The 576,716-nt window shown below is 44.9% G+C and overlaps 8 protein-coding genes, 7 long non-coding RNA genes and 5 pseudogenes across 29 annotated transcripts in view; 8 read left to right on the top strand and 12 right to left on the bottom strand.

Annotated features, from left to right (window-relative positions):
• LOC311105404 overlaps positions 1-7,628 on the bottom strand; it is a 72,909-nt gene extending 65,281 nt beyond the window's left edge. The window contains exon 1 of the long non-coding RNA XR_014610255.1: positions 7,195-7,628. This is a non-coding gene — a long non-coding RNA (uncharacterized lncRNA). The remainder of the gene's footprint in view (positions 1-7,194) is intronic.
• A 15,976-nt stretch (positions 7,629-23,604) lies between these two features.
• On the bottom strand, positions 23,605-62,376 carry LOC311105603 (ubiquitin-associated and SH3 domain-containing protein B-like). Of its 2 annotated transcripts, none has more exons than XM_084147797.1 (14): positions 62,187-62,376; positions 37,582-37,635; positions 36,752-36,938; positions 35,961-36,159; positions 33,820-33,989; positions 31,565-31,773; positions 31,125-31,278; positions 28,907-29,030; positions 28,600-28,722; positions 28,389-28,481; positions 25,745-25,889; positions 25,057-25,163; positions 24,602-24,711; positions 23,605-24,383 (listed from the first exon to the last, which is right to left on the bottom strand). In XM_084147797.1, the coding sequence occupies exons 1-14, from the start codon at positions 62,312-62,314 to the stop codon at positions 24,246-24,248; spliced, it is 1,941 nt and encodes a 646-aa protein (XP_084003923.1). In that variant the 5' UTR covers positions 62,315-62,376; the 3' UTR covers positions 23,605-24,245. The 2 variants fall into 2 exon arrangements, with proteins under 2 accessions (XP_084003923.1, XP_084003924.1); XM_084147798.1 differs by having other exon boundaries at positions 31,131-31,278.
• Positions 62,377-62,727: 351 nt separating this feature from the next.
• Positions 62,728-75,452, bottom strand: LOC311105652 (uncharacterized protein). The gene is made up of 23 exons (XM_084147864.1): positions 75,263-75,452; positions 73,597-73,703; positions 73,418-73,462; positions 72,935-73,088; positions 72,746-72,817; positions 72,524-72,612; positions 72,221-72,377; positions 71,867-71,944; positions 71,498-71,589; positions 71,259-71,364; positions 71,040-71,119; positions 70,876-70,944; positions 70,678-70,738; positions 70,392-70,408; positions 70,118-70,175; positions 69,933-70,025; positions 69,658-69,718; positions 66,478-66,591; positions 66,025-66,082; positions 63,935-64,003; positions 63,606-63,669; positions 63,423-63,494; positions 62,728-63,086 (listed from the first exon to the last, which is right to left on the bottom strand). Exons 1-23 carry the CDS (start codon positions 75,317-75,319, stop codon positions 62,988-62,990), a joined length of 1,872 nt encoding a protein of 623 aa, XP_084003990.1. The 5' UTR covers positions 75,320-75,452; the 3' UTR covers positions 62,728-62,987.
• A 302-nt stretch (positions 75,453-75,754) lies between these two features.
• LOC311105634 (upstream stimulatory factor 1-like) lies at positions 75,755-81,665 on the bottom strand. Of its 4 annotated transcripts, none has more exons than XM_084147835.1 (11): positions 81,596-81,665; positions 80,881-80,948; positions 80,661-80,710; positions 80,396-80,547; positions 80,105-80,218; positions 79,694-79,847; positions 79,410-79,497; positions 79,097-79,155; positions 78,830-78,942; positions 78,502-78,630; positions 75,755-77,927 (listed from the first exon to the last, which is right to left on the bottom strand). In XM_084147835.1, the coding sequence occupies exons 2-11, from the start codon at positions 80,886-80,888 to the stop codon at positions 77,838-77,840; spliced, it is 957 nt and encodes a 318-aa protein (XP_084003961.1). In that variant the 5' UTR covers positions 80,889-80,948; positions 81,596-81,665; the 3' UTR covers positions 75,755-77,837. The 4 variants fall into 4 exon arrangements, with proteins under 4 accessions (XP_084003961.1, XP_084003962.1, XP_084003963.1 ...); XM_084147836.1 differs by having other exon boundaries at positions 78,848-78,942; XM_084147837.1 differs by having other exon boundaries at positions 80,429-80,547.
• An 18,987-nt stretch (positions 81,666-100,652) lies between these two features.
• Positions 100,653-147,022, bottom strand: LOC311105767 (alpha-2-macroglobulin-like; annotated as a pseudogene). The gene is made up of 21 exons: positions 147,009-147,022; positions 146,325-146,571; positions 145,843-146,000; positions 145,266-145,318; positions 144,300-144,320; positions 143,501-143,665; positions 143,310-143,385; positions 140,531-140,676; positions 134,452-134,577; positions 133,924-134,145; positions 129,499-129,641; positions 129,229-129,370; positions 129,007-129,095; positions 128,695-128,866; positions 104,741-104,943; positions 104,246-104,461; positions 103,930-104,052; positions 103,540-103,634; positions 103,353-103,417; positions 100,819-100,927; positions 100,653-100,706 (listed from the first exon to the last, which is right to left on the bottom strand). The product of its transcript is annotated as an alpha-2-macroglobulin-like (transcript).
• On the bottom strand, positions 141,270-142,760 carry LOC311105480. The gene is made up of 3 exons (XR_014610267.1): positions 142,468-142,760; positions 141,626-141,735; positions 141,270-141,473 (listed from the first exon to the last, which is right to left on the bottom strand). It is a non-coding gene; the product is annotated as an uncharacterized lncRNA (long non-coding RNA).
• Positions 147,023-148,514: 1,492 nt separating the features above from the next.
• LOC311105478 (alpha-2-macroglobulin-like) lies at positions 148,515-192,860 on the top strand (annotated as a pseudogene). Its single transcript, XR_014615847.1, has 36 exons — positions 148,515-148,723; positions 149,387-149,567; positions 149,891-150,047; positions 150,715-150,767; positions 151,712-151,732; positions 152,065-152,230; positions 152,350-152,434; positions 158,440-158,590; positions 158,720-158,840; positions 159,041-159,150; positions 159,303-159,473; positions 159,724-159,957; positions 160,171-160,237; positions 162,155-162,300; positions 167,979-168,128; positions 168,838-168,990; positions 169,201-169,288; positions 169,490-169,682; positions 180,311-180,536; positions 180,707-180,833; positions 180,962-181,083; positions 181,177-181,228; positions 182,391-182,474; positions 182,597-182,774; positions 183,575-183,650; positions 183,872-184,028; positions 184,185-184,259; positions 189,191-189,353; positions 189,669-189,859; positions 190,145-190,360; positions 190,842-190,966; positions 191,413-191,503; positions 192,066-192,134; positions 192,298-192,406; positions 192,520-192,594; positions 192,746-192,860. The product of XR_014615847.1 is annotated as an alpha-2-macroglobulin-like (transcript).
• LOC311105766 (murinoglobulin-2-like) lies at positions 192,719-218,402 on the bottom strand (the record flags this gene model as incomplete). The annotated part of the gene is made up of 7 exons (XM_084147972.1): positions 192,719-192,739; positions 194,888-195,157; positions 205,251-205,341; positions 206,314-206,438; positions 206,628-206,838; positions 208,328-208,562; positions 218,393-218,402. 7 exons carry the CDS (start codon positions 218,400-218,402, stop codon positions 192,719-192,721), a joined length of 963 nt encoding a protein of 320 aa, XP_084004098.1.
• A 1,385-nt stretch (positions 218,403-219,787) lies between these two features.
• LOC311105477 (alpha-2-macroglobulin-like) lies at positions 219,788-252,141 on the bottom strand. Of its 3 annotated transcripts, XM_084147645.1 has the most exons (36): positions 251,945-252,141; positions 251,094-251,274; positions 250,606-250,762; positions 249,903-249,955; positions 248,948-248,968; positions 248,450-248,615; positions 248,246-248,330; positions 247,340-247,490; positions 247,090-247,210; positions 246,780-246,889; positions 246,457-246,627; positions 245,973-246,206; positions 245,693-245,759; positions 244,378-244,523; positions 234,209-234,358; positions 233,347-233,499; positions 233,043-233,130; positions 232,655-232,841; positions 227,706-227,931; positions 227,405-227,531; positions 227,155-227,276; positions 227,010-227,061; positions 225,567-225,650; positions 225,249-225,425; positions 224,397-224,472; positions 224,019-224,175; positions 223,797-223,871; positions 223,229-223,391; positions 222,740-222,930; positions 222,239-222,454; positions 221,633-221,757; positions 221,154-221,244; positions 220,522-220,590; positions 220,250-220,358; positions 220,062-220,136; positions 219,788-219,902 (listed from the first exon to the last, which is right to left on the bottom strand). In XM_084147645.1, exons 1-35 carry the CDS (start codon positions 252,028-252,030, stop codon positions 220,096-220,098), a joined length of 4,428 nt encoding a protein of 1,475 aa, XP_084003771.1. In that variant the 5' UTR covers positions 252,031-252,141; the 3' UTR covers positions 219,788-219,902; positions 220,062-220,095. The 3 variants fall into 3 exon arrangements, with proteins under 3 accessions (XP_084003771.1, XP_084003770.1, XP_084003772.1); XM_084147644.1 differs by having other exon boundaries at positions 219,788-220,136; XM_084147646.1 differs by having other exon boundaries at positions 219,788-220,136; positions 232,655-232,838.
• Positions 252,142-264,113: 11,972 nt separating this feature from the next.
• On the top strand, positions 264,114-307,981 carry LOC311105479 (alpha-2-macroglobulin-like; annotated as a pseudogene). Its single transcript has 27 exons — positions 264,114-264,140; positions 264,293-264,458; positions 264,713-264,946; positions 265,161-265,227; positions 267,768-267,913; positions 276,275-276,424; positions 277,134-277,286; positions 277,501-277,571; positions 277,803-277,982; positions 293,301-293,549; positions 293,720-293,846; positions 293,973-294,094; positions 294,188-294,239; positions 295,399-295,482; positions 295,624-295,800; positions 296,341-296,416; positions 296,638-296,794; positions 296,942-297,016; positions 304,316-304,478; positions 304,789-304,979; positions 305,265-305,480; positions 305,962-306,086; positions 306,533-306,623; positions 307,187-307,255; positions 307,419-307,527; positions 307,641-307,715; positions 307,867-307,981. The product of its transcript is annotated as an alpha-2-macroglobulin-like (transcript).
• LOC311105699 (ovostatin-like) lies at positions 307,840-324,267 on the bottom strand (the record flags this gene model as incomplete). Its single annotated transcript, XM_084147918.1, has 4 exons — positions 307,840-307,860; positions 310,009-310,278; positions 322,735-322,825; positions 324,143-324,267. The coding sequence occupies 4 exons, from the start codon at positions 324,265-324,267 to the stop codon at positions 307,840-307,842; spliced, it is 507 nt and encodes a 168-aa protein (XP_084004044.1).
• A 1,613-nt stretch (positions 324,268-325,880) lies between these two features.
• Positions 325,881-331,942, bottom strand: LOC311105633. The gene is made up of 3 exons (XR_014610284.1): positions 331,741-331,942; positions 326,201-326,391; positions 325,881-325,915 (listed from the first exon to the last, which is right to left on the bottom strand). It is a non-coding gene; the product is annotated as an uncharacterized lncRNA (long non-coding RNA).
• A 964-nt stretch (positions 331,943-332,906) lies between these two features.
• On the bottom strand, positions 332,907-373,748 carry LOC311105471 (alpha-2-macroglobulin-like). The gene is made up of 34 exons (XM_084147643.1): positions 373,562-373,748; positions 372,859-372,911; positions 371,904-371,924; positions 371,406-371,571; positions 371,202-371,286; positions 370,296-370,446; positions 370,046-370,166; positions 369,736-369,845; positions 369,413-369,583; positions 368,929-369,162; positions 368,647-368,713; positions 367,337-367,482; positions 358,499-358,648; positions 357,548-357,700; positions 357,244-357,331; positions 356,850-357,042; positions 340,875-341,100; positions 340,574-340,700; positions 340,326-340,447; positions 340,181-340,232; positions 338,742-338,825; positions 338,443-338,619; positions 337,565-337,640; positions 337,187-337,343; positions 336,965-337,039; positions 336,397-336,559; positions 335,908-336,098; positions 335,407-335,622; positions 334,801-334,925; positions 334,273-334,363; positions 333,641-333,709; positions 333,369-333,477; positions 333,181-333,255; positions 332,907-333,021 (listed from the first exon to the last, which is right to left on the bottom strand). The coding sequence occupies exons 1-33, from the start codon at positions 373,629-373,631 to the stop codon at positions 333,215-333,217; spliced, it is 4,080 nt and encodes a 1,359-aa protein (XP_084003769.1). The 5' UTR covers positions 373,632-373,748; the 3' UTR covers positions 332,907-333,021; positions 333,181-333,214.
• Positions 373,749-380,922: 7,174 nt separating this feature from the next.
• LOC311105475 lies at positions 380,923-384,522 on the top strand. Of its 2 annotated transcripts, none has more exons than XR_014610264.1 (6): positions 380,923-380,979; positions 381,935-381,955; positions 382,288-382,440; positions 383,814-383,964; positions 384,094-384,214; positions 384,415-384,522. It is a non-coding gene; the product is annotated as an uncharacterized lncRNA (long non-coding RNA). The 2 variants fall into 2 exon arrangements; XR_014610265.1 differs by lacking the exon at positions 380,923-380,979 and adding an exon at positions 381,617-381,708.
• Positions 384,523-384,677: 155 nt separating this feature from the next.
• On the top strand, positions 384,678-426,051 carry LOC311105472 (alpha-2-macroglobulin-like; annotated as a pseudogene). Its single transcript has 26 exons — positions 384,678-384,847; positions 385,102-385,335; positions 385,551-385,617; positions 388,158-388,303; positions 398,151-398,300; positions 399,010-399,162; positions 399,377-399,447; positions 399,679-399,858; positions 408,974-409,222; positions 409,393-409,519; positions 409,644-409,765; positions 409,859-409,910; positions 411,072-411,155; positions 411,297-411,473; positions 412,014-412,089; positions 412,311-412,467; positions 412,615-412,689; positions 422,391-422,553; positions 422,864-423,054; positions 423,340-423,555; positions 424,037-424,161; positions 424,599-424,689; positions 425,253-425,321; positions 425,485-425,593; positions 425,707-425,781; positions 425,941-426,051. The product of its transcript is annotated as an alpha-2-macroglobulin-like (transcript).
• Positions 426,052-437,315: 11,264 nt separating this feature from the next.
• On the top strand, positions 437,316-438,880 carry LOC311105474. The gene is made up of 3 exons (XR_014610263.1): positions 437,316-437,437; positions 438,416-438,506; positions 438,818-438,880. It is a non-coding gene; the product is annotated as an uncharacterized lncRNA (long non-coding RNA).
• Positions 438,881-456,534: 17,654 nt separating this feature from the next.
• LOC311105469 (alpha-2-macroglobulin-like) lies at positions 456,535-496,947 on the bottom strand. Of its 3 annotated transcripts, XM_084147640.1 has the most exons (36): positions 496,749-496,947; positions 495,940-496,120; positions 495,453-495,609; positions 494,749-494,801; positions 493,794-493,814; positions 493,296-493,461; positions 493,092-493,176; positions 492,230-492,380; positions 491,980-492,100; positions 491,670-491,779; positions 491,347-491,517; positions 490,866-491,099; positions 490,586-490,652; positions 489,285-489,430; positions 477,947-478,096; positions 477,085-477,237; positions 476,781-476,868; positions 476,399-476,579; positions 464,438-464,663; positions 464,137-464,263; positions 463,887-464,008; positions 463,742-463,793; positions 462,301-462,384; positions 462,004-462,180; positions 461,153-461,228; positions 460,775-460,931; positions 460,553-460,627; positions 459,978-460,140; positions 459,487-459,677; positions 458,986-459,201; positions 458,380-458,504; positions 457,901-457,991; positions 457,269-457,337; positions 456,997-457,105; positions 456,809-456,883; positions 456,535-456,649 (listed from the first exon to the last, which is right to left on the bottom strand). In XM_084147640.1, exons 1-35 carry the CDS (start codon positions 496,832-496,834, stop codon positions 456,843-456,845), a joined length of 4,422 nt encoding a protein of 1,473 aa, XP_084003766.1. In that variant the 5' UTR covers positions 496,835-496,947; the 3' UTR covers positions 456,535-456,649; positions 456,809-456,842. The 3 variants fall into 3 exon arrangements, with proteins under 3 accessions (XP_084003766.1, XP_084003765.1, XP_084003767.1); XM_084147639.1 differs by having other exon boundaries at positions 456,535-456,883; XM_084147641.1 differs by having other exon boundaries at positions 456,535-456,883; positions 476,399-476,576.
• A 5,055-nt stretch (positions 496,948-502,002) lies between these two features.
• LOC311105476 lies at positions 502,003-503,709 on the top strand. Its single transcript, XR_014610266.1, has 3 exons — positions 502,003-502,156; positions 502,680-502,732; positions 503,688-503,709. It is a non-coding gene; the product is annotated as an uncharacterized lncRNA (long non-coding RNA).
• A 10,334-nt stretch (positions 503,710-514,043) lies between these two features.
• On the top strand, positions 514,044-518,461 carry LOC311105473. Its single transcript, XR_014610262.1, has 8 exons — positions 514,044-514,100; positions 515,056-515,076; positions 515,409-515,561; positions 516,927-517,077; positions 517,207-517,327; positions 517,528-517,637; positions 517,790-517,955; positions 518,210-518,461. It is a non-coding gene; the product is annotated as an uncharacterized lncRNA (long non-coding RNA).
• Positions 518,462-518,497: 36 nt separating this feature from the next.
• On the top strand, positions 518,498-558,689 carry LOC311105765 (alpha-2-macroglobulin-like; annotated as a pseudogene). The gene is made up of 22 exons (XR_014615846.1): positions 518,498-518,515; positions 518,656-518,722; positions 521,014-521,159; positions 531,650-531,830; positions 531,932-531,942; positions 532,508-532,651; positions 532,864-532,948; positions 533,150-533,304; positions 542,447-542,672; positions 542,843-542,969; positions 543,098-543,219; positions 543,312-543,363; positions 544,523-544,606; positions 544,708-544,905; positions 545,709-545,784; positions 546,006-546,162; positions 546,319-546,393; positions 555,869-556,031; positions 556,402-556,592; positions 556,878-557,093; positions 557,575-558,423; positions 558,575-558,689. The product of XR_014615846.1 is annotated as an alpha-2-macroglobulin-like (transcript).
• The last annotated feature ends 18,027 nt before the right edge of the window (positions 558,690-576,716 follow it).

Raw genomic sequence — 576,716 nt, 5'->3', positions numbered from 1 at the left:
GAGTGAAGGAAAAGCAGCCAACAAGTGCTCAGCATATGTGGGAACTCCTTCAAGACTGTTGGAAAAGCATTCCAGGTGAAGCTGGTTGAGAGAATGCCAAGAGTGTGCAAAGCTGTCATCAAGGCAAAGGGTGGCTATTTGAAGAATCTCAAATATATTTAGATTTGTTTTACACTTTTCTGGTTACTACATGATTCCATATGTGTTATTACATAGTTGTGATGTCTTCACTATTATTCTACAATGTAGAAAATAGTAAAAATAAAGAAAAACCCTTGAATCAGTAGGTGTGTCCAAACTTTTGACTGGTACTGCAGGTCCTGGATGGCAGGAAGCTTGGCCCCAGTGATGTACTGGGCCAGACACACTACCCTCTGTAGCGCCTTACGGTCAGATGCCGAGCAGTTGCCATACCAGGTGGTGATGCAACCGGTCAAGATGTTCTCGATGGTGCAGCTGTAGAACTTTTTGAAGATCTGGGGACGCATGTCTCCTGAGGGTGAAAAGGCATTGTCGTGCCCTTTTCAATACTTTCTTGGTGTGTTTGGACCATGTTGGTGATGTGGACACCAAGGAACTTGAAACTCTCAACCCGCTTCACTACAGCCTCCGTCAATGTGAATGGGGGCATGTTCGGCCCTCCTTTTCCTGCAGTCCACAATCATCTCCTTTGTCTTGCTCACGTTGAGGAAGAGGTTGTTGTCCTGGCACCACACTGCCAGGTCTCTGACCTCCTCCCTATAGGCTGTCTCATTGTTGTCGGTGAACGGGCCTACCACCGTTGTATTGCCAGCAAACTTATTGGTGTTGAAGTTGTGCTTGGCCACACAGTCGTGGGTGAACAGGGAGTACAGAAGAGGACTAAGCACGCACCCCTGAGGGGCCCCCGTGTTGAGGATCAGCGTGGCAGATGTGTTGTTGCCTACCCTTACCACCTGGGGGCGGCCCGTCAGGAAGTCCAGGATCCAGTTGCAGAGGGAGGTGTTTAGAGGGAGGTGTTTAGTCCCTGGGTCCTTATACTCATTGTCAAGCAGGGTCCTTAGACTCATTGTCAAGCAGAAAAGTGCATTTTGAACACTTGGACTGATTATATCAGTGCAGAATTACTGGTATGATGATGTTATATGACAAGCTACAGTAGTACAGTGAAAGGGAAAGAGCAGATAATAACAGAATAGAGATGGTGGCTTGATACAGGGTTCAGAGGAAGTGCATTGCAACAGGATCTCTCCAGTGTCAGTCAATCAAAAAGGCTCAGCTCTCTGAAAATGAGAAGCCACACAGTTAAGTGACCTAGGTGCCTCCGAAGATTGTTTCGCCTTTCACAAAGCCCAGATAACACCTAGACAGCGCGAACCGCAACCAAGAACAATTGACACAATCTATACCAAACGACTGCTGAAAAACTACCTGTTGTTGTATTGTGTGCGTCAAATATGTCCACCTTCAGTAGGCTACTCACCTTTATGGAAAAAACACATTTGAGTCAACTAACTAAGATGGACCAATATTGACCTCCAATAAAGCACCATGTTCTGTGTTTATGTTCCCTCTGTGCAGGCATGCCGTTAGCTTTATGTCAACAGACGACTGAATCCTTTTACCCCGTATTCATAACACAGCCCTGATGTCACTGAGATAACCTTGCTTAACCACTGACGCTAGACCAAACACAAGGCTTGAGTTGACACATAGAATGTACTTTGCCCAAAGCTGGCTAACCTGAAACATCTTAAAACACTCAAAACAATTTCTTCATGCCATTTTGAGTCAGTTTGAACTTTTGAACCCTGAAATATCACTGCAATATCCCTTTTTTCCATGTCATTTTGAGTCACTTTTGACTGTTGGATTCATATACAGTAGTCTTCAGTCAGTTTCTTATGATGCCCCATTCAGTTCTGCCAAGGCTAGTAAACTATTACTCTGACAATAGACAGATGGCCAGGGAGAATCATTTGATCACTTCTACAGTATATGACACATTTCTTCATTTGGCATCTCTCTACAAGGCACATTTAACTGGACACGGAACTGACACAGTCCGTTCTCTAGCCTCGCTCCCGTTCACCCCTCTCCCTCTCATTAAATGGTCCTCCAGACAGTAACAGCTACTGTGTCAGATGGAGACATGCCGTGCAGCTCATACTGAAATAAAAATAATCAATCCACTCTACCATCTTCCCACCTATGAGTCTCTTTCTACCTTTCAATGTCATTACCACACAACAATTATCTGACAAAAAGGAGAAAACATGTTTTAAAACATTGAACAAACCCCCTTGAGGTTGCAATTTGAATATCAGCCTCTTGTACAGAGACTCAGGACTCCCTAGATGGGATACTTCAGTGTCTGCCCATCTAAGCTCTGGCTTCATTGTTAGGATCACCATGGTGATGAGAGGCTGCCCTGCTCCCATCATGCATCTGTCTACCCATCATGCCCTAGCCTTTGTCCTCTCCCCAGGAGAGATGTGGCAACACCCAGAGAAGTGGCATTAGATTGATGCATCTATTTCCAACCATCATACAAGCCCTAGTACCAATGAATGGAGGCCAATAGTCATTGGAGCATTTCAATGTCCCTCACCCCGGGACTAAGAAGTAACAAACAACTAAATGTGACAGGGAGCTGAAGGGAGTTGACAAGTTCACAGCTCTTTCAGAGAACATGGCTTCATACTGCTTGATGGATCCTGGGCCTACAGAGGGCAAAGACTGGGTTGGCATTCACTGTGCACTTCAGAGCAGGGTGGCATCCCTAATGGCACCCTTTTCCCTACATAGTGCACTACTTTTGACCAGAGCCCAATGGGCCAAGGTCTGGGCTCATGCCTCCCCAGGCCTCTGGCCTCCATTCTCCTTCCTCCTCTCTCTCTCTGGGTGATGTTTAATAAGAAATCTTTATTGGAGTTTGCTGGGAAGAGTTGGGCCCCATGAGGTTTCTACTCATCCCAAGTTTAATTGTGAGCTGCTTGCTTGGACCAAGGCCTAAGTGAGGCTACCCAAGTATATTATTATGTCTAAAACGATGCCAATGACGACTTTTACGACTGTAATTAAGCTTAATAGATAGACAATAATGTGTGATTTGGTCATGTCCACTGTCATATCCGAAAACATTCAATTTAAATCAATTACATTACTCATAGATTAACTATTTCTTTATGTATGAAATGATTAAAACTTGATCAAATCTTCTTGGGGATTCATCAGGCGATAACCAGCCTGCTATCTGTCAAACCTACTGACCAGGCAGGTAGCCTAGCGGTTAAGAGCGTTGGGACAGTAACCTAAAGGTCGCTGGTTTGAATCCCTGAGCCGGCAAGGAGGTGGAAAAATCTGCCGTTCTGCCCTTGAGCAAGGCAGTTAACCCCCAACAAAACATCTGGGTGCTGTGGATGTTGATTAAGGCAGCCCCCCCGCACCACACTGATTCAGAGGGTTTGGGTTAAATGTGCAAGACATGATTCAGTTGTTCAACTGACTAGGTATCCGCTGGTGTTTCATAGTCATGGGAGTATGTTGAAATAACACAAATACTCCGTGTAAAGAGGACAATAGGGCGGAATGCCTGTAATGCTGTGTTTCAGTCAGAGCATAACCTGACAGTGAGGTAGGTGGGAGGGATAAATACGTCTGGTATGCCACAGTTACCAAACAGCATGTTCATTGTACTGAAACCATTGCTCATCTCTACCTTAGCCAATGGGAGGTAATGATAGACACAGTTGTCAGTACTTGAGGGGCTTTTTTCATTAATTTTCTCTGTCACGACCAAAGGAAGGAGTAGACTGACTTAGAGAATGGAAGGGCGATCATCAACAGGTTTCTCTGAAAATGTTAGTGAACAGGCATCATAGCTGACTGACTATGATACTAGGACATACCTACATCTACAGTTGTAGTCGGAGGTTTACATACACCTTAGCCAAATACATTTAAACTCAGTTTTTCACAATTCCTGACATTTAATCCTAGTAGAAATTCCCTGTCTTAGGTCAGTTAGGATCACCACTTTATTTTAAGAATGTGAAATGTCAGAATAATAGTAGAGAGAATGATTTATTTCAGCTTTTATTTCTTTCATCACATTCCCAGTGGGTCAGAAGTTTACATACACTCAATTAGTATTTGCTAGCATTGCCTTTAAATTGTTTAACTTGGGTCAAATGTTTCGGGTAGCCTTTCACAAGCTTCCCACAATAAGGTTGGGTAAATTTTAGCCCATTCCTCCTGACAGAGCTGGTGTAACTGAGTCAGGTTTGTAGGCCTCCTTGGTCGCACATGCTTCTCAGTTTTCTATAGGATTGAGGTCAGGGCTTTGTGATGGCCACTCCAATACCTTGACTTTGTTGTCCTTAAGCCATTTTGCCACAACTTTGGAAGTATGCTTGGGGTCATTGTCCATTTGGAAGACCCAATTGGGACCAAGCTTTAACTTCCTGACTGATGTCTTGAGATGTTGCTTCAATATATCCACATACTTTTCCTTCCTCATGATGCCATCTATTTTGTGAAGTGCACCAGTCCCTCCTGCAGCAAAGCACCCCCACAGCATGATGCTGCCACCCCAGTGCTTCACGGTTGGGATGGTGTTCTTCGGCTTGCAAGCTATCCCCTTTTTCCTTCAAACATAACGATGGTCATTATGGCCAAACAGTTCTATTTTTGTTTCATCAGACCAGAGGACATTTCTCCAAAAAGTACGATCTTTGTCCCCATGTACAGTTGCAAACCATAGTCTGGCTTTTTTATGCTAGGTTATGGAGCAGTGGCTTCTTCCTTGCTGAGCGGCCTTTCAGGTTATGTCGATATAGGACTCGTTTTACTGTGGATATAGATACTTTTGTACCTGTTTCCTCCAGCATCTTCACAAGGTCCTTTGCTGTTGTTCTGGGATTGATTTGTACTTTTCGCACCAAAGTATGTTCATCTCTAGGAGACAGAACGTGTCTCCTTCCTGAGCAGTATAACGGCTGCGTGGTCCCATGGTGTTTATACTTACGTACTATTGTTTGTACAGATGAACGTGGTACCTTCAGGCGTTTGGAAATTGTTCCCAAGGATGAACCAGACTTATGGAGGTCTAAAAAAAAATTCTGAGGTCTTGGCTGATTTCTTTAGATTTTCCCATGATATCAAGCGAAGAGGCACTGAGTTTGAAGGTAGGCCTTGAAATATATTCACAGGTACACCTCCAATTGACTCAAATGATGTCAATTAGCCTATCAGAAGCTTCTAAAGCCATGACATCATTTTCTGGAATTTTCCAAGCTGTTTAAAGGCACAGTCAACTTCTGACCCACTGGAATTGTGATACAGTGAATTATAAGTGAAATAATCTGTCTGTAAACAATTGTTGGAAAAATGACTTGTGTCATGCACAAAGTAGATGTCCTAACCGACTTGCCAAAACTATAGTTTGTTAACAAGAAATTTGTGGAGTGGTTGAAAAATGAGTTTTAATGACTCCAACCTAAGTGTATGTAAACTTCCGACTTAACTGTATATAGTAAGAGAGGACATATCTGTTAGATAATAATGCATCCTCTGTATGTTGCTGAATTTCTGTCACAGCTACAACCATAACCACCATGAGCTTGGATTGAATTTAACAGATACCACATACCTCATTTAGGAAAAAATACTATCAACGTTACATGTTGTCTGGAAATTCATAAACCCACAAAAACATTATGATTTTGTGGTGTGTACTTCTATGCCTTATTTAGTTAGTAAATAACAACGAGGGTAATGTACACAATGTTCAGTTCTACCAGCACTAACACTCTCTCCCCCGGTGACATATTCTGCCCCAGTTCTAGAGGCATAAATGATCAATCTGGCAACACAACGTCTGTGGGGAGGTCACCACTGACACCAACCAGTAGTAAGGCATGAAACATGCTGGGATATACCTGGGTAGTGTTCATTAGGGCACACACCGGAAAATGATTTAAAACACAAAAAACTAAAATGTGCATTTCTTATGGAGGTAGTCCCACTCCTGTTTCAGTCCCTTTTCTTTAATTTGATACAGAATGAACACGACCCAGGAATTATACCTTCAGTATTCGCACAGCCAGGTAAGCTGCCTAATACTACGAATAGTAAAACAACAAGTTCATTATTGTATTCTCTCTCTCAGGTGATCATACCAAGATGCTGTTTATTGCTGCAATACAATGACACGTTATTCAAACAAGTGTGATGATTGCAGGGCGAATTATTCCACTACTATGCTGAAGTTATTGTAAATTGGGAGAATAGAATAGAATAAAATAGAATGGAATGGAATAGGGATATAACATTATGTGACATTGAGTGTGTTAGAATAAGTAATCTGAGTTGAAATGACATCTGAATGTGTGGTAGTAAATCAACAAAAACTAACTGTAATCTACACTTTTGGTTCCAGGTAGAACCCTTTTTGGTTCCATGTACAACCCTCTTTGTAAAGGGTTCTACATGGAACTCAAAAGGCTTCTACCTGGAACCAAAAGGGTTTTGCCTGGAACCACAAAGGGTTCTTCAAAGGGTTCTACTATTGGGATAACCGAATAACCCTTTTAGGTTCTAGATGGACCTTTTTTCTAAGAGTGTAGTCAAGAAAAACAGTTTTCACTCATTCAATGACCACTGTCAAATGATATTGACCAGAGCCATATACTATATCTCTACATATTACTCTGCTAGTGCTATTGACCACAACAAAAAACAACCTCCCTGACCTCCATAGATCCAACCTGCATGCATGCACGTAGTCATTTCTCAAAGTGATTTTTCCTTTATCATAACCACATGGTTTCAGTCAAGACATCAAGACAAATCCCTCAACGGCTAAGGTTGTGGACTCCTATTCCAAGACATGCAAACGTCTGAAGTATCCAAAAAATTGTCATATAATATGCTGTGGTAGAATGCAGGCAGCTAAACCAGTTACAGACTACAGTAAGCGCCACTCAGCAACACTGAAGGGCATAAAGAGAGTCCACGTGTCTGTCCGCCCACCCTGTACCATTGCACAATTCTCAACCAATAAATCATTTTCAGGACAGTGCACCCACAAGCACCCTATAACACCACACCACATTGCAAACATGACATAAAAGACTTTGACTGTGCAATAACCTGGAAAAATGCATGAAAAGGAAACTCCTGTCCCTTGCTTGAGAACCCCATAGTACTGACCTTAACAGAAGACCACAGGTTTCTCATCTCTCCTTCCTGCTCATATTTCACACCAGCTCCCTCTTGCATTTATTTTGAAGTTAGTCCCTCCAGATCCACTGTTTCTGAGGCAAAGTCAGTGGAGGAAAAAACCAACAGTCCATTTTTCTTCTCTTAATTTTCTTGCTTCTTTCAGTTGTTTTGTCGAAGCTGTCTTCCTCCCTCAGCTGTCTCTCCACACCAAAAAAAGGGGCAAAGAAAAATTGTGCAGCGAGAGAGCCTGACAGAGACAGAGAGTGTGTGGCACTAAAGTCTGCTCGGACACAGTCACCTCACCTCCCTCCTGTTCAAATTTAGAGGCTGGAGCTGGTAGAGCAGAGCTGAGCCCCACTGAGCATGCCCAGAACTGAGAAGCACACTTTTAAATGAACATTACTTCCTTTCCAGTCCCTGGCTTCCCCTCCCCTCTCTCCAATGCCTGGCTTCCCCTTCTCTCTCTCTCTCTCTCTCTCTCTCTCTCTCTCGCTCTCTTTCTATTTCTCTCTCTCTCTTTCTGTCTCTCTCTCTCTCTATCTCTCTCCCTCCCTCCCTCCTCATGCCTGCCTCTCAGTTGAACAGGAATCAGGAATGCTACTCTCATACCAAAGTCAAGCGATTTGCCCTAACCACCAAGGAACATGCCCACCTCTCTGGATCAACAAGTATAGCCCCCCTCTGACAGACAAACATACATACAGACAGACAGACAGACAGACAGACAGACAGACAGACAGACAGACAGACAGTGGGAACCGTATTTTAGTAATATTGGAGCTTGACGTGCTCTACTTATTGGAACTCATAGCCTCACACTCATTTTCAAGCCAGATCACTTGCAACAGTCTTTTCCTCTTCCTGTGAAGTCTAGACAGGAATGATAGTTGATTTGAGGGTTTCTAAGACTAGAACCAAAATGCTAAGTCCAGTGTTCCATAGGTCAAGTCAGAAATAAGGTCAGAATGATGTCAAATGTGACCTTTCTCATTTACACAACATATCTCCTCACGCAGCACCTTGTTAGTCATCACAAAAACACAATTGCTTGCAAATGCTTTATAAAAACATAAAATGTTTAAACAATCATATATCAATTTCTCTCGCTCTCTCTTTCTCTCTCTCTGTTCCCTTATATCTGGTCTTGACTGATAACAACATAATCTCTTCCTATGTGTGAGCCCCTTATTTGCCATCAGACTGGTGATCCAGCAGGACTTCAGCTTACTGTTCACTGTGTTCCACACCACTACCTCACACAGATGGGTTACTTACTCCCACCACTTATCACTGTTCCCCCGAACACACATACAGACACACACAAACACACACACACACACACCACACATACACACAAACACACTGGAATCAGTGCAGTGTACTTACCCACACTGGGCTGATAGCAGATGCTGGGGAAATGGAGAGTCATTCTGTAGAGAGTGATTACATTGCACAGTGAGAGAAGCAGCGAGCTACAAACCTGAATAGGAGAGCTAACACTGACCAGTACACATGGCACATAATGCACTGACAACAACCTAAGAATGTTATAAACATTGAGCCACCTTAACATCATTACACTCACTATGTCTTCCAGAACAAAATTACTTAACTGCCTAATACAGCCTAAAGGTATAATTATTGGTTATTCCTTTAAGTTGTTTATATTCTGAGACTATGTTATGCAGTTAGGTGCCTGTGTAATCTCAAGACTCCTCCATGCTGACCCAAGTCTGTTAATATGGTGTGAGGGACAAGATGGGGGAGAGGGTCGGGGGAAGGGGGTATCAGTCAAGCCTGAGCTCCAGACGGCTGTGGACTGGTCCTAGAGATCAAAAGTCAATCAAAGGTTGTGGGAAAGCACAGGTCAATATGGTGATGTCAGGGTGGTGCTCCAACTTACCAGGGAGCAGACAGACAGACAGACAGGCTAGGGGGGAGAAGGGTCCTAGCTACTAATTAATTACCCCCCCCCCCCCCCCCCCCCCCCCCCCCTTTCATTTTTGAAGGTGTGCGTTCGAGCTGCTCGTCCCCTGCGGTGGTCTCAGAGCCGCGTCACTATGTCACAGTGGGACGCCGGACTATCGCGTCTCAGCGTCTGTGGACTATGATTTACGCTTTAGGGATTGATTAGGATAGCTGTTTGGGGTATTTTGGGGCATTGTGAGGTAGTTTGTGGTCATTAACAGTACCTGGGGAGAGAAGGAGGCGAATCATCAACAAAGTGACTAAAGCTAAGACCCTGAGCCAAGAGGGCTTCAAAGATAGGGCTTGCAATGCCTATCTGAGTTTCAGGAGAGCCCCAGTAGGAAAGTGGCCAGTCCCTCTTAGCTCCATGCTGCCTCATTAGCTTTCTTTTACGGGGACCTGGGGGCTGGAGGCCGAACATGACCTCTGACATTGTGTGCCGACAAGCTGTGCACCGAGAACAAAGCACTGTCATTAAGAGCAGCTCAGAAGGGGCTGAGCCTTACAATGTGCAGCAGTGTCAGTCTGTAATGAAATGAAATGGCCAAACACATTAGTTCACCCAAACGCACTGCTTGTCAACTTTAGTCTGGCACTGAAAAGGGAAGGCAGGCGGCAACAACATGCTGTTAATGGACCACACTTAACGTCCACCTGTTCCTGTGCAAATACATGTGTAAAGTCCATTGTTTGTTTGTTTTTCACCATCAAGTGCCTAAAACCCCATAATCATGGTAGTCCACGGTAGTATATTTCCCCTCTCTTTAAATCAATAAATCAAGAACCAAGAAAGAAAACCATGTCTATGCGGTGCGCAGAGAATCTAAAGCCAAGAGCCATTTAAATTGGAGCTCAGAGCAATCTGATCTTAAGAGTTTGTGATGTCGAGAGCGGTAGTTGACTTGAAAACATTGAGGAGAAAAACATGTTTGGCCTGCCAATGACCACTTCTACCATAAAGAGATAGGGGGTCAGGAAAGGTTCACTAAGGTCTGCTGTGTTTTCTTTGTGGAAAGTCCCCAAGGCAATAGTAAAATGAGGGAGATGGAGAGGAAATACATTGCATTCTCCTGATAATTGCTACTGTATGAGGACCTAACCTCTGAGTCCACTTTATGTATTGACAGAGCAATTAATTGATATACAGCTAGTGATATCTGTGTTTTCAATGAACTGCATATATTGATAAAGCACAACAATTCCCATAACTCACAGGTCTCATGTCAACTTCCCCAACTTACTTTACATAACATTGCTGCAATATTTACTTCTGGATAAATGTTGTGCCTTAAGAAAATATTATTTGTACCATTACCTTGATATAGGGCATTATTTGTGAAAAACCAAGCTCAATAAAAAAATATGAAGTTGTTAGTTTATGAATACATTCTCATTAACATTTGTAAAAACATCAAATCACTCAACTTAAAACCTGTAGTTATAATGCATTATGATGCAGTTATATTGCATTGCAAGACTTGTCAAGAGCATGTACAGTGGCTTGCGAAAGTATTCACCCCCATTGGCATTTTTCCTATTTTGATGCCTGGATTTATGGGGGGTGTGTATCATTGGATTTACACAACATGCCTACCACTTTCAAAGAAACAAGAAATAAGACCAAAAAAACAGAAAACTAGAGCGTGCATAACTATTTACCCCCCCCCCCCCCCCCCAAAGTCAATACCTTGTAGAGACACCTTTTGCAGCAATTACAGCTGCAAGTCTCTTGGGGTATGTCTCTATAAGCTTGGCACATCTGGGATGTTTGCCCATTCTTCAAAGCAAAACTGCTCCAGCTCTTTCAAGTTGGATGGGTTCCGCTGGTGTACAGCAATCTTTAAGTCATACCACAGATTCTCAATTGGATTGAGGTCTGGGCTTTGACTAGGCCATTCCAAGACATTTAAATGTTTCCCCTTAAACCACTTGAGTGTTGCTTTAGCAGTATGCTTAGGGTCATTGTCCTGCTGGAAGGTAAACCTCCGTCCCAGTCTCAAATCTCTGGAAGACTGAAACAGGTTTCCCATCGAATTTCCCTGTATTTAGCGCCATCCATCATTCCTTCAATTGTGACCAGTTTCCCAGTCCCTGCCGATGAAAAACATCCCCACAGCATGATGCTGCCACCACCATGCTTCACTGTGGGGATGGTGTTCTCGGGGTGATGAGAGGTGTTGGGTTTGCGCCAGACATAGCGTTTTCCTTGATGGCCAAAAAAGCAAATTTTTGTCTTATCTGACCAGAGTACCTTCTTCCATATGTTTGGGGAGTCTCCCACATGCCTTTTGGCGAACACCAAACGTGTTTGCTTATTTTTTTCTTTAAGCAATGGCTTTTTTCTGGCCACTCTTCCGTAAAGCCCAGCTCTGTGGAGTGTACGGCTTAAAGTGGTCCTATGGACAGATACTCCAATCTCCGCTGTGGAGCTTTGCAGCTCCTTCAGGGTTATCTTTGGTGTCTTTGTTTCCTCTCTGATTAATGCCCTCCTTGCCTGGTCCCTGAATTTTGGTGGGCGGACCTCTCATGGCAGATTTGTTGTGGTGACATATTCTTTCCATTTTTTAATAATGGATTTAATGATGCTCCGTGAGATATTGAAAGTTTCTGATATTTTTTTATAACCCAACGCTGATCTGTACTTCTCCACAACTTTGTCCCTGACTTGTTTGGAGAGCTCCTTGGTCTTCATGGTGCCGTTGCTTGGTGGTGCCCCTTGCTTAGTGGTGTTGCAGACTCTGGGGCCTTTCAGAACAGGTGTATATATACTGAGATCATGTGACACTGAGATTGCACACAGGTGGAATTTATTTAACTAATTATGTGACTTCTGAAGGTAATTGGTTGCACCAGATATTATTTAGGGGCTTCATAGCAAAGGGGGTGAATACATATGCACGCACCACTTTTCCGTGATTTATTTTTTAGAATTTTTTGAAACAAGTTCTTTTTTTAATTTCACTTCACCAATTTGGACTATTTTGTGTATGTCCATTACATGAAATCCAAATAAAAATCAATTTAAATTACAGGTTGTAATGCAACAAAATAGGAAAAACGCCAAGGGGGATGAATACTTTTGCAAGGCACTGAACAAAAATATAAACGCAACATGCAACAATTTATAATATTTTGCTGAGTGAATTCATTAGGCCCTAATCTATGGATTTCACATGACTGGGCAGGGGTGCAGCCATGGGTGGGCCTGGGAGGGCACTTTACATGTTGCATTTATATTTTTGTTCAGTGTATAAGCCCATGATGTAAGGGATAATCAACAAGAGGCTATGTGTTCTATGGAAAATAATTAACAACGTTTAACTATCCTTCCACAGAGTTGCATTATTTTCCAGAAAACGCATAGAGCCACGAGTTGATTATCCCTTCTATACCATGGCTATAATTTAACACTTTTGCCGCTAGGAATGTTTACTAGATAGACAGTAGTTGCCTTGTTAACCAAACAAACAGACTTGCTAGTTTAGCAAACCAAACCATCAGTCCTAGCGTGCTATTATGAAAATCGAATTCAACAATGACAATAATGTTTTCGACTATTGCTTTCAAAAGCAGCTCAAACATAGAACATGTAAGAATGAACTATAACCATTGAATTCTAACAAACAAATATACTGTGCGTTATAGGGAAATAATGCACGCTCTAGAATGTCCTTCAAGCCAATCAGAAACGAGTATTCAACAATGCCATGGTATAAATGTAATTATAAACTGGGTAGTTCGAGCCCTGAATGCTGCTTGACTGAAAGCCGTGGTATATCAGACAGTATACCATTGGTATGACAAAACATTTATTTTTACTGTTCTAATTACATTGGTAACCAGTTTATAATAGCAATAAGGCACCTCGGGGGTTTGTGGTATATGGCCAATATACCACGGTTAAGGGCTGTATCCAGGCACCACGTTAATTATCTCATAGTGATCCAAGCCATTTTGAGTCAGTTGAATTGTCATACAGACATATATTAGGCCTACTACATATAGTATTATGCCTTGTTATAAGATATTATAACAAGTTATATAACATCACTAGTTGTAAGTCGCTCTGGATAAGAGCGTCTGCTAAATGACTAAAATGTAAATGTAAAATGAATGCATACCTGCATGCTAAAATACAATTTTACAAAAAGAAAACAAGGCAACCATAAACATGTTGTCCCCTGAAATGTGGGCCAATCAGTGTAATTTTGTAAATGCTGGATCTCTATGGGAAGACACATCATTCACCCAAAATCGAGCCAGTGGTGTCAGAGATATTGCGTGTGACTTACATACGAACAGACAGAGACAGATCCATAGTCCCCCCTCCGATTTCATCTTGACGGACAATAACAATGTTTTACCCCTCCACCATTAAAATAGAAATAAGAAAGAAATAAGCGAAATCAAAAGGACAGAGCTCTACACACGACCTCTCCAATCAGTCTTGCGAGAGAGAGAGCTTGGTGAAAGCTTGGTAAGTACGTTCTGTCTCGTATGACTACTGGGTGTATCACTAACCATGATCAAAAAAGGCAACAGTAAACATGTAGTCCCACACAAATGATGCAGCGCCCCCCTTGGGCCAATCAGTGTAATTTTGTAAATGATTGATCTGTATGGCAAGATGCATCATTCACCCCAGATTAGTCAAAATCGGGCCAGTGCTGTCTGAGATATCACGTGTGACTGATGTACAAACGGACAGACTGAGACATTTACATAAGTATTCAGACCCTTTACTCAGTACTTTGTTGAAGCACCTTTGGCACCGATTACAGCCTCGAGTCTTCTTGGGTATGACGCTACACAAGCTTGGCACACCTGTATTTGGGGAGTTTCTCCCATTCTCCTCTGCAGATCCTCTCAAGCTCTGTCAGGTTGGATGGGGAGCGTCGCTGCACAGCTATTTTCAGGTCTCTCCAGAGATGTTCGATCGGGTTCAAGTCTGGGCTCTGGCTGGGCCACTCAAGGACATTCAGAGACTTGTCCCGAAGCCACTCCTACGTTGTCTTGGCTGTGTGCTTAAGGTCGTTGTCCTGTTGGAAGGTGAACCTTCGCCCCAGTCTGAGGTCCCGAGCGCTCTGGAGCAGGTTTTCATCAAGGATCTCTCCGTACTTTGCGCTGTTCATCTTTCCCTCGATCCTGACTAGTCTCCCAGTCCCTGCCGCTGAAAAACATCCCCTCAGCATGATGCTGCCACCACCATGCTTCACCGTAGGGATGGTGTCAGGTTTCCTCCAGACGTGACGCTTGGCATTCAGGCCAAAGAGTTCAATCTTGGTTTCATCAGACCAGAGAATCTTGTTTCTCATGGTCTGAGAGTACTTTAGGTGCCTTTTGGAAAACTCCAAGCAGGCTGTCATGTGCCTTTTACTGAGGAGTGGCTTCCATCTGGCCACTCTACCATAAAGGCCTGATTGGTGGAGTGCTGCAGAGATGGTTGTCCTTCTGGAAGGTTCTCCCATCTCCACAGAGGACCTCTGGAGCTCTGTCAGAGTGACCATCGGGTTCTTAGTCACCTCCCTGATCAAGGCCCTTCTCCCCTGATTGCTCAGTTTGGCAGGTCGGCCAGCTCTACGAAGAGTCTTGGTGGTTCCAAACTTCTTCCATTTAAGAATGATGGAGGCCAATGTATTTTTGGGGACCTTCAATGCTGCAGAAATGTTTTGGTACCCTTCCCCAGATCAAGGATGATCAATGGAAACATGATGCACCTGAGCTCAATTTCGAGTCTCATAGCAAAGGGTCTGAATACTTATGTAAATAAGGTATTTATTTTTTATTTGATTATATATTTTTTTGCAAAACAAATCTATAAACCTGTTTTCGCTTTGTCATTATGGGGTATTGTGTGTAGATTAATTAGGAAAAAAATGTATTTAATCAATTTTAGAATAAGGCTGTAACGTAACAAAACGTGGAAAAAGTCAAGGGGTCTGAATACCTTCTGAATGCACCCTTACAAAAGCAAATTGCAGTACATCGAAGTATTTATTTTATCTTTATTTAACTAGGCAAGTCCGTTAAGAACAAATTCTTATTTACAATGACGGCCTACACCGGCCAAACCCAGACGACACTGGGCCAATTCTGCGCCGCCCTATGGGACTCCCAATCACGGCCGGTTGTGATACACCCTGGAATTGAACCAGGGGGTCTGTAGTGACGCCTAAAGCACTGAACTGCAGTGCCTTAGACCGCTGCGCCACTCGGGAGTTCAACTGCACTACACTGCAGTTATTCTGCAATTACTGCATCCAAAATACCAGAGTCGACTGCAATTACTGCACTTTTACCGCAGTTTGAAAACTGCAATCTTTTTTTGTAAGGGTAACAACAACATCCACAGTTGTGCAAATGCAATGACATAAATTACCATGAAATAACAGTTCAAAGATAGTCAAAACATAGACCTTCATCAGAGCCAATTGAACAGCGTTTTCAACAGTAGGTCCTAATGTCCAAGACAGCCTACAACATAGTTCGGACCAGAGCAATCAACAACAGTGACTGGGTTGTCGAGGGGTTGGAGCGTCATGCCTACCTCACAAGATGGCGCTCCAGTGACCCCCTCTGGATTTAAATTGCACATAATTTCACATGCATTTCGCTTTCAGATTTTCTATCACTCATTTGACGAACGTCCATGCCTGATCATTTATCCAAGTAATCGACAGTGAAAGCCACCAAGTTCATTCTAGGAAAAACTAGAACTATAAATTATAACCTCACACCCCTCACTGCATTAGAATACCAGCATCTACAAGCAGTCTCTCCACTGATGCAGTCGGCACCCAAACATTTACAACAACTCCATTCAATAAGAGGGGGCCTTATGTCAAATGTATCCATGATGTACTGTATGTAAAGTGTACACCTTATTATTGTCAAACGACCCATTTCATCTTGAAAACCATATATTTTGCAAATATAAACTTTCCTGGAAACAATCAGAACGTTGAGCCACAAAAACCCGAACTCATGCTGAAATGACCTCTTGATTATGTATGCCATAGCCACCTGAATTCAAACAATATAGGCAGACAAAAAACACAGACCCAGATTTCGACCTACATTTTTGCGTTAATTGCCTGATTACTGAAACTTTAATTGATTAATAATTTGGCTATTATTATTATCATTATCATTATTATCATTATCACATTACCATTATTATTATTATTACAGCCTTTAATAATCAAATAGGCCTATAAATCAAGACTGGTATAACAGTACCTACCTGGCTCATATAGCCTATCACTTAGCCTACGCGTCAAGTGCAGGGCATAGTTTGGTCCTCTTTTGGTCCCTAATGGTCAGGAGATATTCTTTGGTCACTTGTTACGGTAGACTAGCGTACAACTGAGTTTGCCAGCATCACTGATGCAGGCTAGCCTTTATATGCTGCTTTAAAACGAAGTCCACTTTTATAGCCTATCCTAAGCCTCGAGGCAATGCAATTGAGCAAATAGATTTCCAAGACAGACAAAAGCAGACCTCAATTGATCTAGCGCTGAAAACAAATACATTGTCATTGACGACACCCATTCTTAATGCTTTTCTTAGTGGGAGAATAGCGATTCACATCCAAATAGCTCACATCAATTGCGCGGCCCACTGAGAGCAGCTCCTGTCACGTGCCGCCTGGAGAAGGGAATAATTCCAGGGGTTCTAGAGCCAATATTTTTGACTCACTGCAATCAATATTTAGCCAATTTGGAGTCATTTCTTTTACCATTTCACTGTGATATTGGTACATGTTTAGCGATCTTCTAGGTCTAGGATATAAACCTTGAAGCAACAGTAGCCTAGGCTTTGGAACCATATTCAATTGTAATAACAATGCAATACTGATTTATTTCATTCTAAATTGTTAGGCTATTTAGCAGTGCTTACCATTATTGCACCATCCAGCAGGTAATATTGGTTGCGCGATGCTTTATTGTTGTGAAGCAACCTTCTTTATTGGGAAAGGGCACAATGATTATTCAAACGTCTAGAAGTCTATTGACTCACCCAAACAACGAGTCGACCGTTCGGAAGTTATAGCGGGGGAGATGTTTGAGGTGGGAGGTACAGCTGTCTCGAGAGGATCAGTCACCGATAATTAGCGATCAATCACGAATTAGTTTAAAAGCTTGAGAAGAACACCGAGAGCACTATTAGATTGCAAAGATTCACTGCTCTCCGATAATGACTTGTTTTTTTAGAGGAATGAAACCGCCTGTGCTTTTATCAGCCTCATCGGTGGCCTATCACTCCATAAATCAAGTGGAAATTTAAGGCAGCAAACAGTGAACGAGACTGTGGGTAGGCCTATGGAAAAAGGTTGCTTGCATATGGAGTAAGGGCTTAATAAAAACGTTCTAATCAACTGCAACTACTTCATTATTTAATGAGGATCTATTATTTATTTTCTGATAATCAATACCTGCCTGAAAGATATCTGTACAAAAACCCTAAGAACTTCAGCTGCGGATGCTTCATTTAATTGATCGTGTTGTATGCACAGGAATTAGAAAAGGTCTGTAGCCACCAAAAACCTATTTACTACATTATCCAAATAATGTGGTATCTTCAACACATATTGTGAGGAAAGGCAAGATAAACACAGTGCAAGGACAACTACCAGGTCATGGCAGATTAGATATAAAAACGACTATGACCTTTGGCGCCTGTCATTATAAAGTGTGTGACATGATGGATAATCTACACAAAGCTACCTACTACATTTGCATTCACACATAAAACATGATAGTACCATTATGTATACATAGTCCAGGTGATATGTGAAAAAAATATATACATTATTTCATAAAAGCATGAAACTTGGTACAGGCCTGATTTCCCAAATGAATACCGTTGCCATGATTCGAGCTCAGTCGCAACTTTTCAAAACCATTATTTGGGGTGTAGACCAATGTGATAAACAACTTCCAACATTTTCTTTTTTTATATTGGTCAATAAATGGGCATAGTGTATTCTTGTGGAAGTTCCCTAAAAATAACACACATCCTCTATCTTGTCCAATACAAATTAGGTTTCAGGCAATAAGAGAAGATAAACGGTGATGCATTTATTTGGGTCCCTCAGACATCCGGGAGGAATTGGTGTGGTTTAGAGCTTGGCATAAAACAAAAGGCTAAACAAATTAAGCAACATCAGACTCATGAGAGACTGGAATATAGCAATCACCGAGGATAAACACGATCAATAGAAGAGCTTCGGGAATAATACCAACACAGTCCAATCCAGTGGGGATAGGAGTTTCTTCAAAGTTGACATCTGCCCATGTAAACATTGGCATTACTAGAAACATGCAAAAACGTAGTTCTTCAGAGGCAGCGCAGGCCTACTCTTTCAGGCTGAGTTTGTGGAGATTGGAGTGTGCAGTAGCCCTGGTGGTTCCATGTAATTGGTTGTACACTGATGCCAAAGCCAGCAGCTACCCACAGAAAACAACTTGTCAAGGAGTTCACTACAGAGGCGTTGAGTGGAGTTTTCCTTATTCAACATAGTGCAGTTTTCTAACTTTACTTCAACCCCTAACCCTAAACTGAACCAATCACATGTATTTCCTAAAATTAACTAATCACATTTATTTCTGCCCTCAAGACAGAGCTGCCCTCAGAACAAGATAGAATAAGGAAAACTCCAATCTGCAACAGAGGCTGGACACTGACAATGATGTGAGACAGACATACCACACTCACACAGGTTTAGGGGTTGACTGTCCCTTATCTGCATGCTAGACAGCATTGTCAACTCAGGTCTCCCTCTGGCTCCAGGTAGGCGGAAGCTGGGGGAAGGTGGTGGTGGTGTTTGTGTTGGTGGTGACTTCTCCCTCTAGCAGCAGGCCCAGAGTGGACTGAAAGCTCCATTTTAAGGAGCTATGGTAGCTTGTTAGTCAACAGGCACAGTTGTGGCAGACCTTGACCAACTCCTGTCTCCAAGGTGACCAGCCAAGGGGCAGGAGTCTACAATAAATCAAGTACGGGAAACAAAAAGGGAAGCACAGCAAATCTTGCTAAACTAAAAAGACACAATTTCTAATAAAAAGTCACTGCAAACCCAAAATAATTGATAGATACACACAAAGGTGCTGGTCTTCAATATGGGGGGAAACAAAGGAGGGGAACATGCGACCCAGACACCCCTGATCTCTATACTACTGTAGATGGGGAATACATTCAACTCTGAAAGACTTTGAGAGATTATGTAAAAGATAAAACATCACTCTTGTTTTGACAGGAAGATGATTCAGACTGAATGGCAGGACACAAAACACGAAATGTCTTTATATCAAGTTGTTCAACAAAATTCTTAATTGAACTGTATATTTATGTTGAATCTCTACCTAAGTATATCTAACTGATATCTACCTTGATATCAATTTCCTCAATAAAACATTTAGTTGTTGATCTAGTTCTATATAGAGGTTTTCAACAAAGTTGTATATTCAGCAAATCATTTTCTTCATGCATCTGTCTGTCTGGGAGATTTAACAGAAACGTGTTTGTTTTCAGACGGTTGCAGAGTTTTTCTGCACTGCAGTTGTAGATGATGCTTTGCTAAATGGAGATTTTAGCCCTAGGTAATAAAAAGTCCTGTTTACATCCAAGTGGGTCAATGCATCACTCTCATTTCCCAGTCTACTTTAGATATTTTAGAAGAGGGCAATCATAGCAAAAAATCTAACTAATACATTTAATTTGGCCTCCAAATCACAGTTATGTTGGGGATGGGGGAGGACTGGCACATTAAAGGAGAGTTCAGGTTAAATCAGGACAAGAGTGGCAGAGATCGAATATCCCCAGCTCGGATAAACCCGTTGGCCAAGCTTTTTAAGCTGCCGCCGGTGCTGAGGCAGTGTCTGAAACCAGAGCCCCAAAGCCCCAGGTGTATTTATAAACTGGAGTAAATAGGGGTGAGCAGGCCACCAAATATAATTGGAAGTCTGTGCAACAATAACCCAACATCAGAGTAAATAAATGTTGCATTAGGGTCTCTTTTTGGGGTATAATTATACAGAGATAAGGACTCAACAAGTGAGAAAGATGCTATTGATGGAAGGATGCTGTTTGTTTCCCAAAAAATTAAACAAGATGATTGATACACAATTTACTCTCATTTAAGTTTTATGCACATAATCAGAGGTTGGTTGTCAAATTTGTAGTCATACTATCGAGTACCACAGTATGAGGAAATGGTTCAGATCGTTTTTCCACCATTCATTTTTCCCATAGGGCATTTTAGAAACACTTAAAATAAGGGCTGTATTTCGTGTAGGCTTAACCTGCCGTGACATTTTGATAACCGTGTAAATCTCCTAGGACAAGGCCTGTTTTTACCCCCCCAAAATGAAACACTAATTAGCTGCTAATGTGGCTATAATAAAGAACTACAAATGCCATGATGATCTGGATGACACTGCCGAATCGAGGCAAATGTAAGAATCTATGGATTAACGATCTAATGTTAGCTAAATTTAGTAATGAATAAATTGACTACATTTCTTTAAATTGACAAGTCTGTGCAAGTTTTAAATTGACACAATACCTGAAGGCAAAGGTGTTAGATAGAGATGACTTGCAGGAGCTTGCAGGGATTTGTAGTCTTCCATGATGTCTACTTTGATGCTAATTAGCATTTTCAAATCTGAGATTAAATAGAGCCGAATATATTGATAAAAGTCACCTTGTCCGAGAGAGATTTACATGGTTATCAAAACGTCACGCAAGGGTAAGCCTACACGAAACACAGCCCTTATTTTAAGTGTTTCTAAAAAAAAATGAATGGTGGAAAAACGATTGGAACCATTTCCCTATTTGACCGCTAGGTTTTATGGGTATTATGACACCTCCACTGTGGGGCTCTATAGCCTACCTGTCTGCATGATTACGTGTGTGGCAAGGTACGTTATCAGTGGTGCTGACAACATGCATGCATCATCATCAGGTGTGATAGGGTCACTTTTGCCTGGTAAATCAGACTGACAGCAGAGCTCCGTCTGGTTTAACCGGGCTTGGGTCGCTTAACCTGACTTAAAGGGATACTTCAGGATTTTAGCAATGAGGCTCTTTATCAACTTCCCCAGAGTCAAATGAATTTGTGGATACCATTGTTATGTCTCTGCGTGCAGTTTGAAGGAAGTTGCTAACTAGCGCTAGCGCAATTGCTAACGTTAGCGCAATGTCTGGAAGTCTATGGGTATCTAGTAGATAGCCATAGACTTCCAGTCATTACGTTTTCCCTAGTTAGCATTGGCTCACGAAACTCCCTCTAACTTCCCTCATACTGGACACAGAGACATAAAAATGGCCAAAATCCTGAAGTATCCCTTTAAAGGTCCAATGCAGCTGTTTTTATCCTAATATCATATAATATCTGGGTAACAATTACATAAGTACCTTACTGTGATTGTTTTCAATTAAAATGGTCAAAAAGAAACATAAATAATGTCTACTTACTGCCACATTTTCTAAGGATTTCTTTGTTTTTAAATAATTTCAGGCCAGGGGTATCATGTACCTATTATTTTATAGGGGGCACGAAATACGTAATTGCATTTTTCAAACACCTGAAACATATTTTCCCTGCAATCTAGAGCCATAATCATTATTCCTAATTCTATATAAAAATATGTCTATTTTTATGCATAGGTTATCTAAGCATACCTCTTTACCTGTTCAATTATATGGGGGTGGGGGTACTCTTTGCCTGGTCCAGTCAGTGTGCCCCCTCTGCAAAATACAGCTGATAGATATTTTGTATAAATAATTATGATAAAACATGGACTTAAAAATTAAATGTAGTAATTAATTTAACATCTGAAACAAAAAAGACAAATCTGAGGGGGCACGTGCTCTTGTGCCCCCTATGGCCATGACGCCTCTGCTTCAGGCTCATTTTCTCCCTAAGATAGATACTGTATGTAGTCAACTCCAAAGGTCTTACACCTACACCTAGTGGCTAAACCATATACTACGTATTGAACAAGGTGTTGAAGGAGTTCTCCATCTAACAAAAAAAAAGAAAACAATACAAAACGAAATGACCTGATTTTTTTATTTGATATGTAACTTATACATATCTGAAACAGTGATACTGTCAGTATCATATAGGGGGATTTTTTGGGGACAATTGTTTAAACAAAATAAAGAACCCACCTCAGAGATGCTCATATCTGAATATACAGGGAAGTGGCAAGTCACTATGAATACTGTATCATCTCCACCTTCAATCAGTTTGTTTTCATTTCAATCTTTTGCACATCTTAGCCCACTAGTCCTCCTAAAGAATAGCATTTTGATGAAAAACTTAAATTACTTAAATTAACGTTTATATACATTTGGAAATATAATATTTGAGAAAATAAATTAACACAATTTGACACAGACGGCTTCCTCCTCGGTTGTCAGGTTTCCAGGGTTTCCTCAACAGTGCATGTGGCTAACCTCTGATGTAGGCCTGCTTTGCTCCTCACTGACACCTTCATCACACATTTGTAATTGTACTTGCAAGTATTGCACTTGCAAGTATTGCACTTGTAAGTATTGTACTTGCATGTATCAATGGAAGAACAGCACCAGAGCATTGTTTTAGAGCCTCCTCAATAATAATGATTTGCAGAAAGATTAGATCAGATAGATTTAGATGAGGCTAAACAAAAGCATTCAAGTTGACTCATTAAACAGATAACATCTCTCTGATTTCACCACTGAGACATCAAGAGAAATCAGGTTCAATCTTAAGAGGCAATCACAACAATTTTCATGACCAAATGAAATGCACATACTGTATAAAGTCACAATGAAATCTGCACCTGAGAAAAACATGTATTTTCCTACCATGGGACAGGTCTTTTTTTATATGATATTTGAAAGAAAAGCTCTTCAATTGTTAAGTATCTGAATAAAATATAAATGGTCACAACTGGAAGACTGAAATATATTTTCTAGTGCAGTGGTCGACAACTATTCTGCCATAAGACCTTACATTATGTAAAATAAACACATACGTTCCTAACTACTGGTTATTAGACCATCCTCACCAAGACTCACCTGTGATTGTCAATAGTGCATTTTGTGCCATCGAGACTGTTTCAAACAAACCGGGTGACAAGCCACCCAGTGGAAAACATTTGGCACATGCTGTCTTAATGATGGCATTTTCTGGTTGTAAACTGGTTTTCTGGTTGTGAAGAAGTCATAAAACCAGATTTCCAACTAGTCTTGGTTACAACCACATAAAGATGTATTTTTTATGACGAGATCAAGATGTCATAGTAAATACATCATATGTTGGTTGTTATCTTGTCACATAACCTATTACAACCAGGCAAATACGTATTTTTCTGGTTACTTACGTTAACAAAACGTTTTTATACAACCAGCATACAACATGACCATAAAGTCATAAAATACATCATACTGACCACATTGCAATCAGTTTTAAGTGGATGAATAAGTCGTTGTACTTACAGTATTCAAGAGAGCATGGATTAAGTTGAGTATGTTTTTTCCCCCCAATGAGTTCAACTTTATACACACAGAAACACAGATTCCACACTGGGAAACATCTGAGAGATGACTTGCGGCTACAGTCAAGGGCTTTTGAGGATAACGTTTGCCCTCGTCAACAGTTAATCTGCAAGCGGGACAAGGAATGCAGTTGCTTTTCCAAACACAAACTATTCTGTTAGATTTTTTAGGTCAATGTTCTCAGCCTTGTGACTCCCTTCTGGCACGCAGTTGACTCGCAGTGGTGTAATATGTAATGGTCCATGTGCTTGCTGAAGCCAGCTGAGTGCTAGCCTCCACAATCAACCAGGCCCTGAGACTTAGCCCTGCCCTCTCCAACTTCACTCTCTTCTCTCTCTGCTCTCACTAACAACAATACTGTCAAATTAGAAATGTCAACAATACTGTCAAATTACAATGTGTACAGTACAGTACATCCAGGTCCAACCACCCATTGACTCTGGCAGAGTCTCTCAGTGCTGTTTGACCAGAAACTAAAGCCTCGGGATGGGAATGAGCAAGTCTGCTCTCCAGGGAAGCGGATGTCATTCCTGGAGGAGGGTCTCCCTCCAGTTGAAGCTGTGGTTGGGTCCGTGTGTGAGGGGCAGGATGGGCGGGTCCACCAGCTGCCAGACCCCTGTGTCGCCCTGCTCCTCGCAGGAACAGAAACCCAGGTAGGGGATCTACAGGGGGGAAAGAGGCTCTCATCAGCCGCAACAAAGGCAGTATGAAAGTTAAGGAGTGGGGTGGAAAGGCAGCGGGGGAGAAAGAGAGAGAGACAGACAGACAGACAGAAACACACATAGAGTTAAAGTAAGAGTGAAAGTAAGAGTGAGGGGGAAGACACAATGAGATCAAAAGAAAATATCAAACTGAGCGAGTAAAATAAACTCCAGCTGACCTTCCTGACTACTTGGATGAAGTCCTTGGAAGTCTGGGGGCTGCGGCCCTGGAGCTGTCGTGTGCAGGCCTCCAGGGAGGAAGCGTGGGCCACAATCAGTATGTTGTTTCCTACAGAGTGGGAGATGAGGAGATGAGGGAAGGGTAGAACAACATGGACCAGATTAATCCCATTGTCCATCCCACACAAGATGTTTCTGTATCACATCTGGGTTCAAAAAGTATTGGTTTTCTTTCAAATACCCTGAGCTTTGATTGAGCCTGTCTAGAGTGGAGTGGGAAATGAGCAGCGTGTGTACTTTTGGGACAACTCCGTTGATTCCATTGCGCCAGGCAAGCTCAATCAAGCACAGTTAAAGGATTTGAAAGATAAGTACTAACTGAACCCAGGACTGTTTTTTTAATACACATCCCATCCAAAGCCACAGCAGTGATTGAACCCTGCATCATAATTACCCATGTTTTGGCAGTCAGACAGAATGTCTTTGGTCACTTGGTAGCTCCGGCTCATGTACGTGTCATAGGACTCCGACACGCTAAGTTTGCTTATCGGGATGAGAGGTCTGTGGGAATAAACAGTGAGAACATGTGAGACAGAGGCATGGCTGAAAAGGCTCCGGCCCAATCCAGCAACAACCCTTAGCCCCTACCTTTACCACTTCATGTACTGTACGTCGGTCAGAAGGAATTATAGGCTTAATGGAATGTTGACCATATTATTTGTTTTTGTGCCTAGGCCCAAGGCTAAAGGGATGGGGCTAACTCTGTGTTTACACTTGGAAGCGGCATCAAGCGGTGAAACATCGGAAGCCATTCACTTTCAATGGAACGAAAGTGAGAGAAGCGGAGTGGGCGGGGGACCGTTGAGAGATACGAGCATGGGTGTGGGAGCTGAAAAGGGCAGGACTAAAGTTGGGTGAAAAAATGTTTATTCAACTCCTCGACGCGAGTGACCAATCGAATCTCACCATAGCTTCCTGGATTGGCTGACAATGGCTGTTGATACGTAGCACTACCTAGCTTGCTTGCTAGCTTGTTAGCACCCACATGAGGGTGTGGCTAGGCAAGTGCCGCTTGTATAGTGTAAATGGCCAGTAAGAGTTCAGTATGGAGGTGAACCAGGAAACAGTCTTGCCTGTATCACCTGTATGTTGTGTCAACAGTGAAGTGGGATGCTGCCAAGTCTGTGGGAGGGATCCAGGCAGGAAGGGAGCTCCCAGAGACCCACTTGGTCCACTCGAAAAGGCCTGGCTCCACTCTGATCTTCAGCTTGCCATCCTGCTGCAGACCTGCAAGGTGAGACAGAGAGGCACCTCAACAAAAGAGGAAGACTGCAGCCTCTGCTATGCACACCAGCCCTGTCCAAAAACAACCCCTAGTCCCCTAGTCCCCTAATCCCATAGGCACTTATGTAGATCTGAAAGGATTGGATTGAAACGATCGGATTGAGATAAGCAATATGGAGACAGCAGTGGCGTGTATTCATGGATACCCCCAAAAATATATATACAGTACCAGGCAAAGGTTTGGACACCTACTCATTCAAGGGTTTTTCTTAATTTTTTTACTATTTTCTACATTGTAGAATAATAGTGAAGACATCAAAACTATGAAATAACACATATGGAACCCAAAAAAGTGTTAAAGAAATCAAAATATATTTTATATTTGAGATTCTTCAAATAGCCACCCTTTGCCTTGATGACAGCTTTGCACACTCTTGGCATTCTGTTAACCAGCTTCATGAGGTAGTCACCTGGAATGCATTTCAATGAACATGTGTGCTTTCATAAAAGTTAATTTGTGGAATTTCTTTCCTTCTTAATGCATTTGAGCCAATCAGTTGTGTTGTGACAAGGTAGGGGGGGGTATACAGAAGATAGCCCTATTTGGTAAAAGACCAAGTCCATATTATGGCAAGAACAGCTCAAATAAGCAAAGAGAAACGACAGTCCATCATTACTTTAAGAAATGAAGGTCAGTCAATACGGAACATTTCAAGAACTTTGAAAGTTTCTTCAAGTGCAGTCGCAAAAACCATCAAGCGCTATGATGAAACTGGCTCTCATGAGGAACACCACAGGAATGGAAGACCCAGAGTTACCTCTGCTGCAGAGGATAAGTTCATTAGAGTTACCAGCCTCAGAAATTGCAGCCCAAATAAATGCTTCACAGAGTTCAAGTCACAGACACATCTCAACATCAACTGTTCAGAGGGGACAGTGTGAATCAGGCCTTCATGGTCGAATTGCTGCAAAGAAACCACTACTAAAGGACACCAATAATAAGAAGAGACCTGCTTGGGCCAAGAAACACGAGCAATGGACATTAGACTGGTGGAAATGTGTCCTTTGGTCTGGAGTCCAAATTTGAGATTTTTGGTTCCAGCCGCCGTGTCTTTGTGAGACGCGGTGTGGGTGAACGTATGATCTCCGCATGCATAGTTCCCACCGTAAAGCATGGAGGACGAGGTGTTATGGTGTGGGGGTGCTTTGCTGGTGACACTGTCTGTGATTTATTTAGAATTCAAGGCACACTTAACCAGCATGGCTACCATAGCACTCTGCAGCGATACGCCATCCCATCTGGTTTGGGCTTAGTGGGACTATTATTTGTTTTTCAACAGAACAATGACCCAACACACCTCCAGGCTGTGTAAGGGCTATTTGACCAAGAAGGAGAGTGATGGAGTGCTGCATCAGATGACCTGGCCTCCACAATCCCCCAACCTCAACCCAATTGAGATTGTTTGGGATGAGTCGGACCGCAGAGTGAAGGAAAAAAATCTGCCAACAAGTGCTCAACATATGTGGGAACTCCTTCAAGACTGTTGTAAAAGCATTCCAAGTGAAGCTGGTTGAGAGAATGCCAAGAGTGCGCAAAGCTGTCATCAAGGCAAAGGGTGGCTATTTGAAGAATATAAAATATATTTTGATTTGTTTAACACTTTTTTTGGTTACTACATAATTCCATGTGTTATTTCATAGTTTTGATGTAACAATAAAGAAAAACCCTTGAATGAGTAGGTGTGTCCAAACTTTTGACTGGTACTGTATATAAACATTTACTAAGAAATAAAGAAAAATCTTTAATCTCTCTGTGTTTCATAATTTTCCTTCAATTCGCAAGAGGCTGAATGTATCTCACCAGAGAAAGCACAGAGCGAGTGAAACAGCGCCCTTCTGTCTCTGTATGTGTAGGCCATCTATCTGATGCTGTCAGGTCAAAAAGAGTATGATATTGTTGCCGCCCGTAGCATTGAATGCAACGGAAGCCAGCAAGCATTTGGCCTCCCTGGACAGTACCAGAACACATTATATGCTCTCAACTATGGTTATTGACAACATTTCAACCACTAAAGGGGAAATCCACAGTTGAAACAATAACAAAGCGTCCTCTCTGCCACTGTTTCGGGATGGGGCTGGAGAAATGTAACCATTTTCAAATTCATAGACAGAGCTATGGATGCAAGAACTGACCATCCATGATATCAAATGATAGTTTTAACCATGTTTGTAGGCTATACAGTGTATGTTTACATTTACTTTGTTTACAAACATTGGAGTAAAAAAACTATATTTTGGTTCTGATGGGGTTACGACAGTTGCTAAGCTCATTAAGCATTTATAAATTAGATTGTTCACATATAATTCATTTATAAGCCCCAAAATGGATGTTGCAACTGCATGTTGCCCTTTAAAGTCTTCATCAGGTGTTAGAGAGGATTATGGATATGGTTCTTTATCCTAAGTAGGATTTGTGGTGGCAAGTAGCTACATGCTGGTTACCTTTGAGGATGTTCTGAGCAGTCTGGACACAGCGCAGAGAAGGCGAACAGTACACAAAGTCGATCACTGTGTTGCTCTCCATCAACGCCTCACCTAAAACACAGACAGACAGACAGACAGGGGAATAGATTGTTATCACGCTGTAATGAAACATGAGATATGGAATTGGTCAGATAACATAGCCTCCTACTAGGTGTTGACAACCACATACCCACTATTCGTGCTTGTGAGGAACCAAACACAGTGATGGGGGTGTCCATGTCGTAATCTCGGTGTCCTCCACTCCACATGGGCAGGCTGACTGGCATGTTCAGGTTAGTGCGCACATATCTACCTGAAGAATAGCACACCACACCCCAGCACACTGCTGTTATGGTTTCAAAACCTACAAACAATACTGCTCTTTTATCTATCCAATCAAAACATCAGATTCATCCAACTCAAAACTTATGACTTCTTTGAAAGCACACTTGCTTTTAGGATTGCACCTCCAGTACCATTGGTCTGACTCTGCTCACCTTTGGAATCAGAGCACAGAGAAAGCCAGTGTTTCCCAAACACCACATCCATTCGTTCACCGTGCCGACAGACAAACAGGGTCCGCTTGGGCAGCCGAGAGTGATTGCTGCTGACCCGAAGCACCTAAGGAACAATGCAGTGAATTGGGGCATCAAATCCATAACATTTCCCAACATTTTCGAGAATTGATCAGTACACCAGAAAAACAGCTTTGCTATTGAAGCAAGGTTATTATAGTTTTTTGTTTTTATTTCTATTAGTTTTAATGATCTGTTCGTTTTTATTTCGTTATACTGTAGTTGTATACAAATATTTATATTTTGTTTTTATATTATTTAGTTTCAGTTTTAGTGTTAGGGACATAAAGCATGCATGGGAGGCTAAGAGCCATTGGTGTTGTATAGTGTTTTGGGGATGTCATTTCTTGCAACTGGGGGGCAGTAATACATAAGGTGATGGGTCAGGTTAGGTTAGGTTTAAATTATAAAGTCAATCTCAATGTGACTTGTATTTAAAAGGAATAGCGCAAAAACTGGTGCAAAAAATGTGGTGGAGGGAAACTCTCATCTACAGTGGGGAGAACAAGTATTTGATACACTGCTGATTTTGCAGGTTTTCCTACTTACAAAGCATGTAGAGGTCTGTAATTTTTTATCATAGGTACACTTCAACTGTGAGAGACGGAATCTAAAACAAAAATCCAGAAAATCACATTGTATGATTTTTAAGTAATTAATTTGCATTTTATTGCATGACATAAGTATTTGATCACCTACCAACCAGTAAGAATTCCGGCTCTCACAGACCTGTTAGTTTTTCTTTAAGAAGCCCTCCTGTTCTCCACTCATTACCTGTATTAACTGCACCTGTTTGAACTCGTTACCTGTATAAAAGACACCTGTCCACACACTCAATCAAACAGACTCCAACCTCTCCACAATGGCCAAGACCAGAGAGCTGTGTAAGGACATCAGGGATAAAATTGTAGACCTGCACAAGGCTGGGATGGGCTACAGGACAATAGGCAAGCAGCTTGGTGCGAAGGCAATAACTGTTGGCGCAATTATTAGAAAATGGAAGAAGTTCAAGATGACGGTCAATCACCCTCGGTCTGGGGCTCCATGCAAGATCTCACCTCGTGGGGCATCAATGATCATGAGGAAGGTGAGGGATCAGCCCAGAACTATACGGCAGGACCTGGTCAATGACCTGAAGAGAGCTGGGACCACAGTCTCAAAGAAAACCATTAGTAACACACTACGCCGTCATGGACTAAAATCCTGCAGCGCACGCAAGGTCCCCCTGCTCAAGTCAGCGCATGTCCAGGCCCGTCTGAAGTTTGCCAATGACCATCTGGATGATCCAGAGGAGGAATGGGAGAAGGTCATGTGGTCTGATGAGACAAAAATATAGCTTTTTGGTCTAAACTCCACTCGCCGTGTTTGGAGGAAGAAGAAAGATGAATACAACCCTAAGAACACCATCTCAACCGTGAAGCATGGAGGTGGAAACATCATCCTTTGGGGATGCTTTTCTGCAAAGGGGACAGGACGACTGCACCGTATTGAGGGGAGGATGGATGGGGCCATGTATCGCGAGATCTTGGCCATTAACCTCCTTCCCTCAGTAAGAGCATTGAAGATGGGTCATGGCTGGGTCTTCCAGCATGACAACGACCCGAAACACACAGCCAGGTCAACTAAGGAGTGGCTCCGTAAGAAGCATCTCAAGGTCCTGGAGTGGCCTAGCCAGTCTCCAGACCTGAACCCAATAGAAAATATTTTACAAACTAATACTGAACATAATTCATGATGGTTTTTAGTTTATTTTAGTTCGTTTTGGTGTCAAAGATAATAGTTTCAGTATTGTTTTAGTTTTTCAAACCTGTTTATTAATAATTTTATTTAAGTTTACTAAATTATTTTTTCATGATTCGTTTTCGTTTACTATAATAACATTGAATTGAAGTCATTCTTCAAGAAGAAGAATAACTATTTTTCATAATCAGGATTAAACGCTAGGCACTAGTTATCCTGATCAGGATTAAACGCTAGGCACTAGTTATCCTGATCAGGATTAAACGCTAGGCACTAGTTATCCTGATCAGGATTAAACGCTAGGCACTAGTTATCCTGATCAGGAAAAGCTCCTGGCCCTAAAAATCACAAATGTATGGTTCAGTTAAAGAGACTTCCTTCTGTCCTTTGGAAAAAGTACCAGTACCTGCATGGGATGACAGATGAGGCTCAAGGTGGGTGTGTCCCCAGGACTTGTGTTGTCGAGACGACGGCTATCCAGCAGCCCATCAAATAGGCCCCTTTCCCTTCTCCCTTTGTCTGAGGGGGCAGAGCAACTGAAGAAGGAGTGTGATCTGCACAGGGTAGAGGACAAGAGTTAACACACATACTCACTCCTACTCATTCATCACTACTGACTACTGAGCAGAACTCTCCACGCTCTTCTACAGTGTTCTAGCCCTGGGTGCGGGTCAATTCCATTTCAATTAAGTCAATTCAAGATGCAAACAGTTCCTTCTGGATTGACTGAATTGAAATGGAATTGACCCCAGCCCCCATGTTCAGGACCCAGGGCTGTAAGTAAGAAGCTGGTGAAAGTAATACATTCTCAAACTGGCACAGCACATTCTGAGAGCTCACCTGTGGAAGACCCAGGTGTCACACTCGTCTGCCCGGCTGACGTAGTTCTCAGGCAATAGGCCGGACAGCCCCGTGGCCAGGGAGGACCCGTAAACCCAGCCCTCGCTCGTGTTGTTCTGCTCCAAGGGAGACATGAAGACAAAGTCGCCCGGGACCAGCTCCAGCTCGTCCTCATTCTGAGGGGCGTATGGATACATAACGCGCAGCGTCTGCAACAGAGGGAGGGAAGAACACAGCTTGAGTAAACCCACGCCTTATCTAGCACCAGAATACAGTACAATGAAAGGCTATACAGTGAGGGAAAAAAGTATTTGATCCCCTGCTGATTTTGTACATTTGCCCACTGACAAAGACATGATCAGTCTATAATAATATGCCATTTAGCAGACGCTTTTATCCAAAGCAACTTACAGTCATGTGTGCATACATTGTTACGTATGGGTGGTCCCGGGGATCGAACCCACTACCCTGGCGTTACAAGCGCCATGCTCTACCAATTGAGCTACAGAGGACCACCCATAATTTGAATGGTAGGTTTATTTGAACAGTGAGAGACAGAATAACAACAACAAAATCCAGAAAAACGCATATCAAAAATGTTATATACATTGATTTGCATTTTAATGAGGGAAATAAGTATTTGACCCCTCTGCAAAACATTACTTAGTACTTGGTGGCAAAACCCTTGTTGGCAATCACAGAGGTCAGACGTTTCTTGTATTTGGCCACCAGATTTGCACACATCTCAGGAGGGATTTTGTCCCACTCCTCTTTGCAGATCTTCTCCAAGTCATTAAGGTTTCGAGGCTGACGTTTGGCAACTCAAACCTTCAGCTCCCTCCACAGATTTTCTATGGGATTAAGGTCTGGACACTGGCTAGGCCACTCCAGGACCTTAATGTGCTCCTTCTTGAGCCACTCCTTTGTTGCCTTGGCCGTGTGTTTTGGGTCATTGTCATGCTGGAATACCCATCCACTACCCATTTTCAATGCCTGGCTGAGGGAAGGAGGTTCTCACCCAAGATTTGACGGTACATGGCCCCGTCCATCGTCCCTTTGATGTGGTGAAGTTGTCCTGTCCCCTTAGTAGAAAAACACCCCCAAAGCATAAGGTTTCCACCTCCATGTTTGACGGTGGGGATGGTGTTCTTGGGGTCATAGGCAGCATTCCTCCTCCACCAAACACGGCGAGTTGAGTTGATGCCAAATACACTTTCACCCAGTTCTCCTCTGAATCATTCAGATGTTCATTGGCAAACTTCAGACGGCCCTGTATATCTGCTTTCTTGAGCAGGGGGACCTTGCGGGCGCTGCAGGATTTCAGTCCTTCACGGCATAGTGAGTTACCAATTGTTTTCTTGGTGACTATGGTCCCAGCTGCCTTGAGATCATTGACAATATCCTCCCGTGTAGTTCTGGGCTGATTCCTCACCGTTCTCATGATCATTGCAGCTCCACGAGGTGAGATCTTGCATGGAGCCCCAGGCCGAGAGAGATTGACAGTTATTTTGTGTTTCTTCCATTTGCGAATAATCGCACCAACTGTTGTCACCTTCTCACCAAGCTGCTTGGCGATGGTCTTGTAGCCCATTCCAGCCTTGTGTAGGTCTACAATCTTGTCCCTGAAATCCTTGGATAGCTCTTTGGTCTTGGCCATGGTGGAGAGTTTGGAATCTGATTGATTGATTGCTTCTGTGGACAGGTGTCTTTTATACAGGTAACAAACTGAGATTAGGAGCGCTCCTAATCTCAGCTCGTTACCTGTATAAAAGACACCTGGGAGCCAGAAATCTTTCTGATTGAGAGGGGGTCAAATACTTATTTCCCTCATTAAAATGCAAATCAATTTATAACATTTTTGACATGCGTTTTTCTGGATTTTTTTGTTGTTATTCTGTCTCTCACTGTTCAAATAAACCTACCATTAAAATTATAGACTGATCATTTTTTTGTCAGTGGGCAAACGTACAAAATCAGCAGGGGATCAAATACTTTTTTCCCTTATTGTAGGTCTAAATGGGCAAGCTCGTAAAGGGTCACTCTGTGATATTTACAGCCGTTTCTAAATTAATTATACTGTATATTCCCACTGATTGTTGAAGAATATCACTTATTATAAATGTCTCATGAGCTTGTCTTGTAGAAGGTACAAGGTCCATGTCATGGTGTTGATTAGTAGAAAGTACAATAGTAGTATTGGATGTGAAATGAAGGTGTACAGGGTTTGCGTCAGATAACAAAGTGGTTATTATTACCTCATGATTGGCAAACCGAATGTCTCGGGAGAAAAGGACAGCCAGCCAATCACAGCCTAGCTTCACCTCGATTCCCTTGGCCAGTTTTTCCAGGGAGGTCAGGTGATTGGTGGGGAAGTGGTAGGCTAACGTCACATGGAGCTGCTTCTTATGGGGCTCTAAATGGACATCTGAGACAGAGAGAGGAGGAACGATTGAATAAAGGTAAAGAATATGAAGAAAGTCATTTCTGTGGGGCAAACTACTACGGAGGGAATCTAGCACAGCAAATCATAGAACTACAAATATCTACAGTGGAGCAAAATGGCCCAATATTTTCCAAACAATCTTTTTTGACGTGTTATAATCCACCATGCACAATTTGAAATGAAGCTCCAAACTGCCGGTGCCTTACGGTGAGGATAATCTCTTTAGGATATAGTATTACAGTCAGGGCCTGCGCCAGAACTAATCAGTTGGATGGGCATTTGATTTCTATAGGCGGGCCGTTTATTTTCAAGGGCACCTCCTGTGTGCTTGCGCAGGCACAAATGTTGTTAATGGGTGTTATGATAAAGACCATACACTCTTAGAAAAAAGGTGCTATCTACCCTTTCCACAGAGGGTTCTACATGGAACCCAAAAGGGTTCTACCCTTTGGAACCCTTTTTTCTAAGAGTGTAGGCAGCTCATGAGTTTCAAGTTTGAGGAAGCTTACAATTTATCCTACCATTTCTACCTATCTGCGTGTCATGGAACTATAGGCCAATGCAGCAGTAGGCCTATACCTTCCATCATCAACTTAGTAAAATACATAGGCCTAAAGCCGACACAAATATAAACAGTAGAAAATATCCTGATGAAAATTCAGGTTCTTTCAATCACATTCATATCTCTACTCCACCTGTCTGCCTCCCTTTCTATATGTCTTGACTTGAGCTATCACTAGTGAAGTGCAACATTGTATCAACTCAGCAGATTGGCGTGCTCAGTCGCGCGCTCCCCCTCAACGATATCAGGACAGAGAAACCACACACAGGCTCATTGCTCACATGGAGCACTCCGAACAAAAGACAATGAAAAAATGGACAAAACTCCTAAATGATGGTTATGAAATAAACCAAAACTTGTTTCTCACAAGTGTAGCAGGTTGTGAACTATGCAAATAACGTTTCCACCCCGGGAATGAAAACGGTAAATTACTGTAATACATGCATTAACAGAAATGTATGTAACCAAATGACGGGGATTAACGCTACATTTACTAGGCCTACTGGTTATATATGTAATGTTGAATTGATCAAAAATAAACAATCAAAGGGCAAACAATTCACACAATGAAACAATGACTGTGAAATAATTGGCGGGAGGCAGCTGAGAACATTCTGGAGAGCTGAGTGCATGCATTCTGGAGACGCCCATATCTTCGCCACACAATTTACTTTAGGGGAAGCCAGCATCCGAACAGTGCACCGTGCACCCGCCAATTTTCCTTCTAATTTGCAAGTGGCTGAAACCAGAGATATATAATGACGAGATGCCAATGTTTCCGCCCTAACAATGCGAGTCGTTGTCCCAAAGGCGGGAAAACAGGCGACAAGTTTAGGTCTACATATTATACCCATAGAAACGCCATGGGTTTATTCAGGACAGATTTTCGCCGCTTCCTCTGCTGAAACTAGCGAGCGAAACAGCGCCCCTCTGTCTTACTATATGTAGCCCATGTATATAATGCTGTCTGGCCAGAAAGATTATGACATGCCGTACTCCTTTTGTCCAGACAGCATCAGATACATGGTCTACATATACGGAGACAGAGGGGCGCTGTTTCACTCACTCTGATGCTTCATCTAAGATTGATGCATCTTTCTGTCTTTGCGCATCTCAGTCAAATAAATGATCAATATTTCAATATTTTTGGGGGACGGGCTAAGAGGTACGGTAGGGTGGGCCAGGCCCCCTAGGGCCCACCAATAACGCCGGCACTGATTACAGTAATCCCTTACCAGCCTAAAATATGTCATTTTCTGACCAAATCGTGTGGAGAGATAGAAAGGCAATTTAAAAAATACAATGTGTGCATGCTTGTGTGTGTGCGTGCGACTGGTGTGCTTGCCTGCGTGGGTGTGTGTCCATGTGTCACAGGCAGAGAGAGTCCCTACCTGCTTTCCTGGCAGCCTCGGAAGCAAAGTCAGCAGCAAACTGCTTGAGGACCTCTGCGATCTGCTCCTCAACGAAGAGGCCTATGAAGTTAAAAGAGGTGTAGAGCTCCAGGGGTAGGGGGCTAGGGAAACGACCCCTCCATTGGCCCACTGTGGCCTGCAGGGCCTCCAACAGGGCGTCCACCTTGTTGTCTGCACACTGGGGGACAGGGTAGAGTCTGAGTACCACACAAACACTGAGACTTACACAGATTAGTCCTAGTAAGGGACTTAGAAGTCTGCTGAATGGTGAATCGCCATTAAAAGCACATTTTAGTCCAGGACTAGGCTTAATCTGTGTCTGGGAAACTGGCCCTTACTAGACAGATGTTACAGTCTCTTGACCTCAATGGGACTTCCTGGATAAATACACACTAAGAAAAAAGGGTTCCAAAAGGGTTCTTCGGCAGTCCCCATAGGAGAACCCTTTTTGGTTACAGGTAGAACTATTTTGGGTTCCATGTAGAACCCTCTGTGTAAAGGGTTCTACATGGAACTCAAAAGGGTTCTACCTGGAACCAAAAAGGGTTTTTCAAAGGGTTCTCCTATCGGGACAACCAAAGAACACCTTTAGGTTCTAGATAGCACCTTTTTTTCTAAGAGTGTAGGTTCAATTAAAATGTTAAAACAATGTGTCATACGTCAATGTTAAGTAACATAATTATAATACTTAATGGTGAGCTGAATTAGAGGGAGGAGCATTCATGTGTTGATGTATGAGCTTGAGGCGTGTAATTTCCCCCTGGGCTCACCATGAAGAACTGGCAGAGCGTGATGTGGGGGAAGATGTTGTGGGCCTTGTTCTTGCCACAGGTGACACGGGACTGCTGCCAGAAGTGATGGAGCTGATTCTGCAGGGGTCCGCTGGGGCGCAGGTACAGGACATACTCTCTGGGCAATGGGTCATCCAGGAAGGGGTCATCCACATGGGAGAACAGCCTGAGGAAGAGCAGGAGAAGAAGAAGAGGAGGAGGCGGCTTATCAATGACTGAGGTAGAAGATGAGTAACAATTAAGTACCTTACAATTAAAATGGTCAAAAATAAACAAAAAATAGCTTCTTAGCAAAGAGCCATTTCTCAAGGGGAGGGGAAACTGAAAAACTAGCTGTTATTGGCAAAGAGGTTTAAAACTCTCTTTCTATTGGTCTATTAACTAATTTACCACCTGGTGATGTCACCAGGAAGGCCAAAACTCCATCCAAAACGCCAAAAGTCCATCACATAGCTCTTACACTAAAAGGGCATAATTTTCATAATTTCACAGTATTATTCCAACCTCATATTGTGGAAATATACATAAAACACTGGAAAATCTAGTTATTGAGTGGACTAGGTCTTTAAAGAATTGTATTCATTCACACCTGGCTAAATAGTAAGAGTACACACATAGGCAGTACAGCAGAGGGCAGCATAACTCTTACCATAACATTATCACAGTTCATTTTATATTTACATTTACATCATTTAGCAGACGCTCTTATCCAGAGTGACTTACAGTTAGTGAGTGCATACATTTTCATACATGGGTTATCTCAGGGAGTGTGTGTTTGTATACTTGTGCATGTGTATGTTAGAACTCACCAGTCACATGCTGCCTGTACACTCCTGTCTCCTGTTGATACTAGTGCCTTCAATCTGCAAAGACAGAAAACAGTGGTTGTTACAATGCTTACTTTTGAAGGTTTTATTTCCAATGCTCGTATACAGTTTCCTTATTTGCATGCACTTATGGTATATTGTGACATTGTTACTAAGATATTATTTAAGAAATGTTTTATGGTATAGCCTACTTATAGTGCATTGAATCTCACTTCTCTTTAAAGCCAATCTGAGAGGCACAAAGTCAGAGTTCACCATCTCTGTTCCCTATTTGTCTAAGATAAGTGACAGAGGCAACGTCCCAAATGGCACTCTGTTGCCTATTGGGCCCCCGTCAAAAGTAGTGCACAATATGGGGAAAAGGGTGCCATTTGGGAGGCACAGAGTCACACAGTGGTAGTAAGTACTACTGAGGTAGAGTTCATACACTGTATCTTTAGTCATGTGGAGTATGGTTTAGCAGGAGTAGCACAGCCTTCATTATAAACAGTGGAGCCTGATACAGTGGACAGTTATGCTAAGCTAATCATACAGTTTTAATAAGACACTCCAGAGGAAAGTGTGGAGGAGATTCCTCGATACAGAGTGTGAATAAAACACAAAGGTGTGAAGTGAACAACCCACCACACGTAATTTCCACTCAGGCATTTCAAATGTCAAAATCAATTCAATCAATTCATCCATGAAAATAGACACACATGCTCAGTCACTCTCCAAAATGGCAGACTGCACAGTATGTGACCAAATGACTACCTCTACTACTGCGTTGTGAGACAGCTTCCTAAATCCAGCAACACCTGGAGGCCTGGTTAGCAAGCAGTGGAGGGAGCATGCTGATTACATTATTCTCATTAGGCCCTCAGAATCTAATTAGAGACTGCTCAAGGGAAGGGAAAAAATGTGGAAACTGCTAATGCAATTTTCCATTCTGGAGACAATAGTCTCCATGGCATCCGCAGCAGTGGAGAACAAGAGAGGACCTAGTACCGAGACCTGGGTGACACCAGTAGTGAGACCATGTGGTGCAGAGACCCTCTCCAATGTAAATGTAAAAGTACATTGCTGACTAACTGGAGGTATGCAGAGCGTCTCAGGGCACTGCTCTAGGTCTGGTTTGGACGGGGCATGGCTAGCATCTTGGCTCACTTAAAACCAAATATAATATTGCTCCAGTTCAGCTCACCTCTGTACCCGCACACAGGTCGACGCAATAGTGTCAAAAGGGTATGGGAGAGCAAATACAGTGCATTCGGAAAGTATTCAGACCCCTTCCCCTTTTCCACATTTTGTTACGTTACAGCCTTATTCTAAAATTTATTAAATAAAAATGTTTCCTCATCAATCTACACAAAATACCCCATAATGACAATGCGAAAACAGGTTTTTAGATATATATATTTTTTACAGAAATACCTTATTTACATAAGTATTCAAATTGAGCTCAGGTGCATCCTGTTTCCATTGATCATCCTTGAGATGTTTCTACAACTTGATTGGAGTCCACCTGTGGTAAATTCAATTGATTGGACATGATTTGGAAAGGCACACACCTGTCTATATAAGGTCCCACAGTTGACAGTACATGTCAGAGCAAAAACCAAGCCATTAGGTCGAAGGAATTGTTAGTATAGCTCAAAGACAGGATTGAGTCGAGGCACAGATCTGGGGAAGGGTACCAAAACATTTCTGCAGCATTGAAGTTCCCCAAGAACACAGTGGCCTCCATTATTCTTAAATGGAAGAAATTTGGAACCACCAAGACTCTTCCTAGAGCTGGCCACCCAGCCAAACTGAGCAATCGGGGGAGAAGAGCCTTGGTCAGGGAGGTGACCAAGAACCCGATGGTCACTCTAACAGAGCTCCAGAGTTCCTCTGTGGAGATGGGAGAACCTTCCAGAAGGACAACCATCTCTGCGGCACTCCAACAATTAGGCCTTTATGGTAGAGTGGCCAGACAGAAGCCACTCCTCAGTAAAAGGCACATGACAGCCTGCTTGGAGTTTTCCAAAAGGCACCTAAAAGACTCTCAGACCATGAGAAACAAGATTCTCTGGTCTGATGAAACCAAGATGGAACTCTTTGGCCTGAATGCCAAGCATCAGGTCTGGAAGAAACCTGGCACCATCCCTACAGTGAAGCATGGTGGTGGCAGCAACATGCTGTGGGGATGTTTTTCAGCTGCAGGGACTGGGAGGCTAGTCAGGATCGAGGGAAAGATGAAAAGCAAAGTACAGAGAGATCCTTGATGAAAACCTGCTCTAGAGCGCTCAGGACCTCAGACTGGGGCGAAGGTTCACCTTCCAACAGAACCATGACCTTAAGCACACAGCCAAGACAACGCAGGAGTGGCTTCGGGTCAAGTCTCTGAATGTCCTTGAGAGGCCCAGCCAGAGCCCGGACTTGAACCCGATCAAACATCTCTGGAGAGACCTGAAAGTAGCTGTGCAGCGACGCTCCCCATCCAACCTGACAGAGCTTGAGAGGATCTGCAGAGAAGAATGGGAGAAACTACCCAAATACAGGTGTGCTGATATTCTAGCGTCAAACCCAAGAAGACTTGAGGCTGTAATTGCTGCCAAAGGTGCTTCAACAAAGTACTGAGTAAAGGGTCTGAATACTTATGTAAATGTCATATTTCATTTATTTATTTTTAATACATTTGCAAACATTTCTAAAAACCTGTTTTTGCTTTGTCATTATGGGGTATTGTGTGTAGATTGATGAGGGAAAAAAACAATTTAATCAATTTTAGAATAAGGCTGTAACGTAACCAAATGTGGAAAAAGTCAAGCGGTCTGAATACTTTCCGAATGCACTGTAGGAACAACAAACACTCTACCATCACACAGTAAAAGCTCAATGTGTGCATGTGTCTCTTCAATATTTCATCATACTCCACGCAACAGAGGTAGAGTGTCTGAGAGATGTGTTGCCTTGAATTCTTCCCCTGCATCACTTTCCCGAGCAGAAGCCCCTAGGGAACCCCCAAGTGCCAGGTCATCTGGAAGAACGACATCACAGCTGAAAATGGAGATTGTTCAGATGTAATCTACAAACAGCAACTTGAGTCAATAACCACCACTCTGTGCTTCCGCTGAGGATCCCACACAGTCCCTGATTGCTCGTTCCTCCTTCTCTTCAACCTCAATATCTGCCATTGTTTTATTCATCTTGCCTATCAACAGAATTCCCACTCAAGTGGGATAGTTTACTACTTGTACTTCTTTAAACTCTATGGGATCGGTGTCCCGTATATGGGATGGTTGAGCTAACGTGCGCTAATGTGATTATCATGACTGTTGTAAGTAACAGCAAACCTTCCAGGACATAGACATTATATGGGCAGAAAGCTTAAATTATCTAATCATCTAACTACACTGTCCAATTTACAGTAGCTATTACAGTGAAAAAATTCAGAGCTATTGTTTGAGGAGAGTGCACAACAACAAAAAACGTATCACGGCAACTGGTTTGTTACATTCACCTCTGAAGGTAAATAATGTACTTACATTCAGTAATCTTGCTCTGATTTGTCATCCTAAGGGTCCCAGAGATAACATCCAGCATAGTTTTGTTTGATAAAATCAATTTTAAATTCAAATGTAGGAACTGGGTTCTACAGTTTGAACCCCTGCTGTCTCTGGCTCCACACCCACCCCGCCCAGCCATCTAGATGTGTGAAAGTTAGTGTATAAGCTAATGAGCCATCATGTATGACATTCCTGGGAGTGTGTAAATGTACATTTTGTATTACCATATCATTTTTATATGTTCTCTGTAGTCATGTACTTGAAAATGTATCAATTGACCAATTCAGCACATTTGGGCAGACTTGATACAAAATAGTCCAGTATTGCAATGCTTCACTGGATCAATCTGAAACTTTGCGCACACACTGCTGCCTAAATTGCGCCTAAACTGCAATATTATATTGTGGCCTTTCTCTTGCATTTCAAAAAAATTATAGAAAACACATGTTTTTTTGTTTGTATTATCTTTTACCAGATCTAATGTGTTATATTCTCCTACATGAATTTCACATTTCCACAAACTTCAAAGTGTTTCCTTTCAAATGGTATCAAGAATATGCATATCCTTGCTTCAGGTCCTGAGCTACAGGCAGTTAGATTTGGGTATGTCATTTTTGTCGAACATTGAAAAAAAAGGTCAGATCCTTAAGAGGTTAAAGTAACTGTCCAGTGGAAATCTCTGTTATTCTGTTAACTCATACCCAAATAATTTTGTTGACTTATCCTATAATCGTATTTGTGGCCAAAGCATAAATAAATAAATACATTTTTATTTTTAAATATCTCAAACATGAATCTCAAACAGACCGTTTCAAATGTCATCCTTCTGAGGCGGATGAGCTGGCTAATCAGCAGTCTAATCGCATTAATATTTTTAAGGCCCATATACGCCCACACCATTCCAACACAGAAAAGCTGCTTTTTAACATGCTTAATTAAGACATTTTCACTCATATTATATAATTAATTATAGGTCATATTTCATAGAAATCTGGAAACACTGGACAGTTATTTTAAAGGAGGCTATAATTGCCAGATCAACTGGGTGTCCTGCCACAAAATTGGCTTTAGCCCAAGCTAAAACTGAGTTAGACTGAGCTAAAACCTGGGCATTAGTTTAGGTAGATAATGCTAGTCTTCAGGTCTAAGGAGCGGTTACTCCTTAAACCTGAAGTGAGTGTGTTTCCACACCACCTCTGCTACGTCTGTGTATATGACAAGCCCTGTCCCAGAGTGGAAGCTAAATGTGGCCTACAGTATGTACCAAGTGTGAATCACAGAGGTATAGCGATCTGATCACTGTAACTGAAATATGTTAGGTGCATAACACAATTATACATACAAAAGCCACAGTATGAGTTAATTTACATTCAGCTCAAAATAGTTCCGACCTCAATGGAAAAACAGCCAGCTGCTTTTGACTTGTGGCTTGCGCTCTGTTCTAGAGATCCCCTGTGAACCTCACAGGCCTCAGTCCAACCTCCTGAAACAGGTAGCGAGAGCATTCTCCCTGTCAGGCTGTCTATGGGCTGCGCTGAAGTGAAACCCCAAAGGGTATCACAGTGCTTCCCCATCCACACTTCATATGCTTCTGACAGGAAAAGCCTCAGAAGTACATCAGCTGAGGACAATGTGGTCGGTCTTTCTCAGAGCTGAACGAGGTATAAAATAAAGAGAGAAACAGTGTGACTGCTAGATCACTGCCACATGTGAACACATCATAGCCAAAGTTGACAGAGACACTGAGAGCCAGCAACAGCAGGGCTGTAGGATGAGAACTACCTCAAGTATTCACATGGTGTAAGACACTGACTCTTAAGTGACCCTAACTGCTCTTTTTTCTGGTCCCTGAATTCATTTGAATTCAATTCAACTTTATTTGTCCCTAGGGCTATTACAATTAATGAAGTTCCCAGAATAGACCTTTGATTGAGCAGTAAAGTCGTTTTTACCAGGGCTGGGATCGATTTAGAAACGGAATTCAAAGGAATTTCATTATGACTGAGCTCCTGTATTTGAATTGTATTTTAAGAGTTATTAGACTAATAGTGTTGTGTGTCTGTAGCATGGAAGAGCTCAGCTTCATCCTGAGGTATTCATTTACACTATTACCCCACACACCCATGTCTTGCGCTCAGTTTCCCAACCTATCACATCTGTCCAGCAACAACATGACATCAACCATCCCACACGTCCATGTGCACTTGTAATCGACTACATTTTGCTCTGTGAGTTTGGGTGCAAGGGAGCTGAAAGGCTTGGATCCAGTTGGATCCAGTTTCTTCCAGAGCTGATTAAGTACAGATCCTGTACAACATTCTGTTTTGCGAGCTAATCAAATTTGAGTCCAATCTCTCTAGGAACATTTCAAAACACACGATGTTGTCTGCAACTGATCAAAGTATGGGGGAAATCAACGTAGAAGACCGTCCGTGAGAGCCTTCTCACCAAACTCCAAGTTACCACTCTCTAGGAGTCTACAGATCATATATACTAACTATCACTTGTGTAAAAACAATGTCTCGTGACAGCCTTAACATTTAGTCGCTGATTTGGTTGTGGGTGCAATAATAACTGTTAAAATAGCACTTAAATACATCCTCTACTACAGTGTATGGAGCGACATTGGCAGTCCGCTTGTCTCAGTCCATGGTTTATGATCTGTTCTAGTGTATTTCTATACACATGGAAACCCACACACAGTACTAGGGCTGGGAATTATAGTGATTCTCACGTATCTATATGTATTATGATTCATTACTGTGATTTCATTGCGATTTGATGTTCCAAACATATTGTTCACCATATGTCTGCTGCAGAAGGACAAGAGAGGGCTATGAGAAAACACGTTTTGATCAGTCATGGAAATAAAAGTGCTGAAAACAGAGTTTGGTGCAGGTAGAGCCAACTAGCACAAAAATAATAATGTCAAAGGGAATGCAATACGATATATCATCAAAAATAATATCCCGATATGTAAATGTAGCGATTTTTTAACGCCCACTACGTTATGAAAGTGAGAGTTTCCAACCAGAGAGTGAGCTTCTCAAGACAGGAAGAGGAACAGACGAGCCTCTAAGCAGGACGCCCCCACAATCAGCTCACTCATGTATGTATTGTATAGTACACCGAGTGTATGTGTGTGTCTGTGTGTGTGTGCATGTGCGTGCGTGTGAGTGTTTTTGAGGTGCACAAAAAAACGAATACCTCCTTATGTAGCACTGTAGATAGCATTACGTTACTCCTTCTGACAAACACAATGAATGACTGCCCACATAATGGGGCAGAAAAACAAGTACACATGGAGACAATGACTAATATTGTCCAAAGGTTATGGAGAATAATTAACTGTGAAGCCGAGGAAACCATGGGTTAGTTAGTCACCCTTTAAGCTGAACTTCAGTCACTTAATTTCCACATGTGTTGAAAGACTGAATCATAAGGAGGTGTTGTGAAGACCACGAGATGAACAAGGAGACAATCAAATGTCAAGGTGATCAGGCCAGGCTGAGATAGCAATAGCAATATAGGGCAATAAGGCCGGGTTTCAACCCAAGGCGCGTTAAAGTCGGGCAGCACACTAGACAGCGACAATACGCCTTTTAAAGGTAACTAATGTTTGAGCCGACATTTCCAGTGTTTACCATGAATGCGATCTCCGCGAACGTCGGGGAAATTACCTTTAAAAGGTGTATTGTCAGCTGTCTAGTGTGCTGCTCTATAACGCGCCTTGAATTGAATTGTGGCCTAAATCAATGAAAGGAGGAGGGGAAGGATGTATTTCTTAAATATTCGAACAGGGCCCTTGTTTCATTCCAAAGTGACAATGTGCACTAAAGCCTTCCAATGTAATATTTACAGCTCAGAACAGTACTGTGTATGATTATTCCCCCTGGCTTCCTCTCCTCCCAGTCTACTCTTGGCCAACCAGGGCAGCAAACAGACAGTGTGATGTCACATGACACATGACTCACCAGAAAGGAAAAAAGCCACAAATGCAGACACTTCGTGGAACGGCCAAGCCTTAAGTGCCTGAGATATTTCTGATCTCTCTCTCTCTGGCACTTATCTGTTTTCAAAAGGGTGACACGCTGATCATTACTGCACTATAAAATCGAAAACTGTATCGCTGGAAATGGGTAAACTAATGAGAATGGAGGTTAAGGTAATATTTCTTATTGCCTGTCAGTATCAGACAGACGAGTGAACTCTGAGAAAAATGTGTGAAAAAGTGCTTTACTTTATAACACTGGCTATCTCTGTGGGGATGATCGGAGTAATGGGAAGGCTCCACACTTCAGCTCTGCCAGCCCATTCAAAGTTGACTGTATGCTAGAAAAGTTCATTTTTTATTTTTATATTCAATGGCCCCTCCTCACTGTCTGACAACAGTTGTGCCCCATCACCTCCACCCACCCAGTCACACACACACACACACCACCCATCACCCATTCACAAGAAATGTCTCCCCAGGACATCCCATACCATTTCAACACCAGATGACCACCACCCACACAGACACACTCTTACCCCTCCCACCTCAGCTCTGTGGGGGAAATTCCATGTCTCTGGCCCCTGCATCCGGACAGTTCCTGTTTACAAACCTGCCAGAGACCTTGAGGCCCTGTCACACTGAGGCTAAGCCACTGACCACCAGAGCATGACCAGAGCACAAAACCTTGGGCTGCACCCTCTCTCTCTCTCTCTCTCTCTCTCTGTCTCTCTCTGTCTCTCTCTGTCTCTCTCTGTCTCTCTCTGTCTCTCTCTGTCTCTCTCTGTCTCTCTCTGTCTCTCTGTCTCAATTCAATTCAATTGAATTTAAGGGCTTTATTGGCATGGGAAATATATGTTAACATTGCCAAAGCAAGTGAGTCCCCTGTAGCTCAGTTGGTAGAGCATGGCGCTTGCAACGCTAGGGTTGTGGGTTCGTTTTCCACGGGGGGCCAGTATGAAAATGTATGCGCTCACTAACTGTAAGTCGCTCTGGATAAGAGCGTCTGCTAAATGACTAAAATGTAAAGTAGATAGTAAACAAAAGTGAAATAAACAATAAATATTAACAGTAAACATTCCACTCAGAAGTTTCAAAAGAATAAAGACATTTTAAATGTCATATTATGCCTATATACAGTGTTGTAACAATGTGCAAATAGTTAAAGTACAAATGGGAAAATAAATAAACATAAATATGGGTTGTATTTACAATGGTGTTTGTTCTCCACTGGTTGCCCTTTTTCCTCTCTCTCTCTCTCTCTCTCTCTCTCTCTCTCTCTCTCTCTCTCTCTCTCTCTCTCTCTCTCTCTCTCTCTCTCTCTCTCTCTCTCTCTCTCTCTCTCTCTCTCTCTCTCTCTCTCTGAAATTGTAAAGCATGCAAAGGTGACTGACAACACCATAACCATTTTTTTTTAAAGAGTAATATCGGTAATGAAAATGGCAATATCTGTCCTTGTTCATGATCTGGGTCCTGTGGTTATCTGGGACAGTTGTAACTGCTTTGTTCTATTCACGGAAGGTTGTATTTGTTCTGGGAGACTTTGTTTCCCCCTGCATTGTGCTGTGATGGGGGGAGAATTCCGTCCTCCTCACGTTAATAGAACCAATCATCTTTTTCCTGTACATTGTTACAGACTCTATGTGTATGCCTGTCTCTACTCTCAGACAGCCAAACAGAAACACAAGGAAGTAGTATAATAACTTAAGAGAGGTCGTTGTTGATCTACTCACAGGAGCTGTGAAGATTTGTTTTGAATTGAAAGTGCTGAATTTAATTATTTGAATTGAATTGAACCAATTTGAACGGCACTGGAACATTGGAATACCACTTCTTATTGCACTGTGGCTTACACACTTACACACAGGCAGGCAGGCACACACATTATCATTAATAACATAACGTGTCAATGTAGAATATTGTAAGCCCTCACTCACATGCACTCTCGCTGGATTCAGAGCCCACTGAGTGAGGCTCTTACTGACGACTAATTCTCTGCTGTGTTTTCCTCTCATTATGCATTTCATTGATGTCTAGAGGAAGACTCGAGGGGTAAATGAAGGACTTACTGTTCAGACAAAATTCCCCCACTGTGCTCTACCACACTGACTGCAATTATCTACCATGCTACAATTATGCTCTAATTATTTGTGAGGGAGGCCTTTACTTATCCACAGTTTTTTTCACAAAGCTGTCATCCATAAACTGCAAACGATTCACAAAAGTGTCTCTCTTGCCTCATTATATGTACTAACGCAGTCAGTGCCAATTTGTGTGTCCACAAAACCAGCGAACACAAAACAAACCACTGGGGGACACGGTGGTGAAACAATTTGACCCAGACAAAAATTGTGCTTAACTATGTAATATTCCAAATACATATTGAGAAGTGGCTACTGTTGAACTTCTTCAGAAGACTATTGGAACACAACAATCCTGCCTTTCTGTGTCAAAACAATGTGTCAAAACAATATTGTACTGAAATATTCAGAACCATAAAATGTTTGCATTTTTGTACCTTGACCTGTTTTTACTTTTTATATTATTGCCAGTCAAGTGTAAAAGAAAACACATTTATTATGCAGGTATGATAAGCAATATTAACTATATACTGTATGCCTGGGAACAGAATCAAACAGTCAGTGAACTTTTTTCTTAAAGAACTAGAGCGCTAAACACATCTTTCCTTCCCCCACAGACAATATAGTCCACCTGAGCCCTTAGGCCTATAGTAAAATACCACTCTAATACACATTGAATTAAATAAAATGCCGTTGCATGTCTCTATTGTCCATCATGGTGTAAAATAGATACTCTTACATATTTTCATAGTAAGGGAACTGCTGTATAAAAATAGGAATGCATGTGTTATACATTCAAATGCTAGCCTCTTTGATAAAAATCTGATGAAGAGTCTGCTGGTTAAGGAAGGAACCATCCAGTTCAGAAAGACAGTGTGCACAGCCACAGCCTGTAAAAGATGCCCCACAACTGTAAGTAACCTGGGGTTGCCAAACCAAGCCTCAAACACACTTGCCTTTTCATTATGGCTCTAGAAACCACCTCTGGTTCAGTGCCTATTCTAAGGTCACAGAAAACAAGGGAATCTCTGTCACTCATCCTAATGACATTATTTAGGCTATAAAACGCATTGCTGTTTCTCCAGTGAGTTGTTTCTGACTCTGGGTTGGTACACACTTTTGTTTCTCACATTGCTAGTGGGGCAGTAGGTGAAAGCTGGATAAAGTATGCTACACATAGAATATGTATAACAATGTTTACAGTATACATACAGTAGCTATGTACTGTGTACATAACAATGATAAAGTAGGCCGCCTCACAAATGGGCATCGGAATATCATTGTATGAGGGCAAATGCATTTTGATGTAATAATTTCATAATTCACGCACGCCCATCATCATATAACATTTGGCTTGTAATTAAAAGTGCATCAATTGTGATTTAATCTCAGATCATTTGGACCCAATCTCCAGAGAACTGGCAGGGAGTTGGAGCTCCCGAAGTCCTCACATAGTGACTCCAGTGAGCGGATGGATGTCGCAGTACGCTGGAAGCATGTGGCTGGAAGGACACTAGCTCTTGGATTGGCTGTCGCAGTTCTGGCAAAGGTAGCAGAGACACATATGGCGCAGCTACAACTAAACACACAAACCCAGACACACACACAGACAAATACATAAAGGGGGAAAAAGGATGGCTAGCAAAAAAGCAGTTACCAACGGACCACATTGCATCCACACAAGATGGTGTATTTGCAATCAGGATTAGCTCAGCTACTGCTGGTGCCTGTGTGAGGGGAAGGTACAAAAGGCTGGACTGTGTAAATGCGCTTGGTCTCCCATGTGTCTGTCGCATAGCTCCAAGTGGTCCATCGCTGGTGGCATCACTGAACAGACGCAACACTGTCAGTCCCACTCTGAACGAGCCCCGTATGCCTTAATGCAAACAACAGCTGCCTCGCAGGCCAGGGGGACTGAGAGAGGGGCAGAGACGGTACTAGTAGCAGAGGGGACAGAAGGAGCACAGCTGTCAGTCCCAAAATATGCCAAGGCGTGCACCTGCGGGTATGTCAGCAACTGTGGCCAGGCCCCGTCAGAGTAGCCAGCCTGGCGAGACAATAGGCAGCATTGAGGAGAGCAGACTGGCACACTTCTGCCTTTGTGCTGGACCCTACTGCGTGATATTAGAGACAACAATGACGACATGATATGGTATCTGAGTGTCTGGACAGACCAAAGATACACTATGGAGGTTTAGTTGCTTGCTAATTGTTTACGTTAAATTTAGGGTTGAATCTTGGCTGAGGTTCATGATATAATATAAATCAATTTCTTATCTAATGAAACCACACAAATCCTTAGTTTTAATCAAATAATATATTTTTGCTCATAGGTGTGGGGATGTCTGCCACTTTCTGGCAAATGAGGTCATTTCAGGACAATATTTATATCCAAAGGTTCTGTATAGCCTCTTTAACTGATCCTGTTTGCGTGATATTGGAGAAGAATGATTACATTATCTGATGCCCTGAGTTTCCGGACAGAGTTTTAAGGGCATTAGGGACATGATTATATTCAGTTATCTTCAGTGATGTACCTCTCTTAGGAAGGAAACACATGACATTTACATACCCTATTCAGTTATCTTCAGTGACGTACCTCTCTTAGGAAGAAAACACATGACATTTACATACCCTAGCATGATCCTCCTGATACAGAGTGACAGTGATGCAGCGTTATTGCAACGTTTGTGAAAAGTTGGCCTATAAACTGCTCTTAGAATTGGAATATGTATGATAATACGCCTAAAGGCTCCAGTGGTAAACAAGTGAACCCCACTGACATGTTAAACAAAGCAATCCAATGAACTCTCATTTACATAACTATTTCAAAGACAGAGAAAATGACCTGAACAAAAACAAAAATACATTTCCATCATTTTGGATAATAAAAGTGTTATTCTACATCCAATGTTGCTACCTAAGAAGGTGGAGGCAGCTAGAGCAATTTCCTTAAAAATAGACAGGTTCCACTATGTCAGCCCCTGTGTTGTCCACACATGCTCCAACACTTCAGACTTTCCAGCCACAGTTAACAGATATGGCTCACTGCTGCCTCAGCCTCACAATGTCCCACTCATCATCACAGCGGAAGGCAAGGCAGGAACAGCACATAGGGACCAGCATATTTCCACAATTTTCCACAAACTTCCCCAGAAAATACTCAGAACATTACAGAGGTGTGGAGATAAAAAAATATATAAACTAAACTGCTCAGAAACAGGGGGAAATGCGCTAAGACAGCATTCGCAGCATACTGTGTTACTTGAACTGCGACTATGCTGCAATGTTCAGAGATCTCAAAAACACTGTTTGCCTGCACTAAACCAAATCGTATGAGCCAGAAATATCCCTGGAAGCTGCAGTACATTGCAATTTTGGATTATGCGGTGAGCGTAGCTAATTGCTGAAAGCCGCATTTACTACTACACAGGAAATGTGTGGTGAACATCCCTGGAAAAGAGTCATTCAGAATAATGAGATATTATGAACCTACTCTTTTCCAGCTTTTCCTTAGAGTAAATATCCTATAGCCTATACAGTATCTTTATAACAATAAATGTAAATATACAGTGTATAGTACACCGTTATACAGAATATAGATATAGAGTACATTTATTGTTATAAAGATACTGTATAGGCTATGTCTTATTAAATATATTTAAACCAAGTAGAAGACTTGGAAGAGAATCTGAAAGCCTGCATCAGATTGAGCCATGGAACTTGAATTCAGCTCAGTATAAATGAAGTCCCCAGAGATTACTGGGAACTCAGAGCCTGATAATGAGATAGCAGCTCAATGACAGAGGAATTCAGATGGGAAGAATACTGTGCAACGCCAGACTAGCTGTTGCCATTGGTGTCGGCTAATGGGGATCCTAATAAATCAAATCCTAAATCAAAACTGTACCAGGGCTCAACTCTGTCCTGTGTTTTAGTCAGTTGTAGCAGATACTGAGAAAGAAACGACAAACCTCAGGGCAGCATTTGACAAAAGCATCTCTGAGGCTGTATTGTTTTGCACCCTTGATGTAAATGCAAACCAAAGGAGTAATTTGTTTGTAGACTGTGAGAATGTCATCAGTCAGTGGCAGAAAATAGGGTATCTGGTCATTGTTGGAGTCCAAGCAAGTGCCATAACCATGTTCTTTGCTAAATGCCTTAACCATTTGAATTGATTGTCTTGTCTTGAGCCAAGTTTGGTTGATAGTAAATGATGCACTAAACATACAACAAGTATGTTTAGTGCATCATTTACTATCAACCAAATCAAAAGGAACTGACGCCAAACAGATAGTGAAGTGTAATGAGAGAGGGGTTTCCCCCCTAAGGGCAGAGTTGTACATTAGACACAACAACTACACCAGTATACTGAGTGCATGCACAACCAACTGAGTAGCCTCAAGTGCAGGGTCAAATTATTGGCTCTTGGGGGTGCCCTAAAAAAATTGACATTCATTAGGGGTTCAAGCAGCGAAGCTGGGTGAATCCCTATTGTATTTGTAGGCGTATATTATTCCAGTTTTCCGTGGATTTGGTAAAAGATAATAAATAATAATAATAATATGCCATTTAGCAGACGCTTTTATCCAAAGCGACTTACAGTCATGCGTGCATACATTTTTGTGTATGGGTGGTCCCGGGGATTGAACCCACTACCTTGGCGTTACAAGCGCCGTGCTCTACCAGCTGAGCTACAGAGGACCACATGCGAATTCCCGTGAGATGGTAAGGCCTAGGAGGGTGCAACTTGGCATGATTGTAAAGGCCCATGGGTCACACGCTCTCATGCAATGCCATGCCAATTGGCCAGATGGTGGCGCTATCACAAGCAATTGAAAGCGCAAACTTTGAAAGGTTGGTACATAGGTCCCTCTCCTCACAAGGAACAAATTTGCCTCAAGGACCCATAAGGTCCGCCATGATGGATTTTCCACCATTTTAATTTTTTTGTTAAAACGCTTCTGGCACCGATTGGCGCGAAACTTGATATTTTGCATGTATGGACCAAGGTCTCTCAACCCAATATTTTCCAGGCTAGCATCTCAAACAACATGGCCGCTACTGACCAATAAACATTCATGTTGGCGTGGTCTGGCACATAAATGCAAATAAATCACACACAGATATTTGTATTGTAACAAAGCTTGACACACTTGATGTTCCAAACACTGTCATGACTCAACATATGCAAGCACATTCAGGTCAACCCCACGGAGGCGCTATAACAGGCACATGTTTATATCTCTTGATTAGTTTGGCTCAGAGTGATTACATTTGGCACAAATGCTCGGGGATATGAGTCCAGCCAACCTATACAGTATGGTTCATTTTGGCCACATGGTGGCGCTGTTGGACACAAAAACACATTCATGCAAGGTCATTGGCTCATAGCGGCCATATTGTTTGAGCTAGAATCCTGGAAAATATTGTGTTTAAAGACATGGGTACATAGATGCTATATACCGAATTTGGTGACAATCGGTCTAGTAGTTGTGGAGAAGAAAATGTTTAAAGTAGTCAACATCCTTAAAATTGGTCCAAAATACATCAGAAGCATATTGCATGATCTCTTCAATGTTGAGTTCTGATATTTGGCAAGTGTGGTAAGGAGTACAGAAGTAGCTCATCCTAGGGAAATGTGTCCAATTTGACCTGATGGTTGAGCTATGGGGCCAAAGTGTGAATGGCTGCTTGCAGCTATATTTATCTTTGTTTTGGGAGTGCACAGCACACCCCCGGTTACAACTGGAATCAAAACCCTGCTGAAGGGTTGTATGTTTGGCAAAATGACTATGTGCAGAAAGCAAGTCTGAAAAACAGCACCTCGTGACTGTGGGTTTCAACATCCCAGATGTTATTCAGTACATTGTTGCCTTTTGCTTTTTCACTCCTCAATGATATCTCTCACACACTGTAGCTACTGTGGTTCATCCCACCAGAGAGGATCTAGTCAATGTCTGTTGATGCTGACCCAGCTTTTTCCCCATCTGCATTGTCATTCTCCTAAGCATCTAAGTGAATATCAGACTGCTTTACTATTTCAGTCCATTCACAGCATCCAGTGAATCCAACATGCTTTCAGGCAGCCCCCTCCCCCCCTCCCCTCCCCATCCCCTCCCTGAATCAAAACACTAGTCAGTGACATTGGTGGTAGATATGACGAATCTCCTAGGGCATGTCCCTTTAAGTCGGTCAGGAAATTTAGTGGGTCAATACTTGAGAGAGGGAGATAGAGCGAGAGGGAGACGAAGAGGCTATTAATAACTTGCTCTGTCAGGGCCAAGCAGTCACAGGCTGTCTAATGTAAAAGAGCTTGTGGCTTCTCTTCACAGCTTCTAGGCATTCTCTCTCCTTCTTTCTTTCTCTCTCTGCTGACAAAGGAGCCTTGAGGCATTCCTACTGCCGTGTGTGAGTGTGTGTGCACGTTCATGCGTACTGTCTGTGTCCATTCAGCATGCAAGTCATAACAGACTCCCTATGACCTCAATGTCTAGGAGGTAATACAGACTTGAGACTGGGACTTAAAAGTATGATATGTAAAAAAATACTATTGTGAATAACTATGATCATAACCACTGGGAAGCACGTTTAATATTTTACTGAACAATGATGTGGATGGTGATCCTGATCACATAGAAATTATGCAATTGATATAGGTTTAAAAAGTTAACAATGTATTTACTCTCTATAATGGTGACATTAGGACAACTGCTTCCTTACATGGTGGGTCTGTTTGTGAGTCTCACCTAGTAAGGACCCAGCTGACATAACAGTTGTACACTGTGCTGCAGTAATTTGGTCACATCAAGAACAGTCAATCCATTCAGTTCAAAACATAAGATTGAGTGTGATCCATATGACTCACACACATGCACATTCTCTCTCTCTCTCGCTCCCTCTCTCTCATACACACTTTTCATAAAGGTCATGAAATTTCAGTTTCTTCCAGACTTAAATGTTTTCTGTAGGCTATCATATCTGTGAAGTGTATCTCATCTCATCAATGCCATCAGCATTTATAAGAATTACAGCTTATCTACAGTCTCCACCAACTACCATCAATGCCTATTATGCACAAAACTCCAACCCAGACCAAGAGCAACATTCATGATTACAGTAGCCTATGATGTGACCTCTTGAGACAGCCTGGTTTCATAGACTAGACGTAACATAGTAAACGAAAATCTGGGACACTCAAATTAGTATGATATGTTATGCTTGGTATGGTTAATCTGGAGGCAAAATAAATGCACACCTGTTAATGCGAGGTGCTAGCTAGCGGAGTAGAACACTTGAAAAAGAAAAGGAGAGCTGCACACTCTAGGAGCTCATATGCAATAATTAAATAACCTAAATCAAATCAAATCAAATTGTATTCGTCACATGCGCCGAATACAACAGGTGTAGACCTTACAGTGAAATGCTTACTTACAAGCCCTTAACCGACGATGCAGTTTTAAGAAAAATAAGTGTTAAGTAAAAAATTGATAAGTAAAAAATAAAAATAACAAATAATTAAAGAGCAGCAGTAAAATAACAGTAGAGAGGCTATATACAGGGGGTACCAGTACAGAGTCAATGTGCGGGGGCACAGGTTAGTCGAGGTAATTGAGGTAATATGTACATATAAGTAGAGTTAAAGTGACTATGCATAGATAATAAACAGAGAGTAGCAGCAGCGTAAAATGCAATGCAAATAGTCCGGGTAGCCATTTGATTAGCTGTTCAGGAGTCTTATCAAATAACCAACGTTTCGACAGACAAGCTGTCTTCATCAGGGTATAATGATGTTTGGCATGATTACATAAGACAGAAGGTTACTTACAACCTGGACACAGTGATAGACGTAATATAGTAAATGAAAATCCAGGACACTCAAATTAGTATGATATGTTACGTTTGGTGTTGTTGTATTAATTTGTGGATCTTTTTAATATGTTACGAATTACAATTCGTATGATATGTTACAAATTCCAATTTGAACACTAAATTACGAATTTGCAGTACGTATGATACGTTACAAATTCCAATTTGTTGTGGGCAACGTTAGCCAGGTGGCTAACGTTAGCTAAGCTAGGGGTTAGGCGTTAAGGTTAAGAGTTAAGTTAAAGGGTTAAAGTTAGGGGAATTGTTAATTAACATGCTAAATAGTTGCAAAGTAGCTAAAAAGTAGTAAGTAGTTGCAAAGTTGCTAATTAGCTAAAATGCTACAGTTGTCCGTGATGAGATTCGAACACGCAAATTTGGGTTGCTTGTTTTAATGGTGTTGGTTGTTTGTCTTGATTTTCTAGTGTTGACATCATGTATAGCATGTACAGCCACTAAGTTCTAATTTAGGTGCTTATTAGTGCCCAAATGTAAAATTTTCAACACGTATATGGGTACGAGTATAAAGGGCTACCATATCATACTAATTTGAGTGGCCCAGATTGTTACGTCTAGTCTATGAGACCAGGCTGTTACTTAAGGCAAAAACAAAAGGTAGGTGGATTGCGTATAATGTGAATGCAGCTTGAATCTCATCACGGACAACTTTAGCATTTTAGCAACTTTGCAACTACTTACTACTTTTTAGCTACTTTGCAACTACTTAACATGATAGCAAACCCTTCCCCTAACCCTAACCTTAAGCCTTTAACCTAACTCCTAACATTAACCCTAACCATAAAACCAGCCTAGCTAACGCTAGCCACTTAGCTAATATTAGCATTATCACCTAGCTAACGTTAGCCAAAACAATTTGAAATTCATAACATATTACAGCGCCTTCAGAAAGTATTCATGCCTCTTGACTTATTCCACATTTTGTTGTGTTACAGCCTGAATTCAAAATTGATTCAATCAATTTTTTCTCACCCATTTACACACAATACCCCATAATTACAAAGTGAAAACATGTTATTAGAAATATTTGGAAATGTATTGAAAATGAAATTCTCAAAAATTCTTCAAGCTCTGTCAAGTTGTTGTTAATCATTGCTTGACAGCCATTTTCAAGTCTTGCCATAGATTGTCAAGCCGGTTTAAGTCAAATCTGTAACTAGGCCACTCAGGAACATTTAATGTCATCTTGCTAAGCAACCAGTATATATATATTTGGCCTTATATTTTAGGTTATTGTCCTGCTGAAAGGTACATTTTTCTCCAAGTGTCTGTTGGAAAGCAGACTGAACCAGGTTTTCCTCTAGGATTTTACCTGTGCTTAGCTCTATTCCGTTTCTTTTTATAAAAGAAAACCCTCCCTAGTCCTTGTCGATGACAAGCATACACATAACATGATGCAGCCACCACCATGCTTGAAAATATGAAGAGTGGTACTCAGTGTTGTGTTGGATTTGTCCCAAACATAACACTTTGTATTCATGACATAAAGTTTATTTCGTTGCCACATTTTTGTCAGTTTTACTTTAGTGCCTTATTGCAAACAGGATGCATGTTTTGGAATATTTTTATTCTGTACAGGTTTCCTTCTTTCACTCTGTCATTTAGGTTAGTATTGTGGAGTAACTACAATGTTGTTGATCCATCCTCAGTTTTCTCCTATCACAGCCATTAAACTCTGTAACTGTTTTAAAGTCCCTTCCTCTCCGGCAACTGAGTTAGGAAGGACGCCTGTATCTTTGTAGTGACTGGGTATATTGATACACCATCCAAAGTGTAATTAATAACTTCACCATGCTCCAAAAGGATATTTAATGTCTGTTATTTTATTTTTATCCATCTACCAATAAGTGCTCTTTTTTTTTTTCTTTCTTTCTTTCTTTTTTTTTAGTGGGTAGATCAGCTTTAATATTGCATATAGAATGTAATTTCCATCAATGTAATTGTCTCCATCACTTCCAAACCCCCATGAAGATGATACCAGGTGTGGTAGAGACAGGTCTGTTTGTGGGGATGACAGAGAGGGTGTACTTTGGGATGGAGGATGGTAGTGTTCGTATCAGAGACCCCCCAGTCAACTGACCAGAGCCCTGCTCCAGCACTACCTGGAACCAACCACCATCAACCATCTCATCTCAACCACAAGTGCCCTAATATTCTATCTCTGCCTGATCTGACGGACTCCGACTGTGACTGGTGTAAAAATAGTCACCTGTAGTTTTGCCTCACACAGACACAACGTCACCTCAACATCTGTCTCTCATCATGGCATGTACAGACTCTAAGTCCCAAATGGCACTCCCTTTGACCAAGGCAGATAGACCCATGGGGCTCTGGTCAAAGGGAGTGTAGTATGTAGGGATTAGGGTGCCATTTGGGACTGTCTTAAAGAATGTCACTGTCATAAACATCCAACCTGTATTGACTCACTGTGGCTGTAGCTAGACCTGCATTGACTCACTGTGGCTGTAGTAACTAACAGGGTGTAGTAACATCAGTCAGTGGTGTGTTTTCTGTTCTCTTTAGATAAACGGAGAGCTCTGGTGGAGATGAACAAACCAGTCTGGCAACAGTGGTACAGTCCAAAGACTAAACCTCCTGAAATGGTACCCTATCCCCTTTATAGCGCAATAGTTTTGACCCTATGGGGCACACTGACACCAATGGGCCCTTGTCAAACGTAGTGCACTAAAATAGGGATTATGGTGCCATTTTGACCACTAGCCTGAACATCTGCTCTGTTTCTACTGAGAACTGTCTAACTGGTGTTGTCTGTGTCCCAGATCTGTCTCTAGTTGCCTGGTCCCAGATCTCTCTCTAGTAGCCTGGTCCCAGATCTGTCTCTAGTTGCCTGGTCCCAGGTCTGTCTCTAGTTGCCTGGTCCCAGATCTGTCTCTAGTTGCCTGGTCCCAGATCTGTCTGGATGGCCCAAACAGACTTTCTCTCAGGCTGTGTCTCTGTTTGTCTAGTTGTTGCACATCGTTTCCGTTCATTGCTCAAGCCAGCCTTGTGGCATTCTCTTACCTAATACCAAAGTTGCAGGGTCTGGATTCACAAAACATTTCTTAAGGTTTTCAAAATCCAGACTCAATGCATGGCTCACCTAGTCTCAACCTGCTTCCAAACAGCAGTACAGGGGAAGGGGGGGGGGGGGGGTAATGCACCAAATGTAACTATTGAACGGCCATGCATGTCCCCATCTGTAGCCTATTGGCTGTCTTGACTGAGTCTGCTTCTGGCACCAATAACATCCCTTCTCCTTCCATAGCAGCTCCTTTATTGGTCACTAAGCAGGATGTTACAGTTTAGCACCAGCTCTATGTCTAACTATCTATACCTTTCAGTGCCAATACGACTGTGATGACAATTTGTAAGTCGCTCTGGATAAGAGCGTCTGCTAAATGACGAAAATGTAAATGTAAATATGTTTTTTTTCTCGCAAATAAATAAATAACTTGTTTCAAAAAATTCAAATAAATAAATAACGGAAAAGTGGTGCGTGCTTATGTATTCACCCCCTTTGCTATGAAGCCCCTAAATAAGATCTGGTGCAACCAATTACCTTCAGAAGTCACATAATTAGTTAAATAAAGTCCACCTGTGTGCAATCTAAGTGTCACATGATCTGTCACATGATCTCAGTATATACAGTGGGGAGAACAAGTATTTGATACACTGCCGATTTTGCAGGTTTTCCTACTTACAAAGCATGTAGAGGTCTGTAATTTTTATCATAGGTACACTTCAACTGTGAGAGACGGAATCTAAAACAAAAATCCAGAAAATTGCCTATTGTCCTGTAACCCATCCCAGCCTTGTGCAGGTCTACAATTTTATCCCTGATGTCCTTACACAGCTCTCTGGTCTTGGCCATTGTGGAGAGGTTGGAGTCTGTTTGATTGAGTGTGTGGACAGGTGTCTTTTATGCAGGTAACGAGTTCAAATAGGTGCAGTTAATACAGGTAATGAGTGGAGAACAGGAGGGCTTCTTAAAGAAAAACTAACAGGTCTGTGAGAGCTGGAATTCTTACTGGTTGGTAGGTGATCAAATACTTATGTCATGCAATAAAATGCAAATTAGTTACTTAAAAATCATACAATGTGATTTTCTGGATTTTTGTTTTAGATTCCGTCTCTCACAGTTGAAGTGTACCTATGATCAAAATTACAGACCTCTACATGCTTTGTAAGTAGGAAAACCTGCAAAATCGGCAGTGTATCGAATACTTGTTCTCCCCACTGTAAATAACATTCTATTGGTAGCAAGAATTTTGTATAATAATTTAAATTGAACAATTCTACGTTTTGAATCCGATGTCGTTTTGCGTATCAGTTCATAAACACTATGCCATGGAATCGGTACGTCAAAAATCTCTTTCCAACTATTTTGCTATCTATATATTTATTTTTATTTTATTTTATTTTTTGTCATTTAGCAGACGCTCTTATCCAGAGCGACTTACATGAGCAATTAGGGTTAAGTGCCTTGCTCAAGGGAACATCGACAGATTTTTCACCTAGTCGGCTCAGGGATTAGAACCAGCAACCTTTCGGTTACTGGCACAACGCTCTTAACCACTAAGCTACCTGCCGCCCCATATGGGACGGCTGTCAATCCTTTGGTCCTTAAATGAAACTGGTATACTTTTTTATTTATCACAATTTTCTTTAACCAATTATGGTCTTTAATGCAGGGCCGACAGACAAGTTCCTTACTTTTTCCCCCTTCCACTTTCCTCTTCCATTTTTGCGGAAAATGCTGCAATTATTTGGTTGTAATTTTGGGTAGAGCAGACATTTCCATATGTTTTTGTTAGCTGCATGTGGGACATAACTCCACCAGTCCTACCTATGATAAGAAGATTATACCTTTTTCAAAAAAAAAATCAAAACATAATAATTTTTTTTATCAATTAGTATATTTGAGTTTAACCACAATATTTGTAGCATTATTTGTTCTGTCGTTTCTGGAGGATTAAATTGAAATTGCAACCAACTTTCTATGGCTTGTTTTAGAAATAGTGATATTTGGGAGATGATTTCCTTTTCAAATAACTGAAAGTGAGAGGTTGTAATCTGGGAAAAAGGCCATTCTTGAAGATGGGGTGAGGCAATTTTACTAATTTGCTAGAGAACCAGTTCGGATTTAAGTATAACTTTTGTATGACTGAAGCTTTTAGTGATTGGTCTAATGCTTTAATATTTAATAATTTCTGTCCTCCGAATTCATATTCATTATATAAATAGGCATGTTTAATTTTGAATATTTTTTTCTCATATAATTTAACTGTTCGCTAGGCGTAGGCAAGACCATAAGCAAATAGGTAAACTGGGATAATACTAAAGAGTTAATCAGGGTGATTTTTCCACAAATAGACAGGTATTTACCTTTCCATGGTAGCAAGATCTTATCTATTTTTGCTAACTTTCTATTAAAATTTATTGGAGTGAGATCATTTATTTCAATTGGGATATGTATTCAGAGTATATCCACATCACCATCAGACCATTTTATTGGTAAACTACATGGTAATGTAAAAATTATATTTTAGTGATCAAATACGTAATATAGTAATAACTTCACCATGCTCAAAAGGGATATTTAATGTCAGTTTTTTTTATTTTTTTTTTACCAAAGTACCAATAGGTGCCCGTCTTTGTGAGGCACTGGAATACCTCCCTGGTCTTTGTGGTTAAATCTGTGTTTGAAATTCACTGCTCGACTGAAGGACCTTACAGATAATTGTATGTGTGGGGTACAGACACGAGGTAGTCATTCAAAAATCAGTCCATGTTTACTCCTGAAATTATTTAGGCTTGCCATAACAAAGGGGTTGAACACTTATTGACTCAAGACATTTCAGCTTTTCATTAATTTGTACAAATGTCTAAAAGCATAATTCCACTGACATTATGGGGTAATGTGTGTAGGCCGGTGACACAAAATCTCAATTTAATAAATTTTTAATTAAGGCTGTAACACAACAGAATGTGGAAAAAGTCAAGGGGTGTGAATAGTTTCTGAAGGCACTGTACTTATTCGTAACATATTGTACGAATTGCAGTTCGTAAAATACATTACATGACCAAACATATGTGGACACCTGCTTGTTGAACATCTCATTCCAAAATCATGTGCATTAATATGGAGTTGGTCCCCCCTTTGCTGCTATAACAGACTCCAGTCCAATGGCGACGAGCTTTACACCATTCCAGCCGACGCTTGGCATTGCGCATGGTGATCTTAGGCTTGTGTGCTGCTGCTCGGCCATAGAAACCAATTTCATGAAGCTCCCGACAAACAGTTATTGTGCTGAAGTTGCTTCCAGAAGCAGTTTGGAACTCGGTAGTGAGTGTTGCAACCGAGGACCGACGATTTTTACGCGCTACCCGCTTCAGGACTCAGCGGTCCTGTTCTGTGAGTTTGTGTGGCCTACCACTTCTCGGCTGTTGCTCCTAGACATTTCCACTTCACAATAACAGTACATACAATTGACCGGGGCAGCTCTAGCGGGGCAGAAATTTGACAAACTGACTTGTTGGAAAGGTGGCATCCTATAACAGTGTAAGGCCATTCTACTGCCAATGCTTGTCTATAGAGATTGCATGGCGGTGTGCTCGATTTTATACACCTGTAAGCAACGGGTGTGGCTGAAATAGCCGAATCCACTAATTTGAAGGGGTGTCCACATAGTTTTCTATATATAGTTTATCATACGAATTGTAATTCGAAATTCATCCACAGATTAATACCACACCAAACGTAACATAACATATCATACTAATTTGAGTGACCAGGATTTTCGTTTACTATGTTATGTCTACCCCCTACCCCTGAGTCCATGTTGCGTGAGAGTTTCTGGTCATGAGGAAAAGTAGGCAACTGCCAGCCAATTGCGCATGGTGAGAAAGAATATGGGGATCAATAAGTTGCCTTATAGGTGAAATACGACAGTGCGTCAGAAAACATTGTATTTTAAACCAAATACAAATTGTCATTTTAACAAATACCAAAACTATACCCAAAGGGCTAGTGTCCACATCTGCGAGTGACTCAGATAAAGTGTCAGTAGAATGTGTTATACACAGTAGCCTACTTACGCCCTGGTTTTGGGGAACCCCATCGATAAGAGGACGTCCAAATTCGATCCATATTTCACAGTGCCCGGTAATTTCGGCAGAAGTCTTCGCGGGATGATTTTGCTGTAGAGATCCTCTTTTGCAGCCATGATTCAGGATTCCATTGGTTTTCAGACTGGATCCAGTCTACGGTACTGTAGCGAGCGGTGGAGAAAGATAACTATTGGACTACAACCGATTATTATTGTGAGCAGTGTGTTCGCGGGCGCTCCCTCCTCCCCGCCCCCAGAAACTCAAATCATGTCTGCTGCTGCGTTGTGTGTATGAAAAGCAGAGATACATGCAGGAGTGTCAGTAGCCTAATAATAATAGTCATAGTAGCATAATAACAGGCTATTCAGTATAGCTTTGATGATTACAATGTGTCCTCAAAACGTTAGGTTACGTTTGATTCCAAAAATAAAACGGAATTTTAGATAAAGTGAGCAATATATAATACAGAGTAACATTAGACCCAGCCTAATATGGTAGATGAAATAAATGAGTGGAATTAGGCTACTAATACACTGCATTTGCCTAAAAAATTAATAAACCTTATTTATTCAATGTTCATAAAAAGACAATGTGTTACATTTATTAAATTACTCACAAACCATTACAAGGCAGATTAATTTTACAACTGTCTCATCATAATCCATTCATACAGGAAATCAAGGGCTACAAATTTGCCCACATAAATAGAAAAATATAATGCTGTGTTATCCTAGCTACAGATTTGACACTTGATTGATTATTAAGATGCCCATTATAAATAATTTAAAATCAGTGTTGGCTGTTGGTTCCAATGGTACCAGATGGGTTATATGGCACAATCACACAGAACACACAGCCAGCCTCTTGGAACGCTTTCCTCAACTCCACCTAGTGTCAAAGAAAAGTCAGGCACAACATTACTACTGTATGGGTAACACTGTATCTGGATAGTCCTCTACGTAAGGCCTACAGATGGACCCGTTTATAGATGCTCAAGTAACTATCAAACTTTAGCCCTAACCCTAGGAAGCTGTGGTGTATCAAGTAAAGTCGAGTTATATTACAGAGTTGCAGTTGATAGTAGTTTGAGCGTCAATTAACCATTTATACGGGACTATCAAAATAAAGTGACCAAAGTATGAAACACAATTAATCTATTTTCCATTGATACCACAGCGCATACAGTATACATTGTTGTTTAAGATGTGAAAGTAGAAGTCTTACCAGTCTTCCTTGGTCCAGACACAAGCCCACTACAGCACCACCACTGCCGGGTAGTTTCGCAGCTGAGCCAAACTGCATTGGCAAGCAATGCAAGCAAACACACTGAATGATAAACAAAAACTACAAAGAAGCAGAATCGGAAAAAGATACGATAATCTTGGAAATTGTAACTCTATACTTTACCTGTCTTGCCAGTTGCACCATCGTGAGATTGCCTGGTCCCAAACAGTCTTCGGTGTACACAGACCTATAGGACAGAGATCGTTCCAGTATTAGTTGTTTCCTGTTGTGAACAATGAGGTGCCCTTAAATCTTACTACGTAAAATCATGCTGTTCGTTTATGAAAATTCACTCTTTAGGGCCAAGAGTTTTTCCTGATCAGGTCATGTGGGTCAGGAAAATCTTCTGGCCCTATGACAGTTGACGATCATGTTTTATCTTTCCATGGGAGCAAAGAGATTAACTTCCTAAAACCAATGACAGGCTCAAAGGGTGTCACACTTTTCTTTACCGTCGCAGCTGAAAGTTCTCATCCATCAACTGGGCCAGCCTGCTCCAGTCCATTCCCTGTAGCGCAACCCTGTGGAGGACAAGAGAACCCAACTGTTTCATTACCAGGTAATGCTCACTTAAAGATGCACTACTAATTCTTGCCAGTAGTTTTGAGTGGTGCTTACGAGCCAAAAGTGCTCCCAGGTTTTTTGTGTACTACGTCATCAAATTGTGTCCTACATCATCCATTTCGTATGATATGTTACGTCCTGCAAATATATACAGTACCAGTCAAAAGTTTGGACACACCTACTCATTCAAGGGTTTTTCTTTATTTTTACTATTTTCTACATTGTAGAATAATAGTGAAGACATCAAAACTATGAAATAACACATATGGAATCATGTAGTAACCAAAAAAGTGTTAAACAAATCAAAATATATTTTATATTTGAGATTCTTCAAATAGCCACCCTTTGCCTTGATGACAGTTTTGCACACTCTTGGCATTCTCTCAACCAGTTTCACCTGGAATGTTTTTCCAACAGTCTTGAACGAGTTCCCATATATGCTGAGCACTTGTTGGTTGCTTTTCCTTCACTCTGCGGTCCAACTCATCCCAAACCATCTCAATTGGGTTGAGGTTGGGTGATTGTGGAGGCCAGGTCATCTGATGCAGCACTCCATCACTCTCCTTCTTGGTCAAATAGCCCTTACACAGCCTGGAGGTGTGTTGGGTCATTGTCCTGTTGAAAAACAAATGATAGTCCCACTAGACGCAAACCAGATGGGATGGCGTATCGCTGCAGAATGCTGTGGAAGCCATGCTGGTTAAGTGTACCTTGAATTCTAAATAAATCACTGACAGTGTCACCAGCAAAGCACCCCCACACCTCCTCCTCCATGCTTCACGGTGGGAACCACACATGGGGAGATCATCCATTCACCTACTCTGCATCTCACAAAGATACGGCGGTTGGAACCAAAATCTCAAATTTGGACTCATCAGACCAAAGGACATATTTCCACCGGTCTAATGTCCATTGCTCGTATTTCTTGGCCCAAGCAAGTCTCTTCTTCTTATTGGTGTCCTTTAGTAGTGGTTTCTTTGCAGCAATTCGACCATGAAGGCCTGATTCACGCAGTTTCCTCTGAACAGTTGATGTTGAGATGTGTCTGTTACTTGAACTCTGTGAAGCATTTATTTGGGCTGCAATCTGAGGTGCAGTTAACTCTAATGAACGGATCCTCTGCAGCAGAGGTAACTCTGGGTCTTCCTTTCCTGTGGCGGTCCTCATGAGAGCCAGTTTCATCATAGCGCTTCATGGTTTTTGCGACTGCATTTGAAGAAACGTTCAAAGTTATTGACATTTTCCGGATTGACTGACCTTCATGTCTTAAAGTAATGATGGACTGTCGTTTCTCTTTACTTATTTGAACTGTTCTTGCCATAATATGGAATTGGTAATTTACCAAATAGGGTTATCTCCTGTATACCACCCCTACCTTGTCACAACACAACTGATTCGTTCAAACGCATTAAGGAATGAAATTCCATAAATTAACTTTTAACAAGGCACAACTGTTAATTGAAATGCATTCCAGGTGACTACCTCATGAAGCTGGTTGAGAGAATACCAAGAGTGTGCAAAGCTGTCTTCAAGGCAAAGTGTGGCTACTTTGAAGAATCTCAAAAATAAAATATATTTTGATTTGTTTAACACTTTTTTGGTTACTACATGATTCCATGTGTTATTTCATAGTGTTGACGTCTTCACTATTATGCTACAATGTAGAACATAGTAAAAATAAAGAAAAACCCTGGAATGAGTAGGTGTCCAAACTTTTGAATGGTACTGTATACATCTTTTTTTACATGTTACGAATTTGTTGCGCTTAAGATCCTAGATTGCATCTTTAAGCCATATCAAAGAGACAGGCAATAACTTTGTGGCGGAGTATGTAGACAGAGGTTCGAGGGGCAGACAAGCACCAGAGGGCTGCTGGTTCAAATCCCATAACTACCATCCAGTGATGTTGTGCCTTTGCTATTGCACCAGGGGCACTACTGCCACTGAACCTGTGCGCCTGCAAACATCTCACACAAACCTGGCTTTATCTGTGAGCTCCGCAAAAGACTTCATGGCCTCAACCACTTCAGCTTCTCCTGAAAACAGAGGTGGACAGATGGACTAAATACGGATAGATAACAAAAGTATTCCTGTTCATTATCATCTGATTCCTCTAGCCTACAGTTTAAAATCGATGAAGTGATAATTCCGTCAATACAAGAAGTTAACGTGGTCCTCTGTAGCTCAATTGGTAGAGCATGGCGCTTGTAACGCCAGGGTAGTGGGTTCGATGCCCGGGACCACCCATACGTAAAAATGTATGCACACATGACTGTAAGTCGCTTTGGATAAAAGCGTCTGCTAAATGGCATATTATTATTATATTATTATTATTAACTGAAATTCCAAATGGAATTGACCCCAACCTTGGTGAACATTGCTGCCTGCCAACCGAGCTTACCGTGTGTGTGTGTGTGTGTATGTGTCTTACCATTGAGCCAGCGCTGTCTGACGTTGCTGTGAATCCGACCAGAGTCACTGGGATCACTCAGATAAGCTAACCAGAACGGTGGCAGGCTGCTCATGTCCATAGAAATGTAATCCCCTGTGTACAGTCAACACACAAACATGAACATGTAAAAGGTTAATTGTAAACTCAGTTACATAATGTATACATAAATGTTCAGCTCGAGATATATGTAAGAGGATGCACAAAGATATGCACAGGTGCCTTTAAAAACACGCTTGCACAAACTCACATACCCCTAAAGAAATGAATTACTTTTCAAAAATCATTATCATTAATCAATCATTAGGCCGCATGTGTCAAACTCATTCCATGGAGGGCCGAGTGTCTGCTGGTTTTCACTCCACCCTTGTACTTGACTGATGAATTAAGGTCACCTGGTTGTCTAGGTCTTAATTAAAAGGAAAAAACAAAAACCTCAGTGGAATGAGTGACACCCCTGCAGGGGTTCAGTTATCAAGCATAGATTGGTAACTTTTTTCTAATTTGGCACACCGAAACTAGAGGCCATGAGTAACTTGATCAAAAATAATAGCACCGATTGGCCTATAGGTGGCACTATTATAAGCAGTCTCAATTACACCCTAATGTCCGTCACCCGGTTTGACCTAGAGACTTGAATCTTTGTATGTAGGTGTCTTTCCTCATGTTGAACAAATGTGCCTCAAGGACCCATAAGGTCCAGCGGAATAGATTTGCCTCCATCTTGGAAATTTCAGAAAATATTTAAAGAACTTCCTCTCATGAACCAAATTCGGTATTTAGGTCTAGCTCTTAACTTAGTTTGAGAACAGATAAGGGATCAGTTAAGAGATGGCTGAGTTATTGATAAATCAGGAAATGAGATTTTACGTGTCCATTTAAATCCTTCGTAAATCCACTCAACAATGGCCTATCAACTTGAAACATTTTAGGGTCATCAAAGCCATTACTATGATGAACCATACTAAATTTGGCATTGATATCTTAAAAAATAAGGAAACTATTAACACTTTTTTGACTTTGTAACGCTAATGCTTAAAATCATAATACAAAATATTCTCATCGACTAAAAGTAAGATTCACTCCAAATCACAAGTCCATAAAGAGTTTGAGAAATGACGTTGATGTATTCAAAGATGGCAACACTATAACAGTTGATGCATATTAGCACATACGCTAATATGCTACAATATGTAAAAAATACTTTTAAAAAATCTTCTCATGAACCATAGATCAAATGTGGAATGTAGGCCCTTGTTACGTCTTAACTAGTTTGAGAAAAGCTAAGGGATTGGTCAAAAGATGGCTGAGCTATTGACAAATCAAACATCTGACTTTATGCATCCACCTAAAACCACTGTAAATCAACTCCACAGTGGCCTATCAACTTGAAAATTGTCGTCGCTATCATGGACGTCCCTAAGATTAACCACACTGAATTTGGTATTGTTATCTCATTATATGAGTCTTTAATGGTTTTGAGAATTTTTTTTGTTGAATTCAAATATGGCCGCACTGTACCTATAGATGCGCGTTAGCACATATGTTAATGCTATAAAATACTTTGAAAATCTTCTTCTCATGAACCATAAGTCAGATTGACTCAAGATTTGATATATAGACTCAATGAATTATGAGTTGCTGCATTCAAAGTTGGCCACGCCACACCACTCGACGGCAACATATCACACCAGGGCTATAAGAACTGAACCGATGGACATGGGGCCAAGACATTTGGTATGTAAATCTTATGTATATGTCCTTAGAAGCTGTGTGAATATAAAGTCACTGCAACCTTGGATGGCTGCACCAGACCAGTTGGTGGCACTATAGATGTCATTGGCACCAGGATACTAGAGCAATAACCATTGATCAAGTGGACTTTGTCTCATGCAAATGAATGTTAGATTTTAATTATGCAGACGAACAATGTTAAATATCGTGATTAGTATATCTGTATAATCACATATTGTTGCCCTATTATGTGGTCTGATTGTAGTGAAAAGTGGATATTTTATTTTTGGAAAATAAGAAACTGGAAGTCCTGCTGCTTGCGCAGTGAGCATATACACTGAGTGTACAAAACATTAAGAACACCTAATATTGAGTTGCACGTCCCACTTTTGCCCTTAGAACAGCCTCAATTCGTCGGGAATGGACTCTACAAGGTGTCGAAAGCGTTCCACAGGGATGCTGGCCCATGTTGACGCCAATGCTTCCCACAGTTGTGTCAAGTTGGCTGGATGTCCTTTGGGTGGTGGACCATTCTTGATACACATGGGAAACTGTTGAGCGTGAAGAACCCAGCAGCGTTGCCGTTCTTGACAGAAACCGGTGCGCCTGGCACCTACTACCATACCCCGTTCAAAGGCACTTAAGTATTTTGTCTTGCCCATTCACCCTCTGAATGGCACATATACACAATCCATGTCTCAATTGTCTCAAGGCTTAAAAATCCTTCTTTAACTAGTCTCCTCCCCTTCATCTACACTGATTGAAGTGGATTTAACAAGTGACATCAATAACGGATCATAGCTTTTACCTGGATTCACCTGGTCAGTCTATACCATGGAAAGAGCATGTGTTCTTACTGTTTTGCACACTCAGTGTATATACTTATAAATATTCATATTTATATATATACGGTAAACTCAATACATTAAGTATGATTACCTGCTGCATTCCAAGATAACCAACCTACAGCACTAGACTTAACTTCACTTGCTTCATCCTTGTAGTATTGAGAGAAACATGGTAATGCTTTCACTGATAGGCCCCCCGTGTAGCTCAGTTGGTAGAGCATGGCGCTTGCAACACCAGGGTTGTGGGTTCGATTCCCATGGGGGGCCAGTATGAAAATGTATGCACTCACTAACTGTAAGTCGCTCTGGATAAGAGCGTCTGATAAATGACAAAAAAAAAGAAAATGTAAAAAAACTGATTGCACATAAAGGAAGATAGATCCTACATGATATAATGCTTGCTTTGTTATGATACTGATCTTGTCGTTTCTGACATCCTGTGAACCCTGTTCATTGCTGCTCACAGCTGTATTCACCATTATTATTAGCGTTAATATACTGGCAGTCCTTATTATGTATAGGAGTTCATAAAATATGTTTATGTGCTATAACAGCTACTGAGACTTCACATTTCAAATACCATAGCCCTGTTCATCCATCAGTTGTTTGCTAAAGTCCATGTAGACCAAGCCCTCATAGACCTGCAATGAAAAGAAAACACAATTTTTGTCAGAAAAAAACTTTAGCTGTGCAGCACAGGCTCAACTACTATGGAGATATTTTCCTTTCACATTGTCCTTTCCAGGACAATTACAACAACTACAGTAACCAGGTCAGCACAGTACAGTACAGCTCCGCTTGGTTTGGCTCAGCTCAGTAGTGGGAAAAGGGGAGTGTTATCTTTTTATTGCTGACCTGAACAACTCTGTCCTGAAGACCAGCAGTGATGAAGAGTTCATCCGTCTCGACGTTGAGGATGAAGTTGGCCCTGATGGGTTTGGGAAGATCCTAGGGCAAACAACAGAACAAAACAACTAAACACAGGTTTTTTTTGGCACATGATTAGAGTGAACTGCAGAGTAACATGTTATTCTTCTTACATTTTCTGTGATGTTGTAGAATTTCATCAGACACTTCAGGGTGGCAGACACTATTGCACTGTTAGAGAAGACATTATTTAATTATACACATTAAGACGTTATAACATGGTATAAATAGACAGAAACGTAATTATGAACACAAAGGGTGTTTGAGCTAGAAAAGATGACAAGACCAAAAAAGGCAAAAGTATATGACTCAGAAGAAATATTGATTAGTATGTGGTTAATCTATAAAATATAGAAGAAACATAATAGTTCACCAGGCAGCGCTTACCTACTTCCTGCCAGGCCCTTCAACAAAGCAGGGAGGGGAGAAATAATAACTAAATCAATCACTAACATTATCACTAGCCTTTTGGCCTAACATAATTGAAAACAGTATTCATAAAGATCTCTCGGGGACTTTCACAGGATACACTGTCATGAACTAGGCTCATGAGACATTTATAAGTGATATTCTTCAAGAGTTAATGGGTATCATTAATTCAAATGAACAAAAACACCTAATAAATATCACAGAGTGGGCCTTTAAATAGAGAGACTGTAGTGTAGACACTTACCACCTGGCGAGGAATGTTGGTATCATACTTGAGAGTGAAGTTCTGCTTTGTCAAAGCGATACTGCCAAAGAAAGTATGCAGGGACTCAAATGAGCATTAACCATGTCAGAATCTGAATTTTCAGCTGTAGCCCCCCACATCAGAGTTATCGAATAATCTGCACTTGCTGTTACTGGCTCCAATGACATTGTTTCTCACCCTTGTTTTGAACAGAACTGGTAAAACTTTTTACAGGTAGCCTGGAGTAACCGTAGACCTCCCAAGTACCTGTAGATCAAAACAATATCGATTTCAATAAGGTTTGGGAATTCATCATATAAATATACTGCATGTATGTGTTGCATTAGGGCTTTTACACTGACCCCTCCTTACGGCTGATACAGTACAGATCCTGCAAGCTTCCAAATTCAGTCGGGTCATTGAGCGGATGAGGCATAAGAACCTGAAGAAAACAGAGCAAACATATCATTCATACCATCTATATGGTTGAATACATAAATGTTTTATCAGAGATGACACTACGCATTTTGTATTGTCCTGCCGTGTACTGTATATTAACTGGAGTCAAGTCTGACTGTTACCAGAGTCTGGCTCTCCATCAGTGTGACCTCAGCCCAGAAGTTGGAGATGGTCATGGCAATCGTTTTCCCATTGAAGCCATCAGAAGGATTCCCCATCAGTCCAACTCTATGAGGAAGTGAAAGATGATGTTAGATCACATTCGCTGAAAGGACATATTCACTGAAGATGGAGTCCAAAAGCTGAGAGAACAACCCATCAATACTATTTATCATAAAGTCTTTGTAGCGGTGCAGTCTACCTTGCGTATGAGCGGCACGTTATGGGTTTGGCAGGGAATTGCTGTTGCTGGGCAGAATAGTGGGCAAGCCACTTGGTGTAGTCTGACAGCCCCTGTGATATCCAGAAGATAAATGCATATCGCCAATATACATCATCATCAAATCACTCTTTCCAATAGAGCTAACCATCTAGTCATACCACCTTCCTTCCACTATATTGTGATGCTTAAATGACTGTCAATCTATTTGCATGCTCTCCAGTGGAGAGTTACATATCTCATTTCATAACAACTTGAACTGAAACTTACACTATAGTCACACTATTTGTCATTTAGCATATTATGTTAACTCAACAGTAGTCTGTATGGGTGGGGGAAAAAGCAACCCACCACTTGTCCAATGAGCTGGAACCCTGTGGGCAGTTTCATGCCAAACACAGGTAACTTCTCCTCATTGATGATCCACTCCTGGGTGAAAAGACAAACAGAGAGTCTCGTGATGTGAGTGTTAGTTGCTAACCGATTTGATAGACAGTACTAACGATACAGTAATAACCAGAGTTGGGGTCAATCCAGCTTTCAATTCAGAAAGTGAATTGAAATTCAAATCATGACTTCAAAATGCTCATATAAAACAACAGGCAATTTTCAATTAATGAATTGAATTTCAATTCACTTCCGGAAGTCACTGAATTGAAAACTGAACTGAACCCAAATATTCCCATGTTCACAGTCTTTACTGACCCAGAACCTGCCGAAGGTCCTGTCTTGGGCTTGCGGCTGCAGGGTGAGGAAATCTGAGAGGTAAGGCAGTGTGGCTTTGCGAAGGCAGTAGAACACCACACTGGCCAGACGCAATGCTGTCACACCCTCCTGTGGCTTCTCAAGGAAGCGAGTTATCCTAAAATACACAGAGATACCCAAGCTTTTAGGCTTTTCTGTTGGTGGCAAATTACCCATACAGTGATCAAATGGGAGTACTGCTATCAACAATATACTGGTATCAAGATAAGTTCTGCCACAGATAATTTTTTCCCTGTTACCTACCTGTGGGTCTCAGGGCATACCTCCACTATACCCCTGGAGCTGCTCTTCTCTCCCTCCTCCAGCTCATAGTATATGGCCAGCTCTCCAGGCTGTCAAAGACAGAGATACTAACATGTAAACAAGGCCAAAAACCTACTCCACTATGAGTGTGGTTACAGTTTCTCAGAGGTGAGGTATATGTTGTTATTCACCAGAAGGAGCACATACAGTATGTTATCTTACCTTGGACTTGAAGAAGCGGAGAACCTGAGCAATATCAAAGTTCTGGTCTGCACAGAGCATATCCCCTGCAATCTGTCCACAAACACAGTTTGGAAAATAATTACCACACAATGGAACATTTCAATCCACACAATTAGGAAATTATAAAATGATAATGAAGTGACGTCTAGGATCAGTGCCGTGCCGTACCACCATGACATCGTCTTGCAGCTTGCGGCTGCGGATGGCGAGCTCCAGGTCAGCCACTGCTCCAAGCCGGCCCTCGAGGGTGGTGCTGCCGTCGTTCACTACATTCTCCACAGGGAAGTCATTGGCCGTTGCCCAGCGCTCATAGTGCTTATACCTGGAATGGGAGACATAGGTGAACAGCTAAGCAGTAAGTGGTCCTCCGTAGCTCAATTGGTAGAGCATGGCGCTTGTAACGGCAGGGTAGTGGGTTCGATCCCCGGGACCACCCATACGTAAAAATGTATGCGCACATGACTGTAAGTCGCTTTGGATAAAAGCGTCTGCTAAATGGCATATTATATAATCAATCCTTCCCAGGTCATAGGACAACAACTCCCAATACAATTGGCTGAAATGTGAATACATGGGACGCAGGATCAGTTCAGTCTGCTATGATGAAATACAGTAAGTGTCAATACTGTTACTACATGTTACTGTACTTACTTGTCTGCATTTGTGACCAGATAGACCTCACTGAACAACTGCCGCCTGGAGAGAAATACATATTCCAAGGTTAAAGGGATTCAATTATGTAATTATGCCAACTGGGACTGAGTATAAGACATGTAGTACAGGAAAACTGTAAGGGCAGTCGACAGTCATTAATTTCACTGATAACTCACGTGTTCACCGTCTCCCACCAGAAGTCCAGGATTTTCTTTCCTCCTATCCCAGGCAACAATGCCTTTGGCACCCCAGTCAGCTGTCCATACAAACCTGTGACATCATTCTAGAGAATTGACAAAAAAGGAGTGAAGGGATGTGGGTTTGGCAGTTGTTGCACACCTTAGAACCTTAGAACTAATATTCCCCAAAAAGGTGTTGATACTTGGACATATTTCAGCAGGCCTATAGCATAGTGACCAGTTATCTCTCTCTCCCTCGCTCTCAAACACACACACACACCTCAGCCTGCCTTACAGTCATAAAGGTGAATAGGAAAAAAGAGACCTAATTCGGAAAGTATTCAGTCCCGTTCCCTTTTTCCACATTTTGTTACATTACAGCCTTATTTCAAAATGGATTAAATACATGTTTTCCCTCATCAATCTACACACAATACCCCATAATGACAAGGCGAAAACAGGCTTTTAGACATTTTTGCATAAGTATTCAGACCCTTTGCTATGAGACTCGAAATTGAGCTCAGGTGCATCCTGTTTCCATTGATCATCCTTGATTGGAGTCCACCTGTGGTAAATTAAATTGATTGGACATGATTTGGAAAGGCACACACCTGTCTATAAAATAAAAGTCATGAGGTCGATGGAATTGGCCGTAGAGCTCCGAGACAGGATTGTGTCGAGGCACCGATCTGTGGAAGGGTACCAAAAAATGTCTGCAGCATTGAAGGTCCCCAAAAACAAAGTGGCCTCCATTATTATTACATTTTACATTTTAGTCATTTAGCAGACGCTCTTATCCAGAGCGACTTCTTAAATGGGAGAAGTTTGAAACCACCAAGACTCTTCCTAAAGTTGGTCGCCTGGCCAAACTGAGCAATCGAGGAGAAGGGCCTTGGTCAGGGAGGTGACCAAGAACCCAATGGTCACAGATGGGAGAACCTTCCAGAAGAACAACCATCTCTGCAGCACTCCACCAATCAGGCCTTTATGGTAGAGTGGCCAGACAGAAGCCACTCCTCAGTAAAAGGCATGACAGCCCGCTTGGAGTTTGCCAAAAGGCACCTAAAGGACTCTCAGACCATGAGAAACAAGATTCTCTGGTCTGATGAAACCAAGATTGAACTCTTTGGCCTGAATGCCAAGTGTCACGTTTGGAGGAAACCTGGTACATTAAGCATGGTGGTGGCAGCATCATGCTGTGGGGATGTTTTTCAGCGGCAGGGACTGGGAGACTAGTCAGGATCGAGTGAAAGATGAACGGAGCAAAGTACAGAGAGATCCTTGATGAAAACCTGCTCCAGAATGCTCAGGACCTCAACAATTCAATCCATTTTATAATAAGGCTGTAACGTAACAAAATGTGGAAAAAGTCAAGGGATCTGAATACATTCCGAATGCACTCTATGTAACACTCCGAGACTGACTGAACGTTGTGTCATTGAACATACATTTTTCTTCCTGAGAAAAAGTTATCTTCACGAATAAACTAAATCTTTGCATTATTTTAGTAGTTAGCCTACCTTGTGCGACGGTAAGTCTGATTTGGTATTATTGAAGTGCAGTGTATGTTTTTGTGTGCATTGACCTGCTTGTGTTGTGAAATGAACCAACCATGTACGCGAACTCTGCACCCAAACCTCGTCTGCTCACATAAACAACTTACCTTTATCTGAGTTTCTAGAACAGTGCCATGGCCAGCTACCAATAAAATGCAGATCATTTTCTTGGCCGTAGTCTTATTCGCTTGCGAACGACATCAAATACCTTGGGTTATGCGATTCGGTACAATAAACAGTAAAATTGTGTACCAGACGATTTCACGTTGAAATGTGATTAGAGGACCGCTACACTGTAGCCTAATTCTTAAAGGGCCAGTGTCTCCGAATGATGACCCCCTGCCGGCGAGTTCCCATAAATTGCATGCATTCAGGAAACAGAAAAAAATTGAAAATATAGTTCATAAAACCATGACTTGTTTATATATATATTTTTTATTATTATTAAAAATGCTAATGACAATCATACATTATATACTAGGTTGGCTAATGATGAAATGAAAACTCAGAATGATGCAACTGATGTTCATAGTAAACTGAACAGAAAGCTCTCAATCCCATGAAGTTTTCACACTCAATTATGAAGTTCCATCAATTTATCAATACAAAGATCCTTTATTACAATATATATAATTGTAATACATTTTCCACTGACAACTTTAGAGAAACAACGTGCTGAGCCACTTGACACTCTAGATGTGTCAAATGTACAGTCGTGGTCAAAAGTTTTGAGAATGACACAAGTATTGGTCTTCACAAAGTTTGCTGCTTCAGTGTTTTTAGATATTTTTGGCAGATGTTACTATGGTATACTGAAGTATAATTACAAGCATTCCATAAGTGTCAAAGGCTTTTTATTGACAATTACATTAAGTTTATGCAAAGAGTCAATATTTGCAGTGTTGACCCTTCTTTTTCCAAGACCTCTGCAATCCGCCCTGGCATGCTGTCAATTAACTTCTGGGCCACATCCTGACTGATGGCAGCCCATTCTTGCATAATCAATGCTTGGAGTTTGTCAGAATTTGTGGGTTTTTGTTTGTCCACCCACCTCTTGAGGATTGACCACAAGTTTTCAATGGGATTAAGGTCTGGGGAGTTTCCTGGCCATGGACCCAAAATGTCGATGTTTTGTTCCCCGAGCCACTTAGTTATCACTTTGCCTTATGGCAAGGTGCTCCATCATGCTGGAAAATGCATTGTTCGTCACCAAACTGTTTGTGGATGGTTGGGAGAAGTTGCTCTCGGAGGATGTGTTGGTACCAAGGTAGTGGGTTCGATCCCCGGGACCACCCATACACAAAAAAATAAAAATGTATGCACGCATGACTAAGTCGCTTTGGATAAAAGCGTCTGCTAAATGGCATATTATTATTATTATTCTTTATTCATAACTGTGTTCTTAGGCAAAATTGTGAGTGAGCCCACTCCCTTGGCTGAGAAGAAACCCCACACATGAAGGGTCTCAGGATGCTTTACTGTTGGCATGACACAGGACTGATGGTAGCGCTCACCTTGTCTTCTTCAGATGCCCCAAACAATCAGAAAGGGGATTCATCAGAGAAAATGACTTCACCCCAGCCCTCAGCAGTCCAATCCCTGTACCTTTTGTGGCTTCCTCGCTGCCCTTCGTGACACCAGGCCATCCTCCAAAAGTCTTCACCTCACTGTGCGTGCAGATGCACTCACACCTGCCTGCTGCCATTCCTGAGCAAGCTCTGCACTGGTGGTGCCCCGATCCCGCAGCTGAATCAACTTTAGGAGACGGTCCTGGCGCTTGCTGGACTTTCTTGGACGCCCTGAAGCCTTCTTCACAACAATTTAACCTCTCTCCTTGAAGTTCTTGATGAACCGATAAATGGTTGATTTAGGTGCAATCTTACTAGCAGCAACATCCTTGCCTGTGAAGCCCTTTTTGTGCAAAGCAATGATGACGGCACGTGTTTCCTTGCAGGTAACCATGGTTAACAGAGGAAGAACAATGATTTCAAGCACCACCCTCCTTTTAAAGCTTCCAGTCTGTTATTCTAACTCAATCAGCATGACAGAGTGATCTCCAGCCTTGTCCTTGTCAACATTCTCACCTGTGTTAACGAGAGAATCACTGACATGATGTCAACTGGTCCTTTTGTGGCAGGGCTGAAATGCAGTGGAAATGTTTTTGGGGGATTAAGTTCATTTTCATGGCAAAGAGGGACTTTGCAATTAATTGCAATTCATCCGATCACTCTTCATGACATTCTGGAGTATATGCAAATTGCCATCATAAAAACTGAGGCAACAGACTTTGTGAAAATTAATATTTGTGTCCTTCTCAAAACTTTTGACCACGACTGTAAATGTATTTTGAAACTTATACTAAGAGTTACTAAATATACTTGACAATGAAGCGCAAATGTGTCAAAGGTAAAAAAGCTAAACAATTGTATGTACATGACAGCTGAAGAGCTGTGGGAAAAATCTTTACTTATAAGAGCTAACATGGTGTTCCTTATGTAAAATGTGACCATTTAATGACCTATCTGCAAACTCCTTCAGACTGATTTTGTAGTGAAGTGGAGAAATTTCTTCTGGTTTGAGGTCCAAAGTTCTGTCACATGTTAATTCTACCATTCCTCCACTGAGATATTCCTATTCTATGATCCAACATCTGTCCTCTCCCCTGACTACCCATGCTGCTCCTCACTGAGGGTCTGCGCTTGCTGCTCCAACAATGCCATTCTGTCGCAGCTGGTTCCTCAGAATCTGGTTCTTGGATTTCCAGTCTTCTACCTGTGAAAAATTGGAGGGGAAAAGCAGCTTTAAAAAAAGCCTATTATTACAGCTGATGCATGGATTTTCGTGAAAAGTTGTCCTAAGGTTTGGTATTTTGTTCGCAAGTTACATTTTCAGCATGTTTGAGGGGTACAGTTTGAGCACGGCGAGGTACAGAACCCCTAACCTTGATCACTTTATTAGTAGTTAATAAGTAGTTGTTTGAATGCAAGGTGATTCATAGATCAGTGATGCTGTGCAGTCCGACTACAATGTAGTCAAATCTCAAACACATTTTCTGTGGTTCTGTGTGATTGCATATAATTAGTATTGTAGTAAGTAGGTGAACAGGATTGATGATAGCACAAAAATCTCTCACTCACTCACTAATCCTACAGCCTGATCAGCAAAATCAAAATCTGAACCTATTATAAAGCGTGAACGAATCATAGTAGGCTGTTTACACAGGCAGCCCAATTCTGATCTTTTCCCACTTATTGGTCTTTTGACCAATCAGATCAGCTCTTTCTACAATAATTGGGCAAAATATCAGAATTGGGCTGCCTATGTAAATGCAGCCGTAGTGTTTTACCTCCTGCCTCAGTAGTTGGTTGTCCATTCTGAGCCTCTCCAGGGTGCTTAGGTCATCCCCTAGCCGGAGGTTGTTCTGCCGGAGCTCCTGGATATAGTCACAGGCTTTGGAGAGGATCCCACCTTTACTCTGGACCAAAACACAAAGACCATGTCACCCTCTCCCATGTAGGGCCAGGAGGTTTTTCCTGAGAATGTGTTCTGACAAGGAAAAACTCTGGGTCCTCGTTTTTATAGCTAAGTTATTTCTAGTCAGGTAACATGGTCAGGAAAAAATCCTGGCCATACTCATGAGACTTGATAGTGACCCCTTTTATGGTGATACTGACCTCATTGCTGATACTGACCTGCCCTGACTTGGTAGGGTCAATATTGCAGTCTGGGATGGTCTTTGAGAGCGTGACGATCCAGTTGTTGATCTTGTCCCTGCGTCTACGTTCAACTTGGAGACAAATTACACAATGACAAATTTGAGTAAGTTGGCAGGGCAACATATGATTCTGTGCTCATTATGACATGCAAACCCAACTAGCATTTAAGAGACATTTCATATTAAGTATTGTACGAGTAATTTATGATGGGTATCTAGGTCTCACCCTCGTTGTGCTGGGCTCGCCTTTTGTCATCTCTAGAAGTGCGTGGGATCTCTGATTTTCTGCCAGACACAATCAGTATAGACATTAATAAAACAGATATATTACAATGATAACGGTTGTCATACACAGGATACGGATGCACACATCCATATGTGATGCTAAAACAGTAACAAGGCTAAGTAATTATAACCCAACACACAAAGAAACTCATGAATGGACACAGGACAGTGTGACTAACTAGTATGGTAACTGTGATGATTCTCCTGGCTTCTCCAGTCCAGTACCTACTGCACTGATCAAAATGGCAGCTTACGTGTTGTAAGGTTGTGTGCGAGGTGCAATGGACCTCTGGTTGGCTCCCGTCAGCACTTCCTGGGGGGACATCATCACATACAACTGCCCTGAAACAAAGAACAAAGAATTCCCCTGCTTCCTTCAATCCAAATTGTCAATATAAATGTATCAATATCAAATGGCAATCACAATGGAAAGCCAACTGGAAATAAATGCACAACCTGATTGAGCATAAAAATAAGAGCTATTCATTCTATCTAGCAATTCTATTTATATGTGATTGAGTCTTCTTAATCTCCTCACCAGTGGGAGTGCTCTGACTTAGATGTGTATCAGATGCCTGCACCACGCTGGTTACCATGGTGCCTGGTGAAGCATCAGCGATGGTGGCAGGGTAGTAGGTGTAATGAGTCTCAGTGCTGTCCCCCTCCAACCCCTCGGACTGAGAGAACAAAGCCTACAGCAAGAGGACACCTTTGTCAGTGTTGAATAACAATGAAAACTGTACACAGTGAGTAGTAGAAGTAGAGGAATAGAATAGAGAATCTTTATTATCCCAGATTAAAAACAATGCTATGTTTGATTTCCAGAATCTGACTGATTGAATACTACTAGCCTGGTGGGCAAAACTGGTTGAAATGACTTATTTGTATATCATTTCAACCAGTGTTTCCCGCTGAGAGGGTCCCAAGTCCTGCTCATATAAATTCTCACCTGGGTCACAGGCTGTGTGGCTGCAGGAAATCCAGTTAGCACACTGACCGCTGTGGCTCCATCACTTTGAGCCTCCAACTGTCCATCAGACACCTGGATGACTCTGTATGTCACCTTCAGCAAAATAAAACACACAGGTTTGTTGAGCGAAACATCAATTCGGTCATTAGTAATGACAGAAGACTGAGCCTCAGAAAACTATGGATGGGCAATGGCTGGGCTCAGAGCTCTAGCTCAGGGACTTCGGCTAGATCTAGTGAGCCCTGTAGAGTATGCTCTCCCTAACTGTACCTGACCAGTGGGAGGGTAGTACAGCTCCCCTACCTGCCCCCCTGCTCCCTCAGTCTTGAATAGATACTTTATGGGATGCTCTGAGGAGAAGGTGGCGGCAGACTGAATGGTGGCGATGGCAGCTGATGGGTCATCTGCTGTAGCCACTGCACCTGGTAGAGAAAAATCAGAACACATAGTCTCTATAATATCAGCAAGAAAATACCACGGGTGTCTTGTCTTCTGATGTTTTGAGGGGCATTATTTCCTTTCTACATGACATTACCTTCTTCAATGACATGTGCACTTTCATCCGGGTCAGGGCTTTTCTGTTGACTACATAACGAAATAAGAATAACAATGTTAATATACAGTAACACACCACTCTTTCAACTTGTGCTAGAATATGACCATCCAGCCCAACACTCAAATTCATTACAACAAATCATGTGGAAATAGATTTGGTTCAAATGGATTATGGTTAAATCAATGTTTTGTTAGCTCACCCCTTCATTTTCACAGACAATGTCAACTGGAAAGAGAATCTCCTTCATTCACCCGGGAGCTAAACAGGCTACAGGAAAAGGTACATCTGGTTATCTTTTGGGGAAAACAAACTAGGCTACAGAACCCCAATCACTAACCTGAAACATTGGTACAGGCTCGGCGTGTATCGATCTAGAATAATCTAGGAACCAGCTATACAGTATGTTTGATTGGAGCGATAACAGTACTATTTAGGCCCCTTCAGTAGTTACAGTCGATGTTGCCCCCCTACAATGTAGCCGCGAGCGTGGAACATTCAGCAAATAACTACCCTGTAACTTTGCAGATCATTATATTGCTGAAGACGTCATGCAAACAGCTGCAGCGAAATATCAAAATTCAAAATGCCAAATCCAGCGTGCTAAAGTTGTAGCTAACCAACACACATAACGATATTTACTTGTATAAATTACGAATATGTAGCTAGCATTAGCATTAAGCTGCATTATTCCAGCGGTTCCTTCAAGCTGCGACGGGTCAGTAAAACAAAGCACCTTTGCTATAGCTAGCTGCTACTAGCTAATGTTGTGAGTTAACGTAAACTAGCTATTTAGCCAGTAATAAAGCCAGGCAAATGTCAAAATGTGGCATTTGTACAACGCTGCTTGAAACATTTAATTGCATAGAGAATACAGTATTTGTACAATAGCTACATACAAGATCGGAAACACTTACCGTGCAATTGGCCCCTCCCCAGTTGTTTGTCAACATTACTGGCTGTCTGCGCCAATGACTATGGTCTGCGCATGTACCACATTTTATGTGCGCTTAATTTACATCGTCTGGCGCGCTCAGTGTGCAGATTTGACCCGTTTACCATTCCATTGCTTCTCGAAACTGCGCCGGGTAAGATAAATCAAATGGATCTAATGTGGTGGCCATCTTTACCGGGCTTCATCAACTGTGCAGATCTAGGATCAGCATTCTAACCACACCCCTAGTATAAATCAGAAGGAGACAAAATATAAAACCGATCCTGAATCTGGGACCGTGGGCAAGTAGCCTACAAAAAAAAATATTTTGGTCCGAAGGGGTTCACTGTTTCACAACTTTGGTCATAGACAGTTATGTGAAAGTTAATCTAAATTCGCGAATGAATGATGACTGCATGCACCGTAACTCTGTCTTGTTTTGTTGTAGTCTCTATTTTCCCGCTCAATACCCATCAAATTGCTACAGTGATGAAAAAGTGACTGGCGAGTTTACAGTAATCTAGCTACTCAACAAAAAAATATTCAAAATATGGATTGTTTTATTTAGAAGTGGTAGCTATAACTCATATAAGGAGACAATAAAACCGAGCTGAATCTGGGACCATGGGGAGGTAGGCCAAAGGGGTTCACTGTTTCACTACTTTGTATCACAGGCAGCAATTATGTGAAATGTAATCTAAATTCCAATTTATGCATACATAGTAACTCTTGTTTTGTTGTAGTCTCTATTTTCTTGCTCAATATAATCAAAGGTTAGCTACAGTGATGAATAAGTGACTGGCAAAACGCTGGACAGCGCCCGTGGTTCGAACCCCTTTGCAGAGGTTTAGGACTGTCTGAATGAGAAAGTGTTCGAAGTAACCACTGAGCTACACCAGCGCAGTATTTCATATGGGAAATTCGTTTGTTATACATAAGCCGCGATGTTGTTAACATCATGTTGCAATGAATTGTATGTTATTCCACCATGTTTAAAAATGTTTAGCAAGAATGTGACTCTGAAAACAAAATATGAGTCTTTGAACTATTGAACATTATCTATTTTATAAAATGTATGTTACTCCATTCATTACTTCATAATGCTTGTTGTGGATTGTTGTCTCATGTGTGTGGCTATTATATTAGAACAGACTGGAGTCACTGAGGTTGTCAGTTTGAGAGTGAGGGATTCACTAGGCCTATATGGCTAGATTTACAATAATTCCAAATATTGATTGTTCTATTTCAAATTAGGCCACAGGAAGGCTAAATATATTTAATTTTTTAATTTCATGTTATGAATTGTACATAGTAGCCTAATTCAGACAGAGTTTAGCTTCAGCTTGTAAGGGTATGTTGTGCATTCAGGAAATGATCTTACATAGTGACATGAATACCACAGGCCATAGCAGGGTGGGAGCTTGATGCAACATCAACCCCATTGTAGAGCAAGCTTTGATGTGTTCTGTACAAAGTAGCCTAATTCAGACAGAGTTGAGCTTCAGCTTGTAAGGGTAGGTTGTGCATTCAGGAAAGGATCTTCCATAGTGACATGAATACCACAGGCCATAGCAGGGTGGGAGCTTGATGCAACATCAACCCCATTGTAGAGCAAGCTTTGATGTGTTCTGTACAAAGTAGCCTAATTCAGACAGAGTTGAGCTTCAGCTTGTGAGGGTAGGTTGTGCATTCAGGAAAGGATCTTCCATAGTGACATGAATACCACAGGCCATAGCAGGGTGGGAGCTTGATGCAACATCAACCCCATGGTAGAGCAAGTTTTGATGTGTTCTGGGGAGAGGAAGGTTATTGTGTTCATTAACATGTACAAAGTCATCCACTTGAGGAATATTGTCAGAATGAGTTCTCTGTTCAGCAGTGGGCCTAATCTGTGTTCCTGTTATATGGTGGACATTGGAGTTTTTTCCACTCAGCTATCATCATTTGTTTATATCCACCTAATTTCATCAAACTTTTAGGGCTGCATTGCAACTTTCCCCAGTCATATGTGCCTTTTGACAATACATAGGAATGCATGCAGGTCATGCTAGATTTCAGAAATATATTTGAAATAGAGACCTTATGAACTTGACAACTTTGTCCATAAGACACGGAATAGCGTTTTTTTTTTTATCTACCGGTCAAAAGTTTTAGAACACCTACTCATTCAAGGGTTTTTCTTTATTTTTACATTGTAGAATAATAGTGAAGACATCAAAACTATGAAATAACACATGGATTCATGTAGTAACCAAAAAAGTGTTAAATCAAAATATAATATATTTTTGAGATTCTTCAAATAGCCACCCTTTGCCTTGATGTCAGCTTTACACGCTCTTGGCATTCTCTCAACCAGTTTCACCTGGAATGTTTTTCCAACAGTCTTGAAGGAGTTCCCACATATGCTTAGCACTTGTTGGCTGCTTTTCCTTCACTCTGCGGTCCGACTCATCCCAAACCATCTCAATTTGGTTGAGGTCGGGGGATTGTGGAGGCCAGGTCATCTGATGCAGCACTCCATCACTCTCCTTGTTGGTAAAATAGCCCTTACACAGCCTGGAGGTGTGTTGGGTCATTGTCCTGTTGAAAAACAAATGATAATCCCACTAAGCCCAAACCAGATGGGATGGCGTATCGCTGCAGAATTCTGTGGTAGCCATGCTGGTTAATTGTACCTTGAATTCTAAATAAATCACAGACAGTGTCACCAGCAAAGCACCCCCACACCATAACACCTCCTCCTCCATGCTTTACGGTGGGAAAGACACGGCGGTTGGAAACAAAAATCTCAAATTTGGACTCCAGACCAAAGGACACATTTCCACCATTCTAATGTCCATTGCTCGTGTTTCTTGGCCCAAGCAAGACTCTTCTTCTTATTGGTGTCCTTTAGTAGTGGTTTCTTTGCTGCAATTTGACCATGAAGACATGATTCACACAGTCTCCTCTGAACAGTTGATGTTGAAATGTGTCTGTTACTTGAACTCTGTGAAGCATTTATTTGGGCTGCAATTTCTGAGGCTAGTAACTCTAATGAACTTATCCTCTACAGCAGAGGTAACTCTAGGACTTCCATTCCTGTGGCGGTCCTCATGAGAGCCAGTTTCATCATAGCACTTGATGGTTTTTGCGACTGCACTTTCAAAGTTCTTGAAATGTTCCGTATTGACTGACCTTCATGTCTTAAAGTAATGATGGACTGTCGTTTCTCTTTGCTTATTTGAGCTGTTCTTGCCATAAAATGGACTTGGTCTTTTACCAAATAGGGCTATCTTCTGTATACCCCCACCTTGTCACAACACAACTGATTGGCTCAAACGCATTAAGAAGGAAAGAAATTCCACAAATTAACTTTTAACAAGGCACACCTGTTAATTGAAATGCATTCCAGGTGACTACCTCATGAAGCTGGTTGAGAGAATGCCAAGAGTGTGCAAAGCTGTCATCAAGGCAAAGGGTGGCTATTTGAAGAATCTCAAATAGAAAATATATTTTGATTTTTTTAAACACTTTTTTAGTTCCATATATGTTATTTCATAGTTTTGATGTCTTCACTATTTTATACAATGTAGAAAATAGTAAAAATAAAGAAAAACCCTTGAATGAGTAGGTGTTCTAAAACCTTTGACCGGTAGTGTATATTTTTGTCTTATTATACAATGCCAGAATGTAGCTGTCATTGCTTCAAAGGGGATATACAGGTAACTGCCAAAATAAAGGAAACACCAACATAAAGTGTCTTAAGGGCGTTCGGCCACCACGAGCCAGAACAGCTTCAATGCACCTTGGCATAGATTCTATAAGTGTCTGGAACTCTATTGGAGGGATGCGACACCATTCTTCCATGAGATATTCCATCATTTGGTGTTTTGTTGGTGGTGGTGGAAAATACAGTCTCAAGTGGTACTCCAGAATCTCCCAAAGGTGTTCAATTGGGTTGAGATCTGGTGACTGAGATGGCCATGGCATATGGTTTACATCGTTTTCATGCTCATCAAACCATTCATTGACCACGCGTACCCTGTGGATGGAGGCATTGTTATCCTATGGGGCATAGCCATGGTAGCCAAAATAATGTCCTGAGCAGCATTTTTTACATGACCCTAAGCATGATGGGATGATCTTTGCTTAATTAACTCAGGAACCACACCTGTTTGGAAGCACCTGCTTTCAATATACTTTGTATCCCTCATTTACTCAAGTGTTTCTATTATTTTTGCAGTTACCTGTAGGTCTATAAGTAGTTTCAACTGTATTTATCTATTATTTTGATTGATACTCACGTTTGTTGTGGGGGTTCCTGTAGTTTATAGTGATGTTCTTCCTCTCTTCCATACCTTTCCGTATCAAAGTACAGTTATAACTCTTTGTCTCATTGAAATTAGTTAGGGCATGGCCAATGAGAATAAGCCGACACCAACCTTTTGCTGTAATGTCAAAGGTTGAGTCATTTCTCGTCTGAAAGTTGTTGTAAGAGCTCCCCAACAGGACCCCGTCCTCTGTGGTGAGGAAGTTACAATTAAAGGACGGTGACCCAGTACATTGTGGGTACCTGCATTTCAACATGAGGCTGTTGTCTTCAGTGATACAGGCAGTAAGTTTTCCAAAATTGCCTTTCTTTTCTGCTGAACAGGTGACTGAAAGTACAAGACATACAAAGACTTACAATATTGCTTCATTTGGTTTTTACAACAACTCCATGTATTGATACAGTAAAAGGTTAAAGGGACATTTCACTCATAAATGAAAGTTTGTCAGATGGTTTTAGACCTCAAAAGTAGATTAATGTTGAGATACATACAGTTGAATTCGGAAGTGTACATACACTTAGGTTGGAGTCATTAAAACTCGTTTTTCAACCACTCCACAAATTTCTTGTTAACAAACAATAGTTTGGACAAGTCGGTTAGGACATCTACTTTGTGCATGACACAAGTAACTTTTTCAACAATTGTTTACAGACAGATTATTTCACTTATAATTCACTGTATCACAATTCCAGTGGGTCAGAAGTTTACATACACTAAGTTGACTGTGCCTTTAAACAGCTTGGAAAATTCCAGAAAATTATGTCATGGCTTTAGAAGCTTCTGATAAGCTAATTGACATCATTTGAGTCAATTGGAGGTGTACCTGTGGATGGATTTCAAGGCCTACCTTCAAACTCAGTGCCTCTTTGCTTGACATCATGGGAAAATCAAAAGAAATCAGCCAAGACCTCAGAAAAAAACATTGTAGACCTCCACAAGTCTGGTTCATCCTTGGGAGCAATTTCCAAATGCCTGAAGGTACCACATTCATCTGTACAAACAATAGTATGCAAGTATAAAAACCATGGGACCACGCAGCCGTCTTACCGCTCAGGAAGGAGACGCGTTCTGTCTCCTAGAGATGAACGTACTTTGGTGCAAATCAATCCCAGAACAACAGCAAAGGACCTTGTGAAGATGCTGGAGGAAACAGGTACAAAAGTATCTATATCCAAAGTAGAACAAGGCCAATATCGACATAACCTGAAAGGCCACTCAGCAAGGAAGAAGCCACTGCTCCAAAACCGGCATAAAAAAGCCAGACTACGGTTTGCAACTGCACATGTGGACAAAGATCGTACTTTTTAGAGAAATGTCCTCTGGTCTGATGAAACAAAAATAGAACTGTTTGGACAATATGACCATAGTTATGTTTGGAGGAAGGGGGTGCTTGCAAGCCGAAGAACACCATCCCAACCGTGAAGCACAGGAGTGGCAGCATCATGCTGTGGGGGTGCTTTGCTGCAGGAGAGACTGGTGCACTTCACAAAATAGATGGCATCATGAGGAAGGAAAATTATGTGGATATATTGAAGCAATCAGTCAGGAAGTTAAAGCTTGGTCGCAAATGGGTCTTCCAAATGGAAAATGACCCCAAGCATCCTTCCAAAGTTGTGGCAAAATGGCTTAAGGACAACAAAGTCAAGGTATTGGAGTGGCCATCACAAAGTCCTGACCTCAATCCTATAGAAAATGTGTGGGCAGAACTGAAAAAGTGTGTGCAAGCAAGGAGGCCTACAAACCTGACTCAGTTACACCAGCTCTGTCAGGAGGAATGGGCCAAAATTCACCCAACTTATTGTGGGAAGCTTGTGGAAGGCTACCCAAAACGTTTGACCCAAGTTAAACAATATAAAGGTAATGCTACCAAATACTAATTGGGTGTATGTAAACTTCTGACCCACTGGGAATGTGTTGAAAGAAATTAGAGCTGAAATAAATCATTCTCTCTACTATTATTCTGACATTTCCCATTCTTAAAATAAAGTGGTGATCCTAACTGACCTAAGACAGGGAATATTTACTAGGATTAAATGTCAGGAATTGTGAAAAACTGAGTTTAAATGTATTTGGCTAAGGTGTATGTAAACTTCCGACTTCAACTGTATCTTTATATGAAATAATGTCTTTATATGAATTTAACAAGTGGAGAAAAAAGAAAAACATGACACAAAGTCCAACATGCATCTAGCGAGGTAATTCAATCAGCAGACAGATTTGATTACAGGGATTCTCCTGATTTATGAGCTTGTTGTGCGTGCAGCACTGGTCTAGAGCTTCCTAGCTTACCCACCCAGAACCAGGAAGAGAAGTTTTGTGGAAAAGACGAACATGTTCCCGATGCCCCAGTGTCGCTCTGTGGAATATAAAACACACTGGTTTTGAATTCCAACTTGACCCTTACCTCTAGGAACTCCCTGTAGATCTCAACTCTGAAACCATTGGATAGGTCTAAGCATGGGGCAACATTTCCACCCATCACAAGTTTGAAGGCAAGTTGAAGCTATCCCCATAATCCTGACTATAATGCTGAATATCTATCTATTAACATTTACATTGTAGTCATTTAGCAGACGCTCTTATCCAGAGCGACTTACAGTGCATTCATCTTAAGATAGCTAGGTGGGACAACCACATATCACAGGCATAGAAAGTACACTTTTCCTCAATAAAGTAGCTATCAGTAGAATCAGAGCTAGAAGGGGGAGGGGGTCAAGCTGAGGAGGATTATTTAAGATACTGTTTGAAGAGGTAGGGTTTCAGATGTTTTCGAAAGATGGGCAGGGACTCTGCTGTCCTAGCTTCAGGGGGAAGCTGGTTCCACCATCGGGGTGCCAGGACAGAGAAGAGTTTGGCTGGTTCCACCATTGGGGTGCCAGGACAGAGAAGAGCTTGGACTGGGCTGAGCGGGAGCTGCCCTCCCGTAGGGGTGGGAGGGCCAAGAGACATGAGGTGGCAGAATGGAGTGCTCGGGTTGGTGTGTAGGGTTTGAGCATAGCCTGAAGGTAGGGAGGGGCAGTTCCTCTTGCTGTTTTGTAGGTAAGCACCATGGTCTTGTAGTGGATGCGAGCTTTGACTGGAAGCCAGTGGAGTGTGCAGAGGAGCGGGGTGACATGAGAGAACTTGGGAAGGTTGTAAAGCAGGCAGGCTGCAGTGTTATGGATAAGTTGCAGGGGTTTGATGGCACAAGCGGGAAACCCAGCCAACAGCGAGTTGCAGTAGTCCAGACGGGTAGTCCACAGGTGAATGAGTACCCCCCATGAGCCTACAGGGTGGTTGGGTCAACACTGCATTACTGTATCCAACATTGACTGCAGCTGTCCTAGTCTTACAGTTTTTCTCAATCGCATAGAAATCATTTTTGGATCTCTATCCTCTCCAACATTGTGACCTTCCATTATTTTGGTGTAGATTGAGCCATATACATTTCTCCATTGTATTCACCTCAGTGGAGGCTGCTGAAGGGAGGACGGTGCATATTAATGGTACGAACGGAGCGAATGGAACGGCATCAAACCATGTGTTTGACATATTTGATACCATTCAACTTATACTGCTCCAGCCATTACCACAAGATCGTCCTCCCCAATTAAGGTGCCACCAACCTACTGTGATTCACCTTTCCTATTTCTATTATGGATTGTGTTTTTGTGCCCAAATGGAAAGTCTACAAAACTATGAACATACCAGGTTTGGAATTGTATTGTGATGATACCGATGAATGAATCCTTCACACAATGTGCTTATTTTTTTAATATATTTTCTTTATCAGGAATAATATTTGATTTGATGTGTTTGAAATTGTTTGGTGAAATATGCATAAAAGGAGAGTAACTGCCCATAATTCTGCACTTTTGGATAGTTTTAGTTCCAATTTTGATCATCATGATTTAGTGACTGCCAGGAAAAGGTATTGATCTACTGGGATCTTTAAAGACAGACTAACTTTCTGTTTTGTCTGCTTCGAGATAAGTATGGTTGCCTTAATCTTTTTGCAGGCAGTCGTGTTCTTTTGATGAATGTATTAGCAATGTTGACGGTATAATATCGTTTTGATTAATGTATTTGTGTTTTGAGAAGGCAACTTCATTTTGAAAACACATTTATTGTTTTGCAAGAGTTAACAGAGTTCCTTGTCTTGTGGACTCTTTTGAAAATCGACAACATTGTTCCAAAAAAATACTTTGGGTTAGAATACAGTTGATTTCCTTCTACCCGTAAAAACAGTAACCACTGAATTGGGTGTGATATTTGTTTCCATTGATCTTCAAATCGTCCAAGAATTCCTGCCATTGTTTATCTAATTGGGATTAAATAGACAGGAAGTCAAGAGGCACTAGAAACTGTAAATTATGTTGTTAAAAAATGACCGGAGCTGGGAAGCTTGTTAGCAGTAAATATCTCCATGTCTTTGCCCATTTGAGGATTTAAAAATGGATATAGATATCCATGAGTTGTATTTACTTGTACAGTATCTCTGAAAAGCATGTTTTCCATAGTATTATGAAGCCAAAGAGTACAAGTTTGAACATTTTGTATTGTCTAGAATTTGGCTGGAGTATTTCCCAGATTGTTCCACCATTCAACAGGTTTATTTCCATGCAATATTTCAAGTGGGAAATGTATTATCTTACCGTTGTCGCTGTTGACTGTATTTCAGGGCTGTCTTCAATGTTCACGTGGTTCTAGCTTCAGCAATGCAATACATACAGTATATGGCAATATAAGAGCCCAGAAATGTGAGAATCACTGTTGTAGGCTGGGCAGGGCACAAATGAAGAGAGCAGAAGGAAAAATAAGAGGAGTTGGGAGGGGGGAGGGGGTTTAAAGAGCTACTGTCCAATCAAGTGGGCTTGTGTTGCATCTTCTCTGAGCAAAAAACAGGATGTATTGTATTGACATCTAAAGTGGAGTGTGATTGAATACTCTTTCTTGATATCAGATCAGCATGTACACTTGTTAACCCATAACAAGGATGTTTTTAATTTCCCATTGTTAAGTCATGAGGAGTCTTGCTACTCTTCAAAAGTACTGTTTTTCACAGCATACTCATATGTTCATAATTCTCAGTATATGTTTTGATATATTTGTTAATATATTTAGTGAGCTGTGTTGTCAACAACAGGGCTCTATAGTATCTGTTTGTGTTATCTCGATTGTTCTGTTACTCTTTCTCTAAATGGATTTGTGAGATGTTTTTGACTACATCTTTCCATGCCTTGTCCACACCATTAGCTCAATAAATTATTAGGAGATATTCATAATGGGTATTATAGCCAGGACTCATTATGGGTATGATCAGGACAGGACGCATCCCCTTGTAAGATGTTTGTTGATGGGATTTAGAGTGAGTGGATTTCCTGGATCCCATTCCCTGATGAGATATAAGAGAACCACACCTTGATTATTACTACAGGGGGCCATGATGATTACAGATGGAGGAAGAAAAAAGCTGAGAACCTGCAAAATTGAGAAAGAACATTGGCCCACACACCTTTGTATATTTGGCAACACCGATTACGCTCTCTGGAACTTAACAAATACAATCATTTGTTCCAGAAGGTATAGTTATTTTGCCCTTTGATGTGGTCTAGAACAGTGGTTCTCAACCTTTTTTGTTTACTGTACCCCCAATCACATATTGCTCTGCCCATGAGTCTTCCCAATTACCCCCTGTTGGATAGGCCATTTACATCCATGGGTACTAGTTCCCCAGGAAGAGACTTACTGTCTTACATAAAGCCTTTCAATATTCCCCTTGTCTCCTGAGCCTACACCTTGGAACTAATTTCTTGCCATAGTGTGACATCAAAACCTACACGCAAAATGATCTGGAAAAAATGCTCAAGAATAGAGTTCTAATGAAAAACTTTAATTCCAGTTAAATAGTTTACTTTAGAGCTTGAAAGATGTCTCAGGGGTTGCAGGTGTGATCTCTGTGAATGTAACTGTCTTCTTACATCTGCAGAGGGGGAAATACAATGATAGATAGATACATGTAAGGAATGAATGCTTTAACAAACTGACCAGCATTTAGGTAAAAGGAATGAAGGAATATTGACTCAGTTATATAAAATAATGTATAGTACACGTATAGTATACTTAAGCAATAAGGCCCGGGGGGGTGTGGTATATGGCCAATATACCACGGCTAAGGGCTGTTCTTCTAGGACACTGGAGAATAAACCCTCCTTTTCACAGCTATCCATGTCCCTTAATGTTGATGATGTGGTTGTTACTGACAAAGAGCACATGGCTGAGCTCTTTAATCACCACTTCATTAAGTCAGGATTCCTATTTGACTCAGCCATGCCTCCTTGCCCGTCCAAAATGTCCTCATCTCCCACCCCTTCTAATGCGACTAGCCCCGATGCTCCTCCCTCTTTTCCCCCTGCCCCACTACAAAGTTTCTCCCTGCAGGCGGTCACAGAGTCCGAGGTGCTACAGAGTCTGAGGTGCTAAAGGAGATCCTTAAACTTGACACCAAAAAACCATCTGGGTCAGATGGTTTAGACCCTTTCTTCTTTAAGGTTGCAGCCCCTATCATCGCCAAGCCTGTCTCTGACCTTTCTAACCTGTCTCTCCTCTCTCGGGAGGTTCCCATTGCTTGGAAGGCAGCCACGGTGCGTCCTTTATTTAAAGGGGGAGATCAAGCTGATCCTAACTGTTATAGGCCAATTTCTATTTTGCCCTGTTTATCAAAAGTGTTGGAAAAACTTGTCAATATTCAGCTGACTGGCTTTCTTGATGTCTATAGTATTCTCTCTGGTATGCAATCTGGTTTCCGCTCAGGTTATGGATGTGTCACTGCAACCTTAAAGGTCCTAAATGATGTCACCATTGCCCTTGATTATAAGCAATGTTGTGCTGCTATTTTTATTGACTTGGCCAAAGCTTTTGATACGGTAGACCATTTCATCCTTGTTGGCCGGCTAAGGAGTATTGGTGTCTCTGAGGGGTCTTTGGCCTGGTTTGCTAACTACCTCTCTCAATGAGTGCAGTGTATAAAGTCAGAACATCTGCTATCTCAGCCACTGCCTGTCACCAAGGGAGTACCCCAAGGCTCGATCCTAGGGCCCACGCTCTTCTCAATTTACATCAACAATATAGCTCAGGCAGTAGGAAGCGCTCTCATCCATTTATATGCAGATGATACAGTCTTATACTCAGCTGGCCCCTCCCTGGATTTTGTGCTAAACGCTCTACAACAAAGCTTTCTTAGTGTCCAACAAGCTTTCTCTGCCCTTAACCTTGTTCTGAACACCTCCAAAACAAAGGTCATGTGGTTTGGTAAGAAGAATGCCCCTCTCCCCACTGGTGTGATTACTACCTCTGAGGGTTTAGAACTTGAGGTAGTCACCTCATACAAGAACTTGGGAGTATGGCTAGACGGTACACTGTCCTTCTCTCAGCACATATCAAAGCTGCAGGCTAAGGTTAAATCTAGACATGGTTTCCTCTATTGTAATCGCTCCTCCTTCACCCCAGCTGCCAAACTAACCCTGATTCAGATGACCATCCTACCCATGCTAGATTACGGAGACGTAATTTATAGATCGGCAGGTAAGGGTGCTCTCGAGCGGCTAGATGTTCTTTACTATTCGGCCATCAGATTTGCCACCAATGCTCCTTATAGGACACATCACTGCACTCTATACTCCTCTGTAAACAGCTTGCCTACGGAGCTGTGAGGGGAACGGCACCTCCTTACCTTCAGACTCTGATCAGACCCTACACCCAAACGAGGGCACTACGTTCATCCACCTCTGGCCTGCTAGCCCCCCTACCTCTACGGAAGCACAGTTCCCGCTCAGCCCAGTCAAAGCTATTCGCTGCTCTGGCATCCCAATGGTGGAACAAGCTCCCCCACGACGCCAGGACAGCGGAGTCACTGACCACCTTCCGGAGACACTTGAAACCCTACCTCTTTAAGGAATACCTGGAATAGTATAACAGTAATCCTTCTACACCCCCCCTCCCCCAGTGGTGGTTGTCCCACTGGCTATCCTAAGTTGAATGCACCAATTTTTAAGTCGCTATGGATAAGAGCATCTGCTAAATGACTTACATGTAAATGTAAATGTCATCTCTGTATACCCGTCGCAAGACCCACTGGTTGATGCGTATTTACAAAACCCTCTTAGGCCTCACTCCCCCCTAACTGAGATACCTCCTCCACATACAACACCCGTTCTGCCAGTCACATTCTGTTAAAGGTCCCCAAAGCACACACATCCCTGGGTCGCTCCTCTTTCCAGTTTGCTGCAGCTAGAGACTGGAACGAGCTGCAAAAAAACACTCAAACTGGACAGTGTTGTCTCTACCTTCTTGCCCTTTGTGCTGTTCTCTGTGCCCAATAATGTTTGTACCATGTATTGTGCTGTTACCATGTTGTGCTGCTGCCATGTTGTGTTGCTACCATGTTGTTTTCATGTTGGGTTGCTACCTTGCTGTGTTGTCGTGTGTTGCTGCCACGCTATGTTGTTGTCTTAGGTCTCTCTTTATGTAGTGTTGTGCTGTCTCTCTTGTTGTGATATGTATTTGGTCCTATATTTATATATATATACAGTTGAAGTCGGAAGTTTACATACACTTAGGTTGGAGTCATTAAAATTCGTTTTTCAACCACTCCACAAATGTCTTGTTAACAAACTATAGTTTGGGCAAGTCGGTTAGGACATCTACTTTGTGCATGACACAAGTAATTTTTCCAACAATTGTTTACAGACAGATTATTTCACTTATAATTCACTGTATCACAATTCCAGTGGGTCAGAAGTTTACATACACTACGTTGACTATGCCTTTAAACAGCTTGGAAAATTCCAGAAAATTATGTCATGACTTTAGAAGCTACTGATAGGCTAATTGACATCATTTGAGTCAATTGGAGGTGTACCTGTGGATGTATTTCAAGGCCTACCTTCAAACTCAGTGCCTCTTTGCTTGACATCATGGGAAAATCAAAAGAAATCAGCCAAGACCTCAGAAAAAACATTGTAGACCTCCACAAGTCTGGTTCATCCTTGGGAGCAATTTCCAAACGCCTGAAGGTACCACGTTCATCTGTACAAACAATAGTACGCAAGTATAAACACCATGGGACCACGCAGCCGTCATACCGCTCAGGAAGGAGACGCGTTCTGTCTCCTAGAGATGAACGTACTTTGGTGCGAAAAGTGCAAATCAATCAGCAAAGGACCTTGTTGCAAAAAATAAGATCACTTCCTCCCAGCTGCCCACTGCACTGAGGCTAGGAAACACTATCACCACCGATAAATCTACAATAATCGAGAATTTCAACAAGCATTTTGCTACGGCTGGCCATGCTTTCCACCTGGCTACCACTACCCCGGCCACCAGCTCTGCACCCTCCGCTGCAACTTGCCCATGCCCCCCCCGCTTCTCCTTCACACAAATCCAGACAGCTGATGTTCTAAAAGAGCTGCAAAATCTGGACCCCTACAAATCATCTGGGCTAGACAATCTGGACCCTTTCTTTCTAAAACTAGCCGCCGAAATTGTCGCAACCCCTATTACTAGCCTGTTCAACCTCTCTTTCGTAACGTCTGAGATCCCCAGAGATTGGAAAGCTGCCGCGGTCATCCCCCTCTTCAAAGGGGGTGACACTCTAGATCCAAACTGTTACAGACCCATATCCATCCTGCCCTGCCTTTCAAAAGTTTTTGAAAGCCAAGTCAACAAACAGATCACCGACCATTTCGAATCCCACCGTACCTTCTCCGCTATGCAATCCGGTTTCCGAGCTGGTCATGGGTGCACTTCAGCCACGCTCAAGGTCCTAAACGATATTATAACCGCGATCGATAATAGACAGTACTGTGCAGCCGTTTTCATTGACCTGGCCAAGGCTTTCGACTCTGTCAACCACCGCATTCTTATTGGCAGACTAAATAGCCTTGGTTTCTCAAATGACTGCCTCGCCTGGTTCACCAACTACTTCTCAGATAGAGTTCAATGTGTCAAATCGGAGGGCCTGTTGTCTGGACCTATGGCAGTCTCTATGGGGGTGCCACAGGGTTCAATTCTTGGGCCGACTCTTTTCTCTGTGTATATCAATGACGTCGCTCTTGCTGCTGGTGACTCTCAGATCCACCTCTACGCAGACGACACCATTTTGTATACATCTGGCCCTTCATTGGACACTGTGTTAACAAACCTCCAAACGAGCTTCAATTCCATACAACACTCCTTCAGTAGCCTCCAACTGCTCTTAAACACTAGTAAAACTAAATGCATGCTCTTCAACCGAACCCTGCTTGCACCCGCCCACCCGACTAGAATCACTACTCTCGACGGGTCTGACCTAGAGTATGTGGACAACTACAAATATCTAGGTGTCTGGTTAGACTGTAAACTCTCCTTCCAGACTCACATTAAGAATCTCCAATCCAAAGTTAAATCTAGAATCGGTTTCCTATTTCGCAACAAAGCCTCCTTCACTCATGCTGCCAAACATGCCCTCGTAAAACTGACTATCCTACCGATCCTTGACTTCGGCGATGTCATTTACAAAATAGCCTCCAACACTCTACTCAGCAAATTGGATGTAGTCTATCACAGTGCCATCCGTTTTGTCTCCAAAGCCCCATATAATACCCACCACTGTGACCTGTACGCTCTTGTTGGCTGGTCCTCACTACATATTCGTCGCCAAACCCACTGGCTCCAGGCCATCTATAAATCACTGCTAGGCAAATCCCTGCCTTATCTTAGCTCATTGGTCACCATAGCAACACCCACCCGTAGTCTGCGCTCCAGTGGGTATATCTCACTGGTCATCCCCAAAGCCAACACCTCCTTTGGCCGCCATTCCTTCCAGTTCTCTGCTGCCAATGACTGGAACAAATTGCAAAAATCTCTGAAGCTGGAGACACTTATCTCCCTCACTAACTTTAAGCATCAGTTGTCAGAGCACCTTACCGATCACTGCACCTGTACACAGCCCATCTGAAATTAGCCCGCCCAACTACCTCATCCCTATATTGTTATTTATTTTGCTCATTTTTACCCCAGTATCTCTATTTGCACATCATCTCTTGCACATCTATCATTCCAGTGTTAATACTAATTGTAATTATTTTGCACTATAGCCTATTTTATTGCCTTACCTCCATAACTTGCTAAATTTGCACACACTGTATATTATATGTATTTCTGTTGTATTTTTGACTTTGTTTTGTTTTACCCCATATGTAACTCTGTGCTTTGCTTTATCTTGGCCAGGTCGCAGTTGTAAATGAGAACTTGTTCTCAACTGGTTTACCTGGTTAAATAAAGGTGAAATAAAAAATAAAAAAATTGTGAAGATGCTGGAGGAAACAGGTACAAAAGTATCTATATCCACAGTAAAACAAGACCTACAGTGGGGAAAAAAAGTATATAGTCAGCCACCAATTGTACAAGTTCTCCCACTTAAAAAGATGAGAGAGGCCTGTAATTTTCATCATAGGTACACGTCAACTATGACAGACAAATTGAGAAAAGAAAATCCAGAAAATCACATTGTAGGATTTTTATGAATTTATTTGCAAATTATGGTGGAAAATAAGTATTTGGTCACCTACAAACAAGCAAGATTTCTGGCTCTCACAGACCTGTAACTTGTTCTTTAAGAGGCTCCTCTGTCCTCCACTCGTTACCTGTATTAATGGCACCTGTTTGAACTTGTTTTCAGTATAAAAGACACCTGTCCACAACCTCAAACAGTCACACTCCAAACTCCACTATGGCCAAGACCAAAGAGCTGTCAAAGGACACCAGAAACAAAATTGTAGACCTGCACCAGGCTGGGAAGACTGAATCTGCAATAGGTAAGCAGCTTGGTTTGAAGAAATCAACTGTGGGAGCAATTATTAGGAAATGGAAGACATACAAGACCACTGATAATCTTCCTCGATCTGGGGCTCCACGCAAGATCTCACCCCGTGGGGTCAAAATGATCACAAGAATGGTGAGCAAAAATCCCAGAACCACACGGGGGGACCTAGTGAATGACCTGCAGAGAGCTGGGACCAAAGTAACAAAGCCTACCATCAGTAACACACTACGCCGCCAGGGACTCAAATCCTGCAGTGCCAGATGTGTCCCCCTGCTTAAGCCAGTACATGTCCAGGCCCGTCTGAAGTTTGCTAGAGTGCATTTGGATGATCCAGAAGAGGATTGGGAGAATGTCATATGGTCAGATGAAACCAAAATATAACTTTTTGGTAAAAACTCAACTCGTCGTGTTTGGAGGACAAAGAATGCTGAGTTGCATCCAAAGAACACCATACCTACTGTGAAGCATGGGGGTGGAAACATCATGCTTTGGGGCTGTTTTTCTGCAAAGGGACCAGGACGACTGATCCGTGTAAAGGAAAGAATGAATGGGGCCATGTATCATGAGATTTTGAGTGAAAACCTCCTTCCATCAGCAAGGGCATTGAAGATGAAACGTGGCTGGGTCTTTCAGCATGACAATGATCCCAAACACACCGCCCGGGCAACGAAGGAGTGGCTTCGTAAGAAGCATTTCAAGGTCCTGGAGTGGCCTAGCCAGTCTCCAGATCTCAACCCCATAGAAAATCTTTGGAGGGAGTTGAAAGCCTGTGTTGCCCAGCGACAGCCCCAAAACATCACTGCTCTAGAGGAGATCTGCATGGAGGAATGGGCCAAAATACCAGCAACAGTGTGTGAAAACCTTGTGAAGACTTACAGAAAACGTTTGACCTGTGTCATTGCCAACAAAGGGTATATATCAAAGTATTGAGAAACTTTTGTTATTGACCAAATACTTATTTTCCACCATAATTTGCAAATAAATTCATTAAAAATCCTACAATGTGATTTTCTGGATTTTTTTTCCTCATTTTGTCTGTCATAGTTGACGTGTACCTATGATGAAAATTACAGGCCTCTCTCATCTTTTTAAGTGGGAAAACTTGCACAATTGGTGGCTGACTAAATACTTTTTTCCCCACTGTATATCGACATAATCTGAAAGGCCACTCAGCAAGGAAGAAGCTACTGCTCCAAAACCGCCATAAAAAAGCCAGACTACGGTTTGCAACTGCACATGGGGACAAAGATTGTACTTTTTGGAGAAATGTCCTCTGGTCTGGTGAAACTAAAATAGAACTGTTCGGCCAAAATGACCATAGTTATGTTTGGAGGAAAAAGGGGGTGCTTGCAAGCCGAAGAACATCATCCCAACCGTGAAGCACAGAGGTGGCAGCATCATGCTGTGGGGGTGCTTTGCTGCAGGAGGGACTGGTGCACTTCACAAAATAGATGGCATCATGAGGAAGGAAAACTATGTGGATATATTGAAGCAACATCTCAAGACATCAGTCAGGAAGTTAAAGCTTGGACGCAAATGGGTCTTCCAAATGGACAATGACCCCAAACATACTTCCAAAGTTGTGGCAAAATGGCTTAAGGACAACAAAGTCAAGGTATTGGAGTGGCCATCACAAAGCCCTGACCTCAATCCTGTAGAAAATGTGTGGGCAGAACTGAAAAGGCGTGTGCGAGCAAGGAGGCCTACAAACCTGACTCAGTTACACCAGCTCTGTCAGGAGGAATGGGCCAAAATTCACCCAACTTATTGTGGGAAGCTTGTGGAAGGCTACCCGAAACATTTGACCCAAGTTAAACAATTTAAAGCAATGCTACCAAATACTAATTGGGTGTATGTAAACTTCTGACCCACTGGGAATGTGATGAAAGAAATTAAAGCTGAAATAAATAATTCTCTCTACTATTATTCTGACATTTCACATTCTTAAAATAAAGTGGTGATCCTAACTGACCGAAGACAGGGAATTTTTACTAGGATTAAATGTCAGGAATTGTGAAAAACTGAGTTTAAATGTATTTGGCTAAGGTGTATGTAAACTTCTGACTTCAACTGTATCTTTATATGAAATAATGTCTTTATATGAATTTAACAAGTGGAGAAAAAAGAAAAACATGACACAAAGTCCAACATGCATCTAGCGAGGTAATTCAATCAGCAGACAGATTTGATTACAGGGATTCTGTATTTGGCTAAGGTCTATGTACATTTCCGACTTCAACTGTATATACAGTGGGGAAAAAAAGTATTTAGTCAGCCACCAATTGTGCAAGTTCTCCCACTTAAAAATATGTTATTGACCAAATACTTATTTTCCACCATAATTTGCAAATAAATTCATTAAAAATCCTACAATGTGATTTTCTGGATTTTTTTTCCTCATTTTGTCTGTCATAGTTGACGTGTACCTATGATGAAAATTACAGGCCTCTCTCATCTTTTTAAGTGGGAGAACATGCACAATTGGTGGCTGACTAAATACTTTCCCCCCCCACTATATATATTTTTTTTATCCCAGCCCCCGTCCCCGCAGGAGGCCTTTTGCCTTTTGGTAGGCCGTCATTGTAAATAAGAATTTGTTCTTAACTGACTTGCCTAGTTAAAATAAAATAAAAAATAAATAAGACATAGCCCTATATTGGCCATATATCACAAACCCCTGAGGTGCCTTATTGCTATTATAAACAGATTACCAACGTAATTAGAGCAGTACAAATAAATGTTTTGTCATACCCATGGTATACGGTCTGATATATCACAGCTTTCAGCCAATCAGCATTCAGGGCTCGAACCACCCAGTTTATAAATGTATATAGTATATGGGTCAGCTATAAAAAATGACCAACAATTCCATATTTAAAATAGCTCACCAGCTAGTAACCCCTACTTGCAAGGGAAGACATATGTTGTCCCTGACTGGTCACCTGAATAAAACCATAAGACAGGCAAGTCTCAGTAAATGAACACAAGTTAACTAAATGTTACTAAAAAGAAGAGGGAAAAATACATCTTGGGGAAGGTTAGATATAAACTTACCTGGCTGGTAGTAGTCGTAGATCTTGACCACCGCAGGCTTTAGATTCTGTACTGGGAGCTCCTGTATGATGTCCTGGGTGTGGTTGAAAGGTTGGAATAGTGATGGTAACTATTATAGGAATTTTTCCATTACATATATTATAAAATAATTTAACAATAAGCAGAATCATTATGGGTTTAAAAGAGGATTAGTGACTACACCTGTCTATGATGTATTAAACATATTTTGAAACATATGATGTATGAAACATATTATGAAACATATTTTGTAATCCAGATGCATGACTGGACAACCACATTGTGACTGCAGTAATCAGTGTACTATATAATTATCATCAGGTGTGTACAGTGAGGGAAAAAAGTATTTGATCCCCTGCTGATTTTGTACGTTTGCCCACTGACAAAGACATGACCAGTCTATAATTTTAATGGTTGGTTTATTTGAACAGTGAGAGACAGAATAACAACAAAAAAATCCAGAAAAATGCATGTCAAAAATGTTATAAATTGATTTGCATTTTAATGAGGGAAATAAGTATTTGACCCCTCTGCAAAACATGACTTAGTACTTAGTAGCAAAACCCTTGTTGGCAATCACAGAGGTCAGACGTTTCTTGTAGTTGGCCACCAGGTTTGCACACATCTCAGGAGGAATTTTGTCCCACTCCTCTTTGCATATCTTCTCCATGTCATTAAGGTTTCGAGGCTGACGTTTGGCAACTCGAACCTTCAGCTTCCTCCACATATTTTCTATGGGATTAAGGTCTGGAGACTGGCTAGGCCACTCCAGGACCTTAATGTGCTTCTTCTTGAGCCACTCCTTTGTTGCCTTGGCCGTGTGTGTTTTGGGTCATTGTCATGCTGGAATACCCATCCACGACCCATTTTCAATGCCCTGGCTGAGGGAAGGAGGTTCTCACCCAAGATTTGACGATACATGGCCCCGTCCATCGTCCCTTTGATGCGGTGAAGTTGTCCTGTCCCCTTAGCAGAAAAACACCCCCAAAGCATAATGTTTCCACCTCCATGTTTGACGGTGGGGATGGAGTTCTTGGGGTCATAGGCAGCATTCCTCCTCCTCCAAACACGGCGAGTTGAGTTGATGGCAAAGAGCTCGATTTTGGTCTCATCTGACCACAACACTTTCACCCAGTTCTCCTCTGAATCATTCAGATGTTAATTGGCAAACTTCAGACGGGCCTGTATATGTGCTTTCTTGAGCAGGGGGACCTTGCGGGCGGTGCAGGATTTCCGTCCTTCACGGCGTAGTGTGTTACCAATTGTTTTCTTGGTGACTATGGTCCCAGCTGCCTTGAGATCATTGACAAGATCCTCCTGTGTACTTCTGGGCTGATTCCTCACCGTTCTCATGATCATTGCAACACTACGAGGTGAGATCTTGCATGGAGCCCCAGGCTGAGGGAGATTGACAGTTCTTTTGTGTTTCTTCCATTTGCAAATAATCGCACCAACTGTTGTCACCTTCTCACCAAGCTGCTTGGCGATGGTCTTGTAGCCCATTCCAGCCTTGTGTAGGTCTACATTCTTGTCCCTGACATCCTTGGAGAGCTCTTTGGTCTTGGCCATGGTCGAGAGTTTGGAATCTGATTGATTGATTGCTTCTGTGGACAGGTGTCTTTTAAACAGGTAACAAACTGAGATTAGGAGCACTCCCTTTAAGAGTGTGCTCCTAATCTCAGCTCGTTACCTGTATAAAAGACACCTGGGAGCCAGAAATCTTTCTGATTGAGAGGGGGTCAAATACTTATTTCCCTCATTAAAATGCAAATCAATTTATAAGATTTTTGACATGCGTTTTTCTGGATTTTTTTGTTGTTATTCTGTCTCTCACTGTTCAAATAAACCTACCATTAAAATTATAGACTGATCATGTCTTTGTCAGTGGGCAAACGTACAAAATCAGCAGGGGATCAAATACTTTTTTCCCTCACTGTATGTATATTATTTTTAAAGGAACTGTCTTTATCACGCCACCAATAGAGTCAGGCAAGAGGACGGGAAACCAAGCAGACATGGGCATAGACAGGTAAGAGGCTAGACAAAGAAACCATAGTGGCTCAAGGTCAAGGGAGAGTGGCTGTTTGGATAAAGAGGGGGTTCCGATATGATATGAAAAGATGAAGCTGTATAAAAAGAGCACTTCAAGTCTGGGACTGGCAGTTGCTCCGCGGACCAGCTCGGCTTGTTACTTTGTAATAAAGTATATTCTGAACTCACAAGATCCAGTGTCTGAGAGATATCTTTGAGAAGGCATATTATTATTATTATTATTATTATTATAAGTATTTCCACGACACTGTTGGGAGAAAAAACAAACATTTTGATTACACTTATTTAAACCCTCCAAGCAGAAGTGTAATTTCAGTTTTGCTGACTCAAGCACATTCTACACAAATAATTTCAGAGTAGAGATATGTCACCTCAAGTACATCAAAATATATATATTATTTTAAATTAATTCCATTGCGAGTACTATGTACACTGTTTCAATCTGATGGATGGTTTGGTCTCACCCATGTCAAGTACATTAACACATGGTCATCTTTAGGAAAACACGATCCACTAGAAGTGCCATTCACTGATTATTCATATTGCATGGACAAAAACATTCTGTTTCAGAAAGGTTCACAGATGAAAGAGGCAAGAACTACATGGAAAAAGGTCACAGGTAACACTATAAACGTATGTTATCACAAAAACTCACCCTCCACAAAGAGTCTGGGTCTGGGGGAAACCCAGACAGAATTTTCAAATCCACTATAATCATATTGGTGGTCAGCTCCTTTCCATGATATCTGTGAAAGCAAAGAGATGCCTGATATCAAAGTTTGATTTTGACAAGTGCTTGTAATAATCAAATGAATGGATACTTTGATTATTTTAGCCATAGAAAGACGATATATGTTTTATTACTGATCCAAGCCAAACTACAAATTAGAAGTTAAATAACCTATACATAGGTATAATGAAACCAAGTGATTTGAGTCAAATCCATTCTGTAACACATGCTCCAAAATAAGACTTTGGAGTGTCAATGATAAACTAATTCAAAGAATGCTTCTGTGAATGCAAATGTGCATTCATTCTTACTGAGACTGGAGTTTCAGTGTGACTCTGGGTCTCAGAGTTGCTGTTGCAGTCGACCTCTGGCTTCACCTTGATGCTGAGCGTTGTGCTGTCAGTAGGAGTAGGGATGTTGTAGTGGAGCGCCACCTGGGAAAGAGGGAAGAAGAAGGCAGGGAAACAATGTTGTCTAAAAATATACATTTTATATGCTTTATTTTTGTTTGTTTTACATTTCATAAACTAGAAGCCAGACAAAGCTTCTAAAATGTTTCTTCACAGTAATATATAAAACTGTATTTTACACCATGGGATTGTGAGGAGTGTTTTCACTGAGCAGCACTGAGGCACAAGTGCAAGCACTGCCCTTCACTTCCACACTGTACTTCCATTCTGTGTCCTGCATCGCCCTCTCCTGGTAGAGCAGCTTGTTGTTTTGGTTCACATCAAAGAGGTGCTGTCCCCCACTGGGAGACTGTACTGTCACTGTGCTGGTGCCCTCTCTACTGAACACCCTGGTGGAATAGAGAGCTAGGGCCTGGAGGGCCACCACTGTGTCCTAAACACCCACACCAACAGAATACAGTAAAATTAAAGAAAATACCCCATTTACAAAAAGGGTCGATTTTTACATTGATCAGTTACTAGAGTGACTATTTCCCATTTCCATCCATTATGATTTCTAGGCTCCATTTCAGTGGAAGTTAGACTCATCAGGCTTGACATGACAAGAAGCACACACATGCCTGTGATCTGGTAAAAGTCAAGGTAATAATGCCTCATTACTAGTGCACAGCACAGGGTGCCATTTCGGACCAGAGGTGTTTTGGAAGTATACCTGTGTGGAGGAGAAGCCTCCGTAGGCGTTCTGCTGCCTCACCAGCCACCTGACGATGCGGGAGGCATAGCCCAGGTCAGTGGTAGACAGAGGGGAGGCACTGAGGGAAGCCAGCAGAACGTAGGAGCTGATCTCCACTGCCAGGGAGGCTGAGGTCTCTGAGGAGGTCTGAGTCCAGTGCAGGAGACCCCCTGAGGGACGAGGAGCGCACGTGCACGCGCACACACACACACACACACACACACACACACACACACACACACACACACACACACAGAGAGAGAGAAATCAGAACCATGGATATTTGATTTGTCACTGTATTAGACTAAGCATAGGTGATTTGATGATGTTGAAATGTTGAAGTCGAAATGGTACTGGAATAGTGGACGCAGCTCCTGTTTTCTTTGCGACTTGCGGTAACTCTCCATGGTTCTAAATCAATAATTGTTTAGTAGTCCGAAAATGTCGGAAACATTAACTTGCTTGTAGGTCATGTAACTGTTTGTTACATGCAATATGCTTTGTGGACTTCACCGTACAGAGGATGCTCTCTGGTTTTGTGATGAAACAAAGATGTGGTTGAATTTATTTTGCCACTGACTTCTTATTGTCTCGGCCTTAGGCCTATATATCACGGTGGCAAGGCTTTTTCCACATTTTGTTACGTTACAGCCTTATTCTAAAATGGATTAAATTAATTATTTTCCTCATCAATCTACACACAATACCCCATAATGACAAAGCGAAAACAGGTTTTTAGATTTTTTTTCAAATGTATTCAAAATATAAAACAGATACCTTATTTCCATAAGCATTCAGACCCTTTGCTAAAAGACTTGAAATTTAGCTCAGGTGCATCCTGTTTCCATTGATCATCCTTGAGATGTTTCTACAACTTGATAGGAATCCACCTGTGGTCAATTCAATTGATTGGACATGATTTGGAAAGGCACACACCTGTCTATATAAGGTCCCACAGTTGACAGTGCATGTCAGAGCAAAAACCAAGCCATGAGGTCGAAGGAATTGTCCGTAGAGCTCCGAGACAGGATTGTGTCGAGGCACAGATATGGGGAACAGTACCAAAAAATGTCTGCAGCATTGAAGGTCCCCAAGAACACAGTTCCCTCCATCATTCTTAAATGGAAGAAGTTTGTAACAACCAAGACTCTTCTCGGGGCTGGCCGCCCGGCCAAACTGAGCAATCGGGGGAGAAGGGCCTTGGTCAGGGAGGTAACCAGGAACCCGATGGCCACTCTGACAGAGCTCCAGAGTTCCTCTGTGGAGATGGGAGAACCTTCCAGAATGACAACCATCTCTGCAGCACTCCACCAATCAGGCCTTTATGGCCAGACAGAAGCCACTCCTCAGTAAAAGGCACATGACAGCCCGCTTGGAGTTTGCCAAAAAGGCACCTAAAGGACTCACAGACCATGAGAAACAAGATTCTCTGGTCTGATGAAACCAAGATTGAACTATGTGGCCTGAATGTCAAGCATCACGTCTGGAGGAAATCTGGCACCATCCCCACGGTGAAGCATGGTGGTGGCAGCATCATGCTGTGGGGATGTTTTTCAGTGGCAGGGACTGGGAGACTAGTCAGGATCGAGGGAAAGATGAACAGAGCAAAGTTCAAAGAGATCCTTGATGAAAACCTGCTCCAGAGTGCTCAGGACCTCAGACTGGGGTGAAGGTTCACCTTCCAACAGGACAACGACTCTAAGCACACAGCCAAGACAACGCAGGAGTGGCTTCAGGACAAGTCTCTGAATGTCCTTGAGTGGCCCAGCCAGAGCCCGGATTTGAACCCTATCGAACATCTCTGGAGAGACCTGAAAATAGCTGTGCAGCAATGCTCCCCTTCCAATCTGACAGAGCTTGAGAGGATCTCCAGAGAAGAATGGGACAAACTCCCCAAATACAGGTGCCAAGCTTGTAGCGTCATACCCAAGAAGATTTGAGGCTGTAATCGCTGCCATAGGTGCTTCAACAAAGTACTGAGTAAGGATCTGAATACTTATGTAACAATGTGGAAAAAGTCAAGGGGTCTGAATACTTTCCGACTGCACTGTAGGTTGAAATATGGATATTTTTTCTGGCTTTCCTGACTTGTGATCAGACTCACTCAGGTGCAACAAACTTAAACTTGCGCCGTTTTCAATGCTGAATTGAATGTCATTGAGAAAACAGAAAGGTGTCAGTCTTTTTTTCTTCTTCGCAAATATCCTTTCTGAATTTAAAAGTAATCCAAGAAGTAATCATACATTTCTTTCAAAAGCATCTGTAATCTGATTACAATATTTTTGCTGGTAATGTACACTATACAAAAGTACGTGGACACCCCTTCAAATTAGTGGTAGGGGTGTATAAAATCGAGCACACAGCCATGCAATCTCCATAGACAAACATTGACAGTAGAATAGGTTTACTGAAGAGCTCAGTGACTTTCAACGTGGCACCGTCATAGGATGCCACCGTTCCAACAAGTCAGTTCTTCTGAAGTGCGTAGTGCGTAAAAATAGTCTGTCCTCGGTTGCAAAACTCACTACCGAGTTCCAGACTGCATCTGGAAGCAACGTCAGCACAAGAGCTGTTCGTCGGGAGCTTCATGAAATGGGTTTCCATGGCCAAGCAGCCGCACACAAGCCTACGATCACCATGTGCAATGCCAAGCGTCGGCCGGAGTGGCGTAAAGCTCGCCGTCATTGGACTCTGGAGCAGTGGAAATGCGTTCTCTGGAGTAATGAATCACACTTCACCATCTGGCAGTCCGTCAGACAAATCTGGGTTTGGCGGATGGCAGGAGAACACTACCTGCCCAAATGCATAGTGCAAACTGTAAAGTTTGGTAGAGTAGGAATAATGGTCTGGGGCTGTTTTCCATGGTTAGGGCTAGGCCCCTTAGTTCCAGTGAAGTGAAATCTTAATGCTACAGCATACAATGACATTCTAGACGATTCTGTGCTTCCAACTTTGTGGCAACAGATTGGGGAAGGCCCTTTCCTGTTTCAGCATGACAATGCCCCTGTGCACAAAGCGAGGTCCATACAGAAATGGTTTGTCGAGATCGGTGTGGAAGAACTTGACTGGCCTGCACAGAACCCTGACCTCAAACCCATTGAACACCTTTGGGATGAATTGGAATGAGGCCTAATCGCCCAACATCAGTGCCCGACCTCACTAATGCTCTTGTGGCTTAATGGAAGCAAGTTCCCGCAGCATTGTTCCAACATCTAGTGGAAAGCCTTCCCAGAAGAGTGGAGGCTGTTATAGCAGCAAAGGGGGGACCACATCCATATTAATGCCAATGATTTTGGAATGAGAGGTTCAACGAGCAGGTGTCCACATACTGTTGGTCATGTAGTGTACAGTCGTGGTCAAAAGTTTTGAGAATGACACAAGTATTGGTCTTCACAAAGTTCGCTGCTTCAGTGTTATGAGATATTTTTGTCAGATGTTACTATGGTATACTGAAGTATAATTACAAGCATTCCATATGTGTCAAAGGCTTTTATTGACAATTACATTAAGTTTATGCAAAGAGTCAATATTTGCAGTGTTGACCCTTCTTTTTCAAGACCTCTGCAATCCGCCTTGGCATGCTGTCAATTAACTTCTGGGCCACATCCTGACTGATGGCAGCCCATTCTCGCATAATCAATGCTTGGAGTTTGTCAGAATTTGTGGGGTTTTGTTTGTCCACCCGCCTCTTGAGGATCGACCACAAATTCTCAACGGGATTAAGGTCTGGGGAGTTTCCTGGCCATGGACCCAAAATGTCGATGTTTTGTTCCCCGAGCCACTTAGTTATCACTTTTGCCTTATGACAAGGTGCTCCATCATGCTGGAAAAGGCATTGTTTGTCACCAAACTGTTCTTGGATGGTTGGGAGAAGTTGCTCTCGGAGGATGTGTTGGTACCATTTTTTATTCATGGCTCTGTTCTTAGGCAAAATTGTGAATGAGCCCACTCCCTTGCCCGAGAAGCAACCCCACACATTAATGGTCTCAGGATGCTTTACTGTTGGCAAGACACAGGACTGATGGTAGAGCTCACCTTGTCTTCTCCGGACAAGGTGTTTTCTGGATGCCCCAAACAATCGGAAAGGGGATTCATCAGAGAAAATGACTTTACCCCAGTCCTCAGCAGTCCAATCCCTGTACCTTTTTCAGAATATCAGTCTGTCCCTGATGTTTTTCCTGAAGAGAAGTGGCTTCTTTGCTGCCCTTCTTGACACCAGGCCATCCTCCACAAGTCTTTGCCTCACTGTGCGTGCAGATGCACTCACACCCGCCTGCTGCCATTCCTGAGCAAGCTCTGCACTGGTGGTGCCCCAATCCCGCAGCTGAATCAACTTTAGGAGACGGTCCTGGCGCTTGCTGGACTTTCTTGTGCGCCCTTACGCCTTCTTCACAGCAATTGAACCTCTGTCCTTGAAGTTCTTGATAATCTGATAAATGATTGATTTAGGTGCAATCTTACTAGCAGCAATATCCTTGCCTGTGAAGCCCTTTTTATGCAAAGCAATGATGACGGCATGTGTTTCCTTGCAGGTGTTACGTGTGACATGTTTTTCTTTCTCCCAATCTTCCTTTGTAGTGTGTGTGTGGTTCAGAGTGGTTGTTCTGTTGGTGTGTTCTGGTTATTTCAGGTGTGCCGAGTTGCGGCTGACGATGGTGGGCGTGGCTTCGGTCCGGAGTCCTGGCAGCTGTGGTTGAGTGACTGATTGACTAGAGCATATAAACTGTTTGTCGTGTGAGAGAGAGGGGGCACTTTTTGTTTGGTTGTTTGGCTGAGGATTTGGTTATTGGTTGTTTTGATTTATCTTTGTTTGTGTTCCACCCTACCTGGGTCCTGGAGAAGGGAAAGGTAGTTCTGTCCATGGGTGTACATTCACACGTAGATAATCCACTGTTTTATACACTAGGGTAACCGGGGGGGGGGGGGGGGGGGGGGGTGTCACCCCTGTATTTGTGGTAACAGGTAGGAGAGCTGGTTAAGGCTTAGAGTATGTTAGGAAGGATTAGGTGTGTAGAAGAGGAGGGACCTTTTGTTTATTTTCATTACTTGGACCCCGTTCCCAAACATTCCCTTCTCTTACCATCCCTGGTTTGTTTGATTGGTCTTTGTTTTATTACTGTTTCTTTATGGGTGTTGTATATGTGTTGTGGTAGAAATATTTGACTAATAGATAATCAACTCAAAAATATCTCTCAAGACACCGGAGCTTGTGAATTCAAGAATTAGACTTTATTGCATAACAAAAGCCGAGTTTGCTCCATGGAACAACTGTCTCTCTCTGGCTTAGAGATCTCTTATATACACACAAATGAAAAAAACATGCATACATTCCTAACTTATTTTAGTTCTGCCCCACCCTTCTTTTTCAACGTCCAGCTGTCACACAATGTCCACTCCAAAATGTCATGAATGCTTTTTTTTCTATATGAAGCCTCTCATTCTATCATTCTATTGGCTGCGTGGCTTAGGCCCCTTCTTAAAAAACTAATGTAATGCACACTGTTTGAGAGCCTCTGTGAAAGAACACATGCATTCATTTAAAAAACAGCATATACTACATGTCTATATTCCTTATTTAAGCATGTATCTGAATTATAAAATATCAAACATGTTTATTATATTTTACCTTTGGCATCTCCCTACATGTGCCATAATGATACATAAAATAATCCTATATAATCCCCCCTATGGGACATTCCAATAATGTCCCAAATAATACAAAGATTAATTTTAAAATGAATGTAAGCATGTGCATTTACTTATTCTTAGCCTTGCCATATGTGGTTTCACTTCACACGCATATATTTAAACCAATATATCTTCCTCATTACTTGACCCATCCTGATTAGGACCCATAGCCCAGTCAGGTATTGGATACAAGTCTGCAAGGTTTTCCTCTAAATTAACCTCCCCATTTTTCCTGTTGGGCTTTGTAACCATGGCAGGCCCATCCACCCCCAGGAACAACATTCAGGATTCCCAAATGGACAGTCCATTGGTCCTCCTTTAACAATACAAGATTTCCCATATTTATTAACATACTGTCCTGGAGCTCCCTGAACTGGGTGTATTTCTTTGGCTGAACTAGTAACAATTGTCTGTACAGTCATTTGTTTTACTGTGGTTTGAATCAAAAGTGATTTTAACAGAGGTAGTATACAACAAAACACTACTCCCATTACTACAAGTGATATTCCTATCATTATTGCCATTTTTGTAAACATTGCACCCCATTTTCCCAAAGTTAATTCCATCCAGTCCCAAACATGAGCATCATACCCAGCATTATCCTTAACCTCTTTTCGTAGTCCCTTGAGTTTAGTCATTGCTTCAGTGAAAGAACCATCCGGTGCAGTATTATTGGGGATAAAAGTACAACATTCATCTCCAAACATAACACAAACTCCACCTTTTTCCGCTAATAGCCAGTTTAGAGCCTGCCTATTCTGCCATGCCATTCTACTGGTAGCCTGTACTTGCTCTCCTAAAGCTGATAATGCAGAGTCTGTGTAATTAATAAACCTTTGTTGATTATAATAAATATAATTGATCCATTCTAAGTTTTTGTTGGTTGTAATCCAGACAAATATTGATTCAAATCCTGCTTTAATTTCATCTCTTGCCTTATATTCATTTGGAATTCCTCTGGGTTGACCTATTGCATCCAAATATACACTGGGGTCATGTTCATATGATCTTTTTACCCTTTTATTATTATTCTGTGCATCCCTAATTGTTGTTTGGTCTACCTCCCACTCCGATATAACCACCTCCTGAAGCATTTGTACTCTAGCACATACTCCCTTCCATCCTTTAAGCAAAGTAGCTCTAATCCTTTGTCCTCCACATACCCAAAAGAAATCTGCCACTGCCACCGATTGATCCTCATAAGGAGAAATCAATGGCATTGCCAGTGTTTGCTTCTCACATTCCCCAGGGTCACCCGGCCCTCCATTTGTAGCTATTACCCCAGTACTTGATCCTGCTGCCTGATAAACTGCTCTGTGGGGGGTATCTGCATTCCAGGACGTATCATTATTTAGGTGCCATGTGGTCTCACACTTTCCCTTAAATTTTCCCAAATCGTGCTCCCCATCCGTTTTATTGTAGCATTCATAATTTAGATTATAGTCTATACGGTATTTTTCCGGTGCTTCCATTTTTCTGGGCTCTATTCTGATATCTAATTTTTTACACCACTCTCCCCATCCTGTTTGATTATAGAATCTGTAATGATAGGGATTTCCCAAAAATGATAAACATTCTGCAGGACAGTAGGGCCTTTCTCCTCTTTTAAGATGACAGTAGCTTCGTTGGAAGTTAGCACAGTCCTTTTAACTGTGTGGACTTGGTATTACTATCAATTCCTTTAATGGAGAAGGAGCACATACTAAACAATTTGTTTTTCTATTAATTATTTTAGCTGAATATTGTGCCCATTTGTACCAATCATTTTGCATGGCTCCCTCCCATAGCCTTTCTATTTTTGGTGATGCTATTATTACTTTCGGTTTTACTGTTGGGGCTGAGGTAGATTGTCTATTTTCCTGGCTTCCCCAGTTTGTTAAAGAATCCCATACATTTTGAAAAAAACCATTTGTTCCTATTTTTTCTAATCCTGTCTTTGTTGGTTCAACTGCTATAGTAATTAGTGGTCCTTGGGTAGTGGTCATAGTTACATTAACTATTTCAGGTTCTTCTTCCTGTCTAGATTGGTGTTTGGAAATAGGATCAATGTCCATTGTTGTTATACTATTTCCTTCTAACCCTTTAACACTATCTATTTCCAATATGTACTTTGCATTATTTTCTTGAGTCAATTCCTTAAAGGTAATTTCCCAACTAGTGTCTCCTTTGTTAACTTCTATTTGGCAGCCATATTCATCCCAGATTGCTTCTCCGCTTGTTTGATGTTTAGCCCACCCACAAAGTGATTTTTCTGGCAGAGGTTTTATCCTACGTATTGAAAAGGATCTTTGAGTTTCTTCAACTGTCAGTACTTGCGCTGGAATAGAAATACAAGTTCGAGCTATCCCCAATGGTACATGCTTTTTTATTCTATTCTTCAATCTAACTTTAGGGGCCAATTTCTTAAGCACTGATGGAATCATGAGATGTTTAGCTTGTTTTATATCCATTATTTTTCCATGTCTATTTACTTTTGGCTCAACTTCTACACAATGATTTTTTAGACATTTTATTCTAAACATTACATATCCTTCAATCTGACATTTCCCCAATCTAGGCCATCCTGTATACGATACTTGTTCTTTGTTTACAACAGCAATTCTTCCTGGCTCAGTAAGACTATCTCTAGAATATTGTATAGTTGTAGGCAGACCCACCACCATCTCTCCTAGGTTAACTGCTATTACCGTTAGAGCAATTCCACAGTTCTTAAATTGTCGGAGATCATGTGAGGGCAGAGAAGTCAATTGTGGAAAAGTCTCTTTCCTCAACAGCAGAGGAGTCTCTTCCTTCAATGGTAGAAAGATCGCTTCTTCCTCCTTCTCCTGTTGTCCCTCCACTCCCTGGGTGTCTGCTTGTGTTTGGGGGATCTGCCATGGCAGGCATCCTATCAGCAGTATTCCCCACATCATCAGGCCCCACCTCCCGACTCTTGGATTTTCAGGTGGGATTGCCTGTTGTCCTTCGACGTTGGCACTTGGACTCGTGCATGCTTCTTCTTCTTGGACTCCATCTGGTGCCTCGACATCCTCCTCTTCCCCATGGCTCGCCGATGGCAGACCGGTTCTCTTCGGGACCCTGGTGCAGTGGTTTAGATGGTACCACGTCGTGCTTCCTTCCACCTGTACTGCTGTGGGCGTCGCTCGGATCACCGTATATGGTCCTTCTCTCCTGGGCTCGTTCCACTTCCTACGAAACACTCGGATGTAGACTTGATCTCCTGGAATCACCGGCCCTGGCTCCTCTGGTCCAGGTTCCGGTTCTCGCCCTTTTTCCTGGAGATAGATCACTTTATGTATAGCAGTTAGTTGTCTTACATATACTTTAAGTTCCATCTCTAATTGTTCCAATGAGGGTCCTTTGTAGGGCCCTCTTAGACCTGGCACTGGCATGGGTCGACCCGTAAGCATTTCATGCGGGGTTAGATGCGTATTTCTGTTAGTTTGCATGCGATAACTCATCAATGCTAGTGGTAGTGCATCCACCCAATTGAGCTTTGCACTAGCACAGATTTTATTCAGTTTAGCCTTGAGGGTGACATTAATTCTCTCAACCATCCCCTGAGATTGCGGCCGATACACACCCCCTAATCTTTGCTTAATCCTTAGCTGCTGTAATACTTGCTTCACTGTTTTCTGAATAAACGCTGATCCATTGTCTGACCTGATTTCTGTTGGTATTCCGAAAACTGGGTATTACTTCTCTAGTTAGAAATTTGATTACTGTTCCTGATCCTAGATCTACTGAGGGTACCGCTTCTACCCATCTACTGAATCTATCTATGATCACTAGCATGTACCTTTTGCCATTCACCTTTTTTATCATATCTACATAGTCCATGACTAAATGTCGAAATGGTCCTTCAGGAACCGGTATGTGCCCTATAGGCGTTGTTATTCCTTTCCTTACATTGTTTTGTGCACACACCTCACATCTTGCTAATGCCTCATCTATTGTTGCCTGTAGGTATGGAGACCAGTATCCTTGTTTTTTAATTTTCCTTACTATTTCCCCCCTTGCGCAATGGTCAAAACCATGCGCATCAGTTATCAGTAAGCTGAGCAACACAATGGGTGCTACTATGGTTCCTTCATGAGACCTCCATAATCCCTTCACATCTTTGGTGGCCCCTCTTTTGTGCCACATAGTCTGTTCATAAGGTCCTGCTCTTTCCTGCATCCTTATTATATGTGCATATGCTGAATCAGTATAGATATTAACAGTTTTTCGTTTTCCTAGGATGCAAGCTGCAGTGAGTGCTTTTAGTTCAGCCAACTGGGCTGAGTATGGCTGTGGACAGTACTCTGCTATCACCTCTTTGAAACTTTCTCCTTGTTTTTGCACTACTGCATAGCTGTCACGGTTTCGGCCGAGGCTGCCTCTCTTCCTTGTTCGGGCAGGCTTCGGCGTTCGTTGTCTCCGGAATACTAGCTGCCACCGTTGCATGTTTCTATGTTCGTTTGCTTTTGTCTGTTTGTTGTGACACCTGTTCTCGTTTAGTGTAATTAGTGTCCTATAAGTTTCTCGTTGTGTTTGTCTAGTGTTGTGTGTGATTGATTTATTTCTGTTGTGTGTTGTGCTTGTATAATTACTTATTCGCTCGGTTGAGCTTTACTCCACTGTGTTGGAGCGTTTTACGCACATGTGTAGTGCGCCTTTTGTTTTGTCGCCTTCGTGCGTAGTTTGCCTTCGGGCAAGTTTGTTCGATTTTTCCTTGTTGGAAATTGCACTAAAGTCTTTTGGACTATACTTCGGTGTCCTGCGCTTGATTCCACCACTACACCCACCTACAGCATTACTGACAGAATCACACACCATCAAGAATGGAATCAGCAGGAGCCGCAGCAGCCCAGGCGACGCTGGAGGACAAGGTCCGTGAACAGAGTGACCAGATCCTGCAGATGGGGTCCGCACTGCAGGAGGTGATCACCACCATCCGAGGCTGGGGGACTCCTCCACCGCCATCCTCTCTGCCAGCACCATCGGCAAGTCAGCCCATTCCCGCTCCGGAACCCAGAGGAGTTCGACTCTCGCTCCCGAGGGCCTACGATGGGACCGCGGCCGGGTGTCAGGGATTCCTTCTCCAGGTGGAGCTGTACCTGGCCACCGTGCACCCGGCGCCCTCGGGACATGAGAGCGTGTCCGCCCTGATCTCCTGCCTTTCCGGGAAGGCGTTGGAATGGGCCAACGCAGAGTGGAGGAGGATCGACGCGGACACCATCACCTACGACGAGTTCTCCCGCCGCTTCAAGGCGGTGTTTGACCATCCCCCGGAGGGGAAAGCGGCGGGGGAGCTTCTGGTCTTCCTCCGGCAGGGGAGGAGGAGTGCCCAGGAGTTCGCCCTAGAATTCCGTACTCTAGCGGCGGATGCAGGGTGGAATGAGCGGGCTCTCATCGATCACTACAGATGTAGTCTACGCGAGGACGTCCGTCGGGAGCTGGCCTGTAGGGACACCAGCCTCTCGTTCGACCAGTTGGTCGACATGTCCATCAGGCTGGATAACCTGCTAGCTACCCGCGGACGTTCCGAGGGGGTCCGTCCATTTCACCCTCCAGCGCCTCCGAGCCGTGCCCCATGGAGCTCGGGGGCGCTGGCGCTAGAGAGAGGAGGGGTCGGCTTACGAGGGGGTCCATCTCCTGCACCAACTGTGGTCGGGGAGGACACACCGCGGCTAGGTGCTGGGGATGGCCTCCTAGGGGAGAGGACGACAGGTCCCGCACTGGGGAGTCCTTCCAGGTGAGTAGGCGCCCCACTCACCCAGAGCTCTCTGTTGCACATTTCTCTATACCTGTGCGTTTTCCACAGGTAGCACCTCATTCCCAGCATAAGGCGCTGGTAGATTCAGGCGCGGCTGGGAATTTTGTTGATAAGAAGTTTTGTTTAGCCTTAGGGATTCCCCTTCTCCCTGTTGATGTCCCTTTCCCCGTTCATGCCCTAGATAGCCGTCCGTTGGGTGCGGGCTTGATCAGGGAGGTCACTGCGCCACTTAGGATGTGTGCGCAGGGGGGTCATCAGGAGATGATTCAGCTATTTCTGATCGACTCGCCTGCGTATCCGGTGGTGCTGGGCATGCCCTGGTTGAGTACCCATAACCCATCTATTTCGTGGCAGGAGAGGGCTCTGATGGAGTGGTCTGCCCAGTGTGTGGGTCGATGTTTGGGCGTTTCCGTAGGGGCTACCTCGGTGGAGAGTCCAAACCAGGTGCCCGCATTGCACGTTCCCCCTGAGTATGGGGATTTGGCTATTGCGTTTAGTAAGTCGAGGGCGACGCAGTTGCCGCCCCATAGGCAGGGAGATTGTGCGATAGACCTCCAGGCAGGAGCTGCGCTCCCACGGAGCCATGTGTATCCTCTGTCTCAGGAGGAGAAGAAAGCTATGGAGACTTACATAGACGAATCTCTGAGACAAGGATACATACGGCCTTCCACTTCCCCTGCGTCCTCGAGTTTCTTTTTTGTGAAGAAAAAGGATGGTGGTTTACGCCCGTGCATCGATTACCGTGGTCTCAATCAGATCACGGTGAAGTACAGTTATCCACTCCCGCTGATTGCGACCATGACTGAGTCATTGCATGGGGCGCGTTTCTTCACTAAATTAGATCTCAGGAGCGCGTACAACTTGGTGCGCATCAGGGAGGGCGATGAATGGAAGACAGCCTTTAGTACCACCTCGGGCCATTACGAGTATCTTGTCATGCCATACGGGTTGATGAACGCTCCGTCAGTTTTCCAATCATTCGTGGATGAGATCTTCAGGGACATGCAGGGGCAGGGGGTGGTTGTGTACATAGATGACATTCTCGTGTACTCGCCTACCCGAGTCGAGCATGTGGCCCTGGTGCGCAGAGTGTTGCGGAGGCTGGTGGAGCACGACCTGTATGTTAAGGCAGAGAAGTGTCTGTTTTTCCAGGAGTCGGTCTCCTTTTTGGGGTATCAGTTGTCTGCGTCAGGGGTGAAGATGGAGGTAGACCGGGTGTCAGCCGTGCGTAATTGGCAAACACCAACCACTGTGAAGGAGGTGCAGCAGTTTTTGGGGTTTGCGAATTACTACCGGAGGTTTATCCGGGGTTTTGGACAGGTGGCAGCTCCCATCACGTCTCTTTTGAAGGGGGGTCCGGTGCGTCTGCAGTGGTCTGCTGAGGCGGACAGGGCGTTTGGGAGGCTGAAGGACCTGTTTACCTCGGCCCCGGTGCTGGCGCATCCGGATCCCTCTTTGCCATTTCAGGTAGAGGTGGACGCGTCAGAGGCCGGTATAGGAGCCGTGCTTTCACAACGGTCAGGCGCGCCACCTAAACTCCGCCCCTGTGCTTTTTATTCCAAGAAGCTCAGTCCGGCGGAGCGAAACTATGACGTAGGGGACAGGGAGCTGTTAGCCGTGGTACAGGCCCTAAAGGTGTGGAGGCACTGGCTTGAGGGGGCTCAACACCCTTTCCTCATTTTGACGGACCACCGTAACCTGGAGTACATCCGGGCAGCGAGGAGGCTGAACCCTCGCCAGGCAAGATGGAATATGTTTTTGACCCGGTTTACATTTAAGATCACGTACATCCCTGGGTCACAGAACGGTAAGGCAGATGCACTGTCTCGGCGGTATGACACGGAGGAGAGGTCCGTGGAGCCCACTCCCATACTGCCGGAGTCGTGTCTGGTGGCACCGGTAGTGTGGGAGGTCGATGCTGAGCTCGAGCGGGCGTTACGCACCGACCCTAGCCCACCGCAATGCCCGGAGGGTCGGAAGTACGTTCCGCTCGAGGTTCGGGATCGATTGATCTATTGGGCTCACACGTCACCCTCCTCTGGACACCCTGGTATCGGCCGGACAGTGCACTGTCTTAGTGCCAAGTACTGGTGGCCCACGTTGGCAAGGGATGTGAGGGTTTATGTTTCCTCCTGCTCGGTGTGCGCCCAGTGTAAGGCGCCTAGACATCTGCCTAGGGGTAAGTTACTACCCCTGCCCGTTCCACAACGACCATGGTCTCACCTCTCGGTGGATTTCCTTACTGACCTTCCTCCTTCACAGGGGAATACCACTATACTGGTCGTTGTGAACCGGTTTTCTAAGGCCTGTCGTTTGCTCCCCATGCCGGGCCTTCCTACTGCCCTGCAAACTGCCGAGGCACTATTCACCCATGTGTTCCGGCACTACGGGGTACCCGAGGATATTGTGTCTGATCGAGGTCCCCAATTTACCTCCAGGGTCTGGAGAGCCTTTATGGAGCGGTTGGGGGTCTCGGTGAGCCTCACCTCGGGTTACCACCCAGAGAGTAATGGGCAGGTGGAACGCGTGAACCAGGATGTGGGTAGGTTTCTTAGAACATACTGCCAGGACCGGCCGGAGGAGTGGGCAAGGTACGTTCCCTGGGCCGAGATGGCCCAGAATTCCCTACGCCATTCCTCCACTAACCTAACCCCTTTCCAATGTGTGTTAGGTTACCAGCCGGTTCTGGCACCTTGGCAGCAGAGCCAGATCGAGGCTCCTGCGGTGGATGAGTGGGCGCGGCGCTCGGAGGAGATATGGAACGCTGCACACGTCCACCTGCAGCGGGCCCTCCGTCGTCATAAGGCGAGCGCCGATCTCCACCGCAGTGAGGGACCGGTGTACGCACCTGGTGATCGAGTCTGGCTCTCTACCAGAAACCTGCCCCTCCGCCTGCCCTGTCGGAAACTGGGTCGGCGGTTTGTAGGGCCATTTAAAGTCCTGAGAAGGTTGAACGAGGTGTGTTACAAATTACAACTACCTGTTGAATATAAAAGTATTAACCCCTCGTTCCATGTGTCTCTTCTCAGGCCGGTGGTAGCTGGCCCACTCCAAGAAAGTGAGATCAGGGAGACTCCTCCGCCCCCATTGGACATCGAGGGGGCACCGGCGTACTCCGTGAGGTCCATCTTGGATTCGAGACGTCGGATGGGGGGTCTCCAATATCTAGTGGAGTGGGAGGGGTACGGTCCGGAGGAACGGTGCTGGGTGCCGAGGAGAGACATTTTGGACCCGTCTCTCCTGACGGAATTCCATCGTGGGCACCCGACGCACCCTGCTCCGCGTCCTCCTGGTCGTCCCCGAGGCCGGAGTCGGCGCACGTCTGGAGCCGCGCGTCAAGGGGGGGTACTGTCACGGTTTCGGCCGAGGCTGCCTCTCTTCCTTGTTCGGGCAGGCTTCGGCGTTCGTTGTCTCCGGAATACTAGCTGCCACCGTTGCATGTTTCTATGTTCGTTTGCTTTTGTCTGTTTGTTGTGACACCTGTTCTCGTTTAGTGTAATTAGTGTCCTATAAGTTTCTCGTTGTGTTTGTCTAGTGTTGTGTGTGATTGATTTATTTATGTCGTGTGTTGTGCTTGTATAATTACTTATTCGCTCGGTTGAGCTTTACTCCACTGTGTTGGAGCGTTTTACGCACATGTGTAGTGCGCCTTTTGTTTTGTCGCCTTCGTGCGTAGTTTCGCCTTCGGGCAAGTTTGTTCGATTTTTCCTTGTTGGAAATTGCACTAAAGTCTTTTGGACTATACTTCGGTGTCCTGCGCTTGATTCCACCACTACACCCACCTACAGCATTACTGACAATAGCCTGCATGATTTCCCACATGATCTTTATAACAGGATCCATCAACAAAATACTCTTCTATGCACTCTTCCCCTAGGCTGGACAACGGGGTTGACTCTAAGTCTGGCCTTAGTCGAGTAAATGTCAATGAATCTGCTACACAGTCATGTGCTTGCCCCTCAAACTCTAAGGGGATTCTTTCAGCTGGGTTTACTGTACTGCATCGTTTAATGGAAACATCCGGATAGGTCAATAGAGTCATGTATTCCAAAGTTCTAGCATTGGTAAGGACAAACTTCCCTTGTTCTATTAGTTCCACTATTTTATGGTGTGTATATATTATTACCGGGTATCCCATAGTAATTGTGGACGCTTTGTCATATGCATATTGTAATGCAGCTAGACCTTGATAACAGGGTGGATATCCCTGGGCAACAGAATCTAGTTTAGAACTATAATACGCAATAGGTTGTTTTCGTCTTCCACTGCATGTCTCTTGCATAAGTACCGCTGTTGCATACCTATCACATCTATTTGCCACATACAACAAGAATGGTTTTGTGTAATCTGGGGCTGCTAGAGCCGGAGCTGACTGTATTTCCTTCTTTATTGTTTCGAACGCAGTCAATGCGTCACTGTTCCATTCCAGGCTTGCTCTAAGGTCTAGTTGTCCTGCTTCTTTCATGATTTCTCGCAGAGGAGCAGTTTTAACTGCATACTCCTCTATCCAGTCTGAGCTGAATCCAGTCATCCCTAAGAACGTCATCATCTGAGCAACTGTTTGAGGTAGTGGTGCCTTGCGGATTCCTTCCAATTGTCCTGGTGCTATTGCCTTTGTTCCATGTGCAATTGTTCTTCCTAGATATTCAACTTGGGATTGGCAATACTGAAGTTTCTTTTTTGACACCTTGTGTCCTCCTTCTGCCAGTCGCTTTAAAACCTTCATAGAATCAGCATGGCATTGTTCTAAGGAGGGAGCGCAGATCAACAGGTCATCCACATACTGGATCAATGTTCCTTCAAGTATTAGATCTTCTAGATCTACTCTTAACACCCGATTGAACACATGAGGAGAATGCTTAAATCCCTGTGGAGTTCGAGTATATGTAAGTTGTTTACCTTTGTAGGTAAATGCAAACAAGTGTCTGCATTCTTCTGCCAGGGGCACACAAAAAAATGCTCCACATAGGTCAATCACTGTGAAGTACTTTGCTTCTGGGGGAACATTGGTGAGTAGCGTATGAGGGTTTGGAACATCAGCAGGCCAATCTTGTACTATTTCATTTATGGCCATTAAATCATGTACCAGCCTCCACGTTTTCCCATCTGCTTTAAGGACCGGCAACAAAGGTGTATTACAACAACTTTGTGTTTCTATTAGTACTCCTGCTTTTATCAGTCCTTCAATTGTGCCACTGATGCCCTCTTCTGCTTCAGGTTTCATATGGTATTGAGCCCTCCAAGGGGGCTTAACATCTGGCTTTGTTTTGACAAACACAGGACTTGCCGATTTTACCAATCCAACATCTGTATCATGTTGTGACCATACCTCCTGAGGTATGTTTTTCTCTATTTCCTGTTTTAGCTTGTCCTCAAATTCTGTTACTTCCCCTAGCTGTGTTAGCTGTTGGGATGTAACTTCCACTGCCCTGGGGTCCCCAGTCATTATTGTAGTATGGTGTATCTTGATTAAGGCTTTATCTTTCGAGTGATAAATCAGTGGATTTTCTGTTTTGTTCCATTGAATTGTTTTTGCTCGCATCATCATGGTGCCCAAATCCTTAGCCTCCATTCCCTTGTTCACCAGCAAGGTAATGTGTGGGGCAGCTTCAGAAACATTATACCATTTTGCTACAAAGTCTGAGCCGTCCATGTCCGTCACCTCCATTGCTGCTCCTTGTTTTCCTATAATTATGTACTGAGACATTATAGGTACTGATTTCCCATTTGTATTTAACAACCACAGTTGCTCTAAAAGATCATCACGATAGGGATCATATTGCATGGTGCAGTGAAATTCTGACTTTCCTCTTTCCGCTTCTGGTATCTGAGCCTGAATAAACCTACCCCATTTCTTTACTACTCTATCTACTTCTGTCTCAATATCCCCTAACCAATAGACATTTGCTGTATCCTGTTTCATTACCATTTGTAAGTTTAACCCTGCCCTCTCTATAATTACTCCTTCAGAGGAACATCGAATTTGCATAGGGCATCTCTTCCCAATAGATTGACAGGGGTGTGTTCTGATACAAGTATAGGGAGGGTTGCGGATTTGTCATCCGCTGTCAGGCGAACTGGAGCTGTCATTGGAATTAACTGCGTTTGTCCCGAGAATCCTATAGTTTTTGCATATTTGCCAGACATGGGGAGGTGAGAGGCATAATTTGGACTGACACAAGTGTAAGTGGCTCCAGTATCAACCATCATTGGTGTGCCTCTGTTCTCTATTTGAACCTGCAGCATAGGTTCTTGATCAGCTTGTGTAGTTAGTACTGTAAACTGACCCTCCCCGGTAGGATTCTCTGGGCACCCCTAGTACCCCTGATTAGGCCCAGCCCATGGATTCACAGGACCTTGGATTTGTTGCTGATTTTGTTGCCAGCCACCAGGTTGCTTCCAATTATTATTTTTTTTGTTCCCCTGTTGTTGCCAGGGGTTTGTGGGGCAGTTTCGTCTGATATGCCCTTGCTGCTGGCATCCCCAGCAAATTCCAGGTTGCCCTTGTGGGCCCTGATTTCCTCCTTTTGGATTATTTTGCTGAAATTTTTGTTGTTTATTGTTATTATTCCATTGTCGGGGTTGTTGTGCATACACATTCACTACTGGTACTGTGGGTTGTACTTGGGCCTGTGGCGCGGGAGGCAGATATGGCCCTCCTGGAGTAACTGCAGCCATCATTCCTGTTTCATTCGCAGGTGCTGTTACTGGGGCCTGGATTTTCTTCTTCCCTCTGTTTGTCAGTTCTTCCAATTGGAGTTGAGTCAGTTTCCTCTGAATGTCTCTCCCCTGCTCCATAAGTCTCTGTTCATCCTTTCTTAGTTTTTCTACTGCATGTATCACATGGTCACATAATTCTTTGTGTGTCTTTGAGGTTAGTCCCACCACATCCTCCAGCCTGCTTCTTACTGATTGGGGCATTGCCTCTATTATGGAGTTTCGGAATAGAGTTGTCATCAGTGGGTCCCCTTCTGGATCTCGTTCCGTTTCCAGTCTCCATCGTTTCATCTGTTCATGTAGATAGGCAGCTGGATTCTCAGTTTCTCCCAGTGTCCCCCCTTTCAGTGACTTGGGGTCAATTCTCGCCGGGTATTCCAGTCTTAGTGCTTGCCAGACTTCGGGGCGGTGTGAATCAAAATCCATCCCATCTCCTTGTGGGTCACTCACTTCTCTACTCAGGTCACTGTTCCCCAGTATATCCTCCATCTTTGCCTTTCCAACCACCCTTGCCAACAGTGCCTTCAGATCCCCCACAGCCAGCAGTTTCCCCATGGTCTGTTCCTCAAAAATCCTAATCCATTTTCCCGCCCCATCATGCAAATCTGGCAGACGGGCAACCAATCCTTCCAGGTCCTGTGATCCCCACGGAGCATAGTGAGCCTGGGTACCTTTTATCAGAATTGGATATTGTCCCTTATATTTTTCAGGTCTTCTCAATGTTCTCCTATTGCGCAATCTTTCTTCCCTTACGCCTTGATTGCAATCTCCCCATATCTCAGCTGATGCTCCTTCTTCCCCCTCTAGCTCTCTGCCTGTATGCTGTCTTACCTCACTTTGCTCCCTCTTTTTTTCTTCCTTTTCTCTCAACATTCGCCTCATCCTGTCCATTTCTCTCTCTATTTGTTCGTTTGTTGCTTCAATTTCTGCCATTTCTTCATCTGAGAGTTCTCCATCATCTCTCTTCGTCATTTTCATTCTTCCCAATGCTTCCCTCAGCTCTCCATAGCAGTCCAATCTATTTGGCTTGATTTCTACCCTTCGCTTGATTCCTTCTGTTTCCTTTGAGTCTTTTTCCATCCTTTGGGAGGATGTAAACAAAGGTCTTTCTTCTTCCATTTCTATTTCTCCTTTTATTGATACTACTCCGGACACCTGGGGATATTGTCCACCAACATATGGTGGGGGTCCCACAGACCAATCTGCTTTCTTTTTGTTTGTTTTCTCATCATCTTTTCTCAACATGTTTCTGGCTTCTCGCATGTTCTTTAGCAATCCTTCTCCTTCCATTTTGAACATGTTGAGTATTTCTTTTTCTCTTTCTTTTTTGACGCTTCTCTTCTTTCCTGTGTCTTTTGCTTTATGGTTCTTTATCAGTGTTTCCATTTCCTCACACACCGAGACATCAAATGTTCCTCCTTCTGGCCATTTGGTGCCCATTTTCCTGGTGCGTTTCTCCCATTTTTCAGATGTTTTCGCAATTTCTTCCTTGCCTAAGGGATACCTGGCACTCAGTATTTCTACCGCCGTTTTATTCATATTTATGGCCTATATTTTTTAACTTCCTTTTTAATCTATTTTAGTATTCCTCCTATTTATTAATTCTTATATTAGACTATTTGTGCTTCTTTGATTATTGTTTGGTTAGAACTTATTTATTATTAATGGGCATTTGACAGTCTCCTTATATCATAATAATATTTCCTGATGTCCACTTTTCTTTTGTGTGGACACCTCATAAATCTTTCCCTTCCTCGTGTTTTTATCTTAGCTTTAAATCACTCAGCTATATTCTTTATGTAATAATAAAATGATTTATCCTGATGTCCACTTTTCTTTTGTGTGGACAACTCATAAATCCTTCCCTTACTAGTGTTTTTTTCTTAGCTTTAAATCACTCAGCTATATTCTTTATGTAATAATAAAATGATTTATCCTGATGTCCACTTATCTTTTGTGTGGACACCTCATAAATCTTTCCCTTCCTAGTACAGAGATTTTCACACTCTCTTGCACTCTCACTCTTTCACTCTTTCACTCTTGGTGTGAGACCGGGTGCGTCCTTCTTACCAGGTTACACTTAAGTAACGGTCCAGAAAAGGTGCGCCAACCTTTCTCCACCAAACACAGAGATTTTCACACTCACTTGCACTCTCACTCTTTCACTCGTTCATTATTGGTGTGAGACCGGGTGCGTCCTTCTTACCAGGTCACACTTAAGTAACGGTCCAGAAAAGGTGCGCCAACCTTTCTCCACCAAACACAGAGATTTTCACACTCACTTGCACTCTCACTCTTTCACTCTTTCACTCTTGGTGTGAGACCGGGTGCGTCCTTCTTACCAGGTTACACTTAAGTAACGGTCCAGAAAAGGTGCGCCAACCTTTCTCCACCAAACACAGAGATTTCAAACGACCTCAAACACAGCTTCTCTCCTCAACACAGAAAATGAGCTGTTATCTGCAGGATTTCTTATTATTCTCATTCATATAGATGAGCAGCCACTTGTGCCCAAATGAATCAGACAGTTGAATGACTCACAGCCGCCAAAGCAAAACCACTCACTCACACAAGATGAGCAGACCTACTCTATTTAACACTTTATCAAAATGTTTAAGCCCTTGTGACTATTTAACCTGTTCACCTACTCAGGATGACCGGTGTTACTCCAATTTATGGTGTCACCTACGCCGGATGACCTAACTTTTTTTACCTGATCGACCCTACCTAATTTTGGCATCACCACAACACAGGATGATGCCCTACCTGCCCGTTCAGACCTCTGGAATTTTAGCTCTCCAAAGCGGTATCCACAGGATTTATATTTATTTAGCCCAGGTGTTACACTTTCTCTACACACCTGGACTTCTACTACGCTTTCCTAAGCGACCTGTCAATTCTGCCCTATTTTTTCTGTTACACTTCCTCAACACAGAAAAAGGAGCGGTATTACACAGGATTTCTGTCTACCTAAGCAGCCTATAAACGATACACTTTCGCTACACGTTTATAGCGTGTGGAAATGTGTCGAAATGACCCAGACAGAGCGATCAGCAAAATGAATCAAATGAATCGACCGAATCGAACAGACGCATCAGATGAGCAACCGAGTGACCCCGACGATTGAACGCACGAGTTGAGCAGTCGAATCAAACAGATCAATCAGACTGTCCAACTCAGCAACCCGAATGAGACAGATTAATCATCCAACCTGACCACAATCTATCAAATCACAATGGATTAAACAGAATTAGTAGCATTGAATCAAATGTTTTGAAGAAACGGTTCAGACGAACAACCGAGTGTCATTGACGAGTACAAGACACGTGAAACCGTCGGTTTAGTCAAACAGATGCATTCATACTGACCAAATGATCAACTCAAACGAGACAGATAACCCACCCCACTCAACCACAATGACTGACCTACACCAACCCAGGCAGACCTATTTATACTATTTTCTACTTATTGCAACCCTCGAGGCTTTTCATCATTTAGCATGTATTTTAAATTCAAAAGCTCCCAGTGTCTAATTTTCTGGTTCTTATATTTGGAGAGACCTACTAGGTATTTCTGCAGATGTTGCCGAGCCCCGGATCGAACCACACAAACGTTATACTATATAAGTAAGAACTTGGCTTACCTCTTAAAAACGGCCGCTTTTGTTTGTATGGTCCGTCCAAGCCGTTTCACAACTGCAGATGTACACCGTCTCTGAACCCTATTTTTCACCTCCTGGCAAGCTCGCCAATATGTTGTGGTAGACATATTTGACTGATAGATAATCAACTCAAAATTTTGTCTCAAGACACCGGAGCTTGTGAATTCAAGAATTAGACTTTATTGCATAACAAAAGCCGAGTTTGCTCCATGGAACAACTGTCTCTCTCTGGCTTAGAGATCTCTTATATACACACAAATGAAAAAAACATGCATACATTCCTAACTTATTTTAGTTCTGCCCCACCCTTCTTTTTCAACGTCCAGCTGTCACACAATGTCCACTCCAAAATGTCATGAATGCTTTTTTTTCTATATGAAGCCTCTCATTCTATCATTCTATTGGCTGCGTGGCTTAGGCCCCTTCTTAAAAAACTAATGTAATGCACACTGTTTGAGAGCCTCTGTGAAAGAACACATGCATTCATTTAAAAAACAGCATATACTACATGTCTATATTCCTTATTTAAGCATGTATCTGAATTATAAAATATCAAACATGTTTATTATATTTTACCTTTGGCATCTCCCTACATGTGCCATAATGATACATAAAATAATCCTATATAATCCCCCCTATGGGACATTCCAATAATGTCCCAAATAATACAAAGATTAATTTTAAAATGAATGTAAGCATGTGCATTTACTTATTCTTAGCCTTGCCATATGTGGTTTCACTTCACACGCATATATTTAAACCAATATATCTTCCTCATTACTTGACCCATCCTGATTAGGACCCATAGCCCAGTCAGGTATTGGATACAAGTCTGCAAGGTTTTCCTCTAAATTAACCTCCCCATTTTCCTGTTGGGCTTTGTAACCATGGCAGGCCCATCCACCCCCAGGAACAACATTCAGGATTCCCAAATGGACAGTCCATTGGTCCTCCTTTAACATTACAAGATTTCCCATATTTATTAACATACTGTCCTGGAGCTCCCTGAACTGGGTGTATTTCTTTGGCTGAACTAGTAACAATTGTCTGTACAGTCGTAGAGCCTCTGTGAAAGAACACATGCATTCATTTAAAATACAGCATATACTACATGTCTATATTCCTTATTTAAGCATGTATCTGAATTATAAAATATCAAACATGTTTATTATATTTTACCTTTGGCATCTCCCTACATGTGCCATAATGATACATAAAATAATCCTATATATGTTGTTCAGTACCTTACTAAACGTCCCCACAGGGCTAACATTGAGTTCTGGTTGTTGTGTCTGGTTATTTTAGTTAGTTACATCCCACATTTCTTCCCCATACATCTAGTTTACATTGTGTGCGTAGGCACGGGCATTTACATCTCCTCCTCAGACAAACTCCACCCGAGGGGGAGAACGTAACAGCAAGTAACCATGGTTAACAGAGGAAGAACAATGATTTCAAGCACCACCCTCCTTTTAAAGCTTCCAGTCTGTTATTTTAACTCAATCAGCATGACAGAGTGATCTCCAGCCTTGTCCTCGTCAACACTTTCACCTGTGTTGCAGCTGGTCCTTTTGTGGCAGGGCTGAAATGCAGTGGAAATGTTTTTTTGAGGGATTAAGTTCATTTTCATGGCAAAGAGGGACTTTGCAATTAATTGCAATTCATCCGATCACTCTTCATGACATTCTGGAGTATATGCAAATTGCCATCATCAAAACTGAGGCAGCAGACTTTGTGAAAATTAATGTTTGTGTCATTCTCAAAACTTTTCACCACAACTGTACATGCAATCAGTTACCCCCCCCCCCCCCCCCCCCCCAGCCTCAATATTCTATGATCAAATTATTTCAGTGGGAGAACATCAGGAAGTCCCTACATGTGTTGGGTCATTGATGCTCTGTTGATAAGATACTGTGATGTCATCTATGCTGTAGCTCTATCATTTACATGATAGCAGGGTCATAGTCATTAAGGCACACGGTGATGAAACGTTTAAAAATGTTCTTCAATGGAAAATGAAAACAAAGGGTTATTTTTGGACAAATCCAGCCCTGTTTAACTCAGTTTTCTTCCATTTGGTGCCTAATGTACGACCCATATTTTGAGGACCTCTCTTACCACTAGTGAGGAACTTGGTGGCCTTGTCTCGGATGGCTGGAGTGAGCTGCTCTGTGTTCCTCAGGTACTCCAGGATGTAGATATTGGGGGCTAGGAGGGCCATATTCTGCTCAACACACCCATACGGCATCCAGGTTCTTGAGGGCCCGACCCAAAATGTCACCTACAGGTAAACATGGGACTTCTGTAAGACTGTCCTCTTTAGCAACAGTAGCATTATCACTGGAGAAGGGTTGCTTTTCCCACCACTATGCCTCTCTAAACTCACTATGCCTCTCTAAACAATACAATGGTTTATTTTACCCAGGACTGAGAGGGAAATTCGATCAGATCCATCCACCACATTCTTGGGGAGTTGCAGTTCAGTTCCTCCTCCTCTGTCAGAGCTTCTGCTGTAGACACACAGATGATAAGATGAATGGAGAGGATCAGTTCAATCAAAGTGAACATTTGATGCAAGAGAGGAGATTATTTTCAGTCAAAGGCAGTTACACTAGATAGTATCTGTACAGCAGTAAGTTTCACCACAGCAGTAGACTACATACCTTCACCAGCAGGCTCTGTGGGACTGTGTCGATGCGTCCTCTCTCTGGTACGTTCGCAATTTCATTGTCACATGCAGCGTGGGACTGGACAGCCTCTGTACTAACGGACACATTCACAACCCCTACACACACATTGTCAGACAGAGTGCAGCACAGGTTACACAACATCCTATACGGTGACTGAGAGAACACAACTCAGGTTTACATCCATTCTGCTGTTTGAACGGTTGAATGAAGACTGGTGACTTACCCAAGACAGATGGTGCCATTGTCCAACTGAAGGTCTTTTGTCCATTGGCACACAAGCATGATGAGTACTGGACATCATTCAAGGGTGTGAGAGTGTAGTCTAAGGAGTGAGCCGGAGTCACAGAAACCTGCCAAATAGGAACACTTGTAAGATAACATCGAAAACCCAAGACCGATACACTGGGTGTAAAAATAAACAGTGACTAGACAACTGCAACAACTCAAGAAATGATTGTGGTGCAGTGCCGTACCATGATGCACTCGGACAGGTACAGTGCCTTGCAAAAGCATTCATCCCCCTTTGTCACGTCTCCTCCCGTTGCTCCTCTCCGGCACTCAGATTCGCCGGTCTACTGAGCCACCGGTCTGAGCACACCACCTCGGCAAACACAGGAATGGAAACCCAACGCACCCTAATCACCTCCAGCGCACCTGCACCTCATCATCTCATCACCACCTCTATATAGCCCTGGACGGTTTGTTAATTGTTGTACGTAATTGTTAGCGTCGTGTCGTTTACATGCTCTTTGTTATTCTCTTTCTCATTGTTAAGTAAACCTTTACCTTGTTAATTCCTGCATCTGCGTCCTGCCTCTTCGTATACTCAGTACTCATCACAGAATTACACACCACTCACGAAAATGGATGCAGCAGGAGTTTCCAAGTGTCTCGACCAGCACCAGCAGCAGCTTGCCCAGTTGAACGCCGCCATGCATGAAGTGCTCCAAACTCTGCATAATCTGCCTAGCGCTCCGGTTCCACCTCAGGGAGCGGCGAGTGCATCCAATCCACCTGTTCCCGTGCTATCACCCACTTCTGAGCGAACCCTCGCCCTACCGGAGCGCTATGACGGTAAAACTACTAAATGTAACGGCTTCCTGCTACAGGTTTCACTTTATCTGGCGCGTCAGCCTGGGGCATATCCATCTGACCAAGCCAGGTTAGCGCTGGTGATTTCGCTACTTAATGGAAAGACGCCTCCCTACTCCACCTTCCTCGCTCGGTTCAGGGCGGTGTTTGATCATCCCACGGAGGGAAAGGACAGGGGTGAGCATCTCCTCCAGCTACAACAGGGAGAGGGGCCCACGTCCGAGTACGCTCTGAGCTTTCGCACGGTGGCGGCGTCTTCCGGCTGGAATAAGCGTGCTCTGCACACGTCCTTCAGGAGAGGCTTACGGGAGGACATCAAGATGGAACTTGCATGTCGGGACGACGAGATGGACCTTGATATCCTCATCGCCATGTCCATCTGTCTTGACGACATGTTGAGAGACAGACCGCGTTCCCAACAACTCCCGGAGCCTCGAAGCGCACCCCATCTGAGCTATGGAAGCCACCCTGCCCCATGGAGGTGGGCAGCACCCGCTACACCACCATGGACCACAGATCTTCTGGCGGCTCCCAATCTAGGCGGTATGACTCCCGTAGCCGCTCCGTGAGTGTTACGTCATCTCCTATAACAAAACCATTGTTTTTAGTTCCCATAACAGTGACTGGTTATTCCTTCTCTTCCATTTCCACTGCAATGATAGATTCCGGATCAGCGGGGAACCTTATAGATTGGGAGCTGGTCTCTGAATGGGGGTTGCCCACTGTGCCACTGCCTTCTCCGCTACACGTCACCTCGCTGGACAATAAACCACTTGGATCAGGCACCATTATGCACGTCACTCTCACCATCACCATTCCCACACTACCGGCGCACCACGAGGAGCTTTCATTCCACATCGTCACGTCACCCCTTCACCGGATCGTCTTGGGATTTCCCTGGCTCAGACTACACAACCCCACCATCAGTTGGATCACCAAGAGGATCACAGCCTGGTCCACCTCATGCCGGAAGACCTGCCTGCCGGTGGTTTGTTGTTCCACGTCAGTGGAGAGTACGGAGTCCGCCCTCCAGCCCAACATTCCACGTGAGTACACAGATCTCTCTGATGTCTTCTCTTCATCAAAGGCTCCGTGTCTCCCTCCTCACAGTCCCTGGGACTGCGCCATTGACCTGCTGGAGGGACCCCCGAAGAGTCGTATTTACCCCCTTTCCATGGCGGAGACTAAGGCCATGGAGAAGTATGTGGCGGAGACCCTGAAACAGGGGTTCATCAGACGCTCTACCTCTCCTGCCTCTGCCAGCTTCTTCTTCGTGGCCAAAAAAGACGGAGGACTGAGGCCGTGCATTGACTACATGGGGTTGAACACAGTCACCACCAAGTACCGGTACCCCCTCCCTCTGGTTCCGTTGGCCATCGAGCAGCTACGAGGGGCCCGGTACTTTACGAAGTTGGACCTGAGGAGTGCCTACAACCTGATCCGAATCCGGGAAGGAGATGAGTGGAAGACGGCATTCAGCACTACCTCAGGCCACTATGAATACTGCGTCATGCCCTACGGCCTCGCCAACGCACCTTCTGTGTTCCAGTCCTTCATCAATGACGTGTTCCGAGACATGCTGAGTAGACAGGTGGTGGTGTACATCGACGATATCCTGATCTACTCGGCTACGTTCGAGGAGCACGTCAGGGACGTCAGAGCTGTCCTAATCCACCTCCGGGAAAACACAGCCTGTTGGTGAAGGGGGAGAAATGCGATTTCCACCAACAGGCCATCTCCTTCCTGGGATACAGGATCAGTCCTCAGGGTGTGTTCATGGAAAGAGCGAAGATGGACGCCGTCAGGTCATGGCCAGTCCCCACCATCATCAAGGGCCTTCAGAGCTTCCTGGGCTTCGCCAATTTCTACCAGCGTTTCATCAGGTCCTTCAGCTCCATAGCCGCCCCGCTCACCTCTCTCCTTAAGGGTGGGCCTCAGAAGCTGGCCTGGAACCCTGAGGCTGACGCTGCCTTCAAAGGCTGAAGGAGAGGTTCACCACAGCGGCCATCCTAAAACACCCAGATCCATTGTGTCCTTTCATCCTGGAGGTGGACACATCGGAGGAGGGCGTGGGTGTGGTCCTCTCCCAGCAGCATGGTAAGCCAGAGAAAATGTATCCCTGTGCCTTTTTCTCTAAAAAGCTTACCCCCGCAGAGAGGAACTATGGAGTTGGAGACAGGGAGCTGTTGGCAGTGGTCCTCCCTCTGGAGGAATGGAGACACTGGCTAGAGTTCATCCATTCCGGATTCTTACTGACCACCGGAATTTGGAGCACATACGGGCATCGAAACAGATGAACTCTCGTCAAGCCAGGTGGGCCCAATTTCTTACTCGCTTTCAATTCATTCTGTCTTACCGCCCAGGATTCCAGAATGTGAAAGTCGACGCACTCTCCAGGATGCACCATACCGGAGAGAGGAAGGATCTGGGGGGTCCAATCCTGCCCCCATCTCTCATCGTTGCACCTGTCATTTAGGATGTGGATGAAGACATCCACCTGGCGGCTTAGGAGGACCACTCCGGGGCGCGTGTATGTACCCACCAGTGTCCGTGACCGCCTGCTGATCTGGGCGCACACCACCCTTACGACAGGGCACTCCAGTATTATGCGCACCCTTCATTCTCTAGCACAAAAATACTGGTGGCCCACCTTGGCTTCTGATGTCTCTCGCTATGTCTACTCCTGTTCCGTATATGCCCAAACGAAGATGCCTAGGAACGCCCCGGCAGGCAAACTAGTATCTCTACCAGTGCCTCAGCGACCTTGGTCACACCTGTCCATAGACTTTGTCACCGACCTTCCACATTCTGACGGCTTCACCACAGTCATGGTGGTCGTAGATCGGTTCTCAAAATCATGCCGTTTTTTGCCACTAACTGGTCTTCCTTCTGCTCTCCAGGTCGCTGAGGTCCTGTTCCAACAGGTCTTCTGGCACTATGGACTTCCAGAGGACATCGTCTCGGACCGTGGCCCCCAATTCACCTCCCGAGTGTGGAAAGATTTTCTGGAGAAGATCGGGGCCACGGCCAGCCTCACCTCCGGGTATAGGCCTCAGTCAAATGGGCAGGTGGAGCGCATGAACCAGGAGCTGGGGAGGTTTCTTCGTTGCCACTGTCAGGACCGGCAGGGTGAGTGGGCAAGGTTTCTTCCCTGGGCAGAATATGCCCAGAACTCCCTCGTTCACACCTCCACAGGGCTCACTCCCTTCCAATGCGTCCTGGGGTACCAGCCGGCCCTGGCCCCTTGGACACCCAGCCAGACCGATGCGCCCGCTGTCGACGAGTGGTTCCGCAGGGCCGGACAGGTCTGGGACGCCGCCCAAGTCCGTCTCCAGGGGGCCATTCTTCGGCAGAAGGATCAAGCTGAATAGTTATGCATGCTCAAGTTTTCTGTTTTTTTGTCTTATTTCTTGTTTGTTTCACAAAAAAATGTATTTAGCATCTTCGAAGTGGTAGGCATGTTGTGTAAATCAAATGATACAAACACCCAAAAAATCCATTTATATTCCAGGTTGTAAGGCAACAAAATAGGAAAAATGCCAAGTGGGGTGAATACTTCCGCAAGCCACTGTAGTTGAACACAGTGACCTTCAGCTCAACGTGCTCTCCACGGACGATGGACTAGGGCAGGGTGAGTTCCAGGAAGAAGGGTTGGAAGACTGTACGTTTCACTGGAGGAACCAGATTGAAGCCGCCAGGGGCCAGGCAGAATGCCTCTGTCTCCCAGGTGGTGATGGTGTCTGGGACAGTGAGGGGCACATCTGCTGATCCAGACTCCCTGTAATACAGAGGTCAGAATTCAAACAGAAAGCCACTAAGTGTCCCATAGAGAGCATTGGAGTATTACTGTATAAATTCATTGAACACTGTTTGTTTTAATTTTCAAAATGTATTTAAGCTTTATGTAACCATGGAGTCCCATTTAGCTAAGAGGACCTCTTTCCTTAGAGAAACCTGGCCTACTCTCTAATGCAGCTTAAAGAGGTACAGGTTCCTAATCTACACCACTACTGTATGTTTTGATATTAGGCAAGCGCTAAGAGGGCTTTCACCCGAGGTCAGCCTCACTGTGAAGTGCACTTAACGAACTTCCCCAAGATCCGATATCCATGTACTGGGGAAGAACGTACGGACCGACTGACTCTATGGCTGGCGGAGGTGGAAAGGCACCTCCATCAAATCCATTAGCTGTAATCACACCCGGTGCACCCTGTAGTGGAGTGGGGTCATTTGAGCCAAAGGGTTAATTGAACTACCCCTTGTTTCCAGGAAACCATATATAAAATACATAATTTGACCAAATCTTTAGGAAGAGGTCATCATGATGTTTGCCAATGACCATGGGGTAAGTTGAGCCAATGGCCACCATACTCCATACAAATGATGATTACATTTGGTCAGTTTTATGCATAATATGCATAGTATTTTTGCAATGTGTCATGCATATGAACTCAAGATAGTGCATTTTTATTGTTACAGAGCAGACATCATCATGCCCCGTGTAGACTCGTGGCTGTGGTCGGGAGAGGTTGTGTTTTCTCTAGCAGGAGGTAAGCTTGGCTTCTTATATGGTGTTGAGTAAAGCTTAAACCATGTATTTAGATCGTAGGTAGGTAGTTGTAGTTAGGTATTGTAGGTAGTTTATTTAGGTAGTTATTTAGGTAGTTATTGTAGGTTTCCGTAGGTAATTATTGTAGGTAAGTATTGTTTACGGCGGAGCCCGGCGAAGCACGAGGCTAGCTAGCTAGCGGGTAGCTACTGGTAACGTTTAGCAACGGTGGAGAGTTGTTTCCAATGTTATTTCACGCTTAAGAGTACCTGTAATTAAGCCAGCTAGCTACCTACCATTCAGCCGTTTTTCTAACCTCATTATCTGAGCCATCAACGTTAGGTAGTTAGTAGCTGCTGTACTTAATTACACCTACTGATTGCAGAAGACAAATGTTAGCTGGCGTCGGGTAAGTTTGGCGTTATTTGGCTTTGTCGAGTAAGGCTTAATTATGTATTTAGATTGTAGTTAGGTATTGTAGATAGGCCCGCAGCACGAAGCTAGCTAGCTAGCCGTTTTTTTCAAACAAAGTCAACACAGTAGCCATTGCTAGCTAGCCAACACGACCAGCTAACTGTACTGCAGTAGCTAAATACAATATATTTGTGCTAGCTAGCCAACGTTTAATTTTTGCTGCGTTATGAAAGGAACTAGACACGGACACGAATGATCTGTTTGGTGTGTTAACACACTATTGGTAGTTTGTTGTAACCAAGTATTGGTGCTAAACTGTGTGTTATTGGATGCTAGCATGCTAGTTAGCTATGGCGTCATAGTTAGGCATCGTGGGCTGTTGTGGGTAGTTATTGTAGGTTAGCATTGTTTTCGGCGGTGCCGGGTGTAGCACGAAGCTAGCTAGCTAGCCGTTTTTCAAACAAAGTCAACACAGTAGCCATTGCTAGCTAGCCAACACGACCAGCTAACTGTACTGTAGTAGCTAAATACAATATACTTGTGCTAGCTAGCCAACGTTTAATTATTGCTGCGTTATGAAAGGAACTAGACACGGACACGAATTATCTGTTTAGTGTGTTAACACACTATTGGTGTTTGTTGTAACCAAGTATTGGTGCTAAACTGTGTGTTATTGGATGCTAGCATGCTAGTTAGCTATGGTGTCATAGTTAGGCATCGTGGGCTGTTGTGGGTAGTTATTGTAGGTTAGCATTGTTTTCGGCGGTGACGGGTGTAGCACGAAGCTAGCTAGCTAGCCGTTTTTCGAACAGAGTCAACACAGTAGCCATTGTGTGCTGTACTGTGGCAGCTAAATACAATTTATTTGTGCTAGCTAGCCAACGTATAATTATTGCTGCGTTATGAAAGGAACTAGACACGGACACGAATTATCTGTTTAGTGTGTTAACACACTATTGGTGGTTTGTTGTGACCAAGTGTTGGTGCTAAACGGTGTGTTATTGGATGCTAGCATGCTAGTTAGCTATGGTGTCATAGTTAGCTAGCTGAATAAAGTGGGTTGAGTCTATTCCTTGAAACATTGAACCGCTGTGGTTCACAACAATTCTGATTTCTAAAGGTGGAAGTTGGGAGAGTTTTTGTTCGGGTGGTTCAGTGAAACAATTATAGTTTCTGAGGTGGAAGTTTTGGTGAGGGAGGCCCTGCTCTCTCCTCTCCCAGATGTTTAGTTCATTTCATTCCGATCTCCTCTGCATTATTGTAGCCATTTGCTACAGCCTGTCAACTATGCCTCTGCCTATCCCTGTTCTCTCCTCTCTGCACAGGCTACACAAACGCCTCACACCGCGTGGCTGCTGCCTCTCTAACCTGGTGGTCCCTGCACGCACCCCACACCTGGAGTTCCAGGTCTCAGGCAGCCTCTGGAACTGCCGTTCTGCTGCCAACAAAGCTGACTTCATCCCAGCCTATGCTAACCTCCAGTCCCTCGACTTCCTGGCGCTGACGGAAACATGGATTACCACTGAAAAGACTGCTACTCCTACTGCTCTCTCCTCGTCTGACCATGTGTTCTCGCATACCCCGAGAGCATCTGGTCAGAGGGGTGGTGGCACAGGAATCCTCATCTCTCCCAAGTGGACATTCTCAATTTTTCCCCTAACCCATCTGTCTATCTCCTCATTTGAATTCCATGCTGTCACAGTCACTAGCCCATTTAAGCTTAATATCCTTGTCATCTATCGCCCTCCAGGTTCCCTTGGAGAGTTCATCAATGAGCTTGATGCCTTGATAAGTTCCTTTCCTGAGGATGGCTCACCCCTCACAGTTTTGGGGGATTTCAACCTCCCTACGTCCACATTTGACTCATTTCTCTCTGCCTCCTTCTTTCCACTCCTCTCCTCTTTTGACCTCACCCTCTCACCGTCCCCCCCTACTCACAAGGCAGGCAATACGCTTGACCTCATCTTTACTAGATGCTGCTCTTCTACTAATCTCACTGCAACTCCCCTCCATGTCTCCGACCACTACTTTGTTTCCTTTTCTCTCTCGCTCTCCTCCAACACTACTCACTCTGCCCCTACACAGATGGTAATGCGCCGCCGCAACCTTCGCTCTCTCTCTCCCACTACTCTCTCCTCTTCCATCCTATCATCTCTTCCCTCTGCTCAATCCTTCTCCCTCCAATCTCCTGATTCTGCCTCCTCAACCCTCCTCTCCTCCCTTTCTGCATCCTTTGACTCTCTGTGTCCCCTATCCTCCCGGCCGGCTCGGTCCTCCCCTCCAGCTCCGTGGCTTGATGACTCATTGCGAGCTCACAGAACAGAGCTCCGGGCAGCGGAGCGGAAATGGAAGAAAACTAAACTCCCTGCCGACCTGGCATCTTTTCACTCCCTCCTCTCTACATTTTCTTCATCTGTTTCTGCTGCTAAGGCCACTTTCTACCACTCTAAATTCCAAGCATCTGCCTCTAATCCTAGGAAGCTCTTTGCCACATTTTCCTCCCTGCTGAATCCCCCCCCCCCCCCCTCCTCTCTCTCTGTGGATGACTTCGTCAACCACTTTGAAAAGAAGGTTGACGACATCCGATCCTCGTTTGTTAAGTCTAATGACACTGCTGGTCCTACTCACACTGCCCTACCCTATGCTTTGACTTCTTTCTCCCCTCTCTCTCCAGATAAAATCTTGCGACTTGTGACTGCAGGCCGCCCAACAACCTGCCCGCTTGACCCCATCCCCTCCTCTCTTCTCCAGACCATCTCCGGTGACCTTCTCCCCTACCTCACCTCGCTGATCATCTCATCCTTGACCGCTGGCCATGTCCCTTACGTCTTCAAGAGAGCGAGAGTTGCACCCCTTCTCAAAAAACCAACACTCGATCCCACTGATGTCAACAACTACAGACCAGTATCCCTTCTTTCTTTTCTTTCCAAAACTATTGAGCGTGCCGTCTTTAGCCAACTCTCTTGCTATCTCTCTCAGAATGACCTTCTTGATCCAAACCAGTCAGGTTTCAGGACTGGTCATTCAACTGAGACTGCTCTTCTCTGTGTCACGGAGGCTCTCCGCACTGCTAAAGCTAACTCTCTCTCCTCTGCTCTTGTCCTTCTAGACCTGTCTGCTGCCTTTGATACTGTGAACCATCAGATCCTCCTCTCCACCCTCTCCGAGCTGGGCATCTCCGGCGCGGCTCACTCCTGGATTGCGTCCTACCTGACCGGTCGCTCCTACCAAGTGGCGTGGCGAGAAGCTGTCTCCCAGGGCTCAGTTCTAGGCCCTCTCCTATTCTCCCTATACACCAAGTCACTTGGCTCTGTCATATCCTCACATGGCCTCTCCTATCATTGCTACGCTGACGATACACAACTAATCTTCTCCTTTCCCCCTTCTGATAACCAGGTGGCGAATCGCATCTCTGCATGTCTGGCAGACATATCAGTATGGATGACGGATCACCACCTCAAGCTGAACCCTGGCAAGACGGAGCTGCTCTTCCTCCCGGGGAAGGACTGCCCGTTCCATGATCTCGCCATCACGGTTGACAACTCCGTTGTGTCCTCCTCCCAGAGTGCGAAGAGCCTTGGCGTGACCCTGGACAACACCCTGTCGTTCTCCGCTAACATCAAGGCGGTGACCCGATCCTGCAGGTTCATGCTCTACAACATTCGGAGAGTACGACCCTGCCTTACACAGGAAGCGGCACAGGTCCTAATCCAGGCACTTGTCATCTCCCGTCTGGATTACTGCAACTCGCTGTTGGCTGGCCTCCCTGCCTGTGCCATTAAACCCCTACAACTCATCCAGAATGCCGCAGCCCATCTGGTGTTCAACCTTCCCAAGTTCTCTCACGTCACCCCCCTCCTCCGCACACTCCACTGGCTTCCAGTTGAAGCTCGCATCCGTTACAAGACCATGGTGCTTGCCTATGGAGCAGTGAGGGGAACGGCACCTCCGTACCTTCGGGCTCTGATCAGTCCCTACACCCAAACGAGGGCATTGCGTTCATCCACCTCTGGCCTGCTGGCTCCCCTTCCTCTGCGGAAGCATAGTTCCCGCTCAGCCCAGTCAAAACTGTTCGCTGCTCTGGCACCCCAATGGTGGAACAAGCTCCCTCACGACGCCAGGACAGCGGAGTCACTCACCACCTTCCGGAGACATTTGAAACCCCACCTCTTTAAGGAATACCTGGGATAGGATAAAGTAATCCTTCTACCCCCCCCCCCCCCAAAAAAAAATAAAAAAATAAAAGTGTAAAGTGGTTTTCCCACTGGCTATAGGGTGAATGCACCATTTTGTAAGTCGCTCTGGATAAGAGCGTCTGCTAAATGACGTAAATGTGCCCTTGAGCAAGGCACTTAACCCTAATTGCTCCTGTAAGTCGCTCTGGATAAGAGCGTCTGCTAAATGACTAAAATGTAATGTAAATGTATACAAACGTAAAACAAAACTAGTAGTATACTATGCTATAAATACTGCAAATTTTTGCTGACTTTACTGTAGTATTCACTGTAGTATTTACATTTAACTATATATAAATACTGTAGTAAAATAAAACTGTAGTATATACCATAGTAATTAATATATTGTTTTTGCGGATTGTAGTATACCGTAGTATTTACTGTAGGGTTTTTGCAGACTGTACTATACTGTAGTATTTACTGTAGTGTTTTATCGGATTGTAGTATAATTTACTGTAGTGTTTTTGCGGACATTACTGTAGTATTTACTATAGTGTTTTTGTTTTTATTATCTTTGACATAAAAGTGGAGGAAACTTCAGGAAACCTACTGGAGAAATACTACAAGAGAAAATTATCCATTGCCTGTCGGTAGGTAGGTAGGTAGGACTGGGGTCTGGACGGGTAGTTCAGAGCTGCTGTTATCTATAACCTGTAGGGAACACAGTATATGTTAGGTTTCTCACTTATGTAGGTCTCACTATATGTAGGTTTCTCACTTATGAGTGGCACAAATTGTGATATGGGGGAGGGGAATGGGCAGGGTATATGCTAATTATATACTATAGTATTTCCTATAGTTAAAGTGTTGTGTTTTAGCGGACATTACTGTAGTATTTACTACAGAGTTATTTTTGCAAATAATATTACATGTTCACCTTCCATAAAATGAACACACTATGTTTGTGATGTGCAGTCACTGAGGATATGACTAACTCAGAGACGCATGCACACATACACACACACCTTGTGCCTGAAGCATTTCTCAGTGGGGAGGTTCATGCTGTGGGCGATGACAGTCTCACTGGGTAGCATTCTGTACACCAGGACCTGTACCAATGGCGCCATCTCTGGAACCACTACCAACTTCAAGGTGATTTCCCCCTCAGTTACTGCAAAGCAAGAGCATGTCACACTATCATTGTCATCAAGCACCTTCCAGTATGTTCATAATTACTTAATGAAACTCCCTCACCAGGTAACCTTCATGTGTCCATGCTGAACTATTGCGTGGAGGAGGGAAAAACAGTTATCCCATCAAGTCAGCAAGAAGGAGATGATGAGGAGTGTTGGTGTTGTATAGGGACATCCTTTCTTTGAAGGTGAGAGGCTGGGACTAGGTCTGAAATAACCCTGGTCAAAATAGTGCACTAGAGAATAGGGTTCCATTTCAGACACACCCTGGGTTTGCAGGTTGTCACAACTTGTTCCTGGTTCTACTCACCAGGTAGATGACATCCACGGAGCCCTTTGGGACGGTCTCCCCTACGATGGCGTACTGGATCAACCCTCCCCTACGATGGCTCAATCCCAAATCAACCCTTAGAGCTCCACCTTGCCCTCTGATAGGCTAAGTGGAAGTTCACCATATTGCTTATTATACCAAGGGAATCTTCTCAGATCTCCACAAGAGCATGATAGACCCTAGGGTGTAGGGTCAAGCGGGTGATTTGGGATAGCGCATGAAGAGTCTTCGGAGTCTCAAAGTCTTTCAAAGCCTAGAAGGAATCATACTTACTATGAGGTTAATATTCTCTTTGGGCATACTGGTTGTGTTGAGGGAGAAACTGGCAATACCATGACTGTCCGTGGTTAGGTTCTGGAGACGATGTGAGGACCAGCCTTTCTTCTCCAACAGGTAAACTAACATGTCAGAGATAGGTGTGTTGTTGAAGTGAACAACGTTTATCTGAGGAAAAAGGGGGGAAAGTTCTATGAAGTGATGCTACATACGTCACTGTTACCTACCATTGGTAGTTAAGTAAACAGGAATGTCAAAGAGCAAATGGCATCCACAATTCAACAAAGTACAAGAAACAATAACACTGGATTTGGACTTACCTTGCCCTTGATAATTGATCCATGTTCATAGATTTTGGGTTTGTCAACAAATGTGAGTTTTCCAATCAGATAGGAGAGTGCTATGTGTTTTTCCTCTGACTGTGTAATACCTGTCAAAGAAAAACAAATGATAATAGCATGGTTTATTTCACAACCACACGTGCCACCATGATGCACAATGGCAGTTCACAATGCAGAAGCTGAATTGCAGTGCAGCTTACATAAGATTTTAAAACATGATCAAAAACAGAATACATTAATTAAATTAAATAAATGTAACATTATGATGTAGCACCGAAGGTCAAACAAACAGGCCTTCATGATCTAATTAAACATATTGGCATCATGCCGTTCACTCTCAATAAAAAAAGCTGTTTTCATTAGACTTCAGGCAAATTATGTCATCACTTTTCCCATTTCCAAATTCTTGTGATTAATGACTTGCCTGTCCCCTCCTCCTCTACTGTTGCGTTGAAACTAATCTTGTCAATATATTTTATATTTGAGATTCTTCAAATAGCCACCCTTTGCCTTGATGACAGCTTTGCACACTCTTGGCATTCTCTCAACCAGCTTCACCTGGAATGCTTTCCAACAGTCTTGAAGGAGTTCCCACATATGCTTTAGTAGGCTACACATGGTATTGGTCCCACATACAACATGTACAAAAATGTAGGCCTATATGAAATACAGCCATATACACAACAACTCTGATTTGGCACACAAGAAAGCATGTTGAAGAGAAGCCCCACGAGCCGAACGACCTCTAGGCTTACATGAGGGAAAACCAATTAATGTAAAATTCTGGCATGGCGGTCAGGGCCATAAAGGTTGTAGCTTACTATTTAGACGAGTTGCAGCCTCCTCCATGCTGTGTTGAAACTCATGAGAAGATTCTGATTCCATTCTCCTTCCTGATGAAATGTACTTGTCAGGTCCCTCTCAAATGCCAGCTGGACATGCTGGGCTTTTCATTGATGTAACAATGCTTCTCTGAGATGCTTTATGAATACAGGCCCAGCTTTTCATGTAAATGCCAAATGTGTCCCAAACGTTTGAAGTGTCAGTGACTCATAGGAGCAGTTTATGACATTGAGCAGTAGCATTGTAGGTCTTCAATTAGTATTTGTCATTAGCGCAGACCTGGGTTCAAATAAATGCATATTTAAATATTTGTATTTAAATCCTCATTTTCTGTGTATTTGATTATTTTCAAATTTTATGGGCAATTCAACTACTTCTATTTGAAGTATTTGAAAGTATTTTCAAATAATTTCTTATAGATAGCCTACTATTTGAAACTATATTCAAATACTTGTTTCTAAATATATTATTTTAAATATTCCTAGGACCAAACAGACATGGGTGCAAATGCACAAATTCTTAAAATATTTGTATTTGAAAATACAAATATATATATTTAAATATTTTCAAATACATGCTAATACTTTCCAAGTACTGTATATTTCCAAATACATTCCAATATTCAACTACTTGTATTTTTAAAGAAACAATATCCAGATACTTACTTTGAAATGTATGTGAAAGTAATTGAAATATTGAAAATAGTATTTGAATCCAGGTCAGCATTAGCATAAATGGAGAGTGACATTTAGTGGAGTTACACATTGTCTTGTAACTACAGTGCATTGCAAAACGTCAATAGTGTTGACTCACATTGCACACACTACTTTATACTCCTCTTCAACTATGCTGATCTCATTGGTGAGGTTCATTTAGATCTTAAACTTTGGCAAAACTAGATATAAAAGAACAGTTAACTCATGAATGTTCCAGGATTGTGATGCATTGATCAACTGCCAGAGCCATAATATTATGTAGCATGAAAGGTAAAAGAAAGAAGCTCAACCTGACATATTCTTTTACCTCAAAGTGATGGAATATTTTTTTTTCACCAATCCAAACTACAATGGTATAGGATCCTACAGGTGCTTCAGAGTTGAGGGGGTGAGAAAGCTGCAGAATGTTGCCACTAGATGTAGTATTGACCCACTGTCCAATCCTGTTCTGATGAACATCCTGTTGATTTATAGAACAAGAGGCACGTTGAGCAGGGCACAACATTGTGTAACATTCACATGTAGGCCTACCTCCTGAGTGGCGCAGTGGTCTAAGGCACTGCATTGCAGTGCTAACTGTGCCACTAGAGATCCTGGTTCGAATCCAGGCTCTGTCGCAGCCGGCCGCGACCGGGAGACTCATGGGCGGCGCACAATTGGCCCAGGGTAGGGGAGGGAATGGCCGGCAGGGATGTAGCTCAGTTGATAGAGCATGGCGTTTGCAACGCCAGGGTTGTGGGTTTGATTCCCACGGGGGGCCAGTATAAAAAAATATGTATTCACTAACTGTAAGTCGCTCTGGATAAGAGCGTCTGCTAAATGACTAAAATGTAAATGTAGGCCAAACATGCCTGTCTAACATGTAGAATAAGGAGTCACGTCAGTTCTATTCATTACATTCTATCTGCAACGTTCCGAAGTTTGCTTGCTGAAGGTGGCCCAGATGTTATCACATAAAGCTTATAGGGAGTCTTCTAGTAACTGCCATGTGGAAATGAATGATGACCTCCAGTACCTAGCTGGTGGAGTCATTGTCTTATGTCGTAGTATTTAGTGACAGTCATCATAAATTGACAGACGAATAAGGGTCTTACCTCAAGTTCCACAATGTTGTACTGTGAAGGGCAAGACAAAAGATTGGTTAATGTTTTATGAATAACTCTCAAATTCCCCCAAAATGACCAGAGGAGCAAAACTGTCTACAACTATAGGAACTAGGCAGGTGCTTGGATTTGTCTCCAACTCATCATCACAAGTAGTATTTGCACTGGAGCTCTTATGTCAATTCAGTAGATTAATTCAATCTCAGGAAAAACATTCTCATACGTTCCAATCTGACCTATATGAATGGAAAACCTCATGTCCTGTGGTGAATGTTTGAGGACCTTCAAATCAGCCCACACAGGTTTACTTAGAGAACAGTATGTTTTCATTGAGTGCTATGTGTCTCAACTGTTTGTGTAGCCTTATCAAACAGATAACATTGGCTAAAGATTTTGCCAAATAGTTGTTCAAAACATTGCCCATTTCCAAAGCCTTATTGTTCATGAAGTACTAATGCGATGTGTATGACATGTGGTGGCTCGTTTAAAATGAAAATAAGCATTTACAGTATGTACATAATAAGCCTTGTCCTTGTCCATAGGGCAGGAGCCTATCTCCTGTTTCTGTAGCTTGAGGCAGCCTGGACAGGACGCTAGTCTATCACTCGGCATTAACCCCAATCCGTCTCCTTAATGCTGAGTGCCAAGCAGAGAGGCTTCGGGTCCCATTTTTAGTCTTTGGTATGGCTCGACTGGGGTTTGAATCCCCATCCTTCCATTCTCAGGGTGGACACTTTAACCATAAGGCGGACACTGTAACAATTTGGTTGGACAAAACTGTTCATAGTGTTACATAATAGCTGATTGCCATGTCTATCGCACAGTATTGTGATGTTGGGATCCTTGAGATTCTTCTGTATCTGTCTTTTTGTTTGAAATAGTGGGGAGACTGTTCTGAAGGAAGACCAAATAGGTCATTGTTTTCAATATTCAATGTTGCACATTTTCAACACTCACCAGCTGATTGACAGGGCTAAAACTGGTATCCAAGGTGATCACTCTAAACTGTACTGTAAAAAGACAATGAAAAAACAAAGACAGGCACTCAATTAGAGTTTTAGAAGCACAATTTTGCTAACTTTCATTGATTTTCCAGAAATCCTCATTGAAGGATTTCCAGATTCCAGAAATGTTTCAACCGGGATTTCTGGAAAACCAGGGATTTTCAGGGAAGTTACCAGAATTTTGCAAGACAAACTTTTGACAGCTACTGTGGATAATATTTTACACCGTTGGTACTAAGGCCCCAATTCAGATAAAGGAAAACTGCACTGCGAGTTTGCTGAAAATATTGACACTATCGATATCCAATGATAATGTCGAGGAGAGGAACAGCTTGTAACATGGGGTATGTTGGTTCAAACTCCAGTGTACATATCCTGAGTGAACCCGCAGTGGATTTTTTCTTTATCTGTACCTTACTGTCACAGCAACATGTGATGACAGAGCAAACCATCATAGAAACATGCTAACACCTAATTGTCCTGTTTCTTAGCAAGCAGACTAATTGTGTACTGGCTCTGTGTAAAATGACCTGGGTGTCCCGGGTTGTAGATTGGTTTATCTGTTTGGATGAATGTCATTGGACTGTAGGGTTTAATCATGACCTTTCTCTCCTCTGTCGATAGACACGTTTCACCTTGAAACCTCCACCTTAAATTTTGGCACTTCGTCACTCTCCACATGAGGGGCCTGTCAGGGAGAAAACAAACCAATAACATATGATCCAGTGTAGCTTAGTTGGTAAGAACGTGCTGCTAACAACATCAAGGTTGTGAAGATTCAATCACTTCTCCTTTCATCAGTGTGTTTTAAAAATGCTTTTTCTTTAGTAGTTGATGTCATCTTTTTTTATGTCAAATTTCAGCTTGAATCCCGAAAAGTTATGGTAGGCCACCACATTGATATTTCCCAACAAATAAGATGGCATTGCACAAAAATTAAGAGATGCATCACAAAGCTAAGAAGGACAGTAAACTCTTATTGGAATGGTTCTGGATGTCGACCTGGGCTGACCTGAAACTGGAAGCAGTGGTGAAACTTTTGGTCAGAACTCTCTTGGAGAATACTTTTGTTCTGTCCATTGGCAATCAGAGATATGGTCATGACCAGGGTCTCGTTGGGCTGCAGAAGGCTGGCACAAAGCTTAGCCTCTGAGCCTGCCTGGATCACTGCAGGAATGGCTACCATGTAAACCCTACAGAGAACATATGCACGCACAGCAACAAACCACACAGGAAAATCAGTACAAAATGAGAGGGCACTTCTAAACAAGAAACGACAGATGTAGGATCTTAATTTGACCAGTATTGTCATTGAAAGATTATCCTGCAGCAACAGGATTTGAACGTTTAGTCCATAATGTTGCTTGATCAGTGGTTTCCTTACGAAAAAAAACACATGAAATTCACATGTGATCACGTCAATGAGAATACTTTACTTTAAAAGGCATAATTGACATTAATTCAATTTAAACAGTCATGGTCCCCTGCAGGTTTTGTGCTGTTCCAGGTTTGTTCCAGGGACGTCCCCAATAATATTTTTAGGACGTTCTTAGAAAGTTGTTTCATGGTCCCCTGGAGGTTTTTGATAGATGCAGTGAGAATACAGTATTTACGCGTTATACGCCTGCCCCCCACATGGCCGCCAACCCTCCCTCCTTCCATGCCTTAAGTAGTCATATGTCTTGTATAACCATACCAAACGTAACACATCTTACTAATATGATTGTACCGGATTTACTTTTACTATGTTATGTCTAGTCTGTGAGACCAGTTTGACTGATGATATTCAGCTGAAACTAGGCTACCAGTATGTGTGAGTCCTGCATATATACTACAGGTCAAAAGTTTTAGAACACCTACTCATTCAAGGGTGTTTCTTTATTTTTACTATTTTCTACATTGTAGAATAATAGTGAAGACATCAAAACTATGAAATAACACATATGGAATCATGTAGTAACCAAAAAAGTGTTAAACAAATCAAAATATACTGGTTCAGTTTTGGTTTACCAGACACTCTTATCCAGAGCGACTTACAGTTAGTGAGTGCATACATTATTTATTTTTTCATACTGGCCCCCCATGGGAATCGAACCCACAACCCTGGCGTTGCAAACGCCATGCTCTACCAACTGAGCTACATCCCTGCCGGCCATTCCCTCCCCTACCCTGGACGACGCTGGGCCAATTGTGCACCGCCCCATGGGTCTCCCAGTCACGGCCAGCTACGACAGAGCCTGGATTCGAACCAGGATCGCCTTAGACCACTGCGCCACTCGGGAGATGTTGGTTAAATCCAACAGGTCGTCAGGTGCATTGTAATTCATATACCATTTGTTATGTTTTTGGGGAAACAAACCTGGGGGGGCACAAATTCTATCTGTGGGTCCATGCCCGGCTTTGCCACCCCGGCTCTGGGTACAATGTTGTTCCCTGAGCTACAAAAAAGTCAAAGGTACACTTCACAGGTAAACATATGAACTCACATGGTACAACCTCAAGTGAATCTTCCAGCAAGACAATAACCCCAAGTACAAATCAAAAACCCCCAAAAGGGTTAATTGACCACAAAATCTACATTTCGCAATGGCCATCTCAGTCTCCAGACTTGAACCCCATTGAAAACCTGTGGTTTCAATTGAAGAGGAAAGTCCATAAGCACAGATGAAGGATATCAAGGATCGGGAAAGATTCTGTATGGAGGATTGGTCTAAGATCCCTCCCAATGTGTTCTCCAGTCTCATAAAACATTTGAGAAAAAGGCTCAGTGTCATTATCCCCGAAAGGTGAGGGGATCCAATAATTTATAACCTTATGTTTTTGAGATTTTTGGTATTACTTGTTAAACAAAATATATTTCTCTGAACAATTGTATAAGTATAAAATAATATAACTGTTCCAAAAAATATCATACCATATAGCTCAGTATTTGTATTATTTATTTTACAGTCTTTTTTGCTCATCTTTATCAAGGGATTGAATAATTTTGGACCCCACTATATATTATGGACAAAGTAAAAAAAACAGGCATTGCATGCAAACTATTGAGATGTAATCAGGTTATAGTGCAAGCCAATGTCGTACACTGTACTGTATGTATATTGATGGTGCATGTGTAGTCTCAAAGCCAGAGAATCTGCCAATCACTGAAAATCACTGTTATTGACACAAATTGGTCAAATATTCACAAGGCTTTTACTTCAATCATTTAACCTGGCTACACCGGTTCCTCTGCTTGTCCTCTACACAGTGCAGTAGGGAGGTCTTGCCAGTAGGAATACTGGGATATAGGCTGACCTGGTGTTTTTATTTCTCTCATTGAGTCATGGTTCCTTCTGGGCATCACGTTTGGAGATGGATACTCTTTGTCTGCTTTCACTGGCTTTGTGTCTGTCAAAAAACTCCAAGACCGTAAGTAAATCTGCAGTCAGTTAGAATTTAGTAATCAGACATGTGGCGTCTCGTCCTGGAGTAACATTCTCTCTGTCAGAGAGCAAATTTAGAATGGTTTTTCATCTATCCTTTCTGAAGATATTTGTTCTGTGTATTTCACCTACAAATATAGGCTTTTCAAAAATTATTCTTGATTTTTTTATCTTGATTTTTAGATTTTTTATTGGCCCATTCACCCCCTCCCCCAAAATACAAAAACTTGTAAATACTGTATTTTCACCGCAACTAGACAAAAACCTCCAGGGGACCATGAAACAACGTTCTAAGAACGTCCTAAAAACATTATTGGGGACGTCCCTGGAACAAACCTGGAACAGCACAAAACCTGCAGGGGACCATGACTGTTTAAAGTGAATTAATGTCAATTATGCCTTTTAAAGTAAAGTATTCTCATTGATGTGATCACATGTGAATTTCATGTGTTTTTTTTCGTAAGGGAACCACTGATCAAGCAATATTATGGACTAAATGTTCAAATCCTGTTGCTGCAGGATTATTTTTCTTTGACAATACTGGTCAAATTAAGATCCTACATCTGTAGTTTCTTGTTTAGAAGTGCCCTCTCATTTTGTACTGATTTTCCTGTGTGTTTGTTGCTGTGCATGCATATGTTCTCTGTAGGGTTTACATGGTAGCCATTCCTGCAGTGATCCAGGCAGGCTCAGAGGCTAAGCTTTGTGCCAGCCTTCTGCAGCCCAACGAGACCCTGGTCATGACCATATCTCTGATCGCCGATGGACAGAACAAAAGTATTCTCCAAGAGAGTTCTGACCAAGAGTTTCACCGCTGCTTCCAGTTTCAGGTCAGCCCAGGTTGACATCCAGAACCATTCCAATAAGAGTTTACTGTACTTCTTAGCTTTGTGATGCATCTCTTAATTGTGTGTGCAATGCCAGGTTATTTTATGGGAAATATCAATGCTTACTATAACTTTTCTGGAATTCAGGCTGAAATTTCACATAAAAAAAGATGACATCAACTACTAAGCTACTAAAAGCTTTTTTAAAACACACTGGTGAAAGGAGAAGTGATTGAATCTACACAACCTTGATGTTGTTAGCAGCACGTTCTTACCAACTAAGCCACACTGGATCATATGTTATTGGTTTGTTTTCTCCCTGACAGGCCCCTCATGTGGAGAGTGACGAAGTGCAAAGATTTAAGGTGGAGATTCGAGGTGAAACTTTTCTATCGACAGAGGAGAGAAAAGTCATGATCAAACCGTACAGCCCGATGACATTCGTCCAAACGGATAAACCAATCTACAACCCGGGACAAACAGGTAATTTTACACAGAGCCAGTACACAATTAGTCTGCTTGCTAAGAAACAGGACAATTAGGTGGTAGTATGTTTCTATGATGGTTTGCTCTGTCATCCCAGAGACACTTGAAAGAGGACCATTAGGTGCAGATAAAGAAAAAATCAGCTGTGGGTTCACTCAGAATATGTACACTGGAGTTTGAACCAACATACCACATGTTAGAAGCTGTTCCTCTGCTGGACATTATCATTGGATCCGAATTGACTCATTCATCCCCCCTCCTCTCCCTGTAACTATTCCCCAGGTTGTTGCTGTAAATGAGAATGTGTTCTCAGTCAACTTACCTGGTAAAATAAGGGTTACATAAAATAAATACAAAGATATCGATAGTGTAAATATTTTCAGCGAACTCGCAGTGCAGTTTTCCTTTATCTGCAATTTATTGAATTGGGGCCTTAGTACCAACACTAAAATATTATCCAGAAAAGCTGTCAAAAGTTTGTCTTGCAAAATTCTGGTAACTTTCCTGAAAATCCCAGGTTTTTCAGAAATCCTGGCTGAAAGATTCCTGGAATCTGGGAATCCTTCAACATGGATTTCTGGAAAACCTGGGAAAGTTAGAAAAATTATGCTTCTAAAACTCTCATTGAGTGCCTGTCTTTGTCTTTTCATTGTATTTTTTACAGTACAGTTTAGAGTGATCACCTTGGATACCAGTTTTAGCCCTGTCAATCAGCTGGTGAGTGTTGAAAATGTGCAACATTGAATATTGAAAACAATTACCTGTATTTGGTCGTCCTTTAGATCAGTATCTCCACTCTTTCAAACAGAAAGACAGATACAGAAGAATCTCAAGGGTCACAACGTCACATTACTGTCTGATAGACATAGCATTCAGGTATTATGTAACACTATGTACGATATTGTCCAACCAACTCAACTCTGCGGCCTTGTGGTTAGTGTCCTCACTGAGAATGGAAGGTTGAGGGTGTCGAGCCTTACCAAAGACTCTAAAAATGAGACCTGATGCCACTCTGCTTGGCACTGAACATTAAGGAGATGGATTGAGGTTAATGCCCAGCAATAGACTAGCGTCCTGTCCAGGCTCCTTCATGCTACAGAAACAGGACATAGGCTCCTGCCTTACGGACAAGGCTTATTATGTAGAATATACTGTAAATTGTTATTTTAATTCAGCAATCAAGTAGCCATGACATGTCATACAAATCTTGTTAGTACTCCATGAACAATAAGACTTTGGAAATGGGAAATGTTTTGAACAACTATTGGGCAAAATCCAAAATCTGTCTGTTTGATAAGGCTACACAAACATTTGAGGCACATAGCACTCAGGGCAAAGGTTCTGCAGAGGTTCTCTAAATAAACCTGTGTGGGTGGATTTTAAGATCCTCAAACATTCATCACAGGACATGGGGTTGTCCATTCATATACTGTAGGTCAGATTGGAATGTATGGGATTTTTCTTCCTGAGATTGAATTAATCTATTGAATTGACATTAGAGTTCCAGTGCAAATACTACTTGTGATGTTTAGTTGAAGAGACAAATCCAACCACCTACCTGGTTCCTATAGTTGTAGACAGTTTTGCTCTTTTGGTCATTTTGTGGGAATTTGAGAGTTATTCATAAAACATTAACCAATCTTTTGTCTTGCCCTTCACAGTACAACATTGTGGAACTTGAGGTAAGAGCCTTATTAGTCTGTCAATTTATGATGACTGTCACTAAATACTACGACATAAGACAATGACTCCACCAGCTAGGTACTGGAGGTCATCATTCATTTCCACATGGCAGTTACTAGAAGACTCCCTATAAGCTTTATGTGATAACATCTGGGCCACCTTCAACAAGCAAACTTCGGAACGTTGCAGATAGAATGTAATGAATAGAACTGACGTGACTCCTTATTCTACATGTCAGACAGGCACGTTTGGCCTACATAACATATTTGTATGTGAACGTTTCACAATGTTGTGCCCTACTAAACATGTCCCTTGTTCTATGAATCAATAGGATGTTCATCAGAACAGGATTGGACAGTGGGTCAATACTTCATCCAGTGGCAACATTCTGCAGCTTTCTCACCCCCTGAACTCTGAAGCACCTGTAGGATCTTATGCTATTGTAGTGTGGATTGGTGATAACAAAATATTCCATCACTTCAAGGTAGAAAAATATGGTAAATTGAGCTTCTTTCTTTTACCTTTCATGCTACATAATATTATGGATCTGCCAGTTGAATCAATACATTACAATACTGAAACATTCATGAGTTAACGTCTGTTCTTTTATATCTAGTTTTGCCAAAGTTTGAGATCAAAATGAACCTCACCGATGAGATCAGCATTGTTCAAGAGGAGTATAAAGTACAAGTGTGTGCAACGTGAGTCAACAGTACAGTATCGCCATTTTGCAATGCACTGTAGTTACAAGACAATGTGTAACTCCGCTAAATGTCACTGTCTAATTAATCGCATTACGGTAATGCAGAACTTGATTCAAATACTATTTTAAGTATTTTAACTACTTTTACATACATTTCAAAGTAAGTATTTTGATATTGTCAGGAATGCTGTAGGTGGGTGTAGTGGTGGAATCAAGCGCAGGACACCGAAGTATAGTCCAAAAGACTTTAGTGCAATTCCCAACAAGGGAAAAATCGAACAAACTGGCCCGAAGGCGAAACTACGCACGAAGGCGACAAAACAAAAGGCGCACAAACCATGTGCGTAAAACGCTCCAAAACAGTGGAGTAAAGCTCAACCGAGCGAATAAGTAATATAATATACAAGCACAACACACGACAGAAAATCAATCACACACAACACTAGACAAACACAACGAGAAACTTATAGGACACTAATTACACTAAACGAGAACAGGTGTCACAACAAACAGACAAAAGCAAACGAACATAGAAACATGCAACGGTGGCAGCTAGTATTCCGGAGACAACGAACGCCGACGCCTGCCCGAACAAGGAAGAGAGGCAGCCTCGGCCGAAACCGTGACAGTACCCCCCCCTTGACGCGCGGCTCCAGACGTGCGCCGACTCCGGCCTCGGGGACGACCAGGAGGACGCGGAGCAGGGTGCGTCGGGTGCCCACGATGGAATTCCGTCAGGAGAGACGGGTCCAAAATGTCTCTCCTCGGCACCCAGCACCGTTCCTTCGGACCGTACCCCTCCCACTCCACTAGATATTGGAGACCCCCCATCCGACGTCTCGAATCCAAGATGGACCTCACGGAGTACGCCGGTGCCCCCTCGATGTCCAATGGGGGCGGAGGAGTCTCCCTGATCTCACTTTCTTGGAGTGGGCCAGCTACCACCGGCCTGAGAAGAGACACATGGAACGAGGGGTTAATACTTTTATATTCAACAGGTAGTTGTAATTTGTAACACACCTCGTTCAACCTTCTCAGGACTTTAAATGGCCCTACAAACCGCCGACCCAGTTTCCGACAGGGCAGGCGGAGGGGCAGGTTTCTGGTAGAGAGCCAGACTCGATCACCAGGTGCGTACACCGGTCCCTCACTGCGGTGGAGATCGGCGCTCGCCTTATGACGACGGAGGGCCCGCTGCAGGTGGACGTGTGCAGCGTTCCATGTCTCCTCCGAGCGCCGCGCCCACTCATCCACCGCAGGAGCCTCGATCTGGCTCTGCTGCCAAGGTGCCAGAACCGGCTGGTAACCTAACACACATTGGAAAGGGGTTAGGTTCGTGGAGGAATGGCGTAGGGAATTCTGGGCCATCTCGGCCCAGGGAACGTACCTTGCCCACTCCTCCGGCCGGTCCTGGCAGTATGTTCTAAGAAACCTACCCACATCCTGGTTCACGCGTTCCACCTGCCCATTACTCTCCGGGTGGTAACCCGAGGTGAGGCTCACCGAGACCCCCAACCGCTCCATAAAGGCTCTCCAGACCCTGGAGGTAAATTGGGGACCTCGATCAGACACAATATCCTCGGGTACCCCGTAGTGCCGGAACACATGGGTGAATAGTGCTTCGGCAGTTTGCAGGGCAGTAGGAAGGCCCGGCATGGGGAGCAAACGACAGGCCTTAGAAAACCGGTCCACAACGACCAGTATAGTGGTATTCCCCTGTGAAGGAGGAAGGTCAGTAAGGAAATCCACCGAGAGGTGGGACCATGGTCGTTGTGGAACGGGCAGGGGTAGTAACTTACCCCTAGGCAGATGTCTAGGCGCCTTACACTGGGCGCACACCGAGCAGGAGGAAACATAAACCCTCACATCCCTTGCCAACGTGGGCCACCAGTACTTGGCACTAAGACAGTGCACTGTCCGGCCGATACCAGGGTGTCCAGAGGAGGGTGACGTGTGAGCCCAATAGATCAATCGATCCCGAACCTCGAGCGGAACGTACTTCCGACCCTCCGGGCATTGCGGTGGACTAGGGTCGGTGCGTAACGCCCGCTCGAGCTCAGCATCGACCTCCCACACTACCGGTGCCACCAGACACGACTCCGGCAGTATGGGAGTGGGCTCCACGGACCTCTCCTCCGTGTCATATCGCCGAGACAGTGCATCTGCCTTACTGTTCTGTGACCCAGGGATGTACGTGATCTTAAATGTAAACCGGGTCAAAAACATATTCCATCTTGCCTGGCGAGGGTTCAGCCTCCTCGCTGCCCGGATGTACTCCAGGTTACGGTGGTCCGTCAAAATGAGGAAAGGGTGTTGAGCCCCCTCAAGCCAGTGCCTCCACACCTTTAGGGCCTGTACCACGGCTAACAGCTCCCTGTCCCCTACGTCATAGTTTCGCTCCGCCGGACTGAGCTTCTTGGAATAAAAAGCACAGGGGCGGAGTTTAGCGCCTGACCGTTGTGAAAGCACGGCTCCTATACCGGCCTCTGACGCGTCCACCTCTACCTGAAATGGCAAAGAGGGATCCGGATGCGCCAGCACCGGGGCCGAGGTAAACAGGTCCTTCAGCCTCCCAAACGCCCTGTCCGCCTCAGCAGACCACTGCAGACGCACCGGACCCCCCTTCAAAAGAGACGTGATGGGAGCTGCCACCTGTCCAAAACCCCGGATAAACCTCCGGTAGTAATTCGCAAACCCCAAAAACTGCTGCACCTCCTTCACAGTGGTTGGTGTTTGCCAATTACGCACGGCTGACACCCGGTCTACCTCCATCTTCACCCCTGACGCAGACAACTGATACCCCAAAAAGGAGACCGACTCCTGGAAAAACAGACACTTCTCTGCCTTCACATACAGGTCGTGCTCCACCAGCCTCCGCAACACTCTGCGCACCAGGGCCACATGCTCGACTCGGGTAGGCGAGTACACGAGAATGTCATCTATGTACACAACCACCCCCTGCCCCTGCATGTCCCTGAAGATCTCATCCACGAATGATTGGAAAACTGACGGAGCGTTCATCAACCCGTATGGCATGACAAGATACTCGTAATGGCCCGAGGTGGTACTAAAGGCTGTCTTCCATTCATCGCCCTCCCTGATGCGCACCAAGTTGTACGCGCTCCTGAGATCTAATTTAGTGAAGAAACGCGCCCCATGCAATGACTCAGTCATGGTCGCAATCAGCGGGAGTGGATAACTGTACTTCACCGTGATCTGATTGAGACCACGGTAATCGATGCACGGGCGTAAACCACCATCCTTTTTCTTCACAAAAAAGAAACTCGAGGACGCAGGGGAAGTGGAAGGCCGTATGTATCCTTGTCTCAGAGATTCGTCTATGTAAGTCTCCATAGCTTTCTTCTCCTCCTGAGACAGAGGATACACATGGCTCCGTGGGAGCGCAGCTCCTGCCTGGAGGTCTATCGCACAATCTCCCTGCCTATGGGGCGGCAACTGCGTCGCCCTCGACTTACTAAACGCAATAGCCAAATCCCCATACTCAGGGGGAACGTGCAATGCGGGCACCTGGTTTGGACTCTCCACCGAGGTAGCCCCTACGGAAACGCCCAAACATCGACCCACACACTGGGCAGACCACTCCATTAGAGCCCTCTCCTGCCACGAAATAGATGGGTTATGGGTACTCAACCAGGGCATGCCCAGCACCACCGGATACGCAGGCGAGTCGATCAGAAATAGCTGAATCATCTCCTGATGACCCCCCTGCGCACACATCCTAAGTGGCGCAGTGACCTCCCTGATCAAGCCCGCACCCAACGGACGGCTATCTAGGGCATGAACGGGAAAAGGGACGTCAACAGGGAGAAGGGGAATCCCTAAGGCTAAACAAAACTTCTTATCAACAAAATTCCCAGCCGCGCCTGAATCTACCAGCGCCTTATGCTGGGAATGAGGTGCTACCTGTGGAAAACGCACAGGTATACAGAAATGTGCAACAGAGAGCTCTGGGTGAGTGGGGCGCCTACTCACCTGGAAGGACTCCCCAGTGCGGGACCTGTCGTCCTCTCCCCTAGGAGGCCATCCCCAGCACCTAGCTGCGGTGTGTCCTCCCCGACCACAGTTGGTGCAGGAGATGGACCCCCTCGTAAGCCGACCCCTCCTCTCTCTAGCGCCAGCGCCCCCGAGCTCCATGGGGCACGGCTCGGAGGCGCTGGAGGGTGAAATGGACGGACCCCCCTCGGAACGTCCGCGGGTAGCTAGCAGGTTATCCAGCCTGATGGACATGTCGACCAACTGGTCGAACGAGAGGCTGGTGTCCCTACAGGCCAGCTCCCGACGGACGTCCTCGCGTAGACTACATCTGTAGTGATCGATGAGAGCCCGCTCATTCCACCCTGCATCCGCCGCTAGAGTACGGAATTCTAGGGCGAACTCCTGGGCACTCCTCCTCCCCTGCCGGAGGAAGACCAGACGCTCCCCCGCCGCTTTCCCCTCCGGGGGATGGTCAAACACCGCCTTGAAGCGGCGGGAGAACTCGTCGTAGGTGATGGTGTCCGCGTCGATCCTCCTCCACTCTGCGTTGGCCCATTCCAACGCCTTCCCGGAAAGGCAGGAGATCAGGGCGGACACGCTCTCATGTCCCGAGGGCGCCGGGTGCACGGTGGCCAGGTACAGCTCCACCTGGAGAAGGAATCCCTGACACCCGGCCGCGGTCCCATCGTAGGCCCTCGGGAGCGAGAGTCGAACTCCTCTGGGTTCCGGAGCGGGAATGGGCTGACTTGCCGATGGTGCTGGCAGAGAGGATGGCGGTGGAGGAGTCCCCCAGCCTCGGATGGTGGTGATCACCTCCTGCAGTGCGGACCCCATCTGCAGGATCTGGTCACTCTGTTCACGGACCTTTTCCTCCAGCGTCGCCTGGGCTGCTGCGGCTCCTGCTGATTCCATTCTTGAAGGTGTGTGATTCTGTCAGGAATGCTGTAGGTGGGTGTAGTGGTGGAATCAAGCGCAGGACACCGAAGTATAGTCCAAAAGACTTTAGTGCAATTCCCAACAAGGGAAAAATCGAACAAACTGGCCCGAAGGCGAAACTACGCACGAAGGCGACAAAACAAAAGGCGCACAAACCATGTGCGTAAACCATGTTGAGCTTTACAGTGGAGTAAAGCTCAACCGAGCGAATAAGTAATATAATATACAAGCACAACACACGACAGAAAATCAATCACACACAACACTAGACAAACACAACGAGAAACTTATAGGACACTAATTACACTAAACGAGAACAGGTGTCACAACAAACAGACAAAAGCAAACGAACATAGAAACATGCAACGGTGGCAGCTAGTATTCCGGAGACAACGAACGCCGACGCCTGCCCGAACAAGGAAGAGAGGCAGCCTCGGCCGAAACCGTGACAGATATTTTTTCTTAGAAAATACAAGTAATTCAGTATTGGAATGTATTTGGAAATACTTAAATACATTTAAAATACAACTATTTTAATACTCCATACATTTGAACCCAGGTCTGTTTGGTCCTAGGGTTATTTGAAATAGTGTATTTGGAAACAAATACTTAAATATGCATGTATTTGAACCCAGGTCTGAGCTAATGACAAATACTAATTGAAGACCTACAATGCTACTACTGCTCAATGTCATAAATTGCTTCTATGAGTAGCCTGAGAATTCAAAAGTTTGGGACAGTGGCATTTACATGAACAGTTGGGCCTGTAGTCATAAAGCATCTCAGAGTAGGATTGCTGACCTAGGATCACATCTCCCCTGTCCATGTGACCAAAAGATCACACTGACCTTAGATCAGCACTCATACACTAAGAGGCTTTATGAATACAGGTCCAGATGCATTGACAATGTTGAAAACACTTGACTTAAAGAATGCCTGCAGGTATAATGCATTATAAGTTGTTGTATTTGTAATGTCTCACATGAGGTTTATAATATACTATGTCTCTCTAAGTAGGAAATGTATGATGTTTTATGTTTTTAATGTGTTTTATTATGAAAATAAAATCAGATACACATATGGACAGCCTGTACCTGGTAAAGCAGAGGTAGAGTTGTGCCGACCTTTAGGGTACAATGTATTCATCCCAATAATAATTGATGAGAAAAATCCACAAGGAGTTCCTGATTATACACCCCCATGCCACAAAGAGTCAATAAAGGTCTGTATGCTTTCCTGAAGAAACTATCATCAGTATAATTGTTTTCACATCACATTACATTTTAATGTGATGTGGTTAAATTCATTTAAATCAGTTCTTAATGTGTGGGCTTTTGCTTGCTTTTCCCAGATGGATCAAACTGGCTGTGCTTCTCATGTCTTCAACATGTCAATTTTCACAAAGAATGGTGGCCAGAAAATGCTCATTGACAAGCTTAGTTTAAACACAAAAGTAGAGGAGGAGGGGACAGGCAAGTCATTCATCACAAGAATTTGGAGTTGGGAAAAGTGATGACATCATTTAATGTTTTCTGTTTTTAATAATGTTTTTAAATCTTATGTAAGCTGCACTGCAATTCAGCTTCTGCATTGTGAACTGCCATTGTGCATCATGGTGGCACGTGTGGTTGTGAAATAAACCATGCTATTATCATTTGTTTTTCTTTGACAGGTATTACACAGTCAGAGGAAAAACACATAGCACTCTCCTATCTGATTGGAAAACTCACATTTGTCGACACACCCAAAATCTATGAACATGGATCAATTATTGAGGGCAAGGTAAGTCCAAATCGAGTGTTATTGTTTCTTGAACTTTGTTGAATTGTGGATGCCATTTGCTCTTTGACATTACTGTTTACCTAACTACCAATGGTAGGTAACAGTGACGTATGTAGCATCACTTCATAGAACTTTCCCCCCTTTTTCATCAGATAAACGTTGTTCACTTCAACAACACACCTATCTCTGACATGTTAGTCTACCTGTTGGAGAAGAAAGACTGGTCCTCACATCGTCTCCAGAACCTAACCACGGACAGTCATGGTATTGCCAGTTTCTCCCTCAACACAACCAGTATGCCCAAAGAGAATATTAACCTCATAGTAAGTATGATTCCTTCTAGGTTTTGAAAGACTCTGAGACTCTGAAGACTCTTCATGCTCCCAAATCACCCCCTTGACGCTACACCCTAGGGCCTACCACGTTCTTGTGGAGATCTGAGAAGATTCCATTGGTATAATAAGCAATATGGTGAACTTCCACTTAGCCTATCAGAGGGCAAGGCGGAGCTCTAAGGGTTGATTTGGGATTGAGCCTTCAGTTATACTCTCTCTTCCCTCTTTTGCTTTCCAGGTAAGCAACACACCACAAGGGGAGAACACTAGATACAGGGTCCCCTATTTCAACAGAGGGCAACACATTCTCTCACTGATCCAGCCCACTGCCCCTTACAGTAAAACGTCCAGCTCTCTGGCTATTCAGAAGATGGAGAAACCACTGGCATGTGGGGAGGAAGTGTCAATCACCATCCAGTACGCCATCGTAGGGGAGACCGTCCCAAAGGGCTCTGTGGATGTCATCTACCTGGTGAGTAGAACCAGGAACAAGTTGTGACAACCTGCAAACCCAGGGTGTGTCTGAAATGGAACCCTATTCTCTAGTGCACTATTTTGACCAGGGTTATTTCAGACCTAGTCCCAGCCTCTCACCTTCAAAGAAGGATGTCCCTATACAACACCAATACTCCTCATCATCTCCTTCTTGCTGACTTGATGGGATAACTGTTTTTCCCTCCTCCAGGCCTTATCCAGAGGGGCAATAGTTCAGCATGGACACATGAAGGTTACCGTGCAGCAGGGGAGTCCTGGTGAGGAAGTTTTATTAAGTAATTATGAACGTACTGGAAGGTGCTTGATGACAATGACAGTGAGTATGGTTACATGCACACAATAAAGCGATTATTGTGGATAGGCAGATAAATATAATACTTCGATTAAAACGTTTATGTTTTGCAAGAAGAACGCTTTCCTTAATAATCCTGTTCACATGGATGTCTGAAATCAGGCTACTGATGCACTCTGATAAATGCAGAAATCGTCAATCAAAATAAACGTTTTACCTCAGCGACCATGCTATTTTTGGGAAGCATATTTGATTCTGAGTTCAATATATAAAGTTTGTAGTGAAAACTACTTCTAAGACACATTAATGTACATTCAAACTCACTTCCCTTGCGCAAAAGAGGGCATATCGCTCGGCTGGTGCTAGCAAATGAGCAGATCAAATACACTGCTGGAACACCTATTAAGGTGTTTACATGTCTGGATCACCGATTAAGTTGTGTACATGTCCTAATCATTTGAAAGATTGTACAGAAAACCAGGGGCCTCATTCATAACCGTTGCGTAAATTTAACTCTAAATATCAGCGTGCACCATTTTTGAAAAGACTGTACATACACACAAATATTTTTTATATATTTTCTTTTGCAGCCTACCGCAAATGTCACTATCTGACCGTTTCAGAAAGAAAAAAACAATTGCAAATGGTTGTGGACCTGTAAACAGATCATTTGAATGTAATAATGTTTTGCATACATATTTTCCTGAACATAAATATGCTGCACTGCCCACGAATTCTGAAACAGTGTCTAAAATGAAAACTATAGTAGGCCTACTGACAGTGGTAGTCAACTGCTGTTCACCTGTTAAATTCTACTGTATGTTAAAACCGCGCTCCTTGTCCAATGCCTAGAGTAAAAATGTGAAATGACAGTATAATAGCCTATTTAATAGGCACAATTAAATGAGAGATGCGCATGGTAATTTGTTTTATGGCTACTTCGGGAATATGAACTCATCATGGCCAGAAAAGGTGAGGAATTTATTCTGCATTATATCATTTATGTATTATGTTTACAAATAAAATATTGTCTACTCAAGAAATTCGACATTACAGTATTCAGACGCCTACAAAAGTAAATGAAAAAGGTGAATCGTCTGCGATCAGTTTTCGGATCACATAGAGCAAAATAATTGAAAAAGCGTATCTATTTATTGTGAAGTGGGCTCAATGAACTGTGCTTCGGATCACATAGAGAAAAAATACTTGAAATAGCGTATCTATTTATTGTGAAGTGGGTCCAATGAAATGAGAGATGGGACGAATGGTAGCCTATCCTAACTTGTTGTAGGCCTATGGGCTATTTCGCAAGTAGCCTATGAAACTATCACAGTCAGAAAAGGTGAGGATTTATTCTGCAATGATTATGGTAATGAAATGAATAATTAGAAATAGGTATTTATTTCATATTATTTTAGAATGCGAAGATAAAATAAATCGATTTTCGCTCACTAAGGGAAACGGATTATATTATTATTATTATTATATTTAGCTACCCGTTTTTTGTTATGAATAAGAGTGTCATATATTCCTGCACAAGGCTACTTTTGCCATCTTGCAATGCAATCCTTCAACCATGCATGGTCTGAAGTTTGCAGGAGGATAAGCACATTCTCACTTCAAGTTCAGTTTTTATAAATACCAACTTTTGAGGGAAAACTGGCGCATGTTATGAATGTTTAGGGGCATATTTTGTGCATACCCAACGTTTACATGCCCCTGGTGTTTTAATCGGCGTATGCTTTCTTAGATTTTGACTTTACACCGATTAAGATAGAGTAAGGTGACTATTGCATCATCTGTTTACTGCCATAATCAGTTTACTATCTAATTATTACTGTGCATGTAAAGGTACTCAGTGTGACATGCTCTTGCGTTGCAGTAACTGAGGGTGAAGTCACCTTGAAGTTGGCAGTGGTTCCAGAGATGGCGCCAGTGATACAGGTCCTGGTGTACAGTATGCTTCCCAGCGAGACTGTAATCGCCCACAGCATGAACTTCCCCACTGAGAAATGCTTCAGGCACAAGGTGTGTGTATATGTATGTGAAAAATATGGGTTGTTTATGAATTCGAAGGACCAATAAAAAACTTGGGTGCTGGATTTTAGGCCGGTAGAAACCACCACAGGGTGTCCTTTCAGAACACAAGGAAGCAGTAGTTCCAGTTCAAGGGTTTATAATAATAATAATTATATGCCATTTAGCAGACGCTTTTACCCAAAGCGACTTACAGTCATGTGCGCATACATTTTTACGTATGGGTGGTCTGTCACACCCTGGCTCTGGGACTCATTATGTTGAGCCAGGGTGTGTTCATTTCTATGTGTGTATTTCTATGTTGGTGTTCATTCTAGTTTGTTGTATTCTATGTTTGCCTGAGTGACTCCCAATCAGAGGCAACGAGTGTCAGCTGTTGGCTGGTTGTCTCTGATTGGGAGCCATATTTAAACTGTATGTTTTCCCTTTGTGGTTGTGGGTTTTTGTTCCGTGTTCGGTCATTGATACCGTGGACGTCACGAGTCGTGTTTTGTTTTGTATTTTGACGCTTTAACTAATTAAAGTCATGTTTGTTCATCACGCTGCGCCTTGGTCTACTCCTTACCTCGATCGTGACAGAAAAACCCACCATGCAACGACCAAGCAGCGTGTCCAGGGGCAGCTCTTGGGCTGGACATGGGAGGAAGCGCCGGGAGAAGAGACGGTGGAGGCGCGCCGTAGAGAGGAGCTACGGCGTGATCAGGGTCGTCGTCGGACGGTCGTGAGGCAACCCCAGAAAATTTTTAGGGGGGGGCACACGGCATGGACGACGGGGCTGACGGAGGAGAAAAGGGGGCGGATCCAGAAGTCCACCAGGCCAGGGGTACACCGCCCTGTACGTCCTGTGCGGATGCCTCACACAGAGTGTGTGAGGGTAGGCATTCAGCCAGGACGGGTGGTGGCCGCTCTTCACTCCAGGCCTCCTATCCGTCTCCACAGCCCGGTTCGGCCTGTCCCTGCTCCACGCACCAAGCCTACGGTGTGCGTCGCCAGCCCAGTCCGGCCTGTCCCTGCTCCACGCACCAAGCCCACGGTGTGCGTCGCCAGCCCAGTCCGGCCTGTCCCTGCTCCATGCACCAAGCCTACGGTGTGCGTCGCCAGCCCAGTGAACAGACGTGAACACTTCTTGTGCTGGTTGGGAGATCCATGTCGGTGCTGACGTAACACCTTGGTAGTGTGACCTGAGACAGCTGTGGAAGTTCGTTCTCCCAAATAAGCCACGCTTGGAGAAGATCTTCAGGTAGGTCTGGGGCATCCCACCCTCTTTTCTTGTCTCAGAGCCTCTGGACCACAACCTTGGCCGTGTGGTGTATGGAACGATGAAGCCAAGTGGATCGTACTGGCTGGCAAGGATCCGATATATGTTGCGCATGGTGGGTTCAACTTTCTCCATGTGACTGTGCTTGTAGCCAAGAGTGTCAGACAGACATTGCCATCGTAATCCAAGGGTGCGCTCTTGGCAAGAAGGTGCTTCAACTTGTCCACCAGTTTCTTGGCTTCATCTGCAGAGGGGAGACTTTGTAGACAGTTGTCTACATAGAAACAGCATTCTACAGAGAAGCGCACATCTTCTTTGGGCTCACTGTGGTTAAACGCAAGCTTCCGAAGGGCAACCGTGGTGCAGCAGGGGCTACATGTCGTCCCAAAGGGAAGTACCTGCCACTCATAGACCTCAGGGTAATCATCATGGTTTAGCTTCCAAGGGACGAAGGTTCTTCTTCCACAAAAGGGGAGTGGCGTACCTTTGAACCCCGTCCATTTCGACCCTGACTGTCTTCTCCTCCAGTAGATGCTTGGCTTCTACATCTTGTTTGGACCATGTGACGAGCTTCTCACTCCTGTATGGTAGCGTATCCAACTGCCAGAGCTTCTCTACATGGCTGAAGAGCTCTGCAGATGGAGAGACGAGGGATGTATGAAGGAACTTTTAAGGGTCCATCTGAGCTAAGTTTTGATGGCGGCAGGTCCGCCAGGGGGACCCAAACGCACTGGCTCTGTCGGGGTGATTAGATGGGGAATGTCTGATCCGATGAGCAGTAGCGGCTGCGCCTGATCCAGCGGTTGAAGGGGAAGGACTTTGAGGTGCCGATACCTTTTCTGAAGGGCTTTGACAGGGTAGGTATGCGGTGCAAGGCACAACTATTCAGCTGTGAAGGCTCTGTGGATGTCAAAGGATTGGTTGAGTAACAGGGGCCACAGAGAATGACAAAGAAGCTCCATGGATGACTAGAATATCTTGACACACCGTACGAAGTGCCAAGTCCTCAGGATTGCCTTGGAGGCCTAGCTGCTCTGCTGCTTTGTGTAGAAGTATAGTGCGCTCCGACCCATCGTCCAACAGGGCGTACGTGTCAAGTGACTTGTTGCCGCTCTGCAAGATGACTCAACTCATCTTCAGCAACACCTTACTGCTGCCGGAAGGTCGATCAACGTAGAGGGTCTCTGCAGTGGAGCTCACCAGGCCTCTGTTGGCGCCTTTGTGCTGGTGGTCTTCATAGTGTTCGTGCTAGCGTTCTTTGTAGCAGTCCGACTAGTGTTGACCTCGTGGAGAATCTCAAGATGCTTCTTCTCGCACTTCTTGCACTTAGCCTTGAGAATACACTGAGCTGCTTGGTGTTCGCGTCCACACTTCCCACATCTTTCATTTGTCTTGATCCAGGATTCTTTCTGTTCTTTGGAAAGGAGCTGAAAGTTGGTGCATTGATTCATGTAATGCTGCATGGTGTTGCAGAACGACAATACTTATTTGGCTTCTCCCGTGACTTTTCCTCCGGAGATTGGTTCTGTGCAGAGACTTTGGCTTTGTCATTTCTCTGCTCACCCCCGTGGAGGATGGTGATGGTCTTAGGGAAGGATTTGTCTTCATGTTGATCTCGGTATGAGCTAGGGTGGTCCCTGCTTTGGTCGCTACTGAACTGTGTCCCATCTACTTGTACTCTCACGTCGTACTCAAGCCACTCTGCCAGGTGAAGGAGGGTTGGAATGGGTGTCTTGATGGGGTTCACACATCTCTTGAAGTTGACTCTTAGGTTGTGTGGTAACTTAGCTAAGAGGCGAGAGACATGTGAGCCACACCTAAGTTCTGTCTGTCCATTACTCCCTAGCTGATCCAACATGCCAACCAAGGCACGCATCCTCAGAGCGAATCTTCGGAATGCCTTGGTGTCACCACTCTTGATGTTGGGGCCATCCATTAACCCTGCGATGCATTGGAGGGCAAACAGGTGGGGCTGGCCATACAGTTCTGTGAGGGACTCCATGGTGTCACTGTATGTGTACCTGCTGTTGCTGTAGGAGTTGGCAATTAGCAAAGCCTCTTCCAACTTCAGGTGGTCCAACAATATCTGAAACTTGAAGCACTCTGTTGCATCTACAGGCAGCACATTGTCGAGGGCCAACTTCAGTCTTGCAAACTCTTGTGGGTATTCATTGATGAAGTTGGGGATGGTAGGAGTTAGTCCATGGTAGGTGCACTCTCAGCTGGGTGGAGAAGGTGTGCGGTAGCGGACAGGTGAGTGCCAACGACGATCAGGTGAGTAGGCCCGGCGGCGACGGTCAGGCGAGTAGTCGCAGCAGCGATGGTCATGTGAGGGCTGACGACAACGGTCAAGTAAGTAGTCACGGCGGCAACGGTCAGGTGAGTAGTCGCGGCGGTGACAGTCAGGTGTGGGCTCACGACGGCAATAAGGTGTAGGCTGACCGCAGCGGTCAGGTGAGTAGTCACGACGATCAGGTGAGTAGTCGCGGCGGCGACAGTCAGGTGTGAGCTGACGACGGCGATCAGGTGTAGGCTGACCATAACGATTAGGTGAGTAGTCGCGGCGGTGACGGTCAGGTGTGGGCTGATGACGGCGATCAGGTGTAGGCTGACCGCACTGTTTAGGTGGGGGCTGATGTTGCCGATCAAGTGTAGGCTGACCGCAGCGGTTAGGTGAGGGCTGACGTTGGCGATCATGTGAAGTCAGCCCTCTAGGTGGCGCAGTAGGGCTACGAGTCCTGCAATGAGAAGACGATCGGTCTCACTGGTGCGATGGCTCACGACGGCGAGGGGTTGACTGAGTAGATGATGAGGATGAGGATGACTGGTCTGAGAAAGAGAGCCCTCTGATCCCAAGGTTTTCAATGAGCTGCTCTATCTTATCCCGCTGCCTTTGTGCCTGCAGTTTATCATCTCTGGTTGTCACCAGCTGAGCCCGCTTAGGCTGACTTTGATGATGACAATCTCTAGTCAAGGTGCGCCTGCTATGGGGGGCCGGTGAGTTGGCAACCGATGAAGGTGAGGCTCCATTCTCACTGTTGCGGGTCAGCCTGGGTATTGACTTGAACTGTTGGGGACCCATTGAAGCTGATTAATTTAGCTCTTCCGATAGCTCCATTATCTCCCGTGTCAACTTCTCAGTTTCCACTCCTATCAGCTTCAGGCATGTTATGACTGTTCTGGAAGAAGAACGGGTTTCTCTCTCATCTTGTACAGGAAGGTAGCTGCTGCTGGTCTTGTTGTGAGAGTAATTAATTCCACTCACAGCGCCCTCTGCTCGTGGTCCCTCGTTGGAGTGATGTGTTGTTGTGTGTGTGGTGATCATCTGCCTTGACTCGTAGCATACCTCATAGTCGACCAGACGATGTGGGGGGCGAGTCTGACGGTGGGACGAACCACAACTTGTGGAGGATCTTCTCTGGTGACTGGCATCCTTGGGCTCTGGCAGTTACTGCATCCTGCTCGTAAGGACCATGAAAAATATGGGTTGTTTATGAATTCGAAGGACCAATAAAAAGGGATAAAAAACTTATGTGCTGGATTTTAGGCCGGTAGCAACCACCACAGGGTGTCCGTTCAGAACACGAGGATGCAGTAGTTCCAGTTCAATGGTTTAAGGAAGATCCACACACACAAATACAACACCACCCTCTCTGATACTAATTGTGGTTCTGCAAAGAAAAGAGGAGAACTTAGGCTATAGCACAGTATGGGAAAAATATGCCTACAAACTAAACAGGCTATGTGGACCCAAACACATGCTAGATGCACAAACAAACAACAGAGCAATGTAGAAATATCTACACATTATAAAACATAATAAGCATGGGCGATCTACAACCGAAAATAGCCTAGCACCACAGACAAATGCTAACAAATGCTAATCGCTAATATGCATGCTAAATAGTAATGCATTCTGGATGACAATGCTAATGCTAACGCTAGCGGGAGTACGCGAGCTAGCTAGCTACCAAGTTTAACACAAATGGTACATATTTACAACAGACACTGTTTAGCTCCAAACAACAAGACATCAGGATTTTGGGACTTACATTTAGCTGCACCTTCAATAAAACATCAGAAAGAAAAGCAATTTGTTCTAAGGAGGTAGAATAAGAGAAGAGAAAAATTGGTTGTCATCAGAATGGAAACTACAGACTGTCTGAGGCCCTGGCTGGTCAGGTATTATGCTAAGTCCCGGGGGAAAGGCTGCTGATTGGCTGATACAATTATGATGATTGGCGTGACCTTATTTCAATAAGAAAACCAAAAGAAAGTTGGGGTCTTGGAAAGGAGATGAGCTGTCCGTTTTTACAGTGTGCATGTGTCTGTGTGTGTCATACCCTCATCACAAAGATATTGTGTAAACTAAAGGTGTATCATGTACACTTGTGTATGTCATGTGTGCCAGGTGTTGGTGGAGTTCTCACCCTCAAAAGCGGTCCCAGGGGAGGAGAACACCCTGCAGCTCTCGGCCCAGCCCGGCTCCCTCTGTGGCCTCAGCACTGTGGACAAGAGTGTTCACATCATGGAGCCAGGGAAGAGGCTGGATGCTGACAAGGTAACAGAGCTCACTGAAGTGAATGTCAACGGTCATACCACCATATAAACAGCTTTTGTGGTGCTGGGAATACAACCAGCTTCAGGGGAATAAGATGTGACTACAGCAGACTTGGAGTGGGTCTGTTCACAGTGGGCCAATGGGTGTGCTTTCATCAACTGGAAAGCATATCCCTATTGGTACTTAAAGGGGCAATATGTAACTTTTTGGGCGACCTGAATTCAACCAAATTCACATAGAAATGTGAGTAATAGATCTACTTGAAAGCAAGTCTAAGAAGCAGTGTATCTGTTCTATGTGTGCTATTTCTATGGTCCCCGTTCTTAAGTTTTGTTTTTGCATCTTTTACTTTTGGGTTTGTACACCATCTTCAAACAGCTGAAACAACAATATTTATGGTTATGGAAAATATATTTCACAGCAGTTTAGATGGTACAATGATTCTCTACACTATACTAGGCTATTTTGTCATATAAACTGAAATAAGGTGAACTATTTGAGTTTTAGCAACCAGGAAATGGAGGAGTGATATCTGCATAGTGTGACTTTAATAAGTTCATATTCTGGGTTGTGTTCATCAGGGCACGGAAAGCATTTTAAAAACGTTTAGCAATGGAAAATGAAATTAGACAAGTCTAAGTAGTCACTGCCTTCTGTTTGGTGCCCAATGAACAAGGTCATTTCACGTCTCCTTATTATCCCATTCCAGATATTTGATTTGTTACCAGTCAAGGAGACAACATACATTCCCTACGAGCTTGAAGATCCAGTAGCATGTTTACATGTAAGACCAAGGAGATATGTAATGCCATACCCAGATGGACTAACTGAGGAGAAAAAGGAACCTTATGAAGTTTTTCAGGTACCTTCTGCCTTGTTTTCTCTTAACTTGAAGCCTCTTTTCCTCTCTCTCGTAAGAATCATTTACCAAACTGTTACCATGCATTCATCTTCTTAAATTATACATTGCTAAAAAAGCCTGTTTGAGGAAAAAAAAAACATAGAATAGAAAAATAAAACTGAGACATTCATTAATATTGAGCTCTCTTGTTTGTGATTCTTACATTTCTAGAAACTGGGACTGAAGCTGGCATCTATTCTGGTTCTAAGAGTACCTTCCTGCCTAAGTTACAAGGGGAACCAGTACCATCGATCCTATGGTGAGATGTCCTCCTTAACACCGCTTACTCTCGTCATTGCCAGAAGTCTTTGTTGAATCTTGGGAAATGTATGGTTTTTGTTATTCTAACATAGCCTGGTTAAACCAGTCTGAACGCTGCATGCATCACCAGTGAGCGCAGCATTCGGTCTGGTTTGACCAGGCTGATTCTAACACGAGAATAATGACTGTTTTGTTTTAGGAATACCCACCAGACACTACTCCCACATTGTAGAAATGGACAGCCTTGAAACGGGTGCATCAGGTCAGGGATTTCCAGTGGCTCAAGTTGGATTACTCAGAGGCGGACATGGTGCCGCTCCACCTCCGCCACCCATAGAGACGGTCCGTACGTTCTTCCCTGAGACATGGATATGGGATCTTGTGGAAGTTGGGTAAGAGCACTGCACAGTGAGGCTGTTGCCTTATAGATGGGTTGACTGACAACGTTACAAAAATAATGCGCGCGCATCATTGAGGCAGAAGGCTGTGTGATATTATGATTCTGAACGGTCAGATAGTTAGCAACAATGACAAGAAGCTGCCATGTGGAGAATAGTCGGTGGCTCGTTTCAGCTCGTAGTATCTTATTATTGATACCATGTCTTGTTTTGAGGTGTTTTGACTCATGTCATGTCTATGCTAATATGGCAAAAACTCGCTAGCTAGCTAACCAGCAACTGTAATTATGTATTTGAGAAACAACAAGTGCTCATTGTGCAAATGTATTTATGTTTTCAATAAGCATTTGGAGGCAAAATATAGTTAACTTGTCAACAATCTAAGCCAGCCCGTCTGTTTTGCCCCATAGTTGCGTACGTGTCAGTTTTGTTGCTAAACAACCAACCCACCTATATCAAACATACATTAGTGGTCTAGATTAGGAACCTGTACCTCATTAAACTGCATTACAGAGTAGGGGAGAGTGGTGTATAATTGATAAATGTTTTACATTCGGCATCACTCCGTCAAGGGAAAGATAGTATTCTTTCTAACAAAGATATCGACATATATTTCAGGATGTTGTGTATCCCTGGAAATAATCAGAATTCATGTAAACATTACCACAGTATTGAAAATATAGCTTGTCCCAAAGAATTGGTCTCTTGGCACAAGGGGTAAGTTAAGCTGCCTACAAATTTCTGTATTGAATGAAATATTACCACTACCTTTTTAAAACCATAGCTAGGTTTCCATCCGATTGGCGACAGATTTTCATGCAAATATTTTCTATAATCTGCATAAAAACAATATGCGTATTTTCCCACCGGAGATATTTCCATAAAATTGACTATATGATGAAATTGTTATGGACAAAAGAGCGAGGTTCTTTTTATTTGTCAAATGACAGCCAAGCATCGATCATCATGTCACCAGAATAAAACCCTCAATATTTATTTAATCTGAAGCCTAATAAACTGCATGTTCTCCCGGCGAGTTGTAGTGGGAGGACCACACAACATGTCATCGCGTGATTCCAAGTTTACTTAGATATGATGGTTATTATATCAATATTTGCGCATAAAAGCGTTTCCACCACCATTTCTCGCATAATTTATTTTACTGACACAAAAAGGTCCCACCTTGTCTAGCGTATTTTTTTTGTCGACAATTGGACATTTTTACAGACAAATGTTCTGTTTCCATCAGGCCTGTCATGACATTTTTTATCCAACATACTTTACGCGCGCAAAAAGGTTGAATGGAAACCTGGTTCATGTCTATCTCTATTTCCCAAACACAATTCAACACAATCACAATCGTTTTTTTGTCTTTTAATCATTTTAAGCATCATTTAACACAGGCTTAACACCTAACACATGCTTTAAACTTTTTTTAAACACTTTTAACATAGGCCAGACCTGTTGTTACAGTGGCTTTCAAAAGTATTCACCCCCCTTGGCATTTTTCCTTTTTTGTTGCCTTACAACCTGGAATTAAAATAGATTTTTGGGGGGTTTGTATAATTTGATTTACACAACATACCTACCTCTTTGAAGATGCAAAATATTTTTTGGGGTGAGACAAACAAGAAATAAGACAAAAAAACGGAAAACTTGAGCGTGCGTAACTATTCACCCTGGATTGAGGTCTGGGCTTTGACTAGGCCATTCCAAGACATTTAAATGTTTCCCGTTAAACCACTCAAGTGTTGCTTTAGCAGTACGCTTAGGGTCATTGTCTTGCTGGAAGGTGAACCTCCGTCCCAGTCTCAAATCTCTGGAAGACTGAAACAGGTTTCCCTCAAGAATGTCCCTGTATTTAGCGCCGTCCATCATTCCTTCAATTCTGACCAGTTTCCCAGTCCCTGCCGATGAAAAACATCCCCACAGCATGATGCTGCCACCACCATGTTTCACTGTGGGGATGGTGTTCTCGGGGTGATGAGAGGTGTTGGGTTTGCGCCAGACATAGCTTTTTCCTTGATGGCTGAAAAGCTCAATTTGTGTCTCATCTGACCAGAGTACCTTCTTCCATATGTCTGGGGAGTCTCCCACATGCCTTTTTTTCTTTAAGCAATGGCTTTTTTCTGGCCACTCTTCCGTAAAGCCCAGCTCTGTGTAGTGTATGGCTTAGAGTGGTCCTATGGACAGATACTCCAATCTCCACTGTGCAGCTTTGCAGCTCCTTCAGGGTTATCTTTGGTCTCTTTGTTGCCTCTCTGATTAATGCCCTCCTTGCCTGGTCCGTGAGTTTTGGTGGGCGGCCCTCTCTTGGCAGGTTTGTTGTGGTGCCATATTCTTTCAATTTTCTAATAATGGATTTAATGGTGCTCCGTGAGATACTCAAAGTTTCTGATATTTTTTTACAACCCAACCCTGATCTGTACTTCTCCACAACTTTGTCCCTGACCTGTTTGGAGAGCACCTTGGTCTTCATGGTGCCGCTTGCTTAGTGGTGCCACTTGCTTAGTGGTGTTGCAGACTCTGGGGCCTTTCAGAACAGGTGTATAAATACTGAGATCATGTGACAGATCATGTGACACTTAGATTGCACACAGGTGGACTTTATTTCACTAATTATGTGACTTCTGAAGGTAATTGGTTGCACCAGATCTTATTTAGGGGCTTCATAGCAAAGGGGGTGAATGCAAATGCACGCACCTGTCACGACTTCCGCCGAGGCTGCCTCCCCTCCTTGTTCGGACAGGTTTTGGCGTTCGTCGTCACCGGCTTACTAGCTACTGCCGATCTTATTCTCATCACTCCACTTGTCATGTCTTGTCTTGTCAATCACACACACCTGGTGCTCATTCCCCTAATTAGTATGTGTATAAGTGCTCCCTCTGTTCCCCTTGTCTTTGTGAGTGATTGTATTCGTGAGAGCGAGTAGCTCGGTTGAGCTACTCTTCCATTTGTTATTGCCAAGGTGGAATATTTCCCTTGTGATAGTTTTGTTTTGACGCTGGGTTCGTTTTATTTATGTAAACGGAATAAACTCTGGACTTCGGTGTTTTACCTCCTGCGCCTGACTCCTTCATTCACACCGCGTCACAGAATCACTCACCTGATCTGATATGGAGTCAGCAGGAGAAGACCGCATGCCTGGAGTTGTGGCAACGGTCCAGGAGCATTCCTCGATGCTGGCCAGCTTAGGGGATGCGATGGATTGGGTTCTTCAGGTAGTACAACGCCTGGAGAAGAGAGGACCCACTCTATCGAGACCAGCTGGTCAACCGGATCCAGCCACCTACACCCCAGCCCCTGGAGGGATCCAGATATCCTGGCCACCGGCGTTTGATGGGATGGCAGTGCGATGTAAGGGATTTCTGCTCCAACTAGAGATGTATTTCTCCAGCATCAGGCCGGCGCCACTGGAGTGGGAGAAGGTATCCATCCTCGTTTCCTGCCTTTGTGGGAGAGCCCTGGAGTGGGCCAACGCGGTGTGGAATGAGGGAGCTGCCGCGTTGGAGGACTACAGGGAGTTTGCTCGCCTCTTTCGGACCGTTTTCGATCACCCGCCTGAGGCGGGGACAAGGACCACACAGGACTACGCGCTGGAGTTCCGGACGCTGGTAGCGGGGTCCTGGTGGAACGAGCGGGCCATGATCGACCATTTACAGTGCCACCTAAGGGAGGATGTCCGACGGGAGCTATCCTGCCGTGCTGCCATGCTATCTTTCTCCCAACTGGTGGACATGGCCATCCGGCTGGACAATCTGCTAGCAGCCAGAGGACGTCCTGGTAGGGGTCTGCCCGTTTTCACTCCGGATGTCTCTGACCCCGAGCAGATGGAGCTGGGGGGAGCCGCCGGTCGAGAGAGCGCAGGAGGACAGCGACAGTGCCACGACGGGACAATCCACCTCACGTCGCAGTAAACGTTCCTTTGGGTCTGGAGGCGGTAGGCAGGGTACTCACGCATCACCCCAGGTAACGAACACCCAAACTTGTTCAGGGCCCTTTGCGGCGCACTGTACGTTATCTATCTCCTTTCCCGATCACCTGGTAGTTTCCCAGTGTAAGGCGCTAGTCGATTCAGGCGCAGCTGGGAACTTTATGGACAGGGCATTTGCACGCCATCAAGGCATTTCATTGGTTCCCCTATCCATTCCACTCCCCATCAGAGCGCTTGATAGTCGACCATTAGGGTCCGGGTTGGTTAAGGAGGTTACTGTACCAGTCACCATGATTACACAGGAGACGCATGTTGAGCATATCACCTTCACAACCCCAATTTTTCATGGCCGCAGAGGGTTCTTACGGAGTGGTGAGTGTCTGGGTAGGTGTCTAGGTGTTTCCGTTGGTGCGACCATGGTGGAAAGTCCAGACGGTACCCCCACCGTGTGCATTCCCCCCGAATACCATGATCTGGCGCTCACGTTTTTCAACACGGAATTTACTAAATTACCACCTCATCAGGAGGGGGATTGCACGATAAACCTTCGGGTAGATGTTGTACCTCCCAGGAATCATGTGTATCCCCTGTCGCAGGCTGAAACGGAGGCTATGGAAACATACGTCACCGAGTCCCTGCGCCAGGGGTATAAACGTCCCTCCACTTCACCTGCTTCCTCGAGTTTCTTCTTTGCGAAGAAGAAAGATGGCGGTTTATGCCCGTGCATTGATTATCGACCACTGAATAAGGTGACGGTACGATTTAGTTATCCTCTTCCCCTCATTCCTTCAGTGATTGAGTCAATGCATGGGGCCCGTTTTTTCACGAAATTAGACCTCAGGAGTGCCTACAACCTGGTGCGTATTCGGGAAGGGGATGAGTGGAAAACAGCATTCAGCACAACCTCAGGGCATTATGAATACCTGGTGATGCCCTACGGTTTGATGAATGCTCCATCCGTTTTCCAGTCCTTTGTGAACAAGTTGTTTTGGGACATGCTTGGTCACGGTGTGGTGGTCTACATCGGAATAGACATCCTGGTGTATTCCGCTACGCGCGCCGAGCATGTGTCCCTGGTTCGCAAGGTACTGGTCCGACTGCTGGAGAATGATCTTCATGTCAAGGCAGAGAAGTGTGAGTTTTTCCAGCAGTCAATCTCCTTCCTCGGATACCGCATTACTACCACAGGTGTGGAGATGGAGGGAGATCGCATTTCAGCCGTGTGTAATTGGCCGACTCCAACCACGGTGAAGGAGGTGCAGCGCTTCCTTGGCTTTGCCAACTACTATCAGAGGTTTATTCGGGGCTTTGGCAAGGTTGCAGCTCCCATTAACTTCTTGTTGAAGGGTGGGCCGTCCCGGCTCCGCTGGTCTGCTGAGGCTGATTTGGCCTTCAGTAGATTGCGTGGTCTGTTCACCTCAGCCCCGGTACTGGCTCACCCCGATTCATCACTACCGTTCGTAGTGGAGGTGGATGCGTCCGAGGTAGGGATAGGCGCTGTCTTATCCCAGCACTCGGGTTTGATTTCACACTCTCATAAATTCCGGGTACGAAGAACGTGAAGGCAGACGCACTGTCTCGGCTGTATGACACAGAGGAGAGGCCCAGAGACAACACCCCCATACTCCCGGCCTCATGCATTGTGGCGCCGGTAGTATGGGCGATGGACGCATATATAGTGCAGGCATTACGCACAGATCCATCTCCAATGAAGTGTCCAGCTGGGCTGCAGTACGTGCCTGCGCTTATCCGTGATCGTATGATCTACTGGGCACACACGGCACCCTCCTCTGGTCATCCAGGTATCGGTCGTACAATGCGCTGCCTGACCGAGAAGTACTGGTGGCCTACCTTGGCTAAGGACGTGAGGGTGTATGTTTCCTCCTGCTCATTGTGCGCCCAGAGTAAGGCACCTAGGCACCTCCCAGCGGGTAAGCTACAACCTTTACCAGTTCCACAATGACCATGGTCTCAACTTAGTATTGATTTTCTTACTGATCTTCCCCTCTCCCAAGGTAACACCACTATCCTGGTTGTTGTGGATCTCTTTTCGAAGTCCTGCCACCTCCTTCGTCTGCCCTGTCTTCCCACGGCCCTACAAACTGCGGAGGCTCTGTTTACTCACGTCTTCTGGCACTACGGGGTACCAGAGGATATAGTGTCCGACCGAGGTCCCCAGTTCATGTCTAGAATCTGTAAGGCGTTCATGGAACGTCTGGGGGTCTCAGTCAGCCTGACCTCTGGATTTCACCCCGAGAGTAATGGGCCGGTGGAAAGGGTGAATCAAGATGCGGACCTACTATCAGGACCGACCGGGGGAGTGGTCGGTGTTCCTGCCATGGGCAGAATACGCTCAGAACTCTCTCCGCCACTCCTCTACTAACCTAACACCCTTCCAATGTGTTTTGGGTTACCAACCGCTCCTGGCACCATGGCACCAGAGCCAGACCGGGGCTCCTGCGGTGGATGAACAGTTTCGGTTCGCGGAGGAGACTTGGGACGCTGCCCACATTCGACTCCAGCGCGCCGTGCATCGTTAGAAGGCGAACGCTGACCGCCACCGCAGGGAGGCCCCGGTTTTCATACCGGGGGATCAGGTCTGGCTCTCGACCCGGAATATACCCCTCCGTCTGCCCTGCTGGAAGCTGAGCCCGCAGTTTGTGGGGCCGTTTAAAGTCCTGAGGAGGATAAACGAGGTTACATACAGGTTGTTACTCCCCCCTGGTTACCGTATTAACCCCTCGTTTCATGTATCCCTCCTCAGGCCAGTGGTAGCTGGTCCGCTCCAGGAATCTGAGGTACGGGAGGTTCCTCCACCTCCTCTGGACATCGAGGGGGCCCCGGCGTAATCGGTTCATTCCATACTGGATTCGAGGCGTCGGGTGGGGGGCCTTCAGTATCTTGTGGAGTGGGAGGGGTACGGTCCGGAGGAACGGTGCTGGGTCCCAAGGAGGGACATCCTCGAACCCTCCCTGTTGAGGGATTTCCACCGTCGCCATCCGACGCCCTGCTCCGCGTCCTCCTGGCCGTCCCCGAGGCCGGGGTTGGCGCACTGCTGGAGCCGCGCGTCAAGGCGGGGGTACTGTCACGACTTCCGCCGAGGCTGCCTCCCCTCCTTGTTTGGGCAGGTTTCGGCGTTCGTCGTCACCGGCTAACTAGCTACTGCCGATCCCATTCTCATCACTCCACTTGTCATGTCTTGTCTTGTCAATCACACACACCTGGTGCTCATTCCCCTAATTAGTATGTGTATACAGTGGGGAAAAAATGTATTTAGTCAGCCACCAATTGTGCAAGTTCTCCCACTTAAAAAGATGAGAGAGGCCTGTAATGTTCATCATAGGTACACGTCAACTATGACAGACAAAATGAGAAAAAATATCCAGAAAATCACATTGTAGGATTTTTAATGAATTTATTTGCAAATTATGGTGGAAAATAAGTATTTGGTCAATAACAAAAGTTTCTCAATACTTTGTTATATACCCTTTGTTGGCAATGACACAGATCAAACGTTTTCTGTAAGTCTTCACAAGGTTTTCACACACTGTTGCTGGTATTTTGGCCCATTCCTCCATGTAGATCTCCTCTAGAGCAGTAATGTTTTGGGGCTGTCGCTGGGCAACACGGACTTTCAACTCCCTCCAAAGATTTTCTATGGGGTTGAGATCTGGAGACTGGCTAGGCCACTCCAGGACCTTGAAATGCTTCTTACGAAGCCACTCCTTCGTTTCCCGGGCGGTGTGTTTGTGATCATTGTCATGCTGAAAGACCCAGCCACGTTTCATCTTCAATGCCCTTGCTGATGGAAGGAGGTTTTCACTCAAAATCTCACGATACATGGCCCCATTCATTCTTTCCTTTACACGGATCAGTCGTCCTGGTCCCTTTGCAGAAAAACAGCCCCAAAGCATGACGTTTCCACCCCCATGCTTCACAGTACGTATGGTGTTCTTTGGATGCAACTCAGCATTCTTTGTCCTCCAAACACGACGAGTTGAGTTTTTACCAAAAAGTTCTATTTTGGTTTCATCTGACCATATGACATTCTCCCAATCCTCTTCTGGATCATCCGAATGCACTCTAGCAAACTTCAGACGGGCCTGGACATGTACTGGCTTAAGCAGGGGGACACGTCTGCCACTGCAGGATTTGAGTCCCTGGTGGCGTAGTGTGTTACTGATGGTAGGCTTTGTTACTTTGGTCCCAGCTCTCTGCAGGTCATTCACTAGGTCCCCCCGTGTGGTTCTGGGATTTTTGCTCACCGTTCTTGTGATCATTTTGACACCACGGGGTGAGATCTTGCGTGGAGCCCCAGATCGAGGGAGATTATCAGTGGTCTTGTATGTCTTCCATTTCCTAATAATTGCTCCCACAGTTGATTTCTTCAAACCAAGCTGCTTACCTATTGCAGATTCAGTATTCCCAGCCTGGTGCAGGTCTACAATTTTGTTTCTGGTGTCCTTTGACAGCTCTTTGGTCTTGGACATAGTGGAGTTTGGAGTGTGACTGTTTGAGGTTGTGGACAGGTGTCTTTTATACTGATAACAAGTTCAAACAGGTGCCATTAATACAGGTAACGAGTGGAGGACAGAGGAGCCTCTTAAAGAAGAAGTTACAGGTCTGTGAGAGCCAGAAATCTTGCTTGTTTGTAGGTGACCAAATACTTATTTTCCACCATAATTTGCAAATAAATTCATAAAAAATCCTACAATGTGATTTTCAGGATTTTTTTCTCTCAATTTGTCTGTCATAGTTGACGTGTACCTATGATGAAAATTACAGGCCTCTCTCATCTTTTTAAGTGGGAGAACTTGCACAATTGGTGGCTGACTAATAACTTTTTCCCCCACTGTAAGCGTTCCCTCTGTTCCCCTTGTCTTTGTGAGTGATTGTATTTGTGAGAGCGAGTAGCTCGGTTGAGCTACTCTTCCATTTGTTATTGCCAAGGTGGAATATTTCCCTTGTGATAGTTTCATTTTGACGCTGGGTGCGTTTTATTTATGTAAACGGAATAAACTCTGGACTTCGGTGTTTTACCTCCTGCGCCTCACTCCTTCATTCACACCTCGTCACAGCACCACTTTTCCGTTATAAACAAGTAATTTTTTTCATTTCACTTCACGAATTTGGTCTATTTTGTGTATGTCCATTACATGAAATCCAAATAAAAATCTATTTAAATTACAGGTTGTAATGCAACAAAATAGGAAAAACGCCAAGGGGGATGAATACTTTTGCAAGGCACTGTACGTCATATCCCAGCGATAATGCCTTGCATTAAGCCTGGGCAGGGTTGGGCAGATTACTTGAAAAATGTAATCCGTTAATGATTACAGTTACATTAAAAATTAAGTAATCAGGAATGTAATGGATTACTCAAAATGATTAATGTAATCCGATTGCATTTTATTACTTTTGGATTACTTTCACTCCTAACACCAGACATTTTAAAACATTTAAAAACATTAATCTAATTCAGCATTTTTTCATTTAGAAACATGAGTATTTCCAAATTGGGGACTAGTGTGCTATCTATTCTATGTGTAAGAGCATAGTCACATGGCTCCATACTAAAATGTTCAGTTGGTGGCACCAGCTAATGATTTGGTTGCACCACATTTACAGTGGGGTCACACAATAAAAAAAATTAGTAGCCTCAGCGTCTTATAAAGTAATTCAAAGTATATAATTAACAAGTGTACTAGACTACTAAAATGGTATGATTCAAGAACCAGTGATTGGCATATATGTGGGGTTTGACAACTAGGCAATTGTTATTATTTTACTATAAAAATATTTTTCCAGAATTTTCTGATGTTTTTACATTTACATTTACATTTACGTCATTTAGCAGACACTCTTATCCAGAGTGACTCACAAATAGGTGCATTCACCTTATAGCCAGTGGGATAACCACTTTACAATGTTTGTTTTTTTATTGTTTTTTTTTGGGGGGGGGGGGGGGGGTTGGAGTAAAGGGGGGAGGGGGGGGGGGGGGTAGAAGGATTACTTTATCCTATCCCAGGTATTCCTTAAAGAGGTGGGGTTTCAAATGTCTCCGGAAGGTGGTGAGTGACTCCGCTGTCCTGGCGTCGTGAGGGAGCTTGTTCCACCATTGGGGTGCCAGAGCAGCGAACAGTTTTGACCGGGCTGAGCGGGAACTATGCTTCCGCAGAGGTAGGGGAGCCAGCAGGCCAGAGGTGGATGAGATTCATTTGTCTACATATTTTTTGGCACTAATATCACATAGGCTAATTCATTTGGGGCTAATTCACCACCTGAGGAAGTGGTTAGCTAGATCGCTAACTAAATATAGCCTATAACTGATAGTTAGCCGTCTTATTGATATCTAACAGTAAGTGTAATGTGTAGGCCTATGCACCCACTTTGAATGGCCTATGCACCCACCTATTTAATATTGCCCTTTGTTCAATATTTGATACAATTCAGACCAGAAATCTGTGACCCTTATCTCTTGAACAGCAACAATAGTGGTTGCTTTCTGGTGGCTTAACTTACCCCAAGGCAAATATTTTGACAATATTAGCCCACACAGCTACAACGATACACGTTCATGCTAGGTTTAGGACCTCAAATTGAAGCTTATAGAGACCCCAAATGATGCATAGAACAATTTGAATTATCTACTTAGTGGCTTTCTGTTTGAACTCTGACCTCTGTACAGGGAATCTGGAACAGCATACATGCCCCTTACAGTCCCAGACACCATCACCACCTGGGAGACAGAGGCATTCTGCCTGGCCCCTGGTGGCTTCGGTCTGGCTCCTCCGGTGGAGATCATTGTCTTCCAGCCCTTCTTCCTAGAGCTCACCCTGCCCTACTCCATCATCCGTGGAGAGCACTTTGAGCTGAAGGCCACTGTGTTCAACTACCTGTCCAAGTGCATCATGGTACGGCACTGCATCATGATCGTTTCTTGAGTTGTTTCTTAAGTTGTATAAAATCTTGTGTTTTGTTTTGTTGCAGTTTGTCTAGTCAGTGTTTATAAAAAAAAAAATGTAGATCCAGGGTATCATTCTTGGGTTTTCCATGTTTTGTTTAAATTGTTCCTATTTGGCAGGTTTCTGTGACTCCGGCTCACTCCTTAGACTACACTCTCACACCCTTGAATGATGCCCAGTACTCATCATGCTTGTGTGCCAATGGACAAAAGACCTTCAGTTGGACAATGGCACCATCTGTCCTGGGTAAGTCATCAGTCTTCATTCAAACGTTCAAACAGCAGAATGGATGTCAACCTGAGTTGTGTACTCTCAGTCACCGTATTGGATGTTGTGTAACCTGTGCTGCACTCTGTCTGTCAATGTGTGTGTAGGGGATTTGAACGTGTCCGTTAGTGCAGAGGCTGTCCAGTCCCACGCTGCATGTGACAATGAAATTGTGAATGTACCAGAGAGAGGACGCATCGACACAGTCACACATAGCCTGCTGGTGAAGGTATGTAGTCTCCTGCTGTGGTGAAACATACTGCTGTACAGATACCATCTAGTGTAACTGCCTTTGACTGAAAATAATCTCCTCTCCTCTCAGGCGGAGGGAACAGAGAAGACCGACACCTACAACTGGTTGCTATGTCCAACTGGTCAGTAAAGCGTGAACTTTGAATGTTCAATGTAGTGAAGTGAATTTTATTAATGTGATGACTGTTATTTATTGAATCAACTAACTATGTTTAATTGTCACTCGATTAAATTAATCATGTAACAATTAACTCATTAGGATTTGGGGCACCACGGAATAAGTTGTTTATAGAGTTACCATCTCCCGAATGTAACTCTAAAATATACATATGTTACATATCGATAACAGTCACTTATTAATCATTACCTCATATCAGTCTCATTCTGAATGTCGCATAATCCTTGGATCCGCAAGAACCCCAACCTTACTTATGAGTCAGCAATACACAAATTTGCTTAATTATTTATTTACTAGCTAACTAAATAATAACACAGAATACATACATACTTAATACATGAGAAAAGGTCCCTAGCGGACAAACAACATTATGACTGCTTGGTTATCAAAGGAAAGGGAGGGGTAGATAAAGAAGGCGGGAGAGAGGGACAAAGAGAGTCAAACTTATCGTATAACATTTAGAAACTATGCTCCACATTAATCCGAATACTTAGCACCCTAACCACCGCCCATTCGGAGAAAAATTAATGAATGTATTTACGTGTCTGTCTTTGTTTGTCGTCTCTCTGTAGAAACCAATCACTCCTATGGGGAAGGTGTTGATGAGAGCCACAGATCCACGCTTTCTGATCTAAATGTACATTTTGTTACCAAGGCTTTTTATCCTTGGATAAAAAGGGGGCGTTCCATCACGCCAACACAATGTCTGTGCTCCCTTGGGGCGTGGTTACTGACTGGGCAAAAGTTTATATGAAAAACAATTATCTCATTAGAAGACTAAAATCACATTCCTATCTTCACCAAAATACTCTCATCTTTAATCATATATTTTATACAACATTTGGGTGTAAACTTGATAGATAGAATGTGTACATTCTCCGAGTTACAGTTATTTATTGATACCATCCTTAATGACATCACAAAATAATAAACAATATGACATCATTGTTCTTTAGGTCCCCACTGACCATTCTTAACATTCGGATGATATAAATATTGTTCCAATGTTAGCTGATCTGAGGCCTTTGGATCCTCAGCCAGGAGAGTCATGACATCACTTTGGTTGAACTGATCATCTCCATTCATCTTATCATCTGTGTCCATAGGAGAAGCTCTGACAGAGGATGTGGAACTGCAACTCCCCAAGAATGTGGTGGATGGATCTGATCGAATGTCCCTCTCAGTCCTGGGTAAAATAAACCATTGTATTGTTTAGAGAGGCGTAGTGGTGGGAAAAGCAACCCTTCTCCAGTGATAACGCTGCTGTTTGCTATAGAGGACAGTCTTACAGAAGTCCCATGTTTCTCTGTAGGGGACATCCTGGGTCGGGCCCTCAAGAACCTGGATGGACTGTTGCAGATGCCATATGGGTGTGGAGAGCAGAATATGGCCCTCCTGGCCCCCAATATCTACATCCTGGAGTACCTGAGGAACACAGAGCAGCTCACTCCAGCAATTTGAGACAAGGCTACCAAGTTCCTCCACTAGTGGTAAGAGAGTCCCTCAAAATATGGATCGTATTGATTAGACACCAAACGGAAGAAAACAGGGCTGGATTTGTCCAATAAGAGCCCTTTTGTTTGTTTTCCGTTGAATAATTTAAAAAAAGTTTCACCACAGTGTGCCCTAATGACTACGACCCTGCTATCATGTAAATGATAGCGCTCCAGCATAGATGACATCACAGTGTCTTATCAACAGAGCATCACTGACCCAACACATGTAGGGACTTCCAGATGTTTCCCCACTGAAATCATTTGATCAGAGAATATTGAGGCTGCATCCCAAATGGGTTGGGGAGTAACTGATTACATCTAATCAGTTCCATGTCATCTGATTACAAAAAAATCAGCTACATTACCAGCAAAAACATTGTAATCAGATTACAGATACTTTTGAAAAACTAGATTATTACTAACTTTTAATTTGCTGAAAAAAAACACATTGACATCTTTCTGTTTTCTCGATGGATCCTTTTTTATCTTCTTATATGCCTCTTAAGGGGAAAGCAATCCAAAAGTAACAAAGTAATCAGATTACGTTACTGAGTTTGGGAAATCCAAAAGTTACGTTACTGATTACAGTTTTGGACAGGCAACTAGTAACTGTAACGGATTACCTTTAGAAAGTAATCTACCCAACCCTACCTATTCCCTAAATAGCGCACTAATTTTTTCCTGGCAAAAGTTGTGTACTTTATAGGGAATAGGGTGCCATTTGGGGCACACCTCTCAGTGACTATAAAAAACACATGGTCTCTTTGTTCTTCACTCTAAAAACACGCCGACAGGTTACCAAAGGCAGCTGAACTACAAGCATTTTGATGGTGCATACAGCACATTTGGACAAGGCTCGGGCAACACTTGGTGAGTATTGTGTTTTTCACCTACTGGTAAACACATTATAACTGTGTCTGTTTCAATTAAGTATTGACCAATCAAATGGCATTGTCTCTGACGGAGACCATGGATGTGACATAAGTTAAAATAAGCTGTCATTGCATGTAATGTCAAGCTCTAAGTCATGTTTATGACAACCTTATGTGGGTATTATGACGGGACATTCAAATCAAGTTCTCTTTCCTCAGGCTGACTGCTTTTGTCTTGAGATCCTTTGGCAAAGCACAGTCTTTCATCTATATTGACCCGGCAAAAATTGAGCAATCCAAGACTTGGTTAGAAAGTCGACAAGGCAAACATGGCTGTTTCATCAGATTGGGGAAACTCTTTAATAACAGAATGAAGGTATTTATATTGATAATAAACTGATAGAAGATGTAAGAAGATGTAGTTGTATGTCTTGTCAGACCAGCCATAAAATTGTGAATGATGATTTCAACAGAATTGTCTCAGGCTAAATACAGTTTATACACGTTTTAGTATTTTGACATTGTTTTGTAGGGTGGGGTGACAGATGAAGTCACACTGACGGCCTACATCACTGCTTCAATGCTGGAGCTCAACATGTCAGTGTCGGTAAGTAGCATCTCCACATAACCATTGTTTCTCACTACAACAATGTCCATTACAGGCAACTGAATTAGCCTCCTATATGAAGACTGTTGTGTACCTCTTACATCAACTGTCATCTACAATGTAATGAGTTGTGTATTGTGTATTTAAAATTGACAGTTAAATAATGTTTTTCTCTCAAAGTAGCCTATGCAATAAGTATAATAATGTGTTACCATAAGCAGATCTAAATGGTATTGTGCTGTTAAAACTGAGTAGGCTTAGTTACTACTGTAAACTGAAAAACTAGAAGTGCTTCAGCATGAATGTCTGTAGCCTAGTCCCAGATCTGTTTGTATTGTCATGCCAGTATCTTTCCAAGATGGCGTAGCAGTGCGGACGTGTTTTTTTCTGTGTCCTAGTGTAAATAGCCCGTTTTTTTGTCTATTTTGTATATATCTCTCAATTTTACTTTTCATTCTTTAACTAAATATACTTTCCTGCAACCCGCCTCACCCAACGTGGAAAGGATTCAATTATTTCTTTATATCTTTTATCAAGAACCTTAAGCTCAAACTAGTCTAGCTGCAACCGAATGGCTACATGCTATTAGCCACCGCTAGCGTCTTCACCATCGTCCGTGGCCTGCACTACCCACCAGCCAGCTCTAGCTCTAGCCTGGACAATTCGTGGGCCAGTCTGCACAGCGTGCTATCGACCCAGAGCATATCGGACTTTCTGCCGGAATCACTGGACCCTAGCGGTGGATCATCGCAACCAGCTAGCTGCAACCTGTTGTTGGCTAATTACCATTGCCCCGTAGCAAGCACCAGTTAGCCTTGAGCTAGCCTCGAGCCAGGCCCATCTCCCGGCTATCTACCTCTCTGTCAACCGGATGGGACCTCCTAGTGTTGACACTGAGCCCCGCCGATCCAACACGACTGGTTTGCCGACGAAATCGTCTGATGTGGTTTCAACAGGCTTCCCGTTACGATGTCGACCACGAAGATCCATCTGCTAGCCCCGGCCCGCTAGCACACGCAAACTACAACTGTGCTTCCTGCTCGCTGTGCTGAAGCACCAATTTGAACTGCTCTCGGACTCACATATTGCTGTTCACTGGACCTTATGATCACTCAGCTGCACAGCTGATGCCTGCTGGACTGTTCCTTTACACGGTACCCTGTCCTGTTAATTCTGTTTAGCCTCAGTCTCAGCCCAAAATGTATCGCCATTACCTGTTGTTGTCTTAGCTCTCTCTAATAACACCTGTGATTGCTTTAAGCCTCTCTCCCATGTCAATATGCCTTGCCTATTGCTGTTTGGGTTAGTTCTTATTATACAATTTCACTGTAGAACCCCAAATCCCTCTTAAACTGCCTCAAATAGTTCCTTTGTTCCACCCCCCATACACGCCGAGACCGGCTCAATCGGTGCCTCCAGTGATGCTATCTCTTTCATTGTTACCCAACGCTTAGGTTTACCTCAACTGTACTCATATCCTTCCAAATCCTTTTCTGTACATAATGCCCTGAATCTTTTCTACAACGCCCGGAAATCTGCCCCCTTTATTCTCTGTACCCAACGCACTAGAAGACCAGTTCTTAAAGCCTTTAGTCGTATCCTTATTCTACTCCTCCTCTGTTCTTCTGGTGATGTAGAGGTTAACCCAGGCCCTTCAGCCCCCAGTATCACTCCTACTCACCAGGAGCTATCATTTGTTGACTTCTGTAACCGTAAAAGCCTTGGTTTTCTGCACGTAAATATCAGAAGCCTCCTTCCTAAGTTTGAGTTATTCACTGCGTTAGCACACTCCGCCAACCTTTGATGTTCTAGCAGTGTCTGAATCCTGGCTTAGGAAGGCCACCAATAATTCTGAAATGTCCATCCCCAACTATAACATTTTCTGTCTAGATAGAACTGCCAAAGGGGGTGGAGTTGCAATCTACTGTAGAGAGCCTGCAGAGCTCTATCATACTATCCAGGTCTGTGCCCAAACAGTTTGAGGTTCTACTTCTAAAAATCCACCTTTCCAGAAATAAGTCTCTCACTGTTGCCGCTTGCTACAGACCCCCCTCAGCCCCCAGCTGTGCCCTGGACACCATATGTGAATTGATTGACCCCCATTTATCCTCAGAGTTCGTACTGCTTGGTGACCTAAATTGGGATATGCTTAACACCCCGGCCATCCTACAATCCAAACTAGATGCCCTCAATCTCACACAAATTATCAACAAACCTACCAGGTACAACCCTAAATCCGTAAACATGGGTACCCTCATAGATATCATCCTGACTAGCTTACCCTCTAAATACACCTCCGCTGTCTTCAACCAGGATCTCAGCGATCACTGCCTTATTGCCTGCGTCCGTAACGGGTCCGCGGTCAAACGACCATCCCTCATCACGGTCAAACGCTCCCTAAAACACTTCAGCGAGCAGGCCTTCCTAATTGACCTGGCCCAGGTATCCTGGATGGATATAGATCTCATTCCGTCAGTAGAGGATGCCTGGTTGTTCTTTAAAAGTAATTTCCTCTCAATCTTAAATAAACATGCCCCATTCAAAAAATACAGAACTAAGAACAGATATAGCCCCTGGTTCTCCTCAGACTTGACTGCCCTTGACCAGCACAAAAACATCCTGTGGCGTAATGCATTAGCATCAAATAGCCCCCGCGATATGCAACTTTTCAGGGAAGTTAGGAACCAATATACACAAGCAGTTAGGAAAGCAAAGGCTAACTTTTTCAAACAGAAATTTGCATCCTGTAGCACTAACTCCAAAAAGTTTTGGGACACTGTAAAGTCCATGGAGAATAAGAGCACTTCCTCCCAGCTGCCCACTGCACTGAGGCTAGGAAACACTATCACCACCGATAATCGAGAATTTCAACAAGCATTTTGCTACGGCTGGCCATGCTTTCCACCTGGCTACCACTACCCCGGCCACCAGCTCTACACCCTCCGCTGCAACTTGCCCACGCTCCCCCGCTTCTCCTTCACACAAATTCAGACAGCTGATGTTCTGAAAGAGCTGCAAAATCTGGACCCCTACAAATCATCTGGGCTAGACAATCTGGACCCTTTCTTTCTAAAACTAGCCGCCGAAATTGTCGCAACCCCTATTACTAGCCTGTTCAACCTCTCTTTCGTAACGTCTTTGACCCCCAGAGATTGGAAAGCTGCCGCGGTCATCCCCCTCTTCAAAGGGGGTGACACTCTAGATCCAAACTGTAACAGACCTATATCTATCCTGCCCTGCCTTTCGAAAGTTTTTGAAAGCCAAGTTAACAAACAGATCACCGACCATTTCGAATCCCACCGTACCTTCTCCGCTATGCAATCCGGTTTCCGAGCTGGTCATGGGTGCACTTCAGCCATGCTCAAGGTCCTAAATGATATTATAACCGCGATCGATAATAGACAGTACTGTGCAGCCGTCTTCATCGACCTGGCCAAGGCTTTCGACTCTGCATTCTTATTGGCAGACTAAATAGCCTTGGTTTCTCAAATGACTGCCTCGCCTGGTTCACCAATTACTTCTCAGATAGAGTTCAATGTGTCAAATCGGAGGGCCTGTTGTCTGGACCTATGACAGTCTCTATGGGGGTGCCACAGGGTTCAATTCTTGGGCCGACTCTTTTCTCCGTGTATATCAATGATGTCGCTCTTGCTGCTGGTGACTCTCAGATCCACCTCTACGCAGACGACACCATTTTGTATACATCTGGCCCTTCATTGGACACTGTGTTAACAAACCTCCAAAAGAGCTTCAATGCCATACAACACTCCTTCAGTAGCCTCCAACTGCTCTTAAACACTAGTAAAACTAAATGCATGCTCTTCAATCGAACGCTGCTGGCACCCGCCCACCCGACTAGAATCACTACTCTCGACGGGTCTGACCTAGAGTATGTGGACAACTACAAATACCTAGGTGTCTGGTTAGACTGTAAACTCTCCTTTCAGACTCACATTAAGAATCTCCAATCCAAAGTTAAATCTAGAATCGGTTTCCTATTTTGCAAAAAAACCTCCTTCACTCATGCTGCCAAACATGCCCTCGTAAAACTGACTATCCTACCGATCCTTGACTTCGGCGATGTCATTTACAAAATAGCCTCCAACACTCTACTCAGCAAATTGGATGTAGTCTATCACAGTGCCATCCATTTTGTCTCCAAAGCCCCATATACTACCCACCACTGTGACCTGTACGCTCTTGTTGGCTGGTCCTCACTACATATTCGTCGCCAAACCCACTGGCTCCAGGCCATCTATAAATCACTGCTAGGCAAATCCCCGCCTCATCTTAGCTCATTGGTCACCATAGCAACACCCACCCATAGTATGCGCTCCAGCAGGTATATCTCACTGGTCATCCCCAAAGCCATCACCTCCTTTGGCCGCCATTCCTTCCAGTTCTCTGCTGCCAATGACTGGAACAAATTGCAAAAATCTCTGAAGCTGGAGACTCTTATCTCCCTCACTAACTTTAAGCATCAGTTGTCAGAGCACCTTACCGATCACTGCACCTGTACACAGCCCATCTGAAATTAGCCCACCCAACTACCTCATCCCCATATTGTTATTTATTTTGCTCATTTGCACCCCAGTATCTCTATTTGCACATCATCTCTTGCACATCTATCATTCCAGTGTTAATACTAATTGTAATTATTTTGCACTATGGCCTATTTATTGCCTTACCTCCATAACTTGCTACATTTGCACACACTGTATATATATTTTCTGTTGTATTTTTGACTTTATGTTTTGTTTTACCCCATATGTAACTCTGTGTTGTTGTTTTTATCGCACTGCTTTGCTTTATCTTGGCCAGGTCGCAGTTGTAAATGAGAACTTGTTCTCAACTGTCTTGCCTGGTTAAATAAAGGTAAAAAAAACAAAAACATGTCTCTTAACGTGTTGCTCTGTTATTCTGTGCTCCAGGATCCTGTTGTGTATGGCAGCTTGTCTTGCCTGAGGAACTCCACCAGTGATTTGTCCAACACCTACACTACTGCTCTAATGGCCTACACCTTTACCCTGCCAGGGAACATGGAGACCCGGGCACAGCTTCTGCAGCACCTGGACACGATCGCATTACAAGAGGGTGAGACATATCCTGGTCCAAGATCTGTTTGTGCTATCATGACTTAATAGAGTTAGTCAATGGAGTAATCCCAATAGTGCAAACCCTCCACCCGCCTGGCTCTCCAAATATGCTCAAACAAACACCCAAAGCATTTTATAGAACACAAATACAATTTGAACTCAGTTTTTGTCAAAAAAATCATTGTGGGGGTCAGAGAAGAACTGTGTATCCTGTATAGTGATGAATAAGCTAGCCCCTATTTTCTCTCTCTGTGTGTTTGTGTGTGTTTGTGTCTGTGTGTGTGTGCGCGCGTGCGCGCTCCTCGTCCCTCAGGGGGTCTCCTGCACTGGACTCAGACCTCCTCAGAGACCTCAGCCTCCCTGGCAGTGGAGATCAGCTCCTACGTTCTGCTGGCTTCCCTCAGTGCCTCCCCTCTGTCTACCACTGACCTGGGCTACGCCTCCCGCATCGTCAGGTGGCTGGTGAGGCAGCAGAACGCCTACGGAGGCTTCTCCTCCACACAGGTATACTTCCAAAACACCTCTGGTCCGAAATGGCACCCTGTGCTGTGCACTAGTAATGAGGCATTATTACCTTGACTTTTACCAGATCACAGGCATGTGTGTGCTTCTTGTCATGTCAAGCCTGATGAGTCTAACTTCCACTGAAATGGAGCCTAGAAATCATAATGGATGGAAATGGGAAATAGTCACTCTATGAACTGACCAATGTAAAAATCGACCCTTTCTGTAAAATGTGATAGTTTCATTCTTTTTGAACAGATTTGTCTGTGTTCTATTGGTGTTTAGGACACAGTGGTGGCCCTCCAGGCCCTAGCACTCTACTCCACCAGGGTGTTCAGTAGAGAGGGCACCAGCACAGTGACAGTACAGTCTCCCAGTGGGGGACAGCACCTTTTCGAAGTTAACCAAAACAACAAGCTTCTCTACCAGGAGAGGGCGCTGCAGGACACAGAAGGGAAGTACAGTGTGGAAGTGAAGGGCAGTGCTTGTGCCTCAGTGCAGGTCAGTGAATACACATCTCTCCTCCCAATCCTATGTTGCCAAAATATGGTTTAATCTATTTCTAAAGCTACAGTCTGGGAATGTTTTTTCTGCAAAACAGCAGCCCTGTGCCACTTGATTTGGTATACAGCTGAGGCAGTGGAGGCTGCTGAGGGGAGGACGACACATAATAATGGGTGGAACACAGTAAATGGAATAGCATCAAACACATGGACACCATGTGTTTGATGTATTTGCTACCATTCCACTAATGCCGCTCCAGCCATTACCACGAGCCTGTCCTCCCCAATTAAGGTGCCACCAACCTCCTATGAGCTGAGGGATGGGGCTGGGGAAATGTAACTCCTCAAGAACCATTGTTATATTCTTCAAGACTCAATGGTTACAATTGAAGAATTGAAGTAACCATCATACAGATATCCAGAGCCCAGACTGTTGATTGAAGAAGCCTCTCCTGACTTTTTCTATTTTTCTTTCCCAGGTGGCGCTCCACTACAACATCCCTACTCCTACTGACAGCACAACGCTCAGCATCAAGGTGAAGCCAGAGGTCGACTGCAACAGCAACTCTTTGAGACCCAGAGTCACGCTAAAACTTCAATCTCAGTAAGAATGAATGGCCATTTGCATTCACAAAAGCATTCTTTGAATAGATTTATCAATAACACTCCAAAGTGTTATTATGGAGCATGTCTTCCAGAATGGACTTGGCCCAAATTACTTGGTTTCCTATTGGAAAGGTTGGTGGCACCTTAATTGGCGAGAACGGGCTCGTGGTAATGGCTGGAGCGGAATAGGTGGAATTGTATCAAATACATCAAACACATGGTTTCCAGCTGTTTGATGCAATTCCATTCCAGCCATTATTATGAGCCGTCCTCCCCTCAGCAGCCTCCACTGGTTTCTACCTAGGCTTGGATCAGTAACAGTTTGAAAACATATCAGGCAACCTGGTCTTTTTATGGTTAAAATAATCAAACTAGTTTAATTAGTTTGTTTATTGTTTATCAAAATCAAACTTTGATATCACAGGCATCTCTTTGCTTTCACAGATATCATGGAAAGGAGCTGACCACCAATATGATTATAGTGGATTTGAAAATGCTGTCTGGTTTTGCCCCAGACCCAGAGTCTTTGGGGAGGGTGAGTTTTTTAAATAATATACGTTTATGGTGTTACCTGTGACCTTTCTCCATGTAGCTCTTGCCTCTCATCTGTGAACCTTTCTGATACTGACCTTTTTTGTCTATAGAATAACTATCTTCAAAGTAATGACTCGGGACGTCGGTTGTAAGATGAAAGCTTATTTTTTGTAATAATACTGGTTCACGTTACATTTTGCCACGTTAGATTCTAAAAAACAATAAAAGAAAGTTGCTAGGAAATCACTTGTCACTTGTACATAACTGGCGCGTTCCCATCTTTGTTACTTCCTGTCGCAAGGCATTCTGGTATTTGCAGTCAATAGCGTAATCCAATACTAACCAATACAACAGAAATATGTACATACTGTAGTTCATTCAATCTCCATCACATGAATTCTAATACAATTACTATTGTACATACAATATGTAAATAACTGTAAAATAAAAATATATTTAGATACAGCTCAATAAATTAACAGTAAACATTAACTCTGTAACCCATTAAAGTTACAACATTGTCGATGCAATATGAATGATCAGTGAATGGCTTGTCTTCACAGCTGAGAGGTTCACTTCTAGTGGATCGTGTCGATACTAAAGATGACCATGTGTTAATGTACTTGAGAGAGGTGAGACCAAACCATCCATCAGTTTGAAACAGTGCACATAACACTCAATGTAATGGAATTAATTTGTGTGGAATGTCCTTCAAAGTCAGCAAAGCTGAAATTACACTTCTGCTTGGAGGGTTTAAATACTTGTAACCAAAATGCTTTTTTTTTCTCCCAACAGTTACCGTCACTATTCCTACCTTTCAACCACACCCTGGACATCATACAGGAGCTCCCAGTACAGAATCTAAAGCCAGCGGTGGTCAAGATCTACGACTACTACCAGCCAAGTAAGTTTATATCTAACTTTCCCCAATATGTATTTTTCCCTCTGCTTTTTAGTAACATTTAGTTAACTTGTGTTCATTTAGTGAGACTTACCTGTATTTTTGGTTTTATTCAGGTGACCAGGCAGAGACAGAATATGTCTTCCCTTGCAAGTAGCGGTTACAAGCTGGTGAACTATCTGGAATTATTGGTAATTTTATATAGCTGGCCTGACCCATATACGATATGTGATATACATGATTTAGTTAACTGGGTCAATATTCCTTTATTAATTTTACCTAAATGCTTGTTATTAGAGAATTATTTACATGGCCCTATTCATTGTATTTGCCGCTCTGCAGATGTAAGAAGAAAATGACATTAACAGAGGTCACACATGCAACCCTTGAGGCATCTTTCAAGATCTCAAGTAAAGGATGTAACTTACTGGAATTAAAGTTTTTCATTAAAACTCTATTCTTGAGCATTTTTTCCAGATCGTTTTTGCGTGTAGGTTTTGATGTCACACTATGGCAAGAAATGAGTTCCGAGGTGTAGGCTCAGGAGACAAGGGGAATATTGAAAGGCTTTATGTAAGACAGTAAGTCTCTTCCTGGGGAACTAGTACCCATGGATGTAAATGGCCTATCCAACAGGGGGTACTTGGGAAGACTTATGAGCAATATGTAATTGGGAGTCCAGTAAACATAAAAGATCTACAAATTGTTTTTGTTAAGTTCCAGAGAGCTGCAATGTGCTGTTAATCGGTGTTGCCAACTGTACGAAGGTGTGTAAATGTTCTTTCTCAATTTTGCTCAAAGCTTTTGGTTCTCAGCTTTGTTCTTCCTCCATCTGTAATCATCATGGGCCCCTGTAGTAATAATCAAGGTGTGGTTCTCTTATATCTCATCAGGGAATGGGATCCAGGAAATCCACTCACTCTAAATCCCATCAACAAATATCTTACAAGGGGATGCGTCCTGTCCTGATCATACCCATAATGAGTCCTGGCTATAATCTCCATTATGAATATCTCCTAATAATTTATTGAGCTAATGGTGTGGACAAGGCATGGAAAGATGTAGTCAAAAACATATCACAAATCCATTTAGAGAAAGAGTAACAGAACAATCGAGATAACACAAACAGATACTATAGAGCCCTGTTGTTGACAACACAGCTCACTAAATATATTAACAAATATATCAAAACATATACTGAGAATTATGAACATATGAGTATGCTGTGAAAAACAGTACTTTTGAAGAGTAGCAAGACTCCTCATGACTTAACAATGGGAAATAAAACGTCCTTGTTATGGGTTAACAAGTGAACATGCTGATCTGATATCAAGAAAGAGTATTCAATCACACTCCACTTTAGTTGTCAATACAATACATCCTGTTTTGTGCTCAGAGAAGATGCAACACAAGCCCACTTGATTGGACAGTAGCTCTTTAAACCCCCTCCCCCCTCCCAACTCCTCTTATTTTTCCTTCTGCTCTCTTCAATTGTGCCCTGCCCAGCCTACAACAGTGATTGTCACATTTCTGGGCTCTTATATTGCCATATACTGTACGTATTGCATTGCTAAAGCTAGAACCACGTGAACATTGAAGACAGCCCTGAAATACAATCAACAGCGACAACGGTAAGATAAGACAAGATCAGGTGTGGCTTAAAGATGGCGGACTGAACACAGCGGTGCAGATCACGTCAAGATGAACACGTAATATTCAATATCTGTACGTTTGACTAAATATTAGCACTTAACTCCACATACTCGTGGGTAATAACCTTCAATATGGATAACACAAAACAAATTATAAGGCTAGAGAAACGTATCGAGCAATATTTAACATTTAAGTCATTTAGCAGACGCTCTTATCCAGTGCGACTTACACATTTGTGCATTCAACTTAGGATAGCCAGTGGGACAACCACCACTGGGGGAGGGGCGGTGTAGAAGGATTACTGTTAGACTATTCCAGGTATTCCTTAAAGAGGTAGGGTTTCAAGTGTCTCCGGAAGGTGGTCAGGGACTCCGCTGCCCTGGCGTCGTGGGGGAGCTTGTTCCACCATTTGTGTGCCAGAGCAGCGAATAGCTTTGACTGGGCTGAGCGGGAACTGTGCTTCCGTAGAGGTAGGGGGGCTAGCAGGCCAGAGGTGGATGAACGTAGTGCCCTCGTTTGGGTGTAGGGTCTGATCAGAGCCTGAAGGTAAGGAGGTGCCGTTCCCCTCACAGCTCTGTAGGCAAGCACCATGGTTTTGTAGTAGATGCGAGCTTCAACTGGAATCCAGTGGAGTGTGCGGAGGAGCGGGGTGACATGAGAGAACTTGGGAAGGTTGAACACCAGACGGGCTGCAGCGTTCTGAATAAGTTGTAGGGGTTTAATGGCACAGGCAGGGAGCCCAGCCAACAGCGAGTTGCAGTAATCCAGATGGGAGATGACAAGTGCCTGGATTAGGACCTGTGCCGCTTTCTGTGTAAGGTAGGGTCGTACTCTGCGAATGTTGTAGAGCATGAACCTGCAGGATCGGGTCACCGCTTTGATGTTAGCGGAGAACGACAGGGTGTTGTCCAGGGTCACGCCAAGGTTCTTTGCACTCTGGGAGGACACAATGGAGTTGTCAACCGTGATGGCGAGATCATGGAGCGGGCAGTCCTTCCCCGGGAGGAAGAGCAGCTCCGTCTTGCCGAGGTTCAGCTTGAGGTGGTGATCCGACATCCACACTGATATGTCTGCCAGACATGCAGAGATGCGATTCGCCACCTGGTTATCGGAAGGGGGAAAGGAGAAAATCAACTGTGTGTTGTCTGCGTAGCAATGATAGGAGAGACCATGTGAGGATATGACAGAGCCAAGTGACTTGGTGTATAGAGAGAATAGGAGAGGGCCTAGAACTGAGCCCTGGGGGACACCAAAACAATCAACACCCAAACATGACGGAGAGTAAACATGGAGAACCAATCCCCCAAGGATTTGGACACAGAAAATGGATCCTTTTCACCATCCGGAATGGTAAGGGTGGAAACCGATCTGTTACAGTCGATAAATGATAAACTGGGCATACTTGATTTACACTACCAGTCAAAAGTTTGGAAACACCTACTCATTCAAGGGTTTTACTTTATTTTTTAAATATTTATTACATTGTAGAATAATAGTGAAGACATCAAAACTATGAAATAACACATATGGAATCATGTAGTAAACAAAAAAGTGTTAAACAAATTAAAATATATTTTATATTTGAGATTCTTCAAACAGCCACCCTTTGCCTTGATGACAGCTTTGCACACTCTTGGCATTCTCTTAACCAGCTTCACCTGGAATGCTTTTCCAACAGTCTTGAAGGAGTTCCCACATATACTGAGCACTTGTTGGCTGCTTTTCCTTCACTCTGCCGTCCGACTCATTCCAAACCATCTCAATTGGGTTGAGGTCGAGGGATTGTGGAGGCCAGGTAATCTGATGCAGCACTCCATCACTCTCCTTCTTGGTAAAATAGCCCTTACACAGCCTGGAGGTGTGTTGGGTCATTGTCCTGTTGAAAAACAAATGATAGTCCCACTAAGCCCAAACCAGGTGTGATGGCGTATCGCTGCAGAATGCTGTGGTAGCCATGCTGGTTAAGTGTGCCTTGAATTCTAAATAAATCACAGACAGTGTCACCAGCAAAGCACCCCCACAACAAAACACCACCTCCTACATGCTTTACGGTGGGAAATACACATGCGGAGATCATCCGTTCACCCACACCGCGTCTCACAAAGACAAGGCGGTTGGGACCAGAAATCTCACATTTGGACTCCAGACCAACGGATGTTTCCTCCGGTCTAATGTCCATCTCTGATGTTTATTGGCCCAAGCAAGTCTCTTCTTCTTATTGGTGTCTTTTAGTAATGGGTTCTTTTCAGCAATTCGACCATGAAGGCTTGATTCACACAGTCTCCTCTGAACAGATGATGTTGAGATGTCTGTTACTTGAACTCTGTGAAGCATTTATTTGGGCTGCAATTCCTGAGGCTGGTAACTCTAATGAACTTATCCTCTGCAGCAGAGGTAACTCTGGGTCTTCCATTCCTGTGGCGGTCCTCATGAGAGCCAGTTTCATCATAGAGCTTGATGGTTTTTGCAACTGCACTTGAAGAAACGTTCAAAGTTCTTGAAATGTTCCGTGTTGACTGGCCTTCATGTCTTAAAGTAATGATGGACTGTCGTTTCTCTTTGCCATAATATGGACTTGGTCTTTTACCAAATAGGGCTATCTTCTGAATACCCCCCCTACCATGTCACAACACAACTGATTGGCTCAAACACATTAAGTAGGAAAGAAATTCCACAAATTAACTTTTAAGAAGGCACACCTGTTAATTGAAATGCATTCCAGCTGACCTCATGAAGATGGTTGAGAGAATTTCAAGAGTGTGCAAAGCTGTCATCAAGGCAAAGGGTGGCTATTTGAAGAATCTCAAATATAAAATGTATTTTGATTTTTTTTTAAACTTTTTTGGTTACAACATGATGTCTTCACTATTATTCTACAATGTAGAAAATAGTAAATATAAAGAAACAGGAAATGTAGTCATTGACAAGGTTAGAAATCATGATTTTTAATTGAAATAATAATTGTGTCTTCAAACTTTGCTTTCGTCAAAGAATCCTCAATTTGCAGCAATTACAGCCTTGCAGACCTTTGGCATTTGTCAATTTGTTAAGGTAAACTGAAGAGATTTCACCCCATGCTTCCTGAAGCACCTCCCACAAGTTGAATTGGCTTGATGGGCACTTCTTACGTACCATACGGTCAAGCTGCTCCCATAACAGCTCAATAGGGTTGAGATCCGGTGACTGTGCTGGCCACTCCATTATAGACAGAATACCAGCTGACTGCTTCTTCCCTAAATAGTTATTGCATAGTTTGGAGCTGTGCTTTGGGTCATTGTCCTGTTGTAGGAGGAAATTGGCTCCAATCAAGCGCCGCCCACAGTGTATGGCATGGCGTTTCAAAATGGAGTGATAGCCTTCCTTCTTCAAGATCCCTTTTACCCTGTACAAATCTCCCACTTTACCACCACCAAAGCACCCCCAGACCATCACATTGCCTCCACCATGCTTGACAGATGGCATCAAGCACTCCTCCAGCATCTTTTAATTTGGTCTGCGTCTCACAAATGTTCTTCTTTGTGATCTAAACACCTCAAACTTCGATTTGTCTGTCCATAACACTTTTTTCCAATCTTCCTCTGTCCAGTGTCTGTGTTCTTTTGCCCATCTTAATCTTTTATTTTTATTGGCCAGTCTGAGATATGACTTTTTCTTTGCAACTCTGCCTAGGTCAGCATCCCAGGGTCGCCTCTTCACTGTTGACGTTGAGACTGGTGTTTTGCGGGAACTATTTAATGAAGCTGCCAGTTGAGGACTTGTGAGGCGTCTGTTTCTCAAACTAGACACTCTAATGTATGTGTCCTCTTGCTCAGTTGTGCACCAGGGCCTCCCACTCCTCTTTCTACTCTGGTTAGAGCCAGTTTGCGCTGTTCTGTGAAGGGAGTAGTACACAGCGTTGTACGAGATCTTCAGTTTCTTGGCAATTTCTCGCATGGAATAGCCTTCATTTCTCAGAACAAGAATAGACTGATGAGTTTCAGAAGAAAGTTCTTTGTTTCTGGCCATTTTGAGCCTGTAATCGAACCCACAATTGCTGATGCTCCAGTTAATCAACTAGTCTCAAGAAGGCCAGTTTTATTGCTTCTTTAATCAGCACAACAGTTTTCAGCTGTGCTAACATAATTGCAAAAGGGTTTCCTAATGATGAATTAGCCTTTTAAAATGATAAACTTGGATTAGCAAACACAACGTGCCATTGGAACACAGGACTGATGGTTGCTGATAATGGGCCTCTGTACGCCTATGTAGATATTCCATTAATAATCAGCCGTTTCCAGCTACAATAGCCATTTACAACATTAACAATGTCTACACTGTATTTCTGATCAATTTGATGTTATTTTAATGGACAAAAAAATTGCTTTTCTTTCGAAAACAAGGACATTTCTAAGTGACCCCAAACTTTTGAACGGTAGTGTACATGTACGTCTACGTCAGTGGCGGTCAGTGCCGCTTAAGATATATATATATTTTTTCATGAGCATGGCCTTATTTCTATTACAGCATATTGGATGACTGTCATTCATATTCCATTCACCCAGTTCAATTGAACATCGATAGGTTTAGGCTACTACATGATACTCTAATTTTCCCTATACCAATCATGAGGTTACTACAACCTAGCCTATGGATGAAAGATTACAACATAGGTGCACACAGGTTGAGAGAAAATGTTGAGGTGACAGACAGTGACACATGGACAGACAGCGACACATTCAATACCGCTCCGTTTACGCTTCGTTTGCTTCCGTTTAAGAAAGGTTTTTCAACAGAATCGGCTGAATGAATAGACCCCTGGTCTTGCGTAAACACAGTTCACATTCATAGCAGCCACGTTGTGTTCCTTCTCGCATCTATGCGCTCTCCTCCTCTCACCTTTTCCCTTCATTGGGGAATTCAATGCACAACACATCAGTTGTATGTGGCCAGGCGAAAAAAGCTTTCCAAGCCAATCCATATCATAACTGCTACACACAGCCTACATTGTTGTCACCATATTAGCTAAAGTAACATCATAGTCAACATAGCAAATAGAACTAACGCGTTAGTAAACCCCCTACAATCATGCTGTAACATTACAGTGTATAGTCAGTTAGCAGTTCAGCAGTTACACCGGCGGGCCCCGTTGGCAATAAATTAGTAAAACCAAAAGCTTACCTTGACTTGGAAGAGTTCCAGTGTTGTGTTGGCTAGTCATAGCCAGCTAGCTAACATAGCATCCCTCTGTTTGAGCAGGGTGTTTGAGTAGGCTAAAATAGCCAGCTGCATTTGCTAGCCAAGTAAGTGAAACTGAAAGTGACAAAAAATGACAATCTCTCTCTATCGCTCTCTTTCTTCTCCTTCATTTTTGAATAAATGTATTTGTTCAAAACTGTTCAATTGTTGTCTTTCTCTTTAAGTCAACTACTCACCACATTTTATGCACTGCAGTGCTAGCTTGCTGTAGCTTATGCTTTCAGTACTAGATTCATTTTCTGATCCTTTGATTGGGTGGACAACATGTCAGTTTCTGCTGCAAGAGCTCTGATAGGTTGGAGGACATCCTCCGGAAGTTGTCATAATTACTGTGTAAATCTATGGAAGTAGGTGAGAACCATGAGCCTCCTAGGTTTTGTATTGAAGTCAATGTACCCAGAGGAGGACGGAATCTAGCTGTCCTCCGGCTACACCGTGGTGCTACCCTACAGAGTGCTGTCGAGGCTACTGTAGACCTTCATTGCAAAACAGTGTGCTTTAATACATTATTTGGTGGCATGTGAATATATTTCATATAGTTTAAAAGGATAACTTTTGTAATGTTTTACAATTTTTATTTTATGAAATTCCCCTTCCTCCCCTGAGGAGCCTCCACTGGTATACGTGACCTTTGATGATCTGTGTAGATTTTCTGTTACTACTTACTACTACAGTGGTTCTAAACTTTTTTGATTTACCTTACCCCCAATGACATATTGCGCTGCCCATGATTCTTCCCAAGTTGTCACGTTCGTTGTGTAAAGGATCGGACCAAGGTGCAGCGTGGTATGCGTACATAGTCGTTTATTTTAATCAACACCGGCAAAATCCAACAGAACGTGAAGTTCAAGAGGCTAAACATCAACAAACCAAACAGAAACAAGATCCCACAACTAAGGTAGGCAACATGGCTGCCTAAGTATGATCCCCAATCAGAGACAACGACCGACAGCTGCCTCTGATTGGGAACCACACCAGGCCAACATAGAAATATCTAAATTAGATTTCACACCCTGACCAACCCAACTAGAGATCTCAATGTCAGGGCGTGAGAGTACCCCCCCCCCCCCCCCCCGGACGCAAAAACCTGACTCATTAGGGGAGGGTCCGGGTGGGCATCTAGCCTCGGTGGCGGCTCCGGCTCCAGCTTCGGACGTGACGTAGGCAGTAAACTCTTCTCCCATCCTGCCTCCCCTTTGCACGCCCGGTCCGGTCTGGACCCCGGTGCGATGCTCCCCCTCTCAGTCCTCCCCCAATGCATCAAGCCCTGTCTGGACCCTGGTGTGGGAGCCCTCGACCCTGGAGAGGGGCTGACGTCTGGTCCCGGCCCAGCAGTCCTCCCGCGATGCACCAAGTCCTGTCTGGACCCTGGTGTGGGAGACCCCGACCCTGGAGAGGGGTTGACGTCTGGCTCCGGCTCGGACCCCGGTGGAGCGGATGGCTCCGGCATGGGGGAAGAGTAGACGACCGGACCCGGACAGGGCACCGGTGAAGCGGACTGCCCCAGCTCTGGTATGGAGCAGATAACCGGAGCTGGACTAGGCACCGGTGGAGCGGACTGCTCTGGCACTGGAGTGAAGCAGCTGACCGGAGCTGGACTAGGCACCGGTGGAGCGGATTGCTCTGGCACTGGAGTGGAGCAGCTGACCGGAGCTGGACTAGGCATCGGTGGAGCGGACTGCTCTGGCCACTGGAGTGGAGCAGCTGACCGTCGCTGGAGGTCAGGTGCGTGGCGCTGGAACGGGCCGTACCGGCCTGGGGACACACACCAATGGTTTGGTGCGAGGAGCAGGAACGGGCCGTACCGGACTGGATACACGCACCACTGGTTTGGTGCGAGGAGCAGGAACGGGCCGTACCGGACTGTATACACACACCACTGGTTTGGTGTGAGGAGCAGGAACGGGCCGTACCGGACTGGATACACGCACCACTGGTTTGGTGCGAGGAGCAGGAACGGGCCGTACCGGACTGGATACACGCACCACTGGTTTGGTGCGAGGAGCAGGAACGGGCCGTACCGGGCTGGAGACACGCACCACTGGTTTGGTGCGAGGAGCAGGCACGACCCGTCCTGGCTGAACGCTCACTTTAGCCCGGCAAGAGCGGGACGCGGGCACCAAGCGCACCGGGCTGTGAATGCGTACTGGAGATACAGTGCATATCACAGCATAACAGGGTGCCTGAACGGTCCCACGCTCCTTAACGTGAGTGCGGGGAGTTGGCTCTACTCTGAAACCTGGCTCCGCCAGCCTCTGCTCTAAGGACTGCGTTCTCTGCTGCTGTAGGGTTAACTCCTCTCTCAGCGTTAACTCCTCTCTCAGCTCCTCCTGTTGCCTAGCCAGCTCCTCTCTCAGTACATCCACTGACTCCTTCTCCCTGTGGGCCTCCTGCAGCGCCTCCTTCTGAAGGGAGAGCTCCTGCTCCCTCAGAGTGCTGAGCTGTAGGTCTTTAGCTGCTTGGAGGGCCTCCATCTTCAGAGTGGCCTCCTCTCTAGCTCTCTCCTCCTTCACAGTCAGCCCTTTCAGGGCTAAAAAAAAAATGTGTTAACCCCAAAAAATTATTGGGGCTGCCTCTCGGGCTTCCTTCGTGATCAGGACCTTTTGAGTCGCCGTTTTTTCTCCCTCGCTGCCTCCGTCTGCTCCCAAGGAAGGTGATCCATACCTGCCTGGATCTCTTCCCACGTCCATGATCCTTTTCCGTCTAATATCTCCTCCCATGTCCATGATGTCTGCTCCTCCTGTGGTTGGGATCTTCTGTCACGTTCGTTGTGTAAAGGATCGGACCAAGGTGCAGCGTGGTATGCGTACATAGTCATTTATTTTAATAAACATCGACAAAATAGCAAAATCCAACAGAACGTGAAGTTCAAGAGGCTAAACATCAACCAAGCCAAACAGAAACAAGATCCCACAACTAAGGTAGGCAACATGGCTGCCTAAGTATGATCCCCAATCAGAGACAACGACCGACAGCTGCCTCTGATTGGGAACCACACCCGGCCAACATAGAAATATATCAAATAGATTTCACACCCTGACCAACCCAACTAGAGATCTCAATGTCAGGGCGTGACACAAGTACCCCCTGTTGGATAGGCCAGGTACCCCTACGGGTACTAGTTCCCCAGGATGAGACCCACTGTCTTACATAAAGCCTTTCAATATTCACCTCGTCTCCTGAGCCTAAACCTTGGAACTCATTGCTTGCCACAGTGTGACAAAACTTTCTGGAAAAAATGCTCAAGAATAGGGTTATAATGGAAAACTTTAATTCCAGAAATAGTGATCGTAACTGTTGGGAGATAAAAAATAAAAAACATATTGGTCACAATTATTTAAATGCTCTAAGCAGAAGTTTCCGTTTCGGTAACACTCTACTTGACACCCAGCGTGTCAAGTAACAGTCATAACCATGTCATAATATGTCAGAACAGCTGAGATAAATTGTCATAACCTGTTATAATATGGTCATAACACTGTCATGACACATATATTTAGACCTGTTGTGACATATATTTTGTTATTTTATGGCTGGTTATGACACCTACATAAGAGTGTCAAAACCCACAAAACCTACCAAACATGGCAAAACCTTCCGTTACACTATAGCCTCCATGTCAACAGTATGTTTATGTTATATACTATATACATTATAATTGACCATATTATTGTAATTGTAATTGCTCTGTTGCTGATGTTGCCGATAACTGGGATGAATGCAGGAGTAGATTTCAGGAGCAAGACACCCTCTTTTTGACTGATATAAGGGCATGTACGTGATAGGCCTATCTGGCTTATGTGATTATGATGGTCATAAGGCTTCTTGATAAAGTGTATTTTCTTAGTCCAAGTAAAGTGACACAGGATGGTCATAATGCTCAATTTCGAGTCTCATAGCAAAGAGTCTGAATACTTATGTAAATATGGTATTTCTGTTTTTTTATTTTTAATAAATTAGCAAAATGTTATAAAAACCTGTTTTTGCTTTGTTATTATGGGGTATTATGTGTAGAAAACTATTTAATCAATTTTAGAATAAGGCTGTAACGTAACAAAATGTGGAAAAAGTCAAGGGGTATGAATACATTTTTACATTTACATTTTAGTCATTTAGCAGACGCTCTTATCCAGAGCGACTTACAGTTAGTGAGTGCATACATTTTTTTTCCGAATGCACTGTATGTCACTGCAAGTACGTCAAAATATATATACAGTCGCTAGTGAAAGTCTTGCACATTCTTCAAATTTTGCTGCCTTAAAATTAAAACTAAAAAGTGATTCAATTAGATTTTTTTCCTATCCTTGCCAAATTTTCGAAGAGAGAGAGAGAACACATACACTAAAACAAAACTATTACATGAAACTTTTCTTGTTCTGCAGCTTTACTTATTATTTTTCTTGCTCTGTATTTTCTTGCTTGAGAAACTGCTATTTTCTAAGAAGCTCTTTTTGTTTCTTTTTGACCATTTCCAAAGTGAAAGAAAATTATTAAACATTTTCCAAATTGCAAAGAAATACAAAATGATGATGTATTGATTGCGTATGTCTTCACAGAGTTAATAATTGGTGGAAGCACCTTTGGCAGCCATTACAGCTATGAATAATTTTGAACTCTTAGGGAAGTATATATCCATTGTTTTTGTCAAAATGTCTCAAGCGCAGTAAAGTTGGTTGGGAATCACTGATGGGCAGCAATATTCAAACCCATTCAGGAACACTTCACACCTATTGGAAAGCCATTGTGTTGTGTTTTTGGCATTACAAGTTGTGTTATTGTCCCTTATAAAAATAAAACTATCTCAGGGACAGGTTTTCAGAAAACTGAGGGGGGTTTTCCTATAACTTTTTACCTGGGCTTTGCTCCTTTCATATTTATTTTCATCCTAAAAAAACTCCCGGTCCCTGCCGGTGACAAGCATAACCATAACATGATGCTGCCACCACAATACTTGAAAATATGAAGGGATCAACAACATTGCATTCATGCCACATTACTGTCCTGTATGACAAAGTGAAAAGAAGGAAGCCTGTATTAAAAAATCCACTCCAAATCATCCATTATGTTTGCAACAAGACATTAACTACTGTGGCCTAAATTAAATACTACAGGTTTGGGTCAAATCCAATACATCACAAGACAGAGTGAAACCCTCTGTATTTTCCAGTATTGTGGTGGCAGCATCATGTTATGTGTGTACGTGTCATTGGCAGGGACTGGGGAGTTTGTCAGGATCAAAATCAATATGAAAGGAGCAAAGCCCAGTTAAAGGAAAACCCCCCCCAGTCTTCTGAAAACCTAACCCTGGGATAGAGTTCTGTTTTTCAGACGGACAATTAAACAAATGTTTATGCCTAAGACCAGAATTGCTTACCAAGAGGTGTTGAGAGTGTTCCTGAGTGGTCTAAAATGTGAAAATCAAAGGTTTGAATATTGCTGTCGATCAATGATTCCTAACCAAATTTACTGATCTTGAGCAATTTGGACAAACCAATGGACATATGTTGCCATAAGAGTTGATAGAATTTATGATTTTGTTTTGGTCTCACCTCTGTCAAGTACATTAACACATGGTCATCTTTAGTATCAACACGATTCACTTGAAGTGAACTCCTCAGCTTGGAAGACAAGCCATACATGTTATTAATCTTGCATTGACAGCAAAGTTCAGTTTCAGAAAGGTTCACAGGTGAAAGAGGCAAGAGCTACTATATAATAATAATATAATAATAATAATAATATATAATAATAATTAAAAATAATAATAATAATAATAATAATATAATAATTAAAAATAATAATAATTATTATAATTATAATAATAATAATATATAATAATAATTAAAAATAATAATAATAATAATAATAATAATAATAATTATTATTATAATAATATTATACTATACATGGAAAAAGGCCACAGGTAACACCATAAAAGTATGTTATGACAAAAACTCACCCTCCCCAAAGACTCTGGGTCTGGGGCAAACCCAGACAACATTTTCAAATCCACTATAATCATATTGGTGGTCAGCTCCTTTCCATGATATCTGTGAAAGCAAAGAGATGCCTGATATCAAAGTCTGATATGTGCTTGTAATAATCAAATGAATGAATTTATTTTACCAATAAAAAGACCAGGTTGCCTGATATGTTTTCTTACTGTTACTGTTACATAGGTACAAACTAGAAATTATATAACTTATACATACAGTGCCCTCTGTAATTATTGGGACAGTGAAGCATTTTTTAAAATCAGAAAATGACTACGAGTTTAAAGTGCAGACTGTCAGCTTTAATTTGAGGGTATTTTCATCTATAAAGTTACAGATGCAAAAATATCATACCCCCCAAAAATGCTAACCTCCCCTGTTATTGTAATGGTGAGAGGTTAGCATATCTTGGGAGTATGATATTTGTGCAACTGCAACTTTCTCACTCATCATTATTCACAATTCATTCAGGATTATCCATAATCATGGTAGCATCCACATTAATATAGAAGTGTTTAGAAACATATTATATTCTTATTTACAATAAAAGTGACTCCAAAATGACACAATACATTAGTTACCATTCATTTCTATTGGGCACAAAATAATCTGAAACAAACAGAAAATGCATCCAACGAAATTGTAGAGTGAATATGGGACCAAGTACTTTTTTTTTACTACTTTAATACACATAAAAGTGAATTTGTCCTAATACCTTTGGTTCCCTAAAATAGGGGGACTATGTACAAAAAGTGCTGTAATTTCTAAATGGTTCACCTGATATGGATGTAAATACCCTGATTTAACCTGTAAATACCCTGATTTCAAATCCAGACTTTTGGAGTATAGAGCCAAAATAAGAAAAAATGCTTCTTTGTCCCAATAATTACAGAGGGCACTGTAGGTATAATAACACCAATTAAATTGGGTCAAAAATATTCTGTAAGACATGCTAAAAAATAACACTGTATGTTATCAATGACCTGATTCAAAGAATGCTGTGCATGCAAATGTGTTATTCATTCTTACTGAGACTGGAGTTTCAGCGTGACTCTGGGTCTCAAAGAGTTGCTGTTGCAGTCGACCTCTGTCTTCACCTGGATACTGAGCGTTGTGCTGTCAGTAGGAGTAGGGATGTTGTAGTGGAGCGCCATCTGGGAAAGAGGGAAGAAGAAGTCAGGGAAACAATGTGGTCTAAAAATCTACATTTTAAAAGATAGAAAAAAAGAAACATTTCATAAACTAGATATCAAGCCAGGCGAAGCTTCTTAAATGTTTGAACTTCACAGTAATGTATAAATCAGATCTTGCAACATAGGATTGTGAGGAGTGTCTTCACTGACCTGCACTGAGGCACAAGCACTGCCCTTCACTTCCACACTGTACTTTCCTTCTGTGTCCTGCAGCGCCCTCTCCTGGTAGAGAAGCTTGTTGTTTTGGTTCACATTGAAGAGGTGCTGTCCCCCACTGGGAGACCGTACTGTCACTGTGCTGGTGCCCTCTCTACTGAACACCCTGGTGGAGTAGAGAGTGATGTGGAAAATAATCACTATACTTAAAAAAAAATCAAAGTTCTTCCAGAGTTTTTGTAGAATCAAGATTTGACTTTATTACAATTCAACAAAGCCGTGCTGGTCTGCAGAGTAGCCTTCCTTCTCTCTCTCTGCTTCCCCTCTATATAGTCTCATTCACACACATCCTATCTTAAAATCCCTCCCTCTTCAGTTTCCCGCTCTCTATCGCTCCGCCCACTTCCTTTGTCTATGATGACAGCTAAATTTGACTGTCATTCAGTTTACAATTTAGTCATTCTCCTGAGTGGCGCAGTGGTCTAAGGCACTGCATCGCAGTGCTAACTGTGTCACTAGAGATCCTGGTTCGATTCCAGGCTCTGTCGCAGCCGGCCGCGACCGGGAGACTCATGGGCGGCGCACAATTGGCCCAGCGTCGTCCAGGGTAGGGAAGGGAATGGCCGGCAGGGATGTAGCTCAGTTGATAGAGCATGGCGTTTGCAACGCCAGGGTTGTGGGTTCGACGCCAGGGTTGTGGGTTTGATTCCCACGGGGGGCCAGTATAAAAAAATATGTATTCACTAACTGTAAGTCGCTCTGGATAAGAGCGTCTGCTAAATGACTAAAATGTAAATGTAATTTAGCAGACGCTCCTATCCAGAGCGACTTACAGTTAGTGCATACATTTTTCACACTGGCCCTCCATGGGAAACGAACCCACAACCCTGGTGTTGCAAGCGCCATGCTCTACCAACTGAGCTACAGGGGACTATATTGTTTAGAAACAATATTATTACAATCAATCACGCCCTTGTCATGCAAAAACACTCATGTTCAGTTTAAACTGTTCAACCCCGGCTCTCCCGGGCTTGACCTGAAGACTGATTGTTGGACATGACAGGTTCACACTTCATCTTTCAAACATACACAAACCCCACCCCATCATGCTGTAATCAATCAAGAAGATAGCCAAGGAGAGACAAAGGTTTAGCCTGCACTCTGTTCAACCCTGGCACCGCTCTTTCCACTTTGTTTGAGGAGAGAGGCAAAAGGCCACAGTCTGGTTTCAGTCTCTGATAAGGTAGGACAGCCATGGATTTAGGTAAGAGCGAGCAATTCGACCCTAGGTCAGATTCCCACTTCACACACACACAAACACTGTGAAATGACCCAATTAAGTTCTTGCCTAGCAACAGAGAATTCTAACTATATGTTCGTGAATAAATCAGTTGTATCTCATCACTAAAAAATCTCCCTCAAGAGCTAGGGCCTGGAGGGCCACCACTGTGTCCTAAACACAAACACCAACAGACCACAGAAAAATCTGTTCAAAATTAAAGAAAAGACCCCATTTTACAGAAAGTGTAGATTTTTATATTGGTCAGCTCCTAGAGTGACTATTTCCCATTTCTATTCATTATGATTTCTTGCCTCCATTTCAGTGGAAGTTAGTTTTGCCAGGCTTGACATGACAAGAAGCACATACATGCCTGTGGTGAAGTCAAGGTAATAATGCCTCATTACTAGTGCACAGTTCAGGGTGCCATTTCGGACCAGAGGTGTTTTGGAAGTATACCTGTGTGGAGGAGAAGCCTCCGTAGGCGTTCTGCTGCCTCACCAGCCACCTGACGATGCGGGAGGAGTAGCCCAGGTCAGTGGTAGACAGAGGAGAGGCACTGAGGGAAGCCAGCAGAACGTAGGAGCTGATCTCCACTGCCAGGGAGGCTGAGGTCTCTGAGGAGGTCTGAATCCAGTGCAGGTGCATCCCTGAGGGATTAGGAACACACACATATACAGAGAGAGAGCAAGAGAGAGAGAGAGAGAGAGAGAGAGAGAGAGAGAGAGAGAGAGAGAGAGAGAGAGAGAGAGAGAGAGAGAGAGAGAGAGAGAGAGAGAGAGAGAGAGAGAGAGAGAGAGAGAGAGAGAGAGAGAGAGAGAGAGAGAGAGATAGGACTAGTTTATTCATCATTATACAGAATACAAAGTTATTCTCTGATCTCCCCAATTAATTTTGACAGACACCGGAGTTCTTTGAATTACTAATTTAATTGAGACTATCTAGAGTGCCAGACGTGCGGAGGGTTTGCACTTTTGTGATTACTCCATTGGCTCCATTGCCCAGGTAGGGTCAATCAAGGCAAGACAGCACAAACCTCTCTGGATTACAACCAAATTATGATAAGTGTACTATATTACGTATTGGATATCAAAGAAATACAACTTTTACATTATCGTGTAGTTTACCAATAAAATAGTCTGACGGTGATGTGGACATACTCGGTATACATATCCCGAAAGAAAGAAATTATCTCAATCCAATACATTTTAATAGAAAGGTAGCAAAAATAGATAAGATCTTGCTACCATGGAAAGGAAAATACCTGTCTATTTGTGGAAAAATCACCCTGATTAACTCTTTAGTCACATCCTAATTTACCTATTTGCTTATGGTCTTGCCTACACCTAGCGACCTGTTTTATAAATTATATGAGCAAAAAACATTCCATTTTATTTGGAATGGCAAGCCAGACAAAATGAAAAACGCCTAATTATATAATGATTATGTTAAAGCATTAGACCTCTCACTAAAGGCGTCAGTCATACAAAAGTCATACTTACAGTTGAAGTCGGAAGTTTACATACACTTGGGTTGGAGTCATTAAAACTCGTTTTTCAACCATTCCACAAATTCCAACAATTGTTTACATACATATTATTTAACCTATAATTCACTGTATCACAACTCCAGTGGGTCAGAAGTTTACATACACTAAGTTGACTGTGCCTTTAAACAGCTTGGAAAATTCCAGAACATGATGTCATGGCTTTAGAAGCTTCTGATAGGCTAATTGACACCATTTGAATCAATTGGAGGTGTACCTGTGGATTTATTTCAAGGCCTACCTTCAAACTCAGTGCCTCTTTGCTTGACATCATGGGAAAATCAAAAGAAATCAGCCAAGACCTCAGAAAACAAATTGTAGACCTCCACAAGTCTGGTTCATCCTTGGGAGCAATTTCCAAACACCTGAAGGTACCACGTTCATCTGTACAAACAATAGTACGCAAGTATAAACAGCATGGGACCACGCAGCCGTCATACCGTTCAGGAAAGAGACACGTTCTGTCTCCTGGAGATGAACGTACTTTGGTGCGAAAAGTGCAAATCAATCCCAGAACAACAGCAAAGGACCTTGTGAAGATGCTGAAGGAAACAGGTACAAAAGTATCTATATCCACAGTAAAACGAGTCCTATATCGACATAACCTGAAAGTCCGCTCAGCAAGGATGAAGCCACTGCTCCAAAACCACCATTAAAAAGCCAGTCTACGGTTTGCAACTGCACATGGGGACAAAGATTGTACTTTTTGGAGAAATGTCCTCTCGTCTGATGAAACAAAAATAGAACTGTTTGGCCATAATGACCATCGTTATGTTTGGAGGAAAAAGGGGGGGGGCTTGCAAGCCGAAGAACACCATCCCAACCGTGAAACACGGGGTGGCAGCATCATGCTGTGGGGGTGCTCTGCTGCAGGAGGGACTGGTGCACTTCACAAAATAGATGGCATCATGAGGAAGGAAAATTATGTGGATATATTGAAGCAACATCTCAAGACATCAGTCAGGAAGTTAAAGCTTGGTCGCAAATGGGTCTTCCAAATGGACGATGACCCCAAGCATACTTCCAAAGTTGTGGCAAAATGGCTTAAGGACAACAAAGTCAAGGTATTGGAGTGGCCATCACAAAGCCCTGACCTCAATCCTATAGAAAATGTGTGGGCAGAACTGAAAAAGCGTGTGCGAGTAAGGAGGCCTACAAACCTGACTCAGTTACACCAGCTCTGTCAGGAGGAATGGGCCAAAATTCACCCAACTTATTGTGGGAAGCTTGTGGAAGGCTACGCAAAATGTTTGACCCAAGTCAAACAATTTAAAGGCAATGCTAACAAATACTAATTGAGTGTATGTAAACTTCTGACCCACTTGTGATGAAAGAAATTAGAGCTGAAATAAATCATTCTTGTCAGGGTTGAGTGTAGAGGGAACGTGGAATCACACGCAGGACACAGAGATTCAAAAAACAAATGTTTTTAGTGAAGTCCGACAGTACAAGCCAACACGGCAACAGGCCACAGGCGAAACAAATGTACACTGGAACAGTCCAAAGTACATACGCACAACGTGCAGGACTCTCTTAAACAAAACGAAATACAGAGAGCATAGAACAGCGGACCAACATCTACACGTGACATAGAACAATTACACACAACACCTGACCAAACACAAGAGAACTAAATAGGGTGCCTAATGAACACTTAACAATGAACAGGTGTGACAAACAGGCAAAACCAATCAAACATGAAACATCGAACGGTGGCAGCTAGTACTCCGGAGACGACGACCGCCGAAGCCTGCCCGAACGAGGAGAAGGAGCCGCCTCGGCCGAAACCGTGACAGTACCCCCCCCCTTGACGCGCGGCTCCAGCCGTGCGCCGCCCCCGGCCTCGGGGACGACCAGGAGGACGCGGAGCAGGGCGCGTAGGATGACCACGATGGAACTCGGTCAGAAGAGACGGGTCTAGGATGTCCCTCCTCGGCACCCAGCACCGCTCCTCCGGGCCGTACCCCTCCCACTCCACGAGATATTGGAGACCCCCCATCCGGCGTCTAGAATCTAGGATGGCCTGAACAGTGTACGCCGGAGCCCCCTCGATGTCCAACGGGGGCCATCCGAGCGCCGCACCCACTCATCCACCGCAGGGGCCTCGATCTGGCTCTCATGCCAAGGTGCCAGAACCGGCTGGTACCCTAACACACACTGGAAAGGGGTTAGTTTAGTGGAGGAGTGGCGGAGAGAGTTCTGTGCCATCTCGGCCCAGGGCACATATCTCGCCCACTCCTCCGGCCGGCCCTGGCAATATGACCTCAGAAACCTACCCACATCCTGGTTGACATGTTCGACCTGCCCATTACTCTCCGGGTGGTAACCCGAGGTAAGGCTCACCGAAACCCCCAACCGTTCCATAAACGCTCTCCAGACTCTGGAGGTAAACTGGGGGCCTCGATCAGACACTATATCCTCGGGTACCCCGTAATGCCGGAAGACGTGAGTAAATAGAGCCTCAGCGGTCTGTAGGGCAGTAGGAAGACCCGGCATGGGAAGGAGACGACAGGCCTTCGAGAACCGATCCACAACGACCAGGATGGTGGTATTCCCCTGTGAGGAGGGAAGGTCGGTAACAAAATCCACCGAGAGGTGAGACCAGGGTCGTTGTGGAACGGGCAGGGGTTGTAACTTACCCCTGGGCAAGTGTCTGGGCGCCTTACACTGGGCACACACTGAGCAGGAGGAGACATAAATCCTCACATCCCTGGCTAACGTTGGCCACCAGTATTTAGTACTAAGACAGTGCACCGTCCGGCCAATACCTGGATGCCCAGAGGAGGGTGACGTGTGAGCCCAATAAATAAGCCGATCCCGGACCTCGAGCGGGACGTACGTCCGACCCACCGGACACTGTGGAGGGCTAGGGTCGGTGCGTAATGCCCGCTCGATCTCCGCATCGACCTCCCATACCACCGGTGCCACCAGACAAGACTTAGGTAGTATGGGAGTGGGCTCCACGCACCTCTCCTCCGTGTCATACCGCCGAGACAGGGCATCTGCCTTCCCGTTCTGGGACCCAGGGATGTAAGTGATCTTAAACACGAACCGGACTAGAAACATAGTCCACCGAGCCTGGCGAGGATTCAGTCTCCTAGCTGCCCGAATGTATTCCAGGTTACGGTGGTCAGTCAGAATGAGAAAAGGGTGTTGAGCCCCCTCAAGCCAATGCCTCCACACCTTTAGGGCCTGTACCACGGCTAACAGCTCCCTGTCCCCTACGTCATAAAATCACGCTCCGCCGGACGGAGCTTTTTCGAATAAAAAGCACAGGGGCGGAGTTTAGGTGGAGTGCCGGACCGTTGTGAGAGAACAGCCCCGATACCGGCTTCAGACGCGTCCACCTCCACTTGGAATGGTAAAGTGGGATCCGGGTGCGCCAGCACTGGAGCCGAGGTAAACAGGTCCTTCAGTCTCCCAAAAGCCCTGTCCGCCTCAGCTGACCACCGCAAGCGCACTGGACCCCCCTTCAGAAGGGACGTTATGGGAGCTGCCACCTGTCCAAAACCCCGGATAAACCTCCGGTAGTAATTCGCAAAACCCAAGAACTGCTGCACCTCTTTAACCGTGGTTGGGGTTTGCCAATTACGCACGGCTGACACACGGTCAACCTCCATTCTCACCCCTGACGCAGACAACTGATAACCCAAAAAGGAGACCGACTCCTGGAAGAACAGACATTTCTCGGCTTTGACATACAGGTCATGCTCCAACAACCTCCTCAATACTCTGCGCACCAGGGCTACATGTTCGGCCCGGGTAGAACTGTACACCAGAATATCGTCTATGTACACCACTACTCCCTGCCCCTGCATGTCCCGGAAAATCTCATCTACAAAGGATTGGAAGACTGATGGAGCATTCATTAACCCGTATGGCATGACGAGATACTCGTAATGACCGGAGGTAGTACTAAATGCTGTCTTCCATTCATCGCCCTCTCTAATGCGCACCAAGTTATATGCGCTCCTGAGGTCCAATTTTGTGAAGAACCGTGCCCCGTGCAATGACTCCGTCATAGTCGCAATCAGCGGAAGTGGATAACTATATTTTACAGTAACCTGATTTAGACCGCGGTAATCAATACACGGGCGCAAACCTCCATCCTTTTTCTTCACAAAAAAGAAGCTCGAGGACGCGGGTGAAGTGGAGGGCCGTATGTATCCCTGTCTCAGAGACTCGGCAATGTAGGTCTCCATTGCCCTCTTCTCCTCCTGTGACAACGGATACACATGGCTCCGCGGGAGCGCAGCTCCTGCCTGGAGGTCTATCGCACAATCCCCCTGACTATGAGGGGGCAACCTAGCCGCTCTTGTCTTGCTAAACACGAGTGCCAAATCCTCATACTCGGGGGGAATGTGCAATGCGGGCATCTGGTTCGGACTCTCTACCGAGGTCGCCCCTACGGAAACACCCAGACATAGCCCCTCACACTGAGCAGACCACCCTTTAAGAGCCCTCTCTCGCCACGAAATAGTAGGATCATGGGTACTCAACCAGGGAAGCCCCAGTCCCACCGGATACGCAGGAGAGTCGATCAGATAGAGCTGAATCGTCTCCTCATGACCCCCCTGCGTCTCCATCCTAAGTGGCGCTGTGACCTCCCTAATCAACCCAGATCCTAACGGACGACTATCTAGGGCATGTACAGGGAAAGGGTTATTTACAGGAAGGAGGGGAATCCCTAACTCTACACAGAATTTGCGATCTACAAAATTCCCAGCTGCGCCTGAATCTACTAGCGCCTTATGCTGGGAACGAGGTGCAACCTGTGGAAAACAAACAGGTATGGTTATGTGTACGACAGAAAGCTCTGGGTAAGTGGGGCGCCTACTCACCTGGGAGGACTCCCCAATGTGTGGCCTGCCTTCTCCTCCACCAGGGGACCCTCCCCAGCACCTAGCCGCGGTGTGCCCTCCACGGCCACAGTTGGTGCAGGGGACGGCCCCCCTCGGGCTCCTTCTTCTCCTTCCTCTAGCGCCAGCACCTCCAAGCTCCATCGGGCTCAGCTCGGAGGTGCTGGAGGGTGGAATGGGCGACCCCCACCTGGAACGTCCGCGGGTAGCGAGCAGGGTGTCCAGCCGAATGGCCATGTCAACCAATTGGTCAAATGAAAGCGTGGTATCCCTGCACGCCAACTCTCTGCAGACGTCCTCCCGGAGGCTGCAGCGGAAATGGTCTATGAGTGCCCGCTCATTCCACCCTGCATCTGCCGCTAGAGTCCGGAACTCCAGTGCAAACTCCTGAGCGCTCCTCATCCCCTGCCGGAGGTAGAATAGACGCTCCCCCGCCGCCTTCCCCTCTGGTGGATGGTCGAACACTGCACGGAAGTGGCGGGAGAACTCCGCATAGGTGATAGTAGCGGCGTCTATTCTCCTCCATTCGGCGTTGGCCCACTCCAACGCCTTGCCGGTGAGACAAGAGATGAGGGCGGAAACACTCTCGTGTCACGAGGGCGCCGGGTGTACGGTGGCGAGATAGAGTTCAACTTGTAACAGGAACCCCTGACACCCGGCAGCGGTGCCGTCGTACGCCCTCGGGAGTGAGAGCCGAATCCCACTGGGTTCCGGAAGTTGGACGGGCGGGCTGACCGATGGTGATGGTGCGGTAGGTGGGGGTGTGGGTACCCCGCTGGTCTCCCAACGATGGAGGGTGTTCATCACCCGGTCCAGGGCGTGCCCGATTTGGTTGATTCTGTCCTCCTGACCGCGAAGGCGCTCCTCCATGATCTCAGTGGGTGCGGGTGCTCCTGCTGATTCCATAGATATGGTGTGTAATTCTGTCAGGGTTGAGTGTAGAGGGAACGTGGAATCACACGCAGGACACAGAGATTCAAAAAACAAATGTTTTTAGTGAAGTCCGACAGTACAAGCCAACACGGCAACAGGCCACAGGCGAAACAAATGTACACTGGAACAGTCCAAAGTACATACGCACAACGTGCATGACTCTCTTAAACAAAACAAAATACAGAGAGCATAGAACAGCGGACCAACATCTACACGTGACATAGAACAATTACACACAACACCTGACCAAACACAAGAGAACTAAATAGGGTGCCTAATGAACACTTAACAATGAACAGGTGTGACAAACAGGCAAAACCAAACAAACATGAAACATCGAACGGTGGCAGCTAGTACTCCGGAGACGACGACCGCCGAAGCCTGCCCGAACGAGGAGAAGGAGCCGCCTCGGCCGAAACCGTGACAATTCTCTCTACTATTATTCTGACATTTCACATTCTTAAAATGAAGTGGTGATCCTAACTGACCTAAGACAGGGAATGTTTACTAGGATTAAATGTCAGGAATTGTGAAAAACTGAGTTTAAATGTATTTGGCTAAGGTGTATGTAAACTTCTGACTTCAACTGGCCTTTTTTCCCCATTTATTCAGATTACAACCTCTCACTTTCAGTTATTTGAAAACGAAATAATCTCCAAAATATCGCTATTTTTAAAACAAGCCATAGAAAGTTGGTTGCAATTTCAGTATAATCCACCAGAAAAGACAGAACAAATAATACAACAAATATTGTGGTTAAACTCAAATATAGTAATTGATTTTAAAAAAACATGATTTAAAAAAAGATATCATCTTTGTAAATGATATCATAAATAGGACTGGTGGAGTTATGTCACACATGCAGCTAACTCAAATATATGGAAATGTCTGCTCTACCCAAAATTACAACCAACAAATTGCAGCATTACCGCAAAAATGGAAGAAGCAAGGAACTTGTTTGTCGGCCCTGCATTAAAGACTAAAATTGGTTAAAGAAAATTGTGATGAATAGAAAAGTATACCAGTTTCATTTAAGGACCCAAAAATTGACAGATGTGCCATATAGATTGAAAAATAGTTAATAACAACTAGGTAACTCCTGTAAAATATACTGCGTCCGTAAAATGTATATAGGTTCAGACCTTTTGTGGAACAGCACAGTTAGAAATATATGGCAAATAGAAATCAAACTGGATGGACATCAGAAAGACAGGACTAAAAACAAACAAAATATAACTTTTGTAAAAAAGATTGTGTCCGTAAAATGTATATAGTATGTATAATCTGGAAGTAGAAGCCTAAGTGTTGTTGTTCATTAGTTTACTCCAATTAGGGGAGGGGTGGTAGGGTTAGTGGAAAATAATATTTAAAAAATACATGTGTATATACACTACCAGCCAAAAACTTGGACACACCTCCTCATTCAAGGGTTTGTCTTTATTTTTACTATTTTTTACATTGTAGAATAATAGTGAAGACATCAAAACTATGAACTAACACATATGGAATCATGTAGAAACCAAAAAAAGTGTTAAACAAATCAAAATATATTTTATATTTGAGATTCTTCAAATAGCCACCCTTTGCCTTGATGACAGCTTTGCACATTATTGGCATTATATCAACTAGTTTCAAGAGGTAGTCACCTGGAATGGATTTCAATTAACAGATGTGCCTTCTTAAAAGTTAATTTGTGGAATTTCTTTCCTTCTTAATGCATTTGAGCCAATCAGTTGTGTTGTGACAAGGTGGGTGTGGGGGGGGGGGGGGGGGGGGGTAAACAGAAGGTAGCCCTATTTGGTAAAAGACCAAGTCCATATTATGGCAAGAACTACTCAAATGAGCAAAAAGAAATGACAGTCCATCATTACTTTAGACATGAAGGTCAGTCAATACGGAACATTTCAAGAACTTTGAAAGTTTCTTCAAGTGCAGTCGCAAAAACCATCAAGCGCTATGATGAAACTGGCTCTCATGAGGACCACCACAAGAATGGAAGACCCAGATTTACCTCTGCTGCAGAGGATAAGTTCATTAGAGTTACCAGCCTCAGAAATTGCAGCCCATATAAATGCTTCAAAGATTTCAAGTAACAGACACATCTCAACATCAACTGTTCAGAGGAGACTGTGTGAATCATGTCTTCATGATCAAATTGCAGCAAAGAAACCACTACTAAAGGACACCAATAAGAAGAAGAGACTTGCTTGGGCCAAGAAATACGAGCAATGGACATTAGAATGGTAGAAATGTGTCCTTTGGTCTGGAGTCCAAATTTGAGATTTTTGGTTCCAACCGCTGTCTCTTTGTGAAACGCGGTGTGGGTGAACGGATGATCTCCGCATGTGTATTTCCCACCATAAAGCATGGAGGAGGAGGTGTTATGGTGTGGGGGTGCTTTGCTGGTGACACTGTCTGTGATTTATTTAGAATTCAAGGCACACTTAACCAGCATGGCTACCACAGCATTCTGCAGCGATACGCCATCCCACCTGGTTTGGGCTTAGTGGGACTATCATTTGTTTTTCAACAGGACAATGACCCAACACACCTCCATGCTGTGTAAGGTCAATTTTACCAAGAAGGAGAGTGATGGAGTGCTGCATCAGATGACCTGGCCTCCACAATCCCCCGACCCCAACCCAATTGAGATGGTTTTGGATGAGTCGGACGGCAGAGTGAAGGAAAAGCAGCCAACAAGTACTCCGCATATGTGGGAACTCCTTCAAGACTGTTGGAAAAACATTCCAGGTGAAGCTGGTTGATAGAATGCCAAGAGTGTGCAATGCTTTCATCAAGGCAAAGGGTGGCTATTTGAAGAATCTCAAATATAAAATATATTTTGATTTGTTTAACACTTTTTTGTTTATTACATGATTCCATATGTGTTATTTCATAGTTTTGATGTCTTCACTATTATTCTACAAAGTAATACATATTTAAAAAATAAAGTAAAACCCTTGAATGAGTAGGTGTGTCCAAACTTTTGACTGGTAGTGTAAATCAAGTATGCCCAGTTTATCATTTATCGACTGTAACAGATTGGTTTCCACCCTTACCATTCCGGATGGTGAAAAGGATCCATTTTTTGTGTCCGTCGAGGACTGTCGTTTTTTGGGGGGGATTGGTTCTCCATGTTTACTCTCCGTCATGTTTGGGTGTTGATTGTTTTGGTGATATTGGTCAATAAATGTCTCTAGCCTTATAATTTGTTTTGTGTTGTTATCCATATTGAAGGGTATTACCCACGAGTATGTGGAGTTAAGTGCTAATATTTAGTCAAACGTACAGATATTGAATATTACGTGTTTATCTTGACGTGATCTGCACAGCTGTATTCAGTCCGCCATCTTTAAGCCACACCTGATCTTGTCTTATCTTACCGTTGTCACTGTTGACTGTATTTCAGGGCTGTCTTCGATGTTCACGTCGTTCTAGCTTCAGCAATGCAATATGTACAGTATATGGCAATATAAGAGACCAGAAATGTGAGAATCACTGTTGTAGGCTGGGCAGGGCACAAATGAAGAGAGCAGAAGGAAAAATAAGAGGAGTTGGGAGGGGGGAGGGGGTTTAAAGAGCTACTGTCCAATCAAGTGGGCTTGTGTTGCAGCTTCTCTGAGCAAAAAACAGGATGTATTTTATTGACATCTAAAGTGGAGTGTGATTGAATACTCTTTCTTGATATCAGATCAGCATGTACACTTGTTAACCCATAACAAGGACGTTTTTAATTTCCCATTGTTAAGTCATGAGGAGTCTTGCTACTCTTCAAAAGTACTGTTTTCACAGCATACTCATATGTTCATAATTCTCATTATATGTTTTGATATATTTGTTAATATATTTAGTGAGCTGTGTTGTCAACAACAGGGCTCTATAGTATCTGTTTGTGTTATCTCGATTGTTCTGTTACTCTTTCTCTAAATGGATTTGTGAGATGTTTTCGATTACATCTTTCCATGCTCAATTAGCTCAATAAATTATTAGGAGATATTCATAATAGAGATTATAGCCACGACTCATTATGGGAATGATCAGGACAGGACGCATCCCCTTGTAAGGTATTTGTTGATGGGATTTAGAGTGAGTGGATTTCCTGGATCCCATTCCCTGATGAGAAATAAAAGAGAACCACACCTTGATTATTACTACAGGGGCCCATGATGATTACAGATGGAGGAAGAAAAAAGCTGAGAACCAAAAGCTTTGAGCAAAATTGAGAAAGAACATTTACACACCTTTGTACAGTTGGCAACACCGATTAACAGCACATTGCAGCTCTCTGGAACTTAACAAAAACAATTTGTAGATCTTTTATGTTTACTGGACTCCCAATTACATATAGCTCATAAGTCTTCCCAAGTACCCCCTGTTGGATAGGCCAGGTACATCCATGGGTACTAGTTCCCCAGGAAGAGACTTACTGTCTTACATAAAGCCTTTCAATATTCCCCTTGTCTCCTGAGCCTAAACCTTTGAACTCATTGCTTGCCATAGTGTGACATCAAAACCTACACGAAAAAATGCTCAAGAATAGAGTTTTAATGAAAAACTTTAATTCCAGTAAGTTACATCCTTTACTTGAGATCTTGAAAGATGCCTCAAGGGTTGCATGTGTGACCTCTGTTAATGTCATTTTCTTCTTACATCTGCAGAGCGGCAAATACAATGAATAGGGCCATGTAAATAATTCTCTAATAACAAATTGGCCAGCATTTAGGCAAAATGAATAAAGGAATATTGACCCAGTTAACTAAATAATGTATATCACATATAGTATATGGGTCAGGCCAGCTATATAAAATTACCAATAATTCCAGATAGTTCACCAGCTTGTAACCCCTACTTGCAAGGGAAGACATATTCTGTCTCTGCCTGGTCACCTGAATAAAACCAAAAATACAGGTAAGTCTCACTAAATGAACACAAGTTAACTAAATGTTACTAAAAAGCAGAGGGAAAAATACATCTTGGGGAAAGTTAAATATAAACTTACTTGGCTGGTAGTAGTCATAGATCTTGACCACTGCAGGCTTTAGATTCTGTACTGGGAGCTCCTGTATGATGTCCAGGGTGTGGTTGAAAGGTAGGAATAGTGACGGTAACTGTTGGGAGAAAAAAAAAGCATTTTGGTTACAAGTATTTAAACCCTCCAAGCAGAAGTGTAATTTCAGCTTTGCTGACTTTGAAGGACATTCCACACAAATTAATTCCATTACATTGAGTGTTATGTGCACTGTTTCAAACTGTTGGATGGTTTGGTCTCACCTCTCTCAAGTACATTAACACATGGTCATCTTTAGTATCGACACGATCCACTAGAAGTGAACCTCTCAGCTGTGAAGACAAGCCATTCACTGATCATTCATATTGCATCGACAATGTTGTAACTTTAATGGGTTACAGAGATAATGTTTACAGTTAATTCATTGAGCTGTATCTAAATATATTTTTATTTTACAGTTATTTACATAATGTATGTACAATAGTAATTGTATTAGAATTCACGTGATGGAGATTGAATGAACTACATTATGTACATATTTCTGTTGTATTGGTTAGTATTGGATTACGCTATTGACTGCAAATAACAGAATGCCTTGCGACAGGAAGTAACAAAAATGGGAACGCGCCAGTTATGTACAAGTGACAAGTGATTATCCTAGCAACTTTCTTTTATTGTTTTTTAGAATCTAACGTGGCAAAATGTAACGTGAACCAGTATTATTACTAAAATTAAGCTTTCATCTTACAACCGACGTACCAAGTCATTACTTTGAAGATAGTTATTCTATAGACAAAAAAGGTCAGTATCAGAAAGGTTCGCAGATGAGAGGCAAGAGCTACATGGAGAAAGGTCACAGGTAACACCATAAACGTATGTTATTTAAAAAACTCACCCTCCCCAAAGACTCTGGGTCTGGGGCAAAACCAGACAGCATTTTCAAATCCACTATAATCATATTGGTGGTCAGCTCCTTTCCATGATATCTGTGAAAGCAAAGAGATGCCTGTGATATCAAAGTTAACTAGTTTGATTATTTTAACCATAAAAAGACCAGGTTGCCTGATATGTTTTCAAACTGTTACTGATCAAAGCCTAGGTAGAAACCAGTAGAGGCTGCTGAGGGGAGGACGGCTCATAATAATGGCTGGAATGGAATTGCATCAAACAGCTGGAAACCATGTGTTTGATGTATTTGATACAATTCCACCAACCTCCTGTGGTAAAAACTAGAAGTTAAAAAACCAATAGGAAACCAAGTAATTTGGGCCAAGTCCATTCTGGAAGACATGCTCCATAATAACACTTTGGAGTGTCATTGATAAACGTATTCAAAGAATGCTTTTGTGAATGCAAATGGCCATTCATTCTTACTGAGATTGAAGTTTTAGCGTGACTCTGGGTCTCAAAGAGTTGCTGTTGCAGTCGACCTCTGGCTTCACCTTGATGCTGAGCGTTGTGCTGTCAGTAGGAGTAGGGATGTTGTAGTGGAGCGCCACCTGGGAAAGAAAAATAGAAAAAGTCAGGAGAGGCTTCTTCAATCAACAGTCTGGGCTCTGGATATCTGTATGATGGTTACTTCAATTCTTCAATTGTAACCATTGAGTCTTGAATAATATAACAATGGTTCTTGAGGAGTTACATTTCCCCAGCCCCATCCCTCAGCTCACAGGAGGTTGGTGGCACCTTAATTGGGGAGGACAGGCTCGTGGTAATGGCTGGAGCGGAATTAGTGGAATGGTAGCAAATACATCAAACACATGGTGTCCATGTGTTTGATGCTATTCCATTTACTGTGTTCCACCCATTATTATGTGCCGTCCTCCCCTCAGCAGCCTCCACTGCCTCAGTTGTATACCAAATCAAGTGGCACAGGGCTGCTGTTTTGCAGAAAAAACATTCCCAGACTGTAGCTTTAGTGATAGATTAAACCGTATTTTGGCAACATAGGATTGGGAGGAGAGATGTGTATTCACTGACCTGCACTGAGGCACAAGCACTGCCCTTCACTTCCACACTGTACTTCCCTTCTGTGTCCTGCAGCGCCCTTTCCTGGTAGAGAAGCTTGTTGTTTTGGTTAACTTCGAAAAGGTGCTGTCCCCCACTGGGAGACTGTACTGTCACTGTGCTGGTGCCCTCTCTACTGAACACCCTGGTGGAGTAGAGAGCTAGGGCCTGGAGGGCCACCACTGTGTCCTAAACACCAATAGAACACAGACAAATATATTCAAAATGAATGAAGCTATCCCATTTTACAGAAAGGGTCGATTTTTACATTGGTCAGTCCCTAGAGTGACTATTTCCCATTTCCATCCATTATGATTTCTAGGCTCCATTTCAGTGGAAGTTAGACTCATCAGGCTTGAAATGACAAGAAGCACACACATGCCTGTGATCTGGTAAAAGTCAAGGTAATAATGCCTCATTACTAGTGCACAGCACAGGGTGCCATTTCGGAACAGAGGTGTTTTGGAAGTATACCTGTGTGGAGGAGAAGCCTCCGTAGGCGTTCTGCTGCCTCACCAGCCACCTGACGATGCGGGAGGCGTAGCCCAGGTCAGTGGTAGACAGAGGGGAGGCACTGAGGGAAGCCAGCAGAACGTAGGAGCTGATCTCCACTGCCAGGGAGGCTGAGGTCTCTGAGGAGGTCTGAGTCCAGTGCAGGAGACCCCCTGAGGGACGAGGAGCGCGCGTGCACACACACACAAACACACACACACACAAACACACACAAACACACAGAGAGAAAAAATAGGGGCTAGCTTATTCATCAATATACAGGATACACAGTTCTTCTCTGACCCGCACAATGAATTTTTGGACAAAAACTGAGTTCAAATTGTATTTGTGTTCTATGAAATGCTTTGGTGTTTGATTGAGCCTATTTGGAGAGCCAGACTATTTACTCCATTGACTAACTCTATTAAGTCAAGACAGCACAAACAGATCTTGGACCAGGATATGTCTCACCCTCTTGTAATGCGATCGTGTCCAGGTGCTGCAGAAGCTGGGCCCGGGTCTCCATGTCCCCTGCCAGGGTAAAGGTGTAGGCCAGCAGAGCAGTAGTGTAGGTGTTGGACAAATCACTGGTGGAGTTCCTCAGGCAAGACAAGCTGCCATACACAACAGGATCCTGGAGCACAGAATAACAGAGCAACACGTTAAGAGACATGTTAGCCTGGTCCCAGATCTGTTTGTACTGGCATGACAATACAAACAGATCTGGGACTAGGCTACAGACATTCATGCTGAAGCACTTCTAGTTTTTCAGTTTACAGTAGTAACTAAGCCTACTCAGTTTTAACAGCACAATACCATTTAGATCTGCTTATGGTAACATATTCTTATACTTATTGCATAGGCTACTTTGAGAGAAAAACATTATTTAACTGTCAATTTTAAATACACAACTCATTACATTGTAGATGACAGTTGATGTAAGAGGTACACAACAGTCTTCATATAGGAGGCTAATTCAGTTGCCTGTAATGGACATTGTTGTAGTGAGAAACAATGGTTATGTGGAGATGCTACTTACCGACACTGACATGTTGAGCTCCAGCATTGAAGCAGTGATGTAGGCCGTCAGTGTGACTTCATCTGTCACCCCACCCTACAAAACAATGTCAAAATACTAAAACGTGTATAAACTGTATTTAGCCTGATACAATTCTGTTGAAATCATCATTCACTATTTTATGGCTGGTCTGACGAGACATACAACTACATCTTCTAATCAGTTTATTATCAATATAAATACCTTCATTCTGTTATTAAAGAGTTTCCCCAATCTGATGAAACAGCCATGTTTGCCTTGTCGACGTTCTAACCAAGTCTTGGATTGCTCAATTTTTGCCGGGTCAATATAGATGAAAGACTGTGCTTTGCCAAAGGATCTCAAGACAAAAGCAGTCAGCCTGAGGAAAGAGAACTTGATTTGAATGTCCCGTCATAATACCCACATAAGGTTGTCATAAACATGACTTAGAGCTTGACATTACATGCAATGACAGCTTATTTTAACTTATGTCACATCCATGGTCTCTGTCAGAGACAATGCCATTTGATTGGTCAATACTTAATTGAAACAGACACAGTTATAATGTGTTTACCAGTAGGTGAAAAACACAATACTCACCAAGTGTTGCCCGAGCCTTGTCCAAATGTGCTGTATGCACCATCAAAATGCTTGTAGTTCAGCTGCCTTTGGTAACCTGTCGGCGTGTTTTTAGAGTGAACAACAAAGAGACCATGTATTTTTTATAGTCACTGAGAGGTGTGCCCCAAATGGCACCCTATTCCCTATATAGTACACTACTTTTGCCAGGAAAAAATTAGTGCGCTCTTTAGGGAATAGGCAGGGTTGGGTAGATTTCTTTCTAAAGGTAATCCGTTACAGTTACTAGTTGCCTGTCCAAAATTGTAATCAGTAACGTAACTTTTGGATTACCCAAACTCAGTAACGTAATCTGATTACTTTGTTACTTTTGGATTACTTTCCCCTTAAGAGGCATAGAAGAAGATAAAAAAGGATCCATCTAGAAAACAGAAAGGTGTCAATGTGTTTTTTTTCAGCAAAGAAAAATTCTGAATTTAAAAGTTAGTAATAATCTAGTTTTTCAAAAGTATCTGTAATCTGATTACAATATTTTAGCTGGTAATGTAGCTGATTTTTTTGTAATCAGATTACATGGAACTGATTACCCTTGGGGTGCCATTTGGGATGCAGCCTCAATATTCTCTGATCAAATGATTTCAGTGGGGAAATGTGTTGGGTCAGTGATGCTCTGTTGATAAGACACTGTGATGTCATCTATGCTGGAGTGCTATCATTTACATGATAGCAGGGTCGTAGGCACACTGTGGTGAAACTTTTTTTTAAATTATTCAACGGAAACAAACAAAAGGGCTCTTATTGGACAAATCCAGCCCTGTTTTCTACAGTTTGGTGTCTAATCAATGCGATCCATATTTTGAGGGACTCTGTTACCACTAGTGAGGAACTTGGTAGCCTTGTCTCGAATTGCTGGAGTGAGCTGCTCTGTGTTCCTCAGGTACTCCAGGATGTAGATATTGGGGGCTAGGAGGGCCATATTCTGCTCTCCACACCCATATGGCATCTGCAACAGTCCATCCAGGTTCTTGAGGGCCCGACCCAGGATGTCCCCTACAGAGAAACATGGGACTTCTGTAAGACTGTCCTCTATAGCAAACAGCAGCATTATCACTGGAGAAGGGTTGCTTTTCCCACCACTATGCCTATCTAAATTCACTACGCCTCTCTAAACAATACAATGGTTTATTTTACCCAGGACTGAGAGGGACATTCGATCAGATCCATCCACCACATTCTTGGGGAGTTGCAGTTCCACATCCTCTGTCAGAGCTTCTCCTGTGGACACAGATGATAAGATGAATGGAGATGATCAGTTCAACCAAAGTGATGTCATGACTCTCCTGGCTGAGGATCCAAAGGCCTCAGATCAGCTTGGCAAATGGCTGATAAAAACCAGACCCCATCTCACCCACAGAAGAGGAGAGAGGGGGGGCTGGGCCGGTTATGACACCTTAACACTCTGCCATAAATTAGAGAGGAGGGGGATCTCTCCCTTGCTCTCCAGTATTGGTAAAGGAATGTCTTTGTTCAAAATACTTTTGCCGCCAAAACCTTTTTGTCCAAAAGGTTAACATTGGAACATTATTTATATCATCAGAATGTTAAGAATGGTCAGTGGGGACCTAAAGAACAATCATGTCATATTCTTTATTATTTTGTGATGTCATTAAGGATGGTATCAATAAATAACTGTAACTCGGAAAATGTACACATTCTATCTATCAAGTTTACACCCAAATGTTGTATAAAATATATGATTAAAGATGAGAGTATTTTGGTGAAGATAGGAATGTGATTTTAGTCTTCTGATAAGATAATTGTTTTTCATATAAACTTTTGCCCAGTCAGTAACCACGTCCCAAGGGAGCACAGACATTGTGTTGGCGTGATGGAACGCCCCGTTTTTACGCAAGGATAAAAAGCCTTGGTAACAAAATGTACATTTAGATCAGAAAGCGTGGATCTGTGGCTCTCATTAACACCTTCCCCATAGGAGTGATTGGTTTCTACAGAGAGACGACGAACAAAGACAGACACGTAAATACATTGATGAATTTTTCTCCGAATGGGCGGTGGTTAGGGTGCTAAGAATTCTGATTAATGTGGAGCGTAGTTTCTAAATGTTATACGATAAGTTTGACTCTCTTTGTCCCTCTCTCTCGCCTTCTTTATCTATCCCTCCCTTTCCTTTGATAACCAAGCAGTCATGCTGTTGTTTGTCCGCTAGGGACCTTTTCTCATGTATTAAGTATGTATGTATTCTGTGTTATTATTTAGTTAGCTAGTAAATAATTAATTAAGCAAATTTGTGTATTGCTGACTCATAAGTAAGGTTGGGGTTCTTGCGGATCCAAGGATTATGCGACGTTCAGAATGAGACTGATATGAGGTAATGATTAATAAGTGACTGTTATCGATATATAACATATGTATATTTTAGAGTTACATTCGGGAGATGGTAACTCTATAAACAACTTCTTCCGTGGTACCCCAAATCCTAATGAGTTAATTGTTACATGATTAATTTAATCGAGTGACAATTAAACATAGTTAGTTGATTCAATAAATAACAGTCATCACATTAATGAAAGTCACTTCACTACATTGAACATTCAAAGTTCATGCATTACTGACCAGTTGGACATAGCAACCAGTTGTAGGTGTCGGTCTTCTCTGTTCCCTCCGCCTGAGAGGAGAGGAGATTATTTTCAGTCAAAGGCAGTTACACTAGATGGTATCTGTACAGCAGTAAGTTTCACCACAGCAGTAGACTACATACCTTCACCAGAAGGCTCTGTGTGACTGTGTCGATGCGTCCTCTCTCTGGTACATTCACAATTTCATTGTCACACGCAGCGTGGGACTGGACAGCCTCTGCACTAATGGACACATTCACAACCCCTACACACACATTGACAGACAGAGTGCAGCACAGGTTACACAACATCCAATACGGTGACTGAGAGTACACAACTCAGGTTGACATCCATTCAGCTGTTTGAACGGTTGAATGAAGACTGATGACTTACCCAGGACAGATGGTGCCATTGTCCAACTGAAGGTCTTTTGTCCATTGGCACACAAGCATGATGAGTACTGGACATCATTCAAGGGTGTGAGAGTATAGTCTAAGGAGTGAGCCGGAGTCACAGAAACCTGGCAAATAGGAACAATTTAAACAAAACATGGAAAACCCAAGAATAATACCCTGGATCTACATTAAAAAAATAATAAACAATGACTAGACAAACTGCAACAAAACACAAAATGTTATACAACTTCAGAAACTCATGAAACAACTCAAGAAACGATCATGATGCAGTGCCGTACCATGATGCACTTGGACAGGTAGTTGAACACAGTGGCCTTCAGCTCAAAGTGCTCTCCACGGATGATGGAGTAGGGCAGGGTGAGCTCTAGGAAGAAGGGCTGGAAGACAGTGATCTCCACCGGAGGAGCCAGACCGAAGCCACCAGGGGCCAGGCAGAATGCCTCTGTCTCCCAGGTGGTGATGGTGTCTGGGACTGTAAGGGGCATGTCTGCTGTTCCAGATTCCCTGTACAGAGGTCAGAGTTCAAACAGAAAGCCACTAAGTGAAAATAGAAAAGTTGAGCCAAAGGGGTAAATTGAGCCACACTTGTCTCTAGAAAACCATACACAAAATTCATAATTTGACCAAATATTTTGGAAGAGGTCATCATTTCATGGAGCCTGTAAAGGAAGAACCCACATGGAAAAAGTGGTAAGCAAATTAGGTTAAAAAAAAAAGATTTTCGTCAAATTAATTGATTGTGTTAGAGGTTTCATGATCCTTGTATCTAAACCAAAGTAGATAATTCAAATTGTTCTATGCATCATTTGGGGTCTCTATAAGCTTCAATTTGAGGTCTTAAACCTAGCATGAACGTGTATCGTTGTAGCTGTGTGGGCTAATATAGTCCAAATATTTGCCTTGGGGTAAGTTAAGCCAATGGTTAAGCCAATAGAGAGCAATTGTAATGGTGTATTTATGTAGGCACTAACTCCTCAATGGTTCGCTGGACAAAGCCTATGGGAAAATGAATGGAGTTTTTGTAGGATTTTTGGATAAACAAAAATAAGGTCTGTGGTAAAAACAGGTTTAGGAGATTTTATATGTTTTGTTCTATGAGATAATCTTCATCAGCTAACGTCACTTTTTGTGAACTTTGAAGCATTTATGTAATAAAAAAAGCACATAAAGCACAAAGGCATCATCATTCATAAATGTCATGTTAACTGACTGATATTATCTCATAGAACAAAAAGTATAAAATCTCCTAAACCTGTGTTAACCTCAGACCTTATTTTCTGCGTTTATCCCAAAACCCTATTCTTTCCCCATGAACTTTCCCCATTTGAATGGCTGAACGAACCAGAGACAACTCATTTTCGGCTTTTAGGACTACAAACTGGCAAGCTTTATAGCAAGTTGAGCCAATTGAAGTGTTTTCTTCCCAGGCGAAGGGTTGGGTAGTAGCGGATTACATGTAACAGGGATTATGTAATCCGATAACAAGAATGAACATTGTAAGAATGCTACATTCTTAAAAACAGCTGATTACATTCGGGATTACTTAATCTAATATCAATAGGAACATTTGATAAAACTCTGTCATCATTGCTGTCATTTAGCACACCATCAAGATTTCTAACATGCTCTCAGAGATTTTATTGTTCTGCTGATCATCCATCAAGGGTGGATGGCTTATGTTGAAGGTAAGGCTTCCAAAACATTTACACCTGGCCCACTGGTCAATCAGACAGTCCTCTGGACTGCAGAGTTCCTGCTTGCTGCTTTGAAGCAGTGCAGTTTCGGGAAAAACACAGTATTGAAAGCAACCACTATTGTTGCTGTTCAAGAGATAAGGGTCACAGATTTCTGGTCTGAATTGTATCAAATATTGAACAAAGGGCAATATTAAATAGGTGGGTGCATAGGCCACTCAAAGTGGGTGCATAGGCCTATACATTACACTTACTGTTAGATATCAATAAGACGGCTAACTATCAGTTATAGCCTATATTTAGTTAGCGATCTAGCTAACCACTTCCTCAGGTGGTGAATTAGCCCCAAATGAATTAGCCTATGTGATATTAGTGCCAAAAAATATGTAGACAAATGAATCTCTATTGAACAAAAACATCAGAAAATTCTGGAAAAATATTTTGTTAGTAATATAATAACAATTGCCTAGTTGTCAAACCCCACATTCATGACAATCACTGGTTCTTGAATCATACCATTTTAGTAGTCTAGTACACTTGTTAATTAAATACTTTGAATTACTTTATAAGACGCTGAGGCTACTAATGTTTTATATTGTGTGACCCCACTGTAAATGTGGTGCAACCAAATCATTAGCTGGTGCCACCAACTGAACATTTTAGTATGGAGCCATGTGACTATGCTCTTACACATAGAATAGATAGCACACTAGTCCCCAATTTGGAAATACTCATGTTTCTAAATGAAAAAATGCTGAATTAGATTCATGTTTTTAAATGTTTTAAAATGTTTGGTGTTAGAAGTGACAGTAATCCAAAAGTAATAAAATGCAACCGGATTACATTAATCATTTTGAGTAATCCATTACATTCCTGATAACTTTATTTTTCATGTAACTGTAATCAGTAACGGATTAAAATTTTCAAGTAATCCGCCCAACCCTGCCCAGGCTTAATGCAAGGCATTATCACTGGGATATGACGTACAGTGCCTTGCAAAAGTATTCATCCCCCTTGGCGTTTTTCCTATTTTGTTGCATTACAACCTGTAATTTAAATTGATTTTTATTTGGATTTCATGTAATGGACATACACAAAATAGACCAAATTGGTGAAGTGAAATGAAAAAAAAAAGACTTGTTTCAACAAATTCTAAAAAATAAATAACGGAAAAGTGGTGCTGTGACGAGGTGTGAATGAAGGAGTGAGGCGCAGGAGGTAAAACACCGAAGTCTATAGTTATTCCGTTTACATAAATAAAACGCACCCAGCGTCAAAATGAAACTATCACAAGGGAAATATTCCACCTTGGCAATAACAAATGGAAGAGTAGCTCAACCGAGCTACTCGCTCTCACAAATACAATCACTCACAAAGACAAGGGGAACAGAGGGAACATTTATACACATACTAATTAGGGGAATGAGCACCAGGTGTGTGTGATTGACTAGACAAGACATGACAAGTGTCATGAGAATGGGATCGGCAGTAGCTAGTTAGCCGGTGACGACGAACGCCGAAAAACCTGCCCGAACAAGGAGGGGAGGCAGGGCGGCTCCAGCAGTGCGCCGACCCCGGCCTCGGGACGGCCAGGAGGACGCGGAGCAGGGCGAGCCGATGGTGACGGTGGAAATCCCTCAACAGGGAGGGTTCGAGGATGTCCCTCCTTGGGACCCAGCACCGTTCCTCCGGACCATACCCCTCCCACTCCACAAGATACTGAAGGCCCCCCACCCGACGCCTTGAATCCAGGATGGAACGGACCGAGTACGCCGGGGCCCCCTCGATGTCTAGAGGAGGTGAGCGGACCAGCTACCACCGGCCTGAGGAGGGACACATGAAACGAGGGGTTAATACGGTAATCAGGGGGTAATAACAACCTGTATGTAACCTCGTTTATCCTCCTCAGGACTTTAAACTGCCCCACAAACCGCAGGCTCAGCTTCCGGCAGAGCAGACGGAGGGGTAGATTCCGGGTCGAGAGCCCCTGGTACGAAAACCGGGGCCTCCCTGCGGTGGTGGTCAGCGTTCGCCTTCTGAAGACGCATGGCGCGCTGGAGGCGAATGTGGGCAGCGTCCCAAGTCTCCTCCGCGCGCCGAAACCAGTCATCCACCGCAGAAGCCTCGGTCTGGCTCTGGTGCCACGGTGCCAGGAGCGGTTGGTAACCCAAAACACATTGGAAGGGTGTTAGGTTAGTAGAGGAGTGGCGAAGAGAGTTCTGAGCGTATTCTTCCCATGGCAGGAACACCGACCACTCCCCCTGCCGGTCCTGATAGTAGGTCCGCAGGTACCTACCCACATCTGTAAAAATTTCGAATTGTCGACAAAAAAAATACGCTAGACAAGGTGGGACCTTTTTGTGTCAGTAAAATAGATTATGCGAGAAATGGTGGTGGAAACTCTTCTATGCGCAAATATTGATATAATAACCATCATATCTAAGTAAACTTGGAATCACGCGATGACATGTTGTGTGGTCCTCCCACGACAACTCGTCGGGAGAACATGCAGTTTATTAGGCTTCAGATTAAATAAATATTGAGGGTTTTATTCTGGTGACATGATGATCGATGATTGGCTGTCATTTGACAAATAAAAAGAACCTCGCTCTTTTGTCCATAACAATCTCATCATATAGTCAATTTGATGGAAATATCTCCGGTGGGAAAATACGCATATTGTTTTTATGCGGATTGTAGAAAATATTTGCATGAAAATCTGTCGCCAATCGGATGGAAACCTAGCTATGGTTTTAAAAAGGTAGTGGTAATATTTCATTCAATAAAGAAATGTGTAGGCAGCTTAATTTACCCCTTGTGCCAAGAGACCAATTCTTTGGGACGAGCTATGTTTTCAATACTGTAATGTTTACATGAATTCTGATTATTTCCAGGGATACACAACATCCTGAAATATATGTCGATATCTTTGTTAGAAAGAATACTATATTTCCCTTGACGGAGTGATGCTGAATGTAAAACATTTATCAATTATACACCACTCTCCCCTACTCTGTAATGCAGTTTAATGAGGTACAGGTTCCTAATCTAGACCACTAATGTATGTTTGATATAGGTGGGTTGGTTGTTTAGCAACAAAACCAACACGTACGCAACTATGGGGCAAAACAGACGGCGTTGGCTTAGATTGTTGACAAGTTAACTATATTCTGCCTCCAAATGCTTATTGAAAACATAAATACATTTGCACAATGAGCACTTGTTGTTTCTCAAATACATCATTACAGTTGCTGGTTAGCTAGCTAGCGAATTTTTGGCATATTAGCATAGACATGACATGAGTCAAAACACCTCAAAACAAGACATGGTTTCAATAATAAGGTACTACGAGCTCAAACGAGCCACCGACTATTCTCCACATGGCAGTTTCTTGTCATTGTTGCTAACTATCTGACCGTTCAGAATCATAACATCACACAGCCTTCTGCCTCAATGATGCGCGTGCGTTATTTTTGTGATGTTGTCAGTCAACCCATCTATAAGGCAACAGCCTCACTGTGCAGTGCTCTTACCCAACTTCCACAAGATCCCATATCCATGTCTCAGGGAAGAACGTACGGACCGTCTCTATGGGTGGCGGAGGTGGAGCGGCACCATATCCGGCTCCGGGTAATCCAGCTTCAGCCACTGGAAATCGCTGACGCATTGCAGGCGTGCTGTCCATTTCTACAGTGTGGGAGTAGGATCTGTAGGATACTACTAAAACAAAACAGTCATTATTCTCATGTTAGAATCAGCCTGGTCAAACCAGACTGAATGCTGCGCTCACTGGTGATGCATGCAGCGTTCAGACTGGTTTAACCAGGCTATGTTAGAATAACAAAAACCATGCATTTCCCAAGATTCACCAAAGACTTCTGGCAATGACGAGAGTAAGCGGTGTTAAGGAGGACATCTCACCATAGGATCGATGGTACTGGTTCCCCTTGTAATTTAGGCAGGAAGGTACTCTTAGAACCAGATTAGTTGCCAGCTTCAGTCCCAGTTTCTAGAAATGTAAGAATCACAAACAAGAGAGCTCAATATTAATGAATGTCTCAGTTTTATTTTTCTATTCTATATGTTTTTTTGTTGTTGCCTCAAACAGGCTATTTTAGCAATGTATAATTTAAGAAGATGAATGCATGGTAACAGTTTGGTAACTGATTCTTATGAGAGAGAGGAAAAGAGGCTTCAAGTTAAGAGAAAACAAGGCAGAAGTTACCTGAAAAACTTCATAAGGTTCCTTTTTCTCCTCAGTTAGTCCATCTGGGTATGGCATTACATATCTCCTTGGTCTTACACGTAAACATGCTACTGGATCTTCAAGCTCGTAGGGAATGTATGTTGTCTCCTTGACTGGTAACAAATCAAATATCTGGAATGGGATAATAAGGAGACGTGAAATGACCTTGTTCATTGGGCACCAAACAGAAGGCAGTGACTACTTAGACTTGTCTAATTTCATTTTCCATTGCTAAACGTTTTTAAAATGCTTTCCGTGCCCTAATGAACACAACCCAGAATTTGAACTTATTAAAGTCACACTATGCAGAAATCGCTCCTCCATTTCTTGGTTGCTAAAACTCAAATAGTTCACCTAATTTCAGTTTATGTGACAAAATAGCCTAGTATAGTGTAGAGAATCATTGTACCATCTAAACCGCTGTGAAATATATTTTCCATAACCATAAATATTGTTGTTTCAGCTGTTTGAAGATGGTGTACAAACCCAAAAGTAAAAGATGCAAAAACAAAACTTAAGAACGGGGACCAAAGAAATAGCACACATAGAACAGATACAATGCTTCTTAGACTTCCTTTCAAGTAGATCTATTACTCACATTTCTATGTGAATTTGGTTGAATTCAGGTCGCCCAAAAAGTTACATATTGCCACTTTAAGTACCAATAGGGATATGCTTTCCAGTTGATGAAAGCACACCCATTGGCCCACTGTGAACAGACCCACTCCAAGTCTGCTGTAGTCACATCTTATTCCCCTGAAGCTGGTTGTATTCCCAGCACCACAAAAGCTGTTTATATGGTGGTATGACCGTTGACATTCACTTCAGTGAGCTCTGTTACCTTGTCAGCATCCAGCCTCTTCCCTGGCTCCATGATGTGAACACTCTTGTCCACAGTGCTGAGGCCACAGAGGGAGCCGGGCTGGGCCGAAAGCTGCAGGGTGTTCTCCTCCCCTGGGACCGCTTTTGAGGGTGAGAACTCCACCAACACCTGGCACACATGACATACACAAGTGTACATGATACACCTTTAGTGTACACAATATCTTTGTGATGAGGGTATGACACACACAGACGCATGCACACTGTAAAAACGGCCAGCTCATCTCCTTTCCAAGACCCCAACTTTCTTTTGGTTTTCTTATTGAAATAAGGTCACGCCAATCATCATAATTGTATCAGCCAATCAGCAGCCTTTCCCCCGGGACTTAGCATAATACCTGACCAGCCAGGGTCTCAGACAGTCTATAGTTTCCATTCTGATGACCAACCAATTTTTCTCTTCTCTTATTCTACCTCCTTAGAACAAATTGCTTTTCTTTCTGATGTTTTATTGAAGGTGCAGCTAAATGTAAGTCCCAAAATCCTGTCTGTTGTAAATATGTACCATTTGTGTTAAACTTGGTAGCTAGCTAGCTAGCTCGCGTACTGCCGCTAGCGTTAGCATTAGCATTGTCATCCGGAATGCGTTACTATTTAGCATGCATATTAGCGATTAGCATTTGTTAGCATTTGTCTGTGGTGCTAGGCTATTTTCGGTTATAGATTGCTCATGCTTATTATGTTTTATATTGTGTAGATATTTCTACATTGCTCTGTTGTTTGTTTGTGCATCTAGCATGTGTTTGGGTCCACATAGCCTGTTTAGTTTGTAGGCATATTTTTCCCATACTGTGCTATAGCCTAAGTTCTCCTCTTTTCTTTGCAGAACCACAATTAGTATCAGAGAGGGTGGTGTTGTATTTGTGTGTGTGGATCTTCATTAAACCATTGAACTGGAACTACTGCATCCTCGTGTTCTGAACGGACACCCTGTGGTGGTTGCTACCGGCCTAAAATCCAGCACCTAGGTTTTTTATCCCTTTTTATTGGTCCTTCGAAATCATAAACAACCCATATTTTTCATGGTCCTTACGAGCAGGATGCAGTAACTGCCAGAGTCCAAGGATGCCAGTCACCAGAGAAGATCCTCCACAAGTTGTGGTTCGTCCCCACCGTCAGATTCGCCACCCGCATCGTCTGGTCGACTATGAGGTATGCTACGAGTCAAGGCAGACGATCACCACACACACAACAACACACCACTCCAACGAGGGACCACGTGTAGAGGGCACTGTGAGTGGAATTAATTACTCTCGCAACAAGACCAGCAGCAGCTATCTTCCGCACACCTTCTCCGCCCAGCTGAGAGTGCACCTACCGTGGACTAACTCCTACCATCCCCAACTTTATCATTGAATACCCACGAGAGTTTGCAAGACTGAAGTTGGCCCTCGACAATGTGCTGCCTGTAGATGCAACAGAGTGCTTCAAGTTTCAGATATTGTTGGACCACCTGAAGTTGGAAGAGGCTTTGCTAATTGCCAACTCCTACAGCAACAGCAGGTACACATACAGTGACACCATGGAGTCCCTCACAGAACTGTATGGCCAGCCCCACCTGTTTGCCCTCCAATGCATTGCAGGGTTAATGGATGGCCCCAACATCAAGAGTGGTGACACCAAGGCATTCCGAACATTCGCTCTGAGGATGCGTGCCTTGGTTGGCATGTTGGATCAGCTAGGGAGTAATGGACAGACAGAACTGAGGTGTGGATCACATGTCTCCCGCCTCTTAGCTAAGTTATCACACAATCTAAGAGTCAGCTTCAAGAGATGTGTGAACCCCATCAAGACACCCATTCCAACCCTCCTTCACCTAGCAGAGTTGCTTGAGTACGACGTGAGAGTACAAGTAGATGACACACAGTTCAGTAGCGACCAAAGCAGGGACCACCCTACCTCATGCTGAGATCAACATGAAGACAAATCCTTCCCTAAGACCATCACCATCCTCCACGGGGGTGAGCAGAGAAAGGACAAAGCGAAGTCTCTGCGCAGAACCAATCTCCGGAGGAAAAGTCACGTGAGAAGCCAAATAAGTATTGTCGTTCTGCAACACCATGCAGCATTACATGAATCAATGCACCAACTTTCAGCTCCTTTCCAAAGAACAGAAAGATTCCTGGATCAAGACAAATGAAAGATGTGGGAAGTGTGGACGCGAACACCAAGCAGCTCAGTGTACTCTCAAGGCTAAGTGCAAGAAGTGCGAGAAGAAGCATCTTGAGATTCTCCACGAGGTCAACACTAGTCGGACTGCTACAAAGAACGCTAGCACGAACACTATGAAGACCACCAGCACAAAGGCGCCAACAGAGGCCTGGTGAGCTCCACTGCAGAGACCCTCTACGTTGATCGACCTTCCGGCAGCAGTAAGGTGTTGCTGAAGATGAGTGGAGTCATCTTGCAGAGCAGCAACAAGTCACTTGACACGTACGCCCTGTTGGACGACAGGTCGGAGCGCACTATACCTCTACACGAAGCAGCAGAGCAGCTAGGCCTCCAAGGCAATTCTGAGGACTTGGCACTTCGTACTGTGCGTCAAGATATTTGAGTCATCCATGGAGCTTCTTTGTCATTCTCTGTGGCCCCTGTTACTCAACCAATCCTTTGACATCCACAGAGCCTTCACAGCTGAATAGTTGGGCCTTGCACCGCATACCTACCCTGTCAAAGCCCTTCAGAAAAGGTATCGGCACCTCAAAGGCCTTCCCCTTCAACCGCTGTATCAGGCGCAGCCGCTACTGCGCATCGGATCAGACATTCCCCATCTAATCACCCCGACAGAGCCAGTGCGTTTGGGTCCTCCTGGCGGACCTGCCGCCATCAAAACTTAGCTCAGATGGACCCTTAAAAGTTCCTTCATACATCCCTCGTCTCTCCATCTGCAGAGCTCTTCAGCCATGTAGAGAAGCTCTGGCAGTTGGATACGCTACCATACAGGAGTGAGAAGCTCGTCACATGGTCCAAACAAGATGTAGAAGCCATGCATCTACTGGAGGAGAAGACAGTCAAGGTCGAAATGGACAGGGTTCAAAGGTACGCCACTCCCCTTTTGTGGAAGAAGAACCTTCGTCCCTTGAAAGCTAAACCGTGATGATTACCCTGAGGTCTATGAGTGGCAGGTACTTCCCTTTGGGACGACATGTAGCCCCTGCTGCACCACGTTTGCCCTTCGGAAGCTTGCGTTTAACCACAGTGAGCCCAAAGAAGATGTGAGCTTCTCTGTAGAATGCTGTTTCTATGTAGACAACTGTCTACAAAGTCTCCCCTCTGCAGATGAAGCCAAGAAACTGGTGGACAAGTTGAAGCACCTTCTTGCCAAGAGCGCACCCTTGGATTACGATGGCAATGTCTGTCTGACACTCTTGGCTATAAGCACGGTCACATGGAGAAAGTTGAACCCACCATGCGCAACATATATCGGATCCTTGCCAGCCAGTACGATCCACTTGGCTTCATCGTTCCATACACCACACGGCCAAGGTTGTGGTCCAAAGGCTCTGGGATAAGAAAAGAGGGTGGGATGTCCCAGACCTACCTGAAAATCTTCTCCAAGCGTGGCTTATTTGGGAGAACGAACTTCCACAGCTGTCTCAGGACACACTACCAAGGTGTTACGTCAGCACCGACATGGATCTCCCAACCAGCACAAGAAGTGTTCAAGTCCTCAGTGATGCCTCAGAACGTGCGTACGGTGCCATTGCGTACCTCCATACTGAAGACACCAAGGGACGGATCCAAGTGGCATTCCTTGCAGCAAGATCAAGAGTGGCCCCGAAACAACAACAGTCAATGCCAAGACTCGAGCTCTGTGCAGCATTCACCGGTGCCCAGCTGGCCGTGGTCATCAGAAAATAACTCACTGAGGAATTCCACGAGGTCATGCCTGGTCGGATTCTACAACAGTCTTAACCTGGCTCCAGTCAGACTCCTGCAGGTACAAAGTATTTGTAGGCACAAGAGTCACAGAAATACAGGAGCTCACGGACCCCCAGGCCTGGCGTTACATGTACACGGAGAGAAATCGACGATATCACACATGGCAAGACGCTGTCTCAGCTTATAGAACACAACCGTTGGAGTCAAGGTCCTCCATTCCTGTGGCAGGCCCAGTCATCCTGGCCCGAGAAGATCCGACCAAGTACCTCCTGATGAAGCAGAGGAGCTGCGGAAGCTTACCTTCTGTGGACTCCTGTCAGCGGACACCAAGTCATCTCTCCCTGATGTTGCCCAGTTCAACACTTTCCATGAGCTGGTGGAAGCCACAGTGCAGTTGCTACACGGGGCGGCAAGTAGTGTCGACAACCCTTCAGCCGACGATTTCAAGCAAGCAGAACTCAAAGTACTCAGACATGCTTAGTCTGAGAGCTTCCCAGAAGACCTCTCCCTACTAGAGGAAGGCAAGCCAGTCCCTCCGAGCAGCCGTCTGGTGACACTGGCCCCGGAGTATGACAACGACACCGGACTGATTCGTGTTGGAAGTCACCTTCGGAGGTGTGACCAGCTGGGCCCTGACGTTCTTCACCCAGTAGTTCTGGACCCAGGTCATCCGCTCACCAGGTTGCTGCTCAATAAATATGATGAGCAGCTGAGACACCCGGGCCAAGACAGGGTGTTTGCTGAGTTACATTGAAGGTTCTGGATTCTGAGAGGGAGGGCAGCTATTCGGCGTTTTCAGCTTGGTTGCGCCGAATGCAGGAATTGGCAAGGCCAGCCAGATGTGCCTAGGATGGCTGACCTGCCTCCAGCCCGACTGCGGCTCCACAAGCCCACATTCTATTATACAGGTGTGGACTGCTTTGGACCGTATATCATCAAGATTGGCCCGAAGAAATGAAAAGAGATGGGGCATCATCTTTAAGCGCATGACCACCCAGGCTGTACACGTGGATCTACTGACGAACATGGATTCTGATTTGTTCCTAAAGGCTTTGAGAGGCTTCATCGCTCAAAGAGAAATCAGATCCTGTCTGATCGAGGAACAAATTTCAAGGGAGGGAAGCGGGAGCTACAGGAGGCCTTCATGACTCTCCACCCATAGCTCCAGGAACAGTTAAACAGTCAGAAGATTCGCTTCGCCTTCAACCTACCAAGTGCACCACACTTTGGAGGATGCTGGGAGAGGGAGATCAGATCCATCAAGACTGCCCTGCAAACCACCCTTGGCGCGCAGACCATCTCCGAAGAGGTGCTGAGGACTGTCCTAATTGAAGTAGAAGGGATCTTACATTTACATCATTTAGCAGACGATCTTATCCAGAGCGACTTACAAATTGGTGCATTCAACTTATGATAGCCAGTGGGACAACCACTTTTTTTTTTATGGAGGGGTGGGGGAGGGAGGGGGGGGGGGGGGGTAGAATGATTACTTTGATACTATTCCAGGTATTCCTTAAAGAGGTAGGGTTTCAAGTGTCTCCGGAAGGTGGTCAGTGACTCCGCTGTCCTGGCGTTGTGGGGGAGCTTGTTCCACCATTGGGGTGCCAGAGCAGCGAATAGCTTTGACTGGGCTGAGTGGGAGCTGTGCTTCCGTAGAGGTAGGGGGGCTAGCAGGCCAGAGGTGGATGAACGTAGTGCCCTCGTTTGGGTGTAGGGTCTGATCAGAGCCTGAAGGTAAGGAGGTGCCGTTCCCCTCACAGCTCCGTAGGCAAGCACCATGGTCTTGTAGTAGATGCAAGCCTCAACTGGAAGCCAGTGGAGTGTGCGGAGGAGCGGGGTGACATGAGAGAACTTGGGAAGGTTGAAAACCAGACTACAATCCCTTGGGATATGTTTCGTCGGACATCGCGGATCCGGACCCAATCACTTCTAACTCTCTTCTCATGGGGCGGCCAGACTCGTCACTACCACAGGTGGTCTACCCAGAGTCTGAACTGCTCAGTCGCAAAATATGTAGACACAGCCAGGTTCTAGTCGACAATTTCTGGCACTGTTTCACAGTAAGGAAGAGCTTATAGTTGGGACTGTTGTGATGATCAGCTTCCTAGGGCACTGTGGCAAATTGGAACTGTCAAGTCAGTTATCCCTGGAGCAGACGGGAAAGTGAGGACAGCAGAGATCGAAGTCAAGGACAGAACCTACGTCAGGCCTGTTGCTTGACTCATCCAGCTTCCCGCCCTTCCTCAAGAAGCTACTGACCCTTAGCTGGCTTGTCAGTTGTAGCAAATAGGTACAACACATTTGGGGTCGGCTGTGAAAATGGACAGCTCATCTCCTTTCCAAGACCCCAACTTTTGGTTTTCTTATTGAAATTAGGTAATGTCAATCATCATAATTGTATTAGCCAATCAGCAGCCTTTTTCCCCGGGACTTAGCATAATACCTGACCTGGCAGGGCCTCAGGCAGTCTGTAGTTTCCATTCTGATGATCCACTGGTTTTTCACTCCTCCATATTCTACCTCCTTAGAAAACATTGCTTTTCTTTCTGATGTTTTATTGTACGTGCAGCTAAATGTAAGTGCCAAAATCCTGATGTCTTGTTGTTTGGAGCTAAATAGAGTCTGTTGTAAATATCTAGCATTTGTGTTAAACTTGCTAGCTCGCGTACACCCGCTAGTGTTAGCATTAACATTAGCATTGTCATCCGGAATGCATTACTATTTAGCATGCTAGTTAGTGGTTAGCATTTGTTAGCATTTGTCTGTGGTGCAAGGCTATTTTCGGTTGTAGATTGCTCATGCTTATTATGTGTAGATATTTCTACATTACTCTATTGTTTCGTTGTGCATCTAGTATGTGTTTGGGTCCACATATCCTATTTAGTTTGTTGACATGCAAAGAGGCATATTTTTCCCATACTGTGCTATAGCCTGAGTTCTCCTCTTTTCTTTACAGAACCACAATTAGTATCAGAGAGAGTGGTGTTGTATGTGTGTGTGTAGATCTTCATGTGGTCCTCTGTAGCTCAATTGGTAGAGCATGGCACTTGTAACGCCAGGGTAGTGGGTTCGATCCCCGGGACCACCCATACGTAAAAATGTATGCGCACATGACTGTAAGTCGCTTTGGGTAAAAGCGTCTGCTAAATGGCATATAATAATTATTATTATAAACCCTTGAACTGGAACTACTGCTTCCTTGTGTTCTGAAAGGACACCCTGTGGTGGTTGCTACCGGCCTAAAATCCAGCACCTAAGTTTTTTATTGGTCCTTCGAATTCATAAACAACCCATATTTTTCACATACAGTGAGGCAAAAAAGTATTTGATCCCCTGCTGATTTTGTACGTCTGCCCACTGACAAAGAAATGATCAGTCTATAATTTTAATGGTAGGTTTATTTGAACAGTGAGAGACAGAATAACAACAACAAAAATCCAGAAAAATGCATGTCAAAAATGTTATAAATTGATTTGCATTTTAATGAGGGTAATAAGTATTTCACCCCCTCTCAATCAAAAAGATTTCTGGCTCCCAGGTGTCTTTTATACAGGGAACGAGCTGAGATTAGGAGCACACTCTTAAAGGGAGTGCTCCTAATCTCAGCTTGTTACCTGTATAAAAGACACCTGTCCACAGAAGCAATCAATCAATCAGATTCCAAACTCTCCACCATGGCCAAGACCAAAGAGCTCTCCAAGGATGTCAGGGACAAGATTGTAGACCTACACAAGGCTGGAATGGGCTACAAGACCATCGCCAAGCAGCTTGGTGAGAAGGTGACAACAGTTGGTGCGATTATTCACAAATGGAAGAAACACAAAAGAACTGTCAGTCTCCCTCGGCCTGGGGCTCCATGCAAGATCTCACCTCGTGGAGCTGCAATGATCATGAGAACGGTGAGGAATCAGCCCAGAACTACACGGGAGGATCTTGTCAAAGATCTCAAGGCAGCTGGGACCATTGTCACCAAGAAAACAATTGGTAACACACTACGCCGTGAAGGACCTCCTGACGGGTCCCAGCTGACACCTCCCTCTGCAACTGGATCCTGGACTTCCTGACGGGCCGCCCCCAGGTGGTAAGGGTAGGTAACAACACATCTGCCACACTGATCCTCAACACGGGGCCCCTCAGGGGTGCGTGCTCAGTCCCCTCCTGTACTCTCTGTTCACCCATGACTGCATGGCCAGGCACGACTCCAACACCATCATTAAGTTTGCCGACGACACAACAGTGGTAGGCCTGATCACCGACAACGATGAGACAGCCTATAGGGAGGAGGTCAGAGATCTGGCCGTGTGGTGCCAGGACAACAACCTCTCCCTCAACGTGACCAAGACAAAGGAGATGATTGTGGACTACAGGAAAAAAAAGAGGACTGAGCACGCCCCCATTCTCATCGACGGGGCTGTAGTGGAACAGGTTGAGAGCTTCAAGTTCCTTGGTGTCCACATCACCAACGAACTATCATGGTCCAAACACACCAAGACAGTCGTAAAGAGGGCACGACAAAGCCTATTCCCCCTCAGGAGACTAAAAAGATTTGGCATGGGTCCTCAGATCCTCAAAAAATTCTACAGCTGCACCATCGAGAGCATCCTGACTGGTTGCATCACCGCCTGGTATGGCAACTGCTTGGCCTCTGACCGCAAGGCACTACAGAGGGTAGTGCGTACGGCCCAGTACATCACTGGGGCAAAGCTCCCTGCCATCCAGGACCTCTATACCAGGCGGTGTCAGAGGAAGGCCCTCAAAATTGTCAAAGACACCAGCCACCCTAGTCATAGACTGTTCTCTCTGCTACCGCACGGCAAGCGGTACCGGAGTGCCAAGTCTAGGTCCAAAAGACTTCTCAACAGCTTCTACCCCCAAGCCATAAGACTCCTGAACAGCTAATCATGGCTACCCGGACTATTTGCACTGCCCCCCCACCCCATCCTTTTTACGCTGCTGCTACTCTGTTAAGTATTTATGCATAGTCACTTTAACTCTACCCACATGTACATATTACCTCAACTACCTCAACTAGCCGGTGCCCCCGCACATTGACTCTGCAACGGTACCCCCCTGTATATATAGCCTCCCTACTGTCACTTTATTTTACTGTATATATAGCCTCCCTACTGTCACTTTATTTTACTTCTGCTCTTTTTTTCTCAACACTTTTTTGTTGTTGTTGTTTTATTCTTACTTTTTTTGTTTAAAATAAATGCACTGTTGGTTAAGGGCTGTAAGTAAGCATTTCACTGCAATGTCTGCACCTGTTGTATTCGGCGCATGTGACCAATAAAATTTGATTTGATTTGATTTGATTTGAAGGACTGAAATCCTGCAGCACCCGCAAGGTCCCCCATCTCAAGAAAGCACATATACAGGGCCGTCTGAAGTTTGCCAATGTACATCTGAATGATTCAGAGGAGAACTGGGTGAAAGTGTTGTGGTCAGATGAGACCAAAATGGAGCTCTTTGGCATCAACTCAACTCGCCGTGTTTGGAGGAGGAGGAATGCTGCCTATGACCCCAATAACACCATCCCCACCGTCAAACATGGAGGTGGAAACATTATGCTTTGGGGGTGTTTTTCTGCTAAGGGGACAGGACAACTTCACTGCATCAAAGGGACGATGGACGGGGCCATGTACCGTCAAATCTTGGGTGAGAACCTCCTTCCCTCAGCCAGGGCATTGAGAATGGGTTGTGGATGGGTATTCCAGCATGACAATGACCCAAAACACACAGCCAAGGCAACAAAGGAGTGGCTCAAGAAGAAGCACATTAAGGTCCTGGAGTGGCCTAGCCAGTCTCCAGACCTTAATCCCATAGAAAATCTGTGGCGGGAGCTGAAGGTTCGAGTTGCCAAACGTCAGCCTCGAAACCTTAATGACTTGGAGAAGATCTGCAAAGAGGAGTGGGACAAAATCCCTCCTGAGATGTGTGCAAACCTGGTGGCCAACTACAAGAAACGTCTGACCTCTGTGATTGCCAACAAGGGTTTTGCCACCAAGTACTAAGTCATGTTTTGCAGAGGGGTCAAATACTTATTTCCCTCATTAAAATGCAAATCAATTTATAACATTTTTGACATGCGTTTTACTGGATTTTTGTTGTTGTTATTCTGTCGCTCATTGTTCAAATAAACCTACCATTACAATTATAGACTGATCATGTCTTTGTCAGTGGGCAAACGTACAAAATCAGCAGGGGATCAAATACTTTTTCCCCTCACTGTACATATACCCACACCTTGTGCCTGAAGCATTTCTCAGTGGGGAAGTTCATGCTGTGGGCGATTACAGTCTCGCTGGGAAGCATACTGTACACCAGGACCTGTATCACTGGCGCCATCTCTGGAACCACTGCCAACTTCAAGGTGACTTCACCCTCAGTTACTGCAACGCAAGAGCATGTCACACTGAGTACGTTTACATGCACAGTAATAATTAGATAGTAAACTGATTATGGCAGTAAACAGATTATGCAAGAGTCACCTTACTCTATCTTAATCGATGTAATGTCAAAATCTAAGAAAGCATACGCCGATTAAAACACCAGGGGCATATAAACGTTGGGTATGCACAAAATATGCCCCTAAACATTCATAACATACGCCAGTTTTCACTCAAAAGTTGGTATTTATAAAAACTGAACTTGAAGTGAGAATGTGCTTATCCTCCTGCAAACTTCAGACCATGCATGGTTGAAGGATTGCATTGCAAGATGGCAAAAGTAGCCTTGTGCAGGAATATATGACACTCTTATTCATAACAAAAAACAGGTAGCTAAATATAATAATAATAATAATAATAATAATAATAGAATCATTTTCCCTTAGTGAGCGAAAATCGATTTATTTTATCTTTGCATTCTAAAATAATATGAAATAGATACTTATTTCTAATTATTCATTTCATTACTATAATCATTGCAGAATAAATCCTCACCTTTTCTGACTGTGATGGTTTCATAGGCTACTCGCGAAATAGCCTATAGGCCTACAACAAGTTAGGATAGGCTACCAATCGTCCCATCTCTCATTTCATTGGACCCACTTCACAATAAATAGATACGCTTTTTCAATTATTTTGCTCTATGCGATCCGAAAAACTGATCGCAGACGATTCACCTTTTTCATTGACTTTTGTAGGCGTCTGAATATGTAATATCGAATTTCTCGAGTAGACAATATTTCATTTGTAAACATAATAGATAAATTATATAATGCAGAATAAATTCCTCACCTTTTCTGGCCATGATGAGTTCATATTCCCGAAGTAGCCATAAAACAAATTACCATGCACATCTCTCATTTAATTGGGCCTATTAAATAGGCTAATCTGCATTTATCAGAGTGCATCAGTAGCCTGATTTCAGACATCCATGTGAACAGGATTATTAAGGAAAGCGTTCTTCTTGCAAAACGTAAACGTTTTAATCGAAGTATTATATTAATCTGCCTTTCCACAATAATTGCTTTATTGTGTGCATGTAACCATACTCACTGTCATTGTCATCAAGCACCTTCCAGTACGTTCATAATTACTTAATAAAACTTCCTCACCAGGACTCCCCTGCTGCACGGTAACCTTCATGTGTCCATGCTGAACTATTGCCCCTCTGGATAAGGCCTGGAGGAGGGAAAAACAGTTATCCCATCAAGTCAGCAAGAAGGAGATGATGAGGAGTATTGGTGTTGTATAGGGACATCCTTCTTTGAAGGTGAGAGGCTGGGACTAGGTCTGAAATAACCCTGGTCAAAATAGTGCACTAGAGAATAGGGTTCCATTTTGGACGCAGACAGGGTTTGCAGGTTGTCACAACTTGTTCCTGGTTCTACTCACCAGGTAGATGACATCCACGGAGCCCTTTGGGACGGTCTCCCCTATGATGGTGTACTGGATGGTGATTGACACTTCCTCCTCACATGCCAGTGGTTTCTCCATCTTCTGAATAGCCAGAGAGCTGGACGTTTTACTGTGAGGGGCAGTGGGCTGGATCAGTGAGAGAATGTGTTGCCCTCTGTTGAAATAGGGGACCCTGTATCTAGTGTTCTCCTCTTGTGGTGTGTTGCTTACCTGGAAAGCAAAAGAGGGAAGAGAGAGTATAATTGAAGGCTCAATCCCAAATCAACCCTTAGAGCTCCGCCTTGCCCTCTGATAGGCTAAGTGGAAGTTCACCATATTGCTTATTATACCAATGGAATCTTCTCAGATCTCCACAAGAACATGATAGGCCCTAGGGTGTAGGGTCAAGGGGGTGATTTGGGAGCATGAAGAGTCTTCAGAGTTTCAGAGTATTTAAAAACCTAGAAGGAATCATACTTACTATGAGGTTAATATTCTCTTTGGGCATACTGGTTGTGTTGAGGGAGAAACTGGCAATACCATGACTGTCCGTGGTTAGGTTCTGGAGACGATGTGAGGACCAGCCTTTCTTCTCCAACAGGTAGACTAACATGTCAGAGATAGGTGTGTTGTTGTAGTGAACAACGTTTATCTGATGAAAAAGGGGGGAAAGTTATATGAAGTGATGCTACATGTGTCACTGTTACCTACCATTGGTAGTTAGGTAAACAGGAATGTCAAAGAGCAAATGGCATCCACAATTCAACAAAGTTCAAGAAACAATAACACTCGATTTGGACTTACCTTGCCCTCAATAATTGATCCATGTTCATAGATTTTGGGTGTGTCGACAAATGTGAGTTTTCCAATCAGATAGGAGAGTGCTATGTGTTTTTCCTCTGACTGTGTAATACCTGTCAAAGAAAAACAAATCATAATAGCATGGTTTATTTCACAACCACACGTGCCACCATGATGCACAATGGCAGTTCACAATGCAGAAGCTGAATTGCAGTGCAGCTTACATAAGATTTAAAAACATTATTAAAAACAGAAAACATTAAATGATGTCATCACTTTTCCCAACTCCAAATTCTTGTGATGAATGACTTGCCTGTCCCCTCCTCCTCTACTTTTGCGTTGAAACTAAGCTTGTCTATGAGCATTTTCTGGCCAGCATTCTTTGTGAAAATTGACATGTTGAAGACATGAGAAGCACAGCCAGTTTGATCCATCTGGGAAAAGCAAGCAAAAGCCCACACATTAAGAACTGATTTAAATGAATTTAACCACATCACATTAAAATGTAATATGATGTGAAAACAATTATACTGATGATAGTTTCTTCAGGAAAGCATACAGACCTTTATTGACTCTTTGTGGCATGGGAGTGTATAATCAGGAACTCCTTGTGGATTTTTCTCATCAATTATTATTGGGATCAATACATTGTATCCTAAAGGTCGGCACAACTCTACCTCTGCTTTACCAGGTACAGGCTGTCCATATGTGTATCTGATTTTATTTTCATAATAAAACACATTAAAAACATAAAACATCATACATTTCCTACTTAGAGAGACATAGTATATTATAAACCTCATGTGAGACATTACAAATACAACAACTTATAATGCATTATACCTGCAGGCATTCTTTAAGTCAAGTGTTTTCAACATTGTCAATGCATCTGGACCTGTATTCATAAAGCCTCTTAGTGTATGAGTGCTGATCTAAGGTCAGTGTGATCTTTTGGTCACATGGACAGGGGAGATGTGATCCTAGGTCAGCAATCCTACTCTGAGATGCTTTATGACTACAGGCCCAACTGTTCATGTAAATGCCACTGTCCCAAACTTTTGAATTCTCAGGCTACTCATAGAAGCAATTTATGACATTGAGCAGTAGTAGCATTGTAGGTCTTCAATTAGTATTTGTCATTAGCTCAGACCTGGGTTCAAATACATGCATATTTAAGTATTTGTTTCCAAATACACTATTTCAAATAACCCTAGGACCAAACAGACCTGGGTTGAAATGAATGGAGTATTACAATAGTTAATACTGAATTACTTGTATTTTCAAAGAAAAAATATCAAAATACTTACTTTGAAATGTATGTAAAAGTAATTAAAATACTTAAAATAGTATTTGAATCAAGTTCTGCATTACCGTAATGCGATTAATTAGACAGTGACATTTAGCTGAGTTACACATTGTCTTGTAACTACAGTGCATTGCAAAATGGCGATACTGTACTGTTGACTCACGTTGCACACACTTGTACTTTATACTCCTCTTGAACAATGCTGATCTCATCGGTGAGGTTCATTTTGATCTCAAACTTTGGCAAAACTAGATATGAAAGAACAGAAGTTAACTCATGTATGTTCCAGTATTGTGACGTATTGATTCAACTGGCAGATCCATAATATTATGTAGCATGAAAGGTAAAAGAAAGAAGCTCAATTTACCATATTTTTCTACCTTGAAGTGATGGTATATTTTGTTATCACCAATCCACACTACAATAGCATAAGATCCTACAGGTGCTTCAGAGTTCAGGGGGTGAGAAAGCTGCAGAATGTTGCCACTGGATGAAGTATTGACCCACTGTCCAATCCTGTTCTGATGAACATCCTATTGATTCATAGAACAAGGGACATGTTTAGTAGGGCACAACATTGTGGAACGTTCAGATACAAATATGTTATGTAGGCCAAACATGCCTGTCTAACATGTAGAATAAGGAGTCACGTCAGTTCTATTCATTACATTCTATCTGCAACGTTCCGAAGTTTGCTTGTTGAAGGTGGCCCAGATGTTATCACATAAAGCTTATAGGGAGTCTTCTAGTAACTGCCATGTGGAAATGAATGATGACCTCCAGTACCTAGCTGGTGGAGTCATTGTCTTATGTCGTAGTATTTAGTGACAGTCATCATAAATTGACAGACGAATAAGGGTCTTACCTCAAGTTCCACAATGTTGTACTGTGAAGGGCAAGACAAAAGATTGGTTAATGTTTTATGAATAACTCTCAAATTCCCCCAAAATGACCAAAAGAGCAAAACTGTCTACAACTATAGGGACTAGGTAGGTGCTTGGATTTGTCTCTTCAACTAAACATCACAAGTAGTATTTGCACTGGAACTCTAATGTCAATTCAGTAAATTAATTCAATCTCAGGAAAGAAAATCCCATACAATCCAATCTGACCTACAGTATATGAATGGAAAACCCCATGTCCTGTGGTGAAGGTTTGAGGATCTTAAAATCCACCCACACAGGTTTATTTAGAGAACCTCTGCAGAACCTTTGCCCTGAGTGCTATGTGCCTCAAATGTTTGTGTAGCCTTATCAAACAGACAGATTTTGGATTTTGCCCAATAGTTGTTCAAAACATTTCCCATTTCCAAAGTCTTATTGTTCATGGAGTACTAACAAGATGTGTATGACATGTCATAGCTACTTGATTGCTAAATTATTTTATTTTTTTACAGTATATTCTACATAATAAGCCTTGTCCGTAAGGCAGGAGCCTATGTCCTGTTTCTGTAGCATGAAGGAGCCTGGACAGGACGCTAGTCTATTGCTGGGCATTAACCTCAATCCATCTCCTTAATGTTCAGTGCCAAGCAGAGTGGCATCGGGTCTCATTTTTAGAGTCTTTGGTAAGGCTCGACACCCTCAAACTTCCATTCTCAGTGAGGACACTAACCACAAGGCCGCAGAGTTGAGTTGGTTGGACAATATCGTACATAGTGTTACATAATACCTGAATGCTATGTCTATCAGACAGTAATGTGACGTTGTGACCCTTGAGATCTGTCTTTCTGTTTGAAAGAGTGGAGATACTGATCTAAAGGACGACCAAATACAGGTAATTGTTTTCAATATTCAATGTTGCACATTTTCAACACTCACCAGCTGATTGACAGGGCTAAAACTGGTATCCAAGGTGATCACTCTAAACTGCACTGAAAAAAGACAATGAAAAGACAAAGACAAGCACTCAATGAGAATTTTAGAAGCATAATTTAGCTAACTTTCCCAGGTTTTCCAGAAATCCCTGTTGAAGGATTCCCAGATTCCAGGAATCTTTCAGCCAGGATTTCTGAAAAACCTGGGATTTTCAGGAAAGTTAACAGAATTTTGCAAGACAGCTTTTCTGGATAATATTTTAGTGTTGGTACTAAAACCCCAATTCAATAAATTGCAGATAAAGGAAAACTGCTCTGCGAGTTCGCTGAAAATATTTACACTATCGATATCTTTTTATTTATTTTATGTAACCCTTATTTTACCAGGTAAGTTGACTGAGAACACATTCTCATTTACAGCAACAACCTGGGGAATAGTTACAGGGAGAGGAGGGGGGATGAATGAGTCAATTGGGATCCAATGATAATGTCCAGCAGAGGAACAGCTTTTAACATGTGGTATGTTGGTTCAAACTCCAGTGTACATATTCTGAATGAACCCACAGCAGATTTTTTATTTATCTGCACCTGATGGTCCTCTTTCAAGTGTCTCTGGGATGACAGAGCATAATAGAAACATGCTATCACCTAATTGTCCTGTTTCTTAGCAAGCAGACTAATTGTGTACTGGCTCTGTGTAAAATTACCTGTTTGTCCCGGGTTGTAGATTGGTTTATCCGTTTGGACGAATGTCATCGGGCTGTACGGTTTGATCATGACCTTTCTCTCCTCTGTTGATAGAAAAGTTTCACCTCGAATCTCCACCTTAAATCTTTGCACTTCGTCACTCTCCACATGAGGGGCCTGTCAGGGAGACAATGAACCAATAACATATGATCCAGTGTGGCTTAGTTGGTAAGAACGTGCTGCTAACAACATCAAGGTTGTGAAGGTTCAATCACTTCTCCTTTCATCAGTGTGTTTTAAAAATGCTTTTTCTTTAGTAGTTGATGTCATCTTTTTTTATGTCAAATTTCAGCCTGAATTCCAGAAAAGTTATAGTAAGCCACCACATTGATATTTCCCATAAAATAAGATGGCATTGCACACACAATTAAGAGATGCATCACAAAGCTAAGAAGTATAGTAAACTCTTATTGGAATGGTTCTGGATGTCGCCCAGTGCGGGGCTGACCTGAAACTGGAAGCAGCGGTGAAACTCTTGGTCAGAACTCTCTTGGAGAATACTTTTGTTCTGTCCATTGGCAATCAGAGATATGGTCATGACCAGGGTCTCGTTGGGCTGCAGAAGGCTGGCACAAAGCTTAGCCTCTGAGCCTGCCTGGATCACTGCAGGAATGGCTACCATGTAAACCCTACAGAGAACATATGCACGCACAGCAACAAACACACAGGAAAATCAGTACAAAATGAGAGGGCACTTCTAAACAAGAAACTACATATGTAGGATCTTAATTTGACCAGTATTGTCAAAGAAAAAGAATCCTGCAGCAACAGGATTTGAACATTTAGTCCATAATGTTGCTTGATCAGGGGTACCCTTACGAAAAAAAACACACATGAAAATCACGTGTTCACATCAAGGAGAGTACTTTACTTTAAAAGGCATAATTGACATTAATTTAATTTAAACAGTCATGGTCCCCTGCAGGTTTTGTGCTGTTACAGGTTTGTTCCAGGGACGTCACCAATAATGTTTTTAGGATGTTCTTAGAACGTTGCCATGGTCCCCTGGAGGTTTTTGTCTAGTTGCGGTGAAAATACAGTATTTATACGTTTTTGTATTTTGGGGGGGGGGGGGGGGGGGGGTGAATGGGCCAATAAAAAATAAAAATTCAAGATAAAAAAATCAAGAATAATTTTTGAAAAGCCTATATTTGTAGGTGAAATACACAGAACAAATATCTGCAGAAAGGATAGATGAAAAACCATTCTAAATTTCCTCTCTGACAGAGATAATGTTACTCCAGGACGAGACGCCACATGTCTGATTACTAAATTCTAACTGACTGCAGATTTACTTACGGTCTTGGAGTTTTTTGACAGACACAAAGCCAGTGAAAGCAGACAAAGAGTATCCATCTCCAAACGTGATGCCCAGAAGGAACCATGACTCAATGAGAGAAATAAAAACACCAGGTCAGCCTATATCCCAGTATTCCTACTGGCAAGACCTCCCTACTGCACTGTGTAGAGGACAAGCAGAGGAACCGGTGTAGCCAGGTTAAATGATTGAAGTAAAAGCCTTGTGAATATTTGACCAATTTGTGTCAATAACAGTGATTTTCAGTGATTGGCAGATTCTCTGGCTTTGAGACTACACATGCACCATCAATATACATACAGTACAGTGTACGACATTGGCTTGCACTATAACCTGATTACATCTCAATAGTTTGCATGCAATGCCTGTTTTTTTTACTTTGTCCATAATATATAGTGGGGTCCAAAATTATTCGATCCTTTGATAAAGATTAGCAAAAAAGACTGTCAAATAAATAATACAAATACTGAGCTATATGGTATGATATTTTTTGGAACAGTTATATTATTTTATACTTATACAATTGTTCAGAGAAATATATTTTGTTTAACAAGTAATACCAAAAATCTCGAAAACATAAGGTTATAAATTATTGGATCCCCGGTTCTCAATACTCCAGCACCCTCCCCTTTCGGGGATAATGATACTGAGCCTTTTTCTCAAATGTTTTATGAGATTGGAGAACACATTGGGAGGGATCTTAGACCAATCCTCCATACAGAATCTTTCCCGATCCTTGATATCCTTCATCTGTGCTTATGGACTTTCCTCTTCAATTGAAACCACAGGTTTTCAATGGGGTTCAAGTCTGGAGACTGAGATGGCCATTGCGAAATGTTGATTTTGTGGTCAATTAACCCTTTTGGGGTTTTTTGATTTGTACTTGGGGTTATTGTCTTGCTGGAAGATTCACTTGAGGTTGTACCATGTGAGTTCATATGTTTACCTGTGAAGTGTACCTTTGACTTTTTTGTACCTCAGGGAAAAACATTGTACCCAGAGCCGGCTCTACAGGGTGGCAAAGCCGGGCATGGACCCCCAGATAGAATTTGTGCCCCCACAGTTTTGTTTCCCCATAAACATAACAAATGGTATATGAATTACAATGCACCTGACGACCTGTTGGATTGAACAAAAACTGAACCAGTGGAAGCAGAGTTTATTGATTCTTGCAAAGTTAAATCACATCCACAGCCAGCAACAACAAATGGACCCCACTCAGTGTTCTTCAAAGATACGGCGGGCCTTTGTCAGCAATGCAGACTGTGCTGTTAGTACTGAAACATGGATTTTGAATAACATATGGGACATCTACAGCAATGTGCAAAAATGTATTCAGCATGTTACATCAATGAAAAGCCCAGCATGTCCAGCTGGCATTTGAGAGGGACCTGACAAGTACATTTCATCAGGAAGGAGAATGGAATCAGAATCTTCTCATGAGTTTCAACACAGCATGGAGGAGGCTGCAACTCGTCTAAATAGTAAGCTACAACCTTTATGGCCCTGGCCGCCGTGCTAGAATTATACATTAATTGGTTTTCCCTCATGTAAGCCTAGGGGTCGTTTGGCTCGTGGGGCTTCTCTTCAACAAGCTTTCTTCAAGAATGCCAAGAGTGTGAAAAGCTGTCATCAAGGCAAAGGGTGGCTATTTGAAGAATCTCAAATATAAAATATATTTTGATTTGTTTAACACTTTTTTGGTTACTACATGATTCCATATGTGTTATTTCATTGTTTTGATGTCTTCACTATTATTCTACAATGTAGTCATGCATATACACTACAGGTCAAAAGTTTTAGAACACCTACTCATTCAAGGGTGTTTTTAATTTAAAAAATAAAGAAACACCCTTGAATGAGTAGGTGTTCTAAAACGTTTAACCTGTAGTATATATGCATGACTCACACATACTGGTAGCCTAGTTTCAGCTGAATATCATCTGTCAAACTGGTCTCACAGACTAGACATAACATAGTAAAAGTAAATCCGGTACAATCATATTAGTAAGATGTGTTACGTTTGGTATGGTTATACAAGACAGATGGCTACTTAAGGCAAGGAAGGAGGGAGGGTTGGCGGCCATGCGGGGGGGCAGGCGTATAACGCATAAATACTGTATTCTCACTGCATCTATCAAAAACCTCCAGGGGACCATGACACAACGTTCTAAGAACGTCCTAAAAACATTATTGGAGACGTCCCTGGAACAAACCTGGAACAGCACAAAACCTGCAGGGGACCATGACTGTTTCAATTGAATTAATGTCAATTATGCCTTTTAAAGTAAAGTATTCTCATTGACGTGATCACATGTGAATTTCATGTGTTTTTTTCATAAGTGAACCACTGATCAAGCAACATTATGGACTAAACGTTCAAATCCTGTTGCTGCAGGATTCTTTTTCAATGACAATACAGGTCAAATTAAGATCCTACATCTGTAGTTTCTTGTTTAGAAGTGCCCTGTCATTTTGTACTGATTTTCCTGTGTGTTTGTTGCTGTGCATGCATATGTTCTCTGTTCGGTTTACATGGTAGCCATTCCTGCATTGATCCAGACAGGCTCAGAGGCCAAGCTTTGTGCCAGCCTTCTGCTACCCTACGAGACCCTGGTCATGACCATATCTCTGATTGCCAATGGACAGAACAAAAGTCTTCTCCAAGAGAGTTCTGACCAAAAGTTTCACCACTGCTTCCAGTTTCAGGTCAGCCCAGCACTGGGCGACATCCAGAACCATTCCAATAAGAGTTTACTATACTTCTTAGCTTTGTGATGCATCTCTTAATTTTTGTGCAATGCCATCTTATTTGATGGGAAATATCAATGTGGTGGCCTACCATAAGTTTTCTGGGATTCAAGCTGAAATTTGACATGAAAAAAGATGACATCAACTACTAAAGAAAAAGCATTTTTAAAACACACTGATGAAAGGAGAAGTGATTGTCACGGCTGTCGGTGAGATGCGGTTGAAGAAGTCAGGCGCAGGACACAGAACTCTCGGACACGTACTTTAATCCGATAATGACCATATGAACACAGAAATAACTCCACGCAGGGAGGAAATAACCCGCTCACTAAATGACACACGTGAAGGGAAAACAATCACACACAATGTCCTAATGAGAGACAGGGGTAATATAAGGGCAACAATCAAACATAATGATGAACAGGTGTAAACAATACAGACAAAACTAAACAACCACCGATAACATCGAACGGCAGTAGCTAGTACTCCGGGGACGACGAACGCCGAAGCCTGCCCGGGCAAGGAGGAGGAGCAGCCTCGGCAGAATCCGTGACAGTACCCCCCCCCCGGCCTCGGGGACTGCCAGGAGGACGCGGAGCAGGGCGAGTCGGATGACTCCGGTGGAACTCTGTCAACAGGGAGGGATCTAGGATGTCCCTCCTAGGGACCCAGCACCGTTCCTCCGGACCGTACCCCTCCCACTCCCTCCGACGCCTCGAATCCACGATGGAACGGACTGAGTACGCCGGAGCCCCTTCGATGTCTAGTGGTGGCGGAGGGACCTCTCGTACCTCATTCTCCTGGAGTGGACCAGCTACCACCGGCCTGAGGAGAGACACATGGAACGAGGGGTTAATGCGATAATTAATAGGCAGCTGTAACCTATAACATACCTCGTCCAATCTCCTCAGGTCCTTAAATGGCCCCACAAACCGCCGGCCCAGCTTCCGGCAGGGCAGGTGAAGGGGCAGGTTTCTGGTCGAGAGCCAGACCCGATCTCCCGGTGCATAAACCGGACCCTCACTGCGGTGGCGATCGGCGCTCGCCTTCTGCCGTCTGATGGCCCGCTGCAGATGGACGTGCGCAGCGTTTCATGTCTCCTCCGAGCGCCGAAACCATTCATCCACCGCAGGAGCCTCGATCTGGCTCTGATGCCAGGTTGCCAGAACCGGCTGATAGCCCAACACACACTGGAAAGGAGTGAGATTAGTGGAGGAGTGGCGGAGTGCATTTTGGGCTATCACTGCCCAGGGAATATACCCCGACCACTCCTCCTGCCGGTCCTGGCAGTAGGACCTCAGAAACCTACCCACATCTTGGTTCACTCTCTCCACCTGCCCATTACTCTCAGGGTGAAAACCCGAGGTAAGGCTGATCGAGACCCCCAAACGTTCCATAAACGCCCTCCACAATCTAGAGGTGAACTGGGGACCCCGATCAGACACTATATCCTCAGGCACTCCGTAGTGCCGGAAAACGTGAGTAAACAGGGCTTCTGCCATTTGTAGGGCTGTAGGAAGACCTGGCATAGGGATGAGACGGCAGGCCTTAGAAAACCGATCCACAACGACCAAGATCGTGGTATTCCCCTGGGAGGGGGGAAGGTCCGTGACAAAATCCACCGACAGGTGAGACCACGGCCGTTGTGGAACGGGGAGAGGTTGTAACTTCCCTCTGGGCAGGTGTCTAGGCACCTTACACTGGGTGCACACTGAGCAGGAAGAAACGTAAACCCTCACGTCCTTGGCTAAGGTGGGCCACCAGTACTTCCCGCTAAGACAGTGCACCGCACGACCAATACCAGGATGACCAGAGGAGGGGGACGTGTGAGCCCAATAAATCAGTCGGTCACAGACCTCGAGCGGTACGTACCTCCATCCCTCTGGACACTCTGGGGGAGAAGGGTCGGTACGTAACGCCCGCTCGATTTCCGTGTCGACCTCCCACACCACCGGTGCCACGAGACAAGACTCCGGTAGTATGGGAGTGGGCTCAATGGACCTCTCCTCTGTGTCATATCGTCGGGACAGGGCGTCTGCCTTAACGTTCTGTGACCCTGGGATATACGTGATCTTAAATACAAACCGGGCAAGAAACATGGCCCACCTAGCCTGACGAGGGTTCAGTCTCTTCGCTGCCCGGATGTACTCCAGGTTACGATGGTCAGTCAGAATGAGAAAAGGGTGGTTAGCCCCCTCAAGCCAATGTCTCCACACCTTCAGGGCCTGGACCACAGCTAGCAGCTCCCTGTCCCCCACGTCATAATTGCGTTCCGCCGGACTGAGCTTCTTGGAATAGAAAGCACAGGGGCGGAGTTTTGGAGGCGTGCCCGAGCGCTGGGACAGTATAGCACCGATCCCCGCCTCGGACGCATCCACCTCGACTTGGAACGCCAAAGAGGGATCCGGATGTGCCAGCACCGGAGCTGAGGTGAACAGGTCCTTCAAATGACTAAACGCCCTGTCCGCCTCAGCCGACCACTGCAAACGCACCGGGCCCCCCTTTAGCAGGGAGGTATTGGGAGCTGCTACCTGTCCAAAACCCCGGATAAACCTCCGGTAGTAATTGGCAAAACCCAAAAAACGCTGCACCTCCTTTACTGTAGTTGGAGTCTGCCAATTACGCACGGCTGAAACGCGGTCAATCTCCATCTCCACCCCTGACGCAGACAACCAGTGTCCCAGGAAGGAGATGGACTCCTGGAAAAACAGACATTTCTCTGCCTTCACATACAGATCATGCTCCAACAGTCTACCCAGCACTCGACGTACCAGGGACACATGCTCGGTACGTGTAGCGGAGTATATCAGAATGTCATCCAATATACACCACTACCCCCTGTCCATGCAAATCCCGGAAAATCTCATCTACAAATGATTGGAAGACTGAAGGAGCATTCATTAGACCGTATGGCATGATGAGGTACTCATAGTGACCCGAGGTGGTACTGAATGATGTCTTCCACTCATCTCCTTCCCGAATGCGCACCAGGTTGTAAGCGCTCCTGAGATCCAATTTTGTGAAGAAGCGCGCCCCGTGTAATGACTCAGTCATACTAGCAATCAGAGGGAGAGGATAGCTGTATTTAATAGTGATCTGATTGAGACCACGGTAATCAATACACGGGCGTAAACCCCCATCCTTCTTCTTTACTAAAAATAAACTCGAGGACGCAGGAGAAGTGGATGGCCGTATGTATCCCTGTCTCAAGGATTCGGTGACGTATGTCTCCATAGCAGCCGTCTCCTCCTGAGACAGAGTATACACATGGCTGCGAGGGAGCGCAGCGCCAACCTGGAGGTCTATCGCACAATCCCCCTGTCGATGAGGTGGTAATTGAGTCGCCTTCTTCTTACAGAAGGAGCGTGCCAAATCGGCATACTCAGGAGGAATGTGCATTGTGGGCATTTAGTTCGGACTCTCCACCGTCGTTGCCCCTACGGAAACACCTACACACCGCCCCACACACTGATCAGACCATCCCTTGAGAGCCCTCTGTTGCCATGAAATGTTGGGGTCATGAGATATTAACCAGGGAAGTCCCAACACCACTGGAAACGCAGGAGAGTCAATTAAATACAACTGTATAGTCTCCTCATGACCCTTCTGCGTTTTCATCTTCAGTGGCGCTGTGACCTCCCTAATCAATCCCGACCCCAAAGGCCGGCTATCTAGGGAAGGATAGGGAAGGGCACATCGACTGGTAATATAGGGATTCCTAACTTATATGAGAAATGGCGATCGATAAAATTCCCAGCTGCGCCTGAATCGACTAGCGCCTTATGCTGGGAGTAAGAAGAAACTTCTGGAAACACAACTTGGATACACATATGAACAACAGAGAGCTCTGGGTGAGTTGGGGCCTTACTCACCGGGAAGGACTCATCCGTGCGTTGCCTGCTGCCTTGAATCCGAGGAGACCCTCCCCAGCACCGAACCGCCGTGTGTCCTCGGCGGCCACAGTTGGTGCAGGGGACAGCCTCCTTCCTGGCCTCCCTACTACCAGCACCCCCGAGCTCCATAGGGCTCGGCTCGGAGGTGCTGGGGGATGGAATGGACGGCCCCAGCGCCGGACGTCCGCGGGTAGCCAACAGGGTATCCAGGCGAATCGACATGTCCACCAGCTGATCGAAGCTTAGGTTGGTGTCCCTGCAGGCCAACTCTCGACGAACGTCCTCTCTTAAGCTACACCTGTAGTGGTCGATGAGGGCCCTCTCATTCCATCCCGAATTGGCAGCCAGAGTCCGGAAGTCCAGTGCGAATTCCTGCACGCTCCTCCTCCCCTGTCTGAGGTGGAATAGACGCTCACCCGCCGCCTTCCCCTCCGGGGGATGATCGAACACTGCCCTGAAGCGGCGGGTGAACTCCGCATAGTTCACAGTAGCGGCGTCTATCCCTCCCCACTCGGCGTTGGCCCACTCCAGTGCCTTGCCGGACAGACAAGAGATGAGGGCGGACACGCTCTCGTATCCCGAGGGTGCCGGGTGAATGGTTGCCACGTAAAGTTCCACCTGGAGCAGGAAATCCTGACACCCGGCTGCGGTGCCATCATAAGCCCTCCGGAGCGAGAGCCGAATCCCACTGGACTCCGGATGTGAGACGATAGGAGTAGCGGATGGTGGTGGTATCGTTGGAGGAGGTGTGGGCAAACCTCCTCTCTCCCATCATCCCAAAGTGTTCATCACGTTATCCATGGCGGCACCAAGATTTTGAAGCATCGCTGCCTGTTGTAGGACGTGCTCCTCGAGTGATCCGGTCGGTGCCGTTGCTCCTGCTGACTCCATGTTGTGGTGTGTGATTCTGTCACGGCTGTCGGTGAGATGCGGTTGAAGAAGTCAGGCGCAGGACACAGAACTCTCGGACATGTACTTTAATCCGATAATGACCATATGAACACAGAAATAACTCCACGCAGGGAGGAAATAACCCGCTCACTAAATGACATACGTGAAGGGAAAACAATCACACACAATGTCCTAATGAGACAGGGGTAATATAAGGGCAACAATCAAACATAATGACGAACAGGTGTAAACAATACAGACAAAACTAAACAACCACCGATAACATCGAACGGCAGTAGCTAGTACTCCGGGGACGACGAACGCCGAAGCCTGCCCGAGCAAGGAGGAGGAGCAGCCTCGGCAGAATCCGTGACAACGTTCTTACCAACTAAGCCACACTGGATCATATGTTATTGGTTCATTGCCTCCCTGACAGGCCCCTCATGTGGAGAGTGACGAAGTGCCAAAATTTAAGGTGGAGGTTTCAAGGTGAAACGTGTCTATCGACAGAGGAGAGAAAGGTCATGATTAAACCCTACAGTCAGATGACATTCATCCAAACAGATAAACCAATCTACAACCCGGGACAATTAGGTGACAGCATGTTTCTATGATGGTTTGCTCTGTCATCACATGTTGCTCCCAATACTCACTTGAAACAGGACAGTAAGGAGCAGATAAAGAAAAAACCCACTGCGGGTTCACTCAGGATATGTACACTGGAGTTTGAACCAACATACCCCATGTTACAAGCTGTTCCTCTCCTGGACATTATCATTGGATATCGATAGTGTAAACATTTTCAGCAAACTCGCAGTGCAGTTTTCCTTTATCTGAATTGGGGCCTTAGTACCAACGGTGTCAAATATTATCCACAGTAGCTGTCAAAAGTTTGTCTTGCAAAATTCTGGTAACTTTCCCGAAAATCCCTGGTTTTCCAGAAATCCCAGTTGAAAGTGTCCTGGAATCTGGAAATCCTTTAATGCTTTATGCTTCTAAAACTCTCATTGAGTGCCTGTCTTTGTCTTTTCATTTTCTTTTTACAGTACAGTTTAGAGTGATCACCTTGGATACCAGTTTTAGCCCTGTCAATCAGCTGGTGAGTGTTGAAAATGTGAAACATTGAATATTGAAAACAGTGACCTATTTGGTCTTCCTTCAGAACAGTATCCCCACTATTTCAAACAAAAAGACAGATACAGAAGAATCTCAAGGATCCCAACATCACAATACTGTGCGATAGACATGGCAATCAGCTATTATGTAACACTATATACAGTTTTGTCCAACAAAATGATTACAGTGTCCGCCTTATGGTTAAAGTGTCCACCCTGAGAATGGAAGGATGGGGATTCAATCCCCAGTCGAGCCATACAAAAGACTCTAAAAATGGGACCCGAAGCCTCTCTGCTTGGCACTCAGCATTAAGGAGATGGATTGGGGTTAATGCAGTGATAGACTAGCGTCCTGTCCAGGCTGCCTCAAGCTACAGAAACAGGAGATAGGCTCCTGTCCTATGGACAAGGACAAGGCTTATTATGTACATACTGTAAATGCTTATTTTAATTTTAAACGAGCCACCACATGTCATACACATCGCATTAGTACTTCATGAACAATAAGGCTTTGGAAATGGGCAATGTTTTGAACAACTATTTGGCAAAATCCAAATCTTTAGCCAATGTTATCTGTTTGATAAGGCTACACAAACAGTTGAGACACATAGCACTCAATGCAAACATACTGTTCTCTAAGTAAACCTGTGTGGGCTGATTTGAAGGTCCTCAAACATTCACCACAGGACATGAGGTTTTCCATTCATATAGGTCAGATTGGAACGTATGAGAATGTTTTTCCTGAGATTGAATTAATCGACTGAATTGACATTAGAGCTCCAGTGCAAATACTACTTGTGATGTTGAGTTGAAGAGACAAATCCAAGCACCTGCCTAGTTCCTATAGTTGTAGACAGTTTTGCTCCTTTGGTCATTTTGGGGGAATTTGAGAGTTATTCATAAAACATTAACCAATCTTTTGTCTTGCCCTTCACAGTACAACATTGTGGAACTTGAGGTAAGAGCCTTATTAGTCTGTCAATTTATGATGACTGTCACTAAATACTACGACATAAGACAATGACTCCACCAGCTAGGTACTGGAGGTCATCATTCATTTCCACATGGCAGTTACTAGAAGACTCCCTATAAGCTTTATGTGATAACATCTGGGCCACCTTCAACAAGCAAACTTCGGAACGTTGCAGATAGAATGTAATGAATAGAACTGACGTGACTCCTTATTCTACATGTTAGACAGGCATGTTTGGCCTACATAACATATTTGTATCTGAACGTTTCACAATGTAGTGCCCTGCTCAACGTGCCTCTTGTTCTATGAACCCACAGGATGTTCATCACAACAGGATTGGACAGTGGGTCAATACTACATCTAGTGGCAACATTATGTAGCTTTCTCACCCCCTCAACTCTGAAGCACCTGTAGGATCCTATACCATTGTAGTTTGGATTGGTGAAAAAAAGATATACCATCACTTCAAGGTAAAAGAAATATGTCAGGTTGAGCTTCTTTCTTTTACCTTTCATGCTACATAATATTATGGCTCTGGCAGTTGATCAATGCATCACAATCCTGGAACATTCATGAGTTAACTGTTCTTTTATATCTAGTTTTGCCAAAGTTTAAGATCTAAATGAACCTCACCAATGAGATCAGCATAGTTCAAGAGGAGTATAAAGTAGTGTGTGCAATGTGAGTCAACACTATTGACGTTTTGCAATGCACTGTAGTTACAAGACAATGTGTAACTCCACTAAATGTCACTCTCCAATTATGCTAATGCTGACCTGGATTCAAATACTATTTTCAATATTTCAATAACTTTCACATACATTTCAAAGTAAGTATCTGGATATTTTTTCTTAAAAAATACAAGTAGATTAATATTGGAATGTATTTGGAAATATACAGTAGTTGGAAAGTATTAGCATGTATTTGAAAATATTTAAATATAATTATTTGTATTTTCAAATACAAATATTTTAATAATTTGTGCATTTGCACCCAGGTCTGTTTGGTCCTAGGGATATTTTAAATAATATATTTAGAAACAAGTATTTTAATATAGTTTCAAATAGTAGGCTATCTATAGGAAATTATTTAAAATACTTTCAAATACTTCAAATAGAAGTAGTTTATTTGCCCATATTATTTATATTTATATTTATTTATAAATAACTAAATACACAGAAAATTAGGATTTAAAAACAAATACTTAAATATGCATTTATTTGATCCCAGGTCTGCGCTAATGACAAATACTAATTGAAGACCTACAATGCTACTGCTCAATGTCATAAACTGCTCCTATGAGTCCCTGAAACGTTTGGGACACATTTGGCATTTACATGAACAGCTGGGCCTGTATTCATAAAGCATCTCAGAGAAGGATTGCTGACCTACACTCTTAGATAAAAGGGTTCCAAAAGAGTTATTCAGCTGTCCCCATAGGAGAACCCTTTTTGGTTCCAGGTAGAACCCTTTTGTGTTCAATGTAGAACTCTCTGTGGAAAGGGTTTTTATATAGAACCCAAAAGTGTTCTACCTTGAACCTTCTTGATAGCACCTTTTTTTCTGAGAATGTAGCATCAGGTCTCCCCCTGTCAATGTGACCTTGTTCATTATAATCCAACAGTTTAAACTGATCCTTGATCAGCACTCATACACCGAGAGTCTTTATGAATACTGGTCCAGATTCAATGTTGAAAACACTTTACTTAAAGCCTGCAGTTATAATGCATTATAAGCATGCATGTATGAGCCTTTCTAATATCTCTTATGAGGCTTATAATATACTGTCTCTCTAAGTAGGACATATATGTTTTTTATGTGTTTTATTATTAAATCAAATCAGATACACGTATGGACAGCCTGTACCTGGCAAAGCAAAGGTAGAGTTGTGCCAACCCTTATGACACAATGTATTGATACCAATAACAATTGATGAGGAAAACCCACAAGGAGTTCCTGATTATACACCCCAATGCCACAAAGAGTCAATAGAGGTCTGTATGCTTTCCTGAAGAAACTATCAACAGTATAATTGTTTTCACATCACATTACATTTTAATGTGATGTGGTTAAATTGATTTAAATCAGTTCTTAATGTGTGGGCTTTTGCTTGCTTTTCCCAGATTGATCAAACTGGCTGTGCTTCTCATGTCTTCAACATGTCAATTTTCACAAAGAATGCTGGCCAGAAAATGCTCATAGACAGGCTTAGTTTAAACACAACAGTAGAGGAGGAGGGGACAGGCAAGTCATTCATCACAAGAATTTGGAGTTGGGAAAAGTCATGACAACATTTAATGTTTTCTGTTTTTAATAATGTTTTAAAATCTTATGTAAGCTGCACTGCAATTCAGCTTCTGCATTGTGAACTGCCATTGTGCATCATGGTGGCACGTGTGGTTGTGAAATAAACCATGCTATTATCATTTGTTTTTCTTTGATAGGTATTACATAGTCAAAGAATAAACATATAGGGCTCTCCTATCTGATTGGAAAACTCACATTTGTCGACACACCCAAAATCTATGAACATGGATCAATTATGGAGGGCAAGGTAAGTCCAAATCCAGTGTTATTGTTTCTTGAACTTTGTTGAATTGTGGATGCCATTTGCTCTTTGACATTCCTGTTTACCTAACTACCAATGGTAGGTAACAGTGACACATGTAGCATCACTTCATAGAACTTTCCCCCCTTTTTCATCAGATAAACGTTGTTCACTTCAACAACACACCTTTCTCTGACATGTTAGTCTACCTGTTGGAGAAGAAAGGCTGGTCCTCACATCGTCTCCAGAACCTAACCAAGTCATGGTATTGCCAGTTTCTCTCTCAACACAACCAGTATGCCCAAAGAGAATATTAACCTCATAGTAAGTATGATTCCTTCTAGGTTTTGAAAGACTTTGAGACTCTGAAGACTCTTCATGCGCTATCCCAAATCACCCCCTTGACCCTACACCCTAGGGCCTACCACGTTCTTGTGGAGATCTGAGAAGATTCCATTGGTATAATAAGCAATATGGTGAACTTCCACTTAGCCTATCAGAGGGCAAGGCGGAGCTCTAAGGGTTGATTTGGGATTGAGCCTTCAGTTATACTCTCTCTTCCCTCTTTTGCTTTCCAGGTAAGCAACACACCACAAGTGGAGAACACTAGATACAGGGTCCCCTATTTCAACAGAGGGCAACACATACTCTCACTGATCCAGCCCACTGCCCCTCACAGTAAAACCTCTAGCTCTCTGGCTATTCAGAAGATGGAGAAACCACTGGCATGTGGGGAGGAAGTGTCAATCACCATCCAGTACGCCATCGTAGGGGAGACCGTCCCAAAGGGCTCTGTGGATGTCATCTACCTGGTGAGTAGAACCAGGAACAAGTTGTGACAACCTGCAAACCCAGGGTGCGTCCGAAAATGGAACCCTATTCTCTAGTGCACTATTTTGACCAGGGTTATTTCAGACCTAGTCCCAGCCTCTCACCTTCAAAGAAGGATGTCCCTATACAACACCAATACTCCTCATCATCTCCTTCTTGCTGACTTGATGGGATAACTGTTTTTCCCTCCTCCAGGCCTTATCCAGAGGGGCAATAGTTCAGCATGGACACATTAAGGTTACCGTGCAGCAGGGGAGTCCTGGTGAGGAAGTTTTATTAAGTAATTATGAACGTACTGGAAGGTGCTTGATGACAATGACAGTGAGTATGGTTACATGCACACAATAAAGCGATTATTGTGGATAGGCAGATTAATATAATACTTCGATTAAAATGTTTATGTTTTGCAAGAGGGCATATCGCTCGGCTGGTGCTAGCACATGAGCAGATCAAATACACTGCTGGAACACCTATTAAGGTGTTTACATGTCTGGATCACCGATTAAATTGTGTACATGTCCTAATCATTTGAAAGATTGTACAGAAAACCAGGGGCCTCATTCATAACCGTTGCGTAAATGTAACTCTAAATATCAGCGTGCGCCATTTTTGAAAAAACTGTACATACACACAAATATTGAGATACATAAACTTGCCGCATGCCATACATACACATGTTTCCCGTTATAAATCAGACCGGTCACAAAACTGTGCAGGCGTCAATGAGCATTATAACTCTGCCTGGAAAACGTCATTATCATTCACCTTTGATTGTGACAATAACGCCCTTATTGGCTGTATACTTTGGAAGTATTGAAATGAAGCCAAGACAGTATCTAAAGGAAATAGCAATGGCGAACTTGATCAAATGTCTTTGGAGGTGTTGCCAGAATCTTTTCTTTTGCAGCCTACCGCAAATGTCACTATCTGACCGTTTCAGAAAGAAAAAAACAATTGCAAATGGTTGTGGACCTGTAAACAGATCATTTGAATGCAATAATGTTTTGCATACATTTTTTCCTGAACATAAATATGCTGCACTGCCCACGAATTCTGAAACATTGTCTAAAATGAAAACTATAGTAGGCCTACTTACAGTGGTAGCCTACACACTGCAATACAAACGATCAACTGCTGTTCACCTGTTAAATTCTACTGTATGTTAAAACCGCGCTCCCTGTCCAATGCCTAGAGTAAAAACTCTGTATAATATAATAGCCTATTTAATAGGCCCAATTAAATGAGAGATGCGCATGGTAATTTGTTTTATGACTACTTCGGGAATATGAACTCATCATGGCCAGAAAAGGTGAGGAATTTATTCTTGTCACGGATTCTGCCGAGGCTGCTCCTCCTCCTTGTTCGGGCAGGCTTCGGCGTTCGTCGTCCCCGGAGTACTAGCTGCCACCGTTGAATGTTTCTATGTTTGATTGCTTTTGTCTGTCTGTTGCACCTGTGTCCGTTTGTGTCTAATTGTGTGTCCTATAAGTTGCCTGTTTGGTGTTGGTTAGTTTGTGTGTTGTTATTCGCCTGTCCGTTAGTGCTGCGTGTTTTTCTCTGTTTATTGTTTTATTGGTTTACGCACAGTTTGCGTAATCGCTTGCCTCTGTTTATTGTTGAGGCCGTTCATTGTATTGTGCTTTGGTTTGCACTAGTACACTTTGTTGGACTAAGCTTCGGTGTCCTGCGCCTGACTCCCACACCACATTAACCTCAGCCATTGACAATTCTGCATTATATCATTTATGTATTATGTTTACAAATGAAATATTGTCTACTCGAGAAATTCGACAATACAGTATTCAGACGCCTACAAAAGTCAATGAAAAAGGTGAATCGTCTGCGATCAGTTTTTCGGATCGCATAGAGCAGGGTTCTTCAATTCCGGTCCTGGAGGGCCGAAACACTTCTGTTTTTTATTTCTACCTGGTAGTTAATTGCACTCACCTGGTGTCCCAGGTCTGAATTAGCCCCTGATTAGAAGGAGAGGATGAAAAACAGAGGTGTTTCGGCCCTCCAGGACCGGAATTGAAGAACCCTGGCATAGAGCAAAATAATTGAAAAAGCTTATCTATTTATTGTGAAGTGGGCCCAATGAACTGCGCTTCGGATCACATAGAGAAATATACTTGAAATAGCGTATCTATTTATTGTGAAGTGGGTCCAATGAAATGAGAGATGGGACGAATGGTAGCCTATCCTAACTTGTTGTAGGCCTATAGGCTATTTCGCAAGTAGCCTATGAAACCAGCACAGTCAGAAAAGGTGAGGATTTATTCTGCAATGATTATGGTAATGAAATGAATAATTAGAAATAGGTATCTATTTCATATTATTTTAGAATGCAAAGATAAAATAAATCGATTTTCGCTCACTAAGGGAAAATGATTATATTATTATTATTATATTTAGCTACCTGTTTTTTGTTATGAATAAGAGTGTCATATATTCCTGCACAAGGCTACTTTTGCCATCTTGCAATGCAATACTTCAACCATGCATGGTCTGAAGTTTGCAGGAGGATAAGCACATTCTCACTTCAAGTTCAGTTTGTATAAATACCAACTTTTGAGTGAAAACTGGCGCATGTTATGAATGTTTAGGGGCATATTTTGTGCATACCCAACGTTTACATGCCCCTGGTGTTTTAATCGGCGTATGCTTTCTTAGATTTTGACTTTACATCGATTAAGATAGAGTAAGGTGACTATTGCATCATCTGTTTACTGCCATAATCAGTTTACTATCTAATTATTACTGTGCATGTAAACGTACTCAGTGTGACATGCTCTTGCGTTGCAGTAACTGAGGGTGAAGTCACCTTGAAGTTGGCAGTGGTTCCAGAGATGGCGCCAGTGATACAGGTCCTGGTGTACAGTATGCTTCCCAGCGAGACTGTAATCGCCCACAGCATGAACTTCCCCACTGAGAAATGCTTCAGGCACAAGGTGTGTGTATATGTATGTGAAAAATATGGGTTGTTTATGAATTCGAAGGACCAATAAAAAACGTAGGTGCTGGATTTTAGGCCGGTAGAAACCACCACAGGGTGTCCTTTCAGAACACAAGGAAGCCGTAGTTCCAGTTCATAATAATAATAATTATATGCCATTTAGCAGACGCTTTTACCCAAAGCGACTTACAGTCATGTGCGCATACATTTTTACGTATGGGAGGTCCCGGGGATCGAACCCACTACCCTGGCATTACAAGCACCATGCTCTACCAATTGAGCTACAGAGGACCACATGAAGATCCACACACACACATACAACACCACTCTCTCTGATACTAATTGTGGTTCTGTAAAGAAAAGAGGAGAACTCAGGCTATAGCACAGTATGGGAAAAATATGCCTCTTTGCATGTCAACAAACTAAATAGGATATGTGGACTCAAACACATGCTAGATGCACAACGAAACAATAGAGCAATGTAGAAATATCTACACATAATAAGCATGAGCGATCTACAACCGAAAATAGCCTAGCATCACAGACAAATGCTAACAAATGCTAACCACTAACTAGCATGCTAAATAGTAATGCATTCCGGATGACAATGCTGTAGGGATCTAGATGTGATGCCTAGCTTAGAAAGAATGCATGAATGATTAAACATAATAGGTTTGTACTGTACTGATATAAATTGTTTCACATAACAAGCTGTGATTCATGTGAGGAGCTGTTAGGGAGTAGGGGGAGATAAGATCTTGTGTCTCAAATGTCTCACATACACAAACACTGCCTCTTTGTGATCTGTGAACCGTCCAAGGACGTAGGTACAAGGAGTACAGGGGAACAGTGTCTATGGGTGCTGACTCGAGACAGGGTGCGATGATAACAACTTATGCCTGGCAACAGTGTGCAACGGTAAAGCGCCAAGGGGCTGGGACCAGCCTGTGCACCAACGATTGGCTGAGTAAGTCTAAACCACGCTCAGTCTCTACTCTGATTGGCCAGCAGGGAGCGGGAACTATCTCTGTCAGAGTATTTGAAGAAGAACTTATAACAATGGATCAGTTCTCTGAGTGCCCTGCGTGGTATTTCAGTGGATCCGTATATACGAACATCATATTCACCATTGAAGTGGATTGCATTAATTAAAATACTAGTCTATTTTAGAAGACGTGTATTGACCTTTTTTGTTCCTATACCAGATTTGAATTGACGCAACTTAACAATGCTAATGCTAATGCTAACACTAGTGGGAGTACGCGAGCTAGCAAGTTTAACACAAATGCTAGATATTTACAACAGACTCTATTTAGCTCCAAACAACAAGACATCAGGATTTTGGCACTTACAATAAAACATCAGAAAGAAAAGCAATATTTTCTAAGGAGGTAGAATATGGAGGAGTGAAAAACCAGTGGGTCATCAGAATGGAAACTACAGACTGCCTGAGGCCCTGCCAGGTCAGGTATTATGCTAAGTCCCTTGAAAAAAGGCTGCTGATTGGCTAATACAATTATGATGATTGACATTACCTAATTTCAATAAGAAAACCAAAAGTTGGGGTCTTGGAAAGGAGATGAGCTGTCCGTTTTCACAGCTGATCCCAAATGTATTGTACCTATTTGCTTCAACTGACAAGCCTGCTAAGGGTCAGTAGCTTCTTGAGGAAGGGCGGGCAGCTGGATGAGTCGAGCAACAGGCCTGACGTAGGTTCTGTCCTTGACTTCGATCTCTGCTGTCCTCACTTTCCCGTCTGCTCCAGGGATAACTGACTTGACAGTTCCAATTTGCCACAGTCCCCTAGGAAACTGATCATCCACGATCATCACAACAGTCCCAACTATAAGGTCTTCCTTATCCTTGTGCCACTTATGGCAGCATTGAAGTGCAGGGAAGTAGTTACATGTGAAACAGTGCCAGAAATTGTCGGCTAGAACCTGGCTGTGTCTACATCTTTTCGACGGAGCAGTTCAGACTCTGGGTAGACCACCTGTGGTAGTGACGAGTCTGGCCGCCCCATGAGAAGAGAGTTAGAAGCGATTGGATCCGGATCCGCGATGTCCGACGAAACATATCCCAAGGGATTGGAGTCTGGTGTTCAACCTTCCCAAGTTCTCTCATGTCACCCCGCTCCTCCGCACACTCCACTGGCTTCCAGTTGAGGCTCGCATCTACTACAAGACCATGGTGCTTGCCTACGGAGCTGTGAGGGGAACGGCACCTCCTTACCTTCAGGCTCTGATCAGACCCTACACCCAAACGAGGGCACTACGTTCATCCACCTCTGGCCTGCTAGCCCCCCTACCTCTACGGAAGCACAGTTCCCGCTCAGCCCAGTCAAAGCTATTCGCTGCTCTGGCACCCCAATGGTGGAACAAGCTCCCCCACAATGCCAGGACAGCGGAGTCACTGACCACCTTCCGGAGACACTTGAAACCCTACCTCTTTAAGGAATACCTGGAATAGTATCAAAGTAATCCTTCTACCCCACCCCCCTCCCCGACCCCCCCATAAAAAAAAAAGTGGTTGTCCCACTGGCTATCATAAGTTGAATGCACCAATTTGTAAGTCGCTCTGGATAAGAGCGTCTGCTAAATGATGTAAATGTAAATGTAAGATTCCTTCTACTTCAATTAGGACAGTCCTCAGCACCTCTTCGGAGATTGTCTGCGCGCCAAGGGTGGTTTGCAGGATAGTCTTGATGGATCTGATCTCCCTCTCCCAGCATCCTCCAAAGTGTGGTGCACTTGGTACGTTGAAGGCGAAGCGAATCTTCTGACTGTTTAACTGTTCCTGGAGCTATGGGTGGAGAGTCATGAAGGTCTCCTGTAGCTCCCGCTCCCCTCCCTTGAAATGTGTTCCTCGATCAGACAGGATCTGAAAGGGCTTTTCTCTTCGAGCGATGAAGCCTCTCAAAGCCTTTAGGAACGAATCGGAATCCACGTTCGTCAGTAGATCCACGTGTACAGCCTGGGTGGTCATGCGCTTAAAGATGATGCCCCATCTCTTTTCATTTCTTCGGGCCAATCTTGATGAAATACGGTCCAAAGCAGTCCACACCTGTATAATAGAATGTGGGCTTGTGGAGCCGCAGTCGGGCTGGAGGCAGGTCAGCCATCCTAGGCACATCTGGCTGGCCTTGCCAATTCCTGCATTCGGTGCAACCAAGCTGAAAACGGCGAATAGCTGCCCTCCCTCTCAGAATCCAGAACCTTCAACGTAACTCAGCACACTGGCTGGCAAGGACCCAGGATGACTGGGCCTGCCACAGGAATGGAGGACCTTGACTCCAACGGTTGTGTTCTATAAGCTGAGACAGCGTCTTGCCATGTGTGATATCGTCGATTTCTCTCCGTGTCCATGTAAAGCCAGGCCTGGGGGTCCGTGAGCTCCTGTATTTCTGTGACTCTTGTGCCTACAAATACTTTGTACCTGCAGGAGTCTGACTGGAGCCAGGTTAAGACTGTTGTAGAATCCGACCAGACATGACCTCGTGGATTTCCTCAGTGAGTTATTTTCTGATGACCACGGCCAGCTGGGCACCGGTGAGTGCTGCGCAGAGCTCGAGTCTTGGCATTGACTGTTGTCGTTTCGGGGCCACTCTTGATCTTGCTGCAAGGAATGCCACTTGGATCCGTCCCTTGGTGTCTTCAGTATGGAGGTACGCAACGGCACCGTACGCACGTTCTGAGGCATCACTGAAGACGTGAACACTTCTTACATTTTACATTTTAGTCATTTAGCAGACGCTCTTATCCAGAGCAACTTGCAGTTAGTGAGTGCATACATTATTATTTTATATATATTTTTTCATTCTTGTGCTGGTTGGGAGATCCATGTCGGTGCTGACGTAACACCTTGGTAGTGTGACCTGAGAGCTGTGGAAGTTCGTTCTCCCAAATAAGCCACGCTTGGAGAAGATCTTCAGGTAGGTCTGGGGCATCCCACCCTCTTTTCTTATCCCAGAGCCTCTGGACCACAACCTTGGCCGTGTGGTGTATGGAACGATGAAGCCAAGTGGATCGTACTGGCTGGCAAGGATCCGATATATGTTGCGCATGGTGGGTTCAACTTTCTCCATGTGACCGTGCTTGTAGCCAAGAGTGTCAGACAGACATTGCCATCGTAATCCAAGGGTGCGCTCTTGGCAAGAAGGTGCTTCAACTTGTCCACCAGTTTCTTGGCTTCATCTGCAGAGGGGAGACTTTGTAGACAGTTGTCTACATAGAAACAGCATTCTACAGAGAAGTGCACATCTTCTTTGGGCTCACTGTGGTTAAACGCAAGCTTCCGAAGGGCAACCGTGGTGCAGCAGGGGCTACATGTCGTCCCAAAGGGAAGAACCTGCCACTCATAGACCTCAGGGTAATCATCATGGTTTAGCTTCCAAGGGACGAAGGTTCTTCTTCCACGAAAGGGGAGTGGCGTACCTTTGAACCCTGTCCATTTCGACCCTGACTGTCTTCTCCTCCAGTAGATGCATGGCTTCTACATCTTGTTTGGACCATGTGACGAGCTTCTCACTCCTGTATGGTAGCGTATCCAACTGCCAGAGCATCTCTACATGGCTGAAGAGCTCTGCAGATGGAGAGACGAGGGATGTATGAAGGAACTTTTAAGGGTCCATCTGAGCTTAGTTTTGATGGCGGCAGGTCCGCCAGGGGGACCCAAACGCACTGGCTCTGTCGGGGTGATTAGATGGGGAATGTCTGATCCGATGAGCAGTAGCGGCTGTGCCTGATCCAGCGGTTGAAGGGAAAGGACTTTGAGGTGCCGATACCTTTCCTGAAGGGCTTTGACAGGGTAGGTATGCGGTGCAAGGCACAACTATTCAGCTGTGAAGGCTCTGTGGATGTCAAAGGATTGGTTGAGTAACAGGGGCCACAGAGAATGACAAAGAAGCTCCATGGATGACTCAAATATCTTGACGCACCGTACGAAGTGCCAAGTCCTCAGGATTGCCTTGGAGGCCTAGCTGCTCTGCTGCTTCGTGTAGAAGTATAGTGCGCTCCGACCCATCGTCCAACAGGGCGTACGTGTCAAGTGACTTGTTGCCGCTCTGCAAGATGACTCAACTCATCTTCAGCAACACCTTACTGCTGCCGGAAGGTCGATCAACGTAGAGGGTCTCTGCAGTGGAGCTCACCAGGCCTCTGTTGGCGCCTTTGTGCTGGTGGTCTTCATAGTGTTCGTGCTAGCGTTCTTTGTAGCAGTCCGACTAGTGTTGACCTCGTGGAGAATCTCAAGATGCTTCTTCTCGCACTTCTTGCACTTAGCCTTGAGAATACACTGAGCTGCTTGGTGTTCGCGTCCACACTTCCCACATCTTTCATTTGTCTTGATCCACGATTCTTTCTGTTCTTTGGAAAGGAGCTGAAAGTCGGTGCATTGATTCATGTAATGCTGCATGGTGTTGCAGAACGACAATACTTATTTGGCTTCTCCCGTGACTTTTCCTCCGGAGATTGGTTCTGTGCAGAGACTTCGGCTTTGTCCTTTCTCTGCTCACCCCCGTGGAGGATGGTGATGGTCTTAGGGAAGGATTTGTCTTCATGTTGATCTCGGCATGAGCTAGGGTGGTCCCTGCTTTGGTCGCTACTGAACTGTGTGCCATCTACTTGTACTCTCACGTCGTACTCAAGCCACTCTGCCAGGTGAAGGAGGGTTGGAATGGGTGTCTTGATGGGGTTCACACATCTCTTGAAGCTGACTCTTAGGTTGTGTGATAACTTAGCTAAGAGGCGAGAGACATGTGATCCACACCTCAGTTCTGTCTGTCCATTACTCCCTAGCTGATCCAACATGCCAACCAAGCACATCCTCAGAGCGAATGTTCGGAATGCCTTGGTGTCACCTTTCTTGATGTTGGGGCCATCCATTAACCCTGCAATGCATTGGAGGGCAAACAGGTGGGGCTGGCCATACAGTTCTGTGAGGGACTCCATGGTGTCACTGTATGTGTACCTGCTGTTGCTGTAGGAGTTGGCAATTAGCAAAGCCTCTTCCAACTTCAGGTGGTCCAACAATATCTGAAACTTGAAGCACTCTGTTGCATCTACAGGCAGCACATTGTCGAGGGCCAACTTCAGTCTTGCAAACTCTCGTGGGTATTCATTGATGAAGTTGGGGATGGTAGGAGTTAGTCCATGGTAGGTGCACTCTCAGCTGGTTGGAGAAGGTGTGCGGTAGCGGACAGGTGAGTGCCAACGACGATCAGGTGAGTAGGCCCGGCGGCGACGGTCAGGCGAGTAGTCGCAGCAGCGATGGTCATGTGAGGGCTGACAACAACGGTCAAGTAAGTAGTCACGGCGCGACGGTCAGGTGAGTAGTCGCAGCGGTGACAGTCAGGTGTGGGCTCACGACGGCAATAAGGTGTAGGCTGACCGCAGCGTTCAGGTGAGTAGTCACGACGGTCAGGTGAGTAGTCGCGGCGGCGACAGTCAGGTGTGAGCTGACGACGGCGATCAGGTGTAGGCTGACCATAACGATTAGGTGAGTAGTCGCGGCGGTGACGGTCAGGTGTGGGCTGACGACGGCGATCAGGTGTAGGCTGACCGCAGTGGTTAGGTGAGGGCTGATGTTGGCGATCAAGTGTAGGCTGACCGCAGCGGTTAGGTGAGGGCTGATGTTGGCGATCATGTGAAGTCAGCCCTCTAGGTGGCGCAGTAGGGCTACGAGTCCTGCAATGAGAAGACGATCGGTCTCGCTGGTGCGATGGCTCACGACGGCGAGGGGTTGACTGAGTAGATGATGAGGATGAGGATGACTGGTCTGAAAAGGAGAGCCCTCTGATCCCAAGGTTTTCAATGAGCTGCTCTATCTTATCCAGCTGCCTTTGTGCCTGCAGTTTATCATCTCTGGTTGTCACCAGCTGTGCCCGCTTAGGCTGACTTTGATGATGACAATCTCTAGTCAAGGTGCGCCTGCTATGGGGGGCCGGTGAGTTGGCAACCGATGAAGGTGAGGCTCCATTCTCACTGTTGCGGGTCAGCCTGGGTAGTGACTTGAACTGTTGGGGACCCATTGAAGCTGATTAATTTAGCTCTTCCGATAGCTCCATTATCTCCCTTGTCAACTTCTCAGTTTCCACTCCTATCAGCTTCAGGCATGTTATGACTGTTCTGGAAGAAGAACGGGTTTCTCTCTCATCTTGTACAGGAAGGTAGCTGCTGCTGGTCTTGTTGTGAGAGTAATTAATTCCACTCACAGTGCCCTCTGCTCGTGGTCCCTCGTTGGAGTGGTGTGTTGTTGTGTGTGTGGTGATCGTCTGCCTTGACTCGTAGCATACCTCATAGTCGACCAGACGATGTGGGGGGCGAGTCTGACGGTGGGACGAACCACAACTTGTGGAGGATCTTCTCTGGTGACTGGCATCCTTGGACTCTGGCAGTTACTGCATCCTGCTCATAAGGACCATGAAAAATATGGGTTGTTTATGAATTCGAAGGACCAATAAAAAGGGATAAAAAACCTAGGTGCTGGATTTTAGGCCAGTAGCAACCACCACAGGGTGTCCGTTCAGAACACGAGGATGCAGTAGTTCCAGTTCAATGGTTTAATGAAGATCCACACACACAATTACAACACCACCCTCTCTGATACTAATTGTGGTTCTGCAAAGAAAAGGGGAGAACTTAGGCTATAGCACAGTATGGGAAAAATATGCCTACAAACTAAACAGGCTATGTGGACCCAAACACATGCTAGATGCACAAACAAACAACAGAGCAATGTAGAAATATCTACAAATTATAAAACATAATAAGCATGAGCGATCTACAACCGAAAATAGCCTAGCACCACAGACAAATGCTAACAAATGCTAATCGCTAATATGCATGCTAAATAGTAATGCATTCCGGATGACAATGCTAATGCTAACGCTAGCGGGAGTACGCGAGCTAGCTAGCTACCAAGTTTAACACAAATGGTACATATTTACAACAGACACTGTTTAGCTCCAAACAACAAGACATCAGGATTTTGGGACTTACATTTAGCTGCACCTTCAATAAAACATCAGAAAGAAAAGCAATTTGTTCTAAGGAGGTAGAATAAGAGAAGAGAAAAATTGGTTGTCATCAGAATGGAAACTGCAGACTGTCTGAGGCCCTGGCTGGTCAGGTATTATGCTAAGTCCCGGGGGAAAGGCTGCTGATTGGCTGATACAATTATGATGATTGGCGTGACCTTATTTCAATAAGAAAACCAAAAGAAAGTTGGGGTTTTGGAAAGGAGATGAGCTGTCCGTTTTTACAGTGTGCATGTGTCTGTGTGTGTCATACCCTCATCACAAAGATATTGTGTACACTAAAGGTGTATCATGTACACTTGTGTATGTCATGTGTGCCAGGTGTTGGTGGAGTTCTCACCCTCAAAAGCGGTCCCAGGGGAGGAGAACACCCTGCAGCTCTCGGCCCAGCCCGGCTCCCTCTGTGGCCTCAGCACTGTGGACAAGAGTGTTCACATCATGGAGCCAGGGAAGAGGCTGGATGCTGACAAGGTAACAGAGCTCACTGAAGTTTATGTCAACGGTCATACCACCATATAAACAGCTTTTGTGGTGCTGGGAATACAAACAGCTTCAGGGGAATAAGAAGTGACTACAGCAGACTTGGAGTGGGTCTGTTCACAGTGGGCCAATGGGTGTGCTTTCATCAACTGGAAAGCATATCCCTATTGGTACTTAAAGTGGCAATATGTAACTTTTTGGGCGACCTGAATTCAACCAAATTCACATAGAAATGTGAGTAATAGATCTGCTTGAAAGCAAGTCTAAGAAGCAGTGTATCTGTTCTATGTGTGCTATTTCTATGGTCCCCGTTCTTAAGTTTTGTTTTTGCATCTTTTACTTTTTGGTTTGTACACCATCTTCAAACAGCTGAAACAACAATATTCATGGTTTTGGAAAATATATTTCACAGCGGTTTAGATAGTACAATGATTCTCTACACTATACTAGGCTATTTTGTCACATAAACTGAAATTAGGTGAACTATTTGAGTTTTAGCAACCAGGAAATGGAGGAGCGATTTCTGCATAGTGTGACTTTAATAAGTTCCTATTCTGGGTTGTGTTCATCAGGGCACGGAAAGCATTTTAAAAACGTTTAGCAATGGAAAATGAAATTAGACAAGTCTAAGTAGTCACTGCCTTCTGTTTGGTGCCCAATGAACAAGGTCATTTCACGTCTCCTTATTATCCCATTCCAGATATTTGATTTGTTACCAGTCAAGGAGACAACATACATTCCCTACGAGCTTGAAGATCCAGTAGCATGTTTACGTGTAAGACCAAGGAGATATGTAATGCCATACCCAGATGGACAAACTGAGGAGAAAAAGGAACCTTATTAAGTTTTTCAGGCACCTTCTGCCTTGTTTTCTCTTAACTTGAAGCCTCTTTTCCTCTCTCTCGTAAGAATCATTTACCAAACTGTTACCGTGCATTCATCTTCTTAAATTATACATTGCTAAAATAGCCTGTTTGAGGCAACAACAAAAAAACATAGAATAGAAAAATAAAACTGAGACAATCATTAATATTGAGCTCTCTTGTTTGTGATTCTTACATTTCTAGAAACTGGGACTGAAGCTGGCAACTAATCTGGTTCTAAGAGTACCTTCCTGCCTAAGTTATAAGGGGAACCAGTACCATTGATCCTATGGTGAGATGTCCTCCTTAACACCGCTTACTCTCGTCATTGCCAGAAGTCTTTGTTGAATCTTGGAAAATGTATGGTTTTTGTTATTCTAACATAGCCTGGTTAAACCAGTCTGAACGCTGCATGCATCACCAGTGAGCGCAGCATTCGGTCTGGTTTGACCAGGCTGATTCTAACACGAGAATAATGACTGTTTTGTTTTAGTAATACCCTACAGATACTACTCCCACACTGTAGAAATGGACAGCCTTGAAACGGGTGCATCAGGTCAGGGATTTTCAGTGGTTCAAGCTGGATTACTCGATGCCGGACATGGTGCCGCTCCACCTCCGCCACCCATAGAGACGGTCCGTACGTTCTTCCCTGAGACATGGATATGGGATCTTGTGGAAGTTGGGTAAGAGCACTGCACAGTGAGGCTGTTGCCTTATAGATGGGTTGACTGACAACGTCACAAAAATAATGCGCGCGCATCATTGAGGCAGAAGGCTGTGTGATCTTATGATTCTGAACGGTCAGATAGTTAGCAACAATGACAAGAAGCTGCCATGTGGAGAATAGTCGGTGGCTCGTTTCAGCTCGTAGTATCTTATTATTGATACCATGGCTTGTTTTGAGGTGTTTTGACTCATGTCATGTCTATGCTAATATGCCAAAAATTCGCTAGCTAGCTAACCAGCAACTGTAATGATTTATTTGAGAAACAACAAGTGCTCATTGTGCAAATGTATTTATGTTTTCAATAAGCATTTGGAGGCAAAATATAGTTAACTTGTCAACAATCTAAGCCAACCCCGTCTGTTTTGCCCCATAGTTGCGTACCTGTCAGTTTTGTTGCTAAACAACCAACCCACCTATATCAAACATACATTAGTGGTCTAGATTAGGAACCTGTACCTCATTAAACTGCATTACAGAGTAGGGGAGAGTGGTGTATAATTGATAAATGTTTTACATTCAGCATCACTCTGTCAAGGGAAAGATAGTATTCTTTCTAACAAAGATATCGACATATATTTCAGGATGTTGTGTATCCCTGGAAATAATCATAATTCATGTAAACATTACAGTATTGAAAACATAGCTCGTCCCAAAGAATTGGTCTCTTGGCACAAGGGGTAAGTTAAGCTGCCTACACATTTCTGTATTGAATGAAATATTACCACTACCTTTTTAAACCATAGCTAGGTTTCCATCTGATTGGCGACAGATTTTCATGCACATTTTTTCTACATCCGCATAAAAACAATATGCGTATTTTCCCACCGGAGATATTTCCATCAAATTGACTATATGATGAGATTGTTATGGACAAATGAGCGAGGTTCTTTTTATTTGTCAAATGACAGCCAAGCATCGATCATCATGTCACCAGAATAAAACCATCAATATTTATTTAATCTGAAGCCTAATAAACTGCATGTTCTCCCGGCGAGTTGTAGTGGGAGGACCACACAACATGTCATCGCGTGATTCCAAGTTTACTTAGATATGATGGTTATTATATCAATATTTGCCCATAAAAGTGTTTCCACCACCATTTCTCGCATAATTTATTTTACTGACACAAAAAGGTCCCACCTTGTCTAGCGTATTTTTTTTGTCGACAATTGGACATTTTTACAGACAAATGTTCTGTTTCCTTCAGGCCTGTCATGACATTTTTTATCAAACATACTTTACGCGCGCAAAAAGGTTGAATGGAAACCTGGTTCATGTCTATCTCTATTTCCCAAACACAATTCAACACAATCACAATCACTTTTTTGTCTTTTAATCGTTTTAAGCATAATTTAACACAGGCTTAACACCTAACAAATGCTTTAAACTTTTTTAAAACACTTTTAACATAGGCCAGACCTGTTGTTACAGTGGCTTTCGAAAGTATTCACCCCCATTGGCATTTTTCATTTTTTGTTGCCTTACAACCTGGAATCAAAATTGATTTTGGGGGGGTTTGTATCCTTTGATTTACACAACATGCCTACCACTTTGAAGATGCAAAATATTTTTTTGGGTGAGACAAACAAGAAATAAGACAAAAAAACTGAAAACTTGAGCGTGCGTAACTATTCACCCTGGATTGAGGTCTGGGCTTTGACTAGGCCATTCCAAGACATTTAAATGTTTCCCGTTAAACCACTCAAGTGTTGCTTTAGCAGTATGCTTAGGGTCATTGTCCTGCTGGAAGGTGAACCTCTGTCCCAGTCTCAAATCTCTGGAAGACTGAAACAGGTTTCCCTCAAGAATGTCCCTGTATTTAGCGCCTCCATCATTCCTTCAATTCTGACCAGTTTCCCAGTCCCTGCCGATGAAAAACATCCCCACAGCATGATGCTGCCACCACCATGTTTCACTGTGGGGATGGTGTTCTCGGGGTGATGAGAGGTGTTGGGTTTGCGCCAGACATAGCTTTTTCCTTGATGGCTAAAAAGCTCAATTCTTGTCTCATCTGACCAGAGTACCTTCTTCCATATGTCTGGGGAGTCTCCCACATGCGTTTTTTTCTTCAAGCAATGGCTTTTTTCTGGCCACTCTTCCGTAAAGCCCAGCTCTGTGTAGTGTATGGCTTAAAGTGGTCCTATGGACAGATACTCCAATCTCCACTGTGCAGCTTTGCAGCTCCTTCAGGGTTATCTTTGGTCTCTTTGTTGCCTCTCTGATTAATGCCCTCCTTGCCTGGTCCGTGAGTTTTGGTGGGCGGCCCTCTCTTGGCAGGTTTGTTGTGGTGCCATATTCTTTCAATTTTCTAATAATGGATTTAATGGTGCTCCGTGAGATACTCAACGTTTCTGATAGTTTTTTACAACCCAACCCTGATCTGTACTTCTCCACAACTTTGTCCCTGACCTGTTTGGAGAGCACCTTGGTCTTCATGGTGCCGCTTGCTTGGTGGTGCCACTTGCTTAGTGGTGTTGCAGACTCTGGGGCCTTTCAGAACAGGTGTATATATACTGAGATCATGTGACAGATCATGTGACACTTAGATTGCACACAGGTGGACTTTATTTAACTAATTATGTGACTTCTGAAGGTAATTGGTTGCACCAGATCTTATTTAGGGGCTTCATAGCAAAGGGGGTGAATGCATATGCACGCACCTGTCACGACTTCCGCCGAGGCTGCCTCCACTCCTTGTTCGGACAGGTTTTGGCGTTCGTCGTCACCGGCTTACTAGCTACTGCCGATCCTATTCTCATCACTCCACTTGTCATGTCTTGTCTTGTCAATCACACACACCTGGTGCTCATTCCCCTAATTAGTATGTGTAAAAGTGCTCCCTCTGTTCCCCTTGTCTTTGTGAGTGATTGTATTTGTGAGAGCGAGTAGCTCGGTTGAGCTACTCTTCCATTTGTTATTGCCAAGGTGGAATATTTCCCTTGTGATAGTTTCGTTTTGACGCTGGGTTCGTTTTATTTATATAAACGGAATAAACTCTGTACTTCGGTGTTTTACCTCCTGCGCCTGACTCCTTCATTCACACCTTGTCACAGAATCACTCACCTGATCTGATATGGAGTCAGCAGGAGAAGACCGCATGTCTGGAGTTGTGGCAAGGGTCCAGGAGCATTCCTCGATGCTGGCCAGCTTGGGGGAAGCGATGGATTGGGTTCTTCAGGTAGTACAACGCCTGGAGAAGAGAGGACCCGATCTATCGAGACCAGCTGGTCAACCGGATCCAGCCACCAACACCCCAGCCCCTGGAGGTATCCAGATATCCCGGCCACCGGCGTTTGATGGGATAGCAGTGCGATGTAAGGGATTTCTGCTCCAACTAGAGATATATTTCTCCAGCATCAGGCCGGCGCCACTGGAGTGGGAGAAGGTATCTGTCCTCGTTTCCTGCCTTTGTGGGAGAGCCCTGGAGTGGGCCAACGCGGTGTGGAACGAGGGAGCTGCCGCGTTGGAGGACTACAGGGAGTTTGCTCGCCTCTTTCGGACCGTTTTCAATCACCCGCCTGAGGCGGGGACAAGGACCACACAGGACTATGCGCTGGAGTTCCTGACGCTGGCGGCGGGGTCCTGGTGGAACGAGCGGGCCCTGATTGGCCATTTACAGTGCCACCTAAGGGAGGACGTCCGACGGGAGCTAGCCTGCCGTGATGCCATGCTATCGTTCTCCCAACTGGTGGACATGGCCATCCGGCTGGACAATCTGCTAGCAGCCAGAGGACGTCCTGGTAGGGGTCTGCCCGTTCCCACTCCGGACGTCTCTGACCCCGAGCAGATGGAGCTGGGGGGAGCCGCCGGTCGAGAGAGCGCAGGAGGACAGCGACAGTGCCACTCTGGTGGCACGAAGGGACAATCCACCTCACGTCGCAGTAAACGTTCCTTTGGGTCTGGAGGCGGTAGGCAGGGTACTCACGTATCACCCCAGGTAACGAACACCCAAACTTGTTCAGGGCCCTTTGCGGCGCACTGTACCTTATCTATCTCCTTTCCCGATCACCTGGTAGTTTCCCAGTGTAAGGCGCTAGTCGATTCAGGCGCAGCTGGGAACTTTATGGACAGGGCATTTGCACGCCATCAAGGCATTTCATTGGTTCCCCTATCCATTCCACTCCCCATCAGAGCACTTGATAGTCGACCATTAGGGTCCGGGTTGGTTAAGGAGGTTACTGTACCAGTCACCATGATTACACAGGAGACGCATGTTGAGCATATCACTTTTTTGATTATTGAGTCTCCTGCTTACCCTGTAGTCTTAGGTATTGCGTGGTTAGCCCTTCACAACCCCAATTTTTCATGGCCCAGAGGGTTCTTACGGGGTAGTGAGTGTCCGGGTAGGTATCTAGGTGTTTCCGTTGGTGCGACCACGGTGGAAAGTCCAGACGGTACCCCCACCGTGTGCATTCCCCCCGAAAACCATGATCTGGCGCTTGCGTTTTTCAAGACGCAATTGACTAAATTACCACCTCATCAGGAGGGGGATTGCACGATAAACCTTCGGGTAGATGTTGTAACTCCCAGGAATCATGTGTATCCCCTGTCGCAGGCTGAAACGGAGGCTATGGAAACATACGTCACCGAGTCCCTGCGCCAGGGGTATAAACGTCCCTCCACTTCACCTGCTTCCTCGAGTTTCTTCTTTGCGAAGAAGAAAGATGGCGGTTTACGCCCGTGCATTGATAATCGACCACTGAATAAGGTGACGGTACGATTTAGTTATCCTCTTCCCCTCATTCCTTCAGTGATTGAGTCAATGCATGGGGCCCGTTTTTTCACGAAATTAGACCTCAGGAGTGCCTACAACCTGGTGCGTATTCGGGAAGGGGATGAGTGGAAAACAGCATTCAGCACAACCTCGAGGCATTATGAATACCTGGTGATGCCCTAAGAGAAGTGTGAGTTTTTCCAGCAGTCAATCTCCTTCCTCGGATACCGCATTACTACCACAGGTGTGGAGATGGAGGGAGATCGCATTTCAGCCGTGTGTAATTGGCCGACTCCAACCACGGTGAAGGAGGTGCAGCGCTTCCTTGGCTTTGCCAACTACTATCGGAGGTTTATTCGGGGCTTTGGCAAGGTTGCAGCTCCCATTAACTCCTTGTTGAAGGGTGGGCCGTCCCGGCTCCGCTGGTCTGCTGAGGCTGATTTGGCCTTCAGTAGATTGCGTGGTCTGTTCACCTCAGCCCCGGTACTGGCTCACCCCGATTCATCACTACCGTTCGTAGTGGAGGTGGATGCGTCCGAGGTAGGGATAGGCGCTGTCTTATCCCAGCACTCGGGTTTGATTTCACACTCTCATAAATTCCGGGTACGAAGAACGTGAAGGCAGACGCACTGTCTCGGCTGTATGACACAGAGGAGAGGCCCAGAGACAACACCCCCATACTCCCGGCCTCATGCATTGTGGCGCTGGTAGTATGGGCGATGGACGCATATATAGTGCAGGCATTACGCACAGATCCATCTCCACTGCAGTGTCCAGCTGGGCTGCAGTACGTGCCTGCGCTTATCCGTGATCGTATGATCTACTGGGCACACACGGCACCCTCCTCTGGTCATCCAGGTATCGGTCGTACAATGCGCTGCCTGACCGAGAAGTACTGGTGGCCTTCCTTGGCTAAGGACGTGAGGGTGTATGTTTCCTCCTGCTCATTGTGCAACCAGAGTAAGGCACCTAGGCACCTCCCAGCGGGTAAGCTACAACCTTTACCAGTTCCACAACGACCATGGTCTCAACTTAGTATTGATTTTCTTACTGATCTTCCCCTCTCCCAAGGTAACACCACTATCCTGGTTGTTGTGGATCTCTTTTCGAAGTCCTGCCACCTCCTTCGTCTGCCCTGTCTTCCCACGGCCCTACAAACTGCGGAGGCTCTGTTTACGGAGGCTCTGTTTACTCACGTCTTCTGGCACTACGGGGTACCAGAGGATATAGTATCCGACCGAGGTCCCCAGTTCACGTCTAGAATCTGTAAGGCGTTCATGGAACGTCTGGGGGTCTCAGTCAGCCTGACCTCTGGATTTCACCCCGAGAGTAATGGGCCGGTGGAAAGGGTGAATCAAGATGTGGGTAGGTACCTGCGGACCTACTATCAGGACCGACCGGGGGAGTGGTCGTGTTCCTGCCATGGGCAGAATACGCTCAGAACTCTCTCCGCCACTCCTCCACTAACCTAACACCCTTCCAATGTGTTTTGGGTTACCAACCGCTCCTGGCACCGTGGCACCAGAGCCAGACCGAGGCTCCTGCGGTGGATGACTGGTTTCGGTGCGCGGAGGAGACTTGGGACGCTGCCCACATTCGCCTCCAGCGCGCCGTGCATCGTCAGAAGGCGAACGCTGACCGCCACCGCAGGGAGGCCCCGGTTTTCGTACCGGGGGATCAGGTCTGGCTCTCGACCCGGAATATACCCCTCTGTCTGCCCTGCTGGAAGCTGAGCCCGCGGTTTGTGGGGCCGTTTAAAGTCCTGAGGAGGATAAACGAGGTTACATACAGGTTGTTACTCCCCCCTGATTACCGTATTAACCCCTCGTTTCATGTGTCCCTCTTCAGGCCAGTTGTAGCTGGTCCGCTCCAGGAGTCTGAGGTACGGGAGGTTCCTCCACCTCCTCTGGACATCGAGGGGGCCCCGGCGTAATCGGTCCATTCCATACTGGATTCGAGGCATCGGGTGGGGGGCCTTCAATATCTTGTAAAGTGGGAGGGGTACGGTCCGGAGGAACGGTGTTGGGTCCCAAGGAGGGACATCCTCGAACCCTCCCTGTTGAGGGATTTCCACCGTCGCCATCCGACTCGCCCTGCTCCGCGTCCTCCTGGCCGTCCCCGAGGCCGGGGTCGGCGCACTGCTGGAGCCGCGCGTCAAGGAGGGGGTACTGTCACGACTTCCGCCGAGGCTGCCTCCCCTCCTTGTTCGGGCAGGTTTCGGCGTTCGTCGTCACTGGCTTACTAGCTACTGCCGATCCCATTCTCATCAATCCACTTGTCATGTCTTGTCTTGTCAATCACACACACCTGGTGCTCATTCCCCTAATTAGTATGTGTATAAGTGTTCCCTCTGATCCCCTTGTCTTTGTGAGTGATTGTATTTGTGAGAGCGAGTAGCTCGGTTGAGCTACTCTTCCATTTGTTATTGCCAAGGTGGAATTTTTTGAAACAAGTAATTTTTTTCATTTCACTTCACCAATTTGGTCTATTTTGTGTATGTCCATTACATGAAATCCAAATAAAAATCAATTTAAATTACAGTTTGTAATGCAACAAAATAGGAAAAACGCCAAGGGGGATGAATACTTTTGCAAGGCACTGTACGTCATATCCCAGCGATAATGCCTTGCATTAAGCCTGGGCAGGGTTGGGCGGATTACTTGAAAAATGTAATCCGTTACTGATTACAGTTACATGAAAAATAAAGTAATCAGGAATGTAATGGATTACTCAAAATGATTAATGTAATCCGATTGCATTTTATTACTTTTGGATTACTGTCACTTCTAACACCAGACATTTTAAAACATTTAAAAACATTAATCTAATTCAGCATTTTTTCATTTAGAAACATGAGTATTTCCAAATTGGGGACTAGTGTGCTATCTATTCTATGTGTAAGAGCATAGTCACATGGCTCCATACTAAAATGTTCAGTTGGTGGCACTGTCACGGTTCAGACAGACGACCAGAGGACCACAATTGCGTCACACCAGAAAGTTTATTAAACTTAAGGGAAAAGGGAAGTAGGGAGTGAATGAAGGCTCCAGGGGTAACAGGGATCCCGTCCAATGTGCTGGGTCTGTGCCCCCCCCAGTGGCAGCGATGCGTCCTATGAAGCCGGTGGTGGGTGGTCCAGAAGTCCTGGGGGGGGGAGACACAGACACAACAGGGCGGAATGAAACAAGGCAGCAGTACAGTTCAAGGGAAATCCAAAATACGTAGTAGCAAGGCAGAAGGCTGGTCAGAGTTACCGGGATTGAAGAGTAGTCAGGAGTCGTAATGGCAGAAGCAGGTCTGGATCTCCTGAGGCAGAAGAGTATCCAAAAAACAGGCAGGTCCGGGGTCACAAAACCAGGGTGAGCCAGAAGCGCGAGCAAACAGGTTCCGGGTGTGAGCTTTGCAGACGATCTGACACCGGAGAGCTGAAAGACAGGGCCTTAAATACTGGGAGAGGTAGTGGGTAATGCAGCGCAGCTGGCAGAGTAATTAGAGCAGAGCAGAGCAGGGACAGGTGGAGCTAGTTAGGCTGAGTAGAGAGAGTGGTGAGCAGAGTGGAAGAAAATTAAGGTGGTAACCCGGTGGAGTGAGAGGCCCATGACAGAACCCCCCCCCCAAGGGACGGCCCCAGAAGTCCCAAGAGCAACACCACGCCGGGCGGTAGGAGGGGAGCCGGAGGAGGGCTAGAACTCCTCCGAACGGTCCGAGTGAACGTCCTCATCCTCGGAGGAAGCCGGAGGGCCGTGGTCGGGAGATGGGACAGGTCCCGAGACAGGATCAGGCACAGGACAGGAAGCCGAGCGGGCAGGACGGTTAGGGACCCCTCTGGGGCGGCCCCTACGGATTGCAGGTTGATCAGGATGCCGTTGGTGGAAAGCGGTGATGAGAGTCCTATCCACAATCCGACTAGCTGGCACCCAGGTCCTTTCCTCAGGTCCATAGCCCTCCCAGTCAATGAGGTACTGGAGACCCCTACCCCTCCGTCTGGACCGAAGCAGGCGGCGGACGGTGTAAACCAGACCACCATCGACGAGCCGTGGAGGAGGAGGACCAGGCGCAGCAGGGACCAGCGGACTCTCATGGATGGGCTTAATCTTAGACACATGGAAAGTGGGGTGCACCCTCAGGGAATTAGGCAGTTGGAGCCGGACAGCAGTTGGGCTAATCACTCTTATGATAGGGAATGGGCCAATGAACCGAGGTGCCAGCTTCTGCGACTCCACCCTGAGTGGCAGGTTCTTCGATGACAACCACACCCTTTGACCAACATGGTAGGTGGGAGCAGGAATTCTCCGACGGTTGGCCCCGGTAGTGTAGCTGGCAACGGATCTGAGGAGTGTGGCTCGGGCTTGTGACCAGGTGCGGCGACATCGACGGGCAAAAGCAAGTGCAGATGGGCAAGTAACCTCCTCTTCCTGGCTGGCAAATAGAGGAGGCTGGTATCCATAAACACATTGGAAAGGGGACATACCGATGGCAGAGCAGGTCAGAGAATTGTGTGCGTACTCCACCCATGTCAATTGCTGCGACCAGGAGTGGGGGTTGCGTGAAGTCATGCATCGCAGTGCCTTCTCGAGCTCCTGATTAGCCCGCTCTGACTGCCCATTGGATTGGGGATGGAATCCGGAAGTCAGACTGACTGTGGCTCCCAGCAGGTGACAGAACTCCTTCCAAAAAGCGGAGGAGAATTGTGGACCACGGTCAGAAACTACATCCTTTGGCAGTCCGTGGATCCGGAAGACGTGTTCCAGGACCACCTGGGCGGTCTCCTTGGCGGTTGGGAGCTTGGGGAGGGGAATGAAGTGTGCCATCTTGCTGAAACGGTCAACGATGGTGAGAATGACGGTCATGCCACTTGAAGGGGGCAGCCCCGTGACAAAGTCAAGGGCGATGTGAGACCAGGGACGTCTGGGCACAGGCAGGGGCTGCAGCAATCCGGCTGGGGGCTGGCAGGACGACTTGTGTTGGTTGCAGATGGGGCAGGCTTGGACGAATTCCCGTACATCCTTCCTCAGAGAGGGCCACCAGAACCTCTGGGCGAGCAGGTTGTAAGTGCGGGTGGAGCCAGGGTGACAAGCTAGGCGGGAGTCATGTCCCCACTGAACGACCTGGGACCTCAGGTCTTCGGGGACAAAAAGGCGGTCAGCTGGGCAAGTGCTGGGACCTGGCTGGTTACGGAGAGCCTCCAGCACCTGTTCCTCAACAGCCCAGGTCAGAGCTGCAACGATGCAGGGACTTGGCAGAATCGACACAGGGTCCTTGGAGGGGGTGTCATCCTTCTGGAATTGACGGGAGAGGGCGTCTGGCTTGGTGTTGCGTGATCCAGGCCGGTATGACAGAGTGAAATTAAACCTGGTGAAGAACAGGGCCCAGCGGGACTGCCTGGAGTTCAACCGTTTGGCCGTGCGGATGTACTCCAAGTTCTTATGATCGGTCCAAACGAGAAATGGAATGGTGGACCCCTCCAGCCAGTGACGCCACTCCTCCAAGGCAAGCTTCACAGCCAGCAGCTCACGGTTCCCTATGTCGTAATTGCACTCAGAGGGGGACAACCGACGTGAGAAAAAGGCACAGGGATGGAGCTTCCTATCCTCCGCAGCCCACTGAGAAATCACAGCACCAACTCCCACATCCGAGGCGTCCACCTCCACAATGAATTGCCGGTCCACATCAGGCATCTGGAGGATGGGAGCGGAGGTGAACCTCACCTTGAGGGTACTGAAGGCTTTGTCGGCTGCTGGGGTCCAGGTGAAGGGTTGCTTGGTGCTGGTTAGAGCAGTGAGAGGGGCAGCAACGGTACTGTAGTTCCGGATAAACTTCCTATAGAAGTTAGCAAACCCCAGAAACTGTTGCAGCTTCTTTCTGTTCTCCGGAACTGGCCATGAAGTGACTGCTGATACTTTGGCAGGATCCATTTGGATACTTCCCTCTGCCACTATGTACCCCAGGAAGGCCACTGTCTTGACGTGAAACTCACATTTCTCTGCCTTGGCGTAGAGGGAATTCTCCAGAAGACGATGAAGGACTTGCTGGACATGGCGGGTGTGTTCAGACAGGTTTCTGGAGTAGATTAAGATGTCATCCAGGTAAACGAAGACAAACTTGTTTAACATGTCCCGCAGTACATCATTCACTAGAGCCTGGAACACAGCAGGAGCATTGGTGAGGCCAAAAGGCATAACCAGATACTCGTAGTGGCCTGTTGGTGTATTGAATGCGGTTTTCCATTCATCTCCCTCCCGGATCCGCACTAGGTGGTAAGCGTTTCTGAGATCCAACTTGGTAAAAACAGTGGCTCCCTGGAGCAACTCAAAAGCAGAGGTGAGCAGAGGCAGAGGGTAACGGTTTTTCACTGTGATGTCGTTGAGTCCCCTGTAGTCGATGCAGGGGCGAAGAGATCCGTCCTTCTTCCCCACAAAGAAGAAGCCAGCACCAGCAGGAGATGAAGATGAACGGATTAATCCTGCGGACAGAGAGCCATTGATGTAGTCCTCCATGGACTTTCTTTCAGGAGCAGACAACGAATAAAGACGACCCTTTGGAGGAGCTGTTCCAGGGAGGAGGTCGATGGCACAGTCGTACGGTCGGTGAGGGGGCAGAGATGTGGCTCTTGCTTTGTTAAACACCTCTCTGAGACCATGGTAGCATTCTGGGACATTGGAGAGGTCAGGAGCGGAGTTAGTAGGTACTGGCCGAGGGGGTAGTGCGGCAGCAAGCAGGCAGGTTCGGTGGCAGTCCTCTCCCCACTCCCTGATCACCCCGGTCACCCAGTCGAGCTGAGGGTTGTGCCGGCGGAGCCATGGGTAACCCAGGATGAGGGGTTGGCCTGGAGAGGGGAGCAGGTGAAACTGGATAGTTTCTTGATGGTTTCCGGACAGACCCATCGAGACCGGGGCCGTGACATGAGTGACCGATCCGAGTAAGTGTCCGTCCAGTGCCCGGGCAGGAATAGGAGGTGTCAAACGGAGGTTCTCCAGTCCCAGTTGGCGTGCCAGCTTGATGTCCATTATGTTGGCTTCGGCGCCAGAATCCACCAGAGCAGCCAGGGTGTGAGTTGAGTCAGAGAGGCGGAGGTGAACTTGCAGCAGGGGTTTGCGGTCGGAGGACTGGATGGTCATTGAACTCAACCGGACTCCCCCTATGCCCGGTGAGCTTCGGCCCTTTAAAGGGCAGGTTACCACACGATGTCCATCACCTCCACAATAGAGGCAGAGGTTTGAGGTGAAGCGGCGCTGGCGCTCTGCAGGAGTGAGAGAGGCTCGCCCAATCTCCATAGGCTCAGACTGATCAAGCTGACCTGGGTGAGTGGCAGTAGATGACAGGAGCCCAGTCGGATCTCTCCGAATGCCGGTAGTAGGTGGACCTTGGCGCCCCCTCTCACGACGACGGGTCTGTATCCTTCTGTCGATCCTGACAGTCAGTGCGATGGCTTCATCAAGAGTGGAAGGCAGTTCATGGGAGACCAACTCGTCCTTGATATAGTCAGCCAAACTATGGAAGAACGCGTCCACCAACGATGGTGTGTTCCAAGAACTTCGTCTAGCCAGGGTTCGGAAGTCGATGGAATGGTCTGCGACTGTACGTCTGCCTTGTCGAATACTGAACAGTTCACGAGACGCCTCTGCGGTGGGTGAATCCAGGTCAAACACCTTCAGCATCTCCTCAGCAAACAGGTCGAAGGTTGCACATGCGGGGGTTTGACGTTCGAACTCTGCTGTTCCCCAGAGTCGAGCTCGGCCCGTCAGGTGAGTGATGGCATACCCAACTTTAGCCCCCTCCGTGGCGAAGGTCCTTGGCTGCAAGGAGAACTGAAGTCGGCAGCTAGTCAGGAATGGCCGGACCTGGGTTGAATCGCCGTTGAACCGCTCGGGGTTTCCAATCTTGGGTTCCGGAGCAGCGGCTGCAATGACCGGGGCAGGTAACTCGGGGGCAGGGCTGGTGGGCAGACTGGCTGGGGTAAGGTTGGTGAGGAGTTGAATGATCATGGCGAGTTGTTGTTGCTGCTGCTGGAACTGCTGCTCATGCTCATCGGTTTCCATGTCGGGGAAAGTGTGCGCTGAGTCCATAATGGTCAGATCGTACTGTCACGGTTCAGACAGACGACCAGAGGACCACAATTGCGTCACACCAGAAAGTTTATTAAACTTAAGGGAAAAGGGAAGTAGGGAGTGAATGAAGGCTCCAGGGGTAACAGGGATCCCGTCCAATGTGCTGGGTCTGTGCCCCCCCCAGTGGCAGCGATGCGTCCTATGAAGCCGGTGGTGGGTGGTCCAGAAGTCCTGGGGGGGGGAGACACAGACACAACAGGGCGGAATGAAACAAGGCAGCAGTACAGTTCAAGGGAAATCCAAAATACGTAGTAGCAAGGCAGAAGGCTGGTCAGAGTTACCGGGATTGAAGAGTAGTCAGGAGTCGTAATGGCAGAAGCAGGTCTGGATCTCCTGAGGCAGAAGAGTATCCAAAAAACAGGCAGGTCCGGGGTCACAAAACCAGGGTGAGCCAGAAGCGCGAGCAAACAGGTTCCGGGTGTGAGCTTTGCAGACGATCTGACACCGGAGAGCTGAAAGACAGGGCCTTAAATACTGGGAGAGGTAGTGGGTAATGCAGCGCAGCTGGCAGAGTAATTAGAGCAGAGCAGAGCAGGGACAGGTGGAGCTAGTTAGGCTGAGTAGAGAGAGTGGTGAGCAGAGTGGAAGAAAATTAAGGTGGTAACCCGGTGGAGTGAGAGGCCCATGACAGGCACCAGCTAATGATTTGGTTGCACCACATTTACAGTGGGGTCACACAATATATAAAAAATGTGTAGCCTCAGCGTCTTAGAAAGTAATTCAAAGTATTTAATTAACAAGTGCACTAGACTACTAAAATGTTATGATTCAAGAACCAGTGATTGTCATGTATGTGGGGTTTGACAACTAGGCAATTGTTATTATTTTACTATAAAAATATTTTTCCAGAATTTTCTGATGTTTTTGTTCAATAGAGATTCATTTGTCTACATATTCTTTGGCACTAATATCACATAGGCTAATTCATTTGGGGCTAATTCACCACCTGAGGAAGTGGTTAGCTAGATCGCTAACTAAATATAGGCTATAACTGATAGTTAGCCGTCTTATTGATATCTAACAGTAAGTGTAATGTATAGGCCTATGCACCCACTTTGAATGGCCTATGCACCCACCTATTTAATATTGCCCTTTGTTCAATAATTGATACAATACAGACCAGAAATCTGTGACCCTTATCTCTTGAACAGCAACAATAGTGGTTGCTTTCAATACTTTGTTTTTCCCGAAACTGCACTGCTTCAAAGCAGCAAGCAGGAACTCTGCAGTCCAGAGGACTGTCTGATTGACCAGTGGGCCAGGTGTAAATGTTTTGGAAGCCTTACCTTCAACAGAAGCCATCCATCCTTGATGGGTGATCAGCAGAACAATAACATCTCTGAGAGCATGTTAGAAATCTTGATGGCGTGCTAAATGACAGCAATGATGACAGAGTTTTATCAAATGTTCCTATTGATATTAGATTAAGTAATCCCGAATGTAATCAGCTGTTTTTAAGAATGTAGCATTCTTACAATGTTCATTCTTGTAATCAGATTACATAATCCCTGTTACATGTAATCCGTTACTACCCAACCCTTTGCCTAGGAAGAAAACACTTCAATTTGCTCAACTTGCCATAGAGCTCGCCAGTTTGTAGTCCTAAAAGCCGAAAATGAGTTGTCTCTGGTTCGTTCAGCCATTCAAATGGGGAAAATGAATGGGGAAAGAATAGGGTTTTGGGATAAACGCAGAAAATAAGGTCTGAGGTTAACACAGGTTTAGGAGATCTTATACGTTTTGTTCTATGAGATAATATCAGTCAGTTAACATGACATTTATGAATTATGATTCCTTTGTGCTTTATGTGATTTTTTAAATTACATAAATGCTTCAAAGTTCACAAAAAGTGCCGTTAGCTGATGAAGATTATCTCATAGAACAAAACATAAAATCTCCTAAACCTGTTTTTACCACAGACCTTATTTTTGTTTATCCAAAAACCCTACAAAAACTCCATTCATTTTCCCATAGGCTTTGTCCAACGAACCATTGAGGAGTTAGTGCCTACATAAATACACCATTACTATTGCTCTCTATTGGCTTAACCATTGGCTTAACTTACCCCAAGGCAAATATTTGGACTATATTAGCCCACACAGGTACAACGATACACGTTCATGCTAGGTTTAGGACCTCAAATTGAAGCTTATAGAGACCCCAAATGATGCATAGAACAATTTGAATTATCTACTTTGGTTTAGATACAAGGATCATGAAACCTCTAACACAATAAATTAATTTGACTTGGTGAAAATCTTTTTTTTTAACCTAACTTGCTTACCACTTTTTCCATGTGGGTTCTTCCTTTACAGGCTCCATGAAATGATGACCTCTTCCAAAATATTTGGTCAAATTATGAATTTTGTGTATGGTTTTCTAGAGACAAGTGTGGCTCAATTTTCCTATTTTCACTTAGTGGCTTTCTGTTTGAACTCTGACCTCTGTACAGGGAATCTGGAACAGCATACATGCCCCTTACAGTCCCAGACACCATCACCACCTGGGAGACAGAGGCATTCTGCCTGGTCCCTGGTGGCTTCGGTCTGGCTCCTCCGGTGGAGATCACTGTCTTCCAGCCCTTCTTCCTAGAGTTCACCCTGCCCTACTCCATCATCCGTGGAGAGCACTTTGAGCTGAAGGCCACTGTGTTCAACTACAGTTTATCTAGTCAGTCAACTACCTGTCCAAGTGCATCATGGTACGGCACTGCATCATGATCGTTTCTTGAGTTGTTTCTTAAGTTGTTTAAAATCTTGTGTTTTGTTTTGTTGCAGTTTATCTAGTCAGTGTTTATTTTTTTTAAAATGTAGATCCAGGGTATCATTCTTGGGTTTTCCATGTTTTGTTTAAATTGTTCCTATTTGGCAGGTTTCTGTGACTCCGGCTCACTCCTTAGACTACACTCTCACACCCTTGAATGATGTCCAGTACTCATCATGCTTGTGTGCCAATGGACAAAAGACCTTCAGTTGGACAATGGCACCATCTGTCCTGGGTAAGTCATCAGTCTTCATTCAACCGTTCAAACAGCTGAATGGATGTCAACCTGAGTTGTGTACTCTGTCACCGTATTGGATGTTGTGTAACCTGTGCTGCACTCTGTCTGTCAATGTGTGTGTAGGGGTTGTGAATGTGTCCATTAGTGCAGAGGCTGTCCAGTCCCACGCTGTGTGTGACAATGAAATTGTGAATGTACCAGAGAGAGGACGCATCGACACAGTCACACAGAGCCTGCTGGTGAAGGTATGTAGTCTACTGCTGTGGTGAAACTTACTGCTGTACAGATACCATCTAGTGTAACTGCCTTTGACTGAAAATAATCTCCTCTCCTCTCAGGCGGAGGGAACAGAGAAGACCGACACCTACAACTGGTTGCTATGTCCAACTGGTCAGTAATGCATGAACTTTGAATGTTCAATGTAGTGAACTGAATTTTATTAATGTGATGACTGTTATTTATTGAATCAACTAACTATGTTTAATTGTCACTCGATTAAATTAATCATGTAACAATTAACTCATTAGGATTTGGGGCACCACGGAAGAAGTTGTTTATAGAGTTACCATCTCCCGAATGTAACTCTAAAATATACATATGTTTTATATCGATAACAGTCACTTATTAATCATTACCTCATATCAGTGTCATTCTGAACGTCGCATAATCCTTGGATCCGCAAGAACCCCAACCTTACTTATGAGTCAGCAATACACAAATTTGCTTAATTATTTATTTACTAGCTAACTAAATAATAACACAGAGTACATACATACTTAATACATGAGAAAAGGTCCCTAGCGGACAAACAACAGCATGACTGCTTGGTTATCAAAGGAAAGGGGGTAGATAAAGAAGGCGGGAGAGAGGGACAAAGAGAGTCAAACTTATCGTATAACATTTAGAAACTACGCTCCACATTAATCCGAATACTTAGCACCCTAACCACCGCACATTCTGAGAAAAATTAATGAATGTATTTACGTGTCTGTCTTTGTTTGTCGTCTCTCTGTAGAAACCAATCACTCCTATGGGGAAGGTGTTGATGAGAGCCACAGATCCACGCTTTCTGATCTAAATGTACATTTTGTTACCAAGGCTTTTTATCCTTGGGTCAAAAGGGGGCGTTCCATCACGCCAACACAATGTCTGTGCTCCCTTGGGGCGTGGTTACTGACTGGGCAAAAGTTTATATGAAAAACAATTATCGCATTAGAAGACTAAAATCACATTCCTATCTTCACCAAAATACTCTCATCTTTAATCATATATTTTATACAACATTTGGGTGTAAACTTGATAGATAGAATGTGTAAATTTTCCGAGTTACAGTTATTTATTGATACCATCCTTAATGACATCACAAAATAATAAACAATATGACATCATTGTTCTTTAGGACCCCACTGACCATTCTTAACATTCGGATGATCGAAATAATGTTCCATTGTTAGCTGATCTGAGGCCTTTGGATCCTCAGCCAGGAGAGTCATGACATCACTTTGGTTGAACTGATCATCTCCATTCATCTTATCATCTGTGTCCATAGGAGAAGCTCTGACAGAGGATGTGGAACTGCAACTCCCCAAGAATGTGGTGGATGGATCTGATCGAATGTCCCTCTCAGTCCTGGGTAAAATAAACCATTGTATTGTTTAGAGAGGCGTAGTGAATTTAGATAGGCATAGTGGTGGGAAAAGCAACCCTTCTCCAGTGATAACGCTGCTGTTTGCTATAGAGGACAGTCTTACGGAAGTCCCATGTTTCTCTGTAGGGGAAATCCTGGGTCGGGCCCTCAAGAACCTGGATGGACTGTTGCAGATGCCATATGGGTGTGGAGAGCAGAATATGGCCCTCCTAGCCCCCAATATCTACATCCTGGAGTACCTGAGGAACACAGAGCAGCTCACTCCAGCAATTCGAGACAAGGCTACCAAGTTCCTCACTAGTGGTAAGAGAGTCCCACAAAATATGGATCGTATTGATTAGACACCAAACGGAAGAAAACAGGGCTGGATTTGTCCAATAAGAGCCCCTTTGTTTGTTTTCCATTGAATAATTAAAAAAAAAGTTTCACCACAGTGTGCCCTAATGACTACGACCCTGCTATCATGTAAATTATAGCGCTCCAGCATAGATGACATCACAGTGTCTTATCAACAGAGCATCACTGACCCAACACATGTAGGGACTTCCAGATGTTTCCCCACTGAAATCATTTGATCAGAGAATATTGAGGCTGCATCCCAAATGGCACCCCAAGGGTTGGGGAGTAACTGATTACAGTTTTGGACAGGCAACTAGTAACTGTAACGGATTACCTTTAGAAAGTAATCTACCCAACCCTGCCTATTCCCTAAATAGCGCACTCATTTTTTCCTGGCAAAAGTTGTGTACTTTATAGGGAATAGGGTGCCATTTGGGGCACACGGTCAGTGACTATAAAAAACACATGGTCTCTTTGTTGTTCACTCTAAGAACACGCCGACAGGTTACCAAAGGCAGCTGAACTACAAGCATTTTGATGGTGCATACAGCACATTTGGACAAGGCTCGGGCAACACTTGGTGAGTATTGTGTTTTTCACCTACTGGTAAACACATTATAACTGTGTCTGTTTCAATTAAGTATTGACCAATCAAATGGCATTGTCTCTGACAGAGACCATGGATGTGACATAAGTTAAAATAAGCTGTCATTGCATGTAATGTCAAGCTCTAAGTCATGTTTATGACAACCTTATGTGGGTATTATGACGGGACATTCAAATCAAGTTCTCTTTCCTCAGGCTGACTGCTTTTGTCTTGAGATCCTTTGGCAAAGCACAGTCTTTCATCTATATTGACCCGGCAAAAATTGAGCAAGCCAAGACTTGGTTAGAACGTCGACAAGGCAAACATGGCTGTTTCATCAGATTGGGGAAACTCTTTAATAACAGAATGAAGGTATTTATATTGATAATAAACTGATTAGAAGATGTAGTTGTATGTCTCGTCAGACCAGCCATAAAATAGTGAATGATGATTTCAACAGAATTGTATCAGGCTAAATACAGTTTATACACGTTTTAGTATTTTGACATTGTTTTGTAGGGTGGGGTGACAGATGAAGTCACACTGACGGCCTACATCACTGCTTCAATGCTGGAGCTCAACATGTCAGTGTCGGTAAGTAGCATCTCCACATAACCATTGTTTCTCACTACAACAATGTCCATTACAGGCAACTGAATTAGCCTCCTATATGAAGACTGTTGTGTACCTCTTACATCAACTGTCATCTACAATGTAATGAGTTGTGTATTGTGTATTTAAAATTCACAGTTAAATAATGTTTTTCTCTCAAAGTAGCCTATGCAATAAGTATAAGAATATGTTACCATAAGCAGATCTAAATGGTATTGTGCTGTTAAAACTGAGTAGGCTTAGTTACTACTGTAAACTGAAAAACTAGAAGTGCTTCAGCATGAATGTCTGTAGCCTAGTCCCAGATCTGTTTGTATTGTCATGCAAGTATCTTTCCAAGATGGCGTAGCAGTGCGGACGTGTTTTTTTCTGTGTCCTAGTGTAAATAGCCCGTTTTTTGTCTATTTTGTATATATCTCTCAATTTTACTTTTCATTCTTTAACTAAATATACTTTCCTGCAACCCGCCTCACCCAACGTGGAAAGGATTCTATTATTTCTTTATATCTTTTATCAAGAACCTTAAGCTCAAACTAGTCTAGCTGCAACCGAATGGCTACATGCTATTAGCCACCGCTAGCGTCTTCACCATCGTCCGTGGCCTGCACTACCCACCAGCCAGCTCTAGCTCTAGCCTGGACAATTCGTCGGCCAGTCTGCACAGCGTGCTATCGACCCAGAGCATATCGGACTTTCTGCCGGAATCACTGGACCCTAGCGGTGGATCATCGAAACCAGCTAGCTGCAACCTGTTGTTGGCTAATTACCATTGCCCCTTAGCAAGCACCAGTTAGCCTTGAGCTAGCCTCGAGCCAGGCCCATCTCCCGGCTATCTACCTCTCTGTCAACCGGATGGGACCTCCTAGTGTTGACACTGAGCCCCGCCGATCCAACACGACTGGTTTGCCGACGAAATCGTCTGATGTGGTTTCAACAGGCTTCCTGTTACGATGTCGACCACGAAGATCCATCTGCTAGCCCCGGCCCGCTAGCACACGCAAACTACAACTGTGCTTCCTGCTCGCTGTGCTGAAGCACCAATTTGAACTGCTCTCGGACTCACATATTGCTGTTCACTGGACCTTATGATCACTCAGCTGCACAGCTGATGCCTGCTGGACTGTTCCTTTACACGGTACCCTGTCCTGTTAATTCTGTTTAGCCTCAGTCTCAGCCCAAAATGTATCGCCATTACCAGTTGTTGTCTTAGCTCTCTCTAATAACACCTGTGATTGCTTTATGCCTCTCTCCCATGTCAATATGCCTTGCCTATTGCTGTTTGGGTTAGTTCTTATTATACAATTTCACTGTAGAACCCCAAATCCCTCTCAAACTGCCTCAAATAGTTCCTTTGTTCCACCCCCCATACACGCCGAGACCGGCTCAATCGGTGCCTCCAGTGATGCTATCTCTTTCATTGTTACGCAACGCTTAGGTTTACCTCAACTGTACTCATATCCTTCCAAATCCTTTTCTGTACATAATGCCCTGAATCTTTTCTACAACGCCCGGAAATCTGCCCCCTTTATTCTCTGTACCCAACGCACTAGAAGACCAGTTCTTAAAGCCTTTAGTCGTATCCTTATTCTACTCCTCCTCTGTTCTTCTGGTGATGTAGAGGTTAACCCAGGCCCTTCAGCCCCCAGTATCACTCCTACTCACCAGGAGCTATCATTTGTTGACTTCTGTAACCGTAAAAGCCTTGGTTTTCTGCACGTAAATATCAGAAGCCTCCTTCCTAAGTTTGAGTTATTCACTGCGTTAGCACACTCCGCCAACCTTTGATGTTCTAGCAGTGTCTGAATCCTGGCTTAGGAAGGCCACCAATAATTCTGAAATGTCCATCCCTAACTATAACATTTTCTGTCTAGATAGAACTGCCAAAGGGGGTGGAGTTGCAATCTACTGTAGAGAGCCTGCAGAGCTCTATCATACTATCCAGGTCTGTGCCCAAACAGTTTGAGGTTCTACTTCTAAAAATCCACCTTTCCAGAAATAGGTCTCTCACTGTTGCCGCTTGCTACAGACCCCCCTCAGCCCCCAGCTGTGCCCTGGACACCATATGTGAATTGATTGCCCGCCATTTATCCTCAGAGTTCGTACTGCTTGGTGACCTAAATTGGGATATGCTTAACACCCCGGCCATCCTACAATCCAAACTAGATGCCCTCAATCTCACACAAATTATCAACAAACCTACCAGGTACAACCCTAAATCCGTAAACATGGGTACCCTCATAGATATCACCCTGACTAGCTTACCCTCTAAATACACCTCCGCTGTCTTCAACCAGGATCTCAGCGATCACTGCCTTATTGCCTGCGTCCGTAACGGGTCCGCGGTCAAACGACCACCCCTCATCACGGTCAAACGCTCCCTAAAACACTTCAGCGAGCAGGCCTTCCTAATTGACCTGGCCCAGGTATCCTGGATGGATATAGATCTCATTCCGTCAGTAGAGGATGCCTGGTTGTTCTTTAAAAGTAATTTCCTCTCGATCTTAAATAAACATGCCCCATTCAAAAAATACAGAACTAAGAACAGATATAGCCCCTGGTTCTCCTCAGACTTGACTGCCCTTGACCAGCACAAAAACATCCTGTGGCGTAATGCATTAGCATCAAATAGCCCCCGCGATATGCAACTTTTCAGGGAAGTTAGGAACCAATATACACAAGCAGTTAGGAAAGCAAAGGCTAACTTTTTCAAACAGAAATTTGCATCCTGTAGCACTAACTCCAAAAAGTTTTGGGACACTGTAAAGTCCATGGAGAATAAGAGCACTTCCTCCCAGCTGCCCACTGCACTGAGGCTAGGAAACACTATCACCACCGATAATCGAGAATTTCAACAAGCATTTTGCTACAGCTGGCCATGCTTTCCACCTGGCTACCACTACCCCGGCCACCAGCTCTACACCCTCCGCTGCAACTTGCCCATGCTCCCCCGCTTCTCCTTCACACAAATTCACACAGCTGATGTTCTGAAAGAGCTGCAAAATCTGGACCCCTACAAATCATCTGGGCTAGACAATCTGGACCCTTTCTTTCTAAAACTAGCCGCCGAAATTGTCGCAACCCCTATTACTAGCCTGTTCAACCTCTCTTTCGTAACGTCTTTGATCCCCAGAGATTGGAAAGCTGCCGCGGTCATCCCCCTCTTCAAAGGGGGTGACACTCTAGATCCAAACTGTTACAGACCTATATCCATCCTGCCCTGCCTTTCGAAAGTTTTTGAAAGCCAAGTTAACAAACAGATCACCGACCATTTCGAATCCCACCGTACCTTCTCCGCTATGCAATCCGGTTTCCGAGCTGGTCATGGGTGCACTTCAGCCATGCTCAAGGTCCTAAATGATATTATAACCGCGATCGATAATAGACAGTACTGTGCAGCCGTCTTCATCGACCTGGCCAATTTCTCAAATGACTGCCTCGCCTGTGTCACACCCTGGCTCTGGGACTCATTATGTTGAGCCAGGGTGTGTTCATTCTATGTTTTCTGTTTCTATGTTGGTAGTTCTGTTGTGTTTATTTCTAGGTTGGTCTGTGTGACTCCCAATCAGAGGCAACGAGTGTCAGCTGTTTGCTGGTTGTCTCTGATTGGGAGCCATATTTAACTGTCTGTGTTTCACTTTGGGTTTGTGGGTTTTTGTTCCGTGTTCGGTCAGTGTTATCGTTGGACGTCACGAGTCGTTTCTTGTTTTGTATATTTAACTTTAACTAATTAAAGTCATGTTTGTTTCACACGCTGCGCCTTGGTCTCCCTCATTAGACGATCGTGACAGAAAAACCCACCATGCAACGACCAAGCAGCGTGTCCAGGGGCAGCCCTTGGGGTGGACATGGGAGGAAGCGCCGGGAAAGGCCCTGGCGAAAGAGGAGCAGCGTGTCCAGGAGCAGGCAGCCTGGACATGGGATGAGATATTGGACGGTAAAGGGTCCTGGACTTGGGGGGAAATCCTGGCCGGGATGGATCGCCGGCCATGGAGTGAGACAGTGGAGAGGCGCCGTAGAGAGGAGCTACGGCGTGATCAGGGTCGTCGTCGGACGGTGGTGAGGCAACCCCAGAAAATTTTTAGGGGGGGGCACACGGCATGGACGACGGGGCTGACGGAGGAGAAAAGGGGGCGGATCCAGAAGGCCACCAGGCCAGGGGTACACCGCCCTGTACGTCCTGTGCGGATGCCTCACACAGAGTGTGTGAGGGTAGGCATTCAGCCAGGACGGGTGGTGGCCGCTCTTCACTCCAGGCCTCCTATCCGTCTCCACAGCCCGGTTCGGCCTGTCCCTGCTCCACGCACCAAGCCTACGGTGTGCGTCGCCAGCCCGGTCCGGCCTGTCCCTGCTCCACGCACCAAGCCTACGGTGTGCGTCGCCAGCCCAGTCCGGCCTGTCACTGCTCCACGCACCAAGCCTACGGTGTGCGTCGCCAGCCCAGTCCGGCCTGTCCCTGCTCCACGCACCAAGCCTACGGTGTGCGTCGCCAGCCCAGTCCGGCCTGTTCCTGCTCCACGCACCAAGCCTACGGTGTGCGTCGCCAGCCCAGTCCGGCCTGTCCCTGCTCCACGCACCAAGCCTACGGTGTGCGTCGCCAGCCCAGTCCGGCCTGTCCCTGCTCCACGCACCAAGCCTACGGTGTGCGTCGCCAGCCCAGTCCGGCCTGTCCCTGCTCCACGCACCAAGCCTACGGTGTGCGTCGACAGCCCAGCCCGGCCTGTCCCTGCTCCACGCACCAAGCCTACGGTGTGCGTCGACAGCCCAGCCCGGCCTGTCCCTGCTCCACGCACCAAGCCTACGGTGTGCGTCGCCAGCCCGGTCCGGCCTGTTCCTGCCACCCGTACCAAGTTTACGTTGCGCGTCGCCAGCCCGACCCGGCCTGTTCCTGCCACTCGCACCAAACCTACGGTGCGCGTCGCCAGCCCGACCTGGCCTGTTCCTGCCACTCGCACCAAACCTACGGTGCGCGTCGCCAGCCCGGTCCGGCCTGTTCCTGCCACTCGCACCAAACCTACGGTGCGCGTCGCCAGCCCGACCCGGCCTGTTCCTGCCACTCGCACCAAACCTACGGTGCGCGTCGCCAGCCCGGTCCGGCCTGTTCCTGCCACTCGCACTAAGCCAGGGGTGCGAGAAGTCAGCCTGGTAAGGCCCATTCCTCCTCCACGCACCAAGCCAGGGGTGCGAGTCGTCAGCCTGGTAAGGCCCATTCCTCCTCCACGCACCAAGCCAGGGGTGCGCGTCGTCAGCCTGGTAAGGCCCGTTCCTCCTCCACGCACCAAGCCAGGGGTGCGAGTCGACAGCCTGGAAAGGACCGCTCCTGTTAAGTCCAGTCCTGCTCCAGCCGGCAGGGCCAGACTGGACCAGGGGCGCATTGGGGGGTGTATTGAAGGGTGGTGGTCAAGGCCGGAGCCAGAACCACCGCCGAGGAGGTATGCCCGCCCAGCCCTCCCCTGGTTTGTTTAGTTGAGGCGCGGTCGCAGTCCGCGCCTTTAGGGGGGGTACTGTCACACCCTGGCTCTGGGACTCATTATGTTGAGCCAGGGTGTGTTCATTCTATGTTTTCTGTTTCTATGTTGGTAGTTCTGTTGTGTTTATTTCTAGGTTGGTCTGTGTGACTCCCAATCAGAGGCAACGAGTGTCAGCTGTTTGCTGGTTGTCTCTGATTGGGAGCCATATTTAACTGTCTGTGTTTCACTTTGGGTTTGTGGGTTTTTGTTCCGTGTTCGGTCAGTGTTATCGTTGGACGTCACGAGTCGTTTCTTGTTTTGTATATTTAACTTTAACTAATTAAAGTCATGTTTGTTTCACACGCTGCGCCTTGGTCTACTCCTTACCCAGACGGTCGTGACAGCCTGGTTCACCAATTACTTCTCAGATAGAGTTCAATGTGTCAAATCGGAGGGCCTGTTGTCTGGACCTATGACAGTCTCTATGGGGGTGCCACAGGGTTCAATTCTTGGGCCGACTCTTTTCTCTGTGTATATCAATGATGTCGCTCTTGCTGCTGGTGACTCTCAGATCCACCTCTACGCAGACGACACCATTTTGTATACATCTGGCCCTTCATTGGACACTGTGTTAACAAACCTCCAAAAGAGCTTCAATGCCATACAACACTCCTTCAGTAGCCTCCAACTGCTCTTAAACACTAGTAAAACTAAATGCATGCTCTTCAATCGAACGCTGCTGGCACCCGCCCACCCGACTAGAATCACTACTCTCGACGGGTCTGACCTAGAGGATGTGGACAACTACAAATACCTAGGTGTCTGGTTAGACTGTAAACTCTCCTTTCAGACTCACATTAAGAATCTCCAATCCAAAGTTAAATCTAGAATCGGTTTCCTATTTTGCAAAAAAACCTCCTTCACTCATGCTGCCAAACATGCCCTCGTAAAACTGACTATCCTACCGATCCTTGACTTCGGCGATGTCATTTACAAAATAGCCTCCAACACTCTACTCAGCAAATTGGATGTAGTCTATCACAGTGCCATCCATTTTGTCTCCAAAGCCCCATATACTACCCACCACTGTGACCTGTACGCTCTTGTTGGCTGGTCCTCACTACATATTCGTCGCCAAACCCACTGGCTCCAGGCCATCTATAAATCACTGCTAGGCAAATCCCCGCCTTATCTTAGCTCATTGGTCACCATAGCAACACCCACCCATAGTATGAGCTCCAGCAGGTATATCTCACTGGTCATCCCCAAAGCCAACACCTCCTTTGGCCGCCATTCATTCCAGTTCTCTGCTGCCAATGACTGGAACAAATTGCAAAAATCTCTGAAGCTGGAGACTCTTATCTCCCTCACTAACTTTAAGCATCAGTTGTCAGAGCACCTTACCGATCACTGCACCTGTACACAGCCCATCTGAAATTAGCCCACCCAACTACCTCATCCCCATATTGTTATTTATTTTGCTCATTTGCACCCCAGTATCTCTATTTGCACATCATCTCTTGCACATCTATCATTCCAGTGTTAATACTAATTGTAATTATTTTGCACTATGGCCTATTTATTGCCTTACCTCCATAACTTGCTACATTTGCACACACTGTATATATATTTTCTGTTGTATTTTTGACTTTATGTTTTGTTTTACCCCATATGTAACTCTGTGTTGTTGTTTTTATCGCACTGCTTTGCTTTATCTTGGCCAGGTCGCAGTTGTAAATGAGAACTTGTTCTCAACTGTCTTGCCTGGTTAAATAAAGGTAAAAAAAAAAAAAACATGTCTCTTAACGTGTTGCTCTGTTATTCTGTGCTCCAGGATCCTGTTGTGTATGGCAGCTTGTCTTGCCTGAGGAACTCCACCAGTGATTTGTCCAACACCTACACTACTGCTCTAATGGCCTACACCTTTACCCTGGCAGGGGACATGGAGACCCGGGCACAGCTTCTGCAGCACCTGGACACGATCGCATTACAAGAGGGTGAGACATATCCTGGTCCAAGATCTGTTTGTGCTATCATGACTTAATAGAGTTAGTCAATGGAGTAATCCCAATAGTGCAAACCCTCCACCCGCCTGGCTCTCCAAATATGCTCAATCAAACACCCAAAGCATTTTATAGAACACAAATACAATTTGAACTCAGTTTTTGTCAAATAATTCATTGTGGGGGTCAGAGAAGAACTGTGTATCCTGTATAGTGATGAATAAGCTAGCCCTATTTTCTCTCTCTGTGTGTTTGTGTGTGTTTGTGTCTGTGTGTGTGTGCGCGCGCGCTCCTCGTCCCTCAGGGGGTCTCCTGCACTGGACTCAGACCTCCTCAGAGACCTCAGCCTCCCTGGCAGTGGAGATCAGCTCCTACGTTCTGCTGGCTTCCCTCAGTGCCTCCCCTCTGTCTACCACTGACCTGGGCTACGCCTCCCGCATCGTCAGGTGGCTGGTGAGGCAGCAGAACGCCTACGGAGGCTTCTCCTCCACACAGGTATACTTCCAAAACACCTCTGGTCCGAAATGGCACCCTGTGCTGTGCACTAGTAATGAGGCATTATTACCTTGACTTTTACCAGATCACAGGCATGTGTGTGCTTCTTGTCATGTCAAGCCTGATGAGTCTAACTTCCACTGAAATGGAGCCTAGAAATCATAATGGATGGAAATGGGAAATAGTCACTCTATGAACTGACCAATGTAAAAATCGACCCTTTCTGTAAAATGTGATAGTTTCATTATTTTTGAACAGATTTGTCTGTGTTCTATTGGTGTTTAGGACACAGTGGTGGCCCTCCAGGCCCTAGCTCTCTACTCCGCCAGGGTGTTCAGTAGAGAGGGCACCAGCACAGTGACAGTACAGTCTCCCAGTGGGGGACAGCACCTTTTCGAAGTTAACCAAAACAACAAGCTTCTCTACCAGGAGAGGGCGCTGCAGGACACAGAAGGGAAGTACAGTGTGGAAGTGAAGGGCAGTGCTTGTGCCTCAGTGCAGGTCAGTGAATACACATCTCTCCTCCCAATCCTATGTTGCCAAAATACGGTTTAATCTATCACTAAAGCTACAGTCTGGGAATGTTTTTTCTGCAAAACAGCAGCCCTGTGCCACTTGATTTGGTATACAACTGAGGCAGTGGAGGCTGCTGAGGGGAGGACGGCACATAATAATGGGTGGAACAGAGCAAATGGAATAGCATCAAACACATGGACACCATGTGTTTGATGTATTTGCTACCATTCCACTAATTCCGCTCCAGCCATTACCACGAGCCTGTCCTCCCCAATTAAGGTGCCACCAACCTCCTGTGAGCTGAGGGATGGGGCTGGGGAAATGTAACTCCTCAAGAACCATTGTTAAATTATTCAAGACTCAATGGTTACAATTGAAGAATTGAAGTAACCATCATACAGATATCCAGAGCCCAGACTGTTGATTGAAGAAGCCTCTCCTGACTTTTTCTATTTTTCTTTCCCAGGTGGCGCTCCACTACAACATCCCTACTCCTACTGACAGCACAACGCTCAGCATCAAGGTGAAGCCAGAAGTCGACTGCAACAGCAACTCTTTGAGACCCAGAGTCACGCTAAAACTTCAATCTCAGTAAGAATGAATGGCCATTTGCATTCACAAAAGCATTCTTTGAATAGATTTATCAATAACACTCCAAAGTGTTATTATGGAGCATGTCTTCCAGAATGGACTTGACCCAAATTACTTGGTTTCCTATTGGAAAGGTTGGTGGCACCTTAATTGGCGAGAACGGGCTCGTGGTAATGGCTGGAGCGGAATAGGTGGAATTGTATCAAATACATCAAACACATGGTTTCCAGCTGTTTGATGCAATTCCATTCCAGCCATTATTATGAGCCGTCCTCCCCTCAGCAGCCTCCACTGGTTTCTACCTAGGCTTTGATCAGTAACAGTTTGAAAACATATCAGGCAACCTGGTCTTTTTATGGTTAAAATAATCAAATTAGTTTAATTAGTTTGTTTATTGTTTATCAAAATCAATCTTTGATATCACAGGCATCTCTTTGCTTTCACAGATATCATGGAAAGGAGCTGACCACCAATATGATTATAGTGGATTTGAAAATGCTGTCTGGTTTTGACCCAGACCCAGAGTCTTTGGGGAGGGTGAGTTTTTTTAAAAACATACGTTTATGGTGTTACCTGTGACCTTTTTCCATGTAGCTCTTGCCTCTCATCTGTGAACCTTTCTGATACTGACCTTTTTTGTCTATAGAATAACTATCTTCAAAGTAATGACTCGGGACGTCGGTTGTAAGATGAAAGCTTATTTTTTGTAATAATACTGGTTCACGTTACATTTTGCCACGTTAGATTCTAAAAAACAATAAAAGAAAGTTGCTAGGATAATCACTTGTCACTTGTACATAACTGGCGCGTTCCCATTTTTGTTACTTCCTGTCACAAGGCATTCTGGTATTTGCAGTCAATAGCGTAATCCAATACTAACCAATACAACAGAAATATGTACATACTGTAGTTCATTCAATCTCCATCACATGAATTCTAATACAATTACTATTGTACATACAATATGTAAATAACTGTAAAATAAAAATATATTTAGATACAGCTCAATAAATTAACAGTAAACATTAACTCTGTAACCCATTAAAGTTACAACATTGTCGATGCAATATGAATGATCAGTGAATGGCTTGTCTTCACAGCTGAGAGGTTCACTTCTAGTGGATCGTGTCGATACTAAAGATGACCATGTGTTAATGTACTTGAGAGAGGTGAGACCAAACCATCCATCAGTTTGAAACAGTGCACATAACACTCAATGTAATGGAATTAATTTGTGTGGAATGTCCTTCAAAGTCAGCAAAGCTGAAATTACACTTCTGCTTGGAGGGTTTAAATACTTGTAACCAAAATGCTTTTTTTTTCTCCCAACAGTTACCGTCACTATTCCAACCTTTCAACCACACCCTGGACATCATACAGCAGCTCCCAGTACAGAATCTAAAGCCTGCAGTGGTCATGATCTACGACTACTACCAGCCAAGTAAGTTTATATCTAACTTTCCCCAAGATGTATTTTTCCCTCTGCTTTTTAGTAACATTTAGTTAACTTGTGTTCATTTAGTGAGACTTACCTGTATTTTTGGTTTTATTCAGGTGACCAGGCAGAGACAGAATATGTCTTCCCTTGCAAGTAGCGGTTACAAGCTGGTGAACTATCTGGAATTATTGGTAATTTTATATAGCTGGCCTGACCCATATACTATATGTGATATACATGATTTAGTTAACTGGGTCAATATTCCTTTATTAATTTTACCTAAATGCTTGTTATTAGAGAATTATTTACATGGCCCTATTCATTGTATTTGCCGCTCTGCAGATGTAAGAAGAAAATGACATTAACAGAGGTCACACATGCAACCCTTGAGGCATCTTTCAAGATCTCAAGTAAAGGATGTAACTTACTGGAATTAAAGTTTTTCATTAAAACTCTATTCTTGAGCATTTTTTCCAGATCGTTTTTGCGTGTAGGTTTTGATGTCACACTATGGCAAGAAATGAGTTCCGAGGTGTAGGCTCAGGAGACAAGGGGAATATTGAAAGGCTTTATGTAAGACAGTAAGTCTCTTCCTGGGGAACTAGTACCCATGGATGTAAATGGCCTATCCAACAGGGGGTACTTGGGAAGACTTATGAGCAATATGTAATTGGGAGTCCAGTAAACATAAAAGATCTACAAATTGTTTTTGTTAAGTTCCAGAGAGCTGCAATGTGCTGTTAATCGGTGTTGCCAACTGTACGAAGGTGTGTAAATGTTCTTTCTCAATTTTGCTCAAAGCTTTTGGTTCTCAGCTTTGTTCTTCCTCCATCTGTAATCATCATGGGCCCCTGTAGTAATAATCAAGGTGTGGTTCTCTTATATCTCATCAGGGAATGGGATCCAGGAAATCCACTCACTCTAAATCCCATCAACAAATATCTTACAAGGGGATGCGTCCTGTCCTGATCATACCCATAATGAGTCCTGGCTATAATATCCATTATGAATATCTCCTAATAATTTATTGAGCTAATGGTGTGGACAAGGCATGGAAAGATGTAGTCAAAAACATATCACAAATCCATTTAGAGAAAGAGTAACAGAACAATCGAGATAACACAAACAGATACTATAGAGCCCTGTTGTTGACAACACAGCTCACTAAATATATTAACAAATATATCAAAACATATACTGAGAATTATGAATATATGAGTATGCTGTGAAAAACAGTACTTTTGAAGAGTAGCAAGACTCCTCATGACTTAACAATGGGAAATAAAACGTCCTTGTTATGGGTTAACAAGTGAACATGCTGATCTGATATCAAGAAAGAGTATTCAATCACACTCCACTTTAGTTGTCAATACAATACATCCTGTTTTGTGCTCAGAGAAGATGCAACACAAGCCCACTTGATTGGACAGTAGCTCTTTAAACCCCCTCCCCCCTCCCAACTCCTCTTATTTTTCCTTCTGCTCTCTTCATTTGTGCCCTGCCCAGCCTACAACAGTGATTCTCACATTTCTGGGCTCTTATATTGCCATATACTGTACGTATTGCATTGCTAAAGCTAGAACCACGTGAACATTGAAGACAGCCCTGAAATACAGTCAACAGCGACAACGGTAAGATAAGACAAGATCAGGTGTGGCTTAAAGATGGCGGACTGAACACAGCGGTGCAGATCACGTCAAGATGAACACGTAATATTCAATATCTGTACGTTTGACTAAATATTAGCACTTAACTCCACATACTCGTGGGTAATAACCTTCAATATGGATAACACAAAACAAATTATAAGGCTAGAGAAACGTATCGAGCAATATTTAACATTTAAGTCATTTAGCAGACGCTCTTATCCAGTGCGACTTACACATTTGTGCATTCAACTTAGGATAGCCAGTGGGACAACCACCACTGGGGGAGGGGCGGTGTAGAAGGATTACTGTTAGACTATTCCAGGTATTCTTTAAAGAGGTAGGGTTTCAAGTGTCTCCGGAAGGTGGTCAGGGACTCCGCTGCCCTGGCGTCGTGGGGGAGCTTGTTCCACCATTGGTGTGCCAGAGCAGCGAATAGCTTTGACTGGGCTGAGCGGGAACTGTGCTTCCGTAGAGGTAGGGGGGCTAGCAGGCCAGAGGTGGATGAACGTAGTGCCCTCGTTTGGGTGTAGGGTCTGATCAGAGCCTGAAGGTAAGGAGGTGCCGTTCCCCTCACAGCTCTGTAGGCAAGCACCATGGTTTTGTAGTAGATGCGAGCTTCAACTGGAATCCAGTGGAGTGTGCGGAGGAGCGGGGTGACATGAGAGAACTTGGGAAGGTTGAACACCAGACGGGCGGCAGCGTTCTGAATAAGTTGTAGGGGTTTAATGGCACAGGCAGGGAGACCAGCCAACAGCGAGTTGCAGTAATCCAGATGGGAGATGACAAGTGCCTGGATTAGGACCTGTGCCGCTTTCTGTGTAAGGTAGGGTCGTACTCTGCGAATGTTGTAGAGCATGAACCTGCAGGATCGGGTCACCGCTTTGATGTTAGCGGAGAACGACAGGGTGTTGTCCAGGGTCACGCCAAGGTTCTTTGCACTCTGGGAGGACACAATGGAGTTGTCAACCGTGATGGCGAGATCATGGAGCGGGCAGTCCTTCCCCGGGAGGAAGAGCAGCTCCGTCTTGCCGAGGTTCAGCTTGAGGTGGTGATCCGACATCCACACTGATATGTCTGCCAGACATGCAGAGATGCGATTCGCCACCTGGTTATCGGAAGGGGGAAAGGAGAAAATCAACTGTGTGTTGTCTGCGTAGCAATGATAGGAGAGACCATGTGAGGATATGACAGAGCCAAGTGACTTGGTGTATAGAGAGAATAGGAGAGGGCCTAGAACTGAGCCCTGGGGGACACCAAAACAATCAACACCCAAACATGACGGAGAGTAAACATGGAGAACCAATCCCCCAAGGATTTGGACACAGAAAATGGCTAGAGACATTTATTGACCAATATCACCAAAACAATCAAGAGAGTAAACATTGAGAACCAATCCCCCAAGGATTTGGACACAGAAAATGGCTAGAGACATTTATTGACCAATATCACCAAAACAATCAACACCCAAACATGACGGAGAGTAAACATGGAGAACCAATCCCCCCCAAAAAACGACAGTCCTCGACGGACACAGAAAATTGATGCTTTTCACCATCCGGAATGGTAAGGGTGGAAACCGATCTGTTACAGTCGATAAATGATAAACTGGGCATACTTGATTTACACTACCAGTCAAAAGTTTGGACACACCTACTCATTCAAGGGTTTTACTTTATTTTTTAAATATTTATTACATTGTAGAATAATAATGAAGACATCAAAACTATGAAATAACACATATGGAATCATGTAGTAAACAAAAAAGTGTGAAACAAATCAAAATATATTTTATATTTGAGATTCTTCAAATAGCCACCCTTTGCCTTGATGACAGCTTTGCACACTCTTGGCATTCTCTTAACCAGCTTCACCTGGAATGCTTTTCCAACAGTCTTGAAGGAGTTCCCACATATACTGAGCACTTGTTGGCTGCTTTTCCTTCACTCTGCCTTCCGACTCATCCCAAACCATCTCAATTGGGTTGAGGTCGGGGGATTGTGGAGGCCAGGTAATCTGATGCAGCACTCCATCACTCTCCTTCTTGGTAAAATAGCCCTTACACAGCCTGGAGGTGTGTTGGGTCATTGTCCTGTTGAAAAACAAATGATAGTCCCACTAAGCCCAAACCAGGTGTGATGGCGTATCGCTGCAGAATGCTGTGGTAGCCATGCTGGTTAAGTGTGCCTTGAATTCTAAATAAATCACAGACAGTGTCACCAGCAAAGCACCCCCACACCAAAACACCACCTCCTACATGCTTTACGGTGGGAAATACACATGCAGAGATCATCCGTTCACCCACACCGCGTCTCACAAAGACAAGGCGGTTGGGACCAGAAATCTCACATTTGGACTCCAGACCAACGGACGTTTCCTCCGGTCTAATGTCCATCTCTGATGTTTATTGGCCCAAGCAAGTCTCTTCTTCTTATTGGTGTCTTTTAGTAATGGGTTCTTTTCAGCAATTCGACCATGAAGGCTTGATTCACACAGTCTCCTCTGAACAGATGATGTTGAGATGTCTGTTACTTGAACTCTGTGAAGCATTTATTTGGGCTGCAATTCCTGAGGCTGGTAACTCTAATGAACTTATCCTCTGCAGCAGAGGTAACTCTGGGTCTTCCATTCCTGTGGTGGTCCTCATGAGAGCCAGTTTCATCATAGAGCTTGATGGTTTTTGCAACTGCACTTGAAGAAACGTTCAAAGTTCTTGAAATGTTCCGTGTTGACTGGCCTTCATGTCTTAAAGTAATGATGGACTGTCGTTTCTCTTTGCCATAATATGGACTTGGTCTTTTACCAAATAGGGCTATCTTCTGAATACCCCCCCTACCATGTCACAACACAACTGATTGGCTCAAACACATTAAGTAGGAAAGAAATTCCACAAATTAACTTTTAAGAAGGCACACCTGTTAATTGAAATGCATTCCAGCTGACCTCATGAAGATGGTTGAGAGAATTCCAAGAGTGTGCAAAGCTGTCATCAAGGCAAAGGGTGGCTATTTGAAGAATCTCAAATATAAAATGTATTTTGATTTTTTTTTTTTACTTTTTTGGTTACAACATGATGTCTTCACTATTATTCTACAATGTAGAAAATAGTAAATATAAAGAAACAGGAAATGTAGTCATTGACAAGGTTAGAAATCATGATTTTTAATTGAAATAATAATTGTGTCTTCAAACTTTGCTTTCGTCAAAGAATCCTCAATTTGCAGCAATTACAGCCTTGCAGACCTTTGGCATTTGTCAATTTGTTAAGGTAAACTGAAGAGATTTCACCCCATGCTTCCTGAAGCACCTCCCACAAGTTGAATTGGCTTGATGGGCACTTCTTACGTACCATACGGTCAAGCTGCTCCCATAACAGCTCAATAGGGTTGAGATCCGGTGACTGTGCTGGCCACTCCATTATAGACAGAATACCAGCTGACTGCTTCTTCCCTAAATAGTTATTGCATAGTTTGGAGCTGTGCTTTGGGTCATTGTCCTGTTGTAGGAGGAAATTGGCTCCAATCAAGCGCCGCCCACAGTGTATGGCATGGCGTTTCAAAATGGAGTGATAGCCTTCCTTCTTCAAGATCCCTTTTACCCTGTACAAATCTCCCACTTTACCACCACCAAAGCACCCCCAGACCATCACATTGCCTCCACCATGCTTGACAGATGGCATCAAGCACTCCTCCAGCATCTTTTAATTTGGTCTGCGTCTCACAAATGTTCTTCTTTGTGATCTAAACACCTCAAACTTCGATTTGTCTGTCCATAACACTTTTTTCCAATCTTCCTCTGTCCAGTGTCTGTGTTCTTTTGCCCATCTTAATCTTTTATTTTTATTGGCCAGTCTGAGATATGACTTTTTCTTTGCAACTCTGCCTAGGTCAGCATCCCAGGGTCGCCTCTTCACTGTTGACGTTGAGACTGGTGTTTTGCGGGAACTATTTAATGAAGCTGCCAGTTGAGGACTTGTGAGGCGTCTGTTTCTCAAACTAGACACTCTAATGTATGTGTCCTCTTGCTCAGTTGTGCACCAGGGCCTCCCACTCCTCTTTCTACTCTGGTTAGAGCCAGTTTGCGCTGTTCTGTGAAGGGAGTAGTACACAGCGTTGTACGAGATCTTCAGTTTCTTGGCAATTTCTCGCATGGAATAGCCTTCATTTCTCAGAACAAGAATAGACTGATGAGTTTCAGAAGAAAGTTCTTTGTTTCTGGCCATTTTGAGCCTGTAATCGAACCCACAATTGCTGATGCTCCAGTTAATCAACTAGTCTCAAGAAGGCCAGTTTTATTGCTTCTTTAATCAGCACAACAGTTTTCAGCTGTGCTAACATAATTGCAAAAGGGTTTCCTAATGATTAATTAGCCTTTTAAAATGATAAACTTGGATTAGCAAACACAACGTGCCATTGGAACACAGGACTGATGGTTGCTGATAATGGGCCTCTGTACGCCTATGTAGATATTCCATTAATAATCAGCCGTTTCCAGCTACAATAGCCATTTACAACATTAACAATGTCTACACTGTATTTCTGATCAATTTGATGTTATTTTAATGGACAAAAAAATTGCTTTTCTTTCGAAAACAAGGACATTTCTAAGTGACCCCAAACTTTTGAACGGTAGTGTACATGTACGTCTACGTCAGTGGCGGTCAGTGCCGCTTAAGATATATATATATTTTTTCATGAGCATGGCCTTATTTCTATTACAGCATATTGGATGACTGTCATTCATATTCCATTCACCCAGTTCAATTGAACATCGATAGGTTTAGGCTACTACATGATACTCTAATTTTCCCTATACCAATCATGAGGTTACTACAACCTAGCCTATGGATGAAAGATTACAACATAGGTGCACACAGGTTGAGAGAAAATGTTGAGGTGACAGACAGTGACACATGGACAGACAGCGACACATTCAATACCGCTCCGTTTACGCTTCGTTTGCTTCCGTTTAAGAAAGGTTTTTCAACAGAATCGGCTGAATGAATAGACCCCTGGTCTTGCGTAAACACAGTTCACATTCATAGCAGCCACGTTGTGTTCCTTCTCGCATCTATGCGCTCTCCTCCTCTCACCTTTTCCCTTCATTGGGGAATTCAATGCACAACACATCAGTTGTATGTGGCCAGGCGAAAAAAGCTTTCCAAGCCAATCCATATCATAACTGCTACACACAGCCTACATTGTTGTCACCATATTAGCTAAAGTAACATCATAGTCAACATAGCAAATAGAACTAACGCGTTAGTAAACCCCCTACAATCATGCTGTAACATTACAGTGTATAGTCAGTTAGCAGTTCAGCAGTTACACCGGCGGGCCCCGTTGGCAATAAATTAGTAAAACCAAAAGCTTACCTTGACTTGGAAGAGTTCCAGTGTTGTGTTGGCTAGTCATAGCCAGCTAGCTAACATAGCATCCCTCTGTTTGAGCAGGGTGTTTGAGTAGGCTAAAATAGCCAGCTGCATTTGCTAGCCAAGTAAGTGAAACTGAAAGTGACAAAAAATGACAATCTCTCTCTATCGCTCTCTTTCTTCTCCTTCATTTTTGAATAAATGTATTTGTTCAAAACTGTTCAATTGTTGTCTTTCTCTTTAAGTCAACTACTCACCACATTTTATGCACTGCAGTGCTAGCTTGCTGTAGCTTATGCTTTCAGTACTAGATTCATTTTCTGATCCTTTGATTGGGTGGACAACATGTCAGTTTCTGCTGCAAGAGCTCTGATAGGTTGGAGGACATCCTCCGGAAGTTGTCATAATTACTGTGTAAATCTATGGAAGTAGGTGAGAACCATGAGCCTCCTAGGTTTTGTATTGAAGTCAATGTACCCAGAGGAGGACGGAATCTAGCTGTCCTCCGGCTACACCGTGGTGCTACCCTACAGAGTGCTGTCGAGGCTACTGTAGACCTTCATTGCAAAACAGTGTGCTTTAATACATTATTTGGTGGCATGTGAATATATTTCATATAGTTTAAAAGGATAACTTTTGTAATGTTTTACAATTTTTATTTTATGAAATTCCCCTTCCTCCCCTGAGGAGCCTCCACTGGTATACGTGACCTTTGATGATCTGTGTAGATTTTCTGTTACTACTTACTACTACAGTGGTTCTAAACTTTTTTGATTTACCTTACCCCCAATGACATATTGCGCTGCCCATGATTCTTCCCAAGTTGTCACGTTCGTTGTGTAAAGGATCGGACCAAGGTGCAGCGTGGTATGCGTACATAGTCGTTTATTTTAATCAACACCGGCAAAATCCAACAGAACGTGAAGTTCAAGAGGCTAAACATCAACAAACCAAACAGAAACAAGATCCCACAACTAAGGTAGGCAACATGGCTGCCTAAGTATGATCCCCAATCAGAGACAACGACCGACAGCTGCCTCTGATTGGGAACCACACCAGGCCAACATAGAAATATCTAAATTAGATTTCACACCCTGACCAACCCAACTAGAGATCTCAGTGTCAGGGCGTGAGAGTACCCCCCCCCCCCCCCCCCCGGACGCAAAAACCTGACTCATTAGGGGAGGGTCCGGGTGGGCATCTAGCCTCGGTGGCGGCTCCGGCTCCAGCTTCGGACGTGACGTAGGCAGTAAACTCTTCTCCCATCCTGCCTCCCCTTTGCACGCCCGGTCCGGTCTGGACCCCGGTGCGATGCTCCCCCTCTCAGTCCTCCCCCAATGCACCAAGCCCTGTCTGGACCCTGGTGTGGGAGCCCTCGACCCTGGAGAGGGGCTGACGTCTGGTCCCGGCCCAGCAGTCCTCCCGCGATGCACCAAGTCCTGTCTGGACCCTGGTGTGGGAGACCCCGACCCTGGAGAGGGGTTGACGTCTGGCTCCGGCTCGGACCCCGGTGGAGCGGATGGCTCCGGCATGGGGGAAGAGTAGACGACCGGACCCGGACAGGGCACCGGTGAAGTGGACTGCCCCAGCTCTGGTATGGAGCAGATAACCGGAGCTGGACTAGGCACCGGTGGAGCGGACTGCTCTGGCACTGGAGTGAAGCAGCTGACCGGAGCTGGACTAGGCACCGGGGGAGCGGACTGCTCTGGCACTGGAGTGGAGCAGCTGACCGGAGCTGGACTAGGCATCGGTGGAGCGGACTGCTCTGGCCACTGGAGTGGAGCAGCTGACCGTCGCTGGAGGTCAGGTGCGTGGCGCTGGAACGGGCCGTACCGGCCTGGGGACACACACCACTGGTTTGGTGCGAGGAGCAGGAACGGGCCGTACCGGACTGGATACACGCACCACTGGTTTGGTGCGAGGAGCAGGAACGGGCCGTACCGGACTGTATACACACACCACTGGTTTGGTGCGAGGAGCAGGAACGGGCCGTACCGGACTGGAAACACGCACCACTGGTTTGGTGCGAGGAGCAGGAACGGGCCGTACCGGACTGGATACACACACCACTGGTTTGGTGCGAGGAGCAGGAACGGGCCGTACCGGACTGGAAACACGCACCACTGGTTTGGTGCGAGGAGCAGGAACGGGCCGTACCGGACTGGATACACTCACCACTGGTTTGGTGCGAGGAGCAGGAACGGGCCGTACCGGGCTGGAGACACGCACCACTGGTTTGGTGCGAGGAGCAGGCACGGGCCGTACTGGATTGGAGACACAAACCACTGGTTTGGTGCGAGGAGCAGGCACGACCCGTCCTGGCTGAACGCTCACTTTAGCCCGGCAAGAGCGGGACGCGGGCACCAAGCGCACCGGGCTGTGAATGCGCACTGGAGATACAGTGCATATCACAGCATAACAGGGTGCCTGAACGGTCCTACGCTCCTTAACGTGAATGCGGGGAGTTGGCTCTACTCTGAAACCTGGCTCCGCCAGCCTCTGCTCTAAGGACTGCGTTCTCTGCTGCTGTAGGGTTAACTCCTCTCTCAGCTCCTCCTGTTGCCTAGCCAGCTCCTCTCTCAGTACATCCACGGACTCCTTCTCCCTGTGGGCCTCCTGCAGCGCCTCCTTCTGAAGGGAGAGCTCCTGCTCCCTCAGAGTGCTGAGCTGCAGGTCTTTAGCTGCTTGGAGGGCCTCCATCTTCAGAGTGGCCTCCTCTCTAGCTCTCTCCTCCTTCACAGTCAGCCCTTTCAGGGCAAAAAAAAAATGTGTTAACCCCAAAAAATTATTGGGGCTGCCTCTCGGGCTTCCTTCGTGATCAGGACCTTTTGAGTCGCCGTTTTTTCTCCCTCGCTGCCTCCGTCTGCTCCCAAGGAAGGTGATCCATACCTGCCTGGATCTCTTCCCACGTCCATGATCCTTTTCCGTCTAATATCTCCTCCCATGTCCATGATGTCTGCTCCTCCTGTGGTTGGGATCTTCTGTCACGTTCGTTGTGTAAAGGATCGGACCAAGGTGCAGCGTGGTATGCGTACATAGTCGTTTATTTTAACCAACACCGGCAAAATCCAACAGAACGTGAAGTTCAAGAGGCTAAACATCAACAAACCAAACAGAAACAAGATCCCACAACTAAGGTAGGCAACATGGCTGCCTAAGTATGATCCCCAATCAGAGACAACGACCGACAGCTGCCTCTGATTGGGAACCACACCAGGCCAACATAGAAATATATAAATTAGATTTCACACCCTGACCAACCCAACTAGAGATCTCAATGTCAGGGCGTGAGAGTACCCCCCCCCCCCCCCCCCGGACGCAAAAACCTGACTCATTAGGGGAGGGTCCGGGTGGGCATCGGACGTGACGAAGGCAGTAAACTCTTCTCCCATCCTGCCTCCCCTTTGCACGCCCGGTCCGGTCTGGACCCCGGTGCGATGCTCCCCCTCTCAGTCCTCCCCCAATGCACCAAGCCCTGTCTGGACCCTGGTGTGGGAGCCCTCGACCCTGGAGAGGGGCTGACGTCTGGTCCCGGCCCAGCAGTCCTCCCGCGATGCACCAAGTCCTGTCTGGACCCTGGTGTGGGAGACCCCGACCCTGGAGAGGGGTTGACGTCTGGCTCCGGCTCGGACCCCGGTGGAGCGGATGGCTCCGGCATGGGGGAAGAGTAGACGACCGGACCCGGACAGGGCACCGGTGAAGTGGACTGCCCCAGCTCTGGTATGGAGCAGATAACCGGAGCTGGACTAGGCACCGGTGGAGCGGACTGCTCTGGCACTGGAGTGAAGCAGCTGACCGGAGCTGGACTAGGCACCGGGGGAGCGGACTGCTCTGGCACTGGAGTGGAGCAGCTGACCGGAGCTGGACTAGGCATCGGTGGAGCGGACTGCTCTGGCCACTGGAGTGGAGCAGCTGACCGTCGCTGGAGGTCAGGTGCGTGGCGCTGGAACGGGCCGTACCGGCCTGGGGACACCCACCACTGGTTTGGTGCGAGGAGCAGGAACGGGCCGTACCGGACTGGATACACGCACCACTGGTTTGGTGCGAGGAGCAGGAACGGGCCGTACCGGACTGTATACACACACCACTGGTTTGGTGCGAGGAGCAGGAACGGGCCGTACCGAACTGGAAACACGCACCACTGGTTTGGTGCGAGGAGCAGGAACGGGCCGTACCGGACTGTATACACACACCACTGGTTTGGTGCGAGGAGCAGGAACGGGCCGTACCGGACTGGAAACACGCACCACTGTTTTGGTGCGAGGAGCAGGAACGGGCCGTACCGGACTGGATACACTCACCACTGGTTTGGTGCGAGGAGCAGGAACGGGCCGTACCGGGCTGGAGACACGCACCACTGGTTTGGTGCGAGGAGCAGGCACGGGCCGTACTGGATTGGAGACACAAACCACTGGTTTGGTGCGAGGAGCAGGCACGACCCGTCCTGGCTGAACGCTCACTTTAGCCCGGCAAGAGCGGGACGCGGGCACCAAGCGCACCGGGCGGTGAATGCGCACTGGAGATACAGTGCATATCACAGCATAACAGGGTGCCTGAACGGTCCTACGCTCCTTAACGTGAATGCGGGGAGTTGGCTCTACTCTGAAACCTGGCTCCGCCAGCCTCTGCTCTAAGGACTGCGTTCTCTGCTGCTGTAGGGTTAACTCCTCTCTCAGCTCCTCCTGTTGCCTAGCCAGCTCCTCTCTCAGTACATCCACGGACTCCTTCTCCCTGTGGGCCTCCTGCAGCGCCTCCTTCTGAAGGGAGAGCTCCTGCTCCCTCAGAGTGCTGAGCTGCAGGTCTTTAGCTGCTTGGAGGGCCCCCATCTTCAGAGTGGCCTCCTCTCTAGCTCTCTCCTCCTTCACAGTCAGCCCTTTCAGGGCAAAAAATAAATGTGTTAACCCAAAAAAATTATTGGGGCTGCCTCTCGGGCTTCCTTCGTGATCAGGACCTTTTGAGTCGCCGTTTTTTCTCCCTCGCTGCCTCCGTCTGCTCCCAAGGAAGGTGATCCATACCTGCCTGGATCTCTTCCCACGTCCATGATCCTTTTCCGTCTAATATCTCCTCCCATGTCCATGATGTCTGCTCCTCCTGTGGTTGGGATCTTCTGTCACGTTCGTTGTGTAAAGGATCGGACCAAGGTGCAGCGTGGTATGCGTACATAGTCATTTATTTTAATAAACATCGACAAAATAGCAAAATCCAACAGAACGTGAAGTTCAAGAGGCTAAACATCAACCAAGCCAAACAGAAACAAGATCCCACAACTAAGGTAGGCAACATGGCTGCCTAAGTATGATCCCCAATCAGAGACAATGACCGACAGCTGCCTCTGATTGGGAACCACACCCGGCCAACATAGAAATATATCAAATAGATTTCACACCCTGACCAACCCAACTAGAGATCTCAATGTCAGGGCGTGACACAAGTACCCCCTGTTGGATAGGCCAGGTACCCCTACGGGTACTAGTTCCCCAGGATGAGACCCACTGTCTTACATAAAGCCTTTCAATATTCACCTCGTCTCCTGAGCCTAAACCTTGGAACTCATTGCTTGCCACAGTGTGACAAAACTTTCTGGAAAAAATGCTCAAGAATAGGGTTATAATGGAAAACTTTAATTCCAGAAATAGTGATCGTAACTATTGGGAGATAAAAAATAAAAAACATATTGGTCACAATTATTTAAATGCTCTAAGCAGAAGTTTCCGTTTCGGTAACACTCTACTTGACACCCAGCGTGTCAAGTAACAGTCATAACCATGTCATAATATGTCAGAACAGCTGAGATAAATTGTCATAACCTGTTATAATATGGTCATAACACTGTCATGACACATATTTAGACCTGTTGTGACATATATTGTGTTATTTTATGGCTGGTTATGACACCTACATAAGAGTGTCAAAACCCACAAAACCTACCACACATGGCAAAACCTTCCGTTACACTATAGCCTCCATGTCAACAGTATGTTTATGTTATATACTATATACATTATAATTGACCATATTATTGTATTTGTAATTGCTCTGTTGCTGATGTTGCCGATAACTGGGATGAATGCAGGAGTAGATTTCAGGAGCAAGACACCCTCTTTTTGACTGATATAAGGGCATGTACGTGATAGGCCTATCTGGCTTATGTGATTATGATGGTCATAAGGCTTCTTGATAAAGTGTATTTTCTTAGTCCAAGTAAAGTGACACAGGATGGTCATAATGCTCAATTTCGAGTCTCATAGCAAAGAGTCTGAATACTTATGTAAATATGGTATTTCTGTTTTTTTATTTTTAATAAATTAGCAAAATGTTATAAAAACCTGTTTTTGCTTTGTTATTATGGGCTATTATGTGTAGAAAACTATTTAATCAATTTTAGAATAAGGCTGTAACGTAACAAAATGTGGAAAAAGTCAAGGGGTATGAATACATTTTTTTACATTTACATTTTAGTCATTTAGCAGACGCTCTTATCCAGAGCGACTTACAGTTAGTGAGTGCATACATTTTTTTTCCGAATGCACTGTATGTCACTGCAAGTACGTCAAAATATATATACAGTCGCTAGTGAAAGTCTTGCACATTCTTCAAATTTTGCTGCCTTAAAATTAAAACTAAAAAGTGATTCAATTAGATTTTTTTCCTATCCTTGCCAAATTTTCGAAGAGAGAGAGAGAACACATATACTAAAACAAAACTATTACATGAAACTTTTCTTGTTCTGCAGCTTTACTTATTATTTTTCTTGCTCTGTTTTCTAAGAAGCTCTTTTTGTTTCTTTTTGACCATTTCCAAAGTGAAAGAAAATTATAAAACATTTTCCAAATTGCAAAGAAATACAAAATGATGATGTATTGATTGCGTATGTCTTCACAGAGTTAATAATTGGTGGAAGCACCTTTGGCAGCCATTACAGCTATGAATAATTTTGAACTCTTAGGGAAGTATATATCCATTGTTTTTGTCAAAATGTCTCAAGCGCAGTAAAGTTGGTTGGGAATCACTGATGGGCAGCAATATTCAAACCCATTCAGGAACACTTCACACCTATTGGAAAGCCATTGTGTTGTGTTTTTGGCATTACAAGTTGTGTTATTGTCCCTTATAAAAATAAAACTATCTCAGGGACAGGTTTTCAGAAAACGGAGGGGGGTTTTCCTATAACTTTTTACCTGGGCTTTGCTCCTTTCATATTTATTTTCATCCTAAAAAAACTCCCGGTCCCTGCCGGTGACAAGCATAACCATAACATGATGCTGCCACCACAATACTTGAAAATATGAAGGGATCAACAACATTGCATTCATGCCACATTACTGTCCTGTATGACAAAGTGAAAAGAAGGAAGCCTGTATTAAAAAATCCACTCCAAATCATCCATTATGTTTGCAACAAGACATTAACTACTGTGGCCTATATTAAATACTACAGGTTTGGGTCAAATCCAATACATCACAAGACAGAGTGAAACCCTCTGTATTTTCCAGTATTGTGGTGGCAGCATCATGTTATGTGTGTACGTGTCATTGGCAGGGACTGGGGAGTTTGTCAGGATCAAAATCAATATGAAAGGAGCAAAGCCCAGTTAAAGGAAAACCCCCCTCAGTCTTCTGAAAACCTAACCCTGGGATAGAGTTCTGTTTTTCAGACGGACAATTAAACAAATGTTTATGCCTAAGACCAGAATTGCTTACCAAGAGGTGTTGAGAGTGTTCCTGAGTGGTCTAAAATGTGAAAATCAAAGGTTTGAATATTGCTGTCGATCAATGATTCCTAACCAAATTTACTGATCTTGAGCAATTTGGACAAACCAATGGACATATGTTGCCATAAGAGTTGATAGAATTTATGATTTTGTTTTGGTCTCACCTCTGTCAAGTACATTAACACATGGTCATCTTTAGTATCAACACGATTCACTTGAAGTGAACTCCTCAGCTTGGAAGACAAGCCATACATGTTATTAATCTTGCATTGACAGCAAAGTTCAGTTTCAGAAAGGTTCACAGGTGAAAGAGGCAAGAGCTACTATATAATAATAATATAATAATAATAATAATATATAATAATAATAAAATAAAAAATAAAAAATAATAATAATAATTATTATTATTATAATAATATTATACTATACATGGAAAAAGGCCACAGGTAACACCATAAAAGTATGTTATGACAAAAACTCACCCTCCCCAAAGACTCTGGGTCTGGGGCAAACCCAGACAACATTTTCAAATCCACTATAATCATATTGGTGGTCAGCTCCTTTCCATGATATCTGTGAAAGCAAAGAGATGCCTGATATCAAAGTCTGATATGTGCTTGTAATAATCAAATGAATGAATTTATTTTACCAATAAAAAGACCAGGTTGCTTGATATGTGATATGTTTTCTTACTGTTACTGTTACATAGGTACAAACTAGAAATTATGTAACTTATACATACAGTGCCCTCTGTAATTATTGGGACAGTGAAGCATTTTTTTAAATCAGAAAATGACTACGAGTTTAAAGTGCAGACTGTCAGCTTTAATTTGAGGGTATTTTCATCTATAAAGTTACAGACGCAAAAATATCATACCCCCCAAAAATGCTAACCTCCCCTGTTATTGTAATGGTGAGAGGTTAGCATATCTTGGGAGTATGATATTTGTGCAACTGCAACTTTCTCACTCATCATTATTCACAATTCATTCAGGATTATCCATAATCATGGTAGCATCCACATTAATATAGAAGTGTTTAGAAACATATTATATTCTTATTTACAATAAAAGTGACTCCAAAGTGACACAATACATTAGTTACCATTCATTTCTATTGGGCACAAAATAATCTGAAACAAACAGAAAATGCATCCAACGAAATTGTAGAGTGAATATGGGACCAAGTACTTTTTTTTTACTACTTTAATACACATAAAAGTGAATTTGTCCTAATACCTTTGGTTCCCTAAAATAGGGGGACTATGTACAAAAAGTGCTGTAATTTCTAAATGGTTCACCTGATATGGATGTAAATCAAATCAAATCAAATTTTATTGGTCACATGCGCCGAATACAACAGGTGCAGACATTACAGTGAAATGCTTACTTACAGCCCTTAACCAACAGTGCATTTATTTTAAACAAAAAAAGTAAGAATAAAACAACAACAAAAAAAGTGTTGAGAAAAAAAGAGCAGAAGTAAAATAAAGTGACAGTAGGGAGGCTATATATACAGTAAAATAAAGTGACAGTAGGGAGGCTATATATACAGGGGGGTACCGTTGCAGAGTCAATGTGCGGGGGCACTGGCTAGTTGAGGTAGTTGAGGTAATATGTACATGTGGGTAGAGTTAAAGTGACTATGCATAAAATACCCTGATTTAACCTGTAAATACCCTGATTTCAAATCCAGACTTTTGGAGTATAGAGCCAAAATAAGAAAAAATGCTTCTTTGTCCCAATAATTACAGAGGGCACTGTAGGTATAATAACACCAATTAAATTGGGTCAAAAATATTCTGTAAGACATGCTAAAAAATAACACTGTATGTTATCAATGACCTGATTCAAAGAATGCTGTGCATGCAAATGTGTTATTCATTCTTACTGAGACTGGAGTTTCAGCGTGACTCTGGGTCTCAAAGAGTTGCTGTTGCAGTCGACCTCTGGCTTCACCTTGATGCTGAGCGTTGTGCTGTCAGTAGGAGTAGGGATGTTGTAGTGGAGCGCCATCTGGGAAAGAGGGAAGAAGAAGTCAGGGAAACAATGTGGTCTAAAAATCTACATTTTAAAAGATAGAAAAAAAGAAACATTTCATAAACTAGATATCAAGCCAGGCGAAGCTTCTTAAATGTTTGAACTTCACAGTAATGTATAAATCAGATCTTGCAACATAGGATTGTGAGGAGTGTCTTCACTGACCTGCACTGAGGCACAAGCACTGCCCTTCACTTCCACACTGTACTTTCCTTCTGTGTCCTGCAGCGCCCTCTCCTGGTAGAGAAGCTTGTTGTTTTGGTTCACATTGAAGAGGTGCTGTCCCCCACTGGGAGACCGTACTGTCACTGTGCTGGTGCCCTCTCTACTGAACACCCTGGTGGAGTAGAGAGTGATGTGGAAAATAATCACTATACTTAAAAAAAAATCAAAGTTCTTCCAGAGTTTTTGTAGAATCAAGATTTGACTTTATTACAATTCAACAAAGCCGTGCTGGTCTGCAGAGTAGCCTTTCTTCTCTCTCTCTGCTTCCCCTCTATATAGTCTCATTCACACACATCCTATCTTAAAATCCCTCCCTCTTCAGTTTCCCGCTCTCTATCGCTCCGCCCACTTCCTTTGTCTATGATGACAGCTAAATTTGACTGTCATTCAGTTTACAATTTAGTCATTCTCCTGAGTGGCGCAGTGGTCTAAGGCACTGCATCGCAGTGCTAACTGTGTCACTAGAGATCCTGGTTCGATTCCAGGCTCTGTCGCAGCCGGCCGCGACCGGGAGACTCATGGGCGGCGCACAATTGGCCCAGCGTCGTCCAGGGTAGGGAAGGGAATGGCCGGCAGGGATGTAGCTCAGTTGATAGAGCATGGCGTTTGCAACGCCAGGGTTGTGGGTTCGACGCCAGGGTTGTGGGTTTGATTCCCACGGGGGGCCAGTATAAAAAAATATGTATTCACTAACTGTAAGTCGCTCTGGATAAGAGCGTCTGCTAAATGACTAAAATGTAAATGTAATTTAGCAGACGCTCCTATCCAGAGCGACTTACAGTTAGTGCATACATTTTTCACACTGGCCCTCCATGGGAAACGAACCCACAACCCTGGTGTTGCAAGCGCCATGCTCTACCAACTGAGCTACAGGGGACTATATTGTTTAGAAACAATATTATTACAATCAATCACGCCCTTGTCATGCAAAAACACTCATGTTCAGTTTAAACTGTTCAACCCCGGCTCTCCCGGGCTTGACCTGAAGACTGATTGTTGGACATGACAGGTTCACACTTCATCTTTCAAACATACACAAACCCCACCCCATCATGCTGTAATCAATCAAGAAGATAGCCAAGGAGAGACAAAGGTTTAGCCTGCACTCTGTTCAACCCTGGCACCGCTCTTTCCACTTTGTTTGAGGAGAGAGGCAAAAGGCCACAGTCTGGTTTCAGTCTCTGATAAGGTAGGACAGCCATGGATTTAGGTAAGAGCGAGCAATTCGACCCTAGGTCAGATTCCCACTTCACACACACACAAACACAGTGAAATGACCCAATTAAGTTCTTGCCTAGCAACAGAGAATTCTAACTATATGTTCGTGAATAAATCAGTTGTATCTCATCACTAAAAAATCTCCCTCAAGAGCTAGGGCCTGGAGGGCCACCACTGTGTCCTAAACACAAACACCAACAGACCACAGAAAAATCTGTTCAAAATTAAAGAAAAGACCCCATTTTACAGAAAGTGTAGATTTTTATATTGGTCAGCTCCTAGAGTGACTATTTCCCATTTCTATTCATTATGATTTCTTGCCTCCATTTCAGTGGAAGTTAGTTTTGCCAGGCTTGACATGACAAGAAGCACATACATGCCTGTGGTGAAGTCAAGGTAATAATGCCTCATTACTAGTGCACAGTTCAGGGTGCCATTTCGGACCAGAGGTGTTTTGGAAGTATACCTGTGTGGAGGAGAAGCCTCCGTAGGCGTTCTGCTGCCTCACCAGCCACCTGACGATGCGGGAGGAGTAGCCCAGGTCAGTGGTAGACAGAGGAGAGGCACTGAGGGAAGCCAGCAGAACGTAGGAGCTGATCTCCACTGCCAGGGAGGCTGAGGTCTCTGAGGAGGTCTGAATCCAGTGCAGGTGCATCCCTGAGGGATGAGGAACACACACATATACAGAGAGAGAGCAAGAGAGAGAGAGAGAGAGAGAGAGAGAGAGAGAGAGAGAGAGAGAGAGAGAGAGAGAGAGAGAGAGAGAGAGAGAGAGAGAGAGAGAGAGAGAGAGAGAGAGAGAGAGAGAGAGAGAGAGAGAGCAAGAGAGAGAGAGCGAGAGAGAGAGAGAGAGAGAGAGAGGACTAGTTTATTCATCATTATACAGAATACAAAGTTATTCTCTGATCTCCCCAATTAATTTTGACAGACACCGGAGTTCTTTGAATTACTAATTTAATTGAGACTATCTAGAGTGCCAGACGTGCGGAGGGTTTGCACTTTTGTGATTAGTCCATTGGCTCCATTGCCCAGGTAGGGTCAATCAAGGCAAGACAGCACAAACCTCTCTGGATTACAACCAAATTATGATAAGTGTACTATATTACGTATTGGATATCAAAGAAATACAACTTTTACATTATCGTGTAGTTTACCAATAAAATAGTCTGACGGTGATGTGGACATACTCGGTATACATATCCCGAAAGAAAGAAATTATCTCAATCCAATACATTTTAATAGAAAGGTAGCAAAAATAGATAAGATCTTGCTACCATGGAAAGGAAAATACCTGTCTATTTGTGGAAAAATCACCCTGATTAACTCTTTAGTCACATCCTAATTTACCTATTTGCTTATGGTCTTGCCTACACCTAGCGACCTGTTTTAAAAATTATATGAGCAAAAAACATTCCATTTTATTTGGAATGGCAAGCCAGACAAAATGAAAAACGCCTAATTATATAATGATTATGTTAAAGCATTAGACCTCTCACTAAAGGCGTCAGTCATACAAAAGTTATACTTACAGTTGAAGTCGGAAGTTTACATACACTTGGGTTGGAGTCATTAAAACTTGTTTTTCAACCACTCCACAAATTCCAACAATTGTTTACATACATATTATTTAACTTATAATTCACTGTATCACAACTCCAGTGGGTCAGAAGTTTACATACACTAAGTTGACTGTGCCTTTAAACAGCTTGGAAAATTCCAGAACATGATGTCATGGCTTTAGAAGCTTCTGATAGGCTAATTGACACCATTTGAGTCAATTGGAGGTGTACCTGTGGATTTATTTCAAGGCCTACCTTCAAACTCAGTGCCTCTTTGCTTGACATCATGGGAAAATCAAAAGAAATCAGCCAAGACCTCAGAAAACAAATTGTAGACCTCCACAAGTCTGGTTCATCCTTGGGAGCAATTTCCAAACACCTGAAGGTACCACGTTCATCTGTACAAACAATAGTACGCAAGTATAAACAGCATGGGACCACGCAGCCGTCATACCGTTCAGGAAGGAGACACGTTCTGTCTCCTGGAGATGAACGTACTTTGGTGCGAAAAGTGCAAATCAATCCCAGAACAACAGCAAAGGACCTTGTGAAGATGCTGAAGGAAACAGGTACAAAAGTATCTATATCCACAGTAAAACGAGTCCTATATCGACATAACCTGAAAGTCCGCTCAGCAAGGATGAAGCCACTGCTCCAAAACCACCATTAAAAAGCCAGTCTACGGTTTGCAACTGCACATGGGGACAAAGATTGTACTTTTTGGAGAAATGTCCTCTGGTCTGATGAAACAAAAATAGAACTGTTTGGCCATAATGACCATCGTTATGTTTGGAGGAAAAAGGGGGGGGCTTGCAAGCCGAAGAACACCATCCCAACCGTGAAACACGGGGTGGCAGCATCATGCTGTGGGGGTGCTCTGCTGCAGGAGGGACTGGTGCACTTCACAAAATAGATGGCATCATGAGGAAGGAAAATTATGTGGATATATTGAAGCAACATCTCAAGACATCAGTCAGGAAGTTAAAGCTTGGTCGCAAATGGGTCTTCCAAATGGACAATGACCCCAAGCATACTTCCAAAGTTGTGGCAAAATGGCTTAAGGACAACAAAGTCAAGGTATTGGAGTGGCCATCACAAAGATGACCTCAATCCTATAGAAAATGTGTGGGCAGAACTGAAAAAGCGTGTGCGAGTAAGGAGGCCTACAAACCTGACTCAGTTACACCAGCTCTGTCAGGAGGAATGGGCCAAATTCACCCAACTTATTGTGGGAAGCTTGTGGAAGGCTACCCAAAATGTTTGACCCAAGTCAGACAATTTAAAGGCAATGCTAACAAATACTAATTGAGTGTATGTAAACTTCTGACCCACTTGTGATGAAAGAAATTAGAGCTGAAATAAATCATTCTTGTCAGGGTTGAGTGTAGAGGGAACGTGGAATCACACGCAGGACACAGAGATTCAAAAACCAAATGTTTTTAGTGAAGTCCGACAGTACAAGCCAACACGGCAACAGGCCACAGGCGAAACAAATGTACACTGGAACAGTCCAAAGTACATACGCACAACGTGCAGGACTCTCTTAAACAAAACGAAATACAGAGAGCATAGAACAGCGGACCAACATCTACACGTGACATAGAACAATTACACACAACACCTGACCAAACACAAGAGAACTAAATAGGGTGCCTAATGAACACTTAACAATGAACAGGTGTGACAAACAGGCAAAACCAATCAAACATGAAACATCGAACGGTGGCAGCTAGTACTCCGGAGACGACGACCGCCGAAGCCTGCCCGAACGAGGAGAAGGAGCCGCCTCGGCCGAAACCGTGACAATTCTCTCTACTATTATTCTGACATTTCACATTCTTAAAATGAAGTGGTGATCCTAACTGACCTAAGACAGGGAATGTTTACTAGGATTAAATGTCAGGAATTGTGAAAAACTGAGTTTAAATGTATTTGGCTAAGGTGTATGTAAACTTCTGACTTCAACTGGCCTTTTTTCCCCATTTATTCAGATTACAACCTCTCACTTTCAGTTATTTGAAAACGAAATAATCTCCAAAATATCGCTATTTTTAAAACAAGCCATAGAAAGTTGGTTGCAATTTCAGTATAATCCACCAGAAAAGACAGAACAAATAATACAACAAATATTGTGGTTAAACTCAAATATAGTAATTGATTTAAAAAAAACATGATTTAAAAAAAGGTATCATCTTTGTAAATGATATCATAAATAGGACTGGTGGAGTTATGTCACACATGCAGCTAACTCAAATATATGGAAATGTCAAACTGGATGGACATCAGAAAGACAGGACTAAAAACAAACAAAATATAACTTTTGTAAAAAAGATTGTGTCCGTAAAATGTATATAGTATGTATAATCTGGAAGTAGAAGCCTAAGTGTTGTTGTTCATTAGTTTACTCCAATTAGGGGAGGGGTGGTAGGGTTAGTGGAAAATAATATTTAAAAAATATATGTGTATATACACTACCAGCCAAAAACTTGGACACACCTCCTCATTCAAGGGTTTGTCTTTATTTTTACTATTTTTTACATTGTAGAATAATAGTGAAGACATCAAAACTATGAACTAACACATATGGAATCATGTAGAAACCAAAAAAAGTGTTAAACAAATCAAAATATATTTTATATTTGAGATTCTTCAAATAGCCACCCTTTGCCTTGATGACAGCTTTGCACATTATTGGCATTATATCAACTAGTTTCAAGAGGTAGTCACCTGGAATGGATTTCAATTAACAGATGTGCCTTCTTAAAAGTTAATTTGTGGAATTTCTTTCCTTCTTAATGCATTTGAGCCAATCAGTTGTGTTGTGACAAGGTGGGTGTGTGTGGGGGGGGGGTGGGGTAAACAGAAGGTAGCCCTATTTGGTAAAAGACCAAGTCCATATTATGGCAAGAACTACTCAAATGAGCAAAAAGAAATGACAGTCCATCATTACTTTAGACATGAAGGTCAGTCAATACGGAACATTTCAAGAACTTTGAAAGTTTCTTCAAGTGCAGTCGCAAAAACCATCAAGCGCTATGATGAAACTGGCTCTCATGAGGACCACCACAAGAATGGAAGACCCAGATTTACCTCTGCTGCAGAGGATAAGTTCATTAGAGTTACCAGCCTCAGAAATTGCAGCCCATATAAATGCTTCAAAGATTTCAAGTAACAGACACATCTCAACATCAACTGTTCAGAGGAGACTGTGTGAATCATGTCTTCATGATCAAATTGCAGCAAAGAAACCACTACTAAAGGACACCAATAAGAAGAAGAGACTTGCTTGGGCCAAGAAATACGAGCAATGGACATTAGAATGGTAGAAATGTGTCCTTTGGTCTGGAGTCCAAATTTGAGATTTTTGGTTCCAACCGCTGTCTCTTTGTGAAACGGATGATCTCCGCATGTGTATTTCCCACCATAAAGCATGGAGGAGGAGGTGTTATGGTGTGGGGGTGCTTTGCTGGTGACACTGTCTGTGATTTATTTAGAATTCAAGGCACACTTAACCAGCATGGCTACCACAGCATTCTGCAGCGATACGCCATCCCACCTGGTTTGGGCTTAGTGGGACTATCATTTGTTTTTCAACAGGACAATGACCCAACACACCTCCATGCTGTGTAAGGTCAATTTTACCAAGAAGGAGAGTGATGGAGTGCTGCATCAGATGACCTGGCCTCCACAATCCCCCGACCCCAACCCAATTGAGATGGTTTTGGATGAGTCGGACGGCAGAGTGAAGGAAAAGCAGCCAACAAGTACTCCGCATATGTGGGAACTCCTTCAAGACTGTTGGAAAAACATTCCAGGTGAAGCTGGTTGATAGAATGCCAAGAGTGTGCAATGCTTTCATCAAGGCAAAGGGTGGCTATTTGAAGAATCTCAAATATAAAATATATTTTGATTTGTTTAACACTTTTTTGTTTATTACATGATTCCATATGTGTTATTTCATAGTTTTGATGTCTTCACTATTATTCTACAAAGTAATACATATTTAAAAAATAAAGTAAAACCCTTGAATGAGTAGGTGTGTCCAAACTTTTGACTGGTAGTGTAAATCAAGTATGCCCAGTTTATCATTTATCGACTGTAACAGATTGGTTTCCACCCTTACCATTCCGGATGGTGAAAAGGATCCATTTTTTGTGTCCGTCGAGGACTGTCGTTTTTTGGGGGGGATTGGTTCTCCATGTTTACTCTCCGTCATGTTTGGGTGTTGATTGTTTTGGTGATATTGGTCAATAAATGTCTCTAGCCTTATAATTTGTTTTGTGTTGTTATCCATATTGAAGGGTATTACCCACGAGTATGTGGAGTTAAGTGCTAATATTTAGTCAAACGTACAGATATAGAATATTACGTGTTTATCTTGACGTGATCTGCACAGCTGTATTCAGTCCGCCATCTTTAAGCCACACCTGATCTTGTCTTATCTTACCGTTGTCACTGTTGACTGTATTTCAGGGCTGTCTTCGATGTTCACGTCGTTCTAGCTTCAGCAATGCAATATGTACAGTATATGGCAATATAAGAGACCAGAAATGTGAGAATCACTGTTGTAGGCTGGGCAGGGCACAAATGAAGAGAGCAGAAGGAAAAATAAGAGGAGTTGGGAGGGGGGAGGGGGTTTAAAGAGCTACTGTCCAATCAAGTGGGCTTGTGTTGCAGCTTCTCTGAGCAAAAAACAGGATGTATTTTATTGACATCTAAAGTGGAGTGTGATTGAATACTCTTTCTTGATATCAGATCAGCATGTACACTTGATAACCCATAACAAGGACGTTTTTAATTTCCCATTGTTAAGTCATGAGGAGTCTTGCTACTCTTCAAAAGTACTGTTTTCACAGCATACTCATATGTTCATAATTCTCATTATATGTTTTGATATATTTGTTAATATATTTAGTGAGCTGTGTTGTCAACAACAGGGCTCTATAGTATCTGTTTGTGTTATCTCGATTGTTCTGTTACTCTTTCTCTAAATGGATTTGTGAGATGTTTTCGATTACATCTTTCCATGCTCAATTAGCTCAATAAATTATTAGGAGATATTCATAATAGAGATTATAGCCACGACTCATTATGGGAATGATCAGGACAGGACGCATCCCCTTGTAAGATATTTGTTGATGGGATTTAGAGTGAGTGGATTTCCTGGATCCCATTCCCTGATGAGATATAAGAGAACCACACCTTGATTATTACTACAGGGGCCCATGATGATTACAGATGGAGGAAGAACAAAGCTGAGAACCAAAAGCTTTGAGCAAAATTGAGAAAGAACATTTACACACCTTCGTACAGTTGGCAACACCGATTAACAGCACATTGCAGCTCTCTGGAACTTAACAAAAACAATTTGTAGATCTTTTATGTTTACTGGACTCCCAATTACATATTGCTCATAAGTCTTCCCAAGTACCCCCTGTTGGATAGGCCATTTACATCCATGGGTACTAGTTCCCCAGGAAGAGACTTACTGTCTTACATAAAGCCTTTCAATATTCCCCTTGTCTCCTGAGCCTACACCTCGGAACTCATTTCTTGCCATAGTGTGACATCAAAACCTACACGCAAAAACGATCTGGAAAAAATGCTCAAGAATAGAGTTTTAATGAAAAACTTTAATTCCAGTAAGTTACATCCTTTACTTGAGATCTTGAAAGATGCCTCAAGGGTTGCATGTGTGACCTCTGTTAATGTCATTTTCTTCTTACATCTGCAGAGCGGCAAATACAATGAATAGGGCCATGTAAATAATTATCTAATAACAAATTGGCCAGCATTTAGGTAAAATGAATAAAGGAATATTGACCCAGTTAACTAAATAATGTATATCACATATAGTATATGGGTCAGGCCAGCTATATAAAATTACCAATAATTCCAGATAGTTCACCAGCTTGTAACCCCTACTTGCAAGGGAAGACATATTCTGTCTCTGCCTGGTCACCTGAATAAAACCAAAAATACAGGTAAGTCTCACTAAATGAACACAAGTTAACTAAATGTTACTAAAAAGCAGAGGGAAAAATACATCTTGGGGAAAGTTAAATATAAACTTACTTGGCTGGTAGTAGTCATAGATCTTGACCACTGCAGGCTTTAGATTCTGTACTGGGAGCTCCTGTATGATGTCCAGGGTGTGGTTGAAAGGTAGGAATAGTGACGGTAACTGTTGGGAGAAAAAATAAGCATTTTGGTTACAAGTATTTAAACCCTCCAAGCAGAAGTGTAATTTCAGCTTTGCTGACTTTGAAGGACATTCCACACAAATTAATTCCATTACATTGAGTGTTATGTGCACTGTTTCAAACTGATGGATGGTTTGGTCTCACCTCTCTCAAGTACATTAACACATGGTCATCTTTAGTATCGACACGATCCACTAGAAGTGAACCTCTCAGCTGTGAAGACAAGCCATTCACTGATCATTCATATTGCATCGACAATGTTGTAACTTTAATGGGTTACAGAGATAATGTTTACAGTTAATTCATTGAGCTGTATCTAAATATATTTTTATTTTACAGTTATTTACATAATGTATGTACAATAGTAATTGTATTAGAATTCACGTGATGGAGATTGAATGAACTACAGTATGTACATATTTCTGTTGTATTGGTTAGTATTGGATTAGGCTATTGACTGCAAATAACAGAATGCCTTGCGACAGGAAGTAACAAAAATGGGAACGCGCCAGTTATGTACAAGTGACAAGTGATTATCCTAGCAACTTTCTTTTATTGTTTTTTAGAATCTAACGTGGCAAAATGCAACGTGAACCAGTATTATTACTAAAATTAAGCTTTCATCTTACAACCGACGTACCAAGTCATTACTTTGAAGATAGTTATTCTATAGACAAAAAAGGTCAGTATCAGAAAGGTTCACAGATGAGAGGCAAGAGCTACATGGAGAAAGGTCACAGGTAACACCATAAACGTATGTTATTTAAAAAACTCACCCTCCCCAAAGACTCTGGGTCTGGGGCAAAACCAGACAGCATTTTCAAATCCACTATAATCATATTGGTGGTCAGCTCCTTTCCATGATATCTGTGAAAGCAAAGAGATGCCTGTGATATCAAAGTTTGATTTTGATAAACAATAACCAAACTAATTTGATTATTTTAACCATAAAAAGACCAGGTTGCCTGATATGTTTTCAAACTGTTACTGATCCAAGCCTAGGTAGAAACCAGTGGAGGCTGCTGAGGGGAGGACGGCTCATAATAATGGCTGGAATGGAATTGCATCAAACAGCTGGAAACCATGTGTTTGATGTATTTGATACAATTCCACCTATTCCGCTCCAGCCATTACCACGAGCCCGTTCTCGCCAATTAAGGTGCCACCAACCTTTCCAATAGGAAACCAAGTAATTTGGGTCAAGTCCATTCTGGAAGACATGCTCCATAATAACACTTTGGAGTGTTATTGATAAATCTATTCAAAGAATGCTTTTGTGAATGCAAATGGCCATTCATTCTTACTGAGATTGAAGTTTTAGCGTGACTCTGGGTCTCAAAGAGTTGCTGTTGCAGTCGACCTCTGGCTTCACCTTGATGCTGAGCGTTGTGCTGTCAGTAGGAGTAGGGATGTTGTAGTGGAGCGCCACCTGGGAAAGAAAAATAGAAAAAGTCAGGAGAGGCTTCTTCAATCAACAGTCTGGGCTCTGGATATCTGTATGATGGTTACTTCAATTCTTCAATTGTAACCATTGAGTCTTGAATAATATAACAATGGTTCTTGAGGAGTTACATTTCCCCAGCCCCATCCCTCAGCTCACAGGAGGTTGGTGGCACCTTAATTGGGGAGGACAGGCTCGTGGTAATGGCTGGAGCGGAATTAGTGGAATGGTAGCAAATACATCAAACACATGGTGTCCATGTGTTTGATGCTATTCCATTTACTGTGTTCCACCCATTATTATGTGCCGTCCTCCCCTCAGCAGCCTCCACTGCCTCAGTTGTATACCAAATCAAGTGGCACAGGGCTGCTGTTTTGCAGAAAAAACATTCCCAGACTGTAGCTTTAGTGATAGATTAAACCGTATTTTGGCAACATAGGATTGGGAGGAGAGATGTGTATTCACTGACCTGCACTGAGGCACAAGCACTGCCCTTCACTTCCACACTGTACTTCCCTTCTGTGTCCTGCAGCGCCCTTTCCTGGTAGAGAAGCTTGTTGTTTTGGTTAACTTCGAAAAGGTGCTGTCCCCCACTGGGAGACTGTACTGTCACTGTGCTGGTGCCCTCTCTACTGAACACCCTGGTGGAGTAGAGAGCTAGGGCCTGGAGGGCCACCACTGTGTCCTAAACACCAATAGAACACAGACAAATATATTCAAAATGAATGAAGCTATCCCATTTTACAGAAAGGGTCGATTTTTACATTGGTCAGTCCCTAGAGTGACTATTTCCCATTTCCATCCATTATGATTTCTAGGCTCCATTTCAGTGGAAGTTAGACTCATCAGGCTTGAAATGACAAGAAGCACACACATGCCTGTGATCTGGTAAAAGTCAAGGTAATAATGCCTCATTACTAGTGCACAGCACAGGGTGCCATTTCGGAACAGAGGTGTTTTGGAAGTATACCTGTGTGGAGGAGAAGCCTCCGTAGGCGTTCTGCTGCCTCACCAGCCACCTGACGATGCGGGAGGCGTAGCCCAGGTCAGTGGTAGACAGAGGGGAGGCACTGAGGGAAGCCAGCAGAACGTAGGAGCTGATCTCCACTGCCAGGGAGGCTGAGGTCTCTGAGGAGGTCTGAGTCCAGTGCAGGAGACCCCCTGAGGGACGAGGAGCGCGCGTGCACACACACACAAACACACACACACACAAACACACACAAACACACAGAGAGAAAAAATAGGGGCTAGCTTATTCATCAATATACAGGATACACAGTTCTTCTCTGACCCGCACAATGAATTTTTGGACAAAAACTGAGTTCAAATTGTATTTGTGTTCTATGAAATGCTTTGGTGTTTGATTGAGCCTATTTGGAGAGCCAGACTATTTACTCCATTGACTAACTCTATTAAGTCAAGACAGCACAAACAGATCTTGGACCAGGATATGTCTCACCCTCTTGTAATGCGATCGTGTCCAGGTGCTGCAGAAGCTGGGCCCGGGTCTCCATGTCCCCTGCCAGGGTAAAGGTGTAGGCCAGCAGAGCAGTAGTGTAGGTGTTGGACAAATCACTGGTGGAGTTCCTCAGGCAAGACAAGCTGCCATACACAACAGGATCCTGGAGCACAGAATAACAGAGCAACACGTTAAGAGACATGTTAGCCTGGTCCCAGATCTGTTTGTACTGGCATGACAATACAAACAGATCTGGGACTAGGCTACAGACATTCATGCTGAAGCACTTCTAGTTTTTCAGTTTACAGTAGTAACTAAGCCTACTCAGTTTTAACAGCACAATACCATTTAGATCTGCTTATGGTAACATATTCTTATACTTATTGCATAGGCTACTTTGAGAGAAAAACATTATTTAACTGTCAATTTTAAATACACAACTCATTACATTGTAGATGACAGTTGATGTAAGAGGTACACAACAGTCTTCATATAGGAGGCTAATTCAGTTGCCTGTAATGGACATTGTTGTAGTGAGAAACAATGGTTATGTGGAGATGCTACTTACCGACACTGACATGTTGAGCTCCAGCATTGAAGCAGTGATGTAGGCCGTCAGTGTGACTTCATCTGTCACCCCACCCTACAAAACAATGTCAAAATACTAAAACGTGTATAAACTGTATTTAGCCTGATACAATTCTGTTGAAATCATCATTCACTATTTTATGGCTGGTCTGACGAGACATACAACTACATCTTCTAATCAGTTTATTATCAATATAAATACCTTCATTCTGTTATTAAAGAGTTTCCCCAATCTGATGAAACAGCCATGTTTGCCTTGTCGACGTTCTAACCAAGTCTTGGATTGCTCAATTTTTGCCGGGTCAATATAGATGAAAGACTGTGCTTTGCCAAAGGATCTCAAGACAAAAGCAGTCAGCCTGAGGAAAGAGAACTTGATTTGAATGTCCCGTCATAATACCCACATAAGGTTGTCATAAACATGACTTAGAGCTTGACATTACATGCAATGACAGCTTATTTTAACTTATGTCACATCCATGGTCTCTGTCAGAGACAATGCCATTTGATTGGTCAATACTTAATTGAAACAGACACAGTTATAATGTGTTTACCAGTAGGTGAAAAACACAATACTCACCAAGTGTTGCCCGAGCCTTGTCCAAATGTGCTGTATGCACCATCAAAATGCTTGTAGTTCAGCTGCCTTTGGTAACCTGTCGGCGTGTTTTTAGAGTGAACAACAAAGAGACCATGTGTTTTTTATAGTCACTGACCGTGTGCCCCAAATGGCACCCTATTCCCTATATAGTACACTACTTTTGTCAGGAAAAAATGAGTGCGCTATTTAGGGAATAGGCAGGGTTGGGTAGATTACTTTCTAAAGGTAATCCGTTACAGTTACTAGTTGCCTGTCCAAAATTGTAATCAGTAACGTAACTTTTGGATTACCCAAACTCAGTAACGTAATCTGATTACTTTGTTACTTTTGGATTACTTTCCCCTTAAGAGGCATAGAAGAAGATAAAAAAGGATCCATCTAGAAAACAGAAAGGTGTCAATGTGTTTTTTTTCAGCAAAGAAAAATTCTGAATTTAAAAGTTAGTAATAATCTAGTTTTTCAAAAGTATCTGTAATCTGATTACAATATTTTAGCTGGTAATGTAGCTGATTTTTTTGTAATCAGATTACATGGAACTGATTACCCTTGGGGTGCCATTTGGGATGCAGCCTCAATATTCTCTGATCAAATGATTTCAGTGGGGAAACATCTGGAAGTCCCTACATGTGTTGGGTCAGTGATGCTCTGTTGATAAGACACTGTGATGTCATCTATGCTGGAGCGCTATCATTTACATGATAGCAGGGTCGTAGTCATTAAGGCACACTGTGGTGAAACTTTTTTTTTAAATTATTCAACGGAAACAAACAAAAGGGCTCTTATTGGACAAATCCAGCCCTGTTTTCTACAGTTTGGTGTCTAATCAATACGATCCATATTTTGAGGGACTCTGTTACCACTAGTGAGGAACTTGGTAGCCTTGTCTCGAATTGCTGGAGTGAGCTGCTCTGTGTTCCTCAGGTACTCCAGAATGTAGATATTGGGGGCTAGGAGGGCCATATTCTGCTCTCCACACCCATATGGCATCTGCAACAGTCCATCCAGGTTCTTGAGGGCCCGACCCAGGATGTCCCCTACAGAGAAACATGGGACTTCTGTAAGACTGTCCTCTATAGCAAACAGCAGCGTTATCACTGGAGAAGGGTTGCTTTTCCCACCACTACGCCTCTCTAAACAATACAATGGTTTATTTTACCCAGGACTGAGAGGGACATTCGATTAGATCCATCCACCACATTCTTGGGGAGTTGCAGTTCCACCTCCTCTGTCAGAGCTTCTCCTATGGACACAGATGATAAGATGAATGGAGATGATCAGTTCAACCAAAGTGATGTCATGACTCTCCTGGCTGAGGATCCAAAGGCCTCAGATCAGCTTGGCAAATGGCTGATAAAAACCAGACCCCATCTCACCCACAGAAGAGGAGAGAGGGGGGGCTGGGCCGGTTTTGACACCTTAACACTCTGCCATAAATTAGAGAGGAGGGGGATCTCTCCCTTGCTCTCCAGTATTGGTAAAGGAATGTCTTTGTTCAAAATACTTTTGCCGCCAAAACCTTTTTGTCCAAAAGGTTAACATTGGAACATTATTTATATCATCCGAATGTTAAGAATGGTCAGTGGGGACCTAAAGAACAATCATGTCATATTCTTTATTATTTTGTGATGTCATTAAGGATGGTATCAATAAATAACTGTAACTCGGAAAATGTACACATTCTATCTATCAGGTTTACACCCAAATGTTGTATAAAATATATGATTAAAGATGAGAGTATTTTGGTGAAGATAGGAATGTGATTTTAGTCTTCTGATGAGATAATTGTTTTTCATATAAACTTTTGCCCAGTCAGTAACCACGCCCCAAGGGAGCACAGACATTGTGTTGGCGTGATGGAACGCCCCGTTTTTACGCAAGGATAAAAAGCCTTGGTAACAAAATGTACATTTAGATCAGAAAGCGTGGATCTGTGGCTCTCATTAACACCTTCCCCATAGGAGTGATTGGTTTCTACAGAGAGACGACGAACAAAGACAGACACGTAAATAGATTGATGAATTTTTCTCCGAATGGGCGGTGGTTAGGGTGCTAAGAATTCTGATTAATGTGGAGCGTAGTTTCTAAATGTTATACGATAAGTTTGACTCTCTTTGTCCCTCTCCCCCTCCTTCTTTATCTATCCCTCCCTTTCCTTTGATAACCAAGCAGTCATGCTGTTGTTTGTCCGCTAGGGACCTTTTCTCATGTATTAAGTATGTATTCTGTGTTATTATTTAGTTAGCTAGTAAATAATTAATTAAGCAAATTTGTGTATTGCTGACTCATAAGTAAGGTTGGGGTTCTTGCGGATCCAAGGATTATGCAACGTTCAGAATGAGACTGATATGAGGTAATGATTAATAAGTGACTGTTATCGATATATAACATATGTATATTTTAGAGTTACATTCGGGAGATGGTAACTCTATAAACAACTTCTTCCGTGGTGCCCCAAATCCTAATGAGTTAATTGTTACATGATTAATTGAATCGAGTGACAATTAAACATAGTTAGTTGATTCAATAAATAACAGTCATCACATTAATGAAAGTCACTTCACTACATTGAACATTCAAAGTTCATGCATTACTGACCAGTTGGACATAGCAACCAGTTGTAGGTGTCGGTCTTCTCTGTTCCCTCCGCCTGAGAGGAGAGGAGATTATTTTCAGTCAAAGGCAGTTACACTAGATGGTATCTGTACAGCAGTAAGTTTCACCACAGCAGTAGACTACATACCTTCACCAGCAGGCTCTGTGTGACTGTGTCGATGCGTCCTCTCTCTGGTACATTCACAATTTCATTGTCACACACAGCGTGGGACTGGACAGCCTCTGCACTAATGGACACATTCACAACCCCTACACACACATTGACAGACAGAGTGCAGCACAGGTTACACAACATCCAATACGGTGACAGAGTACACAACTCAGGTTGACATCCATTCAGCTGTTTGAACGGTTGAATGAAGACTTATGACTTACCCAGGACAGATGGTGCCATTGTCCAACTGAAGGTCTTTTGTCCATTGGCACACAAGCATGATGAGTACTGGACATCATTCAAGGGTGTGAGAGTATAGTCTAAGGAGTGAGCCGGAGTCACAGAAACCTGGCAAATAGGAACAATTTAAACAAAACATGGAAAACCCAAGAATGATACCCTGGATCTACATTTAAAAAATATTAAACAATGACTAGACAAACTGCAACAAAACACAAAATGTTATACAACTTCAGAAACTCATGAAACAACTCAAGAAACGATCATGATGCAGTGCCGTACCATGATGCACTTGGACAGGTAGTTGAACACAGTGGCCTTCAGCTCAAAGTGCTCTCCACGGATGATGGAGTAGGGCAGGGTGAGCTCTAGGAAGAAGGGCTGGAAGACAGTGATCTCCACCGGAGGAGCCAGACCGAAGCCACCAGGGGCCAGGCAGAATGCCTCTGTCTCCCAGGTGGTGATGGTGTCTGGGACTGTAAGGGGCATGTCTGCTGTTCCAGATTCCCTGTACAGAGGTCAGAGTTCAAACAGAAAGCCACTAAGTGAAAATAGAAAAGTTGAGCCAAAGGGGTAAATTGAGCCACACTTGTCTCTAGAAAACCATACACAAAATTCATAATTTGACCAAATATTTTGGAAGAGGTCATCATTTCATGGAGCCTGTAAAGGAAGATGTCACGGTTCAGACAGACGACCAGAGGACCACAATTGCGTCACACCAGAAAGTTTATTAAAACTTAAGGGAAAGGGGAAGTAGGGAGTGAATGAAGGCTCCAGGGGTAACAGGGATCCCGTCCAATGTGCTGGGTCTGTGCCCCCCCCAGTGGCAGCGATGCGTCCTATGAAGCCGGTGGTGGGTGGTCCAGAAGTCCTGGGGGGGGGAGACACAGACACAACAGGGCGGAATGAAACAAGGCAGCAGTACAGTTCAAGGGAAATCCAAAATACGTAGTAGCAAGGCAGAAGGCTGGTCAGAGTTACCGGGATTGAAGAGTAGTCAGGAGTCGTTATGGCAGAAGCAGGTCTGGATCTCCTGGGGCAGAAGAGTATCCAAAAATCAGGCAGGTCCGGGGTCACAAAACCAGGGTGAGCCAGAAGCGCGAGCAAACAGGTTCCGGGTGTGAGCTTTGCAGACGATCTGACACCGGAGAGCTGAAAGACAGGGCCTTAAATACTGGGAGAGGTAGTGGGTAATGCAGCGCAGCTGGCAGAGTAATTAGAGCAGAGCAGAGCAGGGACAGGTGGAGCTAGTTAGGCTGAGTAGAGAGAGTGGTGAGCAGAGTGGAAGAAAATAAAGGTGGTAACCCGGTGGAGTGAGAGGCTCATGACAGAACCCCCCCCCCAAGGGACGGCCCCAGAAGTCCCAAGAGCAACACCACGCCGGGCGGGAGGAGGGGAGCCGGAGGAGGGCTAGAACTCCTCCGAACGGTCCGAGTGAACGTCCTCATCCTCGGAGGAAGCCGGAGGGCCGTGGTCGGGAGATGGGACAGGTCCCGAGACAGGATCAGGCACAGGACAGGAAGCCGAGCGGGCAGGACGGTTAGGGACCCCTCTGGGGCGGCCCCTACGGATTGCAGGTTGATCAGGATGCCGTTGGTGGAAAGCGGTGATGAGAGTCCTATCCACAATCCGACTAGCTGGCACCCAGGTCCTTTCCTCAGGTCCATAGCCCTCCCAGTCAATGAGGTACTGGAGACCCCTACCCCTCCGTCTGGACCGAAGCAGGCGGCGGACGGTGTAAACCAGACCACCATCGACGAGCCGTGGAGGAGGAGGACAAGGCGCAGCAGGGACCAGCGGACTCTCATGGATGGGCTTAATCTTAGACACATGGAAAGTGGGGTGCACCCTCAGGGAATTAGGCAGTTGGAGCCGGACAGCAGTTGGGCTAATCACTCTTATGATAGGGAATGGGCCAATGAACCGAGGTGCCAGCTTCTGCGACTCCACCCTGAGTGGCAGGTTCTTCGATGACAACCACACCCTTTGACCAACATGGTAGGTGGGAGCAGGAATTCTCCGACGGTTGGCCCCGGTAGTGTAGCTGGCAACGGATCTGAGGAGTGTGGCTCGGGCTTGTGACCAGGTGCGGCGACATCGACGGGCAAAAGCAAGTGCAGATGGGCAAGTAACCTCCTCTTCCTGGCTGGCAAATAGAGGAGGCTGGTATCCATAAACACATTGGAAAGGGGACATACCGATGGCAGAGCAGGTCAGAGAATTGTGTGCGTACTCCACCCATGTCAATTGCTGCGACCAGGAGTGGGGGTTGCGTGAAGTCATGCATCGCAGTGCCTTCTCGAGCTCCTGATTAGCCCGCTCTGACTGCCCATTGGATTGGGGATGGAATCCGGAAGTCAGACTGACTGTGGCTCCCAGCAGGTGACAGAACTCCTTCCAAAAAGCGGAGGAGAATTGTGGACCACGGTCAGAAACTACATCCTTTGGCAGTCCATGGATCCGGAAGACGTGTTCCAGGACCACCTGGGCGGTCTCCTTGGCGGTTGGGAGCTTGGGGAGGGGAATGAAGTGTGCCATCTTGCTGAAACGGTCAACTATGGTGAGAATGACGGTCATGCCTCTTGAAGGGGGCAGCCCCGTGACAAAGTCAAGGGCGATGTGAGACCAGGGACGTCTGGGCACAGGCAGGGGCTGCAGCAATCCGGCTGGGGGCTGGCAGGACGACTTGTGTTGGTTGCAGATGGGGCAGGCTTGGACGAATTCCCGTACATCCTTTCTCAGAGAGGGCCACCAGAACCTCTGGGCGAGCAGGTTGTAAGTGCGGGTGGAGCCAGGGTGACAAGCTAGGCGGGAGTCATGTCCCCACTGAACGACCTGGGACCTCAGGTCTTCGGGGACAAAAAGGCGGTCAGCTGGGCAAGTGCTGGGACCTGGCTGGTTACGGAGAGCCTCCAGCACCTGTTCCTCAACAGCCCAGGTCAGAGCTGCAACGATGCAGGGACTTGGCAGAATCGACACAGGGTCCTTGGAGGGGGTGTCATCCTTCTGGAATTGACGGGAGAGGGCGTCTGGCTTGGTGTTGCGTGATCCAGGCCGGTATGACAGAGTGAAATTAAACCTGGTGAAGAACAGGGCCCAGCGGGACTGCCTGGAGTTCAACCGTTTGGCCGTGCGGATGTACTCCAAGTTCTTATGATCGGTCCAAACGAGAAATGGAATGGTGGACCCCTCCAGCCAGTGACGCCACTCCTCCAAGGCAAGCTTCACAGCCAGCAGCTCACGGTTCCCTATGTCGTAATTGCACTCAGAGGGGGACAACCGACGTGAGAAAAAGGCACAGGGATGGAGCTTCCTATCCTCCGCAGCCCACTGAGAAATCACAGCACCAACTCCCACATCCGAGGCGTCCACCTCCACAATGAATTGCCGGTCCACATCAGGCATCTGGAGGATGGGAGCGGAGGTGAACCTCACCTTGAGGGTACTGAAGGCTTTGTCGGCTGCTGGGGTCCAGGTGAAGGGTTGCTTGGTGCTGGTTAGAGCAGTGAGAGGGGCAGCAACGGTACTGTAGTTCCGGATAAACTTTCTATAGAAGTTAGCAAACCCCAGAAACTGTTGCAGCTTCTTTCTGTTCTCCGGAACTGGCCATGAAGTGACTGCTGATACTTTGGCAGGATCCATTTGGATACTTCCCTCTGCCACTATGTACCCCAGGAAGGCCACTGTCTTGACGTGAAACTCACATTTCTCTGCCTTGGCGTAGAGGGAATTCTCCAGAAGACGATGAAGGACTTGCTGGACATGGCGGGTGTGTTCAGACAGGTTTCTGGAGTAGATTAAGATGTCATCCAGGTAAACGAAGACAAACTTGTTTAACATGTCCCGCAGTACATCATTCACTAGAGCCTGGAACACAGCAGGAGCATTGGTGAGGCCAAAAGGCATAACCAGATACTCGTAGTGGCCTGTTGGTGTATTGAATGCGGTTTTCCATTCATCTCCCTCCCGGATCCGCACTAGGTGGTAAGCGTTTCTGAGATCCAACTTGGTAAAAACAGTGGCTCCCTGGAGCAACTCAAAAGCAGAGGTGAGCAGAGGCAGAGGGTAACGGTTTTTCACTGTGATGTCGTTGAGTCCCCTGTAGTCGATGCAGGGGCGAAGAGATCCGTCCTTCTTCCCCACAAAGAAGAAGCCAGCACCAGCAGGAGATGAAGATGAACGGATTAATCCTGCGGACAGAGAGCCATTGATGTAGTCCTCCATGGACTTTCTTTCAGGAGCAGACAACGAATAAAGACGACCCTTTGGAGGGGCTGTTCCAGGGAGGAGGTCGATGGCACAGTCGTACGGTCGGTGAGGGGGCAGAGATGTGGCTCTTGCTTTGTTAAACACCTCTCTGAGACCATGGTAGCATTCTGGGACATTGGAGAGGTCAGGAGCGGAGTTAGTAGGTACTGGCCGAGGGGGTAGTGCGGCAGCAAGCAGGCAGGTTCGGTGGCAGTCCTCTCCCCACTCCCTGATCACCCCGGTCACCCAGTCGAGCTGAGGGTTGTGCCGGCGGAGCCATGGGTAACCCAGGATGAGGGGTTGGCCTGGAGAGGGGAGCAGGTGAAACTGGATAGTTTCTTGATGGTTTCCGGACAGACCCATCGAGACCGGGGCCGTGACATGAGTGACCGATCCGAGTAAGTGTCCGTCCAGTGCCCGGGCAGGAATAGGAGGTGTCAAACGGAGGTTCTCCAGTCCCAGCTGGCGTGCCAGCTTGATGTCCATTATGTTGGCTTCGGCGCCAGAATCCACCAGAGCAGCCAGGGTGTGAGTTGAGTCAGAGAGGCGGAGGTGAACTTGCAGCAGGGGTTTGCGGTCGGAGGACTGGATGGTCATTGAACTCAACCGGACTCCCCCTATGCCCGGTGAGCTTCGGCCCTTTAAAGGGCAGGTTACCACACGATGTCCATCACCTCCACAATAGAGGCAGAGGTTTGAGGTGAAGCGGCGCTGGCGCTCTGCAGGAGTGAGAGAGGCTCGCCCAATCTCCATAGGCTCAGACTGATCAAGCTGACCTGGGTGAGTGGCAGTAGATGACAGGAGCCCAGTCGGATCTCTCCGAATGCCGGTAGTAGGTGGACCTTGGCGCCCCCTCTCACGACGACGGGTCTGTATCCTTCTGTCGATCCTGACAGTCAGTGCGATGGCTTCATCAAGAGTGGAAGGCAGTTCATGGGAGACCAACTCGTCCTTGATATAGTCAGCCAAACTATGGAAGAACGCGTCCACCAACGATGGTGTGTTCCAAGAACTTCGTCTAGCCAGGGTTCGGAAGTCGATGGAATGGTCTGCGACTGTACGTCTGCCTTGTCGAATACTGAACAGTTCACGAGACGCCTCTGCGGTTGGTGAATCCAGGTCAAACACCTTCAGCATCTCCTCAGCAAACAGGTCGAAGGTTGCACATGCGGGGGTTTGACGTTCGAACTCTGCTGTTCCCCAGAGTCGAGCTCGGCCCGTCAGGTGAGTGATGGCATACCCAACTTTAGCCCCCTCCGTGGCGAAGGTCCTTGGCTGCAAGGAGAACTGAAGTCGGCAGCTAGTCAGGAATGGCCGGACCTGGGTTGAATCGCCGTTGAACCGCTCGGGGTTTCCAATCTTGGGTTCCGGAGCAGCGGCTGCAATGACCGGGGCAGGTAACTCGGGGGCAGGGCTGGTGGGCAGACTGGCTGGGGTAAGGTTGGTGAGGAGTTGAATGATCATGGCGAGTTGTTGTTGCTGCTGCTGGAACTGCTGCTCATGCTCATCGGTTTCCATGTCGGGGAAAGTGTGCGCTGAGTCCATAATGGTCAGATCGTACTGTCACGGTTCAGACAGACGACCAGAGGACCACAATTGCGTCACACCAGAAAGTTTATTAAAACTTAAGGGAAAGGGGAAGTAGGGAGTGAATGAAGGCTCCAGGGGTAACAGGGATCCCGTCCAATGTGCTGGGTCTGTGCCCCCCCCAGTGGCAGCGATGCGTCCTATGAAGCCGGTGGTGGGTGGTCCAGAAGTCCTGGGGGGGGGAGACACAGACACAACAGGGCGGAATGAAACAAGGCAGCAGTACAGTTCAAGGGAAATCCAAAATACGTAGTAGCAAGGCAGAAGGCTGGTCAGAGTTACCGGGATTGAAGAGTAGTCAGGAGTCGTTATGGCAGAAGCAGGTCTGGATCTCCTGGGGCAGAAGAGTATCCAAAAATCAGGCAGGTCCGGGGTCACAAAACCAGGGTGAGCCAGAAGCGCGAGCAAACAGGTTCCGGGTGTGAGCTTTGCAGACGATCTGACACCGGAGAGCTGAAAGACAGGGCCTTAAATACTGGGAGAGGTAGTGGGTAATGCAGCGCAGCTGGCAGAGTAATTAGAGCAGAGCAGAGCAGGGACAGGTGGAGCTAGTTAGGCTGAGTAGAGAGAGTGGTGAGCAGAGTGGAAGAAAATAAAGGTGGTAACCCGGTGGAGTGAGAGGCTCATGACAGAAGAACCCACATGGAAAAAGTGGTAAGCAAGTTAGGTAAAAAAAAAAGAAGATTTTCACCAAGTCAAATTAATTGATTGTGTCAGAAGTTTCATGATCATTGTATCTAAACCAAAGTAGATAATTCAAATTGTTCTATGCATCATTTGGGGTCTCTATAAGCTTCAATTTGAGGTCTTAAACCTAGCATGAATGTGTATCGTTGTAGCTGTGTGGGCTAATATAGTCCAAATATTTGCCTTGGGGTAAGTTAAGCCAATGGTTAAGCCAATAGAGAGCAATAGTAATGGTGTATTTATGTAGGCACTAACTCCTCAATGGTTCGCTGGACAAAGCCTATGGGAAAATGAATGGAGTTTTTGTAGGATTTTTGGATAAACAACAATAAGGTCTGTGGTAAAAACAGGTTTAGGAGATTTCATATGTTTTGTTCTATGAGATAATATTCATCAGCTAACGTCACTTTTTGTGAACTTTGAAGCATTTATGTAATAAAAAAAGCACATTAAGCACAAAGGCATCATCATTCATAAATGTCATGTTAACTGACTGATATTATCTCATAGAACAAAACGTATAAGATCTCCTAAACCTGTGTTAACCTCAGACCTTATTTTCTGCGTTTATCCCAAAACCCTATTCTTTCCCCATGAATTTTCCCCATTTGAATGGCTGAACGAACCAGAGACAAGTCATTTTCGGCTTTTAGGACTACAAGCTGGCGAGCTCTATGGCAAGTTGAGCAAATTGAAGTGTTTTCTTCCCAGGCGAAGGGTTGGGTAGTAACGGATTACATGTAACAGGGATCATGTAAACCGATAACAAGAATGAACATTGTAAGAATGCTACATTCTTAAAAACAGCTGATTACATTCGGGATTACTTAATCTAATATCAATAGGAACATTTGATAAAACTCTGTCATCATTGCTGTCATTTAGCACACCATCAAGATTTCAAAATGCTCTCAGAGATTTTATTGTTCTGCTGATCACCCATCAAGGATGGATGGCTTCTGTTGAAGGTAAGGCTTCCAAAACATTTACACCTGGCCCACTGGTCAATCAGACAGTCATCTGGACTGCAGAGTTCCTGCTTGCTGCTTTGAAGCAGTGCAGTTTCGGGAAAAACACAGTATTGAAAGCAACCACTATTGTTGCTGTTCAAGAGATAAGGGTCACAGATTTCTGGTCTGAATTGTATCAAATATTGAACAAAGGGCAATATTAAATAGGTGCATAGGCCACTCAAAGTGGGTGCATAGGCCTATACATTACACTTACTGTTAGATATCAATAAGACAGCTAACTATCCGTTATAGGCTATATTTAGTTAGCGATCTAGCTAACCACTTCCTCCGGTGGTGAATTAGCCCCAAATGAATTAGCCTATGTGATATTAGTGCCAAAAAATATGTAGACAAATGAATCTCTATTGAACAAAAACATCAGAAAATTCTGGAAAAATATTTTGTTAGTAATATAATAACAATTGCCTAGTTGTCAAACCCCACATTCATGACAATCACTGGTTCTTGAATCATACCATTTTAGTAGTCTAGTAAACTTGTTAATTAAATACTTTGAATTACTTTATAAGACGCTGAGGCTACACATTTTTTATATTGTGTGACCCCACTGTAAATGTGGTGCAACCAAATCATTAGCTGGTGCCACCAACTGAACATTTTAGTATGGAGCCATGTGACTATGCTCTTACACATAGAATAGATAGCACACTAGTCCCCAATTTGGAAATACTCATGTTTCTAAATGAAAAAATGCTGAATTAGATTAATGTTTTTAAATGTTTTAAAATGTCTGGTGTTAGAAGTGACAGTAATCCAAAAGTAATAAAATGCAATCGGATTACATTAATCATTTTGAGTAATCCATTACATTCCTGATAACTTTATTTTTAATGTAACTGTAATCAGTAACGGATTACATTTTTCAAGTAATCCGCCCAACCCTGCCCAGGCTTAATGCAAGGCATTATCGCTGGGATATGACGTACAGTGCCTTGCAAAAGTATTCATCCCCCTTGGCGTTTTTCCTATTTTGTTGCATTACAACCTGTAATTTAAATTGATTTTTATTTGGATTTCATGTAATGGACATACACAAAATAGACCAAATTGGTGAAGTGAAATGAAAAAAAAATGACTTGTTTCAACAAATTCTAAAAAATAAATAACGGAAAAGTGGTGCTGTGACGAGGTGTGAATGAAGGAGTGAGGCGCAGGAGGTAAAACACCGAAGTCTATAGTTATTCCGTTTACATAAATAAAACGCACCCAGCGTCAAAATGAAACTATCACAAGGGAAATATTCCACCTTGGCAATAACAAATGGAAGAGTAGCTCAACCGAGCTACTCGCTCTCACAAATACAATCACTCACAAAGACAAGGGGAACAGAGGGAACACTTATACACATACTAATTAGGGGAATGAGCACCAGGTGTGTGTGATTGACTAGACAAGACATGACAAGTGGAGTGATGAGAATGGGATCGGCAGTAGCTAGTTAGCCGGTGACGACGAACGCCGAAAAACCAGCCCGAACAAGGAGGGGAGGCAGCCTCGGCGGAAGTCGTGACAGTACCCCCACCCCCCCTTGACGCGCGGCTCCAGCAGTGCGCCGACCCCGGCCTCGGGACGGCCAGGAGGACGCGGAGCAGGGCGAGCCGATGGTGACGGTGGAAATCCCTCAACAGGGAGGGTTCGAGGATGTCCCTCCTTGGGACCCAGCACCGTTCCTCCGGACCATACCCCTCCCACTCCACAAGATACTGAAGGCCCCCCACCCGACGCCTTGAATCCAGGATGGAACGGACCGAGTACGCCGGGGCCCCCTCGATGTCTAGAGGAGGTGAGCGGACCAGCTACCACCGGCCTGAGGAGGGACACATGAAACGAGGGGTTAATACGGTAATCAGGGGGTAATAACAACCTGCGGTGGTGGTCAGCGTTCGCCTTCTGAAGACGCATGGCGCGCTGGAGGCGAATGTGGGCAGCGTCCCAAGTCTCCTCCGCGCGCCGAAACCAGTCATCCACCGCAGGAGCCTCGGTCTGGCTCTGGTGCCACGGTGCCAGGAGCGGTTGGTAACCCAAAACACATTGGAAGGGTGTTAGGTTAGTAGAGGAGTGGCGAAGAGAGTTCTGAGCGTATTCTTCCCATGGCAGGAACACCGACCACTCCCCCTGCCGGTCCTGATAGTAGGTCCGCAGGTACCTACCCACATCTTGATTCACCCTTTCCACCGGCCCATTACTCTCGGGGTGAAATCCAGAGGTCAGGCTGAATGAGACTCCCAGACGTTCCATGAACGCCTTCCAGATTCTAGACGTGAACTGGGGACCTCGGTCGGACACTATATCCTCTGGTACCCCGTAGTGCCAGAAGACGTGAGTAAACAGAGCCTCCGCAGTTTGTAGGGTCGTGGGGAGACCGGGCAGAGGAAGGAGGCGGCAGGACTTCGAAAAGCAATCCACAACGACCAGGATAGTGGTGTTACCTTGGGAGAGGGGAAGATCAGTAAGAAAATCAATACTAAGTTGAGACCATGGTCGTTGTGGAACTGGTAAAGGTTGTAGCTTACCCGCTGGGAGGTGCCTAGGTGCCTTACTCTGGGCGCACACTGAGCAGGAGGAAACATACACCCTCACGTCCTTAGCCAAGGTAGGCCACCAGTACTTCTCGGTCAGGCAGCGCATTGTACGACCGATACCTGGATGACCAGAGGAGGGTGTCGTGTGTGCCCAGTAGATCATACGATCACGGATAAGCGCAGGCACGTACTGCAGCCCAGCTGGACACTGCAGTGGAGATGGATCTGTGCGTAATGCCTGCGCAATATATGCGTCCATCGCCCATACTACCGGCACCACAATGCATGAGGCCGGGAGTATGGGGGTGTTGTCTCTGGGCCTCTCCTCTGTTTCATACAGCCGAGACATTGCGACTGCCTTCACGTTCTTCGTACCCGGAATTTATGAGAGTGTGAAATCAAACCGAGTGAAGAAGAGGGCCCACCTGGCCTGGTGAGGATTCAGCCTCCTCGCTGCCCGAATGTACTCCAGGTTACGGTGGTCTGTCCAGACGAGGAAAGGGTGTTTCGCCCCTTCGAGCCAATGCCTCCACACCGTCAAAGCTCGGACAACAGCCAGCAGCTCCCGATCACCAACGCCGTAGTTCTGCTCCGCCGAGCTGAGCTTCTTCGAAAAGAAGGCACAGGGGCAGAGCTTGGGTGGCGTGCCCGAGTGTTGGGATAAGACAGCGCATATCCCTACCTTGGACGCATCCACCTCCACTACGAACGATAGTGATGAATCGGGGTGAGCCAGTACCGGGGCTGAGGTGAACAGACCCCGCAATCTACTGAAGGCCAAATCAGCCTCAGCAGACCAGCGGAGCCGGGACGGCCCACCCTTCAACAAGGAGTTAATGGGAGCTGCAACCTTGCCAAAGCCCTGAATAAACCTCTGATAGTAGTTGGCAAAGCCAAGGAAGCGCTGCACCTCCTTCACCGTGGTTGGAGTTGGCCAATTACACATGGCTGAAATGCGATCTCCCTCCATCTCCACACCTGTGGTTGTAATGCGGTATCCGAGGAAGGAGATTGACTGCTGGAAAAAGTCATACTTCTCTGCCTTGACATAAACATCATTCTCCAGCAGTTGGACCAGTGCCTTGCAAACCAGGGACACATGCTCGGCGCGCGCAGCAGAATACACCAGGATGTCATCGATGTAGACCACCACACCGCGACCAAGCATGTCCCGAAACAACTCGTTCACAAAGGACTGGAAAACGGATGGAGCATTCATCAAACCTTAGGGCATCACCAGGTATTCATAATGCCTCGAGGTTGTGCTGAATGCTGTTTTCCACTCATCCCCTTCCCGAATACGCACCAGGTTGTAGGCACTCCTGAGGTCTAATTTCGTGAAAAAACAGGCCCCGTGCATTGACTCAATCACTGAAGGAATGAGGGGAAGAGGATAACTAAATCATACCGTCACCTTATTCAGTGGTCGACAATCAATGCACGGGTGTAAACCGCCATCTTTCTTCTTCGCAAAGAAGAAACTCGAGGAAGCAGGTGAAGTGGAGGGACGTTTATACCCCTGGCAGAGGGACTCGATGACGTATGTTTCCATAGCTTCCGTTTCAGCCTGCGACATGGGATACACATGATTCCTGGGAGGTACAACGTCTACCCGAAGGTTTATCGTGCAATCCCCCTCCCGATGAGGTGGTAATTTAGTCGCTTGCATCTTGAAAAACGCGATCGCCAGATCATGGTATTCGGTGGGGGTACCGTCTGGACTTTCCACCGTGGTCGCACCAACGGAAACACCTAGACACCTACCCAGACACTCACCACCCCGTAAGAACCCTCTGCGGCCATGAAAAATTGGGGTTGTGAAGGGCTAACCACGGAATACCTAAGACTACAGGGTAAGCAGGAGACTCAATAATCAAAAAAGTGATATGCTCAACATGCGTCTCCTGTGTAATCATGGTGACTGGTACAGTAACCTCCTTAACCAACTCTGACCCTAATGGTCCACTATCAAGTGCTCTGATGGGGAGTGGAATGGATAGGGGAACCAATGAAATGCCTTGACGGCGTGCAAATGCCCTGTCCATAAAGTTCCCAGCTGCGCCTGAATTGACTAGCGCCTTACACTGGGAAACTACCAGGTGATCGGGAAAGGAGATAGATAAGGTACAATGCGCCGCAAAGGGCCCTGAACAAGTTTGGGTGTTCGTTACCTGGGGTGATGCATGAGTACTCTGCCTACCGCCTCCAGACCCAAAGGAACGTTGACTGCGACGTGAGGTGGATTGTCCCTTCGTGCCACCAGAGTGGCACTGTCGCTGTCCTTCTGCGCTCTCTCGACCGGCGGCTCCCCCCAGCGCCATCTGCTCAGGGTCAGAGTCGTCCGGAGCGGGAACGGGCAGACCCCTACCAGGACGTCCTCTGGCTGCTAGCAGATTGTCCAGCCGGATGGCCATGTCCACCAGTTGGGAGAACGATAGCATGGCATCACGGCAGGCTAGCTCCCGTCGGACGTCCTCCCTTAGGTGGCACTGGAAATGGTCGATCAGGGCCCGCTCGTTCCACCCGGACCCCGCTGCCAGCGTCCGGAGCTCCAGCGCGTAGTCCTGTGCGGACCTCGTCCCCTGCCTCAGATGGACCAGTTGTTCACCCTCTAGCGGGTGATCGAAAACGGTCCGAAAGAGGCGAGCAAACTCCCTGTAGTCCTCCAACGCGGCAGCTCCCTCGTTCCACACCGCGTTGGCCCACTCCAGGGCTCTCCCACAAAGGCAGGAAACGAGGATGGATACCTTCTCCCACTCCAGTGGCGCCGGCCTGATGCTGGAGAAATACATCTCTAGTTGGAGCAGAAATCCCTTACATCGCACTGCCATCCCATCAAACGCTGGTGGCCGGGATATATGGATCCCTCCAGGGGCTGGGGTGTAGGTGGCTGGATCCGGTTGACCAGCTGGTCTCGATAGATCGGGTCCTCTCTTCTCCAGGCGTTGTACTACCTGAAGAACCCAATCCATCGCTTCCCCCAAGCTGGCGAGCATCGAGGAATGCTCCTGGACCCTTGCCACAACTTCAGGCATGCGGTCTTCTCCTGCAGACTCCATATCAGATCAGGTGAGTGATTCTGTGACGAGGTGTGAATGAAGGAGTCAGGCGCAGGGGGTAAAACACCGAAGTCCAGAGTTTATTCCGTTTACATAAATAAAACGAACCCAGCGTCAAAACGAAACTATCACAAGGGAAATATTCCACTTTGGCAATAACAAATGGAAGAGTAGCTCAACCGAGCTACTCGCTCTCACAAATACAATCACTCACAAAGACAAGGGGAACAGAGGGAGCACTTATACACATACTAATTAGGGGAATGAGCACCAGGTGTGTGTGATTGACAAGACAAGACATGACAAGTGGAGTGATGAGAATAGGATCGGCAGTAGCTAGTATCCGGTAACGACGAACGCCGAATCCTGCCCGAACAAGGAGGGGAGGCAGCCTCGGCGGAAGTCATGACAGGTGCATGCATATGCATTCACCCCCTTTGCTATGAAGCCCCTAAATAAGATCTGGTGCAACCAATTACCTTCAGAAGTCACATAATTAGTGAAATAAAGTCCACCTGTGTGCAATCTAAGTGTCACATGATCTGTCACATGATCTCAGTATATATACACCTGTTCTGAAAGGCTCCAGAGTCTGCAACACCACTAAGCAAGGGGCACCACCAAGCAAGCGGCACCATGAAGACCAAGGAGCTCTCCAAACAGGTCAGGGACAAAGTTGTGGAGAAGTACAGATCAGGGTTGGGTTGTAAAAAAATAACAGAAACTTTTAATATCTCACGGAGCACCATTAAATCCATTATTAGAAAATGGAAAGAATATGGCACCACAACAAACCTGCCAAGAGAGAGCCGCCCACCAAAACTCACGGACCAGGCAAGGAGGGCATTAATCAGAGAGGCAACAAAGAGACCAAAGATAACCCTGAAGGAGCTGCAAAGCTGCACAGCGGAGATTCAAGTATCTGTCCATAGGACCACTTTAAGCCATACACTATACAGAGCTGGGCTTTACGGAAGAGTGGCCAGAAAAAAGCCATTGCTTAAAGAAAAAAAGGCATGTGGGAGACTCCCCAGACATATGGAAGAAGGTACTCTGGTCAGATGAGACAAAAATTTAGCTTTTTATCCATCAAGGAAAAAGCTATGTCTGGCGCAAACCCAACACCTCTCATCACCCCGAGAACACCATCCCCACAGTGAAACATGGTGGTGGCAGCATCATGCTGTGGGGATGTTTTTCATCGGCAGGGTCTGGGAAATTGGTCAGAATTGAAGGAATGATGGATGGCGCTAAATACAGGGACATTCTTGAGGGAAACCTGTTTCAGTCTTCCAGAGATTTGAGACTGGGATGGAGGTTCACCTTCCAGCTGGACAATGACCCTAAGCATACTGCTAAAGCAACACTTGAGTGGTTTAACGGGAAACATTTAAATGTCTTGGAATGGCCTAGTCAAAGCCCAGACCTCAATCCAGGGTGAATAGTTACGCACGCTCAAGTTTTCCGTTTTTTTGTCTTATTTCTTGTTTGTCTCACCCAAAAAAATATTTTGCATCTTCAAAGTGGTAGGCATGTTGTGTAAATCAAATGATACAAACCCCCAAAAAATCAATTTTAATTCCAGGTTGTAAGGCAACAAAAAAGGAAAAATGCCAAGGGGGGTGAATACTTTCGCAAGCCACTGTAACAACATGTCTGGCCTATGTTAAAAGTGTTTAAAAAAAGTTTAAAGCATTTGTTAGGTGTTAAGCCGGTGTTAAATGATGCTTAAAATGATTAAAAGACAAAAAAGCGATTGTGATTGTGTTGAATTGTGTTTGGGAAATAGAGATAGACATGAACCAGGTTTCCATTCAACCTTTTTGCGCGCGTAAAGTATGTTGGAAAAAATGTAATGACAGGCCTGATGGAAACAGAACATTTGTCTGTAAAAATGTCGAATTGTCGACAAAAAAAATACGATAGACAAGGTGGGACCTTTTTGTGTCAGTAAAATAGATTATGCGAGAAATGGTGGTGGAAACGCTTTTAATGCGCAAATATTGATATAATAACCATCATATCTAAGTAAACTTGGAATCACGCGATGACATGTTGTGTGGTCCTCCCACTACAACTCGTCGGGAGAACATGCAGTTTATTAGGCTTCAGATTAAATAAATATTGAGGGTTTTATTCTGGTGACATGATGATCGATGATTGGCTGTCATTTGACAAATAAAAAGAACCTCGCTCTTTTGTCCATAACAATCTCATCATATAGTCAATTTGATGGAAATATCTCCGGTGGGAAAATACGCATATTGTTTTTATGCGGATTGTAGAAAATATTTGCATGAAAATCTGTCGCCAATCGGATGGAAACCTAGCTATGGTTTTAAAAAGGTAGTGGTAATATTTCATTCAATACAGAAATGTGTAGGCAGCTTAATTTACCCCTTGTGCCAAGAGACCAATTCTTTGGGACAAGCTATGTTTTCAATACTGTAATGTTTACATGAATTCTGATTATTTCCAGGGATACACAACATCCTGAAATATATGTCGATATCTTTGTTAGAAAGAATACTATATTTCCCTTGACGGAGTGATGCTGAATGTAAAACATTTATCAATTATACACCACTCTCCCCTACTCTGTAATGCAGTTTAATGAGGTACAGGTTCCTAATCTAGACCACTAATGTATGTTTGATATAGGTGGGTTGGTTGTTTAGCAACAAAACTGACACGTACGCAACTATGGGGCAAAACAGACGGGCTGGCTTAGATTGTTGACAAGTTAACTATATTTTGCCTCCAAATGCTTATTGAAAACATAAATACATTTGCACAATGAGCACTTGTTGTTTCTCAAATACATCATTACAGTTGCTGGTTAGCTAGCTAGCGAATTTTTGGCATATTAGCATTGACATGACATGAGTCAAAACACCTCAAAACAAGACATGGTATCAATAATAAGGTACTACGAGCTCAAACGAGCCACCGACTATTCTCCACATGGCAGCTTCTTGTCATTGTTGCTAACTATCTGACCGTTCAGAATCATAACATCACACAGCCTTCTGCCTCAATGATGCGCGCGCGTTATTTTTGTGATATTGTCAGTCAACTCATCTATAAGACAACAGCCTCACTGTGCAGTGCTCTTACCCAACTTCCACAAGATCCCATATCCATGTCTCAGGGAAGAACGTACGGACCGTCTCTATGGGTGGCGGAGGTGGAGCGGCACCATGTCCGGCTCCGATTAATCCAGCTTGACCCACTTGAATTCGCTGACCTGATGCACCCGTTTCAAGGCTGTCCATTTCTACAGTGCGGGAGTGGTATCTGTAGGGTATATCTAAAACAAAACAGTCATTATTCTCGTGTTAGAATCAGCCTGGTCAAACCAGACCGAATGCTGCGCTCACTGGTGATGCATGCAGCGTTCAGACTGGTTTAACCAGGCTATGTTAGAATAACAAAAACCATACATTTTCCAAGATTCAACAAAGACTTCTGGCAATGACGAGAGTAAGCGGTGTTAAGGAGGACATCTCACCATAGGATCGATGGTACTGGTTCCCCTTGTAATTTAGGCAGGAAGGTACTCTTAGAATCAGATTAGTTGCCAGCTTCAGTCCCAGTTTCTAGAAATGTAAGAATCACAAACAAGAGAGCTCGATATTAATGAATGTCTCAGTTTTATTTTTCTATTCTATATGTTTTTTTGTTGTTGCCTCAAACAGGCTATTTTAGCAATGTATAATTTAAGAAGATGAATGCATGGTAACAGTTTGGTAACTGATTCTTATGAGAGAGAGGAAAAGAGGCTTCAAGGTAAGAGAAAACAAGGCAGAAGTTACCTGAAAAACTTCATAAGGTTCCTTTTTCTCCTCAGTTAGTCCATCTGGGTATGGCATTACATATCTCCTTGGTCTTACATGTAAACATGCTACTGGATCTTCAAGCTCGTAGGGAATGTATGTTGTCTCCTTGACTGGTAACAAATCAAATATCTGGAATGGGATAATAAGGAGACGTGAAATGACCTTGTTCATTGGGCGCCAAACAGAAGGCAGTGACTACTTAGACTTGTCTAATTTCATTTTCCATTGCTAAACGTTTTTAAAATGCTTTCCGTGCCCTAATGAACACAACCCAGAATTTGAACTTATTAAAGTCACACTATGCAGAAATCGCTCCTCCATTTCCTGGTTGCTTCTTTGGTCCCCGTTCTTAAGTTTTGTTTTTGCATCTTTTACTTTTGGGTTTGTACACCATCTTCAAACAGCTGAAACAACAATATTTATGGTTATGGAAAATATATTTCACAGCGGTTTATGTGACAAAATAGCCTAGTATAGTGTAGAGAATCATTGTACCATCTAAACCGCTGTGAAATATATTTTCCATAACCATAAATATTGTTGTTTCAGCTGTTTGAAGATGGTGTACAAACCCAAAAGTAAAAGATGCAAAAACAAAACTTAAGAACGGGGACCAAAGAAATAGCACACATAGAACAGATACAATGCTTCTTAGACTTCCTTTCAAGTAGATCTATTACTCACATTTCTATGTGAATTTGGTTGAATTCAGGTCGCCCAAAAAGTTACATATTGCCACTTTAAGTACCAATAGGGATATGCTTTCCAGTTGATGAAAGCACACCCATTGGCCCACTGTGAACAGACCCACTCTAAGTCTGCTGTAGTCACTTCTTATTCCCCTGAAGCTGTTTGTATTCCCAGCACCACAAAAGCTGTTTATATGGTGGTATGACCGTTGACATTCACTTCAGTGAGCTCTGTTACCTTGTCAGCATCCAGCCTCTTCCCTGGCTCCATGATGTGAACACTCTTGTCCACAGTGCTGAGGCCACAGAGGGAGCCGGGCTGGGCCGAGAGCTGCAGGGTGTTCTCCTCCCCTGGGACCGCTTTTGAGGGTGAGAACTCCACCAACACCTGGCACACATGACATACACAAGTGTACATGATACACCTTTAGTGTACACAATATCTTTGTGATGAGGGTATGACACACACAGACGCATGCACACTGTAAAAACGGCCAGCTCATCTCCTTTCCAAGACCCCAACTTTCTTTTGGTTTTCTTATTGAAATAAGGTCACGCCAATCATCATAATTGTATCAGCCAATCAGCAGCCTTTCCCCCGGGACTTAGCATAATACCTGACCAGCCAGGGCCTCAGACAGTCTGTAGTTTCCATTCTGATGACCAACCAATTTTTCTCTTCTCTTATTCTACCTCCTTAGAACAAATTGCTTTTCTTTCTGATGTTTTATTGAAGGTGCAGCTAAATGTAAGTCCCAAAATCCTGTCTGTTGTAAATATGTACCATTTGTGTTAAACTTGGCAGCTAGCTAGCTAGCTCGCGTACTCCCGCTAGCATTAGCATTAGCATTGTCATCCGGAATGCGTTACTATTTAGCATGCATATTAGCGATTAGCATTTGTTAGCATTTGTCTGTGGTGCTAGGCTATTTTCGGTTATAGATTGCTCATGCTTATTATGTTTTATATTGTGTAGATATTTCTACATTGCTCTGTTGTTTGTTTGTGCATCTAGCATGTGTTTGGGTCCGCATAGCCTGTTTAGTTTGTAGGCATATTTTTCCCATACTGTGCTATAGCCTAAGTTCTCCTCTTTTCTTTGCAGAACCACAATTAGTATCAGAGAGGGTGGTGTTGTATTTGTGTGTGTGGATCTTCATTAAACCATTGAACTGGAACTACTGCATCCTCGTGTTCTGAACGGACACCCTGTGGTGGTTGCTACCGGCCTAAAATCCAGCACCTAGGTTTTTTATCCCTTTTTATTGGTCCTTCGAAATCATAAACAACCCATATTTTTCATGGTCCTTACGAGCAGGATGCAGTAACTGCCAGAGTCCAAGGAAGCCAGTCACCAGAGAAGATCCTCCACAAGTTGTGGTTCGTCCCCACCGTCAGACTCGCCCCCCGCATCGTCTGGTCGACTATGAGGTATGCTACGAGTCAAGGCAGACGATCACCACACACACAACAACACACCACTCCAACGAGGGACCACGTGTAGAGGGCACTGTGAGTGGAATTAATTACTCTCGCAACAAGAACAGCAGCAGCTACCTTCCGCACACCTTCTCCGCCCAGCTGAGAGTGCACCTACCGTGGACTAACTCCTACCATCCCCAACTTTATCAATGAATACCCACGAGAGTTTGCAAGACTGAAGTTGGCCCTCGACAATGTGCTGCCTGTAGATGCAACAGAGTGCTTCAAGTTTCAGATATTGTTGGACCACCTGAAGTTGGAAGAGGCTTTGCTAATTGCCAACTCCTACAGCAACAGCAGGTACACATACAGTGACACCATGGAGTCCCTCACAGAACTGTATGGCCAGCCCCACCTGTTTGCCCTCCAATGCATTGCAGGGTTAATGGATGGCCCCAACATCAAGAGTGGTGACACCAAGGCATTCCGAACATTCGCTCTGAGGATGCGTGCCTTGGTTGGCATGTTGGATCAGCTAGGGAGTAATGGACAGACATAACTGAGGTGTGGATCACATGTCTCCCGCCTCTTAGCTAAGTTATCACACAACCTAAGAGTCAGCTTCAAGAGATGTGTGAACCCCATCAAGACACCCATTCCAACCCTCCTTCACCTAGCAGAGTGGCTTGAGTACGACGTGAGAGTACAAGTAGATGACACACAGTTCAGTAGCGACCAAAGCAGGGACCACCCTAGCTCATGCCGAGATCAACATGAAGACAAATCCTTCCCTAAGACCATCACCATCCTCCACGGGGGTGAGCAGAGAAAGGACAAAGCGAAGTCTCTGCGCAGAACCAATCTCCGGAGGAAAAGTCACGTGAGAAGCCAAATAAGTATTGTCGTTCTGCAACACCATGCAGCATTACATGAATCAATGCACCAACTTTCAGCTCCTTTCCAAAGAACAGAAAGAATCCTGGATCAAGACAAATGAAAGATGTGGGAAGTGTGGACGCGAACACCAAGCAGCTCAGTGTACTCTCAAGGCTAAGTGCAAGAAGTGCGAGAAGAAGCATCTTGAGATTCTCCACGAGGTCAACACTAGTCGGACTGCTACAAAGAACGCTAGCACGAACACTATGAAGACCACCAGCACAAAGGCGCCAACAGAGGCCTGGTGAGCTCCACTGCAGAGACCCTCTACGTTGATCGACCTTCCGGCAGCAGTAAGGTGTTGCTGAAGATGAGTGGAGTCATCTTGCAGAGCGGCAACAAGTCACTTGACACGTACGCCCTGTTGGACGACAGGTCGGAGCGCACTATACCTCTACACGAAGCAGCAGAGCAGCTAGGCCTCCAAGGCAATTCTGAGGACTTCGTACTGTGCGTCAAGATATTTGAGTCATCCATGGAGCTTCTTTGTCATTCTCTGTGGCCCCTGTTACTCAACCAATCCTTTGACATCCACAGAGCCTTCACAGCTGAATAGTTGGGCCTTGCACCGCATACCTACCCTGTCAAAGCCCTTCAGAAAAGGTATCGGCACCTCAAAGGCCTTCCTCTTCAACCGCTGTATCAGGCGCAGCCGCTACTGCGCATCGGATCAGACATTCCCCATCTAATCACCCCGACAGAGCCAGTGCGTTTGGGTCCTCCTGGCGGACCTGCCGCCATCAAAACTTAGCTCAGATGGACCCTTAAAAGTTCCTTCATACATCCCTCGTCTCTCCATCTGCAGAGCTCTTCAGCCATGTAGAGAAGCTCTGGCAGTTGGATACGCTACCATACAGGAGTGAGAAGCTCGTCACATGGTCCAAACAAGATGTAGAAGCCATGCATCTACTGGAGGAGAAGACAGTCAAGGTCGAAATGGACAGGGTTCAAAGGTACGCCACTCCCCTTTTGTGGAAGAAGAACCTTCGTCCCTTGAAAGCTAAACCGTGATGATTACCCTGAGGTCTATGAGTGGCAGGTACTTCCCTTTGGGACGACATGTAGCCCCTGCTGCACCACGTTTGCCCTTCGGAAGCTTGCGTTTAACCACAGTGAGCCCAAAGAAGATGTGAGCTTCTCTGTAGAATGCTGTTTCTATGTAGACAACTGTCTACAAAGTCTCCCCTCTGCAGATGAAGCCAAGAAACTGGTGGACAAGTTGAAGCACCTTCTTGCCAAGAGCGCACCCTTGGATTACGATGGCAATGTCTGTCTGACACTCTTGGCTATAAGCACGGTCACATGGAGAAAGTTGAACCCACCATGCGCAACATATATCGGATCCTTGCCAGCCAGTACGATCCACTTGGCTTCATCGTTCCATACACCACACGGCCAAGGTTGTGGTCCAAAGGCTCTGGGATAAGAAAAGAGGGTGGGATGTCCCAGACCTACCTGAAAATCTTCTCCAAGCGTGGCTTATTTGGGAGAACGAACTTCCACAGCTGTCTCAGGTCACACTACCAAGGTGTTACATCAGCACCGACATGGATCTCCCAACCAGCACAAGAAGTGTTCAAGTCCTCAGTGATGCCTCAGAACGTGCGTACGGTGCCATTGCGTACCTCCATACTGAAGACACCAAGGGACGGATCCAAGTGGCATTCCTTGCAGCAAGATCAAGAGTGGCCCCGAAACAACAACAGTCAATGCCAAGACTCGAGCTCTGTGCAGCACTCACCGGTGCCCAGCTGGCCGTGGTCATCAGAAAATAACTCACTGAGGAAATCCACGAGGTCATGTCTGGTCGGATTCTACAACAGTCTTAACCTGGCTCCAGTCAGACTCCTGCACGTACAAAGTATTTGTAGGCACAAGAGTCACAGAAATACAGGAGCTCACGGACCCCCAGGCCTGGCGTTACATGTACACGGAGAGAAATCGACGATATCACACATGGCAAGACGCTGTCTCAGCTTATAGAACACAACCGTTGGAGTCAAGGTCCTCCATTCCTGTGGCAGGCCCAGTCATCCTGGCCCGAGAAGATCCGACCAAGTACCTCCTGATGAAGCAGAGGAGCTGCGGAAGCTTACCTTCTGTGGACTCCTGTCAGCGGACACCAAGTCATCTCTCCCTGATGTTGCCCAGTTCAACACTTTCCATGAGCTGGTGGAAGCCACAGTGCAGTTGCTACACGGGGCGGCAAGTAGTGTCGACAACCCTTCAGCCGACGATTTCAAGCAAGCAGAACTCAAAGTACTCAGACATGCTCAGTCTGAGAGCTTCCCAGAAGACCTCTCCCTACTAGAGGAAGGCAAGCCAGTCCCTCCGAGCAGCCGTCTGGTGACACTGGCCCCGGAGTATGACAACGACACCGGACTGATTCGTGTTGGAAGTCACCTTCGGAGGTGTGACCAGCTGGGCCCTGACGTTCTTCACCCAGTAGTTCTGGACCCAGGTCATCCGCTCACCAGGTTGCTGCTCAATAAATATGATGAGCAGCTGAGACACCCGGGCCAAGACAGGGTGTTTGCTGAGTTACATTGAAGGTTCTGGATTCTGAGAGGGAGGGCAGCTATTCGGCGTTTTCAGCTTGGTTGCGCCGAATGCAGGAATTGGCAAGGCCAGCCAGATGTGCCTAGGATGGCTGACCTGCCTCCAGCCCGACTGCGGCTCCACAAGCCCACATTCTATTATACAGGTGTGGACTGCTTTGGACCGTATATCATCAAGATTGGCCCGAAGAAATGAAAAGAGATGGGGCATCATCTTTAAGCGCATGACCACCCAGGCTGTACACGTGGATCTACTGACGAACATGGATTCTGATTTGTTCCTAAAGGCTTTGAGAGGCTTCATCGCTCAAAGAGAAATCAGATCCTGTCTGATCGAGGAACAAATTTCAAGGGAGGGAAGCGGGAGCTACAGGAGGCCTTCATGACTCTCCACCCATAGTTCCAGGAACAGTTAAATAGTCAGAAGATTCGCTTCGCCTTCAACCTACCAAGTGCACCGCACTTTGGAGGATGCTGGGAGAGGGAGATCAGATCCATCAAGACTGCCCTGCAAACCACCCTTGGCGCGCAGACCATCTCCGAAGAGGTGCTGAGGACTGTCCTAATTGAAGTAGAAGGGATCTTACATTTACATCATTTAGCAGACGATCTTATCCAGAGCGACTTACAAATTGGTGCATTCAACTTATGATAGCCAGTGGGACAACCACTTTTTTTTTTATGGAGGGGTGGGGGAGGGAGGGGGGGGGTAGAATGATTACTTTGATACTATTCCAGGTATTCCTTAAAGAGGTAGGGTTTCAAGTGTCTCCGGAAGGTGGTCAGTGACTCCGCTGTCCTGGCGTCGTGGGGGAGCTTGTTCCACCATTGGGGTGCCAGAGCAGCGAATAGCTTTGACTGGGCTGAGTGGGAGCTGTGCTTCCGTAGAGGTAGGGGGGCTAGCAGGCCAGAGGTGGATGAACGTAGTGCCCTCGTTTGGGTGTAGGGTCTGATCAGAGCCTGAAGGTAAGGAGGTGCCGTTCCCCTCACAGCTCCGTAGGCAAGCACCATGGTCTTGTAGTAGATGCAAGCCTCAACTGGAAGCCAGTGGAGTGTGCGGAGGAGCGGGGTGACATGAGAGAACTTGGGAAGGTTGAAAACCAGACTACAATCCCTTGGGATATGTTTCGTCGGACATCGCGGATCCGGACCCAATCACTTCTAACTCTCTTCTCATGGGGCGGCCAGACTCGTCACTACCACAGGTGGTCTACCCAGAGTCTGAACTGCTCAGTCGCAAAATATGTAGACACAGCCAGGTTCTAGCCGACAATTTCTGGCACTGTTTCACAGTAAGGAAGAGCTTATAGTTGGGACTGTTGTGATGATCAGCTTCCTAGGGCACTGTGGCAAATTGGAACTGTCAAGTCAGTTATCCCTGGAGCAGACGGGAAAGTGAGGACAGCAGAGATCGAAGTCAAGGACAGAACCTACGTCAGGCCTGTTGCTTGACTCATCCAGCTTCCCGCCCTTCCTCAAGAAGCTACTGACCCTTAGCTGGCTTGTCAGTTGTAGCAAATAGGTACAACACATTTGGGGTCAGCTGTGAAAATGGACAGCTCATCTCCTTTCCAAGACCCCAACTTTTGGTTTTCTTATTGAAATTAGGTAATGTCAATCATCATAATTGTATTAGCCAATCAGCAGCCTTTTTTCCCGGGACTTAGCATAATACCTGACCTGGCAGGGCCTCAGGCAGTCTGTAGTTTCCATTCTGATGATCCACTGGTTTTTCACTCCTCCATATTCTACCTCCTTAGAAAACATTGCTTTTCTTTCTGATGTTTTATTGTACGTGCAGCTAAATGTAAGTGCCAAAATCCTGATGTCTTGTTGTTTGGAGCTAAATAGAGTCTGTTGTAAATATCTAGCATTTGTGTTAAACTTGCTAGCTCGCGTACACCCGCTAGTGTTAGCATTAACATTAGCATTGTCATCCGGAATGCATTACTATTTAGCATGCTAGTTAGTGGTTAGCATTAGTTAGCATTTGTCTGTGGTGCAAGGCTATTTTCGGTTTTAGATTGCTCATGCTTATTATGTGCAGATATTTCTACATTACTCTATTGTTTCGTTGTGCATCTAGTATGTGTTTGGGTCCACATATCCTATTTAGTTTGTTGACATGCAAAGAGGCATATTTTTCCCATACTGTGCTATAGCCTGAGTTCTCCTCTTTTCTTTACAGAACCACAATTAGTATCAGAGAGAGTGGTGTTGTATGTGTGTGTGTAGATCTTCATGTGGTCCTCTGTAGCTCAATTGGTAGAGCATGGCGCTTGTAACGCCAGGGTAGTGGGTTCGATCCCCGGGACCACCCATACGTAAAAATGTATGCGCACATGACTGTAAGTCGCTTTGGGTAAAAACGTCTGCTAAATGGCATATAATAATAATAATTATAAACCCTTGAACTGGAACTACTGCTTCCTTGTGTTCTGAAAGGACACCCTGTGGTGGTTGCTACCGGCCTAAAATCCAGCACCTAAGTTTTTTATTGGTCCTTCGAATTCATAAACAACCCATATTTTTCACTTACAGTGAGGCAAAAAAGTATTTGATCCCCTGCTGATTTTGTACGTTTGCCCACTGACAAAGAAATGATCAGTCTATAATTTTAATGGTAGGTTTATTTGAACAGTGAGAGACAGAATAACAACAACAAAAATCCAGAAAAATGCATGTCAAAAATGTTATAAATTGATTTGCATTTTAATGAGGGTAATAAGTATTTCACCCCCTCTCAATCAAAAAGATTTCTGGCTCCCAGGTGTCTTTTATACAGGGAACGAGCTGAGATTAGGAGCACACTCTTAAAGGGAGTGCTCCTAATCTCAGCTTGTTACCTGTATAAAAGACACCTGTCCACAGAAGCAATCAATCAATCAGATTCCAAACTCTCCACCATGGCCAAGACCAAAGAGCTCTCCAAGGATGTCAGGGACAAGATTGTAGACCTACACAAGGCTGGAATGGGCTACAAGACCATCGCCAAGCAGCTTGGTGAGAAGGTGACAACAGTTGGTGCGATTATTCACAAATGGAAGAAACACAAAAGAACTGTCAGTCTCCCTCGGCCTGGGGCTCCATGCAAGATCTCACCTCGTGGAGCTGCAATGATCATGAGAACGGTGAGGAATCAGCCCAGAACTACACGGGAGGATCTTGTCAAAGATCTCAAGGCAGCTGGGACCATTGTCACCAAGAAAACAATTGGTAACACACTACGCCGTGAAGGACTGAAATCCTGCAGCACCCGCAAGGTCCCCCATCTCAAGAAAGCACATATACAGGGCCGTCTGAAGTTTGCCAATGTACATCTGAATGATTCAGAGGAGAACTGGGTGAAAGTGTTGTGGTCAGATGAGACCAAAATGGAGCTCTTTGGCATCAACTCAACTCGCCGTGTTTGGAGGAGGAGGAATGCTGCCTATGACCCCAATAACACCATCCCCACCGTCAAACATGTAGGTGGAAACATTATGCTTTGGGGGTGTTTTTCTGCTAAGGGGACAGGACAACTTCACTGCATCAAAGGGACGATGGACGGGGCCATGTACCGTCAAATCTTGGGTGAGAACCTCCTTCCCTCAGCCAGGGCATTGAGAATGGGTTGTGGATGGGTATTCCAGCATGACAATGACCCAAAACACACAGCCAAGGCAACAAAGGAGTGGCTCAAGAAGAAGCACATTAAGGTCCTGGAGTGGCCTAGCCAGTCTCCAGACGTAATCCCATAGAAAATCTGTGGCGGGAGCTGAAGGTTCGAGTTGCCAAACGTCAGCCTCGAAACCTTAATGACTTGGAGAAGATCTGCAAAGAGGAGTGGGACAAAATCCCTCCTGAGATGTGTGCAAACCTGGTGGCCAACTACAAGAAACGTCTGACCTCTGTGATTGCCAACAAGGGTTTTGCCACCAAGTACTAAGTCATGTTTTGCAGAGGGGTCAAATACTTATTTCCCTCATTAAAATGCAAATCAATTTATAACATTTTTGACATGCGTTTTACTGGATTTTTGTTGTTGTTATTCTGTCGCTCATTGTTCAAATAAACCTACCATTACAATTATAGACTGATCATGTCTTTGTCAGTGGGCAAACGTACAAAATCAGCAGGGGATCAAATACTTTTTCCCCTCACTGTACATATACCCACACCTTGTGCCTGAAGCATTTCTCAGTGGGGAAGTTCATGCTGTGGGCGATTACAGTCTCGCTGGGAAGCATACTGTACACCAGGACCTGTATCACTGGCGCCATCTCTGGAACCACTGCCAACTTCAAGGTGACTTCACCCTCAGTTACTGCAACGCAAGAGCATGTCACACTGAGTACGTTTACATGCACAGTAATAATTAGATAGTAAACTGATTATGGCAGTAAACAGATTATGCAAGAGTCACCTTACTCTATCTTAATCGATGTAATGTCAAAATCTAAGAAAGCATACGCCGATTAAAACACCAGGGGCATATAAACGTTGGGTATGCACAAAATATGCCCCTAAACATTCATAACATACGCCAGTTTTCACTCAAAAGTTGGTATTTATAAAAACTGAACTTGAAGTGAGAATGTGCTTATCCTCCTGCAAACTTCAGACCATGCATGGTTGAAGGATTGCATTGCAAGATGGCAAAAGTAGCCTTGTGCAGGAATATATGACACTCTTATTCATAACAAAAAACAGTTAGCTAAATATAATAATAATAATAATAATAATAGAATCATTTTCCCTTAGTGAGCGAAAATCGATGTATTTTATCTTTGCATTCTAAAATAATATGAAATAAATACCTATTTCTAATTATTCATTTCATTACCATAATCATTGCAGAATAAATCCTCACCTTTTCTGACTGTGATGGTTTCATAGGCTACTCGCGAAATAGCCTATAGGCCTACAACAAGTTAGGATAGGCTACCAATCGTCCCATCTCTCATTTCATTGGACCCACTTCACAATAAATAGATACGCTTTTTCAATTATTTTGCTCTATGCGATCCGAAAAACTGATCGCAGACGATTCACCTTTTTCATTGACTTTTGTAGGCGTCTGAATACTGTAATGTCGAATTTCTCGAGTAGACAATATTTCATTTGTAAACATAATACATAAATTATATAATGCAGAATAAATTCCTCACCTTTTCTGGCCATGATGAGTTCATATTCCCGAAGTAGCCATAAAACAAATTACCATGCACATCTCTCATTTAATTGGGCCTATTAAATAGGCTAATCTGCATTTATCAGAGTGCACCAGTAGCCTGATTTCAGACATCCATGTGAACAGGATTATTAAGGAAAGCGTTCTTCTTGCAAAACGTAAACGTTTTAATCTAAGTATTATATTAATCTGCCTTTCCACAATAATTGCTTTATTGTGTGCATGTAACCATACTCACTGTCATTGTCATCAAGCACCTTCCAGTACGTTCATAATTACTTAATAAAACTTCCTCACCAGGACTCCCCTGCTGCACGGTAACCTTCATGTGTCCATGCTGAACTATTGCCCCTCTGGATAAGGCCTGGAGGAGGGAAAAACAGTTATCCCATCAAGTTAGCAAGAAGGAGATGATGAGGAGTATTGGTGTTGTATAGGGACATCCTTCCTTTGAAGGTGAGAGGCTGGGACTAGGTCTGAAATAACCCTGGTCAAAATAGTGCACTTAGAGAATAGGGTTCCATTTTGGACGCACCCTGGGTTTGCAGGTTGTCACAACTTGTTCCTGGTTCTACTCACCAGGTAGATGACATCCACGGAGCCCTTTGGGACGGTCTCCCCTATGATGGTGTACTGGATGGTGATTGACACTTCCTCCTCACATGCCAGTGGTTTCTCCATCTTCTGAATAGCCAGAGAGCTGGACGTTTTACTGTGAGGGGCAGTGGGCTGGATCAGTGAGAGAATGTGTTGCCCTCTGTTGAAATAGGGGACCCTGTATCTAGTGTTCTCCTCTTGTGGTGTGTTGCTTACCTGGAAAGCCAAAGAGGGAAGAGAGAGTATAACTGAAGGCTCAATCCCAAATCAACCCTTAGAGCTCCGCCTTGCCCTCTGATAGGCTAAGTGGAAGTTCACCATATTGCTTATTATACCAATGGAATCTTCTCAGATCTCCACAAGAACATGATAGGCCCTAGGGTGTAGGGTCAAGGGGGTGATTTGGGAGCATGAAGAGTCTTCAGAGTTTCAGAGTATTTAAAAACCTAGAAGGAATCATACTTACTATGAGGTTAATATTCTCTTTGGGCATACTGGTTGTGTTGAGGGAGAAACTGGCAATACCATGACTGTCCGTGGTTAGGTTCTGGAGACGATGTGAGGACCAGCCTTTCTTCTCCAACAGGTAGACTAACATGTCAGAGATAGGTGTGTTGTTGTAGTGAACAACGTTTATCTGATGAAAAAGGGGGGAAAGTTCTATGAAGTGATGCTACATGTGTCACTGTTACCTACCATTGGTAGTTAGGTAAACAGGAATGTCAAAGAGCAAATGGCATCCACAATTCAACAAAGTTCAAGAAACAATAACACTCGATTTGGACTTACCTTGCCCTCAATAATTGATCCATGTTCATAGATTTTGGGTGTGTCGACAAATGTGAGTTTTCCAATCAGATAGGAGAGTGCTATGTGTTTTTCCTCTGACTGTGTAATACCTGTCAAAGAAAAACAAATGATAATAGCATGGTTTATTTCACAGCCACACGTGCCACCATGATGCACAATGGCAGTTCACAATGCAGAAGCTGAATTGCAGTGCAGCTTACATAAGATTTAAAAACATTATTAAAAACAGAAAACATTAAATGTTGTCATGACTTTTCCCAACTCCAAATTCTTGTGATGAATGACTTGCCTGTCCCCTCCTCCTCTACTTTTGTGTTTAAACTAAGCCTGTCTATGAGCATTTTCTGGCCAGCCTTCTTTGTGAAAATTGACATGTTGAAGACATGAGAAGCACAGCCAGTTTGATCCATCTGGGAAAAGCAAGCAAAAGCCCACACATTAAGAACTGATTTAAATCAATTTAACCACATCACATTAAAATGTAATATGATGTGAAAACAATTATACTGATGATAGTTTCTTCAGGAAAGATTACAGACCTTTATTGACTCTTTGTGGCATGGGGGTGTATAATCAGGAACTCCTTGTGGATTTTTCTCATCAATTATTATTGGGATGAATACATTGTACCCTAAAGGTCGGCACAACTCTACCTCTGCTTTACCAGGTACAGGCTGTCCATATGTGTATCTGATTTTATTTTCATAATAAAACACATTAAAAACATAAAACATCATACATTTCCTACTTAGAGAGACATAGTATATTATAAACCTCATGTGAGACATTACAAATACAACAACTTATAATGCATTATACCTGCAGGCATTATTTAAGTCAAGTGTTTTCAACATTGTCAATGCATCTGGACCTGTATTCATAAAGCCTCTTAGTGTATGAGTGCTGATCTAAGGTCAGTGTGATCTTTTGATCACATGGACAGGGGAGATGTGATCCTAGGTCAGCAATCCTACTCTGAGATGCTTTATGACTACAGGCCCAACTGTTCATGTAAATGCCACTGTCCCAAACTTTTGAATTCTCAGGCTACTCATAGAAGCAATTTATGACATTGAGCAGTAGTAGCATTGTAGGTCTTCAATTAGTATTTGTCATTAGCTCAGACCTGGGTTCAAATACATGCATATTTAAGTATTTGTTTCCAAATACACTATTTCAAATAACCCTAGGACCAAACAGACCTGGGTTGAAATGAATGGAGTATTACAATAGTTAATACTGAATTACTTGTATTTTCAAAGAAAAAATATCAAAATACTTACTTTGAAATGTATGTAAAAGTAATTAAAATACTTAAAATAGTATTTGAATCAAGTTCTGCATTACCGTAATGCGATTAATTAGACAGTGACATTTAGCTGAGTTACACATTGTCTTGTAACTACAGTGCATTGCAAAATGGCGATACTGTACTGTTGACTCACGTTGCACACACTTGTACTTTATACTCCTCTTGAACAATGCTGATCTCATCGGTGAGGTTCATTTTGATCTCAAACTTTGGCAAAACTAGATATGAAAGAACAGAAGTTAACTCATGTATGTTCCAGTATTGTGACGTATTGATTCAACTGGCAGATCCATAATATTATGTAGCATGAAAGGTAAAAGAAAGAAGCTCAATTTACCATATTTTTCTACCTTGAAGTGATGGTATATTTTGTTATCACCAATCCACACTACAATAGCATAAGATCCTACAGGTGCTTCAGAGTTCAGGGGGTGAGAAAGCTGCAGAATGTTGCCACTGGATGAAGTATTGACCCACTGTCCAATCCTGTTCTGATGAACATCCTATTGATTCATAGAACAAGGGACATGTTTAGTAGGGCACAACATTGTGGAACGTTCAGATACAAATATGTTATGTAGGCCAAACATGCCTGTCTAACATGTAGAATAAGGAGTCACGTCAGTTCTATTCATTACATTCTATCTGCAACGTTCCGAAGTTTGCTTGTTGAAGGTGGCCCAGATGTTATCACATAAAGCTTATAGGGAGTCTTCTAGTAACTGCCATGTGGAAATGAATGATGACCTCCAGTACCTAGCTGGTGGAGTCATTGTCTTATGTCGTAGTATTTAGTGACAGTCATCATAAATTGACAGACGAATAAGGGTCTTACCTCAAGTTCCACAATGTTGTACTGTGAAGGGCAAGACAAAAGATTGGTTAATGTTTTATGAATAACTCTCAAATTCCCCCAAAATGACCAAAAGAGCAAAACTGTCTACAACTATAGGGACTAGGTAGGTGCTTGGATTTGTCTCTTCAACTAAACATCACAAGTAGTATTTGCACTGGAACTCTAATGTCAATTCAGTAAATTAATTCAATCTCAGGAAAGAAAATCCCATACAATCCAATCTGACCTACAGTATATGAATGGAAAACCCCATGTCCTGTGGTGAAGGTTTGAGGATCTTAAAATCCACCCACACAGGTTTATTTAGAGAACCTCTGCAGAACCTTTGCCCTGAGTGCTATGTGCCTCAAATGTTTGTGTAGCCTTATCAAACAGACAGATTTTGGATTTTGCCCAATAGTTGTTCAAAACATTTCCCATTTCCAAAGTCTTATTGTTCATGGAGTACTAACAAGATGTGTATGACATGTCATAGCTACTTGATTGCTAAATTAAAATAAAAATTTACAGTATATTCTACATAATAAGCCTTGTCCGTAAGGCAGGAGCCTATGTCCTGTTTCTGTAGCATGAAGGAGCCTGGACAGGACGCTAGTCTATTGCTGGGCATTAACCTCAATCCATCTCCTTAATGTTCAGTGCCAAGCAGAGTGGCATCGGGTCTCATTTTTAGAGTCTTTGGTAAGGCTCGACACCCTCAAACTTCCATTCTCAGTGAGGACACTAACCACAAGGCCGCAGAGTTGAGTTGGTTGGACAATATCGTACATAGTGTTACATAATACCTGAATGCTATGTCTATCAGACAGTAATGTGACGTTGTGACCCTTGAGATCTGTCTTTCTGTTTGAAAGAGTGGAGATACTGATCTAAAGGACGACCAAATACAGGTAATTGTTTTCAATATTCAATGTTGCACATTTTCAACACTCACCAGCTGATTGACAGGGCTAAAACTGGTATCCAAGGTGATCACTCTAAACTGCACTGAAAAAAGACAATGAAAAGACAAAGACAAGCACTCAATGAGAATTTTAGAAGCATAATTTAGCTAACTTTCCCAGGTTTTCCAGAAATCCCTGTTGAAGGATTCCCAGATTCCAGGAATCTTTCAGCCAGGATTTCTGAAAAACCTGGGATTTTCAGGAAAGTTAACAGAATTTTGCAAGACAGCTTTTCTGGATAATATTTTAGTGTTGGTACTAAAGCCCCAATTCAATAAATTCCAGATAAAGGAAAACTGCTCTGCGAGTTCGCTGAAAATATTTACACTATCGATATCTTTTTATTTATTTTATGTAACCATTATTTTACCAGGTAAGTTGACTGAGAACACATTCTCATTTACAGCAACAACCTGGGGAATAGTTACAGGGAGAGGAGGGGGGATGAATGAGTCAATTGGGATCCAATGATAATGTCCAGCAGAGGAACAGCTTTTAACATGTGGTATGTTGGTTCAAACTCCAGTGTACATATTCTGAATGAACCCACAGCAGATTTTTTATTTATCTGCACCTGATGGTCCTCTTTCAAGTGTCTCTGGGATGACAGAGCATAATAGAAACATGCTATCACCTAATTGTCCTGTTTCTTAGCAAGCAGACTAATTGTGTACTGGCTCTGTGTAAAATTACCTGTTTGTCCCGGGTTGTAGATTGGTTTATCCGTTTGGACGAATGTCATCGGGCTGTACGGTTTGATCATGACCTTTCTCTCCTCTGTTGATAGAAAAGTTTCACCTCGAATCTCCACCTTAAATCTTTGCACTTCGTCACTCTCCACATGAGGGGCCTGTCAGGGAGACAATGAACCAATAACATATGATCCAGTGTGGCTTAGTTGGTAAGAACGTGCTGCTAACAACATCAAGGTTGTGAAGGTTCAATCACTTCTCCTTTCATCAGTGTGTTTTAAAAATGCTTTTTCTTTAGTAGTTGATGTCATCTTTTTTTATGTCAAATTTCAGCCTGAATTCCAGAAAAGTTATAGTAAGCCACCACATTGATATTTCCCATAAAATAAGATGGCATTGCACACACAATTAAGAGATGCATCACAAAGCTAAGAAGTATAGTAAACTCTTATTGGAGTAGGAATACTGGGATATAGGCTGACCTGGTGTTTTTATTTCTCTCATTGAGTCATGGTTCCTTCTGGGCATCACGTTTGGAGATGGATACTCTTTGTCTGCTTTCACTGGCTTTGTGTCTGTCAAAAAACTCCAAGACCGTAAGTAAATCTGCAGTCAGTTAGAATTTAGTAATCAGACATGTGGCGTCTCGTCCTGGAGTAACATTCTCTCTGTCAGAGAGGAAATTTAGAATGGTTTTTCATCTATCCTTTCTGCAGATATTTGTTCTGTGTATTTCACCTACAAATAAAGGCTTTTCAAAAATTATTCTTGATTTTTTTATCTTGATTTTTTATTTTTTATTGGCCCATTCACCCCCCCCCCCAAAAAATACAAAAACGTATAAATACTGTATTCTCACTGCATCTATCAAAAACCTCCAGGGGACCATGACACAACGTTCTAAGAACGTCCTAAAAACATTATTGGAGACGTCCCTGGAACAAACCTGGAACAGCACAAAACCTGCAGGGGACCATGACTGTTTCAATTGAATTAATGTCAATTATGCCTTTTAAAGTAAAGTATTCTCATTGACGTGATCACATGTGAATTTCATGTGTTTTTTTCATAAGTGAACCACTGATCAAGCAACATTATGGACTAAACGTTCAAATCCTGTTGCTGCAGGATTCTTTTTCAATGACAATACAGGTCAAATTAAGATCCTACATCTGTAGTTTCTTGTTTAGAAGTGCCCTGTCATTTTGTACTGATTTTCCTGTGTGTTTGTTGCTGTGCATGCATATGTTCTCTGTTCGGTTTACATGGTAGCCATTCCTGCATTGATCCAGACAGGCTCAGAGGCCAAGCTTTGTGCCAGCCTTCTGCTACCCTACGAGACCCTGGTCATGACCATATCTCTGATTGCCAATGGACAGAACAAAAGTCTTCTCCAAGAGAGTTCTGACCAAAAGTTTCACCACTGCTTCCAGTTTCAGGTCAGCCCAGCACTGGGCGACATCCAGAACCATTCCAATAAGAGTTTACTATACTTCTTAGCTTTGTGATGCATCTCTTAATTTTTGTGCAATGCCATCTTATTTGATGGGAAATATCAATGTGGTGGCCTACCATAAGTTTTCTGGGATTCAAGCTAAAATTTGACATGAAAAAAGATGACATCAACTACTAAAGAAAAAGCATTTTTAAAACACACTGATGAAAGGAGAAGTGATTGTCACGGCTGTCGGTGAGATGCGGTTGAAGAAGTCAGGCGCAGGACACAGAACTCTCGGACACGTACTTTAATCCGATAATGACCATATGAACACAGAAATAACTCCACGCAGGGAGGAAATAACCCGCTCACTAAATGACATACGTGAAGGGAAAACAATCACACACAATGTCCTAATGAGAGACAGGGGTAATATAAGGGCAACAATCAAACATAATGACGAACAGGTGTAAACAATACAGACAAAACTAAACAACCACCGATAACATCGAACGGCAGTAGCTAGTACTCCGGGGACGACGAACGCCGAAGCCTGCCCGGGCAAGGAGGAGGAGCAGCCTCGGCAGAATCCGTGACAGTACCCCCCCCCCCGGCCTCGGGGACTGCCAGGAGGACGCGGAGCAGGGAGAGTCGGATGACTCCGGTGGAACTCTGTCAACAGGGAGGGATCTAGGATGTCCCTCCTAGGGACCCAGCACCGTTCCTCCGGACCGTACCCCTCCCACTCCACGAGATACTGCAGACCCCCCATCCGACGCCTCGAATCCACGATGGAACGGACTGAGTACGCCGGAGCCCCTTCGATGTCTAGTGGTGGCGGAGGGACCTCTCGTACCTCATTCTCCTGGAGTGGACCAGCTACCACCGGCCTGAGGAGAGACACATGGAACGAGGGGTTAATGCGATAATTAATAGGCAGCTGTAACCTATAACATACCTCGTCCAATCTCCTCAGGTCCTTAAATGGCCCCACAAACCGCCGGCCCAGCTTCCGGCAGGGCAGGTGAAGGGGCAGGTTTCTGGTCGAGAGCCAGACCCGATCTCCCGGTGCATAAACCGGACCCTCACTGCGGTGGCGATCGGCGCTCGCCTTCTGCCGTCTGATGGCCCGCTGCAGATGGACGTGCGCAGCGTTTCATGTCTCCTCCGAGCGCCGAAACCATTCATCCACCGCAGGAGCCTCGATCTGGCTCTGATGCCAGGGTGCCAGAACCGGCTGATAGCCCAACACACACTGGAAAGGAGTGAGATTAGTGGAGGAGTGGCGGAGTGCATTTTGGGCTATCACTGCCCAGGGAATATACCCCGACCACTCCTCCTGCCGGTCCTGGCAGTAGGACCTCAGAAACCTACCCACATCTTGGTTCACTCTCTCCACCTGCCCATTACTCTCAGGGTGAAAACCCGAGGTAAGGCTGATCGAGACCCCCAAACGTTCCATAAACGCCCTCCACACTCTAGAGGTGAACTGGGGACCCCGATCAGACACTATATCCTCAGGCACTCCGTAGTGCCGGAAAACGTGAGTAAACAGGGCTTCGGCCATTTGTAGGGCTGTAGGAAGACCTGGCATAGGGATGAGACGGCAGGCCTTAGAAAACCGATCCACAACGACCAAGATCGTGGTATTCCCCTGGGAGGGGGGAAGGTCCGTGACAAAATCCACCGACAGGTGAGACCACGGCCGTTGTGGAACGGGGAGAGGTTGTAACTTCCCTCTGGGCAGGTGTCTAGGCACCTTACACTGGGTGCACACCGAGCAGGAAGAAACGTAAACCCTCACGTCCTTGGCTAAGGTGGGCCACCAGTACTTCCCGCTAAGACAGTGCACCGTACGACCAATACCAGGATGACCAGAGGAGGGGGACGTGTGAGCCCAATAAATCAGTCGGTCACGGACCTCGAGCGGTACGTACCTCCATCCCTCTGGACACTCTGGGGGAGAAGGGTCGGTACGTAACGCCCGCTCGATTTCCGTGTCGACCTCCCACACCACCGGTGCCACGAGACAAGACTCCGGTAGTATGGGAGTGGGCTCAATGGACCTCTCCTCTGTGTCATATCGTCGGGACAGGGCGTCTGCCTTAACGTTCTGTGACCCTGGGATATACGTGATCTTAAATACAAACCGGGCAAGAAACATGGCCCACCTAGCCTGACGAGGGTTCAGTCTCTTCGCTGCCCGGATGTACTCCAGGTTACGATGGTCAGTCAGAATGAGAAAAGGGTGGTTAGCCCCCTCAAGCCAATGTCTCCACACCTTCAGGGCCTGGACCACAGCTAGCAGCTCCCTGTCCCCCACGTCATAATTGCGTTCCGCCGGACTGAGCTTCTTGGAATAGAAAGCACAGGTGCGGAGTTTTGGAGGCGTGCCCGAGCGCTGGGACAGTATAGCACCGATCCCCGCCTCGGACGCATCCACCTCGACTTGGAACGCCAAAGAGGGATCCGGATGTGCCAGCACCGGAGCTGAGGTGAACAGGTCCTTCAAATGACTAAACGCCCTGTCCGCCTCAGCCGACCACTGCAAACGCACCGGGCCCCCCTTTAGCAGGGAGGTATTGGGAGCTGCTACCTGTCCAAAACCCCGGATAAACCTCCGGTAGTAATTGGCAAAACCCAAAAAACGCTGCACCTCCTTTACTGTAGTTGGAGTCTGCCAATTACGCACGGCTGAAACGCGGTCAATCTCCATCTCCACCCCTGACGCAGACAACCAGTGTCCCAGGAAGGAGATGGACTCCTGGAAAAACAGACATTTCTCTGCCTTCACATACAGATCATGCTCCAACAGTCTACCCAGCACTCGACGTACCAGGGACACATGCTCGGTACGTGTAGCGGAGTATATCAGAATGTCATCCAATATACACCACTACCCCCTGTCCATGCAAATCCCGGAAAATCTCATCTACAAATGATTGGAAGACTGAAGGAGCATTCATTAGACCGTATGGCATGATGAGGTACTCATAGTGACCCGAGGTGGTACTGAATGCTGTCTTCCACTCATCTCCTTCCCGAATGCGCACCAGGTTGTAAGCGCTCCTGAGATCCAATTTTGTGAAGAAGCGCGCCCCGTGTAATGACTCAGTCATACTAGCAATCAGAGGGAGAGGATAGCTGTATTTAATAGTGATCTGATTGAGACCACGGTAATCAATACACGGGCGTAAACCCCCATCCTTCTTCTTTACTAAAAATAAACTCGAGGACGCAGGAGAAGTGGATGGCCGTATGTATCCCTGTCTCAAGGATTCGGTGACGTATGTCTCCATAGCAGCCGTCTCCTCCTGAGACAGAGGATACACATGGCTGCGAGGGAGCGCAGCGCCAACCTGGAGGTCTATCGCACAATCCCCCTGTCGATGAGGTGGTAATTGAGTCGCCTTCTTCTTACAGAAGGAGCGTGCCAAATCGGCATACTCAGGAGGAATGTGCATTGTGGGCATTTAGTTCGGACTCTCCACCGTCGTTGCCCCTACGGAAACACCTACACACCGCCCCACACACTGATCAGACCATCCCTTGAGAGCCCTCTGTTGCCATGAAATGTTGGGGTCATGAGATATTAACCAGGGAAGTCCCAACACCACTGGAAACGCAGGAGAGTCAATTAAATACAACTGTATAGTCTCCTCATGACCCTTCTGCGTTTTCATCTTCAGTGGCGCTGTGACCTCCCTAATCAATCCCGACCCCAAAGGCCGGCTATCTAGGGAAGGATAGGGAAGGGCACATCGACTGGTAATATAGGGATTCCTAACTTATATGAGAAATGGCGATCGATAAAATTCCCAGCTGTGCCTGAATCGACTAGCGCCTTATGCTGGGAGTAAGAAGAAACTTCTGGAAACACAACTTGGATACACATATGAACAACAGAGAGCTCTGGGTGAGTTGGGGCCTTACTCACCGGGAAGGACTCATCCGTGCGTTGCCTGCTGCCTTGAATCCGAGGAGACCCTCCCCAGCACCGAACCGCCGTGTGTCCTCGGCGGCCACAGTTGGTGCAGGGGACAGCCTCCTTCCTGGCCTCCCTACTACCAGCACTCCCGAGCTCCATAGGGCTCGGCTCGGAGGTGCTGGGGGATGGAATGGACGGCCCCAGCACCGGACGTCCGCGGGTAGCCAACAGGGTATCCAGGCGAATCGACATGTCCACCAGCTGATCGAAGCTTAGGTTGGTGTCCCTGCAGGCCAACTCTCGACGAAAGTCCTCTCTTAAGCTACACCTGTAGTGGTCGATGAGGGCCCTCTCATTCCATCCCGAATTGGCAGCCAGAGTCCGGAAGTCCAGTGCGAATTCCTGCACGCTCCTCCTCCCCTGTCTGAGGTGGAATAGACGCTCACCCGCCGCCTTCCCCTCCGGGGGATGATCGAACACTGCCCTGAAGCGGCGGGTGAACTCCGCATAGTTCACAGTAGCGGCGTCTATCCCTCCCCACTCGGCGTTGGCCCACTCCAGTGCCTTGCCGGACAGACAGGAGATGAGGGCGGACACGCTCTCGTATCCCGAGGGTGCCGGGTGAATGGTTGCCAGGTAAAGTTCCACCTGGAGCAGGAAATCCTGACACCCGGCTGCGGTGCCATCATAAGCCCTCCGGAGCGAGAGCCGAATCCCACTGGACTCCGGATGTGAGACGATAGGAGTAGCGGATGGTGGTGGTATCGTTGGAGGAGGTGTGGGCAAACCTCCTCTCTCCCATCATCCCAAAGTGTTCATCACGTTATCCATGGCGGCACCAAGATTTTGAAGCATCGCTGCCTGTTGTAGGACGCGCTCCTCGAGTGATCCGGTCGGTGACGTTGCTCCTGCTGACTCCATGTTGTGGTGTGTGATTCTGTCACGGCTGTCGGTGAGATGCGGTTGAAGAAGTCAGGCGCAGGGCACAGAACTCTCGGACATGTACTTTAATCCGATAATGACCATATGAACACAGAAATAACTCCACACAGGGAGGAAATAACCCGCTCACTAAATGACATACGTGAAGGGAAAACAATCACACACAATGTCCTAATGAGAGACAGGGGTAATATAAGGGCAACAATCAAACATAATGACGAACAGGTGTAAACAATACAGACAAAACTAAACAACCACCGATAACATCGAACGGCAGTAGCTAGTACTCCGGGGACGACGAACGCCGAAGCCTGCCCGAGCAAGGAGGAGGAGCAGCCTCGGCAGAATCCGTGACAACGTTCTTACCAACTAAGCCACACTGGATCATATGTTATTGGTTCATTGCCTCCCTGACAGGCCCCTCATGTGGAGAGTGACGAAGTGCCAAAATTTAAGGTGGAGGTTTCGAGGTGAAACGTGTCTATCGACAGAGGAGAGAAAGGTCATGATTAAACCCTACAGTCAGATGACCTTCATCCAAACAGATAAACCAATCTACAACCCGGGACAATTAGGTGACAGCATGTTTCTATGATGGTTTGCTCTGTCATCACATGTTGCTCCCAATACTCACTTGAAACAGGACAGTAAGGAGCAGATAAAGAAAAAATCCACTGCGGGTTCACTCAGGATATGTACACTGGAGTTTGAACCAACATACCCCATGTTACAAGCTGTTCCTCTCCTGGACATTATCATTGGATATCGATAGTGTAAACATTTTCAGCAAACTCGCAGTGCAGTTTTCCTTTATCTGAATTGGGGCCTTAGTACCAACGGTGTCAAATATTATCCACAGTAGCTGTCAAAAGTTTGTCTTGCAAAATTCTGGTAACTTTCCCGAAAATCCCTGGTTTTCCAGAAATCCCAGTTGAAAGTGTCCTGGAATCTGGAAATCCTTTAATGGGATTTCTGAAAAATCAATGAAAGTTAGCAAAGTTATGCTTCTAAAACTCTCATTGAGTGCCTGTCTTTGTCTTTTCATTGTCTTTTTACAGTACAGTTTAGAGTGATCACCTTGGATACCAGTTTTAGCCCTGTCAATCAGCTGGTGAGTGTTGAAAATGTGAAACATTGAATATTGAAAACAGTGACCTATTTGGTCTTCCTTCAGAACAGTATCCCCACTATTTCAAACAAAAAGACAGATACAGAAGAATCTCAAGGATCCCAACATCACAATACTGTGCGATAGACATGGCAATCAGCTATTATGTAACACTATATACAGTTTTGTCCAACAAAATGATTACAGTGTCCGCCTTATGGTTAAAGTGTCCACCCTGAGAATGGAAGGATGGGGATTCAATCCCCAGTCGAGCCATACAAAAGACTCTAAAAATGGGACCCGAAGCCTCTCTGCTTGGCACTCAGCATTAAGGAGATGGATTGGGGTTAATGCAGAGTGATAGACTAGCGTCCTGTCCAGGCTGCCTCAAGCTACAGAAACAGGAGATAGGCTCCTGTCCTATGGACAAGGACAAGGCTTATTATGTACATACTGTAAATGCTTATTTTAATTTTAAACGAGCCACCACATGTCATACACATCGCATTAGTACTTCATGAACAATAAGGCTTTGGAAATGGGCAATGTTTTGAACAACTATTTGGCAAAATCCAAATCTTTAGCCAATGTTATCTGTTTGATAAGGCTACACAAACAGTTGAGACACATAGCACTCAATGCAAACATACTGTTCTCTAAGTAAACCTGTGTGGGCTGATTTGAAGGTCCTCAAACATTCACCACAGGACATGAGGTTTTCCATTCATATAGGTCAGATTGGAACGTATGAGAATGTTTTTCCTGAGATTGAATTAATCTACTGAATTGACATTAGAGCTCCAGTGCAAATACTACTTGTGATGTTGAGTTGAAGAGACAAATCCAAGCACCTGCCTAGTTCCTATAGTTGTAGACAGTTTTGCTCCTTTGGTCATTTTGGGGGAATTTGAGAGTTATTCATAAAACATTAACCAATCTTTTGTCTTGCCCTTCACAGTACAACATTGTGGAACTTGAGGTAAGAGCCTTATTCGTCTGTCAATTTATGATGACTGTCACTAAATACTACGACATAAGACAATGACTCCACCAGCTAGGTACTGGAGGTCATCATTCATTTCCACATGGCAGTTACTAGAAGACTCCCTATAAGCTTTATGTGATAACATCTGGGCCACCTTCAACAAGCAAACTTCGGAACGTTGCAGATAGAATGTAATGAATAGAACTGACGTGACTCCTTATTCTACATGTTAGACAGGCATGTTTGGCCTACATAACATATTTGTATCTGAACGTTTCACAATGTAGTGCCCTGCTCAACGTGCCTCTTGTTCTATGAACCCACAGGATGTTCATCACAACAGGATTGGACAGTGGGTCAATACTACATCTAGTGGCAACATTATGTAGCTTTCTCACCCCCTCAACTCTGAAGCACCTGTAGGATCCTATACCATTGTAGTTTGGATTGGTGAAAAAAAGATATACCATCACTTCAAGGTAAAAGAAATATGTCAGGTTGAGCTTCTTTCTTTTACCTTTCATGCTACATAATATTATGGCTCTGGCAGTTGATCAATGCATCACAATCCTGGAACATTCATGAGTTAACTGTTCTTTTATATCTAGTTTTGCCAAAGTTTAAGATCTAAATGAACCTCACCAATGAGATCAGCATAGTTCAAGAGGAGTATAAAGTAGTGTGTGCAATGTGAGTCAACACTATTGACGTTTTGCAATGCACTGTAGTTACAAGACAATGTGTAACTCCACTAAATGTCACTCTCCAATTATGCTAATGCTGACCTGGATTCAAATACTATTTTCAATATTTCAATAACTTTCACATACATTTCAAAGTAAGTATCTGGATATTTTTTCTTAAAAAATACAAGTAGATTAATATTGGAATGTATTTGGAAATATACAGTAGTTGGAAAGTATTAGCATGTATTTGAAAATATTTAAATATAATTATTTGTATTTTCAAATACAAATATTTTAATAATTTGTGCATTTGCACCCAGGTCTGTTTGGTCCTAGGGATATTTGAAATAATATATTTAGAAACAAGTATTTTAATATAGTTTCAAATAGTAGGCTATCTATAGGAAATTATTTAAAATACTTTCAAATACTTCAAATAGAAGTAGTTTATTTGCCCATATTATTTATATTTATATTTATTTATAAATAACCAAATACACAGAAAATTAGGATTTAAAAACAAATACTTAAATATGCATTTATTTGATCCCAGGTCTGCGCTAATGACAAATACTAATTGAAGACCTACAATGCTACTGCTCAATGTCATAAACTGCTCCTATGAGTCCCTGAAACGTTTGGGACACATTTGGCATTTACATGAACAGCTGGGCCTGTATTCATAAAGCATCTCAGAGAAGGATTGCTGACCTACACTCTTAGATAAAAGGGTTCCAAAAGAGTTATTCAGCTGTCCCCATAGGAGAACCCTTTTTGGTTCCAGGTAGAACCCTTTTGTGTTCAATGTAGAACTCTCTGTGGAAAGGGTTTTTATATAGAACCCAAAAGTGTTCTACCTTGAACCTTCTTGATAGCACCTTTTTTTCTGAGAATGTAGCATCAGGTCTCCCCCTGTCAATGTGACCTTGTTCATTATAATCCAACAGTTTAAACTGATCCTTGATCAGCACTCATACACCGAGAGTCTTTATGAATACTGGTCCAGATTCAATGTTGAAAACACTTTACTTAAAGCCTGCAGTTATAATGCATTATAAGCATGCATGTATGAGCCTTTCTAATATCTCTTATGAGGCTTATAATATACTGTCTCTCTAAGTAGGACATTTATGTTTTTTATGTGTTTTATTATTAAATCAAATCAGATACACGTATGGACAGCCTGTACCTGGCAAAGCAAAGGTAGAGTTGTGCCAACCCTTATGACACAATGTATTGATACCAATAACAATTGATGAGGAAAACCCACAAGGAGTTCCTGATTATACACCCCAATGCCACAAAGAGTCAATAGAGGTCTGTATGCTTTCCTGAAGAAACTATCAACAGTATAATTGTTTTCACATCACATTACATTTTAATGTGATGTGGTTAAATTGATTTAAATCAGTTCTTAATGTGTGGGCTTTTGCTTGCTTTTCCCAGATTGATCAAACTGGCTGTGCTTCTCATGTCTTCAACATGTCAATTTTCACAAAGAATGCTGGCCAGAAAATGCTCATAGACAGGCTTAGTTTAAACACAACAGTAGAGGAGGAGGGGACAGGCAAGTCATTCATCACAAGAATTTGGAGTTGGGAAAAGTCATGACAACATTTAATGTTTTCTGTTTTTAATAATGTTTTAAAATCTTATGTAAGCTGCACTGCAATTCAGCTTCTGCATTGTGAACTGCCATTGTGCATCATGGTGGCACGTGTGGTTGTGAAATAAACCATGCTATTATCATTTGTTTTTCTTTGATAGGTATTACATAGTCAAAGAATAAACATATAGGGCTCTCCTATCTGATTGGAAAACTCACATTTGTCGACACACCCAAAATCTATGAACATGGATCAATTATGGAGGGCAAGGTAAGTCCAAATCCAGTGTTATTGTTTCTTGAACTTTGTTGAATTGTGGATGCCATTTGCTCTTTGACATTCCTGTTTACCTAACTACCAATGGTAGGTAACAGTGACACATGTAGCATCACTTCATAGAACTTTCCCCCCTTTTTCATCAGATAAACGTTGTTCACTACAACAACACACCTATCTCTGACATGTTAGTCTACCTGTTGGAGAAGAAAGGCTGGTCCTCACATCGTCTCCAGAACCTAACCACGGACAGTCATGGTATTGCCAGTTTCTCTCTCAACACAACCAGTATGCCCAAAGAGAATATTAACCTCATAGTAAGTATGATTCCTTCTAGGTTTTGAAAGACTTTGAGACTCTGAAGACTCTTCATGCGCTATCCCAAATCACCCCCTTGACCCTACACCCTAGGGCCTACCACGTTCTTGTGGAGATCTGAGAAGATTCCATTGGTATAATAAGCAATATGGTGAACTTCCACTTAGCCTATCAGAGGGCAAGGCGGAGCTCTAAGGGTTGATTTGGGATTGAGCCTTCAGTTATACTCTCTCTTCCCTCTTTTGCTTTCCAGGTAAGCAACACACCACAAGTGGAGAACACTAGATACAGGGTCCCCTATTTCAACAGAGGGCAACACATACTCTCACTGATCCAGCCCACTGCCCCTCACAGTAAAACCTCTAGCTCTCTGGCTATTCAGAAGATGGAGAAACCACTGGCATGTGGGGAGGAAGTGTCAATCACCATCCAGTACGCCATCGTAGGGGAGACCGTCCCAAAGGGCTCTGTGGATGTCATCTACCTGGTGAGTAGAACCAGGAACAAGTTGTGACAACCTGCAAACCCAGGGTGCGTCCGAAAATGGAACCCTATTCTCTAGTGCACTATTTTGACCAGGGTTATTTCAGACCTAGTCCCAGCCTCTCACCTTCAAAGGAAGGATGTCCCTATACAACACCAATACTCCTCATCATCTCCTTCTTGCTGACTTGATGGGATAACTGTTTTTCCCTCCTCCAGGCCTTATCCAGAGGGGCAATAGTTCAGCATGGACACATGAAGGTTACCGTGCAGCAGGGGAGTCCTGGTGAGGAAGTTTTATTAAGTAATTATGAACGTACTGGAAGGTGCTTGATGACAATGACAGTGAGTATGGTTACATGCACACAATAAAGCGATTATTGTGGATAGGCAGATTAATATAATACTTCGATTAAAATGTTTATGTTTTGCAAGAGGGCATATCGCTCGGCTGGTGCTAGCACATGAGCAGATCAAATACACTACTGGAACACCTATTAAGGTGTTTACATGTCTGGATCACCGATTAAATTGTGTACATGTCCTAATCATTTGAAAGATTGTACAGAAAACCAGGGGCCTCATTCATAACCGTTGCGTAAATGTAACTCTAAATATCAGCGTGCGCCATTTTTGAAAAAACTGTACATACACACAAATATTGAGATACATAAACTTGCCGCATGCCATACATACACATGTTTCCCGTTATAAATCAGACCGGTCACAAAACTGTGCAGGCGTCAATGAGCATTATAACTCTGCCTGGAAAACGTCATTATCATTCACCTTTGATTGTGACAATAACGCCCTTATTGGCTGTATACTTTGGAAGTATTGAAATGAAGCCAAGACAGTATCTAAAGGAAATAGCAATGGCGAACTTGATCAAATGTCTTTGGAGGTGTTGCCAGAATCTTTTCTTTTGCAGCCTACCGCAAATGTCACTATCTGACCGTTTCAGAAAGAAAAAAACAATTGCAAATGGTTGTGGACCTGTAAACAGATCATTTGAATGCAATAATGTTTTGCATACATTTTTTCCTGAACATAAATATGCTGCACTGCCCACGAATTCTGAAACATTGTCTAAAATGAAAACTATAGTAGGCCTACTTACAGTGGTAGCCTACACACTGCAATACAAACGATCAACTGCTGTTCACCTGTTAAATTCTACTGTATGTTAAAACCGCGCTCCCTGTCCAATGCCTAGAGTAAAAACTCTGTATAATATAATAGCCTATTTAATAGGCCCAATTAAATGAGAGATGCGCATGGTAATTTGTTTTATGACTACTTCGGGAATATGAACTCATCATGGCCAGAAAAGGTGAGGAATTTATTCTTGTCACGGATTCTGCCGAGGCTGCTCCTCCTCCTTGTTCGGGCAGGCTTCGGCGTTCGTCGTCCCCGGAGTACTAGCTGCCACCGTTGAATGTTTCTATGTTTGATTGCTTTTGTCTGTCTGTTGCACCTGTGTCCGTTTGTGTCTAATTGTGTGTCCTATAAGTTGCCTGTTTGGTGTTGGTTAGTTTGTGTGTTGTTATTCGCCTGTCCGTTAGTGCTGCGTGTTTTTCTCTGTTTATTGTTTTATTGGTTTACGCACAGTTTGCGTAATCGCTTGCCTCTGTTTATTGTTGAGGCCGTTCATTGTATTGTGCTTTGGTTTGCACTAGTACACTTTGTTGGACTAAGCTTCGGTGTCCTGCGCCTGACTCCCACACCACATTAACCTCAGCCATTGACAATTCTGCATTATATCATTTATGTATTATGTTTACAAATGAAATATTGTCTACTCGAGAAATTCGACAATACAGTATTCAGACGCCTACAAAAGTCAATGAAAAAGGTGAATCGTCTGCGATCAGTTTTTCGGATCGCATAGAGCAGGGTTCTTCAATTCCGGTCCTGGAGGGCCGAAACACTTCTGTTTTTTATTTCTACCTGGTAGTTAATTGCACTCACCTGGTGTCCCAGGTCTGAATTAGCCCCTGATTAGAAGGAGAGGATGAAAAACAGAGGTGTTTCGGCCCTCCAGGACCGGAATTGAAGAACCCTGGCATAGAGCAAAATAATTGAAAAAGCTTATCTATTTATTGTGAAGTGGGCCCAATGAACTGCGCTTCGGATCACATAGAGAAATATACTTGAAATAGCGTATCTATTTATTGTGAAGTGGGTCCAATGAAATGAGAGATGGGACGAATGGTAGCCTATCCTAACTTGTTGTAGGCCTATAGGCTATTTCGCAAGTAGCCTATGAAACCAGCACAGTCAGAAAAGGTGAGGATTTATTCTGCAATGATTATGGTAATGAAATGAATAATTAGAAATAGGTATCTATTTCATATTATTTTAGAATGCAAAGATAAAATAAATCGATTTTCGCTCACTAAGGGAAAATGATTATATTATTATTATTATATTTAGCTACCTGTTTTTTGTTATGAATAAGAGTGTCATATATTCCTGCACAAGGCTACTTTTGCCATCTTGCAATGCAATACTTCAACCATGCATGGTCTGAAGTTTGCAGGAGGATAAGCACATTCTCACTTCAAGTTCAGTTTGTATAAATACCAACTTTTGAGTGAAAACTGGCGCATGTTATGAATGTTTAGGGGCATATTTTGTGCATACCCAACGTTTACATGCCCCTGGTGTTTTAATCGGCGTATGCTTTCTTAGATTTTGACTTTACATCGATTAAGATAGAGTAAGGTGACTATTGCATCATCTGTTTACTGCCATAATCAGTTTACTATCTAATTATTACTGTGCATGTAAACGTACTCAGTGTGACATGCTCTTGCGTTGCAGTAACTGAGGGTGAAGTCACCTTGAAGTTGGCAGTGGTTCCAGAGATGGCGCCAGTGATACAGGTCCTGGTGTACAGTATGCTTCCCAGCGAGACTGTAATCACCCACAGCATGAACTTCCCCACTGAGAAATGCTTCAGGCACAAGGTGTGTGTATATGTATGTGAAAAATATGGGTTGTTTATGAATTCGAAGGACCAATAAAAAACGTAGGTGCTGGATTTTAGGCCGGTAGAAACCACCACAGGGTGTCCTTTCAGAACACAAGGAAGCCGTAGTTCCAGTTCATAATAATAATAATTATATGCCATTTAGCAGACGCTTTTACCCAAAGCGACTTACAGTCATGTGCGCATACATTTTTACGTATGGGAGGTCCCGGGGATCGAACCCACTACCCTGGCATTACAAGCACCATGCTCTACCAATTGAGCTACAGAGGACCACATGAAGATCCACACACACACATACAACACCACTCTCTCTGATACTAATTGTGGTTCTGTAAAGAAAAGAGGAGAACTCAGGCTATAGCACAGTATGGGAAAAATATGCCTCTTTGCATGTCAACAAACTAAATAGGATATGTGGACTCAAACACATGCTAGATGCACAACGAAACAATAGAGCAATGTAGAAATATCTACACATAATAAGCATGAGCGATCTACAACCGAAAATAGCCTAGCATCACAGACAAATGCTAACAAATGCTAACCACTAACTAGCATGCTAAATAGTAATGCATTCCGGATGACAATGCTGTAGGGATCTAGATGTGATGCCTAGCTTAGAAAGAATGCATGAATGATTAAACATAATAGGTTTGTACTGTACTGATATAAATTGTTTCACATAACAAGCTGTGATTCATGTGAGGAGCTGTTAGGGAGTAGGGGGAGATAAGATCTTGTGTCTCAAATGTCTCACATACACAAACACTGCCTCTTTGTGATCTGTGAACCGTCCAAGGACGTAGGTACAAGGAGTACAGGGGAACAGTGTCTATGGGTGCTGACTCGAGACAGGGTGCGATGATAACAACTTATGCCTGGCAACAGTGTGCAACGGTAAAGCGCCAAGGGGCTGGGACCAGCCTGTGCACCAGCGATTGGCTGAGTAAGTCTAAACCACGCTCAGTCTCTACTCTGATTGGCCAGCAGGGAGCGGGAACTATCTCTGTCAGAGTATTTGAAGAAGAACTTATAACAATGGATCAGTTCTCTGAGTGCCCTGCGTGGTATTTCAGTGGATCCGTATATACGAACATCATATTCACCATTGAAGTGGATTGCATTAATTAAAATACTAGTCTATTTTAGAAGACGTGTATTGACCTTTTTTGTTCCTATACCAGATTTGAATTGACGCAACTTAACAATGCTAATGCTAATGCTAACACTAGTGGGAGTACGCGAGCTAGCAAGTTTAACACAAATGCTAGATATTTACAACAGACTCTATTTAGCTCCAAACAACAAGACATCAGGATTTTGGCACTTACATTTAGCTGCACGCACAATAAAACATCAGAAAGAAAAGCAATATTTTCTAAGGAGGTAGAATATGGAGGAGTGAAAAACCAGTGGGTCATCAGAATGGAAACTACAGACTGCCTGAGGCCCTGCCAGGTCAGGTATTATGCTAAGTCCCTTGAAAAAAGGCTGCTGATTGGCTAATACAATTATGATGATTGACATTACCTAATTTCAATAAGAAAACCAAAAGTTGGGGTCTTGGAAAGGAGATGAGCTGTCCGTTTTCACAGCTGATCCCAAATGTATTGTACCTATTTGCTTCAACTGACAAGCCTGCTAAGGGTCAGTAGCTTCTTGAGGAAGGGCGGGCAGCTGGATGAGTCGAGCAACAGGCCTGACGTAGGTTCTGTCCTTGACTTCGATCTCTGCTTTCCTCACTTTCCCGTCTGACTTGACAGTTCCAATTTGCCACAGTCCCCTAGGAAACTGATCATCCACGATCATCACAACAGTCCCAACTATAAGGTCTTCCTTATCCTTGTGCCACTTATGGCAGCATTGAAGTGCAGGGAAGTAGTTACATGTGAAACAGTGCCAGAAATTGTCGGCTAGAACCTGGCTGTGTCTACATCTTTTCGACGGAGCAGTTCAGACTCTGGGTAGACCACCTGTGGTAGTGACGAGTCTGGCCGCCCCATGAGAAGAGAGTTAGAAGCGATTGGATCCGGATCCGCGATGTCCGACGAAACATATACCAAGGGATTGGAGTCTGGTGTTCAACCTTCCCAAGTTCTCTCATGTCACCCCGCTCCTCCGCACACTCCACTGGCTTCCAGTTGAGGCTCGCATCTACTACAAGACCATGGTGCTTGCCTACGGAGCTGTGAGGGGAACGGCACCTCCTTACCTTCAGGCTCTGATCAGACCCTACACCCAAACGAGGGCACTACGTTCATCCACCTCTGGCCTGCTAGCCCCCTACCTCTACGGAAGCACAGTTCCCGCTCAGCCCAGTCAAAGCTATTCGCTGCTCTGGCACACCAATGGTGGAACAAGCTCCCCCACAACGCCAGGACAGCGGAGTCACTGACCACCTTCCGGAGACACTTGAAACCCTACCTCTTTAAGGAATACCTGGAATAGTATCAAAGTAATCCTTCTACCCCACCCCCCTCCCCGACCCCCCCATAAAAAAAAAAGTGGTTGTCCCACTGGCTATCATAAGTTGAATGCACCAATTTGTAAGTCGCTCTGGATAAGAGCGTCTGCTAAATGATGTAAATGTAAATGTAAGATTCCTTCTACTTCAATTAGGACAGTCCTCAGCACCTCTTCGGAGATGGTCTGCGCGCCAAGGGTGGTTTGCAGGATAGTCTTGATGGATCTGATCTCCCTCTCCCAGCATCCTCCAAAGTGTGGTGCACTTGGTACGTTGAAGGCGAAGCGAATCTTCTGACTGTTTAACTGTTCCTGGAGCTATGGGTGGAGAGTCATGAAGGTCTCCTGTAGCTCCCGCTCCCCTCCCTTGAAATGTGTTCCTCGATCAGACAGGATCTGAAAGGGCTTTTCTCTTCGAGCGATGAAGCCTCTCAAAGCCTTTAGGAACGAATCGGAATCCACGTTCGTCAGTAGATCCACGTGTACAGCCTGGGTGGTCATGCGCTTAAAGATGATGCCCCATCTCTTTTCATTTCTTCGGGCCAATCTTGATGAAATACGGTCCAAAGCAGTCCACACCTGTATAATAGAATGTGGGCTTGTGGAGCCGCAGTCGGGCTGGAGGCAGGTCAGCCATCCTAGGCACATCTGGCTGGCCTTGCCAATTCCTGCATTCGGCGCAACCAAGCTGAAAACGGCGAATAGCTGCCCTCCCTCTCAGAATCCAGAACCTTCAACGTAACTCAGCACACTGGCTGGCAAGGACCCAGGATGACTGGGCCTGCCACAGGAATGGAGGACCTTGACTCCAACGGTTGTGTTCTATAAGCTGAGACAGCGTCTTGCCATGTGTGATATCGTCGATTTCTCTCCGTGTCCATGTAAAGCCAGGCCTGGGGGTCCGTGAGCTCCTGTATTTCTGTGACTCTTGTGCCTACAAATACTTTGCACCTGCAGGAGTCTGACTGGAGCCAGGTTAAGACTGTTGTAGAATCCGACCAGACATGACCTCGTGGATTTCCTCAGTGAGTTATTTTCTGATGACCACGGCCAGCTGGGCACCGGTGAGTGCTGCGCAGAGCTCGAGTCTTGGCATTGACTGTTGTCGTTTCGGGGCCACTCTTGATCTTGCTGCAAGGAATGCCACTTGGATCCGTCCCTTGGTGTCTTCAGTATGGAGGTACGCAACGGCACCGTACGCACGTTCTGAGGCATCACTGAAGACGTGAACACTTCTTACATTTTACATTTTAGTCATTTAGCAGACGCTCTTATCCAGAGCAACTTGGAGTTAGTGAGTGCATACATTATTATTTTATATATATTTTTTCATTCTTGTGCTGGTTGGGAGATCCATGTCGGTGCTGACGTAACACCTTGGTAGTGTGACCTGAGAGCTGTGGAAGTTCGTTCTCCCAAATAAGCCACGCTTGGAGAAGATCTTCAGGTAGGTCTGGGGCATCCCACCCTCTTTTCTTATCCCAGAGCCTCTGGACCACAACCTTGGCCGTGTGGTGTATGGAACGATGAAGCCAAGTGGATCGTACTGGCTGGCAAGGATCCGATATATGTTGCGCATGGTGGGTTCAACTTTCTCCATGTGACCGTGCTTATAGCCAAGAGTGTCAGACAGACATTGCCATCGTAATCCAAGGGTGCGCTCTTGGCAAGAAGGTGCTTCAACTTGTCCACCAGTTTCTTGGCTTCATCTGCAGAGGGGAGACTTTGTAGACAGTTGTCTACATAGAAACAGCATTATACAGAGAAGTGCACATCTTCTTTGGGCTCACTGTGGTTAAACGCAAGCTTCCGAAGGGCAACCGTGGTGCAGCAGGGGCTACATGTCGTCCCAAAGGGAAGAACCTGCCACTCATAGACCTCAGGGTAATCATCATGGTTTAGCTTCCAAGGGACGAAGTTTCTTCTTCCACGAAAGGGGAGTGGCGTACCTTTGAACCCTGTCCATTTCGACCCTGACTGTCTTCTCCTCCAGTAGATGCATGGATTCTACATCTTGTTTGGACCATGTGACGAGCTTCTCACTCCTGTATGGTAGCGTATCCAACTGCCAGAGCATCTCTACATGGCTGAAGAGCTCTGCAGATGGAGAGACGAGGGATGTATGAAGGAACTTTTAAGGGTCCATCTGAGCTAAGTTTTGATGGCGGCAGGTCCGCCAGGGGGACCCAAACGCACTGGCTCTTACGGGGTGATTAGATGGGGAATGTCTGATCCGATGAGCAGTAGCGGCTGTGCCTGATCCAGCGGTTGAAGGGAAAGGACTTTGAGGTGCCGATACCTTTCCTGAAGGGCTTTGACAGGGTAGGTATGCGGTGCAAGGCACAACTATTCAGCTGTGAAGGCTCTGTGGATGTCAAAGGATTGGTTGAGTAACAGGGGCCACAGAGAATGACAAAGAAGCTCCATGGATGACTCAAATATCTTGACGCACCGTACGAAGTGCCAAGTCCTCAGGATTGCCTTGGAGGCCTAGCTGCTCTGCTGCTTCGTGTAGAAGTATAGTGCGCTCCGACCCATCGTCCAACAGGGCGTACGTGTCAAGTGACTTGTTGCCGCTCTGCAAGATGACTCAACTCATCTTCAGCAACACCTTACTGCTGCCGGAAGGTCGATCAACGTAGAGGGTCTCTGCAGTGGAGCTCACCAGGCCTCTGTTGGCGCCTTTGTGCTGGTGGTCTTCATAGTGTTCGTGCTAGCGTTCTTTGTAGCAGTCCGACTAGTGTTGACCTCGTGGAGAATCTCAAGATGCTTCTTCTCGCACTTCTTGCACTTAGCCTTGAGAATACACTGAGCTGCTTGGTGTTCGCGTCCACACTTCCCACATCTTTCATTTGTCTTGATCCACGATTCTTTCTGTTCTTTGGAAAGGAGCTGAAAGTCGGTGCATTGATTCATGTAATGCTGCATGGTGTTGCAGAACGACAATACTTATTTGGCTTCTCCCGTGACTTTTCCTCCGGAGATTGGTTCTGTGCAGAGACTTCGGCTTTGTCCTTTCTCTGCTCACCCCCGTGGAGGATGGTGATGGTCTTAGGGAAGGATTTGTCTTCATGTTGATCTCGGCATGAGCTAGGGTGGTCCCTGCTTTGGTCGCTACTGAACTGTGTGCCATCTACTTGTACTCTCACGTCGTACTCAAGCCACTCTGCCAGGTGAAGGAGGGTTGGAATGGGTGTCTTGATGGGGTTCACACATCTCTTGAAGCTGACTCTTAGGTTGTGTGATAACTTAGCTAAGAGGCGAGAGACATGTGATCCACACCTCAGTTCTGTCTGTCCATTACTCCCTAGCTGATCCAACATGCCAACCAAGCACATCCTCAGAGCGAATGTTCGGAATGCCTTGGTGTCACCTTTCTTGATGTTGGGGCCATCCATTAATCCTGCAATGCATTGGAGGGCAAACAGGTGGGGCTGGCCATACAGTTCTGTGAGGGACTCCATGGTGTCACTGTATGTGTACCTGCTGTTGCTGTAGGAGTTGGCAATTAGCAAAGCCTCTTCCAACTTCAGGTGGTCCAACAATATCTGAAACTTGAAGCACTCTGTTGCATCTACAGGCAGCACATTGTCGAGGGCCAACTTCAGTCTTGCAAACTCTCGTGGGTATTCATTGATGAAGTTGGGGATGGTAGGAGTTAGTCCATGGTAGGTGCACTCTCAGCTGGGTGGAGAAGGTGTGCGGTAGCGGACAGGTGAGTGCCAACGACGATCAGGTGAGTAGGCCCGGCGGCGACGGTCAGGCGAGTAGTCGCAGCAGCGATGGTCATGTGAGGGCTGACAACAACGGTCAAGTAAGTAGTCACGGCGCGACGGTCAGGTGAGTAGTCGCAGCGGTGACAGTCAGGTGTGGGCTCACGACGGCAATAAGGTGTAGGCTGACCGCAGCGTTCAGGTGAGTAGTCACGACGGTCAGGTGAGTAGTCGCGGCGGCGACAGTCAGGTGTGAGCTGACGACGGCGATCAGGTGTAGGCTGACCATAACGATTAGGTGAGTAGTCGCGGCGGTGACGGTCAGGTGTGGGCTGACGACGGCGATCAGGTGTAGGCTGACCGCAGTGGTTAGGTGAGGGCTGATGTTGGCGATCAAGTGTAGGCTGACCGCAGCGGTTAGGTGAGGGCTGACGTTGGCGATCATGTGAAGTCAGCCCTCTAGGTGGCGCAGTAGGGCTACGAGTCCTGCAATGAGAAGACGATCGGTCTCGCTGGTGCGATGGCTCACGACGGCGAGGGGTTGACTGAGTAGATGATGAGGATGAGGATGACTGGTCTGAAAAGGAGAGCCCTCTGATCCCAAGGTTTTCAATGAGCTGCTCTATCTTATCCAGCTGCCTTTGTGCCTGCAGTTTATCATCTCTGGTTGTCACCAGCTGTGCCCGCTTAGGCTGACTTTGATGATGACAATCTCTAGTCAAGGTGCGCCTGCTATGGGGGGCCGGTGAGTTGGCAACCGATGAAGGTGAGGCTCCATTCTCACTGTTGCGGGTCAGCCTGGGTAGTGACATGAACTGTTGGGGACCCATTGAAGCTGATTAATTTAGCTCTTCCGATAGCTCCATTATCTCCCTTGTCAACTTCTCAGTTTCCACTCCTATCAGCTTCAGGCATGTTATGACTGTTCTGGAAGAAGAACGGGTTTCTCTCTCATCTTGTACAGGAAGGTAGCTGCTGCTGGTCTTGTTGTGAGAGTAATTAATTCCACTCACAGTGCCCTCTGCTCGTGGTCCCTCGTTGGAGTGGTGTGTTGTTGTGTGTGTGGTGATCGTCTGCCTTGACTCGTAGCATACCTCATAGTCGACCAGACGATGTGGGGGGCGAGTCTGACGGTGGGACGAACCACAACTTGTGGAGGATCTTCTCTGGTGACTGGCATCCTTGGACTCTGTGTCACGCTCTGGCTCCGGGACTTTGTGTGTTGAGCCAGGGTGTGTTCGTTTCGTGGTGTTCGTGTTTGGTTGTGTATTGACCGTCGACTGTCACGTCGTTGTTTTGATCGGGTGATCATTCAAATAAATAATATGTTCACATTCAACGCTGCGCCTTGGTCCTCCTCCTCTATGTATGACGATCGTGACAGAAAAACCCACCAAGATGGGACCAAGCAGCGTGTCCAGGAGCCATCGCCAGGGAGATCCCTCACAGATCTCCTTCGCCTCCTGGACTGGGTCAAGCCGAGGGAGGAAGACAAGGGCTTGACGTTATGGCAGAAGGGCGAGAAGCTGGCGAGGGATATGGAGAAGTGGTCCACGGGTAGGAGAGACGCCCCGAAAATTTTTAGGGGGGGGCTCACGACGGCGGACCAGCAGGAGGCCGCGATAGAGCGGTCCAGTGGGTTGCCGGAGAAGGCCGCCGGGTTACGGGGGCCACTGGTAGAAGAGGGGATGGAAGGTGTGGAGGCACGGCGAGAGGTACTGGCGTGTGTTGCCAGTCCGGTCCGGCCCGTTCCAGAGCCCGGTGTAGAACCAGTGGTGTGTGTCCCCAGTACGGTCCGGTCTATTCCTGCTCCCCGCATCGAACCTGCGGTGCGCGTCGCCAGCCCAGTCCGGCCCATTCCTGCTCCCCGCATCAAGTCTGTGGTGCGTCTCGTCAGCCCGGCTCTGCCCGTTCCTGCTCCCCGCACCAGGTCGGGGGTACGCATCGCCAGCCCGGTCCGGCCCATTCCTGCTCCCCGCGTCAAGTCTGTGGTGCGTCTCGTCAGCCCGGCTCTGCCCGTTCCTGCTCTCCGCGCCAAGTCTGTGGTGCGCGTCGCCAGCCCTGTCCGGCCCGTTTCTGCTCTCCGCACCAAGTCTGTGGTGCGCGTCGCCAGCCCAGTCCGGCCCATCCAAGCTCCCCGCACCAGGTCAGTGGTGCGCGTCGTCAGCCCGGTCCGGCTCAGTCCTGCTCCCCGCACCAGGTCAGTGGTGCGCGTCGTCAGCCTGGTCCAGCCCGTTCCTGCTACTCGCACCAAACCAGGGATGCGAGTCGTCAGCCTGGTCCAGCTCGTTCCTCCTACACGCACCAAGCCAGGGGCGCGTGTCGTCAGTCCGGCTCCGACCAGCGGGGCTAGACAGGACCAGTGGTACTTTGGGGGGTTGAAGAGGAGGTGGGGATCAGGGCCGGAGCCAGAACCACCGCCGAGGAGGTATGCCCACCCAGCCCTCCCTTGTTTAGCCTTATTGAGGCGCGGTCGCAGTCCGCGCCTTTAGGGGGGGTACTGTCACGCTCTGGCTCCGGGACTTTGTGTGTTGAGCCAGGGTGTGTTCGTTTCGTGGTGTTCGTGTTTGGTTGTGTATTGACCGTCGACTGTCACGTCGTTGTTTTGATCGGGTGATCATTCAAATAAATAATATGTTCACATTCAACGCTGCGCCTTGGTCCTCCTCCTCTATGTATGACGATCGTGACACTCTGGCAGTTACTGCATCCTGCTCATAAGGACCATGAAAAATATGGGTTGTTTATGAATTCGAAGGACCAATAAAAAGGGATAAAAAACCTAGGTGCTGGATTTTAGGCCAGTAGCAACCACCACAGGGTGTCCGTTCAGAACACGAGGATGCAGTAGTTCCAGTTCAATGGTTTAATGAAGATCCACACACACAATTACAACACCACCCTCTCTGATACTAATTGTGGTTCTGCAAAGAAAAGGGGAGAACCTAGGCTATAGCACAGTATGGGAAAAATATGCCTACAAACTAAACAGGCTATGTGGACCCAAACAAACAACAGAGCAATGTAGAAATATCTACAAATTATAAAACATAATAAGCATGAGCGATCTACAACCGAAAATAGCCTAGCACCACAGACAAATGCTAACAAATGCTAATCGCTAATATGCATGCTAAATAGTAATGCATTCCGGATGACAATGCTAATGCTAACGCTAGCGGGAGTACGCGAGCTAGCTAGCTACCAAGTTTAACACAAATGGTACATATTTACAACAGACACTGTTTAGCTCCAAACAACAAGACATCAGGATTTTGGGACTTACATTTAGCTGCACCTTCAATAAAACATCAGAAAGAAAAGCAATTTGTTCTAAGGAGGTAGAATAAGAGAAGAGAAAAATTGGTTGTCATCAGAATGGAAACTGCAGACTGTCTGAGGCCCTGGCTGGTCAGGTATTATGCTAAGTCCCGGGGGAAAGGCTGCTGATTGGCTGATACAATTATGATGATTGGCGTGACCTTATTTCAATAAGAAAACCAAAAGAAAGTTGGGGTTTTGGAAAGGAGATGAGCTGTCCGTTTTTACAGTGTGCATGTGTCTGTGTGTGTCATACCCTCATCACAAAGATATTGTGTACACTAAAGGTGTATCATGTACACTTGTGTATGTCATGTGTGCCAGGTGTTGGTGGAGTTCTCACCCTCAAAAGCGGTCCCAGGGGAGGAGAACACCCTGCAGCTCTCGGCCCAGCCCGGCTCCCTCTGTGGCCTCAGCACTGTGGACAAGAGTGTTCACATCATGGAGCCAGGGAAGAGGCTGGATGCTGACAAGGTAACAGAGCTCACTGAAGTGAATGTCAACGGTCATACCACCATATAAACAGCTTTTGTGGTGCTGGGAATACAAACAGCTTCAGGGGAATAAGAAGTGACTACAGCAGACTTGGAGTGGGTCTGTTCACAGTGGGCCAATGGGTGTGCTTTCATCAACTGGAAAGCATATCCCTATTGGTACTTAAAGTGGCAATATGTAACTTTTTGGGCGACCTGAATTCAACCAAATTCACATAGAAATGTGAGTAATAGATCTGCTTGAAAGCAAGTCTAAGAAGCAGTGTATCTGTTCTATGTGTGCTATTTCTATGGTCCCCGTTCTTAAGTTTTGTTTTTGCATCTTTTACTTTTGGGTTTGTACACCATCTTCAAACAGCTGAAACAACAATATTCATGGTTTTGGAAAATATATTTCACAGCGGTTTAGATAGTACAATGATTCTCTACACTATACTAGGCTATTTTGTCACATAAACTGAAATTAGGTGAACTATTTGAGTTTTAGCAACCAGGAAATGGAGGAGCGATTTCTGCATAGTGTGACTTTAATAAGTTCCTATTCTGGGTTGTGTTCATCAGGGCACGGAAAGCATTTTAAAAACGTTTAGCAATGGAAAATGAAATTAGACAAGTCTAAGTAGTCACTGCCTTCTGTTTGGTGCCCAATGAACAAGGTCATTTCACGTCTCCTTATTATCCCATTCCAGATATTTGATTTGTTACCAGTCAAGGAGACAACATACATTCCCTACGAGCTTGAAGATCCAGTAGCATGTTTACGTGTAAGACCAAGGAGATATGTAATGCCATACCCAGATGGACAAACTGAGGAGAAAAAGGAACCTTATTAAGTTTTTCAGGCACCTTCTGCCTTGTTTTCTCTTAACTTGAAGCCTCTTTTCCTCTCTCTCGTAAGAATCATTTACCAAACTGTTACCGTGCATTCATCTTCTTAAATTATACATTGCTAAAATAGCCTGTTTGAGGCAACAACAAAAAAACATAGAATAGAAAAATAAAACTGAGACAATCATTAATATTGAGCTCTCTTGTTTGTGATTCTTACATTTCTAGAAACTGGGACTGAAGCTGGCAACTAATCTGGTTCTAAGAGTACCTTCCTGCCTAAGTTATAAGGGGAACCAGTACCATTGATCCTATGGTGAGATGTCCTCCTTAACACCGCTTACTCTCGTCATTGCCAGAAGTCTTTGTTGAATCTTGGAAAATGTATGGTTTTTGTTATTCTAACATAGCCTGGTTAAACCAGTCTGAACGCTGCATGCATCACCAGTGAGCGCAGCATTCGGTCTGGTTTGACCAGGCTGATTCTAACACGAGAATAATGACTGTTTTGTTTTAGTAATACCCTACAGATACTACTCCCACACTGTAGAAATGGACAGCCTTGAAACGGGTGCATCAGGTCAGGGATTTGCAGTGGTTCAAGCTGGATTACTCGATGCCGGACATGGTGCCGCTCCACCTCCGCCACCCATAGAGACGGTCCGTACGTTCTTCCCTGAGACATGGATATGGGATCTTGTGGAAGTTGGGTAAGAGCACTGCACAGTGAGGCTGTTGCCTTATAGATGGGTTGACTGACAACGTCACAAAAATAATGCGCGCGCATCATTGAGGCAGAAGGCTGTGTGATCTTATGATTCTGAACGGTCAGATAGTTAGCAACAATGACAAGAAGCTGCCATGTGGAGAATAGTCGGTGGCTCGTTTCAGCTCGTAGTATCTTATTATTGATACCATGGCTTGTTTTGAGGTGTTTTGACTCATGTCATGTCTATGCTAATATGCCAAAAATTCGCTAGCTAGCTAACCAGCAACTGTAATGATTTATTTGAGAAACAACAAGTGCTCATTGTGCAAATGTATTTATGTTTTCAATAAGCATTTGGAGGCAAAATATAGTTAACTTGTCAACAATCTAAGCCAACCCCGTCTGTTTTGCCCCATAGTTGCGTACCTGTCAGTTTTGTTGCTAAACAACCAACCCACCTATATCAAACATACATTAGTGGTCTAGATTAGGAACCTGTACCTCATTAAACTGCATTACAGAGTAGGGGAGAGTGGTGTATAATTGATAAATGTTTTACATTCAGCATCACTCTGTCAAGGGAAAGATAGTATTCTTTCTAACAAAGATATCGACATATATTTCAGGATGTTGTGTATCCCTGGAAATAATCATAATTCATGTAAACATTACAGTATTGAAAACATAGCTCGTCCCAAAGAATTGGTCTCTTGGCACAAGGGGTAAGTTAAGCTGCCTACACATTTCTGTATTGAATGAAATATTACCACTACCTTTTTAAAACCATAGCTAGGTTTCCATCTGATTGGCGACAGATTTTCATGCAAATATTTTCTACAATCCGCATAAAAACAATATGCGTATTTTCCCACCGGAGATATTTCCATCAAATTGACTATATGATGAGATTGTAATGGACAAAAGAGCGAGGTTCTTTTTATTTGTCAAATGACAGCCAAGCATCGATCATCATGTCACCAGAATAAAACCCTCAATATTTATTTAATCTGAAGCCTAATAAACTGCATGTTCTCCCGGCGAGTTGTAGTGGGAGGACCACACAACATGTCATCGCGTGATTCCAAGTTTACTTAGATATGATGGTTATTATATCAATATTTGCCCATAAAAGTGTTTCCACCACCATTTCTCGCATAATTTATTTTACTGACACAAAAAGGTCCCACCTTGTCTAGCGTATTTTTTTTGTCGACAATTGGAAATTTTTACAGACAAATGTTCTGTTTCCTTCAGGCCTGTCATGACATTTTTTATCAAACATACTTTACGCGCGCAAAAAGGTTGAATGGAAACCTGGTTCATGTCTATCTCTATTTCCCAAACACAATTCAACACAATCACAATCACTTTTTTGTCTTTTAATCGTTTTAAGCAGAATTTAACACAGGCTTAACACCTAACAAATGCTTTAAACTTTTTTTAAACACTTTTAACATAAGCCTGACCTGTTGTTACAGTGGCTTTCGAAAGTATTCACCCCCATTGGCATTTTTCATTTTTTGTTGCCTTACAACCTGGAATCAAAATTGATTTTGGGGGGGTTTGTATCCTTTGATTTACACAACATGCCTACCACTTTGAAGATGCAAAATATTTTTTGGGGTGAGACAAACAAGAAATAAGACAAAAAAACTGAAAACTTGAGCGTGCGTAACTATTCACCCTGGATTGAGGTCTGGGCTTTGACTAGGCCATTCCAAGACATTTAAATGTTTCCCGTTAAACCACTCAAGTGTTGCTTTAGCAGTATGCTTAGGGTCATTGTCCTGCTGGAAGGTGAACCTCTGTCCCAGTCTCAAATCTCTGGAAGACTGAAACAGGTTTCCCTCAAGAATGTCCCTGTATTTAGCGCCTCCATCATTCCTTCAATTCTGACCAGTTTCCCAGTCCCTGCCGATGAAAAACATCCCCACAGCATGATGCTGCCACCACCATGTTTCACTGTGGGGATGGTGTTCTCGGGGTGATGAGAGGTGTTGGGTTTGCGCCAGACATAGCTTTTTCCTTGATGGCTAAAAAGCTCAATTCTTGTCTCATCTGACCAGAGTACCTTCTTCCATATGTCTGGGGAGTCTCCCACATGCGTTTTTTTCTTTAAGCAATGGCTTTTTTCTGGCCACTCTTCCGTAAAGCCCAGCTCTGTGTAGTGTATGGCTTAAAGTGGTCCTATGGACAGATACTCCAATCTCCACTGTGCAGCTTTGCAGCTCCTTCAGGGTTATCTTTGGTCTCTTTGTTGCCTCTCTGATTAATGCCCTCCTTGCCTGGTCCGTGAGTTTTGGTGGGCGGCCCTCTCTTGGCAGGTTTGTTGTGGTGCCATATTCTTTCAATTTTCTAATAATGGATTTAATGGTGCTCCGTGAGATACTCAACGTTTCTGATAGTTTTTTACAACCCAACCCTGATCTGTACTTCTCCACAACTTTGTCCCTGACCTGTTTGGAGAGCACCTTGGTCTTCATGGTGCCGCTTGCTTGGTGGTGCCACTTGCTTAGTGGTGTTGCAGACTCTGGGGCCTTTCAGAACAGGTGTATATATACTGAGATCATGTGACAGATCATGTGACACTTAGATTGCACACAGGTGGACTTTATTTAACTAATTATGTGACTTCTGAAGGTAATTGGTTGCACCAGATCTTATTTAGGGGCTTCATAGCAAAGGGGGTGAATGCATATGCACGCACCTGTCACGACTTCCGCCGAGGCTGCCTCCACTCCTTGTTCGGACAGGTTTTGGCGTTCGTCGTCACCGGCTTACTAGCTACTGCCGATCCTATTCTCATCACTCCACTTGTCATGTCTTGTCTTGTCAATCACACACACCTGGTGCTCATTCCCCTAATTAGTATGTGTAAAAGTGCTCCCTCTGTTCCCCTTGTCTTTGTGAGTGATTGTATTTGTGAGAGCGAGTAGCTCGGTTGAGCTACTCTTCCATTTGTTATTGCCAAGGTGGAATATTTCCCTTGTGATAGTTTCGTTTTGACGCTGGGTTCGTTTTATTTATATAAACGGAATAAACTCTGTACTTCGGTGTTTTACCTCCTGCGCCTGACTCCTTCATTCACACCTCGTCACAGAATCACTCACCTGATCTGATATGGAGTCAGCAGGAGAAGACCGCATGTCTGGAGTTGTGGCAAGGGTCCAGGAGCATTCCTCGATGCTGGCCAGCTTGGGGGAAGCGATGGATTGGGTTCTTCAGGTAGTACAACGCCTGGAGAAGAGAGGACCCGATCTATCGAGACCAGCTGGTCAACCGGATCCAGCCACCAACACCCCAGCCCCTGGAGGTATCCAGATATCCCGGCCACCGGCGTTTGATGGGATAGCAGTGCGATGTAAGGGATTTCTGCTCCAACTAGAGATATATTTCTCCAGCATCAGGCCGGCGCCACTGGAGTGGGAGAAGGTATCTGTCCTCGTTTCCTGCCTTTGTGGGAGAGCCCTGGAGTGGGCCAACGCGGTGTGGAACGAGGGAGCTGCCGCATTGGAGGACTACAGGGAGTCTGCTCGCCTCTTTCGGACCGTTTTCAATCACCCGCCTGAGGCGGGGACAAGGACCACACAGGACTACGCGCTGGAGTTCCGGACGCTGGCGGCGGGGTCCTGGTGGAACGAGCGGGCCCTGATCGGCCATTTACAGTGCCACCTAAGGGAGGACGTCCGACGGGAGCTAGCCTGCCGTGATGCCATGCTATCGTTCTCCCAACTGGTGGACATGGCCATCCGGCTGGACAATCTGCTAGCAGCCAGAGGACGTCCTGGTAGGGATCTGCCCGTTCCCACTCCGGACGTCTCTGACCCCGAGCAGATGGAGCTGGGGGGAGCCGCCGGTCGAGAGAGCGCAGGAGGACAGCGACAGTGCCACTCTGGTGGCACGAAGGGACAATCCACCTCACGTCGCAGTAAACGTTCCTTTGGGTCTGGAGGCGGTAGGCAGGGTACTCACGCATCACCCCAGGTAACGAACACCCAAACTTGTTCAGGGCCCTTTGCGGCGCACTGTACCTTATCTATCTCCTTTCCCGATCACCTGGTAGTTTCCCAGTGTAAGGCGCTAGTCGATTCAGGCGCAGCTGGGAACTTTATGGACAGGGCATTTGCACGCCATCAAGGCATTTCATTGGTTCCCCTATCCATTCCACTCCCCATCAGAGCACTTGATAGTCGACCATTAGGGTCCGGGTTGGTTAAGGAGGTTACTGTACCAGTCACCATGATTACACAGGAGACGCATGTTGAGCATATCACTTTTTTGATTATTGAGTCTCCTGCTTACCCTGTAGTCTTAGGTATTGCGTGGTTAGCCCTTCACAACCCCAATTTTTCATGGCCGCAGAGGGTTCTTACGGGGTGGTGAGTGTCCGGGTAGGTATCTAGGTGTTTCCGTTGGTGCGACCACGGTGGAAAGTCCAGACGGTACCCCCACCGTGTGCATTCCCCCCGAATACCATGATCTGGCGCTTGCGTTTTTCAAGACGCAATTGACTAAATTACCACCTCATCAGGAGGGGGATTGCACGATAAACCTTCGGGTAGATGTTGTACCTCCCAGGAATCATGTGTATCCCCTGTCGCAGGCTGAAACGGAGGCTATGGAAACATACGTCACCGAGTCCCTGCGCCAGGGGTATAAACGTCCCTCCACTTCACCTGCTTCCTCGAGTTTCTTCTTTGCGAAGAAGAAAGATGGCGGTTTACGCCCGTGCATTGATTATCGACCACTGAATAAGGTGACGGTACGATTTAGTTATCCTCTTCCCCTCATTCCTTCAGTGATTGAGTCAATGCATGGGGCCCGTTTTTTCACGAAATTAGACCTCAGGAGTGCCTACAACCTGGTGCGTATTCGGGAAGGGGATGAGTGGAAAACAGCATTCAGCACAACCTCGAGGCATTATGAATACCTGGTGATGCCCTAAGAGAAGTGTGAGTTTTTCCAGCAGTCAATCTCCTTCCTCGGATACCGCATTACTACCACAGGTGTGGAGATGGAGGGAGATCGCATTTCAGCCGTGTGTAATTGGCCGACTCCAACCACGGTGAAGGAGGTGCAGCGCTTCCTTGGCTTTGCCAACTACTATCGGAGGTTTATTCGGGGCTTTGGCAAGGTTGCAGCTCCCATTAACTCCTTGTTGAAGGGTGGGCCGTCCCGGCTCCGCTGGTCTGCTGAGGCTGATTTGGCCTTCAGTAGATTGCGTGGTCTGTTCACCTCAGCCCCGGTACTGGCTCACCCCGATTCATCACTACCGTTCGTAGTGGAGGTGGATGCGTCCGAGGTAGGGATAGGCGCTGTCTTATCCCAGCACTCGGGTTTGATTTCACACTCTCATAAATTCCGGGTACGAAGAACGTGAAGGCAGACGCACTGTCTCGGCTGTATGACACAGAGGAGAGGCCCAGAGACAACACCCCCATACTCCCGGCCTCATGCATTGTGGCGCTGGTAGTATGGGCGATGGACGCATATATAGTGCAGGCATTACGCACAGATCCATCTCAACTGCAGTGTCCAGCTGGGCTGCAGTACGTGCCTGCGCTTATCCGTGATCGTATGATCTACTGGGCACACACGGCACCCTCCTCTGGTCATCCAGGTATCGGTCGTACAATGCGCTGCCTGACCGAGAAGTACTGGTGGCCTTCCTTGGCTAAGGACGTGAGGGTGTATGTTTCCTCCTGCTCATTGTGCAACCAGAGTAAGGCACCTAGGCACCTCCCAGCGGGTAAGCTACAACCTTTACCAGTTCCACAACGACCATGGTCTCAACTTAGTATTGATTTTCTTACTGATCTTCCCCTCTCCCAAGGTAACACCACTATCCTGGTTGTTGTGGATCTCTTTTCGAAGTCCTGCCACCTCCTTCGTCTGCCCTGTCTTCCCACGGCCCTACAAACTGCGGAGGCTCTGTTTACGGAGGCTCTGTTTACTCACGTCTTCTGGCACTACGGGGTACCAGAGGATATAGTATCCGACCGAGGTCCCCAGTTCACGTCTAGAATCTGTAAGGCGTTCATGGAACGTCTGGGGGTCTCACTCAGCCTGACCTCTGGATTTCACCCCGAGAGTAATGGGCCGGTGGAAAGGGTGAATCAAGATGTGGGTAGGTACCTGCGGACCTACTATCAGGACCGACCGGGGGAGTGGTCGTGTTCCTGCCATGGGCAGAATACGCTCAGAACTCTCTCCGCCACTCCTCCACTAACCTAACACCCTTCCAATGTGTTTTGGGTTACCAACCGCTCCTGGCACCGTGGCACCAGAGCCAGACCGATGCTCCTGCGGTGGATGACTGGTTTCGGTGCGCGGAGGAGACTTGGGACGCTTCCCACATTCGCCTCCAGCGCGCCGTGCATCGTCAGAAGGCGAACGCTGACCGCCACCGCAGGGAGGCCCCGGGGGATCAGGTCTGGCTCTCGACCCGGAATATACCCCTCTGTCTGCCCTGCTGGAAGCTGAGCCCGCGGTTTGTGGGGCCGTTTAAAGTCCTGAGGAGGATAAACGAGGTTACATACAGGTTGTTACTCCCCCCTGATTACCGTATTAACCCCTCGTTTCATGTGTCCCTCTTCAGGCCAGTTGTAGCTGGTCCGCTCCAGGAGTCTGAGGTACGGGAGGTTCCTCCACCTCCTCTGGACATCGAGGGGGCCCCGGCGTAATCGGTCCATTCCATACTGGATTCGAGGCATCGGGTGGGGGGCCTTCAATATCTTGTAAAGTGGGAGGGGTACGGTCCGGAGGAACGGTGTTGGGTCCCAAGGAGGGACATCCTCGAACCCTCCCTGTTGAGGGATTTCCACCGTCACCATCCGACTCGCCCTGCTCCGCGTCCTCCTGGCCGTCCCCGAGGCCGGGGTCGGCGCACTGCTGGAGCCGCGCGTCAAGGAGGGGGTACTGTCACGACTTCCGCCGAGGCTGCCTCCCCTCCTTGTTCGGGCAGGTTTCGGCGTTCGTCGTCACTGGCTTACTAGCTACTGCCGATCCCATTCTCATCAATCCACTTGTCATGTCTTGTCTTGTCAATCACACACACCTGGTGCTCATTCCCCTAATTAGTATGTGTATAAGTGTTCCCTCTGATCCCCTTGTCTTTGTGAGTGATTGTATTTGTGAGAGCGAGTAGCTCGGTTGAGCTACTCTTCCATTTGTTATTGCCAAGGTGGAATTTTTTGAAACAAGTAATTTTTTTCATTTCACTTCACCAATTTGGTCTATTTTGTGTATGTCCATTACATGAAATCCAAATAAAAATCAATTTAAATTACAGGTTGTAATGCAACAAAATAGGAAAAACGCCAAGGGGGATGAATACTTTTGCAAGGCACTGTACGTCATATCCCAGCGATAATGCCTTGCATTAAGCCTGGGCAGGGTTGGGCGGATTACTTGAAAAATGTAATCCGTTACTGATTACAGTTACATGAAAAATAAAGTAATCAGGAATGTAATGGATTACTCAAAATGATTAATGTAATCCGATTGCATTTTATTACTTTTGGATTACTGTCACTTCTAACACCAGACATTTTAAAACATTTAAAAACATTAATCTAATTCAGCATTTTTTCATTTAGAAACATGAGTATTTCCAAATTGGGGACTAGTGTGCTATCTATTCTATGTGTAAGAGCATAGTCACATGGCTCCATACTAAAATGTTCAGTTGGTGGCACCAGCTAATGATTTGGTTGCACCACATTTACAGTGGGGTCACACAATATAAAAAATGTGTAGCCTCAGCGTCTTATAAAGTAATTCAAAGTATTTAATTAACAAGTGTACTAGACTACTAAAATGTTATGATTCAAGAACCAGTGATTGTCATGTATGTGGGGTTTGACAATTAGGCAATTGTTATTATTTTACTATAAAAATATTTTTCCAGAATTTTCTGATGTTTTTGTTCAATAGATATTCATTTGTCTACATATTTTTTGGCACTAATATCACATAGGCTAATTCATTTGGGGCTAATTCACCACCTGAGGAAGTGGTTAGCTAGATCGCTAACTAAATATAGGCTATAACTGATAGTTAGCCGTCTTATTGATATCTAACAGTAAGTGTAATGTATAGGCCTATGCACCCACTTTGAATGGCCTATGCACCCACCTATTTAATATTGCTTTTTGTTCAATAATTGATACAATACAGACCAGAAATCTGTGACCCTTATCTCTTGAACAGCAACAATAGTGGTTGCTTTCAATACTGTGTTTTTCCCGAAACTGCACTGCTTCAAAGCAGCAAGCAGGAACTCTGCAGTCCAGAGGACTGTCTGATTGACCAGTGGGCCAGGTGTAAATGTTTTGGAAGCCTTACCTTCAACAGAAGCCATCCATCCTTGATGGGTGATCAGCAGAACAATAACATCTCTGAGAGCATGTTAGAAATCTTGATGGCGTGCTAAATGACAGCAATGATGACAGAGTTTTATCAAATGTTCCTATTGATATTAGATTAAGTAATCCTGAATGTAATCAGCTGTTTTTAAGAATGTAGCATTCTTACAATGTTCATTCTTGTAATCAGATTACATAATCCCTGTTTTTAGCACAGACCTTATTTTTGTTTATCCAAAAACCCTACAAAAACTCCATTCATTTTCCCATAGGCTTTGTCCAACGAACCATTGAGGAGTTAGTGCCTACATAAATACACCATTACTATTGCTCTCTATTGGCTTAACCATTGGCTTAACTTACCCCAAGGCAAATATTTGGACTATATTAGCCCACACAGGTACAACGATACACGTTCATGCTAGGTTTAGGACCTCAAATTGAAGTTTATAGAGACCCCAAATGATGCATAGAACAATTTGAATTATCTACTTTGGTTTAGATACAAGGATCATGAAACCTCTAACACAATAAATTAATTTGACTTGGTGAAAATCTTTTTTTTTTACCTAACTTGCTTACCACTTTTTCCATGTGGGTTCTTCCTTTACAGGCTCCATGAAATGATGACCTCTTCCAAAATATTTGGTCAAATTATGAATTTTGTGTATGGTTTTCTAGAGACAAGTGTGGCTCAATTTTCCTATTTTCACTTAGTGGCTTTCTGTTTGAACTCTGACCTCTGTACAGGGAATCTGGAACAGCATACATGCCCCTTACAGTCCCAGACACCATCACCACCTGGGAGACAGAGGCATTCTGCCTGGCCCCTGGTGGCTTCGGTCTGGCTCCTCCGGTGGAGATCACTGTCTTCCAGCCCTTCTTCCTAGAGTTCACCCTGCCCTACTCCATCATCCGTGGAGAGCACTTTGAGCTGAAGGCCACTGTGTTCAACTACAGTTTATCTAGTCAGTCAACTACCTGTCCAAGTGCATCATGGTACGGTACTGCATCATGATCGTTTCTTGAGTTGTTTCTTAAGTTGTTTAAAATCTTGTGTTTTGTTTTGTTGCAGTTTATCTAGTCAGTGTTTATTTTTTTTTAAATGTAGATCCAGGGTATCATTCTTGGGTTTTCCATGTTTTGTTTAAATTGTTCCTATTTGGCAGGTTTCTGTGACTCCGGCTCACTCCTTAGACTACACTCTCACACCCTTGAATGATGTCCAGTACTCATCATGCTTGTGTGCCAATGGACAAAAGACCTTCAGTTGGACAATGGCACCATCTGTCCTGGGTAAGTCATCAGTCTTCAACCGTTCAAACAGCAGAATGGATGTCAACCTGAGTTGTGTACTCTCAGTCACCGTATTGGATGTTGTGTAACCTGTGCTGCACTCTGTCTGTCAATGTGTGTGTAGGGGATTTGAACGTGTCCGTTAGTGCAGAGGATGTCCAGTCCCACGCTGCATGTGACAATGAAATTGTGAACGTACCAGAGAGAGGACGCATCGACACAGTCACACATAGCCTGCTGGTGAAGGTATGTAGTCTACTGCTGTGGTGAAACTTACTGCTGTACAGATACCATCTAGTGTAACTGCCTTTGACTGAAAATAATCTCCTCTCCTCTCAGGCGGAGGGAACAGAGAAGACCGACACCTACAACTGGTTGCTATGTCCAACTAGTCAGTAATGCATGAACTTTGAATGTTCAATGTAGTGAACTGAATTGTATTAATGTGATGACTGTTATTTATTGAATCAACTAACTATGTTTAATTGTCACTCGATTAAATTAATCATGTAACAATTAACTCATTAGGATTTGGGGCACCACGGAAGAAGTTGTTAATAGAGTTACCATCTCCCGAATGTAACTCTAAAATATACATATGTTTTATATCGATAACAGTCACTTATTAATCATTACCTCATATCAGTCTCATTCTGAACGTCGCATAATCCTTGGATCCGCAAGAACCCCAACCTTACTTATGAGTCAGCAATACACAAATTTGCTTAATTATTTATTTACTAGCTAACTAAATAATAACACAGAGTACATACATACTTAATACATGAGAAAAGGTCCCTAGCGGACAAACAACAGCATGACTGCTTGGTTATCAAAGGAAAGGGGGGGTAGATAAAGAAGGCGGGAGAGAGGGACAAAGAGAGTCAAACTTATCGTATAACATTTAGAAACTACGCTCCACATTAATCCGAATACTTAGCACCCTAACCACCGCACATTCTGAGAAAAATTAATGAATGTATTTACGTGTCTGTCTTTGTTTGTCGTCTCTCTGTAGAAACCAATCACTCCTATGGGGAAGGTGTTGATGAGAGCCACAGATCCACGCTTTCTGATCTAAATGTACATTTTGTTACCAAGGCTTTTTATCCTTGGGTCAAAAGGGGGTGTTCCATCACGCCAACACAATGTCTGTGCTCCCTTGGGGCGTGGTTACTGACTGGGCAAAAGTTTATATGAAAAACAATTATCGCATTAGAAGACTAAAATCACATTCCTATCTTCACCAAAATACTCTCATCTTTAATCATATATTTTATACAACATTTGGGTGTAAACTTGATAGATAGAATGTGTAAATTTTCCGAGTTACAGTTATTTATTGATACCATCCTTAATGACATCACAAAATAATAAACAATATGACATCATTGTTCTTTAGGACCCCACTGACCATTCTTAACATTCGGATGATAGAAATAATGTTCCATTGTTAGCTGATCTGAGGCCTTTGGATCCTCAGCCAGGAGAGTCATGACATCACTTTGGTTGAACTGATCATCTCCATTCATCTTATCATCTGTGTCCATAGGAGAAGCTCTGACAGAGGATGTGGAACTGCAACTCCCCAAGAATGTGGTGGATGGATCTGATCGAATGTCCCTCTCAGTCCTGGGTAAAATAAACCATTGTATTGTTTAGAGAGGCGTAGTGAATTTAGATAGGCATAGTGGTGGGAAAAGCAACCCTTCTCCAGTGATAACGCTGCTGTTTGCTATAGAGGACAGTCTTACGGAAGTCCCATGTTTCTCTGTAGGGGAAATCCTGGGTCGGGCCCTCAAGAACCTGGATGGACTGTTGCAGATGCCATATGGGTGTGGAGAGCAGAATATGGCCCTCCTAGCCCCCAATATCTACATCCTGGAGTACCTGAGGAACACAGAGCAGCTCACTCCAGCAATTCGAGACAAGGCTACCAAGTTCCTCACTAGTGGTAAGAGAGTCCCACAAAATATGGATCGTATTGATTAGACACCAAACGGAAGAAAACAGGGCTGGATTTGTCCAATAAGAGCCCCTTTGTTTGTTTTCCATTGAATAATTAAAAAAAAAGTTTCACCACAGTGTGCCCTAATGACTACGACCCTGCTATCATGTAAATTATAGCGCTCCAGCATAGATGACATCACAGTGTCTTATCAACAGAGCATCACTGACCCAACACATGTAGGGACTTCCAGATGTTTCCCCACTGAAATCATTTGATCAGAGAATATTGAGGCTGCATCCCAAATGGCACCCCAAGGGTTGGGGAGTAACTGATTACAGTTTTGGACAGGCAACTAGTAACTGTAACGGATTACCTTTAGAAAGTAATCTACCCAACCCTGCCTATTCCCTAAATAGCGCACTAATTTTTTCCTGGCAAAAGTTGTGTACTTTATAGGGAATAGGGTGCCATTTGGGGCACACGGTCAGTGACTATAAAAAACACATGGTCTCTTTGTTGTTCACTCTAAAAACACGCCGACAGGTTACCAAAGGCAGCTGAACTACAAGCATTTTGATGGTGCATACAGCACATTTGGACAAGGCTCGGGCAACACTTGGTGAGTATTGTGTTTTTCACCTACTGGTAAACACATTATAACTGTGTCTGTTTCAATTAAGTATTGACCAATCAAATGGCATTGTCTCTGACAGAGACCATGGATGTGACATAAGTTAAAATAAGCTGTCATTGCATGTAATGTCAAGCTCTAAGTCATGTTTATGACAACCTTATGTGGGTATTATGACGGGACATTCAAATCAAGTTCTCTTTCCTCAGGCTGACTGCTTTTGTCTTGAGATCCTTTGGCAAAGCACAGTCTTTCATCTATATTGACCCGGCAAAAATTGAGCAAGCCAAGACTTGGTTAGAACGTCGACAAGGCAAACATGGCTGTTTCATCAGATTGGGGAAACTCTTTAATAACAGAATGAAGGTATTTATATTGATAATAAACTGATTAGAAGATGTAGTTGTATGTCTCGTCAGACCAGCCATAAAATAGTGAATGATGATTTCAACAGAATTGTATCAGGCTAAATACAGTTTATACACGTTTTAGTATTTTGACATTGTTTTGTAGGGTGGGGTGACAGATGAAGTCACACTGACGGCCTACATCACTGCTTCAATGCTGGAGCTCAACATGTCAGTGTCGGTGTCACACCCTGGCTCTGGGACTCATTATGTTGAGCCAGGGTGTGTGCATTCTATGTGTTCATGTTCTATGTTGGGTGTCTAGGTTGTCGATGTCTATGTTTGTATTGAGTGACTCCCAATCGGAGGTAACGAGTGTCAGCTGTCGGCTCGTTATCTCTGATTGGGAGCCATATTTAAACTGTGTGTCTTCACCTTGTGTTTGTGGGTTTTTGTTCCGTGACGGTATGTTTAACCGTGGACTTCATGAATCGTGTTTTGTTTTGGTTTTCGTGCTTTAATTAAATAAAGTCATGTTTATTTCACACGCTGCGCCTTGGTCTACTACTCCTTACCCAGACGATCGTGACAGAAAAAACCCACCAAAAAAGGACCAAGCAGCGTGTCCAGGAGCAAGGAGACTGGACATGGGAGGAAGCGCCGGGTAAGGAGATCGAGAGGCTGGCGATGGCCCAGGTGGGCAAATCGTGGTCCTGGGAGGACATGCTCGGGGGCAAGGGACCTTGGGGGAGGATCAAGGCCCTGGCGAGAGAGGAGCAACGGCGTCAGCAGGGCCATCGTCGGAAGGACGAGAGGCAACCCCAAAAAGTTTTTTGGGGGGGGCACATGGCTTGGGCGGCTGGGCAGCAGGAGGCTGCCACAGGGAGACGTGGAGAGAAGGCAACCGGATTACGGGAGCCATTGGCGAGTAGAGGGAGGGAAGTAGTGGAGGCACGGCGTGAGAGACTGAGGTGTGTTACCAGTCCGGTCCGGCCCGTTCCTGATCCCCGGTTAAGGCCAGTGGTGTGTGTTCCCAGTATGGACCGGCCTGTTCCTACTCCACGCACCAAGTCCACGGTGTGCGTCGCCAGCCCAGCCCGGCCTGTTCCTGCTCCACGCACAAAGCCTAAGGTGTGCGTCGACAGCCCTGTCCGGCCTGTTCCTGCTCCACGTACCAGACCTACGGTGTGCGTCGCCAGCCCAGCCCGGCCTGTTCCTGCTCCACGCACTAGACCTACGGTGTGCGTCGCCAGCCCGACCCGGCCTGTTCCTGCCACCCGCACCAAACCTACGGTGCGCGTCGCCAGCCCGGTCCGGCCTGTTCCTGCCACCCGCACCAAGTCTACGGTGCGCGTCGCCAGCCCGGTCCGGCCTGTTCCTGCCACCCGCACCAAGTCTACGGTGCGCGTCGCCAGCCCGACCCGGCCTGTTCCTGCCACCCGCACCAAGTCTACGGTGCGCGTCGCCAGCCCGACCCGGCCTGTTCCTGCCACTCGCACCAAACCTACGGTGCGCGTCGCCAGCCCGGTCCGGCCTGTTCCTGCCACTCGCACCAAACCTACGGTGCGCGTCGCCAGCCCGGTCCGGCCTGTTCCTGCCACCCGCACCAAGTCTACGGTGCGCGTCGCCAGCCCGACCCGGCCTGTTCCTGCCACTCGCACCAAACCTACGGTGCGCGTCGCCAGCCCGGTCCGGCCTGTTCCTGCCACTCGCACTAAGCCAGGGGTGCGAGAAGTCAGCCTGGTAAGGCCCGTTCCTCCTCCACGCACAAAGCCAGGGGTGCGAGAAGTCAGCCTGGTAAGGCCCGTTCCTCCTCCACGCACAAAGCCAGGGGTGCGAGAAGTCAGCCTGGTAAGGCCCGTTCCTCCTCCACGCACAAAGCCAGGGGTGCGAGTCGTCAGCCTGGTAAGGCCCGTTCCTCCTCCACGCACAAAGCCCGGGGTGCGAGTCGTCAGCCTGGTAAGGCCCGTTCCTCCTCCACGCACCAAGCCTACGGGGTGCGTCGTCAGCCCTGTCCGGCTCGTTCCTGCTCTCCGCACCAAGTCTGTGGTGCGCGTCGCCAGCCCATTCCGGTCCATTCCTGTTCCACGCACCAAGCCAGGGGCGCGTGTCGTCAGTCCGGCTCCGGCCAGCGGGGCTAGACAGGACCAGGGGTACTATGGGGGGTGTATCGGAGGGTGGTGGTCAAGGCCGGAGCCAGAACCGCCACCGAGGAGGTATGCCCGCCCAGCCCTCCCCTGTTTGGGGTTTTTGAGGCGCGGTCGCAGTCCGCGCCTTTAGGGGGGGGTACTGTCACACCCTGGCTCTGGGACTCATTATGTTGAGCCAGGGTGTGTGCATTCTATGTGTTCATGTTCTATGTTGGGTGTCTAGGTTGTCGATGTCTATGTTTGTATTGAGTGACTCCCAATCGGAGGTAACGAGTGTCAGCTGTCGGCTCGTTATCTCTGATTGGGAGCCATATTTAAACTGTGTGTCTTCACCTTGTGTTTGTGGGTTTTTGTTCCGTGACGGTATGTTTAACCGTGGACTTCATGAATCGTGTTTTGTTTTGGTTTTCGTGCTTTAATTAAATAAAGTCATGTTTATTTCACACGCTGCGCCTTGGTCTACTACTCCTTACCCAGACGATCGTGACAGTCGGTAAGTAGCATCTCCACATAACCATTGTTTCTCACTACAACAATGTCCATTACAGGCAACTGAATTAGCCTCCTATATGAAGACTGTTGTGTACCTCTTACATCAACTGTCATCTACAATGTAATGAGTTGTGTATTGTGTATTTAAAATTCACAGTTAAATAATGTTTTTCTCTCAAAGTAGCCTATGCAATAAGTATAAGAATATGTTACCATAAGCAGATCTAAATGGTATTGTGCTGTTAAAACTGAGTAGGCTTAGTTACTACTGTAAACTGAAAAACTAGAAGTGCTTCAGCATGAATGTCTGTAGCCTAGTCCCAGATCTGTTTGTATTGTCATGCAAGTATCTTTCCAAGATGGCGTAGCAGTGCGGACGTGTTTTTTTCTGTGTCCTAGTGTAAATAGCCCGTTTTTTGTCTATTTTGTATATATCTCTCAATTTTACTTTTCATTCTTTAACTAAATATACTTTCCTGCAACCCGCCTCACCCAACGTGGAAAGGATTCTATTATTTCTTTATATCTTTTATCAAGAACCTTAAGCTCAAACTAGTCTAGCTGCAACCGAATGGCTACATGCTATTAGCCACCGCTAGCGTCTTCACCATCGTCCGTGGCCTGCACTACCCACCAGCCAGCTCTAGCTCTAGCCTGGACAATTCGTCGGCCAGTCTGCACAGCGTGCTATCGACCCAGAGCATATCGGACTTTCTGCCGGAATCACTGGACCCTAGCGGTGGATCATCGAAACCAGCTAGCTGCAACCTGTTGTTGGCTAATTACCATTGCCCCTTAGCAAGCACCAGTTAGCCTTGAGCTAGCCTCGAGCCAGGCCCATCTCCCGGCTATCTACCTCTCTGTCAACCGGATGGGACCTCCTAGTGTTGACACTGATCCCCGCCGATCCAACACGACTGGTTTGCCGACGAAATCGTCTGATGTGGTTTCAACAGGCTTCCTGTTACGATGTCGACCACGAAGATCCATCTGCTAGCCCCGGCCCGCTAGCACACGCAAACTACAACTGTGCTTCCTGCTCGCTGTGCTGAAGCACCAATTTGAACTGCTCTCGGACTCACATATTGCTGTTCACTGGACCTTATGATCACTCAGCTGCACAGCTGATGCCTGCTGGACTGTTCCTTTACACGGTACCCTGTCCTGTTAATTCTGTTTAGCCTCAGTCTCAGCCCAAAATGTATCGCCATTACCAGTTGTTGTCTTAGCTCTCTCTAATAACACCTGTGATTGCTTTATGCCTCTCTCCCATGTCAATATGCCTTGCCTATTGCTGTTTGGGTTAGTTCTTATTATACAATTTCACTGTAGAACCCCAAATCCCTCTCAAACTGCCTCAAATAGTTCCTTTGTTCCACCCCCCATACACGCCGAGACCGGCTCAATCGGTGCCTCCAGTGATGCTATCTCTTTCATTGTTACGCAACGCTTAGGTTTACCTCAACTGTACTCATATCCTTCCAAATCCTTTTCTGTACATAATGCCCTGAATCTTTTCTACAACGCCCGGAAATCTGCCCCCTTTATTCTCTGTACCCAACGCACTAGAAGACCAGTTCTTAAAGCCTTTAGTCGTATCCTTATTCTACTCCTCCTCTGTTCTTCTGGTGATGTAGAGGTTAACCCAGGCCCTTCAGCCCCAAGTATCACTCCTACTCACCAGGAGCTATCATTTGTTGACTTCTGTAACCGTAAAAGCCTTGGTTTTCTGCACGTAAATATCAGAAGCCTCCTTCCTAAGTTTGAGTTATTCACTGCGTTAGCACACTCCGCCAACCTTTGATGTTCTAGCAGTGTCTGAATCCTGGCTTAGGAAGGCCACCAATAATTCTGAAATGTCCATCCCCAACTATAACATTTTCTGTCTAGATAGAACTGCCAAAGGGGGTGGAGTTGCAATCTACTGTAGAGAGCCTGCAGAGCTCTATCATACTATCCAGGTCTGTGCCCAAACAGTTTGAGGTTCTACTTCTAAAAATCCACCTTTCCAGAAATAGGTTTCTCACTGTTGCCGCTTGCTACAGACCCCCCTCAGCCCCCAGCTGTGCCCTGGACACCATATGTGAATTGATTGCCCCCCATTTATCCTCAGAGTTCGTACTGCTTGGTGACCTAAATTGGGATATGCTTAACACCCCGGCCATCCTACAATCCAAACTAGATGCCCTCAATCTCACACAAATTATCAACAAACCTACCAGGTACAACCCTAAATCCGTAAACATGGGTACCCTCATAGATATCACCCTGACTAGCTTACCCTCTAAATACACCTCCGCTGTCTTCAACCAGGATCTCAGCGATCACTGCCTTATTGCCTGCGTCCGTAACGGGTCTGCGGTCAAACGACCACCCCTCATCATGGTCAAACGCTCCCTAAAACACTTCAGCGAGCAGGCCTTCCTAATTGACCTGGCCCAGGTATCCTGGATGGATATAGATCTCATTCCGTCAGTAGAGGATGCCTGGTTGTTCTTTAAAAGTAATTTCCTCTCGATCTTAAATAAACATGCCCCATTCAAAAAATACAGAACTAAGAACAGATATAGCCCCTGGTTCTCCTCAGACTTGACTGCCCTTGACCAGCACAAAAACATCCTGTGGCGTAATGCATTAGCATCAAATAGCCCCCGCGATATGCAACTTTCAGGGAAGTTAGGAACCAATATACACAAGCAGTTAGGAAAGCAAAGGCTAACTTTTTCAAACAGAAATTTGCATCCTGTAGCACTAACTCCAAAAAGTTTTGGGACACTGTAAAGTCCATGGAGAATAAGAGCACTTCCTCCCAGTTGCCCACTGCACTGAGGCTAGGAAACACTATCACCACCGATAATCGAGAATTTCAACAAGCATTTTGCTACGGCTGGCCATGCTTTCCACCTGGCTACCACTACCCCGGCCACCAGCTCTACACCCTCCGCTGCAACTTGCCCATGCTCCCCCGCTTCTCCTTCACACAAATTCACACAGCTGATGTTCTGAAAGAGCTGCAAAATCTGGACCCCTACAAATCATCTGGGCTAGACAATCTGGACCCTTTCTTTCTAAAACTAGCCGCCGAAATTGTCGCAACCCCTATTACTAGCCTGTTCAACCTCTCTTTCGTAACGTCTTTGATCCCCAGAGATTGGAAAGCTGCCGCGGTCATCCCCCTCTTCAAAGGGGGTGACACTCTAGATCCAAACTGTTACAGACCTATATCCATCCTGCCCTGCCTTTCGAAAGTTTTTGAAAGCCAAGTTAACAAACAGATCACCGACCATTTCGAATCCCACCGTACCTTCTCCGCTATGCAATCCGGTTTCCGAGCTGGTCATGGGTGCACTTCAGCCATGCTCAAGGTCCTAAATGATATTATAACCGCGATCGATAATAGACAGTACTGTGCAGCCGTCTTCATCGACCTGGCCAATTTCTCAAATGACTGCCTCGCCTGTGTCACACCCTGGCTCTGGGACTCATTATGTTGAGCCAGGGTGTGTTCATTCTATGTTTTCTGTTTCTATGTTGGTAGTTCTGTTGTGTTTATTTCTAGGTTGGTCTGTGTGACTCCCAATCAGAGGCAACGAGTGTCAGCTGTTTGCTGGTTGTCTCTGATTGGGAGCCATATTTAACTGTCTGTGTTTCACTTTGGGTTTGTGGGTTTTTGTTCCGTGTTCGGTCAGTGTTATCGTTGGACGTCACGAGTCGTTTCTTGTTTTGTATATTTAACTTTAACTAATTAAAGTCATGTTTGTTTCACACGCTGCGCCTTGGTCTCCCTCATTAGACGATCGTGACAGAAAAACCCACCATGCAACGACCAAGCAGCGTGTCCAGGGGCAGCCCTTGGGGTGGACATGGGAGGAAGCGCCGGGAAAGGCCCTGGCGAAAGAGGAGCAGCGTGTCCAGGAGCAGGCAGCCTGGACATGGGATGAGATATTGGACGGTAAAGGGTCCTGGACTTGGGGGGAAATCCTGGCCGGGATGGATCGCCGGCCATGGAGTGAGACAGTGGAGAGGCGCCGTAGAGAGGAGCTACGGCGTGATCAGGGTCGTCGTCGGACGGTCGTGAGGCAACCCCAGAAAATTTTTAGGGGGGGGCACACGGCATGGACGACGGGGCTGACGGAGGAGAAAAGGGGGCGGATCCAGAAGGCCACCAGGCCAGGGGTACACCGCCCTGTACGTCCTGTGCGGATGCCTCACACAGAGTGTGTGAGGGTAGGCATTCAGCCAGGACGGGTGGTGGCCGCTCTTCACTCCAGGCCTCCTATCCGTCTCCACAGCCCGGTTCGGCCTGTCCCTGCTCCACGCACCAAGCCTACGGTGTGCGTCGCCAGCCCGGTCCGGCCTGTCCCTGCTCCACGCACCAAGCCTACGGTGTGCGTCGCCAGCCCAGTCCGGCCTGTCACTGCTCCACGCACCAAGCCTACGGTGTGCGTCGTCAGCCCAGTCCGGCCTGTCCCTGCTCCACGCACCAAGCCTACGGTGTGCGTCGCCAGCCCAGTCCGGCCTGTCCCTGCTCCACGCACCAAGCCTACGGTGTGCGTCGCCAGCCCAGTCCGGCCTGTTCCTGCTCCACGCACCAAGCCTACGGTGTGCGTCGCCAGCCCAGTCCGGCCTGTCCCTGCTCCACGCACCAAGCCTACGGTGTGCGTCGCCAGCCCAGTCCGGCCTGTCCCTGCTCCACGCACCAAGCCTACGGTGTGCGTCGCCAGCCCAGTCCGGCCTGTCCCTGCTCCACGCACCAAGCCTACGGTGTGCGTCGACAGCCCTGCCCGGCCTGTCCCTGCTCCACGCACCAAGCCTACGGTGTGCGTCGACAGCCCAGCCCGGCCTGTCCCTGCTCCACGCACCAAGCCTACGGTGCGCGTCGCCAGCCCGACCCGGCCTGTTCCTGCCACTCGCACCAAACCTACGGTGCGCGTCGCCAGCCCGACCTGGCCTGTTCCTGCCACTCGCACCAAACCTACGGTGCGCGTCGCCAGCCCGGTCCGGCCTGTTCCTGCCACTCGCACCAAACCTACGGTGCGCGTCGCCAGCCCGACCCGGCCTGTTCCTGCCACTCGCACCAAACCTACGGTGCGCGTCGCCAGCCCGGTCCGGCCTGTTCCTGCCACTCGCACTAAGCCAGGGGTGCGAGAAGTCAGCCTGGTAAGGCCCATTCCTCCTCCACGCACCAAGCCAGGGGTGCGAGTCGTCAGCCTGGTAAGGCCCATTCCTCCTCCACGCACCAAGCCAGGGGTGCGCGTCGTCAGCCTGGTAAGGCCCGTTCCTCCTCCACGCACCAAGCCAGGGGTGCGAGTCGACAGCCTGGAAAGGACCGCTCCTGTTAAGTCCAGTCCTGCTCCAGCCGGCGGGGCCAGACTGGACCAGGGGCGCATTGGGGGGTGTATTAAAGGGTGGTGGTCAAGGCCGGAGCCAGAACCACCGCCGAGGAGGTATGCCCGCCCAGCCCTCCCCTGGTTTGTTTAGTTGAGGCGCGGTCGCAGTCCGCGCCTTTAGGGGGGGGTACTGTCACACCCTGGCTCTGGGACTCATTATGTTGAGCCAGGGTGTGTTCATTCTATGTTTTCTGTTTCTATGTTGGTAGTTCTGTTGTGTTTATTTCTAGGTTGGTCTGTGTGACTCCCAATCAGAGGCAACGAGTGTCAGCTGTTTGCTGGTTGTCTCTGATTGGGAGCCATATTTAACTGTCTGTGTTTCACTTTGGGTTTGTGGGTTTTTGTTCCGTGTTCGGTCAGTGTTATCGTTGGACGTCACGAGTCGTTTCTTGTTTTGTATATTTAACTTTAACTAATTAAAGTCATGTTTGTTTCACACGCTGCGCCTTGGTCTACTCCTTACCCAGACGGTCGTGACAGCCTGGTTCACCAATTACTTCTCAGATAGAGTTCAATGTGTCAAATCGGAGGGCCTGTTGTCTGGACCTATGACAGTCTCTATGGGGGTGCCACAGGGTTCAATTCTTGGGCCGACTCTTTTCTCTGTGTATATCAATGATGTCGCTCTTGCTGCTGGTGACTCTCAGATCCACCTCTACGCAGACGACACCATTTTGTATACATCTGGCCCTTCATTGGACACTGTGTTAACAAACCTCCAAAAGAGCTTCAATGCCATACAACACTCCTTCAGTAGCCTCCAACTGCTCTTAAACACTAGTAAAACTAAATGCATGCTCTTCAATCGAACGCTGCTGGCACCCGCCCACCCGACTAGAATCACTACTCTCGACGGGTCTGACCTAGAGTATGTGGACAACTACAAATACCTAGGTGTCTGGTTAGACTGTAAACTCTCCTTTCAGACTCACATTAAGAATCTCCAATCCAAAGTTAAATCTAGAATCGGTTTCCTATTTTGCAAAGAAACCTCCTTCACTCATGCTGCCAAACATGCCCTCGTAAAACTGACTATCCTACCGATCCTTGACTTCGGCGATGTCATTTACAAAATAGCCTCCAACACTCTACTCAGCAAATTGGATGTAGTCTATCACAGTGCCATCCATTTTGTCTCCAAAGCCCCATATACTACCCACCACTGTGACCTGTACGCTCTTGTTGGCTGGTCCTCACTACATATTCGTCGCCAAACCCACTGGCTCCAGGCCATCTATAAATCACTGCTAGGCAAATCCCCGCCTTATCTTAGCTCATTGGTCACCATAGCAACACCCACCCATAGTATGAGCTCCAGCAGGTATATCTCACTGGTCATCCCCAAAGCCAACACCTCCTTTGGCCGCCATTCATTCCAGTTCTCTGCTGCCAATGACTGGAACAAATTGCAAAAATCTCTGAAGCTGGAGACTCTTATCTCCCTCACTAACTTTAAGCATCAGTTGTCAGAGCACCTTACCGATCACTGCACCTGTACACAGCCCATCTGAAATTAGCCCACCCAACTACCTCATCCCCATATTGTTATTTATTTTGCTCATTTGCACCCCAGTATCTCTATTTGCACATCATCTCTTGCACATCTATCATTCCAGTGTTAATACTAATTGTAATTATTTTGCACTATGGCCTATTTATTGCCTTACCTCCATAACTTGCTACATTTGCACACACTGTATATATATTTTCTGTTGTATTTTTGACTTTATGTTTTGTTTTACCCCATATGTAACTCTGTGTTGTTGTTTTTATCGCACTGCTTTGCTTTATCTTGGCCAGGTCGCAGTTGTAAATGAGAACTTGTTCTCAACTGTCTTGCCTGGTTAAATAAAGGTAAAAAAAACAAAAACATGTCTCTTAACGTGTTGCTCTGTTATTCTGTGCTCCAGGATCCTGTTGTGTATGGCAGCTTGTCTTGCCTGAGGAACTCCACCAGTGATTTGTCCAACACCTACACTACTGCTCTAATGGCCTACACCTTTACCCTGCCAGGGAACATGGAGACCCGGGCACAGCTTCTGCAGCACCTGGACACGATCGCATTACAAGAGGGTGAGACATATCCTGGTCCAAGATCTGTTTGTGCTATCATGACTTAATAGAGTTAGTCAATGGAGTAATCCCAATAGTGCAAACCCTCCACCCGCCTGGCTCTCCAAATATGCTCAATCAAACACCCAAAGCATTTTATAGAACACAAATACAATTTGAACTCAGTTTTTGTCAAATAATTCATTGTGGGGGTCAGAGAAGAACTGTGTATCCTGTATAGTGATGAATAAGCTAGCCCTATTTTCTCTCTCTGTGTGTTTGTGTGTGTTTGTGTCTGTGTGTGTGTGCGCGCGCGCTCCTCGTCCCTCAGGGGGTCTCCTGCACTGGACTCAGACCTCCTCAGAGACCTCAGCCTCCCTGGCAGTGGAGATCAGCTCCTACGTTCTGCTGGCTTCCCTCAGTGCCTCCCCTCTGTCTACCACTGACCTGGGCTACGCCTCCCGCATCATCAGGTGGCTGGTGAGGCAGCAGAACGCCTACGGAGGCTTCTCCTCCACACAGGTATACTTCCAAAACACCTCTGGTCCGAAATGGCACCCTGTGCTGTGCACTAGTAATGAGGCATTATTACCTTGACTTTTACCAGATCACAGGCATGTGTGTGCTTCTTGTCATGTCAAGCCTGATGAGTCTAACTTCCACTGAAATGGAGCCTAGAAATCATAATGGATGGAAATGGGAAATAGTCACTCTATGAACTGACCAATGTAAAAATCGACCCTTTCTGTAAAATGTGATAGTTTCATTATTTTTGAACAGATTTGTCTGTGTTCTATTGGTGTTTAGGACACAGTGGTGGCCCTCCAGGCCCTAGCTCTCTACTCCGCCAGGGTGTTCAGTAGAGAGGGCACCAGCACAGTGACAGTACAGTCTCCCAGTGGGGGACAGCACCTTTTCGAAGTTAACCAAAACAACAAGCTTCTCTACCAGGAGAGGGCGATGCAGGACACAGAAGGGAAGTACAGTGTGGAAGTGAAGGGCAGTGCTTGTGCCTCAGTGCAGGTCAGTGAATACACATCTCTCCTCCCAATCCTATGTTGCCAAAATACGGTTTAATCTATCACTAAAGCTACAGTCTGGGAATGTTTTTTCTGCAAAACAGCAGCCCTGTGCCACTTGATTTGGTATACAACTGAGGCAGTGGAGGCTGCTGAGGGGAGGACGGCACATAATAATGGGTGGAACAGAGCAAATGGAATAGCATCAAACACATGGACACCATGTGTTTGATGTATTTGCTACCATTCCACTAATTCCGCTCCAGCCATTACCACGAGCCTGTCCTCCCCAATTAAGGTGCCACCAACCTCCTGTGAGCTGAGGGATGGGGCTGGGGAAATGTAACTCCTCAAGAACCATTGTTATATTATTCAAGACTCAATGGTTACAATTGAAGAATTTAAGTAACCATCATACAGATATCCAGAGCCCAGACTGTTGATTGAAGAAGCCTCTCCTGACTTTTTCTATTTTTCTTTCCCAGGTGGCGCTCCACTACAACATCCCTACTCCTACTGACAGCACAACGCTCAACATCAAGGTGAAGCCAGAGGTCGACTGCAACAGCAACTCTTTGAGACCCAGAGTCACGCTAAAACTTCAATCTCAGTAAGAATGAATGGCCATTTGCATTCACAAAAGCATTCTTTGAATAGATTTATCAATAACACTCCAAAGTGTTATTATGGAGCATGTCTTCCAGAATGGACTTGACCCAAATTACTTGGTTTCCTATTGGAAAGGTTGGTGGCACCTTAATTGGCGAGAACGGGCTCGTGGTAATGGCTGGAGCGGAATAGGTGGAATTGTATCAAATACATCAAACACATGGTTTCCAGCTGTTTGATGCAATTCCATTCCAGCCATTATTATGAGCCGTCCTCCCCTCAGCAGCCTCCACTGGTTTCTACCTAGGCTTTGATCAGTAACAGTTTGAAAACATATCAGGCAACCTGGTCTTTTTATGGCTAAAATAATCAAATTAGTTTGGTTATTGTTTATCAAAATCAAACTTTGATATCACAGGCATCTCTTTGCTTTCACAGATATCATGGAAAGGAGCTGACCACCAATATGATTATAGTGGATTTGAAAATGCTGTCTGGTTTTGCCCCAGACCCAGAGTCTTTGGGGAGGGTGAGTTTTTTAAATAACATACGTTTATGGTGTTACCTGTGACCTTTCTCCATGTAGCTCTTGCCTCTCATCTGTGAACCTTTCTGATACTGACCTTTTTTGTCTATAGAATAACTATCTTCAAAGTAATGACTTGGTACGTCGGTTGTAAGATGAAAGCTTATTTTTAGTAATAATACTGGTTCACGTTACATTTTGCCACGTTAGATTCTAAAAAACAATAAAAGAAAGTTGCTAGGATAATCACTTGTCACTTGTACATAACTGGCGCGTTCCCATTTTTGTTACTTCCTGTCGCAAGGCATTCTGTTATTTGCAGTCAATAGCGTAATCCAATACTAACCAATACAACAGAAATATGTACATACTGTAGTTCATTCAATCTCCATCACGTGAATTCTAATACAATTACTATTGTACATACAATATGTAAATAACTGTAAAATAAAAATATATTCAGATACAGCTCAATAAATTAACAGTAAACATTAACTCTGTAACCCATTAAAGTTACAACATTGTCGATGCAATATGAATGATCAGTGAATGGCTTGTCTTCACAGCTGAGAGGTTCACTTCTAGTGGATCGTGTCGATACTAAAGATGACCATGTGTTAATGTACTTGAGAGAGGTGAGACCAAACCATCCATCAGTTTGAAACAGTGCACATAACACTCAATGTAATGGAATTAATTTGTGTGGAATGTCCTTCAATGTCAGCAAAGCTGAAATTACACTTCTGCTTGGAGGGTTTAAATACTTGTAACCAAAATGCTTTTTTTTTCTCCCAACAGTTACCGTCACTATTCCAACCTTTCAACCACACCCTGGACATCATACAGGAGCTCCCAGTACAGAATCTAAAGCCTGCGGTGGTCAAGATCTATGACTACTACCAGCCAAGTAAGTTTATATCTAACCTTCCCCAAGATGTATTTTCCCCTCTGCTTTTTAGTAACATTTAGTTAACTTGTGTTCATTTACTGAGACTTACCTGTATTTTTGGTTTTATTCAGGTGACCAGGCAGAGACAGAATATGTCTTCCCTTGCAAGTAGGGGTTACAAGCTGGTGAACTATCTGGAATTATTGGTAATTTTATATAGCTGGCCTGACCCATATACTATATGTGATATACATCATTTAGTTAACTGGGTCAATATTCCTTTATTCATTTTACCTAAATGCTGGCCAATTTGTTATTACAGAATTATTTACATGGCCCTATTCATTGTATTTGCCGCTCTGCAGATGTAAGAAGAAAATGACATTAACAGAGGTCACACATGCAACCCTTGAGGCATCTTTCAAGATCTCAAGTAAAGGATGTAACTTACTGGAATTAAAGTTTTTCATTAAAAATCTATTCTTGAGCATTTTCTCGTGTAGGTTTTGATGTCACACTATGGCAAGCAATGAGTTCAAAGGTTTAGGCTCAGGAGACAAGGGGAATATTGAAAGGCTTTATGTAAGACAGTAAGTCTCTTCCTGGGGAACTAGTACCCATGGATGTACCTGGCCTATCCAACAGGGGGTACTTGGGAAGACTTATGAGCTATATGTAATTGGGAGTCCAGTAAACATAAAAGATCTACAAATTGTTTTTGTTAAGTTCCAGAGAGCTGCAATGTGCTGTTAATCGGTGTTGCCAACTGTACAAAGGTGTGTAAATGTTATTTCTCAATTTTGCTCAAAGCTTTTGGTTCTCAGCTTTTTTCTTCCTCCATCTGTAATCATCATGGGCCCCTGTAGTAATAATCAAGGTGTGGTTCTCTTTTATTTCTCATCAGGGAATGGGATCCAGGAAATCCACTCACTCTAAATCCCTTCAACAAATATCTTACAAGGGGATGCGTCCTGTCCTGATCATTCCCATAATGAGTCGTGGCTATAATCTCTATTATGAATATCTCCTAATAATTTATTGAGCTAATTGAGCATGGAAAGATGTAATCGAAAACATCTCACAAATCCATTTAGAGAAAGAGTAACAGAACAATCGAGATAACACAAACAGATACTATAGAGCCCTGTTGTTGACAACACAGCTCACTAAATATATTAACAAATATATCAAAACATATAATGAGAATTATGAACATATGAGTATGCTGTGAAAAACAGTACTTTTGAAGAGTAGCAAGACTCCTCATGACTTAACAATGGGAAATTAAAAACGTCCTTGTTATGGGTTAACAAGTGTACATGCTGATCTGATATCAAGAAAGAGTATTCAATCACACTCCACTTTAGATGTCAATAAAATACATCCTGTTTTTTGCTCAGAGAAGCTGCAACACAAGCCCACTTGATTGGACAGTAGCTCTTTAAACCCCCTCCCCCCTCCCAACTCCTCTTATTTTTCCTTCTGCTCTCTTCATTTGTGCCCTGCCCAGCCTACAACAGTGATTCTCACATTTCTGGGCTCTTATATTGCCATATACTGTACATATTGCATTGCTGAAGCTAGAACGACGTGAACATCGAAGACAGCCCTGAAATACAGTCAACAGTGACAACGGTAAGATAAGACAAGATCAGGTGTGGCTTAAAGATGGCGGAATGAATACAGCTGTGCAGATCACGTCAAGATAAACACGTAATATTCAATATCTGTACGTTTGACTAAATATTAGCACTTAACTCCACATACTCGTGGGTAATACCCTTCAATATGGATAACAACACAAAACAAATTATAAGGCTAGTGACATTTATTGACCAATATCACCAAAACAATCAACACCCAAACATGACGGAGAGTAAACATGGAGAACCAATCCCCCCAAAAAAACGACAGTCCTCGACGGACACAGAAAATGGATCCTTTTCTCCATCCGGAATGGTAAGGGTGGAAACCAATCTGTTACAGTCGATAAATGATAAACTGGGCATACTTGATTTACACTACCAGTCAAAAGTTTGGACACACCTACTCATTCAAGGGTTTTACTTTATTTTTTAAATATTTATTACTTTGTAGAATAATAGTGAAGACATCAAAACTATGAAATAACACATGGAATCATGTAATAAACAAAAAAGTGTTAAACAAATCAAAATATATTTTATATTTGAGATTCTTCAAATAGCCACCCTTTGCCTTGATGAAAGCATTGCACACTCTTGGCATTCTATCAACCAGCTTCACCTGGAATGTTTTTCCAACAGTCTTGAAGGAGTTCCCACATATGCGGAGTACTTGTTGGCTGCTTTTCCTTCACTCTGCCGTCCGACTCATCCAAAACCATCTCAATTGGGTTGGGGTCGGGGGATTGTGGAGGCCAGGTCATCTGATGCAGCACTCCATCACTCTCCTTCTTGGTAAAATTGACCATACACAGCATGGAGGTGTGTTGGGTCATTGTCCTGTTGAAAAACAAATGATAGTCCCACTAAGCCCAAACCAGGTGGGAGGGCGTATCGCTGCAGAATGCTGTGGTAGCCATGCTGGTTAAGTGTGCCTTGAATTCTAAATAAATCACAGACAGTGTCACCAGCAAAGCACCCCCACACCATAACACCTCCTCCTCCATGCTTTATGGTGGGAAATACACATGCGGAGATCATCCGTTCACCCACACCGCGTTTCACAAAGAGACAGCGGTTGGAACCAAAAATCTCAAATTTGGACTCCAGACCAAAGGACACATTTCTACCATTCTAATGTCCATTGCTCGTATTTCTTGGCCCAAGCAAGTCTCTTCTTCTTATTGGTGTCGTTTAGTAGTGGTTTCTTTGCTGCAATTTGATCATGAAGACATGATTCACACAGTCTCCTCTGAACAGTTGATGTTGAGATGTGTCTGTTACTTGAAATCTTTGAAGCATTTATATGGGCTGCAATTTCTGAGGCAGGTAACTCTAATGAACTTATCCTCTGCAGCAGAGGTAAATCTGGGTCTTCCATTCTTGTGGTGGTCCTCATGAGAGCCAGTTTCATCATAGCGCTTGATGGTTTTTGCGACTGCACTTGAAGAAACTTTCAAAGTTCTTGAAATGTTCCGTATTGACTGACCATGTCTTAAAGTAATGATGGACTGTCATTTCTTTTTGCTCATTTGCCCCACACCCACCTTGTCACAACACAACTGATTGGCTCAAATGCATTAAGAAGGAAATAAATTCCACAAATTAACTTTTAAGAAGGCACATCTGTTAATTGAAATCCATTCCAGGTGACTACCTCTTGAAGCTAGTTGATAGAATGCCAATAATGTGCAAAGCTGTCATCAAGGCAAAGGGTGGCTATTTGAAGAATCTCAAATATAACATATATTTTGATTTGCTTAACACTTTTTTGGTTTCTACATGATTCCATATGTGTTATTTCATAGTTTTGATGTCTTCACTATTATTCTACAATGTAAAAAATAGTAAAAATAAAGACAAACCCTTGAATGAGGAGGTGTGTCCAAGTTTTTGGCTGGTAGTGTATATACACATATATTTTTTAAATATTATTTTCCACTAACCCTACCACCCCTCCCCTAATTGGAGTAAACTAATGAACAACAACACTTAGGCTTCTACTTCCAGATTATACATACTATATACATTTTACGGACACAATCTTTTTTACAAAAGTTATATTTTGTTTGTTTTTAGTCCTGTCTTTCTGATGTCCATCCAGTTTGATTTCTATTTGCCATATATTTCTAACTGTGCTGTTCCACAAAAGGTCTGAACCTATATACATTTTACGGACGCAGTATATTTTACAGGAGTTACCTAGTTGTTATTAACTATTTTGCAATCTATATGGCACATCTGTCAATTATTGGGTCCTTAAATGAAACTGGTATACTTTTCTATTCATCACAATTTTCTTTAACCAATTTTAGTCTTTAATGCAGGGCCGACAAACAAGTTCCTTGCCTCTTCCATTTTTGCGGTAATGCTGCAATTTGTTGGTTGTAATTTTGGGTAGAGCAGACATTTCCATATATTTGTGTTAGCTGCATGTGTGACATAACTCCACCAGTCCTATTTATGATATCATTTACAAAGATGATACCTTTTTTTAAATCATGTTTTTTTTTAAATCAATTACTATATTTGAGTTTAACCACAATATTTGTTGTATTATTTGTTCTGTCTTTTCTGGTGGATTATACTGAAATTGCAACCAACTTTCTATGGCTTGTTTTAAAAATAGCGATATTTTGGAGATTATTTCGTTTTCAAATAACTGAAAGTGAGAGGTTGTAATCTGAATAAATGGGGAAAAAAAGGCCAGTTGAAGTCAGAAGTTTACATACACCTTAGCCAAATACATTTAAACTCAGTTTTTCACAATTCCTGACATTTAATCCTAGTAAAAATTCCCTGTCTTAGGTCAGTTAGGATCACCACTTCATTTTAAGAATGTGAAATGTCAGAATAATAGTAGAGAGAATGATTTATTTCAGCTCTAATTTCTTTCATCACAAGTGGGTCAGAAGTTTACATACACTCAATTAGTATTTGTTAGCATTGCCTTTAAATTGTTTGACTTGGGTCAAACATTTTGGGTAGCCTTCCACAAGCTTCCCACAATAAGTTGGGTGAATTTTGGCCCATTCCTCCTGACAGAGCTGGTGTAACTGAGTCAGGTTTGTAGGCCTCCTTACTCGCACACGCTTTTTCAGTTCTGCCCACACATTTTCTATAGGATTGAGGTCAGGGCTTTGTGATGGCCACTCCAATACCTTGACTTTGTTGTCCTTAAGCCATTTTGCCACAACTTTGGAAGTATGCTTGGGGTCATTGTCCATTTGGAAGACCCATTTGCGACCAAGCTTTAACTTCCTGACTGATGTCTTGAGATGTTGCTTCAATATATCCACATAATTTTCCTTCCTCATGATGCCATCTATTTTGTGAAGTGCACCAGTCCCTCCTGCAGCAGAGCACCCCCACAGCATGATGCTGCCACCCCGTGTTTCACGGTTGGGATGGTGTTCTTCAGCTTGCAAGCCCCCCCTTTTTCCTCCAAACATAACGATGGTCATTATGGCCAAACAGTTCTATTTTTGTTTCATCAGACCAGAGGACATTTCTCCAAAAAGTACAATCTTTGTCCCCATGTGCAGTTGCAAACCGTAGACTGGCTTTTTAATGGTGGTTTTGGAGCAGTGGCTTCTTCCTTGCTGATCGGACTTTCAGGTTATGTCGATATAGGACTCGTTTTACTGTGGATATAGATACTTTTGTACCTGTTTCCTTCAGCATCTTCACAAGGTCCTTTGCTGTTGTTCTGGGATTGATTTGCACTTTTCGCACCAAAGTACGTTCATCTCCAGGAGACAGAACGTGTCTCCTTCCTGAACGGTATGACGGCTGCGTGGTCCCATGCTGTTTATACTTGCGTACTATTGTTTGTACAGATGAACGTGGTACCTTCAGGTGTTTGGAAATTGCTCCCAAGGATGAACCAGACTTGTGGAGGTCTACAATTTGTTTTCTGAGGTCTTGGCTGATTTCTTTTGATTTTCCCATGATGTCAAGCAAAGAGGCACTGAGTTTGAAGGTAGGCCTTGAAATAAATCCACAGGTACACCTCCAATTGACTCAAATGGTGTCAATTCGCCTATCAGAAGCTTCTAAAGCCATGACATCATGTTCTGGAATTTTCCAAGCTGTTTAAAGGCACAGTCAACTTAGTGTATGTAAACTTCTGACCCACAGGAGTTGTGATACAGTGAATTATAAGTTAAATAATATGTATGTAAACAATTGTTGGAATTTGTGGAGTGGTTGAAAAACGAGTTTTAATGACTCCAACCCAAGTGTATTGTCACGCCCTGGCTCTGGGGACACTTGTATGTTGAGCCAGGGTGTGCATTTCTTTTGTTTATTTAGTATGTGTATTTCTATGTTGGCCTGAGTGGCTCCCAATCAGAGGCAACGAGTGTCAGCTGTCGTTGGTTGTCTCTGATTGGGAGCCATATTTAAACTGTCTGTTTCCCGTTTGTGGGATCTTGTTTCAAGTCTGTTTATGTTAGACCGTGAACTGTCACGTATCGTTTGTTGTTTTGATCGTGTCTCTATTAAAGAGTATGTTTGCCTGCAACGCTGCGCCTTGGTCCTCTATGTATGACGATCGTGACAGAAGATCCCACCTCGACTGGATCAAGCAGCGTGACGAGGAGAGAGGATGGACTTGGGAAGAGATGAGTGCAAGTCTGGCAAGAGGGATGGAGGCCTTGGCCACGGGTAGGAGTGAAGCCCATAACATTTTTAGGGGGGGGCTAACGCCGTGGACGACGGGGCAGCAGGAGGCCGCCAGGTTACGGGAGTCACTGGTCACCAGGGGGAAGGAGGATGTAGAGGCACGGCGAGAGGTACTGGCGTGTGTTGCCAGTCCGGTCCGGCCTGTTCCTGATCCCCACGTAGGGCCAGTGGTGTGTGTTCCCAGTACGGTCCGGCCTGTTCCTGCCACGCGCACCGAGTCAGTGGTGCGCTTCGTCAGCCCGGCACGGCCCGCTCCTGCTCCCCGCACCAAGTCAGTGGTGCGTTTCGTCAGCCCGGCGCGGCCCGTTCCTGCTCCCCGCACCAAGTCAGTGGTGCGCTTCGTCAGCCCGGTCCGGCCCGCTCCTGCTCCCCGCACCAATTCAGTGGTGCGCTTCGTCAGCCCGGCACGGCCCGCTCCTGCTCCCCGCACCAAGTCAGTGGTGCGTTTCGTCAGCCCGGCGCGGCCCGTTCCTGCTCCCCGCACCAAGTCAGTGGTGCGCTTCGTCAGCCCGGTCCAGCCCACTCCTGCTCCCCGCACCAAGTCAGTGGTGCGTTTCGTCAGCCCGGCGCGGCCCGCTCCTGCTCCCCACACCAAGTCAGTGGTGCGCTTCGTCAGCCCGGCACGGCCCTTCCTGCTCCCCGCACCAAGTCAGTGGTGCGCTTCGTCAGCCCGGTCCGGCCCGTTCCTGCTCCCCGCACCAAGTCAGTGGTGCGTTTCGTCAGCCCGGCGCGGCCCGCTCCTGCTCCCCACACCAAGCCAGTGGTGTGCGTCGTCAGTCCGGCACGGCCCGTGCCTGTTCCACCGGTGGCTGGTCCGGCACCGGTCAGATGCTTCACGCCAGAGCTAGAGCAATCCGCTCCACCAGTGTGCAGTCCAGCTCCGGCCAGCGGGGCCAGACCGGACCAGGGGTACTTTGGGGGGTTGGAGAGGGAGCGGGGTTCAGGCCCGGAGCCGGATCCGCCGCCGAAGCGGAGTGCCCACCCGGTCCCTCCCCTGTGGTGTTTGGTGGGCGCGGTCGGAGTCCGTGCCTTTAGGGGGGGGTACTGTCATGCCCTGGCTCTGGGGACACTTGTATGTTGAGCCAGGGTGTGCATTTCTTTTGTTTATTTAGTATGTGTATTTCTATGTTGGCCTGAGTGGCTCCCAATCAGAGGCAACGAGTGTCAGCTGTCGTTGGTTGTCTCTGATTGGGAGCCATATTTAAACTGTCTGTTTCCCGTTTGTGGGATCTTGTTTCAAGTCTGTTTATGTTAGACCGTGAACTGTCACGTATCGTTTGTTGTTTTGATCGTGTCTCTATTAAAGAGTATGTTTGCCTGCAACGCTGCGCCTTGGTCCTCTATGTATGACGATCGTGACAGAAGATCCCACCTCGACTGGATCAAGCAGCGTGACGAGGAGAGAGGATGGACTTGGGAGGAGATGAGTGCAAGTCTGGCAAGAGGGATGGAGGCCTTGGCCACGGGTAGGAGTGAAGCCCATAACATTTTTAGGGGGGGGCTAACGCCGTGGACGACGGGGCAGCAGGAGGCCGCCAGGTTACGGGAGTCACTGGTCACCAGGGGGAAGGAGGATGTAGAGGCACGGCGAGAGGTACTGGCGTGTGTTGCCAGTCCGGTCCGGCCTGTTCCTGATCCCCACGTAGGGCCAGTGGTGTGTGTTCCCAGTACGGTCCGGCCTGTTCCTGCCACGCGCACCGAGTCAGTGGTGCGCTTCGTCAGCCCGGCACGGCCCGCTCCTGCTCCCCGCACCAAGTCAGTGGTGCGTTTCGTCAGCCCGGCGCGGCCCGTTCCTGCTCCCCGCACCAAGTCAGTGGTGCGCTTCGTCAGCCCGGTCCGGCCCGCTCCTGCTCCCCGCACCAATTCAGTGGTGCGCTTCGTCAGCCCGGCACGGCCCGCTCCTGCTCCCCGCACCAAGTCAGTGGTGCGTTTCGTCAGCCCGGCGCGGCCCGTTCCTGCTCCCCGCACCAAGTCAGTGGTGCGCTTCGTCAGCCCGGTCCAGCCCACTCCTGCTCCCCGCACCAAGTCAGTGGTGCGTTTCGTCAGCCCGGCGCGGCCCGCTCCTGCTCCCCACACCAAGTCAGTGGTGCGCTTCGTCAGCCCGGCACGGCCCTTCCTGCTCCCCGCACCAAGTCAGTGGTGCGCTTCGTCAGCCCGGTCCGGCCCGTTCCTGCTCCCCGCACCAAGTCAGTGGTGCGTTTCGTCAGCCCGGCGCGGCCCGCTCCTGCTCCCCACACCAAGCCAGTGGTGTGCGTCGTCAGTCCGGCACGGCCCGTGCCTGTTCCACCGGTGGCTGGTCCGGCACCGGTCAGATGCTTCACGCCAGAGCTAGAGCAATCCGCTCCACCAGTGTGCAGTCCAGCTCCGGCCAGCGGGGCCAGACCGGACCAGGGGTACTTTGGGGGGTTGGAGAGGGAGCGGGGTTCAGGCCCGGAGCCGGATCCGCCGCCGAAGCGGAGTGCCCACCCGGTCCCTCCCCTGTGGTGTTTGGTGGGCGCGGTCGGAGTCCGTGCCTTTAGGGGGGGGTACTGTCATGCCCTGGCTCTGGGGACACTTGTATGTTGAGCCAGGGTGTGCATTTCTTTTGTTTATTTAGTATGTGTATTTCTATGTTGGCCTGAGTGGCTCCCAATCAGAGGCAACGAGTGTCAGCTGTCGTTGGTTGTCTCTGATTGGGAGCCATATTTAAACTGTCTGTTTCCCGTTTGTGGGATCTTGTTTCAAGTCTGTTTATGTTAGACCGTGAACTGTCACGTATCGTTTGTTGTTTTGATCGTGTCTCTATTAAAGAGTATGTTTGCCTGCAACGCTGCGCCTTGGTCCTCTATGTATGACGATCGTGACATGTATGTAAACTTCCGACTTCAACTGTAAGTATAACTTTTGTATGACTGACGCCTTTAGTGAGAGGTCTAATGCTTTAATATTTAATAATTTCTACCCTCTGAATTCATAATCATTATATAATTAGCCGTTTTTCATTTTGTCTGGCTTGCCATTCCAAATAAAATGGAATGTTTTTTGCTCATATAATTTAAAAAACAGGTCGCTAGGTGTAGGCAAGACCATAAGCAAATAGGTAAATTAGGATGTGACTAAAGAGTTAATCAGGGTGATTTTTCCACAAATAGACAGGTATTTTCCTTTCCATGGTAGCAAGATCTTATCTATTTTTGCTACCTTTCTATTAAAATGTATTGGATTGAGATAATTTCTTTCTTTCGGGATATGTATACCGAGTATGTCCACATCACCGTCAGACTATTTTATTGGTAAACTACACGATAATGTAAAAGTTGTATTTCTTTGATATCCAATACGTAATATAGTACACTTATCATAATTTGGTTGTAATCCAGAGAGGTTTGTGCTGTCTTGCCTTGATTGACCCTACCTGGGCAATGGAGCCAATGGAGTAATCACAAAAGTGCAAACCCTCCGCACGTCTGGCACTCTAGATAGTCTCAATTAAATTAGTAATTCAAAGAACTCCGGTGTCTGTCAAAATTAATTGGGGAGATCAGAGAATAACTTTGTATTCTGTATAATGATGAATAAACTAGTCCTCTCTCTCTCTCTCTCTCTCTCTCTCTCTCTCTCTCTCTCTCTCTGTGTATGTGTGTGTTCCTCATCCCTCAGGGGGTCTCCTGCACTGGACTCAGACCTCCTCAGAGACCTCAGCCTCCCTGGCAGTGGAGATCAGCTCCTACGTTCTGCTGGCTTTCCTCAGTGCCTCCCCTCTGTCTACCACTGACCTGGGCTACGTCTCCCACATCGTCAGGTGGCTGGTGAGGCAGCAGAACGCCTACGGAGGCTTCTCCTCCGCACAGGTATACTTCCAAAACACCTCTGGTCCGAAATGGCACCCTGTGCTGTGCACTAGTAATGAGGCATTATTACCTTGACTTCACCACAGGCATGTATGTGTTTCTTGTCATGTCAAGCCTGGCAAAACTAACTTCCACTGAAATGGAGGCAAGAAATCATAATGAATAGAAATGGGAAATAGTCACTCTAGGAGCTGACCAATATAAAAATCTACACTTTCTGTAAAATGGGGTATTCTCTTTAATTTTGAACAGATTTTTCTGTGGTCTGTTGGTGTTTGTGTTTAGGACACAGTGGTGGCCCTCCAGGCCCTAGCTCTTGAGGGAGATTTTTTAGTGATGAGATACAACTGATTTATTCACGAACATATAGTTAGAATTCTCTGTTGCTAGGTAAGAACTTAATTGGGTCATTTCACTGTGTTTGTGTGTCTGTGAAGTGGGAATCTGACCTAGGGTCGAATTGCTCGCTCTTACCTAAACCCATGGCTGTCCTACGTTATCAGAGACTGAAACCAGACTGTGGCCTTTTGCCTCTCTCGTCAAACAAAGTGTAAAGAGCGGTGCCAGGGTTGAACAGAGAGCAGGCTAAACCTTTGTCTCTCCTTGGCTATCTTCTTGATTGATTACAGCATGATGGGGTGGGGTTTGTGTATGTTTGAAAGATGAAGTGTGAACCTGTCATGTCCAACAATCAGTCTTCAGGTCAAGCCCGGGAGAGCCGGGGTTGAACAGTTTAAACTGAACATGAGTGTTTTTGCATGACAAGGGCGTGATTGATTGTAATAATATTGTTTCTAAACAATATAGTCCCCTGTAGCTCAGTTGGTAGAGCATGGCGCTTGCAACACCAGGGTTGTGGGTTCGTTTCCCACGGAGGGCCAGTATGAAAAATTTATGCACTAACTGTAAGTCGCTCTGGATAGGAGCGTCTGCTAAATGACTAAATTGTAAACTGAATGACAGTCGAATTTAGCTGTCATCATAGACAAAGGAAGTGGGCGGAGCGATAGAGAGCGGGAAACTGAAGAGGGAGGGATTTTAAGATAGGATGTGTGTGAATGATACTATATAGAGGGGAAGCAGAGAGAGAGAAGAAAGGCTACTCTGCAGACCAGCACGGCTTTGTTGAATTGTAATAAAGTCAAATCTAGATTCTACAAAAACTCTGGAAGAACTTTGATTTTTAATAAAGTATAGTGATTATTTTCCACATCACTCTCTACTCCACCAGGGTGTTCAGTAGAGAGGGCACCAGCACAGTGACAGTACGGACAGCACCTCTTCAATGTGAACCAAAACAACAAGCTTCTCTACCAGGAGAGGGCGGTGCAGGACACAGAAGGAAAGTACAACGTGGAAGTGAAGGGCAGTGCTTGTGCCTCAGTGCAGGTCAGTGAAGACACTCCTCACAATCCTATGTTGCAAGATCTGATTTATACATTACTGTGAAGTTCAAACATTTAAGAAGCTTCGTCTGGCTTGATATCTAGTTTATGAAATGTTTCTTTTTTTCTATCTTTTAAAATGTAGATTTTTAGACCACATTGTTTCCCTGACTTCTTCTTCCCTCTTTCCCAGATGGCGCTCCACTACAACATCCCTACTCCTACTGACAGCACAACGCTCAGCATCAAGGTGAAGCCAGAGGTCGACTGCAACAGCAACTCTTTGAGACCCAGAGTCACACTGAAACTCCAGTCTCAGTAAGAATGAATAACACATTTGCATGCACAGCATTCTTTGAATCAGGTCATTGATAACATACAGTGTTATTTTTGAGCATGTCTTACAGAATATTTTTGACCGAATTTAATTGGTGTTATTATACCTACAGTGCCCTCTGTAATTATTGGGACAAATAAGCATTTTTTATTATTTTGGCTCTATACTCCAAAAGTCTGGATTTGAAATCAGGGTATTTACAGGTTAAATCAGGGTATTTACATCCATATCAGGTGAACCATTTAGAAATTACAGCACTTTTTGTACATAGTCCCCCTATTTTAGGGAACCAAAGGTATTAGGACAAATTCACTTATATGTGTATTAAAGTAGTAAAAAGTTAAGTACTTGGTCCCATATTCACTCTACAATTTCGTTGGATGCATTTTCTGTTTGTTTCAGATTATTTTGTGCCCAATAGAAATGAATGGTAACTAATGTATTGTGTCATTTTGGAGTCACTTTTATTGTAAATAAGAATATAATATGTTTCTAAACACTTCTATATTAATGTGGATGCTACCATGATTATGGATCATCCTGAATGAATTGTGAATAATGATGAGTGAGAAAGTTGCAGTTGCACAAATATCATACTCCCAAGATATGCTAACCTCTCACCATTACAATAACAGGGGAGGTTAGCATTTTTGGGGGGTATGATATTTTTGCGTCTAACTTTATAGATGAAAATACCCTCAAATTAAAGCTGACAGTCTGCACTTTAAACTCGTAGTCATTTTCTGATTTTAAAAAATGCTTCACTGTCCCAATAATTACAGAGGGCACTGTATGTATAAGTTATATCATTTCTAGTTTGTACCTATGTAGCAGTAACAGTAAGAAAACATATCACATATCAAGCAACCTGGTCTTTTTATTGGTAAAATAAATTCATTCATTTGATTATTACAAGCACATATCAGACTTTGATATCAGGCATCTCTTTGCTTTCACAGATATCATGGAAAGGAGCTGACCACCAATATGATTATAGTGGATTTGAAAATGTTGTCTGGGTTTGCCCCAGACCCAGAGTCTTTGGGGAGGGTGAGTTTTTGTCATAACATACTTTTATGGTGTTACCTGTGGCCTTTTTCCATGTATAGTATAATATTATTATTATTATAATAATAATAATAATTATTATTATTATTATTATTATTTTTAATTATTATTATATATTATTATTATAATTATAATAATAATAATTATTATTATTTTTAATTATTATATATTATTATTATTATTATTATATTATTATTATATAGTAGCTCTTGCCTCTTTCACCTGTGAACCTTTTTGAAACTGAACTTTGCTGTCAATGCAAGATTAATAACATGTATGGCTTGTCTTCCAAGCTGAGGAGTTCACTTCAAGTGAATCGTGTTGATACTAAAGATGACCATGTGTTAATGTACTTGACAGAGGTGAGACCAAAACCAAATCATACATTCTATCAACTCTTATGGCAACATATGTCCATTGGTTTGTCCAAATTGCTCAAGATCAGTAAATTTGGTTAGGAATCATTGATCGACAGCAATATTCAAACCTTTGATTTTCACATTTTAGACCACTCAGGAACACTCTCAACACCTCTTGGTAAGCAATTCTGGTCTTAGGCATAAACATTTGTTTAATTGTCCATCTGAAAAACAGAACTCTATCCCAGGGTTAGGTTTTCAGAAGACTGAGGGGGGATTTCCTTTAACTGGGCTTTGCTCCTTTCATATTTATTTTGATCCTGACAAACTCCCCAGTCCCTGCCAATGACACGTACACACATAACATGATGCTGCCACCACAATACTGGAAAATACAGAGGGTTTCACTCTGTCTTGTGTTGTATTGGATTTGACCCAAACCTGTAGTATTTAATTTAGGCCACAAAGTTAATGTCTTGTTGCAAACATAATGGATGATTTGGAGTGGATTTTTTAACACAGGCTTCCTTCTTTTCACTTTGTCATACAGGACAGTAATGTGGCATGAATGCAATTTTGTTGATCCCTTCATATTTTCAAGTATTGTGGTGGCAGCATCATGTTATGGTTATGCTTGTCACCGGCAGGGACCGGGAGTTTTTTTAGGATGAAAATAAATATGGAAGGAGTAAAGCCCAGGTAAATAGGAAAACCCCCCTCAGTTTTCTGAAAACCTGTCCCTGAGATAGTTTTATTTTTATAAGGGACAATTACACAACTTGTAATGCCAAAAACACAACACAATGGCTTTCCAATAGGTGTGAAGTGTTCCTGAATGGGTTTGAATATTGCTGCCCATCAGTGATTCCCAACCAACTTTACTGCGCTTGAGACATTTTGACAAAAACAATGGATATATACTTCCCTAAGAGTTCAAAATTATTCATAGCTGTAATGGCTGCCAAAGGTGCTTCCACCAATTATTAACTCTGTGAAGACATACGCAATCAATACATCATCATTTTGTATTTCTTTGCAATTTGGAAAATGTTTTATAATTTTCTTTCACTTTGGAAATGGTCAAAAAGAAACAAAAAGAGCTTCTTAGAAAATAGCAGTTTCTCAAGCAAGAAAATACAGAGCAAGAAAAATAATAAGTAAAGCTGCAGAACAAGAAAAGTTTCATGTATTAGTTTTGTTTTAGTGTATGTGTTCTCTCTCTCTCTCTTCGAAAATTTGGCAAGGATAGGAAAAAAATCTAATTGAATCACTTTTTAGTTTTAATTTTAAGGCAGCAAAACTTGAAGAATGTGCAAGACTTTCACTAGCGACTGTATATATATTTTGACGTACTTGCAGTGACATACAGTGCATTCGGGAAAAAAATGTATGCACTCACTAACTGTAAGTCGCTCTGGATAAGAGCGTCTGCTAAATGACTAAAATGTAAAAATGTATTCAGACCCCTTGACTTTTTCCACATTTTGTTACGTTACAGCCTTATTCTAAAATTGATTAAATAGTTTTCTACACATAATAGCCCATAATAACAAAGCAAAAACAGGTTTTTATAACATTTTGCTAATTTATTAAAAATAAAAAAACAGAAATACCATATTTACATAAGTATTCAGACTCTTTGCTATGAGACTCGAAATTGAGCATTATGACCATCCTGTGTCACTTTACTTGGACTAAGAAAATACACTTTATCAAGAAGCCTTATGACCATCATAATCACATAAGCCAGATAGGCCTATCACGTACATGCCCTTATATCAGTCAAAAAGAGGGTGTCTTGCTCCTGAAATCTACTCCTGCATTCATCCCAGTTATCGGCAACATCAGCAACAGAGCAATTACAAATACAATAATATGGTCAATTATAATGTATATAGTATATAACATAAACATACTGTTGACATGGAGGCTATAGTGTAACGGAAGGTTTTGCCATGTGTGGTAGGTTTTGTGGGTTTTGACACTCTTATGTAGGTGTCATAACCAGCCATAAAATAACACAATATATGTCACAACAGGTCTAAATATGTGTCATGACAGTGTTATGACCATATTATAACAGGTTATGACAATTTATCTCAGCTGTTCTGACATATTATGACATGGTTATGACTGTTACTTGACACGCTGGGTGTCAAGTAGAGTGTTACCGAAACGGAAACTTCTGCTTAGAGCATTTAAATAATTGTGACCAATATGTTTTTTATTTTTTATCTCCCAATAGTTACGATCACTATTTCTGGAATTAAAGTTTTCCATTATAACCCTATTCTTGAGCATTTTTTCCAGAAAGTTTTGTCACACTGTGGCAAGCAATGAGTTCCAAGGTTTAGGCTAAGGAGACGAGGTGAATATTGAAAGGCTTTATGTAAGACAGTGGGTCTCATCCTGGGGAACTAATACCCGTAGGGATACCTGGCCTATCCAACAGGGGGTACTTGTGTCACGCCCTGACATTGAGATCTCTAGTTGGGTTGGTCAGGGTGTGAAATCTATTTGATATATTTCTATGTTGGCCGGGTGTGGTTCCCAATCAGAGGCAGCTGTCGGTCATTGTCTCTGATTGGGGATCATACTTAGGCAGCCATGTTGCCTACCTTAGTTGTGGGATCTTGTTTCTGTTTGGCTTGGTTGATGTTTAGCCTCTTGAACTTCACGTTCTGTTGGATTTTGCTATTTTGTCGATGTTTATTAAAATAAATGACTATGTACGCATACCACGCTGCACCTTGGTCCGATCCTTTACACAACGAACGTGACAGAAGATCCCAACCACAGGAGGAGCAGACATCATGGACATGGGAGGAGATATTAGACGGAAAAGGATCATGGACGTGGGAAGAGATCCAGGCAGGTATGGATCACCTTCCTTGGGAGCAGACGGAGGCAGCGAGGGAGAAAAAACGGCGACTCAAAAGGTCCTGATCACGAAGGAAGCCCGAGAGGCAGCCCCAATACTTTTTTTGGGTTAACACATTTTTTTTTTGCCCTGAAAGGGCTGACTGTGAAGGAGGAGAGAGCTAGAGAGGAGGCCACTCTGAAGATGGAGGCCCTCCAAGCAGCTAAAGACCTGCAGCTCAGCACTCTGAGGGAGCAGGAGCTCTCCCTTCAGAAGGAGGCGCTGCAGGAGGCCCACAGGGAGAAGGAGTCCGTGGATGTACTGAGAGAGGAGCTGGCTAGGCAACAGGAGGAGCTGAGAGAGGAGTTAACCCTACAGCAGCAGAGAACGCAGTCCTTAGAGCAGAGGCTGGCGGAGCCAGGTTTCAGAGTAGAGCCAACTCCCCGCATTCACGTTAAGGAGCGTAGGACCGTTCAGGCACCCTGTTATGCTGTGATATGCACTGTATCTCCAGTGCGCATTCATAGCCCGGTGCGCTTGGTGCCCGCGTCCCGCTCTTGCCGGGCTAAAGTGAGCGTTCAGCCAGGACGGGTCGTGCCTGCTCCTCGCACCAAACCAGTGGTTTGTGTCTCCAATCCAGTACGGCCCGTGCCTGCTCCTCGCACCAAACCAGTGGTGCGTGTCTCCAGCCCGGTACGGCCCGTTCCTGCTCCTCGCACCAAACCAGTGGTGAGTGTATCCAGTCCGGTACGGCCCGTTCCTGCTCCTCGCACCAAACCAGTGGTGCGTGTTTCCAGTCCGGTACGGCCAGTTCCTGCTCCTCGCACCAAACCAGTGGTGTGTGTATACAGTCCGGTACGGCCCGTTCCTGCTCCTCGCACCAAACCAGTGGTGCGTGTTTCCAGTCCGGTACGGCCCGTTCCTGCTCCTCGCACCAAACCAGTGGTGTGTGTATACAGTCCGGTACGGCCCGTTCCTGCTCCTCGCACCAAACCAGTGGTGCGTGTATCCAGTCCGGTACGGCCCGTTCCTGCTCCTCGCACCAAACCAGTGGTGTGTGTCCCCAGGCCGGTACGGCCCGTTCCAGCGCCACGCACCTGACCTCCAGCGACGGTCAGCTGCTCCACTCCAGTGGCCAGAGCAGTCCGCTCCACCGATGCCTAGTCCAGCTCCGGTCAGCTGCTCCACTCCAGTGCCAGAGCAGTCCGCTCCACCGGTGCCTAGTCCAGTTCCGGTCAGCTGCTTCACTCCAGTGCCAGAGCAGTCCGCTCCACCGGTGCCTAGTCCAGCTCCGGTTATCTGCTCCATACCAGAGCTGGGGCAGTCCACTTCACCGGTGCCCTGTCCGGGTCCGGTCGTCTACTCTTCCCCCATGCCGGAGCCATCCGCTCCACCGGGGTCCGAGCCGGAGCCAGACGTCAACCCCTCTCCAGGGTCGGGGTCTCCCACACCAGGGTCCAGACAGGACTTGGTGCATCGCGGGAGGACTGCTGGGCCGGGACCAGACGTCAGCCCCTCTCCAGGGTCGAGGGCTCCCACACCAGGGTCCAGACAGGGCTTGGTGCATTGGGGGAGGACTGAGAGGGGGAGCATCGCACCGGGGTCCAGACCGGACCGGGCGTGCAAAGGGGAGGCAGGATGGGAGAAGAGTTTACTGCCTTCGTCACGTCCGAAGCCGGAGCCGGAGCCGGAGCCGCCACCGAGGCTAGATGCCCACCCGGACCCTCCCCTAATGAGTCAGGTTTTTGCGCCCGGGGGGGGGGGGGGGGGGGGTACTCTCACGCCCTGACATTGAGATCTCTAGTTGGGTTGGTCAGGGTGTGAAATCTAATTTATATATTTCTATGTTGGCCTGGTGTGGTTCCCAATCAGAGGCAGCTGTCGGTCGTTGTCTCTGATTGGGGATCATACTTAGGCAGCCATGTTGCCTACCTTAGTTGTGGGATCTTGTTTCTGTTTGGTTTGTTGATGTTTAGCCTCTTGAACTTCACGTTCTGTTGGATTTTGCCGGTGTTGGTTAAAATAAACGACTATGTACGCATACCACGCTGCACCTTGGTCCGATCCTTTACACAACGAACGTGACAACTTGGGAAGAATCATGGGCAGCGCAATATGTCATTGGGGGTAAGGTAAATCAAAAAAGTTTAGAACCACTGTAGTAGTAAGTAGTAACAGAAAATCTACACAGATCATCAAAGGTCACGTACACCAGTGGAGGCTCCTCAGGGGAGGAAGGGGAATTTCATAAAATAAAAATTGTAAAACATTACAAAAGTTATCCTTTTAAACTATATGAAATATATTCACATGCCACCAAATAATGTATTAAAGCACACTGTTTTGCAATGAAGGTCTACAGTAGCCTCGACAGCACTCTGTAGGGTAGCACCACGGTGTAGCCGGAGGACAGCTAGATTCCGTCCTCCTCTGGGTACATTGACTTCAATACAAAACCTAGGAGGCTCATGGTTCTCACCTACTTCCATAGATTTACACAGTAATTATGACAACTTCCGGAGGATGTCCTCCAACCTATCAGAGCTCTTGCAGCAGAAACTGACATGTTGTCCACCCAATCAAAGGATCAGATAATGAATCTAGTACTGAAAGCATAAGCTACAGCAAGCTAGCACTGCAGTGCATAAAATATGGTGAGTAGTTGACTTAAAGAGAAAGACAACAGTTGAACAGTTTTGAACAAATACATTTATTCAAAAATGAAGGAGAAGAAAGAGAGCGATAGAGAGAGATTGTCATTTTTTGTCACTTTCAGTTTCACTTACTTGGCTAGCAAATGCAGCTGGCTATTTTAGCCTACTCAAACACCCTGCTCAAACAGAGGGATGTTATGTTAGCTAGCTGGCTATGACTAGCCAACACAACACTGGAACTCTTCCAAGTCAAGGTAAGCTTTTGGTTTTACTAATTTATTGCCAACGGGGCCCGCCGGTGTAACTGCTGAACTGCTAACTGACTATACACTGTAATGTTACAGCATGATTGTAGGGGGTTTACTAACGCGTTAGTTCTATTTGCTATGTTGACTATGATGTTACTTTAGCTAATATGGTGACAACAATGTAGGCTGTGTGTAGCAGTTATGATATGGATTGGCTTGGAAAGCTTTTTTCGCCTGGCCACATACAACTGATGTGTTGTGCATTGAAGTCCACAAATGAAGGGAAAAGGTGAGAGGAGGAGAGCGCATAGATGCGAGAAGGAACACAACGTGGCTGCTATGAATGTGAACTGTGTTTACGCAAGACCAGGGGTCTATTCATTCAGCCGATTCTGTTGAAAAACCTTTCTTAAACGGAAGCAAACGAAGCGTAAACGGAGCGGTATTGAATGTGTCGCTGTCTGTCCATGTGTCACTGTCTGTCACCTCAACATTTTCTCTCAACCTGTGTGCACCTATGTTGTAATCTTTCATCCATAGGCTAGGTTGTAGTAACCTCATGATTGGTATAGGGAAAATTAGAGTATCATGTAGTAGCCTAAACCTATCGATGTTCAATTGAACTGGGTGAATGGAATATGAATGACAGTCATCCAATATGCTGTAATAGAAATAAGGCCATGTTCATGAAAAAATATATATATATCTTAAGCGGCACTGACCGCCACTGACGTAGACGTACATGTACACTACCGTTCAAAAGTTTGGGGTCACTTAGAAATGTCCTTGTTTTCGAAAGAAAAGCAATTTTTTTGTCCATTAAAATAACATCAAATTGATCAGAAATACAGTGTAGACATTGTTAATGTTGTAAATGGCTATTGTAGCTGGAAACTGGGCTGAGGTCTCTGAGGAGGTCTGAATCCAGTGCAGGTGAGGAACACACACATATACAGAGAGAGAGAGAGAGAGAGAGAGAGAGAGAGAGAGAGAGAGAGAGAGAGAGAGAGAGAGAGAGAGAGAGAGAGGACTAGTTTATTCATCATTATACAGAATACAAAGTTATTCTCTGATCTCCCCAATTAATTTTGACAGACACCGGAGTTCTTTGAATTACTCATTTAATTGAGACTATCTAGAGTGCCAGACGTGCGGAGGGTTTGCACTTTTGTGATTACTCCATTGGCTCCATTGCCCAGGTAGGGTCAATCAAGGCAAGACAGCACAAACCTCTCTGGATTACAACCAAATTATGATAAGTGTACTATATTACGTATTGGATATCAAAGAAATACAACTTTTACATTATCGTGTAGTTTACCAATAAAATAGTCTGACGGTGATGTGGACATACTCGGTATACATATCCCGAAAGAAAGAAATTATCTCAATCCAATACATTTTAATAGAAAGGTAGCAAAAATAGATAAGATCTTGCTACCATGGAAAGGAAAATACCTGTCTATTTGTGGAAAAATCACCCTGATTAACTCTTTATTCACATCCTAATTTACCTATTTGCTTATGGTCTTGCCTACACCTAGCGACCTGTTTTATAAATTATATGAGCAAAAAACATTCCATTTTATTTGGAATGGCAAGCCAGACAAAATGAAAAACGCCTAATTATATAATGATTATGTTAAAGCATTAGACCTCTCACTAAAGGCGTCAGTCATACAAAAGTCATACTTACAGTTGAAGTCGGAAGTTTACATACACTTGGGTTGGAGTCATTAAAACTCGTTTTTCAACCATTCCACAAATTCCAACAATTGTTTACATACATATTATTTAACTTATAATTCACTGTATCACAACTCCAGTGGGTCAGAAGTTTACATACACTAAGTTGGCTGTGCCTTTAAACAGCTTGGAAAATTCCAGAACATGATGTCATGGCTTTAGAAGCTTCTGATAGGCTAATTGACACCATTTGAATCAATTGAAGGTGTACCTGTGGAAATATGTCCTCTGGTCTGATGAAACAAAAATAGAACTGTTTGGCCATAATGACCATCGTTATGTTTGGAGGAAAAAGGGGGGGGCTTGCAAGCCGAAGAACACCATCCCAACCGTGAAACACGGGGTGGCAGCATCATGCTGTGGGGGTGCTCTGCTGCAGGAGGGACTGGTGCACTTCACAAAATAGATGGCATCATGAGGAAGGAAAATTATGTGGATATATTGAAGCAACATCTCAAGACATCAGTCAGGAAGTTAAAGCTTGGTCGCAAATGGGTCTTCCAAATGGACAATGACCCCAAGCATACTTCCAAAGTTGTGGCAAAATGGCTTAAGGACAACAAAGTCAAGGTATTGGAGTGGCCATCACAAAGCCCTGACCTCAATCCTATAGAAAATGTGTGGGCAGAACTGAAAAAGCGTGTGCGAGTAAGGAGGCCTACAAACCTGACTCAGTTACACCAGCTCTGTCAGGAGGAATGGGCCAAAATTCACCCAACTTATTGTGGGAAGCTTGTGGAAGGCTACGCAAAATGTTTGACCCAAGTCAAACAATTTAAAGGCAATGCTAACAAATACTAATTGAGTGTATGTAAACTTCTGACCCACTTGTGATGAAAGAAATTAGAGCTGAAATAAATCATTCTTGTCAGGGTTGAGTGTAGAGGGAACGTGGAATCACACGCAGGACACAGAGATTCAAAAAACAAATGATTTTAGTGAAGTCCGACAGTACAAGCCAACACGGCAACAGGCCACAGGCGAAACAAATGTACACTGGAACAGTCCAAAGTACATACGCACAACGTGCAGGACTCTCTTAAACAAAACGAAATACAGAGAGCATAGAACAGCGGACCAACATCTACACGTGACATAGAACAATTACACACAACACCTGACCAAACACAAGAGAACTAAATAGGGTGCCTAATGAACACTTAACAATGAACAGGTGTGACAAACAGGCAAAACCAATCAAACATGAAACATCGAACGGTGGCAGCTAGTACTCCGGAGACGACGACCGCCGAAGCCTGCCCGAACGAGGAGAAGGAGCCGCCTCGGCCGAAACCGTGACAGTACCCCCCCCTTGACGCGCGGCTTCAGCCGTGCGCCGCCCCCGGCCTCGGGGACGACCAGGAGGACGCGGAGCAGGGCGCGTAGGATGACCACGATGGAACTCGGTCAGAAGAGACGGGTCTAGGATGTCCCTCCTCGGCACCCAGCACCGCTCCTCCGGGCCGTACCCCTCCCACTCCACGAGATATTGGAGACCCCCCATCCGGCGTCTAGAATCTAGGATGGCCCGAACAGTGTACGCCGGAGCCCCCTCGATGTCCAACGGGGGCGGAGGAGTCTCTTCTATCTCAAAGTCCTGGAGTGGACCAGCTACCACCGGCCTGAGGAGAGACACATGGAACGAGGGGTTAATATTCTTGTAATCAATGGGCAGTTGTAACCTGTAACACACCTCGTTCAATCTCCTCAGGACTTTAAAAGGCCCCACAAACCGCCGACCCAGCTTCTGGCAGGGCAGGCGGAGGGGCAGATTTCTGGTTGAGAGCCAGACTCGATCTCCAGGTGCGTACACTGGCCCCTCACTGCGGTGGAGGTCGGCGCTCGTCTTCTGTCGACGGACGGCTCGCTGCAGATGGACGTGTGCAGCGTTCCACGTCTCCTCCGAGCGCCGCACCCACTCATCCACCGCAGGGGCCTCGATCTGGCTCTCATGCCAAGGTGCCAGAACCGGCTGGTACCCTAACACACACTGGAAAGGGGTTAGTTTAGTGGAGGAGTGGCGGAGAGAGTTCTGTGCCATCTCGGCCCAGGGCACATATCTCGCCCACTCCTCCGGCCGGCCCTGGCAATATGACCTCAGAAACCTACCCACATCCTGGTTGACATGTTCGACCTGCCCATTACTCTCCGGGTGGTAACCCGAGGTAAGGCTCACCGAAACCCCCAACCGTTCCATAAACGCTCTCCAGACTCTGGAGGTAAACTGGGGGCCTCGATCAGACACTATATCCTCGGGTACCCCGTAATGCCGGAAGACGTGAGTAAATAGAGCCTCAGCGGTCTGTAGGGCAGTAGGAAGACCCGGCATGGGAAGGAGACGACAGGCCTTCGAGAACCGATCCACAACGACCAGGATGGTGGTATTCCCCTGTGAGGAGGGAAGGTCGGTAACAAAATCCACCGAGAGGTGAGACCAGGGTCGTTGTGGAACGGGCAGGGGTTGTAACTTACCCCTGGGCAAGTGTCTGGGCGCCTTACACTGGGCACACACTGAGCAGGAGGAGACATAAATCCTCACATCCCTGGCTAACGTTGGCCACCAGTATTTAGTACTAAGACAGTGCACCGTCCGGCCAATACCTGGATGCCCAGAGGAGGGTGACGTGTGAGCCCAATAAATAAGCCGATCCTGGACCTCGAGCGGGACGTACGTCCGACCCACCGGACACTGTGGAGGGCTAGGGTCGGTGCGTAATGCCCGCTCGATCTCCGCATCGACCTCCCATACCACCGGTGCCACCAGACAAGACTTAGGTAGTATGGGAGTGGGCTCCACGCACCTCTCCTCCGTGTCATACCGCCGAGACAGGGCATCTGCCTTCCCGTTCTGGGACCCAGGGATGTAAGTGATCTTAAACACGAACCGGGCTAGAAACATAGTCCACCGAGCCTGGCGAGGATTCAGTCTCCTAGCTGCCCGAATGTATTCCAGGTTACGGTGGTCAGTCAGAATGAGAAAAGGGTGTTGAGCCCCCTCAAGCCAATGCCTCCACACCTTTAGGGCCTGTACCACGGCTAACAGCTCCCTGTCCCCTACGTCATAATTACGCTCCGCCGGACTGAGCTTTTTCGAATAAAAAGCACAGGGGCGGAGTTTAGGTGGAGTGCCGGACCGTTATGAGAGAACAGCCCCGATACCGGCTTCAGACGCGTCCACCTCCACTTGGAATGGTAAAGTGGGATCCGGGTGCGCCAGCACTGGAGCCGAGGTAAACAGGTCCTTCAGTCTCCCAAAAGCCCTGTCCGCCTCAGCTGACCACCGCAAGCGCACTGGACCCCCCTTCAGAAGGGACGTTATGGGAGCTGCCACCTGTCCAAAACCCCGGATAAACCTCCGGTAGTAATTCGCAAAACCCAAGAACTGCTGCACCTCTTTAACCGTGGTTGGGGTTTGCCAATTACGCACGGCTGACACACGGTCAACCTCCATTCTCACCCCTGACGCAGACAACTGATAACCCAAAAAGGAGACCGACTCCTGGAAGAACAGACATTTCTCGGCTTTGACATACAGGTCATGCTCCAACAACCTCCTCAATACTCTGCGCACCAGGGCTATATGTTCGGCCCGGGTAGAACTGTACACCAGAATATCGTCTATGTACACCACTACTCCCTGCCCCTGCATGTCCCGGAAAATCTCATCTACAAAGGATTGGAAGACTGATGGAGCATTCATTAACCCGTATGGCATGACGAGATACTCGTAATGACCGGAGGTAGTACTAAATGCTGTCTTCCATTCATCGCCCTCTCTAATGCGCACCAAGTTATATGCGCTCCTGAGGTCCAATTTTGTGAAGAACCGTGCCCCGTGCAATGACTCCGTCATAGTCGCAATCAGCGGAAGTGGATAACTATATTTTACAGTAACCTGATTTAGACCGCGGTAATCAATACACGGGCGCAAACCTCCATCCTTTTTCTTCACAAAAAAGAAGCTCGAGGACGCGGGTGAAGTGGAGGGCCGTATGTATCCCTGTCTCAGAGACTCGGCAATGTAGGTCTCCATTGCCCTCTTCTCCTCCTGTGACAACGGATACACATGGCTCCGCGGGAGCGCAGCTCCTGCCTGGAGGTCTATCGCACAATCCCCATGTCTATGAGGGGGCAACCTAGCCGCTCTTGTCTTGCTAAACACGAGTGCCAAATCCTCATACTCGGGGGGAATGTGCAATGCGGGCATCTGGTTCGGACTCTCTACCGAGGTCGCCCCTACGGAAACACCCAGACATAGCCCCTCACACTGAGCAGACCACCCTTTAAGAGCCCTCTCTCGCCACGAAATAGTAGGATCATGGGTACTCAACCAGGGAAGCCCCAGTACCACCGGATACGCAGGAGAGTCGATCAGATAGAGCTGAATCGTCTCCTCATGACCCCCCTGCGTCTCCATCCGAAGTGGCGCTGTGACCTCCCTAATCAACCCAGATCCTAACGGACGACTATCTAGGGCATGTACAGGGAAAGGGTTATTTACAGGAAGGAGGGGAATCCCTAACTCTACACAGAATTTGCGATCTACAAAATTCCCAGCTGCGCCTGAATCTACTAGCGCCTTATGCTGGGAACGAGGTGCAACCTGTGGAAAACAAACAGGTATGGTTATGTGTACGACAGAAAGCTCTGGGTAAGTGGGGCGCCTACTCACCTGGGAGGACTCCCCAATGTGTGGCCTGCCTTCTCCTCCACCAGGGGACCCTCCCCAGCACCTAGCCGCGGTGTGCCCTCCACGGCCACAGTTGGTGCAGGGGACGGCCCCCCTCGGGCTCCTTCTTCTCCTTCCTCTAGCGCCAGCACCTCCAAGCTCCATCGGGCTCGGCTCGGAGGTGCTGGAGGGTGGAATGGGCGACCCCCACCTGGAACGTCCGCGGGTAGCGAGCAGGGTGTCCAGCCGAATGGCCATGTCAACCAATTGGTCAAATGAAAGCGTGGTATCCCTGCACGCCAACTCTCTGCGGACGTCCTCCCGGAGGCTGCAGCGGAAATGGTCTATGAGTGCCCGCTCATTCCACCCTGCATCTGCCGCTAGAGTCCGGAACTCCAGTGCAAACTCCTGAGCGCTCCTCATCCCCTGCCGGAGGTAGAATAGACGCTCCCCCGCCGCCTTCCCCTCTGGTGGATGGTCGAACACTGCACAGAAGCGGCGGGAGAACTCTGCATAGGTGATAGTAGCGGCGTCTATTCTCCTCCATTCGGCGTTGGCCCACTCCAACGCCTTGCCGGTGAGACAAGAGATGAGGGCGGAAACGCTCTCGTGTCCCGAGGGCGCCGGGTGTACGGTGGCGAGATAGAGTTCAACTTGTAACAGGAACCCCTGACACCCGGCAGCGGTGCCGTCGTACGCCCTCGGGAGCGAGAGCCGAATCCCACTGGGTTCCGGAAGTTGGACGGGCGGGCTGACCGATGGTGATGGTGCGGTAGGTGGGGGTGTGGGTACCCCGCTGGTCATCACCCGGTCCAGGGCGTGCCCGATTTGGTTGATTCTGTCCTCCTGACCGCGAAGGCGCTCCTCCATGATCTCAGTGGGTGCGGGTGCGGGTGCTCCTGCTGATTCCATAGATATGGTGTGTAATTCTGTCAGGGTTGAGTGTAGAGGGAACGTGGAATCACACGCAGGACACAGAGATTCAAAAAACAAATGTTTTTAGTGAAGTCCGACAGTACAAGCCAACACGGCAACAGGCCACAGGCGAAACAAATGTACACTGGAACAGTCCAAAGTACATACGCACAACGTGCAGGACTCTCTTAAACAAAACGAAATACAGAGAGCATAGAACAGCGGACCAACATCTACACGTGACATAGAACAATTACACACAACACCTGACCAAACACAAGAGAACTAAATAGGGTGCCTAATGAACACTTAACAATGAACAGGTGTGACAAACAGGCAAAACCAATCAAACATGAAACATCGAACGGTGGCAGCTAGTACTCCGGAGACGACGACCGCCGAAGCCTGCCCGAACGAGGAGAAGGAGCCGCCTCGGCCGAAACCGTGACAATTCTCTCTACTATTATTCTGACATTTCACATTCTTAAAATGAAGTGGTGATCCTAACTGACCTAAGACAGGGAATTTTTACTACGATTAAATGTCAGGAATTGTGAAAAACTGAGTTTAAATGTATTTGGCTAAGGTGTATGTAAACTTCTGACTTCAACTGGCCTTTTTTCCCCATTTATTCAGATTACAACCTCTCACTTTCAGTTATTTGAAAACGAAATAATCTCCAAAATATCGCTATTTTTAAAACAAGCCATAGAAAGTTGGTTGCAATTTCAGTATAATCCACCAGAAAAGACAGAACAAATAATACAACAAATATTGTGGTTAAACTCAAATATAGTAATTGATTTAAAAAAAAAACATGATTTAAAAAAAGGTATCATCTTTGTAAATGATATCATAAATAGGACTGGTGGAGTTATGTCACACATGCAGCTAACTCAAATATATGGAAATGTCTGCTCTACCCAAAATTACAACCAACAAATTGCAGCATTACCGCAAAAATGGAAGAAGCAAGGAACTTGTTTGTCGGCCCTGCATTAAAGACTAAAATTGGTTAAAGAAAAATGTGATGAATAGAAAAGTATACCAGTTTCATTTAAGGACCCAAAAATTGACAGATGTGCCATATAGATTGAAAAATAGTTAATAACAACTAGGTAACTCCTGTAAAATATACTGCGTCCGTAAAATGTATATAGGTTCAGACCTTTTGTGGAACAGCACAGTTAGAAATATATGGCAAATAGAAATCAAACTGGATGGACATCAGAAAGACAGGACTAAAAACAAACAAAATATAACTTTTGTAAAAAAGATTGTGTCCGTAAAATGTATATAGTATGTATAATCTGGAAGTAGAAGCCTAAGTGTTGTTGTTCATTAGTTTACTCCAATTAGGGGAGGGGTGGTAGGGTTAGTGGAAAATAATATTTAAAAAATATATGTGTATATACACTACCAGCCAAAAACTTGGACACACCTCCTCATTCAAGGGTTTGTCTTTATTTTTACTATTTTTTACATTGTAGAATAATAGTGAAGACATCAAAACTATGAACTAACACATATGGAATCATGTAGAAACCAAAAAAGTGTTAAACAAATCAAAATATATTTTATATTTGAGATTCTTCAAATAGCCACCCTTTGCCTTGATGACAGCTTTGCACATTATTGGCATTATATCAACTAGTTTCAAGAGGTAGTCACCTGGAATGGATTTCAATTAACAGATGTGCCTTCTTAAAAGTTAATTTGTGGAATTTCTTTCCTTCTTAATGCATTTGAGCCAATCAGTTGTGTTGTGACAAGGTGGGTGTGGGGGGGGGGGGGGGGGGGTAAACAGAAGGTAGCCCTATTTGGTAAAAGACCAAGTCCATATTATGGCAAGAACTACTCAAATGAGCAAAAACAAATGACAGTCCATCATTACTTTAGACATGAAGGTCAGTCAATACGGAACATTTCAAGAACTTTGAAAGTTTCTTCAAGTGCAGTCGCAAAAACCATCAAGCGCTATGATGAAACTGGCTCTCATGAGGACCACCACAAGAATGGAAGACCCAGATTTACCTCTGCTGCAGAGGATAAGTTCATTAGAGTTACCAGCCTCAGAAATTGCAGCCCATATAAATGCTTCAAAGATTTCAAGTAACAGACACATCTCAACATCAACTGTTCAGAGGAGACTGTGTGAATCATGTCTTCATGATCAAATTGCAGCAAAGAAACCACTACTAAAGGACACCAATAAGAAGAAGAGACTTGCTTGGGCCAAGAAATACGAGCAATGGACATTAGAATGGTAGAAATGTGTCCTTTGGTCTGGAGTCCAAATTTGAGATTTTTGGTTCCAACCGCTGTCTCTTTGTGAAACGCGGTGTGGGTGAACGGATGATCTCCGCATGTGTATTTCCCACCATAAAGCATGGAGGAGGAGGTGTTATGGTGTGGGGGTGCTTTGCTGGTGACACTGTCTGTGATTTATTTAGAATTCAAGGCACACTTAACCAGCATGGCTACCACAGCATTCTGCAGCGATACGCCCTCCCACCTGGTTTGGGCTTAGTGGGACTATCATTTGTTTTTCAACAGGACAATGACCCAACACACCTCCATGCTGTGTATGGTCAATTTTACCAAGAAGGAGAGTGATGGAGTGCTGCATCAGATGACCTGGCCTCCACAATCCCCCGACCCCAACCCAATTGAGATGGTTTTGGATGAGTCGGACGGCAGAGTGAAGGAAAAGCAGCCAACAAGTACTCCGCATATGTGGGAACTCCTTCAAGACTGTTGGAAAAACATTCCAGGTGAAGCTGGTTGATAGAATGCCAAGAGTGTGCAATGCTTTCATCAAGGCAAAGGGTGGCTATTTGAAGAATCTCAAATATAAAATATATTTTGATTTGTTTAACACTTTTTTGTTTATTACATGATTCCATGTGTTATTTCATAGTTTTGATGTCTTCACTATTATTCTACAAAGTAATAAATATTTAAAAAATAAAGTAAAACCCTTGAATGAGTAGGTGTGTCCAAACTTTTGACTGGTAGTGTAAATCAAGTATGCCCAGTTTATCATTTATCGACTGTAACAGATTGGTTTCCACCCTTACCATTCCGGATGGAGAAAAGGATCCATTTTCTGTGTCCGTCGAGGACTGTCGTTTTTTGGGGGGGATTGGTTCTCCATGTTTACTCTCCGTCATGTTTGGGTGTTGATTGTTTTGGTGATATTGGTCAATAAATGTCTCTAGCCTTATAATTTGTTTTGTGTTGTTATCCATATTGAAGGGTATTACCCACGAGTATGTGGAGTTAAGTGCTAATATTTAGTCAAACGTACAGATATTGAATATTACGTGTTTATCTTGACGTGATCTGCACAGCTGTATTCAGTCCGCCATCTTTAAGCCACACCTGATCTTGTCTTATCTTACCGTTGTCACTGTTGACTGTATTTCAGGGCTGTCTTCGATGTTCACGTCGTTCTAGCTTCAGCAATGCAATATGTACAGTATATGGCAATATAAGAGACCAGAAATGTGAGAATCACTGTTGTAGGCTGGGCAGGGCACAAATGAAGAGAGCAGAAGGAAAAATAAGAGGAGTTGGGAGGGGGGAGGGGGTTTAAAGAGCTACTGTCCAATCAAGTGGGCTTGTGTTGCAGCTTCTCTGAGCAAAAAACAGGATGTATTTTATTGACATCTAAAGTGGAGTGTGATTGAATACTCTTTCTTGATATCAGATCAGCATGTACACTTGTTAACCCATAACAAGGACGTTTTTAATTTCCCATTGTTAAGTCATGAGGAGTCTTGCTACTCTTCAAAAGTACTGTTTTTCACAGCATACTCATATGTTCATAATTCTCATTAAATGTTTTGATATATTTGTTAATATATTTAGTGAGCTGTGTTGTCAACAACAGGGCTCTATAGTATCTGTTTGTGTTATCTCGATTGTTCTGTTACTCTTTCTCTAAATGGATTTGTGAGATGTTTTCGATTACATCTTTCCATGCTCAATTAGCTCAATAAATTATTAGGAGATATTCATAATAGAGATTATAGCCACGACTCATTATGGGAATGATCAGGACAGGACGCATCCCCTTGTAAGATATTTGTTGATGGGATTTAGAGTGAGTGGATTTCCTGGATCCCATTCCCTGATGAGAAATAAAAGAGAACCACACCTTGATTATTACTACAGGGGCCCATGATGATTACAGATGGAGGAAGAAAAAAGCTGAGAACCAAAAGCTTTGAGCAAAATTGAGAAAGAACATTTACACACCTTTGTACAGTTGGCAACACCGATTAACAGCACATTGCAGCTCTCTGGAACTTAACAAAAACAATTTATAGATATTTTATGTTTACTGGACTCCCAATTACATATAGCTCATAAGTCTTCCCAAGTACCCCCTGTTGGATAGGCCAGGTACATCCATGCGTACTAGTTCCCCAGGAAGAGACTTACTGTCTTACATAAAGCCTTTCAATATTCCCCTTGTCTCCTGAGCCTAAACCTTTGAACTCATTGCTTGCCATAGTGTGACATCAAAACCTACACGAAAAAATGCTCAAGAATAGAGTTTTAATGAAAAACTTTAATTCCAGTAAGTTACATCCTTTACTTGAGATCTTGAAAGATGCCTCAAGGGTTGCATGTGTGACCTCTGTTAATGTCATTTTCTTCTTACATCTGCAGAGCGGCAAATACAATGAATAGGGCCATGTAAAGAATTCTCTAATAACAAATTGGCCAGCATTTAGGTAAAATGAATAAAGGAATATTGACCCAGTTAACTAAATAATGTATATCACATATAGTATATGGGTCAGGCCAGCTATATAAAATTACCAATAATTCCAGATAGTTCACCAGCTTGTAACCCCTACTTGCAAGGGAAGACATATTCTGTCTCTGCCTGGTCACCTGAATAAAACCAAAAATACAGGTAAGTCTCAGTAAATGAACACAAATTAACTAAATGTTACTAAAAAGCAGAGGGAAAAATACATCTTGGGGAAAGTTAGATATAAACTTACTTGGCTGGTAGTAGTCATAGATCTTGACCACCGCAGGCTTTAGATTCTGTACTGGGAGCTCCTGTATGATGTCCAGGGTGTGGTTGAAAGGTAGGAATAGTGACGGTAACTGTTGGGAGAAAAAAAAAGCATTTTGGTTACAAGTATTTAAACCCTCCAAGCAGAAGTGTAATTTCAGCTTTGCTGACTTTGAAGGACATTCCACACAAATTAATTCCATTACATTGAGTGTTATGTGCACTGTTTCAAACTGATGGATGGTTTGGTCTCACCTCTCTCAAGTACATTAACACATGGTCATCTTTAGTATCGACACGATCCACTAGAAGTGAACCTCTCAGCTGTGAAGACAAGCCATTCACTGATCATTCATATTGCATCGACAATGTTGTAACTTTAATGGGTTACAGAGATAATGTTTACAGTTAATTCATTGAGCTGTATATAAATATATTTTTATTTTACAGTTATTTACATAATGTATGTACAATAGTAATTGTATTAGAATTCACGTGATGGAGATTGAATGAACTACAGTATGTACATATTTCTGTTGTATTGGTTAGTATTGGATTACGCTATTGACTGCAAATAACAGAATGCCTTGCGACAGGAAGTAACAAAAATGGGAACGCGCCAGTTATGTACAAGTGACAAGTGATTATCCTAGCAACTTTCTTTTATTGTTTTTTAGAATCTAACGTGGCAAAATGTAACGTGAACCAGTATTATTACTAAAAATAAGCTTTCATCTTACAACCGACGTACCGAGTCATTACTTTGAAGATAGTTATTCTATAGACAAAAAAGGTCAGTATCAGAAAGGTTCGCAGATGAGAGGCAAGAGCTACATGGAGAAAGGTCACAGGTAACACCATAAACGTATGTTATTTAAAAAACTCACCCTCCCCAAAGACTCTGGGTCTGGGGCAAAACCAGACAGCATTTTCAAATCCACTATAATCATATTGGTGGTCAGCTCCTTTCCATGATATCTGTGAAAGCAAAGAGATGCCTGTGATATCAAAGTTAACTAGTTTGATTATTTTAGCCATAAGAAGACCAGGTTGCCTGATATGTTTTCAAACTGTTACTGATCCAAGCCTAGGTACAAACCAGTGGAGGCTGCTGAGGGGAGGACGGCTCATAATAATGGCTGGAATGGTATTGCATCAAACAGCTAGAAACCATGTGTTTGATGCATTTGATACAATTCCACCAACCTCCTGTGGTAAAAACTAGAAGTTAAAAAACAAATAGGAAACCAAGTAATTTGGGCCAAGTCCATTCTGGAAGACATGCTCCATAATAACACTTTGGAGTGTCATTGATAAACGTATTCAAAGAATGCTTTTGTGAATGCAAATGGCCATTCATTCTTACTGAGATTGAAGTTTTAGCGTGACTCTGGGTCTCAAAGAGTTGCTGTTGCAGTCGACCTCTGGCTTCACCTTGATGCTGAGCGTTGTGCTGTCAGTAGGAGTAGGGATGTTGTAGTGGAGCGCCACCTGGGAAAGAAAAATAGAAAAAGTCAGGAGAGGCTTCTTCAATCAACAGTCTGGGCTCTGGATATCTGTATGATGGTTACTTCAATTCTTCAATTGTAACCATTGAGTCTTGAATAATATAACAATGGTTCTTGAGGAGTTACATTTCCCCAGCCCCATCCCTCAGCTCACAGGAGGTTGGTGGCACCTTAATTGGGGAGGACAGGCTCGTGGTAATGGCTGGAGCGGAATTAGTGGAATGGTACCAAATACATCAAACACATGGTGTCCATGTGTTTGATGCTATTCCATTTGCTCTGTTCCACCCATTATTATGTGCCGTCCTCCCCTCAGCAGCCTCCACTGCCTCAGTTGTATACCAAATCAAGTGGCACAGGGCTGCTGTTTTGCAGAAAAGACATTCCCAGACTGTAGCTTTAGTGATAGATTAAACCGTATTTTGGCAACATAGGATTGGGAGGAGAGATGTGTATTCACTGACCTGCACTGAGGCACAAGCACTGCCCTTCACTTCCACACTGTACTTCCCTTCTGTGTCCTGCAGCGCCCTTTCCTGGTAGAGAAGCTTGTTGTTTTGGTTAACTTCGAAAAGGTGCTGTCCCCCACTGGGAGACTGTACTGTCACTGTGCTGGTGCCCTCTCTACTGAACACCCTGGTGGAGTAGAGAGCTAGGGCCTGGAGGGCCACCACTGTGTCCTAAACACCAATAGAACACAGACAAATATGTTCAAAATGAATGAAGCTATCCCATTTTACAGAAAGGGTCGATTTTTACATTGGTCAGTCCCTAGAGTGACTATTTCCCATTTCCATCCATTATGATTTCTAGGCTCCATTTCAGTGGAAGTTAGACTCATCAGGCTTGAAATGACAAGAAGCACACACATGCCTGTGATCTGGTAAAAGTCAAGGTAATAATGCCTCATTACTAGTGCACAGCACAGGGTGCCATTTCGGAACAGAGGTGTTTTGGAAGTATACCTGTGTGGAGGAGAAGCCTCCGTAGGCGTTCTGCTGCCTCACCAGCCACCTGACGATGCGGGAGGCGTAGCCCAGGTCAGTGGTAGACAGAGGGGAGGCACTGAGGGAAGCCAGCAGAACGTAGGAGCTGATCTCCACTGCCAGGGAGGCTGAGGTCTCTGAGGAGGTCTGAGTCCAGTGCAGGAGACCCCCTGAGGGACGAGGAGCGCGCGTGCACACACACACACACACACACACACACACAAACACACACAAACACACAGAGAGAAAAAATAGGGGCTAGCTTATTCATCAATATACAGGATACACAGTTCTTCTCTGACCCGCACAATGAATTTTTGGACAAAAACTGAGTTCAAATTGTATTTGTGTTCTATGAAATGCTTTGGTGTTTGATTGAGCCTATTTGGAGAGCCAGACTATTTACTCCATTGACAAACTCTATTAAGTCAAGACAGCACAAACAGATCTTGGACCAGGATATGTCTCACCCTCTTGTAATGCGATCGTGTCCAGGTGCTGCAGAAGCTGGGCCCGGGTCTCCATGTCCCCTGCCAGGGTAAAGGTGTAGGCCAGCAGAGCAGTAGTGTAGGTGTTGGACAAATCACTGGTGGAGTTCCTCAGGCAAGACAAGCTGCCATACACAACAGGATCCTGGAGCACAGAATAACAGAGCAACACGTTAAGAGACATGTTAGCCTGGTCCCAGATCTGTTTGTACTGGCATGACAATACAAACAGATCTGGGACTAGGCTACAGACATTCATGCTGAAGCACTTCTAGTTTTTCAGTTTACAGTAGTAACTAAGCCTACTCAGTTTTAACAGCACAATACCATTTAGATCTGCTTATGGTAACATATTCTTATACTTATTGCATAGGCTACTTTGAGAGAAAAACATTATTTAACTGTGAATTTTAAATACACAATACACAACTCATTACATTGTAGATGACAGTTGATGTAAGAGGTACACAACAGTCTTCATATAGGAGGCTAATTCAGTTGCCTGTAATGGACATTGTTGTAGTGAGAAACAATGGGTATGTGGAGATGCTACTTACCGACACTGACATGTTGAGCTCCAGCATTGAAGCAGTGATGTAGGCCGTCAGTGTGACTTCATCTGTCACCCCACCCTACAAAACAATGTCAAAATACTAAAACGTGTATAAACTGTATTTAGCCTGATACAATTCTGTTGAAATCATCATTCACTATTTTATGGCTGGTCTGACGAGACATACAACTACATCTTCTAATCAGTTTATTATCAATATAAATACCTTCATTCTGTTATTAAAGAGTTTCCCCAATCTGATGAAACAGCCATGTTTGCCTTGTCGACGTTCTAACCAAGTCTTGGATTGCTCAATTTTTGCCGGGTCAATATAGATGAAAGACTGTGCTTTGCCAAAGGATCTCAAGACAAAAGCAGTCAGCCTGAGGAAAGAGAACTTGATTTGAATGTCCCGTCATAATACCCACATAAGGTTGTCATAAACATGACTTAGAGCTTGACATTACATGCAATGACAGCTTATTTTAACTTATGTCACATCCATGGTCTCTGTCAGAGACAATGCCATTTGATTGGTCAATACTTAATTGAAACAGACACAGTTATAATGTGTTTACCAGTAGGTGAAAAACACAATACTCACCAAGTGTTGCCCGAGCCTTGTCCAAATGTGCTGTATGCACCATCAAAATGCTTGTAGTTCAGCTGCCTTTGGTAACCTGTCGGCGTGTTTTTAGAGTGAACAACAAAGAGACCATGTGTTTTTTATAGTCACTGACCGTGTGCCCCAAATGGCACCCTATTCCCTATATAGTACACTACTTTTGTCAGGAAAAAATGAGTGCGCTATTTAGGGAATAGGCAGGGTTGGGTAGATTACTTTCTAAAGGTAATCCGTTACAGTTACTAGTTGCCTGTCCAAAATTGTAATCAGTAACGTAACTTTTGGATTACCCAAACTCAGTAACGTAATCTGATTACTTTGTTACTTTTGGATTACTTTCCCCTTAAGAGGCATAGAAGAAGATAAAAAAGGATCCATCTAGAAAACAGAAAGGTGTCAATGTGTTTTTTTTCAGCAAAGAAAAATTCTGAATTTAAAAGTTAGTAATAATCTAGTTTTTCAAAAGTATCTGTAATCTGATTACAATATTTTAGCTGGTAATGTAGCTGATTTTTTTGTAATCAGATTACATGGAACTGATTACCCTTGGGGTGCCATTTGGGATGCAGCCTCAATATTCTCTGATCAAATGATTTCAGTGGGGAAATGTGTTGGGTCAGTGATGCTCTGTTGATAAGACACTGTGATGTCATCTATGCTGGAGTGCTATCATTTACATGATAGCAGGGTCGTAGGCACACTGTGGTGAATTCTTTTTTTAAATTATTCAACGGAAACAAACAAAAGGGCTCTTATTGGACAAATCCAGCCCTGTTTTCTACAGTTTGGTGTCTAATCAATACGATCCATATTTTGAGGGACTCTGTTACCACTAGTGAGGAACTTGGTAGCCTTGTCTCGAATTGCTGGAGTGAGCTGCTCTGTGTTCCTCAGGTACTCCAGGATGTAGATATTGGGGGCTAGGAGGGCCATATTCTGCTCTCCACACCCATATGGCATCTGCAACAGTCCATCCAGGTTCTTGAGGGCCCGACCCAGGATGTCCCCTACAGAGAAACATGGGACTTCTGTAAGACTGTCCTCTATAGCAAACAGCAGTTATCACTGGAGAAGGGTTGCTTTTCCCACCACTACGCCTCTCTAAACAATACAATGGTTTATTTTACCCAGGACTGAGAGGGACATTCGATTAGATCCATCCACCACATTCTTGGGGAGTTGCAGTTCCACATCCTCTGTCAGAGCTTCTCCTGTGGACACAGATGATAAGATGAATGTAGATGATCATTTCAACCAAAGTGATGTCATGACTCTCCTGGCTGAGGATCCAAAGGCCTCAGATCAGCTTGGCAAATGGCTGATAAAAACCAGACCCCATCTCACCCACAGAAGAGGAGAGAGGGGGGGCTGGGCCGGTTATGACACCTTAACACTCTGCCATAAATTACAGAGGAGGGGGATCTCTCCCTTGCTCTCCAGTATTGGTAAAGGAATGTCTTTGTTCAAAATACTTTTGCCGCCAAAACCTTTTTGTCCAAAAGGTTAACATTGGAACATTATTTATATCATCCGAATGTTAAGAATGGTCAGTGGGGACCTAAAGAACAATCATGTCATATTCTTTATTATTTTGTGATGTCATTAAGGATGGTATCAATAAATAACTGTAACTCGGAAAATGTACACATTCTATCTATCAAGTTTACACCCAAATGTTGTATAAAATATATGATTAAAGATGAGAGTATTTTGGTGAAGATAGGAATGTGATTTTAGTCTTCTGATGAGATAATTGTTTTTCATATAAACTTTTGCCCAGTCAGTAACCACGCCCCAAGGGAGCACAGACATTGTGTTGGCGTGATGGAACGCCCCGTTTTTACGCAAGGATAAAAAGCCTTGGTAACAAAATGTACATTTAGATCAGAAAGCGTGGATCTGTGGCTCTCATTAACACCTTCCCCATAGGAGTGATTGGTTTCTACAGAGAGACGACGAACAAAGACAGACACGTAAATACATTGATGAATTTTTCTCCGAATGGGCGGTGGTTAGGGTGCTAAGAATTCTGATTAATGTGGAGCGTAGTTTCTAAATGTTATACGATAAGTTTGACTCTCTTTGTCCCTCTCTCCCGCCTTCTTTATCTATCCCTCCCTTTCCTTTGATAACCAAGCAGTCATAATGTTGTTTGTCCGCTAGGGACCTTTTCTCATGTATTAAGTATGTATGTATTCTGTGTTATTATTTAGTTAGCTAGTAAATAATTAATTAAGCAAATTTGTGTATTGCTGACTCATAAGTAAGGTTGGGGTTCTTGCGGATCCAAGGATTATGCGACGTTCAGAATGAGACTGATATGAGGTAATGATTAATAAGTGACTGTTATCGATATATAACATATGTATATTTTAGAGTTACATTCGGGAGATGGTAACTCTATAAACAACTTCTTCCGTGGTACCCCAAATCCTAATGAGTTAATTGTTACATGATTAATTTAATCGAGTGACAATTAAACATAGTTAGTTGATTCAATAAATAAGTCATCACATTAATGAAAGTCACTTCACTACATTGAACATTCAAAGTTCATGCATTACTGACCAGTTGGACATAGCAACCAGTTGTAGGTGTCGGTCTTCTCTGTTCCCTCCGCCTGAGAGGAGAGGAGATTATTTTCAGTCAAAGGCAGTTACACTAGATGGTATCTGTACAGCAGTAAGTTTCACCACAGCAGTAGACTACATACCTTCACCAGAAGGCTCTGTGTGACTGTGTCGATGCGTCCTCTCTCTGGTACATTCACAATTTCATTGTCACACGCAGCGTGGGACTGGACAGCCTCTGCACTAATGGACACATTCACAACCCCTACACACACATTGACAGACAGAGTGCAGCACAGGTTACACAACATCCAATACGGTGACTGAGAGTACACAACTCAGGTTGACATCCATTCAGCTGTTTGAACGGTTGAATGAAGACTGATGACTTACCCAGGACAGATGGTGCCATTGTCCAACTGAAGGTCTTTTGTCCATTGGCACACAAGCATGATGAGTACTGGACATCATTCAAGGGTGTGAGAGTATAGTCTAAGGAGTGAGCCGGAGTCACAGAAACCTGGCAAATAGGAACAATTTAAACAAAACATGGAAAACCCAAGAATGATACCCTGGATCTACATAAAAATTAAAATAAACAATGACTAGACAAACTGCAACAAAACACAAAATGTTATACAACTTCAGAAACTCATGAAACAACTCAAGAAACGATCATGATGCAGTGCCGTACCATGATGCACTTGGACAGGTAGTTGAACACAGTGGCCTTCAGCTCAAAGTGCTCTCCACGGATGATGGAGTAGGGCAGGGTGAGCTCTAGGAAGAAGGGCTGGAAGACAGTGATCTCCACCGGAGGAGCCAGACCGAAGCCACCAGGGGCCAGGCAGAATGCCTCTGTCTCCCAGGTGGTGATGGTGTCTGGGACTGTAAGGGGCATGTCTGCTGTTCCAGATTCCCTGTACAGAGGTCAGAGTTCAAACAGAAAGCCACTAAGTGAAAATAGAAAAGTTGAGCCAAAGGGGTAAATTGAGCCACACTTGTCTCTAGAAAACCATACACAAAATTCATAATTTGACCAAATATTTTGGAAGAGGTCATCATTTCATGGAGCCTGTAAAGGAAGAACCCACATGGAAAAAGTGGTAAGCAAGTTAGGTAAAAAAAAAAAGATTTTCACCAAGTCAAATTAATTGATTGTGTTAGAGGTTTCATGATCCTTGTATCTAAACCAAAGTAGATAATTCAAATTGTTCTATGCATCATTTGGGGTCTCTATAAGCTTCAATTTGAGGTCTTAAACCTAGCATGAACGTGTATCGTTGTAGCTGTGTGGGCTAATATAGTCCAAATATTTGCCTTGGGGTAAGTTAAGCCAATGGTTAAGCCAATAGAGAGCAATTGTAATGGTGTATTTATGTAGGCACTAACTCCTCAATGGTTCGCTGGACAAAGCCTATGGGAAAATGAATGGAGTTTTTGTAGGGTTTTTGGATAAACAAAAATAAGGTCTGTGGTAAAAACAGGTTTAGGAGATTTTATATGTTTTGTTCTATGAGATAATCTTCATCAGCTAACGTCACTTTTTGTGAACTTTGAAGCATTTATGTAATAAAAAAAGCACATAAAGCACAAAGGCATCATCATTCATAAATGTCATGTTAACTGACTGATATTATCTCATAGAACAAAAAGTATAAAATCTCCTAAACCTGTGTTAACCTCAGACCTTATTTTCTGCGTTTATCCCAAAACCCTATTCTTTCCCCATGAACTTTCCCCATTTGAATGGCTGAACGAACCAGAGACAACTCATTTTCGGCTTTTAGGACTACAAACTGGCAACCTTTATAGCAAGTTGAGCCAATTGAAGTGTTTTCTTCCCAGGCGAAGGGTTGGGTAGTAGCGGATTACATGTAACAGGGATTATGTAATCCGATAACAAGAATGAACATTGTAAGAATGCTACATTCTTAAAAACAGCTGATTACATTCGGGATTACTTAATCTAATATCAATAGGAACATTTGATAAAACTCTGTCATCATTGCTGTCATTTAGCACACCATCAAGATTTCTAACATGCTCTCAGAGATTTTATTGTTCTGCTGATCACCCATCAAGGGTGGATGGCTTCTGTTGAAGGTAAGGCTTCCAAAACATTTACACCTGGCCCACTGGTCAATCAGACAGTCCTCTGGACTGCAGAGTTCCTGCTTGCTGCTTTGAAGCAGTGCAGTTTCGGGAAAAACACAGTATTGAAAGCAACCACTATTGTTGCTGTTCAAGAGATAAGGGTCACAGATTTCTGGTCTGAATTGTATCAAATATTGAACAAAGGGCAATATTAAATAGGTGGGTGCATAGGCCACTCAAAGTGGGTGCATAGGCCTATACATTACACTTACTGTTAGATATCAATAAGACGGCTAACTATCAGTTATAGGCTATATTTAGTTAGCGATCTAGCTAACCACTTCCTCAGGTGGTGAATTAGCCCCAAATGAATTAGCCTATGTGATATTAGTGCCAAAAAAATATGTAGACAAATGAATCTCTATTGAACAAAAACATCAGAAAATTCTGGAAAAATATTTTGTTAGTAATATAATAACAATTGCCTAGTTGTCAAACCCCACATTCATGACAATCACTGGTTCTTGAATCATACCATTTTAGTAGTCTAGTACACTTGTTAATTAAATACTTTGAATTACTTTATAAGACGCTGAGGCTACTAATTTTTTATATTGTGTGACCCCACTGTAAATGTGGTGCAACCAAATCATTAGCTGGTGCCACCAACTGAACATTTTAGTATGGAGCCATGTGACTATGCTCTTACACATAGAATAGATAGCACACTAGTCCCCAATTTGGAAATACTCATGTTTCTAAATGAAAAAATGCTGAATTAGATTCATGTTTTTAAATGTTTTAAAATGTCTGGTGTTAGGAGTGACAGTAATCCAAAAGTAATAAAATGCAATCGGATTACATTAATCATTTTGAGTAATCCATTACATTCCTGATAACTTTATTTTTCATGTAACTGTAATCAGTAACGGATTACATTTTTCAAGTAATCCGCCCAACCCTGCCCAGGCTTAATGCAAGGCATTATCGCTGGGATATGACGTACAGTGCCTTGCAAAAGTATTCTTCCCCCTTGGCGTTTTTCCTGTTTTGTTGCATTACAACCTGTAATTTAAATTGATTTTTATTTGGATTTCATGTAATGGACATACACAAAATAGACCAAATTGGTGAAGTGAAATGAAAAAAAAATGACTTGTTTCAACAAATTCTAAAAAATAAATAACGGAAAAGTGGTGCTGTGACGAGGTGTGAATGAAGGAGTGAGGCTCAGGAGGTAAAACACCGAAGTCTATAGTTATTCCGTTTACATAAATAAAACGCACCCAGCGTCAAAATGAAACTATCACAAGGGAAATATTCCACCTTGGCAATAACAAATGGAAGAGTAGCTCAACCGAGCTACTCGCTCTCACAAATACAATCACTCACAAAGACAAGGGGAACAGAGGGAACACTTATACACATACTAATTAGGGGAATGAGCACCAGGTGTGTGTGATTGACTAGACAAGACATGACAAGTGGAGTGATGAGAATGGGATCGGCAGTAGCTAGTTAGCCGGTGACGACGAACGGCGAAAAACCTGCCCGAACAAGGAGGGGAGGCAGCCTCGGCGGAAGTCGTGACAGTACCCCCCCCCCCCCCCCCCCCCCCTTGACGCGCGGCTCCAGCAGTGCACCGGCCTCGGGACGGCCAGGAGGACGTGGAGCAGGGCGAGCCGGATGGTGACGGTGGAAATCCCTCAACAGGGAGGGTTCGAGGATGTCCCTCCTTGGGACCCAGCACCGTTCCTCCGGACCATACCCCTCCCACTCCACAAGATACTGAAGGCCCCCCACCCGACGCCTTGAATCCAGGATGGAACGGACCGAGTACGCCGGGGCCCCCTCGATGTCTAGAGGAGGTGAGCGGACCAGCTACCACCGGCCTGAGGAGGGACACATGAAACGAGGGGTTAATACGGTAATCAGGGGGTAATAACAACCTGTATGTAACCTCGTTTATCCTCCTCAGGACTTTAAACTGCCCCACAAACCGCAGGCTCAGCTTCCGGCAGAGCAGACGGAGGGGTAGATTCCGGGTCGAGAGCCAGACCCGATCCCCTGGTACGAAAACCGGGGCCTCCCTGCGGTGGTGGTCAGCGTTCGCCTTCTGAAGACGCATGGCGCGCTGGAGGCGAATGTGGGCAGCGTCCCAAGTCTCCTCCGCGCGCCGAAACCAGTCATCCACCGCAGGAGCCTCGGTCTGGCTCTGGTGCCACGGTGCCAGGAGCGGTTGGTAACCCAAAACACATTGGAAGGGTGTTAGGTTAGTAGAGGAGTGGCGAAGAGAGTTCTGAGCATATTTTTCCCATGGCAGGAACACCGACCACTCCCCCTGCCGGTCCTGATAGTAGGTCCGCAGGTACCTACCCACATCTTGATTCACCCTTTCCACCGGCCCATTACTCTCGGGGTGAAATCCAGAGGTCAGGCTGAATGAGACTCCCAGACGTTCCATGAACGCCTTCCAGATTCTAGACGTGAACTGGGGACCTCGGTCGGACACTATATCCTCTGGTACCCCGTAGTGCCAGAAGACGTGAGTAAACAGAGCCTCCGCAGTTTGTAGGGTCGTGGGGAGACCGGGCAGAGGAAGGAGGCGGCAGGACTTCGAAAAGCAATCCACAACGACCAGGATAGTGGTGTTACCTTGGGAGAGGGGAAGATCAGTAAGAAAATCAATACTAAGTTGAGACCATGGTCGTTGTGGAACTGGTAAAGGTTGTAGCTTACCCGCTGGGAGGTGCCTAGGTGCCTTACTCTGGGCGCACACTGAGCAGGAGGAAACAGACACCCTCACGTCCTTAGCCAAGGTAGGCCACCAGTACTTCTCGGTCAGGCAGCGCATTGTACGACCGATACCTGGATGACCAGAGGAGGGTGTCGTGTGTGCCCAGTAGATCATACGATCACGGATAAGCGCAGGCACGTACTGCAGCCCAGCTGGACACTTATGAGAGTGTGAAATCAAACCGGGTGAAGAAGAGGGCCCACCTGGCCTGGTGAGGATTCAGCCTCCTCGCTGCCCGAATGTACTCCAGGTTACGGTGGTCTGTCCAGACGAGGAAAGGGTGTTTCGCCCCTTCGAGCCAATGCCTCCACACCGTCAAAGCTCGGACAACAGCCAGCAGCTCCCGATCACCAACGCCGTAGTTCTGCTCCGCCGAGCTGAGCTTCTTCGAAAAGAAGGCACAGGGGCAGAGCTTGGGTGGCGTGCCCGAGTGTTGGGATAAGACAGCGCATATCCCTACCTTGGACGCATCCACCTCCACTACGAACGATAGTGATGAATCGGGGTGAGCCAGTACCGGGGCTGAGGGGAACAGACCCCGCAATCTACTGAAGGCCAAATCAGCCTCAGCAGACCAGCGGAGCCGGGACGGCCCACCCTTCAACAAGGAGTTAATGGGAGCTGCAATCTTGCCAAAGCCCTGAATAAACCTCTGATAGTAGTTGGCAAAGCCAAGGAAGCGCTGCACCTCCTTCACCGTGGTTAGAGTTGGCCAATTACACATGGCTGAAATGCGATCTCCCTCCATCTCCACACCTGTGGTTGTAATGCGGTATCCGAGGAAGGAGATTGACTGCTGGAAAAAGTCATACTTCTCTGCCTTGACATAAACATCATTCTCCAGCAGTCGGACCAGTGCCTTGCAAACCAGGGACACATGCTCGGCACGCGCAGCAGAATACACCAGGATGTCATCGATGTAGACCACCACACCGCGACCAAGCATGTCCCGAAACAACTCGTTCACAAAGGACTGGAAAACGGATGGAGCATTCATCAAACCTTAGGGCATCACCAGGTATTCATAATGCCTCGAGGTTGTGCTGAATGCTGTTTTCCACTCATCCCCTTCCCGAATACGCACCAGGTTGTAGGCACTCCTGAGGTCTAATTTCGTGAAAAAACGGGCCCCATGCATTGACTCAATCACTGAAGGAATGAGGGGAAGAGGATAACTAAATCGTACCGTCACCTTATTCAGTGGTCGACAATCAATGCACGGGTGTAAACCGCCATCTTTCTTCTTCGCAAAGAAGAAACTCGAGGAAGCAGGTGAAGTGGAGGGACGTTTATACCCCTGGCAGAGGGACTCGGTGACGTATGTTTCCATAGCTTCCGTTTCAGCCTGCGACATGGGATACACATGATTCCTGGGAGGTACAACGTCTACCCGAAGGTTTATCGTGTAATCCCCCTCCCGATGAGGTGGTAATTTAGTCGCTTGCATCTTGAAAAACGCGATCGCCAGATCATGGTATTCGGGGGGAATGCGCACGGTGGGGGTACCGTCTGGACTTTCCACCGTGGTCGCACCAACGGAAACACCTAGACACCTACCCAGACACTCACCACCCCGTAAGAACCCTCTGCGGCCATGAAAAATTGGGGTTGTGAAGGGCTAACCACGGAATACCTAAGACTACAGGGTAAGCAGGAGACTCAATAATCAAAAAAGTGATATGCTCAACATGCGTCTCCTGTGTAATCATGGTGACTGGTACAGTAACCTCCTTAACCAACTCTGACCCTAATGGTCCACTATCAAGTGCTCTGATGGGGAGTGGAATGGATAGGGGAACCAATGAAATGCCTTGACGGCGTGCAAATGCCCTGTCCATAAAGTTCCCAGCTGCGCCTGAATCGACTAGCGCCTTACACTGGGAAACTACCAGGTGATCGGGAAAGGAGATAGATAAGGTACAATGCGCCGCAAAGGGCCCTGAACAAGTTTGGGTGTTCGTTACCTGGGGTGATGCATGAGTACCCTGCCTACCGCCTCCAGACCCAAAGGAACATTGACTGCGACGTGAGGTGGATTGTCCCTTCGTGCCACCAGAGTGGCACTGTCGCTGTCCTTCTGCGCTCTCTCGACCGGCGGCTCCCCCCAGCGCCATCTGCTCAGGGTCAGAGTCGTCCGGAGCGGGAACGGGCAGACCCCTACCAGGACGTCCTCTGGCTGCTAGCAGATTGTCCAGCCGGATGGCCATGTCCACCAGTTGGGAGAACGATAGCATGGCATCACGGCAGGCTAGCTCCCGTCGGACGTCCTCCCTTAGGTGGCACTGGAAATGGTCGATCAGGGCCCGCTCGTTCCACCCGGACCCCGCTGCCAGCGTCCGGAGCCCCAGCGCGTAGTCCTGTGCGGACCTCGTCCCCTGCCTCAGATGGACCAGTTGTTCACCCTCTAGCGGGTGATCGAAAACGGTCCGAAAGAGGCGAGCAAACTCCCTGTAGTCCTCCAACGCGGCAGCTCCCTCGTTCCACACCGCGTTGGCCCACTCCAGGGCTCTCCCACAAAGGCAGGAAACGAGGACGGATACCTTCTCCCACTCCAGTGGCGCCGGCCTGATGCTGGAGAAATACATCTCTAGTTGGAGCAGAAATCCCTTACATCGCACTGCCATCCCATCAAACGCTGGTGGCCGGGATATATGGATCCCTCCAGGGGCTGGGGTGTAGGTGGCTGGATCCGGTTGACCAGCTGGTCTCGATAGATCGGGTCCTCTCTTCTCCAGGCGTTGTACTACCTGAAGAACCCAATCCATCGCTTCCCCCAAGCTGGCCAGCATCGAGGAATGCTCCTGGACCCTTGCCACAACTCCAGGCATGCGGTCTTCTCCTGCAGACTCCATATGAGATCAGGTGAGTGATTCTGTGACGAGGTGTGAATGAAGGAGTCAGGCGCAGGGGGTAAAACACCGAAGTCCAGAGTTTATTCCGTTTACATAAATAAAACGAACCCAGCGTCAAAACGAAACTATCACAAGGGAAATATTCCACTTTGGCAATAACAAATGGAAGAGTAGCTCAACTGAGCTACTCGCTCTCACAAATACAATCACTCACAAAGACAAGGGGAACAGAGGGAGCACTTATACACATACTAATTAGGGGAATGAGCACCAGGTGTGTGTGATTGACAAGACAAGACATGACAAGTGGAGTGATGAGAATAGGATCGGCAGTAGCTAGTATCCGGTAACGACGAACGCCGAAACCTGCCCGAACAAGGAGGGGAGGCAGCCTCGGCGGAAGTCATAATATAATAATAATATGCCATTTAGCAGACGCTTTTATCCAAAGCGACTTACAGTTATGCGTGCATACATTTTTTTTTTTTTTTTTTTTTTTTGTGTATGGGTGGTCCCGGGGATCGAACCCACTACCTTGGCGTTACAAGCGCCGTGCTCTACCAGCTGAGCTACAGAGGACCACATGACAGGTGCATGCATATGCATTCACCCCCTTTGCTATGAAGCCCCTAAATAAGATCTGGTGCAACCAATTACCTTCAGAAGTCACATAATTAGTGAAATAAAGTCCACCTGTGTGCAATCTAAGTGTCACATGATCTGTCACATGATCTCAGTATATACAGTGGGGGAAAAAAGTATTTAGTCAGCCACCAATTGTGCAAGTTCTCCCACTTAAAAAGATGAGAGAGGCCTGTCATTTTCATCATAGGTACACGTCAACTATGACAGACAAATTGAGAAAAAAAAATCCAGAAAATCACATTGTAGGATTTTTAATGAATTTATTTGCAAATTATGGTGGAAAATAAGTATTTGGTCACCTACAAACAAGCAAGATTTCTGGCTCTCACAGACCTGTAACTTCTTCTTTAAGAGGCTCCTCTGTCCTCCACTCGTTACCTGTATTAATGGCACCTGTTTGAACTTGTTATCAGTATAAAAGACACCTGTCCACAACCTCAAACAGTCACACTCCAAACTCCACTATGGTCAAGACCAAAGAGCTGTCAAGGGACACCAGAAACAAAATTGTAGACCTGCACCAGGCTGGGAAGACTGAATCTGCAATAGGTAAGCAGCTTGGTTTGAAGAAATCAACTGTGGGAGCAATTATTAGGAAATGGAAGACATACAAGACCACTGATAATCTCCCTCGATCTGGGGCTCCACGCAAGATCTCACCCCGTGGGGTCAAAATGATCACAAGAACGGTGAGCAAAAATCCCAGAACCACACGGGGGGACCTAGTGAATGACCTGCAGAGAGCTGGGACCAAAGTAACAAAGCTTACCATCAGTAACACACTACGCCGCCAGGGACTCAAATCCTGCATTGCCAGACGTGTCCCCCTGCTTAAGCCAGTACATGTCCAGGCCCGTCTGAAGTTTGCTAGAGTGCATTTGGATGATCCAGAAGAGGATTGGGAGAATGTCATATGGTCAGATGAAACCAAAATATAACTTTTTGGTAAAAACTCAACTCATCGTGTTTGGAGGACAAAGAATGCTGAGTTGCATCCAAAGAACACCATACCTACTGTGAAGCATGGGGGTGGAAACTTCATGCTTTGGGGCTGTTTTTCTGCAAAGGGACCAGGACAACTGATCCGTGTAAAGGAAAGAATGAATGGGGCCATGTATCGTGAGATTTTGAGTGAAAACCTCCTTCCATCAGCAAGGGCATTGAAGATGAAACGTGGCTGGGTCTTTCAGCATGACAATGATCCCAAACACACCGCCCGGGCAACGAAGGAGTGGCTTCGTAAGAAGCATTTCAAGGTCCTGGAGTGGCCTAGCCAGTCTCCAGATCTCAACCCCATAGAAAATCTTTGGAGGGAGTTGAAAGTCCGTGTTACCCAGCGACAGCCCCAAAACATCACTGCTCTAGAGGAGATCTGCATGGAGGAATGGGCCAAAATACCAGCAACAGTGTGTGAAAACCTTGTGAAGACTTACAGAAAACGTTTGACCTGTGTCATTGCCAACAAAGGGTATATAACAAAGTATTGAGAAACTTTTGTTATTGACCAAATACTTATTTTCCACCATAATTTGCAAATAAATTCATAAAAAATCCTACAATGTGATTTTCTGGATTTTTATTTCTCATTTTGTCTGTCATAGTTGACGTGTACCTATGATGAAAATTACAGGCCTCTCTCATCTTTTTAAGTGGGAGAACTTGCACAATTGGTGGCTGACTAAATACTTTTTTTCCCCACTGTATACACCTGTTCTGAAAGGCTCCAGAGTCTGCAACACCACTAAGCAAGGGGCACCACCAAGCAAGCGGCACCATGAAGACCAAGGAGCTCTCCAAACAGGTCAGGGACAAAGTTGTGGAGAAGTACAGATCAGGGTTGGGTTGTAAAAAAATATCAGAAACTTTTAATATCTCACGGAGCACCATTAAATCCATTATTAGAAAATGGAAAGAATATGGCACCACAACAAACCTGCCAAGAGAGAGCCGCCCACCAAAACTCACGGACCAGGCAAGGAGGGCATTAATCAGAGAGGCAACAAAGAGACCAAAGATAACCCTGAAGGAGCTGCAAAGCTGCACAGCGGAGATTCAAGTATCTGTCCATAGGACCACTTTAAGCCATACACTATACAGAGCTGGGCTTTACGGAAGAGTGGCATCACGGCCAGAAAAAAGCCATTGCTTAAAGAAAAAAAGGCATGTGGGAGACTCCCCAGACATATGGAAGAAGGTACTCTGGTCAGATGAGACACAAATTTAGCTTTTTATCCATCAAGGAAAAAGCTATGTCTGGCGCAAACCCAACACCTCTCATCACCCCGAGAACACCATCCCCACAGTGAAACATGGTGGTGGCAGCATCATGCTGTGGGGATGTTTTTCATCGGCAGGGTCTGGGAAACTGGTCAGAATTGAAGGAATGATGGATGGCGCTAAATACAGGGACATTCTTGAGGGAAACCTGTTTCAGTCTTCCAGAGATTTGAGACTGGGATGGAGGTTCACCTTCCAGCTGGACAATGACCCTAAGCATACTGCTAAAGCAACACTTGAGTGGTTTAACGGGAAACATTTAAATGTCTTGGAATGGCCTAGTCAAAGCCCAGACCTCAATCCAGGGTGAATAGTTACGCACGCTCAAGTGTTCCGTTTTTTTGTCTTATTTCTTGTTTGTCTCACCCAAAAAAATATTTTGCATCTTCAAAGTGGTAGGCATGTTGTGTAAATCAAATGATACAAACCCCCAAAAAATCAATTTTAATTCCAGGTTGTAAGGCAACAAAAAAGGAAAAATGCCAAGGGGGGTGAATACTTTCGCAAGCCACTGTAACAACATGTCTGGCCTATGTTAAAAGTGTTTAAAAAAAGTTTAAAGCATTTGTTAGGTGTTAAGCCTGTGTTAAATGATGCTTAAAATGATTAAAAGACAAAAAAGCGATTGTGATTGTGTTGAATTGTGTTTGGGAAATAGAGATAGACATGAACCAGGTTTCCATTCAACCTTTTTGCGCGCGTAAAGTATGTTGGAAAAAAATGTAATGACAGGCCTGATGGAAACAGAACATTTGTCTGTAAAAATTTCGAATTGTCGACAAAAAAAATACGCTAGACAAGGTGGGACCTTTTTGTGTCAGTAAAATAGATTATGCGAGAAATGGTGGTGGAAACGCTTTTATGCGCAAATATTGATATAATAACCATCATATCTAAGTAAACTTGGAATAACGCGATGACATGTTGTGTGGTCCTCCCACTACAACTCGTCGGGAGAACATGCAGTTTATTAGGCTTCAGATTAAATAAATATTGAGGGTTTTATTCTGGTGACATGATGATCGATGATTGGCTGTCATTTGACAAATAAAAAGAACCTCGCTCTTTTGTCCATAACAATCTCATCATATAGTCAATTTGATGGAAATATCTCCGGTGGGAAAATACGCATATTGTTTTTATGCGGATTGTAGAAAATATTTGCATGAAAATCTGTCGCCAATCGGATGGAAACCTAGCTATGGTTTTAAAAAGGTAGTGGTAATATTTCATTCAATACAGAAATGTGTAGGCAGCTTAATTTACCCCTTGTGCCAAGAGACCAATTCTTTGGGACAAGCTATGTTTTCAATACTGTAATGTTTACATGAATTCTGATTATTTCCAGGGATACACAACATCCTGAAATATATGTCGATATCTTTGTTAGAAAGAATACTATATTTCCCTTGACGGAGTGATGCTGAATGTAAAACATTTATCAATTATACACCACTCTCCCCTACTCTGTAATGCAGTTTAATGAGGTACAGGTTCCTAATCTAGACCACTAATGTATGTTTGATATAGGTGGGTTGGTTGTTTAGCAACAAAACCAACACGTACGCAACTATGGGCCAAAACAGACGGGGTTGGCTTAGATTGTTGACAAGTTAACTATATTCTGCCTCCAAATGCTTATTGAAAACATAAATACATTTGCACAATGAGCACTTGTTGTTTCTCAAATACATCATTACAGTTGCTGGTTAGCTAGCTAGCGAATTTTTGCCATATTAGCATAGACATGACATGAGTCAAAACACCTCAAAACAAGACATGGTATCAATAATAAGGTACTACGAGCTCAAACGAGCCACCGACTATTCTCCACATGGCAGTTTCTTGTCATTGTTGCTAACTATCTGACCGTTCGGAATCATAACATCACACAGCCTTCTGCCTCAATGATGCGCGCGCGTTATTTTTGTGATGTTGTCAGTCAACCCATCTATAAGGCAACAGCCTCACTGTGCAGTGCTCTTACCCAACTTCCACAAGATCCCATATCCATGTCTCAGGGAAGAACGTACGGACCGTCTCTATGGGTGGCGGAGGTGGAGCGGCACCATATCCGGCTCCGGGTAATCCAGCTTCACCCACTGGAAATCGCTGACGCATTGCACGCGTGCTGTCCATGTCTACATTGTGGGAGTAGTAGGATACTACTAAAACAAAACAGTCATTATTCTCATGTTAGAATCAGCCTGGTCAAACCAGACTGAATGCTGCGCTCACTGGTGATGCATGCAGCGTTCAGACTGGTTTAACCAGGCTATGTTAGAATAACAAAAACCATGCATTTCCCAAGATTCACCAAAGACTTCTGGCAATGACGAGAGTAAGCGGTGTTAAGGAGGACATCTCACCATAGGATCGATGGTACTGGTTCCCCTTGTAATTTAGGCAGGAAGGTACTCTTAGAACCAGATTAGTTGCCAGCTTCAGTCCCAGTTTCTAGAAATGTAAGAATCACAAACAAGAGAGCTCGATATTAATGAATGTCTCAGTTTTATTTTTCTATTCTATATGTTTTTTTGTTGTTGCCTCAAACAGGCTATTTTAGCAATGTATAATTTAAGAAGATGAATGCATGTTAACAGTTTGGTAACTGATTCTTATGAGAGAGAGGAAAAGAGGCTTAAAGTTAAGAGAAAACAAGGCAGAAGTTACCTGAAAAACTTCATAAGGTTCCTTTTTCTCCTCAGTTAGTCCATCTGGGTATGGCATTACATATCTCCTTGGTCTTACACGTAAACATGCTACTGGATCTTCAAGCTCGTAGGGAATGTATGTTGTCTCCTTGACTGGTAACAAATCAAATATCTGGAATGGGATAATAAGGAGATGTGAAATGACCTTGTTCATTGGGCACCAAACAGAAGGCAGTGACTACTTAGACTTGTCTAATTTCATTTTCCATTGCTAAACGTTTTTAAAATGCTTTCCGTGCCCTAATGAACACAACCCAGAATTTGAACTTATTAAAGTCACACTATGCAGAAATCACTCCTCCATTTCCTGGTTGCTAAAACTCAAATAGTTCACCTAATTTCAGTTTATGTGACAAAATAGCCTAGTATAGTGTAGAGAATCATTGTACCATCTAAACCGCTGTGAAATATATTTTCCATAACCATAAATATTGTTGTTTCAGCTGTTTGAAGATGGTGTACAAACCCAAAAGTAAAAGATGCAAAAACAAAACTTAAGAACGGGGACCAAAGAAATAGCACACATAGAACAGATACAATGCTTCTTAGACTTCCTTTCAAGTAGATCTATTACTCACATTTCTATGTGAATTTGGTTGAATTCAGGTCGCCCAAAAAGTTACATATTGCCACTTTAAGTACCAATAGGGATATGCTTTCCAGTTGATGAAAGCACACCCATTGGCCCACTGTGAACAGACCCACTCCAAGTCTGCTGTAGTCACTTCTTATTCCCCTGAAGCTGTTTGTATTCCCAGCACCACAAAAGCTGTTTATATGGTGGTATGACCGTTGACATTCACTTCAGTGAGCTCTGTTACCTTGTCAGCATCCAGCCTCTTCCCTGGCTCCATGATGTGAACACTCTTGTCCACAGTGCTGAGGCCACAGAGGGAGCCGGGCTGGGCCGAAAGCTGCAGGGTGTTCTCCTCCCCTGGGACCGCTTTTGAGGGTGAGAACTCCACCAACACCTGGCACACATGACATACACAAGTGTACATGATACACCTTTAGTGTACACAATATCTTTGTGATGAGGGTATGACACACACAGACGCATGCACACTGTAAAAACGGCCAGCTCATCTCCTTTCCAAGACCCCAACTTTCTTTTGGTTTTCTTATTGAAATAAGGTCACGCCAATCATCATAATTGTATCAGCCAATCAGCAGCCTTTCCCCCGGGACTTAGCATAATACCTGACCAGCCAGGGCCTCAGACAGTCTGTAGTTTCCATTCTGATGACCAACCAATTTTTCTCTTCTCTTATTCTACCTCCTTAGAACAAATTGCTTTTCTTTCTGATGTTTTATTGAAGGTGCAGCTAAATGTAAGTCCCAAAATCCTGTCTGTTGTAAATATGTACCATTTGTGTTGAACTTGGTAGCTAGCTAGCTAGCTCGCGTACTCCCGCTAGCGTTAGCATTAGCATTGTCATCCGGAATGCGTTACTATTTAGCATGCATATTAGCGATTAGCATTTGTTAGCATTTGTCTGTGGTGCTAGGCTATTTTCGGTTATAGATTGCTCATGCTTATTATGTTTTATATTGTGTAGATATTTCTACATTGCTCTGTTGTTTGTTTGTGCATCTAGCATGTGTTTGGGTCCACATAGCCTGTTTAGTTTGTAGGCATATTTTTCCCATACTGTGCTATAGCCTAAGTTCTCCTCTTTTCTTTGCAGAACCACAATTAGTATCAGAGAGGGTGGTGTTGTATTTCTGTGTGTGGATCTTCATTAAAGCATTGAACTGGAACTACTGCATCCTCGTGTTCTGAACGGACACCCTGTGGTGGTTGCTACCGGCCTAAAATCCAGCACCTAGGTTTTTTATCCCTTTTTATTGGTCCTTCGAAATCATAAACAACCCATATTTTTCATGGTCCTTACGAGCAGGATGCAGTAACTGCCAGAGTCCAAGGATGCCAGTCACCAGAGAAGATCCTCCACAAGTTGTGGTTCGTCCCCACCGTCAGACTCGCCCCCCGCATCGTCTGGTCGACTATTAGGTATGCTACGAGTCAAGGCAGACGATCACCACACACACAACAACACAGCACTCCAACGAGGGACCACGTGTAGAGGGCACTGTGAGTGGAATTAATTACTCTCGCAACAAGACCAGCAGCAGCTACCTTCCGCACACCTTCTCCGCCCAGCTGAGAGTGCACCTACCGTGGACTAACTCCTACCATCCCCAACTTTATCAATGAATACCCACGAGAGTTTGCAAGACTGAAGTTGGCCCTCGACAATGTGCTGCCTGTAGATGCAACAGAGTGCTTCAAGTTTCAGATATTGTTGGACCACCTGAAGTTGGAAGAGGCTTTGCTAATTGCCAACTCCTACAGCAACAGCAGGTACACATACAGTGACACCATGGAGTCCCTCACAGAACTGTATGGCCAGCCCCACCTGTTTGCCCTCCAATGCATTGCAGGGTTAATGGATGGCCCCAACATCAAGAGTGGTGACACCAAGGCATTCCGAACATTCGCTCTGAGGATGTGCTTGGTTGGCATGTTGGATCAGCTAGGGAGTAATGGACAGACAGAACTGAGGTGTGGATCACATGTCTCCTGCCTCTTAGCTAAGTTATCACACAACCTAAGAGTCAGCTTCAAGAGATGTGTGAACCCCATCAAGACACCCATTCCAACCCTCCTTCACCTAGCAGAGTGGCTTGAGTACGACGTGAGAGTACAAGTAGATGACACACAGTTCAGTAGCGACCAAAGCAGGGACCACCCTAGCTCATGCCGAGATCAACATGAAGACAAATCCTTCCCTAAGACCATCACCATCCTCCACGGGGGTGAGCAGAGAAAGGACAAAGCCGAAGTCTCTGCGCAGAACCAATCTCCGGAGGAGAAGTCAATCAATCAATCAATTTTATTTTATATAGCCCTTCTTACATCAGCTAATATCTCGAAGTGCTGTACAGAAACCCAGCCTAAAACCCCAAACAGCTAGTAATGCAGGTGTAGAAGCACGGTGGCTAGGAAAAACTCCCTAGAAAGGCAAAACCTAGGAAGAAACCTAGAGAGGAACCAGGCTATGAGGGGTGGCCAGTCCTCTTCTGGCTGTGCCGGGTGGAGATTATAACAGAACCATGCCAAGATGTTCAAAAATGTTCATAAGTGACAAGCATGGTCAAATAATAATCAGGAATAAATCTCAGTTGGCTTTTCATAGCCGATCATTAAGAGTTGAAAACAGCAGGTCTGGGATAGGTAGGGGTTCCATAACCGCAGGCAGAACAGTTGAAACTGGAATAGCAGCAAGGCCAGGCGGACTGGGGACAGCAAGGAGTCACCACGGCCGGTAGTCCCGGCGTATGGTCCTAGGGCTCAGGTCTCTCAGTTGGCTTTTCATAGCCGATCATTAAGAGTTGAAAACAGCAGGTCTGGGACAGGTAGGGGTTTCGTAGCCGCAGGCAGAACAGTTGAAACTGGAATAGCAGCAAGGCCAGGCGGACTGGGGACAGCAAGGTGTCATCATGCCCGGTAGTCCTGACGTATGGTCCTAGGGCTCAGGTTCTCAGAGAGAAAGAGAGAACGAGAGAATTAGAGAGAGCATACTTAAATTCACACAGGACACTGGATAAGACAGGAGAAGTACTCCAGGTATAACCAACTAACCCCAGCCCCCCGACACATAAACTACTGCAGCATAAATACTGGAGGCTGAGACAGGAGCGGTCCGGAGACACTGTGGCCCCATCCGAAGAAACCCCCGGACAGGGCCAAACAGGAAGGATATAACCCCACCCACTCCGCCAAAGCACAGCCCCCGCACCACTAGAGGGATATCCCCAACCACCAACTTACAATCCTGAGACAAGGCCGAGTATAGCCCACAGAGGTCTCCACCACAGCACAAACCAAGCGGGGGGCGCCAACCCAGACAGGAAGATCACGTCAGTAACTCAACCCACTCAAGTGACGCACCCCTCCCAGGGACGGCATGAAAGAGCACCAGCAAGCCAGTGACTCAGCCCCTGCAACAGGGTTAGAGGCAGAGAACCCCAGTGGAGAGGGGAACCGGCCTGGCAGAGACAGCAAGGGCTGTTCGTTGCTCCAGCCTTTCCGTTCACCTTCACACTCCTGGGCCAGACTACACTCAATCATATGACCTACTGAAGAGATAAGTCTTCAGTAAAGACTTAAAGGTTGAGACCGAGTCTGCGTCTCTCACATGGGTAGGCAGACTGTTCCATAAAAATGGAGATCTATAGGAGAAAGCCCTGCCTCCCGCTGTTTGCTTAGAAATTCTAGGGACAATTAGGAGGCCTGCGTCTTGTGACCGTAGCGTACGTATTGGTATGTACGGCAGGACCAACTCGGAAAGATAGGTAGGAGCAAGCCCATGTAACGCTTTATAGGTTAACAGTAAAACCTTGAAATCAGCCCTTGCCTTAACAGGAAGCCAGTGTAGGGAAGCTAGCACTGGAGTAATATGATCAAATTTCTTGGTTCTAGTCAGGATTCTAGCAGCCGTATTTAGCACTAACTGAAGTTTATTTAGTGCTTTATCCGGGTAGCCGGAAAATAGAGCATTGCAGTAGTCTAACCTAGAAGTAACAAATGCATGGATTAATTTTTCTGCATCATTTTTGGACAGAAAATTTCTGATTTTTGCAATGTTACGTAGATGGAAAAAAGCTGTCCTTGAAACAGTCTTGATATGTTCGTCAAAAGAGAGATCAGGGTCAAGAGTAACGCCTAGGTCCTTCACAGTTTTATTTGAGACGACTTTACAACCATCAAGATTAATTGTCAGATTTAACAGAAGATCTCTTTGTTTCTTGGGACCTAGAACAAGCATCTCTGTTTTGTCCGAGTTTAAAAGTAAAAAGTTTTCAGCCATCCACTTCCTTATGTCTGAAACACAGGCTTCTAGCGAGGGCAATTTTGGGGCTTCACCATGCTTCATTGAAATGTACAGCTGTGTGTCATCCGCATAGCAGTGAAAGTTAACATTATGTTTTCGAATAACATCCCCAAGAGGTAAAATATATAGTGAAAACAATAGTGGTCCTAAAACGGAACCTTGAGGAACACCGAAATGTACAGTTGATTTGTCGGAGGACAGACCATTCACAGAGACAAACTGATATCTTTCCGACAGGTAGGATCTAAACCAGGCCAGAACTTGTCCGTGTAGACCAATTTGGGTTTCCAGTCTCTCCAAAAGAATGTGGTGATCGATGGTGTCAAAGGCAGCACTAAGGTCTAGTAGCACGAGGACAGATGCAGAGCCTCGGTCTGACGCCATTAAAAGGTCATTTACCACCTTCACAAGTGCAGTCTCAGTGCTATGATGGGGTCTAAAACCAGACTGAAGCATTTCGTATACAAGTCACGTGAGAAGCCAAATAAGTATTGTCGTTCTGCAACACCATGCAACATTACATGAATCAATGCACCAACTTTCAGCTCCTTTCCAAAGAACAGAAAGAATCCTGGATCAAGACAAATGAAAGATGTGGGAAGTGTGGACGCGGACACCAAGCAGCTCAGTGTACTCTCAAGGCTAAGTGCAAGAAGTGCGAGAAGAAGCATCTTGAGATTCTCCACGAGGTCAACACTAGTCGGACTGCTACAAAGAACGCTAGCACGAACACTATGAAGACCACCAGCACAAAGGCGCCAACAGAGGCCTGGTGAGCTCCACTGCAGAGACCCTCTACGTTGATCGACCTTCCGTCAGCAGTAAGGTGTTGCTGAAGATGAGTGGAGTCATCTTGCAGAGCGGCAACAAGTCACTTGACACGTACGCCCTGTTGGACGACGGGTCGGAGCGCACTATACCTCTACACGAAACAGCAGAGCAGCTAGGCCTCCAAGGCAATTCTGAGGACTTGGCACTTCGTACGGTGCGTCAAGATATTTGAGTCATCCATGGAGCTTCTTTGTCATTCTCTGTGGCCCCTGTTACTCAACCAATCCTTTGACATCCACAGAGCCTTCACAGCTGAATAGTTGGGCCTTGCACCGCATACCTACCCTGTCAAAGCCCTTCAGAAAAGGTATCGGCACCTCAAAGGCCTTCCCCTTCAACCGCTGTATCAGGCGCAGCCGCTACTGCGCATCGGATCAGACATTCCCCATCTAATCACCCCGACAGAGCCAGTGCGTTTGGGTCCTCCTGGCGGACCTGCCGCCATCAAAACTTAGCTCAGATGGACCCTTAAAAGTTCCTTCATACATCCCTCGTCTCTCCATCTGCAGAGCTCTTCAGCCATGTAGAGAAGCTCTGGCAGTTGGATACGCTACCATACAGGAGTGAGAAGCTCGTCACATGGTCCAAACAAGATGTAGAAGCCATGCATCTACTGGAGGAGAAGACAGTCAAGGTCGAAATGGACAGGGTTCAAAGGTACGCCACTCCCCTTTTGTGGAAGAAGAACCTTTGTCCCTTGAAAGCTAAACCGTGATGATTACCCTGAGGTCTATGAGTGGCAGGTTCTTCCCTTTGGGACGACATGTAGCCCCTGCTGCACCACGTTTGCCCTTCGGAAGCTTGCGTTTAACCACAGTGAGCCCAAAGAAGATGTGCGCTTCTCTGTAGAATGCTGTTTCTATGTAGACAACTGTCTACAAAGTCTCCCCGCTGCAGATGAAGCCAAGATACTGGTGGACAAGTTGAAGCACCTTCTTGCCAAGAGCGCACCCTTGGATTACGATGGCAATGTCTGTCTGACACTCTTGGCTACAAGCACGGTCACATGGAGAAAGTTGAACCCACCATGCGCAACATATATCGGATCCTTGCCAGCCAGTTCGATCCACTTGGCTTCATCGTTCCATACACCACACGGCCAAGGTTGTGGTCCAAAGGCTCTGGGATAAGAAAAGAGGGTGGGATGCCCCAGACCTACCTGAAAATCTTCTCCAAGCGTGGCTTATTTGGGAGAACGAACTTCCACAGCTGTCTCAGGTCACACTACCAAGGTGTTACGTCAGCACCGACATGGATCTCCCAACCAGCACAAGAAGTGTTCAAGTCCTCAGTGATGCCTCAGAACTTGCGTACGGTGCCATTGCGTACCTCCATACTGAAGACACCAAGGGACGGATCCAAGTGGCATTCCTTGCAGCAAGATCAAGAGTGGCCCCGAAACAACAACAGTCAATGCCAAGACTCGAGCTCTGCGCAGCACTCACCGGTGCCCAGCTGGCCGTGGTCATCAGAAAATAACTCACTGAGGAAATCCACGAGGTCATGTCTGGTCGGATTCTACAACAGTCTTAACCTGGCTCCAGTCAGACTCCTGCAGGTACAAAGTATTTGTAGGCACAAGAGTCACAGAAATACAGGAGCTCACGGACCCCCAGGCCTGGCGTTACATGTACACGGAGAGAAATCGACGATATCACACATGGCAAGACGCTGTCTCAGCTTATAGAACACAACCGTTGGAGTCAAGGTTCTCCATTCCTGTGGCAGGCCCAGTCATCCTGGCCCGAGAAGATCCGACCAAGTACCTCCTGATGAAGCATAGGAGCTGCGGAAGCTTACCTTCTGTGGACTCCTGTCAGCGGACACCAAGTCGTCTCTTCCTGATGTTGCCCAGTTCAACAATTTCCAGGAGCTGGTGGAAGCCACAGTGCAGTTGCTACACGGGGCGGCAAGTAGTGTCGACAACCCTTCAGCCGACGATTTCAAGCAAGCAGAACTCAAAGTACTCAGACATGCTCAGTCTGAGAGCTTCCCAGAAGACCTCTCCCTTCTAGAGGCAGGCAAGCCAGTCCCTCCGAGCAGCCGTCTGGTGACACTGGCCCCGGAGTATGACAACGACACCGGACTGATTCGTGTTGGAAGTCACCTTCGGAGGTGTGACCAGCTGGGCCCTGACGTTCTTCACCCAGTAGTTCTGGACCCAGGTCATCCGCTCACCAGGTTGCTGCTCAATAAATATGATGAGCAGCTGAGACACCCGGGCCAAGACAGGGTGTTTGCTGAGTTACATTGAAGGTTCTGGATTCTGAGAGGGAGGGCAGCTATTCGGCGTTTTCAGCTTGGTTGTGCCGAATGCAGGAATTGGCAAGGCCAGCCAGATGTGCCTAGGATGGCTGACCTGCCTCCAGCCCGACTGCGGCTCCACAAGCCCACATTCTATTATACAGGTGTGGACTGCTTTGGACCGTATATCATCAAGATTGGCCCGAAGAAATGAAAAGAGATGGGGCATCATCTTTAAGCGCATGACCACCCAGGCTGTACACGTGGATCTACTGACGAACATGGATTCTGATTTGTTCCTAAAGGCTTTGAGAGGCTTCATCGCTCAAAGAGAAATCAGATCCTGTCTGATCGAGGAACAAATTTCAAGGGAGGGAAGCGGGAGCTACAGGAGGCCTTCATGACTCTCCACCCATAGCTCCAGGAACAGTTAAACAGTCAGAAGATTCGCTTCGCCTTCAACCTACCAAGTGCACCACACTTTGGAGGATGCTGGGAGAGGGAGATCAGATCCATCAAGACTGCCCTGCAAACCACCCTTGGCGCACAGACCATCTCCGAAGAGGTGCTGAGGACTGTCCTAATTGAAGTAGAAGGGATCTTACATTTACATTTACATCATTTAGCAGACGATCTTATCCAGAGCGACTTACAAATTGGTGCATTCAACTTATGATAGCCAGTGGGACAACCCGTTTTTTTTTTTTATGGAGGGGTGGGGGAGGGGGGGGTGGGGTAGAATGATTACTTTGATACTATTCCAGGTATTCCTTAAAGAGGTAGGGTTTCAAGTGTCTCCGGAAGGTGGTCAGTGACTCCGCTGTCCTGGCGTCGTGGGGGAGCTTGTTCCACCATTGGGGTGCCAGAGCAGCGAATAGCTTTGACTGGGCTGAGTGGGAACTGTGCTTCCGTAGAGGTAGGGGGGCTAGCAGGCCAGAGGTGGATGAACGTAGTGCCCTCGTTTGGGTGTAGGGTCTGATCAGAGCCTGAAGGTAAGGAGGTGCCGTTCCCCTCACAGCTCCGTAGGCAAGCACCATGGTCTTGTAGTAGATGCAAGCCTCAACTGGAAGCCAGTGCAGTGTGCGGAGGAGCGGGGTGACATGAGAGAACTTGGGAAGGTTGAAAACCAGACTACAATCCCTTGGGATATGTTTCGTCGGACATCGCGGATCCGCACCCAATCACTTCTAACTCTCTCCTCATGGGGCGGCCAGACTCGTCACTACCACAGGTGGTCTACCCAGAGTCTGAACTGCTCAGTCGCAAAAGATGTAGACACAGCCAGGTTCTAGCCGACAATTTCTGGCACTGTTTCACAGTAAGGAAGAGCTTATAGTTGGGACTGTTGTGATGATCAGCTTCCTAGGGCACTGTGGCAAATTGGAACTGTCAAGTCAGTTATCCCTGGAGCAGACGGGAAAGTGAGGACAGCAGAGATCGAAGTCAAGGACAGAACCTACGTCAGGCCTGTTGCTCGACTCATCCAGCTTCCCGCCCTTCCTCAAGAAGCTACTGACCCTTAGCTGGCTTGTCAGTTGTAGCAAATAGGTACAACACATTTGGGGTCGGCTGTGAAAATGGACAGCTCATCTCCTTTCCAAGACCCCAACTTTTGGTTTTCTTATTGAAATTAGGTAATGTCAATCATCATAATTGTATTAGCCAATCAGCAGCCTTTTTTCCCGGGACTTAGCATAATACCTGACCTGGCAGGGCCTCAGGCAGTCTGTAGTTTCCATTCTGATGATCCACTGGTTTTTCACTCCTCCATATTCTACCTCCTTAGAAAACATTGCTTTTCTTTCTGATGTTTTATTGTACGTGCAGCTAAATGTAAGTGCCAAAATCCTGATGTCTTGTTGTTTGGAGCTTAATAGAGTCTGTTGTAAATATCTAGCATTTGTGTTAAACTTGCTAGCTCGCGTACACCCGCTAGTGTTAGCATTAACATTAGCATTGTCATCCGGAATGCATTACTATTTAGCATGCTAGTTAGTGGTTAGCATTTGTTAGCATTTGTCTGTGGTGCTAGGCTATTTTCGGTTGTAGATTGCTCATGCTTATTATGGGTAGATATTTCTACATTACTCTATTGTTTCATTGTGCATCTAGTATGTGTTTGGGTCCACATATCCTATTTAGTTTGTTGACATGCAAAGAGGCATATTTTTCCCATACTGTGCTATAGCCTGAGTTCTCCTCTTTTCTTTACAGAACCACAATTAGTATCAGAGAGAGTGGTGTTGTATGTGTGTGTGTAGATCTTCATGTGGTCCTCTGTAGCTCAATTGGTAGAGCATGGCGCTTGTAACGCCAGGGTAGTGGGTTCGATCCCCGGGACCACCCATACGTAAAAATGTATGCGCACATGACTGTAAGTCGCTTTGGGTAAAAGTGTCTGCTAAATGGCATATAATTATTATTATTATAAACCCTTGAACTGGAACTACTGCTTCCTTGTGTTCTGAAAGGACACCCTGTGGTGGTTGCTACCGGCCTAAAATCCAGCACCTAAGTTTTTTATTGGTCCTTCGAATTCATAAACAACCCATATTTTTCACATACAGTGAGGCAAAAAAGTATTTGATCCCCTGCTGATTTTGTACGTTTGCCCACTGACAAAGAAATGATCAGTCTATAATTTTAATGGTAGGTTTATTTGAACAGTGAGAGACAGAATAACAACAACAAAAATCCAGAAAAATGCATGTCAAAAATGTTATAAATTGATTTGCATTTTAATGAGGGAAATAAGTATTTCACCCCCTCTCAATCAAAAAGATTTCTGGCTCCCAGGTGTCTTTTATACAGGGAACGAGCTGAGATTAGGAGCACACTCTTAAAGGGAGTGCTCCTAATCTCAGCTTGTTACCTGTATAAAAGACACCTGTCCACAGAAGCAATCAATCAATCAGATTCCAAACTCTCCACCATGGCCAAGACCAAAGAGCTCTCCAAGGATGTCAGGGACAATATTGTAGACCTACACAAGGCTGGAATGGGCTACAAGACCATCGCCAAGCAGCTTGGTGAGAAGGTGACAACAGTTGGTGCGATTATTCACAAATGGAAGAAACACAAAATAACTGTCAGTCTCCCTCGGCCTGTGGCTCCATGCAAGATCTCACCTCGTGGAGCTGCAATGATCATGAGAACGGTGAGGAATCAGCCCAGAACTACACGGGAGGATCTTGTCAAAGATCTCAAGGCAGCTGGGACCATTGTCACCAAGAAAACAATTGGTAACACACTACGCCGTGAAGGACTGAAATCCTGCAGCACCCGCAAGGTCCCCCTGCTCAAGAAAGCACATATACAGGGCCGTCTGAAGTTTGCCAATGTACATCTGAATGATTCAGAGGAGAACTGGGTGAAAGTGTTGTGGTCAGATGAGACCAAAATGGAGCTCTTTGGCATCAACTCAACTCGCCGTGTTTGGAGGAGGAGGAATGCTGCCTATGACCCCAAGAACACCATCCCCACCGTCAAACATGGAGGTGGAAACATTATGCTTTGGGGGTGTTTTTCTGCTAAGGGGACAGGACAACTTCACTGCATCAAAGGGACGATGGACGGGGCCATGTACCGTCAAATCTTGGGTGAGAACCTCCTTCCCTCAGCCAGGGCATTGAGAATGGGTTGTGGATGGGTATTCCAGCATGACAATGACCCAAAACACACAGCCAAGGCAACAAAGGAGTGGCTCAAGAAGAAGCACATTAAGGTCCTGGAGTGGCCTAGCCAGTCTCCAGACCTTAATCCCATAGAAAATCTGTGGCGGGAGCTGAAGGTTCGAGTTGCCAAACGTCAGCCTCGAAACCTTAATGACTTGGAGAAGATCTGCAAAGAGGAGTGGGACAAAATCCCTCCTGAGATGTGTGCAAACCTGGTGGCCAACTACAAGAAAGGTCTGACCTCTGTGATTGCCAACAAGGGTTTTGCCACCAAGTACTAAGTCATGTTTTGCAGAGGGGTCAAATACTTATTTCCCTCATTAAAATGCAAATCAATTTATAACATTTTTGACATGCGTTTTTCTGGATTTTTTTGTTGTTATTCTGTCGCCCACTGTTCAAATAAACCTACCATTAAAATTATAGACTGATCATGTCTTTGTCAGTGGGCAAACATACAAAATCAGCAGGGGATCAAATACTTTTTCCCCTCACTGTACATATACCCACACCTTGTGCCTGAAGCATTTCTCAGTGGGGAAGTTCATGCTGTGGGCGATTACAGTCTCGCTGGGAAGCATACTGTACACCAGGACCTGTATCACTGGCGCCATCTCTGGAACCACTGCCAACTTCAAGGTGACTTCACCCTCAGTTACTGCAACGCAAGAGCATGTCACACTGAGTACGTTTACATGCACAGTAATAATTAGATAGTAAACTGATTATGGCAGTAAACAGATTATGCAAGACTCACCTTACTCTATCTTAATCTATGTAAAGTCAAAATCTAAGAAAGCATACGCCGATTAAAACACCAGAGGCATTTAAACGTTGGGTATGCACAAAATATGCCCCTAAACATTCATAACATGCGCCAGTTTTCACTCAAAAGTTGGTATTTATAAAAACTGAACTTGAAGTGAGAATGTGCTTATCCTCCTGCAAACTTCAGACCATGCATGGTTGAAGTATTGCAATGCAAGATGGCAAAAGTAGCCTTGTGCAGGAATATATGACACTCTTATTCATAACAAAAAACAGGTAGCTAAATATAATAATAATAATAATATAATCATTTTCCCTTAGTGAGCGAAAATCGATTTATTTTATCTTTGCATTCTAAAATAATATGAAATAGATACTTATTTCTAATTATTCATTTCATTACCATAATCATTGCAGAATAAATCCTCACCTTTTCTGACTGTGATGGTTTCATAGGCTACTCGCGAAATAGCCTATAGGCCTACAACAAGTTAGGATAGGCTACCAATCATCCCATCTCTCATTTCATTGGACCCACTTCACAATAAATAGATACGCTTTTTCAATTATTTTGCTCTATGCGATCCGAAAAACTGATCGCAGACGATTCACCTTTTTCATTGACTTTTGTAGGCGTCTGAATACTGTAATGTCGAATTTCTCGAGTAGACAATATTTCATTGTAAACATAATACATAAATTATAATGCAGAATAAATTCCTCACCTTTTCTGGCCATGATGAGTTCATATTCCCGAAGTAGCCATAAAACAAATTACCATGCACATCTCTCATTTAATTGGGCCTATTAAATAGGCTAATCTGCATTTATCAGAGTGCATCAGTAGCCTGATTTCAGACATCCATGTGAACAGGATTATTAAGGAAAGCGTTCTTCTTGCAAAACATAAACATTTTAATCGAAGTATTATATTAATCTGCCTTTCCACAATAATTGCTTTATTGTGTGCATGTAACCATACTCACTGTCATTGTCATCAAGCACCTTCCAGTACGTTCATAATTACTTAATAAAACTTCCTCACCAGGACTCCCCTGCTGCACGGTAACCTTCATGTGTCCATGCTGAACTATTGCCCCTCTGGATAAGGCCTGGAGGAGGGAAAAACAGTTATCCCATCAAGTCAGCAAGAAGGAGATGATGAGGAATGTTGGTGTTGTATAGGGACATCCTTCTTTGAAGGTGAGAGGCTGGGACTAGGTCTGAAATAACCCTGGTCAAAATAGTGCACTAGAGAATAGGGTTCCATTTCAGACACACCCTGGGTTTGCAGGTTGTCACAACTTGTTCCTGGTTCTACTCACCAGGTAGATGACATCCACGGAGCCCTTAGGGATGGTCTCCCCTACGATGGCGTACTGGATGGTGATTGACACTTCCTCCCCACATGCCAGTGGTTTCTCCATCTTCTGAATAGCCAGAGAGCTGGACGTTTTACTGTGAGGGGCAGTGTGCTGGATCAGTGAGAGAATGTGTTGCCCTCTGTTGAAATAGGGGACCCTGTATCTAGTGTTCTCCTCTTGTGGTGTGTTGCTTACCTGGAAAGCAAAAGAGGGAAGAGAGAGTATAACTGAAGGCTCAATCCCAAATCAACCCTTAGAGCTCCACCTTGTCCTCTGATAGGCTAAGTGGAAGTTCACCATATTGCTTATTATACCAATGGGAATCTTCTCAGATCTCCACAAGAACGTGGTAGGCCCTAGGGTGTAGGGTCAAGGGGGTGATTTGGGATAGCGCATGAAGAGACTTCAGAGTCTTTCAAAACCTAGAAGGAATCATACTTACTATGAGGTTAATATTCTCTTTGGGCATACTGGTTGTGTTGAGAGAGAAACTGGCTATACCATGACTGTCCGTGGTTAGGTTCTGGAGACGATGTGAGGACCAGCCTTTCTTCTCCAACAGGTAGACTAACATGTCAGAGATAGGTGTGTTGTTGTAGTGAACAACGTTTATCTGATGAAAAAGGGGGGAAAGTTCTATGAAGTGATGCTACATGTGTCACTGTTACCTACCATTGGTAGTTAGGTAAACAGGAATGTCAAAGAGCAAATGGCATCCACAATTCAACAAAGTTCAAGAAACAATAACACTCGATTTGGACTTACCTTGCCCTCAATAATTGATCCATGTTCATAGATTTTGGGTGTGTCGACAAATGTGAGTTTTCCAATCAGATAGGAGAGTGCTATGTGTTTTTCCTCTGACTGTGTAATACCTGTCAAAGAAAAACAAATGATAATAGCATGGTTTATTTCACAACCACACGTGCCACCATGATGCACAATGGCAGTTCACAATGCAGAAGCTGAATTGCAGTGCAGCTTACATAAGATTTAAAAACATTATTAAAAACAGAAAACATTAAATGATGTCATCACTTTTCCCAACTCCAAATTCTTGTGATGAATGACTTGCCTGTCCCCTCCTCCTCTACTTTTGCGTTGAAACTAAGCTTGTCTATGAGCATTTTCTGGCCAGCATTCTTTGTGAAAATTGACATGTTGAAGACATGAGAAGCACAGCCAGTTTGATCAATCTGGGAAAAGCAAGCAAAAGCCCACACATTAAGAACTGATTTAAATGAATTTAACCACATCACATTAAAATGTAATATGATGTGAAAACAATTATACTGATGATAGTTTCTTCAGGAAAGCATACAGACCTTTATTGACTCTTTGTGGCATGGGGGTGTATAATCAGGAACTCCTTGTGGATTTTTCTCATCAATTATTATTGGGATCAATACATTGTATCCTAAAGGTCGGCACAACTCTACCTCTGCTTTACCAGGTACAGGCTGTCCATATGTGTATCTGATTTTATTTTCATAATAAAACACATAAAAAACATAAAACATCATACATTTCCTACTTAGAGAGACATAGTATATTATAAACCTCATATGAGACATTACAAAGGCTCATACATGCATGCTTACAACAACTTATAATGCATTATACCTGCAGGCATTCTTTAAGTCAATGCATCTGGACCTGTATTCATAAAGCCTCTCAGTGTATGAGTGCTGATCTAAGGTCAGTGTGATCTTTTGATCACATGGACAGGGGAGATGTGATCCTAGGTCAGCAATCCTACTCTGAGAAGCAATTTATGACATTGAGCAGTAGTAGCATTGTAGGTCTTCAATTAGTATTTGTCATTAGCTCAGACCTGGGTTCAAATACATGCATATTTAAGTATTTGTTTCCAAATACACTATTTCAAATAACCCTAGGACCAAACAGACTTGGGTTGAAATGGAGTATTAAAATAGTTGTATTTTAAATGTATTTAAGTATTTCCAAATACATTCCAATACTGAATTACTTGTATTTTCAAAGAAAAAATATCAAAATACTTACTTTGAAATGTATGTAAAAGTAATTAAAATACTTAATATAGTATTTGAATCAAGTTCTGCATTACCGTAATGCGATTAATTAGACAGTGACATTTAGCGGTGTTACACATTGTCTTGTAACTACAGTGCATTGCAAAATGGCGATACTGTACTGTTGACTCACGTTGCACACACTTGTACTTTATACTCCTCATGAACAATGCTGATCTCATCGGTGAGGTTCATTTTAATCTCAAACTTTGGTAAAACTAGATGTGAAAGAACAGAAGTTAACTCATGAATATTCCAGTATTGTGACGTATTGATTCAACTGGCAGATCCATAATATTATGTAGCATGAAAGGTAAAAGAAAGAAGCTCAATTTACCATATTTTTCTACCTTGAAGTGATGGTATATTTTGTTATCACCAATCCACACTACAATAGCATAAGATCCTACAGGTGCTTCAGAGTTCAGGGGGTGAGAAAGCTGCAGAATGTTGCCACTGGATGAAGTATTGACCCACTGTCCAATCCTGTTCTGATGAACATCCTGTTGATTCATAGAACAAGGGACATGTTTAGTAGGGCACAACATTGTGGAACGTTCAGATACAAATATGTTATGTAGGCCAAACATGCCTGTCTAACATGTAGAATAAGGAGTCACGTCAGTTCTATTCATTACATTCTATCTGCAACGTTCCGAAGTTTGCTTGTTGAAGGTGGCCCAGATGTTATCACATAAAGCTTATAGGGAGTCTTCTAGTAACTGCCATGTGGAAATGAATGATGACCTCCAGTACCTAGCTGGTGGAGTCATTGTCTTATGTCGTAGTATTTAGTGACAGTCATCATAAATTGACAGACGAATAAGGCTCTTACCTCAAGTTCCACAATGTTGTACTGTGAAGGGCAAGACAAAAGATTGGTTAATGTTTTATGAATAACTCTCAAATTCCCCCAAAATGAACAGAGGAGCAAAGCTGTCTACAACTATAGGGACTAGGTAGGTGCTTGGATTTGTCTCTTCAACTAAACATCACAAGTAGTATTTGCACTGGAACTCTAATGTCAATTCAGTAAATTAATTCAATCTCAGGAAAGAAAATCCCATACAATCCAATCTGACCTACAGTATATGAATGGAAAACCCCATGTCCTGTGGTGAAGGTTTGAGGATCTTAAAATCCACCCACACAGGTTTATTTAGAGAACCTCTGCAGAACCTTTGCCCTGAGTGCTATGTGCCTCAAATGTTTGTGTAGCCTTATCAAACAGACAGATTTTGGATTTTGCCCAATAGTTGTTCAAAACATTTCCCATTTCCAAAGTCTTATTGTTCATGGAGTACTAACAAGATGTGTATGACATGTCATAGCTACTTGATTGCTAAATTAAAATAACAATTTACAGTATATTCTACATAATAAGCCTTGTCCGTAAGGAAGGAGCCTATGTCCTGTTTCTGTAGCATGAAGGAGCCTGGACAGGACGCTAGTCTATTGCTGGGCATTAACCTCAATCCATCTCCTTAATGTTCAGTGCCAAGCAGAGTGGCATCGGGTCTCATTTTTAGAGTCTTTGGTAAGGCTCGACACCCTCAAACTTCCATTCTCAGTGAGGACACTAACCACAAGGCCGCAGAGTTGAGTTGGTTGGACAATATCGTACATAGTGTTACATAATACCTGAATGCTATGTGTATCAGACAGTAATGTGACGTTGTGACCCTTGAGATCTGTCTTTCTGTTTGAAAGAGTGGAGATACTGATCTAAAGGACGACCAAATACAGGTAATTGTTTTCAATATTCAATGTTGCACATTTATAACACTCACCAGCTGATTGACAGGGCTAAAACTGGTATCCAAGGTGATCACTCTAAACTGCACTGAAAAAAGACAATGAAAAGACAAAGACAAGCACTCAATGAGAATTTTAGAAGCATAATTTAGCTAACTTTCCCAGGTTTTCCAGAAATCCCTGTTGAAGGATTCCCAGATTCCAGGAATCTTTCAGCCAGGATTTCTGAAAAACCTGGGATTTTCAGGAAAGTTAACAGAATTTTGCAAGACAGCTTTTCTGGATAATATTTTAGTGTTGGTACTAAAGCCCCAATTCAATAAATTGCAGATAAAGGAAAACTGCTCTGCGAGTTCGCTGAAAATATTTACACTATCGATATATTTTTATTAATTATATGTAACCCTTACTTTACCAGGTAAGTTGACTGAGAACACATTCTCATTTACAGCAACGACCTGGGGAATAGTTACAGGGAGAGGAGGGGGGGATGAATGAGCCAATTGGGATCCAATGATAATGTCCAGCAGAGGAACAGCTTTTAACATGTGGTATGTTGGTTCAAACTCCAGTGTACATATTCTGAGTGAACCCACAGCAGATTTTTTATTTATCTGCACCTGATGGTCCTCTTTCAAGTGTCTCTGGGATGACAGAGCATAATAGAAACATGCTATCACCTAATTGTCCTGTTTCTTAGCAAGCAGACTAATTGTGTACTGGCTCTGTGTAGAATTACCTGTTTGTCCCGGGTTGTAGATTGGTTTATCCGTTTGGATGAATGTCATCGGGCTGTACGGTTTGATCATGACTTTTCTCTGCTCTGTCGATAGAAACGTTTCACCTCGAATCTCCACCTTAAATCTTTGCACTTTGTCACTCTCCACATGAGGGGCCTGTCAGGGAGAAAACAAACCAATAACATATGATCCAGTGTGGCTTAGTTGGTAAGAACGTGCTGCTAACAACATCAAGGTTGTGAAGATTCAATCACTTCTCCTTTCATCAGTGTGTTTTAAAAATGCTTTTTCTTTAGTAGTTGATGTCATCTTTTTTATGTCAAATTTCAGCCTGAATTCCAGAAAAGTTATAGTAAGCCACCACATTGATATTTCCCATAAAATAAGATGGCATTGCACACACAAATAAGAGATGCATCACAAAGCTAAGAAGTATAGTAAACTCTTATTGGAATGGTTCTGGATGTCGCCCAGTGCGGGGCTGACCTGAAACTGGAAGCAGCGGTGAAACTCTTGGTCAGAACTCTCTTGGAGAATAATTTTTTTCTGTCCATCGGCGATCAGAGATATGGTCATGACCAGGGTCTCTTTGGGCTGCAGAAGGCTGGCACATAGCTTAGCCTCTGAGCCTGCCTGGATCACTGCAGGAATGGCTACCATGTAAACCCTACAGAGAACATATGCACGCACAGCAACAAACACACAGGAAAATCAGTACAAAATGAGAGGGCACTTCTAAACAAGAAACTACAGATGTAGGATCTTAATTTGACCAGTATTGTCAAAGAAAAATAATCCTGCAGCAACAGGATTTGAACATTTAGTCCATAATGTTGCTTGATCAGTGGTACCCTTACGAAAAAAAACACATGAAATTCACGTGATCACATCAATGAGAGTACTTTACTTTAAAAGGCATAATTGACATTAATTTACAGGTTTGTTCCAGGGACGTCACCAATAATGTTTTTAGGATGTTCTTAGAACGTTGTGTCATGGTCCCCTGGAGGTTTTTGTCTAGTTGCGGTGAAAATACAGTATTTATACGTTTTTGTATTTGGATGGGATGGGGGGGGGGGTGAATGGGCCAATAAAAAATAAAAAATCAAGATAAAAAAATCAAGAATAATTTTTGAAAAGCCTATATTTGTAGGTGAAATACACAGAACAAATATCTGCAGAAAGGATAGATGAAAAACCATTCTAAATTTGCTCTCTGACAGAGAGAATGTTACTCCAGGACGAGACGCCACATGTCTGATTACTAAATTCTAACTGACTGCAGATTTACTTACGGTCTTGGAGTTTTTTGACAGACACAAAGCCAGTGAAAGCAGACAAAGAGTATCCATCTCCAAACGTGATGCCCAGAAGGAACCATGACTCAATGAGAGAAATAAAAACACCAGGTCAGCCTATATCCCAGTATTCCTACTGGCAAGACCTCCCTACTGCACTGTGTAGAGGACAAGCAGAGGAACCGGTGTAGCCAGGTTAAATGATTGAAGTAAAAGCCTTGTGAATATTTGACCAATTTGTGTCAATAACAGTGATTTTCAGTGATTGGCAGATTCTCTGGCTTTGAGACTACACATGCACCATCAATATACATACAGTACAGTGTACGACATTGGCTTGCACTATAACCTGATTACATCTCAATAGTTTGCATGCAATGCCTGTGTTTTTTACTTTGTCCATTAGATATAGTGGGGTCCAAAATTATTCAATCCCTTGATAAAGATGAGCAAAAAAGACTGTAAAATAAATAATACAAATACTGAGCTATATGGTATGATATTTTTTGGAACAGTTATATTATTTTATACTTATACATTTGTTCAGAGAAATATATTTTGTTTAACAAGTAATACCAAAAATCTCGAAAACATAAGGTTATAAATTATTGGATCCCCGGTTCTCAATACTCCAGCACCCTCCCCTTTCGGGGATAATGATACTGAGCCTTTTTCTCAAATGTTTTATGAGATTGGAGAACACATTGGGAGGGATCTTAGACCAATCCTCCATACAGAATCTTTCCCGATCCTTGATATCCTTCATCTGTGCTTATGGACTTTCCTCTTCAATTGAAACCACAGGTTTTCAATGGGGTTCAAGTCTGGAGACTGAGATGGCCATTGCGAAATGTTGATTTTGTGGTCAATTAACCCTTTTGGGGTTTTTTGATTTGTACTTGGGGTTATTGTCTTGCTGGAAGATTCACTTGAGGTTGTACCATGTGAGTTCATATGTTTACCTGTGAAGTGTACCTTTGACTTTTTTGTACCTCAGGGAAAAACATTGTACCCAGAGCCGGCTCTACAGGGTGGCAAAAGCCGGGCATGGACCCCCAGATAGAATTTGTGCCCCCACAGTTTTGTTTCCCCATAAACATAACAAATGGTATATGAATTACAATGCACCTGACGACCTGTTGGATTGAACAAAAACTTAACCAGTGGAAGCAGAGTTTATTGATTCTTGCAAAGTGAAATCACATCCACAGCCAGCAACAACAAATGGACCCCACTCAGTGTTCTTCAAAGATACGGCGGGCCTTTGTCAGCAATGCAGACTGTGCTGTTAGCACTGAAACATCGATTTTGAATAACATATGGGACATCTACAGCAATGTGCAAAAATGTATTCAGCATGTTACATCAATGAAAAGCCCAGCATGTCCAGCTGGCATTTGAGAGGGACCTGACAATTACATTTCATCAGGAAGGAGAATGGAATCAGAATCTTCTCATGAGTTTCAACACAGCATGGAGGAGGCTGCAACTCGTCTAAATAGTAAGCTACAACCTTTATGGCCCTGGCCGCCGTGCTAGAATTATACATTAATTGGTTTTCCCTCACGTAAGCCTAGGGGTCGTTTGGCTCGTGGGGCTTCTCTTCAACATGCTTTCTTGTGTGCAAAATCACAGTTGTTGTGTATATGGCTGTATTTCAGATAGGCCTACATTTTTGTACATGTTGTATGTGGGACCAATACCATGTGTAGCCTACGAAAGCATATGTGGGAACTCCTTCAAGACTGTTGGAAAAGCATTCCAGGTGAAGCTGGTTGAAAGAATGCCAAGAGTGTGAAAAGCTGTCATCAAGGCAAAGGGTGGCTATTTGAAGAATCTCAAATATAAAATATATTTTGATTTGTTTAACACTTTTTTGGTTACTACATGATTCCATATGTTTCATTGTTTTGATGTCTTCACTATTATTCTACAATGTAGTCATGCATATACACTACAGGTCAAAAGTTTTAGAACACCTACTCATTCAAGGGTGTTTTTAATTTAAAAAATAAAGAAACACCCTTGAATGAGTAGGTGTTCTAAAACGTTTAACCTGTAGTATATATGCATGACTCACACATACTGGTAGCCTAGTTTCAGCTGAATATCATCTGTCAAACTGGTCTCACAGACTAGACATAACATAGTAAAAGTAAATCCGGTACAATCATATTAGTAAGATGTGTTACGTTTGGTATGGTTATACAAGACAGATGGCTACTTAAGGCAAGGAAGGAGGGAGGGTTGGCGGCCATGCGGGGGGGCAGGCGTATTACGCATAAATACTGTATTCTCACTGCATCTATCAAAAACCTCCAGGGGACCATGACACAACGTTCTAAGAACGTCCTAAAAACATTATTGGAGACGTCCCTGGAACAAACCTGGAACAGCACAAAACCTGCAGGGGACCATGACTGTTTAAATTGAATTATTGTCAATTATGCCTTTTAAAGTAAAGTATTCTCATTGACGTGATCACATGTGAATTTCATGTGTTTTTTTCATAAGGGAACCACTGATCAAGCAACATTATGGACTAAACGTTCAAATCCTGTTGCTGCAGGATTCTTTTTCAATGACAATACAGGTCAAATTAAGATCCTACATCTGTAGTTTCTTGTTTAGAAGTGCCCTGTCATTTTGTACTGATTTTCCTGTGTGTTTGTTGCTGTGCATGCATATGTTCTCTGTTCGGTTTACATGGTAGCCATTCCTGCAGTGATCCAGGCAGGCTCAGTGTCACGATCGTCGTATTGAATAGACCAAGGCGCAGCGTGATGAACGAACATGGTTAACTTTATTATCTTTAGTGATAATAGAAACAACAATCAACAAAACAAGAAACGACTCGTGAAGTCCACGGTAACAATGACCAACACGGAACAAGAACCCACCAACACAAAGGGAAAACAGACAGTTTAAATATGGCTCCCAATTAGAGACAACCAACGACAGCTGACACTCGTTGCCTCTGATTGGGAGTCACTCTAGCCAACATAGAAATAAACACATAGAATGAACACACCCTGGCTCAACATATAGAGTCCCAGAGCCAGGGTGTGACAGTACCCCCCCCTAAAGGCGCGGACTGCGACCGCGCCTCAACTTGAACAAAACAGGGGAGGGCTGGGTGGGCATACCTCCTCGGCGGCGGTTCTGGCTCCGGCCTTGCCCACCACCCTCCAATAAACCCCCCATAGCGCCCCTGGTCCAGTCTGGCCCCGCTGGCTGGAGCTGAACTGGACTTAGCAGGAGCGGTTAGCTTCAGCTCCGTAGTGGAGCAGTTGACCGGTACCTTACCAGGCACCGGTGACCCAGGCACGGGTTGTGCTGGACTGACGACGCGCACCCCTGGCTTGGTGCGTGGAGGAGGAACGGGCCTTACCAGGCTGACGACTCGCACCCCTGGCTTGGTGCGTGGAGGAGGAACGGGCCTTACCAGGCTGACGACGCACACCGTAGGCTTGGTGCGTGGAGCAGGGACAGGCCGGGCTGGGCTGGCGACGCACCCCGTAGGCTTGGTGCGTGGAGCAGGGACAGGCCGGGCTGGGCTGGCGACGCACACCGTAGGCTTGGTGCGTGGAGCAGGGACAGGCCGGACTGGGCTGGCGACGCACACCGTAGGCTTGGTGCGTGGAGCAGGGACAGGCCGGACCGGGCTGGCGACGCACACCGTAGGCTTGGTGCGTGGAGCAGGGACAGGCCGAACCGGGCTGTGGAGACGGATAGGAGACCTGGAGTGAAGAGCGGCCACAACCCGTCCTGGCTGAATGCCTACCTTCACACACTCTGTGTGAGGCATCCGCACAGGACGTACAGGGCTGTGTACCCGTACTGGCATAACAGCACGTAACACTGGAGCAGGATATCCGGGACCGCGGAGAGGCATTGGAGACCACGAGCGTTGAGCCGGCACACTCCGTCCTGGCTGCATACCCACTTTCGCACGACACGTGCGGGGTGCTCGCACAGGACGTACAGGACTATGCCGGACCACTCGTGGTACAGTACGCCGCTCCGCATACCGCGGAACCTGCCCCGTCCCATGCTGCCATGCCTGAGTACGGGAAGTTGGTTCCGCTCTCCATCCAGGCTCCGCCAACCTGCCTTCTGGCCCCCCTAACCCGGTGGCCTTCTCTCCAAATCGCCCTGTGGCAGCCTCCTGCTGCCCAGCCGCCCATGCCGTGTGCCCCCCCCTAAAAATGTTCTGGGGTTGCCTCTCGCCTGTCCGACGTTGACACTGCTGACGCCGCTGCTCCTCTCTCGCCAGGGCCTTAATCCTAGCCCATGGCCCTTTTCCCCCGAGCATGTCCTCCCAGGACCACACTTTGCCCACCTGGGCCATCGCCAACCTCTCCATCTCCTTTCCCGGCGCTTCCTCCCATGTCCAGTCCAAGATCTGTCCCTGGACACGCTGCTTGATCCTTGTATGGTGGGTTCTTCTGTCACGATCGTCGTATTGAATAGACCAAGGCGCAGCGTGATGAACGAACATGGTTAACTTTATTATCTTTAGTGATAATAGAAACAACAATCAACAAAACAAGAAACGACTCGTGAAGTCCACGGTAACAATGACCAACACGGAACAAGAACCCACCAACACAAAAGGAAAACAGACAGTTTAAATATGGCTCCCAATCAGAGACAACCAACGACAGCTGACACTCGTTGCCTCTGATTGGGAGTCACTCTAGCCAACATAGAAATAAACACATAGAATGAACACACCCTGGCTCAACATATAAAGTCCCAGAGCCAGGGTGTGACACTCAGAGGCCAAGCTTTGTGCCAGCCTTCTGCTACCCTACGAGACCCTGGTCATGACCATATCTCTGATTGCCAATGGACAGAACAAAAGTCTTCTCAAAGAGAGTTCTGACCAAAAGTTTCACCACTGCTTCCAGTTTCAGGTCAGCCCAGCACTGGGCGACATCCAGAACCATTCCAATAAGAGTTTACTATACTTCTTAGCTTTGTGATGCATCTCTTAATTTTTGTGCAATGCCATCTTATTTGATGGGAAATATCAATGTGGTGGCCTACCATAAGTTTTCTGGGATTCAAGCTGAAATTTCACATAAAAAAAGATGACATCAACTACCAAAGAAAAAGCATTTTTAAAACACTGATGAAAGGAGAAGTGATTGAATCTTCACAACCTTGATGTTGTTAGCAGCACGTTCTTACCAACTAAGCCACACTGGATCATATGTTATTGGTTTGTTTTCTCCCTGACAGGCCCCTCATGTGGAGAGTGACGAAGTGCCAACATTTAAGGTGGAGGTTTCAAGGTGAAACGTGTCTATCGACAGAGGAGAGAAAGGTCATGATTAAACCCTACAGTCCAATGACATTCATCCAAACAGATAAACCAATCTACAACCCGGGACACACATGTAATTTTACACAGAGCCAGTACACAATTAGTCTGCTTGCTAAGAAACAGGACAATTAGGTGATAGCATGTTTCTATGATGGTTTGCTCTGTTATCACATGTTGCTTTTACAGTAAGGTGCAGATAAAGAAAAAATCCACTGCGGGTTCACTCAGGATATATACACTGGAGTTTGAAACAACATAACCCATGATACAAGCTGTTCCTCTCCTGGACATTATCATTGGATATCGATAGTGTAAACATTTTCAGCGAACTCGCAGTGCAGTTTTCCTTTATCTGAATTGGGGCCTTAGTACCAACGGTGTCAAATATTATCCACAGTAGCTGTCAAAAGTTTGTCTTGCAAAATTCTGGTAACTTTCCCGAAAATCCCTGGTTTTCCAGAAATCCCGGTTGAAAGTGTCCTGGAATCTGGAAATCCTTTAATGGGATTTCTGATAAATCAATGAAAGTTAGCAAAATTATGCTTCTAAAACTCTCATTGAGTGCCTGTCTTTGTCTTTTCATTGTCTTTTTACAGTACAGTTTAGAGTGATCACCTTGGATACCAGTTTTAGCCCTGTCAATCAGCTGGTGAGTGTTGAAAATGTGAAACATTGAATATTGAAAACAGTGACCTATTTGGTCTTCCTTCAGAACAGTATCCCCACTATTTCAAACAAAAAGACAGATACAGAAGAATCTCAAGGATCCCAACATCATAATACTGTGCGATAGACATGGCAATCAGCTATTATGTAACACTATATACAGTTTTGTCCTACCAAATTGTTACAGTGTCCGCCTTATGGTTAAAGTGTCCGCCCTGAAAATGGAAGGATGGGGGTTCAATCCCCAGTGGAGCAATACCATAGACTCTAAAAATGGGACCCGAAGCCTCTCTGCTTGGCACTCAGCATTAAGGAGATGGATTGGGGTTAATGCCGAGTGATAGACTAGCGTCCTGTCCAGGCTGCCTCAAGCTACAGAAACAGGAGATAGGCTCCTGCCCTATGGACAAGGACAAGGCTTATTATGTACATACTGTAAATGCTTATTTTAATTTTAAACGAGCCATCACATGTCATACACATCGCATTAGTACTTCATGAACAATAAGGCTTTGGAAATGGGGAATGTTTTGAACAACTATTTGGTAAAATCCAAATCTGTTTGATAAGGCTACACAAACAGTTGAGACACATAGCACTCAATTCAAACATACTGTACATGTCTGCAGAGGTTCTCTAAGTAAACCTGTGTGGGCTGATTTGAAGGTCCTCAAACATTCACCACAGGACATTAGGTTTTCCATTCATATAGGTCAGATTGGAACATATGAGAATGTTTTTCCTGAGATTGAATTAATCTACTGAATTGACATTAGAGTTCCAGTGCAAATACTACTTGTGATGTTGAGTTGGAGAGACAAATCCAAGCACCTGCCTAGTTCCTATAGTTGTAGACAGTTTTGCTCCTTTGGTCATTTTGGGGGAATTTGAGAGTTATTCATAAAACATTAACCAATCTTTTGTCTTGCCCTTCACAGTACAACATTGTGGAACTTGAAGTAAGAGCATTATTAGTCTGTCAATTTATGATGACTGTCACTAAATACTACGACATAAGACAATGACTCCACCAGCTAGGTACTGGAGGTCATCATTCATTTCCACATGGCAGTTACTAGAAGACTCCCTATAAGCTTTATGTGATAACATCTGGGCCACCTTCAACAAGCAAACTTCGGAACGTTGCAGATAGAATGTAATGAATAGAACTGACGTGACTCCTTATTCTACATGTTAGACAGGCATGTTTGGCCTACATAACATATTTGTATGTGAATGTTCCACAATGTTGTGCCCTACTAAACATGTCCCTTGTTCTATGAACCCACAGGATGTTCATCACAACAGGATTGGACAGTGGGTCAACACTACATCTAGTGGCAACATTATGCAGCTTTCTCACCTCCTCAACTCTGAAGCACCTGTAGGATCCTTTACCATTGTAGTTTGGATTGGTGAAAAAAAGATATACCATCACTTCAAGGTAAAAAAATATGTCAGGTTGAGCTTCTTTCTTTTACATTTCATGCTACATAATATTATGGCTCTGGCAGTTGATCAATGCATCACAATCCTGGAACATTCATGAGTTAACTGCTATTCTTTTATATCTAGTTTTGCCAAAGTTTAAGATCTAAATGAACCTCACCAATGAGATCAGCATAGTTCAAGAGGAGTATAAAGTAGTGTGTGCAACGTGAGTCAACACTATTGACGTTTTGCAAAGCACTGTAGTTACAAGACAATGTGTAACTCCACTAAATGTCACTCTCCAATTATGCTAATGCTGACCTGGATTCAAATACTATTTTCAATATTTCAATTACTTTCACATACATTTCAAAGTAAGTATCTGGATATTGTTTCTTAAAAAATACAAGTAGTTGAATATTGGAATGTATTTGGAAATATACAGTACTTGGAAAGTATTAGCATGTATTTGAAAATATTTAAATATATATATTTGTATTTTTAAATACAAATATTTCAATAATTTGTGCATTTCCACCCAGGTCTGTTTGGTCCTAGGGATATTTGAAATAATGTATTAGAAACAAGTATTTGAATATAGTTTCAAATAGTAGGCTATCTATAAGAAATTATTTGAAAATACTTTCAAATACTTCAAATAGAAGTAGTTGATTTGCCCATATTATTTGAAAATAATCAAATACACAGAAAATAAGGATTTAAATACAAATATTTAAATATGCATTTATTTGAACCCAGGTCCGCGCTAATGACAAATACTAATTGAAGACCTACAATGCTACTGCTCAATGTCATAAACTGCTCCTATGAGTCACTGAGACTTCAAACGTTTGGGACACATTTGGCATTTACATGAACAGCTGGGCCTGTATTCATAAAGCATCTCAGAGAAGCATTGTTACATCAATGAAAAGCCCAGCATGTCCAGCTGGCATTTGAGAGGGACCTGACAAGTACATTTCATCAGGAAGGAGAATGGAATCAGAATCTTCTCATGAGTTTCAACACAGCATGGAGGAGGCTGAATCTCGTCTAAATAGTAAGCTACAACCTTTATGGCCCTGGCCGCCATGCCAGAATTGTACATTAATTGGTTTTCCCTCATGTAAGCCTAGGGGTCGTTTGGCTCGTGGGGCTTCTCTTCAACATGCTTTCTTGTGTGCAAAATCACAGATGTTGTGTATATGGCTGTATTTCAGATAGGCCTACATTTTTGTACAAGTTGTATGTGGGACCAATACCATGTGTAGCCTACTAAAGCATTTGTGGGAACTCCTTCAAGACTGTTGGAAAGCATTCCAGGTGAAGTTGGTTGAGAGAATGCAAAGAGTGTGCAAAGCTGTCATCAAGGCAAAGGGTGGCTATTTGAAGAATCTCAAATATAAAATATATTTTGATTTGTTTAACACTTTTTTGGCTACTACATGATTCCATATGTGTTATTTCATAGTTTTGATGTCTTCACTATTATTCTACAATGTAGAAAATAGTAAAAATAAAGAAACACCCTTGAATGAGTAGGTGTTCTAAAACTTTTGACAGGTAGTGTATATGCATGACTCACACATACTGGTAGCCTAGTTTCAGCTGAATATCATCTGTCAAACTGGTCTCACAGACTAGACATAACATAGTAAAAGTAAATCCGGTACAATCATATTAGTAAAATATGTTACGTTTGGTATGGTTATACAAGACAGATGGCTACTTAAGGCAAGGAAGGAGGGAGGGTTGGCGGCCATGTGGGGGGGCAGGTGTATAACGCATAAATACTGTATTCTCATTGCATCTATCAAAAACCTCCAGGGGACCATGAAACAACGTTCTAAGAACGTCCTAAAAACATTATTGGGGACGTCCCTGGAACAAACCTGGAACAGCACAAAACCTGCAGGGGACCATGACTGTTTAAATTGAATTAATGTCAATTATGCCTTTTAAAGTAAAGTATTCTCATTGACGTGATCACATGTGAATTTCATGTGTTTTTTTCATAAGGGAACCACTGATCAAGCAACATTATGGACTAAACGTTCAAATCCTGTTGCTGCAGGATTCTTTTTCAATGACAATACAGGTCAAATTAAGATCCTACATCTGTAGTTTCTTGTTTAGAAGTGCCCTGTCATTTTGTACAGATTTTCTTGTGTGTTTGTTGTTGTGTGTGTGTGTGTGTGTGTATGGTCTCTGTAGGGTTTACATGGTAGCCATTTCTGCAGTGATCCAGGCAGGCTCAGAGGCCAAGCTTTGTGCCAGCCTTCTGCTACCCTACGAGACCCTGGTCATGACCATATCTCTGATTGCCAATGGACAGAACAAAAGTCTTCTCCAAGAGAGTTCTGACCAAAAGTTTCACCACTGCTTCCAGTTTCAGGTCAGCCATCCAGAACCATTCCAATAAGAGTTTACTATACTTCTTAGCTTTGTGATGCATCTCTTAATTTTTGTGCAATGCCATCTTATTTGATGGGAAATATCAATGTGGTGGCCTACCATAAGTTTTCTGGGATTCAAGCTGAAATTTGACATAAAAAAAGATGACATCAACTACTAAAGAAAAAGCATTTTTAAAACACACTGATGAAAGGAGAAGTGATTGTCACGGCTGTCGGTGAGATGCGGTTGAAGAAGTCAGGCGCAGGACACAGAACTCTCGGACTCTCGTACTTTAATCCGATAATGACCATATGAACACAGAAATAACTCCACGCAGGGAGGAAATAACCCGCTCACTAAATGACATACGTGAAGGGAAAACAATCACACACAATGTCCTAATGAGAGACAGGGGTAATATAAGGGCAACAATCAAACATAATGACGAACAGGTGTAAACAATACAGACAAAACTAAACAACCACCGATAACATCGAACGGCAGTAGCTAGTACTCCGGGGACGACGAACGCCGAAGCCTGCCCGAGCAAGGAGGAGGAGCAGCCTCGGCAGAATCCGTGACAGTACCCCCCCTTTGACGCGCGGCTCCAGCCGTGCGCCGACCCCGGCCTCGGGGACAGCCAGGAGGACGCGGAGCAGGGCGAGTCGGATGACTCCGGTGGAACTCTGTCAACAGGGAGGGATCTAGGATGTCCCTCCTAGGGACCCAGCACCGTTCCTCCGGACCATACCCCTCCCACTCCACGAGATACTGCAGATCCCCCATCCGACGCCTCGAATCCACGATGGAACGGACTGAGTACGCCGGAGCCCCTTCAATGTCTAGTGGGGACGGAGGGACCTCTCGTACCTCATTCTCCTGGAGTGGACCAGCTACCACCGGCCTGAGGAGAGACACATGGAACGAGGGGTTAATGCGATAATTAATAGGCAGCTGTAACCTATAACATACCTCGTTCAATCTCCTCAGGACCTTAAATGGCCCCACAAACCGCCGGCCCAGCTTCCGGCAGGGCAGGTGAAGGGGCAGGTTTCTGGTCGAGAGCCAGACCCGATCTCCCGGTGCATAAACCGGACCCTCACTGCGGTGGCGATCGGCGCTCGCCTTTTGCCGTCTGATGGCCCGCTGCAGATGGACGTGCGCAGCGTTCCATGTCTCCTCCGAGCGCCGAAACCATTCATCCACCGCAGGAGCCTCGATCTGGCTCTGATGCCAGGGTGCCAGAACCGGCTGATAGCCCAACACACACTGGAAAGGAGTGAGATTAGTGGAGGAGTGGCGGAGTGAATTTTGGGCTATCACTGCCCAGGGAATATACCCCGACCACTCCTCCTGCCGGTCCTGGCAGTAGGACCTCAGAAACCTACCCACATCTTGGTTCACTCTCTCCACCTGCCCATTACTCTCAGGGTGAAAACCCGAGGTAAGGCTGATCGAGACCCCCAAACGTTCCATAAACGCCCTCCACACTCTAGAGGTGAACTGGGGACCCCGATCAGACACTATATCCTCAGGCACTCCGTAGTGCCGGAAAACGTGAGTAAACAGGGCTTCGGCCGTTTGTAGGGCTGTAGGAAGACCTGGCATAGGGATGAGACGGCAGGCCTTAGAAAACCGATCCACAACGACCAAGATCGTGGTATTCCCCTGGGAGGGGGGAAGGTCCGTGACAAAATCCACCGACAGGTGAGACCACGGCCGTTGTGGAACGGGGAGAGGTTGTAACTTCCCTCTGGGCAGGTGTCTAGGCGCCTTACACTGGGTGCACACCGAGCAGGAAGAAACGTAAACCCTCACGTCCTTGGCTAAGGTGGGCCACCAGTACTTCCCGCTAAGACAGTGCACCGTACGACCAATACCAGGATGACCAGAGGAGGGTGACGTGTGAGCCCAATAAATCAGTCGGTCACGGACCTCGAGCGGTATGTACCTCCGTCCCTCTGGACACTCTGGGGGAGAAGGGTCGGTACGTAACGCCCGCTCGATTTCCGTGTCGACCTCCCACACCACCGGTGCCACCAGACAAGTCTCCGGTAGTATGGGATTGGGCTCAATGGACCTCTCCTCTGTGTCATATCGTCGGGACAGGGCGTCTGCCTTAACGTTCTGTGACCCTGGGATATACGTGATCTTAAATACAAACCGGGCAAGAAACATGGCCCACCTAGCCTGACGAGGGTTCAGTCTCTTCGCTGCCCGGATGTACTCCAGGTTACGATGGTCAGTCAGAATGAGAAAAGGGTGGTTAGCCCCCTCAAGCCAATGTCTCCACACCTTCAGGGCCTGGACCACAGCTAGCAGCTCCCTGTCCCCCACGTCATAATTGCGTTCCGCCGGACTGAGCTTCTTGGAATAGAAAGCACAGGGGCGGAGTTTTGGAGGCGTGCCCGAGAACTGAGACAGTATAGCACCGATCCCCGCCTCGGACGCATCCACCTCGACTTGGAACGCCAAAGAGGGATCCGGATGTGCCAGCACCGGAGCTGAGGTGAACAGGTCCTTCAAATGACTAAACGCCCTGTCCGCCTCAGCCTACCACTGCAAACGCACCGGGCCCCCCTTTAGCAGGGAGGTATTGGGAGCTGCTACCTGTCCAAAACCCCGGATAAACCTCCGGTAGTAATTGGCAAAACCCAAAAAACGCTGCACCTCCTTTACTGTAGTTGGAGTCTGCCAATTACGCACGGCTGAAACGCGGTCAATCTCCATCTCCACCCCTGACGCAGACAACCAGTGTCCCAGGAAGGAGATGGACTCCTGGAAAAACAGACATTTCTCTGCCTTCACATACAGATCATGCTCCAACAGTCTACCCAGCACTCGACGTACCAGGGACACATGCTCGGTACGTGTAGCGGAGTATATCAGAATGTCATTCAATATACACCACTACCCCCTGTCCATGCAAATCCCGGAAAATCTCGTCTACAAATGATTGGAAGACTGAAGGAGCATTCATTAGACCGTATGGCATGACGAGGTACTCATAGTGACCCGAGGTGGTACTGAATGCTGTCTTCCACTCATCTCCTTCCCGAATGCGCACCAGGTTGTAAGCGCTCCTGAGATCCAATTTTGTGAAGAAGCGCGCCCCGTGTAATGACTCAGTCATACTAGCAATCAGAGGGAGAGGATAGCTGTATTTAATAGTGATCTGATTGAGACCACGGAAATCAATACACGGGCGTAAACCCCCATCCTTCTTCTTTACTAAAAAGAAACTCGAGGACGCAGGAGAAGTGGATGGCCGTATGTATCCCTGTCTCAAGGATTCGGTGACGTATGTCTCCATAGCAGCCGTCTCCTCCTGAGACAGAGGATACACATGGCTGTGAGGGAGCGCAGCGCCAACCTGGAGGTCTATCGCACAATCCCCCTGTCGATGAGGTGGTAATTGAGTCGCCTTCTTCTTACAGAAGGAGCGTGCCAAATCGGCATACTCAGGAGGAATGTGCATTGTGGGCATTTAGTTCGGACTCGCCACCGTCGTTGCCCCTACGGAAACACCTACACACTGCCCCACACACTGATCAGACCATCCCTTACATTTACATTTACATTTTAGTCATTTAGCAGACGCTCTTAACCAGAGCGACTTACAGGAGCAATTAGGGTTAAGTGCCTTGCTCAAGGGCACATTAACGTCATTTAGCAGACGCTCTTAGCCAGAGCGACTCACAAATTGGTGCGTTCACCCTATAGCCAGTGGGATAACCACTTTACAATTTGGGGGGGGGGGGGGGGGGGGGGGGGGGGGGTTAGAAGGAATACTTTAGCCTATCCCAGGTATTCCTTAAAGAGGTGGGGTTTCAAATGTCTCCGGAAGGTGGTGAGTGACTCCGCTGTCCTGGCGTCGTGAGGGAGCTTGTTCCACCATTGGGGTGCCAGAGCAGCGAACAGTTTTGACTGGGCTGAGCGGGAGCTGTGCTTCCGCAGAGGAAGGGGAGCCAGCAGGCCAGAGGTGGATGAACGCAATGTCCTCGTTTGGGTGTAGGGACTGATCAGAGCCTGAAGGTACAGGGGTGCCGTTCCCCTCACTGCTCCAAAGGCAAGCACCATGGTCTTGTAGCGGATGCGAGCTTCAATTGGAAGCCAGTGGAGTGTGCGGAGGAGGGGGGTGACGTGAGAGAACTTGGGAAGGTTGAACACCAGACGGGCTGCGGCATTCTGGATGAGTTGTAGGGGTTTAATGGCACAGGCAGGGAGCCCAGCCAACAGCGAGTTGCAGTAGTCCAGACGGGAGATGACAAGTGCCTGGACCAGGACCTGCGCCGCTTCCTGTGTAAGGCAGGGTCGCACTCTCCGAATGTTGTAGAGCATGAACCTGCAGGAGCGGGTCACCGCCTTGATGTTGGCGGAGAACGACAGGGTGTTGTCCAGGGTCACGCCTAGGCTCTTCGCACTCTGGGAGGAGGACACAGCGGAGTTGTCTACCGTGATGGCGAGATCATGGAACGGGCAGTCCTTCCCCGGGAGGAAGAGCAGCTCCGTCTTGCCAGGGTTCAGCTTGAGGTGGTGATCCGTCATCCATACTGATATGTCTGCCAGACATGCAGAGATGCGATTCGCCACCTGGTTATCAGAAGGGGGAAAGGAGAAGATTAGTTGTGTATCGTCAGCGTAGCAATGATAGGAAAGGCCATGTGAGGATATGACAGAGCCAAGTGACTTGGTGTATAGGGAGAAAAGGAGAGGGCCCAAAACCGATCCCTGGGGGACACCAGTGGTGAGAGCACGTGGTGCGGAGACAGCTTCCCGCCACGCCACTTGGTAGGAGCGACCGGTCAGGTAGGACGCAATCCAGGAGTGAGCCGCGCCGGAGATGCCCATTTCGGAGAGGGTGGAGAGGAGGATCTGATGGTTCACAGTATCAAAGGCAGCAGACAGGTCTAGAAGGACAAGAGCAGAGGAGAGAGAGTTAGCTTTAGCAGTGCGGAGAGTCTCTGTGACACAGAGAAGAGCAGTCTCAGTTGAATGACCAGTCCTGAAACCTGATTGGTTTGGATCAAGAAGGTCATTCTGAGAGAGATAGCAAGAGAGTTGGCTAAAGACGGCACGCTCAATCCCTTGAGAGCCCTCTGTTGCCATGACATGTTGGGGTCATGAGATATTAACCAGGGAAGTCCCAACACCACTGGAAATGCAGGAGAGTCAATTAAATACAACTGTATAGTCTCCTCATGACCCTTCTGCGTTTTCATCTTCAGTGGCGCTGTGACCTCCCTAATCAATCCCGACCCCAAAGGCCGGCTATCTAGGGAAGGATAGGGAAGGGCACATCGACTGGTAATATAGGGATTCCTAACTTATATGAGAAATGGCGATCGATAAAATTCCCAGTTGCGCCTGAATCGACTAGCGCCTTATGCTGGGAGTAAGAAGAAACTTCTGGAAACACAACTTGGATACACATATGAACAACAGAGAGCTCTGGGTGAGTTGGGGCCTTACTCACCGGGAAGGACTCATCCGTGCGTTGCCTGCTGCCTCGAATCCGAGGAGACCCTCCCCAGCACCGAACCGCTGTGTGTCCTCGGCGGCCACAGTTGGTGCAGGGGACAGCCTCCTTCCTGGCCTCCCTACTACCAGCACCCCCGAGCTCCATAGGGCTCGGCTCGGAGGTGCTGGGGGATGGAATGGACGGCCCCAGCACCGGACGTCCGCGGGTAGCCAACAGGGTATCCAGGCGAATCGACATGTCCACCAGCTGATCGAAGCTTAGGTTGGTGTCCCTGCAGGCCAACTCTCGACGAACGTCCTCTCTTAAGCTACACCTGTAGTGGTCGATGAGGGCCCTCTCATTCCATCCCGAATTGGCAGCCAGAGTCCGGAAGTCCAGTGCGAATTCCTGCGCACTCCTCCTCCCCTGTCTGAGGTGGAATAGACGCTCACCCGCCACCTTCCCCTCCGGGGGATGATCTAACACTGCCCTGAAGCGGCGGGTGAACTCCGCATAGTTCACAGTAGCGGCGTCTATCCCTCCCCACTCGGCGTTGGCCCAATCCAGTGCCTTGCCGGACAGACAGGAGATGAGGGCGGACACGCTCTCGTATCCCGAGGGTGCCGGGTGAATGGTTGCCAGGTAAAGTTCCACCTGGAGCAGGAAATCCTGACACCCGGCTGCGGTGCCATCATAAGCCCTCCGGAGCGAGAGCCGAATCCCACTGGACTCCGGATGTGAGACGATAGGAGTAGCCGATGGTGGTGGTATCGTTGGAGGAGGTGTGGGCAAACCTCCTCTCTCCCATCGTCCCAAAGTGTTCATTACGTTATCCATGGCGGCACCAAGATTTTGAAGCATCGCTGCCTGTTGTAGGACGCGCTCCTCGAGTGATCCGGTCGGTGCCGTCGCTCCTGCTGACTCCATGTTGTGGTGTGTGATTCTGTCACGGCTGTCGGTGAGATGCGGTTGAAGAAGTCAGGCGCAGGACACAGAACTCTCGGACATGTACTTTAATCCGATAATGACCATATGAACACAGAAATAACTCCACGCAGGGAGGAAATAACCCGCTCACTGAATGACATACGTGAAGGGAAAACAATCACACACAATGTCCTAATGAGAGACAGGGGTAATATAAGGGAAACAATCAAACATAATGACGAACAGGTGTAAACAATACAGACAAAACTAAACAACCACCGATAACATCGAACGGCAGTAGCTAGTACTCCGGGGACGACGAACGCCGAAGCCTGCCCGAGCAAGGAGGAGGAGCAGCCTCGGCAGAATCCGTGACAACGTTCTTACCAACTAAGCCACACTGGATCATATGTTATTGGCTCATTGCCTCCCTGACAGGCCCCTCATGTGGAGAGTGACAAAGTGCCAAAATTTAAGGTGGAGGTTTCAAGGTGAAACGTGTCTATCGACAGAGGAGAGAAAGGTCATGATTAAACCCTACAGTCAGATGACCTTCATCCAAACAGATAAACCAATCTACAACCCGGGACAATTAGGTGACAGCATGTTTCTATGATGGTTTGCTCTGTCATCACATGTTGCTCCCAATACTCACTTGAAACAGGACAGTAAGGAGCAGATAAAGAAAAAATCCACTGCGGGTTCACTCAGGATATGTACACTGGAGTTTGAACCAACATACCCCATGTTACAAGCTGTTCCTCTCCTGGACATTATCATTGGATATCGATAGTGTAAACATTTTCAGCAAACTCGCAGTGCAGTTTTCCTTTATCTGAATTGGGGCCTTAGTACCAACGGTGTCAAATATTATCCACAGTAGCTGTGAAAAGTTTGTCTTGCAAAATTCTGGTAACTTTCCCGAAAATCCCTGGTTTTCCAGAAATCCCCAAAAAAAAAAAAAAAAAAAAATCTGGAAATCCTTTAATGGGATTTCTGAAAAATCAATGAAAGTTAGCAAAATTATGCTTCTAAAACTCTCATTGAGTGCCTGTCTTTGTCTTTTCATTGTCTTTTTACAGTACAGTTTAGAGTGATCACCTTGGATACCAGTTTTAGCCCTGTCAATCAGCTGGTGAGTGTTGAAAATGTGAAACATTGAATATTGAAAACAGTGACCTATTTGGTCTTCCTTCAGAACAGTATCCCCAGTATTTCAAACAAAAAGACAGATACAGAAGAATCTCAAGGATCCCAACATCATAATACTGTGCGATAGACATGGCAATCAGCTATTATGTAACACTATATACAGTTTTGTCCAACAAAATGATTACAGTGTCCGCCTTATGGTTAAAGTGTCCACCCTGAGAATGGAAGGATGGGGATTCAATCCCCAGTCGAGCCATACCAAAGACTCTAAAAATGGGACCCGAAGCCTCTCTGCTTGGCACTCAGCATTAAGGAGATGGATTGGGGTTAATGCCGAGTGATAGACTAGCGTCCTGTCCAGGCTGCCTCAAGCTACAGAAACAGGAGATAGGCTCCTGTCCTATGGACAAGGACAAGGCTTATTATGTACATACTGTAAATGCTTATTTTAATTTTAAACGAGCCACCACATGTCATACACATCGCATTAGTACTTCATGAACAATAAGGCTTTGGAAATGGGCAATGTTTTGAACAACTATTTGGCAAAATCCAAATCTTTAGCCAATGTTATCTGTTTGATAAGGCTACACAAACAGTTGAGACACATAGCACTCAATGAAAACACACTGTTCTCTAAGTAAACCTGTGTGGGCTGATTTGAAGGTCCTCAAACATTCACCACAGGACATGAGGTTTTCCATTCATATAGGTCGGATTGGAACGTATGAGAATGTTTTTCCTGAGATTGAATTAATCTACTGAATTGACATTAGAGTTCCAGTGCAAATACTACTTGTGATGTTTAGTTGAAGAGACAAATCCAAGCACCTACCTAGTCCCTATAGTTGTAGACAGCTTTGCTCCTCTGTTCATTTTGGGGGAATTTGAGAGTTATTCATAAAACATTAACCAATCTTTTGTCTTGCCCTTCACAGTACAACATTGTGGAACTTGAGGTAAGAGCCTTATTCGTCTGTCAATTTATGATGACTGTCACTAAATACTACGACATAAGACAATGACTCCACCAGCTAGGTACTGGAGGTCATCATTCATTTCCACATGGCAGTTACTAGAAGACTCCCTATAAGCTTTATGTGATAACATCTGGGCCACCTTCAACAAGCAAACTTCGGAACGTTGCAGATAGAATGTAATGAATAGAACTGACGTGACTCCTTATTCTACATGTTAGACAGGCATGTTTGGCCTACATAACATATTTGTATCTGAATATTCCACAATGTAGTTCCCTGCTCAACGTGCCTCTTGTTCTATGAACCCACAGGATGTTCATCACAACAGGATTGGACAGTGGGTCAATCCTACATCTAGTGGCAACATTATGCAGCTTTCTCACCCCCTCAACTCTGAAGCACCTGTAGGATCCTATACCATTGTAGTTTGGATTGGTGAAAAAAATATATACCATCACTTCAAGGTAAATAAATATGTCAGGTTGAGCTTCTTTCTTTTACCTTTCATGCTACATAATATTATGGCTCTGGCAGTTGATCAATGCATCACAATCCTGGAACATTCATGAGTTAACTGTTCTTTTATATCTAGTTTTGCCAAAGTTTAAGATCTAAATGAACCTCACCAATGAGATCAGCATAGTTCAAGAGGAGTATAAAGTAGTGTGTGCAACGTGAGTCAACCCTATTGACATTTTGCAATGCACTGTAGTTACAAGACAATGTGTAACTCCACTAAATGTCACTCTCCAATTATGCTAATGCTGACCTGGATTCAAATACTATTTTCAATATTTCAATAACTTTCACATACATTTCAAAGTAAGTATCTGGATATTTTTTCTTAAAAAATACAAGTAGATTAATATGTATTTGGAAATATACAGTAGTTGGAAAGTATTAGCATGTATTTGAAATATTTAAATATATTTATTTGTATTTTCAAATACAAATATTTTAATAATTTGTGCATTTGCACCCAGGTCTGTTTGGTCCTAGGGATATTTGAAATAATATATTTAGAAACAAGTATTTTAATATAGTTTCAAATAGTAGGCTATCTATAGGAAATTATTTAAAATACTTTCAAATACTTCAAATAGAAGTAGTTTATTTGCCCATATTATTTATATTTATATTTATTTATAAATAACCAAATACACAGAAAATTAGGATTTAAAAACAAATACTTAAATATGCATTTATTTGATCCCAGATCTGCGCTAATGACAAATATTAATTGAAGACCTACAATGCTACTGCTCAATGTCATAAACTGCTCCTATGAGTCCCTGAAACGTTTGGGACACATTTGGCATTTACATGAACAGCTGGGCCTGTATTCATAAAGCATCTCAGAGAAGGATTGCTGACCTACACTCTTAGAAAAAAGGGTTCCAAAAGAGTTATTCAGCTGTCCCCATAGGAGAACCCTTTTTGGTTCCAGGTAGAACCCTTTTGTGTTCAATGTAGAACTCTCTGTGGAAAGGGTTTTTATATAGAACCCAAAAGTGTTCTACCTTGAACCTTCTTGATAGCACCTTTTTTTCTGAGAATGTAGCATCAGGTCTCCCCCTGTCAATGTGACCTTGTTCATTATAATCCAACAGTTTAAACTGATCCTTGATCAGCACTCATACACCGAGAGTCTTTATGAATACTGGTCCAGATTCAATGTTGAAAACACTTTACTTAAAGCCTGCAGTTATAATGCATTATAAGCATGCATGTATGAGCCTTTCTAATATCTCTTATGAGGCTTATAATATACTGTCTCTCTAAGTAGGACATATATGTTTTTTATGTGTTTTATTATTAAATCAAATCAGATACACGTATGGACAGCCTGTACCTGGCAAAGCAAAGGTAGAGTTGTGCCAACCCTTATGACACAATGTATTGATACCAATAACAATTGATGAGGAAAACCCACAAGGAGTTCCTGATAATACACCCCCATGCCACAAAGAGTCAATAGAGGTCTGTATGCTTTCCTGAAGAAACTATCATCAGTATAATTGTTTTCACATCATATTACATTTTAATTTGATGTGGTTAAATTGTTTTAAATCAGTTCTTAATGTGTGGGCTTTTGCTTGCTTTTCCCAGATGGATCAAACTGGCTGTGCTTCTCATGTCTTTAACATGTCAATTTTCACAAAGAATGCTGGCCAGAAAATGCTCATAGACAAGCTTAGTTTCAACGCAAAAGTAGAGGAGGAGGGGACAGGCAAGTCATTCAACACAAGAATTTGGAGTTGGGAAAAGTGATGACAACATTTAATGTTTTCTGTTTTTAATAATGTTTTAAAATCTTATGTAAGCTGCACTGCAATTCAGCTTCTGCATTGTGAACTGCCATTGTGCATCATGGTGGCACGTGTGGTTGTGAAATAAACCATGATATTATCATTTGTTTTTCTTTGATAGGTATTACATAGTCAAATAATAAACATATAGGGCTCTCCTATCTGATTGGAAAACTCACATTTGTCGACACACCCAAAATCTATGAACATGGATCAATTATGGAGGGCAAGGTAAGTCCAAATCCAGTGTTATTGTTTCTTGAACTTTGTTGAATTGTGGATGCCATTTGCTCTTTGACATTCCTGTTTACCTAACTACCAATGGTAGGTAACAGTGACACATGTAGCATCACTTCATAGAACTTTCCCCCCTTTTTCATCAGATAAACGTTGTTCACTTCAACAACACACCTTTCTCTGACATGTTAGTCTACCTGTTGGAGAAGAAAGGCTGGTCCTCACATCGTCTCCAGAACCTAACCAAGTCATGGAATTGCCAGTTTCTCTCTCAACACAACCAGTATGCCCAAAGAGAATATTAACCTCATAGTAAGTATGATTCCTTCTAGGTTTTGAAAGACTTTGAGACTCTGAAGACTCTTCATGCGCTATCCCAAATCACCCCCTTGACCCTACACCCTAGGGCCTATCATGTTCTTGTGGAGATCTGAGAAGATTCCATTGGTATAATAAGCAATATGGTGAACTTCCACTTAGCCTATCAGAGGGCAAGGCGGAGCTCTAAGGGTTGATTTGGGATTGAGCCTTCAGTTATACTCTCTCTTCCCTCTTTTTCTTTCCAGGTAAGCAACACACCACAAGTGGAGAACACTAGATACAGGGTCCCCTATTTCAACAGAGGGCAGCACATACTCTCACTGATCCAGCCCACTGCCCCTCACAGTAAACTCTAGCTCTCTGGCTATTCAGAAGATGGAGAAACCACTGGCATGTGGGGAGGATGTGTCAATCACCATCCAGTACGCCATCGTAGGGGAGACCGTCCCAAAGGGCTCTGTGGATGTCATCTACCTGGTGAGTAGAACCAGGAACAAGTTGTGACAACCTGCAAACCCAGGGTGCGTCCGAAAATGGAACCCTATTCTCTAGTGCACTATTTTGACCAGGGTTATTTCAGACCTAGTCCCAGCCTCTCACCTTCAAAGAAGGATGTCCCTATACAACACCAACATTCCTCATCATCTCCTTCTTGCTAACTTGATGGGATAACTGTTTTTCCCTCCTCCAGACCTTATCCAGAGGGGCAATAGTTCAGCATGGACACATGAAGGTTACCGTGCAGCAGGGGAGTCCTGGTGAGGAAGTTTTATTAAGTAATTATGAACGTACTGGAAGGTGCTTGATGACAATGACAGTGAGTATGGTTACATGCACACAATAAAGCGATTATTGTGGATAGGCAGATTAATATAATACTTCGATTAAAATGTTTATGTTTTGCAAGAAGAACGCTTTCCTTAATAATCCTGTTCACATGGATGTCTGAAATCAGGCTACTGATGCACTCTGATAAATGCAGAAATCGTCAATCAAAATAAACGTTTTACCACAGCCACCATGCTATTTTTGGGAAGCATATTTGATTCTGAGTTCAATATATAAAGTTTGTAGTGTCCCTTGCGCTAAAGAGGGCATATCGCTCGGCTGGTGCTAGCACATGAGCAGATCAAATACACTGCTGGAACACCTATTAAGGTGTTTGCATGGCTGGATCACCGATTAAGTTGTGTACATGTCCTAATCATTTGAAAGATTGTACAGAAAACCAGGGGCCTCATTCATAACCGTTGCGTAAATGTAACTCTAAATATCAGTGTGCGCCATTTTTGAAAAAACTGTACATACACACAAATATTGAGATACATAAACTTGCCGTTATAAATCAGACCGGTCACAAAACTGTGCAGGCGTCAATGAGCATTATAACTCTGCCTGGAAAACGTCATTTTCATTCACCTTTGATTGTGACAATAACGCCCTTATTGGCTGTATACTTTGGAAGTATTGAAATTAAGCCAAGACAGTATCTAAAGGAAATAGCAATGGCGAACTTGATCAAATGTCTTTGGAGGTGTTGCCAGAATCTTTTCTTTTGCAGCCTACCGCAAATGTCACTATCTGACCGTTTCAGAAAGAAAAAAACTATTGCAAATGGTTGTGGACCTGTAAACAGATCATTTGAATGCAATAATGTTTTGCATAAATTTTTTCCTGAACATAAATATGCTGCACTGCCCACGAATTCTGAAACATTGTCTAAAATGAAAACTGTAGTAGGCCTACTTACAGTGGTAGCCTACACACTGCAATACAAACGATCAACTGCTGTTCACCTGTTAAATTCTACTGTATGTTAAAACCGCACTCCCTGTCCAATGCCTAGAGTAAAAACTCTGTATAATATAATAGCCTATTTAATAGGCCCAATTAAATGAGAGATGCGCATGGTAATTTGTTTTATGACTACTTCGGGAATATGAACTCATCATGGCCAGAAAAGGTGAGGAATTTATTCTGCATTATATCATTTATGTATTATGTTTACAAATGAAATATTGTCTACTCGAGAAATTCGACAATACAGTATTCAGACGCCTACAAAAGTCAATGAAAAAGGTGAATCGTCTGCGATCAGTTTTTCGGATCGCATAGAGCAGGGTTCTTCAATTCCGGTCCTGGAGGGCCGAAACACTTCTGTTTTTTATTTCTACCTGGTAGTTAATTGCACTCACCTGGTGTCCCAGGTCTGAATTAGCCCCTGATTAGAAGGAGAGGATGAAAAACAGAGGTGTTTCGGCCCTCCAGGACCGGAATTGAAGAACCCTGGCATAGAGCAAAATAATTGAAAAAGCTTATCTATTTATTGTGAAGTGGGCCCAATGAACTGCGCTTCGGATCACATAGAGAAACATACTTGAAATAGCGTATCTATTTATTGTGAAGTGGGTCCAATGAAATGAGAGATGGGACAAATGGTAGCCTATCCTAACTTGTTGTAGGCCTATAGGCTATTTCGCAAGTAGCCTATGAAACCAGCACAGTCAGAAAAGGTGAGGATTTATTCTGCAATGATTATGGTAATGAAATGAATAATTAGAAATAGGTATCTATTTCATATTATTTTAGAATGCAAAGATAAAATAAATCGATTTTCGCTCACTAAGGGAAAATGATTATATTATTATTATTATATTTAGCTACCTGTTTTTTGTTATGAATAAGAGTGTCATATATTCCTGCACAAGGCTACTTTTGCCATCTTGCAATGCAATACTTCAACCATGCATGGTCTGAAGTTTGCAGGAGGATAAGCACATTCTCACTTCAAGTTCAGTTTGTATAAATACCAACTTTTGAGTGAAAACTGGCGCATGTTATGAATGTTTAGGGGCATATTTTGTGCATACCCAACGTTTACATGCCCCTGGTGTTTTAATCGGCGTATGCTTTCTTAGATTTTGACTTATATCGATTAAGATAGAGTAAGGTGACTATTGCATCATCTGTTTACTGCCATAATCAGTTTACTATCTAATTATTACTGTGCATGTAAACGTACTCAGTGTGACATGCTCTTGCGTTGCAGTAACTGAGGGTGAAGTCACCTTGAAGTTGGCAGTGGTTCCAGAGATGGCGCCAGTGATACAGGTCCTGGTGTACAGTATGCTTCCCAGCGAGACTGTAATCGCCCACAGCATGAACTTCCCCACTGAGAAATGCTTCAGGCACAAGGTGTGTGTATATGTATGTGAAAGATATGGGTTGTTTATGAATTCGAAGGACCAATAAAAAACTTAGGTGCTGGATTTTAGGCCGGTAGCAACCACCACAGGGTGTCCTTTCAGAACACAAGGAAGCAGTAGTTCCAGTTCAAGGGTTTATAATAATTATTATTATATGCCATTTAGCAGACGCTTTTACCCAAAGCGACTTACAGTCATGTGCGCATACATTTTTACGTATGGGTGGTCCCGGGGATCGAACCCACTACCCTGGCATTACAAGCGCCATGCTCTACCAATTGAGCTACAGAGGACCACATGAAGATCCACACACACACATATAACACCACTCTCTCTGATACTAATTGTGGTTCTGTAAAGAAAAGAGGAGAACTCAGGCTATAGCACAGTATGGGAAAAATATGCCTCTTTGCATGTCAACAAACTAAATAGGATATGTGGACTCAAACACATGCTAGATGCACAACGAAACAATAGAGCAATGTAGAAATATCTACACATAATAAGCATGAGCGATCTACAACCGAAAATAGCCTAGCACCACAGACAAATGCTAACAAACGCTAACCACTAACTAGCATGCTAAATAGTAATGCATTCCGGATGACAATGCTAATGCTAATGCTAACATTAGCGGGAGTACGCGAGCTAGCAAGTTTAACACAAATGCTAGATATTTACAACAGACTCTATTTAGCTCCAAACAACAAGACATCAGGATTTTGGCACTTACATTTAGCTGCATGCACAATAAAACAATGCAATGTTTTCTAGGAGGTAGAATATGGAGGAGTGAAAAACCAGTGGGTCATCAGAATGGAAACTACAGACTGCCTGAGGCCCTGCCAGGTCAGGTATTATGCTAAATCACAGGAAAAAAGGCTGCTGATTGGCTAATACAATTATGATGATTGACATGACCTAATTTCAATAAGAAAACCAAAAGTTGGGGTCTTGGAAAGGAGATGAGCTGTCCGTTTTCACAGCTGACCCCAAATGTGTTGTACCTATTTGCTTCAACTGACAAGCCAGCTAAGGGTCAGTAGCTTCTTGAGGAAGGGCGGGCAGCTGGATGAGTCGAGCAACAGGCCTGACGTAGGTTCTGTCCTTGACTTCGATCTCTGCTGTCCTCACTTTCCCGTCTGCTCCAGGGATAACTGACTTGACAGTTCCAATTTGCCACAGTGCCCTAGGAAACTGATCATCCACGATCATCACAACAGTCCCAACTATAAGGTCTTCCTTATCCTTGTGCCACTTATGGCAGCATTGAAGTGCAGGGAAGTAGTTACATGTGAAACATTGCCAGAAATTGTCAGCTAGAACCTGGCTGTGTCTACATCATTTGCGACTGAGCAGTTCAGACTCTGGGTAGACCCCCTGTGGTAGTGACGAGTCTGGCCGCCCCATGAGAAGACAGTTAGAAGTGATTGGATCCGGATCCGCGATGTCCGACGAAACATATCCCAAGGGATTGGAGTCTGGTGTTCAACCTTCCCAAGTTCTCTCATGTCACCCCGCTCCTCCGCACACTCCACTGACTTCCAGTTGAGGCTCGCATCTACTACAAGACCATGGTGCTTGCCTACGGAGCTGTGAGGGGAACGGCACCTCCTTACCTTCAGGCTCTGATCAGACCCTACACCCAAACGAGGGCACTACGTTCATCCACCTCTGGCCTGCTAGCCCCCCTACCTCTACGGAAGCACAGTTCCCGCACAGCCCAGTCAAAGCTATTCACTGCTCTGGCACCCCAATGGTGGAACAAGCTCCCCCACAACGCCAGGACAGCGGAGTCACTGACCACCTTCCGGAGACACTTGAAACCCTACCTCTTTAAGGAATACCTGGAATAGTATCAAAGTAATCCTTCTACCCCACCCCCCCTCCCCCACCCCCCCATAAAAAAAAGTGGTTGTCCCACTGGCTATCATAAGTTGAATGCACCAATTTGTAAGTCGCTCTGGATAAGAGCGTCTGCTAAATGACGTAAATGTAAGATCCCTTCTACTTCAATTAGGACAGTCCTCAGCACCTCTTGGGAGATGGTCTGCGCGCCAAGGGTGGTTTGCAGGGCAGTCTTGATGGATCTGATCTCCCTCTCCCAGCATCCTCCAAAGTGTGGTGCACTTGGTACGTTGAAGGCGAAGCTAATCTTCTGACTGTTTAACTGTTCCTGGAGCTATGGGTGGAGAGTCATGAAGGTCTCCTGTAGCTCCCGCTCCCCTCCCTTGAAATTTGTTCCTCGATCAGACAGGATCTGAAAGGGATTTTCTCTTCGAGCGATGAAGCCTCTCAAAGCCTTTAGGAACGAATCGGAATCCATGTTCGTCAGTAGATCCACGTGTACAGCCTGGGTGGTCATGCCCTTAAAGATGATGCCCCATCTCTTTTCATTTCTTCGGGCCAATCTTGATGATATATGGTCCAAAGCAGTCCACATCTGTATAATAGAATGTGGGCTTGTGGAGCCGCAGTCGGGCTGGAGGCAGGTCAGCCATCCTAGGCACATCTGGCTGTCCTTGCCAATTCCTGCATTCGGCGCAACCAAGCTGAAAACAGCGAATAGCTGCCCTCCCTCTCAGAATCCAGAACCTTCAACGTAACTCAGCAAACTGGCTGGCAAGGACCCAGGATGACTGGGCCTGCCACAGGAATGGAGGACCTTGACTCCAACGGTTGTGTTCTATAAGATGAGACAGCGTCTTGCCATGTGTGATATCGTCGATTTCTCTCCGTGTCCATGTAACGCCAGGCCTGGGGGTCCGAGAGCTCCTGTATTTCTGTGACTCTTGTGCCTACAAATACTTTGTACCTGCAGGAGTCTGACTGGAGCCAGGTTAAGACTGTTGTAGAATCCGACAGACATGACCTCGTGGATTTCCTCAGTGAGTTATTTTCTGATGACCACGGCCAGCTGGGCACCGTTGAGTGCTGCGCAGAGCTCGAGTCTTGGCATTGACTGTTGTCGTTTCGGGGCCACTCTTGATCTTGCTGCAAGGCATGCCACTTGGATCTGTCCCTTGGTGTCTTCAGTATGGAGGTACGCAACGGCACCGTACGCACGTTCTGAGGCATCACTGAAGACGTGAACACTTCTTGTGCTGGTTGGGAGATCCATGTCGGTGCTGACGTAACACCTTGGTAGTGTGACCTGAGACAGCTGTGGAAGTTCGTTCTCCCAAATAAGCCACGCTTGGAGAAGATCTTCAGGCAGGTCTGGGGCATCCCACCCTCTTTTCTTATCTCAGAGCCTCTGGATCACAACCTTGGCCATGTGGTGTATGGAACGATGAAGCCAAGTGGATCGTACTGGCTGGCAAGGATCCGATATATGTTGCGCATGGTGGGTTCAACTTTCTCCATGTGACCGTGCTTGTAGCCAAGAGTGTCAGACAGACATTGCCATCGTAATCCAAGGGTGCGCTCTTGGCAAGAAGGTGCTTCAACTTGTCCACCAGTTTCTTGGCTTCATCTGCAGAGGGGAGACTTTGTAGACAGTTGTCTACATAGAAACAGCATTCTACAGAGAAGCGCACATCTTCTTTGGGCTCACTGTGGTTAAACGCAAGCTTCCGAAGGGCAACCGTGGTGCAGCAGGGGCTACATGTCGTCCCAAAGGGAAGTACCTGCCACTCATAGACCTCAGGGTAATCATCATGGTTTAGCTTCCAAGGGACGAAGGTTCTTCTTCCACGAAAGGGGAGTGGCGTACCTTTGAACCCCGTCCATTTCAACCCTGACTGTCTTCTCCTCCAGTAGATGCATGGCTTCTACATCTTGTTTGTGACGAGCTTCTCACTCCTGTATGGTAGCGTATCCAACTGCCAGAGCTTCTCTACATGGCTGAAGAGCTCTGCAGATGGAGAGACGAGGGATGTATGAAGGAACTTTTAAGGGTCCATCTGAGCTAAGATTTGATGGCGGCAGGTCCGCCAGGGGGACCAAAACGCACTAGCTCTGTCGGGGTGATTAGATGGGGAATGTCTGATCCGATGAGCAGTAGCGGCTGCGCCTGATCCAGCGGTTGAAGGGGAAGGACTTTAAGGTGCCGATACCTTTTCTGAAGGGCTTTGACAGGGTAGGTATGCGGTGCAAGGCACAACTATTCAGCTGTGAAGGCTCTGTGGATGTCAAAGGATTGGTTGAGTAACAGGGGCCACAGAGAATGACAAAGAAGCTCCATGGATGACTCGAATATCTTGACGCACCGTACGAAGTGCCAAGTCCTCAGGATTGCCTTGGAGGCTTAGCTGCTCTGCTGCTTCGTGTAGAAGTATAGTGCGCTCCGACCCATCGTCCAACAGGGCGTACGTGTCAAGTGACTTGTTGCCGCTCTGCAAGATGACTCAACTCCTCTTCAGCAACACCTTACTGCTGCCAGAAGGTCGATCAACGTAGAGGGTCTCTGCAGTGGAGCTCACCAGGCCTCTGTTGGCGCCTTTGTGCTGGTGGTCTTCAAAGTGTTCGTGCTAGCGTTCTTTGTAGCAGTCCGACTAGTGTTGACCTCGTGGAGAATCTCAAGATGCTTCTTCTCGCACTTCTTGCACTTAGCCTTGAGAATACACTGAGCTGCTTGGTGTTCGCGTCCACACTTCCCACATCTTTCATTTGTCTTGATCCAGGATTCTTTCTGTTCTTTGGAAAGGAGCTGAAAGTTGGTGCATTGATTCATGTAATGCTGCATGGTGTTGCAGAACGACAATACTTATTTGGCTTCTCCCGTGACTTTTCCTCCGGAGATTGGTTCTGTGCAGAGACTTTGGCTTTGTCCTTTCTCTGCTCACCCCCGTGGAGGATGGTGATGGTCTTAGGGAAGGATTTGTCTTCATGTTGATCTCGGCATGAGCTAGGGTGGTCCCTGCTTTGGTCGCTACTGAACTGTGTGCCATCTACTTGTACTCTCACGTCGTACTCAAGCCACTCTGCCAGGTGAAGGAGGGTTGGAATGGGTGTCTTGATGGGGTTCACACATCTCTTGAAGCTGACTCTTAGGTTGTGTGATAACTTAGCTAAGAGGCGGGAGACATGTGAGCCACACCTAAGTTCTGTCTGTCCATTACTCCCTAGCTGATCCAACATGCCAACCAAGGCACGCATCCTCAGAGCGAATCTTCGGAATGCCTTGGTGTCACCACTCTTGATGTTGTGGCCATCCATTAACCCTGCGATGCATTGGAGGGCAAACAGGTGGGGCTGGCCATACAGTTCTGTGAGGGACTCCGTGGTGTCACTGTATGTGTACCTGCTGTTGCTGTAGGAGTTGGCAATTAGCAAAGCCTCTTCCAACTTCAGGTGGTCCAACAATATCTGAAACTTGAAGCACTCTGTTGCATCTACAGGCAGCACATTGTCGAGGGCCAACTTCAGTCTTGCAAACTCTCGTGGGTATTCATTGATGAAGTTGGGGATGGTAGGAGTTAGTCCATAGTAGGTGCACTCTCAGCTGGGTGGAGAAGGTGTGCGGTAGCGGACAGGTGAGTGCCAACGACGATCAGGTGAGTAGGCCCGGCGGCGACGGTCAGGCGAGTAGTCGCAGCAGCGATGGTCATGTGAGGGCTGACGACAACGGTCAAGTAAGTAGTCACGGCGGCAACGGTCAGGTGAGTAGTCGCGGCGGTGACAGTCAGGTGTGGGCTCACGACGGCAATAAGGTGTAGGCTGACCGCAGTGGTCAGGTGAGTAGTCACGACGGTCAGGTGAGTAGTCGCGGCGGCGACAGTCAGGTGTGAGCTGACGACGGCGATCAGGTGTAGGCTGACCATAACGATTAGGTGAGTAGTCGCGGCGGTGACGGTCAGGTGTGGGCTGACGACGGCGATCAGGTGTAGGCTGACCGCAGTGGTTAGGTGGGGGCTGATGTTGGCGATCAAGTGTAGGCTGACCGCAGCGGTTAGGTGAGGGCTGACGTTGGCGATCATGTGAAGTCAGCCCTCTAGGTGGCGCAGTAGGGCTACGAGTCCTGCAATGAGAAGACGGTCGGTCTCGCTGGTGCGATGGCTCACGACGGCGAGGGGTTGACTGAGTAGATGATGAGGATGAGGATGACTGGTCTGAGAAAGAGAGCCCTCTGATCCCAAGGTTTTCAATGAGCTGCTCTATCTTATCCCGCTGCCTTTGTGCCTGCAGTTTATCATCTCTGGTTGTCACCAGCTGTGCCCGCTTAGGCTGACTTTGATGATGACAATCTCTAGTCAAGGTGCGCCTGCTATGGGGGGCCGGTGAGTTGGCAACCGATGAAGGTGAGGCTCCATTCTCACTGTTGCGGGTCAGCCTGGGTAGTGACTTGAACTGTTGGGGACCCATTGAAGCTGATTAATTTAGCTCTTCCGATAGCTCCATTATCTCCCGTGTCAACTTCTCAGTTTCCACTCCTATCAGCTTCAGGCATGTTATGACTGTTCTGGAAGAAGAACGGGTTTCTCTCTCATCTTGTACAGGAAGGTAGCTGCTGCTGGTCTTGTTGTGAGAGTAATTAATTCCACTCACAGCGCCCTCTGCTCGTGGTCCCTCGTTGGAGTGGTGTGTTGTTGTGTGTGTGGTGATCATCTGCCTTGACTCGTAGCATACCTCATAGTCGACCAGACGATGTGGGGGGCGAGTCTGACGGTGGGACGTACCACAACTTGTGGAGGATCTTCTCTGGTGACTGGCATCCTTGGACTCTGGCAGTTACTGCATCCTGCTCGTAAGGACCATGAAAAATATGGGTTGTTTATGAATTCGAAGGACCAATAAAAAGGGATAAAAAACGTAGGTGCTGGATTTTAGGCCGGTAGCAACCACCACAGGGTGTTCGTTCAGAACACGAGGATGCAGTAGTTCCAGTTCAATGGTTTAATGAAGATCCACACACACAAATACAACACCACCCTCTCTTATACTAATTGTGGTTCTGCAAAGAAAAGAGGAGAACTTAGGCTATAGCACAGTATGGGAAAAATATGCCTACAAACTAAACAGGCTATGTGGACCCAAACACATGCTAGATGCACAAACAAACAACAGAGCAATGTAGAAATATCTACACATTATAAAACATAATAAGCATGAGCGATCTACAACCGAAAATAGCCTAGCACCACAGACAAATGCTAACAAATGCTAATCGCTAATATGCATGCTAAATAGTAATGCATTCCGGATAACAATGCTAATGCTAACGCTAGCGGGAGTACGCGAGCTAGCTAGCTACCAAGTTTAACACAAATGGTACATATTTACAACAGACACTGTTTAGCTCCAAACAACAAGACATCAGGATTTTGGGACTTAAATTTAGCTGCACCTTCAATAAAACATCAGAAAGATAAGCAATTTCTTCTAAGGAGTGTTAAGTTGCGTCAATTCAAATCTGGTATTAGGAACAAAAGAGGTCAATACACGTCTTCTAAATAGACTAGTATTTTAATTAATGCAAACACTTCAATGGTAAATATGATGTTCGTATATGGGTGATTCTTTAACTATGGTACTTTTCTTGTCCCTGGATGAAATAATAAAAACTAAAAAACATTTCTTCTTTTTTGTTTTTGTCATACTTACTCCACCCTAAGGGGAACTTATAAAAAATGTATCATGGCTCAATCATTCTTTTTATTATATAATATGAGGCCTTTTATGCATGGTTTTTACTGTTTTCCCTCTGTCCCTAAGCCAGACTTTGTATCTTCAACCTCGCTTAATTCTAAATTAAATATTTAAATAATGTAGATTTCAAGTACAAATGATAAAATACCATTTATTTCAATTCTACATATTATATATTGTGATACATATTCACATTTTCCTATATTTTTCATAAATAGAACCCTTGTCCCTTGGGGTCACTGTCATTTCCACCACACTGTACAAAATAGAATCCTGGGATCAGTGTTTTAGGTTTGTATATTTAGTAACCATAGCAACAGAAACTCCACAGTGGAACACATGGCTGGATGAAATGGTGTCCTCTACAGGGGGTAATGAAAAGAAGAAAAATCAAGGTAAATATGAGTAAAACTGAGAGTATGTTTATTGGTCGTCATTTCCAAACAGCTCATATTTCACATGGACGTAAAAATAACTGGATACATTTAATTTAATAATGTGTAATTTGTGTATATTTAATGCTAACTCTAAAACTAATATTAGCAGGCTAACATAGCATGAGATTTTAGAGGGAAAGTGGGGAAATGTCATTTCCACCACAGTCATTTCCACCACGGTGTTCATTGTGGTGGTAAAGACAGGTTGTGGTGGAAATGACATTGTTCGTGCTAAACAGCAAATTATTTGGGCTATAATACTGATACTAAATTCAAAAACAGTTTTAACAATATTACAATATTGTTGGTAAATAAGAGAACAATAGATAAGTAGGTTTGACATGATGTCTTGGCTCTTTCTTTAAGATGGCAAGCAATACCACAGCACAGAGGTCAAGATCATACAGAGAAAGAATAAAATCAGATCCATTTAAATATGCAGAGTCCCTCAAGAAGGACAGAGAAAGATACCTGAAGAAAAAGCAACAAGGTGTTGTTAAATCTGTGACAGAAATGCCGAAAAGAGAACAACGAAAAATGAGAAGACAGTGGCGAATTTCTCAACGAAACAGACGTAGGAAATGGAAAATGGTCTCAGCAGTGAATAGTTTCATGGCACATACAACACCACCACCATCACCAGACAACATGAGTGTTAATGCAGAAGACATCCCTGAAACACCTCAGCTGTGTGAGCCTACACCAGAGAGAACTCCACAGAGGAAAAGAGGGAGAAAAAAGGTTGCGAAGGCAAAAGCAAAGGTGTACAGTTCAAGCACACTTACCAGCACATTTCAACCCATCATAGACCTGCATGAGGGACTGATTGGAAGTTGGTGTGTGGTACGGTATGATGGGGCTCCTTACCCTGGCATTATACAGGATGTGGACCCTGAGGGTTGTGCTCTGGTGAGAACCATGAGTCATATTGGCAAAAACAAGTTCTTCTGGCCTATGAGAGACGATGTTATTTGGTACCGGCCAGAAGATGTGATCAGGCTGGTCCCAGAGCCTCAACCAGTAACAAAGAGGCATGTGATGGTGGAGCCAACAGTTTGGAAAGAAATATGCTCTGTTCTTGACCATGAAACATAACTGAACCTCTGGCCCATATGCAAGTTTGACAGATACAGTATTTAGCAAATACAATGTCTATTTAGTCAGATTCAACTTGTTATTCCACATGATTACGTTTGACAGTACATGGATTTACGATATAACACACATGACAGTAATGTTTAAGTACAGAGTGTTTGCTCTGGTTCAGCATAGGCATATAAGTTTTCAATTTCAAAATATATTGCCTATTTTATCTGTTATTCAACTGGTTATATTAAGGTTATGTTAAGGTAATGATGACATAAAGGGTTTGCTCTAGTTTGTACTAGTTTGCTCTAGTTCAGCATGTAGAAAACAGTGAAGAAATGATTTGCTGATTTTTAACACAAATTCATGTTTTTTCATTTTTTGGATTGTTTTTAATTTAAAAATATTGGTGATATGTTTTTGTTCACAAATGCTGTTGCTTATTGATTTGCTCTGGTTCACCACATAGAGCAGTAGAAAAATTGTTTTTAATTGGAAGTTGCCTATCTGTCATTTCCGCCACACACTGTCTCTTCCGCCACGCCATGTCATTTCCACCACAACAAATACCACGCAGGGCACTGAGAACTAATCCATTGTTACAGGTTCTTCTTCAAATACTCTGACAGAGATATTTCCCAATCCCTGCTGGCCAATCAGAGTAGAGACTGAGCGTGGTTTAGACTTACTCAGCCAATCCGTTGGCGCACCGGCTGGTCCCAGCCCCTTGGCGCTCCCTTGTTGCACACTGTTGCCAGGCATACGTTTTTATCATAACAACCTGTGGAGTTAGCACCCAAAAGACACCATTCCACTGTACTGTGAGTACCTTGTTCAAGGACGGTTCACAGACAACGGTTCACAGACAACAAAGAGGCAGTGTTCGTATCTGTAAGAAATGCAAGTCTTATCTGTCCTACCCCCTAACGTTCCTCACATGAATCACAGCTGGTTATGTGAAACAATTTATATCAGTATAGTACAAACCTTCTATGCTTATCATTAATGCATTCCTTCTAAGCTATTCATCACATACAGATCCAATTATGAGAAAATGGAACCCCACAGGAGGTAGAATAAGGAGAAGAGAAAAATTGGTTGTCATCAGAATGGAAACTACAGACTGTCTGAGGCCCTGGCTGGTCAGGTATTATGCTAAGTCCCGGGGGAAAGGCTGCTGATTGGCTGATACAATTATGATGATTGGCGTGACCTTATTTCAATAAGAAAACCAAAAGAAAGTTGGGGTCTTGGAAAGGAGATGAGCTGTCCGTTTTTACAGTGTGCATGTGTCATACCCTCATCACAAAGATATTGTGTAAACTAAAGGTGTATCATGTACACTTGTGTATGTCATGTGTGCCAGGTGTTGGTGGAGTTCTCACCCTCAAAAGCGGTCCCAGGGGAGGAGAACACCCTGCAGCTCTCGGCCCAGCCCGGCTCCCTCTGTGGCCTCAGCACTGTGGACAAGAGTGTTCACATCATGGAGCCAGGGAAGAGGCTGGATGCTGACAAGGTAACAGAGCTCACTGAAGTGAATGTCAACGGTCATACCACCATATAAACAGCTTTTGTGGTGCTGGGAATACAACCAGCTTTAGGGGAATAAGATGTGACTACAGCAGACTTGGAGTGGGTCTGTTCACAGTGGGCCAATGGGTGTGCTTTCATCAACTGGAAAGCATATCCCTATTGGTACTTAAAGGGGCAATATGTAACTTTTTGGGCGACCTGAATTCAACCAAATTCACATAGAAATGTGAGTAATAGATCTACTTGAAAGCAAGTCTAAGAAGCAGTGTATCTGTTCTATGTGTGCTATTTCTATGGTCCCCGTTCTTAAGTTTTGTTTTTGCATCTTTTACTTTTGGGTTTGTACACCATCTTCAAACAGCTGAAACAACAATATTCATGGTTATGGAAAATATATTTCACAGCGGTTTAGATGGTACAATGATTCTCTACACTATACTAGGCTATTTTGTCATATAAACTGAAATTAGGTGAACTATTTGAGTTTTAGCAACCAGGAAATGGAGGAGTGATTTCTGCATAGTGTGACTTTAATAAGTTCATATACTGGGTTGTGTTCATTAGGGCACGGAAAGCATTTTAAAAACGTTTAGCAATGGAAAATGAAATTAGACAAGTCTAAGTAGTCACTGCCTTCTGTTGGTGCCCAATGAACAAGGTCATTTCACGTCTCCTTATTATCCCATTCCAGATATTTGATATGTTACCAGTCAAGGAGACAACATACGATCTTGAAGATCCAGTAGCATGTTTACATGTAAGACCAAGGAGATATGTAATGCCATACCCAGATGGACTAACTGAGGAGAAAAAGGAACCTTATGAAGTTTTTCAGGTACCTTCTGCCTTGTTTTCTCTTAACTTGAAGCCTCTTTTCCTCTCTCTCGTAAGAATCATTTACCAAACTGTTACCATGCATTCATCTTCTTAAATTATACATTGCTAAAATAGCCTGTTTGAGGCAACAAAAAAAAGATAGAATAGAAAAATAAAACTGAGACATTCATTAATATTGAGCTCTCTTGTTTGTGATTCTTACATTTCTAGAAACTGGGACTGGTGGCAACTAATCTGGTTCTAAGAGTACCTTCCTGCCTAAGTTACAAGGGGAACCAGTACCATCGATCCTATGGTGAGATGTCCTCCTTACCACCGCTTACTCTCGTCATTGCCAGAAGTCTTTGTTGAATCTTGGGAAATGTATGGTTTTTGTTATTCTAACATAGCCTGGTTAAACCAGTCTGAACGCTGCATGCATCACCAGTGAGCGCAGCATTCGGTCTGGTTTGACCAGGCTGATTCTAACACGAGAATAATGACTGTTTTGTTTTAGTAATACCCTACAGATACTACTCCCACACTGTAGAAATGGACAGCCTTGAAACGGGTGCATCAGGTCAGGGACTGTGCCGCTCCACCTCCGCCACCCATAGAGACGGTCCGTACGTTCTTCACTGAGACATGGATATGGGATCTTGTGGAAGTTGGGTAAGAGCACTGCACAGTGAGGCTGTTGCCTTATAGATGGGTTGACTGACAACGTCACAAAAATAATGCGCGCGCATCATTGAGGCAGAAGGCTGTGTGATGTTATGATTCTGAATGGTCAGATAGTTAGCAACAATGACAAGAAGCTGCCATGTGGAGAATAGTCGGTGGCTCGTTTCAGCTCGTAGTATCTTATTATTGATACCATGTCTTGTTTTGAGGTGTTTTGACTCATGTCATGTCTATGCTAGTATGGCAAAAATTCGCTAGCTAGCTAACCAGCAACTGTAATTATGTATTTGAGAAACAACAAGTGCTCATTGTGCAAATGTATTTATGTTTTCAATAAGCATTTGGAGGCAAAATATAGTTAACTTGTCAACAATCTAAGCCAGCCCGTCTGTTTTGCCCCATAGTTGCGTACGTGTCAGTTTTGTTGCTAAACAACCAACCCACCTATATCAAACATACATTAGTGGTCTAGATTAGGAACCTGTACCTCATTAAACTGCATTACAGAGTAGGGGAGAGTGGTGTATAATTGATAAATGTTTTACATTCGGCATCACTCCGTCAAGGGAAAGATAGGATTCTTTCTAACAAAGATATCGACATATATTTCAGGATGTTGTGTATCCCTGGAAATAATCAGCATTCATGTAAACATTACAGTATTGAAAATATAGCTTGTCCCAAAGAATTGGTCTCTTGGCACAAGGGGTAAATTAAGCTGCCTACAAATTTCTGTATTGAATGAAATATTACCACTACCTTTTTAAAACCATAGCTAGGTTTCCATCCGATTGGCGACAGATTTTCATGCAAATATGTTCTATAATCCGCATAAAAACAATATGTGTATTTTCCCACCGGAGATATTTCCATCAAATTGACTATATGATGAGATTGTTATGGACAAAAGAGCGAGGTTCTTTTTATTTGTCAAATGACAGCCAAGCATCGATCATCATGTCACCAGAATAAAACCCTCAATATTTATTTAATCTGAAGCCTAATAAACTGCATGTTCTCCCAACGAGTTGTAGTGGGATGTCATCGCGTGATTCCAAGTTTACTTAGATATGATGGTTATTATATCAATATTTGCGCATAAAAGCGTTTCCACCACCATTTCTCGCATAATTTATTTTACTGACACAAAAAGGTCCCACCTTGTCTAGCGTATTTTTTTTGTCGACAATTGGAAATTTTTACAGACAAATGTTCTGTTTCCATCAGGCCTGTCATGACATTTTTTATCCAACATACTTTACCCGCGCAAAAAGGTTGAATGGAAACCTGGTTCATGTCTATCTCTATTTCCCAAACACAATTCAACACAATCACAATCGTTTTTTTGTCTTTTAATCATTTTAAGCATCATTTAACACAGGCTTAACACCTAACACATGCTTTAAACTTTTTTTAAACAATTTTAACATAGGCCAGACCTGTTGTTACAGTGTCTTTCGAAAGTATTCACCCCCATTGGCATTTTTCCTTTTTTGTTGCCTTACAACCTGGAATTAAAATAGATTTTTGGGGGGTTTGTATAATTTGATTTACACAACATGCCTACCTCTTTGAAGGTGCAAAATATTTTTTGGGGTGAGACAAACAAGAAATAAGACAAAAAAACGGAAAACTTGAGCGTGCGTAACTATTCACCCTGGATTGAGGTCTGGGCTTTGACTAGGCCATTCCAAGACATTTAAATGTTTCCCGTTAAACCACTCAAGTGTTGCTTTAGCAGTATGCTTAGGGTCATTGTCCAGCTGGAAGGTGAACCTCCATCCCAGTCTCAAATCTCTGGAAGACTGAAACAGGTTTCCCTCAAGAATGTCCCTGTATTTAGCGGCATCCATCATTCCTTCAATTCTGACCAGTTTCCCAGTCCCTGCCGATGAAAAACATCCCCACAGCATGATGCTGCCACCACCATGTTTCACTGTGGGGATGGTGTTCTCGGGGTGATGAGAGGTGTTGGGTTTGTGCCAGACATAGCTTTTTCCTTGATGGCTGAAAAGCTCAATTTGTGTCTCATCTGACCAGAGTACCTTCTTCCATATGTCTGGGGAGTCTCCCACATGCCTTTTTTTCTTTAAGAAATGGCTTTTTTCTGGCCACTCTTCCGTAAAGCCCAGCTCTGTGTAGTGTATGGCTTAGAGTGGTCCTATGGACAGATACTCCAATCTCCACTGTGCAGCTTTGCAGCTCCTTCAGGGTTATCTTTGGTCTCTTTGTTGCCTCTCTGATTAATGCCCTCCTTGCCTGGTCCGTGAGTTTTGGTGGGCGGCCCTCTCTTGGCAGGTTTGTTGTGGTGCCATATTCTTTCAATTTTCTAATAATGGATTTAATGGTGCTCCGTGAGATACTCAAAGTTTCTAATATTTTTTTACAACCCAACCCTGATCTGTACTTCTCCACAACTTTGTCCCTGACCTGTTTGGAGAGCACCTTGGTCTTCATGGTGCCGCTTGCTTGGTGGTGCCACTTGCTTAGTGGTGTTGCAGACTCTGGGGCCTTTCAGAACAGGTGTATATATACTGAGATCATGTGACAGATCATGTGACACTTAGATTGCACACAGGTGGACTTTATTTAACTAATTATGTGACTTCTGAAGGTAATTGGTTGCACCAGATCTTATTTAGGGGCTTCATAGCAAAGGGGGTGAATGCATATGCACGCACCTGTCACGACTTCCGCCGAGGCTACCTCCCCTCCTTGTTCGGACAGGTTTTGGCGTTCGTTGTCACCGGCCTACTAGCTACTGCCGATCCTATTCTCATCACTCCACTTGTCATGTCTTGTCTTGTCAAACACACACACCTGGTGCTCATTCCCCTAATTAGTATGTGTATAAGTGCTCCCTCTGTTCCCCTTGTCTTTGTGAGTGATTGTATTTGTGAGAGCGAGTAGCTCGGTTGAGCTACTCTTCCATTTGTTATTGCCAAGGTGGAATATTTCCCTTGTGATAGTTTCGTTTTGACGCTGGGTTCGTTTTATTTATGTAAACGGAATAAACTCTGGACTTCGGTGTTTTACCTCCTGCGCCTGACTCCTTCATTCACACCTCGTCACAGAATCACTCACCTGATCTGATATGGAGTCAGCAGGAGAAGACCGCATGCCTGGAGTTGTGGCAAGGGTCCAGGAGCATTCCTCGATGCTGGCCAGCTTGGGGGATGCGATAGATTGGGTTCTTCAGGTAGTACAACGCCTGGAGAAGAGAGGACCCGCTCTATCGAGACCAGCTGGTCAACCGGATCCAGCCACCTACACCCCAGCCCCTGGAGGGATCCAGATATCCTGGCCACCGGCGTTTGATGGGATGGCAGTGCGATGTAAGTGATTTCTGCTCCAACTAGAGATGTATTTCTCCAGCATCAGGCCGGCGCCACTGGAGTGGGAGAAGGTATCCGTCCGCGTTTCCTGCCTTTGTGGGAGAGCCCTGGAGTGGGCCAACGCGGTGTGGAACGAGGGAGCTGCTGCGTTGGAGGACTACAGGGAGTTTGCTCGCCTCTTTCGGACCGTTTTCGATCACCCGCCTGAGGCGGGGACAAGGACCACACAGGACTACGCGCTGGAGTTCCGGACGCTGGTAGCGGGGTCCTGGTGGAACGAGCGGGCCCTGATCGACCATTTACAGTGCCACCTAAGGGAGGACGTCCGACGGGAGCTATCCTGCCGTGATGCCATGCTATCGTTCTCCCAACTGGTGGACATGGCCATCCGGCTGGACAATCTGCTAGCAGCCAGAGGACATCCTGGTAGGGGTCTGCCCGTTCCCACTCCGGACGTCTCTGACCCCGAGCAGATGGAGCTGGGGGGAGCCGCCGGTCGAGAGAGCGCAGGAGGACAGCGACAGTGCCACTCTGGTGGCACGAAGGGACAATCCACCTCACGTCGCAGTAAACGTTCCTATCGGTCTGGAGGCGGTGGGCAGGGTACTCACGCATCACCCCAGGTAACGAACACCCAAACTTGTTCAGGGCCCTTTGCGGCGCACTGTACCTTATCTATCTCCTTTCCCGATCACCTGGTAGTTTCCCAGTGTAAGGCGCTAGTCGATTCAGGCGCAGCTGGGAACTTCATGGACAGGGCATTTGCACGCCATCAAGGCATTTCATTGGTTCCCCTATCCATTCCACTCCCCATCAGAGCACTTGATAGTCGACCATTAGGATCCGGGTTGGTTAAGGAGGTTACTGTACCAGTCACCATGATTACACAGGAGACGCATGTTGAGCATATCACCTTCACAACCCCAATTTTTCATGGCCGCAGAGGGTTCTTACGGAGTGGTGAGTGTCCGGGTAGGTGTCTAGGTGTTTCCGTTGGTGTGACCACGGTGGAAAGTCCAGACGGTATCCCCACCGTGCGCATTCCCCCCGAATACCATGATCTGGCGATCGCGTTTTTCAAGACGCAATTTACTAAATTACCACCTCATCAGGAGGGGGATTGCACGATAAACCTTCGGGTAGATGTTGTACCTCCCAGGAATCATGTGTATCCCCTGTCGCAGGCTGAAACGGAGGCTATGGAAACATACGTCACCGAGTCCCTGCGCCAGGGGTATAAACGTCCCTCCACTTCACCTGCTTCCTCGAGTTTCTTCTTTGCGAAGAAGAAAGATGGCGGTTTACGCCCGTGCATTGATTATCGACCACTGAATAAGGTGACGGTACGATTTAGTTATCCTCTTCCCCTCATTCCTTCAGTGATTGAGTCAATGCATGGGGCCCGTTTTTTCACGGAATTAGACCTCAGGAGTGCCTACAACCTGGTGCGTATTTGGGAAGGGGATGAGTGGAAAACAGCATTCAGCACAACCTCAGGGCATTATGAATACCTGGTGATGCCCTACGGTTTGATGAATGCTCCATCCGTTTTCCAGTCCTTTGTGAACGAGTTGTTTCGGGACATGCTTGGTCACGGTGTGGTGGTCTACATCGGAATACACATCCTGGTGTATTCCGCTACGCGCGCCGAGCATGTGTCCCTGGTTCGCAAGGTACTGGTCCGACTGCTGGAGAATGATCTTCATGTCAAGGCAGAGAAGTGTGAGTTTTTCCAGCAGTCAATCTCCTTCCTCGGATACCGCATTACTACCACAGGTGTGGAGATGGAGGGAGATCGCATTTCAGCCGTGTGTAATTGGCCGACTCCAACCACGGTGAAGGAGGTGCATCGCTTCCTTGGCTTTGCCAACTACTATCGGAGGTTTATTCGGGGCTTTGGCAAGGTTGCAGCTCCCATTAACTCCTTGTTGAAGGGTGGGCCGTCCCGGCTCCGCTGGTCTGCTGAGGATGATTTGGCCTTCAGTAGATTGCGTGGTCTGTTCACCTCAGCCCCGGTACTGGCTCACCCCGATTCATCACTACCGTTCGTAGTGGAGGTGGATGCGTCCGAGGTAGGGATAGGCGCTGTCTTATCCCAGCACTCGGGTTTGATTTCACACTCTCATAAATTCCGGGTACGAAGAACGTGAAGGCAGACGCACTGTCTCGGCTGTATGACACAGAGGAGAGGCCCAGAGACAACACCCCCATACTCCCGGCCTCATGCATTGTGGCGCTGGTAGTATGGGCGATGGACGCCTATATAGTGCAGGCATTACGCACAGATCCATCTCCACTGCAGTGTCCAGCTGGGCTGCAGTACGTGCCTGCGCTTATCCGTGATCGTATGATCTACTGGGCACACACGGCACCCTCCTCTGGTCATCCAGGTATCGGTCGTACAATGCGCTGCCTGACTGAGAAGTACTGGTGGCCTACCTTGGCTAAGGACGTGAGGGTGTATGTTTCCTCCTGCTCATTGTGCGCCCAGAGTAAGGCACCTAGGCACCTCCCAGCGGGTAAGCTACAACCTTTACCAGTTCCACAACGACCATGGTCTCAACTTAGTATTGATTTTCTTACTGATCTTCCCCTCTCACAAGGTAACACCACTATCCTGGTCATTGTGGATCTCTTTTCGAAGTCCTGCCACCTCCTTCGTCTGCCCTGTCTTCCCACGGCCCTACAAACTGCGGAGGCTCTGTTTACTCACGTCTTCTGGCACTACGGGGTACCAGAGGATATAGTGTCCGACCGAGGTCCCCAGTTCACGTCTAGAATCTGTAAGGCGTTCATGGAACGTCTGGGGGTCTCAGTCAGCCTGACCTCTGGATTTCCCACCGAGAGTAATGGGCCGGTGGAAAGGGTGAATCAAGATGTGGGTAGGTACCTGCGGACCTACTATCAGGACCGACCGGGGGAGTGGTCGGTGTTCCTGCCATGGGCAGAATACGCTCAGAACTCTCTCCGCCACTCCTCTACTAACCTAACACCCTTCCAATGTGTTTTGGGTTACCAACCGCTCCTGGCACCGTGGCACCAGAGCCAGACCGAGGCTCCTACGGTGGATGAACAGTTTCGGTGCGCGGAGGAGACTTGGGACGCTGCCCACATTCGCCTCCAGCGCGCCGTGCATCGTTAGAAGGCGAACGCTGACCGCCACCGCAGGGAGGCCCCGGTTTTCGTACCGGGGGATCAGGTCTGGCTCTCGACCCGGAATATACCCCTCCGTCTGCCCTGCTGGAAGCTGAGCCCACGGTTTGTGGGGCCGTTTAAAGTCCTGAGGAGGATAAACGAGGTTACATACAGGTTGTTACTCCCCCCTGATTACCGTATTAACCCCTCGTTTCATGTATCCCTCCTCAGGCCAGTGGTAGCTGGTCCGTTCCAGGAATCTGAGGTACGGGAGGTTCCTCCACCTCCTCTGGACATCGAGGGGGCCCCGGCGTAATCGGTCCGTTCCATACTGGATTCGAGGCGTCGGGTGGGGGGCTTCAGTATCTTGTGGAGTGGGAGGGGTACGGTCCGGAGGAACGGTGCTGTGTCCCAAGGAGGGACATCTTCGAACCCTCCCTGTTGAGGGATTTCCACCGTCGCCATCCGACTCGCCCTGCTCCGCGTCCTCCTGGCCGTCCCCGAGGCCGGGGTTGGCGCACTGCTGGAGCCGCGCGTCAAGGCGGGGGTACTGTCACGACTTCCGCCGAGGCTGCCTCCCCTCCTTGTTTGGGCATGTTTCGGCGTTCGTCGTCACCGGCTTACTAGCTACTGCCGATCCCATTCTCATCACTTCACTTGTCATGTCTTGTCTTGTCAATCACACACACCTGGTGCTCATTCCCCTAATTAGTATGTGTATACAGTGGGAAAAAATGTATTTAGTCAGCCACCAATTGTGCATGTTCTCCCACTTAAAAAGATGAGAGAGGCCTGTAATGTTCATCATAGGTACACGTCAACTATGACAGACAAAATGAGAAAAAAATATCCAGAAAATCACATTGTAAATTATGGTGGAAAATAAGTATTTGGTCAATAACAAAAGTTTCTCAATACTTTGTTATATACCCTTTGTTGGCAATGACACAGGTCAAACGTTTTCTGTAAGTAAGGTTTTCACACACTGTTGCTGGTATTTTGGCCCATTCCTCCATGCAGATCTCCTCTAGAGCAGTAATGTTTTGGGGCTGTCGCTGGGCAACACTGACTTTCAACTCCCTCCAAAGATTTTCTATGGTGTTGAGATCTGGAGACTGGCTAGGCCACTCCAGGACCTTGAAATGCTTCTTACGAAGCCACTCCTTCGTTGCCCGGGCGGTGTGTTTGGGATCATTGTCATGCTGAAAGACCCAGCCACGTTTCATCTTCAATGCCCTTGCTGATGGAAGGAGGTTTTCACTCAAAATCTCACGATACATGGCCCCATTCATTCTTTCCTTTACACGGATCAGTCGTCCTGGTCCCTTTGCAGAAAAACAGCCCCAAAGCATGATGTTTCCACCCCCATGCTTCACAGTAGGTATGGTGTTCTTTGGATGCAACTCAGCATTCTTTGTCCTCCAAACACGACGAGTTGAGTTTTTACCAAAAAGTTCTATGCAAAAAAAGCCTATGCACCCACTTTGAATGGCCTATGCACCCACCTATTTAATATTGCCCTTTGTTCAATAATTGATACAATTCAGACCAGAAATCTGTGACCCTTATCTCTTGAACAGCAACAATAGTGGTTGCTTTCAATACTGTGTTTTTCCTGAAACTGCACTGCTTCAAAGCAGCAAGCAGGAACTCTGCAGTCCAGAGGACTGTCTGATTGACCAGTGGGCCAGGTGTAAATGTTTTGGAAGCCTTACCTTCAACAGATGCCATCCCCCCTTGATGGGTGATCAGCAGAACAATAAAATCTCTGAGAGCATGTTAGAAATCTTGATGGCGTGCTAAATGACAGCAATGATGACAGAGTTTTATCAAATGTTCCTATTGATATTAGATTAAGTAATCCCGAATGTAATCAGCTGTTTTTAAGAATGTAGCATTCTTACAATGTTCATTCTTGTAATCAGATTACATCACCCCTGTTACATGTAATCCGTTACTACCCAACCCTTTGCCTAGGAAGAAAACACTTCAATTTGCTCAACTTGCCATAGAGCTCGCCAGTTTGTAGTCCTAAAAGCCAAAAATGAGTTGTCTCTGGTTCGTTCAGCCATTCAAATGGGGAAAATGAATGGGGAAAGAATAGGGTTTTGGGATAAACGCAGAAAATAAGGTCTGAGGTTAACACAGGTTTAGGAGATCTTATACGTTTTGTTCTATGAGATAATATCAGTCAGTTAACATGACATTTATGAATGATGATGCCTTTGTGCTTTTTGTGCTTTTTTTAATTACATAAATGCTTCAAAGTTCACAAAAAGTGACGTTAGCTGATGAAGATTATCTCATAGAACAAAACATAAAATCTCCTAAACCTGTTTTTACCACATACCTTATTTTTGTTTATCCAAAAACCCAACAAAAACTCCATTCATTTTCCCATAGGCTTTGTCCAACGAACCATTGAGGAGTTAGTGCCTACATAAATACACCATTACTATTGCTCTCTATTGGCTTAACCATTGGCTTAACTTACCCCAAGGCAAATATTTGGACAATATTAGCCCACACAGCTACAACGATACACGTTCATGCTAGGTTTAGGACCTCAAATTGAAGCTTATAGAGACCCCAAATGATGCATAGAACAATTTGAATTATCTACTTAGTGGCTTTCTGTTTGAACTCTGACCTCTATACAGGGAATCTGGAACAGCATACATGCCCCTTACAGTCCCAGACACCATCACCACCTGGGAGACAGAGGCATTCTGCCTGGCCCCTGGTGGCTTCGGTCTGGCTCCTCCGGTGGAGATCATTGTCTTCCAGCCCTTCTTCCTAGAGCTCACCCTGCCCTACTCCATCATCCGTGGAGAGCACTTTGAGCTGAAGGCCACTGTGTTCAACTACCTGTCCAAGTGCATCATGGTACGGCACTGCATCATGATCGTTTCTTGAGTTGTTTCTTAAGTTGTATAAAATCTTGTGTTTTGTTTTGTTGCAGTTTGTCTAGTCAGTGTTTATTTTTTTTAAAATGTAGATCCAGGGTATCATTCTTGGGTTTTCCATGTTTTGTTTAAATTGTTCCTATTTGGCAGGTTTCTGTGACTCCGACTCACTCCTTAGACTACACTCTCACACCCTTGAATGATGTCCAGTACTCATCATGCTTGTGTGCCAATGGACAAAAGACCTTCAGTTGGACAATGGCACCATCTGTCCTGGGTAAGTCATCAGTCTTCATTCAACCGTTCAAACAGCAGAATGGATGTCAACCTGAGTTGTGTACTCTCAGTCACCGTATTGGATGTTGTGTAACCTGTGCTGCACTCTGTCTGTCAATGTGTGTGTAGGGGATTTGAACGTGTCCGTTAGTGCAGAGGCTGTCCAGTCCCACGCTGCATGTGACAATGAAATTGTAAATGTACCAGAGAGAGGACGCATCGACACAGTCACACATAGCCTGCTGGTGAAGGTATGTATCTCCTGCTGTGGTGAAACTTACTGCTGTACAGATACCATCTAGTGTAACTGCCTTTGACTGAAAATAATCTCCTCTCCTCTCAGGCGGAGGGAACAGAGAAGACCGACACCTACAACTGGTTGCTATGTCCAACTGGTCAGTAAAGCGTGAACTTTGAATGTTCAATGTAGTGAAGTGAATTTTATTAATGTGATGACTGTTATTTATTGAATCAACTAACTATGTTTAATTGTCACTCGATTAAATTAATATGTAACAATTAACTCATTAGGATTTGGGGCACCACGGAATAAGTTGTTTATAGAGTTACCATCTCCCGAATGTAACTCTAAAATATACATATTTTATATATCGATAACAGTCACTTATTAATCATTACCTCATATCAGTCTCATTCTGAACGTCGCATAATCCTTGGATCCGCAAGAACCCCAACCTTACTTATGAGTCAGCAATACACAAATTTGCTTAATTATTTATTTACTAGCTAACTAAATAATAACACAGAATACATACATACTTAATACATGAGAAAAGGTCCCTAGCGGACAAACAACATTATGACTGCTTGGTTATCAAAGGAAAGGGAGGGGTAGATAAAAAAGGCGGGAGAGAGGGACAAAGAGAGTCAAACTTATCGTATAACATTTAGAAACTACGCTCCACATTAATCAGAATACTTAGCACCCTAACCACCGCCCATTCTGAGAAAAATTAATGAATGTATTTACGTGTGTCTTTGTTTGTCGTCTCTCTGTAGAAACCAATCACTCCTATGGGGAAGGTGTTGATGAGAGCCACAGATCCACGCTTTCTGATCTAAATGTACATTTTGTTACCAAGGCTTTTTATCCTTGGGTAAAAAGGGGGCATTCCATCACGCCAACACAATGGCTGTGCTCCCTTGGGGCGTGGTTACTGACTGGGCAAAAGTTTATATGAAAAACAATTATCTCATTAGAAGACTAAAATCACATTCCTATCTTCACCAAAATACTCTCATCTTTAATCATATATTTTATACAACATTTGGGTGTAAACTTGATAGATAGAATGTGTACATTTTCCGAGTTACAGTTATTTATTGATACCATCCTTAATGACATCACAAAATAATAAACAATATGACATCATTGTTCTTTAGGTCCCCACTGACCATTCTTAACATTCGGATGATATAAATATTGTTCCAATGTTAGCTGATCTGAGGCCTTTGGATCCTCAGCCAGGAGAGTCATGACATCACTTTGGTTGAACTGATCATCTCCATTCATCTTATCATCTGTGTCCATAGGGGAAGCTCTGACAGAGGATGTGGAACTGCAACTCCCCAAGAATGTGGTGGATGGATCTGATCGAATGTCCCTCTCAGTCCTGGGTAAAATAAACCATTGTATTGTTTAGAGAGGCGTAGTGGTGGGAAAAGCAACCCTTCTCCAGTGATAACGCTGCTGTTTGCTATAGAGGACAGTCTTACAGAAGTCCCATGTTTCTCTGTTGGGGACATCCTGGGTCGGGCCCTCAAGAACCTGGATGGACTGTTGCAGATGCCATATGGGTGTGGAGAGCAGAATATGGCCCTCCTAGCCCCCAATATCTACATCCTGGAGTACCTGAGGAACACAGAGCAGCTCACTCCAGCAATTCGAGACAAGGCTACCAAGTTCCTCACTAGTGGTAAGAGAGTCCCTCAAAATATGGATCGTATTGATTAGACACCAAACGGAAGAAAACAGGGCTGGATTTGTCCAATAAGAGCCCTTTTGTTTGTTTTCCGTTGAATAATTTTTTTAAAGTTTCACCACAGTGTGCCCTAATGACTACGACCCTGCTATCATGTAAATGATAGCGCTCCAGCATAGATGACATCACAGTGTCTTATCAACAGAGCATCACTGACCCAACACATGTAGGGACTTCCAGATGTTTCCCCACTGAAATCATTTGATCAGAGAATATTGAGGCTGCATCCCAAATGGCACCCCAAGGGTTGGTTACATCTAATCAGTTCCATGTCATCTGATTACAAAAAAATCAGCTACATTACCAGCAAAAACATTGTAATCAGATTACAGATACTTTTGAAAAACTAGATTATTACTAACTTTTAATTTGCTGAAAAAAAACACATTGACACCTTTCTGTTTTCTCGATGGATCCTTTTTTATCTTCTTATCTTCTATGCCACTTAAGGGGAAAGCAATCCAAAAGTAACAAAGTAATCAGATTACGTTACTGAGTTTGGGAAATCCAAAAGTTACGTTACTGATTACAGTTTTGGACAGGCAACTAGTAACTGTAACGGATTACCTTTAGAAAGTAATCTACCCAACCCTGCCTATTCCCTAAATAGCGCACTAATTTTTTCCTGGCAAAAGTTGTGTACTTTATAGGGAATAGGGTGCCATTTGGGGCACACACTCAGTGACTATAAAAAACACATGGTCTCTTTGTTCTTCACTCTAAAAATACGCCGACAGGTTACCAAAGGCAGCTGAACTACAAGCATTTTGATGGTGCATACAGCACATTTGGACAAGGCTCGGGCAACACTTGGTGAGTATTGTGTTTTTCACCTACTGGTAAACACATTATAACTGTGTCTGTTTCAATTAAGTATTGACCAAACAAATGGCATTGTCTCTGACAGAGACCATGGATGTGACATACGTTAAAATAAGCTGTCATTGCATGTAATGTCAAGCTCTAAGTCATGTTTATGACAACCTTATGTGGGTATTATGACGGGACATTCAAATCAAGTTCTCTTTCCTCAGGCTGACTGCTTTTGTCTTGAGATCCTTTGGCAAAGCACAGTCTTTCATCTATATTGACCCGGCAAAAATTGAGCAATCCAAGACTTGGTTAGAACGTCGACAAGGCAAACATGGCTGTTTCATCAAATTGGGGAAACTCTTTAATAACAGAATGAAGGTATTTATATTGATAATAAACTGATAGAAGATGTAAGAAGATGTAGTTGTATGTCTTGTCAGACCAGCCATAAAATAGTGAATGATGATTTCAACAGAATTGTATCAGGCTAAATACAGTTTATACACGTTTTAGTATTTTGACATTGTTTTGTAGGGTGGGGTGACAGATGAAGTCACACTGACGGCCTACATCACTGCTTCAATGCTGGAGCTCAACATGTCAGTGTCGGTAAGTAGCATCTCCACATACCCATTGTTTCTCACTACAACAATGTCCATTAGAGGCAACTGAATTAGCCTCCTATATGAAGACTGTTGTGTACCTCTTACATCAACTGTCATCTACAATGTAATGAGTTGTGTATTGTGTATTTAAAATTCACAGTTAAATAATGTTTTTCTCTCAAAGTAGCCTATGCAATAAGTATAAGAATGTGTTACCATAAGCAGATCTAAATGGTATTGTGCTGTTAAAACTGAGTAGGCTTAGTTACTACTGTAAACTGAAAAACTAGAAGTGCTTCAGCATGAATGTCTGTAGCCTAGTCCCAGATCTGTTTGTATTGTCATGCCAGTATCTTTCCAAGATGGCGTATGTCACGATCGTCTAGTAGCGAAGTAGACCAAGGCGCAGCGTGTGAAAGAAACATGACTTTATTATATTAAAGTACTAACAAACCAAACAAAACACGACTCGTGAAGTCCAACGGTTAACACTGACCGTAAAGGAACAAAACCCCACAACACCCAAAGGAAAACATACAGATTAAATATGGCTCCCAATCAGAGACAACCAGCCGACAGCTGACACTCGTTGCCTCTGATTGGGAGTCATACAGGCAAACATAGAAACAGAACAACTAGAATACCCAACATAGAAAACGAACACATAGAATGCACACACCCTGGCTCAACATATAGAGTCCCCGAGCCAGGGTGTGACAGTACCCCCCCCTAAAGGCGCGGACTGCGACCGCGTCTAAACACCCCAAACAGGGGAGGGCTGGGTGGGCATTCCTCCTCGGAGGCGGCTCCGGCTCCGGCTTTGACCACCACCCCTCCATACTACCCCCGTAGCGCCCCTGGTCCGGTCTGACCCCGCTGGCTGGATCTGGACTGGACATTGACGGAGCGGATTGCTTACGCTCCGTTGTGGAGCAGCTGACCGGTCTTACCAGGCTGACGACTCGCACCCCGGGCTTGGTGCGAGTAGCAGGAACGGGCTGAACCAGGCTGACGACTCGCACCCCTGGCTTGGTGCGAGTGGCAGGAACAGGCTGGACCAGGCTGTCGACTCGCACCCCTGGCTTGGTGCGAGTGGCAGGAACAGACCGGGCCGGGCTGGCGACTCGCACCCCTGGCTTGGTGCGAGTGACAGGAACAGGCCGGGCCGGGCTGGCGACGCGCACCGTAGGTTTGGTGCGAGTGGCAGGAACAGGCCGGGCCGGGCTGACGACGCACACCGTAGGTTTGGTGCGTGGAGCAGGGACAGGCCGGGCTGGGCTGGCGACGCACCCCGTAGGCTTGGTGCGTGGAGCAGGGACAGGCCGGGCTGGGCTGGCGACGCACACCGTAGGTTTGGTGCGTGGAGCAGGGACAGGCCGGGCTGGGCTGGCGACGCACACCGTAGGTTTGGTGCGTGGAGCAGGAACAGGCCGGGCAGGGCTGGCGACGCACACCGTAGGTTGGGTGCGTGGAGCAGGAACAGGCCGGGCTGGGCTGGCGACGCACACCGTAGGTTTGGTGCGTGGAGCAGGAACAGGCCGGGCAGGGCTGGCGACGCACACCGTAGGTTGGGTGCGTGGAGCAGGAACAGGCCGGGCTGGGCTGGCGACGCACACCGTAGGTTTGGTGCGTGGAGCAGGAACAGGCCGGGCAGGGCTGGCGACGCACACCGTAGGTTTGGTGCGTGGAGCAGGGACAGGCCGGGCTGGGCTGACGACGCACCCCGTAGGCTTGGTGCGTGGAGCAGGAACAGGCCGGACTGGGCTATGGAGACGGATAGGAGACCTGGAGTGAAGAGCTGCCACAACCCGTCCTGGCTGAATGCCTACCTTCACACACTCTGTGTGAGGCATCAGCACAGGACGTACAGGGCTGTGTACCCGTACTGGCATAACAGCACGTGACACTGGCGCAGGATATCCGGGACCGAGGAGAGGCACTGGAGGCCGCGAGCGCTGAGCCGGCACACTCCGTCCTGGCTGCATGCCCACCTTCGCACAACACGTGCGGGGTGCTCGCACAGGACGTACCGGACTATGCCGGACCACTCGCGGCACAGTGCGCATCTCCGCATACCGCGGAACCTGCCCAGTCTCATGCTGCCATGCCTGAGTACGGGGAGTTGGCTCTGCTCTCCATCCAGGCTCCGCCAACCTGCCTTCTGGCCCCCAAAAGCCGGTGGCCTCCTCTCTTAATCTCCCGATTCGCCCTGTGGCAGCCTCCTGCTGCCCAGTCGCCCATGCCGTGTGCCCCCCCCTAAAAAATTATTGGGGGTGCCTCTCGCCTTTCCGACCACGGCCCGGTTGACGCCGCTTCTCCACTCCTGCCTGGGTCTCCCCCTTCATCGCCTTCCGGTACCGGACGGCCTCCTCCTCGGTAATCTGCCCCCAACCGAGGAGGACATCCACCAGCGTCACCTCCTGCGTGTGTTCCTGGACACGCTGCTTGGTCTTTGTATGGTGGGTTTTTCTGTCATGATCGTCTAGTAGCGAAGTAGACCAAGGCGCAGCGTGTGAAAGAAACATGACTTTATTATATTAAAGTACTAACAAACCAAACAAAACACGACTCATGAAGTCCAACGGTTAACACTGACCGTAAAGGAACAAAACCCCACAACACCCAAAGGAAAACATACAGATTAAATATGGCTCCCAATCAGAGACAACCAGCCGACAGCTGACACTCGTTGCCTCTGATTGGGAGTCATACAGGCAAACATAGAAACAGAACAACTAGAATACCCAACATAGAAAACGAACACATAGAATGCACACACCCTGGCTCAACATATAGAGTCCCCGAGCCAGGGTGTGACAGTACCCCCCCCTAAAGGCGCGGACTGCGACCGCGTCTAAACACCCCAAACAGGGGAGGGCTGGGTGGGCATTCCTCCTCGGAGGCGGCTCCGGCTCCGGCTTTGACCACCACCCCTCCATACTACCCCCGTAGCGCCCCTGGTCCGGTCTGACCCCGCTGGCTGGATCTGGACTGGACATTGACGGAGCGGATTGCTTACGCTCCGTTGTGGAGCAGCTGACCGGTCTTACCAGGCTGACGACTCGCACCCCGGGCTTGGTGCGAGTAGCAGGAACGGGCTGAACCAGGCTGACGACTCGCACCCCTGGCTTGGTGCGAGTGGCAGGAACAGGCTGGACCAGGCTGTCGACTCGCACCCCTGGCTTGGTGCGAGTGGCAGGAACAGACCGGGCCGGGCTGGCGACTCGCACCCCTGGCTTGGTGCGAGTGACAGGAACAGGCCGGGCCGGGCTGGCGACGCGCACCGTAGGTTTGGTGCGAGTGGCAGGAACAGGCCGGGCCGGGCTGACGACGCACACCGTAGGTTTGGTGCGTGGAGCAGGGACAGGCCGGGCTGGGCTGGCGACGCACCCCGTAGGCTTGGTGCGTGGAGCAGGGACAGGCCGGGCTGGGCTGGCGACGCACACCGTAGGTTTGGTGCGTGGAGCAGGGACAGGCCGGGCTGGGCTGGCGACGCACACCGTAGGTTTGGTGCGTGGAGCAGGAACAGGCCGGGCAGGGCTGGCGACGCACACCGTAGGTTGGGTGCGTGGAGCAGGAACAGGCCGGGCTGGGCTGGCGACGCACACCGTAGGTTTGGTGCGTGGAGCAGGAACAGGCCGGGCAGGGCTGGCGACGCACACCGTAGGTTGGGTGCGTGGAGCAGGAACAGGCCGGGCTGGGCTGGCGACGCACACCGTAGGTTTGGTGCGTGGAGCAGGAACAGGCCGGGCAGGGCTGGCGACGCACACCGTAGGTTTGGTGCGTGGAGCAGGGACAGGCCGGGCTGGGCTGACGACGCACCCCGTAGGCTTGGTGCGTGGAGCAGGAACAGGCCGGACTGGGCTATGGAGACGGATAGGAGACCTGGAGTGAAGAGCTGCCACAACCCGTCCTGGCTGAATGCCTACCTTCACACACTCTGTGTGAGGCATCAGCACAGGACGTACAGGGCTGTGTACCCGTACTGGCATAACAGCACGTGACACTGGCGCAGGATATCCGGGACCGAGGAGAGGCACTGGAGGCCGCGAGCGCTGAGCCGGCACACTCCGTCCTGGCTGCATGCCCACCTTCGCACAACACGTGCGGGGTGCTCGCACAGGACGTACCGGACTATGCCGGACCACTCGCGGCACAGTGCGCATCTCCGCATACCGCGGAACCTGCCCAGTCTCATGCTGCCATGCCTGAGTACGGGGAGTTGGCTCTGCTCTCCATCCAGGCTCCGCCAACCTGCCTTCTGGCCCCCAAAAGCCGGTGGCCTCCTCTCTTAATCTCCCGATTCGCCCTGTGGCAGCCTCCTGCTGCCCAGTCGCCCATGCCGTGTGCCCCCCCCTAAAAAATTCTTGGGGGTGCCTCTCGCCTTTCCGACCACGGCCCGGTTGACGCCGCTTCTCCACTCCTGCCTGGGTCTCCCCCTTCATCGCCTTCCGGTACCGGACGGCCTCCTCCTCGGTAATCTGCCCCCAACCGAGGAGGACATCCACCAGCGTCACCTCCTGCGTGTGTTCCTGGACACGCTGCTTGGTCTTTGTATGGTGGGTTTTTCTGTCATGATCGTCTAGTAGCGAAGTAGACCAAGGCGCAGCGTGTGAAAGAAACATGACTTTATTATATTAAAGTACTAACAAACCAAACAAAACACGACTCGTGAAGTCCAACGGTTAACACTGACCGTAAAGGAACAAAACCCCACAACACCCAAAGGAAAACATACAGATTAAATATGGCTCCCAATCAGAGACAACCAGCCGACAGCTGACACTCGTTGCCTCTGATTGGGAGTCATACAGGCAAACATAGAAACAGAACAACTAGAATACCCAACATAGAAAACGAACACATAGAATGCACACACCCTGGCTCAACATATAGAGTCCCCGAGCCAGGGTGTGACAGCGTAGCAGTGCGGACGTGTTTTTTTCTGTGTCCTAGTGTAAATAGCCCGTTTTTTGTCTATTTTGTATATATCTCTCAATTTTACTTTTCATTCTTTAACTAAATATACTTTCCTGCAACCCGCCTCACCCAACGTGGAAAGGATTCTATTATTTCTTTATATCTTTTATCAAGAACCTTAAGCTCAAACTAGTCTAGCTGCAACCGAATGGCTACATGCTATTAGCCACCGTTAGCGTCTTCACCATCGTCCGTGGCCTGCACTACCCACCAGCCAGCTCTAGCTCTAGCCTGGACAATTCGTCGGCCAGTCTGCACAGCGTGCTATCGACCCAGAGCATATCGGACTTTCTGCCGGAATCACTGGACCCTAGCGGTGGATCATCGCAACCAGCTAGCTGCAACCTGTTGTTGGCTAATTACCATTGCCCCTTAGCAAGCACCAGTTAGCCTTGAGCTAGCCTCGAGCCAGGCCCATCTCCCGGCTATCTACCTCTCTGTCAACCGGATGGGACCTCCTAGTGTTGACACTGAGCCCCGCCGATCCAACACGACTGGTTTGCCGACGAAATCGTCTGATGTGGTTTCAACAGGCTTCCCGTTACGATGCTGACCACGAAGATCCATCTGCTAGCCCCGGCCCGCTAGCACACGCAAACTACAACTGTGCTTCCTGCTCGCTGTGCTGAAGCACCAATTTGAACTGCTCTCGGACTCACATATTGCTGTTCACTGGACCTTATGATCACTCAGCTGCACAGCTGATGCCTGCTGGACTGTTCCTTTACACGGTACCCTGTCCTGTTAATTCTGTTTAGCCTCAGTCTCAGCCCAAAATGTATCGCCATTACCAGTTGTTGTCTTAGCTCTCTCTAATAACACCTGTGATTGCTTTATGCCTCCATGTCAATATGCCTTGCCTATTGCTGTTTGGGTTAGTTCTTATTATACAATTTCACTGTAGAACCCCAAGTCCCTCTCAAACTGCCTCAAATAGTTCCTTTGTTCCACCCCCCATACACGCCGAGACCGGCTCAATCGGTGCCTCCAGTGATGCTATCTCTTTCATTGTTACCCAACGCTTAGGTTTACCTCAACTGTACTCATATCCTTCCAAATCCTTTTCTGTACATAATGCCCTGAATCTTTTCTACAACGCCCGGAAATCTGCCCCCTTTATTCTCTGTACCCAACGCACTAGAAGACCAGTTCTTAAAGCCTTTAGTCGTATCCTTATTCTACTCCTCCTCTGTTCTTCTGGTGATGTAGAGGTTAACCCAGGCCCTTCAGCCCCCAGTATCACTCCTACTCACCAGGAGCTATCATTTGTTGACTTCTGTAACCGTAAAAGCCTTGGTTTTCTGCACGTAAATATCAGAAGCCTCCTTCCTAAGTTTGAGTTATTCACTGCGTTAGCACACTCCGCCAACCCTTGATGTTCTAGCAGTGTCTGAATCCTGGCTTAGGAAGGCCACCAATAATTCTGAAATGTCCATCCCCAACTATAACATTTTCTGTCTAGATAGAACTGCCAAAGGGGGTGGAGTTGCAATCTACTGTAGAGAGCCTGCAGAGCTCTATCATACTATCCAGGTCTGTGCCCAAACAGTTTGAGGTTCTACTTCTAAAAATCCACCTTTCCAGAAATAAGTCTCTCACTGTTGCCGCTTGCTACAGACCCCCCTCAGCCCCCAGCTGTGCCCTGGACACCATATGTGAATTGATTGCCCCCCATTTATCCTCAGAGTTCGTACTGCTTGGTGACCTAAATTGGGATATGCTTAACACCCCGGCCATCCTACAATCCAAACTAGATGCCCTCAATCTCACACAAATTATCAACAAACCTACCAGGTACAACCCTAAATCCGTAAACATGGGTACCCTCATAGATATCATCCTGACTAGCTTACCCTCTAAATACACCTCCGCTGTCTTCAACCAGGATCTCAGCGATCACTGCCTTATTGCCTGCGTCCGTAACGGGTCCGCGGTCAAACGACCACCCCTCATCACGGTCAAACGCTCCCTAAAACACTTCAGCGAGCAGGCCTTCCTAATTGACCTGGCCCAGGTATCCTGGATGGATATAGATCTCATTCCGTCAGTAGAGGATGCCTGGTTGTTCTTTAAAAGTAATTTCCTCTCAATCTTAAATAAACATGCCCCATTCAAAAAATACAGAACTAAGAACAGATATAGCCCCTGGTTCTCCTCAGACTTGACTGCCCTTGACCAGCACAAAAACATCCTGTGGCGTAATGCATTAGCATCAAATAGCCCCCGCGATATGCAACTTTTCAGGGAAGTTAGGAACCAATATACACAAGCAGTTAGGAAAGCAAAGGCTAACTTTTTCAAACAGAAATTTGCATCCTGTAGCACTAACTCCAAAAAGTTTTGGGACACTGTAAAGTCCATGGAGAATAAGAGCACTTCCTCCCAGCTGCCCACTGCACTGAGGCTAAGAAACACTATCACCACCGATAATCGAGAATTTCAACAAACATTTTGCTACGGCTGGCCATGCTTTCCACCTGGCTACCACTACCCCGGCCACCAGCTCTGCACTCTCCGCTGCAACTTGCCCATGCTCCCCCGCTTCTCCTTCACACAAATTCAGACAGCTGATGTTCTGAAAGAGCTGCAAAATCTGGACCCCTACAAATCATCTGGGCTAGACAATCTGGACCCTTTCTTTCTAAAACTAGCCGCCAAAATTGTCGCAACCCCTATTACTAGCCTGTTCAACCTCTCTTTCGTAACGTCTTTGATCCCCAGAGATTGGAAAGCTGCCGCGGTCATCCCCCTCTTCAAAGGGGGTGACACTCTAGATCCAAACTGTTACAGACCTATATCCATCCTGCCCTGCCTTTCGAAAGTTTTTGAAAGCCAAGTTAACAAACAGATCACCGACCATTTCGAATCCCACCGTACCTTCTCCGCTATGCAATCCGGTTTCCGAGCTGGTCATGGGTGCACTTCAGCCATGCTCAAGGTCCTAAATGATATTATAACCGCGATCGATAATAGACAGTACTGTGCAGCCGTCTTCATCGACCTGGCCAAGGCTTTCGACTCTGCATTCTTATTGGCAGACTAAATAGCCTTGGTTTCTCAAATGACTGCCTCGCCTGGTTCACCAATTACTTCTCAGATAGAGTTCAATGTGTCAAATCAGAGGGCCTGTTGTCTGGACCTATGACAGTCTCTATGGGGGTGCCACAGGGTTCAATTCTTGGGCCGACTCTTTTCTCCGTGTATATCAATGATGTCGCTCTTGCTGCTGGTGACTCTCAGATCCACCTCTACGCAGACGACACCATTTTGTATACATCTGGCCCTTCATTGGACACTGTGTTAACAAACCTCCAAACGAGCTTCAATGCCATACAACACTCCTTCAGTAGCCTCCAACTGCTCTTAAACACTAGTAAAACTAAATGCATGCTCTTCAATCGAACGCTGCTGGCACCCGCCCACCCGACTAGAATCACTACTCTCGACGGGTCTGACCTAGAGTATGTGGACAACTACAAATACCTAGGTGTCTGGTTAGACTGTAAACTCTCCTTTCAGACTCACATTAAGAATCTCCAATCCAAAGTTAAATCTAGAATCGGTTTCCTATTTTGCAAAAAAAACTCCTTCACTCATGCTGCCAAACATGCCCTCGTAAAACGGACTATCCTACCGATCCTTGACTTTGGCGATGTCATTTACAAAATAGCCTCCAACACTCTACTCAGCAAATTGGATGTAGTCTATCACAGTGCCATCCATTTTGTCTCCAAAGCCCCATATACTACCCACCACTGTGACCTGTACGCTCTTGTTGGCTGGTCCTCACTACATATTAGTCGCCAAACCCACTGGCTCCAGGCCATCTATAAATCACTGCTAGGCAAATCCCCGCCTTATCTTAGCTCATTGGTCACCATAGCAACACCCACCCATAGTATGCGCTCCAGCAGGTATATCTCACTGGTCATCCCCAAAGCCAACACCTCCTTTGGCCGCCATTCCTTCCAGTTCTCTGCTGCCAATGACTGGAACAAATTGCAAAAATCTCTGAAGCTGGAGACTCTTATCTCCCTCACTAACTTTAAGCATCAGTTGTCAGAGCACCTTACCGATCACTGCACCTGTACACAGCCCATCTGAAATTAGCCCACCCAACTACCTCATCCCCATATTGTTATTTATTTTGCTCATTTGCACCCCAGTATCTCTATTTGCACATCATCTCTTGCACATCTATCATTCCAGTGTTAATACTAATTGTAATTATTTTGCACTATGGCCTATTTATTGCCTTACCTCCATAACTTGCTACATTTACACACTGTATATATATTTTCTGTTGTATTTTTGACTTTATGTTTTGTTTTACCCCATATGTAACTCTGTGTTGTTGTTTTTATCGCACTGCTTTGCTTTATCTTGGCCAGGTCGCAGTTGTAAATGAGAACTTGTTCTCAACTGGCTTGCCTGGTTAAATAAAGGTAAAAAAAAAAAACATGTCTCTTAACGTGTTGCTCTGTTATTCTGTGCTCCAGGATCCTGTTGTGTATGGCAGCTTGTCTTGCCTGAGGAACTCCACCAGTGATTTGTCCAACACCTACACTACTGCTCTAATGGCCTACACCTTTACCCTGCCAGGGAACATGGAGACCCGGGCACAGCTTCTGCAGCACCTGGACACGATCGCATTACAAGAGGGTGAGACATATCCTGGTCCAAGATCTGTTTGTGCTATCATGACTTAATAGAGTTAGTCAATGGAGTAATCCCAATAGTACAAACCCCCCACCCGCCTGGCTCTCCAAATATGCTCAATCAAACACCCAAAGCATTTTATAGAACACAAATACAATTTGAACTCAGTTTTTGTCCAAAAATTCATTGTGGGGGTCAGAGAAGAACTGTGTATCCTGTATAGTGATGAATAAGCTAGCCCCTATTTTCTCTCTCTGTGTGTCTGTGTCTGTTGTGTGTGTGTGTGTGTGTGTGTGTGTGTGTGTGTGTGTGTGTGTGTGTGTGTGTGTGTGTGTGTGTGTGTGTGTGTGCGCGCGCACTCCTCATCCCTCAGGGGGTCTCCTGCACTGGACTCAGACCTCCTCAGAGACCTCAGCCTCCCTGGCAGTGGAGATCAGCTCCTACGTTCTGCTGGCTTCCCTCAATGCCTCCCCTCTGTCTACCACTGACCTGGGCTACGCCTCCCGCATCGTCAGGTGGCTGGTGAGGCAGCAGAACGCCTACGGAGGCTTCTCCTCCACACAGGTATACTTCCAAAACACCTCTGTTCCGAAATGGCACCCTGAACTGTGCACTAGTAATGAGGCATTATTACCTTGACTTTTACCAGACCACAGGCATGTATGTGCTTCTTGTCATGTCAAGCCTGATGAGTCTAACTTCCACTGAAATGGAGCCTAGAAATCATAATGGATGGAAATGGGAAATAGTCACTCTAGGAACTGACCAATGTAAAAATCTACCCTTTCTATAAAATGGGATAGCTTCATTCATTTTGAACAGATTTGTCTGTGTTCTATTGGTGTTTAGGACACAGTGGTGGCCCTCCAGGCCCTAGCTCTCTACTCCACCAGGGTGTTCAGTAGAGAGGGCACCAGCACAGTGACAGTACAGTCTCCCAGTGGGGGACAGCACCTTTTCGAAGTTAACCAAAACAACAAGCTTCTCTACCAGGAGAGGGCGATGCAGGACACAGAAGGGAAGTACAGTGTGGAAGTGAAGGGCAGTGCTTGTGCCTCAGTGCAGGTCAGTGAATACTCATCTATCCTCCCAATCCTATGTTGCCAAAATACGGTTTAATCTATCACTAAAGCTACAGTCTGGGAATGTTTTTTATGCAAAACAGCAGCCCTGTGCCACTTGATTTGGTATACAGCTGAGGCAGTGGAGGCTGCTGAGGGGAGGACGACACATAATAATGGGTGGAACACAGTAAATGGAATAGCATCAAACACATGGACACCATGTGTTTGATGTATTTGCTACCATTCCACTAATGCCGCTCCAGCCATTACCACGAGCCTGTCCTCCCCAATTAAGGTGCCACCAACCTCCTATGAGCTGAGGGATGGGGCTGGGGAAATGTAACTCCTCAAGAACCATTGTTATATTCTTCAAGACTCAATGGTTACAATTGAAGAATTGAAGTAACCATCATACAGATATCCAGAGCCCAGACTGTTGATTGAAGAAGCCTCTCCTGACTTTTTCTATTTTTCTTTCCCAGGTGGCGCTCCACTACAACATCCCTACTCCTACTGACAGCACAACGCTCAGCATAATAATAAGCCATTTAGCAGACGCTTTTATCCAAAGCGACTTACAGTCATGCGTGCATACATTTTTGTGTATGGGTGGTCCCGGGGATCGAACCCACTACCTTGGCGTTACAAGCGTCGTGCTCTACCAGCTGAGCTACAGAGGACCACATCAAGGTGAAGCCAGAAGTCGACTGCAACAGCAACTCTTTGAGACCCAGAGTCACGCTAAAACTTCAATCTCAGTAAGAATGAATGGCCATTTGCATTCACAAAAGCATTCTTTGAATAGATTTATCAATAACACTCCAAAGTGTTATTATGGAGCATGTCTTCCAGAATGGACTTGGCCCAAATTACTTGGTTTCCTATTGGAAAGGTTGGTGGCACCTTAATTGGCGAGAACGGGCTCGTGGTAATGGCTGGAGCGGAATAGGTGGAATTGTATCAAATACATCAAACACATGGTTTCCAGCTGTTTGATGCAATTCCATTCCAGCCATTATTATGAGCCGTCCTCCCCTCAGCAGCCTCTACTGGTTTCTACCTAGGCTTGGATCAGTAACAGTTTGAAAACATATCAGGCAACCTGGTCTTTTTATGGCTAAAATAATCAAACTAGTTTGTTTATTGTTTATCAAAATCAAACTTTGATAGATGTATTTTTCCCTCTGCTTTTTAGTAACATTTAGTTAACTTGTGTTCATTTAGTGAGACTTACCTGTATTTTTGGTTTTATTCAGGTGACCAGGCAGAGACAGAATATGTCTTCCCTTGCAAGTAGGGGTTACAAGCTGGTGAACTATCTGGAATTATTGGTAATTTTATATAGCTGGCCTGACCCATATACTATATGTGATATACATGATTTAGTTAACTGGGTCAATATTCCTTTATTCATTTTACCTAAATGCTTGTTATTAGAGAATTCTTTACATGGCCCTATTCATTGTATTTGCCGCTCTGCAGATGTAAGAAGAAAATGACATTAACAGAGGTCACACATGCAACCCTTGAGGCATCTTTCAAGATCTCAAGTAAAGGATGTAACTTACTGGAATTAAAGTTTTTCATTAAAACTCTATTCTTGAGCATTTTTTCCAGATCGTTTTTGCGTGTAGGTTTTGATGTCACACTATGGCAAGAAATGAGTTCCAAGGTGTAGGCTCAGGAGACAAGGGGAATATTGAAAGGCTTTATGTAAGACAGTAAGTCTCTTCCTGGGGAACTAGTACCCATGGATGTAAATGGCCTATCCAACAGGGGGTACTTGGGAAGACTTATGAGCAATATGTAATTGGGAGTCCAGTAAACATAAAAGATCTACAAATTGTTTTTGTTAAGTTCCAGAGAGCTGCAATGTGCTGTTAATCGGTGTTGCCAACTGTACGAAGGTGTGTAAATGTTCTTTCTCAATTTTGCTCAAAGCTTTTGGTTCTCAGCTTTGTTCTTCCTCCATCTGTAATCATCATGGGCCCCTGTAGTAATAATCAAGGTGTGGTTCTCTTATATCTCATCAGGGAATGGGATCCAGGAAATCCACTCACTCTAAATCCCATCAACAAATATCTTACAAGGGGATGCGTCCTGTCCTGATCATACCCATAATGAGTCCTGGCTATAATCGCCATTATGAATATCTCCTAATAATTTATTGAGCTAATGGTGTGGACAAGGCATGGAAAGATGTAGTCAAAAACATCTCACAAATCCATTTAGAGAAAGAGTAACAGAACAATCGAGATAACACAAACAGATACTATAGAGCCCTGTTGTTGACAACACAGCTCACTAAATATATTAACAAATATATCAAAACATATAATGAGAATTATGAACATATGAGTATGCTGTGAAAAACAGTACTTTTGAAGAGTAGCAAGACTCCTCATGACTTAACAATGGGAAATAAAACGTCCTTGTTATGGGTTAACAAGTGAACATGCTGATCTGATATCAAGAAAGAGTATTCAATCACACTCCACTTTAGTTGTCAATACAATACATCCTGTTTTGTGCTCAGAGAAGATGCAACACAAGCCCACTTGATTGGACAGTAGCTCTTTAAACCCCCTCCCCCCTCCCAACTCCTCTTGTTTTTCCTTCTGCTCTCTTCATTTGTGCCCTGCCCAGCCTACAACAGTGATTCTCACATTTCTGGGCTCTTATATTGCCATATACTGTACGTATTGCATTGCTAAAGCTAGAACCATGTGAACATTGAAGACAGCCCTGAAATACAGTCAACAGCGACAACGGTAAGATAAGACAAGATCAGGTGTGGCTTAAAGATGGCGGACTGAACACAGCGGTGCAGATCACGTCAAGATAAACACGTAATATTCAATATCTGTATGTTTGACTAAATATTAGCACTTAACTCCACATACTCGTGGGTAATAACCTTCAATATGGATAACACAAAACAAATTATAAGGCTAGAGAAACGTATCGAGCAATATTTAACATTTAAGTCATTTAGCAGACGCTCTTATCCAGAGCGACTTACACATTTGTGCATTCAACTTAGGATAGCCAGTGGGACAACCACCACTGGGGGAGGGGCGGTGTAGAAGGATTACTGTTAGACTATTCCAGGTATTCCTTAAAGAGGTAGGGTTTCAAGTGTCTCCGGAAGGTGGTCAGGGACTCCGCTGCCCTGGCGTCGTGGGGGAGCTTGTTCCACCATTGGTGTGCCAGAGCAGCGAATAGCTTTGAATGGGCTGAGCGGGAACTGTGCTTCCGTAGAGGTAGGGGGGCTAGCAGGCCAGAGGTGGATGAACGTAGTGCCCTCGTTTGGGTGTAGGGTCTGATCAGAGCCTGAAGGTAAGGAGGTGCCGTTCCCCTCACAGCTCTGTAGGCAAGCACCATGGTTTTGTAGTAGATGCGAGCTTCAACTTGAATCCAGTGGAGTGTGCGGAGGAGCGGGGTGACATGAGAGAACTTGGGAAGGTTGAACACCAGACGGGCTGCAGCGTTCTGAATAAGTTGTAGGGGTTTAATGGCACAGGCAGGGAGCCCAGCCAACAGCGAGTTGCAGTAATCCAGATGGGAGATGACAAGTGCCTGGATTAGGACCTGTGCCGCTTTCTGTGTAAGGTAGGGTCGTACTCTGCGAATGTTGTAGAGCATGAACCTGCAGGATCGGGTCACCGCTTTGATGTTAGCGGAGAACGACAGGGTGTTGTCCAGGGTCACGCCAAGGTTCTTTGCACTCTGGGAGGACACAATGGAGTTGTCAACCGTGATGGCGAGATCATGGAGCGGGCAGTCCTTCCCCGGGAGGAAGAGCAGCTCCGTCTTGCCGAGGTTCAGCTTGAGGTGGTGATCCGACATCCACACTGATATGTCTGCCAGACATGCAGAGATGCGATTCGCCACCTGGTTATCGGAAGGGGGAAAGGAGAAAATTAACTGTGTGTTGTCTGCGTAGCAATGATAGGAGAGACCATGTGAGGATATGACAGAGCCAAGTGACTTGGTGTATAGAGAGAATAGGAGAGGGCCTAGAACTGAGCCCTGGGGGACACCAAAACAATCAACACCCAAACATGACGGAGAGTAAACATGGAGAACCAATCCCCCAAGGATTTGGACACAGAAAATTGATCCTTTTCACCATCCGGAATGGTAAGGGTGGAAACCGATCTGTTACAGTCGATAAATGATAAACTGGGCATAGTTGATTTACACTACCAGTCAAAAGTTTGGACACACCTACTCATTCAAGGGTTTTACTTTATTTTTTAAATATTTATTACATTGTAGAATAATAGTGAAGACATCAAAACTATGAAATAACACATATGGAATCATGTAGTAAATAAAAAAGTGTTAAACAAATCAAAATATATTTTATATTTGAGATTCTTCAAATAGCCACCCTTTGCCTTGATGACAGCTTTGCACACTCTTGGCATTCTCTCAACCAGCTTCACCTGGAATGCTTTTCCAACAGTCTTGAAGGAGTTCCCACATATACTGAGCACTTGTTGGCTGCTTTTCCTTCACTCTGCCGTCCGACTCATCCCAAACCATCTCAATTGGGTTGAGGTCGGGGGATTGTGGAGGCCAGTTAATCTGATGCAGCACTCCATCACTCTCCTTCTTGGTAAAATAGCCCTTACACAGCCTGGAGGTGTGTTGGGTCATTGTCCTGTTGAAAAACAAATGATAATCCCACTAAGCCCAAACCAGGTGTGATGGCGTATCGCTGCAGAATGCTGTGGTAGCCATGCTGGTTAAGTGTGCCTTGAATTCTAAATAAATCACAGACAGTGTCACCAGCAAAGCATCCCCACACCAAAACACCACCTCCTACATGCTTTACGGTGGGAAATACACATGCGGAGATCATCCGTTCACCCACACCGCGTCTCACAAAGACAAGGCGGTTGGGACCAGAAATCTCACATTTGGACTCCAGACCAACGTCTCTTCTTATTATTGGTGTCTTTTAGTAATGGGTTATTTTCAGCAATTCGACCATGAAGGCTTGATTCACACAGTCTCCTCTGAACAGATGATGTTGAGATGTCTGTTACTTGAACTCTGTGAAGCATTTATTTGGGCTGCAATTCATGAGGCTGGTAACTCTAATGAACTTATCCTCTGCAGCAGAGGTAACACTGGGTCTTCCATTCCTGTGGCGGTCCTCATGAGAGCCAGTTTCATCATAGAGCTTGATGGTTTTTGCAACTGCACTTGAAGAAACGTTCAAAGTTCTTGAAATGTTCCGTGTTGACTGGCCTTCATGTCTTAAAGTAATGATGGACTGTCGTTTCTCTTTGCCATAATATGGACTTGGTCTTTTACCAAATAGGGCTATCTTCTGAATACCCCCCCTACCATGTCACAACACAACTGATTGGCTCAAACACATTAAGTAGGAAAGAAATTCCACAAATTAACTTTTAAGAAGGCACACCTGTTAATTGAAATGCATTCCAGCTGACCTCATGAAGATGGTTGAGAGAATTTCAAGAGTGTGCAAAGCTGTCATCAAGGCAAAGGGTGGCTATTTGAAGAATCTCAAATATAAAATGTAATTTGATTTTTTTTTAAACTTTTTTGGTTACTACATGATGTCTTCACTATTATTCTACAATGTAGAAAATAGTAAATATAAAGAAACAGGAAATGTAGTCATTGACAAGGTTAGAAATCATGATTTTTAATTGAAATAATAATTGTGTCTTCAAACTTTGCTTTCGTCAAAGAATCCTCCATTTGCAGCAATTACAGCCTTGCAGACCTTTGGCATTTGTCAATTTGTTAAGGTAAACTGAAGAGATTTCACCCCATGCTTCCTGAAGCACCTCCCACAAGTTGAATTGGCTTGATGGGCACTTCTTACGTACCATACGGTCAAGCTGCTCCCATAACAGCTCAATAGGGTTGAGATCCGGTGACTGTGCTGGCCACTCCATTATAGACAGAATACCAGCTGACTGCTTCTTCCCTAAATAGTTATTGCATAGTTTGGAGCTGTGCTTTGGGTCATTGTCCTGTTGTAGGAGGAAATTGGCTCCAATCAAGCGCCGCCCACAGTGTATGGCATGGCGTTGCAAAATGGAGTGATAGCCTTCCTTCTTCAAGATCCCTTTTACCCTGTACAAATCTCCCACTTTACCACCACCAAAGCACCCCCAGACCATCACATTGCCTCCACCATGCTTGACAGATGGCATCAAGCACTCCTCCAGCATCTTTTAATTTGGTCTGTGTCTCACAAATGTTCTTCTTTGTGATCTAAACACCTCAAACTTCGATTTGTCTGTCCATAACACTTTTTTCCAATCTTCCTCTGTCCAGTGTCTGTGTTCTTTTGCCCATCTTAATCTTTTATTTTTATTGGCCAGTCTGAGATATGACTTTTTCTTTGCAACTCTGCCTAGGTCAGCATCCCAGGGTCGCCTCTTCACTGTTGAAGTTGAGACTGGTGTTTTGCGGGAACCATTTAATGAAGCTGCCAGTTGAGGACCTGTGAGGCGTCTGTTTCTCAAACTAGACACTCTAATGTACAGTGGGGAGAACAAGTATTTGATACACTGCCGATTTTGCAGATTTTCCTACTTACAAAGCATTTAGAGGTCTATAATTTTTATCATAGGTACACTTCAACTGTGAGTGACGGAATCTAAAACAGAAATCCAGAAAATCACATTGTATGATTTTTAAGTAATTAATTTGCATTTTATTGCATGACATAAGTATTTGATACATCAGAAAAGCAGAACTTAATATTTGGTACAGAAACCTTTGTTTGCAATTACAGAGATCATACGTTTCCTGTAGGTCTTGACCAGGTTTGCACACACTGCAGCAGGGATTTTGGCCCACTCCTCCATACAGACCTTCTCCAGATCCTTCAGGTTTCGGGGCTGTCGCTGGGCAATATGGACTTTCAGCTCCCTCCAAAGATGTTCTATTGGGTTCAGGTCTGGAGACTGGCTAGGCCACTCCAGGACCTTGAGATGCTTCTTACGGAGCCACTCCTTAGTTGCCCTGGCTGTGTGTTTCGGGTCGTTGTCATGCTGGAAGACCCAAACACGACCCATCTTCAATGCTCTTACTGAGGGAAGGAGGTTGTTGGCCAAGATCTCGCGATACATGGCCCCATCCATCCTCCCCTCAATACGGTGCAGTCGTCCTGTCCCCTTTGCAGAAAAGCATCCCCAAAGAATGATGTTTCCACCTCCATGCTTCACGGTTGGGATGGTGTTCTTGGGGTTGTACTCATCCTTCTTCTTCCTCCAAACACGGCGAGTGGAGTTTAGACCAAATAGCTCTATTTTTGTCTCATCAGACCACATGACCTTCTCCCATTCCTCCATTGGATCATCCAGATGGTCATTGACAAACTTCAGACGGGCCTGGACATGCGCTGGCTTGAGCAGGGGGACCTTGCGTGCGCTGCAGGATTTTTATCCATGACGGCGTAGTGTGTTACTAATGGTTTTCTTTGAGACTGTGGTCCCAGCTCTATTCAGGTCATTGACCAGGTCCTGCCGTGTAGTTCTGGGCTGATCCCTCACCTTCCTCATGATCATTGATGCCCCACGAGGTGAGATCTTGCATGGAGCCCCAGACCGAGGGTGATTGATCGTCATCTTGAACTTCTTCCATTTTCTAATAATTGCGCTAACAGTTGTTGCCTTCTCACCAAGCTGCTTGCCTATTGTCCTGTAGCCCATCCCAGCCTTGTGCACGTCTACAATTTTATCCCTGATGTCCTTACACAGCTCTCTGGTCTTGGCCGTTGTGGAGAGGTTGGAGTCTGTTTGATTGAGTGTGTGGACAGGTGTCTTTTATACAGGTAACGAGTTCAAAAGGTGCAGTTAATACAGGTAATGAGTGGAGAACAGGAGGGCTTCTTAAAGAAAAACTAACAGGTCTGTGAGAGCCGGAATTCTTACTGGTTGGTAGGTGATCAAATACTTATGTCATGCAATAAAATGCAAATTAATTACTTTAAAATCATACAATGTGATTTTCTGGATTTTTGTTTTAGATTCCGTCTCTCACAGTTGAAGTGTACCTATGATAAAAAATACAGATCTCTACATGCTTTGTAAGTATGAAAACCTGCAAAATCGGCAGTGTATCAAATACTTGTTCTCCCCACTGTATGTGTCCTCTTGCTCAGTTGTGCACCAGGGCCTCCCACTCCTCTTTCTACTCTGGTTAGAGCCAGTTTGCGCTGTTCTGTGAAGGGAGTAGTACACAGCGTTGTACGAGATCTTCAGTTTCTTGGCAATTTCTCGCATGGAATAGCCTTCATTTCTCAGAACAAGAATAGACTGATGAGTTTCAGAAGAAAGTTCTTTGTTTCTGGCCATTTTGAGCCTGAAATCGAACCCACAATTGCTGATGCTCCAGTTACTCAACTAGTCTCAAGAAGGCCAGTTTTATTGCTTCTTTAATCAGCACAACAGTTTTCAGCTGTGCTAACATAATTGCAAAAGGGTTTCCTAATGATTAATTAGCCTTTTAAAATGATAAACTTGGATTAGCAAACACAACGTGCCATTGGAACACAGGACTGATGGTTGCTGATAATGGGCCTCTGTACGCCTATGTAGATATTCCATTAAAAATCAGCCGTTTCCAGCTACAATAGCCATTTACAACATTAACAATGTCTACACTGTATTTCTGATCAATTTGATGTTATTTTAATGGACAATTTTTTTTATTTTCTTTCGAAAACAAGGACATTTCTAAGTGACCCCAAACTTTTGAACGGTAGTGTACATGTACGTCTACGTCAGTGGCGGTCAGTGCCTGTCACGGTTTCGGCTGAGGCTGCCTCTCTCCCTTGTTCGGGCAGGCTTCGGCGTTCGTCGTCTCCGGAATTCTAGCTGCCACCGTTGTATGTTTCATGTTCGTTTGCTTTTGTCTGTTTGTTTTCACACCTGTTTCTCATTTGGCGTAATTAGTGTCCTATAAGTTTCTCGTTGTGTTTGTCTAGTGTTGTGTGTTATTGGATTTTGTCAGTCATGTGTAGGGTTTCTACATGTTCGCTCGGTTGAGCTTCCCTCCACTGTTTTGGAGAGTTTACGCACTTGTCTGGTGCGCTCTTGGTTTCGTTTTGCCTTTGTGCGTATTTGTTGCGCCTTTGGATATTGTATTAGTATTTTCCGTGTTGGATTTATACTAAAGTCTTGTGGACTATACTCCGGTGTCCTGCGTCTGATTCCACCACATCACCCACCTACACTTGCGTGACAGAATAACACACCTTACATGGAATCAGCAGGAGCCGACGCAGCCCCGACGAGGCTGGAGGCCCAGGTTCGGGAACAACAGGACCAGATACTTCAGATGGGGACCGCCCTGCAGGAGGTGATCACCACCCTCCGAGGCTGGGGAACGCCTCCACCACCTCCCTCCCTGCCAGCACCATCGGCCAGTCCGCCCATTCCAGCGCCAGAACCCCGAGGAATCCGACTCTCTCTCCCGAGGGCCTACGACGGAACCGCGGCTGGGTGTCAGGGATTCCTCCTCCAGGTGGAGCTGTACCTGGCCACCGTACACCCGGCACCCTCGGGGCATGAGAGCGTGTCCGCCCTGATCTCCTGCCTGTCCGGGAAGGCGTTGGAATGGGCCAACGCGGAGTGGAGGAAGATCGACGCCGAGACTATCACCTACAACGAGTTCTCCCGCCGCTTCAAGGCGGTGTTTGACCATCCCCCGGAGGGGAAAGCGGCGGGGGAGCGTCTGGTCTTCCTCCGGCAGGGGAGGAGGAGTGCCCAAGAATTCGCTCTTGAATTCCGTACTCTAGCGGCAGATGCAGGGTGGAATGAGCGGGCCCTCGTCGATCTATACAGATGTAGCCTACGAGAGGACGTCCGTCGGGAGCTGGCTTGTAGGGACACCAGCCTCTCTTTCGACCAGCTGGTCGACATGTCCATCAGGCTGGATAACCTACTGGCTACCCGCGGACGTCCTGAGGGGGGTCCGTCCATTTCACCCTCCAGCGCCTCCGAGCCGTGTCCTATGGAGCTCGGGGGCGCTGGCGCTAGAGAGAGGAGGAGTCGGTTGGCTAGGGGGTCCATCCACTGCACCAACTGTGGTCGGGGAGGACACACCGCGGCTAGGTGCTGGGGATGGCCTCCTAGGGGGGATGACGACAGGTCCCGCACTGGGGATTCCCTCCAGGTGAGTAGGCGCCCCACTCACCCAGAGCTCACTGTTGCCCATTTTTGTATGCCTGTGCGTTTTCCACAGGTAGCACCTCATTCCCAGCATAAGGCGCTGGTAGATTCAGGCGCGGCTGGGAATTTTATTGATAAAAAGTTTTGTTTAGCGTTAGGGATTCCCCTTATTCCTGTTGATGTTCCTTTCCCCGTTCATGCCCTAGATAGCCGTCCGTTGGGTACGGGCTTAATCAGGGAGGTCACGGCGCCACTTAGGATGTGTGCGCAGGGGGATCATCAGGAGATGATTCAGCTGTTCCTGATTGACTCTCCTGCGTATCCGGTGGTGCTGGGCATGCCCTGGTTAAGTACCCATAACCCATCTATTTCGTGGCAGGAGAGGGCTCTGATGGAGTGGTCTGCTCAGTGTGTGGGTAGATGTTTGGGCGTTTCCGTAGGGGCTACCTCGGTGGAGAGTCCAAACCAGGTGCCCGCATTGCACGTTCCCCCTGAGTATGGGGATTTGGCTATTGCGTTTAGTAAGGCGAGGGCGACGCGGTTGCCGCCCCATAGGCAGGGAGATTGTGCAATAGATCTCCAGGCAGGAGCTGCGCTCCCACGGAGCCATGTGTATCCTCTGTCTCAGGAGGAGAAGAAAGCTATGGAGATTTACATAGACGAATCTCTGAGACAGGGATACATACGGCCTTCCACTTCCCCTGTGTCCTCGAGTTTCTTTTTTGTGAAGAAAAAGGATGGTGGTTTGCGCCCGTGCATCGATTACCGTGGTCTCAATCAGATTACGGTGAAGTACAGTTATCCACTCCCGCTGATTGCGACCATGACTGAGTCGTTGCATGGGGCGCGTTTCTTCACTAAATTAGATCTCAGGAGCGCGTACAACTTGGTGCGCATCAGGGAGGGCGATGAATGGAAGACAGCCTTTAGTACCACCTCGGGCCATTACGAGTATCTGGTCATGCCATACGGGTTGATGAACGCTCCGTCAGTTTTCCAATCATTCGTGGATGAGATCTTCAGGGACATGCAGGGGCAGGGGGTGGTTGTGTACATTGATGACATTCTCGTGTACTCGCCTACCCGTGTCGAGCATGTGGCCCTGGTGCGTAGAGTGTTGCGGAGGCTGGTGGAGCACGACCTGTATGTGAAGGCAGAGAAGTGTCTGTTTTTCCAGGAGTCGGTCTCCTTTTTGGGGTATCAGTTGTCTGCGTCAGGGGTGAAGATGGAGGTAGACCGGGTGTCGGCCGTGCGTAATTGGCAAACACCAACCACTGTGAAGGAGGTGCAGCAGTTTTTGGGGTTTGCGAATTACTACCGGAGGTTTATCCGGGGTTTTGGACAGGTGGCAGCTCCCATCACGTCTCTTTTGAAGGGGGGTCCGGTGCGTCTGCAGTGGTCGGCCGAGGCGGACAGGGCGTTTGGGAGGCTGAAGGACCTGTTTACCTCGGCCCCGGTGCTGGCGCATCCGGATCCCTCTTTGCCGTTCCAGGTAGAGGTGGACGCGTTTAGGAGCCGTGCTTTCACAACGGTCTGGCGCGCCACCTAAACTGCTTTTTATTCTAAGAAGCTCAGTCCGGCGGAGCGGAACTATGACGTAGGGGACAGGGAGCTGTTAGCCGTGGTACAGGCTCTAAAGGTGTGGAGGCACTGGCTTGAGGGGGCTCAACACCCTTTCCTCATTTTGACGGACCACCGTAACCTGGAGTACATCCGGGCGGCGAGGAGGCTGAACCCTCGCCAGGCAAGATGGAGTATGTTCTTGACCAGGTTTACTTTTAAGATCACGTACATCCCTGGGTCACAGAATGGTAAGGCAGATGCGCTGTCTCGGCGGTATGACACGGAGGAGAGGTCCGTGGAGCCCACTCCCATACTGCCGGAGTCGTGTCTGGTGGCACCGGTAGTGTGGGAGGTCGACGCTGAACTCGAGCGGGCGTTACGCACCGACCCTAGTCCACCACAGTGCCCGGAGGGTCGGAAGTACGTTCCGCTCGAGGTTCGGGATCGATTGATCTATTGGGCTCACACGTCACCCTCCTCTGGACATCCGGGTATCGGCCGGACAGTGCACTGTCTTAGTGCCATGTACTGGTGGCCCACGTTGGCAAGGGATGTGAGGGTTTATGTTTCCTCCTGCTCGGTGTGCGCCCAGTGTAAGGCGCCTAGACATCTGCCTAGGGGTAAGTTGCTACCCCTGCCCGTTCCACAACGACCATGGTCCCACCTCTCTGTGGATTTTATAACAGACCTTCCCCTCTCCCAAGGGAATACTACCATCCTGGTCGTTGTGGACCGGTTCTCTAAGGCCTGTCGTTTGCTCCCCATGCCGGGTCTTCCTACTGCCCTACAAACTGCCGAAGCACTATTCACCCATGTGTTCCGGCACTACGGGGTACCCGAGGACATTGTGGCTGATCGAGGTCCCCAATTCACCTCCAGAGTCTGGAGAGCGTTTATGGAGCGGTTGGGGGTCTCGGTGAGCCTCACCTCGGGCTACCACCCGGAGAGTAATGGGCAGGTGGAACGCGTAAACCAGGATGTGGGTAGGTTTCTCAGAACATACTGCCAGGACCGGCCGGAGGAGTGGTCAAGGTACGTTCCCTGGGCCGAGATGGCCCAGAATTCCCTACGCCATTCCTCCACTAACCTAACTCCATTTCAATGTGTGTTGGGTTACCAGCCGGTTCTGGCACCCTGGCAGCAGAGCCAGATCGAGGCTCCTGCGGTGGATGAGTGGGCGCGGCGCTCGGAGGAGACTTGGAACGCTGCACACGTCCACCTGCAGCGGGCCCTCCGACGTCAGAAGGCGAGCGCTGATCTCCACCGCAGTGAGGGACCGGTGTACGCACCTGGTGATCGAGTCTGGCTCTCTACCAGAAACCTGCCCCTCCGCCTGCCCTGTCGGAAACTGGGTCGGCGGTTTGTAGGGCCATTTAAAGTCCTGAGAAGGTTGAACGAGGTATGTTATAGATTACAGCTACCTGTGGAGTATAAGTGTATTAACCCCTCGTTCCATGTGTCCCTTCTCAGGCCGGTGGTAGCGGGCCCACTCCAAGAAAATGAGATAGGGGTGACTCCTCCGCCCCCACTGGACATCGAGGGGGCACCGGCGTACTCCGTGAGGTCCATCTTGGATTCGAGACGTCGGATGGGGGGTCTCCAGTATCTAGTGGAGTGGGAGGGGTACGGTCCGGAGGAGCGGTGCTGGGTGCCGAGGAGAGACATCTTGGACCCGTCGCTCCTGACGGAATTCCATCGGGGGCATCCGACGCGCCCTGCTCCACGTCCTCCGGGTCGTCCCCGAGGCCGGAGTCGGCGCACGTCTGGAGCCGCGCGTCAAGGGGGGGGTACTGTCACGGTTTCGGCTGAGGCTGCCTCTCTCCCTTGTTCGGGCAGGCTTCGGCGTTCGTCGTCTCCGGAATTCTAGCTGCCACCGTTGTATGTTTCATGTTCGTTTGCTTTTGTCTGTTTGTTTTCACACCTGTTTCTCATTTGACGTAATTAGTGTCCTATAAGTTTCTCGTTGTGTTTGTCTAGTGTTGTGTGTTATTGGATTTTGTCAGTCATGTGTAGGGTTTCTACATGTTCGCTCGGTTGAGCTTCCCTCCACTGTTTTGGAGAGTTTACGCACTTGTCTGGTGCGCTCTTGGTTTCGTTTTGCCTTTGTGCGTATTTGTTGCGCCTTTGGATATTGTATTAGTATTTTCCGTGTTGGATTTATACTAAAGTCTTGTGGACTATACTCCGGTGTCCTGCGTCTGATTCCACCACATCACCCACCTACACTTGCGTGACAGTGCCGCTTAAGATATATATTTTTTTTTTTCATGAACATGGCCTTATTTCTATTACAGCATATTGGATGACTGTCATTCATATTCCATTCACCCAGTTCAATTGAACATCGATAGGTTTAGGCTACTACATGATACTCTAATTTTCCCTATACCAATCATGAGGTTACTACAACCTAGCCTATGGATGAAAGATTACAACATAGGTGCACACAGGTTGAGAGAAAATGTTGAGGTGACAGACAGTGACACATGGACAGACAGCGACACATTCAATACCGCTCCGTTTGCTTCCGTTTAAGAAAGGTTTTTCAACAGAATCGGCTGAATGAATAGACCCCTGGTCTTGCGTAAACACAGTTCACATTCATAACAGCCACGTTGTGTTCCTTCTCGCATCTATGCGCTCTCCTCCTCTCACCTTTTCCCTTCATTTGTGGACTTCAATGCACAACACATCAGTTGTATGTGGCCAGGCGAAAAAAGCTTTCCAAGCCAATCCATATCATAACTGCTACACACAGCCTACATTGTTGTCACCATATTAGCTAAAGTAACATCATAGTCAACATAGCAAATAGAACTAACGCGTTAGTAAACCCCCTACAATCATGCTGTAACATTACAGTGTATAGTCAGTTAGCAGTTCAGCAGTTACACCGGCGGGCCCTGTTGGCAATAAATTAGTAAAACCAAAAGCTTACCTTGACTTGGAAGAGTTCCAGTGTTGTGTTGGCTAGTCATAGCCAGCTAGCTAACATAGCATCCCTCTGTTTGAGCAGGGTGTTTGAGTAGGCTAAAATAGCCAGCTGCATTTGCTAGCCAAGTAAGTGAAACTGAAAGTGACAAAAAATGACAATCTCTCTCTATCGCTCTCTTTCTTCTCCTTCATTTTTGAATAAATGTATTTGTTCAAAACTGTTCAACTGTTGTCTTTCTCTTTAAGTCAACTACTCACCACATTTTATGCACTGCAGTGCTAGCTTGCTGTAGCTTAGGCTTTAAGTACTAGATTCATTATCTGATCCTTTTCTGCTGCAAGAGCTCTAATAGGTTGGAGGACATCCTCCGGAAGTTGTCATAATTACTGTGTAAATCTATGGAAGTAGGTGAGAACATTGAGCCTCCTAGGTTTTGTATTGAAGTCAATGTACCCAGAGGAGGACGGAAGCTAGCTGTCCTCCGGCTACACCGTGGTGCTACCCTACAGAGTGCTGTCGAGGCTACTGTAGATCTTCATTGCAAAACAGTGTGCTTTAATACATTATTTGGTGGCATGTGAATATATTTCATATAGTTTAAAAGGATAACTTTTGTAATGTTTTACAATTTTTATTTTATGAAATTCCCCTTCCTCCCCCGAGGAGCCTCCACTGGTGTACGTGACCTTTGATGATCTGTGTAGATTTTCTGTTACTACTTACTACTACAGTGGTTCTAAACTTTTTTGATTTACCTTACCCCCAATGACATATTGCGCTGCCCATGATTCTTCCCAAGTTGTCACGTTCGTTGTGTAAAGGATCGGACCAAGGTGCAGCGTGGTATGCGTACATAGTCGTTTATTGTAATCAACACCGGCAAAATCCAACAGAACGTGAAGTTCAAGAGGCTAAACATCAACAAACCAAACAGAAACAAGATCCCACAACTAAGGTAGGCAACATGGCTGCCTAAGTATGATCCCAAATCAGAGACAACGACCGACAGCTGCCTCTGATTGGGAACCACACCAGGCCAACATAGAAATATATAAATTAAATTTCACACCCTGACCAACCCAACTAGAGATCTCAATGTCAGGGCGTGAGAGTACCCCCCCCCCCCCCCACCCACCCCCGGACGCAAAAAACTGACTCATTAGGGGAGTGTCCAGGTGGGCATCTAGCCTCGGTGGCGGCTCCGGCTCCGGCTCCGGCTCCGGCTTCGGACGTGACGTAGGCAGTAAACTCTTCTCACATCCTGCCTCCCCTTTGCACGCCCGGTCCGGTCTGGACCCCGGTGCGATGCTCCCCCTCTCAGTCCTCCCCCAATGCACCAAGCCCTGTCTGGACCCTGGTGTGGGATCCCTCGACCCTGGAGAGGGGCTGACGTCTGGTCCCGGCCCAGCAGTCCTCCCGCGATGCACCAAGTCCTGTCTGGACCCTGGTGTGGGAGACCCCGACCCTGGAGAGGGGTTGACGTCTGGCTCCGGCTCGGACCCCGGTGGAGCGGATGGCTCCAGCATGGGGGAAGAGTAGACGACCGGACCCGGAAAGGGCACCGGTGAAGCGGACTGCCCCAGCTCTGGTATGGAGCAGATAACCGGAGCTGGACTAGGCACCGGTGGAGCGGACTGCTCTGGCACTGGAGTGAAGCAGCTGACCGGAGCTGGACTAGGCACCGGTGGAGCGGACTGCTCTGGCACTGGAGTGGAGCAGCTGACCGGAGCTGGACTAGGCATCGGTGGAGCGGACTGCTCTGGCCACTGGAGTGGAGCAGCTGACCGTCGCTGGAGGTCAGGTGCGTGGCGCTGGAACGGGCCGTACCGGCCTGGGGACACACACCACTGGTTTGGTGCGAGGAGCAGGAACGGGCCGTACCGGACTGGATACACGCACCACTGGTTTGGTGCGAGGAGCAGGAACGGGCCGTACCGGACTGTATACACGCACCACTGGTTTGGTGCGAGGAGCAGGAACGGGCCGTACCGGACTGGAGACACGCACCACTGGTTTGGTGCGAGGAGCAGGAACGGGCCGTACCGGACTGGATACACGCACCACTGGTTTGGTGCGAGGAGCAGGAACGGGCCGTACCGGGCTGGAGACACGCACCACTGGTTTGGTGCGAGGAGCAGGCACGGGCCGTACCGGATTGGAGACACAAACCACTGGTTTGGTGCGAAGAGCAGGCACGACCCGTCCTGGCTGAACGCTCACTTTAGCCCGGCAAGAGCGGGACGCGGGCACCAAGCGCACCGGGCTGTGAATGCGCACTGGAGATACAGTGCATATCACAGCATAACAGGGTGCCTGAACGGTCCCATGCTCCTTAACGTGAGTGCGGGGAGTTGGCTCTACTCTGAAACCTGGCTCCACCAGCCTCTGCTCTAAGGACTGCGTTCTCTGCTGCTGTAGGGTTAACTCCTCTCTCAGCTCCTCCTGTTGCCTAGCCAGCTCCTCTCTCAGTACATCCACTGACTCCTTCTCCCTGTGGGCCTCCTGCAGCGCCTCCTTCTGAAGGGAGAGCTCCTGCTCCCTCAGAGTGCTGAGCTGCAGGTCTTTAGCTGCTTGGAGGGCCTCCATCTTCAGAGTGGCCTCCTCTCTAGCTCTCTCCTCCTTCACAGTCAGCCCTTTCAGGGCAAAAAAAAATTTGTTAACCCCAAATTTTTTTTGGGGCTGCCACTCGGGCTTCCTTCGTGATCAGGACCTTTTGAGTCGCCGTTTTTTCTCCCTCGCTGCCTCCGTCTGCTCCCAAGGAAGGTGATCCATACCTGCCTGGATCTCTTCCCACGTCCATGATCCTTTTCCGTCTAATATCTCCTCCCATGTCCATGATGTCTGCTCCTCCTGTGGTTGGGATCTTCTGTCACGTTCGTTGTGTAAAGGATCGGACCAAGGTGCAGCGTGGTATGCGTACATAGTCATTTATTTTAATAAACACCGACAAAATAGCAAAATCCAACAGAACGTGAAGTTCAAGAGGCTAAACCTCAACCAAGCCAAACAGAAACAAGATCCCACAACTAAGGTAGGCAACATGGCTGCCTAAGTATGATCCCTAATCAGAGACAACGACCGACAGCTGCCTCTGATTGGGAACCACACCCGGCCAACATAGAAATATATCAAATAGATTTCACACCCTGACCAACCCAACTAGAGATCTCAATGTCAGGGCGTGACACAAGTACCCCCTGTTGGATAGGCCAGGTACCCCTTCGGGTACTAGTTCCCCAGGATGAGACCCACTGTCTTACATAAAGCCTTTCAATATTCACCTCGTCTCCTGAGCCTAAACCTTGGAACTCATTGCTTGCCACAGTGTGACAAAACTTTTTGGAAAAAATGCTCAAGAATAGGGTTATAATGGAAAACTTTAATTCCAGAAATAGTGATCGTAACTATTGGGAGATAAAAAATTAAAAACATATTGGTCACAATTATTTAAATGCTCTAAGCAGAAGTTTCCGTTTCGGTAACACTCTACTTGACACCCAGCGTGTCAAGTAACAGTCATAACCATGTCATAATATGTCAGAAAAGCTGAGATAAATTGTCATAACCTGTTATAATATGGTCATAACACTGTCATGACACATATATTTAGACCTGTTGTGACATATATTGTGTTATTTTATGGCTGGTTATGACACCTACATAAGAGTGTCAAAACCCACAAAACCTACCACACATTGCAAAACATTCCAATACACCATAGCCTACATGTCAACAGTATGTTTATGTTATATACTATATACATTATAATTGACCATATTATTGTAATTGTAATTGCTCTGTTGCTGATGTTGCCGATAACTGGGATGAATGCAGGAGTAGATTTCAGGAGCAAGACACCCTCTTTTTGACTGATATAAGGGCATGTACGTGATAGGCCTATCTGGCTTATATGATTATGATGGTCATAAGGCTTCTTGATAAAGTGTATTTTCTTAGTCCAAGTAAAGTGACACAGGATGGTCATAATGCTCAATTTCGAGTCTCATAGCAAAGAGTCTGAATACTTATGTAAATATGGTATTTCTGTTTTTTATTTTTAATAAATTAGCAAAATGTTATAAAAACCTGTTTTTGCTTTGTTATTATGGGGTATTATGTGTAGAAAACTATTTAATCAATTTTAGAATAAGGCTGTAACGTAATAAAATGTGGAAAAAGTCAAGGGGTCTGAATACATTTTTACATTGACATTTTAGTCATTTAGCAGTGCATAATTATTTTTTTCGAATGCACTGTATGTCACTGCAAGTACGTCAAAATATATATACAGTCGCTAGTGAAAGTCTTGCACATTCTTCAAATTTTGCTGCCTTAAAATTAAAACTAAAAAGTGATTCAATTAGATTTTTTTCCTATCCTTGCCAAATTTTCGAAGAGAGAGAGAGAACACATACACTAAAACAAAACTAATACATGAAACTTTTCTTGTTCTGCAGCTTTACTTATTATTTTTCTTGCTCTGTATTTTCTTGCTTGAGAAACTGCTATTTTCTAAGAAGCTCTTTTTGTTTCTTTTTGACCATTTCCAAAGTGAAAGAAAATTATAAAACATTTTCCAAATTGCAAAGAAATACAAAATGATGATGTATTGATTGCGTTTGTCTTCACAGAGTTAATAATTGGTGGAAGCACCTTTGGCAGCCATTACAGCTATGAATAATTTTGAACTCTTAGGGAAGTATATATCCATTGTTTTTGTCAAAATGTCTCAAGCGCAGTAAAGTTGGTTGGGAATCACTGATGGGCAGCAATATTCAAACCCATTCAGGAACACTTCACACCTATTGGAAAGCCATTGTGTTGTGTTTTTGGCATTACAAGTTGTGTTATTGTCCCTTATAAAAATAAAACTATCTCAGGGACAGGTTTTCAGAAAACTGAGGGGGGTTTTCCTATAACTTTTTACCTGGGCTTTGCTCCTTTCATATTTATT

This window comes from Coregonus lavaretus (assembly GCF_964263955.1).
Source record: "Coregonus lavaretus genome assembly, chromosome: 30".
Lineage (NCBI taxonomy): Eukaryota > Metazoa > Chordata > Actinopteri > Salmoniformes > Salmonidae > Coregonus > Coregonus lavaretus.
Note: the sequence above shows the minus strand (reverse complement) of the source record. Positions and strands in the feature narration are given on the sequence as shown.

Excerpts from the sequence above, each read along its gene's own strand:
- LOC311105477 (XM_084147644.1), bottom strand. The coding sequence starts at position 252,030 with ATGGTTCCTTCTGGGCATCACGTTTGGAGATGGATACTCTTTGTCTGC. Across the intron at positions 248,969-249,902 it reads TTAGCCCTGTCAATCAGCTG|TACAACATTGTGGAACTTGA; the intron begins GTGAGTGTTGAA and ends TGCCCTTCACAG. Across the intron at positions 246,628-246,779 it reads GATCAATTATTGAGGGCAAG|ATAAACGTTGTTCACTACAA; the intron begins GTAAGTCCAAAT and ends CTTTTTCATCAG.
- LOC311105652 (XM_084147864.1), bottom strand. The coding sequence starts at position 75,319 with ATGATCTGCATTTTATTGGTAGCTGGCCATGGCACTGTTCTAGAAACT. Across the intron at positions 70,945-71,039 it reads TGTATCAGCCGTAAGGAGGG|GTACTTGGGAGGTCTACGGT; the intron begins GTCAGTGTAAAA and ends TTTGATCTACAG. Across the intron at positions 70,026-70,117 it reads TCTACAACATCACAGAAAAT|GATCTTCCCAAACCCATCAG; the intron begins GTAAGAAGAATA and ends TGTTTGCCCTAG.
- LOC311105471 (XM_084147643.1), bottom strand. The coding sequence starts at position 373,631 with ATGATCAAACCGTACAGCCCGATGACATTCGTCCAAACGGATAAACCA. Across the intron at positions 340,701-340,874 it reads ACCTGTCCAAGTGCATCATG|GTTTCTGTGACTCCGGCTCA; the intron begins GTACGGCACTGC and ends CCTATTTGCCAG. Across the intron at positions 340,448-340,573 it reads AATGGCACCATCTGTCCTGG|GGGTTGTGAATGTGTCCATT; the intron begins GTAAGTCATAAG and ends ATGTGTGTGTAG.
- LOC311105634 (XM_084147835.1), bottom strand. Across the intron at positions 80,219-80,395 it reads ACTACCCTCCCACTGGTCAG|GTGACATACAGAGTCATCCA; the intron begins GTACAGTTAGGG and ends ATTTTGCTGAAG. Across the intron at positions 77,928-78,501 it reads ACCAACTACTGAGGCAGGAG|GTAGAAGACTGGAAATCCAA; the intron begins GTAAAACACTAC and ends AATTTTTCACAG.
- LOC311105469 (XM_084147639.1), bottom strand. The coding sequence starts at position 496,834 with ATGGTTCCTTCTGGGCATCACGTTTGGAGATGGATACTCTTTGTCTGC. Across the intron at positions 495,610-495,939 it reads ACCGCTGCTTCCAGTTTCAG|GCCCCTCATGTGGAGAGTGA; the intron begins GTCAGCCCCGCA and ends TCTCCCTGACAG. Across the intron at positions 457,338-457,900 it reads ACCCAGAGTCTTTGGGGAGG|CTGAGAGGTTCACTTCTAGT; the intron begins GTGAGTTTTTTA and ends TTGTCTTCACAG.
- LOC311105603 (XM_084147797.1), bottom strand. The coding sequence starts at position 62,314 with ATGGCTGCAAAAGAGGATCTCTACAGCAAAATCATCCCGCGAAGACTT. Across the intron at positions 37,636-62,186 it reads GGGTTCCCCAAAACCAGGGC|ATTGAAGGCACTAGTATCAA; the intron begins GTAAGTAGGCTA and ends CTGTCTTTGCAG. Across the intron at positions 28,482-28,599 it reads CTCACAAGCACGAATAGTGG|GTGAGGCGTTGATGGAGAGC; the intron begins GTATGTGGTTGT and ends TCTGTGTTTTAG.